Below are 576,716 nucleotides of genomic sequence, written 5' to 3' on the forward strand. Positions count from 1 at the left end.
TCCCCAATCAATGCATTGATTTTGAAATCCTTATCCTCATTTACAAATTTCTCAATGGCCTTGTTCCAAATTACTTCTGGCCTACTATGTAGTCATCCTCCCCCACCCCCTCCAAAATGATGTACATTTCGCTATATTGAAATAACTATCTGAATGCAAGTTGTGGTGGTTGTGTAATAAAAATGTGATTATACATTTTATTGCCAAAAGAATAAATTGTCCTAAGTAAATATCCTTGGTTGCCTGCGACGTATCCTGTTCAATGTGTATTTGTTGTTTTGGTTTTTGCATTTACCCTGAATACTGTTGGACAGAAGCTTCTCTCTGCTGCTCTGAGTTACGCCGTGAAAGATTCCAGTAAACGTTATGAACAGGAAGTGCTGCTTCCGGTCAAAAAGCCCTCTGTTTTGCTGGCCGACTGTTGTCCATCGAGATCGGAAGGCATCTCCTGTTCCTGTTGTCACTGGAACAGAACGTTATGGTGCAGCTCAAGAGAGCATTGTAGGTCAAATGTCACTTCCCAAATTGTTCTGAATAGTGCTTTATCATTTGGAAACTAGCAAGAGAGATCAGACAATCAGGTATTAGTAACTAGGACTTATGTGGAATTAAAGTTAGACTTTAATTGTGCGCAGTGAATAATGTCCAAGGAGGAACTTGCATTTTTATAGCACTTTATTAGAGATCTCAGTATTTTTACAAACAAATTCATTATTTTGAAGTTACTACTTTATAAGAAAGAAAGACTTACATTAATATAACACTTTTCACAACCTCAGGAAGCCCCAAAGCGCTTTGAAGCCAATGAAGTACTTTTTAAGTGTAGTCACTGTTGGAATGTAGGAAACGCGGCAGCCATTTTGCACTCAGCAAGGTCCCACAAACAGCAATGTGATAAATGACCAGATAATCTGTATTTAGTGATGTTGGTTGAGGGATAAATGTTGGCCGGGACACCAAAGAGAACTCCCCTGCTCCTCTTCAAAATAGTATCATGGGATCTTTTATGTCCACCAAAGAGGGCAGACAGGGGCCTCGCTTTAATATCTCACCCAAAAGACGGCACCTCTGACAGTGCAGCACTCCCTCAGCGTCACACCGGAATGTCAGCCCAGATTTTGTGCTCAAGTCCCTGAAGTGGGACATGAACTTGCAACCTTCTTGTTTCAGAGGAGAGAGTGCGACCAACTGAGCCACAGCTGTAGGTGAACACAGCAACCTTTTTGCAGCCAGCAAGGTCCCACAGATGGCAAGGAGCCAAGCTGATACTGTAGCTCCTCTATCGCTGCTGTGTCTGCACGATAACTGTGTTGTGCTAGCTATAATTACAGTCCCCACCGCTCATAGTGGCCGCGTTGGTGTTAACGCGATTTGCCCGTTACATGCAGTGGACGGTGAAACCATAAAGCGAAGTAACCAACATATTTTTTTGAAAACAGGAAATCTCACTTAGCAAATGCCTCTCCTTGTTGTTAACAGTTGCATCCAGAACCTCGTCACATTTTCTCTAGGAAAGAGAAGACTGAAGGGTGACCTGATAGAGGCCTTTAAGATTATGAAAGGGTTTGATGGATTAGACGTAGAGATGATGTTTCCACTTGTGGGGGAGTCCAAAACTAGAAGCCATAAATATAAGATAGTCACTAATAAATCCAATCGGGAATTCAGGAGACATTTCTTTACCCAGAAAGTGGTAAGAATGTGGAATTCGCTACCACAAGGAGTAGTTGAGGCGACTAGCATAGATGCATTTAAGGGGAAGCTGGATAAACATGAGGGAGAAAGGAATAGAAGGATATGGTGATAGGGTTAGATGAAGAGGGGTGGGAGGAGGCTCGTGTGGAGCATAAACACCGGCATGGACCAGTTGGGCCGAATGGCCTGTTTCTGTGCTGTACATTCTATATAAGGTAATCGCACTTTAACCAGGTGCAAACAGCTCATTGAACTGCTTGCAGACTCGACTTTGCCTGAAATCAGCAGAGCCTATTAATTCGGTCAGTACAATACAGGGGATTAACGAGGGGTGAAAAGCCGATTTTCGAAAATAGCCAAATTGTCACATCATCTGGTAATACCTATATTACATGAAAGCTACACTCCACAATTCAGATAATTTTGTGAAACACTCACTAAAATACAGATTGCATTATAAGGAGAGAAGATCCCATTTATTGAGGATATGATTAGGGCCAGTTTCACCCAAGATTCTGAATTATAATGGTACAAAGCAAGTAGCAGCAGTTAGATATGGTGTTCTCCCCAGTGTCCTGGTCAATATTTATCCCTCAATCAACATCACTAAAACAGATGAACTGGTGATTACCACAGTGCTGTTTGTGGGACCTTGATGTGCACAAACTGGCTGCTGCATTTCCTACATTACAAGTGACTATGCTTTAAAAAGTATCCCATTGGCTGTAAAGCACTTTGGGATGTCCTGAGGTTGTGAAAGGCAAGTTCCTTCTTTCTTTCTTCTGTCAACAACTGAACAAAGTTAATTTTCCCATGATATTATAGATATTTTCTTCCCTAATAACCAATGAACATTCAAGAGTTCTAGCGTTATTCAAAAAGCAGCAGGGAGTTTTAAGGGTTTTTTTAATTCATTCTCGGGATATGGGCGTCGCTGGCAAGGCCGGCATTTATTGCCCATCCCTGGTTGCCCCTTGAGAAGGTGGTGGTGAGCCGCCTCCTTGAACCGCTGCAGTCCGTGTGGTGAAGGTTCTCCCACAGTGCTGTTAGGTAGGGGGTTCCAGGATTTGGACCCAGTGACGATGAAGGAATGGCCAATATATGTCCAAGTCGGGATGGGGTGTGACTTGGAGGGGAACTTGGAGGTGATGGTGTTGTTCCCATGCACCTGCTGCCCTTGTCCTTCGAGGTGGTGGAGGTCGCGGGTTTAAGAGGTGCTGTCGAAGTGTCCTGTTTCAATCAATGCCAGCAGAAATAAAAGATTAAATGGTCTTATATCTGTATTCCTCTTGTGGGTGCTCACTATGTGCTAACTGGCTGTCTTTGCCTACTTTACTGCACCGCACGTCATAGTAATTAGTTGAGTGTGAGGACTTTGAGATGCAGCCAAGCGACATAAAAAGACACTATAAAAATCGAAGAGTCTTTTTTTGTGCCTTCTACAGCTTGGCGAGAACAAAAATAACAATGGGTCATGCACAAACTATTTTCAAAGGAAAGAATTGCTGCTGCGGTAGCCTTTCTATTTGACAGAATTTGATTAAAACTGAGGCCATTGTACAGGAAGTTTGCAATAATTGTCCAGTGGATGCACTTAAGAACAAAGAGAACGTTTTGATATTTACAACTGGGGCTTTCTGTTGACGGGGGGAAGTTACTGTAGCAAGTCAACTTCTGAACAGTGCTTCTTGCAGTTTATGTGCAACTGTGCCTTTAAGTAGGCTGAAAGGTTGTTCCCTTTAGTGATTACACAGGCAGAAAAAGCTGACGCCTAGGCCATTTTCCCAGCAACAACTGTGTCCCTTCACAATTGGTACATGAACAAAAGTGGATTGTATGTTTCAAAAATAGTGTTGGTTGTGTTCTCCGAGTGGTTTGAATATTCTGTACGAGAGGCGTCATCAGCATTTTGACTGAAGAGCCCTCTAGGGGAGGGGTTTCAAACAGAGAAAATTAAACTACCACCGCCAGAGTGAAAAAGAGGTCAGCCATATGTTGTGCTTCTCTGGACTAAAATGCGAAAACAATATTGACTCCAACACTTGCTGCTGACTATGTGAGTAATGGTGATTTCCGTATTGCTGAGAGTTGTGGGTGTGCACTGTGATTCAAATTGGGGATATGTTTTTTTTTGTGCCTGTGAAATTCAACTTGCAGGGTACTTCTCATATAAGAAGTTTATTTTGTTGGATCAACTCCTGTGATGAAGTGTGTACATCTACTCCAATTACTGGCAGTGAGCACTGAACAATTAAATGTTAAAACTTGCAGTCAGAAAGCACCAGATGTCTGTGTTTGAGATACGCAATGTGTGACCTTTATATCTTCTGCAGCAGCAGCATACTTTCCTCCCCACCCCTCAGAAATTTAGGCTTTACAGGATAAGTTTGTATCTTGCTTGCGTAGCGTTCACAGAAGGAGAAACAAAGAGTGCACTGAGACCATTACCAGGATGTACACTTATACTAATCGGAGCAGGCCATGCTAAAACTGTGCAGTGCTGTGGTCAGCACTGTGTCCTGTTTTAGACACCAGACCACAAGACTGGAGGCAGTCATGAGAAGAGCGACGAGACTGAATTGTAAGGAAAGACCAGAAGGTGACTGAGAGGAGATGAGATAAGAACATAAGAAACAGGAGCAGGAGTAGGCCATTCGGCCCCTCGAGCCTGCTCCGCCATTCAACAAGATCATGGCTGATCTTCTACCTCAACGTCATTTTCCTGCACCATCCCCATATCCCTTGATGCCTTTAATATCTAGAAATCGATCGCTCTCTGTTTTGAATGTACTCAATGACTGAGCCTCCACAGCCCCCTGGGGCAGAGAATTCCAAAGATTCACCACCCTCTGAGTGAAGAAATTTCTCCTCATCTCAATCCTAAAAGGCCTTTCCTTTATTCTGAGACTGTGACCCCTGGTTCTAGACTCCCCAGCCAGGGGAAACATCCTCCTTGCATCTGCCCTGTCGAGCCCTGTAAGAATTTTGTATGTTTCAATGAGATCACCTCTCATTCTTCTAAACTCTAGTGAATACAGGCCTAGTCGACCCAATCTCTCTTCATACAACAATCCCGCCATCCCAGGAATCAGTCTTGAACCTTCATTGCACTCCCTCGATGGCAAGTATATCCTTTCTTAGGTAAGAAGACCAAAATTGTACACAATACTCCAGGTGTGGTCTCACCAAGGCCCTAAATAATTGCAGTAAGAAATCTTTACTCCTGTACTCACATCCTCCTGTGATAAAGGCTAACATACCATTTGCCTTCCTAATTGCTTGCTGCACCTGCATGTTAGCTTTCAGTGACTCGTGTACAAGGACACCCAGGTCCCTTTCAACATCAACATTTCCCAATATCTTACCATTTAGAAAATATTCTGCATTTCTGTTTTTCCTACCAAAGTGGATAACTTCACATTTTTCCACATTATATTCCATCTACCATGTTCTTGCCCACTCACTAAGCCTCTCTTATAGCCCCTTGAAGCCTCTTTGCATCCTCCTCACAACTCACATTCCCATCCAGTTTTGTGTCATCAGCAAACCAGGAAATATTACATTTGGTCCCCTCATCCAAATCATTGGTACAGATTGTGAATAGATGGGGCCCAAGCACTGATCCCTGCGGTACCCCACTAGTCACTGCCTGCCACCCGGAAAAAGACCCATTTATTCCTACTCTCTGTTTTCTGTTTGTTAACCAATTCTCAACCCATGCCAGTACATTACCCCCAATTCCATATGCTCTAAATTTGTTTACCAGCCTCCTGTGTGGGACCTAATTGAAAGCCTTCTGAAAATCCAAATACACCACATCCACTGGTTTCCCCCTTATCTATTCTACTAGTTACATCCTCAAAGAACTCCAATAGGTTTGTCAAACATGATTTCCCTTTCATAAATCCATGTTGCCTCTGCCAAATCCTATTATTATTTTCGAAGTGTCCTGTTATCACATCCTTTATAATAGACTCCAGCATTCTCCCTACTACTGATGTCAGGCTAACAGGTCTGGAGTTCCCTGTTTTCTCTCTCCCTCCTTTCTTAAATAGTGGGGTTAGTGGCTAAGATGGTAAACATTATAGAAAACATAACCTGGAACATTACTTCAATCTAAACAATGATAGCAGGATAAGGAGGGGGCAGGGAAGAGAGAATAGGGTCAAACTGACAAAGGCTAATTTAGGATTGATGTTAGGAAATTCTGTTTCATACAAAGAATGATTGCATGGAATGCACCTCTGGTTATGGTAGTGTAGGTAAAAAGTCTGGAATAATTTAACAGGTGAATGTTGTAAAGGCAGGTGGGGAGTGGCAGTTGGAAGGGGTTGTAGGTTTTTTTTCCTTGATTAGCTAGGATGAGCTAAATAGTCTTCCTTGGCTGTGTCTATTATGTGGCAGAATAGTGATGTGCACTTCAGGATTAGAGTTTTTTTTATTCATTCATGGGCTGTCGGTGTCGCCTGCATTTATTGCCCATCCCTAATTGCCCTTGAGAAGGCGGTGGTGAGCCGCCTTCTTGAACCGCTGCAGTCCGTGTGGTGACGGTTCTCCCACAGTGCTGTTAGGAAGGGAGTTCCAGGATTTTGACCCAGCGACGATGAAGGAACGGCGATATATTTCCAAGTCGGGATGGTGTGTGACTTGGAGGGGAACGTGCAGGTGGTGTTGTTCCCATGTGCCTGCTGCCCTTGTCCTTCTAGATAGTAGAGGTCGCGGGTTTGGGAGGTGCTGTCTAAGAAGCCTTGGCGAGTTGCTGCAATGCATCCTGTGGATGGTACACACTGCAGCCACAGTGCGTCAGTGGTGAAGGGAGTGAATGTTTAGGGCGGTGGATGGGGTGCCAATCAAGCAGGCTGCTTTGTCCTGGATGGTGTCGAGCTTCTTGAGTGTTGTTGGAGCTGCACTCATCCAAGCAAGTGGAGAGTATTCCATCACACTCCTGACCTGTGCCTTATAGATGGTGGAAAGGCTTTGGGGAGTCAGGAGGTGAGTCACTCACCGCAGAATACCCAGCCTCTGACTTGCTCTTGTGGCCACAGTATTTATATGGCTGGTCCAGTTAAGTTTCTGGTCAATGGTGACCCCCAGGATGTTGATGGTGGGGGATTCGGCGATGGTAACGCCATTGAAAGTCATGGGGAGGTGGTTAGATTCTGTCTTGTTGGAGATGGTCTTTGCCTGGCATTTGTCTGGCGCAAATGTTACTTGCCACTTATCAGCCCAAGCCTGGATGTTGTCCAGGTCTTGCTGCATGCGGGCTGGGACTGCTTCATCATCTGAGGGGTTGTTAATGGAACTGAACACTGTGCAATCATCAGCGAACATCCCCATTTCTGACCTTATGATGGAGGGAAGGTCATTGATGAAGCAGCTGAAGATGGTTGGGCCTAGGACACTGCCCTGAAGAACTTCTGCAGCAATGTCCTGGGGCTGAGACGATTGGCCTCCAACAACCACAACTGGAGAGTTTTCCCCCTGTTTCCCATTGACTTCAATTTGACTAGGGCTCCTTGGTGCCACACTCGGTCAAATATCGCCTTGATGTCAAGGGCAGTTACTCTCACCTCACCTCTGGAATTCAGCTCTTTTGTCCATGTTTGGACCAGGGCTGTAATGAGGTCTGGAGCCGAGTGGTCCTGGCAGAACCCAAACTGAGCATCGGTGAGCAGGTTATTGGTGAGTAAGTGCCGCTTGATAGCACTGTCGATGACACCTTCCATCACATTGCTGATGATTGACAGTAGACTGATGGGGCGGTAATTGGCTGGATTGGATTTGTCCTGCTTTTTGTGGACAGGACATACCTGGGCAATTTTCCACATTGTCGGGTAGATGCCAGTGTTGTAGCTGTACTGGAACAGCTTGGCTGGAGGCGCAGCTAGTTCTGGAGCACATGTCTTCAGCACTACAGCTGGGATGTTGTCAGGGCCCATAGCCTTTGCTGTATCCAGTGCACTCAGCCGTTTCTTGATATCAGTGGAGTGAATCGAATTGTCTGAAGACTAGCTTCTGTGATGGTGGGGATATCGGGAGGAGGCTGAGATGGATCATCCACTCGGCCCTTCTGGCTGAAGATGGTTGCAAACGCTTCAGCCTTGTCTTTTGCACTCGCGTGCTGGATTCTGCCATCATTGAAGATGGGGATGTTTACAGAGCCTCCCCCTCCCGTTAGTTGTTTAACGGTCCATTCACGACTGGATGTGGCGGGACTGCAGAGCTTCGATCTGATCCGTTGGTTGTGGAATCGCTTAGCTCTGTCTATAGCATGTTGCTTCCGCTGTTTAGCATGCATGATAGTCCTGTGTTGTAGCTTCACTAGGTTGGCACCTCATTTTTAGGTACGCCTGGTACTGCTCCTGGCATGCTCTTCTGCACTCCTCATTGAGCCAGGGTTGATCCGCTGGCTTGTTGGTAATGGTAGAGTGATGGATATGCCGGGCCATGAGGTTACAGATTGTGCTGGAATACAAATCTGCTGCTGATGGCCCACAGCGCCTCATGGATGCCCAGTTTTGAGCTGCTGGATCTGTTCTGAATCTATCCCATTTAGCACGGTGGTAGTGCCACACAACACGTTGGATGGTGTCCTCAGTGCGAAGACAGGACTTTGTCTTCCCCGGGGACTGATGCCATGAGATTTCATGGGTTCTGGAGTCAATGTTGAGGACTCCCAGGGCCACTCCCTCCTGACTGTATATCACTGTACCGCCACCTCTGGTGGGTCTGTCCTTCCGGTGGGACAGGATATACCCAGGGATGGTGATGGAAGAGTCTGGGACGTTGGCTGAAAGATATGATTCTGTGAGTATGGCTGTGTCAGGCTGTTGCTTGACTAGTCTGTGGGACAGCTCTCCCAATTTTGGCACAAGTCCCCAGATGTTCGTGAGGAGGTCTTTGCAGGGTCGACTGGGCTTGGTTTGCCTTTGTCGTGTCCGGTGCCTAGTGTTCTGATGCCGGATGGTCCGTCTGATTTTATTCTTATTATGACTTTTCGTAGCGAGATTGTACAACTGAGTGGCTTGCTAGGCCATTTCAGAGGGCAATTAAGAATCAACCACATTGCTGTGGCGTCGTCGACGGTGCTATCAAGCGGCACTTACTCACCAATAACCTACTCACTGATGCTCAGTTGGGGTTCCGCCAGGACAACTCGGCTCCAGACCTCATTACAGCCTTGGTCCAAACATGGACAAAAGAGCTGAATTCCAGAGGTGAGGTGAGAGTGACCGCCCTTGACATCAAGGCAGCATTTGACCGAGTGTGGCACCAAGGAGCCCTAGTAAAATTGAAATCAATGGGAATCAGGGGGAAAACTCTCCAGTGGCTGGAGTCATACCTAGCACAAAGGAAGATGGTAGTGGTTGTTGGAGGCCAATCATCTCAGTCCCAAGACATTGCTGCAAGAGTTCCTCAGGGCAGTGTCCTAGGCCCAACCAACTTCAGCTGCTTCATCAATGACCTTCCCTCCATCATAAGGTCAGAAATGGGAATGTTCGCTGATGATTGCACAGTGTTCAGTTCCATTCGCAACCCCTCAGATAATGAAGCAGTCCGAGCCCGCATGCAGCAAGACCTGGACAACATCCAGGCTTGGGCTGATAAGTGGCAAGTAACATTCGCGCCAGATAAGTGCCAGGCAATGACCATCTCCAACAAGAGAGAGTCTAACCACCTCCCCTTGACATTCAACGGCATTACCATCGCCGAATCCCCCACCATCAACATCCTGGGGGTCACCATTGACCAGAAACTTAAATGGACCCGCCATATAAATACAGTGGCTATGAGAGCAGGTCAGGGGCTGGGTATTCTGTGGTGAGTGACTCACCTCCTGACTCCCCAAAGCCTTTCCACCATCTACAAGGCACAAGTCAGGAGTGTGATGGAATACTCTCCACTTGCCTGGATGAGTGCAGCTCCAACAACACTCAAGAAGCTCGACACCATCCAAGATAAAGCAGCCCGCTTGATTGGCACCCCATCCACCACCCTAAACATTCACTCCCTTCACCACCGGCGCACCGTGGCTGCAGTGTGTACCATCCATGGGATACACTGCAGCAACTCGCCAAGGCTTCTTCGACAGCACCTCCCAAACCCGCGACCTCTACCACCTAGAAGGACAAGGGCAGCAGGCACATGGGAACAACACCAACTGCACGTTCCCCTCCAAGTCCCACACCATCCCGACTTGGAAATATATCGCCGTTCCTTCATCGTCGCTGGGTCAAAATCCTGGAACTCCCTTCCTAACAGCACTGTGGGAGAACCATCACCACACGGACTGCAGCGATTCAAGAAGGCGGCTCACCACCACCTTCTCGAGGGCAATTAGGGATGGGCAATGAATGCTGGCCTCGCCAGCGACACCCACATCCCATGAACGAATAAAAAAAGTCACATATCGGTCGGACCGGGTAAGGACGGCAGATTTTCTTCTCTGAAGGGCATTAATTCGTGTACCAGATGGGTTTTTATGACAATCTGGTAGTTTCATGGCCACCATTACTGATACTAGTTTTTTTTTATTCCATATTTTTATTTATTTAATTGAATTTAAATTCCCCAGCTACCGTGGTGGGATTTGAACTCATGAATCTGGATTATTAGTTTCGGTCTCTGGATTATTAGTCCAGTAACATAACCATTATGCCACCGTACCTGGTAAGTGCATTAAAGATGGCCAATTTCATACTACTAAGAAATGTGGGTGTGCACTGTGTTGGAGATAAGTATTAAGACTGCATGAAGCTCAACTTGCAGGGTATTTATCTTACCAAAAAGTTTACTTTGTTGGATCAACTCCTTCGATGAAGTGTGCAAATCTACTCCAATTAGTGGCAGAGAGTACTGAGCAATGAAACGTTAATAATTGTGTCTGGAAAGCTCCAGACGTCTGTGTTGGTGATACAAATGCAGCAGTGGAAAGCAAGATTTTTTTGTGGGGGTGGGGGGCGGGTGTAATTAACTAACTATACTATGATGTAGCAGGTACTTTTTATACATTTGTAAAGAATAATACTGTTCACATTTCTTAATTCATGTGAATCAGATAAGAGTGTTTTATGCTGGAGAAATACCAGCAACAAATTCAAACCAGTTTCCAAAAACATCAGGGTGATTCATGTAAAATTCCAGTTTTGAAAGTGGTCACGATGCCTGTTGCTGCAGAAATAAAACTGCTTCAACAGGCAGGGATACTCTCGGCAACAAGAAGTCAGTCTTAATATATTGTTAGAAGTAACCACTGCTGAATTCCTCCAACGGCCCAATGGCCCAGTGTATAAATGCACCACTTGTGTTTGCTGTTAAGCTATATGGAATTAAGAAGGTTCCAGGTTTGATTCCTGCTCTGTGTTGAGTTTGCTGATCTATGCCAGGACACTACAATTGGCCACAGCATTCCCAGGCCCGGGTAGGCGACCCAGAGACTCCTGTAGCAGAATGTGCTTTTGTGAGTGTTGGATGAGGGCAGGATTGAGCATGCCTGTGAGGCCATTGAATGTTAAATAACCTGACATCTCACACCAAGCCCCGTTCACCCATCACCCCCTGTGCTCGCTGACCTACATTGGCTCCCGGTCCGGCAATGCCTTGATTTTAAAATTCTCACCCTCATGTTCAAATACCTCCATGGCCTCGATCCCTTCCTATCTCTGTAACCTCCTCCAGCCCTACAATCCTCCGAGAACTCCACTTTCCTCCAATTCTGGCCTCTAGTGCGTTCCCCCTCCTTCCTTAGCCCCACCATTGGTGGCCGTGCTTTCAGCCGTCTAGGCCCTAAGCTCTGGAGTTCCCTCCCTGTATCTCTCCACCTCTCTCTCGTCCTTTAAGATGATCCTTAAAAACGAATTCTTTGACCAAGCTTTTGGTCGCCCATCCTAATATCTCCTTCTTTGGGCTCGGTGTAAATTTTTGTCTGATTACCCTCCTGTGGAGTGCCTTGGGAGGTTTTACTACGTTAAAGATACCATATAAAGGCAAGTTGTTGTTGACACACTCTGCCTGGGTTCTCACATGTCCAGTGACTACTTGTGTGAGGTACTGGAAAGCTGCCACCGTTTGTGCAACAGTTTGCTGGCAAGTCGATACCTTCAGGAAAGGAGGGTCAGAGAGGGTAGAAAATTGCGGGCAGGGAGAAATGTAAATAACACCACTTCCACTGCTGTATAAAGTTATTAATAAAGCAGGTGGGAATGATTACAGTGAAAATATATTGAGCTTTAGGTGATGAATTGCTTTTGTAGCTTGATAAGGTTTTTTTTTTGTAATTGCTGTAAACCCTCTCATAATTAATGGTTTCTGTCCTGCACTATTTTACCTACTTGGTTGAAATTGTCATAACAAAAAGTCTCCCTAGGTGGAATTGTATAAAAGTTATAGGTCCCATATTTAGTGGACTTATACAGCAACTTATAAAATGCATGTTTAGATGGATTCCTCCTGGTTAGTTATTGCATTGGCTCACTCACTTCAACCCAGCGTAAAGGTCTTGAGGGCTTGCAATAAATATGCTTTATGACGCATATTTCTCCCTGCAAAGAACAAAAAAAGCTTTGATGCTGAATTATTCACAAGAAGCACCTTTACACCCAAGCATATTTGAACATACTTCCCGTCAATGTTTTAAAAGAATAATAATAATAAGTGGAAACTGTTAAGCTGAATGAAAGCCCATTGATCTCCCCAGTACTGCAGGAGCTCAGGGTCTTTTGCACATTTAGAATAAGTCAGTAGGGGACTGGGTGATGGCAGCAGGTTACAATTCTGTCCTTCTCATTCCGGGTTTGGCTGCAAGTCCCTTTCTGTCAGTCGAGAATCCCATAAGGGGAAAAAAAATATTGGAACAGCCTCAAAGTGGTTCTTAGTGAGGACACATCCACAGCACAAAATGTCCTACAGTTTGGCATAAAGCTGACAATCTTACTCAGAAAGCCCACATTGATGATCGTGTGGGAATAGGAACGTCACACTGGCGCAGTCGGGGCTGCTGTTCTGAAGTTGGGAGTTCTGTTCCATTGCAAGGTTGTAGAAGCAAGGCCTCGTTCTGCAGCCACTCACTCACCTGAGAGTGGTCATTGCTGAGACTGGATGCCAAAAAAAGTCAAAGCATGTTCCATTCCCCAGAGCTGACATCCCCACACTTCAATGAACACGAAAAAACAGACTACCTAAATCCCAACATCTGTGCCTAATGCATTCAGTTGTACGTTATGTGAATGAGATTGAAGAAAAGATAAATTGAAATATTTGGCAAGTATGTTGTTCATCAGATCTTGAGTGAGGGAACACGAGCTGGGGTGCGATTGTCCTTGCTGCAGTTTTCAGATGCAGTAACTAAGCTGAGGCGGCAATGGGGGTCTCGCCTTAAAAAAAGATCAAGTGCAGTCTCCCAACGGCTCAGGGGCTAAGAGAGCCGAGTCGTACAGATCTGGTATGGTCCCAGGTTCGATCCCCTTTCCGTGTTAGCTGGGCTCCACTGGGCTGGCATTGGATGCACCATAATTGGCCTCAGCACCCGTGGGCTCGAGAGAGAGAGGAAAGAAATTCATGGTTACCACTGATTCGCAGTCCATTGACCGCTTTAAAATGTGTGGTGTGTTCGACTGTTGGAGTTGGAACAGGATTAGGTTTAATTGTGACACTCACCATGGTCTCTCAACACTCATCCACCAGACAAACACATGTGGGCAAGGTACAGAAAGGTAGCTGTATTCTACCAACCCCTTCAGGACAGGAGAGAGAGGGAGGTGCTTTGTTACATTTCCCCATGTATACGAACCGATTCAAAATAGCATTAAGTAGTATTGCTGTTCAGGAACAGTTTTCTTTTTCACTTGATATCGAGCCTGTGGCTGGTCCTGATTGAAATATCAAATAATGATTTGACAGCAATATCAGCAACAACAACAACAATTTGCATTTATATAAGTGCCTTTACATAGGAAAATGTCGCAAAAAACTTCACAGGAGCACAATCAGACAGATCAGTAAAGAAAGGTCAAATAACCCGTATCACTGTCACCTTCAGCGATGTTTGTTTAAAAGTCATCTTCACTGTGGTTAAGAAATAAAATTGCAGATTAAATATTTGTGCCTTCTGCATGTAGTAATAATTGCTTAATTTACATCCGTAGCTTCTTCCTGCCTTTATACAGTGGTTGTAATTTATCCTGAATGATGTGTACTGGAGAAAAAACAATGCTTCATCCTGTATTACAGTTAACTATTGGTTTGCCTAACTGGATGTCGCAGAAGTTAGAATGGGAAAATGGCTTAAATATTATTTTATGTGCATTATGTGGAACTTTATCAAATGCCTTCTGGAAGTCCATATAAACTACATCCATAGACATTGCCCTGTCTACTACTTTAGTTACTCCCTCAAAAAGTCAATTAGATTTGTTAGACATGACCATCCCTTTACAAATCTGTATTGGCTCTCTCTAATCAGCTCAAATTTCTCCAAGTGTTCAGTCATTCTGTCCTTAATTATAGATTCCAATAACTTCCCCACAACAGATGTTAGACTAACAGGTCTATAATTTCCCGATTGCTCTCACCTTTCTTAAATAATGGAGTTACATTTGCAATTTTCCAATCTAAAGGGACAATTCCTGAATCGAGACAGCTTTGGAAGATTATGGCTGAAGCAGCTGCAATTTCCTCACCGACTTCCTTTAAAACCCTGGGGTGGAAACCATCAGGTCCTGGGGATTTGTCAGTCTTCAGTGCCATTATTTTTTCTAATACTGTTTTCTTGCTTACGTTAACTTTAGTGAGTTTCAGTCCTTGATTCATTATTAGTTTCCCTGGAATGTCAGGTATATTATCCCCTTCCTCTACTGTGAAGACTGACACAAAGTAATTATTCAGCAAGTCTGCCATTTCCTTATTTTCATTTGCAATATTACCTGCATCTGTTTTTAAAGGGCCCACATTAGCCTTGACTCCCCTTTTTCTTCTAATATAATTGTAAAAACTTTTTGTGTTAATCTTGATATCCCTCGCAAGTTTCTTTTCGTATTCCTTTTTTGAAGCTCTTACTATATTTTTTGTCTTCCTTTGCTGTTCTTTATATCTCTCCCCGTCCCTTTGATCTACACTATTCTTTGCACTTTTGTATGCCTTTTTCCTATAGTTTTGTATTATCTCCCACCTCTTTTGTCGACCATGGCTGTTTTATTCGGTAAGTAGAGCTCTTGCTCCTTAGGGGTAGATACTGGTTCCGTATTAAGTTAAATTCTTTTTTGAACACATCCCACTGTTTATCTGTTGTTTTATCCGACAACAATTTTGACCAATTTGCTGTCGTCAACCTCTGTCTTATCCCGTTAAAGTTATCTTTACCAAAATCTAGAATCTGAGGTTTGAAAAGGAGAAACTTATCATTGAATTCCCCCATATTATGAGCATTGTTCGATAAATGTTCCCTTACTGTTAGATTATTAACTAAGTCTGGCTCATTACTCATTACTAAATCTAGTATGGCCTGCCCTTTTGTTGGTTCTAAAACATATTGCCCCAGAAAACTATCTTGAATGCACTCAAGAAATTCACCACCTTTCTGACTTGAGCTACTCTGCTGTTCCCAATTTATATGAAAATTAAAGACTCCCATTAAAACAACACTGCTTTTGCGACAAGCACCTCTAATCTCTGAATTATTACATTCTGCCACTTCATTTCTGCTATCAAGAGGCCTGTACACAACTCCCATCACAGTTTTAAGTCCTCTCTTATTCCTCAATTCTAACCATAGAGTCTCCGCTGATTGCTTTCCCTTATCTATATCCTCTCTTACTATTCTTTATCTTTAATCAATAAGGTTACTTCTCCTACTCTTGCAGTTTCCCTATCCTTTCTAAAGACCATATAACCTGGAATATTTAATTCCCAATCATGACCATCTTGCAACCATGTCTCAGTAATGCCCACCATGTCAGCTGCATTTGAGCCTATAATTCACTTAATTTATATCTTATACTCCATACATTAATGTATAAAACTCTTATTTGGGCAGGAGACCCATTTCACAATTCAAGGAAGAGCAGGGGAGTTCTCCTGGCCAACATTTATCCCTCAAAACAACGTCACCAAGAACAGTCTATCTGGTCATTAATTTCGTTTCTGCTTGTGGAACATAAGAACATAAGAAATAGGAGCAGGAGTAGGCCATATGGCCCCTCAAACCTGCTCCACCATTCAATAAGATCATGGCTAATCTTTGACCTCAACTTCACTTTCCCATCCGATCCCCATGTCCCGTGATTTCCCTAGAGTCCAAAAATCTATCTATCTCAGCCTTGAATATACTCAACAACTCAGCATCCACAGCCCTCTGGGGTAGAGAATTCCAAAGATTCACAACCCTCTGCGTGAAGAAATTCCTCCTCATCTCAGGCTTGAATGGCCGACCCCTTATCCTGAGACTGTGTCTCCTATTTCTAGACACTCCAGCCAGGGGAAACATCCTCTCCACAACTACCCTGTCAATTCCTCTTAGAATCTTATACGTTTCAATGAGATCATCTCTCATTCTTCTAAACTCCAGAGAGTATAGGCCCATTCTACTCAATCTCTCCTCATAGGACAACCCTCTCATCCCAGGAATTAATCTAGTGAACCTTCGTTGCACCTCCTCCAAGGTAAGTATATCCTTCCTTAGATAAGGAGACCAAAACTGTACGCAGTACTCCAGGTGAGGTCTCACTAAAGTCCTGTACAACCGTAGTAAGACTTCCTTACTCTTGTACTCCAACTCCCATGCAATAAAAGCCAACATGCCATTTGTTTTTCTAATTGTCTGCATACTAACTTTTTGTGTTTCTTGTACGAGGACACCCAAGTCGCTCTGAACACCAACATTTAATAGTTTCTCACCATTTAAAAAATATTCTGTTTTTCTATTCTTCCTACCAAAGTGAATAACCTCACATTTCCCCACATTATACTCCAGCTGCCACCTTGTTGCCCACTCACTTAACCTGTCTCTATCCCTTTGCAGGCTCTGTGTCCTCCTCACAGCTTGCTTTCCCACCTAGCTTTGTATCGTCAGCAAACTTCGATACGTTACACCCTGTCCCTTCATCTAAATCATTAATATAGATTGTAAATAGCTGAGGCCCAAGCACCGATCCTTGTGGCACCCCACTAGTTACAGCCTGCCAACCTGAAAATGACCCATTTATCCCTACTCTCTGTTTTCTGTCCTTTAACTAATCCTCTGTCCATGCTAAGATACTACCCCAACTCCTTACCTTGTGTAACAATCTTTTATGTGGCACTTTATCAAATGTCTTTTGAAAATCCAAATATACTACATCTAATGATTCCCCTTTATCCACATTGCTAGTTATATCCTCAAAAAACACTAATAAATTTGCCAAACACGATTTCCCTTTCATAAAACCATGTTGATGCTGCCTAATAATATTATGATTTTTTAAGTGCCCTGTTACCACTTCCTCAATAATGCATTACAGCATTTTCCCGATGACTGATGTCAGGCTAACTGGCCTGTAGTTCCCTGTTTTCTCTCTCCCTCCTTTCTTGAATAGTGGGGTATCATTCGCTACCTTTCAATACACAGGGACTGTTCCAGAATCTAGAGAATTTTGGAAGATCATAACCAATGCATCCACTACCTCTGCAGCCACCTCTTTTAGAACCCTCAGATGTAGGGCGTCAGGGGCTTTATTGGCTTTTAGTCCCATTAGTTTCTCCAGTACTTTTTCTCTACTGATATTAATTGTTTTAAGTTCCTCACTCTCATTTGCCTCTTGGTTCCCCGCTATTTTTGGTATGCTATTTGTGTCTTCTACTGTGATAATCGATACAGAATATTTGTTTAACGCATCTGCCATTTCCTGATTATAATTTCTCCTGTGTCAGCCTGTAAGGGACCAACGTTTACTTTTGCTACTCTCTTCCTTTTTACATACTTGTAGAAGCTCTTACAATTTGTTTTTATATTTCTTACTAGTTTAATTTCATATTCTAATTTCTCCTTTTTTATCAATTTTTTGGTCGTCCTTTGTTGGTTTCTAAAACTCTCCCAATCCCCAGGCTTATTACTCTTCTTGGCAACATTATAGGCCTCTTTTTTCAATCTAAAACTCTCCTTAACTTCTTTAGTTAGCCAGGGGTGAATCACTTTTCCCGTGGAGTTTTTATTTCTCAATGGAATGTATACTTGTTGAGAATATTGAAATATTTCTTTAAGTGTTTGCCATTGCTTTTCAACTGTCAAACCTTGCTGTCCGCCAGTTGGCTGCCTCATTTCCTTACATTACAACAGTGACCACATTTCAAAATACTCATTGACTGTGGTGCTTTGGAATATGCTGAAGTCGTGATGGGCATTATATACATGCAAGTTCATTCTTCCTTTATTACAGTTAGAGGCTTTCAGGCATTTTTGCAAGCTGTGCCTGTGACACAAGTAAAGAACTGGCAAAACTTTGTACTTCTCTTGTTGTTCATACGTGTCCATAAATTGGACTTTAAATTGTGTCCATCCCACTGCTTTGATGGGCAGTACCCTTAAGAAGTAATCTCATTTGGTTCTGAAAGAAGCCGTCTATTTTCGCTCATTTAATATTCTGCTCCAAGTATGAAGTGTGCAGGACCTCATTCCTTCAGAGGAGAGAACGTGAAGAGTAAAATACCTCTACTGGTGCACTTTAAGGCTCACGACATCAAAAAGGAATTGAATTCTGGCTATTTGCATTGGCTCGTTTGGGAAGCACATTTCAAAGTGGGGATAAAATATTTCTGCGACGTGGAGCATTGAAAGAAGGTTTGATACTTTGGGTTTGATCCATTGCAGAATTTGTGTCTTGACCCTTGTACATGTAACTGATTTTAAATCATTTGAAACACCCTGGTCATGTGACCCTCATTTTTTTTTACAGTTTTTCTGATCAGTTCCTACCACCTGACGAAGGAGAAAGCCTCCGAAAGCTTGTGATTTTCAAATAAAACTGTTGGACTATAACCTGGTGTTGTAAGATTCCTTACATTTGTCCACCCCAGTCCATCACCGGCATCTCCACATCACAATAAATTCTCTGAACTGTTCTGTGATTTTATCTCTCTTTCCTCTGGCACTTGCGCCCTTGATTTCTGCAAATCCGTTGTAATTACTCTGCGCATTTGGCCACTTATATTTCATAGAATCACAAAAGCGATACAGCACAGAAGGAGGCCGTTCGGCCCATCGTGCCTGTGCTGGCTCTTTGAAAGGATTAAACTTCAGGAAATTACTTCAGAACCTTTTTAAAGGCTGCCCTCAATCATTTAGCCTTGACTGCATGTTCTGTACTTTCAAACTGATCACTATCAGGTCAAAACGACAAAGAGAATGTTCATTCTAGCTCGAACAGCTGCTCATGTTTTTTTAAATGCTCCATCAATCTCCTTTTCTACATGCACCACCTTTGATGCCAATTCGACTACATGACAAGAATTTTTTTCTATTTGATCTAGCTGGCTGGCTCTTTAAACTGGATATAATAAGATAGGACAGGCCTGAATTTTACTTTGAAACAATTTTTCTTTCCAAGTCATGAATCCAAAGTTTAATGGAATTTTTAAAGTGAGTTTTTTTTTAAAACAATTCAAGTTCCAGGGATCCTAGTCCCATTTTACAAATCAATAGCTTGTTAGTGCCTGCCTGACCATTTACCCTTTAAAGGGTCTGCACAGTCACAATGTGGTTGCATATCCTGACGTACTGTAGAGGCAGCATCAGATATGTACATCCTTGAACTGGCTCTAAGAGTAGGATTTCAATGCAACTAAACCAAACCCCCAACACACTCCCATTTTACAGAATGGCTGACCCAACTTTAACAAACCAACATCACTAAATAAAAAACAGACGATTTGGTCATTTATCTCATTGCTCTTTGTGGGATCTTGCTGTGTGAGAAATGGTTGCCGCAATTCCTTACAGTACAACAGTGACTACACTTAAAAAAGTATTTAATTGGCTGTAAAGTCCTTTGGGACTTCATGACGTCATGATGCAAGTTCTTTCTTTTTGTTTCTTCTGAGCTCGAAGTACGCCAGGCTAACTGGTCTTTCTCCTCCCCTTGTTTGCATATCCAAACTGCTTTGCTTAAACTGTTGGTTTTTATGCATGCTGCCATGGTGCATGTTGCACACTTCACAGCTGCATTTATGAAGTTAGGGGTACTGGACTGTATAAGTGGCTCTTCAACAATAACAACTTGTCTTTATATAGCGCTTTTAATGTAGTAAAATGTCCCAAGGCGCTTCACAGGAACGTTATTAGACAAAAATTGACACCAAGCCAAAAAAGAAGGCATTAGGACAGATGACCGAAAGCTTGGTCAAAGAGGGAGGTTTTAAGGAATGTTTTAAAGGAGGGAAGGAATTCTATAACTTAGGGCCTAGATGGCTGAAAGCATGGCCGCCAATGCAGGGGCGAAGGATTTGGGGGATGCGCCAGACACCAGAGTTCTCGGAGGGTTGTAGGGCTGGAGGAGGTTACAGAAAAAGGGATGATTGAGGCCTTGGAGGGATTTAAATACAAGGATGAGATTTTTAAAATTAAGGCGTGCTTGATTGGGAGTCAGTGTAGGTCAGCGAGCATAAGGATGATGGATGAATGGAATTTGGTGCAAGCTAGAATACGGGCAGTAGAGTTTTGGATGAGCTCAAGTTTATGGAGGGTGGAAGATGGGAGGCCGGCCAGGAAATCACTGGAATAGTTGAGTTTGGAAGTAACAAAATCATAGATGAGGCTTTCAGCAGCAGATGGCCTGAGGCAGGGGTGGAGACAGGAGATGGCTGAAGGCAAAGCAGCCAATGGTGGGGCAAAGGAACTGGGGAATGTACCAGATGCCAGAGTTGGAGGAATGCAGGTAGTAAGAGGAAGGGTGAGGCCGATTAGGAACCAAAAAGGAGATCTATGCATGGAGGCAGAGGGCATGGCTGAGGTACTAAATGAGTACTTTGCATCAGTCTTTATCAAGGAGGAAGATGCTGCCAAAGTCACAGTAAAAGAGGAGGTAGTTGAAATACTGGATGGGCTAAAAATTGATAAAGAGGAGGTACTAGAAAGGCTGGCTGTACTTAAAGTAGATAAGTCACCAGGTCCGGATGGGATGCATCCTAGGTTGCTGAGGGAAGTAAGAGTGGAAATTGCAGAGGTGCTGGCCATAATCTTCCAATCATCTTTAGATATGGAAGTGGTGCCAGAGGACTGGAGAATTGCAAATATTACACCCTTGTTCAAAAAACGGTATAAGGATAAACCCAGCAACTACAGGCCAGTCAGTTTAATCTCGGTGGTGGAGAAGCTTTTAGAAACGATAATCCGGGACAAAATTAACAGTCACTTGGACAAGTGTGGATTAATAAAGGGAAGCCAGCACGGATTTGTTAAAGGCAAATTGTGTTTAACTAACTTGATTGAGTTTTTTGATGAGGTAACAGAGAGGGTTGATGAGGGCAATGTGGTTGATGTGATGTATATGGACTTTTAAAAGGCATTTGATAAAGTGCCACATAATAGACTTGTCAGCAAAATTGAAGCCCATGGAATAAAAGGGGCAGTGGCAGCATGGATACAAAATTGGCTAAGTGACAGGAAACAGAGAGTAGTAGTGAACGGTTGTTTTTCAGACTGGAGGGAGGTATACAGTGGTATTCCCCAGGGGTCGGTACTAGGATCACTGCTTTTTTTGGTATATATTAATGACTTGGACTTGGGTGAATAGGGAACAATTTCAAAATTTGCAGATGACACAAAACTTGGAAGTGTAGTAAACACTAAGGTGGATAGTAATAGACTTCAAAAGGACATGGACAGGCTGGTGGAATGGGTGGACACATGGCAGATTAAATTTAATGCAGAGAAGTGCAAAGTGATATATTTTGGCAGGAAGAATGAGGAGAGGCAATACAAACTAAATGGTACAATTCTAAAGGGGATGCAGGAACAGAGAGACCTGGGGGTATATGTGCACAAATCTTTAAATGTGGCAGGACAGGTTGAGAAAGCGGTTAAAAAAACATACGTGATCCTGGGCTTTATAAATAGAGGCATGGAGTACAAAAGCAAGGAAGTTATGTTGAACCTTTACAAAACACTGGTTCGGCCACCACTGGAGTATTGTGTCCGTTTCTGGGCACGGCACTTTAGGAAGGATGTGAAGGCCTTAGGAAGGGTGCAGAAAATTTTTACTAGAATGGTTCCCGGGATGAGGAACTTCAGATCCGTGGATAGACTGGAGAAGCTGGGATTGTTCTCCTTAGAGCAGAGAAGGTTGAGAGGAGATTTGATAGAGGTATTCAAAATAATGAAGGGTTTAGATAAAGCAAATAAAGAGAAACTGTTCCCATTGGCGGAAGGGTCGAGATCCAGAGGACACAGATTTAAGGTGATTGGCAAAAGAACCAAAGGCGACATGAGGAAAAACTTTTTACGCAGCGAGTGGTCACGATCTGGAATGTGCTCCCTGAAAGGGCGGTGGAAGCAGATTCAATCGTGGCTTCCAAAAGAAATTGGATAAATACTTGAAGGTAAAAAATTGCAGGGCTACGGGGAACTGGATTGCTCTTACAAAGAGTCAGTACGGGCTCGGTGGGCCGAATGGCCTCTTTCTGTGCTGTAGCCATTCTATGATTCTATGATATTACAGAGGTGGAAATAGTTGGTCTTTGTGATGGAGAGGATATGGAGTCGGAAGCTCAGCTCAGGGTCAAAAAGGGCGGCAAGGTTGTGAACAGTCTGGACAGTGGCCAAGGAGGGGGATGGAATCAGTGGGGAGGGAACGGAGTTTGTGATGGGAACCGAAGACAATGACTTCAGTCTTCCCAATATTTAATTAGAGGAAATTTCAGCTCATTCAGGGTTGGATATTGGACAAACCGTTTGACAACACATAGACAGGTAGTGGTCAGGTAGAGTTGGGTGCCATCAGCATACATATGGAACCTGACGCCGTGTTTTCGGATGATGTCGTCGAAGGGTAGCATCTAGATGAGAAAAATAAGTGGGCCAAAGATAGATTGTTTTGGGCTCCAGAGGTAACAGCGCGGGGGTGGGAAGAGAAGTCATTGCAAGAGATTCTCTGGCTACAACTGGATAGGTAAAAGTGGTACCAGGCAAAGGCAATTAGGGATGGGCAATAAATGCCGGCCTTGCCAGCGACGCCCACATCCCATGAACGAATTAAAAAAACTCAGCTGAACAACGGAGCAGAGGCATTGGAGGAGAAAGGTGTGGTCAACCGTGTCAAAGGCAGCAAGTAGGTCGAGAAGGACGTGGAGGGATATTGCACCATAGTCACATAGGGTGTAATTTGTGACTTTGATTAGGGCCGTTTCAGTGCCATGTCAGAGGCGGAAACTTGATTAGAGAGGTTTAAACATGGAGCTGTGTGTAAATGATGGGCACGGATTTGGGAGGTGACAACATGTTCAAGGACTTTGGAGATGAAAGGGATGTTGGAGATGGGGCGGTAGTTTGCAGGGACAGAGGGGTCAAGGGTATTTGACAAGGTCCTACATGGCAGACTGGTCAGAAAGGTAAAAGCCCATGGGATACAGGGAAATGTGGCGAATTAGATCCAAAATTGGCTCAATAACAGGAAACAAAGGGTAAAAGTTAATGGATGTCTTTGCAAACGGAAATCCGTTTCCAGTGGTGTGCCACAAGGCTCAGTGTTGGGTCCCTTGCTGTTTGTAGTATGTATTAATGATTTGGACTTGAATGTAGGGGGCATGATTGGCAAATTTGCAGACAACACAAAAATTGGCCGTGTAGTTGATAGTGAAGAGGATAGCTGTAGACTCCAAGAAGATATCAATGGGTTGGTGGAGTGGGCGGAAAAGTGGCAAATGGAGTTCAACCCGGAGAAGTGTGAGGTAATGAACTTAGGGAGGGCAAACAGTAAAAGGGAATACGCAGTAAACGGGAATATATTGAGAGGGGTAGAGGAAGTGAGAGACTTTGGAGTGCATGTGCACAGGTCCCTGAAGGCGGCAATACAGGTAGATAAGGTTGTGAAGAAGGCATATGGAATGCTCTCCGTTATTAGCCGAGATATAGAATACAAAAGCAGGGATGTAATGATGGAACTGTATAAAACGCTGGTAAGGCCACAGCTGGAGTATTGTGCGCAGTTCTGGTCACCACATTACAGGAAGGACGTAATTGCTCTGGAGAGAGTGCAGAGAAGATTTACAAGAATGTTGCCAGGGCTTGAAAATTGCAGCTATGAGGAGAGATTGGATAGGCTGGGGTTGTTTTCCTTGGAGCAGAGGAGGCTGAGGGGTGACTTGATTGAGGTGTACAAAATTATGAGGGGCCCAAATAGAGTAGACAGGAAGTACCTGTTTCCCCTAGCAGAGAGTTCAAGAACTAGAGGACATAGATTTAAGCTGATTGGCGAAGGATTAGTGGGGACATGAGGAAAAACTTTTTTACCCAGAGGGTGGTGGGTGTATGGAATTCGCTGCCCGAATTGGTGGTAGAGGCAGGGACCCTCATCTCTTTAAAAAAGTACCTGGACCTGCACCTAAAGTGCTGTAAGCTGCAGGGCTACGGACCAGGTGCTGGAAGGTGGGATTGGAATGGGCACCTGGTTGTTCTTCGAGCCGGCGCGGACACAATGGGCCGAATGGCCCCCTTCTGTGCTGTATCTTTTCTATGGTTCTATGGGTGTTTTTTTTTGGAGAGGAGCGATAACGGCAGATCTGAAAGGGAGAGGGACAGTACCTGAGGGAAGGGAATCTTTTACAATATCAGCTAGCAAGGGAGCCAGGAAGTAAAGTTGGTTGATCGGCAGTTTAGTGGGGATAGGGTTGAGAGAGCAGGAGGTGGGTCTCATGGGCAAGATGGGCTCAGAGAGGGCATCTGGGAAGATAGGTGATAAACTAAGAGAACTACACGAGTTCTGGGCTAGGGCAGGGGACGTTTGGTTTGGTGGGCAAGGGGAAAGGGGGAGGGGATGCGGCAAGGACAGCTGAACGGATGGTCTCAATCTTAGTGACAATGAAGTCCATGAGCTCCTGGAACTTGTTGTTGGAGGTAAGGGTGGAGCGGGCAGTGGAGAGGGGTTTAAGGAGATGGCTGGTCGTGAAGAAGCTGGGGATTATCTTTGAATTCGAGGATGATCCTGCAGTAGTGAGCAGTTTTGGCAGAGAAGAGCTGGGCCCAATAGTGGTCCAGCCACATCTGCCGATGAACACCTTGCTTAGTGGCCATTCTTCATGCAGGAGCATGAAAATAGATGGTAAGCGTCAGAAGAAAGAAAGGACTAGCATTCATATATTGCCTTCTCAGGTCTTTTAGAAACATCCCACAGAGCTACATTTGCAACAGTTCCTTTTGAAGTACCCTTACTTTTGTTATGTAGGCAAACACAGCAGCCATGTTCCACACAGCAAGGTCCTACAAACAGTAACAGGATAAATGACCAGTTAATCTATGTTTGGTAGTGTTCGTTGAGGGAAGAATGTTGGCCAGGACACCAAAAGAACTCTCTGCTCTTCAAATAGTGCCATGGGATCTTTAATATCCACCTGAATCTTTGGAACACCGGGAGACAGGCTCTTGGTGTAACATCAAAAGCAAAATACTGCAGATGCTGGAAATCTGAAATTAAAACAGAAAATGCTGTAAATACTCAGCAGGTCAGGCAGCATCTGTGGAGAGAATCAGAGGTAACGTTTCAGGTCGATGACCTTTCGTCAGAACTGGAAGAAGTAAAGATTTAACAGTTTTCAAGCAAGTTCAGAGCCAGGGAAAGGCGGGGGGAAGAAAGAACAAAGGGTGATAGGGTGGAGGGCAGGAGTGATTAAATGGCAAAAGGGATGATGGTGCAAAGCAAAGAGGGTGGTAAAGAAACAAAAGATGGGACTAGAGGAGCTGTAAATGGCAACAGCAGAACTATTACCAGCATCTGCTGTCTGGAAAAATGAGAGCAGTGGTTATGATCTGAAGTTATTGAAATCAGTGTTGAGTCTGGAAGGTTGTAAAGTGCCCACTCGAAAGATGAGGTGCTGTTCCTCGAGCTTATGTTGAGCTTCATTGGAACAGTGAAGGAGGCCGAGGACAGAGAGGTCAGAGTGGGAGTGGGACGGGGAATTAAAATGGCAAGCGACCGGCAGGTCAGGGTCACGTTTGCGGACTGAGTGGAGGTGTTCAGCAAAGCGATCACCCAGTCTGTGTTTGGTCTCCCCAATGTAGAGGAGGCTGCATCACGAGTAGAAGAGGCCGCATCCTGAGCAGCGGATACAGTATACTAAATTGAAAGATGTCCAAGTAAATCACTTGGGGTCCTGGGCGGTGGGAAGGGAGGAGGTGAAAGTTGTATCTCTACTTCTCTGGCTCTGAACTTGCTTAAAAACTGTTAAAACTTCAACTTCTTCCAGTTGTGACGAAAGGTCATCGACCTGAAACATTAACTCCGTTTCTCCCTCCACAGCTGCTGCCTGACCCGTTGAGTATTTACAGCATTTTCTGTTTTCATTCTTAGTTTAAAATGTGCTCCGGCAGTGTAGCACTGCACTAAAGTGTCGGCTTAGATTTTGTGACCTAGTTAAAGGGGGTGGGGCACAACAATTCATGAACTGGACTTTACCAAGTTGACTCCAGTCCACCCCCACCTCAAGTGTCAGCAGGCTACTTGGGGAGAGGGCGGTGCATCTGGCCGTGTCCTTTCCAACAGGAGTCGCTGAATTGTGATTGAGGAGGTGAAAACCCCATCCCCCCCTTCCTACTCTTGGGAATGTTAATGCTGTTCAGCTAACAGAGCAGAGATCCAACCTGGGCCCTCGGAAGTCGCTATACTTTTTTGTTTATTTAACTTTTTTTTTTAAAAAAAGAAAGTATAATCCAAAAACATACCAACCCATATACCCATCCATTCTGGTGAGATCTAAGACGAAATACAAGTGGTGTTGCCTTTGCCTGTGCACACATTTCATGAGCTATATAAGAAAGCGTTCAAAGGTCCGCCCTCAGAAATAGCTCACATTACAACTAATCTGTAACTGAACGAGGATTGTGTGTGTTTTTTAAGCCAGTTCAGTAAATGCAGTCCAGCTGTCAATGCCTCTAACTTGAGGCTGATGACAAATCTGGGTGAGTTTCAGGTTTCCCTGCTGTTAGTCGAAGGTGGAATTAGTGATGTGTAAACTTAGTACGGGCCAGCGGTCTTTTTAAAGTTAAAATCATTTTTTTCCCCCTTGCAATTGAATGACCACAACTGTGGATTATTTCTTTCTGAAGTCGCCGGCTGGTCGGGTTTGAAATGAAGAAATTTACGTCTGTCCAGAAGCTCATGGGTCTCAGTGTCGGTTCCCTGATCGTCATTGTCGTCTACAGTATCCTTCTCGGTGGATTGGATTTCACCTTTAGCCGCACGGCGGTTACCAGGTATGGTTTCTGTTGGCTGTAGCCATTCTGCTTAGGGTTCGCGGAACTACGTCCTGTACGATTTGATCCCCCCACTATTGGTGTTACCATCATTAGATGGGAATTTCCTTTTTCCTCTCAGTCAATCGTTCAACTCTCCTTTTATTCTGAATTCCTTGTTTTCTGTATTCTCTTCAGTCGGTTGTTGGCGCATCGATGAACGTGCAGAAGAAGTTTTGTGCTGTACTTTAATTCTGTGGCCAGCTTTTACGGTGTGCGTACATAAAAATAAATATTCTCCCTTTCTCCCACCCCAAAATAGTTGCTTTTAAAAAAAACACCACTGGGTTTGAGCTGTTACATGTAATACTTTTTGTTAAACTTGTGATTTTTTTTTAAAAGACAATTTTCTGATGCATCCCATGCTATGCTTTTTTTTGTTATAAAGATACACTTTTTTTTTACACCGAATTCCCGTTGGTCTCTCCGGAGATCTCTGCAAGCTGGCAACAAATTAACTTCAAAGTATGCAAATAAGAGTTAATAAATCTGCTTTATGACCATTCTCCCCCCACCCGGGTTACTGAGGGAAATGAGCTGTGGGTTTGCTTGCTAATTCTGCTGACTCTGACATCCGTTTGAACTAAACATTGTGAGGTCCCCAGTTCTGCCAGGACTCTCCTTTTCCCCTGTTCCAATGTAAAGTTTACAATCTTACAACACCAAGTTATAGTCCAATGTAAAGTTAACATTTACAATTACAGCGTGCGGGTATCTACATTCTTCTCATTCTTGCCAACAACCCCCATCCCCCCCTTTCTCATCCCTGCTCCCTGTTTGTTTAACTTGAATGTTTTTAGATGAAACTACTGGCAGCTCCAGGGATACGGCCATGCCCCATAACTCGCAAATGTTGCTTTTTTTTTGCTGGTACATTTATGACGCTAAAAGAACCGCCAGCAACAAACTAACAACATGAAGCGCAGAGCTGGCTGGTTTAATTGCTGTAGTAATTCTTAAGTAGATCCATTAAAAACACAAATGTATGGACAAATAAACCAGTTTGAACACTTTTTAGGGTGAGATGAAGATGGGAGGTTTGCTCATGCGGAGCATAAACACCAGTATGGACCAGTTGGGCCGAATGGTCTGTTTCTGTGCTGTATGTAACTTTATCTGTGTTTACCTTTTTATTCTTTCTTTCTGCGTAAAAAACACATTTTGTTTTTCTTTCCAACTATAGAGTCTAATTTTATCTTTCCCTGACCCTTTTTCTTCTGCCTTCCTGCTCCTACTGTCTGGTGCGGAAGTAACTTCACAAAAAAAAAATCCGTTTTAGCAAGAAAATAACTACTACAGGCTAATTTATTGATTGTTTGTTCAAACATGGACGGCAAAGAGCGGGAGATTGGCTGGGAGTTGTCTCGTTGAGATCCTGTCAACCGTCAATTCACTTTAATGTCCAAAAAACCCCATGAAGAGACTGGTCTCTGTCCCTGCACCCATTCGTGCTCAAAGAGTAAACTCCTTCATTTCACTTGATAAGAACGCTGACTTTGGATTATTGTCAAATTTGGTTAGATGAAAGTAGCGCCTGCATCTCCCCAAATGCTTTTTAGTTGGTAGCAGTGTTTTCAGTTAGATTTGCTGGGCTCCCACTCAAAACACACCCAAAATAAGATCTCCTTTCTGCTGGTGTGCAATTATTATTAATTGTTTGAACCTCCCAAATGATCATTGGGTGTTATGAGTTGAGGTTTCAAAAGTAAATTAGCTGTAATTTTGTCTCTTACCTTTTAAACAATACATAGTTAAAATTTAATATTTTTTTAAAAATGTTTAGAATTAACATTTAGGTTTTGAAAATGTTTACTGTATTATTCTTTTTAGAACTTGGAGTCACCTACACATAATAGCTGTTTAGCATGGAGTTAATTAGTGGTAATCAGTGAGTGTGGCAGTAAAGGCTCCTACGACCTAGAGTCAAAGGATTAGATAGCCTTGAGCAAGTTATTGAAATCACCTTGAGTTTGTGAAGCAGACAGAAGAGGTAACAACTTTTGAAGTAATGATGAAAGGAAAGATCACGTAGGCACAGGGAGAAAGGCAGGCACAGGGACAAAGGTTGAAGCCTGCACCAGCTCAATAAGTCAAAGTACACCCAATAAGTATATTGTATCAATAGCAACTGATGAGATTAATTAATTTTCTCTTGCAACTCAATGTCGTTCATTAAATTTTGCCACAGAAATGAAAAATGTCAAAGCACCTGATTTTTTTTTTGAAATCATTATTTCACTGCAGTAGTTCGATTGTAACAGAGTGGAATTGTTCTTATGAATATTCATCAAACAACAACAACTTGCATTTATATAGTGCCTTTTAATGTAGTACAATGTCCCAAGGCGATTCACAGGAGCGATTATCAAACAAAATTTGACACCGAGCCACATGAGATATTGGCACAGGTGACCAAAAGCTTGGTCAAAGAAAGTGGTTTTAAGGAACATCTTTATAGGAGGAGAGAGAGGTAGAGAGGAGGAGAGGTTTAGGGAGAAAAATCTAGGGCCTAGGCAGCTGAAGGCACGGCTGCCAATGGCGGAGTGATTAAAATCAGGGATTCACGAGGCAAGAATTGGAGGAGTGCAGAGATCTCAGAGGGTTATAGGGCTGGGGAAGGTTACAGAGGTAGGGAGGGGCGAGGTTATGGAGGGATTTGAAAACGAGGATGAGAATTTTAAAATCGAGGCGTTCCTGGGCTGGGAGCCAATGTAGGTCAGCGAGCACAGGGATGATGGGTGAACGGGACTTGGTGCGAGTTAGGATACGGGCAGCAGAGTTTTGGATGAGCTCAAGTTTATGGAGGGTGGAAGATGGGAGGCGGCCAGAAGAGCATTGGAATAGTCAAGTCTAGAGGTAACAAAGACATGGATGAGGGTTTCAGCAGATAAGCTGAGGCAGGGACAGAGATGGGCGATGTTACGAAGATGGAAGTAGGCAGTCTTGGTGATGGAGCGGATATGTAGTTGGAAGCTCATCTCAGGGTCAAATAGGATACCAAGGGTGTGAAAGGTCTGGTTCAGCCTCATACAGTGGCCAGGGAGAGGGCTGGCATCGGTGGCTAGGGAACGGAGTTTGTGGTGGGGACTGAAGACAATGGTTTCGGTCTTCCCAATATTTAGTCTTTCGTCTTCCCAGCAAGAGGAGATGATTCAACTCTGTTGACCTTTGATCTGCTTCCAGCCACAGTTATGAATTCTGACCGTGAATACATCCAGCAATTTAAAGTTTTTTTTTCTCCAATCTTCTCTCCGCGCCTCTCCTCCCCTCCCAAAGATGCTGACTCCTTTCTGGGGCGTGGTTTCATGTATGAGCCTAGGCATTGCATTATTGGGAGACTAGTCACATGTGAAGACTATTATACCAAACCTGATCTTTGCGTTAGTCAATGTACGTACCTGTACGCTTCAGAAATTCTTCTTCATTCTCTTCTATTGACAAGTGACACATGAGGCAACCATTTCTTCCATTTATTATGCTTTGGGTTGTTTCGTAATGAAGATCCTTTTTTATGTGGACTTGCCATTAGCCGGACTCTCAGACCCCTATCAGGAGGACCGGCTGGATATGATGGGGGAAGGGTCACCACTCCGTTCCCGTCAGACGAGTATCCCACTTGATGTCAGCCGAGTATTCACTGACCAGAGTGCTCATCTCTACTCTCTGTGGCTGGCTGAAGTGGGGCTCGAACCCATAACCTTTCGACTGGGATGCAGGAACGCTACCACTAAGTTGAGGCTCACTCCACTCTTAAGAAATCGTCATTGGAAAATGATCAAGAATGGGGAACTTTTGTTCTGTTTTCACCTTTCTAACAAGCAGTTGTTGAAGTTTATTGTAGAAAGAAAGACTTGAATTTCTATAGCGCCTTTCACGACCTCTGAACGTCCCTTTACAGCCAATGAAATACTTTTGAAATGTAGCCACTGTGGTAATGTAGGAAACATGGCAGCAAATTACAGCAATGTGTTTTTTTTTAGATATTGGTTGAAGGATAAATATTGGCCAGGACCCAGCTGAGATCAGCTACTTGGCATAGACCAGGGATCAAACTTGAAACTGCCCTGGTCTGTGTGGCTTAGTCTCGCTGTAATTTTAAAAGTGTAGCAGACCATGCTTGCCACTAATCTTTCTATAGTCCGTGCCTGCATGCAGCAAGACCTGGACAACTTCCAGGCTTGGGCTGATAAGTGGCAAGTAACATTCACGCCAGACACGTGCCAGGCAATGACCATCTCCAACAAGAGAGAGTCTAACCACCTCCCCTTGACATTCAATGGCATTACCATCACCGAATCCCCCACCATCAACATCCTGGGGGTCACCATTGACCAGAAACTTAACTGGACCGGCCACATAAATACTGTGGCCACAAGAGCAGGTCAGGGGCTGGGTATTCTGTGGCGAGTGACTCACCTCCTGACTCTCCAAAGCCTTTCCACCATCTACAAGGCATAAGTCAGGAGTGTGATGGAATACTCTCCACTTGTCTGGATGAGTGCAGCTCCAACAACACTCAAGAAGCTCAACACCATCCAGGACATAGCAGCCTGCTTGATTGGTACCCCATCCACCACCCTAAACATTCACTCCCTTCACCACCGGCGCACAGTGGCTGCAGTGAGTACCATCCACAGGATGCACTGCAGCAACTCGCCAAGGCTTCTTCAACAGCACCTCCCAAACCCGCGACCTCTACCACCTAGAAGGACAAGGACAAGGGCAGCAGGCACATGGGAACAACACCACCTGCACGTTCCCCTCCAAGTCACACACCATCCCAACTTGGAAATATATCGCCGTTCCTTCGTCGTCGCTGGGTCAAAATCCTGGAACTCCCTTCCCAAGAGAACCTTCACCACACGGACTGCAGCAGTTGAAGGCGGCAGCTCACCACCACCTTCTCAAGGGCAATTAGGGATGGGCAATAAATGCTGGCCTCGCCAGCGATGCCCACATCCAATGAACAAATTTTAAAAAAAAGTTAGCCCACCTTGAGCCTACAATTTATCTTGTGATTGATAGCAGCTTGGAGTTATGAGAAGTAGATCAGTAACCAAATTAAGATAGGCAATAGGAGTTATTCAAACAGATAATGTATACTAACTACATGATCTCACGGTAAACAGCTGCTGATAATCGCTTAGTAAATTGCTGTACAATCATTAATCTTGCAGCTTGCCTCAGTTGGTAGCACTCTTGCATCTGAGTTGGAAGGTTGTGGGTTCAAGCCCCACTTATGGACCTGAGCGCATAATCTCGATCAATATTTCGGGGGTGCTGCATTGTCTTTTTGATGAGAAACTAATCAGTGCTGTGGCAGGGGCACAATCCTGATCGCAGAGGTTCAAAATGGAGTTGCGGGAAAGATGGGTATGGAATAAGGAGGTGAGAACACATTCAAGGACTTTGGAGAGGAACGGGTTGTTGGAGATGTGGCGGCAGTTTGCAAGAACAGACAGGGTCAAAGGTGGGTTTTTTGAGGCGGGGGATGACGGCAGATTTGGAAGGGAGGGTACAATACCCGAGGAGAGGGAGCCATTTAAAATATAAGTTGGGTGGTCAGCAGTTTAGTGGGAATAAGGTTGAAATGCAGGAAGTGGGTCTCATGGGAAAAGATGAGTTTGGAGAGGGCATGAGGGGAGATAGGAGAGAAACTAGGAAAAGATGTGTGTTCAGGGCAGGGGGAACCTTAAGGGAAGCTTGGCTTGGTGGGCAAGCGGAAGAGAGGGATGAGGCAGAGACAGCTGAACGCCTGGTCTCGCTCTTAGTGATAAAGAAGTCCATTAGCTCCTCGCACTTGTTGGAGGTGAGGGTGGAGGGGGCCAGGAGACGGTTGATGGTGGAGAAGAGAAGTCGGGGTTTATCTTTCCGTTCCAGGACGATCCTGGAGAAGTGAGCAGTTTTGGCAGCGGAGTGCAATGGTGCAATAGTGCTTGATGTGGTCCAGCCAGATCTGGCGACGAATGGTTAAACCAGTTGTGCGCCATAAATGTTCAGATCTGCGTCCCTTGGACTTAAGGGAGTGAACGTGGAGGGGGCTGTACCAAGGGGAATGACCAGGGTGGGGGAGAGAGTAAGGGTTTTACTGAGGTCAAGGGCATCAAAGGTGAGTGTGTGATTGAGCAGATCGGTAGCTGCAGAAGTACCATGTGGTGAATGGAGGGCCAAAGTTGGGAGTTTCTAAGGTGTAAGAGAGACTTGAGAACTCAAGGTATTTTTCATAAGAGCTGGGAAAGTTCAAGCTGACAAAAGGTTATGATTGTGTAAATAGTGATGGAATGTTGCTACTTGTGGGTGAGATAGTAACAAGAGAGCACAAATTTTAAGATAATGAATTAAAGGGAGGTTGGAAAAAAATTGTTTACACAGAGATGGTTAGAATGTAGAATTCTCTGTCACAAATTGTCGTTGAAGCAGGGTCCATAAAAATACTTAAAAGGGAAATTGAATAGTTACTAGGAAAAAAAAGAATATCAAGGCATTCTGATATTCTAGCCTGAGAATGAAGCAAGAGCAGAAATAGGAGAATAGACCAGATGAATGCGTGGCTTCAGAGATGCTGTAGGAGGGAGGGGTTTAAATTCCTGAGGCATTGTGACCGATTCTGGGAAAGGCGGGACCTGTACAAGCTGGACGGGTTGCACCCAAGCAGAACTGGGACCAATATCCTCGCTGGGGCATTTGCTAGTTCTGTTGGGGAGGGTTTAAACTAGTATGGCAGGGGGATGGGAACCAAAGGGCAGGTACAGATAGGACAAATTCAGACCAGGAAACGGGAAATAGAAAAGCAGTTAGTGACATAGTTAGCGACTCAAAGGCAAAAGAAGCAAAGGTTAAACAGTGTTCAGCACAGGAATTTGACGGGGTTAAACTGGATATACTTCAATGCAAGGAGTATTACAAACAAAGCAGATGAGCTAAGGGCACAGGTAGACACATGGCAGCATGGTATCATTGCTATAACGTAAACCTGGCTTAAAGAGGGGGATAATTGGCAGCTCGATATTCCTGGATATAGAGTTTTCAGGCAGGATAGAGTGAGTGATAAAAAAGGAGGGGGGGTAGCATTATTGGTTAAAGAATCAATTACAGTTGTAAGAAGGGATGATCTGCTAAATGGATCATCAATCGAGGCCATATGGGTTGAGCTAAGAAATAAAAAAGGGGCAGTCACACTACTAGGAGACTATAGACCCCTGAATAGCGAACGGGAGATAGAAGAACAAACATGTAGGCAAATTTCTGAGTGCAAAAATAAGAGGACAATAATAGTAGGGGATTTCAACTACCCTAACATCAACTGGGATTCAAACAGTGTGAGGGGCACAGAGGGCGCAAAATTCTTGATCGGTGTCCAGGAGAACTTTTTTAGCCAGTACGTGACAAGCCCAACAAGAGGGGATGCAATTCTAGATTTAGTCCTGGGAAATGAAGATGGGCAAGTGGGTGAAGTGACAGTGGGTGACCATATTGGGGATAGTGACCACAGTTCAGTTAGTTTTAGCATTATTATGGAAAAGGACAGAGTTAAATCAGGAGTAAATGTTTTAAATTGGGGGAAGGCAAATTTTACAGAACTAAGAGGTGATTTGGCAGAAGTGGACTGGACACAACTACTTGAGGAGAAATCAGTGGCAAGCCAGTGGGAGGCACTAAAAAGTGAAATTCTACAGGTACAATGCAAGACACATCCCCTCAAGGGTGGCACTGCCAAATTTAGAGCCCCCTGGTTGTTTAGAAGTATACGGGGCAAGATAAAGCAGAAAAAGAAAGCTTCTGACTGTCACAGAAAACTAAATACTGCAGAAAGCCTAGAGGAGTATAGAAAGTACAGGGATGACATAAAAAAGGAAATAAGGAAAGCAAAGAGAGGGCATGAAAAAATATTAGGTAGTAAAATTAAAGTAAACCCAAAGATGTTTTATCAGTACATTAAGAACAAGAGGATAGCTAACGAAAAGGTGGGACCTATCAGGGATGATAAGGGTAACTTGTGTGTAGAAGCAGAGGATGTGGGTAGGGTTTTAAATGAATATTTTGTCTCCGTATTCACAAAGGAAAGGGATGATCCGGACGTAGTAGTTAAAGAGGAGAGGTGTGAAATATTGGATAAGGTAAACATAACGAGAGAGGAAGTACTAGAGGGACTGGAATCCTTGGAAGTTGATAAGTCACCAGGGCCGGATGGATTGTTTCCTGGGCTATTGAAGGAAGCCAGGGAGGAAATAGCGGATGCTCTGAGGATCATTTTCCAATCCTCACTAGAAACGGGAGGTACCGGAGGACTGGAAGACTGCAAACATAGTACCATTGTTTAAAAAGGGTACGAGGGAAAGGCCAAACAGTTATAGGCCTGTCAGTCTTGCCTCGGTGTTGGGCAAACTATTAGAATCAATACTGAGAGATAGGATTAACTGTCACTTGGAAAGGCATGGTTTAATCAGGGATAGTCAGCATGGATTTGTTCAGGGAAGGTCATGCCTTACAAATCTGATTGAATTATTTGAGGAAGTGACAAGGATGATTGATGAGGGTAGTGCAGTGGATGTTGTCTACATGGATTTTAGTAAGGCATTTGACAAGGTCCCACATGGCAGACTGGTCAGAAAGGTAAAAGCCCATGGGATACAGGGAAATGTGGCGAATTGGATCCAAAATTGGCTCAGTAACAGGAAACAAAGGGTAAAAGTCGATGAATGTCTTTGCGAATGGAAATCCGTTTCCAGTGGTGTGCCACAGGGCTCAGTGTTGGGTCCCTTGCTGTTTGTGGTATATATTAATGATTTGTACTTGAATGCAGGGGGCACGATTGGCAAATTTGCAGACGACACAAAAATTGGCCGTGTAGTTGATAGTGAAGAGGATAGCTGTAGACTCCAAGATGATAACAATGGGTTGGTGGAGTGGGTGGAAAAGTGGCAAATGGAGTTCAACCCGGAGAAGTGTGAGGTAATGCACTTAGGGAGGGCAAACAGTAAAAGGGAATACACAGTAAATGGGAATATATTGAGAGGGGTAGAGGAAGTGCACAGGTCCCTGAAGGTGGCAGTACAGGTAGATAAGGTTGTGAAGAAGGCATATGGAATGCTCTCAGTTATTAGCCGAGATATAGAATACAAAAGCAGGGATGTAATGATGGAACTGTATAAAATGCTGGTAAGGCCACAGCTGGAGTATTGTGCGCAGTTCTGGTCACCACATTACAGGAAGGATGTAATTGCTCTGGAGAGAGAGCAAAGAAGATTTACAAGAATGTTGCCAGGGCTTGAAAATTGCAGCCACGAGGAGCGATTGGATCGGCTGGGGTTGTTTTCCTTGGAGGAGAGGAGGCTGAGGGGAGACTTGATTGAGGTGTACAAAATTGAGGGGCCCAGGTAGAGTTGACAGGAAGTACCTGTTTCCCCTAGCAGAGAGTTCAAGAACTAGAGGACATAGATTTAAGCTGATTGGCAGAAGGATTAGAGGGAACATGAGGAGAAATTTTTTACCCAGAGGGTGATGGGTGTGTGGAATTTGCTGCCCGAATTGGTGGTAGAGGCAGGGACCCTCAACTCTTTTGAAAAGTACCTGGACCTGCACCTAAAGTGCTGTAAGCTGCAGGGCTACGGACCGGGTGCTGGAAGGTGGGATTAGAATGGGCTTCTGGTTGTTCTTTGAGCCAGTGTGGACACGATGGGCTGAATGGCCCCCTCTGTGCCGTATCTTTTCTATGGTTCTATGGTATGAGGAGCAGGAGAGTGGGATTATACTAGATGGCTCCTGGGGAAAATCACCACCATAGATTTTATGGTGTCAATAGCCTGTTTCTGTGGTGTGACGTGCTATAATTTAAATGGACATTCTGCCGTAGCATGTTTGAAGTTTTGTTTTAAATCCTGGAACTAATATTGATGTAATGTAAGCTGAGAATACATGGACTATGACTCCATCAACATTTGCCATTTTAAAATGACATGTTTATTTTCGCGCTGTGTCAGGCAACACTTGATATATACATAGGATTTTGGAGGTATCGGTCAGGGTGGGGGGAAATCAAAATAAGAGATTTTCAAGCCTAATTTGCTTCCTTCAATCTATAACTGTATTTTTAAATGCACACTCTAGTAGCCTATTGATAAAATCCTTACATGTGCAAAGCAGATATGTCATGTTTCATTTTTGTATCCAAGGCAACAATTCTGTAGTTTTCGGAACCAGTGCAATTTAATATCATAAATATACTGTTCAGGTAAAGTGTTTTGTCCTTGTACGCTATAGGTTACTATGGGGTAGTTTAGTATTTCTATTCTATTCATGATTCAACAAGATATCAAGCCTAAAACGAAAGCCTAAGCCTCCAATATGGCGGGAGGCGTAGGCATGCTCATCCCATGATTTCTTCCACAGGGGAGAGGGCGTGTAGGCGGGCTCGGCCTCTTCCTGTCGCAAGTGACCTTTTCCTGCAAGAAAGAAAGGAGTGTGTTCGTAACATCCTTGAGGTGTTTTGAGATTTTGAGGATGTGCCTACCATTGTGGAATAGCTTGTGTGTAAGTTGCAACCCTTACTCTCCCCACAACTGGCAATAGTGGTGAGGGTGAGAGTATGAGAAGGAGGTGTAGCGCAGTGTGGTGCCATGATTGTAGGAGAGTGAAGGGAAGCGTTGGAGGGGAGTACTTCGAATAGTGAGGCTGGAGGTCTCGGCAGAGTAAGATTTCTTATCATGACAACTCTGGTGAGATCATTGAACTTCTTTCGGCATTGCAGCCATGTCCTGGGAGCTAAGCATTACCTACTCTGCAATCTCTTCCTATTAGTGGCGGAGGTGTTGCCTGGTGGGCTTTCAGCCCCTTGGGGCTAGGCAACAGGATCTCCCTCCTCCTGTCCCCCGCCCAGACCAGGGCCCCCAACAAGGCCCCCTCTTCCATCTTCAGGAGTAGGAGGGAAAACTGAAGGGAAATGAAAGGAAGAAAAATTGCTTGAAATACACAGGAGGTCAATCACTAACCCATCTTTCTCTTCCAGATAATCAGGTGTGGACGCCAAATGAGCTTCTGATTCTTTCCGTGGAAAAATGGTCAAAAATCCTATAGCCATTTAAATTTTTGGCATCTAGATTGAGGATCAAGCATTCCCAGGTCAAGTATAACAAGGCTTAATGCAGAATAAAGCTGCTGCATCCTGCTCCAATAGAATGGGGAAGATTTTCAATTTACCATGCCAGCGTAGAACTGGGGTTGCGGATTGTCCACCTGTTACAGAAACTGCCCAACTTTAATTTTCATTGGCTTCAGTAGAAATGAAAATCGGGCAGTTTTGATAATGGACAGTGCCATGGATAATGCCTGTTTTGCACTCGGGTGGCAAGTTGAAAATCTACCCCTGTGTTAACAGTCCTAAGCATAAAAGCCCCCTTACTGCACTAATGCGGCAGGGCAAGTTGGAGAACGTTCACGTGGCACGTTCCTGAACTAGGCTAAGAGTGGAAGAGGAAGGCATCAAATGGGAGAAGAGCGTTGCTCCTCAGGAATGGAGGGCGGAAAGAAAATCAGGAGGTCAATCACCACAGGTCACTCTAGCATATCTCCCCAGTGTTCCTAAGCAGCACAAGCCAACTAACGTGGGCAGGAAATGATATCTCAAAACTGGACCTAAGAGAGCATCAACCGATCGACCGTCCGTTATCAAAACCGCCCGATTTTCATTTCCACAGAAGCCAATGAAAATTAAAGATGGGCAGTTTCTGTAACAGGTGGACAATCCACAACCCCAGTTCTACGCTGGCATGGCAAGTTGAAAATCTGCCCCATTCTATTGGAGCAGGATGCAGCAGCTTTATTCTGCATTAAGCCTGGTTATACTTGACCTGGGAATGCTTGATCCTCACCCTAGGTGCCAAAAATGTAAATGGCTATAGGATTTTTGACCATTTTTCCATGGAAAGAATCAGCAGCTCTTTTGGTGTCCACACTTGATTAACCCCATCTTTCTCTTCCAGATAATGATTGACCTCCTGTGTATTTCAAGCATTTTTTCTTCTTTTCACTTCCCTTCAGTTTTCCCTCCTACTCCTGAAGATGGAAGAGGGGGCACCCACATTCTCGGATGCCTCATTGGGGGCCCTGGTCCAGGTGGAGGACAAGAAGAGGATGATCCTGTTGCCTAGCCCCAAGGGGCTGAAAGCCCACCAGGCAACACCTCCGCCACTAGTAGGAAGAGACTGCAGAGAAGGTAATGCTTAGCTCCCAGGACATGGCTGCATTGCCGGATGAAGTTCAATGATCTTACCAGAGTTGTCATGATAAGAAATCTTACCCTGCTGAGACCTCCAGCCTCACTATTCAAAGTACTGCCCTCCAATGCTTCCCTTCACTCTCCTACAATAATGCACCACACTTTGCTACACCTCCTTCTCATACTCATACCCTCACCACTATTGTCACCCATACTCCCCCACAACTGACCTCTTGCACACTATATACGAACTATTCGGGGCACAATGGTTCCCATAATTAATTAATAGAAGTGTCAACCGTTAAATTAAACTAGGCAGGGTTGAATAATGCAGATTGTAGTGTTGGGTTGCATTTACTGCTACACCAACATCGACTCGCATTTATAGAGAACTTTTAATGTAGAGAAAACAAATCCCAAGGCACTTCACGAGGTATAAGGAGAAAAATGGATGCTGAGTCAAAGGAGGAGATATTAGGGGTGACCAAAAGCTTGGTTGAAAAGATGGGCCTTCAAAGAAGGAGATGGAGACAGAAGAGTTTAGGGAAGGAGCTCCAGAGTGTGGGATTTAAGCAGCTAAAGGCACGACCGCCAATGGTGGAATGAGGAGGAGGAGGGGGATGGGGGATTCACGAGTCAGAGGAACTGAGTTCTGGGAGGAGTGGTAGGGCTGGAGGAGGCTACAGAGATGGGGAGGAATGAGGCCATGAAGGGATTTAAACACTAGATGAGAATTTAAATTGGACGCATTGGGGGACCATGAGTCGATTCCAGTCAGCGAAGACATGGGGTGATGGGTGAGTGGGACTTGTTGTGTGATAGGATAGGGGCAGAGTTTTGGATGAGCTGAAGTTTATGAAAATTGGTTAACAGACAGGAAACAGAGTGGGAATAAATGGGTCTTTTTCAGGGTGGCAGGCAGTGACTGGTGGGGTACTGCAGGGATCAGTGCTTGGGCCCCAGCTATTCACAATATATATCAATGATTTGGATGAGGGAACCAAATGTAATATTTCCAAGTTTGCTGACGACACAAAACTAGGTGGGATTGTGAGTTGTGAGGAGGATGCAAAGAGGCTTCAAGGCAATTTAGATAAGTTGAGTGAGTGGGCAAATACATGGCAGATGCAGTATAATGTGGATAAATGTGAAGTTATCCACTTCGGAAGGAAAAACAGAAAGGCAGAGTATTATTTAAATGGTGATAGATTGGGAAATGTTGATGTACAAAGGGACCTGGGTGTCCTTGTACAAGCGAACATGCAAGTGCAGTAAGCAGTTAGGAAGGCAAATGGTATGTTGGCTTTTATTGCAAGACGATTTGAGTACAGGAGCAAGGATGTCTCACTGCAGTTATACAGGGCCTTGGTGAGACCGCACCTGGAGTATTGTGTGCAGTTTTGGTCTCCTTACCTAAGAAAGGATATACTTGCCATAGAGGGAGTGCAGCGAAGGTTCACCAGACTGATCCCTGGGATGGCAGGACTGTCTTATGAGGAGAGATTGGGTTGACTCGGCCTGTATTCACTCGAGTTTAGAAGAATGAGGGGATCTTATTGAAACGTATAAAATTCTGACAGGGCTAGACAGACTGGATGCAGGGAGGATGTTTCCCCTGGCTGTGGTGGGGGGGGGGGTCCAGAACGAGGAGTCACTGTCTCAGGATATGGGGTAGGACATTTAGGACTGAGATGAGGAGAAATTTCTTCCCTCCGAGGGTGGTGAACCTGTGGAATTCTCTACCACAGAAGGCTGTGGAGGCCAATATATTTAAGAAGGAGCTAGATAGATTTCTAGACACAAAAGACATCAAGCGGTATGGGGAGAGAGCGGGAATATGGTATTGAGATAGAGGATCAGCCATGATCATATTGAATGGCGGAGTAGGCTCGAAGGGCCGAATGGCCTACTCTGGTTCCTATTTTCTATGTTTCTATGGGATGCTGGCTAGGAGAGCATTGGAATAGTCGAGTCTGGCATAACCAAGACCTGGATGAGGGTTTCGGCAGTAGAGGGACTGAGGTAGGGATGGAGGTGGAGGTAGGCAGCCTTTGTGATGGAGAGGAAATGGGGTCAGAAGCTCAGCTCCATTAGGACGCTGAGGTTGCGAACAGTCTGGTTCAACCTGAGACAGTGACTGGGGAGAGTGATGGAATTGGTGGAAACAGTACAGAGTTTGTGTTGGGGGCAGAAGACGATGGCTTTGGTCTTCCCAATTTTTAGCTGAAGGAAATTCCAGCTGATCCAAAACTGTCGCAGAGATGGTGGAGAGGCCGAGCTGGGTATCGTCAGTGTACAGGTGGAAGCTGGCCCCATATCCTCAGATGTTGCCAAGGGACAGCACGTAGCGGAGGGGGCTAGGGATAGATCCTTGTGGGGGGGGGGCGGTGGTCTTCAGAGGTAATGGGTGCGGAGGGTGAGAAGAGAAGTTATTGTTGGAGATTCTCTGGCTATAATTGGATAGGTAAGGTTGGAACCAAGTGAGGGCAGTATGAAAGAGGTGGACAACAGAGGAGTGGTGTTTGGCTGTGCCAAAGGGTGTAGAGAGGAACAGGAGACCGAGGGGGGATAATGCACTACGGTCACAGTCACAGAATGTTATTTGTGACTTTGGTTAGGGCCGTTCCAGTATTGTAACAGAGGTGGAAACTTGATTGGAGAGATTCAAAGATGGGCATGGATTTGGGAGGGGACTACGCCTTCAAGAACTACAGAATTCAGCCTAATTCTGCAAATGTGGCCGGAACTGACACTGGAGGAGGGAGTCTTGCTCTGCTTTGCTCCAACGTCATGTTGGGCCTTAAGTCCAGATTTACACTACGCAAATTTAGTTGGTAGTAACACACAGCTGAAGAAGATGGTGTAAAGAAGAACATGTGCATTGTATTGGAGCAAAAGACTATCCAGTGTCCTCGTGTCCACTGCTGAAATGTAACGGAATGCTAAACGTATAGTATAAATATACCGTTGGATTGATTTTTGAAGTTTTGTTAGAGTACCTTTTGGGGAGTCAAGAATTTTGCAAAGCCATTTTTGCTTGGAAGTTACGCCTGTATTACTCGCCTCCTTTTAAGAGATTAAATAATATGGGTGGTCCCTGGAAGGGATGGGTTGACTGACGAACTTGTTCCCTACACTATGTTCTTGCCTGTTTTATCGAATTTTCTTTTTAAATTAAGGGAGAGAACATTTTTAGAAGCTACCAGCGTGAAGAGTAATGAAACTTCTGAACAGTCCATTCAAATAAAACCCAGAGGGAACTTTTGGGATGCCACTGAAAGCAGTGAAAAAAATGCTTCAGGAAGCTTGCTTAAAGATGCTACTCATGCTGGAGATGGAAAAAATGCAGTAACGCAAAAGCAGTCGACAACAACTGAGCCACCATTCCCAGGAGACCGGTATGCCACAGATGACACCTACCTTCATTCAGTAAGTTACCTTTGGATTTACTGCTTTTATAGTTAGTCCTGTAGGTCTGTTTTTATCGTGGGTGCACACAGGTGATTGAGAAAGGATGTAAGGTAGTGACGCACAACTGAAGAAGATGGTGTAAAGAAGAACATGTGCAATGCACTGGAGCATATCCAGTGTCCTCGTGTTCACTGCTGAAATGTAACGGAATGCAGAGCCCTATGTGGGACTCGTGCATTTTAGGGTCTCACAATGCTTTCAGCGGAAGTGTCATGCTAAAACTTCAAAGGGTTCTATCATACAGGAGGCAATGAAAAGGGAGGTTTAAACTCTTGCAGGAATTCCTCTTGTGCTATAAATTCCTGGCAGTGGCATCCACTTTTCTTCCTCCTCTTCCCACCTCCCAACCGATCATCCCACAGGCACGCTCTCAGCAAAATCACACGGAGTGTCCACGATGTCTCATCTAGTATTGCATTTTACTCCGTCAATGTAAAATACAAAAGGGATCTAAATCATTCTGTGAAAACGGCATGCATGCAGCATTGATAGACAGATACCTCTACTAAAAGACAATACAAGTTCTGGCATGTTAATCACAGAAAGGACAGTGAAGGTGGGTAAACAAAAATGAAAGGAGCTTTTGTATACTGTCTCTCTGCTGTGCTATTGTTGAAATGCTTGGTATTGGAGGTCTCCCATCCCACAAGGTTATTCTGATCAATTTGGCACTCTATGTACGACCCTGGGCAATGTGTGTTGGAGAAATCACAAAAGATGCAGTAGCCATTAATAAAAAAAACTTCTTGGTTGCTCAGATCTGGTCTGATGGGCCTTGTAGTCCTTAATCCCACAGAGTTAACCACACTTCTAATCCTGATGTGTAATTCCAATATCAGCATGTTAACAGGAAGTCCACGGCTATAGAATGGAGAGCTAGAGACTATGGCTGACTGGGTTATTTGATGTGAAATGGTGCTGAAGAACAGAGCCCTCTTTAAGACGATTGAGTTCCATGTGGAAATTTGTCTGATTTATGCTTCTGTGAAGCACCTTGGGATGTTTTCCTACCTTGGCCACTGTCTGAAGCTGAACCAGACTGTTTGCAACCTTGGTGTCCTATTTGACCCTGAGATGAGCTTCCAACCGCATATCCGCACCATCACCAAGACCGCCTACTTCCACCTCCATAACATTGCCCATCTCCGTCCCTGCCTCAGCTCATCTGCTGCTGAAACCCTCATCCGTGCCTTTGTAAGCTCTGGACTTGATTATTCTAATGCTCTCCTGGCTGGCCTCCCGTCTTCCACCCTCCATAGCTCATCCAAAACTCTGCTGCCCGTATCCTAACTTGCACCAAGTCCCGTTTACCCATTACCCCTGTGCTTGCTGACCTACATTGGCTCCCGGTCCTGCAACGCCTTGATTTTAAAATTCTCATCCTTGTTTTCAAATCCCTCCATGGCCTCGCCCTCCCTGTCTCTGTGACCTCCTCCAGCCCTACAACCCTCCGAGATCTCTGCGCTCCTCCAATTCTGGCCTCTCGCACATCCCTGATTTCCCACGCTCCACCATTGGCGGCCGTGCCTTCAGCTGCCTAGGTCCTAAGCTTTGGAATTCCCTCCCTAAACCTCTCCACCTCTCTCTCTCTCTCTCTCTCCTCCTTTTAAGATCCTTAAAACCTACCTCTTTGGCCAAGCTTTTTGTCACCTGTCCTAATATCTCCTTATGTGGCTTGGTGTCAGATTTTGTCTGATAACACTGTTGTGAAGTGCCTTGGGATGTTTCACTACATTAAAGGTGCTACATAAATGTAAGTTGTTGTTGTTAAAGATGCTCTATAAATGCACGTAGTTTGTAGTTGTAGTGTGAAGGTACTGGAGTGGCTTAAACGCTGAAAGCTGAGGGTAAATTTCTTTGGATGATCACCCTTGACCCAGCAACACCAGGGCTATCAGGATTCCACAACTTTGAGGGCAGGAACCCAAATAACATTAATGCCTAGTTTCCTGTTTTTTTTTTCTCTCTCTGTTAACTCTGGTATTGCATTGGAACAGGAGTAGGCCATTCAGCCCCTTGAGCCTGATACTTTTTTTGTGCAGGATGGTGAAGAAGCTCTGGGTTTTCTTGTGTGGTGATTTGTTGCATTAAAGGATCAAATTAGTTGCTCACATTGCGATCATGACCTGTTACTGGCTGATCTGTTACAGTAATAGCTCGTTACAGGTCTATGCTTTGTTTGCTAGGATAGGTAATTGTATTTTGGGATACAAGCTTGTGGGAGCACTAGAATGGGTCTTTATTGGTGGCTTTTGGAGCTTTGTACGTAGCACAGCTACACGAGTGATCAATTACAGTGGCAGTAGTTGATATGGTGTTGCTCAAGTTGTCTATTAATTGGAAGCAGGTGATTTATTTTTCTTCATGGGCAGAAAACTGACATTCTGTCTCGAGATTGGACTTGGTGTGATGGAGCAGGATCGCACTCTCCAGGAGAGAGTGGGTTTAACTCTGTTGCAGTGTGCTTTTTCCTTTCCCACTTAAATCTAATGGCTTACCCATTTTTGTTGAAACACCTCTGAGGTTCCACTGCAGATCCGAAGCTTGCTGCTTTCAGGCCACGTTGCTATGTTTTTAATCCTTGAATCATTAACTCGCCAGCTGACCCATTAGGAATGGCGAGAACCTTCTGTTGCCTGGTTGGACGATCTTAGTTTGGTGGATGTGGGGAGGCACTGTAGCAAGTCTGAGATTGTACATTTTATTTAAATCCACGAGTCCTATTTGAAGATTTTTTTCTGTATGCCTCCCAGGTAATGCCTGGGATTGTACAGCAGAAGATTTGATCTGTACTGTTGGACTGGTGTGGTCCGTTTGGCCTTTCTCTATTTGCTGAGCAGGTTTAGCTCAAAAGATTCCTTTCTTCAATGGACCATTAATGACTTCCATTTGTTGGTTGTGCTTTTAGATTCCTGATGACCTGCATTCCCTACACAAAGTCAAATTTTGCTCTTCTCTTTCTCCACCCCTCCCAAATCAAGTTATGTGTAACTGGGAGCCTGTGGCTAGACGCTGCCATGAGTATAGCCCCTGTGGTGTCCACCATCTGCCACATCTACCAACGTCCCTTCATTGACAATTGGAGGGAAAACAGGGTCAGGCTTGGCGTAACCATATCTGAAACGCATGCCTTTTTGGGAGGGGTGGTGGGGGGTATATCAGCTATTGATGCTAAAATTATTGGGACACAGTAGATTGCTACAGTTAAACTCTGTGCCCTGGACTAGGTAGAGGAGAAATCGGGCAGGAATCCTGTGAAGGCTTGTACCATCCTCACCGTGTAATGTTTTCCACAAACCGGAGGAACTCGATGAATTTCTAAAGAAGTCATGTAAAATCTACATAAAACTTATGAAATTCATTTGGTTCCCTTTCATTTGGTGGCAGTTCAGGGAAAAATACCTTTGAAAAATGTGCGGCACTATTACTGAAAAATATGTACATACGGATGTCAGATGATCACAGGATCAGACACGGCAGTGATGCCCCCATGGTCAAATAGCTTGGTGACTGTTGACAAACATGAAAAATGGTCATTTTAGAGGAAGTACCACGTGGAACTATACCTCAGCAAACACTGCTCACCCTACAGACAGAAGGTGAAACATTGAATAAGCTGTTCGCTTAATTTAGTTTTGTAAATGAAAAGCTGCATCTAGGTTAGGTATTAAGGAGATTAACAAAGAGTCACCTATTGGGAATTAACTCTATCTTGTAAAGTCATCTGAGGTTACTGAAAGTTGTGTTGCCCTAAACCAGCTTATAATACTTGCATTTAAGTATGGTATTGCAATTTTATATACTGCCTGATCAGATCAAAATATCTCTCTCTTCAGACAATGAATTGCTTTTGAAGCAATTGTTGCTACCGAAGCTTGTTTGTCTCCCTTTTAAAACACTAAATGAATTTGAACATTTAATTGAGATTTATAAGCTGGATTTTTTTTTAATGTAAAAATGGTTAGATTTACATTTTGACTTTGAAACAATACAAGAACAATTGCTGGTTATGTTTTATTTCCGTTCCCTGATCGTTTTAGGTTTCAGCCAGTCTTATGAAATATTTCTGGCTGCAGTAATAGCCTCTCCCTACTCGAGAATTACTGCCTGTAATTTGATAACTATTTCCTTTTGATAAGTGTACATCAGTATTCTTTAATTTAGCCAATTAATCCAGATTAATTAAGACCGTTGCTGTTTTGAGATCAAAGTGCTGAAGTGGGACAGTATTTTTGCATGATTAGTCTAATTCTGGCTTCGTTCCAAAGATAAAGCTATAACACTTAATATATTTTACTTCTGTCATTTTGTTTTCGCTTGCAAATTTTTTCCTGCCTTCTCCAAGGAGGCTGATTTGATGGGGAGCACGTTCACTCTGCTGCCTCACTCATATGGCCTTGTTCGCCGTGCTGTTGCTGAGATGAAGTTGTCTCAAGGCCACAAAATGTAATTACTATTAAATAAATGCGGGGTGCGTTCCCAGTTTAGTCGCTTTTCAGATTTTTACTTTTTATTTGGAAAGATCTCACACAAGTTGGAGACATTGGGCTCAATTTTGAAATGGTGGCAGGTTGGCATGGTGTGGGGTGGGTGGGGAGGAAAGTACACGGGACAAACCGGAATTTTAAAATACATTACCGCTTCCAATGCGATCGCATCGTAATGGATGTTGATTAAAGATCTTTCCAGGTTTCGCGCCCGGCAGCCAGTCTGAGCTGCAACGCGAAGGGGGGGGGGTGGAGAAAGAGCAGGGGGTAGAGAGGGGGGTGAAGAAGGGGGAGATTGGAAAGGGAGACATCGGAGCAGGGTGGAAAAGTAGTTTGATTTTGTGTTTTAACCTTGTGCAATGGTTTGTTATTTAATTTATTTTGTTTCTTTTTGCCTGATCGCCAAGCATGAATCAGAAGCGGTGGGAAAGTCGCCGAGGAAAGTTTAAAAATCATTCTAACGACCTAATGTGTCACAAGTAAAGTGCCTTAAGTACCTCAATGAGGTACATTTGGTTCTTTAGTTATCATAAGCCAGCGGGATTTCTGGATTCGTGACGCCTGCGCGCGCACAGGTGCGTCTGTGGGAAACTCGGAAGTTGGCGGGTTGGAGCCGGCTTCTGAACCCACTCTGCATTTCTGCAATTTTCGCAGCTCACCTGCAATTTAAGTTTAAAATTGAGCCCATTTTGTCTTTGGTTTTTCATATTTTTTGAAGAGCAAGGGACAGGAAAAGAGAAGAATGACGGACAAAAATGTGCACTAGACGTCTATCTATAATACCTTTAAAAAGTCCTTCATCTGGTGCTCGCTTCCCGGTTTGTCTCGCTTCCCGGTTTGTCTCACTTGGTCTCAAAATAAATCAACAAAAATCCAAACTGGAGAGGCAGGGAACAGGTAAATCAGAAATTAGAAAAATATTTAAAAACAGCCAATGAGAAACTGCTAAGGACTTATGGAAACAACCAATCCTGAATGAACAGTCAGGAGAATGTATCAATTTAATTTTTTTTTTGCATTTGTGAACTAATTGAATCACTCAAAATGCATTTTTAAAAATTCTAATGTCCAAAATAAGACTTTAGACAAAATAAGGACATCAGAAATGATATTTCATGATTAAATGTAGCCTTTGAATTATAACCTGTATTTTTAATAATTTCATTATATTTTCTACTTGATATCAGCCTCTCCCTAAAGCCTTGACTTGGACGATTTTGCCCAGACCCTTGGCTGCATTAGCTGAAGGCAGAACTTGCAGACTGAGCATCTGCAGTTTGTACAATTTCTCAGGATCCGTCACTAACATTTAATTAGCTCAACTGCTTGAATGTTTCCCTTCAGCTTCTAAAGAGAGAATTTGCATTTATAGAGCGCTTTTCACATTCTCCGGATGTCCCAAAGGACTTCACCATTATTGAAGTGTAGTTATAATTGTAATGTAGGCAGATGTGGCGGCCAATTTACACACAGCAAGGTCCCACAAACCGTAAGGAGATAAATGACCAGATAATCTGTTTGTGATGTTGGTTGAGGGATAAATGTTGGCCAGGACACTGAGCGAACTCCCCTGCTTTTCTTTGAGGCCCATGGCACTATTTTGGTTTAACATCTCATCTGAAGGATGGCACTTCTGACCTCACAGCACTCCCTCTGCACTGTATGGAAATGTCAGCCTAGATTATGTGCTCAAGTCAATTGGTGTGGGGCTTTATCCCACAACCTTCTGACTCGGAGGCGAGATGCTACCAACGGCTGACAAGGCTTCAAATATTTTGAACAACCAGGACGATTACGACATTAAGTTAGGTGGCACAGTAAGTAGCGTGGATGGGAGTAGAAAGTTCCAAAGGGACATCGATAGATTAAGTGAGTGGGCAAAACTGGCAGATGGCGTTCAGTCTGAGGTCATCCACTTTGAACCTAAGAAAGATAAATCAAAGCTTCTCACCATTTGGAAAATACTAAGAACTGCGGAGGAGCAGCGATATTTAGGGGCCCATGTACAGAAATCACTAAAACCTAATGGACTGGTACAAAAAATAATCAAAAAGGCTAATGGAATGTTAGCTTTTATCTCATGGTAGTTGGAATATAAATTGGTGGAAGTAATGCTACAGTTGCGTAAAGGGAGGGAATTCCAGAGCTTGGAGCTTAGACAGCTGAAGGCGTGGATGCCAATGGTGGATCAGTTAAAATCGGGGACGCGCAAGAGGCCAGAATTGGAGGAGAGCAAGGATGAGCGTTTTAAAATTGGGATGGTGCCAGACTGGGAGCCAGTGTAGGTCAGCGAGGGGTGGTGGGCGAACAGGACTTGGTGCGAGTTAGGGTACGGGCAGCAGAGTTTTGGATGAGCTCACCCCTTTCAAAATGCTGATAAATACCAGGTACCTACCTCCAATAGTTGCATCTTGTTGTGTAACCTCATCTTTAAAAAATGGTAAGAGATAAAAAATTAAATATATAGGAAAACAATATATTAAATAATTTATGATTTTCACTGAATAATGGGCAAAGTTGTGGAATTCAATCCTCCAAAGCACCAATTAGATTTCCAGACTACGATGTCATAAAAATAAAATTTGATTTATTTGGTCTGGCCCTGAAATGTCTTGCATGACACAGCATCCTTATTATAAAACGGCATATCCTTGAACTGACTGTGAGTAACACCTCGGGAGGTCTCCATCCTTCACGCTTTGTTACAAACCAATATTTGGAAGGAAAGCCCATCCTTTCCTGATGCCTCTTCTGAATTTTGAAGCAGATCGGGGACATTTACAGCCATCTGCTCATCTTTAGAGAAACAACTGGCCTTAGAATGTAGCCTGAGGAATTAACCTGTTATTGATATTGATGCAACTATTGTAGCCATTAGACATGTTTTTTTTTAAAAAGGGAAACAGCAGAATAGTACATTGTACGTTATATAGTATGCTGCTGTGTTTATTAAACACCACATCCTCCAACTTACTGCAACACCATGGGAAATCTACTGGCTGGAAAGAAAGTGACTTCGAAGGTGTGGTCTCCAGATCTGCTTTCTCGCTGCCTGTGAGTAATGTTAGAGAAGATTTACTGATGAGACTACATTTTCTTTTGGAGAACCGAGTTCTCTTGTATTTGTGCTGATGCAAACTGAGAGAATGGCCTCCCCGACCCACTCACGAGTCTTTGACTGATGCTGATGGGCAAGTGTTAATATTGTGTAAAACGCTTCAAGTCTGACATCTCATCCACAGATACGATCATTTTTTTTGGCACCTTTCAACTTTTTAAAGGATGTTGTTATCTTGAACAGATTCTTGGAAACAAAGGTTTTGCCTGTGTCATTGGAATGGAAATGTTATCTTTGAGGTGTGTAAGAAAAAGAAACACAAACTCCAATCAACCTGTGTAAGAAAGTACATGAGAGTTTTTTAATCGTATGGTATGACCCACATGAGGCCCGTACCTCTGATGTAAAATGCAAAGCAAGCAAAAATAATACACTTGAAATTCTCCTGTTTGAAAAGGGTTTTATTTGCTCCTCTTGTACCAGTATTTTCTCTCTAAATTTAGTTGTTTTTTCCGCTCAATGCAGCGATTTCTAATCTGTTACACTAGTCAATGCAGCGACCGTGTCCATCTATTTCCCTTTTAACAAGAACGAGGTTCCCTCGGACGAGAGAGAAGCATAAGCAGCGACTTTAGGGGGAAACTGGAAAGCCCGAAATGGGTAAGTTTGAGATTGCAATGCAAAAGAAGCTGGGACTGAAACTGTCGAAGGAAGACTTTCGGCCGAAAGAAGATTCAGACCAAAAAGCAGAGTTAGGCTGCTGAAAATAACGGTGATGGTTTCCCGTACTCGCCAGCAGAAAAATTTGCTCTTGCACGCAGTTAATGCACAATTTTCATTGAAATGTAGTCGTTTCAGCTGCGTATTAAAACAAAATAAAGAAAGAAAGAAAAGACTTGCATTTATAAAGAGCTTTTGACAACCTCAGGACATCTCAAATCACTTTACAGCCAGTGAAGTACTTTTAAACTGCAGTCACTGTTGTAATGTAGGAAGTGCAGCAGCCAATTTGAGCACAGCAAGATCCCACAAACAGTAATGAGATAAATGATCAGATAATCAGTTTTAGTGATGTTGATTGATGGTTAAATATTGGCCAGGACATCGGGGAGAAAACCCCCTGCTCGTCTTAGAAATAGTGCAGTGGGATCTTTTATGTCCACCAGAGAGTAACACGGGGCCTCGGTTTACCGGTACCTCCGACACTGCAGCGCTCCCTCAGTACTGGCACTGGAGTTTCACTCTAGATTATGGGGTCAATTTTAGGATGGCTGAGTGGGTGCATTCGTGGCGGTGGGGTGGGGGGGTTCCTAAAATTAGGGAAACCTGGAGCGGGTCCAGAGCCCGGCTCCAACCCGTGCGCACTAATTCGCGCAGCCCCCGCATGCGGGACTCCCACCGGCAATTAAAGCCGGCAGTTTAGATAGTTAGGGAGGTACTTGAGGTCGTTGACAGACCTCATTGGGAAGAGATTTTAGCAGGGATGTGATTTTGGACTCTCCTCAGCGAGTTTCCCATGCTGTGGGAAACACCCCCTGATGTTGCAGACGTGTTTCAGTCAGCAGCCATTGGGAGATGCAGAGGATTCCTTGACAGTTGGGGGGAATACCTCATTCATTGCAGCTGGGCACTCTGTCACCTCAGACAAAGTTTTGCCTGCCACACCGTTGTCTCCACACTCAAAATTATTACATCATACCCTAAACTCTGCTGTCCAAAGATATTTGCTTACTTTCCGGACCCCCTCACACTCTCACCGTCAAGATGGGGAGGGAGTGTTCCATTGCTGCATTCATCACTCCATTGGAGGATGAGCAACATCACCAGCCTTGCCAGGCACGCCGTCCACCTCTGCCCCGTGGAGCTACACAACACAGTGCTGCGCAACAGGCACCTGCACAAAGTAGTCGTGCAACTACACATATACCCACTGTAGGGTGACCCAATGGGTGGCATCAAGGGTGCTCATGGAGAACCTCATGAAAGGGCCTTATTGCACAAGCCAGTCAAGAATGGCCAAGACGTGGCAGTGGTGGTGACGATATAATATGTAATGTGAGTTGATCAGAAATCAAATATAAGTAAAAACCATGACAAACCCTCAAACACCCTTGTGCATCCCCTTCATGCTCACGACACATTTGACTTACGCTTCCTACTGCACATATGTGATGCATGCCCTGTGGCTGCAGCACAGGTAGTGGCAGGTTGGGTGAGGCTGACCGTGAAAGAGATGTATGAGTCAGAGCCATGAGATTGGATGAGGATTGGGTTGAGTGGTAGTGGTGGGATGAGTCCTGGGGAGGTGAGGAAGTGCAGGTAAGATGAGGATGAGGTTTCAGTGGGTGTGAGGAGTGATGTGATAGAGTAGTGTTGGCAGTGCAGAAGGAGATGTGGGGTGGGGGTGGTGATGTGGCAGATGGAGCGTAGGGGAATGAGTAAGAGTACTCGCTTCGGCTGACCTGGTTAGGTTACTGAAGCACCTCCTGCACTGTATGCAGGTGTGTGATATGATGGTGGTGCTGGTGACCTCCTCTGCCACCTGAAGCCAGGCCTTCGTGGTGGCAGAGACAGGCCACTTGCTCCTGTCTGCCGGATGGAAGATCTCCCTCCTCCTCCTCCTCCTCACCTCATCCTGTAAGACCTGGAGTGAGGCATCATTAAACCTGGGAGCAGCCTTCCCCCGGGGCTGCTCCATGTTGTAATTTTGCCTATTTTCTGCAGCATCAGTCAGTGGAGGATTACCCCTTTAAATAGGGCTCCTCTAGCTGACAGCAATGATGCGGGTGCGCAGTCCGCCTGCTGCACAGCTTTCCAGCGTGAAACCCGGAAGCCAAGGTGAGTGGCTTCAATTTATTCATGATCGCGTGCCAAACCCACCGATTTCACTGGGCGCGTTACATTTTAATTTTGTTTTTTCCTTGGGTTTTAGGAATTCGAATCATTAACGTGGAGTGAAGCACAGGCTGGCTGCATGTCCAAAACGTTTGCTGTACTTTGTGTTCAGATAGCATCATAAACTGAAATCCCAACCGGGTGCTGCGACCTTGGACACTTTATTTATGGTTACAGACTTTACAAGTTTGTTTTATCTTTCCAGTTGTTGCTCAGTTTATGACTATGGCCATAATAAGTTCTGCAGTGTTTCTTCCAGGGTTGAACATGTACCCTACCTAGGGACGCGAGCATGTCGTTGTGCTTGGTGTCTGGCTTGTGGAGGTGGGCTGTGGCATTCTTAAAGCAGTTCTATGTGGGAATAGTAGCTTTGATCTATTGTACCCGAACATGACTAGGATTCCATTGGCTGTAATGTGCGGTGGTCAGACAATTTTTAATTTTACAGTACTTGTCAGCATATGGTGATGTTTTGTAACACTAGTGCTGAACTAAGGCTGTTATAGGGTCAGCTAGTGAGAGGACAGGGTTTTACTTGGAAAATGGTGCACTCTTTCAGCAGAATATACTCTTGTTCCTGCCCAAAGTTTTTTTTCTTTCAAAAAAAAAGTTAGAATAAGAAGGGGAATTATCTCTAGTGATGCTTTGGCTATTGACTCTCTCCTTTTAGGAATTGTAAACAATTTTACAACACCAAGTTATAGTCCAACAATTTTTATTTGAAATCTACAAGCTTTCGGAGGCTTCCTCCTTCGTCAGGTAAATGGACACCAGCGGCCCTCTTAATACCTCCGCCAAGTAACCGTTCTTCTTGTGAGTTTAGGCAGTGTGCGTTGTTAGACTGTTTAATGCTGGTAAGTCCCCGAGTCAAGCCTGATCATCTGATGACCAGACTTTCCAACAAGGGTCACTGGATAACGATCAGGACTGGGAACACTCAGATATCTGCTTGACCTTCCCTTCCTTGACCAGGGCTATTAAAGCCAATTGTAGCACTTCAAACTACAACCCTGGCTGAGATTAACTAAATCTGCACAGATTGGGGATTGAAACTGGGATGTTTTTGGTCTGTGTGACTTGGTACTTCATGGGATGGTGCATTTTCTGATAGAACTTTTGGAGCTCAATTTTTAATATTTTCTTTGACTTAAAATGCAGGAAATGTTTTTTTTTAAAAAAACCAAAGCAGGCTTGTCAGTATCTGAAAGGGAAACTTTGAGTGGGACCTTTAGGAACATAGGAACAGGAGTAGGCCATTCAGCCCCTCGTGCCTGCTCCGCCATTTGATAAGATCATGGCTGATCTGTGATCTAACTCCATATACCTGCCTTTGGCCCATATCCCTCAATACCTTTGGTTGCCAAAAAGCTATCTATCTCCGATTTAAATTTAGCAATTGAGCTAGTATCAATTGCCATTTGCAGAAGAGTTCCAAACTTCTACCACCCTTTGTGTGTAGAAATGTTTTCTAATCTCACTCCTGAAAGGTCTGGCTCTAATTTTTAGACTGTGCCCCCTACTCCTAAAATCCCCAACCAGCAGAAATAGTTTCTCTCTATCAGTCCTATCTGTTCCCCTTAATATATTATAAATTTCGATCAGATCACCCCTTAACCTTCGAAACTCTAGAGACTACAACCCCAATTTGTGTAATCTCTCCTCGTAACTTAATCCTTGAAGTCCAGGTATCATTCTAGTAAACCTACGCTGCACTCCCTCCAAGGCCAATATGTCCTTCCGAAGGTGCGGTGCCCAGAACTGCTCACAGTACTCCAGGTGCGGTCTAACCAGGGTTTTGTATAGCTGCAGCATAACTTCTGCCCCCTTGTACTCCGGTCCTCTAGATATAAAGGCCAGCATTCCATTAGCCTTATTGATCATTTTCTGCACCTGTTCATGACACTTCAATGATCAATGTACCTGAACCCCTAAGTCTCTTTGGACATCCACTGTTTTTAACTTTTTACCATTTAGAAAGTACCCTGTTCTATCCTTTTTTGATCCAAAGTGGATGACCTCACATTTGTCACAGTTTTGCCCATTCACCTAATCTATCAATATCGCTTTGTAATTTTATGTTTTCATCTTCACTGCTTACAATGCCACCCATCTTTGTGTCATCGGCAAACTTAGATATGAGACTTTCTATGCTTTCATCTAAGTCGTTAATAAATATTGTGTATAATTGAGGCCCCAAGACAGATCCCTGTGGGACTCCACTAGTCACATCCTGCCAATGTGAGTACCTTCCCATTATCCCTACTCTCTGTCGCCTTTCACTCAGCCAACTTCCTAACCAAGTCCGTACTTTTCCCTCGATTCCATGGGCTTCTATCTTAGCTAACAGTCTCTTATGTGGGACCTTATCAAATGCCTTCTGGAAGTCCATATAAATAACATCCATTGACATTCCCCTGACCACTGCTTTAGTCACCTCTTCAAAAAATTCAATCAGGTTTGTCAGGCACGACCTACCTTTCACAAATCCATGCTGGCTCTCTCTGATTAACTGAAAATTCTCGGTGTTCAGTCACCCTATCCTTAATTATGGACTCCAGCATTTTCCCCTCAACAGATGTTAGGCTAACTGGTTTATAATTCCTTGGATTCCCTCTCTCTCCTCTCTTAAAAGATTTCTTTCTCATTAGATTTTTTTTATCACTTACAAAATGAAGGGTTCTCATGGTTTTTAAAGTGGATTATTTTGTATAATGTGACTCAATTAGCAGGAGTGACACAAAAAAAATCAGTTAATTGTGGCACACCTGTCATAATCTTGTAATCTTTCTCCAGCAGCTAATGAGCCACTTAACCAGCAGGAATTCGCAGCCTTTTTGGGGGGGGAATTTTAGTGAAATGCAGACCCATTTATTTTAAACTAGTTTAATGGATCCATTAAAATGATGGAGAGAGGGTTGTAGCACCAGTCGAGTGCTATCATAAGAGTAACCTCTGGGCTCAAATTCTGAAATCCAACTGTTGTGTGCAGCCCATCTGCATGAGGTGAGCAGCAAGCTGCAGGAAAAAAACTTCTCTTATCTGAGGGCCTGCATACGCACACTGACTCTGGCATCTATAGGTGGCCCGTGGGGGTGGTTGCTTTGGCTGGCTGCCTCTTTTCTGCGGCCTTGTCCATGCCCAGGTGGCCCTGGAGAAGGAACATGTGATGTCCGTCGATACGCTTGAGGCCTTCAGTGACCAGGGGGCACTGCAGGGACTGGTGTGTGTACTGGATACTAGCAGCAACATTATTATTTAGGTTTATAAGTTTTTTTTAATGATTTAGTTCTTTACTAGTTGTGCAAATCTGTGGAGGCACTTTGGCTTGGTTTCTGTTTGATGACACTGGGACAACGTAGTATCTCCTTATTGGTTTACTCCAAAAAGGCATACAAACTTTGGCATCATTGCCGCCTCCCCCATGTTAGTGGGGAATCTTCCTTGCTAATTTGATCTACCGATTTCACTAATGTCCTTCTAGTCCACACTACGTACAAGCCATTGAGTTGTACAAACAATCGCTATGAAAGAAAAAAACCCCATCATTGTGGGAGCATCATCACCACAAGGTCTACAGCTGTTCAAGGAGAAGGCTCGCCACTTACCTTGAGGCAAAAAAAATGTGGCATTGCCAGCTTTGCCCACATCCTGAGACCAAATAAAACTAAACTTCCCACATTGCGTGCAGAGCGATTTTAGAAAGTTTGCCCACAAGTGTCACAGAAAAGATTGCTTGAAAGTTTTTGGTTGATCCAAGACAAGACCGTGGTAAGTTTTGTTTAACTGTAATTTATGCAAACTCTTTTAAACATGCCATATAAAGCTTTTTAAGTTTCTATTTTAACTCATAACCACTATATAAAGCCCCACGATATTTTCAGTAGCTTTTTTGGGAAGGCTTGAGGGTGGGGTGGGGGGGTGCGGTTGGCATGTAACATAGTTTGTGTTCTATAAGTGACTCATTCTGTAGCTCTTCAAATGTAACAATTTTTATTACTAATATTTTATTTTCAGTGATGGAAAATCTGAACAGAAAGCTGTAATCTGTTTCTGTTACTCTGTATAGTTTTGGTTTTCCGCGAACAGCAAGCAAGCAGTCGCTGTTGGGTTTTAACGCTGGCACAGTGGACTTGCAACATGACTTTGTTGATGTCAACTATATAATTTACAGCATCCTTGGGGTTTAATTTGAATGGAGACCAGCAAAGTGCTGCACTTTTGAGCTGGACGTTGGGAATTTTTTTTAAAAAGTAATGCAAATTATTAAAATGCAAAACATAGTTTAAATCTCCCCAAGACTTCGAACAGCAAATTATTAAAAGCAGTGAAGAAATTTAATATCTCTGGGAAATCTTGTTAATCACACTTTGTATTAAATGCAGAAAAAGTGGGTATTTTCACATAGAATATATATGTAATCTCTCAAGTATTTTTGAATTGTTGTCTGCCACTCCGTTGTCTCCACACTCAAAATTATTACATCATACCCTAAACTCTGCTGTCCAAAGACATTTACCTACTTTGCGGACCCCCTCACACTCTCACCGTCAGGATATTGGGGGGGGTTCCATAGTTGCATTCATCACTCCATTGGAGGACGAGCAACATCACCAGCCTTGCCAGGCACGCCGTCCATCTCTGCCACGTGGAGCTACACAACACAGTGCTGCGCAACAGGCACTTGCACAAAGTAGTCGTACAACTACAGTGTGACTTCAAGATGGCTGCCACGGATTTCTCTTGAGCAGCAGGTGAGAATGACTTAATTAGACCTGCCCTGGACAAACTTTGCGCACAATTGGTTAAGTTGCTTGTCTTCTCCCAAGGCCATTTCTTTGACGCTCTTCTAAAACACAACTTGTCTGCATATTCAATAGTCCATCTCGAAGTATTGCCTTTGCTTTTAGTTCGAACAGGGGCTGGGCATGAGTGACGAGGCACATTAAAATATGTGGAGCATGTATCCTGGATCCCTCGTGGCCAACACATTGGGGTCAATTTTAGGATGGCCGAGTGGGTGCGGTCGTGGCGGGGGGGGGTTTCCTAAAATTGGGGAATCCCGGAACGGGTCTGGAGCCCGGCTCCAACCCGCCCACTTCCGGGTTCCCCAATGATGTGAATCGGTGCGCGCGCAGCCCCCGCATGCGGGACTCCCACCGGCAATTAAAGCCGGCGGGATGACAGTTTAGATAGTTAGGGAGGTACTTGAGGTCGTTGACAGACCTCATTGAGAAGAGATTTTAGCAGGGATGTGATTTTGGACTCTACTCAACGAGTTTCCCATGCTGTGGGAAACACTCCCTGTTGTTGCAGACGTGTTTCAGTCAGCAGCCATTGGGAGATGCAGAGGATTCCTTGACAGTTGGGGGGAATACCTCATTCATTGCAGCTGGGCACTCTGTCACCTCAGACAAAGTTTTGTCTGCCACACCGTTGTCTCCACACTCAAAATTATTACATCATACCCTAAACTCTGCTGTCCAAAGACATTTACCTACTTTGCGGACCCCCTCACACTCACACCGTCAGGATGGGGGGGGGGTGGGGGTGGTTCCATTCATCACTCCATTGGAGGACGAGCAACATCACCAGCCTCGCCAGGCACGCCGTCCACCTCCGCCACAAAAGAGTGCTGCGCAACAGGCACTTGCATAAAGTAGTCGTGCAACTCCACATGCACCCACTGTAGGGTAACTCAATGGGTGGCATCAAGGGTGTTCATGGGGAACCTCATGAAAAGGCCTTATTGCACAAGCCAGTCAAGAATGGCCAAGACGTGGCAGTAGTGGTGACAATAATATGTAATGTGAGTTGATCAGAAATCAAATATAAGTAAAAACCATGACAAACCCTCAAACATCCTTGTGCATCCCCTTCATGCTCACGACACGTTTGCCTTACGCTTCCTACTGCACATATGTGATGCATGCCCTGTGGCTGCAGCACAGGTAGTGGCAGGTTGGGTGAGGGTGACCGTGTAAGAGATGCTCTAGATGGTGAGTATGCGACAGAGCCATGAGATTGTATGAGGATTGGGTTGAGTGGTGGTGGTGGGATGAGTATTGGTGAGGTGAGGAAGTGCAGGTAAGATGAGGATGAGGGTTCAGTGATGTGATAGAGTAGTGTTGGCAGTGCAGAAGGAGATGTGGGGTGGGGGTGGTGATGTGGCAGATGGAGTGTAGGGGAATGAGTAAAAGTACTCACTTCGGCTGACCTGGTTAGGTCATTGAAGCGCCTCCTGCACTATATGCAGGCGCGTGATACGTTGGTGGAGCTAGTGACCTCTTCTGCCACCTCGAGCCAGGCCTTTGTGGTGACGGAGGCAGGCCACGTCCTCCGTCTGTCGGGTGGAAGATCCTCCCCCTCCCCCTCCTCCTCCCATCCAGTACGACCTGGAGTGAGGCATCATTAAACCTGGGAGCAGCCTTCCCCCCCGGGGCTGCTCCAGGCTGTAATTTTGCCAATTTTCTGCAGCATCAGTGGAGGACTGCCCCTTTAAATAGGGCTCCTCCAGCTGACAGCCTACGATGTGGGTGCGCAAAACCCGGAAGCCAAGGTAAGTGGCTTCAATTTACTTACGATCGCGTGCCAAACCCACCAATTTCACTGGGCGCATTATCCACTCGCCCAGTCGACCCCCCCCGCTGCCAACCCGCCTCCCTCCTAATACCGGGCCCCTTGTGTTTAAATATCAACCGAGCTGATTTTTCTAGTGTTAAGAATGACTTTGGCTTTAATGAGTCCCCAGTGATTTATTGGATACTCTCCCTTGTCTTCCCATCATCTCTTGATGTGTCAACACTCAATCTTGCCATCAGTTAAACTCAGTAAAGCAGAGTTTGAAGTGGAGTACAATGTTCACTTTTGTTTTCTCATAACCCCCGTCCTCCCCTGTTCATTTGTATAATTTGGCACACGTTCCTCTTGATCAGCCTTTCCTGTAACCTTGGCAAGCAAAAGAAAACCTATATTATTTTATTTTCATGAACCTCCCTTTGTATGGGAGTGGGTGGGGCCGAGTATGGATGAGGCAAGGATCAAGTGCACAATTATTTAAGTGAATCGTTTCCCTTAATTTCGTACTTTTACACGGAGTGTATGTAAAGTATATCACAATATAAAAATGATCGCTTTAGAACAAATAATTTTCACTGTGAGCTCAGAGTAAATGGGCAGTCGGCTGCACATAAATGGATAAGGCAGGTAACGGATGGGTTGTTTGCCAGAGTGTTGATTTATGTCAACTTGCCCTGCGACAACAACAGCCAGGTTTCGCCTGTCCGTCTGGCTTCCCACAGGCCCAGGGTGCCTTCGATTGCACTCGTGTGACAATCCGAGGACCACCACATTTTTTTTTTTTTTAAATTTTTTTTATTCGTTCACGGGATGTGGGCGTCGCTGGCAAGGCCGGCATTTATTGCCCATCCCTAATTGCCCTCGAGAAGGTGGTGGTGAGCCGCCTTCTTGAACCGCTGCAGTCCGTGTGGTGACGGTTCTCCCACAGTGCTGTTAGGAAGGGAGTTCCAGGATTTTGACCCAGCGACAATGAAGGAACGGCGATATATTTCCAAGTCGGGATGGTGTGTGACTTGGAGGGGAACGTGCAGGTGGTGTTGTTCCCATGCGCCTGCTGCCCTTGTCCTTCTAGGTGGTAGAGGTCGCGGGTTTGGGAGGTGCTGTCGAAGAAGCATGGGATTTCACTCCATCAATGCACAGCTGGTGTGCAGCCACAAGAAGAGGTTGGTGCAGATGTGCGCCAGATTCCCTGAGAGCTGTCATGGTGCTTTTATACACCCATTGCACATCCCCCAATGGGTCCTGTCGCCTATTCACATTCATCATGAAGCAAATGAAAGGGTGAGTTAGCACACGAGCCGCAATAATCGGCAAGACATGGACATGGCGTAAATCATTAAATTTTATGTGCCGTTATTTTAATAAAAAGGAAGCTTCACAACCTAACATTTTGCAAACACCCTTGTGAATACTCTTGGTGAATTACAATTGCTTTCTCTTACACTTCCTACCGCTTCTACGTGGTGCATCCCCTGTGGCTTCAGCAGAGGTAGAGGCCGGCTGCTCAGATCCCTACTCTGACTGCTAAGATGCTTTTCATCTACGACCTCTGGGTTTTGGAGCCCCTGAGGTCTCAGCCAAAGACTGCAGGAGCAGACTCGGCCATTGGGAGACGAGGCAACATGTCGGGTACTCGCTGAGGGTGAGAAGTGTGAGCGCTTTGAGTGGAGTTCCCACTTCTATGTCCCCCTTTCGCCATCATCTCTCTCCTGGGCCAGCGCCACATCACTCCTACCACTCTGCCGGGGAGCAGCTTGGTGCAGATCAGAGACGAGTTGTAAGGCCACGGATAAGGTATCTGTCATCTTGTTTAAGGCGGCAGACATCTCCTGCACGGCCGTGGTCGTAGCCTGCATAGACTCACTTGAGATCCATGCTTGAAGCTCCACAGAGGCAGCCACTCTCTCCATGGCAGACATTCTTGCAATTACCCGCGACACCAATCCACCACTGTTGGACCTGGACTCCTCCATCCTCTCCGCTATTGTGGAGAGTGAGTGTGGCACATCTGCCAGTACCTCGTAAAATTGGGGCTGTACCTCTATCGTTCTCCTTCTCAATGATGGCCCCCAGGGTTCAGCATCTGTGTCCAGCTGAGAGCAGAGGTTGGAGAGGAGTGTGCCCCCCCGACACAGAGCTGTCCCTGCCACCAGTGTCTACTCGAGCTCATTTGTGAATTGTGAATCACCAGGTGAAAACCCAACTAACTCTCTAACTTGAACCACTGAAGTGCGAGTATTTGCACTGGTGCATGGCTGTACACCCTGTGACGGTGCAACCTCAGAAGGAATGAGGTCCTCTGAGGAATCGTCATCAGGCCTGTCCACAGACTGTTGCTCTACACGTGAAGGCCCTGGAAGACAAAGGAAATGGATATGAATTAGCCCTGGCAAAGTAACAATCTTGACAATCACTATACTCAGGCTTCTCATAGTTCTGTCATTGATGAAATAAAGTCAGCATATGTGTCAGAGATATTTTTAATTCTGTCACCAGTCATCTGAGAGTTCAGTCTCTCTGTCTCCAATTGACGGATACAGATGTGCCACTTATCTCCATGGCATCCTCCTCTGCATCTGTGAGCTGCACAATTTGTGACGGGCCATCTCCAGTCCTCTCCCTTGTGTTTTGTGCTCTCTTCTACAAGGGGCGAAAGAACAGAAGTGTGAGTGACTGAAGGTCACGTATTCACCCCTTGGATGTAGTGCATTGGGTGAGGGTGACTATGAGACAGATGTATCAGAGGGTGACTATGAGACAGATGTATCAGAGGGTGACTATGAGACAGATGTATCAGAGGGTGACTATGAGACAGATGTATCAGAGGGTGACTATGAGACAGATACATCGCATTCCATAAGGATTGGGGCAAGTGGCAGTGTGGATGGATACATGGGGAAGTGAGGAAATGCATAGAAAGTGAAGGATGGTTGCTGTTGAAACTTAAGTAGATGTGAGGAGTGATGTGATGGAGGATGCTTGACAAGACAGAGTGTGGTTGGGGTGGGGTGTTGTACACCACAGGATGTCGGTGAATCAGCAACTGTACTCACTTTTCCTGACCTGGTTAGGTCATTAAACCGCTTCCTGCACAGCATCCAAGACCGGGACACAATGTTCCTGCTGCTCACCTCCTCAGCCACCTCCAACCACACCCTCTTGGTGAGAGAAGCAGGTAATCCCTTTTAGCTGAAATTCTTTAAGTTCTTTCCACTGTTTTGGTGGGCTATATTTTCATCCTAATTTTACCGAAAAGGTACCAAGCAGGGAACACCACTTCATACTTGTGTTTTTTTAAATATATAAACTTGGCAAATGAAGGACAATACATGTCTTTCTTTGTAATGTCAGCAGGCGTGTCTGGTTTCATGAATGCTTCGTTCTTCCTTTGAGTATTATTTCCTTAGATTTGTGTCCAATGAAGCTACTTGTGAACCAAGGTGGGTAGATGGAGTTAAGGTAGAGGTCAGCCATGATCTAATTGAATGGCAGAACAGGCTTGAGGGGCTGAATGGCCTACTCCTGTTATATTTGCCTTTGAACTGTTGCCATTCATTGCAACAACACTCTGATCTTATTCCTGACTCACCTTGTTCAATGGAGTATTATTTATTTTCTATTGTATTTGCAATTTCTAATATGTTTTGACTTGCATTTTTCAGTATGAGGTGCACTTTGCCCGTTCAGTACTTCTCCGATCTCTTGATTCCTTTTAACTCTATCCTACTTACTGACTCAGATTGGTATCATCTGCAAATTTAGATCTTCTACTTATACTAACGATAATTTATAATTATTGTGAATAGAGGCCACTGGACTGATTCCCTGTTCTTGGGATGTGGGATTTGGAGTGGGCCATTCAGCCCCTCGAGCCTGTTCCGCCATTCAATTAGATCATGGCTGATCTGTGCCTTGATTCTGCAACCCTTCATAGATTTTTGTTAGGGAAAGTGTATCAATCTCAATTTTGAAATGTTCAATTGACCCCCCCCCCCCCCAGCCTCAACAGCTTTTTGGGGGAAGAGAATTCCAGGTCACCCTTTGTGTGAAGAAGTGCTTCCTGTCATTAGGGCAAAACTGTTGTTCTAATTACCCAATTTATTAACCAATTCATAGCTTCATCTTTCACATTAGCCAGAAGTCTCTTTCATAGAATCCGAAATGATATTACAAAAAGCCATTTCGTGCATCATACCTGCACTGCAGCCAGTGTCAGCTCCCCTGTCGGAGTTGTCTACTTTAATCCCATTCCCTGGCTCTGCCCATACCCTTTTAACGTGCAACACCACAGGAATTTCACTTGTTTAGGCTTGTATTCTATGAGTTTGCTTAGACATCCTATTTATTTGCTTTATTCGGACAGTGAAAGCAACTTAATATCCAGTACATTATCATCACCCATTATTTGCCATCTCCTCTATAAACTTGGGCGTGATCCACCTGATAAACTGATTCTGGTTGGCAATTATTATTTGTGACCGTTTTCTTCCTTTATTGACTTATTGAAGAAAAAAAATTAATTATTTACTTGTAAAGAGGCATGTTCCTCTTTCAAATTGGAAAACCCTGTTGCGATAAAGGTTGGGCTGATCTGAAAAGTCTACACAATAGCAGACGGTTTTTGTTTATATAAAGACTGAGATTTGAGTGGTGACCCAGAGGCCATTGAGTTTCATGTTATAATGTGCTATGTCAATTTTTCCAGCAAGATGATGCAATTTATAAAGGGATATTACTGGCAAGACTCTCCTTGACCTGTCAACTTTTAATTGACATCAGATGTTCTGTATTGAAGCATAGATTGTTTGCTTGAACTTAACATTGAATTGTCTTTTGCTTGTTAGAAATGTCCTGATAATATAAGACAGCGAATGGCAAAATTATCTGAGTACAAAGATGTCGTCTTGGAAACGATACCCATCCTGCAATGGAGTAAACACGCAACAGAACAGGAGTACAAACGACTGAGAAGATATAATGGAGCTCATGGATGGGGTGTGATCAGTTACGAAGGTAAATGTTATCTTTTTGTATTAAATAATTATATAATATCAAACAGTAAAATTACAAATGTCAGCAGTAGTACATCATGCAAATAAAATAGTGGAAATACAGCAGCATCTCAGCCTCACACTAACTGGTACAGTAGCATAGTGGTTATGTTACTGGACTAGTAATCCAGAGGCCTGGACTAATAATCCAGAGTCATGAGTTCAAATCCCGCCACGGCAGCTGGGGAATTCGAATTCAAATTCAATTAATTAAATAAAATCTGGAATTAAAATACTAGTATCAGTAATGGTGGATTGTTGTAAAAACCCATCTGGTTCACTAATGTCCTTTAGGAATGGAAACCTGCCGTCCTTACCCGGTCTGGCCTATGTGACTCCAGACCCACAGCAATGTGGTTGATTCTTAATTGCCCTCTGAAATGGCCTAGCAAGCCACTCACTTCAAGAGTGATTAGGGATGGGCAATTAAATCCGGCTTTGCCAGCGACGCCCACATCCCATGAACAAATAAAAAAAAACACACTGCTTGATGTAGACAACCCGCGATGTGATATGCATTTTGCAGTTCTCACATTCTCTCTGACAATGCAGAGAAAAGAGCCTCGATAAAATGATACAGGCAGTATTGTCTCACTAGCACTGATTGATTTACTGCAGCCTCAGATGTGATGAGCACTATGTTGTAATCTACATTCCAGTCGCAACAATGCATGCAATAAACTGGTTTCTCATTTGAATTCAAAAGATCCTGATGGCGAATCAGTGTATAAAGGATGGACAATATTGATCTTGGATTTAAACAGGCAACACAGAGTGACATGGTAATAGGAATCCCAAATCTGAGGTTGCAGGGTGTAGATAAATCCTAAAGTTATGTTTTTGGGGATGGATTATTTTAGGACAATTACTTACTAAGGACCATCAGCTTTTGGCTTTAGGCATTATGATTCTTGGTCACTTCAGGGCAAATGGTAGTGGTTATAGTCTGAAAATATCAGCCAGTATATATTTATATTGTCACTACACTTAAAGGTTTCATTGATGTTACAAAAGAATTGGAGCATGGAAATCCCCTCAGTTAGATGTACAATTGAGTTTAGTCCTTGAATCCAATCTTTGTAAACCAACGATACTGTTTTTAAAGAGAAAATTGTGTTTCTTTTTTGCTATATTTAGCAGCAAATTGTAGTAGTTTTTTTTATTATTCATTCATCGGATGAGGACGTCACTGGCAAGGCCAGCATTTATTGCCCTTGAGAAGGTGGTGGTGAGCCGCCGCCTTGAACTGCTGCAGTCCATGTGGTGAAGGTTCTCCCACAGTGCTGTTAGGAAGGGAATTCCAGGATTTTGACCCAGCGACGATGAAGGAACGGCGATATATTTCCAAGTCGGGATGGTGTGTGACTTGGAGGGGAATGTGCAGGTTCCCATGCACCTGCTGCTCTTGTCCTTCTAGGTGGTAGAGGTCGCGGGTTTGGGAGGTGCTGTCGAAGAAGCCTTGGCGAGTTGCTGCAGTGCATCCTGTGGATGGTCCACACTGCAGCCACAGTGCTCCAATGGTGAAGGGAGTGAATGTTTAGGGTGGTGGATGGGGTGCCAATCAAGCGGGCTGCTTTGTCCTGGATGGTGTCGAGCTTCTTGTGTTGTTGGAGCTGCACTCATCCAGGCAAGTGGAGAGTATTCCATCACACTCCACACTTGTGCCTTGTAGGTGGTGGAAAGGTTAACTTCAATCCTATGTTACAGACTTGAAGGATGCCCTGAGCTACCTTAACACCTCTGCGAACACTTACATGTTTGATGACTGGGAGAAAAGACCAAGTAAAACTTCGGTCTGCATTCGCTGTGCCGTGGTTGGAAATGGTGGAATACTGAATGATTCTCGGAAGGGAGAGGAAATTGATAAGCATGACTATGTATTCAGGTATGCTTCTATTTACATCTCAATTGGACTAATGCCAAATGAGGATTGAATGCCTGTGTGCCATGATAAAAGGAACTGGTTAGTGAAATGGGCCAAAACACTATCCATTCACCTCTGCCCTTGAGTGCAATTCCAACCCAGACCAACAGAATGAAAGTCCTCCTCTCTTTGCTGAATTTACCGGTTTTAAATGAAATGAATCTGGACGTGGAGTCCAGTTTCTACTTCCAAACTTTTAACAAATGTAAACTAAATTGTCTGTCTCCAAGGCTGGCTGGTGTAGGGAATGGAATTGTCACCATGGCATGGCTGGAATATGAATACTGATTTTCAATCTTCAGATTTGGTTGCGATCACTTGTATCCTGCCAACAAATCATGTTTTGCATGCTTTTTAAATGAAAACTTCTGGTGAATATTATACAATTTCTATTTGGGCAATACTTCAAAATCCTTTAATGCGAGACTACGGTGATGCAAACAAATGCACGGCTCTGTAAATGGGGATTTCCACTTTGCACAATACCATTGCTGACAACGTACATCTTTGTAACACTATCCTGACCCGAAGATGGTGGTGCTAGGAGATAGAATAAATAACACTCAAAATCAAGTATGTATGAAATGGTGTGTACATTTATATGTTGGGCTGTGATCCCTCATAAAATTATGTGGCAGGACACTACCAAGTTTGAAGAGTGAAAGAGTCGGCCAGAAAACTGCAATAGTAGTGATTAAGTGATGGCAAACTTTTAAAAAGCCTGTAGATCGGAAAGGAAAGGGTTAGGGAAGCAGGAGAAAACCCGTAAAATGGCGTATTTTCTGTGTGTCTAACCTTTTGTTTGTTTCTCCTGTTTTTCTATAGAGTGAATGGAGCCATTATTAAAGGATTTGAGAAAGATGTAGGAACTAGGACATCATTTTATACATTTTCCACAAATACGATGAAGAATTCCCTTCGTGCATATAGTCGTGTGGGATATACAGGTTTACCACAGTCTGAGGTAAAGTATTCTCCCGGATCAAATTGTGCACTTTTGATATTCTCCAAAAATGAGTAACTGGACTTTAAAATGCTAAGAGAGGTGGATTTGATTTTTCACTTAAGAGCACTGAACTGATGGAGACACTGGTTTAAAATTAAGCAGCCTCAAATGAGACTAGAGATTAGAAGCAGCAATTATTTCCCTTCTGGAAAATATTGGAACAGACTGCGAGTTAATTCTGGGTCAATTAACCCCTTCTCACTGGAGTTGGATCAATATTTGGTTAGAATAGAATTGCTGCTATAGGGATAAGTATAGACTGAGTTGGTCAAAGATTCCACCTGCGACACGATGGGAGGTGGTAGCAGCCAGTCAGGGTTGAATAGTGGAGATGGATGAATTATTCTGAAAGTTTGCTTGATTTATTTGTTGAGAGCAGAAGGGTATGTCTGCAGAACTTTCGATGGGTGAAAATGGAAAAGGTGTAAAGAGATAAAGAATGCTAAGAAATGGCAGGTGAAACTGGATGAATAATAAAAGTGGAGCAAGTAGCAGGCAAGGGAGACACCAACACAAGATAAGGAAGCAGGAGCATTATCAAACCAAATTTGACACCGAGCCCATATTAGGACAGTTGGTCAAAGAGGTGCGTTTTAAGCAGCGTCTTAAAGGAGGAAAGAGAGGCAGAGAGGTTTAGGGAGGGAATTCCAGAGCTTAGGACCTAAAAGAAAAAAAAACTTGCATTTTTATAGCGCCTTTCACAAACTCAGGACATCCCAGAGTGCTTTACAGCCAATTAAGCACTTTTAAAATGTAGTCACTGTTGTAATATAGGGAAACGCAGCAGCCAATTTGCGCACAGCAAGCTCCCACAAACAGCAATGACCAGATAATCTCTTTTAGTGATGTTGGTTGAGGGATGGTTGGCCAGGACACCGGGGTGAACTCCCCTGCTCTTTTTCGAAATAGTGCCATGGGATCTTTTACGTCCACGTGAGGGGGCAGATGGGGCCTCCGTTTAATGTCTCATCCAAAAGATGGCACATCCGACAGTGCGGCACTCCCTCAGTACTGCACTGGAGCGTTAACCTAGATTATGTGCTCAAACGTCTGGAGTGGGACTTGAACCCACAACCTTCTGACTCTGAGACAAGCGTGCTACCCGCTGAGCCACAGCTGATATCATAGTACATAATGCACATATAACATTCCATTCCTTAATGATGTTAGTTAAAGTTGAGGACAGAGCTATAAATTGGGCTGAAATAATACTGTTGGCAAGCAGGAATCTTTTGTCATCCCTGTTTGAACTAGCATTAGCTCTGTTAGTGTTGTTGAGTAAAACAAAGATGATGGGAACCATGGACTGGTGGAGATGACAGTTAACACTTGGAGATCTAGATTGTGGGGTTGATCTAACATTAGTGACAGAAACTGAGGAAGAAATGCAAAGATAAACAGACTAAGAACGTTGAGAAATTCATTGGATTATCTCTGGGAGGGAAAAAAAAACACAGATCATTACAGTTTGAATGGACGACACCAATGTTACCATCATGCTCAGAATGGAGACATTATAAAACATAGATCACTTCGCCTATGTTGGAAGTACAATATGCTGCAATGACAATATTGGGGGAAACGAGAATCAGCTAGGGTTGGCAAAGTAGTTGAATTACTACAACTAAATTTTAAAAAAAAATAAACTACAAAAAGAACATGTTTTATATAGTGCCTTTTAATGTAGCAAAACGTCCCAAGATGCTTTGCAGGAATGTAATCAGACAAAAATTGACACTGAGCCAAAGAAGGAGATATTAGAAGGGATGTTTAAAAGCTTGGCCAAAGATTTAGATTTTAAGGAGGGTCTTAAAGGTAAAGAGGTTTAGCGAAGAAATTCGAGATATTAGGGCATACCCAGCTGAAGACATGGCCACCAATGGTGGGGCAATAGGAGTGGGGGATGCATAAGAGGTCAGTTTTGGAGGAATGCAGAGTTCTCCTGAGGGCTTTAGGAGCTTGTAGAGATAGGGAGGGGCGAGACCATGGAGAGATATGAACACGAGGGTGGAAATCTTAAATTTGAGGTGTTGGTGAACCGGGGGCCAATGTATTTCAGCAAGCACAGGGGTGATGGGTGAGCAGGATTTGGTGCAGATTAGGATACAGGCAGCTAGTGCGACTAGCTTTTCCAGATCTACGGGGGCTTAACCAGCGGCCGTTAAAAGGACTGCTATAGAGGTTACCAAAGAAATATGGGGAAAGTTTTTTTTAAATTGAAATTTCCCTCCTGTGGAGCCAGGAGGAGCTGGAGCCTTCCTCCTGACTCCTACTGCGGGCTGCTGCTGGCCTGGACTTGGCCCCTCCGCATTCTCCTCTGTGCCCCCCCCCCCCACTGGTCACACTGCCAGTGAGGCAGCAGGCCCAAACTCGATCCCTGACTAACTGGAGGAGTGACAAAGACCAGCAGCTGGTCTCTAGTATTAAAATGAGGCTCGAGGCCCAATTTTGGGTGAGCGGCATTGCGTCGCTCACTGGGGGCCTGAAAAAACAGGCCAAGCCAATTTCTCCCTGACAGACCGGTGATTCTTCATCTTCCTGTGTGCAACTTGGCTGCTGTTTGCCCATGTAATAGTGACTGCATTTCAAAAGTAATTGCGTGAAGTACTTTAAGAATTCACTTAGATAGAGAAAGTCCTCTTTTATTGACTGGAAGGAGCAGAGATGACGTCCGTCGCAAGTTTTTCAAGTCATCTTTCGCATTATAAAGTTCTAACTCTTTATTATAAAATGATGAGGATGGAATTTTGTACTGTTGCTAGGTAAATACTTCACATCGCTCCCCCTGTTTCTTTGTGAAGTGCTGAGTATTTAAACTTGCTGTCCAGTTTGTTTGTTTCCTTCCTGTTTCTGGGTCAGGCATGGCTCAGTGGGTAGCCCTCTTGATTCAGAAGGTTGTGGATTCAAGTCCCACTCCAGAAACTTGAGCGTAAAATCTAGGCAGACACTCCAGTACAGTACTGAGGGAGCGCTGTACTATCGGAGGTGCCGTCTTTCGGACAAGACGTTAAACCGAGGACCTGCCATCTCGGGTGGATGTGATAGATCCCATGGTACTATTCCGAAGAAGAGCAGGGGAGTTCTCCCCAGCGTCCTGACCAATATTTATCCCTCAACTACCATCACTAAAAGAGATTATCTGGTCATTATCTCATTGCTGTTTCTGGGACCTTGCTGTGTGCAATTTGGCTGCTGCATTTCCTACATTGGAACAGTGACTACACTTCAAAAAAATATTTAATTGGCTGTAATAGTGCTTTGGGATGTCCTGAGGTCATGAGTGGCATTATATAAATGCAAGTCCTTCAAGTCTTTCTGTTTCCCCTTCTAGATCTATACAATATGCAGCCAGAATATTTCTATGCAAAATCCTAGAGGGTAATTCAATACCAGTTGGCCTGCTTGTCCATGTTTGTATTGTATTTGAATCATATTCAAATTTCCTGCACTCTAGAGTCTTTGAATCTCATGATTTTAACTGCAACATCATTGCAAAAGAGCAGGTTTCTGGTCCCTCAGTTTCAGCAACAAGCCTACCCTATTAAAGGGAGCCATCTCTTACACCCTTAAGTAGTGTCCATAAGAGAACATCACATTGCAGTCCAAATTATATGCGTGTGTCCTAATGTGGGAAAATTAAATAAATACTGTCAATTAGGCACATTGTTCTGTTTATGAATAGAATACAGGGCAGAGAGCCATTATTTTATAAAAATAAATCACTTGCGTCACAACCAGTTTCTGCATTAGTGGTTCGTTGCTATAGGTCAATATTGATTGTAACTGAAGCCTCTCAGTTTAATTCTCCAAGTAACACTTTTTTTACATTCTCTTTTGAAGGAGACAAGGTATGTTTTCCTCCCAGACCACGACCGAGATTACTATCTGGTAAAAGCTGCCATAATGAAAAGACCTATAGAGAAGGGGAGTGACAAATCCAAAATGTAAGTTTCTTTTGTGTGTCCTTTATTCTTCTGCGCTCGTAAATCACTCTCAGAACTGGTGATGATGAGGGCATTAGGATAAGATAATTTGTTTAACTGTGATGAAAGAGGAAGGAACGTTGCATTCTTAGCTGAGTGCGCACACAGACAACCTTCCGATAACTTGTTAAGTTTACATAATGGGTTGACCCTGAAAAGCTTGTTTCGCCTTTAATAATGTGGATGAATTCAATGCTTCTCTTAAACTGTCAGCTTCCTCAATTCTGTCGTCTTCCCCCCAGTGTCCACCTCAATGTGCCAACAATTGGGTGTGGAAATCTTGGTTAATATTTCTTTTTAGTTTCCCCTCCCAAGCCAAGAGGCGCTGAATCTAATTGTAGCGCCCGTATTGCAGGAGTTGTATGTTGTAATTACTCGGTAAGAAAAATGTTTTTTAAAATTTCATTTAGTTTGTTTTCATATCATATTGCCATTGCTTGAGGGAAGTAGAATTTATTCTGTTTTTATCACCTCCAGCCTCCATTTTCTCTTTTTGTTTTATCAATACTATATGGTCATTGTTTTATATTTTATTTCCTGTTGACTAAATCTATATTAAAATCCATATGTACTTGTGGTTTTTATCACTTTTGTGTCAATTTTTTTTCCATTATAGATTCCTATGTCCACATTTATAATAGGAACTGCCTATATAAATTTGTCACGCTGTAATTGCATCCTCCTGCCATTTGTGGCACTGTAGTACCTCAATTCTGCATCACTTAGCCTGCACTGCAGAGAAACTCCTATGCTTCATCTAACTGCACTCCTGCGCCTCCCAAATTGCTGTAAGTCTTGCTATTTAAATAATAGAAAGCCAAGAATTATACGAAACATACGAAAATGACAGATAGGAAACAACCCACTGGTCGAGCCGGCCTGTCCCACACAGTTGTGATGCCTTACACATCACAATACATGCACTCCCCACCCACCCACATGTAATCTCCTGGGAGAGGTGAAAAACCTAGGCCAATTAAGGGGAGAAAAACAGGAAAATTCCTCTCCGACCCCACCCCTCCCCTTAGGCGATCGAAACTAGAACAGGAGATCACATTGGCCCTGATTTCCGTTACAGGATACCTACCTCTTGTATGAGGTGATCTCCACCCCAAAAAAGAACCAGGACCAGCTCTCGTTTGAAGGAATACAACAAATCAGCATTCGCTGCACGACCCGGCAGCCTGTTCCGCAGGTCTATTATCCTCTCAGAAAAGAAGTAGTGCCTAACATCCAACCTAGTTCTGCCCTTGCATAACTTGTAAGGGTGACCCCCTGACCCCGACCCTTCCTAACCTATCCAGTTGAAATAATTGGTCTGCATAAACACAATCTAATCCCTTTTATTATTTTATGAACCTCGATCAAATTGCCCCCAAATGGAAATGGAATGTCCGACTTCATTAGACCAGGGGGCGGGGCTGAATGACATCTGCACGCCCAGGTCCAATTATCCTCCATCCGCGAACCCCACTTCACTTGGAGCTTGGTCTTGGTTTCCTGTGTGCAATGTCACAGGAAATCAACTAGTGAATGTGTAAATCTGTCTTGAGTACGAGATACATTTTACATAACAGCAATTCAGGAACATTATTAAATGGTAACTGAGAGGCCCTGTGGCTCCCTGTGTAAGTGCGTGGCATATCTTTATAGAATGGCACCAAGATTGAGATTGCAATAGGAGAAGTCCAATTAGCTTGGAAGGAGGGGGGAGGGGGAGTCAGCCTGGGACCTTGCTCCTGATTTTGCATGCGTGTGTTTATGTGTGGTGCATCCGTGTGTGTAGATATGAGTGTTTTCCTCCCATCCCAGTTGAATAACCTGCTACATTCGTTGAAGAATAGCCTCTTGGTGAGGTACTGGAGGAATATCGAGTCCCTGTAGAGCCATGAGTCAGTACCTTCAGGAGGGTGGGAAGGATGTGTGTGTTGGGGGGGGGGTCAGGGGGGAAATTGATACTGAATTTATTCATTGTAACGGTTGGGGGTCTAAAGGCAATGACTATAATATTTTGGGTTTTCTGTTTCTTGTCTTTTAGTCCACCTACGTTTTTCGGGGAAAATGTTGGACCTGAAAAATTCAAGATGTATCACCCAGACTTCATCCGATACATTAGAAATAGGTAAAATGAATTTTTAATCTTTGCATTGTTTACGAATGAGAACTAGTTCAAACATACAAGTCAAACCTTGAAAGTGTATTGATGATTAAATGTTGCGTATATACTTATGACAAACACCGAGATTACAAAGGATGCTTTGCCGCAGAAGATTACAATCGGGGTGAGTTCCCTCCTTCGTCATCCGACTCAATACAGTTGTCTTGCATTTTAAGCTGAACTAAAAGACCATTACATCACTTCCTCCATGCCCTTTCTCCCACTTTCAATCTCCATTCTGAGGTCTTACAGTCTCGAGTTGTACAGAAAAACATCAGTGTTTTAGAGTTATCAAAGAAACCAAAGGAACCTTGTCACCAAAACAGCGATAGAGTCTCCAGTTTAGAATGATGAAGCAAATCTAAAGGTAAACTGGCCTAGACAAAGGCTGCTCTCGGCCTCTGGTACAGATACACTGTCAGTCTTTCAATTTTAGGGTTTTTAAACTACAGAAATAAACCTGAGATTGGAATATAAGCAAAATGGTTTCCCTTACTATTTCTCAATCTTAATCTCTAACAGCGTGTTAGACTTGTCATACTGTTGACAAACTTTAACCCAAATAAAAGTGCATCGCTCAATAGAATGTTCTAACATAAACCACCAAAAACACGCCTCGTTCATTGCTTTGTTGGTGGGGGGCTTTCAGTGTGCAAAATGGCTTCTGCGTTTGCCTCCACTGGTGACTGCACTTTTTAAAAAAAAAAATAATTCATTCTTGTCCCACTCCAGGGACCAGAGCACAAAATCTTCAGTGCAGTACTGAAGGAGTGTTGATAAACAGGTGCATATGTATCACCTCACTGCCCCAGCACACGGATTGGAATATACCACAATCCATAAGGCACCCATGTAAGAGTTTAATTTGAAAAGTGCCGTTCATATGGTGCCTGAACACTTTGAACGAGGTCCAGGATTTCAGAAGCTGACTCTTTAAAGTCAAACATTGTGGAGTCAACTTCGTCAAACCCCTCCACAGACTGGCAGAAACGTATCCGCTGTTAGACTGCTCTCTAATACTCACTGTGCTGAGAGACCAGCGGGTCAGAAAGAACTACCTGCAAACTAGTAACGGTGTGTGATTTTTAATCTCTTGTCTGTGTGCAGCCTGGATGTCCTGTATTTGAATTATAATTGAAATAATCTTAGTATATTTAAAAAAAAAACTTTTTCTTGCTGTTATGCAGAGAAGTTCTGGGTGAAATTTGAAACCTCATCACATTCAGATATAAATTGCTTCAGTTTTCCACTTTCCAAATACTCTGTGATGAAGTGTTTGGCCATTTTGTAATGTAATATTGTCTCAACAGGTTGTTGCAGGCGAACATTTTGAAGTCTGCGCACCGTAACATTTATCGCCCCTCCACTGGTGCAACGATGCTCATCGCTGCCATCCATTCCTGTGACGAGGTAAGAGGAATTGATGTTTTTATTTACAATTGCTGCCCACCCTTGTGCTACTACTCCTAATTGCAGTGCTGCCTTGGTTCCTATCAGCGCTCCCTTGCGCGTGGGAGCATTGCGATGTGGCAATATTTTTGCATGACTTCCATTTTTCTGTTTTGGGACAACAAAAGTGATGCAGGGCTGCTAATGTTCCTAACTCTTTTGCGATACAAATAGCTTCCTTCAAAGAATGACACAGGATAATTGAAACTAATTCTGAGTTAGAAGGTTGTGGATTCAAGTCCCACTCCAGGAGCTTGAGCACAAAATCTAGGCTGACACTCCCAGTGCAATGCTGAGAGAGTGCTGCACCGTTGGAGGTGCCGTCTTTGGGATGAGACTTTAAAACCAACGTTAAAAGATGGACTATTTTGAGGAAGAGCAGGGGAGTTCTCCCTGGTGTCCTGCGAATATTTATCCCTCAACCAACACCTTTTTAAAAACAGATTCAGGTCATTTATCACATTGCTGTTGGTGGGATCTTGCTGTGCGCAAATTGGCTGCCGTGTTTCCTACATTACAACAGTGACTACACTTCAAAAGTACTTCATTGGCTGTAAAGTGCTTTGGGACATCCTGGAGTCGAGAAAATCACTGTACAAATGGAAGTCTTTCTTTCTCGAAACTAGCTGTGCATTTTGTCCAATCGTTCCACTCAATTGTCATTCATAAATCCTCCATTCTTGCTCTAGAATTTCACAATTGTTCTATTACTGATTTAGCCCAAAATCTTGCCCTTTTTTTCAATCTCTTTATAGGCTGCTACCACTTGGCCAGACATCAAGTAGCCTGATTTTTATTTGTCACTCGGTCATCTTCCTCCATTCTTTGATTTGAAATCCACTGTCTGTCAAAGTTTCATTACAGAAGTATACATGCAACATGGGCTTTGGGAGGCCCACTCAATGTTGCTCTCAGTTGTGTCGCCATCATGCTGTAAAGGTATTTAGCTGACTTCCAAAGCGTGCATCATATCCAGGATGTACAGGACTTTGTATCATAACAACATGCATTATAAACTTTGTCTGTTTTTCTCACACCTCTTTATGCTAAAAGCCCTATATAAATGCAAGTTATAGTAATTGTAGTGGAAGATCATAGTGAGATTTTCGATTAGATACTAGCGTAAGGATGTACACATTTCCAGGCTGGGAATCCAAGCTGATTTACAGACCCATTGAACTTGTCTTACCCAGGAAGATCGCATTCAATTGAGCTAACCGTGACCTGGACTGAATGAGATTTCCCGAAGCTTTATAATGAGGATTGTTTGAGTTAGTTCATCCTCTGGGACGTGTTAAATTACTTTCTAGATGCCTGCTGAGTTTGTATCTGAGATTCAACAACCATTTATTTCAGCCAAACTTGAATTTTCTGCTTCACGTACCCAGGCAGCACCAACATTTGATTAAATAATTCTCCATCACTTACTTGAGGCCACTATCCGAGTCCACACTACACGGAATCTAAGATTAGTTGGAGCAACAACAGGATGTGTGTTTTATGTAAATTTGCAACTAAGTTTCAACAGTGTTTTAATTTCACATCTATTATTAACCATTAAAAAAAATTAAGATCCTCCATGTATGTAGTTTATAGTAAGCTTTGATTCCTAAACCTTTTTCCAAGGTGACTCTGCATCTGGGCTTGTCTAATGGTGTATTATTAAAAGCTATCTACAACATCTATCCAACTTAACTGCAATCAGCTGAGTCCTCAATGCAAAATAAAATGTTCTAAAGGCAAAATCCATCTTTTTCCATCCCATGAGCAAGTTCCTACTCCATGCTGGATGTGACCATTTTGCAACAATTTGCCCTGAAGTGATTGATCTTCTAGAGATACCAAGCAACTCTGTCCCTCCCCTACATACACAATGCTTTTGGAAAATTATTACTGTGGCTCAGTGGTAGTATTCTTGCCTCTGGATCAGAAGGTTGTGGGTTCAAGTCCCATTCCACTGACTTGAGCACAAAATCTAGGCTGGTACTTCAGTGCAGTACCGAGGGAGCACTACACTGTCGGAGGTGCCGTCTTTTGGATGAGATGTTAAACCAAGGCCTCGTCCGCCCTCTGAGGTGGACGTAAAAGATCCTATGGCACTATTTCTAAGAAAAGCGAGGGAGTTCTCTCCGGTGTCCTGGCCAATATTAATCCCCCAACCAACATCACTGGAACAAATGATCTGTTCATTATCACATTGCTGTTTGTGGGATCTTGCTGTGCGCAATTTGGCTGCTGCTTTTCCTACATTACAACAGTGAGTACATTTCAAAAATATTTCCTTGGCTGTAAAACATTTAAGGATGTTGTGAAAGGTGCAAATCTTTTTATTCTTTCCCTGCCACGAGCCAAAAGAAGTAGCAGCCTTCTCTATCAAGTTGTCAACAATAACACCAACTTGCATTTATATAGTACCTTTATGACAGAGCCGAGTCAGGTCAGGGTTAAAACCTGCTACCGTGTAGATTGTACTACCAGTGACTGGTCAACGTCTGCATGTGAGGCAGTGGTTAAGTAACCTGGTCACCTCCAGAAAATGTTAAACGGCTTTGGGCGTGGTGGGAGTGGAATGTTTGGAGAGGGGGAGTGGGACCTTTGATGGAAGAAATGTCATCAAAAGGGCGGATGAGCTAATCCTTGAACTAGCCAACACCTTCCACAGCCTGCAAGCCGTGGTGCAATTGCAGTACAGAATAAGTCATTGAATGGGTTACCATGGACAGTCCGAAACACAACCCCAGAGTTCATGTCCCTCCCTGAAGAGGCGTGGAGGACAGTCGGTCACAGGAGCTCCAACTGATGATAATGATAGTTGCCATAGGGACATGTCCCCAGGCGCAGCTGGTAAATTGGGACCTCCATTTTGTTTCATACTTTCATCTATAAGAACATAAGAAATAGGAGCAGGAGTAGGCCATACGGCCCCTCGAGCCTGCTCCACCATTCAATAAGATCATTGCTGATCTTCGACCTCAACTCCACTTTCAGCCCCTATGCTTTGATTCCCCTAGAGTCCAAAAATCTATCTATTTCAGCCTCGAATATATTCAACGACTGAGCGTTCACAGCCATCTGGGGTAAAGAATTCCAAAGGTTCACAACCCTGTGTGTGAAGAAATTCCTCCTTATCTCAGTCTTAAATGTCCGACCCCTTATCCTGAGACTGTGCCCCCTGGTTCTGGGCACTCCAGCCAGGGGAAACATCCTCTCAGCATCAAAGTGCACGGAACTCCTTTGAAGTTTTAGGTTCGAGATGAGTCGCATTTCCATCTTGTACGGTTCATTGTTTGAAATGTCTCCTCTTCTATTCACTTCCAGGTTAGTGCTTATGGATTTATCACAAACGACTACGCAAAATATTCAGATCATTATTTTGACCAGCACTACCATAAACTGACCTTTTATGCAAATCATGACATGAGGCTGGAAATGAGGCTATGGAAGAAGCTGCATGATTATGGGATAATTAAACTCTACACCAGAGAAAAGAGTGAGAACAAGAATCGGAGATGAGATTGATTATTTTGCTCTAATTGGGGACTGGATGCTGTGATGGATTATTCGCTGTCCTTTCACCTCTGCCAACGAAGATTTGAATCTGAACTGTGATTGATGGGGTGAAAGGATCACTTATGATCAAGTCCTTTTCATGAAGTGAGATTTAGCTGAGCAGTCTCTTATTTTGTGCTAAGTATTTCCTTTGCTGCTAGGGTGGACAGAGATGGGGGTGGAGTTGTCAGTTGAGGCGAGTCCGCTCAATTCCAGGGAATTAAACCTTTTTGTGTGAAACAAGTCTCCAATGTGTTAACCTAATTCTTTCAGTTCTTTGTTTACATCTGAGCAATTACGCCATTTTGCATATTTGCCTGTCGGATGTTTTCTGTTTTATTATGTTTACCTTAGTCATTTTTCTTTTCAACCACAGAATTTTCACAACGGAACCTTCCTCGCCCTCTTTCCCCCAGCATGCACTGACTGGCCAAGATAAGTTAGTGAGCAATCTCTTGCCAGGCCTCTTTCAGTGCACTTGAGTTGAAAGTTAGGTGGTCCTGGACATCGGCTTGGGTTGAGTTGCCCTTTTCCACTTGGGGAGGGCCTCTCTGGTGCCCGCTATCTCCTAAAGCGAGCCTAGCCCAGTGACGATTGGCAGGTTAACTTTTGGGGAATCGCGGTGGAGAGGGTTAAGGCACCAGAAACAGTGAGCCACTCGGCTGGGATTGCTGACTCCAAGTGCCTGGAAACTTTGAAAGTGTAAACTGGCTCCAAAATTCACCCCCCCACCCACCCCTTCAAATGTTATCTTATGTGGCAGCATTAGTTATTTACAGTTATAAATGAGTTTTCATCAGCAGCAAGGCACATATCAGAACAGCAGCAATTATCTCCACCTCCACCCTGCCCCAGTACAGGGCAAGTGATGGCATCAGTACACTCTCCCCACCCCCTCAGTTGTGAAATTCTAGGCACTTGGGTTTCTACAGGGGGTTCTCCACACACTGCCTCTTGAATGTGCCAAATAAGAGTGTGCAAATATATAAAAGACTCATTGTGTATCTACTTTTGCCAATGGAGGATTGATTTTATAATGTGCTTCGAATATTATGTTGTAGCTTTGTGGCTATGAATACTGATTTTGTAATGATTGAGGCTGAAACGCAGGACACATTGCTTAATTGGTGGTTGAGCAAAAAAAAAAATGAAAGACCATTTAGCTCATCAAGCCCATTCTGCCACTGAGTCCAGCACGCCCCACGGGGCAGATTTTAACTCCAGGCATGGGAACAGGTGGGTAGTGGGTGGAACGCCAGCCCATTCCTGTTGTTGGGAGGCCCAGTGCATTTTGAGGGCTGGGCCTCAATACCACGCTGCCATGGAGTTGCGCGCCGCAGACGGGCAGCTCTGGGCCGGCGCAATGTTGGGTGGTCTAGAAGCTGAGGGAGGGGGGAGCCCAGGGCAACAACGGCCCACGCTACTCTTGTGGAGCCCGGGGAAACACTCCTGCTCACCCTGGCCTCACGAAATTAATTATTTACTTACATTCTTGGGAGCCTCTTCCTCTTCTCAGCCTGGTTCGACTGGGTAGCATGTGCACGGCGCGCGCTTCTGCCTAGTTGTCCCTCTGAATCGTCTCTGTGTTGGGACCTCTATTTGCATACAATAACGAGACTCCCACCTGATTCAGGCAGGTGCCTGGGACACCCGGCGAAAGGTCTATGAATCTGGCGGTGGGGCAGTCGGTGGCGCACAGCGATATTGAATCTGCCACTGCCTCGTTTCTGCCAGGCCGGCAGAGTCACAATCGTCCCCCACCTGTTCATCCCCGACCTCAGGGAATTATTTCAATTCCGTCTGCGACTTCCCCTGACTTCTATATGAATTTCCAAATACTGCAAATTGCACAATATTGCAACTTCTCACTCGGGTATGTAAATGTTTTTATAAATCTGTATTATGGGGTCTGTTTCTGGGTTGCTCTTTGAAAGTTGTGTGTTTATGTAGTTTGTGCACTTTTTTTTGTGGAAGGCGGTGAATTTTTCTGCGTTCTTCCAGATTAGATGTCAGAGTTGGAATTCAATATTTTCTTATTTTTGTACACTACCGACACCAGACACTTCCTGCCCGGGTACCGTGTGGGTAAAAATGCGGGCATACCTTCCACTGCTCTGCCTTAACAACGTGCCTTAATTCTAATTTCAGAAGAGCACTGGTATTGCACAACAAACACTAATTTGAACTACTTGCTCCTGCTCGAGCTATCCTTTATGTCCTCGCTGAGTGAGGCTGGTAGTTTTGTCCGTGATTAGTTTGCCAAATTGTACAATGGAAACTGACGGACTGGCCTAGCTGAACCAATATTTATTGTGTTTCCATTTCGTCTCATTTTTCGCTGCTGGGAGGACTGAGTCCATGACCGTGGTTAGACTTTTATTACCTGAAATGCTGAGGCCTCTCCAGGGCACATTGGCTATTGATACTTGGGGCTCAGAAGATAGCCTAACCAACTATGGTTAAAGCTCAAGGGTTCGCAGAACACTTTATTCTCGCTTGAGGGAAGAAACTTCTCATTCAATATGAGTTTGAGGAATATGTTGAGATGGAAATGTTAACAACTTTTCAATAAATAGACAAAATTCATTATCTGTCCTAAGGTCAGTTGTGATTGCCACTTGTTCTCAAGAATTGGGAATTGTCTTCTAATAGGAAATGGATAGGTATGGTAGGTAAGGACCTGCATGTCAAGGGCATCTGCAGGCACAAACTCTTGTACTCGACATCGAAGTATTGAACTGGGAGTAAAATGAAACTGGGCTTTACAATTTGAGAATAACGTGACATCAGAGTTTATTTGCGTTGACACATTTGTGTGTCTTAGCAAAAGACTGAAGCAAAACCCTCCCCTTACTTCTGCATCTCCCCTTCCAAGCTCCTGTATTTGACTGCCTTTGATAGCTGGTATGAACATGTGTCATGTGTTATGGGTTGCACAGTGCAGATATCCTTTTAACAAGATGTGGAAGACTGAATAGAATTGTTTAGTGACCCCTGTCCCATACTGGCACTTTGATTTTTTTTGTTATGGAATTACAGTTGTAAGAGAAAATTGTAATATATTTGGATTAGTCAACCTCAGAGCTGCAAAGATAATTTGTCAGCACTAGAAGTCATTATCCCTGAATACACATATGGACCAAAATGGTTCTGGAAATAGCTAGTTAAAATACAAGCATTGGAATTCACTAAAATGCAAAGCCCTTATTATTCGATTATTCTCCAGTTTTCTCCTGAAGGTACAAAGTACAAGAATTTGTTTAGCAGTGACTGAAAGTAGAGAGGTTATCCATATCCTTTAAAATGAACCCACAGAAAAGTGTCAAATGGAAATTATGTAAACCAGTTGTTTTAAAAAAAAATAAAGTATGTGGTGCCTTAATAATAAAAGAAATTTATAAGCATCTCTGTTTATATTTCAAAATGCGCACCGTGCAGTTTCTCATTACGTATTACAGACAGGTATTGAATAGAGGTTTTATTTTGTCTGTTGGTTTATATCTAATTCCTGATCAATAAATTCTCAGTCTTTGAAGTTATTCTGGAAGTCTTGGCTTCTATTCTGAGCTTTTCACCTGCCAGCTGGAAGACTTGCCAATTTGAGTGATGTTCGAGAATGTGCTTTTTGTGAGATGACCTCTCTCTGTTACACATGCGATTGTGTCTGGTACAGTCAGTTCTGTTTTCTATCCTCTCCTTACCAGTTCACCATCAAAAGAGAAGTTACACAACCGTTAAATGTTATGGGATCTACTGAAGACCCTCCACACAAAAAAAGTTATCTTTTTTGCATTTGTTTAGTACCTTGCTTTGACATAGACACTGTATGATCAAAAGTGAAAGTAGAAGGCCAGGAAGGAAATTGAGACCACTTGGGTATTGGTTAACTCATTACTCACCATGAGACAGTGATAACCAAAGCAAACAGACAGCTGATATATTGCTAAATCAGTTGAATTCTACTCTCAAGGTAATGTTGAGGTTGTACAGTTTTCTGTTGAGGCCAAATTTAGCATACTTCATACAATTCTGATTGTCACAATTAACAACAACTACTTGCATTTATATAGCACCTTTAACGTAGTAATGTTTGCTAAAATCCCATAGAAAGAAAGACGTGCATTTATATAAGTACCTTTCACAAACCTCAGGATGTCCAAAGTGCTTTACAGCCCACGAAGTGTAGCTACTGTTGTTACGTAGGAAACGTGGCAGCCAATTTGCACACAGCAAGGTCCCACAAACAGCAATGTGATACTGACCAGATAATCTGTTTTTGGAGGAGGTGTTTGAAGAATAAATATTGACCAGTACACCAGGGAGAACTCTGCTGCTCTTCTTCGGAATAGTGCCATTCCATTTTTTATATCCACCTGAGAGGGCAGATGGGGCCTCGGTTTAACGTCTCATCTGAAAGAAGACACTTCCAACAGTGCAGCATTCCCTCAGTACTGGAACTGGGAGTGTCAGCCTAGATTTTGTGCTCAAGTCTCTTGAGTGGGACCTGAACCCATAACTTTCTGACTCGAGGTGAGAGTGCTACCACTGAGCCACAGCTGACACTACTTAACAGAGTTTTAGTGTCTCAGTTCTATCCCATTGCTGCAGCTCCTTACTAACCATCGTTAAAATCAATTATAACCAATTTTTCACCATAAATTCTCAGATTTCTTTTTCAGGTTGCTGAATCAGTAAAACCCGATTTTCTTTATCCTCCCAATTTTTGGTTTCAAAAAAAAGCTCTTTTTCTCACTGAAAATTGGCTCCCACATCGCATTCATGATAGCAGCATGTGTGTATTGCATGCTGCAAGTGACGCGAAGTGCCAATTGATGCCTTGAGTGTGATTATGCAACTCGGGGTCCGCTTTCAGTGCCGAATTCAACTGAGAATTGTCCTAAAATGAGTTCAGAGTCTGCGCACAGAAAATACATTTTGATAATGCAGTTTGTTTCAACAAACTGACACATGATTATAGAAGTATAATGTGACTTGCTTTGCACCGTTATTAAATGCAGGAAATGGCTATATTTACAATTAAAAGTTTTTGGGTTTATCCAAATTTGATGCCAATCAGACTGAATTTCTGTCCTTGCCCACAACAGTGTCTATGTGAGATTTATTTTAAAACACAATTGAATTGGAAAAAAAAAATCTTTTGGAGCGTTCAGTGGACCATAGGACTTGCTAGACAAAAAAAGACCATTAGTTGCCTTCTACTATCCCGGCAGTCACATGATGCAATGATAATAGGGTTACTGACTAATCATAGCAATTAATCTCCATCAATTGGTCTACAACAGACCCAGACATGACACAAGGAAAACCCCCAGTGGTGGAAAGCTTTGGGAACCGCAGGTCCAAAGTCACCTGTACCTCCCAAGCTTGTCACACTTACCACATGGTCATATCTCAAATGACTCATGTACTGTATCCCAAAATGTTATTTTCTGAAAGAAAGCTTTCTAATTTGTATTTGAATGAATCAGCACTATCTGCTTCCATCGTCTCCTGAGGGACCCTGTTCTATAGATTGACCACTTGCTCCCTGATAAATTGGTTGCATAGATTAGTTTTCAATTTACCCCCCTTCAAGTGCAGGCCGTGTCCTCTGGTTCTACTGTTCTGGACAAGGTGGAATAGCTTGTCATGGTCTACATTATCCAATCCCTTTAGAATCCTAAAAACAGTAACTACTGAGGTCCATAAAAGTGACGTCTGTGAAATGCGTAAATAATTTTCGATTGTGCTTTGGTTTAACTTGCATCTCATTGCTTGCTTGCTTGAATTTTAATGACATTCAAAATAAAAATTAATTTTTACTGAATTTGCCTGGGAGTTTGTTCGTTCTGATTTTCTCCCGGTTTTGACACCAAAAGTAGAACTTGAAAAAAAAAACCCCTAAGCAATAGCATTTCAAATCAATAAAGAAAACCAATAATGATCCTCATCTATATACTTGTAACTGAGTTTTCTGACAGCTTGGATTAGATGAAAGGACTCCCCAAGGGAGTAGATAACATATCTCTCTTGGAATTCAACTGAAGGGTTCAGCTTGAATCATTAGTCCAATGTTGAAAATGGCACAAGGGAACTGACCTGTTTGCATTTTGCTCTATATACCCAGGATTTGATTTCTTTTAATTTTAGGAGTTTCTAATACACTGTGGCTCTGTGTGTGTGTGTGTGTGTGTGTGTGTGGCTGTGTGTGTGGAGGAGAGCAGTGAATCCAGTTAACTCTTTGGACTTTCTGTGCTGTGTGTTTGTGAATATTACCTTGCGCCCTGCAGAATGAGCCTCACTCTGATAGTTCATTGTGTTTTGAGTTGTTAAGAGAGTAAAAAAACAACAGTAGCTTGTGCAACCTTTGGTCTGTGTTTTGATCACTTAACACTTAATAGAAGCTGGGGTTGTTCTCCTTTAGAGCAGAGAAGGTTAAGGGGAGATTTGATAGAGGTGTTCAAATTTATGAGGGGTTTTGATAGAGTAAATAGGGAGAAACTGTTTCAACTGGCAGGAGGGTCAGTAACCAGAGGACACAGATTTAAGATAATTGCCAAAAGAACCAGAAGGGAGATGAGGAGAATTTTTTTTACACAGCAAGTAATGATCTGGAATGTACTGCCTGAAAGGGTGATGGAAGCAGATTCAATAGTAACTTACAAAAGGGAATTGGATATATACTTGAAGGGAAAAAATTGCAGGGCTATGGGGAAAGAACAGAGGAGAAGGACTAATTGTATAGCTCTTTCAAAGAACCAGCATAGGCACAATGGGCCAAATGGCTGTGAGTCTATGGACAAAGCAACTGAAGATGTAGGCCAAGCCTACATAAATACCAATACAGTTTACTGCAATGCAGATTATGGAAGCTTTGGGTCATGTAGCATCTGCAATGGTGGGTAACGAAAACATGCGTCTGGACCATGAGGACCAAGGCATGTTGATGAGTACTTCTGAAACTTTGGCAAGGGTCAACACAAATTGGATGACCCTATTCCCTTCACTGGACTTCACAAAGGTACTCATACAGTCTCTTGGGTATTTATATATATAGTTGATGCGAGTTAATGAAGACACAATTTGTAGGGAAATTCCTTCATAAGAATTTCTTGGGAACCAACTGTTGCCCAGTGATACTGAAGCCAATATTAATGCAGTAGTTCAATTCCACCAGGGAACTCCAGTTTATTGGCAATGACTGAAATAACTGAACCCAGTTGAATTCTAATGGCAGTTTGGGGGAAAAAACAGTTGATTAAAAGTTACGAGTATTGTGCTTTGAGTACTGAGACTGGAAGTGGGGTGGTAGTGGTTTTGGAAGGACTAACTGTGCTGCGCTGGCAACAGTTCTCCTTTCCCAAGTTGACTAAATATGGTCACTGTGTCCCTCCTCTTCCTGCTCTATGTTTGGTAAAAGTGCATGTAAAGCAGTTCAAAATGACAGAAGTTATTTTGGATTTTTATTGGGCACTGAAACTTATGATCCTGTGACTTGGCATGATTTTAAAATGTCACCTTATCACTGGCCCATCCTCGATGGGAGTATCAGTAAAGAAAGGTCACATATTTCAACTGCCTCGGTGAATCCTCTGATAATGGGACACGTTCACAGTGGGATTGTGGTAACTTTGCACGTTTTTTTCTTTAAAAGTTTACGATGAGGGACAACGGTGCTGGTGAAATAACCAGTTGGAACTTTTGAATGCTGTTGAAATGATTGGGCTGGACGCTACTTTAAAAGGCCACGAGGCTATCCCTCAGTGCCAAAGGGAAGATTAGAAAAACTTGGGGGTACAAATTGGTATGCGTTGCGCCAGTTTTTCAAGCCTAAAACGGGTGCAAAGTAGACCAGTTTAGCAGCGGGACGGCCTGTGTCAAATCTGCTCAGGCATTGGTCCCGTTGCCAAATTCGTGGGCCTGTTTTTTTAGGCATCCCAGGCGTTAGGACCCTTGAATATATAAGTGCCTGGTGAAGGACGCCATTGATAAATTAGTCACCGATAAGCGGGACAGGTGTTAGGCCTCGAAAGGAGGTGAATGAGAGGGCACTTTTGACTTTTTTTTTATTCATTCGTGGCAAGGCCAGCATTTATTGCCCATCCCTAATTGCCCTTGACAGGGTGGTGGCGAGCTGCCTTCTTGAACCGCTGCAGTCCTTCAAAGTACAGGATATCTAGCTCCAACTGGTAAATCTTGCATGCTAGCCTGTTGTGTACACTCAGCTTTAAAACTGGTAAGGGATCACAATTAAATACATAGGTAAAGAAATATATGCAATAAAAGCCACCCATTTACATTTTTCACAGAATAATGGACAGAGTTGCGGAATTCTATTCCCAAGGCAGCCGTCAAAATCCCAGTATCTCACTTGATATAATCGGTCACTGTAAATCAGTGACCCTGATGTTATCCCCCTACATGGCATAAATATCCCTATTGTTATAAAAGTGTGTCCTCCCGGAATTCTCTCAAATGGATCCTGCAGAATTTCTCTCCGGAGATTAAATAAGTATGGAAGGGATTATGCAATCTGTGGGAGGAATGGGTTTGAAGGGCCAAATGGCTTGTTAAAAGTTGCAGTTTAACAATGCAATCAGTGATGAGAATACTGACTTTTGACAAAACAAAGAGATGAGGGAAATAGTTTGCAAACAAATGATCCCAATACCATATTTCTCATTCCAATCCCGATGGATATTTCTTACTTTGCACCTTTTAGTTTGCTTCAAAACTCATCATTTGGGATTTTTAGTGTACTAAAGGTCAATCATACCAAACCAGTGATTTGTTTTTGGAGTTAATATAATTGAGGCAAGATGAGGAGAAATTTTTTTATGATCTAGAATGCACTGCCTGAAAGGGCGGTAGAAGCAGATTCAATAGTAACTTTCAAAAGGGAATTGGATAAATACTTGAAGGGAAAACATTTACAGGGCTATGGGGAAAGAGCAGGGGAACGGGATAATTGGATAGCTCTTTCAAAGAGCCGGCACAGGCACAATGGGCCAAATGGCCTCCTTCCGTGCTGTATCATTCTACGATTCTATGAATTAAATGTACCCAGTTGGTGGGTTAGCAGAACAGTGAAACAGCTGTGATGTTGCAGTTGTTGAAGTTGGAACGGGAAGTTGGCCGTGTGAGGTTCAATCTTTCTTTTTAAAAAAAATTTATGTTGCATTAATTAAGAGTCTAATTAGCATTCGGAGCAAACAACACTGTTTTATTCAATCAAAAAATTAAGACATTTTCAAAAAACATTGATACAAATTGTGGAGGCTGCAAAGATGCAATGCATGGTAGTTTCATTCAAAAGCAACAGGGGGGAGAATCGAGGAACCCATCAGCCCTCGTATGGGTTTGTTTGACGGACGAACCTACAGGTATCCCGTGGATGTAACAGCAAAGCAAAAAAGCAGCAGTGACCACCCAGTTCTTAGGACTGTATATTTTCAGAGCACATTCATTGCACTATCAGCAGATTCACTGACATTCACACCCTACAGAAAGGCAAAGAACAATTCCCCAAAACATTCCAAGTGGCCCATTTTGCTTTACTCTATTAGGCTGACCAGATTTTGTCCTTTCTATCCCCAGTTATCCTACTTTAGAACTAAAGAATTTTTTAAAAATGCATTTACTTTTAACTTGCACATGGGTTTTCCTTCCCGAGCATAAACAGAAGCCAGATGTTTTGGGTGGATGGGTGTCTTCAAAGTGGGGGGAGAGTGGGATTCACAATGGCGGACGGAATTGAATTGTAGCCCTAGTCCCCCCTCTCGAACTGATATGTCCTAGGGTTTTTTTTTCATTGCTAATGCAGAATCTGGTCAGCTTAATTATTGCTGCTATTACCTATTTCCTAAAAGACGTGTTTGGGTTAAAGGGGTTTGGAAAGAATGCGTAACCACACCCCAATAAATGCAAAGCTGCTCGGCTTGCACAGCTGCACTCCTTAGTTGTGGAAATGTTGATTTCTTGTTTCTTACTTTTTTCTTGGCATCTTTTCTTCTTTAACCATTGCTGAAAATTCTGGGGGGAAAAAAGCGAATAGAAATCTTATGTTTCCTCCATTTAAATTATTCATTCTCATTCATTTACAGGTGAGGGCTGAGTGGCCTTCAGATATAACGAGAGAGTCACCAGTTAGGCATCAGCCCTGGCTCAGTGATAGCACTCTCACCTCTGAGTCAGAAGTGAGATGGGCATTCTCCCCATTAGTTACAGGAGGAGATGGGCATTCTCCCCGTTAGTTACAGGGGGAGATAGGCATTCTCCTGTTAATTACAGGGGGAGATAGGCATTCTCCTGTTAATTACAGGGGGAGATGGGCATTCTCCTGTTAATTACAGAGGGAGATGGGCATTCTGCTGTTAATTACAGGGGGAGATGGGCAGTCTCCCTGTTAATTACAGAGGGAGATGGGCATTCTCCTGTTAATTACAGGGGGACATGGGCATTCTCCTGTTAATTACAGAGGGAGATTGGCATTCTCATGTTAATTACAGAGGGAGATGGGCATTCTACCTGTTAATTATAGGGGGAGATGGGCAGTCTCCCCGTTAATTACAGAGGGAGATGGGCAATCTCCCCGTTAATTACAGAGGGAGATGGGCATTCTCCCCGTTAATTACAGAGGGAGATGAGCATTCTACCTGTTAATTACAGGGGGAGATGGGCATTCTCCCCGTTAGTTACAGGGGGAGATGGGCATTCTCCCCGTTAATTACAGAGGGAGATGGGCATTCTACCTGTTAATTACAGAGGGAGATGGGCAGTCTACCTGTTAATTACAGAGGGAGATGGGCATTCTACCTGTTAATTACAGGGGGAGATGGGCATTCTCCCCGTTAGTTACAGGGGGAGATGGGCATTCTCCCCGTTAATTACAGAGGGAGATGGGCAATCTCCCCGTTAATTACAGAGGGAGATGAGCATTCTACCTGTTAATTACAGGGGGAGATGGGCATTCTCCTGTTAATTACAGGGGGAGATGGGCAGTCTCCCCATTAATTACAGAGGGAGATGGGCAGTCTCCCTGTTAATTACAGAGGGAGATGGGCATTCTCCCCGTTAATTACAGAGGGAGATGGGCATTCTCCCCGTTAATTACAGAGGGAGATGGGCATTCTCCCCGTTAATTACAGAGGGAGATGGGCAATCGCCCCGTTAATTACAGAGGGAGATGAGCATTCTACCTGTTAATTACAGGGGGAGATGGACATTCTCCTGTTAATTACAGAGGGAGATGGGCAATCTCCCCGTTAGTTACAGGGGGAGATGGGCAGTCTCCCCATTAATTACAGAGGGAGATGGGCAGTCTCCCTGTTAATTACAGAGGGAGATTGGCAGTCTGCCTGTTAATTACAGAGGGAGATGGGCAGTCTCCTGTTAATTACAGAGGGAGATGGGCATTCTCCCCATTAATTACAGAGGGAGATGGGCATTCTCCCGTTAATTACAGAGGGAGATGGGCATTCTCCCGTTAATTACAGAGGGAGAAGGGCATTCTCCCCGTTAATTACAGAGGGAGAGGGGCATTCTCATGTTAATTACAGAGGGAGTTGGGCAATCTCCCCGTTAATTACAGAGGGAGATGAGCATTCTACCTGTTAATTACAGGGGGAGATGGGCATTCTCCTGTTAATTACAGAGGGAGATGGGCAATCTCCCCGTTGGTTACAGGGGGAGATGGGCAGTCTCCCCATTAATTACAGAGGGAGATGGGCAGTCTCCCTGTTAATTACAGAGGGAGATGGGCAGTCTCCCCATTAATTACAGAGGGAGATGGGCAGTCTCCCTGTTAATTACAGAGGGAGATTGGCAGTCTCCCTGTTAATTACAGAGGGAGATGGGCAGTCTCCTGTTAATTACAGAGGGCGATGGGCATTCTCCCCATTAATTACAGAGGGAGATGGGCATTCTCCCGTTAATTACAGAGGGAGATGGGCATTCTCCCGTTAATTACAGAGGGAGAAGGGCATTCTCCCCGTTAATTACAGAGGGAGAAGGGCATTCTCATGTTAATTACAGAGGGAGAAGGGCAATCTCTCCTGTTAATTACAGAGGGAGATGGGCAGTCTCTCCTGTTAAATACAGAGGGAGAAGGGCAATCTCTCCTGTTAATTACAGACAACCTCTGCAAGACATGCCAGATCATCGACACAGATACCACCATCACACGAGAGGACACCACCCACCAGGTGCATGGTTCATACTCCTGTGATTCGGCCAACGTTGTCTACCTCATACGCTGCAGGAAAGGATGCCCCGGAGCATGGTACATTGGCGAGACCATGCAGACACTGCGACAACGGATGAACGGACACCGCGCAACAATCGCCAGACAGGAGGGTTCCCTCCCAGTCGGGGAACACTTCAGCAGTCAAGGACATTCAGCCACCGATCTTCGGGTAAGCGTTCTCCAAGGCGGCCTTCGAGACACACGACAACGCAAAATCGTCGAGCAGAAATTGATAGCCAAGTTCCGCACCCATGAGGACGGCCTCAACCGGGATCTTGGGTTCATGTCACGCTACACGTTACCCCACCAGCGAACAAAAGCTATCTGTTTTTAATATAATGGGTCATTTGCTGGCTTTCTCTGCCTTCCGGATGTTTCTGCCTCTCTCTCTGTTTTTTCTTTCTGTTTGTTTTTTTGTTGAATGTGTATTCGGGGGTTCTGTAGGTGACACCTCTCTGTCTGAACACGGTGATTGCCTTGGCAACGGGCAGTTGCAGGGGCAGTCTGTAAACACCATGTATTGTTCTGTGATGTATAAATGCGTAGGCTTCAAGGAGCTCCTGACATTTACCTGAGGAAGGAGGAAGCCTCTGAAAGCTTGTAGATTTCAAATAAAAATCGTTGGACTATAACTTGGTGTTGTAAAATTGTTTACAATTGTCAACCCCAGTCCATCACCGGCATCTCCACATCATCGTTAATTACAGAGGGAGATGGGCAGTCTCTCCTGTTAATTACAGAGGGAGATGGGCATTCTCATGTTAATTACAGAGGGAGATGGGCAGTCTCCTGTTAATTACAGAGGGAGATGGGCATTCTCCTGTTAATTACAGAGGGAGATGGGCATTCTCCTGCTAATTACAGAGGGAGATGGGCAGTCTCCTGTTAATTACAGAGGGAGATGGGCATTCTCCTGCTAATTACAGAGGGAGATGGGCATTCTCCTGTTAATTACAGTGGGAGATGGGCATTCTCCTACTTTTCATTAAAATCAGATTTTCATCCTCTGGATCATTCTGTTCATATCTATGAACATACAAATTAAGAGCAGGAGTAGGCCACTTGGCCCCTTGAGCCTGCTCTCCCATTTGATAAGATCATGGCTGATCTGATTGTGACCTCAACCCTACTTTCCCATCTACCTACTATAACCTTTGACTCACTTGTTAATGAGGAATCTATCTAACTCAGCCTTAAAAATATTCAATGACCCTGCCTCCACCGCTCTCTAGGGAAGGGAGTTCCACAGACTCATGACCCTCTGAGAGAAAAAATTTCTCCTCATCTCCATCTTAAATGGGAGACACCTAATTTTTAAATTGTGGCCCCTAGTTCTAGTCTTTCCCACAAGGGGAAACATCCTCTCAGCATCTACCCCTTCTAGTCCCCTCAGGATCTTATATATTTCAATAAGATCACCTCTCATTCTTCTAAACTCCAATATATACAGGCCCAACTTGTCCTCATAAGATAACCTCCTGATCCCAGGAATCAATCGAGTGAACCTTCTCAGAACCACCTCCAAAGCAACTATGTCACTTCTTAAATAAGGAGACCAAAACTACACTAAATATTCTAGATGTGGTCTCACCAATGCCCTGCACAACTATAGCAAAACATCTCTACTTTTATATTCCATTCCCCTTGCAATAAATGACAACATTCCATTTACCTTCCTAATCACTTGCTCTACCTGCATACTAACTTTGTGATTCATGTACTAGGACACCCAGATCCCTCTGTACCTCAGAGTTCTGCAATCTCTCTCCATTTAAATAATATACGGCTTTTCTATTCCTCCTGCCAAAGTGGACAAGTTCACATTTTCCCACATTATACTCCATCTGCCAATTTTTTGCCCACTCACTTAACCTATCTATATCCCTTTGCAGACTCCTTATGTCCTCTTCACAACTTATTTTCCTACCTACCTTTGTGTCATCAGCAAATTTAGCAACCATACATTCGGTCCCTTCACCCAAGTCATTGATATAGATTGTAAATAGTTGAGGCCCAAGCATTGATCCCTGTGGCACTCCACTCGTTACATCTTGCCAACCTGAAAATGACCCATTTATGCCTACTCTCTGTTTCCTGTTAGCTAACCAATCCTTTATCCATGCTAATGTGTTACCCCCTACACCATGAGCCCTTATTTTGTGTAGTAGCCTTTGATGTGGCACCTTGTCAAAAGCCTTCTGGAAATCCAAGTACACCACATCCACAGGATCCCCTTTATCCATGTTGCTTGTTACTTCCTCAAAGAACTCTAACAAATTAGTCAAACACGATTTCCCTTTCATAAAGCCATGTTGACTCTGCCTGATTGCATTGAGATTTTCCAAGTGCCCTGCTATAATCTCCTTAATAATAGATTCTAGCATTTTCCCTATGACAGATGTTAAGCTAACTGGCCTGTGGTTTCCTGCTTTCTGTCTCCCTCCTTTCTTGAATAGAGGAATTACATTCGCTATTTTCCAATCTGATGGGACCTGTCCAGAATCTAGGGAATTTTGGAAAATTAATACCAATGCATCTACAATCTCTGCAGCCACTTCTTTTAAGATCCTAGGATGAAGTCCGTATGGACCTGGGGACTTGTCAGCTTTTAGTTCTAATAATTTTTTTCAGAACCCTTTCCCTGGTGACTGTAAATATTTTAAGTTCCTCCCTCCCTTTCACCTCTTGATTCACAATTATTTCTGGCATGTTATTTGTATCCTCCACAGTGAAGACGGATGCAAAATATCTGCTCAATTCATCCACCATTTCCTTATTCCCCATTATTAATTCCCCAGACTCACTCTCTAGAGGACCAATGCTTACATTACTTACTCTTTTTTCCTTCAGACTCACACAACCGCTGGAATTTCCTTCAGGCGCACACAACCGCTGGAATTCTGCAACACTTTGAGGCCAAATTCTGCAAGGCCTCCACAAAATCCTGGTTGCTCACAACAGTGTTCAGGAGATAAATCTTCAATTCCTGGAGACTCCAGGACAACCCTGCCTGACACCAATCTTCTAATCCACACTGATTTGCAACTAATTGTTCCCCATGCTGTTTACACTTTGGGTTCTGATTTCTTGTGCCTTCCTTGTGGTATTCCTTTGAGGAATCTTTATTTTTCAAGTACTGTGCAATATTTGCGACGTAGTATGCTTGCAAGCCTTTAAATACCTTTAAAGTCAATTCTTCCATCTCCATCTATGTCAGCTGCCTGGATCATAGCATCAGCTTCTTCATCTGACAGAGGGACAATTGGGACAGTGGTGGGAATTGTCGAGAGGATGTACCTGCAACACAACATGCAGTAAGCAAAGGCACTAAATAATAAAAACAGTAAATGCTGGGAACACTCAGCCGGTCAGGCAGTATCTGTGGAGAGGGAAAGAGAGTTAACATTTCAGGTCGATGACTTCTCATCAGAACTGAAAGAAGTTAAGAGATTTAACAGTTTATAAACAAGTACAGAGTCTGGGAAAAGCGGGCCGGTGGGGGGGGGAGGAAGAAAGAACAAAAGGAAAAGGTCTGTGATAGGGTGGAGGGCAGGAGTGATTAAATGACAAAAAGGGATGATGGTGCAAGGCAAAAGGAGGGTGGGAATGGGACAAGTAAAGAAACAAAAGATGGGTCTGGAGGAGCTGTAAATGTTAACAGCAGAACCATTACCAGCATCTGCTGTCCGAAAAAATGGGAGCAGTGGTTATGATCTGAAGTTGTTGAATTCAGTGTTGAGGACGGAAGGCTGTAAAGTGCCTAATCGAAAGGTGAGATGCTGTTCCTCGAGCTTGCGTTGAGCTTCATTGGAATGGTGTAGGAGGCCGAGGACAGAGAGATCGGAATGGGATGGAGAATTAAAGTGGAGTTATGTACTCTCGTTAAGGTGCAAAACGGGTTAAAAGCATAAAGTCTTTCCAAAGCAATTTTCTTTATTTAAGTGTTTAATTTTGTTGATTCAAAGCATCTTTAGGTAAGAGTCCATATGAAGGTAAGTACTTATAAACTTTAAAGTTTATTTTTGCAGATAGACTTAAAATGTGATTCATGTTATAAATGAATAAGATGCTCATCACCGTGTGAATGTGGTAAAGAAAGTTAGAAATTGCATTTATATACCGCTGTTCGTGACCTCAGGACGTCTCAAAGTGCTTTACAGCCAATTAAGTACTTTTGAAGTGGGTTCAAGGGAATCATGGCAGCTAATTTGCACATAGCAAGATCCCACAAACAGCAATGAATTAAGTGACCAATTAAACCGTTTTGGTGGTGTTGGTTGAGGGATAAATATTGACGCGGACACTGGGGAGAAAACTCCCGCACTTCTTCGAATTGTGCCATAGGATCTTTTACATCTACCTGAGAGGGCAGACGGGACCTCGGTTTAACATCCCATCTGAAAGACGGCACCTCAGACAGTGCAGCGCTCCCCTCATTACAGCTCTGGAGTGTCAGCCGAGCTCTAGTCCTGGAGTGGGGCTTGAACCCACAACCTTATGACTTAAAAGCGAGAGTGCTCCCACTCTGCCACGGCTGACACACTCAGGGTATTAATGTCAGCACTGACTAACTTACTGTTTTATACTAAGACTATACCCAGACTAAAATCAATGCAGGGCCAGCGTCTAAAGGTCTGGGTTTTTGTACTGATTTTATTTCTGCTTCAAGTCCAACCATGGCACTGATTATTTGTTCTAGCCAACAGGGCTGTGGAGGTTCCCACTTCCCAGCTTATTCTGCCATTGATCTGGTCACTTGTAAACAAATGGGACATTGAAGCCTTGGAAGTGTTGCAGAGAAGAGCTACAAGATGTATCCCTAGTGCCAGAGGACTGTGGAAAGGCTGGAAAAACCTGGGGTGACCGAGAGAGGGCTTCATAGAGATATAGGGGGTGATTTTAAACCCCAAGAACGGGTGGGTTGGGGGCGGGTGGGAGTTGAAAATAGTTGATTTTTTGGGTCGCAACCTCAAAATTTTCGAACTTTGCTTTCCCAGTGGGAAGCCTGTGCTTTTCCACACTGATGTTAAACCCGGAAATAAAGCCGGGTTGCGGTCGCATCCCAAGAAACAACTTTTTTCAACTCCCACCCGCCCCCAACCCACTCGATCTTGGGGTTTAAAATCACCCTTGTAGTAACCAATACACAAATGGTAAATCATAGAATTACATAGAATGTACAGCACAGAAACAGGCCATTCGGCCCAACTGCTCCAAGCTCCGCTGGAGCCTCCTCCCACCCCTCTTCGTTTCCTCCGATCAGAATAACACTATATTCCTGTCTCCCTCGTGTTTATCTAGCTTCCCCTTTAAATGCATCCCCTTTAAATTGAGAACACTGCTCGAATTAAACTGTGTCAGTCGGGTAAACGGACGCAGGTTCAAAAACTAGCAAAAGGTAAATTTAGGACTGTGTCGGGAAATTCTTCTTCACACAAAGAGTGATTTCTCCCCAGGAGTTAATATTACAATTGTTTTGGTTGGATGCTGCACAGTATAATGGGTAGAGCGAGCAACGATGGGTTTCAGGGTGTTTCTCATCCTTTTTAAATGTTCTTTTATCAACATATAGAGTTGTCTGCACATCTTGGCAGATAGTGCAGACAAATACCCCTGGAATTAATTAAGAAACAGTTGCAATGAAGGGACGGTAGGTTTCCTCGGGATGGATGTGCTATTTTGTGATCTTCTGGCCTTGTGAAATTTTCACTTCCCTCCTTACCTTTAGAGAAGCAAGTCTGCACATCTCGCCTGACAAGATCTGCTAATCATCAAGTGGAAAAGCATAGATATGAATCTGTGTTGTCGCACTCTATGGCAAAGCACAATCTTGTACTATTGTATCAGAAGGATCTACAGTGAATTCATAGTACTATCATTACAATACATCTGGAGTAAATGGTGACATTGTCAGAAATGCTATGTGTATTTGTGCACATTTAAACGTGAGTGTATGTGTGTGTGTACGTGTATATGTGTACGTGTATGTGTATACGTGTGCACCCTCATACACACATGTTCTTACAGCATGAAGATATCATATCTCAGAAATTTCATCAAACACCTTCAAAGGCCCAACCCTATCTAAATACAGGAATTCACAAGAAACCTTTGGCCCAAACAGTTCTCTTTCCCCAACCCCCACCACCTTCCAAAAAACAGGAAAAATAATGATAAATTAACAAAACTCTAGCAAAATCGTTGCAACACAGGGGTTTGAAATGAGAAGCTTTCTGAGGGTGCAATCGATTTAGTAGCAATGTAAAATTAGCAGCCAGCAGCCAGTCAAGAGCACCTGCTGTAATGAAACTTTAATGCTTGGCAAACTGTTAACAAGCTACTTAACGGGTATAAATATCAAAACAATTTGTTAATCTAGCTGTGGAGTGCTTAATTTGTGCAGATAATAGCTCATTGATAATTGATAGAAGCCTGACTTACTGATTGGGCCCTGCATGTGTAGGTTACCCTACGCTGGTAATGATTGGCTGGTGGGGGAGGGCAGCTGTTACGTATGCTGAGGAGACACCAAACATAACAATGGGGCAGAAATCGCTGGCAAAATAACCGGAGAGCTCAACAGCGCTCACCGTTGTTAGCGGCGAAATGGAGGAGCAAGTTCCAGCGCTCGCACATGCTCAGTGAAACGCGGAAATCCAGAACTTGCTCCAACTGCTTCGCGGTGATTTGACAGCTTCGAATTAAAGGTATATCGCACACTGCAATCAGGGAAATCATTGACAAAGTGCAAACTTGCTTATCTGTCCAGCTGGAAAGTAACTAATTACGCCACAAAATAGGCACGCTTAAAAATACAGGTCTAAACTAAGTTTTAACACATTGGTAGGTCTTAATGACTGCCAAACAAATAAAAATTAACTTATACAAGTGCAGAGTCTCATTACACCTTATTTTAATAGTTTTTTGATCATTAACTTTTCCCTTCTGTCTCTTTTATTTAATTCAATTATTTCTTACCCTCTCTTTTTTTAACTATCTATAACTGTTTTTACATTGATTTTTAATGTTGTACTTTTCACTTCCTGGTTTAACAATTCAAGCCGACAGAGACAGTGTATGCGTGTGCGAGTGCGCGTGTATGTGTGTGCGTGTGCACCCTCATACATCCATGTGGATGTATTATAACACAGATGCCAACAATACCGCAAGTGAAGAATGAACCGTAAATAAATTAGAATGTGAGCACATAATCGAGGTGACGATCCGGATTCTTTCCCCTCAGTCTGGTTCAGTAATAACTGAAGTCGAATACATTTTAAAGTTCAGCACAACTTTAATAGCAGGGTTCTTAGTCTGCAGCATTGATTTGGACTCCTGATAGAGTCCCTCTATGCTGGCAGAGCAAGAACAAAAACATACAGAAATCCACACGTTTTTATACAGATGAATAGGGTTGGAACATACTTAACGAGGGTCAACACCAATCATAAGCCGGGCATAGGTTGCCATGTGAGGTTACATTATTGCCGGCCAATCATAGATCGTCCATGTGCTGATCATGCTGCTGTTAGACATCAAAGGGGATAACTTCCTCACTTTCCAACTTGGAATGTTCTTCCCTGTTCCTTCTGTTCCTTATCTCCCAACCTGGAATGTCTTTCAACTTTGGCTAAGCTCGTTCCCTATATTGATCTGCCATAAACATGGAGACATTCAGACCAGTCCTTGACTCACATCAAAGACCTATCATTGATAAGACAATGCAGGCCTGCTGACTAAGCAAACATATGGCCCAGCAGGAGGGCCAGGCCACTTGTATCAATCTCAGTTACTAACTAATTAACCCTTTCTAACCATTTTGCATTCTGCTTCTTTGCCACGTAGGCATTTTAATATTTTACCAAAAACTGACCACGTAGGGATTCTCAGAGGCCAACACTTCAGTGCAGTACTGAGGAGGTGCTGCGTATTGTTGAGTTGCTGTCTTTTGGGTGAGACATTGAACCTGTTCTGGTGGACATAAAGGGTCTCGTGGCACTTTTTGAAGAAGAGCAGGAGAGCTCTCCCTAGGTCCTGGTCAACAGTTATCCCTCAACCAACAGATTAATTGGTCAGTCTTCTAGTTGCTATTTGTGAGACCCTGCTGTGTGTGTAAATTGGCTGCTGTGTGTGTCTATAAAACAACAGTGACTAACTTTTAAAAGTAATTTATTGACTGTAAAGCACTTTGGGATGTCCTGAGGGCAGTGAAAGGTTCTACATAAACGGAAGTTTGTTCTTTCTGTCCAATGACCAAATTGCAAGTGATTCATGGTCATACTCATGTACCTTACACTTCCTGGTTTAACAATTCAAGCCGGCAGAGACAGTGAACGCAGCTTTTCAAAAATGCTGCGATCTGATTGATGAAGGGGAGAGATTGGTCCTCTCACTTCTCCCAGGGTCCTAGCTTCGCTAGAACTGAAGCTGGGCTCTTCTCCGCTTCCTATTCGAGGAAGTGGCCGATGAATAGACCGCGGTAATTTAGTGGGTTAGTATAAATCTATGGAGCGGCGAGCACTGTTCATTCGCTGCTCCAAGTGATTTCTGCCCTGATATGTCACTCAAACTGCTGGTTAGTAACCATGTTGTCTGTGATTTGCGTATCAACATGTCCATATACGTAATAATGCATGTAATGACAAAACAGTGCCCAAATAGATAAATGTGCTTATGTTCTCATAATGTATCATCTCTCAGAGCGAGCAGTTTCCCTCCCTCAACACCTCAGACTTGTCACCTCCCCCCCTGCTTTTAAAAACCTCTTGTACATCTTTCTCTTCAAACATGCTTTTACCTCTTCTAATTTTCTCTCAATCTCTGTCCACTGGCCTATAGAGTGCCCCAAGGCATCTCTCTGTACTGAGGAGTGCGATGGAAATAAAAACTGTGGTTGAACATTGCAGGTTTACGGTTTCGTAACACTAAAAGAAATGGAAAGTCTTACTTAATTTCATTCCATTCGATGTAACCACTGTTGTCCTTATCCAGCATTTTAAATGCTTTCTGAATTGTTTCATCGTAGTGCTCTGATTTCTTGAAGGTCTGCATATACTCAAAGAATTTGTGGTAGTTAAATGGACCTGTGAAAGCAAGAAGGATCTAAGATGATGACCAAGAACCAAACATCTTGCCCTGGTTGACATTTGAACTAATTGGATCTTATGGTAATGGTAATGTTCTAGTCACCTCTCCCCTCCCCTGCCCCCCGAGTCAATCATTATTACTCTGGATTTAGCAATCTGTAGCCCAGAGTCCAGGTTTTCCTGAGAGAGGCGGGAATGTAGCAGAAAGCCAAAGAGAATAAAAATGGGAGGAAAAGAATCTCTCAAATGATTAAATGTCTGGAATTCTTCTGGAATTGATGAAATTGGAAATTATTCTGGGACTTTTATTATGCTTTCCATTTCTTTGAATATATTTTATTAAGATACAGCAGTTTTAATAAAATGGGCATTGTAAAGATCGCTGCGGGGGATGGGACATATGGTGCGTTACTGATCTTAGCCAGGCTGCTGAGGAGATGCATCCAATTGGAGGAAAGTGCTTGTCAAAATGGAAGAAGACAAAATCAATAGGAAAAGCAATTGTTCATTCACCCCGAAGTAACCAGTTACAGGGTGGGAAGGGGACAAGTAAATTTTATTTTTTTTACAATGGTAAAAAAAGATGATTCGCTATCTTGAAATGTTAAGTATTATGAGACTGGTATTCGTATTTGGGTTAACTCTTCACACGTCATAAGATAGTCATAAATATAAATATAGTCACTAATAAATCCAATAAGGAATTCAGAAGGGATTTCTTTACCCAGAGAGTGTTTAGAATGTAGAGCTCGCTACCACAAGGAGTGGCTGAGGCGAATAACATAGATGCATTTAAGGGGAAACTAGATAAATGCATGAGGGAGAAAGGAATAGAAGAATATGCTGAAAGAGTTAGGTGAAGTAGAGTGGAAGGAGGCTCGTGAGGAGCATAAACGCCAGCATAGACCAGTTGGGCCGAATGGCCTGTTTCTGTGCTGTACATTCTATGTAATTCTACGTGTCAAACCTAGGTATGTGAGTTCCAGTAATTTTTAGAGAATGCTTCAGAGATAGCTCATGACAATCCCATGAATTTCAGGTAAATGGTAACCAGGAGAATAACACGTATTGAGATGTTACAAGATTTGCTGACATTTTTATTAAAGGGCCCACTGTCATGCTGCTAAGGTGACAGGGGTGTCTATTTTACTGAGTGTTCGCAAACAGAGACCTGCAATGTCTGCCTGTTCAGGTGGATGTAAAAGATTCCATGGCACTATTTGAAGGAAAGCAGGGGAGTTCTCCCTGTGACCTGGCTGACCCCTCAACTAACATTGCTAAAACAGATTAACCGTCTTTCATCTCATTGCTGTTTGTGGGACCCTGAGACTGTGGCGTTTGCCCACAAAACAACTGTGATTACATTTCAAAATCAATGAATTGGCTATGAAGTGGTTTGAGACATCCTGAGGATCTGAAAGGTGCTGTAAAAATCCATGTTGTTTTCTTTCTTTCTGATATTGTTACATCTAGACTGTTCTAAATGAAATGTCATTTTAATAGTTTTTTTAAACTAAATTTTTGTTGAAAACCATGTTAAAATAGTTTATACTGCAGCAGATATTTTAGACATGAGTTATTGTATGGTCCATATAGGGATGATTTTGAAAGCCATTTCTGAAACAAAATTAATCTATTATATGGGCTAACTTGAATCTATTTTGGTGTCAGTCTCATCTCTGAATCGGAAAGTTGTGGGTTCAAATCCTACTCACATAATCTAGACTGACACTCCTAGTGCAGTACTGAGGGAGTGCTGCACTGTCGGAGGTGCCGTCTTTCAGATGTGATGTTAAACCGAGGCCCCGTCTGTCCTCTCAGGTAGACCTAAAAGATCCCATGGCACTATTTCGAAGACAAGCAGGGGATTTCACCCCGGTATCCTGGGCCAATATTTATCCCTCAACATCACTAAAAACAGATTATCTGGTCATTGTCACGTTGCTGTTTGTGGGATCTTGCTGTACGCAAATTGGCTGCTGTGTTTCCTACATTACAACAGTGACTGCAATTCAAAAATACTTCATTGGCTGAAAAGTGCTTTGGGAGGTCCTGAGGTCATGAAAGACACTGTATAAATTGTAAGTTCTTTCTTTTTTCTTTCTATTGGGGTTGGTCTAAATTTTGCCAATTCATTTTAGCTCAGGCCTGGGATGACACTCACTGGCTGGTTCAGGTAAGTGCAGTCCCTGGGTTTTATACACACTTTATTTTGGATCAACCATTTGGAAGCTGGAGAAGGAATTGTAACCTGAAGTTTCAGATTTAAATTTGGATTTTCACTCAACTGAACATGTTCATCTTTAGTTCCGCATTCCACGTGATGACAACTACTAACGCAGCGTTTCAATTCACCATGATTAACATCTATTGCGAGGCAGAGTATGATTGAAGCTTTTACCTTTGATCCTCAGTTCACTGGGCATGAGGGAAATATCGTGGTCTGTCAGACTGGTGCCCATAGCATGGGCAACCTGCTTTACATGTACATTGAAATTTGAAGAAGCCATCCTCTCTGATTTGACGGGCTAAAGCAGAAACGAGAGAGAATAATTCAGTAAAATAATAAATAAAATGATAGATAACACAGGTGGGTTGTACAAGTGCAAGTATACAAGCTAATAACTTTAACATTGCATGCCTTGTCGGAAATAAATGAGGCCGACTGGGCCAACCAGCATGTTTAACTCACGTTGGGTACTTTTGATTTAAAATGGCAGTGAAATATAATGATAAAAATCATATAATATTTTAAAGCAAGTTCCAGATGGTTATATAGTCGTGATAAATTGGTATCTCACTTGCCAATATTATTATGTTTGAATCGGAATTTCTGTAGACTCAACTTTAAATAAAAAGTCGATGCTTTATTTCACCTCTCGTACAGTCATTCAATCGGTGACCAGATTAAAGAAAACGCTGATCCAAAAATGCATGTAAATTAATTGGAATTCTGAAGCATGCTGCTGGATGCAATTTGGCAGTGGACTGACTGTGCTCAATGAACTGAGAACCCAAAAACCAGATCATTAGGAGGACTTTATGCCTGGCTCAGAGACTTCTTGCAATAGGAGAGAATGGAAAGTGGTTTAATAAATTGGAATATTATGCTCAGTTAAGGTCCTTAGATCAGGTATACACTTTTGTTGAAAATTTCAACTAGACTTTCACTGAAAAAGTTCGCTGTATTATTTCATGTAAAGAAAAAACACGATGCTGAACTTCAGAAATAAAATTTTGCAAAATAACATTGCGCATGAACTGAGAGGGTGCAAACTTTTACAGAACAACATTCCTTTGAACTCGCTACCACATGGAGTAATTGAGACCAACAGCATCGATGCATTTAATGGGAGGCTAGATAGGTACATGAGGGAGAAAGGAATAGAAGGATATGTTGGTAGGGTTAGATGAAATAGGGGTGGGAGGAAGCTCGGGTGGAGCATAAACACCAGCACATGCCAGTTGGGCCGAATGGCCTGTTTCTGTGCTGTAAATTCTGTTTAATTCTATGTAATATGTAATCCTTTCTGCAACATCATGAAACCCTCAAATTTTGTTGTTTGTATTTGAAGATCCAATTTCCCCCCAAAGAAACACTGAAAAAAAAGCTAGCTATATTTATCTAAATTATAACAACTGTTCTTTGGTTATAACATCTTTAAATTTAAAATACTCTTGAGTTCACAAACTATTGGTAAAATCTCCACTGAGTGAGTCTGCAGCTGCCATCTTGTGTTTCACTAGGAGTACTGACCCAGAGGATGCTGGGACTTTAAAGACAATTTTAACATTGTGTATTTTCTGTCATAATGAAAATGATTGCTTCTATACTGAAGTTTGACATCATACAATTTGATTTAGTTAACAGATTAGTGACTGAACTCTTGAGACTTTACAGGTTGGAGTACATAAGAACATAAGAAATAGGAGCAGGAGTAGGCCATTCAGCCCCTCGAGCCTACTTCGCCATTCAATAAGATCATGGCTGATCTTCGACCTCAACTCCACTTTCCCGCCCGATCTTCATATTCCTTGATTCCCTTAGAGTCCAAAAATCTATCCATCTCAGTCTTGAATATAATCAACGACTGAGCATCCACAGCCCTCTGGGGTAGAGAATTCCAAATATTCATGACCCTCTGAGTGAAGAAATTCCTCCTCATCTCAGTCCTAAATGTCCGACCCCTTATCCTGGGACTGTGTCTCCTAGTTCTAGATTCTCCAGCCAATTGAAACATCCTCTCTGCACCTACCCTGTCCATTCCTCTTAGAATCTTATATGTTTCAATGAGATCACCTCTCATTCTTCTAAACTCCAGAGAGTATCGGCCCAAACTACTCAATCTCTCCTCATAGGACAACCCTCTCATCCCAGGAATTAATCTAATGAACCTTCATTGCACCGCCTCTAAAGCAAGTATATTCTTCCTTAGATAAGGAGACCAAAACTGTACACAGTACTCCAGGTGTGGATTCACCAAAGCCCTATACAATTGCAGCAAGACTTCCTTATTCTTGCACTCCAACCCCCTTGCAATAAAGGCCAACATACCATTTGCCTTCCTAATTGCTTGCTGTACCTGCATGTTAACTTCTTGTGTTTCACGTACAAGGACACCTAAATCCTTCTGAACACCAACATTTAATAGTTTCTCACCATTTAAAAATTATTCCTTTTTTCTATTTTTCCTACCAAAGTGAATAACCTCACATTTCCTCACATTATACTCTGTCTGCCACCTTCTTGCCCACTCACTTAACCTGTCGATATCCCTTTGCAGACTCTTTGCTTCCTCCTCACAGCTTACTTTCCCACCTAGCTTTGTATCATCAGCAAACTTGGATACATTACACTCGGTCCCTTCATCTGAGTCATTAATATAGATTGTAAATAGCTGAGGCCCAAGCACCGATCCCTGCAATACTCCACTAGTTACCACCTGCCAACCTGAAAATGACCCGTTTATTCCTACTCTCTGTTTTCTGTCCGTTAATCAATCCTCAATCCATGCTAATATATTACCCCCAATCCTATGAGCCCCAATCTTGTGTAACAAACTTTTGTGTGGCACCTTACCAAATGCCTTTTGAAAATCCAAATATACTACATCCACTGGTTCCCCTTTATCTACCCTGCTAATTACATCCTCAAAAAACTCTAATAAATTTGTCAAACATGATTTTCCTTTCATAAAACCATGTTGACTCTGCCTAACCATATTATGATTTTTTAAGTGCCCTTTTACTACATCCTTAATAATAGATTCTAGCATTTTCCCTACTACTGATGTCAGGCTAACTGGCCTGTAGTTCCCTGTTTTCTCTCTCCCTCCTTCTTTGAATAACGGGTTTACATTTGCTACCTTCCAATCCACATGGACCGTTCTAGAATATAGGGAATTCTGGAAGATCAGAACCAATGCATCCAATATCTCTGTTTTAAAATCCTAGGATGTAGGCCATCAGGTCAAGGGGATTTGTTGGCTTTTAGTCCCATTAATTTTTCTGAAACTTTTTCATTACTAATCTTAATTACTTTAAGTTCCTCCCTCTCATTAGACTCTCGGTTCCCCACTATTTCTGGTATTTTTTTGTGTCTTCTACTGTGAAGACAGATATAAAATATTTGTGTAAAGTCTCTGCCATTTCCTTATTCCCCATTATAATTTCTGCCGTCTCTGCCTCTAAGGGACCCACATTTACTTTTGCTACTCTCTTCCTTTTTGTATACTTGTAGAAGCTCTTACAATCTGTTTTTATATTTCTTGCTAGTTTAATCTAATATTCAATTTTCTCCCTCTTTATCAATTTCTTGGTCATCCTTTGCTGATTTCTAAAAACCTCCCAATCCTCAGGTTTACTACTCTTTTTGGCAACATTGTTGGCCTTTTCTTTTAATCTAATACTATCCTTAACTCTTCTAGATTCATACAAGACATACAAGATTCTGAGGGGACTTGATAGGGTAGATGCTGAGAGGATGTTACCCCTCATGGGGGAATCTAAAACTAGGGGGCATAGTCTCCGAATAAGGGGTCGCCCGTTTAAGACGGAAATGAGGAGGAATTTCTTCTCCCAGAGGGTCGTCAATCTTTGGAATTCTTTACCCCAAAAAGCTGTGGAGGCTGAGTCATTGAATACATTCAAGGCTGAGTTAGACAATTTTTTGATCAGCAAGGGAGTCAAAGGATATGGGGAAAGGGCGGGAAAGTGGAGTTGAGGTAAAAATCAGATCAGCCATGATCTCATTAAATAGCGGAGCAGGCTCGAGGGGCCGAATGGCCTACTCCTGCTCCTATTTCTTATGGTCTTATGGTCTTATAGTTAGCCACGGTTGGATCACTTTTCCTGTGGAGTTTTTATTCCTCAAGGATGTGTATATTCGTGGGGAATTATGAATTATTTCTTTAAATGTTCACCATTTTTGGTTGATTCGGGTTTTTTCTGTCTGTTCTGCAGCTCTCTGTTCTCTATTCTGCCTCCTTTCTGTGGTTATATGCTGACCAACCTCCCTAATCTGAGAAAGTCTTCTGGAACTCTTGCAACTCTTAAGAGGTAAAATCATCAGAATGATTATGGTTAATTCCTTATCTTTGATAAACTCCATAATCCCACCAACAATGGTATATTTCTTCCTACAGGTATTGTTTCATGTAGTCTATAACAGTGTACATAAAATCATGTGCAGTCTCATGAATTAATATTGACATTATAGATCTAATAATAACTCGGGGTTGTGGGGGGGGGGTGACAGCTTCCAGATCTGTTTTTCCTGATATGCTTCCCCGTTAAGTATATAATAATATTTACTCATATTCTCTTGAAGCAACAGTGGAGCTACACTGTCAAATATATGCAGGTATTATAAAGATCGAGTGAGACTGGTGTGTTTGAGCTCCAACATGATGCACCATGAAATTAGAGACTGTGAGAGGCTAATTGCTTCTCCCAGGTAAGGAGGGACAATTGAACCCTGAGGCAGGGTGAGGCACTCTTCGTCACATCATGGTATCAGAGGGCTGGGAGCGAGCTCATTCAGTGTTTAGCATGAGTGGTCCTTAAGAGAGGGACAAAAAAAATAATAAATTGTTGCTGCTCTCGGTTTCTGATTCCTATGAATTTCATTATTTTTTAAAAATTTTTGGTTTTCTATGTACCTCCAATTCCCCTGCTTCTTTAAGGGCTATGTCTGCCCAGGTGAGGGAGAGCTAACTTAGCGCTACAACTGCACAAGCTTTCGAATGTCCCTTACTGTAAATGAGGATGTGAAACTCTAATTGTGCAGAGATTTGAGATACTGAGACTACTTTCAATAGATTGAGAAGACTAAGAGGAGATTTAATAGACGACTTTTAAAATTGTGATGGATTTTGTTTGGCTGAATAGGGAAAGACTATTTTCTTTTGTTGGGGAGTCATCAATTTAAAATTGTCACTGAGCGAATGGGGAGAGAGGTTGGGAGAGACTTCTTTATGCAGAAATCGTTGGAGCAAGGAACGCTCCCTTTGGTTGAGGCTGAGACCTTTGCGTCTTGTGAATGGAAAAGTGGAGACATAGTTGAAGTAAAGAATGATACAGGGCTATGGGGAGAAAGCAAGGCAATGGGATTGAGGTTGTGGCTTGCACTAGCCAGCGTAGACACAATGGGGGTGATTTTAAACCCCAAGAACGGATGGGTTGGGGGCGGGTGGGAGTTGGGAATAGTTGTTTTTTGGGTCGCGACCACAACCGGGTTTTTCTTCCGGGTTTAACGTCGGCGTGTAAAAGTACAGGCTTCCCGCTGGGAATGCAACGTCCGAAAATTTTGCGGTTGCGACCCAAAAAAGCAACTATTTTCAACTCCCACCCGCCCCCAACCCGCCCGTTCTTGGGGTTTAAAATCACCCCCAATGAGCCAAATGTGCTTTTCCTGTGCTGTAAACTACAATGTGAGCAAGGCAGCACAAACCTTAATAGCACTGACCTAACTCTCCCTCAAGTGTAAAGGTAGTGGTGAACAAAGGCAAGTGAGGAAGACAAACGGGAGAGATCATTCTAAATGTAGTTTTGTATTTTTTTGCTGTGCTTTTGTTGAGACCGTCTTAGAGTGCAAATGTCAAATCTGTTATGGGAGCTCCAAAATTATGGGAAACAAGGAAATTCACTACAAAATCTATTTGCAAATTAGGATGGCCATTAAAATGAACCCCACAACATCAGGCAAAGCCTGAAAAGAAGGAAAAGATCTGCACCTTGTTTGCTCAGCTCTAGACTGGTAGCCAGACTTACTGGCAGTGATGCAGCTGGTTGGCTTCAACTGTATTAATCACATATGGATATGTTTGTTCTGCAGATCAACTTGATTGAAATTTGAGTCAGTAAGCTACACCACTGCCAATATGTCCGGTTGCCAGTAGCTGATGCATAGGCGAAACTAAGAAAGGTTATATCAATAGAAAATGCTGGAAATACTCAGCACGTCAGGCAGCACCTGTGGAGAGAGAAACAGAGTTAACGTTTCAGGTCAATGACCTATCGTCAGAATGTTCTGATGAAAGATCTTCGACCTGAAACATTAACTCTGTTTCTTTCTCCACAGACGCTGCCTGACTTGCTGAGATTTTCCAGCATTTTCTGTTTTAATTTCAGATTTCCAGCATCCGCAGTATTTTGCTTTTGAAGGTTATAGCAATTAACATAGTCACAATTTCTAAGTACCCACCAACATCGGCGTGTGAAACAACAACAACTGCACTAACATAGCAAAACGTCCCGAGGAGCTTCACAGGAGTCTTATCAGGCAAAATTTGACACCGAGCCACATAAGGAGATATTAGGACAGGGTTTGGTCAAAGAAGTAAGTTTTAAGGAGCGTCTTGAAGGAGGGGAGAGAGGGTGAGAGTCGGAGGGGTTAAGGGAAGGGATTCCATAGCTTAGGGCCCAGGCAGCTGAAGGCACGGCCGCCAATGATGGAAATCGGGGATGCACAGAGGTCCGAATAGGAAGAGCACAGAGATCTCGGAGGATTGTAGGGCTGGAGGAGGTTACAGAGATAGGGAGGAGCGAGGCCATAGATGGATTTGAACAAGAGGATGCGAATTGTAAACTTGAGGTGTTGCTGGACTGGGAACCAATGTCAGTGAGCACAGGGGTGATGGGTGAACGGGATTTGGTGCGTGTCAGGGTATGGGCAGCAGAGCTTTGGATGAGCTGAGGTTTATGGAGGGTGGAAGATGGGAGGCTGGCCAGGAGAGCATTGGAATAGTCTACTATAGACATGGCAAATACAGTCACCTGGGAAATAGAAAAACGTGAAAAAGAGTTGAGAAGGAACTCAGTAAACTAATTCTTGCTTTTCTTCATGCCCTTCAGTAAGGCAATAAAAGTTTGTTTCTTTCAATTCTTCAAAGCTACAGTTTCTTCATGTCTCTCTAACTAATGGCTCCCACCTCTTTGATAGCTCCACCTGTAGTACGAGCTCACTGTCTCCTCTATCACTAAAGTTGGCTCCAAGAAGCTCAATTTCATCTTTCATTTTTAAATCCGTCTTTCCCACTCTTTACTCTCTATCTATTCTGTCCAAGCCTCAGCTGGAGTATTGTGTTCAATTCTGGGCACCACACTTTAGGAAGGATGTTAAGGCCTTAGAAAGGATGCAGAAGAGATTTACTAGAATGGTACCAGGAATGAGGGACTTCAGTTATGTGGAGAGACTGGAGAAGCTGGGGTTGTTCTCCTTAGAACAGAGAAGGTTAAGAGGAGATTCGATAGAGGTGTTCAAAATCATGAATGGATTTGATAGAGTAAATAAGGAGAAACTGTTTTCAGTGACAGAAGGGTCAGTAACCAGAGGACACAGATTTAAGGTGATCGGCAAAAGAGCCAGAGGGGAGATGAGGAAACATTTTTTTACACAGCGGGTTGTAACGATCTGGAATGCACTGCTGAAAGGGCGGTGGAAGCAGATTCAATAGTAACTTTCAAAAGGGAATTGAATAAATACTTGAGGGGAGAAAATTTACAGTGCTATGGGGAAAGAGCAGGGGAATAGGACTAATTGGATAGCTCTTTCAAAGAGCCAGCACAGGCACAGTGGGCCGAATGGACTCGTCCTGTGCTATACCTACTATGATATTATGAAGACTTGAAAACTGCTCCCATTTCAAAAAGGGTCTTCTACCACCTCTTTAAGGCTCAGGGACAGAATACAAAAAGAACTTTGTCAACTGATAGGTATTTTCTCTCTTGCCTCTAGCGTCCAAACCTCTCCCTCCATCACACCTTTTCTTTTTCTATTTATCATTATACCACAGTAATCAGTATTCCTCTGAATCTTCTCTTTTTTCCTTCTAAGCTTCAGATATGCTAAACTATCCATGCTTTCTCTTTCTCGTGACCTCACTGAGTTAAGATCATAGTCTTCGACTGTATCTCATTCTTTCTCAGAAGCTCGAAACTGTGGTGCTCATTACCTCCTTCGCTTTTTTTTTTCTTTTCTACGATGTTCAGACTTGTAAAACCCCAAGCTTGGCCCCACCGACTCACTCCTTCCTGATTTACCTTATTTACTCTTTTCCTTTTTTCTACCTTGATGCTGTCCTGCACTATGGGACTGGGCACTTCAATAAACAAAAAGGCAAATTACACATTAGCAGATGAATAGCTCGTAATTCTTGACTGGGTTCAGTGCATGGAAATATTCCACAACATTGGAAGAAACAGTACTCCAGACACAACAAAAGCAAGAAGCAAAAGTAAAGGACAAGTGAATAAAAAGGTCAGCAAATAAGAATGAGTCAAAGTTTACCATCCCAACTTTCAGGATAACCAGAAACAAGAAGCACTGATCTGAGTGTGTCCATAACAGTTGACCCAATTGCAACCATGAACATCCGTGTCCTTGTGCGAAAACATGGGCTAGAAACATTTTGTTAAAAGGTTTATGTTGAAATTGCCCATACTGACACAGCAGCAATTAAGAAGACTCCGGCTGTTGTAAAAGGGGGAAAATTGAAAATTTACTGTCGATGGAACAAAGTTACTGACAGCATGGGATTGATTTTCAAATTGCCGCCTGGACAATCCACTCACGCTGTTAATTAGTCAATGGAAATGAAAATGGTCTGGTTTGTTTAACAGGTGGGTTCTCCCCACCCCCCCCCCCCCCCCGCTGGTTTACTGCCCAATCATCGAAGACACAAATGACCCCTTCTTTACACATGCTTCTCAATCCACATGAGACATTTTGGAGTGGGAGGTAATTACTGCCAATCCCCCCTCAATTTGCATCTGAATTCCACAGGAACAGTAAGTGCTGTCAACCTTCCAGTATTACACCCAAGAGGCCAGCCTCACGTGACCTTAGACGACGAGCGTTAGCAAGCTATTCAAATGTGCGTGCGGGTGTGTATGTGCAAGTACGTAGAGAGGGGGAAGAAAGGGGCCAGCACAGCCAAACCTGATTCTATTGTCACTCGAAATTTACCCATGCGCATTTTCCAGAAGAAGTCACTGGATAATGTGCCAGAGGAAACAGCCTTTCAGCATCTACACTGTCAAGCCCTCTAGGAATTTTATTAATTTCAATGAGGTCACCTCTCATTCTTCTAAACTCCAGAAAATATAGGCCCATTCTACTCAATCTCTCCTCATAGGACAACCCTCTCATCCCAGGAATCAATCTAGTGAACCTTCATTGCGCCCCTTCTAAGTCAAGTATATCCTTCCTTAGGTAAGGAGACCAAAACTGTACACAGTACTCCAGGTGAGGTCTCACCAGAGCCCTATATAATTGCAGCAAGGCCTCCTTATTCTTATATTCCAATCCCCTTGCAATAGTTGCTTGCTGTATCTGCATGTTACCTTTCTGTGATTCGTGTACTAGGATACCCAAATCCCTCTGACTACCAACATTTCTTAGTCTCTCACCTTTTAAAAAATATTCTGCTCTTCTATTCTTCCTACCAAAGTGGATAATTTCACATTTCCCCACATTATACTCCATCTGCCACCTTCTTGCCCACTCACTTAACCTGTCTATATCCCTTTGCAGACACTTTGCGTCCTCCTCAGAGCTTACTTTCCCACCTAGATTTGTATCATCAGCAAACTTGGATACATTACACTCGATCCCCTCCAGTTAACAGACTGTGTAGCCTTAAAAGCACACATAACTATTCTTTAGCAGAATGATAATACACTGTGGCTTACATGGTATAATGCTTCTGCCCTTATAAAACAACACATCTTCTGATTTACCATGAATAGTGCCATGGGAATTTTTTTAGTAATGTAAGAATAATACATCTCGTGTGCATTTCTTGTTTGGCACAATTCAAGTGTTGAATCAAGTTTCACAGTAAGTTGGGTGAAAATACCACAATAAGTTGGAGGATGTATTGCTTTGGGAGAGGCATGTTTCACCATATAATGCAGAACGCATTATTCTGCTGCTCGGGTGAACTGTGTCCCTGTGAGGTCACAAAGTCCAGCTGTTTATCAAACACTGACTGACTGCTGCTCAGTCTGGAAGTCACAAGCCTGGCTTTCTCTTTCTTCATTAAGTGTGTTTGGTAAAGTCACACTGAGATCACAGATTTTGTGGCTGAGATCCTGAGATCGTGAAAGGCATTATGAAAATGCAAGTCTTTCTTTTCTTTTTTTATTTCAAAATCTATGCATTTTACAATAACAATGCTCTTTTATATTTACATTTTGCATGAACATAACAATCTGAACAAGTTTTTAACGAAATTGAGTCCACTTGATAAATGACTAAAGCCACTTTTACACTAGTGTTTGTTTAGGTTGTATTTCAGCAGACTCGTGGCTGAGAGCCTAAACTACTACCATACCAAATCAAGCTCCCTTATCCAGGCAGCAAAATCTTTTTATAGGCCTTTAATCTGCCACTGGGGTAAGAGAGCTAGATTTTGCAGTGTAAACTCCAGGAGCTGGCTCACACTCATTGGTCTCCTGGAATCTGTCCTAAACTAGCAGCAGTATAAAACTAGCTTAAGTTGTTTTTGTGTTGTGCGCACCTTGCTCGCTGCACTTGCTTTCGGCGTGAGGGTCATCTGAACCTCAGAAGTAAACTTGCAATGATTTGCTAAAGCCATTGGTCAGGATGACCTGTTTAATTTTACCGAATCTTCCTGGTTCTTGGCCTTAGCGGATCCGGTCAGGTTTACTTGCAGGTTGCAATTAGTCACGCATGGAGCCAGACCCTCGAGCATGGGTCTTCCCCAGTATAAGAGCAGCTTTAAGAGCCTCCAGAAGATGTCAGGAATTCCCTTGATTTCTATTGAAAATCTAGCATCAGGAGATAGCATGTTGCTGATACAAACATCTATTTGAGGGCTCAACCTAAAATAGTGTTGCCAAGGTTGGACCATTTAAGAGAAAAATGGAATGTATTGACTACAAATCCACTAAAATAATAAAGTTCTGCTATTTCTTTTTTGAAGTGTGAGATACAGAAAGATTTACATTTATTTTTGCACAAAAAAATCACTGCCTGGCACTTTAATACACAAGCTTGATAGGTCTCCAATCTTGTTTCTTGTGTTTGTTCTTAAGATGTACAATGACAACAACAACAAAAATTATATATAATTTTCTGGAAATTGACTGTGGTGTATTGCACAGATACCAAACATGTTGGCCCAGATTTGCAACCGGAAACGGAAATTCGGTGCTGGGGGCTGGAAGTTTGGGTGGAAATCACCAACCCCGATTCCCCATCCATTTTGTGCTGCCCTAAAACTTCTGCCCGACGCTAGCGAAGGTCCCCAATGCCCTTGATTCCTACATGTCAGGAGCCACACAAACAATGGGCTCTAAGACTAAGTTGCAGACTTAGAAGCATGCTGGATCTCCACCCCAACATGGCCTCCCAAAATCAGCATTACACGCAACAGGAGCTCACTTCCTCAATGGTAATAATGCAGGCCATGGAAGTCTGATTGGGGCCCCCCCCCCCCCATAAACCAATTGGCGGATGTGAAGCTTGTTGCACCCACTTCTTCCCAGTCTGCAATTGACATTGTCAGTTTTCTGCATCCATGTGACAGCTAGGACCAATTCCAAAGGGGTGACTATCAAGGCAAAATGCGTGCAAGTTAATAATCAATTTCCATTCCTTTTGAAGATGATCAATGTTCAAAGGGACTAGTATTATTAAAGTGAAGGCTTTTGAGCAGGCTTAGGGCATGGAAAACCTTACCATCGTTGCCATGTTGGTCAATGTGGCAAATTCTAGGTATTTAAGAATGCGATTGTATCAGACAAACTGGGTTTGAGTGTGTGGCGGGGCCGTTGCTGAGTTTGAGATGCATTGAATGGAACTTGCGCAATTTACATCTGCAAGTCATCCCATGAAAACAAATTATATCGATCCATTGTTACACCAGTGATCCTGAGATACTACGCAGTGAAAAAAAACAGTGAGGCCTGTGTAAAAGATAAATGAGCACAAAACAATTTTCTATAGTATATAAATGTAGTACTGCTATAAGGATGTTGTTTTGTTTTATACTTCAATTTTACATAGCACTAGCGAGACAGTGACGCAGAGCTGACGGTATGACTGGGGTTTACTGGGTTCACGTAGCTCAAAGAAGATACTAATCTAAAACAGTTACCTCTGTTATAACAGCAATCTTTATTCCCCAACAAAGTCTCAGTGGAACAATAAACGTTTACAGTGTAGAAGGAGGCCATTCGATCTATCATGTCTGTGGCAGCTCCTTGTTGGAGCAGTCCAAAACTAATCCCACTGTTCCGCTCTCTTCTCGTAGCCTTGTATATTCCTCCGTTTCAAATATTTATCCCATTTCCCCTTAAAAAGATGCATTGGTCTCTGCCTCAGCTACTCCCTGTGAAAAAGCATTCCATGTTTCAACAACTCTCTACCTGAATACATCTCTCGTAACCCCTTTCCTTAGTCTCTTGGTGACCACTTTAAATCAGTGACCCATAATCACTGACTCCCCAACCAGAGGAAATAATTTTTCCCTATTCACGCTATCAAAATCTTTATCATTTTAAAACCTCTATTAAATCTCCTCTCAGGCTTCTCCACTGCAGTGGAAATAGTTCCAGTGTCTCAAATCTCTCCCATCTCTGGCATCATCTGGTCAATTTACACGGTATGCTGTGTCTGACTTTAATGTTCTTTCTATAATGAGGCACCTAAAGCTGCACACAATACTCATACTCTGGCCGAACCATTGCTTTGTGTAAATTTATCACTACCTATTTGCTCTTGTACTCTTTCCCGCTATTTATAAGACCCAAAATACTATTGGCCTTTTCATGGCATTATCTACTTACACTTGCACATTCAAAGAAATGTATTTTTAAACTTCTGGGGGTTGGGGGGAGGGGGGTGAAATTTGTTTTGGGCGGACGGTGGATAGTGAATCGGCCGCCCTGTTTTACACCCCGCCTGATTTTAATTTCCACTGAAGTCAGTGGAAAAGAAAATCGAACAGGGTGTAAAATGGGTGGCCGATTCGCTATCGCACATTTTGAGCTACTGCCCAAGACCAATTTCACCACCCCCCGTGCCCCCCCACCCCTCTCAGGTCTTTTCGTTTATCTACATCCTTCAGCATCTTTCCATTGAACATATATTTCCATTCCTTGTTTTTCTTCCCAAAATGTATTACCTCACACTTGTCCACTTTAAGTTGCATCTGGCCGTTCCGCTAAACCTGTCTGTCCTCTTTCATGATCTGTTTTTGCTGTTTGCCACTTTTGTGTCACCAGCAAGTTTCGATATCATTCTCCCTATGTCCAAGTCCATATCATCTATTTGTATTGGAAGCAGTACTGACCCGCGGGGTGACCCATTTCTAACCTTTCTCCAAACTCAGCCGTTAACCCCAACCCTTTCTTTTCTGTCTGTCAATAAACTTTCTAACCATGCTGCTACATTTCCTCCAATACCAGATATCTTTCCACGTCAAATGTAAATGATAGATTTTTAAACTACTAATCAGCATTCCTAAGTTGCCAACCAATTGCAAAATTAATGTGCAGAAATCAATAATATTGCAAACACCGTTGAGTCATACCAGACAATAAGGGTACTTTTGTACCATTTTGATATTTGACCTTTGTTCTGCGTGTGTTGTCAGGGGGGGCTTGAAATTCAGGACATCAAATACAACAATAACTTGCATTTCTAAAGTGCTCCTCACCTGCAGAAAATTGGTTGAGTCCTTTACAAAATTGGATAGTTACCAAGAGGGAGAGAGGTTGAGGTGGGAGAGTGGGGGGTGGGGGGCGGTGTAAAGCACAGTAATAGTGAAGCTTTTTTCGGAGGTTTTTGAAAGCAAAGTGGGAAATTGTAAAGCAAGGGAATCTAGGAAGGCAATTCCAGAGAGCAAGACTTGCCAGTGGGGAAGAAAAGGAAGCAAGAAGCAAAGAGTAAGCCCAGTGTCTGAAGAGCGGAGAACGTAAATCTGGAGGGTGAAACAAGACCATAGCGGAATCTGAAAGGGATGACAAGGATCTTAAAATTAGTTGTCTAGGTTAAAGGGAGTCAATGGAACTTGGCAGGGACAGGGGCAGTGGGAGCTGAGACTTACTGCGAGTGAGGAGGCAGGTTGTGGCATCCTCACTGAGTTGCAATCTGTGGAGACGAGCAGATTGGGGAGGAGAGCATTGAAGAAATTGAACTTTTGGGTGATAAAGGCATGGGTTAGGGTTTTAGCACCAGTGGAGTAGAGGTAGGGAAGGAAACAGGCAGTGCTACAGAGGTGGAAGAAAATTGGTCTTGGTAATGGATGAAATGTGAGAAAGGAAGTTGAGTTTGGGGTTAAGCACATTAAATGTTAGAAGCCAGCAAGCCATCATATGGAGATTATTAAGGTCCAGCAAATATATTATCGGATTTCCGTGCTGAAGCCAGGGGGGAAGGGATGGTGGGTGCCAAGATTTGATGAACTTTAGTAATGTTGTGATTTGGTCTGCACATCTGTTAACTGGGCTATTGGAGAGGTGGCCTGATGGATTGTCATGAAAAACTTACATTTCTATTGTGCAATAGGTAGCAGAAATATTGAAGGTACAGAAGTTCATTCTCAGCTTATTACATAATGGTTATTAATCTATTGCTTAATTAAAATTGCATCATCTACTGGGACCCACTAAATGGCAAGGGAGTGTTGAAAGCAAAATGCACATTCTTTCGTGAAGAATAAAACTGCAGGTGCCGAAATAAAATAAAATGCTGGAAACTAACAGACAGACTCTTGACAAAGGACCTTTACCCAAAGCGAGACTTTTCTTTGCTCTTTTCAGATACTGATGGACCTCATGTTTGTTCAAGTATTTTATCATTTCATTTCATTCTTTTGTAAAACTGAACTCTGTATCAGGGAGATACCAAACTCAATGAACATTGGACATTCTTAAAAAAAACACAGACACACAGGGGGCAACTTTAACCTAACCTGCCTGTTGGGAAACTGATGACATCGGGTGCAAAGCCAGTTTTACACCCCGCCTGGTTTCACTCTCCATTGAAGTCAACTAGGAGCAATTTCCCATGGGCGTCCCGCATGGCGAGTTAGGTTAAAACAACCCTCACAGATGTGAAATATGAATACCATATAGAAACTGTAATAAAAGACAGAGAACTCTAGAATAAAATGATACTGCTTGCATATCGAAGCTGGCAGATTTTGTAACTGAAACCACATTGCAGTCACCTATTTTAGGACTGATTCCTTCTTGCCGGATCACTACAAAGTGCAGCTGCTGGGGTTTCCTAATGTTGCTCCCCTGGGACAGTTAGATTTACCAAAATCTACTTGCTGATTAAAAACACATGATGGGGTGGCAAGCAGACAAAATACTTAAATGCTCCCAAAAGAATAACCACTTAAGCATTACGAAAGAATCTGACAATCAAGTTTCTGTTTATGAACGCATCTTTCATTGCATGGTTTTATGTTACAGTATTTTAAAATCAGATAGGAGGACCAGCATTTTAATTGCTTTTATTTATATAATTTGAGCAAATGGTTTACTTAATGTCTCATTTAGTCTTCAGTATCTTCCTCCCATCGTTTGAATTCTACCTTCGACTGACATAAACGCATTCAGTTTATTCAGTTGCTATTTTAACTGCATAATGAATTTGAAGAGGAAAAAATAGGTTTGGGGTGAAGTGAACGAAGTGAGACTGAATTCCGTAAACAATTGATGTAATGAAAATAAGATAATAAGCACTGAAGTTAAACTATGATATTTTTAGCACACCGGTTAATACATTAATGCAAATATTTGTTTTTATTATTTTAATGTTGTTGTTAACCCATTTAAAATATCTGGGATATTGACTGGGTTAAATAGCGCAAACAGGAATTTATGCGAATACCTTAACAGGTGCACTAACAATAACAGACAAAGAAAATTAAACCTATAAATTGGTCATCTTCTGCTTTTAGAGGAAGCTAATGGCTCAGATACAGTTTTTCAGAATGTTCAGTATGTTTAAAATCTTTCCTTGTGAGTTATCATGCAAACAATTTTTATAAACTAGATATCCTAGACTTTGCTAGTCAGACTGAACAAATATAAATTTTAAGAGTAAACTCACCACTGACAAGAGTTCCTAAATCCTTGTATCCAGACTCTCTCCACTGTCTGTTGTTCTTTGGGTTTATATATCATTTTGTCTGGCTATTTAAAGCAAACTGCATGTCAGACGCAGACCTGCTTTATTCTTCTGAGAATTGACAAGTATTTCTAACTTGTCAGGTCTCGCTTCATGCATTGCCAGTTTCAAAACATGTTAAACACATCTTTCCTTTCATTAACTTTCACTTTGATTTTAAATTTCAAGTAACTTTTTACATACAAAAATCTTAATGATGCTGCAACTGAACATATCATTAATAAAAGGGTGGCTGTGATAACGGGGTGGACTAAGAAAAATTGCCATTTTGGCTGCACTTATATTGCAGCCAATTATCCAAGAGGATATCTGCTGGTTGCAATGTACGGCCAGCAGTCCCTTGTTATAAAGCACATTGGCTTTGGTCTGACTGGCACCCAGGTGCAGTGACATTGAAGCTGGGTCCGCGGCAGAGCTCCACGCCCTTAATGCTGGAGAACATGGCTGGGAGCATCCGCTCTGTCCTAACATTAAAAACATTCCAGGAGGTCAAACGGACCACCTGGGATTTCAGCTTCACACCAGGCTGGAGTTATACCACAGCTGGTCCAAACCTGTAGCAGTGTGAGGTGGCCCCTTGGTAAGTTCTCACATTGTTTGGCTTTAGTGTGCTTAGCCGCTGGACTGGGACTTGACATCTATATTACATTGTTACTTTTCACATCAATGCATACCTGAAATTCATATTGATCCCAAAGTATGAGTAGGGTAGTACCATCGCCACTGAGTGTTCACATTTACTCTATTCAATCAAATATGGCAATTCATATTAATGTACCATTGTGTTTACCAACTGCTCATATTTTTAATGAGAACATGGGCAAAGGGCTAAGATCCCCAGTGCAGGACATTACAAAGATCGAAAAGTGTATCAGGGTCCATAAGTCCCCTAAGCCGGAATCTCCACTAATCAATTGCTTTCCTGATGGTGTCTTGTGCCCATCAGTTCACTCAGCATGTGAAAGAGAAAGAAAGGATAACATTTTTGGATGTGACACTTTATCGGGACTGATTAACCTTGACTTGCTGGAGTAGATCTTGACTTCAGTGGCAATAGAAATGGGGAGACATGTTTTACACTATCACACAAGTTCTACCCCGTTGTATGGACTTCCAATGCTTTCTCTTTTCAGTTCAGATTTCCAACATTTACAATTTCTTTTCCTTTATATCTGATCCAAATCTATGGCATTTTGAGTGTTTTCCAGCATTTTCTGTTTTTATTTCAGATTTCCAGCATCCTCAGTACTTTGCTTTTGTTCTATTGTTTCAGGTGTTGGAAAATGCTTCTTGATTGTAAATCCCTTTGAGCAATACACTGTACTGATAACCCCTGAACTAATAGTTGTTTTGGATGGTGTCAGCCGTGGCTCAATGTTAGCACTCTCGCCTCTGAGCCAGAAGGTTGTGGGTTCATGTCCCACTCCAAAGACATAAGTATATAAGCTAGGTTGACACTCCAGTGGCAGTACTGAGGGAATGCTGTGCTGTCGGAGGTGCCTTCTTTCAGAAGAGATGTTAAAACGAGGCCCTGACTGCCCTCTCAGGTGGGTGTAAAAGACCCCACGGCACTATTTCGAAGAAGAGCAAGAGAGTTCTCCCTGGTGTCCTGGCCAATATTGATCCCTCAACCAACATCACTAAAAACAGATTATCTGGTCATTATCTCATTGCTGTTTGTGGGACCTTGCTGTGTGCAAATTAGCTGCCACATTTCCTACATTACAACAGTGACTATGCTTCAAAATAGTGCTTCATTGGCTGTAAAGCACTTTGGGACATCCTCAGGTCATGAAAGGCGCTATACAAATGCAAGCTCTTTCTTTCATATTCATGAGATGAGTCTCTGGGAAGTTGGAATCATTCTGATTAGATCTTTGAATACATTTCATATTATTTTCTGTTGGGGTAGATTGTTGTCTCCAACCTGCAGCCTGGGTGGTAATCTGGCAGAGAAGATTGATTGCCCATTATAGAACCTGCCTGATTTTCATTCCATTGATTTCAGATTACCACCCAGGCGGTGACAATGAAAATCTACCCCATTGTGTCAGACCTTGTACAGTGAAAAATTTCAGGTTAAGAACAATTATGGCATATATGTTGTTCACATAAATCACCCCTAAATAATGGGACGGATTCACATTTTGATTATTTATTTATAAAATATAACATAATGAGAAAAATTGGGCCACCATGTAAACACATGGGAACTACTTCAGGATCCATTGATAACATCATATTCTACTTATACCAAGAGAGCCACATTTGTAAAAATGATCCCATTGATCGCCATGTAAAAATCAGCATCAGCTCCTTTATGTAGACATCAGCACTATGCAAATCGTCATTCCTGTAGAGTTTTGATGCCTGAAAATCAAGGCTAGGTGTTCGCTCATTCCGTTCTTAGTCAATATGGGAAAATTCCACCTGCATATCTTTATCCCAGGAATCGTCCTTTGACTGCCAACAGCTTCTTTTAGGGTTAGAAACTCTGCACTGCAGTAGTTATTATGTGAAGTCTAAAGGACATCTAGTGGCACAAAGGTTAAGCAGCAGAATAATGAGAAATCCGAAGCCTGTATTTTCCTGCGCCTGGTTTTGCAATATCTTTTCCCTACCATACAAGGCCATTCCCTTGATGTTACCACACAGGCAGTGATGGCCATTCTGTTTAAATGAACAGAATAATGTAACTGTGGACACGTCAGTAGTATCACTGCCTACACCTGATTTTGCTGGTTTCAGGAATCAACAGATAGCACGGGGCAGCCTACAAGACAACGCCGTGAATTTCTATATCCCAACAGTTTTTCTTTTTTGTTCGATTCTTCCACAGTGTGGGGAAGATTCCCTTTATGCACCACACGTAGCAAAATTATAAAGAATTTTATAAAGAATGTTTTGTGAATTCACTAGACATAACCACAAAAGGAAATCTTCCTGCTTAAATCGGTTGTACATTGGAGCCTGGTTTCATAGCATCCTAGAATCATAGAATGATACAGCACAGAAGGAGGCCATTCAGCCCATCGTGTCTGTGCTGGCTCTTTGAAAGAGCTATCCAATTAGTCCCATTCCCTTGCCCGTTCCCCATGGCCCTGCAAATTTTTCGCCTTCAAGTATTTATCCAATTCCATTTTGAAAGTCATTATTGAATCTGCTTCCACCACCCTTTCAGGCAGCGCATTCCAGATCATTACAACTCACTGCGTAAATAAATTTCTCCTCTTTTGCCAGTTACCTTAAATCACTGTTTAAAAGGCGCTGTCGAGTTGATTCTGCAAGGAGTGACGTTGGGGAGAGCACATCTCTGGGAAATGGTGTGTGGGCAACCTGTGATTCTTTTCACCTATTGAGAGGAATGAATGGAAAGTCATGGCCTGTGCACCTGCGATTTTCCAAAATATGCTCTCTGTTGCCGTCATTTCCTGCTGGGAGCAGTGGATGACAGAATCACGCCTTATATTCTATATTTGGACCACAGATGGTGTTAAAAAAAATGAGTTGGTTTCTTAAAGAGGCAAGAGATGGTGCAGGAATATGGGCTTAATGGAATTCAATCTGAATTAAGTCAATCTGCGCTCCTTTATATGTCATCTTGGCTCAGCTAGCATTACTGTGACCTCTGGGCATGAAGGTTGTGGGCTTGAGTCTCATACCAAGATTTGAGCTCATAATCTAAGTTGACTCTAGTGCCGTACTGAGGGATTCCATTGCAGTACTACAGTGTCAGAATGCTATTCTTTAGATCAGACGATAAACTGAAACCCTACCTTCCCTTACAGATGATTCAGGTGAAGATCCCAGAAGAGAAAATGTGCTCCAGAACTAGCCGCACCTCCAGCCAAGCTGTTCCAGTACAGCTACAACACTGGCATCTACCCGACAATGTGGAAAATTGCCCAGGTATGTCCTGTCCACAAAAAGCAGGATAAATCCAATCCAACCAATTACCGCCCCATCAGTCTACTCTCAATCATCAGCAAAATGATGGAAGGTGTCGTTGACAATGCTATCAAGCGGCACTTACTCACCAATAACCTGCTCACTGATGCACAGTTTGGGTTCCGCCAGGACCACTCGGCTCCAGACCTCATTACAGCCTTGGTCCAAACATGGACAAAAGAGCTTAATTCCAGAGGTGAGGTGAGAGTGACTGCCCTTGACATCAAGGCAGCATTTGACCGAGTGAGGCACCAAGGAGCCCTAGTGAAATTGAAGTCAATGGGAATCAGGAGGAAAACTCTCCAGTGGCTGGAGTCATACCGAGCACAAAGGAAGATGGTAGTGGTTGTTGGAGGCCAATCATCTCAGCCCCAGGACATTGCTGCAGGAGTTCCTCAGGGCAGTGTCCTAGGCCCAATCATCTTCAGTTGCTTCATCAATGACCTTCCCTCCATCATAAGGCCAGAAATGGGGATGTTCGCTGATGATTGCGCAATGTTCAGTTCCATTTGCAACCCCTCAGATAATGAAGCAGTCTGAGCCTGCATGCAGCAAGACCTGGACAACATCCAGGCTTGGGCTGATAAGTGGCAAGTAACATTCGCGCCAGACAAGTGCCAGGCAATGACCATCTCCAACAAGAAAGAGTCTAACCACCTCCCCTTGACATTCAACGGCATTACCATCGCCGAATCCTCCACCATCAACATCCTGGGGGTCACCATTGACCAGAAACTTAACTGGACCAGCCATATAAATAATGTGGCTACAAGAGCAAGTCAGAGGCTGGGTATTCTGCTGTGAGTGGTTCACCTCCTCACTCCCCAAAGCCTTTCCACCATCTACAAGGCACAAGTCAGGAGTATGATGGAATACTCTCCACTTGCCTGGATGAGTGCAGCTCCAACAACACTCAAGAAGCTCGACACCATCCAGGACAAAGCGGCCCACTTGATTGGCACCCCATCCACCACCCTAAACATTCACTCCCTTCACCACCGGCGCACTGTGGCTGCAGTGTGTACCATCCACAGGATGCACTGTAGCAACTCGCCAAGGCTTCTTCGACAGCACCTCCCAAACCCGCGACCTCTACCACCTAGAAGGACAAGAGCAGCAGGCACATGGGAACAACACCACCTGCACGTTCCCCTCCAAGTCACACACCATCCTAACTTGGAAATATATCGCCGTTCCTTCATCGTCGCTGGGTCAAAATCCTGGAACTCCCTTCCTAACAGCACTGTGGGAGAACCTTCACCACACGGACTGCAGTGGTTCAAGAAGGCGGCTCACCACCACCTTCTCAAGAGCAATTAGGGATGGGCAATAAATGCTGGCCTTGCCAGCGACGCCCACATCCCATGAATGAATTTAAAAAAAACTGAGATAGCTGCTTGGGTTTGGCAAGTTCACCTCCGGTGTTATTGGGCCCGATGTTAGCAGGGCTGCGGGTTCTTGGCGGGGGGGCTATCGGGCGCGTGGGTAACGCGCCCGGTGAAATTAGTCAGTTTCCTGCGCGATCGTAGCAGACAATTCACTAATTGGAGCCACTTACCTGCTCCTCCGGGTTCCCCACTGCTGATCTGCGCGTCGGGCGGGCTGCGCATGCGCAGTATGATCTGTCAGCTGGAGGAGCTCTATTTAAAGGGGCAGTCCTCCACTGATTGATGCTGCAACAAATAGAAAAAATTACAGCATGGAGCAGCCCAGGGGGAAGGCTGCTTCCAGTTTAATGATGCCTCACTCCAGGTATCAATACATGGGGTGAGGAGGAGGGGAGGACAGAGATCTTCCTCCCGGCGGGCGGGAGGAAGCGGCCTGCCTCTGCCACCAGGAAGGCCTGGCTCGAGGTGGCAGAGGAGGTCACCAGCGCCACCAACATATCGCCCAACTGCATACAGTGCAGGAGGTGCTCCAATGATCTCAGTAGGTCAGCCAAAGTGAGTACACGTAGTCTTTCCCCTACACTCCGTCTGCCACATCACTGCCCCCACCCCACTTCTCCTTCTGCACTGCCAACACTACTCTGTCACATCACCCCTCATACCCACTCAAACCTCATCTTACCTGCACCTACTCACCTCGCCAGTACTCATCCCGCCACTACCACTCAACCCAATCCTCATACAATCTCATGGCTCTATCTCATGCTCACCCTCTCGTGCATCTCTTTCACGGCCAGCCTCACTCAACCTGCCACTACCTGTGCTGCAGCCACAGGGCATGCATCACATATGTGTAGTAGGAAGCGTAAGGCAAAGGTGTCGTGAGCATGAAGGGGATGCACAAGGGTGTTTGAGGGTTTGTCATGGGTGTTACTTATATTGAATTTCTGACCAACTCACATTACATATTATATTGGCACCACTACTGCCATGTCTTCGCGAATCCTGTCTGGTTTGTGCAATAATGCCCGCTCCTGGGTATCACTATGAGGACCCACAACTGATGCCACCCATTGTGTCACTGCAGAGTGGGTGTAGGTGTATTTGCAGGGCTCTTCTGCGCAGACGACTGGGAGACATCGGCGATGTCCCCGGTTGCACCCTGGAAGGATGCGGAGGAGAAGTTGTTGAGGGCAGTGGTGACTTTGACAGCGACAGGTAAGAAGATGGTGCTGGGGCCAGCCAGGAGCAGCTCGGCATGAAAGAGGCTGCAGATGTCCACGACTACATGTCGAGTGACTCTGAGCCTCCGTGTGCACTGCTGCTCAGAGAGGTCCAGGAGGCTGAGCCTCGGTCTGTGGACCCTGTGGCGAGGGTAGTGCCCTCTGCGACGCATCTCTCTCTGTGGTAGCCCTCCCTCCTGCTGTGCAGGTGGATGTGTCACAGCACTCTGTTGTGGAGCTCCACGTGTCAGAGGTGGACGGCGTGGATGGCGAGGCTGGTGAGGCTGGTGATGCTGTTCGCCCTCCGAGGAGGTCATGACTGCAGCTATGGCGGCCCCCATCCGCAAGATGTACATCTGAGGGGGTCCGTAAGGTAGGTACATGTCTCTGGACCCCGGGGTAAGTGTGCAAGTTGGTGACTTTGACTGTCAGGAGGAGGGTGGTGGAGGCCAAACTTTGTCCCAAGTGACAGAGTGGCCTCCTGCAATGAGTGAAGGTCGCCCCCCCCCACCTGTCAAATGGACCTTTGCAGCTGCCACAGGTTGACAGCTGCAACACGTCCATTTGACCTGGGAGTGTTTCCCCCAGTGTGGAAAACAGTCCCACTTTGTTCTAAAATCCCACATAGTCCCTTAATCAGGTCAGTTAATGACCTGAAATACCTAAATAAATACTGTCAAGTGGCATCCCGCTGGCTTTAATTGCCTGTGGGATTCCCACCAGCGGGGGCTGCGCGCGCACGCCGGCGCGTCCGTGGGGAACCCGGAAGTGGGCGGGATCGAGACGGGATCCGGTCCCGCTCCGGGATTCCCCGATTTTCGGGGCCCCCCCCGCCGAGAACGCACCCGATAGCGGGTGGTAAAATTACCCCCATTGTGTTCATGTTGGCTATTTGCAGCTTTCTTATGAAAGTGCAATCAGCTATCCAGATGGTAGAATTAGGCAGAGCACCTAGACAACCACTTACATTCCTCCTCTTGTGAACCTATTACAATGAGGCAAGCAGGTCGATATTGTCAGCGGTGTTGGTTTGGATCACACTTTTGAACATTTATGTGTCACAGTTCAAAATATTTACGTGCCCCACGCAAAATGTGCTTTACAGCATTTCTGCAGTAAAACAATGTGTAGAAAAAGGGAAAGGTTGTCTCCATGATTTGCGAGCTACCTCCCCGTGGGTGCACAGGCTTACAGTTTCAGTTTTGTGCCATGCATGCTACACCCCAATAGTAATGATGTGTCCCAAGATGGGTGCACTTGCTTTGTTGCTCCTCCTGATACCTGAAAGCTTCGTCCTCATTCACTTCTAGGTCTGGCTTCATTGACTCCCTCAGCAACCTCCATCCAGGCAGCTTGTACTTGGCTTTTCACAGGAGGTTGGTCTTCTGGTCCTTTCCTCCTCCTTTGCTGCACTTCCTGCAGAAGGACCTTCAAGGTGTCCTCATTAAAGGGAGAGAGGTGGGGTGGGGGAAGGATTTGTCCACAACTCTTCGTGGAGATGTGTCTTTATTGTATACTTACTATTGGGCCCGGTAACCAGTAACAACTACTTGCATTTATATGGTGCTTTCATTTTACAAAACATCCCAAGGCACTTTGCAGAATAGTAGTAATAAGAGGAATGGGAACACTGAGCCAATGGAGATAGCTGAGGAGGAGTGGTTGAAGGTTTGTGTGAAGAGATGGGTCTTGAGAAGGTTGTTTAAAGTGGAGTGGGAGGCTCAGAAATTTAGGAAGGGAGTTCTATAAAACAGGGCCTAGATGGTGAAAACTCTGCCTGTGAGTTGGTCATAATGTTTTGGCTCACAATTAAAAAACCCTTTAATGGTGAGCAGCAACCCATAAGGAGCTCCTGCCTTACCAGAGAGCTCTCTGCACAGCATAAAGCTGCTTGTATTATTGGCTCCAATCATAAAAGTACTCAAAAAACCTTGGACCATATCTCTCTTTTTTTTGTCACAAAAACAGTAATGATTTATTTAAAATCATTATACCGCAAAATTTATGAACTGCTAACAAAATCGTTGGAGCACACAGTTTTAGAGGGCATGTGCTTCCTAATAATGTGATTTTGTTGGCAGTAAAAACTCGCAGCCAATCATGACTCACCTGTAACAACGGTCCTCTAATAATTCTCAAGCAGCTAATGAGCTACTTAATGTAAAAAAATACAGGAGCGACCTTAATCCTGTCACCCAAATCAAACCAACAAAATGACAAAGATTACTAAGCTGCAGAGGGTAAAACTTTACTCAGGACTGTGGCCATTGACTTGGCACAATTGATCTTATCACTGGTTAGGCCTCAGCTGGTGTACTGTGTCCAATTCTGGGCACAACACTTTAGGAAAGATGTCAAGGCCTTTGAGAGAGGGCAGTGGAGATTTACTAGAATGGTACCAGGGATGAGAGACTTCAGTTATGAACAGAGAAGGTTAAGGGGAGATTCAATAAATCAAAACTATGAGGGGTTTTGATAGAGTGAATAAGGAGAAACTGTTTCCATTGATGGGTGGGTCGGTAACCAGAGGACATAGATTTAAGATAATTGGCAAAAGAAACAGATGGGAGATGAAGAGATTTTTTTAATGCAGTGAGATGTTACGATCTGAAATGGTGGAAGCAGATTCAATAGTAACTTTCAAAAGGGGAATTGGATACATCCCTGAAAATGTCAAATTTTCAGAGCTACTTGGAAAGATTGAGGAAGTGGGATTAATTGGATAGCTCTTTCATAGATCCGGCATAGGCACGATGGGCCAAAGGGCCTCCTTCTGTGCTGTATGATTCTATGATAGTGTGATAGAGAATCATAATGCCGAGCACATTCCACAATAGGAGAGGGAGGGCTGGAGGCTAGAGCAATATGAGAGTACATTGTTTGCATTCAGGGACATTTTACCTTATTTTTCTGCCTGACAGGTCGTTAGCCTGTGCCATATCTCCCTACCAGGAGAAATGGCTAGATGTGATTGTGGGGGGGGGGGTCAGCCACTCCACTCCCATCGGATGCGAGTACCCCGCTGGATGTCGACCATTATTCAAAGATCAGAACTCTTGTCTGCGCTCACCAGGACTGTCTGGAGTGGAGCTCGAATCCATTAACTTTCTGACTCAGAGGCGGGAATGTTACCGCTAAGCTAAGGCTCACTCTGCTTATTGTACCGCTAGTAGTAAATTGAAACACAAATAAGCGACAAATCATGTATTCCCGGTTTGGTCGTACCCTGCCTATACTGCCGAAGTAGCCTTAGCAGGCATACAATTCCGCCCTTGAACTTTGTTTTGCACAGTAGTCATTGTTGGTTTTCCTGACAAGACTTCCTTATTGTGTGAGAGCTAAATATTTTTTGTGAGAGCTAAGTCAATACACTCAACAGGTTATTTTGAGTGCGTTGTGGTAGCTTTCTGTAACACTGATGGAGAAAGAGAAACTTGAAACTGCAAATACTATATGGGTGATTGGGTTAAGGTCGCTCCTGTATATAATTTAGTTGTCAAGTGTAACACATTTTAAAATTTTCATCTGAAAGCATTTTTCTAGCATTTACCTCACTTTACTGTGCTCAGAGGTAATGCAGAATAAAATGATTGAAAAGTGAATTATCATTTGAAAGGTGCAGCAATTCACCAAGCTTATTACACCAGCACTGCACAGCTCCGTGGCCTCTGCCACCAAGAAGGACAAGAGCAGTAACATCCTGGGAACAACAACACCTCCATGTTCTCCATGCAAGTCATGCACCATCTTGACATGGAAATATAACTCACCGATCCTTCATCGTCATTGGGGGTCAGAACCCTGGAATTCCCTGCAGAGCAACATTGGGGGAGCACCTTCAGCACAAGGACCACAGCTAAGCCTAAGAGAAGACCCACCACCACCTTCTCAGATGAGCAACTAGGGATGGGCAATAAATGCCGGCCTTGCCAATGTTGCCCACGTCCCAAGAACGAATTTTTAAAAATGGTTTGCTGTATTTCTCTGTAAAAGGCAGTGAATTGAATAGAGCAGGAGTTTTCTTTTTACATGGAAGATATCTAAAGAAAAATTGATTTTTCCTACAATAAGAACAGTGTGATTGGAAATAAGTGAAGTTTGCCAAATCCTTCTGAAAAATACTCAGTTGCAAGGACTGCAGAGTCACTGAAAAAAATGCCTTTGGTTCCTTTACTTTGAATTTTAGCACTTTGCCTGTACTTTGAATGTCAAATTACATTTAATATTCTCATGGGAAGCACTGATTAAATGAAAGTTAAATAGATTATATTTTCATAATGACATCCTGCTTCACTTTATTACCTACTATAAATGATCATCCTGGAGCAAAAATGACAGAATACTAGAGACTGGAACCAGAACCACTGTTGATGGAGTGAAATGCATTCTTAAAGGATTATGCCACCCGTCAGGGTGATCAGCAGAATGATCTAAAGAGTAACAAACATTTAGCAGAATGAATTGATAATCTGTCAGAAGCTTGCCATGGTTTAACATATATTATCATTTCTGGACTAAAAGTAGAGTTTTATTGCAAATTGGTGTCTTGAAATATGTGCGAGTTATGTTATGTTACTGCTCTATAAAATGCAGTGAAATAAATCCTGAGATCAATTCCGATCAAATCATATGATTCTGCCACTTTTGCTCTTCATATCTGAGTACTAACAATCCATACTCCATTACAAAGCGCTAAAAATGGTATGCAATTCTGAAATTTGCATACATTATAATGTAAACCACAAGCAAGGGTTTTATAAGGCAGCAACACATCAAAAGATTGACAGGACTAAATAATTCAGCCTCTCTGTTTCACTTCCTTTTAACATTCCAGGGATTGTTTATTTTAATGTAATACTTCACTTTTATCTCCGCGATGTCTTGGTGTTTGAGTTACAATCAATAAATGTGGCAAAAACTTTGAAAGATAGTTTATCATACCTAGGAAGTGATTGAGTGAACAGACTTAATTTGGTTTACTTCTCTGAAGCCAATCTAATATCAAATGGCATGCATAGCCATTGATATTCTCCAAATGAGATATTGTTGATAATGGATAGAAACTTCTCTCAATTGCTTGATGTGAATTTTTAAGATGAATTTAGATTTGCAGCTTGTTTGGCTGATAATTTTCATCATACTTGTTGCCAAGTATGGCAGGTTGGAGCATGTGGAGTCAAGTAGCAGAATGGATAGCAAGCTGGCTACAAAACAGAAATCAGAGAGTAGGGGTTAAATGTAGTTACTCCGACTGGCAAAAGGTGAAAAGTGATGTTCCTCAAGGATCAGTGCTGGGACTATTGTTGTTCACCATTTACATAAACAATTTGACTCAGGAATCGGAAGTACAATTTCAAAATTTGAGGACAACACCAAATTAGTTAATACTGAGGAGGATTGCGACAAAGATTAGGAAGACATTAATAAACTTGCAGAATAGGCGTGTAATTGGCAAATGAATTTCAAAATAGATAAGTGTGAGGTGGTACATTTTGGTAGGAAAAATAAGGAGGCCACATACTCCTTGGAAAATAAAAATCGAAATGGGGTAGAGGAGCAGAGGGGCCTGGGGTACAAATAAACAAATCACTAATAGTAGCAACGGCCATAAAAAAAAGCAAACCAAGCACTGGGGTTCATTTCTAGAGGGATAGGATTGAAAAGCAGAAAAGTTATGTTAAACTTGTATAGGACCTTGGTTAGACCACACTTGGAGTACTGTGAACAGTTCTGGCCTCCATATTATAAAAAGGATATAGATGCACAGGAGAAGGTGCAAAAAAGATTTACTAGGATGATACCAGAACTGAGATGTTAAACCTATCAGGAAGGATTAAACAGGCCGTAGCTCTATTCTCCAGAAAAGAGAAGACTGAGAGGTGACCTGATAGAGGCCTTTAAGATTATGAAAGGGTTTGATAGGGTAGATGTAGGGTAGATGTAGAGAAGATGTTTCCACTTGCAGGGGAGACCAGAATTAGGGGCCATAAATATAAGATAGTCACTAATAAATCCAATAGGGAATTCAGGAGAAATCTCTTTACCCAGAGAGTGGTTAGAATGTGGAACTCACTACCACAAGGAGTAGTTGAGACGACTAGCATAGATGCATTTAAGGGGAAGCTAGATAAACACATGAGGGAGAAAGGAATAGAAGGATATGTTGATAGGGTTAGATGAAGAGAGGGAGGAGGCTCGTGTGGAGAATAAACACCGGCATGGACCTGTTGGGCCGAATGGCCTGTTTCTGCGTTGTACATTCTATGTAATTCTATGTAAGCCTGTCAGTCAGAAGATTGAGCACCTCTGATCATCAATTGCTTTTTTTATAGGCTCCTTCAATGCTACAGGAATTTTGCAAGGAATGTGCAAAAATATTTCTGAGTGGGCACATTTAGTCGTATATCATGAAAGCTGTCAACATGTAGCAATTGTCGATTGAGATTTGTGAACTAATATACTGAGAAAGAATACCAATCAATTTAAATATGTGGAGCTATGTATATTGTTCAAAGTGTTGTATATCAAATTAGGAAGAACTTGCATTTATGTATCACCTTTTGTGATCTTTGGACGTCGTAAAGGGCTTCGCAGCCAATGAAGTAGTTTTGTAGTGTTGCCGCCAATGTAATGTGGAAAAACAGGGCAGCCAATTTTGCACACAGCAAAGTCCCACAAACAGCAATGAGATAATCACCAGATCGTCTGTTTGAGTGATGTTGGTTGAGTGATAAATGTTGGACAGAACAACTCCCCTGCTCTTCTTCAAATGTTTCCATGGGATCTTTTACCTCCCTTTAGAGGGCAGGCAGAGCCTTAGTTTAGCATCTCATCCAACAGTATAGCATTCCTTCACTACTGCACTGGAATATAAGTGTAGATTACATCTTTAAATCTCAGGAGTGGGGCTTGAACCTACAACCTTCTGACTCAGGCAAGAGTGCTACCACTGAGCCAAGGCTGACACCATTATATTTTTAAACTAAATGAAAGTTAATGAGTCTGACTCCAAATGAGTGAGGCTTGATGGGCTGTATTATTTATGTACAACAAAATGCTATACTTAAGATCATATTCTTGAGATCGATCTGCATTAATGTCTTGATTGTAACTAATGACATCTGCCTAATTCTCAGCTGCGTAGGAAAGTAGCTACGGGGACAAAAGACATCTATTCCATGTTCTTTTCACACAATGGGAAATAAATTTAAATTGTTCGTGGATGCTCAAATGGGTCTTCAAGGTTTCTTCTACGATGGACAGCTTAGCACCGATTTTGTGTATGTATTCTCTGTGGGGCATATGAATTCAAAAAGAACATAATTAATGTCTCTGTATAACACCCTCAATCTAAGAACTGACTTTGATTCACTAGGAAATTACTGGATTTATAAATAATAAATAAATATTTATTTATAAATATGTATTTCACTGTACATTAAAAGCCCAATTTAAATTTCTGCAGCATAGGGGTTATCCTATAACAGTGTGATTGAAGTAACATCCTTCCTTGAATGATCATTTTTGATTCTGCGTCGCAGTAACATACATACATACAATCTGGAGATAAGTGTGATTTTATTCTCTGTTCACATACTTCCCTCCCTCCCAAAAAAGAATTGGTTTCTTCCACTGTTGATGAAGTAAGGCATTTAGGGATAATTTTACAAGCCCTTACTGCAGAGGGGAAGCCTCATCCAATGGCAGGGCGAATCAGAAATTCAGTTCTAGCACCCGTGATCTTCCAACCTTTTGGAAATAAGTGAGGTTTGGTACGTCCGTACGTGAGGTTCCCCACCACTGGTCCAGTCTTGTAAAATTACCCTCTGAGTTTCCTCCCTGAATTTGCTTTTGTGAGGGGTGGAAATGAAAGTCTAATATACTTATTTTACACAAGCTGTAGAGCTGATGGCTGACCTAATTTATAAGGCTGGATGGTTAAGCTTACAATATGTACATGACTCAAATTAATGTAGAGGAATTGTTTTGTGATGTTATGCTAGTTCAGCGTTAGATTACAATTAACATTATTTATGCCTCGGCTGATAAAAAGAATAAATTGCAGAGATTGAATAGAAGAAGGAAGAATGAGGTAAAAATACTGCGAAGGCACAGGAGATAGGAGATGCAGAGTGAATATGGAGGAAGTGAGGATTGGACAGAATGAGTAATGCATATACTGCTTTTCTGACTACCTTAGGTGTTTGTTTGAGTCAGGTGACAGCCTCTGAATTAGAAGTATCATGCCCCACTCTAGGATTTGAGCAAATAATCTAGGCTAACAGTGCAGTGCAGTGCTGAATGAATGCTGCATTATTGGAGGTGCACCCTGCAGATGAGACATTAGACAGATGTCCCACCTACCCGTGCTAGTGGTTCAGATGGATCTTAAAGATCCCATACCCCTAAACAAGGGAGAGCAGAGCATACACCTGGTATCTTGGCCAACAGTTCTCTCAAAAGCAACACCACTAAAAACAGGTTATCTGATCACTTATCTCTGCTGTTTGTCAGATCTTGTTGTGTGCAAAATAATTGCTGCATTTGCACACATAACAGATCATTGCACTTCAAAGAGATTTGTTGTACGCAAAGCTCTGAAATGTTTCTGAGAGCTGTTGATGAGCTGCTATATAAATGCAAGACTTTATTTTGTGATAGATATTAGTCTGAGTTAGAGAGCTACATTTGTATTTTTTTCTGGGATGGGGAAAGAGGAATATCTGGACTCTGCCACCTGAAAGAGTTTAGAGATTATCTGCAAATTGAAGTGATGTGATGTAGTGTTTAGCTTTATCATTCCTGTGGTTACTTTTTTTAAACATGGAGAGGGAAGAGAGCTGTTTCATTAATAGTCAAGGACCGCAGCCTCACTAAATGCACTGCAGTCTGACTGAGCCCAGCAAAATTTACAAGGTACGGCAGGATGGTGACTTTTATTATTGAAAGAAACATTTTGGACCTTAGAACTGGATGGAGCAGCACTCTCTGCAACCTGGATTCAAATCTAGCCAGAGTAATGAATGGAAATCTCATTCATCTCCCAGTAGTATAATGAGTTTGGTCAGTCCCATTCCAAGTGGGCCATGTTGAGAGGACATTGATTACAAACCCATTGGAATGAACAGAGTGGAGATTATCTCCCCCTACCCTACCCAAGAGGCTACATTTTTCCCAAACTTGAGGTGGTCACCGAAAATATATGAGGCTTGAAGGGGGATATTTTTTACCTTCATCACTTGGTTATAAACCATTGAAAGGAATGGATATGAAAATCAGGGCGGGTTCTATAACAGGCTGGCGATTTGCTCCATCGGTCTACCAACCAAGCGGTGAAACGTCTATAAAAAGGCAGAGGTGCAAATATCTGGGGAATGTGGGAAGTAAGATTTTTCATGAAAAAATGTGATGCATGTCACAAATGCAAAGAATTGTGTTTATTTTTAGGAGTGAGATGTGTCATGGTATCATATTATGATACAGCACAGAAGGAGGCCATTCAGCCCATCGTTCCTGTGCCGGGTCTTTGGTTGTGCTATCCAATTAGTCCCACTCCCCAGTGTCCAAACAGCTTAGAATTTTAAACCAAAATAGATGAGCCTGGCAGTTAATTTATAAAAATCGTATCTCAGACCTGTGGAATGTCGCTCTGAAAGACTTGAGAATTGATCACAAGTCTTTCTTTTTGATCAAACTGAGCAATGGCCCTCTTTGCAAAAACCCAAAAGAGATTGGGTACAGTTCAAACACTGACTTGAACAAGTGTGCCTTGGGATCTCTGAAACACCCATTCAGCTAGCCTGTTCGGCGCAGTGCTTATTGACAATTAAGGACCATTATATCATTGTCGGAAATGGGTTTCATCTGCTGTGATGATTGGCTTGATTGGGTCATCCATAGTGAAGGAAAGGCAAAAAAAAAGATGGAGGGAGTGAGGCAATTGTTAGAAAAAAATATTATTTTACTTGTGGATTTCCTACAGCTTTGCACATGGACAGTGAGGACAAAGCAAATCTCCCTCAGAGGACGTTGTTGAGGCTAAAGGTATAGGTGTGGGGATCTGCAGCTTACGAAGTTTCATCCAATGGTAGGAATGCGTAGCTCCAGGCGTGACTGCGTGACAGGTCACTTTATAATGGGAAAATCCTATGGAGAACCCACAGTATGGTGATACCCAAATAAGGAGAGCCTAACTTATGACGAAAGACTTGCATTTATATAGCGCCTTTCACAACCTCAGGACACCCCAAAGTGCTTTACAGCCAATTAAGTACTTTGGAAGTTTAGTCACTGTTGCAATGTAGGAAACGTGGCCGCCAATTTGCGCACAGCAAGATCCCACAAACAGCAACGAGATAACTCGAGGGATTAAAAATTGACCAAGACACCGGTGAGAACTCCCCCTGCGATTCTTCGAAATAGGGGTGCCGTGGGATCTTTTACACCCACTTGAGAGGGCGGAAGGGGCCTCGATTCAACATCTCATCCGAAAGACGGCACCTCCGACAGCGCAGCACTCCCTCGGAACCGGCGCTGGGAGCCGGACGCAGGATTAATGTGCTGGGGCAGTCGGACTTTGAACCCAGGACCATCTGACTCAGAGGCAGGAGAGGGCTACCAACTAATCCGCAGCTGACACACACACACACACATACACATTATAGATATATCTACAGCAGATTTTCAAAAAAAAAATGTTTGAATGTTAATTTTTTTTTCTTGCAAAAATCATCGCACCATTCGGCCAAGTATATGCTGCTCTTTTTTTTTTGGGGGGGGGGGGTGTCTTGAGCAAGTGCATTTGAGAAGAGGTGTTTGAGGGGGTGGTGGGTTGGATTTTGGATGGGTGAGAGGGATGGATGCGCGCTCCCGTGCACACGTACCCAACCCCCCCCCCCCCACCACCACCACCCCCACCCCCCCCTCCCAACTCCAAAAACACAACCCAGATCGCCGCCATTGGGAAGATGGCGCTGTGTGTCCGCGGGCTCGCCGAGCTCAGCCACTTGCAACCAGAGCGGAGCCCGAGCATCGCGCCGCACCCGGCGCCGTGCACAGCGCGCACCGCACCCGCACCCGCACCGACCCCGGTCTCCCCCCCGCCCTCCTCCTCCTCCTCCTCTGCACCGCTAAAACCCCCGGCGCCGGTACCCGCAAGGCGCCCCAACCTCAGCAAATGAATAAGGGACGATGAAGTTGGAGGCTCGGTTGCTCCTGGATGAGGACATCAGCATTTGCCAACCGGAGGAGGAAAAAGGCTTAAGCCCCACTCAGTGGGCATCTCTCTCTCTCTCTCTCTGCAGAATTACAGGACTGGTGCATAGAGTTTATTTTATTTAAATCATATTAATAATTGCTGTCAGAATTTTTTTTTTTTTTATTATTATTGTTATTTCCGCCCCCTTCCTCTTGAGAAGACTTTTCCTTTTACTAATAACGATGAGGACGTGCGTGCATCCGAGGCTCCTCTGGCTGGTCCTGTCCTCAGGACTCTGCAATCCCAGCCTGGCTTTCAGTTCTCATTTCGACCCGGGTGAGTAATAAAAGAAAGAAAACAAGGACTGATGTGATTTTATTTTCTCTCTCAAGAATATTTTAAGAACATCTTTTATATTTGCGATATTGGAAAAAAATATGTAAGATCCGAGCTGCCTTAAAACGAGTGTCTCTGCTCCTCCTCCTGCTCTTCCCGTCCAGCTAAACAAGAGTACCTGTCGCCGCTTGCAGCTGCTTAACCCTGTCGGTGCTGAGTGTTATTCACCTCTCCCTTTCTCCCTCCCCCTCTCCTCCTCTTCGCCCCTCTCCCTTCTTCCTCTCTCCCCTTCCTTCCTCTCTCCCTTCCCTCTCTTCCTCCTGTCTCCCTTCTCTCCTCTCTTCCTTTTCCCCTCTCCCTCTTTCCTTTTCCTCTCTCCCTCTTTCCCTTCCCTCGCTCTTTCCTTCTCTCCCTTCCCTCGCTCTTTCCTTCTCTCCCTTCCCTCGCTCTTTCCTTCTCTCCCTTCCCTCGCTCTTTCCTTCTCTCCCTTCCCTCGCTCTTTCCCTCTCTCCCTTCCTGCATCCCTTTCCTCTCTCCCCTTCCCTCGCTTCTTCCCTCTTCCCTCGCTTCTTCCCTCTCTCCCTGCCTCCCTTATCTCCCTGCCTCCCTTCTCTGCTCTCCCCTTTCCTCTCTCCCCTTCTTTCCTTCCCCTCTCCCTTCTCTGCTCCCCCCTTCCCCTCTCCCTTCTCTGCTCCCCCCTTCCCCTCTCCCTTCTCTGCTCCCCCCTTCCCCTCTCCCTTCTCTGCTCCCCCCTTCCCCTCTCCCTTCTCTGCTCCCCCCTTCCCCTCTCCCTTCTCTGCTCCCCCCTTCCCCTCTCCCTTCTCTGCTCCCCCCTTCCCCTCTCCCTTCTCTGCTCCTCCCTTCCCCTCTCCCTTCTCTGCTCCCCCCTTCCCCTCTCCCTTCTCTGCTCTCCCCTTCTCTCCTTTCCTCTCTCCCCTTCTCTCCCCCTTCTCTGCTCCCCCCTTCTCTCTCTCTCCTCCCCTTTCCTCTCTCCCTGCCTCCCTTCTCTCTCCTCCCCTTCGCTCTCTCCCTTTCTCCCCTTCTCTATCTCTATTTATAGCAGCACTGTGTTTTGTGATGGGAATGAATTGTGCGGCATTGTGATGCAGATATAAACGCGTTGGATCCTCGCATTTTCCGCGCCTCTGCAAAAAAAAAACCGAATCGGTTGATTTTTTTTTTAAAAAGGCAAAATCCCGCTGTGATTTAGTGTGGATGGGAGAAAATGTGTCGGTAAACCCACTCCTGGACACACTGTCAAAGCACCTTAACGGACGGCTTTTCCCAAGTGATTGACTGTATCAAACCGCATGAAATAAGAGACCTTCTTATCCCCCCCCACCCCCCCCCGAGCTTTTTTTAAAACCACACGAAAAATAAGTGGGAGCCTCAGTGTCTGTGAGTGCGCATGTGTTAAGCAGCAGCTGGAAGCTGCATTTATCACTGGGGGGTTCGGGGGGGGGAAGAAATAAAATCATCTGTTGTTTTGAAGGCAATGCAAGTTTGTTGAGCATCGGCCGGGCTTTCATTGATTTGCAAGCCACCTCCGTTTCATCTTTTTTTTTTGCATTGAAAGCGAATATTTTCTAATTTAATTCCCACCCAGTATCGATGTATTTTTTTTTTAAAAAAAAGATCCCCCCCCCTCTCCCTCCCTCCACCACAATAAACTTTGCACCGTTTCTTAAATTCTGTTGCATTATTTTCTTGCAATAGCACGGATTCGGTAGTGTTAAGCTCGCTGTTATTCGGGAGAGAGATGTCGGTGTGAGGTGAAGTGGTCCCAGTAGCACTGCACCTCATCAGTTGGTGGAAAGCAGTCAGGTACCACGATACAGCGATGACATCATCCCCCAGCCCAACAGCAGCACATCAGATTACACTTTATCGTGGATAAGGATTTCAGCTGGATCCCTATAGTTATAATACATAAACTGGTATAGTTTACAGGGGGGGGAGGGAGCGATTTTATCTTTATGCTTTCCTGACCCGATGCTTGGTTTAAAAAAAAAACTACCTAATGCTGCAAATAACATTTTTTTTCTCTCCTGGAAGCAACAGCAAGGCATATATAAACAATGCAAGCCAAATCCAAATTAATTTATGGTAAATGTAGTTTAATTTCAGGATTCATTATTGAGAGCACCTATTTAAAAATTTAATTATGTTCTACCGGCTCTCCTGTGGTATTGCTCACATATAAATTAAAAATCAAATAAATAAATAGTGCTCATCCTCCGTCCACAGGTAGATAAATGAAGAAATTTGTACTGCCCATGTACTGTAGTTGCATAAACAAATCTGTGCTGGTAACATGCGATAGTTACACAAGTAAATGTGTGTCCCTTATGTGTCACAGTTGCATAAATGCGTTGATGGTTTTTTTACTTGTATGAAAGTCACACAAACTTGGTAATGTTGTCCCTCCCAGTGTTCTCTCAGAATTGTTCTGCAATATTTAACAATTCATTATTAAATATTTCACTCACTCTCACAGAGACTATACTGTGCTGTGTTGCTAGTTGTTGTGTTAGGATTTGATAAATTGTGAACCTTTATCCCCAAGGGGAATCTTCCCATAGACAATATTGTTTGTTAGTGTCAGGTCTGTCTTGACCTGCTTCAGGTCCCCCTTCCAAATGGACTTCACCGTGTTCGATCATCCTGGAATCTTGTAATTCTCTTCAGTCTCAGAATGAGCTGCTGCTGGAAAATGTCTAATAAAAAGCCCAAGACATGGAATTGCAGGTCCATGCTACCATTGCTCTCTGGCAGAAGGTGGGAAAGAGTGGGAACTTGAGCACTCTGGGAGTGCCTCAGTGGGATGCAGTGGAACACTAGTGTAGGGAGAGTGGAGGGAGCAGCGGGTGGGCTGACTGACTGAAATGCCTGGGGTGAAGTTTTAAATTGGGGGCGGGGGAGAGCTGGGAGTATTTTGGTGGCTGAAAACAGATTTGATATAATTTTTCCCCCAATGTTCTCTTTGGCTCACGGTGTCACATGGTTAGCGTGGGCTAACATTGGAATTTGCTTGGGCTAACATTGGAATTTGCTTGTTCCATGTAACACCACAGACAAATCAGAACATTGGACGCTAATAAATATTATAACTATATAACATTTCAGGCACAGACAAACATGTTAGTAATATGAAAGCAAAATACTGTGAATGTTGGAAATCTGAAATAAAAACAAAAAATGCTGGAAAACACTCAACAGGTCAGACAGCATCTGTGGGGAGAGAAACAGTGTTAATGTTTCAGGTCGATGACCTGTCATTAGAACGCGCATAGGGAGAGTGTTTTGATGATGGGTCATCGACCTGAAACGTTAACTCTTGTATCTCTTTCCACAGATGCTGCCTGACCTGCTGAGTGTTGTCCAGCATTTTCTGTTCTTATTTTATGTTAATAATATAAATAGATGCACATTTCCACTTTAAGATATTAGGCAGTGTAAAAAAATGGTATAGAGTCATAGAGTTATACAGCACGGATAGAGGCCCTTCGGCCCATCGTGTCCGCGCCGGCCATCAGCCCTGTCTACTCTAATCCCATATTCCAGCATTTGGTCCGTAGCCTTGTATGCTATGGCATTTCAAGTGCTCATCCAAATGCTTCTTGAATGTTGTGAGGGTTCCTGCCTCCACAACCCTTTCAGGCAGTGAGTTCCAGACTCCAACCACCCTCTGGGTGAAAAAGTTCTTTCTCAAATCCCCTCTAAACCTCCCGCCTTTTACCTTGAATCTATGTCCCCTTGTTATAGAACCCTCAACGAAGGGAAAAAGCTCCTTAGTATCCATCCTATCTGTGCCCCTCATATGTTTTGGTACATTCTGGATTTTTGTCCTTTTGTGGAGGTACTGTATCGCTATCAATTGGTGATGTCAGCCATTTTGGAAATTGCCCATAACATTGTACAGTTATGGATAATACCACCAAGAAATACAGATTTAGGAATTACCAGAGAAAAGTTCCCTTTTATCACAACTTGTTTCGTATTTTAGAAATCAATTTCTCGGCAAAGATGGGGTTAGAAATTACTTACGGCGCTAATAGCAAATGGGCACTTAAAGTGACATTCGTCTGTCTGCTGTTTTATTGGAGGTTAACGCATTTAAAATCCATAATTATCTGGTCTTTGAAAGAGTTCTGGATACCTTAGGGGTTTAATTGGCCTGTAATGTTGAGTTGGGAGAGAAAACAGGTCTTTTCAAAGGATGAGTGACAAATTTTACTACCTTCTCTGTATTCTTAGGCCAACTTCGAAATGATAGCAGTGAGAATGCAAGTCCAATTATATTATTTAATACCCTCTGGTATTTTGATATTGGTTATGGTGTGTGAAAGAAGAAAAAATAACTTGCAATTATATAGTGGCTTATCACATCTCAAAGTACTTCATAACCAATTCATTTTTTTAAGTGTAGCCTCTGTTTTATGTTGGCAAATGCAGCAGCCAGTTGTGCACAGTGAGGTTATATGCACAGCAAATGTGACAAATTACCAAATAATTTGTTTTTTGGGTAATGTTGGTAGAGGGAAAGTTTTCCAGGACACCTGAAGAATTCCCCTTTGAATAGTTCCATGGAACCTTTTATTTCCGCCTGAGCTGGCGGATGGGGCCTCGGTTTAATATTTCATCCAAACGAAGACACCTTCGTCAGTGCAGCATTCCATCAGTACAGCACTGAAGTGTCAGCCTAGATTATGTGGTCGAGTCTCCCATGAAAATAAAACAAAAAGTTCTCTCCCTCTCCCTGTAACTGCTTGTTTCCCACTCTAATCTTTTGTCTGTCTTCCACTTTGACTGACTGTCTCTCTCCCCTCTTTCCTTCCAACTTTCTTACACTTTCATTGTCATCTCTGTATTTCTGTTTGTCTCTGACTCTTATTTTCATTCTTTCACTCCCTTGTTCCATAAATCTTTCCATTGCTTTGTCTCACTACCCTCGCTGGTTCTCCCTCTCTGCATGCCTCTCACACACTTTTTCTCTCTCTCCCTTTATGTTACTCACTTGCACTACTTTTCCTCTCGGTGCACATCTGGAGCTAGAGTGAGTGCACTGGCTCTCTGAAAATAGCAGATATGATCATGTTTCTCCTCGGGAGCAGGAAAAGGTAGATTGATTTATTTTTGTGTGTATGTTCTGGACCCGCGCTATAGCCCCTTCAATCCAGCCTCCTACTCCATGCCAGCCAAGCTCCAGACTACTTTCTCAACTCACTGTCACACACGAGGAGCCGAGTGGGGAGACCGGGACCTGGAGGGATAGTATGGAAGGCCAGAGACCAGGAAGCATTGGTAAAGTGCGGAAGCGGGAAGCAAAGTTTAGATTCCCCAAAATGAAGATGAAGTGAAGCTTAACACTTGTATCATCTCAATAGAGTAGTAATAGTTTGTCTTTTATTATTGACATTATCTCCAGGCTCAGTAAATGTTATAAAAATAATCCTGACATTTTCTGGTGATACCAATATTGGGATTTCCCTCTATGTTCATATTGGGAAGGGTAGGGGTGCGGTTTATCACTGGCTGCCTTGAATGATGCCTCCTGGCTGGGAGGAGACAGTGATTGCGGTGAAGTCCAGGTTTAGAAGAGGTGATGGTGGAGTCTGGGGTCAGGGTCCGGCTGAGGTGAAGTCCGAGCTTGTGCTGGGATGAAGTTGGCTGTATTTCCTTTGCCCCACCATTGGCGGCTATGCCTTCAGCTGCCTTGGCACCAAGCTCTGGAATTCCCTTCCTAAACCTCTCTGCCTCTCAATCTCTCTCTCTCTCCTTTTAAGACGCTCCTTAAAACCTACCTCTTTGACCAAGCTTTTGGTCACCTGTCCTAGTATCTCTTTATGTGGCTTGGTGTCAAACTTTGTCTGATAGTCGCTCCTGTGAAGTGCCTGGGGACGTTTTACTACATTAAAGGCGCTATATAAATGAAAGTTGTTGTTGCGGTCAGAGGTGGGATGGAAGTGCATATGTTGATCGTTGGTAACCACATGACAGATTCCACATTAAGTCTCGTGATTACGACAAACCAGTGAGATACCAAGTGGGCAAATATGGTTTGTAAATTAGATCCATTTTCGGAGAGAACTGCACCCATGCACTCGTACTTTCATTGTAATACCAGACTGCCATAAACAGTCAAATCTGCACTTTGTATTAATTTCAGGAAAAAAGTGAATTGCTGTGAAAGTTTTACTTGCACATATTTTTTGTCGGTTGATTTTTGCTGTGTGGACTCCAGCATTATTAATTGTCGCATGCTGTTATGATGATATCACAGTGTGTAGCAACTATATTACAGGAGTCTTTCCATCTGCCATCAAGTGCTGGCAGCCCTGTCAAGATGTGCTTATTAATCCTTTGAGAGAGGATCTTTTTTCTTTTGAAATACATTTTATTGGCTGTAACAAAAGTAAATTATGTTTTTCCTTAAAATTTTGAATGTTGTATTCCACTGATCCACATTATAACACTGGAAAATTATAGTCTTGATTTGTTTTAATTGCTTTGTGCAAAAATGGCTAAAAGGATGATTAAATACCTTTTTTTTTAATGGATGCCTCCATTAATTGGGTACCAAAAAAATAAATTCCTACTGTTTTGTTGACGGGTGTGCACGCTGCCTTTCTTACAGAACCTAAACAGATCTTCTGATTCCTGTTGTGATGAGGAAGTCAGTGTCATCAGATTTTTGTTAGTAGATGGGGTCGTGCCTGTTGACTCTGTTAAAAGTTCTGCACAGCTCCTCAGATCAGTACATCACTGAATTCCTTGGTAATGGAGGTAGTTGATGGAACGCTTTGATTCTTCTTCCATTTCTTCCCCCCTGAGATTCTTCAATATGACATTTTATGAAAGTGCACAGATACTGCAGTACTTTGTATTAATCCAGAGTTGATGCTGTGCTGTCAAATAGTATGCTACATAGGTTTTGAAACTCGTTGAGGGGGAATAACATGAGATCTGCAAGATAATCAAATCTCTGCATATTTCTGTATTTGTCAACTTCCTTGGGTGTAATTTCTGTTGGTGTGTACTAATAAATGTCTTATACAATTAGCATACTACTTATTTTTGAGTAGGTAATACTGTATTTCAGAACATAGGATAGGGAGCCCCCAGGAGCAGAGTCGGTATTTGCAGGAGGTCACTCTTGGTGAAAATTTGCAAGGATCTCCCCACTGTGGAAAAGTTGGAGACGTTAATCTGAGGCCCCGTCAGCCTGTTCTGTTAGTTCAGATGGAGGTTGACGATCCCATGGCACTGTTCAAAGAGTAGAGGATTCTCCCAATGTCCAGGTCAACATTGAATGCCACCACAAACAGATTAATCAGTCGTTCGCCTCATTGCTGTTGTGGGACCGTGTTGTGTGCAAAATAGCAGCTCTGATTACCCAGATACTATAGTAACTGTACTTCAAACCTAATTCATTGTACATGAAGTACATGAAGCTTTGGGACATTTCTGAGAGATGTGACAAATTTCTATATAAATGTAAGCTCTTTCTTTACTAGCTTAAGGGCAGATTTTCAAAAAGAAAACAACCATTTTTGTTCACAGCAGTTGTGCTGTTTCTTGAGATGCAGTGTGGAAAATAGGCGCTTTCTCTTCGCATTTTCTATGTTTTTGGAGAAGATGCAATGAATTTACAAAATTTATAATGATACACAAAAAAATTTGGGATCCTGATCCCAAATTATCCTTAATGTGGATAAAAGATGCTAATGATGCTTGCTGCTGTTTTTGTCAATGTGCCAAAATAATGTGGAACCAGTAACCAAATTGGTACAAGGATGGGAAATAAAGGACATTGTATGCTTTGAGCAGGAGGAAAATTATCAGCATAAATAGTGACAATGATCAAGACAGCTGAGCAGTTAGATATATAATATAACAGCCGCCATGGGTGTGTTTAAATTTTACTATAGGTGTGATTTTAGAAAGCTGTTCGACCTCTTGCTGTGTAATGTATGTACTACTGTTTTACCCTCCCTGCCCCCCAAAAAAAAAACCCATATCAGTAGAAGCTAGCAGCAATTCTGGTCAGGTTCAGTATCATCACTGAAGAGACTCCATGTTACTTGCAGTGGCCATGGCCCATACAATCATTGGAGGGATAAGCAGCAATAACGGAGCAAGTTTAAGCCGCTTAACCTCCAGTGCAGTACTGAGGGAGTGCTGAACCGTCAGAGGTGCCGTCTTTCGGATGAGACGTTAAACCGAGACCCCATCTGCCCTCTCGGGTGGACATAAAAGGTCCCATGGTACTATTTCGAAGAAAAGCAGAGTAGTTCTCCCTGGTGTCCTGGCCAGCATTTATCCCTCAGTCATCACCTAAAACAGATGATCTGGTGATTTATTTAATTGCTGTTTGTGGGACCTTGCTGTGCGCTAATTGGATACTATGTTTCCTACATTACAACTGTAACTACAACTTCAAAAGTACTTCATTGGCTGCAAAGCGTTTGGGGACGTCCTGAGGTCGTCAAAGGCGCTATATGAAAGTCTTTTCTTTCTCTTGCTTTTATACTGTTTTTGGCCATGCTAATGCTGCTGGCACCTGACGTGTGCTTAACGTACAACCTGAGAGCTCCATTTGCAGAGGCTGGCCCCTGAGAAAATTCTGTTTTTATGGGGTTTTCTGCTGGCCAGCCTTAGTCTATTTTGGTGCTTCCACTGGCTGTGTGGGGTTCACAAGTCAGTAGTCGAGGCACTAGCATGGCACAGAATCAACATAAAAGCAGCTTTACCATCATTATTGACTCTGGTCCTAGGAACACTTAGGAGAAATTATCAACATTTTTCAACACTTGTAAGTATAAAACACATTTGACTGATTAATAAGGCTGAAATGTAATTGAAGAGAAGAGTTCAGATGATATCAACTACAAGAGCAATGCTTTAATGGTGTATAATAGTCATACAGACAAAGTGAGGATGTTGCAGCGTCAGTATCACTCCCTGATGCGTGTCTCATTTCAATTTTATGCAGCAAAGTTTGATTCTGTTCTTGAGCTGGCAGTGTGGATGCTGCCCGTCAATGTGTCGAGGTCCTTGATATGTGATGTTCACACAAGTGGATTAAGAATTAGTGATTTGAAACCAAGATTCTCTAATAACCATGCAGTTGGCTGCAAATTTCCTCTCTAGTAATAATTGACTATGTTAATTTAAATGTTACAAGGTTGTAACCAATCCAGTGGGATCGGCCAGATGGACTGTGATAGTCTTCTGATTCTGTACATTCCTATGAGGAGTTGAGTTTGTATCATAAACCACAAGAGTGAAACTCAAGCTGGTTGAATGCAGCTGTGTGATATATGTAGTAAATGTGTCTGTTGCTCGTCTCTCATACTGTGATTTCAACTCTTGGGCCAGAATTTGCTGTAGCAGGGCATCTAACGGCGTCTGCCTTTAGTTAATCTTACCCCTGCGCCTCTCAGCTCAAAAAATGTTTGCTCACAAAGTTGCTGAAAAGTGCCAGCTGATAATGGTACCGCGAGGGGTACACGGCATCTAGGACCTGAGTGAACAGGGTATCTATCTCCTTAACTAATGAGATTTAAGGATTGGGAAATAAACGCAGGAAGGACTGAGAAGGAGGATGAATTAAAGGGGGTGAATTTAATGTCAAATCAGATACATAAAGATATAGAGAGGGAAAGAAAGATTGGATTAAGAGAGAGGGAGAAAGGAAAAGTAAGAAAAAAAAATAAATTTAAAATTTGATATTTTTAAAATCTCCCCGAAAAATTCAAACCTGAAGGAATGAGACTCCACACTTCTAATAGTTAATTTTTGGTTCCGGGGGAGGGGGGGGGATGATTGGCAGTCATTAACACTTATCACGTCATTAAAAGGGTACTTAAGCTTGTAATGACAAGATTTAACTTTCAGTGGCGAGATTAATGGGCAAATATAATAAGTTCTTAAAAAAAAAACAACCACAGTAGGAGCGACGCAACTTTTGGATGTTCACATTTAACCCCGCATCTGCACCTTGCCTGAAGTTGCTGCATCTTTTACCCATAAATAACAGCGAGTGCCATTAGCCTTGCTGTTACTTTGACAGCAAATTCTGGCCCATTATCTTCATCTCAGCTCTTGAGATGTGTTATAGCCCTGAAATATATTCACGTCTCAAATTAAAAACCGAGGTGTTGCATCAGCATCTGAAATGGAAGGATAAGACGGGATCCACCATCAGAACTGACGTTCAGATTGGAGAAGCCCTTGTATAGGACTGAAAAGGACAGATCAGGGCATGGCCAAGAAAACGAGGCGAGAAGGGGATGGGCAAACGGTAAATTCATCGGTCACCACGGTCGAAGGTCGCATGGATCAGAGAATCGGTGCTACGATGTTGGAGTCATATCTCTGACCCATGCTAGCTTCAAGATCGAGGGATTGGTGAATTTACCCAAACAGGTTCAGGTCAAGAGTTCAGATCTGCTGATTATTTTCCCAAGAGCCAGATGCTATGTCTGGTAATGTATTCAGAGATTTTAGAGTGCTGGAGGGAGGTATAAAGGTGTACGCTATAAACATCATCTCAGATTGGTTTTCCAAGGTCTGCATATTGAATCTCAAAGACAAAAAAAAATAGAAAGCGGTGAGTCAATCATTTGGTGCGAAATGAAAAGGAAGCAGCAGAATTTAAATTAGACCAACTATGCAAATCCAGAGTGTGATGTCCTGTTTAATATATGGCAAGATGCAGCCAAAATTCCTACCTTTGCTAATTTTAGTGAAAAAGTAAATGTCAGTACAAAGCACAATAAAATTGTTAATCTCGAATATGTTAATCCACAATTACCTTTAGGTATCACTGGTAAGGAAGTGATGTTCGGGATCAGCAATCTCCTAGGAGAGTGAAGGTTACATTTTACTCAAATCTACTTTTTCTACTAAAATTAACGAAGGCAGCAATTCTGGCCTGCAGTAACTTGCTAAAGTTTTCCTTTCCTTTTGCTGGCGGGGTACCTTGGTAGACATTGATGGCAGCCAGCTTCTGCAATTAAGTTTGGTTTTAAGGCTTGAATAAGATTGTAATCATGTGATTAGACAAGTCATGATACTGGATCATTTACTGGCTGATGTTACCAGACCATATAGTAACATTGCAAAGGCACGTCTCAATTCAGGTGACTGCCATGAGCTGGGAATGTTGAAATTCCTTGGAGTTTAATTCTTCATTTCTAATGCAGTAAACATCAGAGCACTGATCATCTCATAACTTAGGATGCAATTATTTTGCACACAACATTTGAAAGTGGTCAGTTACCAGATTGATACAGAAAAAGTCTCCAGGAGTTTGAAGATAGGGTTGTACCTTTTATCACCTAGTTTGGAAAATTCTGTACCTCAGCCCTGAAAATATGTCCCAAGTACAAACATAGAAAGAAAGACTTGCATTTGTATAGTGCCTTTCATGACCTCAGGACATCCCAAAACGCTTTACAGCCAATGAAATACTTTTGCAGTGTAGTCCCTGTTATAATGTAGGAAACACAGCAGCCAATTTGCAGACAGCAAGGTCCCAGAAACAGTATTGTGATAATAACCAGATAATCTGTTTGTGATGTTGATTGAGGGATAAATATTGGCCCAGGACATCAGGGACAACTCTGCTATTCTTCTTCAAAATAGTACCATGGGATCTTTTATGTCCACCTGAGAGGACAGACAGGGGCTTGGTTTAAAATCTTATCTGAAAGACGGCACTGCCGACAGTGCAGCACTCCCTCAGTACTGCACTAGTGTCAGCCTACATTATATGCTTAAGTCTCTGGAGTGGGACTTGAACCCACACCCTTCTGACTCCGAGGCGATTAGTGCTATCACTGAGCCACGGCTAACATGAGTTGCTAGCCTTTTGCAGCTAAGCCTTTGCTTATAGAGTTTATTTTTCAGACGCAAAAACTGTCTACACTGGTGCAGAAAATTTAACAGCAGTTTTGTACACCTTCCCTACCGTATGTCTTCAGTACATGGGATCTATGGGATACTGAACAGAAATAGTGATTGATTTAGTGTTGCTCTCTGGTCAAGTCCTTTAAAGTTGAAGTATCCCTCTGTGCTGAAATCTGTAATAAAATTCAACACCCCACTTTGAACTCAAAAGTTTTGTCTACGTCGACAGTAAGTTCCAAGTTTTTGGTGAATTTTGTGGCCACCAAGCTGAGGGATATTAGTGTTGGGGACCGGTCCATTTTTTGAAGGAGCGCGTGCATATTTAATTACCAGTGTGTTTAAAGAGGCAGGTAATTCTAAGTTTAGATATTCAGAGTTACATTTTTAGAAACACTTCACAAGCTTTCCTGATGGATAAGAAATGCTCAGGAGTCTAGATTTAGACCCACATGTGCCAATGGTACACATGCTGGAGTAATAGCAAGTGCTTGTCGGGCATCTATTAAATAAGAGCTTTGCCCAATCAAAGCACCCACCATGAATGGTTTTGCATGTCAGAGTTCTGTGCGCATTAGTTGCTCAGTAAGCCGACTTGACAAATAACCTGTGAGTGACAGTTACAAATTTGCGACGACACTGATTAAGCTTTTTTGAGTTTTATTTGTACGTGTGGTTGGGATGTTTGCTTCAGGAACTCTGTGCACTTGAAGATGAAAGAGCTTTTGCAGTGATCTAGTAAGATGGCTATTTGTTCTGTACAGGAGGAGTGGCATGTGCCTTAAGAGGTGTTTATGTTTAGAAACACTTCAAGAAAATCTTGTGGTTGCATATCCATACATGGGAGTAAAAATAATATTGAATCAGACTTGAGATCCAGGCCATGATCTGACTCATTTATTTGCCCCAGTGGATTTTCAAATTCGGGTCTCCAAGCGAAGTGATGCTGATGATGATGATGGAAAAGAAAGTGTTCAACATCATTTTTTGATTGGATTCCCGGTGTAATCACCTCTCATCAGTTTTTATTGTGAACACAAATAATTCGTACTGCTCACCTTACAAAAAGTAATTGGATCATGTTAGATTGATGTTATAGAAGAGTGATCTTTGTTATTACTGTGAAACGGAAATGCATGCCATTATATTGCCCACAAACTGCTTAGATCTTATTTAATTGAGAATGTTATCAAGGGAGCACTTCAGGCTTAACTGTAAACCCTGCTGAGAGGTTCTTCCCCACTGCAAACAAAACACATAAAAAGGCCAAAATTAGTAAGTGGTGTGGGGTTTACTTTGAGTCCATCATTTAGTTATTTTGGAAGCTCTAAGTGATCCTCTTACATTTCACTTTTTCTACTTGCTAAATCTCTCATGGCCTTGACGTTGGGGACTAGGTGTTTTGAGGATTGATTTCTAAATTGCTGCACAGTTATGTTTCCTTTATTGAACAATTACTTTCCGAAGGCTATATTCCTGTTTCACAGCCAGCAGCTTGAGTTGTAATTAACAAAACTGTGAAAGCTGTGAATGGGAAATGGCCATTTGGTTAATCAAGCATTCCCTTACATAAACCATGCACAACCTGCTCTATTGAGGGATTTATCCAGCCTATTTAATCTCTTAAGGAAAGGTCTTCACTGTCCTCTTCCAAATAAAAATCAGGTAGATCAAACAAAACCCGAGAGTACTTCTCAAACCTTACAAGCCACGTTTTAAATGTTTGTTTGGTTCCTCTGTTTGGCGTGACATTTCTCATGGGCACAGTAGCTCAGGTGCTATCATTAGTGACACAGCATTTGATTATTGTCATCCATATGTAATCATATAAAAATCTCAATGCTGATCCAAATCAGTCATTTTTTTTTGTTGGGTCAGCTCAACTGTTGCTGGGGGTTTGTTCCTCATATCTGCTATTCTGAGGGGATAAAATCTGCTTAATTTTAAGTCTTTCATGAGGCTTGTTAATTTTGTATTCATGTCTTTGAGTCTATGCTCACAGTCCAAGTTAAATTGGAAACTATTGCAAGCAAATTTATACACAGCATTTGACATTAAAAGACATACCTGTCTTTTTGTAGAAGTGACACTGGTCGGACATCCCAAAAGATTCTGCTATGTTTGGGTGTTTTAAGTGGAACCTAATCATTGACCTGTTAACCTCAGAGACAGAGACAGAGAGAGAGAGAGAGAGTTGAGCAAAAGATTCAGCATAACAAAAGCCTCTTCTGTTCCTACTTTCGGTAAGGAGCAAGTCCTTAAAATAAGTCAGACAACTAAAAAATTTGCAGATGCATTTATACAAGTCATTGAAAATCTAGCCTTGGTGAAATTAACTGATTGGTCAGACTGCCTGAAATGATACTTTAATTCAAATAAGTGAAGATAGTTGAATTGGAGGTCTTTGCTTTAGATTTTAGAATTAACTTTACACTTGTAACGCTGCAACACAACAACTTTCATGTATGGTGTCTTTCACATAACAGAATGCCCCAAGCCTCTTTACAAGAGGAGCCATGGTCACCAAGGAAGTAGGAGGGATTAGGGGAGATTATCAAAGGCACAATCAAGGAAGCAAGTTTTGAGATGACTTTTGAAAGCCTGGAGATGGTGATGAAAAGCGATTGAGGAAGAGAATTCTGGAGTTCAGGAACGTGTTGATTGAAAGTTGTACGACTGATGTTGGGGCGAAGGGATGAACAATCGACTAGAATCTCCAGACCAGAGCTGGGGCTCGCAGGGATGTGAGAGAGGAGAAGATTACATTCGTCGTGTGAATGGAGGCCTTGGATGACTTTAAGCACAAAGATGAGGATCTTAAAATTTTGAAATATTTTGGAAAGGGAGCTAGTGTAGGCAGAATAAGATGCAGGCCAAAGAGACCTGGATGAACAGAAGTTTTTGTGGGGTGAAGCTAGGAGGCTGGCAAGGAAAGCAATTAGATAAATTGAGTCTTGAGGTGACCAGATAGGTGAGGGTTTCAGCAGTGGTGAGGGTGAAGTAGGGTAGAAGTTATGCTACAGCTATACAAAGCCCTGGTTACACCACACCTGGAGTACTGTGTTCAGTTCTGGACACCGCATCTTAGGAAGGATATATTGGTCTTGGAGGGAGTGCAGTGTAGATTTACTACAATGATACCTGGACACCAAGGGTTAAATTACAATGAGAGATTACACAAACTAGGGTTGTATTCCCCGGAATTTAGACGATTAAGGGGTGAATTGATATTGATGTTTTCAAGATATTAGGGGGAACTGATAGGGCAGGTAGAGAGAAACTATTTCCACTGGTTGGGGAGTCTAGGACTAGGGGACATAGCCTAAAAATTAGAGTCAGGATTTTCAGGAGTGAAGTTAGGAAACACTTCTACACACAAAGGATAGTAGAAGTTTGGCTCACTCCTCCGCAAACTGCAGTTGATGCTAGCTCAATTGTTAATTTTGCATCTGAGATCGATAGATTTTTGTTAACCAAAGGTATTAAGGGATATGGGGCTAAGGCAGGTATATGGAATTAGGTTACAGATCAGCCATGATCTCATTGAATGGTGGAACAGGCTCGAGGGGCTAAATGGCCTACTCCTGTTCCTATGTTCCTAGGGTGTAGGTAAGCGATGTTCCTGAGATCAAAGTAGGCAGTCTTTGAATGGATCAGAAGCCCAAAGTTTGAGGCAGGAGCCAAAAGGATGACTTCAGTCTTGCTGATATTGAGCTGAGGAAATTCCTGGCTCATCTTTGCACAATCTGTTCAGCAATATAGGATCGCATTTATACAGAGAGGTCCTGTAGTCTTTGTAATGCTTTTTCAAATCGGGCATAATGTAAGGTAGCTTCTGCACAACGTTAACCTGCTTTCTAAGTTGTCAGCATGAATCCTGCCTCTAATTTCAAACCTTAAAACCTCCGAGGGATGTATTGGATAACCACTTATAACGGACAGATTGCCCATGTGCAAACAAGCCTGTTATCGATGGCTTGCCCTGTACAAATGCAAAGCGTTAGCTAGAAGTCAGAAAAACAAGTTGTTGGTTACAAAGATAAGTGCAGATGAGAGTTCATTTAACTCATTCTCCTATACCCTATACAGAAGATCATTCCTCTTCAATGGCTCCAGAATTTTTGCCTCCACTACCCTATCCAGAAGACCATTCCAGTTACTCATCGCTGTAAAAAAGTGCTTCCTGACATTAGACCTCAACTTGCCTTTTACCAGCTTGTACCTATGTCCCCTTATCCTACAACCATGGTTTAACTTGAAATAGTGCTCAGCATTAACCTCTTCTATTCCAGTTAGTATTATATATACATCTACAAGGCCTCCATTCATTTTTCTCTTTTCAAGGCTAGGGTCCAAGTTATTCTAATGTTTCCTCAAAAGTTCAGTCTTCTGACACGAGGGATCAGCCCCATGACCCTTCTTTGCTGCGATTTCAGGACGTGGATATTGTTTTGTAACTCAGTGACAAGAACTGAATGCAGTACTCAAGATGTGGCCTGACCAGAGAACTATACAGCATCAGCATGATGCTTTCAAACTTATGCTGTAATGACTTGGCAATATAAGTCTGCATTCTCTTTGCCTTGTTAATTGCTGCTCTGCAGTGACTGGACACGGTAAATATTGAGTCCACTATCATTCCCAAATCTCTGTTAGCACTTTATGCAGTACATCTCATGGATGAACTATGAAAAGTTACAGATGACTCACTGAAGACGTACCGCAGAGGTGGGACCAGTGCACTGCAGAAGAAGACTGAACTGTTTTTAGATGCTAAACTCCTTCCCAATGTCTTTATGCTAATGTTATCCAGTGGACTTAAACAGGAAGCTATCTAAACTGCAAACGGTTAACTATGCCAAACACTTCCTGTAGTCCTCGAAACAGAATGTTACTCTTGCGCTATGTTAAGTTGAACCTAGCTAAGGCTGTGATACAGTAATCCTGAACTGCATTATGCTGATAATTTGAGCTCTGCTAATGCTCTGCTGTTACAATCTGACATCAAGTTACCCATGATCTTACTGAATGGCGGAGCAGGCTTAAAGGGCCGTGTGGCCTACTCCTGCTCTTATTTCTTATGTTTCTTACTGTACACTTTGTGTTGGTTACGTTGACCATTCCACTATTCTTGTCTATGTGGAAATAATGAAGTAATTTCTACTTCATTAGTAGAAATGAAGTAGAAATTACTTCATTAAGTGATGCACTCTATTCAACCCATGATATCCAACCTGTGTTGTGCTTCATACCTACTAATGACAGAACTGTGCCTGGATCTTTTAAATTAAGTTGGGTTTATGTAGGATGCCTCAATGGCTAAATTGAGTATCCCATTAAAATCCTAGACACTAATTTAAGTCTCAATCCATTTTCCCTCAGGGAAGCAGGAGGAGGGTTGTCAGGTTTTTTTGTGCTCCTCTTAAGTTGGAGGTAAATGCTACACTTTTGCCAAGTGCTGCATCAAGCAATACAGTCAAGTCTGGTGACACTTAGTCTGATGGAGGCTGACAGAGGCGGGTATTTGTGCATCCGTGGGATGAAGCCACATGAGCTACAAATTGTGAAGAGCGTGTTTCTACTGCTGTAGTGTGATGAGGCTTCTGTAATTTGTGTGGGCTTAAATTTTTAAACCACCTGGAGAATTTAAGGAGAAATACTGGCTTTTTTTAAACTGTCTAAATTAAAAAATCAGGCTACTTGAGTCTTATTCAGGCCATGTCTTCTCGAAACTTCTAACCGTTGACAAACCCAGGGAAATCTGGCAGAAGTTAATCTTCCATGAAAGAATCTTTTGAAGCCAACGTTGCATATATTATGTTGAAACTGAAAGGAACTGAAGCTGGCTGCATCGGCTGTGATGGCCATAATCTACAGCCATCATATCATTGGCGCTCTTAGTGTCAGGTTCCTTTATGTGTACTGTAAAGGCGCCTGTAAAGAAATGTGCAGAAAACCATATCAGTTAGGTTCAATTGATGAAGTTAATGCATAATGCAAATGTGCTGCTTCTTGGAGCTTAAACAGTTGGCATATGTTCCAATTCAAAGGTGCTTTCACTCGCACTTTTTAGCTAACCCAAGACGAGGTGGGCATCAGCAATATGAAGTGGGTTCTCTCTTGCAGGCAGGAAGTTTTGATTGAGATTTTAGAAGTGTTGTAGAATATTAGAAGCATGTAGATGGAGAGAGTGTAGAATAGAAATATGGTGCATTTTGGAAGATCTCATGGTTCATTGCCTTTCAGGACAGGCTAAAGAACTCTCTTGGACAAGTCTGCATTCCTCCAAGGAAATTGGACAAAATGAAAGAAAGTGTAAATCTATGGGCAGATCGCACTGTAGAACAGATGGATGACAGTGCTGCCACCTTGGCTTAAAATTGCTGCTTTTAATTGCTTGGGCGGGGGCAGCCAGAATAGCTATATCATTTTTATCTTGGTGCTGCCATGTCAGTTGATGCCATGATGTTTATAATGGCGGTTTGATAAGAGTTTTGTTACAGTGTCTGGCAATGGTTTGTCAGATACATAACAATAAAGTCGGTGCCTATTTAAGGAGGAATTGTGTCAGTAAGGAGAGTGAGGTAGAGGCGTCTTCTTTAAGAAAAGGATTTTTGCAGCCTAATTTTTTGTAATTTACTGGATACTAATGCTTCAAAATTAAATGTCTATTGCACCTTCATTTTCTGGTCACTGGATATTAAGCACATTTGGGCAAAGTCAATGGTCCTGATAGCTTGCGTCCCACGGCACGATATTTTAGGAACGGTGTTAACACATTTAACAACTTCACTAAATTAGTAGAGAGGGGAATTCCAGATGAACGTTAAGTGTTCGTACTATGTAGCGTTAATTTGGTGGGGTTGAATTGCCCTGTTGAAGCCTTGCTGGGAGTGAGTGCAGAGTGCAGAATCAGGGCTGTTGTGTTAGCCCTACGCCTCGCCCGAGTTTGTACATAGTAAGGGTTCACACTTGCAGCAGAGCCTCGCACAATTACCTCTTAAGTTCCAAGGTGTAATTTTAAAGTCTGCTCTTTAATGTATATTTTTTCTTGTTTAATTGACTGCATATTTACTTGGGTTCCCTTAGTTCCATAAATTGAGTATTTGCTTCTTGGAAAAAAAATATGGTACAGATATGAGTCATTTTTAATGAGTACAACTGGAACCAAACTTGTGATTATTATTGTTAAAAGAGGGCTGTATTCTTCAGATGTTAATATTATAAAGGGAGACGTCTGCACAAACTGGTGTCCCTCAGTCAACATCCATGCCCGTGTTTTGTTTTGACGCTATAAAACCACTGATTGAAGCCAATCCGGGACCCAGCCATTTTGTGTAGAATATCCCCTATGGTAACACCATGTTGTGCTCCAGTGATGACATGAATGGAGATGGCAGTCTGTGGCCATCGACTTGTATAGTCCAAGATAGTTGATGGTGTTACGTACAATTTTTTTTTTTGATTCGTTCATGGGATGTGGGCGTCGCTGGCGAGGCCGGCATTTATTGCCCATCCCTAATTGCCCTTGAGAAGGTGGTGGTGAGCCGCCTTCTTGAACCGCTGCAGTCCTTGTGGTGAAGGTTCTCCCAAAGTGCTGTTAGGAAGGGAGTTCCAGGATTTTGACGATGAAGGAATGCAGATATATTTCCAAGTCGGGATGGTGTGTGACTTGGAGGGGAACGTGCAGGTGTTGTTGTTCCCATGTACCTGCTGCTCTTGTCCTTCTAGGTGGTAGAGGTCGCGGGTTTGGGAGGTGCTGTCGAAGAAGGTGGCTGCAGTGCATCCTGTGGATGGTACACACTGCAGCCACAGTGCGCCGGTGGTGAAGGGAGTGAATGTTTAGGGTGGCGGATGGGGTGCCAATCAAGCGGGCTGCTTTGTCCTGGATGGTGTCGAGCTTCTTGAGTGTTGTTGGAGCTGCACTCATCCAGGCAAGTGGAGAGTATTCCATCACACTCCTGACTTGTGCCTTGTAGATGGTGGAAAGACTTTGGGGAGTCAGGAGGTGAGTCACTCGCCGCAGAAAACCCAGCCTCTGACCTGCTCTTGTAGCCACAGTATTTATGTGGCTGGTCCAGTTAAGTTTCTGGTCAATGGTGTCCCCCAGGATGTTGATGGTGGGGGATTCGGCGATGGTAATGCCATTGAATGTCAAGGGGAGTTGGTTAGACTCTCTCTTGTTGGAGATGGTCATTGCCTGGCACTTGTCTGGCGCGAATGTTACTTGCCACTTTTGAGCCCAAGCCTGGATGATGTCCAGGTCTTGCTGCATGCGGGCACGGACTGCTTCATTATTTGAGGGGTTGCGAATGGAACTGAACACTGTGCAATCATCAGCGAACATCCCCATTTCTGACCTTATGATGGAGGGAAGGTCATTGATGAAGCAGCTGAAGATGATTGGGCCAAGGACACTGCCCTGAGGAACTCCTGCAGCAATGTCCTGGGGCTGATATGATTGGCCTCCAATGACCACTACCATCTTCCTTTGTGCTAGGTATGATTCCAGCCACTGAAGACTTATCCCCCTGATTCCCATTGATTTCAATTTTACTAGGGCTCCTTGGTGCCACACTCGGTCAAATGCTGCCTTGATGTCAAGGGCAGTCACACTCACCTCACCTCTGGAATTCAGCTCTTTTGTCCATGTTTGGACCAAGGCTGTAATGAGGTCTGGAGCCGAGTGGTCCTGGCGAAACCCAAACTGAGCATCGGTGAGCAGGTTATTGGTGAGTAAGTGCCGCTTGATAGCACTGTCGACGACACCTTCCATCACTTTGCTGATGATTGAGAGTAGACTGATGGGGTAGTAATTGGCCGGATTGGATTTGTCCTACTTTTTGTGGACAGGACATACCTGGGCAATTTTCCACATTGTCGCCTGGATGCCAGTGTTGCAGCTGTACTGGTACAGCTTGGCTAGAGGCGTGGCTAGTTCTGGAGCACAAGTCTTCAGTACTACAGCCGGGATGTTGTCGGGGCCTTTAGCCTTTGCTGTATCCAGTGCACTCAGCCGTTTCTTGATATCACGTGGAGTGAATCGAATTGGCTGAAGACTGGCTTCTGTGATGGTGGGGATGGAGGAGGCCGAGATGGATCATCCACTCGGCACTTCTGGCTGAAGATGGTTGCAAACGCTTCAGCCTTGTCTTTTGCACTCCTGTGCTGGACTCCGCCATCATTGAGGATGGGGATGTTTACGGAGCCTCCTCCTCCCGTTAGTTGTTTAATTGTCCACCACCATTCACGACTGGATGTGGCAGGACTGCAGAGCTTTGATCTGATCCGTTGGTTGTGGAATCGCTTGGCTATAGCATGTTGCTTCCGCTGTTTAGCATGCATGTAGTCCTGAGTTGTAGTTTCACCAGGTTGGCACCTCATTTTTAGGTACGCCTGGTGCTGCTCCTGGCATGCTCTTCTACACTCCTCAATAAACCAGGGTTGATCCCCTGGCTTGTTGGTAATGGTAGAGTGAGGAATATGCCGGGCCATGAGGTTACAGATTGTGCTGTAATACAATTCTGCTGCTGCTGATGGCCCACAGTGCCTCATGGATGCCCAGTTTTGAGCTGCTAGATCTGTTCTGAATCTATCCCATTTAGCACGGGGTGGTAGTGCCACACAACACGTTGGATGGTGTCCTCAGTGCGAAGACGGGACTTCATCTCCACGAGGACTGTGCGGTGGTCACTCCTACCAATACTGTCATGGACAGAAGCATTTGCAACAGGTAGATTGGTGAGGACGAGGTCAAGTAGGTTTTTCCCTCATGTTGGTTCGCTCACCACCTGCTGCAGGCCCAGTCTGTCTGCTATGTCCTTCAGGACTCGGCCAGCTCGGTCAGTCGTGGTGCTACCGAGCCACTCTTGGTGATGGACATTGAAGTCCCCCACCCAGAGTACATTCTGTGCCCTTGCTACCCTCAGTGCTTCCTCCAAGTGGTGTTCAATATGGAGGAGGACTGAGTCATCAGTTGAGGGAGGACGGTCGGTGGTAATCAGCAGGAGGTTGCCTTGCCCATGTTTGACCTGATGCCATGAGATTTCATGGGGTCCAGAGTCAATGTTGAGGACTCCCAGGGCCATTCCCTCCTGACTGTATATCACTGTACCGCCACCTCTGGTCAGTCTGTCCTGCCGGTGGGACAGGACATACTCAGGGATGGTGATGGAAGAGTCTGGGAAGTTGGCTGAAAGGTATGATTGTGTGAGTATGGCTATGTCAGGCTGTTGCTTGACTGGTCTGTGGGACAGCTCTCCCAATTTTGACACAAGTCCCCAGATGTTGGTGAGGAGGACTTTGCAGGGTCGACTGGGCTTGGTTTGCCTTTGTCGCGTCCGGTGCCTAGTGGTCCGATGCCAGGTGGTCCGTCCGGTTTTATTCTTATTTTGACTTTGTTTAGCGAGATTGTACAACTGAGTGGCTTGTTAGGCCATTTCAGAGGGCAATTAAGAATCAACCACATTGCTGTGGGTCTGGAGTCACATATAGGCCAGACTGGGTAAGGATGGCAGGTTTCCTTCCTTAAAGGACATTAGTGAACCAGATGGGTTTGAGTGCAGTTATGTAATCAGCAAGATGGTGAGCTGAGTTAATTTGCAGGAGGGTTTTGGTTTCCGCTTATCTTGGAGCTTAGAAACCATTCAAGTTTGTTACCCTGTTATCTGCATGTATAAATGGTATCTCCCCGAAGCTTTCTGACGTGATGCCGAAGAATGCAGCCGTCAGCAATCAATATTTGGATGCAGCCTACCCTCACAATTATGATGCCGCTGCAGGGAAAGTTACGCAGAAATTGTCTGTCTGTGCTGCCTTTACCAAGCAATTTTAAAGCATGGGCTCAAGAAACGACCAAGAATGTTTAAGGATATCTCCCTCTAATGTTTATACAGTAGTAGAAATGAGCAAGCTTCCTCTTAAATCCTGTTTTGGATCTTCCACCCGTTTTATAATAACAGTGGACAATATATCTTTCTTTTGACAAACATGAGTCAGATGCTTCTTCAGTAAATTTTATCAATTGCTTCAAAGCTATGAACATAGTCATTAATATAATCCAGATTATTTGTAAATATAGCTCTGGTGAGGATTTATGCATTATTTTCTGACATTTTGCACTGTAAAGTGGAGCATGATTTTTTTTTATTCCTAGATGGCTCATTGTGTTTTGAGCTGTTCACAAGAGAAAGATCCCAAGTTCAAACACTGGCCAACGCTCCAGTTAGCTTGTATCAACTGGGACAGTAGTAGAACACAGTTGATGTTGGTATATGCGGGCTAGGGAGAGAAAAATCAACTAAGGTTCCTTTTCCTGGTTGGTGTCAGATGACCCATGTGGAAAGCATCTACACTTGGGACAGGACCTGGCTTGTGGGTGATGCTCACCCCCATCGGATGAATAGCTTGCTGACACTCTTTGGATGGGCTCACATACGAAGAACGGCCTTCATGTGAGGTTGGACGAGTTTGCTGTCATCCATGGTAATGAGCCCAGCATGAGTCAGCAGAAAATGGACCAAATGGCCTCCATCGTTTATATAGGATGGAAGAAAGTTGGAAAGGGAAACTTTTTATTTTGCATACACCAAGTAAAACATGCACACCTAGAATATTTGACAGTTATATTGGAACAATAAAGCTGAGATTCTACAATATTCCTCTCCTAAGTTGTGTTCTGTAGCTATCAGAACTACTGTTATTTTTAAAAGTAAAACTCCCACCTATAATTATTGTGGCAATTAGCCAAATCACAAAAGATCATTTGAACTCAAGGTTCGCAGTTAATAAAAACTTGCATTAAGATATGAATTGTTCACAATATCTTAAACAGTACATTTCAAATCCTAGAAGCCAAGTACACTGGAATTTACCACATGGAGATCTGTCACAGTTAGAACAAGTGCCTGATCCAATTTACTTGTTTTCAACAGAATTGTGCTGAGATGAGTCATATTGTCAACCATGTGGAGATTGTAATGACTGGCTTCAGAAGTAAGGGTTAGCCACGGAAAGCAAAAAGATTGAGTTTAAAAAAAAAAGCATCGCGATGCCAAAAATAACACTGGGGCTGGGGCGCATTTTGTGTGTTTTGCGGAAGTTAGCCCGGATTACTTTCACTGAAATCTAATTGTTATCTTCTCGGAGCTGAAATTTGCAAGTACCAATGAGCTTTTCTCTCTCTCTCTCTCTCTCGCCTCACGGAGGCAATAAATGAGGCCATCGCTATCCATTTCTGCGGTTTTCTCGTGAGATTTTACTTGAATTTGCTAATGGAGCTATCTTCACATGGTACATACCAGACATGCGGGCAGTTCTCAACCTGGAATCAGTTACAAGGCACTAACAACTTGTATTTATGTAGCGCCTTTAACGTCTCAAGGCGCTTCACAGGAATGTTATCGGACACATTTTGAGACCGAGCCACTAAGGCCTTGGGCATGTGAGGTGCAGATTGCCATTTGCTTTCTCTGTTTTGATTTCCGTGTGCCACAGATGCTCTGCTCCTCCCCTGGAGTATTTTGCAGCACAGTAATTGTGCAGTGGAAAATCAATAAAGATCGTAATACCTGAGCACTGCTTCAATCATCACTGCAGGGACAAGGGAACATTGTTACAAAATAATCTCAGACGAGTTCAGGACTGCTATCATATCACATAAAGAATGGTTGGTACCTCAAACGTGGTGGCAAAATCTCGGGTTATCTAGGAGGGCATTAGATACCGTGCTGGGAGGGGTGGAATTGTAGGTTTCTGCAGAAGGGTGGGCTTCTAGAGTCGTTTCCCTCATCTGTATTTGTCTTTGTGATCAGTTTGTTTAAAAAAATGCTTTTGAATAAAAATGCTCAGTATGTACTGTTCCTAATCAAAACAGAGTGATTTCAAAACCCATGGTAAAATGGTTGGTTTCAGACAACAGGGATTAACCACTTGAGGTTTTCTTCCCATAGTCTGTGATATGATATGAAGTCCGCCTTGGAATCATTCCCACGGATCCATTATTCTGTTTTTAATGTCTGAGTTTTGTGGGTGTACATAAAATATTATGTAACTTGTTCGTTCACCATTCAGTACTTGCTCATTATTTCTTCATCTGTTTGTGTGGTTTCATTGTTAACTTTGTACATTTCACTGTGGCCTGTCCGAGTTGTTCTGAAAAGTTCAGAATTTCATTTTGTTCATTGGGTTTTAAACCTAAAGTAAATACTTGCGGCCTGTACATTGTAAAGCAATTTTGTTTACATTTGGTACACTTTGCAGTCTGCATCATCACTTAAAAAAAAAATTCTGTAATGTTTCATCAGTGTTCAGAATTCATTGGGCCGGAGTTTGCTGAGTGACGAAGCAACGTTTGTTCGACTTGCTCTTCCCATGGACTTTGTGTGGGGTTTTACAGCAGCAAGTTGCAGTCAGAAAAAAAACATCCAAACCGAGTGGCTCCCTCGACAGGGCATCTGGAACCTGTGTGAACAGGGCAAGCAACGCTCTATCTCCATGACCAATCAGATTGAAGGATCGTTAATGAGCAGTGCAGCGTCTGAACCAGGAAGTGTAAATTAGAATAGTGTATTCAATGTCAAATCAGGTACAGAAAATGAAATAAAGAGAGGGAAAGAAAGATTGAATTGAGTGAGAGAGATGAAAGAGACAGAAAGAAAAAGTTAAAAAAAATGTATTTAATTTTTTTGAAAATCTCAAACAATAATTAAAAGCTGAAGGAATGAGACTCCACACTTGTAAAAGTTAATTTTCAGTGACAGAGAGGTTGTTCGCCAGTAATTAAGACTTACCACGCCATTAAAAGGGTACTCAGATTGGAATGGAGTAGCCCTAACATTCTGTGGCGAGTTTAGTCCGTATCTGCAACGTCAGTACAGGAACTTCCCGCCGTTCAATACATTTGAACGGGGAGTCAGACGGCGAGATGCCGTTTTTGTGCAGCTCACGGAGGGGCAGCGCACCTCAGACAGCAACTTCGGGATTTTCACGTTTAACTGCGCATCTCTGCTCGCCGGAAGTTGCTGTCGGATTTGCGCATAAATAACGGTGAACGCTGTTAGCCTCACGGTTATTTTCACAACACAATCCATTTTCACAGGCAAGACCAATAGTATTAACTCTGTGCCTTTATAATAAGTTCAAAAGCTCCTATTTGTCATAACCGTTTACCTCTTCCAGCCTGACTATTGTTTATGCCTGTGTCCTTGATCTAGGCACCTAGTATTTTTACTCCTTTTTTGGTGCTACATGTTTCAAAATAAGGTCTCTAATGGGAGTAGACTCTATCCAAAGTGAACTTCCAGAGCTGTACTAGGAATTGAGTTAACCTAGCAATTCATTAGCTAATATTGCCCGTCTTCGTGTCTACTTTTAGCCTATATGCTCCTGAACCCTCTTCCATGCCTTTCACCTCCAAACTTGACTATTCCAATGCTCTCCTTGGCCAGCCTCCCATCCTCCACCCTCAGTAAACTTCAACTTATCCAAAATAATGCTGCCTGTATCCTAGCCCGCACTTCCAATTCCCTTCAAGCTCTCCACTCCTAACACTGGAGCCTTCTGCGTCCCCTCTCCCTTTGCCCTACCATTGGCAGCTATGCCTTTAGCTGCCGAGGTCCCACACTCTGGAATTCTCTCCCTAAATCCCTCTACCTCTCCACCTCCCTCTTTAAAACCCACCGCTGATCATACTATTGGTCACTTCTCCTAAAATCTCTTTCTTTTGCTCAGTATCCATTTTTTTACCCTTTCGCCTCTAAAGCACATTGGGATATATTTCTATGTTAAAGATGTTATATAACTGTTAGCAGCAGATTTGTATTCTATCACAATCTGTAAACTCATCGCCCGGCATATTCCTCACTCTACCATTACCAACAAGACAGGGGATCAACCCTGGTTCAATGAAGAGTGTAGAAGAGCATGCCAGGAGCAGCACCAGGTGCACCTAAAAATGAGGTGCCAACCTGGTGAAACTACAACTCAGGACTACATGCATGCTAAACAGCGGAAGCAACATGCTATAGACAGAGCTAAGCAATTCCACAACCAACGGATCAGATCAAAGCTCTGCAGTCCTGCCACATCCAGTCGTGAATGATGGTGGACAATTAAACAACTAACGGGAGGAGGAGGCTCTGTAAACATCCCCATCCTCAATGATGGCGGAGTCCAGCACTTGAGTGCAAAAGACAAGGCTGAAGCGTTTGCAACCATCTTCAGCCAGAAGTGCTGAGTAGATGATCCATCTCGGCCTCCTCCCGATATCTCCACCATCACAGAAGCCAGTCTTCAGCAAATTCAATTCACTCCACGTGATATCAAGATACGGCTGAGTGCACTGGATACAACAAAGGCTATGGGCCCGGATATCATCCCGGCTGTAGCGCTAAAGACTTGTGCTCCACGCCTCTAGCCAAACTGTTCCAGTACAGCTACAGCACATGCGTCTACCCGACAATGTGGAAAATTGCCCAGGTATGTTCTGTCCACAAAAAGCAGGACAAATCCAATCCGGCCATTTACTGCCCCATCAGTCTACTCTCAATCATCAGCAAAGTGATGGAAGGTGTCGTCGACAGTGCTATCAAGCGGCACTTACTCACCAATAACCTGCTCACCGATGCTCAGTTTGGGTTTCGCCAGGACCACTCGGCTCCAGACCTCATTACAGCCTTGGTCCAAACACGGACAAAAGAGCTGAATTCCAGAGGTGAGGTGAGAGTGACTGCCCTTGACATCAAGACAGCATTTGACCGGGTGTGGCATCAAGGAGCCCTAGTAAAATTGAAGTCAATGGGAATCGGGGGGGGGAGAACTCTCCAGTGGCTGGAGTCATACCTAGCACAAAGGAAGATGGTAGTGGTTGTTGGAGGCCAATCATCTCAGCCCCAGGACATTGTTGCAGGAGTTCCTCTGGGCAGTGTCCTAGGCCCAACCATCTTCAGCTCTGGACAGGACATACTTGGGCAATTTTCCACATTGTCGGGTAGATGCCAGTGTTGTAGCTGTACTGGAACAGTTTGGCTAGAGGCGTGGCTAGTTCTGGAGCACAAGTCTTTTCCCTCCACCATAAGGTCAGAAATGGGGATGTTCGCTGATGACTGCACAGTGTTCAGTTCCATTCGCAACCCCTCAGATAATGAAGCAGTCTGAGCCCGAATGCAGCAAGACCTGGACAACATCCAGGCTTGGGCTGATAAGTGGCAAGTAACATTCGCGCCAGACAAGTGCCAGGCAATGACCATCCCCAACAAGAGAGAGCCTAACCACCTCCCCATGACATTCAACGGCATTACCATCGCCGAATTCCCCACCATCAACATCCTGGGGGTCACCATTGACCAGAAATTTAACTGGACCAGCCACATAAATACTGTGGCTACAAGAGCAGGTCAGAGGCTGGTTATTCTGCGGCGAGTGACTCACCTCCTGACTCCCCAAAGCCTTTCCACCATCGACAAGGCACATGTCAGAAGTGTGATGGAATACTCTCCACTTGTCTGGATGAGTGCAGCTCCAAGAACACTCAAGAAGCTCGACACCATCCAGGACAAAGCAGCCCACTTGATTGGCACCCCATCCACCACCCTAAACATTCACTCCCTTCACCACCGGCGCACTGTGGCTGCAGTTTCTACCGTCCACAGGATGCATTGCAGCAATTCGCCAAGGCTTCTTCGACAGAACCTCCCAAAGCCGCGACCTCTACCACCTAGAAGGACAAGGGCAGCAGGCGCATGGGAACAACACCACCTGCACGTTCCCCTCCAAGTCACACACCATCCCAACTTGGAAATATATCGCCGTTTCTTCTTCATCGCTGGGTCAAAATCCTGGAACTCCCTACCTAACAGCACTGTGGGAGAACCTTCACCACACGGACTGCAGCGGTTCAAGAAGGAGGCTCACCACCACCTTCTCGAGGGCAATTAGGGATGGGCAATAAATGCTGGCCTTACCAGCGACGCTCACATCCCATGAACGAATAAAAAAAAAAACTGTGCAAACTCCTTCAATCTTGCTCTTGTTTTAACAGTGCCTTTATTGTTATGGCACAATATTCAATAGCCAAGGCAAAGATCACAAATCATTTAAATATTTTGTTTGCTCCGCAGCATAGTTAGCCCTCAGCATCCCCACTGTTTTCAAAACACAGGATACATACTCCATAGACTTCTCCCCTGCTGCTGATAGCTCAACTTCTTTCTGCATTCACCAAGAGGTGTGTTTAAATATTATGGAAAGGTAATTTCCCTGTCTGGGGATCCCCTGCTCCTTATTCAACCCAACTGAAACTGACAAACTCATCTCTTATTGGGAGTTAGTGCATGAATGTTGAAACTGGTATTTCCCCTTCAATTTCCGAGTTCGGAGTCCAATGCTCCAGTAATGTCTGATGCAATAATTCTGCAACATTCTACATTTCCAAAGAACATACTGCAGATTGTTCTTTTCTGTAGACAGCTAGGCGTCTATGTAACTCGTAAATGTATCTTCAGTGACTACGTTAGTTGTACAGACAGCTGGGTGCAGGGAAGCATTGAATACAAGGAGCAACTTCACAAGTTCTTGCTGCCATCTGGCAACTTGTACTGGAAATTTAGCTGCACATTCCGCATACTTTTCTGCCTATTAATGAATCAGAAATCTTATAGATATTTTGATTGATCCACCCGCCCTTGGCTTAGCCCTCAATAACCCTGTTGCTCTTGATCCAGGAGATATATACTCCATAGACTTCCTCACAGGTGCTGTCAGTTCTGCGCCCATCAACGGTTGGAAAATTGTGGGGCGCGCCTGCCTGAATTCCCCATTGGCAGCATGGACGTGTCAAATTATCCCTGTGTTTACAAATGGAGAAATCTTTACGATTGCAGATTTATTCCGAAAGTCATGCTGCAGTGTGACTCGTAGAAGGTTGCTTGTTCATGGTCTTTTTATGCTAACGTGGTCTTGACCTCCCTGAGGCTAACCACTTCGAACCCCCTTCCCATTCTCACCGGGACCTCTCCATCTTAGTAATCCTGCACTATTCCAATCAGACTCAATGCAAGCTTCAAGAATAGTAGCTATCATTTTCCGACTTTTTGCTTGCGGCGGGGAGCTGTGCCACCTTGGGGGAGCACATAACTGACCATGTAAGTGGCTGCAAAATAGTGTGGAGCTGCCCCTGGATTTCTGATGGATTCCCAGTGGGCAGAGCTCCTTGCCAAAGTTGTACGGTTACTCCAAGTGTTTCCACTTTTCCATGTGCACTCTGCAAATGTCTGGTCTGAACAGTGATTTCAGTAACTTCAGACCGTAGACACATCCCTAACTTTCTTTACAGCAGAGGGTGGTCTTGATGTGGGTCGGGTCTTTCAGCATTTCGGGAGATGGGAGATAGGTTGAAATTTTTGAGTATGGATGCTTTGTCAGATTATAGTTCTGGTGTGCAGGGGGAGGAAAGGGGGAAGTCTTTGCCTGGGTATTGGCCTGTTTATTATCTCTTTTCGGGGCTGACCTAATGTGTGTTCCTTGCATGCTTTACATTTCAGATTTGCATCTGAAGGTTCTTTCTTTCTGTCTTTCTTTCTTTCTTTCTTTCATTTTTTCTTTCTTTCTTTCTTTTTGATTTTCAGCATTTGCAGTGTTTTTCTTTTTATTGAAGTGTTTCTAGCTCACTTTCTGTTACAGTATAACAAGATAGCTTTAAACCACAGTAATTGTGATAATAGTGGGTTTCATGCGTCCAGATTTTGATCCTGCTGTTGGAGATAATTATGTAATTTGTATAAATTGCTACAATAATCCAGTTTGCTGTTACATACTGAAGACCGATGAATTTATAAGAAAGTTTGCATTTGTAAAACACAGACCTGGCATGGGTAACACGTGGAAGCTTTAGCACAGTGCTGGTTGGCTCTGATTACAACTCTTTGCTTATCAATAGACCATGTGCTGGGTTGTTCTTTTTCTCAGTCTCTAAATTGTAACGAGGGAGGATTTCTTTGCACTCGGTATAATGGAATTGTAAACCTGTTCTTTATAAATGTCCAAGTCAATACTGGCCCACCTCTCTGCTCTTGTATCTGCCTTATGTTGCATTTACAGTATAGCTATGGTGTGGGTGCAAAGCAATTTTGCTTCATACTGACGCTGAGAAACTGGAACGAAGTAGGGCCTGATCAGACACTGGAACGAAGTAGAGCAAGACTTCCTATTAAATAGACCCCTTCCCCCCCCCTCCACCCATGTGATTAACCCCACTCTTCATATGTTACATTAAAGTCACAAGGTAGAACAAGATGCACACGATACTTGGGAGAGTTGATCTTCCCTTCTCACCAGACCCTGGAATGCCATTCTGATTCTTAAGCAAAAGTATCTCCATTGTCCAAAAAGCAGCAACATACTATCTGATCAGTGGCTAGAATTTCCATTCCTAGAATCATGGACTGATGCAGCATTCGGCCCATCGTGCCTGCGCTGGCTCTTTGAAAGAGCTATCCAATTAGTCCCACTGTCCTGCTCTTTCCCCATAGCCCTGCAAATTTATAGTCTTTATTCAGTGATCCCTGTTGGAATTTTGCAGGTGTGGATGTGGCACGGGGACATGATTGAGTCTGGCTTCTCCCACAGACCAGTAGCTTGCTGATACTTACTGCCAAGGTGCTCACATGACTGAGGTACCAGATGGTGACTAGTACCTGTGGAGCTAAGGAGTCTAAGCTTTGGGGGGAGGAGAAATCTAGCCAGATCAAAGATGTTTTTAAAATAAAGCATTTTACATGAGAGTTCTTAAGGGGTTAACTGAGGATTCTTTACTGGTTTTTGAAGGTTAGAAAAGCAAAAGCTGCTTAACACACAGATTTCTTCTTTTGTTGTTGTGTGGGCTAAAAAAAATGGGTTTAACTCCTGTACAGTGGGCCACCCAATGAATGAGAGATGAAATAATCCTCAGTTAGCTGCAAGTTGCAACCAGAAGCCATTCAAACAACCAAAATAGCTCTGGAGAGCTCAGGGCAACTGCTAACTGAGTAAAATGGTCTGAAGAATGGGGCGTTACAGAGTGAGGAAAGTCAGGTTTACTGTGCACATGTTGGAAGTCCCAGTGCAGGGTGTCAGGAAGGAAAGGAGCGAGGAGGGCGTGGCAGAAAATAGGCAGCCAGGGCAGCACTGGGTGTTAATGATTCCGATGCACAGCCCTCACACTGCCCCTCCCCTCCGAGGAGGTCTGGGACCACCAGAGACTCGGCAGGCTGTCAAATGAAGCACTGCAGCCAACCAGCACACTTACTGCTCGCACAAGGGAATCGCTTAGAAGGAGCGGTACTGAGATGTTGCACATCTGAAACAAAGCACAAAGGGGCGGCTGACACCATTCAAACAACCCACAACGGGTGAAATAATTGCACTGCACTTGAGTCGAAGATTGTGTTTAGTATTTAGTCGTCATCGTTTCCGATACAGCAGGAGCTCAACAGAAGGTGGCAATAAATGGTGTTTGAAGAACTGAGCGCGAAGGTGTTTTGTGCAGTTGCTTTTGAAGATGGGGTTTCCAGCTTTAAGAAATGGTGTAGCTATGCATTCCTTGGAATGTATCTTGAATTAGTGCCTGGTGCACCAGTTTTTCTTGCTGCGTTGCTAATTTCTCATTTTCATTTTCACCCTCTTGGTTTTCCATGGCTTCAGCGATGTGCATGCTGTGGTTAAGATTCAAGCAACAGACTACAAATATTCTTGAAGGCATGGTTAGGGTGGAGGGAGTTGTAGTGTAAGGCACCCCCTCCCCATCACCTGGATCAGTCTGAAGGGCTGCTTCAAAATGCCGCTGGTAAGATTAATAATTCTTTAACAGGAACGTTGTAGTATCTGCTCTTTTTCCTCTGTTATGGTTGTCGCAAAGGTTTCCTCAACCACAGCCGCAGAGGGTAGCCTTGGTCTCTCGGGAACCATTCTCCCACTTTTCCTTCTCCTTCAAGTATGGAAGGAACAGGTGAATGCCTTAAAATGAAGGCATTGTGAGAGCTTCCAGAGAAGCAGGCATTGATCTGCATGATTGTGCGTTGGCGGTCGCACACTGGTTTGACATTGAGAGAATAAAATCCCCTTTTGTTTCAGTTACAGCGCAGCATGGTCAACAGGGGCCTGAGATAGCAACATGAGTGCAAATGATGACCTCCTGAACCCTGGGCAATGTTCTGTATAATTGTCTTGACCTCTCATGTTGATGCTATTGTTCAATGCAGAAAATATTGAAGTCATTGACCTCGTTGAATAATGATTCTGTGATCTCCTTGATAGATCTGTGGGCCTGGAAGGATCTGACACACAAAAATTGAATGCCGAGGTGACCTTGGCCGCTGATTGTCCCATAAGGACGTTAGTTCTTCTCTGGAGTCTTCCTTAAGGAAATATCAAAACTCTGTAACTATAAAACTCCATGCCATATCTCAGCCTCCTTAGGCACATCTCTCCTGTAAGTTCCAGGTAGCTGTGCCTGGTATGGTGGGCTAACTTTGTTGCATAGAAGTGAGGCCTGATGCTACGCCTTGTGTGCCACCTGATATCAAGGGCAACCCATTCCTGCACTTACAGATCCTCCTCTGCCATGTCCAGTGCCAGTGGAATACGGAATGCAATCCCCACTCGTGTGGGGGGGAAAGAAATGAATTTTCTACTAAAGTGTACAGCTAGTCACTTTAATCAAAAGACTGCAGGTCACTGACTGCAGTCTGTAGCAACACCAGTTCAATATGAGGGTTCATAAGGCATCGTACGTGGAATTTGTTAGCGTTAGAATATGTTGTGCTGTGATCTTAATAAGCTGCCATGGCAGGAATGGCAAGGTTATTGTCTATAATAGAGATGTTCTTAGACCCAACTTTGTTCGATAGCAGTTTCGGAGTGTTCTGGAAACGCGTGTTAAGTGAAGGCTAGCCAGTGTTCACTGAATGACTATTCGCTAACGCTCAAATACTACAAGCATTAGTCTTGACGCGGCCAGCGATTTCGGGTAATGATTGTTCAAAATGCATAGAGCACTTTCCACTGAACTTGACAGATGTTCATTGCGAAGGCGTTTTCTTGAAGTTTTGCAAAATATTTGAGAGTTCTTCAAAAAAAAAAGCATTTGATATTAAATTTAACACTGCAGTGAAGCGGTGCTGTGCCAAGTGGAAAAGTGTGATCGGGAGAAATATTGTGAGTTGTTACACAGGAGTTGTGAAACATTTTGTGAAGGCATTTTTAGATCAATTTCACAGAGGTTGCAGCAAAATTAGGAGAACTGAGAGATTAATGTTTAGGACATTGTGGACCTGGGAAATCAACCGGGGGGAGAAAAAAGACGATTTGTGCAGCACACTGTACTGTCAGATGTCTTTGTTTTAGCCTGACAGCAACAATAGAATGCTGATTGGAACATAGAAATGGACAGAACCAGAAGAGACCCTTTCCAGTGTGGCTGACCAGACCTAAACTTTGTAAAATACCATTCGTTACTTTATTTCTCCTGCCCCTCAATCACGTTTCCTGCCAAGTATCTCTCCAGCTCCTTTTTGAATTTACCAGCACCACCCACTTACACTGCTTTCCCCCCGGGCAGTCAGTTCGATATATTCACAACTCGCTGTGCGAAATAGATTTGAGCAGTCGCTTCCAGAGAATTCTGTGAGAATAGTGGGGCTGATGACAGCGCTGAGTTGGAGAGGAGGAAAGGAGCCATCTAAGAATGTCTGCATACCACCATTCTGTAAAATCCCAGGAGGTTCCTTGCAGTAATTTACAGGATGGGTGTCTTTCAATGAGGAGTACTATAAAGAGATTTCACTATATGGTATAAAATAATAGGGGACGAATTGCAAATCGCTATAGTGGTCACTCAGTCTAATTTCTAAGACTGGGAAAACATAGGTGAGATTGAGGTCACTGTAACTTTTAAGGCCAACCTTCCAGTGTATGTAAATACTGTTCATCGAATATCTAAAAGGCTAATCACTCTTCAAACACAGTTTTCGGTAACAGGTTTATTTTACAAATTTTATTTGCTACATATTAAAACTTATTTCTCCACTTCACCTATTATTGGTATAATTTCCTCCTGTTTGAGTCCCACACATCATTTCCTGGCAAGTGAGTTGCCCATAAACACTTGCCAGTGAGCTGGGCACTTTTGTAACCCATTGCCATGAGGTGTGCAAGAATGACTTCCTCCTGTGGAGTTAGATCACAGATCAGCCATGAGCTTATCAAATGGCGGAGCAGGCACGAGGGGCCGAATGGCCAACTCCTGTTCCTATGTTCCTTACTATTTGATTGGGACGAGGGACTCATGCAGAGAATTGCAGGCACAAACCTACTTCCCATTGTGCTATAGTGCATCAATATCAGCAGGTGTACCCTCTGCACTGCCAGCAGTTCCTCTTCTGTATGCCATTTTAAAGGGAGATGTGCTTTTATTGCTTGGCAGTTAATGAAATGGAGGAGGGAGTGAATAAATTTAAAATATTTTAAAGAAAGCCTTGCTAAATTACAGTTTTGCAGAAAAATCTGCTGCTTTAAGCGCTCCTTAAATCCTTGCGTTCTTGTGGGATTATTCTTTTTAAATAAAGTCACGATGATTAAAATGAGCCAAATGCACATAATTTTCATTAACTCCACATAGGTCAAAACTCACCAAGAAGAAAAATACTAATTTTTTTTTTTGTTTTGTCTTTTGCATTTGTGACTGGAACAGGCCACTGGACCTCAGGACAGCGAGGAGGTGAGTACAAAATGTATTTCATAATAAAACAGGATTTGCTGCATGAATTGTGGCAACGACATACTGAAAGGAAAATGATGCAAGGCAAACTACGGCCTGAACAGTGTTGAAAACGTCCATAAATCTATGTACCCGGTGGAAAATTCTCTACTAATATCTTTGCAGAAAATGGTTTGAATTAGTTGTAACGTTGAACACAGACGTTTAATAAAAACCCAGGCTTATCTCTAATTTGCCAGAGGTGAATGAGTTTCATGCAATTCTCCACCTTCATTAAGTAGAAGGTCTATGGAGTAACTGGCAGGACATTGATTGTATACTGAACCTTTGATGAATTTCTAGTCTGCAAGTATCTGTGTCCTGAGGTTTGTGATAATGGTCCACCATGTTTTTGAAGTGAGCTGTTAAGATTTTTCAGAGTGCGGCCTGTGTGGCGAATTGGGTTAATTCCACTGTAACCCATTGGTTGGAAAAAGTTTATTTAAAGTGGTTGTCATTGAATTTTATCTGGTATTTGCTAGCACTAGGTCAGACTTAGCCAGCAAATGCCATCTCTGATTCTGTACACATAAACACATTTGTTGCTGATGGTGAAGTTGCGGAGCAGTCAGACGAGTTTGTTGACTAGTTTTTTTTTAATTCATTCCGGAAGGCTAACGTTTATTGCCCATCCCTAGTTGCTCTGATGTAACTGTGGGTTGCCCACTTCAGAGGGCAATTAAGAGTCAACTACGGTAGTGTGGGATGAATCACACACAGGCCAGATCAGGTAAGGATGGCAGGTTTCCTTCCCTAAAGGACAATTGGGTTTCTGCAGCAATCTGACAGCTTCATGGTCACTTTTACTGATACCAGTTTTTTATTTCCAGATTTTTTTTTTTGCCCCGGCTCCGTGCCTCCAGCACATTGCAGGCCAGAGGTCCTCCGTGTTCATCATCATATTATCGGCCCGTGGAGGCTGAATGATTCTGAAATGGAGAAAGAGTAAAACTTTGGGAAAACGGAGGGAATTTAAAAAGCTAATCATTACAGTATTTTTGTCCTTTCCATCCAATCTAGCAAACCTTCCACTCGTTAAGTTATCCCTAAGTATTACTGGTGCTAATTTTTCATTTTACTAAAATACTTATTGAGTTGTCGTCATTTAAACCACAAACCACTGCACGGTTACACAATAAGGTCTGGGTAAATTTTGCTTGTTCATACCTAAGTACGGGTTTGTACCCGGAAGACTGCCGTGAGGTACAAGTAAATTTTAGATTATGACTGACTGCTTTACCTTGTGGAGATTTGACAGGTTTCCCACCTCCGGAGCGGAGGTGGGAAACCTGTCAAATCTCCACAAGTTCAATAAGCAGTGAAATTGAAGGTGTGGACAACTGATGAAGAACATTGGGTTATATGCATATAATGAGACTGGAGTGTTTCTCTTCGTTTTCCATGACTTTGAGGGATAATGAAGTGGAATTAATCTCCGAATTGTCTCTCTCTGCGACAAAGTAATCCTAAATAAAAGAGGCAGATTTCCACTTCAATCCACAAATAGTGGATGAGGGATCTGATGCAGCGTGATTGGCTCGTGGAATCCATACTGTAAATTTGGTTGTGAAATAACAGATGGGATCCGTGCAAAAAACCAAGTACAGGTATTATCCTTTATTGTTAAGTGAACTTGATGTCACACCTTTCCATAACGTATAAGAGCAGCTGAGAGGAAATTTCAATCCCTTGCTTTATCTGGCATTGAGAGTCAACGTTTAGTTTATAAAAGGCCCACGAGTACTGCAGCAGTCAATGCTGTCCATTGAGATGAAGTGGAGATGCCGGTGATGGACTGTGGTGGACAAATGTAAGGAATCTTACAACACCAGGTTATAGTCCAACAATTTTATTTTAAAATCACAAGCTTTCGGAGATTATCTCCTTCGTCAGGTGAGTGAGTGAGTGAAAGGTTCTCAAATCGCATATCTTATATTAGGCTGGGACACGCTCACACCAATCAAAGGTGTCGTTGGTGTTCAGACAGGTTAGCCATGGAAAACAGTTCTGAATACACAATGGGTCAGATTATGAAGCCAGAGAGAGAAAGAGACCCGAAAGGCAGATACGTCGAGGGCATCCTGAAACCCATCGTACAGGGAACCCCCAGCTTCTGTCGCGACACTACAGACTTCCTACAAAAACTCAGCACCCACGGACCAGTTGAACCAGGAACACTTCTCACCACGATGGACGTTTCGGCACTCTACACCAGTATCCCCCACGATGACGGCATCGCTGCGACAGCATCAATACTCAACACCAACAACAGCCAATCTCCAGACGCCATCCTACAACTCATCCGCTTCATCCTGGATCACAATGTCTTCACCTTCGATAACCAGTTCTTTACCCAAACACACGGAACAGCCATGGGGACCAAATTCGCACCCCAATACGCCAACATTTTCATGCACAAGTTCGAGCATGACTTCTTCACTGCACAGGACCTCCAACCAACACTATACATCAGATACATCGACGACATTTTCTTCCTATGGTCCCACGGCGAAGAATCATTGAAGAGACTACACGATAACATCAACAAGTTCCATCCCACCATCAAACTCACCATGGACTACTCCTCAGAATCGGTTTCTTTCTTGGACACACAAATCTCCATCAAAGACGGGCACCTCAGCACCTCACTCTACCGCAAGCCCACGGACAACCTCACAATGCTCCACTTTTCCAGCTTCCACCCTAACCACGTCAAAGAGGCCATCCCCTATGGACAGGCCCTACGAATACATAGGATCTGCTCAGACGAGGAGGAACGCGATGGACACCGACAGACGCTGAAAGACGCCCTCGTAAGAACGGGATATGACGCTCGATCGACAGTTCCGACGGGCCACAGCGAAGAATCGCATAGACCTCCTCAGAAGACAAACATGGGACGCAACCAACAGAGTACCCTTCGTCGTCCAGTACTTCCCCGGAGCGGAGAAACTATGCTCCGCAGCCTTCAACATGTCATCGATGACGACGAACACCTCGCTATGGCCATCCCCACGCCTCCACTACTCGCCTTTAAACAGCCACCCAACCTCAAACAGACCATCGTTCGCAGCAAATTACCCAGCTTTCAGAAGAACAGCATCCACGACACCACACAACCCTGCCACGGCAACCTCTGCAAGACATGCTAGATCATCGACACAGATACCACCATCACACGAGAGGACACCACCCACCAGGTACATGGGTCATACTCCTGTGACTCGGCCAACGTTGTCTACCTCATACGTTGCAGGAAAGGATGCCCCGGAGCATGGTACATTGGCGAGACCATACAGACACTGCGACAACGGATGAACGGACACCGTGCAACAATCGCCAGACAGGAGGGTTCCCTCCCAGTCGGGGAACACTTCAGCAGTCAAGGACATTCAGCCACCGATCTTCGGGTAAGCGTTCTCCAAGGCGGCCTTCGAGACACACAACAACGCAAAATCGTCGAACAGAAATTGATAGCCAAGTTCCGCACCCATGAGGACGGCCTCAACTGGGATCTTGGGTTCATGTCACGCTACACGTAACCCCATCAGCAGGAAAAGAAAAGTTATCTGTTTTTAATACAACTGGACATTCTCTCTCTCTCTCTCTCTCTGCCTTTCGGGTCTCTTTCTCTCTCTGGCTTTGTAATCTGACCCATTGTGTATTCAGAACTGTTGTCCATGGCTAACCTGTCTGAACACCAACGACACCTTTGATTGGTGTGAGCGTGTCCCAGCCTAATATAAGATATGCGATTTGAGAACCTTTCACTCACTCACTCACCTGACGAAGGAGATAATCTCCGAAAGTTTGTGATTTTAAAATAAAATTGTTGGACTATAACCTGGTGTTGTAAGATTCCTTACATTGAGATGAAAACCTTTTTGTTTTGTTGTTCGTGCGGTCAGGCCAGGGTGGGGGGATGGACGATGACTGTTTGCTGAAACCTAACTTGACCCTACCTGAGTCATGTACTTGATGGCCATGATACAAACTGCCAATCAGGTTTACTGTGCTCCGAGCTAAAGAAAGTTGCTTGTTGGTAGTCTTAAAGGCACCCATCGATTGTGCACAACTTATGTTTTTTTTGCGACCTTTTAACTTTTTTTTTCGAGAAGTAAGCTTTTATCTTCATCTCCCTCCTGTGCAGTCTCTTTGTTACATCTACCATTGTCTACTCAACTGAAGCCAGGCAGCTTGCTCCTAGACTAATTTCTTCACCTGATCATTCGCCTGCTGGCACAGCAGAAATTAGAAACCCATTAACAGATCTGAACCTTTTGCCCTACAGTTCCATTCCTCAACATTCCTTTACCATCAGTGTTATTTCACTGAATCTCCATACTGTTATGCTTTAAGCGACCAATGTGTGAATCAGTGTTTTTTTTTTACTTGTAATAGAAACTAGAGACAGGAGTAGGCCATTCAGCCCCTCGGGCCTGTTCTGCCATTCAATTAGATCATGGCCGATCTCTATCTTAACTCCATCTACCTGCTTTGGTTCAGTAACCCTTAATATTCTTGCCCAACAAAAATCTATCAATCTCAATTTTAAAATTTTCAATTTAACTAGCCTTAGCAGTTTTCTTTCGGTCGGGGGTGGAGGGAGGAAAGAGTTCCACATTGCCACTACCTTTGGTGTGAAGAATTGCTTTCTGGCATCGCCCCTGAATGGCCTAGCACTAATTTTAAGGTTATGCCCCTTTGCCTTTATGAAACCTACTTGAACAGGCTAGATCCTGGGGCTCATCCTGTGCCCACTTTTTATATGGATGAGGTTGTGCTGTAGACGATGCCTCGCCAGACAATGTGAAGTTTAAAGTGGTATCTTTTTACAGGTGATTTAAATATTGAAATAAGCCAGTGCATGCTTCTCTCAGCTTTTGCCCCCAAATCGCCCTTCAGAATATCCGGTGTCTCATGAATCAATTGTGCACCGATTTTTTTTTTTTTTGTTTTGTTTTCCAATCTTCAGCAAGGTGGGGCCTTATAGAATTAGGGCCGATAAGATCTTAAATTTGTCACATAACACGAGATATTAATAGCGTAGTGTATTAGGGGTTAGGAGTTTTAACTTTAAGCACAATTAAATGTTGAGGCTTTTGCTGGAATTTTGGATTAAGATGGCAGCCAGAGGATATTGGAATTGCAATAGGAGGAAGCACAATTGTAGTTAGTTTTGGAAGAGGATGTGGGTGGAATAGATATAATTTCATTGTTGGACACTGGTGGAATACACAGTGTGAAATCTCAAAGCTTCCAGTCTTAATTACACCCAACTGTGATGGTACACTACTCCATTTATCTCATCATTATGCTGACAATTGTCATTTAGGGACTTTGTATTCTTAAAGCACTTAAGGAAACAATATTTCACAATGAATGGCAATGGTTCTTTTTTTGGAATACCATAAACCGAAGTCATAAATAATGTCAGTATTTGCCTTGAAGATTATGAATACTGAAAATTCATTTCTGCCAGTTTTACTTAAATGATCCATAATCTTCACAAATTCTTGTGATCAGTAGGTGAATGTTGTACATATTTATGCAAAAGTTGTTTTTTTTGCTGCAAAGTTTCATAATGGAAATCCATTAGTTCCTAATACTTTTCTGCTAGTCTTTTATGTTGTAACGTTTTTGTTTCTGGGGATATCGTTCCTGCTAATATCCTCAGCACTCGAGGCTCCCTGGGCTATGCAGAACCAAAGGATATGAGGATGGATGGGTGGTATCTTCCCAAGCCCCTGCCAATGTCATTTGGAGACCAGGGCTGGGAGTTGGGTGATGGCAGCCCAGGAATGGATCTCCTGTTTATTTGCAATGCAGCAGCGAGGGAATCAAATTTGTGTTCTCCTAAATTCTTCACACCCTGACGCTTCAGTGAGATACACTGCCATGCTTGCCCTTCTGCACAACGGCCCTAGTTCTCATGTTAACGTGTTGGGGGAAACAAAATTTATAGGGGGAAAAAGTCATCTTGTTGATGGGTAGACTGACATGTGGGTAGACAATGGTGAGTAGCTCATTAAAAGAAAATGGTTAACTGCCAGTGTCTATAAATAATTCAAGGAACATTTTTAAACTGGCATTTTAGAAACCTAGTTGGCCATTTGCTTTCACTCATTTTAATAGTGCACCTTTTTTTTTTCATTTCCATTAAATAAATCAATGGGTGTTTACTATCAGTTACCTTCAAACTATAGCGAAACAAGACTCAAAGGTATAGATTTCTATGGATACCTCTCTAGAGAGCCTTGTCTGTATGTTTTAATTACAATTATTATTTGTCTTCCTGATCCAGGAAATACAAAGAGGAAGCAAATGTTTTTTTTGGGATAAAGGATGTGAAGTGATTGTTGTCGTCGTTAAGTTGGTTTTACAAAGCAGGAATGACGAGATTGTTCACACTTTGTAGGATGAGCGTACTTGTCCTGGACCATACAGGTTTACATAAAAGTTTTGTTTGTATTGGAGAAAAGAAAACAAGAGTCCAGAGCTTTAAATGCTGAGAAGTCTAGGTCACGTAGATATAAGGAAACTATTTGACTTGGTCCATGAACACAGAACTAGCAGGTTCGAAAGGAGCAAGTCTTAGTGAGGCCTGAGATTAGTAGAAACCTTTTCCCCAAGGAATAGTGGGTGTATGGAACTGATTCACAGTGGAAGCAATTGATATTGTGTTGATTTCAATTCTTTTGAAAAGAAATTTGTTAACTGCTCTGGTTCGGAAAAAAGTTAAAAGATTCGGATTAGACTGAGAGGATGAAAAATTCCTTTGGGAATGATGGCTCCTGTGCTGCTGGGGTTGGGAATGGTTGTTATCCATAAATGACAGTATGCCAGGGCCAATAGTGGAAGTGTGAGGATAGATCAATATTCTGGAGTTTTGATATTATCTTTTGGGATTAGGGAATATTTATGCAAAACCTTCGCCCCGGAGATTAACTGGCTTGTGTCGAGCCCATGATAAGGTACATCATATGTGCTTTGAAATGGGAGTGGAGCAAGCAACACAAAATATATTTTGGTAATGAACATAAGAACATAAGAAATAGGAGCAGGAGTAGGCCATACGGCCCCTCGAGCCTGCTCCGCCATTCAATAATATCATGGCTGCTCTTCTACCTCAAATCCACTTTCCTGCCCGATCCCCATATCCCTTGATTCTCTTAATGTCCAAAAATCTATCGATCTCAGTCTTGAATATACTCAACGACTGAGTGTCCACAGCCCTCTGGGGAAGTGAATTCCAAAATCCCATTTGTTTAGAATCTCTGGAGTGGATACAGTATATTTGATACACCAATGTTATTTTTTATTCTTTGTGTATTACAAGCGCACAATTCAATGCATAATTTAGAAATATAAAAAAAATTGTGCTACTTATGTGGCTTCAAAAGAAAAATGGTTAGCTGTTGAATATTTCACCACGAGATCTGTTGTCAGCTCCTGCAGCTGCCCTTCAAATACCCATCGAAGGGATTTTGATGTTTGTGGTCAAGTATCTCCTGGAGGGAAGTTGAATCTGGCTCTTGTGAGTGTGAGGTACGTTAAAAGGTACTCACAGAATCATACCTTTCAGCCAACGTCCCAGACTCTTCCATCACCATCCCTGGGTATGTCCTGTCCCACCGGCAGGACAGACCAACCAGAGGTGGCAGTACAGTGATATACAGTCAGGAGGGGGTGGCCCTGGGAGTCCTCAACATTGACTCCGGACCCCGTGAAATCTCATGGCATCAGGTCAAACATGGGCAAGGAAACCTCCTGCTGATTACCACCTACCGTCCTCCTCCATGTTGAGCACCACTTGGAGGAAGCACTGAGGGTAGCAAGGGCACAAAATGTACTCTGGGTGGGGGACTTCAATGTCCATCACCAAGAGTGGCTTGGTAGCACCACGACTGACCGAGCTCGCCAAGTCCTGAAGGACATAGCTGCCAGACTGGGCCTGCGCCAGGTGGTGAGCGAACCAACACGAGGGAAAAACCTACTTGACCTCATCCTCACCAATCTACCTGTCGCAGATACATCTGTCCATGACAGTATTGGTAGGAGTGACCACCGCACAGTCCTCGTGGAGACGAAGTCCCGTCTTCGCACTGAGGACACCATCCAACGTGTTGTGTGGCACTATCACTGTGCTAAATGGGATAGATTCAGAACAGATCTAGCAGCTCAAAACTGGGCATCCATGAGGCGCTGTGGGCCATCAGCAGCAGCAGATTTGTATTCCAGCACAATCTGTAATCTCATGGCCTGGCATATTCCTCACTCTACCATTACCAACAATCCAGGGGATCAACCCTGGTTCAATGAGGAGTGTAGAAGAGCATGCCAGGAGCAGCACTAGGCATACCTAAAAATGAGGTGCCAACCTGGTGAAGCTACAACTCAGGGCAACATGCTATAGACAGAGCTAAGCAATTCCACAACCACCGGATCAGATCAAAGCTTTGCAGCCCTGCCACATCCAGTCGTGAATGGTGGTGGACAATTAAACAACTAATGGGAGTAGGAGGCTCTGTATACATCCCCATCCTCAATGATGGCGGAGTCCAGCACGTGAGTGCAAAAGACAAGGCTGAAGCGTTTGCAACCATCTTCAGCCAGAAGTGCTGAGTAGATGATCCATCTTGGCCTTCTCCCGATATCCCCACCATCACAGAAGCCAGTCTTCAGCGAATTTGATTCACTCCATGTGCGCTCAGCCGTTTCTTGATATCATTAGATACAGCAAAGGCTATGGGCCCCGACAACATCCTGGCTGTAGTGCTGAAGACTTGTGCTCCAGAATTAGCCGCGCCTCGAGCCAAACTGTTCCAGTACAGCAACAATATTGGCATCTATCCGACAATTGCCCAGATAGGTCTTGTCCACAAAAAGCAGGACAAATCCAATCCAGCCAATTACCACCCAATCAGTCTACTCTCAATCATCAGCAAAGTGATGGAAGGTGTCGTCGACAGTGCTATCAAGTGGCACTTACTCACCAATAACCTGCTCACTGATGCTCAGTTTAGGTTCGGCCAGGACCACTCGGCTCCAGACCTCATTACAGCCTTGGTCCAAACATTGACGTAAGAGCTGAATTCTAGAGGTGAGGTGAGAGTGACTGCCCTTGACATCAAGGCAGCATTTAACCGAGTGTGGCACCAAGGACCCCTCGTAAAATTGAAGTCAATGGGAATCGGGGGGAAAATTCTCCAATGGCTGGAGTCATACCTAGCACAAAGGAAGATGGTAGTGGCTGTTGGAGGCCCCAGGACATTGCTGCAGAAATTCCTCAGGGCAGTGTCCTAGGCCCAACCATCTTCAGCTGCTTCATCATTGACCTTCCCTCCATCATAAGTCAGAAATGGGGATGTTCACTGATGATTGCACAGTGTTCAGTTCCATTCGCAACCCCTCAGATAATGAAGCAGTCTGTGCCCGCAAGCAGCAAGACCTGGACAACATCCAGGCTTGGGCTGAAAAGTGGCAAGTAACATTGGTGCCAGACAAGTGCCAGGCAATGACCATCTCCAACAAGAGAGAGTCTAACCACCTCCCCATGACATTCAATGGCATAACCATCGCCGAGTCCCTCACCATCAACATCCTGGGGGTCACCATTGACCAGAAACGTAACTGGACCAGCCGTATAAATACTGTGGCCTCAATACAGGTCAGAGGCTGGGTATTCTGTGGCAAGTGACTCAACTCCTGGCTCCCCAAAGCCTTTCCACCATCTACAAGGCACAAGTCAGGAGTGTGATGGAATACACTCCACTTGCCTGGATGAGTGCAGCTCCAACAACACTCAAGAAGCTCGACACCATCCAGGACAAAGCAGCCTGCTTGATTGGCACCCCATCCACCACCTTAAACATTCACTTCCTTCACCACTGGTGCACCGTGGCTGCAGTGTGTACCATCCACAGGATGCACTGCAGCAACTTATAGGAACATAGGAACAGGAGTAGGCCATTCAGCCCCTCGTGCCTGCTCCACCATTTGATAAGATCATGGCTGATCTGTGATCTAACTCCATGTACCTGCCTTTGGCCCATATCCCTTAATACCTTTGGTTGCCAAAAAGCTATCTATCTCACATTTAAATTTAGCAATTGAACGAGTATCAATTGCCGTTTGCAGAAGAGAGTTCCAAACTTCTGCCACCCTTTGTGTGTAGAAATGTTTTCTAATCTTGCTCCTGAAAGGTCTGGCTCTAATTTTTAGACTGTGCCCCCTACTCCTAGAATCCCCAACCAGCGGAAATAGTTTCTCTCTATCCACCCTATCTGTTCCCCTTAATATCTTATAAACTTCGATCAGATCACCCCTTAACCTTCGAAACTCTAGAGAATACAACCCCAATTTGTGTAATCTCTCCTCGTAACTTAACCCTTGAAGTCCGGGTATCATTCTAGTAAACCTACGCTGCACTCCCTCCAAGGCCAATCTGTCCTTCCGAAGGTGCGATGCCCAGAACTGCTCACAGTACTCCAGTTGCGGTCTAACCATGGTTTTGTATAGCTGCAGCATAACATCTGCCCCCTTGTACTCTGGTCCTCTAGATATAAAGGCCAACATTCCATTTGCCTTATTGATTTATTTTCTGCACCTGTTCATGACACTTCAATGATCAATGTACCTGAACCCCTAAGTTCCTTTGGACATCCACTGTTTTTAACTTTTTACCATTTAGAAAGTACCCTGTTCTATCCTTTTTTGATCCAAAGTGGATGACCTCACATTTGTCTACATTGAATTCCATTTGCCACAGTTTTGCCCATTCACCTAATCCATCAATATCGCTTTGTAATTTTATGTTTTCATCTTCACTGCTTACAATGCCACCAATCTTTGTGTCATCGGCAAACTTAGATATGAGACTTTCTATGCCTTCATCTAAGTCGTTAATAAATATTGTGAATAATCGAGGCCCCAAGAAAGATCCCTGCGGGACTCCACTAGTCACATCCTGCCAATGTGAGTACCTTCCCATTATTCCTACTCTCTGTCGCCTTTCACTCAGCCAACTTCCTAACCAAGTCCATACTTTTTCCTCGATTCCATGGGCTTCTATCTTAGCTAACAGTCTCTTATGTGGGACCTTATCAGATGCCTTCTGGAAGTCCATATAAATAACATCCATTGACATTCCCCTGTCCACTACTTTAGTCACCTCTTCAAAAAATTCAATCAGGTTTGTCAGGCACAACCTACCTTTCACAAATCCATTCTGGCTCTCTCTGATTAACTGAAAATTCTCGAGGTGTTCAGTCACCCTATCCTTAATTGTAGACTCCAGCATTTTCCCCACAACAGATGTCAGGCTAACTGGTCTATAATTCCCTGGTTTCCCTCTCTCTCCTTTCTTAAAAAGCGGAGTGACATGTGCAATTTTCCAATCTAGAGGGACAGTTCCTGAATCTAGAGAACTTTGAAAGATTATAGTTAGGGCATCCGCAACGTGCTCACCTACTTCCTTTAAAACCCTGGGATGGAAACCATCTGGTCCTGGGGATTTGTCACTCTTTAGTGCTATTATTTTCTTCATTACTGTTGCTTTACTTACGTAATTTTATCGAGTCCCTGTCCCCGATTCAATATAAGTTTTCTTGGGATTTCCGGCATGCTATCCTCTTTTTCAACTGTAAATACTGACGCAAAGTAATTGTTCAACATGTCCGCCATTTCCCCATTGTCAATGACAATATCCCCACTTTTAGTTTTTAAGGGGCCAACACTGCTCCTGACCACCCTCTTTTTCCTAATATAACTATAAAAGTTCTTCGTATTGGTTTTGATATCCCTTGCGAGTTTCTTTTCATACTCTCTTTTTGTAGCCCTTACTATCTGTTTTGTGACCCTTTGTTGATCTTTGTATCTTTCCCATTCATCAGGATCTGTGCCATTTTTTGCCTTTTTGTATGCCCTTTCCTTATGTCTTATACTGTCCCTTACCTCTTTTTAGTTGTCCATGGCTGTTTCTTTTGGCAAGTAGAGTTCTTGCCCCTCGGGTATAAACCGATTCTGTATCACGTTAAATGTTTCTTTAAACATTTCCCACTGATCATCAGTCGATTTTACCCATTAACAGATTTGCCCAGTTTACTGTGGACAGTCTCTGTCTCATCCCATTCAAGTCGGCCTTGCCCAAGTCTAGAATCTTAACAGCTGATTCACTTTTTTCCCTTTCAAACACTACATTGAACTCGATCATGTTATGTTCACTATTGGATAGATGTTCGCGCACAGTTAAGCCGTTAACTAAATCTGGTTCATTACTCATTACTAAATCAAGTATGGCTTGCCCCCTTGTTGCCTCTAGGGCATACTGCTGCAGAAAACTATCCCGGACACACTCAAGAAATTCACTACCTTTCTGACAGTTGCTCGTCTGCTTTTCCCAATCTATGTGAAGGTTAAAGTCCCCCATTAAGACCACTATGCCTTTCTTACGCACTTGTCTAATCTCTGCATTTATACAATCTAGCACTTCAGAGCTGCTGCCAGGGCTCCTATATACAACTCCCACTATAGTCTTAGATCCTTTCCTATTTCTCAATTCAACCCATAAGGTCCCTGTTGGCTGCTTACCTCTCGTTATATCCCCCTTTATCATTGAAGTGATTTCATCTCTAATCATTAAGGCTACTCCTCCCCCTCTTCCATTTTCCCTATCTCTCCTGTAGACCTTATAACCCGTTATATTTAGTTCCCAATCCTGACCATCCTGACCATCCTGCAGCCAAGTCTCAGTAATAGCTATCATGTCATACCCTCCAATTTGAATTTGAACCTGTAGTTCATTTAATTTATTCCTTATACTCCGTGCATTTGTATATAGAACTCTTAGTTGGGCCACACACCCTAGCCTGACCTTCAGCTTTGATGTTGGGTTAATCGCCTTACGCCTTCTAGTTTTTATTTTATCTGTCGTGCCTAAAGTACACTTTCTTTCCGCTGCTCTACGCTTTTCCCTTTCACTTGTTCTTGAACAACAGCACCTTCCAAACCCGCGACCTCTACCACCGAGAAGGACAAGGGCAGCAGGCACATGGGAACAACACCACCTGCACGTTCCCCTCCAAGTCGTACACCATCTCGACTTGGAAATATATCGCCGTTCCTTCATTGTCGCTGGGTCAAAATCCTGGAACTCCCCTCCTCACCGCACCGTGGGAGAACCTTCACCACACGGACTGCAGCGGTTCAAGAAGGCGGCTCACCACCACCTTCTCAAGGGCAATTAGGGATGGGCAATAAATGCTGGCCTTGCCAGCGACGCCCACATCCCATGATCGAATTTTTAAAAAATGGCTTCTGTGCTAAAATGGAATTCTGATTACAGATGAAATACCTGGGAGGTAGCATTGGAATAGAGCATTTATCCTACTTTTAGGAAGATCATAAAAACTCACTCGTGGGAACAAGTCATATTCCAAATGATATTCTCTGCATACCAAAATCAGAGCTAAAAACGTTTGTGCCTGTGCATTACAAAAATATACCTCTTTCTAAATTTATTACTGTATCCACAGGTGTTTTTAATGGAGGAGTGTAGCAGTCCTTTTTGAAATTGGTAATCTATCCCAATATCATTTAATCAATTAACTTTAGGTCTGCCTGGATTTCCAGGTAGTCCAGTTCCTTGCTCGGGGGCACGAGGGACGATATCTCTGTCTGGTCTTTTCTCTCTTCTGGTACTGATGGACCTACTACAGTATGAGTTTTAGCATTTATTGTTTTCCTTTCAGACCTTTTGATCTTCAGTTTTTCTTTCTTCCATTTCTTTGATTTTTTTTTGTTGCTATTTTTCCTTGTGCGGGCCTTTCCCCGAGCCTTCTCACTACTCGGAACAAGGAGGCAGTGCAGAGAAAAGCCATAAGGTTAACCCCTAGCATCAGAGGATTGGGTCATGATGAGAAACTGGACTGTTTAGTCTTGGAAGCAGGTGACTGAGAGAAGACCTTGCAGAAGTGTTCTGGTTAATCTGCAGCATGACCTCAGGGTGAAGCAAGACACTAGAACAATAGGGTAGGCTCAAACTGGCGAGAGGCCAATTTAGAACTGATGTCTGGAAGAACTTCTTGACCCAGATGATCAACACTTGGTCTTCTGGGTCGGGTAGTGGAGGTAAAAAAACCTTCCCGTTAGATGATGTTGTGGGTAATGCAATTTTTTTTTTAACCTCTATTTGGATAAGTTAAGATGATAACCGTCTTCGTTTTATATTTATCTTTTGATCTTGTGAAACATGGTATATCAGCTCGGATCTGTAACAGAATCAAAGTTGAATTCCCCTTCAAAGAAAGTGACTGAGCTAAGTTGTTGCAAACAGGTGGCAAGGAGGAGAAGGGAACATCAGGAGGACTTTCACCATGGGCTGCTCTTGCGCACCACTGAGCAGCTGATTATAAAATGCCATAAGTAGGTTCCTGTGGACATTTACCTCTCCTCCCTCCTGGCCAAGAAATAGCACGTCAGCATGGGAGGAAGAAGTATAATTATTTCTTTTGTTGCAGCCGCTGGTATTTTTGACCAGTATTCTGAAGGCAACGCAATTCTTAGCTTTCTCAAAGGGGAGAAAAAACAATAAATTGTAACTTTTCTCACTGCATCTTTAATCTTTTCAATCATACTTCTTCTGTAAGTGGTTTGGCAGTAAGAGAAAGGAAGCATGTGAACTGTATCTTGTATGTTTCAAATTCAAGGCATGTACTTGCTGGCAGAGTTTAACGATCCTGATATATTTTACTTTTTTCTTTTTGCGCTTCTGCATGTGGTATGTGCCCCAATGGTTAGTCTAGCATTAAATAATATCAAGTCATTCTTGGCGGTGGCAAGGTTGAAAAGTGCACCAGCAAAGTGACAAATCTTAACGGGTTAGAAAGGCACTGTTAAATAAAGGGCTCTACCAGGGTTTGAATACTGTTGTGATGTCTGCTCCGAATGACCTTAGCATTGCTGCAGCAGTGTTGGTGGGTCGTTGCGTTGCAGACATGCTGCAGCTGATCTTCATTAGGAACAAAACATTCGCATTTTAAATGCATGCAGGCTAGTCACTATAATATTCTGTTCGATTCTTTCTGACTCTTACGGCTCACAAGATGTGAGATGACAGTATCTGGGGAATTAAACGTTTTTTCTTTTTGCATCTAAGTGATGTGATCAAGCATTCCCTTGTCAGATGTTAAATAGTATGTAGCTGAACTGCCTTTGTGCTGCCCAAAACATAATGCCTCTATGCCAACCTCAAAATCACCTTGTGCTGTCAGGTTTTGACTGCAGCTTCCCGCATCATTTATCTTTATGGGTTGTCTGAGTGACATTATCCCATCCATGTAAATTAACCCTTTCAGGACTACAGTACCATTTCTGCACCAAATCAGAAATGTAAAAAGGTATGTATGTAACTGTATCACCACAAGAGAGATTTATGGCACCGTGCACAATGGCAGGCATTTAATAATTTAATGGCAGGTGTTCAGGTCTTATCAATGTCAGCGAGGTATTACCAGTGCAGGTGACTATGACAAATCGTCCACTCTTAGATCCTTAACATTGCCGCAGGATAGTATCTCACTCACTGAGGAAATACCTTGGCTATCTCTATCACCCCCTCCCCCAGCCTTCCCCCTCCCCCCACCCCGTGTCAGTATTGTTGAGATTGAGAACTTGCTGTGTGGCAAATAGCATGAAACAATCTGCAGCCACCTTGCTGTCTGAAGCAAAATGATTAATGATTAAAACCTTGATAATTGAATATATTAAAGTGATCTAAATTGTACAAATCCAGCCTCATTACAATATACATTAGGCTGACTTACCAAGGTTAGATCTCAATGACATTTGTCACCACATTTACTGCGAAATTAACCTGTGATTGACTTGCAAATAAATTAACCTTTCTTAACCACCAGTAGTTTGTTTTTCAACTTAAAAATCTACATTTTCTACAGAATATAGATGTACTTGCACAAATATAAATCCTTCATTTATGGTTTTGTTCTTATAAAACAACTATTTGTAGCCATAAAATGACAAATAAAAGTACATGATGTGGCGATGCCGGTGATGGACTGGGGTTGACAATTGTAAACAATTTTACAACACCAAGTTATAGTCCAGCAATTTTATTTTAAATTCACAAGCTTTCGGAGGCTACCTCCTTCCTCAGGTGAACGATGTGGAACTGAAATCCTCGAAATGAAGTCGCATTTATAATTCACAGAACAATGCTTGGTGAGTACAGACAGTTTTTTCAACTGCCCGTTGCCAAGGCAATCAGTGTGCAGACAGACAGGTGTTACCTGCCAGGTAGCCTCCGAAAGCTTGTGAATTTAAAATAAAATTGCTGGACTATAACTTGGTGTTGTAAAATTGTTTACAAATAAAAGTACCAGGAAGGTCTCTAATGAAATCAGTGTTAAAAACGTCTTGCAGCATAATTGCAGCGACTCATTCAATCCCGCACCAGCTATTGGAATGTATCTTAGTGTCATTTTGATGAATTATAAATATTGGATACTTCATGAAGGTGATATTCTCATCACATTTTATTTAGTGGAGCTACTTTTCCATTAAACATTTGCTTGAAAAGAGTGTCCAAGTGTAAACATTTTAAAACCACATCGTACAAGAGGATGTGATGCATTTCAGCAATCATGCATTGCAGCAATAGAGTTATCGGTGCTATGTCCCATCAAGTCCACGAGTTATTGAACAAGTCATGTTATGTTGGACCCATGTGGTATTATCTTTATACAATGGCAAAGTATCATAGGTTGCTAAAAACATTTTTTTTTAAGTTATCAAGGAAGAAAATATTAACAGGGAACACCGAAGTTGTACATGATTTGATCCATATCTTAGCATGTCCTCTGCCTCCCTTCAGTTCCTTCATTGACTGTTGGCTGGTGTCCCCACTTGTGCTGCTTGGCCCCAACATCAAAAATCATCACAACCAACGAGGGAAGAAATCAACTTTAAAAAAAACTGCAAATACTGGAAATGTGAAATAAAACCAGAAAATGCTGGAAATTCCCAGCAGGTCTGTCATCATCTGCAAAAAGAGAAAAGACAGGTTAATGTTTCAGGCGTGGATTTGTTTTAACAAAGAATCTATACCCAAAGTTTCAACCCATCTTCGCTTTTTACAGATGCTGACAGACTTGTTGTGGATTTCCAATCTTTTCTGCTTTTATGTTGGGAAACGGATCACAGGATCATGTCTGTGTTTTATTATTTTAAACTTGCCTGCTTTTTAGTGTCCCTGTGCCTTGTAGACATTGCGATGGGTGCGGAACAGAATTATTTCTGAAACTTTTTTTAAAAAAACTTCCGCATGTTTACTGTTATTGAAGATTTCTGGGTTGATGTGTTTGTGTTTTTTTTGGGGTTAGTTGATTTTTTTTTTCCCTGTTACGTTTTTAACCAAAGTTTCAGTTAAGGTGAGTGATACCAGCAGTGGTCAGAGTTGCTTCTAATGGTTTAAAGTCTCTCTTTATATTACAGTGGCACCAGCTTCCAACACCTGGGTCTTAAGCAGTCATCGGCAACTCCAAAGTAAACTTGCCAGAATTGCCAAAGCTGATTGCCAGGAAGAAGGAGTAAAGAATGGGTTTTCCCAGCTGCCGGCCTCAGCAAATTCAGCAAGTTTACTTTGGTATAAAAACAGAAAATGCTGGTAACACACAGCAACTACACTTTGCATTTATATAGCGCCTTTAACATAGTAAAACACCCCACGGCGCTTCACAGGAGCGATTATCAGACAAAATTTGACACCGAGCCGAGGTAATATTAGGACGGGTGACCAAAAGCTTGGTCAAAGAGGTAGGTTTTAAGGAGCGTCTTCTAGGAGGCGAGAGAGGCGGAGAAATTTAGAGGCGGAGAATTCCAGAGCTTAGGGCCTAGACAACTGAAGGCACGGCTGCCAATGCAGGGGTGAAGGAAATCGGGGATGTACAAGAGACCAGAATTGGAGGAACGCAGTGTCCTCAGAGGGTTTTAGGTCCAGAGGAGGTTACAGAGATAGGGAGGGGCGAGGCTACGGAAGGATTTGAACACGAGGATGAGAATTTTAAAATCGAGGAGTTGCTGGACTGGGAGCCAATGTAGGTCAGTGAGCACAGGAGTGACAGGTGAACGGGACTTGGTGCAAGTCAGTAAATGGACAGCAGAGTTTTGGATGAGCTCAAGTTTATGGAGGGTGGAAAATGGGAGGCCGGCCAGGAGAGCATTGGAATAGTTGAGCCTAGAGGTAACAAAAGCAGGTCAGGCAGCATCTGCGGAGAGAGAAACAGAGTTAACGTTTCAGGTCGATGACCTTTCATCAGAACTAAAAGATGTTCGAGACGTTACCCACAGTATTTTTCTTAAGTTTACATTGGTGTTGCTGCTGGCGCATGAAACTTGGCAGTGAGCATCAACTGTATGTCACTCAAGCAATATAAAAATAACAGTAATGGCGTGCCACCAGAGCAATGTTAAAACAGCATGAAGTAGTCCTGTGGAAGGGTGGGATCATACTTTTCATTGCACTGCTCCAAAGGCCAGGGCTCCACTGACTCCAGCTTTATTTGAACCAAACCATATAAAAACACAGGGCACCACTGAACCCAATTTTTACTTCATTAACTTTACTTGGGGCTTTGCCAGGTTAATTAGTGTCAGCTTGGCAGAACTCTTGTTTTGCGTTAGAAGTTGTGGGCTGGAGCCCTATATGAGGACTTCAACACACCACCTAGGCTGATACTTCGGCACCGTCCACACCAAGAGTCGAGAGCATAACCTGGAGCCACCTTTTATATTACAGGAGCTGATGGGGCATCCAACTTACTTCTTCCTTCAGCTGCAGTCTATTGTGTAAAACGTTCCCCCGAGCAGCAACTGGATGGCATCATGGATCCACGAAATGTAGGTCTCTGCATGTGCAGTTGGATTAAAGAATATCAAAACTTATCACATATACAAACCTCCAGTGGTGCCTCGCCGGTCTTTTGCTGTGTACTGGAGTGTTTGTTTTTTTTAGTATGGCTGGAAATCTTGCAGTAGGTTTTTGCCTGGTGACGTCTGGTAACTGCTGCCATTACGGCTGAGATCCTGTCTCTGGTGCAAGGACTGCTGTCAACCTAAAAATGGGAAAAGTACTTTGTTACACATTTTTAAATTATTCAGCACGCGTTTGCAGCGTAAAGTGTTCATTACTACTGAGGCACAATGCTATATCGCTTGGGTAAGGAACGCAAAGGGAGGTAAAGGGGAATGAGAAGCCAGGGTACTGATGTGTAAAAACAGGGGCAAATGGATAGAAATGTAGGGAAACCAGAAACAAAACATGATGTGGAGATGCCGGTGATGGACTGGGGTGGACAAATGTAAGGAGTCGTACAACACCAGGTTATAGTCCAACAGCTTTATTTGAAAATCACAAGCTTTCGGAGCTTTGCTCCTTTGGAACCCTCCGTGGACTACTCCTCAGAATCGGTTTCATTCTCGGACACACGAATCTCCATCAAAGACGGGCACCTCAGTACCTCACTCTACCGCAAGCCCACGGACAACCTCACGATGCGCTGCTTTTCCAGCTTCCAGCTACCATCCGAACCACATCAAAGAGGCCATCCCCTATGGACAGGCCCTACGAATACGCAGGATCTGCTCTGACGAGGAGGAACGCGACGGACACCGACAGACGCTGAAAGACGCCCTAGTAAGAACGGGATATGACGCTCGACTCGTCGATCGACAGTTCCGACGGGCCACAGCAAAAAATCGCATAGACCTCCTCAGAAGACAAACACGGGACGCAACCAACAGAGTACCCTTTGTCGTCCAGTACTTCCCCGGAGCGGAGAAACTACGCCATGTTCTCCGCAGCCTTCAACATGCCATCGATGACGACGAACACCTCGCTAAGGCCATCCCCACGCCTCCACTACTCGCCTTTAAACAGCCACTCAACCTCAAACAGACCATCGTTCGCAGCAAATTACCCAGCTTTCAGGAGAACAGCGTCCACGACACCACGCAACCCTGCCACGGCAACCTCTGCAAGACATGCCAGATCATCGACACAGATACCACCATCACACGAGAGGACACCACCCACCAGGTACATGGTTCATACTCCTGTGACTCGGCCAATGTTGTCTACCTCATACGTTGCAGGAAAGGATGCCCCGGAGCATGGTACATTGGCGAGACCATGCAGACACTGCGACAACGGATGAACGGACACCGCACAACAATTGCCAGGCAGGAGGGTTCCCTCCCCAGTCGGGGAACACTTCAGCAGTCAAGGACATTCAGCCTCTGATCTTCGGGTAAGCGTTCTCCAAGGCGGCCTTCAAGACACACAACAACGCAAAATCGTCGAGCAGAAATTGATAGCCAAGTTCCGCACCCATGAGGACGGCCTCAACCGGGATCTTGGGTTCATGTCACGCTACACGTTACCCCACCAGCGAACAAATGTTATCTGTTTTTAATACAACGGGTCATTCTCTCTCTCTCTCTCTGCCTTTCGGGTGCCTCTCTCTCTGTCTCTGTATCTGTCTCTCTCTGTCTTTGTGATCTGACCGCTTGTGTATTCAGTATTCTTGGATGTAATGTTTCCCTGTCTGAACACCATTCACTCCTTTGATTGCTGTGAGTATCTCTCTGCCGAGGTGTGATAACGGGCAGTTAGAAAGATTATCTGTAATCACCAGGCATTGTTCTGACTATATATGCGGTGCCTTTATGGAACCCTTCACTCACCTGACGAAGGAGCAAAGCTCCGAAAGCTTGTGGTTTCAAATAAAGCTGTTGGACTATAACCTGGTGTTTTACGACTCCTTACATAGAAACGCTAGAGAAAAAAAGAAACTGATGCCAGTCAAATTGGACTCTGGCATCTTCCTCAGCCTCCCTTCATTTCCTTCTTTTATTGTTGGCTGGCGTCCCATCTTGTTTTGCCTGGCCCCAACATCAAAAATCATCACAGCCATTTTGGGAATTGGGTCACATAACATGTGTGTGTTTTACTTCAATCCTTTTTCTCTTTCTCTCTCTCTTTTTTTTTTCTCTTTCTCTCTCTCTCTCTCTCTTTCTTGCCAGCCATTGTCCAGCTTTAAGCCCATTCTGGTGGCAATTGTCATCAGTACTGGTGCTCCTTGGTCTGCAAGAAATCACCTGATAAATCACAGAGAGAAGTTTCCTCCATGTTAAGGAGGACAGGCCAAAATCTACGTGCATTTTGCTTGGACCTGAGTTCTTGCCTTCCTTCGTTGTGCGTGCAGAAATGTGAGCGAGCAATGAAGAGAATGGATGGAAGTGTGAAAAAATAGCGACAAAGGCCCACAATGGAAGGAGAAAGAGCTGCATATGGAAACTGACAGAAGTAAAAATAGAGAGAGAAAGAGAGAAAACAAAGAGGTAGACAAGCTAAATAGAATGAAGAAGTAATTTTGTTAACTGTCACAAAACTATGGCAGTATTATGTTGCACGTAGTCAGCTCAATTCCGATGTCCTCGTCCTATAATTTGTAAGTGTGGAGAAACAACACTGACTCCTTTCCATCACAGGCAGCTTTTAATGCACATACCACGAGGAGCCCAAGAAGATCTGCAAACAGGATTGTTATTGACAAAATGTTTTGTTCTGGCACAGTTCATATAAACAGTCTGGGGTATATTAAATATCAACAAGGCTGATGTAAATAGCACAAAGTGTGTGTTTTAGTTTACAAGATAAACAATGTTGCAGCCCATCACCCTCTTTCACACAGTATCTTTATTCAGTTAAGTGTTAGGCTACCTTTCCTTGAACTTACTTTTTGTTTGGAATTGTATCATTGCAATTGTTAACTTACTGCGCACTTCCTGGTCCACTGAATTATTCATATTCGCATGTCTGTTGGTTGAAGTGCCATCCAAACATCTTCCTTTGACATTTCTATTCCAACTGTAGGCAGAAATTTACTTTCTAAATGCATATCACATACTTTTGATATAATGTGGCTCAATGACAGAACAGTAATTCTTAGCATGTGCATTCTGCACAGCCTCTCTAATATATCATTTAATTGAGCTCTTGATAGGGTGCTCTGTACTAATATTTGCTATAGTTTAACTGCAGTGCATACTCAACTTAAATTGTCTTTTTAATTCCTGATTACAGCTCTTTCTGTGTAATGTGAGATCATGTAATGTATTTAATCAAACGGTAACAATGTCAAATGGTTTTTGTAATTATCGAGATTTCTGTCTGTTTCAGGGATCGTTCTATCCCAGTGCTGAGGAAACGTTGAGGCAATGCATACAGAGCAGAGTTCTTTACTCCCGTTCCTCTTCTCTGTCCTCACTTACCCCTAGCGATTCAGCTGGAGTGGTGGTCTCATGTGCCATGCATGACTTCATAGAATCATAGAAAGTCACGGCACGGAAGGAGGCCATTCGGCCCATCGTGTCTGTGCCGGCCGAAAAAGAGCTCTCCAGCTAAATCCCACTTTCCAGCACTTGGTCCGTAGCCCTGTAGGTTACGGCACTTCAAGTGCACACCCAAGTACTTTTTAAATGTGATGAGGGTTTCTGCCTCTACCGCCTTTTCAGAGTTCCGACCCCCACCACTCTCTGGGTGAAAAAAAATTCCCTTCAGCTACCCTCTAATCCTTCAAGAAGGCGGCTCACCACCACCTTCTCGAGGGCAATTAGGGATGGGCAATAAATGCTGGCCTTGCCAGCGACGTCCACATCCCATGAACGAATTTTTAAAAAATTACTTTAAATCTGTGGCCCCTAGTCACTGACCCCTCTGCTAAGGGAAATAGGTCCTCCCTATCCACTCTATCTGGGCCCTTCATTATTTTATACACCTCAATTCAATCTCCCCTCAGCCTCTGTTCCAAAGAAAACAACCCCAGCCTATCCAATCTTTCCTCATAGCTAAAATTCTCCAGCCCTGGCAGCATCCTCGTAAATCTCCTCTGTACCCTCTCTGGTGCAACCACATCTTCCCTGTAATGTGGTGACCAGAACTGTACGCAGTACTCAAGCTGTGGCCAAACTAGTGTTTTATACAGTTCTAGCATAACCTCCCTGCTCTTATATTTTATGCCTCAGCTAATAAAGGAATGTATCCCATATGCCGCCTTAACCACTTTATCTACCTGTCCTGCTACCTTCAGGGATCTGTGGATATGCACTCCAAGGTCCCTATGTACCTCTACACCTCTCCGTATCCTCCCATTTATTGTGTATTCCCTTACCTTGTTTGCCCTCCCCAAATGCATTACCTCACACTTCTCCGGATTGAATTCCATTTGCCACTTTTCTGCCCACCTGACCAGTCCTTTGATATCTTCCTGCAGTCTACAGCTTTGCTCCTCACTATCAACCACACAGCCAATTTTTGTATCATCTGCAAACTTCTTGATCAAGCCCCCCACATTCAAGTCCAATTCATTAATATATACCACAAAAAGCAAGGGACCTAATACTGACCCCTGCGGAACCCTAATGGAAACAGCCTTGCAGTAACAAAAGCACCTGTCGACCATTACCATTTGCTTCCTGCCACTGAGCCAATTTTGGATCCAACTTGCCACTTTCCCTTGGGCCCCATAGGCTTTTACTTTTTTGACCAGTCTTCCATTTGGGACCTTGTCAAAAGACTTGACCGAATCACCAGTGCTGTTTCATGTGTGCGGAGGAGGGGCAAGAAAGAAAAGAAAGACTTGCATTTATATAGTGCCTTTCACGACCTCAGGATGTCCCAAAGTGCTTTACAGCCAGTTAAGTACTTTTTGAAGTGTAGGCATTGTTGTAATGTAGGAAACGTTGCAGCGATTGTGCACACAGCAAGATCCCACAAACAGCAATGTGATAATGACCGGACAACCTTTTTTAGTGATGTTGGTTGAGGGATAAATATTGGCCAGGACACCGGGGAGAACTCCCCTGCTCTTCTTTGAAAGAGGGATCTTTTACATCCACCTGAGATGGCAGACCGGGCCTCGGTTTAACATCTCATCCGAAAGACAGCACCTCTGACAGTGCAGCACTCCCTCAGTACTGCACTGGAGTGTCAGCCTAGACTTTGTGCTCAAGGAGGAAATGGCAATGTAGTAGCAGGGGTTATTAAGGGGCTAGATACAAGCGGGTCATTTTCTAGCTTGACACTTGGCCATTAAGCTAGCAGAGTGGACTTTATGAAATGCGCCCGATTTTCATTCCATTGATTTCAGTGGAACGAAAATTGGGTGGGTTCTACAATGAGTGGATAGTCCGGTGCGACAGATCACTGCCCAAGCGGGGAAGTGAAAAATTACCCCCAATATTTTCTAATGTTCACATGAGAGCCACTTTGTTATCACAAAAGATGATGCTTGGCAGCTAGAAGCCAAGAACTGACCAACTCATTGAGCTGACATTGGCGGCCCAATGCAATGTGACTTGTATCCAATACTTCAAGGTAACCAAGTGGACATCTTCACCACACAAGCCCTCAAGTCGTGACACAGTAATTCAGACTAATATGGCTTGTTTTGCAATCAGTGGGGATCATTTTTTTTAAATCAGAAAGTAAGATGGTTCAAAAGTTGGTGGAAAGATGGAGTATGAAAAGAAGAGAATGAAGAAGCGAACAGATATGAACGTTGGAGAATAACTATCATATGAAACCAAAGCAGAAGATGGGAATGGAAAATGTTGGAAAGACACACCTGAAAAGAGAAAAGGGAGGTTAATGTTTTAGATGGAGCCCTTCATCAAATGCAAAGAAAATCCTGTTAAGACAGAACACAGTTGGGAACAACTGCAGAAGGATGAAGATTTAAAAAAAGGTGGATCAAAAGGCTTAATCCTTCAGCCTAGAATACCACTGGAGTGTGAAGCAATTAGGCAGTGCTGATCAGAGACAAACGATGCAGTGTACTGATGTGGGAAGAAGAGTGTGAAGAGAGATGCACTGAGCATTTCAATGAGATGTTGAAAGATCTGCAACCAACTCTGTGAAGTGAGCTTGAGAAGGACCTGTGGGAGAACAGGAAGGAGTGGTGGAAATAGACACCAATACCAAACAATTTTGTAGCGATTGGGATCAATAAAGGAATAAGAAGTTGGACTGTAAATCACTGAGTGCAGATGGCAGGACGGCAGAAATGCCAAAGGCTAAAAACGAAGCAACAGTTAACAGCAGCAAAAAGCTTATTTTAAAGGGAAATATTCCAACAGATTAGTAGAAAAGAATAATCACAGAGAAAAGTTGCTTAATCAAGTGGGGCAATTAAAGGGGCCCTACCTGGAAAGGTTATCCCTGGAAAGAATCAAACTGCAGTAGATTGCAATCTTGGGGGTGGGGGGGAGGGGGGAGTGGCCAATGGTATGTACAAGAAGTAGTAAATCGGATCAGAAAGATCATATTTGAAACGGATCTTCGTACCTGGGAGAGTTAAATTCAGATCTAGGCACTTTCGTGATTTGCATTTTGTTGAATAATTAGACTGAGGCCGTAATATGTTTCACAACTTGTTTTGGAGTTGTGATAGACAAGGAAGAGGATTTTCCTCTGTGTTTAATGGGTTTCTAGCATCATTAGGGCAGGGACGGGGACCCTTTATGTCAGATCCCTGCTCATTTTTGTGTCCATTCTAGTTGTCCAGCAAAGTTTCCTCTAGAATTAACTGAGGCAGTAATAATAGTAATGTCACAAGTGCCTCGGTAATGCTGGATGCTTTTCACACTTGTGCTCATCTCATCCAAAACTCTGCTGCCCGTATCCTAACTCGCACCAAGTCCCGTTCACCCATCACCCCTGTGCTCTCTGACCTACATTGGCTCCCGGTCTGGGAACGCCTCGAACTTCAAATTCTCTTCCTTGTGTTCAAATCCCTCCATGGGCCTCGCCCCTCCCTATCTCTGTAACCTCCTCCAGCCCTACAACCCTCCGAGATCTCTGCGCTCCTCCAATTCTGGCCTCTGGCACCGATTTCCATTGCCCCACCATCGGCAGCTGTGCCTTCAGCTGCCTAGGCCCTAAGTTCTGAAACTCCCTCCCTGAAACCCTCTCCACCTCGGAATGTTTTACTATGTTAAAGGTGCTATATAAATGCAAGTAGTTGTTGTTGTATACAATGGAGTCCAGCTTAGCAAGGCAATGAAAAATTCAGAAGAAAATGTTTTTTAACCTCAGCAGGTGTTTTAATTGATTGAGCCCACTACTTTTATTGGTGCAATTTCTGCATCATCAGTGGAGGCAGCCAGATTTTAAAAAAACTCTGACAACGTTGCCTGGCTCCTTTGGCAAGTGTCAGAATCCCGCAGTAGTAGCAACGCCCCCGTCCCTGGCGAGTTCCCAAGTGCAGACGGAAAAAACCCACTGGGACCTGCCTAAAAAAAATTTGAATGAGGCTGATCCTCGGGCATTCACTGGGATGGGGGGAAATCCTGCCCTGTCATTTAAACACCGCAGAACGCGCAGTGTGGAGTAAGATCCTGGCTCAGGTATTCAAAGGGCCATCAAGAGGACAACAGTTGGGAATCATTTGGGTAGCCAAGAGATTCTGAAATTGCAAAAGCTTCATCCAGTCTATCAATTGTGGTGCTGAGAGGGTTAGGTTAAAATGCAGAAGAAGGGACGTGTCTTTTGGTGCTGTAGGGGGTGGTATGTAGGCACTTTTACATTCTAAAAGCTGGTTTTGGTGGAGTTGTGCTCAAGCTTAGACCCCCAACCACCATATGTTACTCTTTCCCCCCCCCCCAACTCTGTACCTTTCTTCCCACCACTACCCCAAGTGAGGGCTGGAGACGCACAATTCCCATAGTTCAAAGAGAGGGACTGTGACTCTGTACTTTTACTTTATAACTGGAGACCTGCCTACAGCTTGAGAGACCCACGCAAATGTTGGTCCTCCAGAGACGGAGTTGTTTATATTGAGTGCTGGCGGCAGCAGAAGTGCCTGGTCTCTACCATCGACCGCTTGGCATCAGCATAAAACTCATAAAGTAATAGGATTTTAGTGGGGAAAAGACAAAGAACAAAGTCAGTATTTGGATCGGATTCTCGCTAAATTCATTTGGGACTGAAAATTGATTATTTGCAAATGTTGTGCTGTGGTGAGTGTTTTTAAACTGTACTCAATTGTTCAAAGAGAGCAAATGGTTGTCAGTCATGTATGTTAAACACAATGAATGTCATTTTGCAATGAAGTTTGTTGAGCAAGTTCTCTGTTTTTAGAGAGTGTGCTCTCAAGTCACTCTCGCAAAAATCAAGAGATGCTTCAAGTCATTACCACCCGCCCCTCCCATATATTTAATTTTTCCTCCTTGTTAATCCCTCGCCTTGATGCCAATGCTGTTGAGATGATTGGTTGCCCTGGTCCCAGACAACTGCCAGTGTCACATGAAGTCGGCCACCAGGAGGGTGCTGGGGTCTGCCCAAATGTGGCTTATTTTTCTAAGTTACCTTCCGACCTTATCTTGCGGTTCAGGTTGGGAATAGAGTGGAGCGGCACTCAAACCTACATATGTACTCGAACGCACGGTACCATCTGGTTACCCCTTCTTCAGGAAACCCTTTAACAAGTTTCAGCTTCAAAAAAAGAAATCTACATTGCACCTCCCCAGCTCACTTACTTTTTAAAAAATTAAACCATCCTGACAACACCCCTCCCCAAAATAAACAACCATTTTAAAGGGTTAAATCCTTGAATGGCAACCGTGGGTTACTAAGCAACACAATGCACAGGTGCCATATAATGTTATGGTAAGCTAATTTTGTTGGGGATGTGGGTTTTGTCATGGGCCTCTGATTTGATATGTGAAATTTTACTATATTTGGAGTGTTTCAGGTCAGTAGAACTTCTTATTTTGAGAACTGTGGAGACCAAGAACAAGAGAATGCTTCTATTATTTGCAAAATCTAAGTGGATTGCCACCAAGTATTTGTAGGATCTATCAGTAGAGTAATTTATAGTACACCAAGGTCCCAGGCTATGAATGAGGATGATGCAGCTGTGGAGGGGAAAGATAGGCAGCACGTTTTTGCTAACTCCCTACATCTGCCAGTCACTGTTCTATGAATAAATTGTTCAGAATCCAAGCAAGACTGATGGTCAGGGTGACAAACAGGAATCAAAGCAGCACATAATTTAAGCAGAAGGAGTCATTAAAATCAACCAGGAGTGAATTTCCTATCTTAGTCACAGTCATGATTACAATTCATAAACTGGTGGAGATGGGGAAGGGGTAGAATGGTAGGGGTGGGGTAGAATGGTAAGGGTGGGGTAGGGATGCAATAGAATGGTAGGGGTGGGGTAGGGATGGGATAGAATGGTGGGGTGGGTGCAGTGTAGAATGGTGGGGGCAAAATGGTGGGGACGGGGTAGAATGGTGGGGGTGGGGTAGGGATGGGATAGAATGGTAGGGGTGGGGTAGGGATGGGATAGAATGGTGGGGTGGGTGCAGTGTGGAATGGTGGGGGCAAAATGGTGGGGACGGGGTAGAATGGTGGGGGTGGGATTTGTAATGGGGAAGAATGGTGGAGGTGGTAAAAGACATTACAGAAACAAAAAAAAATTGTAAATTTTTATATGGTTCAGAACCTCATTATTTATTCATAATCTCATTAGGTATAGAAATGTTGTTAAGAGTTGATTAATAAAACTGAAAAATCCATGAAAATTTTCATAGTCAATTTGTATTAAGTTTGAAGTTATAATTATGTACAGTGAGAGATTTCTCATGCCTAAACTTGGATGGAAAACTATAACAAATTGTAATTAATTTTTGTGCGCACACTAAACATGGCCACCAGCTTAATGGATTGTAGGAGTTATTTTATGATGAGATTCTGTTTTTCTGTAAATTAAATTTTTGTTTTAAGGTCGTATGAAGCGTCTATTTACCACAGTCATTTGCAGTGATAAATAAGTGCTGAATCAATCTATTTTTCTTTGGCTCTCGGATGATTTAAAATGACTGTTGCTTTTAGCTATAGAGAGATTACGTGAGGTAGCATTTCGATGTTCTATGAGTTCTGTAAGTAGTGGCCTGTTGTTGATTACAGTAGAGCTGTGTGTGATAGTAAGTGGAAGAGACAGTTCATGTCTCTTGCTGCGGATTGTACCTATTGAAGTGTAAACTTGCGCTGCCTTGTTTGTTGAGCTGGTACATCAGTTTGCCAAGTTGCTTTATTGCCAGTGCAGTGTTTTCATATTTTACGAATGCACTGTGATTAAACAGCGCAATTAAAAACAGGGAAACTAAAACTGTGGGTAGAAACCGGTTAACGGAGAGCACTTTTTTAATAGACAGTTTAGGTCTCGGAATAATCTGCATGTCGGCATTTTTTAAAATGGTGCCTAATTTATAGTCGTATTTAGACCTTCTGGTTTTTGGGTTTTATTTTTCCTGAATTCAGGTGGAAAAATTGGGAAATCAGATGTAAGCAAATGCATGTTTTTCAGGGTCAAAGATAAAATGATCAGAAAACTTAAGGTTTTAACTGAGATTAAGCAGCAAAAGTGTTGGAGGGAACAAGTAAAGTAAATAATAAATGCTTATAATTTTCTTCACAGAATATAATGACAGAAGGAGTTGATGTGCATTCTCCTCTCTCTCTCCAGATGATCTTGATTTTTTTTTTTACTTCATTTTCACAGGACCTTGTAGCGTTTGTAATAAAAGCTGATGTCTTAGAAATATGAACCAATATTGGAATTATTTACAAAGAACCTTTGTAAGTGGTTAGAAAAAGGCGTTTGCAGTACTTTGGACTGTACCACTTAAGGGCTATACAATTCTGAATGCTTTTTAAAGAAAAATTAGTTGGTTCTTAAACTGCTATATAAAAACCTGCAACTAATGCTTAATTCTTTAAAAATTTTGCCTTAAAAATGGTTCAGAATTTTTCTTCTGTTGTCTGAATCTATTGACGTACCAGGAAAAGTTTTGAAGCTACTTTGAACCTAAAACAAAGAAACGCTTTTTAGACAAGCTTCACCCGTCTTTATTTTTCTTTTATAATCCAATTACATGTTCATCAAAATAGCAGCGTTGACCTGTGTTTGAATTTTTTAAGATTTAAAAAAAAAAGACTATTCTATGCTTGTTTTGTGCATGACTTACGTTGCGGTAAAGGACTGAAAAGATTTTCAATCCGTCTTTTCGAGGTCCACCTTGTAGCTTTCTTTTGTTCTTTTTTTTTAATCTTGTTTTTCCCGGCAGAGAGAGAGAGAGAGAGAAAATCTTCACATCTGGTGAGTAATTAGGCAGCTCCTGCTGAGTGACAAGTGCACTGTGGATGCTTCCCACTGACTTGCTCTGTGCTCATTCGGAAGGAGTGGAAAAATGATTTGTGAACATAGTCAGGCAGTAATTTCATCATGTAGCAGCAAATCACTCAAAGTTCTTTTTTTAAAAATCCAACACGTTTTAAAACATTTTTTAATATATATATATATATATATAACTGCTCCGTGTTTCCCTCCAGCACGGGGGAAACGCATGGGAGGGCAATTTTAACTTTGGCCCGAAATGGGTGTGCGTCCACGCTGCCTGCCCCAACGCCACCGTCTGAAAGGCCGGATCGTTTTCCGGTTCAGGCCCCATTTAGAATTTAACCGGTGAGCGGCGGGCACCGAACGGGGGGGGTGGGGGGGCTGGGCTCCGCTACAGCTCGCTGGTTTAGAAAGGCCAAGAAACCGGCCGTTTTCTGCGGGGAGACGACCAGCAGGTCAGGCCTGTTGTTGTTGGGGGGAGGGGCGGGCGGGATTGTGAACGGTTTGGTAAAAAAATTCCCGCAGGAAAACTTCCCAGGCGCTCCCCCCTAAGGACTGATTAGGCTGCTGGAGGCCTGGTACCGCTGGGCTTAGCTTGCACGGTGCACGCTCCACCCGTTTGTACGTAAAGATGCAATCGGGGTCCTACCAACATCGCAGGACCCTGGTTAGCATATTTAAAGAGTCTCCCGCCTGTTTGGGGAGGGAGTCCTGGGCACCCATTTAAAGGCCTGCCTGAAATTTGAATCAAGAGAAAGGAAAATCGGGGGGGGGGGTTGTCCAAAGGGGGGCCATTCTGCTACCACTTGTTTTCAATCATTGCCGAAAGTTAATATCAGCCCTTTAGAATGTTTCTTTTCCCCAACCACCACCCCCCCCCCCCAAAAAAAACTTGCAGCCAATTAAGTGCTTTTGAAGTGTAGTCACATTTGCAATGTAGGAAAGCACGGCAGCCAATTTATTCATGGCAACGTCCCATAAACAGTGATGAGCTAAATGACAAGATAATCTGTTTTAGTGAAGTTGGTTGAGGCATACATGTTGGCCGGGAGAATTCCCCCGCTCTTCTTCAAATGATACCACGGGATCTTTCGTATCCACCTGAGAGGGCAGGCAGCGCCTCGGTTTAACGTCTCATCCGAAAGACGGCGCCTCCGACAGTGCGGTACTCCCTCAGTCCTGCACCAAAAGTGTCAGCCTAGATTACGTGCTCAAGTCCAAGAGTGGGGCTTAAACCCACAACCACTCATAATTCATGAAAGAGTACCAGCACCTGAGCCTAGGCTGACACACCGTAAGGAGCAGGAGATCCATGTAGGCCTCTGCGAATGTTAGTTTGGACTGTCCATTAGGAGGTAAGTGACAGCAGAAATGTTCCGTTTGCAAAGGATACAGAATGATGACAGAATGAGGACATCAGATAACAAATCAATATGGATCTTGACAGAATTGAGAGAAGACAGCTACAATACTTTGAGCATGTTCAATTCATGACCATAGGTAGATTGTTTGTGTGGCAGTGAATGCTCATGTCAGTGGCACGAGAAGTTGCAGAAGACTGAAGCAGCCTCCTGCTTGTACTATCCGAGAAACAGTGGATAGAAGACACCTGAGACTGCAGATTGTACAAGCGCGAGATAAGTGGGGCTGGACTATTACAAGGCATAGATAACAACCGTCTATGTTTTAGGCAGGCATCCTTTGGTTCTCTGCATTCTTTTCATTTAAAAAAAAATATAGCTGGGATTTAAATGTTTCGTGCTGTCCTGAGGTGTAACCCCAGTTGCCTCTGGGGTTCAGTTCTTTAGTGTGAAAATCCCACCCTGCCCTCTCTATATGGTCCTGTTCCACCCTTTACCCCTCACCACTGCTCCTGTCTCCTATCCGATATTGCTGCTGCCTTACCTAACAGATCAAACTCGATTACTTTATACCAAAACAAAATGTGCTTTTGATAATCTTGGATAATCAAATTATTTAGATTCACAGGAATAACTCAAGAAAAGTAGCCATTATTTCAGTTAATGATTATTTATGGTTAATTCAATTACCATGATTTTTTTTAGAAAGAATGGACAAAACTATGTTTTTGATATTAAAGTTTCGCATTAACTTTAATCAGTGGTATGATGTTTTTAAGCTTTATGTTACTTGGATATGGTATCACTGACCAGTTCCATCAGCCGTGGCTCAGTGGGTAGCACTCCCACCTCCTGACTCATGAAGATCATGGGTTTAAGTCCTACTCCCAGAGACAGTATTGAGGTCGATACTCCAGTACAGTGCTAAGTGATTGCTGCACTGTCGGAGGTGCTGTCTTTTGGATGACTTTTTAAACCCAGGCCTCATCTGCCCTCTCGGGTAGATGTAAAAGATCTCATGGCAGTATTTCGAAGAAGAGCAAGGGAGTTCTCCACAGTGTCCTGGCCAATATTTATCCCTCAACCAATATCGCTGCAACAGATTATCTGGTCATTAACACATTGCTATTTGTGGGACCTTGCTCTGCGTAAATTGGCTGCTACGTTTCCTACATTACAACAGTGACTACACTTCAAAAAGTACTTCATTGGCTGTAAAGAGCTTTGGGATGACCTGAGGTCGTGAAAGGCGCCATATCAATGCAAATCTTATGTCCCCAACAAACCAGATTTTATCTTTACTCACCCAGTATCTGGGTAAATGATGGCGGGACTTAGAGTTGAACAAAGAACCTTTGCCGCTGTACTCCAGTTCACTTGACTGTATCACGTGCTGCTATCTAATTCTCCACATCTCCATGTACAGTTTATCAGACCAAGGTTCAGATGCTAACCATCAACCAATTTTATTGAACATAGAACAGGTAAAAAAAATTTTTTATTCGTTCATGGAATGTGGGCGTCACTGGCGAGGCCAGCATTTATTGCCCATCACTAATTGCCCTTGAGAAGGTGGTGGTGAGCCGCCGCCTTGAACTGCTGCAGTCCATGTGGTGAAGGTTCTCCCACAGTGCTGTTAGGTAGGGAGTTCCAGGATTTTGACCCAGCGACAATGAAGAAACAGCGATATATTTCCAAGTCAGGATGGTGTGTGAATTGGAGGGGAACGTGCAGGTGGTGTTGTTCCCATGTGCCTGCTGCCCTTGTCCTTGTAGGTGGTAAAGGTCGCGGGTTTGGGAGGTTCTGTCGAAGAAGCCTTGGCGAGTTGCTGCAGTGCATCCTGTGGATGGTACACACTGCAGCCACGGTGCGCCGGTGGTGAAGGGAGTGAATGTTTATGGTGCTGGATAGGGTGCCAATCAAGTGGGCTGCTTTGTCCTGGATGGTGTCGAGCTTCTTGAGTGTTGTTGGAGCTGCACTCATCCAAGCAAGTGGAGAGTATTCCATCACACTCCTGACTTGTGCCTTGTAGATGGTGGAAAGGCTTTGGGGAGTGAGGAGGTGAGTCACTCGCCGCAGAATACCCAGCCTCTGACCTGCTCTTGTGGCCACAGTATTTATATGGCTGGTCCATTTAAGTTTCTGGTCAATGGTGACCCCCAGGATGTTGATGGTGGGGAATTCGGTGATGGTAATGCCGGTGAATGTCAAGGGGAGGAGGTTAGACTCTCTCTTGTTGGTAATGGTCATTGCCTGGCACTTGTCTGGCGCGAATGTTACTTGCCACTTATCAGCCCAAGCCTGGATGGGTTGTCCAGGTCTTGCTGCATGCGGGCTCGGACTGCTTCATTATTTGAGGGGTTGCGAATGGAACTGAACCCTGTGCAATCATCAGCGAACATCCCCATTTCTGACCTTATGATGGGGGGAAGGTCATTGATGAAGCAGCTGAAAATGGTTGGACCTTGGACACTGCGGAACTCCTGCAGCAATGTCCTGGAGCTGAGATGATTGGCCTCCAACAATCACTACCATCTTCCTTTGTGCTAGGTATGACTCCAGCCACTGGAAAGTTTTCCCCCTGATTCCCATTGACTTCAATTTTACTAGGGCTCCTTAGTGCCACACTCTTTCAAATGCTGCCTTGATGTCAAGGGCACCTCACCTCTGGAATTCAGCTCTTTTGTCCATGTTTGAGCCAAGGCTGTAATGAGGTCTGGAGCTGAGTGGTCCTGGCGGAACCCAAACTGAGCATTGGTGAGCAGGTTATTGGTGAGTAAGTGCCGCTTGATAGCACTGTCGACGACACCTTCCATCACTTTGCTGATGATTGAGACTGATGGGGCGGTATTTGGCCAGATTGGATTTGTCCTGCTTTTTGTGGACAGGACATACCTGGGCAATTTTCCACATTGTCGGGTAGATGCCAGTGTTGTAGTTGTACTAGAACAGCTTGGCTAGAAGCGCGGCTAGTTCTGGAGCACAAGTCTTCAGCATTACAGCCGGGATGTTGTCAGGGCCCATAGTCTTTGCTGTATCCAGTGCACTCAGCCGTTTCTTGATATCACGTGGGGATATCGGGAGGAGGCTGAGATGGATCATCCACTCAGCACTTCTGGCTGAAGATGGTGGCAAACGCTTCAGCCTTGTCTTTTGCACTCATGTGCTGGACTCCGCTATCATTGAGGATGGGGATGTTTACAGACCCTCCTCCTCCCGTTAGATGTTTAATTGTCCACCACCATTCACAACTGGATATGGCAGAACTGCAGAGCTTTGATCTGAACTGTTGGTTATGGAATCGCTTAGCTCTGTCTATAGCATGTTGCTTCCGCTGTTTAGCTTCACCAGGTTGGCACCTCATTTTTAGGTACACCTGGTGCTGCTCCTGGCATGCTTTTCTACACTCTTCATTGAACCAGGGTTGATCCCCTGGCTTGTTGGTAATGGTAGAGTGAGGAATATGCCGGGCCATGAGATTACAGATAGTGCTGGAATACAATTCTGCTGCTGCTGCTGATGGCCCACAGCGCCTCGTGGATGCCCAGTTTTGAGCTGCTAGATCTGTTCTGAATCTATCCCATTTTGCATGGTGATAGTGCCACACAATACGTTGGATGGTGTCCTCAGTACGAAGACGAGACTTCGCCTCCACGAGGACTGTGCGGTGGTCACTCCTACCAATATTGTCATGGACAGATGCATCTGCGACAGGTAGATTGGTGAGGACAAGGTCAAGTAGGTTTTTCCCTCGTCTTGGTTCGCTCACCACCTGCCGCAGGCCGAATCTGGCAGCTATGTCCTTCAGGACTCGGCCAGTTCGGTCGGGTAGTGGTGCTACCGAGCCACTCTTGGTGACGGACATTGAAGTCCCCCATCCAGAGTACATTCTGTGCCCTTGCTACCCTCAGTGCTTCCTCCAAGTGGTGTTCAACATGGAGGAGGACTGATTCATCAGCTGAGGGAGGACAGTAGGTGGTAATCAGCAGGAGGTTTCCTTGCCCATGTTTGACCTGATGCCATGAGATTTCATGGGGTCCGGAGTCAATGTTGAGGACTCCCAGGGCCACTCCCTCCTGATTGTATATCACTGTACCGCCACCTCTGGTGGGTCTGTCCTGCCGGTGGGACAGGACATACCCAGGGATGGTGATGGAAGAGTCTGGGACGTTGGCTGAAAGGTATGATTCTGTGAATATGGCTATGTCAGGCTGTTGCTTGACTAGTCTATGGGACAGCTCTCCCAATTTTGGCACCAGTCCCCAGATGTAAGTGAGGAGGACTTTGCAGGGTCGACTGAGCTTGGTTTGCCTTTGTCGTTTTCCGTGCCTAGTGGTCCAATGCCGGGTGGTCCGTCCGGTTTTATTCTTATTTTGACTTTTTTTAGCGAGATTGTGCAACTGAGTGGCTTGCTCGGCCATTTCAGAGGGCAATTAAGAATCAACCACATTGCTGTGGGTCTGGAGTCACATATAGGCCAGACCGGGTAAGGACGGCAGGTTTCCGTCCCTAAGGGACATTAGTGAACCAGATGGGTTTTTTACGACAATCCGGTAGTTTCATGGCCATCATTACTGATATTAGTTTTTTTTTAAATTCCAGATTTTATTTAATTGAGTTTAAGTTCCCCAGCTGCCGTGGTGGGATTTGAACTCATGACTCCGGATTATTAGTCCAGGCCTCTGGATTACTAGTCCAATAACATAACCACTATGCTACCGTACCCAAAAATAAACCAGTATTCATTACAAACAGTATATAGTACAGTAATTACGTATTTTGGTATATCAAAAACAACAGATGCTTCTCCTGAGAGATCTCAATATAATATTGGTCGTTGAAACTGGTTGTTCATAGCAAAACATTTCCATCGAGTCAGAATAGCCTAGTCTTTCTGCTGGCTATGAACTTACTGATGAGTTAAGTGCAGGCAGCCCAATATAAACCCATAATTGGAATCCCCTGTTTGCAGAATTGCCCGTGAAAAGTACTGCAGCCAATCGTTGATCCTGCCCTTACAGCTCTGATCTGCATCTCCACCCCAGACACAGCTGTCAATCAAGGCCACTACCCCAAGACTGTTTGATGTGGAGATGCTGGTGATGGACTGGGGTTGACAATTGTAAACAATTTTACAACACCAAGTTATAGTCCAGCAATTTCATTTTAAATTCACAAGCTTTCGGAGGCTTCCTCCTTCCTCAGGTGAACAATGTGAAAATGAAAACCTCGAAAAAAAAAACCTCGAGGTTTTCATTTTCACATCGTTCACCTGAGGAAGGAGGAAGCCTCCGAAAGCTTGTGAATTTAAAATAAAATTGCTGGACTATAACTTGGTGTTGTAAAATTGTTTAAGACTGTTTGATGCATTGATCTGTGCCAGATAACTTAAACAGCCAGCTCAAAAAAACCTGTGAAAACCTGTCCACACAAAAGGCATTCACACATTGTAGCTCTCGTTATCATTCAAACAATACTTTATAAAGATACAAGGGTCACTATCCCTTGGACTGAACTTGTGCTTTAACAACCCAATTGTCATCAGCAGCGTTTTGGGACACAATGACCTTGGCCATCAACCACACAATTACTGATCACATAAGCATCTCTCATTGATTTCCATACAGGCAATCAATCTAGGTTCAGAGCTGTTGTGTATCGGCTGGACATCATAAGTGAACCTGGGTTTTAATTCCTCGTGCCAGGACCAGGCGTAGTAACCCAAATAAATAATTCAACATAAACAAAAATACTCCTATTTTTGTCACAATCACAATCTTGAGAAAGCATAAGGTCACGATTTGGGGCGGTGATAGTTTGTGGACAGCTGTGGCTTGGTCACCTGCAGTCGTGTACATAGTAAGAATAATTGCTGCATCCGAAAGCACTTCACTTTTTGAACTTCGGTAATTGGTATTATGTAGACAGCTAGATTACAAAGATGGTGAACTGAACGGAAGGAGGACGGGGCAGGCTGCTCACAAGATGCATAGACTGCCCGGTGCGGATGGTGCTGGATAACTTCCCACTGAGCCTGAAGACTCATCACCAAAAGGCTGACAGAAACTCAGGTATGAGAAAAGGTGCTTGTGGCTGTGGTGGGATAATATGGGAAGATTTTATTGACGATAGCATTCTCTCTGGGAATGTTGAAAGTGCTATTCCTGCCTTAATTGGAAAGACGCTGATAACGTTATACAGTATGAGAAATCCCCAATTTTAAAAAAAAAAGGCCAGAGGCAAGTAGAATGATCGAAATAAGCACTCGATCCATCAAGGGCAGACTTGTCGTACATTAGGATAAATACAGATTGATGCCTGTGCCCGTGAGCAGCATGTGAGGGCTGCATTGTACATGATTTTTAAAGGTTCAGCATAGCTTCCTTGCTTTTGTACTGTGTTTCCATTTATAAAGCCAAGGATCCTGTATGCTTTTTAAAGAAAGAAATAATTGCATTTATATAGCACTTTTCATGACCTCAAGGCATCCCAAAGCACTTTACAGCCAATGAAGTATTTTTGAAGTGTAGCCACTGCTGTAAAGTAGGAAACGTGGCAGCCAATTTGCACACAGCAAGGTCCCACAAACAGCAATGTGATAATGACCAGATAATCTGTTGTAGTGATATTGGTTGAGGGATAAATATTGGCCAGGACACCGGGGATAAAGGATCCCTTGGAAGCAGTGATCATAACATGATAGAATTTCACATCCAGTTTGAGAGCGAGGATCTTGGGTCTGAAACTACTGTATTAAACTTAAATAAGGGCAATTATAAAGGAATGAGGGCGGAGTTGGCTAAAGTGGACCGGGTAAACAGATTAGATGATATGATGGTGGATAAGCAGTGGCAAACATTTAAAAAGATATTTTATGACTCGCAACAAAAATATATCCCTGTGAAGAGGAAAGACTCCACAAAAAGGGTGAACCAACCATGGCCAACTAAGGAAGTCAAGGATGGTATTAGATTAAAAGAAAAAGCATGCAACATGGCAAAGATTACTGGTTAGCCCGAAGATTGGGAAAACTTTAAAAACCAGCAAAGGATGACTAAAAGAATAATAAAGAGGGAGAAAATAAATTATGAGAGTAAACTAGCAAGAAATATAAAAACTGACAGTAAAAGCTTCTACAAGTATATAAAAAGGAAGAGGGTAGCTAAAGTAAACATTGATCCCTTAGAGGATGAGACTGGGGAAATAATAATGGAAAACAAGGAAATGGCAGAGCAATTAAACAGATATTTTGTATCTGTCCTCACAGTGGAAGACACTAATAATATACCAATAATAGTAGAAAATCAAGGGGCAAAGGGGAGGGAGGAACTAAAAACAATCACTATCACTAGAGAAAAAGTACTAGGTGAACTAATGGGTCTAAAGGCTGACAAGTCCCCTGGACCTGATGGCTTGCATCCGAGGGTCTTAAAGGAAGTGGCTACAGAGATGGTTGTAATCTTCCAGAATTCACTAGATTCTGGAAAGGTCACAGCGGATTTGAAAACCGCAAATGAAACACCCCTATTCAAGAAGGGAGTGAGACAGAAAGCAGGAAACTATAGACCAGTTAGCCTAACATCTGTCATTGGGAAAATGCTAGAATCCATTATTAAGGAAGCAGTCGCAGGACATTTGGAGACTCATGATACAATCAAGGAGAGTCAACATGGTTTTATGAAGGGGAAATCATATCTGACAAATTTATTAGAGTTCTTTGAGGAAGTGACGGGCAGGGTGGATAAAGGGGAACCAATGGATGCAGTGTATTTGGATTTCCAAAAGGCATTCGATAAGGTGCCACATAAAAGATTACTGCACAAAATAAGAGCTCATGGTGTTGGGGGTAATGTACTGGCATGGATAGAGGATTGGCTAACTAACAGAAAACAAAGAGTCGGGATAAAAGGATCAATTTCAAAATGGCAATCTGTAACTAGTGGGGTGCCGCAGGGATCAGTGCTGGGCTTCAACTATTTACAATATATATCAACGACTTGGATGAAGGAACAGAGTGTCTTGTGGCCAAATTTGCTGATGATCCAAAGATAGGTGGAAAAGCGAGTTGCGATGAGGGCACAAAGGGCCCGATATTAGGAGGGAAGCGGGTTGGCAGCGGGGGGTCGACTGTGCGCGTGGGTAATGCGCCCAGTGAAATCGGTGGGTTTGGCACGCGATCATAAGTAAATTGAAGCCACTTAATGTGGCTTCCGGGTTTCGCGCTGGAAAGCTGCGCAGCGGGCGGGCTGCGCACCCCCATCATAGGCTGTGTCAGCTGGAGGAGCCCTGTTTAAATGGGCAGTCCTCCACTGATGCTGCAGAAAATTGGCAAAATTACAGCATGGAGCAGCCCAGGGGGAAGGCTGCTCCCAGGTTTAATGATGCCTCACTATAGATCTTACTGGATGGGATGAGGAGGAGGAGGAGGAGAAGGGAGATCTTCCACCCAGCGATGGGAGGAAGTGGCCTGGCTCGAGGTGGCAGAGGAGGTCACTAGCACCACCAACATATCACGCACCTGCATACAGTGCAGGAGGCGCTTCAATGACCTAAGTAGGTCAACCGAAGTGAATACTCTTACTCATTCCCCTACATTCCGTCTGCCACATCACCGCCCCCACCCCACATCTCCTTCTGCACTGCCAACACTATTCTATCACATCACTCCTCACACCCACTAAACCCTCATCCTCATCTTACCTGCACTTCCTCACCTCCCCAGGACTCATCCCACCACCACCACTCAACCCAATCCTCATCCAATATCATGGCTCTGTCTCATATTCACCATCTAGTGCATCTCTTTCACGGTCAGCCTCACCCCACCTGCCACTACCTGTGCTGCAGCCACAGGGCATGCATCACATATGTGTAGTAGGAAGCGTAAGGCAAAGGTGTCGTGAGCATGAAGGGGATGCACAAGGGTGTTTGAGGGTTTGTCATGGTTTTTACTTATATTTGATTTCTGATCAACTCGCGTTGCATATTATATCGTCACTACTACTGCCACGTCTTGGCCATTCTTGACTGGCTTGTGCAATAAGGCCCTTTCATGAGGTTCTCCATGAACACCTTTGATGCCATCCATTGGGTCACCCTACAGTGGGTGTATGTGTAGTTGTACGACTATCTTGTGCAGGTGCCTGTTGCGCAGCACTGTGTTGTGAAGCTCCACGGGGCGGAGGTGGACAGCGTGCCTGGCAAGGCTGGTGATGTTGCTCATCCTCCAATGGAGTGATGAATGCAGCAATGGAACCCCCCCCCGCCCCCCCCCCAACATCCTGACGGTGAGAGTGTGAGGGGGTCCGCAAAGTAGGTAAGTGTGTTTGGACAGCAGAGTTTAGGGTATGATGTAATAATTTTGAGTGTGGAGACAACGGTGTGGCAGCCAAAACTTTGTCTGAGGTGACAGAGTGCCCAGCTGCAATGAATGAGGGTTTACCCTGCACCTGTTAAATGGACCTTTGCAGCTGCCGCTGGCTGCAACACGTCTGTTTAAACGGAGTGTTCCCCCAGCATGGGAAACACGCTCTGGGTAGTCCAAAATCCGAATCCTCCTAAAATCTCCAAGTAATGACCTCAAGTACCCAGATAATGATCTTAAGTGGGATCCCGCCGGCTTTGATTGCCGGTGGGAGTGCCGCATGCGGGGGCTGCGCGCGCACCGATTCGCGTCATTGGGGAACCCGGAAGTGGGCGGGTTGGAGCCGGGCTCCCGACCCGCTCCTGGATTCCCCAATTTTAGGAACCCCCCCCCCCCCTGCCACGAACGCACCAGTTTGGCCATCCTAAAATTGACCCCAAAGTGTCTGCAAAGGGATATTGACAGGTTAAGCGAATGGGCAAAAATTTGGCAGATGGAATATAATGTGGGAAAATGTGAAGTCATCCACTATGGGAGGAAAAATAAAAAATAAAAATATTATTTGAATGGAGAAATACTACAAAATGCTGTGATACAGAGGGATCTGGGTGTCCTCGTACATGAAACACAAAAAGTCAACATACAGGTGCAGCAGGTAATCCGGAAGGCAAACGGAATATTGGCCTTTATTTCTAGGGGGATGGAGTATAAAAGCAGGGAAGTCATGCTACAACTGTACAGGGTGCTGGTGAGACCACACCTGGAGTACTGCATCCAGTTCTGGTTCCCTTATTTAAGGAAGGACATACTTGCATTGGAGGCAGTTCAGAGAAGATTCACTCGGTTGATTCCGGGTATGGAAGGGTTGTCTTATGAGGAAAGATTGAACAGGTTGGGTCTATACTCATTGGAGTTTAGAAGAATGAGAGGAGATCTTATTGAAACATACAAGATTCTGAGGGGACTCGATAGGGTAGATGCTGAGAGGATGTTACCCCTCACGGGGTAATCTAAAACTAGGGGGCATAGTCTCAGGATAAGGGGTCGCCCATTTAAGACAGAAGTGAGGAGGAATTTCTTCTCCTAGAGGGTTGTGAATCTTTGGAACTCTTTACCCCAAGCAGCTGTGGAGGCTGAGTCATTGAATACATTCAAGGCAGATTAGACAAATTTTTGATCAGCAAGGGAGTCAAAGGATATGGGGAAATTGGAGTTGAGGTAAAAATCAAATCAGCCATGATCTCATTAAATGGCGGAGCAGGCTCGAGGGGCCGAATGGCCTACTCCTGCTCCTATCTCTTATGGTCTAATCGTCTAACTCCACTGCTCTTCTTCGAAATAATGCCATGGGATCTTTTGTGTCCAAATTGAGGGGATAGATAGGGCCTTAGTTTAATATCTCATCTGAAAGACAGCACCTCCAACAATGCAGCACTCCCTCAGTACTGCACTGGAGTGTCAACCTAGATTTTGTCCTCCAGTCTTTGGAGTGGGACCTGAACCGATGACCTTCTGACTCAGATAAGCACGCCACCAACTGAGCCACAGCTAACACCTTTTTAACAGCTTGTCCTGCCACCTTCAAAGATTTGTGTAGGTAAACCTCCAGGTCTCTCTGCTCCTGGGCCTCCTTTAAAATTGTGCCGTTTAGTTTATATTGCCTTTCCACATTCTTCCTTCCAAAATGCATCACTTCAAACTTCTCTGCATTAAATTTTACCTGCCACACGTCTGCCCATTTCACCAGTCTCTGTCTGTCTGTCCTCCTGAAGTCTGCTACTATCCTCATCACTGTTTATACAGATATCACAAATAAACATGCTGAATGTTGTCAGGATTCGCTTGGCTATTTCTCAAAACGGCAACAGTTTGGTCTGTTGTGAAAATGTTCTGTTATGACTGTTTTCATCCGACGCAATTTAACTTGTGCCCCAACCAGTCAATTTAATTGGGACAAATGATTGCTTTCTATTACTGCACCTGTCCTGGGGGCACACATGGGGCATGATTTCGACTCTGAGCCGGGAAGGGGGCGGGGTCAGATTGCGGGTGGGAAACCCGGAAGTACGGGTTTTCCGGACGTCTTTTACTTTTTTTTGTGGGTTTGCGTCCGACTGACTGGCCTGATTGACAGGCTGGTCTCGGTCAGACGGGAGAGCAGCCAGGGAGAGGACGTCTTCAGGTAAGTCTTTGTTTGTATGGATGGGAGGGCATGGGCTGGCACGGGGTGTCATGGGGGAAAGGATCGGGGTCATCGCGGGGGTCCGCGATCCTTTAGGGGGAATCGGGGGTTGGGTGTCCACAATCGTTGGGGGGGGGGGGGGCGGAGATCGGGGGCGGTGGTCCGCGATCGTTGTGGGGGAGTTGGCTTCGGGGTCGGGGGTCTTCAATCATTGTGGGGGGGGGATCGGAGGCGGGGGTCCACGATCGTTGGGGTGGGGGGGCGGAGATCGGGGGCGGCGGTCCGCGATCGTTGGGGGGGGGGGGATCAGGGTCGGGGGACTGCAATCGTTGGGGGGGGAGCGGAGATTGGAGGCGGGGGGTCCACAATCGTTGTGGGGGGGAGCGGAGATCGGAGGCGGGGGTCCACGATCGTTGTGGGGGGGGGGTGGAGATCGGAGGCGGGGGTCCACGATCGTTGGGGGGGGGCGGAGATCGGAGGCGGGGGTCCACGATCGTTGTGGGGGGGGGTGGAGATCGGAGGCGGGGGTCCGCGATCGTTGGGGGGGTCGCTGCAGTTAGGCTTGTTGTGCCAGAAAGGCACCTACCTGTTAGTCTTGGACCTTCTCGCCTCCTTTCACGAGGTGTAAAAGAGAAGGCCTGGCCACCCAGGGTTGAAATCGGAAACTGTGGAAAAATGGAGGCCTCCTTGAAAGGTTTTATGGCCCGACCCCCCTCCTGGGAGCGTGTTGGACTCCCGCCCCGGTGAAAACTGGAAAGGGGCGGGTTGGGGGCAGGTCTGAAATGGTTGCGATTTTGAATGCCCCCCTCTCCCCAACCCACCCGTTTTTCACTTTTAAAATCGTGCCCCAGCTGTTTCCAAACTAGCTCTAACCCTGTATAATTTTTCAGACTTAATATTGAAATGAAGCACTAATTGGTAGGTTTGGGTAACTTCTAGATTCTTCCAATTTCTCCCCCCTGCACCCCACCCCACCCCACCCCACCCCATTCTTTGCAAGTTAGATCCCATGCTGGTACAGTTCACAGGACCATGTTCCTCTGACTTTTTTTTAACCTTGCCTTTTAGTCCACTCCAAACTGACGTACAGTAGTGTTTCTTGTACGTCACTCCCAAAACACAGGAAAAGGACGGGTGGATGTTTTTCTCCTCCGGCCTAACGTATGTTATGATTCGACCGGCACCTTGCCCATAACAAGTGGTGAGTAAGTAATGCGACAGCAATTGGCAAGAATCGTTGGGGATGCCTGTCTTAAAGGGGAAGCCTATAAGCGCTGAATTGCCCCGTCATCCCTCAAGTTATAAGGGGAGGTGATTGTCCACTTACTGGTGGCTTTCAGTAAGTGAACATTACCACTGTTGATTTAAGTCAGTCGGGGCAGATAGTTTGGGGTAGAGTTTCCACTTTGGGCGCTATCGGGAAATTGCGGCCAAAATGCGTTCGAAATTGTGCTGGTTGGAATACGGTCCAAGTTTCAGACAAAATACATTTGCATAATCACAAACATAAAATCTTCCATGAGGCAGCGTAATAGAACGTAATCATTTTTTTTTCCATTTAAAAAGCATTCCTCGATGTATTTAAGAGTGGTAACCCGGTGCAGTTTTATTAATATAGCTGAAAATGGGTTTATCACCAAAAATAAGCATTTTTACTAAGTGCCCAGTCCTCCATCTGTGAGTAACCTGATTTCAAATCTGTACTGAACCATTTACTAGTTGCATTGATGTACACTAGGCAGTTTCTTCGTAAATTCAATATTTCTTGATATGCAAAAACTTTTATAAACCTGCCGAATAGCGCTGTGCGCCCAAGAAAATGAGCGGAATTTGAAGAGCCTTCCCGAATCAGCACAATTGGTGGAAACTCGCAATGTCGGCCTGGGGGTGTGGCCAGTTTTGTGGGCGGGGGCCCGATTGGGCAAATTGAATCTTAAACTAACGTAAAAGATCACGGAACCACGAATGGAAGTGGTTTTGGGCGAAACTCACGTTTAAAGTTCCCCGATCTTTTGCGTTGTTTCAGCTCGGATTGTGCTGATATTACTGGTGTAAACGAGTGGAAGCTCTTGCCCTTTGTATATAATTCCCCTGAACATGATACCCTGAAGTTCTGCTCCGGTGACTTGGATGGGGAGCCTTGAGCTCAGTTCACGATTTCCTATTAGAGAGAATCATAGAAAGTTACGGCACAGAAGGAGGCCATTCGGCCCATCATGTCTGTGCCGGATGATAAACAGCTATCCACCTTAATCCCACTTTCCAGCACTTGATCCGTAGCCCTGTAGGTTACGGCACTTCAAGTGCACGTCCAAGTACTTTTTAAATGAGTTGAGGGTTTCTGCCTCTATCACCCTCTCAGGCAGTGAGTTCCAGACCCCCACCACCCTCTGGGAAAGGGCAGGGGAATGTAGTGGATAGCTCCAGTTGGAAACCTATCGCTACCTATTGGGGGTGCTAAAGAAACGCAATCACAAAGACAACAATGCATGTAACCGCAAGAAAAATCTCAATCTATGATTTTAAAAATCGGGATCAATGTGTTTTTTTTAAATGAATAATGATAGAATGTCAAGTATTATTTCTGAGGTTCCAGTCTCATACAGCACAAACTGATTCACTCTCTGAGCTTTTGTAGGTGTCATAGGTACGTTTAATTTGGAAGCTCTCAGCCCTGTTTTGAAGGTGGTTTGGTATCAAACCTAATTTCCATTCTATATTCAATCATTCCCTGAATCCCAGGCAGTTGGGTCCTCGCACTGACATATGAGCTACTATTGCTACATTACATGCGTTTCATGGATTATAACGAGAAAAGGTAGACAACTTAATGCCCAGAGTCTGGTACTCATCATTTTTCCAATAAAGGTGTATACACATAACATGCTGTTAATCCTCATTATCTAGAGACTATGTGGGCTATTGATTATAGATCTATTTAATTAAAAGTAACCCATATTTTGATTATTTTCTTCAACTGTTTTTCATAAATTATTCAATGTATAAGTTTTTAACAAAGTATTGTAAATCAATTGTTTGCTGAAATGTGCCGTACATTAAAGTTAATATCCTTGGCTCAGAGTTTCATGGCTGCAGTGCTCCATAAATTGGTGCACATGGGGCGTAGGCAATTGGATGAAGTGGTGGAGACCAATTATACTGAGGTTCTGCCACGTTTGCATTTCCGCTGGCATTTCTGAAGGGTGGGGACAGGGGGTGGGGTGCAAGGAATCACTCACCTGCAACGTTAAAATGAGGATTGAAACAATGTCATGTTATTTCCCAACCTTTGTGCCATGTACAAATCATACTCTTATATAACGGGCACCCAGGGTTGCTAGTGCATCAGCTGCAAGGTGAAGTTCATTTAAAGGGCACAGCAAGAAGGTTATGTCACCTGCCTTAAGGCCATTTTCAGGCCATTTTCTTATCTACACATTAAAAAAAATTGTGCTGCTCTTTAGGCTTTCATGATCCATTGTAGTAATTGCTTAGCTTTTTGCTCTTTGCTTAGCTCCATTATTTCTGCCGATGGGAGTCACCATACATGAGAGAGAAAGTGGAAGGCCACAAGAGAAATTTCTGAACTATTTTTTTTTTTCATCTGTCCCATTTAATTTCAGTGGGATTGAGTTGATTCTCTGGGAAGAAAAGCTTACATTTTAGCCAGGAATACAGTGGGAACTTTTTTTTGCTGTCCACTGGCAGACCATTGTTGGAACCACACCCACCCAGCTGGGCTTCCAAGAGATTTACTCCATGCCCATGCAACAGGAAGAAAATTGTCAGTGATTTGAAAACAAGAATATGTTTTTTTTTGTGGTTGTATTTGGTTCAGGGAAGACTATCATTTAGCGGTTAACCTTCATACAGTCACATGGTATGCATTGGCTGATTCATGAAACTGCCTAGTACAAATTGAAGCTGTAGAGCAGTCTAAATTTCCCCAAACCTCTCCTGGCTGGATGTTCATCGAGGATGAAAGGAACTTGATCGTAAAACAGGTCAGTATATTAAAATGTTACTATAAAAGGAATTTATAAAAGCACTGTGACAGTACTCATCATTGGATTTTCACTGACAGAAATCTTCGTCTATTTTTATTGTGACTTTTAGATTTCTGTTGTTCCTTAGAGTGCAGATGAATTGTCCCAATATTTGTTTGTTTTCAATGAATTTACAGTGTAATCCATGGAAAATTCCAGATCCACGCAGCTTTGTCCTCTAATACAATTTTTATTTTCATAATAAACTGTTCAATGTCATAAATTATAGCCCGCGTCAGAACTCATTCTAACCTTGCTCCATAAATGAGCCAGTTTAATCCAAGCTAGATACGGTCTGTGCAGCCTGTGTGGGGGAAGGAACTAATACCAAATACCAACCGATTCAGGAGATCAATGTAAGCATCAGCACTGAAAATAAAATTCCTAGTTTAAGAATACTGAGATAAGGGTATTGAAACTTATTTTTTTAAAAAGGCATAAACTAAGTACATAGACAATAAAGATGAGGATGACAAAAGGGAATACGAAGAGGTTAGGAAAGAAGTAAAAAAAAAATTAGGAAAGCAAAGAGGAACTACGAAATTAAATTATCGAGAAATATAAGAAGAACTAGTAACTTGTAAAGTATTCTACAGACACATCAATAACAAAAAGAAAAAACAGGATAGGAATAGGGCCACTAAGGGATGCACAAGATAAACTTACAGGTGATGACAACAAAATGGCAGAAATATTGAGTAATTACTTTGCTTCAGTATTTACCAGGGAAACTAATAAGATGGGTCTGACATTAGAAGAAGAGATCAAAAAAGATATAAAGACAGTTAAGATGGAAAGGGGGAGATAATTGATAAACTAATCAAACTTAGAGAGGATTAAACTCTTGGTCCAGTTGGATTGCATCTGGGCATATTAAAAGAAGTTAGGGAAGAGATATCAGAGACACTATTACATATATATAAACATTCACTAGAACAGGGAATAGTGCCAGAGGACTGGTGGACAGATAATGTTATTCCTATATTTAAAAAGGGAGATAGAACAAGCCCAGGGAACTATAGACCTGTTGGCTTAACGTCGGTGATAGGAAAGATAATGGAATCTTTACTCAAAGATGTATAAAATGAAAAAAATCTAGAAACTGAAAATGTAAGAGTAGTCAGCATGGATTTCAAAAGGGAAAGTCATGCTTGACCAACCTTACTGAATATAACGTACAGGGTGGATAAAGGGGAACCAGTGGACATAGTGGGCTCGAATTTAGCAGGCCTGCGGGTTCCCAGCGGGTGGTCCTCCGGGAGCGTCGAAAACGCGGACGGGTAATTGTTCGCGTCCCCCACGCGATCGCGGGATAATTGGACCCATTAAGGCCTGCTTCCGGGTTCTGCGCTCCCCAGCTGCGTGCCGGCCGGCTGCGCATGCGCAGTACCGTCGACGCGATGTAGGAGCTCCAGTTAAAGGGGCAGTCTCCCAAAGCCCCTCCTGCTGCAAGCAAGAGGTCTGGGAGAATGGCTCAACCAAGGGGAAAGGCTGCGCCCCGTTTTTCAGATCTGGCACTGCAGCTGATGCTGGAGGGCGTGAGGAGGAGGAGGGAAACACTCTTCCCTGAGGATGGGCGCAAGTTCCCTGCCGCCGCAACCAGGAAGGCATGGGCAGAGGTGGCGGCGGAGGTGAGCAGCAGGGGCAACACCCCAAGGACTTGGGAGCAGTGCCGCAAGCGCTTCAATGACCTGACTAGGTCTGGCAAGGTGAGTACACCAACGCACCCTCCCACATCCCGTCCCCACCATCACGCCAAGCAGATCACAACCCCCTCCTGCACAGCCACCACTGCGCTCCATCAGCAATCCTCACAGCCACTCATTCACCATCCTCGCCGTGCACGCAAGTACCCACCGTCCCTGACCCCACCCGAACACTACCACACACCCCAATCCCCATGCAATGGGATGGGCACGTGGCCCACACTTCCTCCCATCCGTTCCGCGCCACGCTCAACCCAACCACACCGATGCTCGATGCGTCTCACGATGCAAGACGCACCCACTCACACATCTGTGTTTTGCCTTCACAGGAGAAGAGGAGCAAGAACAACCGCGAAAGGGCACGCACCGGAGGTGGGCCGCCGCAAGTGGTGGAGCTCACCGACGCAGAGGTGGAGGCGCTCGACCTCGCCCGCACGCGACATTGCCTGTCGGTGGCCGATGGCGAGTGTGTCGCTGCCGAAATGGGCGGTAAGGGAAAGCTGACACTCAACACCCATGATCGCGAGTGACCGTATCATCACCTGCCATCAGGCGCACTGTCAAGTTGGTCCACATGCCTCAAAGTGCCCTCTGTTCTCTTGCAGGTGCGTCTTTGGATCAAGCGAGCATGGAGGGCGATTCCTCAGAGGACATGGCGGTCTCTGAGGGTGCATCGTCACATCAGAGCCAACCATCCACCAGCGCAGAGACACGCACCTCGGTGGGTCCCCCTCGCCAACTAGTTGGGGTAGCACTTGGTGAGTCACTGCGCACGAGTGAGCATGAGCAGACCCTGGTGGCAGGGGCAGCCGCGGAGGGTCCGCGACGGAGGGAGCACTCATCTCCAGGCTCTGCTCAGCCGGACCCAGATGCTGAACCCAGGGGGCCACCAGAGAAAAGGAGAGTCGTCGAGGGCCACCAGCTAATTGCTGAGGTGCTGGCAGAGGTGCCGCGCGCATTGTCCACAATAGCGCAGGCGATGGAGGAGTCCACCTCCTGCATGTGGGCATTGGTGGCGCAGGCACAGGAGGGTACCGACGACACAGTGTCGCAGGTAGGTGCGGGACTGTCTGCGGTGGAGGACAGGCTGGCCTCCCTCGAGCGTCACGCACAGCTCCACTTCGAGTCCTTGCAGGCCCTCACAACGTCTGTACGGATTCAGGGTGAGCAACATTCCGACGCCACCAACAGGCTGAGGGATACACTAGGGGTGGCCTTGCAAGGCCTCACACATGCCATCCAAACTGCCGTCCAGCAGGGTGGAAGGGGTGATGTGGGCCGAGGCCAAGAGAGGGATGATGGTGACCGGGGACATGGAAGCGGGGACGCCTCTCAAGGCGTCCCCACGTCCCACCCGTCGCCCACCTCTCAACCAGCACCCGCAATGGTGCCTCCTCTCCAGGTGGCCGAGTCTGCCCCTGCCCCGGTGCAGGAGGAGCAGTCTGTGGAGGTGCCCTCACGGGCACCGAAACCCAGGGGCCGTCCGCCAAAAGCATCTACCCGGTCAAGGCAAGAAGACGAGCAACCTGCCACTACCTCTGCTGGAGCCACAGGGGTAGCACCACGTAGGGGTTCCCGGAGAAGAATTCCAAAGGCCTTATAATCACAAAGGGAATACACCAGGGTGTTTATTATTTTGTACTTTGTTTCTTAAATGATGTCACATTCCACATATTAAATAGTCTATTCTCACCACTCCTGCCACCTCTCGTCCATTCTTCCGCGGCTTGTGCAGTAGTTGCGTTCCGTGGAGGCCATCATGACGGCGACCACCTGCTGCCACCCATTGGGCACACTGCTGTGGGTGCAGGATTACTGGCAGCACTCTTCAGTGGAGGGGGCTGGTATGGCCGCTCGCATGTGCAGGTGAGGAGATGCGAGCGCCTCGCAGTGTCTGACTCTAGGAGAACCGTTGACGTATGAGTGCGTCCCTGGCCCGGCGACCATCCCGGTGAGTCGCGGCTCGGCGCATGGGTCGTCCAACATCCTCGGGCGCGTCCTCCTCCTCCTCCTCCGCCTCCGCCTCCTCCTCCTCCTCCTCCTCCTCCTCCTCCTCCTCGCCCTCGCCTTCCTCAATGTGGGTGGCGGGTGTGGATGGGGCCTCCTCCAGCGGCACCCCTCTCTGTTGGGCCATGTTGTGCAGGGCACAGCAGACAACTATGATTCGTCCCACTCTGAATGGTGTGTATTGGAGCGCTCCCCCAGAACGATCAAGGCACCTGAAGCGCATCTTGAGAAGCCCTATGGTCTGCTCAATTGTAGACCTGGTAGCAGTGTGGCTGTCATTGTACCGACGCTCCGGCTCGGTGATGGGGTTCCTCAGAGGTGTCATGAGCCACGTGTGGAGGGGATACCCCTTGTCGCCGAGGAGCCAGCCGTTGCCGGCGTTGGGTGCCTGCAGGATGGGCGGGACGGCGGACTCCCTGAGGACGAAGGCATCGTGGCAGCTGCCGGGGTATCTGGCGCACACGTGTAGGAATCTCTGGCGGTGGTCACAGATGAGCTGGGCGTTCATGGAGTGATACCCCTTCCTGTTGATGAACAGCCCTGGCTCATGCGGAGGTGCCCGTATTGCGATGTGGGTGCAGTCGATTACACCCTGCACCCGTGGGAAGCCGGCCATGGCATGGAATCCAACCGCCCTCTCCATCTGGCTGCGCTCGTCCATGGCGAAGTTGATGTAGTGGGAGGCCCTGCGGAACAACCCATCGGTGACCTGCCTTATGCACTTGTGTGCAGAGGACTGACAGACCCCGGTGATGTCCCCGGTGGCACCCTGGAAGGAACCGGATGCGAAGAAGTTGAGGGCAGTGGTGACTTTGACGGCGACAGGTAAGAAGATGCTGCTTGGTCCATCAGGGAGCAGCTCGTCGTTAAGGAGGCTGCAGATGTCGGCGACTACCTGGCGATTGACTCTGAGCCTCCGTATGCACTGCTCCTCGGAGAGGTCCATGAAGCTGAGCCTCGCTCTGTACACCCTGTGCGGAGGGTAGTGCCTCCTGCGACGCATCTCTCTCTGCGGTTGCCCTCCCTCCTGCTGTGCAGGTGGGTGTGCCGCAGCACCGTGTTGGGGGGCCCCACCTCTCCGAGGCGGACGGCGTGGACTGTGAGGCTGCTGGGGCTGGTCATCCTGTTCGTCCTCCGACGATGTCAACGCACCACCCATCTGGCAGGTGTTGGTGTGAGGGGTTGTGCAGGGTAGGTGGGTGGGTCCTCGGACTGGGGCTGCGGTTTCGTGTCGGTCTGTCCTCTGGCTTGGCGGGGGTTGGTGGAGGGCAGGGGTTGCCCTATGTGACGCGGTGGCCTCCTGCGTGGGTGAGGGCGCTCCCCCGTGGAGCGCACCTTGGCACCTGGCACAGGCTGCTGGCTGCAACACGCCTGGTTTGAAGGGTCCTGTTTCCCCCAGTGTGGGAAACTGACTGCTTTGACCGTAAAATCCCACACTTCCTCTTTTGACAGCTGCTTCAGCTCATTAACTGACCACAACGAGCAAGTTAAGTGCTCTCAAGTGGAACCCCGCTGGCTTTAATTGCCTGCGGGATTCCCACCAGCGGGGCTTGCGCGCGCAGCCCCGCACGTCAGCGCGGTACCCGGAAGTGGCCGGGATTTCGTCTGAATCCGGTCACGTGATCGGAGATCGGGATTTTCGGGGCCCCCCCGCTGGAAACCCGCAGGTAACCCGACCCTAAAATCGAGCCCAGTGTATTTAGACTTCCAGAAGGCATTCGACAAGGTGCCACATAAAAGATTATTACTTAAGATAAAAAATCACGGGATTGGGGGTAACATTCTGGCATGGGTGGAGGATTGGTTATCGAACAGGAAGCAGAGAGTTGGGATAAATGGTTCATTTTCGGACTGGCAACAAGTAACCAGTGGTGTTCCACAGGGGTCGGTGCTGGGTCCCCAACTCTTTACAATCTATATTAACGATTTGGAGGAGGGGACCGAGTGCAACATATCAAAATTTGCAGATGATACAAAGATGGGAGGGAAAGTAGAGAGTGAGGAGGACATAAAAAACCTGCAGGGGGATATAGACAGGCTGGGTGAGTGGGCGGAGATTTGGCAGATGCAATATAATATTGGAAAATGTGAGGTTATGCACTTTGGCAGGAAAAATCAGAGAGCAAGTTATTTTCTTAATGGCGAGAGACTGGAAAGTACTGCAGTACAAAGGGATCTGGGGGTCCTAGTGCAAGAAAATCAAAAAGTTGGTATGCAGGTGCAGCAGGTGATCAAGAAAGCCAACGGAATGTTGGCTTTTATTGCTAGGGGGATAGAATATAAAAACAGGGAGGTATTGCTGCAGTTATATAGGGTATTGGTGAGACCGCACCTGGAATACTGCATACAGTTTTGGTCTCCATACTTAAGAAAAGACATACTTGCTCTCGAGGCAGTACAAAGAAGGTTCACTCGGTTAATCCCGGGGATGAGGGGGCGGACATATGAGGAGAGGTTGAGTAGATTGGGACTCTACTCATTGGAGTTCAGAAGAATGAGAGGCGATCTTATTGAAACATATAAGATTGTGAAGGGGCTTGATCGGGTGGATGCAGTAAGGATGTTCCCAAAGATGGGTGAAACTAGAACTAGGGGGCATAATCTTAGAATAAGGGGCTGCTCTTTCAAAACTGAGATGAGGAGAAACTTCTTCACTCAGAGGGTGGTAGTTCTGTGGAATTTGCTGCCCCAGGAAGCTGTGGAAGCTACATCATTAGATAAATTTAAAACAGAAATAGACAGTTTCCTAGAAGTAAAGGGAATTAGGGGTTATGGGGAGCGGGCAGGAAATTGGACATGAAGCTGAGTTCGGATCGGTCAATGCCCTGTGGGTGGCGGAGAGGGCCCAGGGGCTGTGTGGCCGGGTCCTGCTCCTACTTCTTGTGTTCTTTAGATTTGTGGTTGGGATCAGATCAGCCATGATCTTATTGAATGGCGGAGCAGGCTCGAGGGGCCGGTTGGCCTACTCCTGCTCCAATTTCTTATGTTCTTATGTTCTTAATTCTTTGAAGAAGTAACAGAAAGAATAGATTAGGGTAATGTAGTAGATGTAATATATTTGGATTTTCAAAAGGCCTTCAATAAGGTACCTCATGACTAAGGTCAGAGCATATGGAGTCAGGGAACAGGTAGCAGAATGGATAGCAAGCTGGCTACAAAACAGAAAACGGAGATAGGGGTTAAGGGCAGCTACTCAGACTGGCAAAAGATGGGAAGTGGTGTTTCACAAGGATCGGTGCTGGACCACTGTTCACAATTTTCATTAATGATTTGGACTCGGGAATTTCAAAATTTGCAGACGACACCAAATTGGGAGGTGTAGTTAATACAAAGGAAAAGTGCAACAAAATACAGGAAGACATTAATAAACTTGCAGAATGGGTGTGTAAATAGCAAATGAATTTCAATATAGTTAAGTTAAGTGTGAGGTGATGCATTTTGGTAGGAAGAATAAGGAGGCCACATATTGCTTAGATAATAAGAGTCTAAGTGGGGAAGAGGAGCAAAGAGATCTAGAGGTTATAGATACACAAATCACTAAAAGTAGCGATGCAGGCTAATAAGGCCATTTTAAAAATGCAAATTAAGCACTGGGGTTCATTTCTAGAGGGATAGAACTGAAAAGCAGGGAAGTTATATAAAACTTGTATAGAACCTTGGTTAGACCACACTTGGAGTACTGTGTGCAGTTCTGGTCTCCATATTATAAAAAGGGTATAGAGGCATTTGGGAAGGTGCAAAAAAGATTTACAGGGGCGATACCAGAACTGGGAGGGTTTACTTATCAGCAAAGGCTGAACAGTCTAGGGCTATTTTCTCTAGAGAAGTGAAGGCTGAGGGGTGACCTGATGGGGTTTGATAGGGTAGACGTAGAGAAATTAATACTGACAAATCATTGGGTTTCATAATGAAATTCTGTATTTGCTTTCAATGAACACAATAGCTGGACGCCTTTTTTTTTATCCATACCAATATAGCTTCATAATGAGCATGTGCTTCCTGCCCACCAAGTGGATGCTTAGAAGGCTGTTTAGCACTCAAACCTGGGCACTGCACGATCAAATTTCTAGGCCTATGTATTGCATTCTGCATGGAGGCTACCACTTTCCAAATTGGGAGACAACTGGTGGGTTTCTTTCTCTTTAGAGTGTGCGTAAATGTTTCCACTTGGGTAGTCCAAAACTACAGCTCACAAATATAAAATAATCGCTAATAAATCCAATAGGGAATTCAGGAGAAACGTCTTTACCCAGAGAGTGGTTAGAATGTGGAACTCGCTACCAGAAGGAGTAGTTGAGGCGACTAACATAGATGCATTTAAGAGGAAGCTAGATAAACACATGAGGGAGAAAGGAATAGAAGGATGTGCCGATAGGGTTAGATGAAGAGGGGTGGGAGGAGGCTTTTGTGGAGCATAAACTTCGGCATAGACCAGTTGGGCCAAATGGCGTGTTACTGTGCTGTAGACTCTATGTAAGAATACTTTACTGAATGGAATCAGGCTTTATTAAAGAAACTGGCCTGTTCAGATTTAAACTGGACACATCAGTTGGGGAAAAAAAAGGGACTCCGATGCACAGCCGCTACATTTGCAACTGTACATTGTCCATCTGGTCTGAGTGTCTGGTGACCAGTTCAGAAATAATTGCGTGTCTGGCTGTTGTGCCTGCCCGATACCAACTAGTACAGATCTTGCAGCGGTGCAACCAGATGATACCAAAATTGCAGATCCTTGTCAAAGAGATTGTTTTTCAGTGCTGGCCTGTTAAGAATCGTACTCCCTACCACGCACAAGTAATGCCTGTCACTGGGTCCGCTATGGCGTGGTTGCCAGAGTTGTTACGGATATTAAACTTATCATTTTGGGTATGAATCAGAACAAATGTTGAATTGTCGAGTGATTAACAGTGGGAATCCTGAATCTTTAATTGCTGAGCTCTGATGTAAATGTCACTTGCAGTATAATCATTGAAGTTTGTACAGGACATGTTGTTTGCTGTGTCAGATTGATAACTAGTTATTAACAGCCTGTGGCACAGATGCACACCCTAAAGAAAAAGAAACCCACAAGTTGTCTCCCAAATTGGAAAGTGGTAGGCTCCATGCAGAATGCATCACATTGGCTTAGAAATTCGATCGTGCAGTGCCCAGGTTTTCGAGCGCTAAACGGCCTTCTAAGCATCCACTTGGCAGACAGGAAGCACATGCTCATTGTGAAGCTGGAATTGCGTTGCCCGCTATATTGGTATGGACAAAAAATAGGCATCCAGCCGTAGTGTTCATTAAAGCAAATACAGAATTTCATCATTACATCCAATGATTTGTCAGTATTAATTCACACTCAGTAAATGTTGTCGGGCACAAAATGAATGTGAAGATCTGAATGGTCCAGTGAGCTGAACAATTTGAACATGAGCAGAATCTGGTTGACAACTGGATTTATAAACCTCAGGTTTTGCTGTTTTGTAAGTTTGATATTTTGTCTCATTGGCATGTCCTGAAAGAAGTGTGAAGTGATACATTTTGGTAGGAAGAACGAGGAGAGACAATATAAACTAAACAGTACAATTTTAAAGGGAGTGCAGGAAAAGAAAGACCTGGGGGTGTATGTACATGCAAGTTAAATACTTTTACTGTTCGAGTCCTTAATCAAAAGGTCGCAAGGTGGTTGGTTCCAAAGTACAATGGGTTTATTAAGAAGTTATAACAAGTAACAAAGAGGTTAAAATACAAGAGTACAATCAAAGATGCTGATCACATTGATACAACTTGACACAAAGTTGATCACTTTACAAGGCTTCAAAGTGCACTTTCGAAAGTCTTGATTACTTGGGCAGTACTCTGAGAAATGTGTGGAAAAGCAGTCAACTTTATACAGATTTGAGACAATTAGCTCTGAATGGGTCTCCCATCAATCATCCTCTCTGTCCCTTGAGACTGCTATCAGTCTTACTCCCTTACGAACACAACATTTTGGTACTAACAACTCCCTAATGATTAGTGGCCTTCAGGATGGCACTAACTCCATCTTCAAGGAAATCATAACAAAGCTAGGGATGACTCCCCTTCTAACGCCAAATGCCAAAGGAGGCCTTCTCTTTCACAAGGTCATGAAAATCTTGTTTGGACAGAGAGAAAGCCTTTGTTCACAGCAAAGCTGACATAATGCTTTTCCCTAACAATGTTTACAATATTATACAGAAAGCTTGTAATGTGCCTTTCTTACATTACACAAATCTTTGAAGGTGGCAGGACAAGTTGAGAAGACTGTTTAAAAAAGTATATGGGATCCTGGGCTTAAGAGGCATAGAGTACAAAAGCAAGGAAGTTGTGCTAAACCTTTTATAAATCACTGGTTAGGCCTCAGCTGGAATATTGTACTCAATTCTGGGCACCACACTTTAGGAAGGATGCCAAGGCCTGAGAGAAGGTGCAGAAGAGATTTACTAGAACGATACCAGGGATGAGGGACTTCAGTTATGTGGAGAGACTGGAGAAGCTGGGGTTGTTCTCCTTAGAGCAGAGAAGGTTAAGAGGAGATTTTTGATCGAGGTGTTGAAAATCCAAACGCGCCTGGGTTAAACCCGGAAGTGGGTGCGTTGGAGCCGGGATGCGGTCCTGCTCCAAAAACAAACTATTTTACTGCTGACCCGCCCCCAACCTACCCGTTGTTGGGGGTTAAAATCACCCCCTCTGTCTCTGTGAATAATGGAAACTCCACCTCTAAAGAAGAAGCTTCTTTCTCTTACTGATAAAGTGAAAGTAATTGCGATGTTAAAAAGTTTCCCAGATTCCCAGAGTGAAATCACTAAACAATTTAGTGTATCATAGCCTTTTTTAAAAAGATTTGTTATGTTGTACTGTAACGTGTATATTGTAATGAAGCAAATTACATAAATGCACTTTGTTATCCATAACAACTATGTGACTGTTTTTACAGTACTGTAACTGCAATCCAATTTGCATTCCATTGTTAGCTTCTTACCAAACCTGATACAATAGTTGAAAAGGATAAAAGAATAGAACAGTTAAGTGAATAAAATTACTTGACGAAATCATTATTCATTTAACAATATTCCTCTGCACTGCTTGTCACAACCGAACAGAATTCAGAGAAGGCAAATTACTCATTGACCAAAGAGAGAGAGTTTGTAGTTTTGAGTCCTAGCATTTGAGGCTGCCAGTTGTTGTGTGCTGAGGTTTTCATTTTCATCTAGACTGCGAGGTGGGGATGCTGTAACTCAGGAAATGGAGTAGTTGCCTTCTAAGCAAAGAAGAGGAGACATCAGCCATCTTGCTGGCATTAGACATGACTCCAGTGGTTGTGTTGTGGAGCACCATTAATGAGATAAAGGGCAGGATGAAAAGATGGATGTATTAAAAGTGACGTCAAGGTCAAAAAATGATTATATCCTAATGTGTGGTGAAGGTAGAGTATGCAATATCTTTCTGTGTTTGTTCTCCTGCATCTAAGTGGTGTTTTGCATCGAAGCAACGATGGGAATAAGTATCCATGTTCTTCGGTTGGTGCTAGTGACATTGAACGAGCTGGTTACTTTTTCCCAGATGTGCTTTGCGGCAGATGAGGAGGCTCATTCCTGGACTGAAGTTGGCCAATCTTTTGAACAGTAGCTCCTGGACGGCGAAGAACTCGCCTGTCTTGTTTTCGCAGTCACAGTTTGAAGGTTTCCATTCAGACAGATTATATCTCTTATAAAAGCTTGGCAACTCATTAAAGCTACAGTTAAGGTGCTTAACTGTGATTATCACAGCTGACCTCTGATTGGCCGGCTTTACTTCCAGCATGGTGGATATCACTTTGCTGTTTCCCAGAAGCTGCTGTGTATTAAGATGTCTGACTCCATTAACAACGCCTCTGAAAGGGACCCAGAAAACAACCCCTTGAAGCCCTCCCCTACTGTTGCAGCATTATGTGGGTAAAATCATAGGACCCCATTGATTATATCAGAGTTTTAAAATATCAACTATCAGCCCTGAGGACCAGTGATTTTTTTTTTTGTATATATACACCATTGAATGCTGAAATAATCTTTTGCTCAATATTTTTGGAGAAATGAGATTTTTAAAAATGTACATTATTAATCCCATAATAGTTTTGGAAAGTGCCGAGTGACTGATTTTCTCTTCCCTGCCTGTACTTTTTTTTTGCATTCGTTACACTTTCCCATTCAGTGCTGAGTTGCATTTGAAGAGAGCTTAGAAAGTTGCACAATAATTTGTTTGTCCTGTCAGGCAGCACTTTATGCTCCAGGTTTAAAAGATTTGTTAAATTGGAATATATCAGTTGGCCATCTGTGTGGAATTGTTGGCATCTTTTAATACTTATTATGCCAAAAAAACTCAATTTTTATAAGATCAGAATTGCTGAAGATCTCTTAAAGAAACTAAATATCCTTTTATTAATAAAAAAAATTCCTCATTCCACATGGAGGTAGTTCAAGGAATAGTAATTATTAAAATAATGGTGAAATTCTTTAATCTCGATTGTCACTTCTGTGTCAGCCCATGTGGCAGACAACCTGTTCCACTGATCCCTGTACCACACACTGCTCAGGAAATGAGGTCAACCTGCAGGTGGGAAAGAATGCACAGATGTAGTCTGCACACCCCATGCACATTCAGAATGGCGGCATGGTGCGGTACAAAAAAGACTGCTTTTTAAAAAAAAAAATCCATCTCCCTGAGTGAACGTCTGTGCCACTCAAGATGAGGGACATCAAGTGTTGTGGAATTGATTCATTTTTCTTCAACTCTTGGGGGTCGATTTTAGGATGGCCGAGCGGGTGCGTTCATGGCGGGGGGGCGGGGGGGGGGGGGGGGCTCTGAAAATTTGGGATTCCGATGCGGGTCCGGAGCCCGGCTCCAACCCGCCCATTTCCGGGTTCCCCAATGATGCGCTTCGATGCGCGCGCAGCCCCCGCATGCGGGACTCCCACCGGCAATTAAAGCCGGCGGGATCCCACTTAAGGCAATTAATTTGATAGTTCAGGTCATTTGCAGACCTGATTGGGAGGATATTTTAGGAGGGGTGGGATTTTCATCTAAACTGAGAGTGCTTCCCGTACTGGGGGAAATACTCCCGGTTGAAACAGACGTGTTGCGGCCACCAGCCTGTGGGAGCTGCAAAGGTCCATTTGACAGGTTGGGGGGGGGGAGACTCTCACTCATTGCAGGAGGCCACTCTGTCACTTTGGACAAAGTTTGGCCTCCACCACCCTCCTCCTAACACTAAAATTCACCAACTTGGAACCTCAACCCCGGTGTGCAGACACATTTACCTACCTTGCGGACCCTCAAACGTACATCTTCCGGATGGGGGCCGCCATAGCTGCAGTCATGACCTCCTTGGAGGACAAACAGCATCACCAGTCTCGCCAGCCACGCTGTCCACCTCTGACACATGGAGCTCCACAACACAGTGCTGTGACACATCCACCTGCATAGCAGGAGGGAGGGCAACCTGCATAGCAGAAGAGAGAGATGCGTTGCAGAAGGCACTACCCTCGCTACAGGGTCTACAGACCGAGGCTCAGCTTCTTGGACCTCTGTGAGGAGCAGTGCATACGGAGGTTCAGAGTCAGTCGCCAGGTAGTCGCAGACATCCGCAGCTTCCTTAATGATGAGCTGCTCCCGGATGGACCGAGCAGCATCTTCTTACCTGTCGCTGTCAAAGTCACCACTGTCCTCAACTTCTTCACCTCCGGATCTTTCCAGGGTGCCACTGGGGCATCACTGGGGTCTCTCAGTCGTTTGCACACAAGTGTATAAGGCAGGTCACCGACGGCTTGTTCTGCAGGACCTCGCACTATATCAACTTCCCCGTGGATGACCTCAGCCAGACGGAGAGAGCAGTGGGATTCCACGCTGTGGCTGGCTTCCCACGGGCGCAGTGTGTATTCAGTTGCACCCATATAGCAATACGAGCACCTCCACACGAGCCAGGACTGTTCATCAACAGGAAGGGCTATCGCTCCATGAACACTCAGCTCATCTGTGACCACCACAAGAGATTCCTTCATGTGTGCACCAGATACCCTGGCAGCTGCCACGATTCCTTCATCCTCAGGGAGTCCAATGTCCCGCCCCTCTTCCACGCACCCAACACCCTCAAGGGCTGGCTCCTCGGGGACGAGGGATACCCCCTGCACACGTGGCTTACGACCCCTCTGAGGAACCCCACCACCGTGCCACAGCGTCGATATAATGACAGCCACATCGCTACCAGGTCTACAATTGAGCAGGATATAGGGCTGCTCAAGATGCGCTTCAGGTGCCTTTATCGTTGTTGCCCTGCACAACATGGCACAACAGAGAGGGGTGCCGCTGGAGGAGGCCCCATCCACATCTGCCACCCATATTGAGGAGGAGGAGGCCGAGGAGGAGGAGCAACCCATGGGCAGAACAGCTGCTCACCTGGCTGCTTGTGAGGCAAGGGAGTCGCTGATATGTGAACCGTTCTCCTAACATCAGACAATGTGAAGAGTCCATCCTTATCACCTGGACAGAGGAGCAGCCATACCAGCCCCCTCCCCCGCCCCCCCCCACCCCCTCCCCCGCCCCCTGCACAAAACAGTGGTGCAACTACACCTACACCCACTGTAGAGTGACCCAATGGGTGGCATCAAGTGTGCGTGTTCATGGTGAACCTCATGAAAGGAACTTATTGCACAAGCCAGTCAAGAATGGGCAAGACGTGGCAGTAGTGGTGATAATAATAAGATTTATTGTGAATGTGAAAGAAAACAAATATAAATAAAAAACATGACAAATCGTCAAACACCCTTGTGCATCCCCTTTGTGCTCACAAAACCTTTGACTTACGCTTCCTACTACTCCTACATGGTGCTTCCCCTGTGGCTGGAGCAGAGGTAGTGGCAGGTTGCTCTTGTTCATGCCCTGACCGATTAGATGATTTGCGCGGACGCCCTCTGGGCTTTGGTGCCCATGAGGACCCCTCCAAAGACCGCTCCACCTACACCTGTGCAGGGGCAGACTCGGCCACCTGGAGAGGAGGCAGCATTGCGGGTACTGGTTGAAAGGGGGGCAACGGGTGAGACGTGGAAGCACTTTGAGTGGCGTCCCCACTTCCATGTCCCCTTTCGCCATCATCCCTCTCCTGGGCCTTCTGGCATCTCTTCTCCTATCAAGGCAAAACACAGAGAGGCGTGATTGAGTGATGGTTGCATCGTGATCCGCTGCATGCATTGGTGTGGGTGGAGGTGACCATGAGGGAGGTGCATGGGAGGGTGCGAGTGAGACATAGCTATGAGATTGTATGAGGATTGGATTGTGTGGTAGTGTTCGAATGGGAACTGGGGTGGTGAGTAAGTGCAGGCAAGGTGAGGATGATGGCTGAGTGGATGTGAGGAGTGATGCGAGAGCGTTGTGGTGGCAGTGCAGAAGGAGTTGTGTGGTGGTGGAGGTGATGTGGAAGACGGAGTGTGGGAGAATGCGTAAGTATGCTCATTTTGGCTGACCTGGTTAGGTCATTAAAGTGCTTCCTGCACTGAACCCAGGTTCGGGAGATATTACTGCTGCTGCTGACCTCCTCTGCCACCTCGAGCCAGACCTTCTTAGTGGCAGAGGCAGGCCACTTCCTCCCGTCCGCTGGGAAAAATGTTTCCCTCCTCCTCCTGACCCCATTGAGCAGCACCTGGAGTGAGGAGTCAGAGAACCTTGGAGCAGCCTTGCCTCTGGGCTGCTCCATGCTGCCAATTTGGTTGCTTGCTGCAGGAGGAGCTTTGGAGGACTGTCCCTTTAAATAGGGCTCCTCCTGCTGACAGCCTGTGATGCGGGTTCGCAGTGTGCCTGCTGCGCAGGTCTGCAACGGGAAACTCGGAAGCACGTGTAAGTGCCTTCAATTAGGCTGCGATCGCGTGCGGAGCACCCCGATTTCACTGGGCGCTTACCCACGCGCCCAGTCGACCCCCCCGCTGCCAACCCGCCTCCCTCGTAATATCGGGCCCTTGGTATCCAGTTTCAACATAAAGGTCCATTGACTCCATCTCAACAACATGGCTTAACCTAGCCAGTGCAACAGAGGGAGCATAGCAAAATAGAAACAGGAATAGACCATTCAGCCCCATAAGCCATTAAATTAGATCACTGCTAATCTGTACCTCAAATCCATTCACCCTCTCTTGTTCCACATCCTTTGATACCCTTGCATAATAGACATTTATCCATCTCAGTCTTGAACATTTTAATTGTCTGAGCATCCACAGCCTTTTGGGGACGAGTGTCCCAGATTTCCACTACCCTTTGTGTGAAAACATTGTTTCCTGATTTCACTCCTAAATGGACGAGCTCTAATTTTTAAATTATGCCCCATGTTCTGAATTCCCCCTCAACCATCTAAACTGAGGGGAATACAAACCAAGTTTATGCAGCCTATTTTCATAATTTAACCCTTAAAGCCCTGGTGTCATTCTGGTGAATCTGCACTGTACCCGTTCCAAAGCCAATATAGCTTTCCTGAGGTTCAGTGCCCAAACCTGAACACAGTACTACAGATAGGGTCTGACCAAGGCTCTGCTCAACCATAGCATCACTTCCTCACTTTTGAAGAGAACACCCTACTGCCAACAGCGTGTGAGCTCCATTTTGTGCATCAGCCACCTCTAACGTGACCTCTCTAAATTGTGGGTGGTTTTTGCACTTTGAGCTCATGCCCTCTGGAAATTGTTGGGACCACTCAAACCCGTTTTACACAGGGCTCTTGCAACTAGGAGAGAGAGAGAGAGGAGAATTTCATCTAATCACTCTGCACTAGATTGAAACCTAGGTTGCAGAGATGAGGGGGCAGTGTACACAGTCACTGAATCACCCAGTTTCCTATTCTAGAATCATAGAATATTATAGCACAGGAGGAAGAAAGTTGGCCCATCCTGCCTCTGCCAGCTCTCTGAACGAGCTTTCCACTTGGTCCCATTTCCCTGCCCTTTGCCCATACCCTTTTACGTTTTCCTTTTCAAATATTTATCCACTTCCCAATTAAAAGCTGTTATGGATTTTACTTCCACCACTAAATTCTGCTACGGCATCCCATGTCCTAACCACTTTCTGCACAAAAAAAAAAGTGTACCAACCCTAACTTTGTTCTCTTGGTGATGATCTTAAATTTATGTTGTCTAGTTACCGACTCACTGATGAGTGGAAATAGTTTGCCTTATCAAGACTCCTAATGATTTTGAACAACGTTCTCAAATCTCATCTTAACCTTCTGTGTTCTAGTGGAACCAGCTCCAGTTTTCTAGCTTCTAGCTGCCCGATCGACTAACATGTCTTATGTCCTCCTGATGTCACTTATAGCTCCCCTTCCCATGCTCTGATACTGTACCTGATTCCAGATCGTTTGTATACATTGAGACGATCAATGGTTCTAACACTGGCCTCCTTGGATGACACACACATTTCAGCATGAAATATATCCAATAATCGCTGTTTTCAGTCCTTTAATCAACTTCTTATCCATGTTGCCACAATCTCTTTAAAACCATGCATTCTAATTTTATTAACAGGCCTCCTATATGGCACCTTCTCAAACACCTTTTAAAAATCTAAATAAACATCCACTGCAGTTCCTTTATCAATAAACTCTGTTGTTTCCTCAGAAAACTGCATTAAATTTGTCAGACATGCATTGCCCTTTTAAAAATCCATGCCAGCTGTCCTTAATCAACCCGTGTCTTTCTAAACACATTTTATTCTGATTTATTCTGGAAGCTTACCCACTAGCTTAGGCAAGGGTATCAAGTGTTACGGAACCAAGGCAGGTAGATGGAGTTAAGATACAAATCAGCCATGATCTAATTGAATGGCGGAACAGGCTTGAGGGGCTGAATGGCCTACTCCTGTCCCTACGTTCCTAGCGTTTGTTAGGCTGACTGGTCTATAGTTACCTAATTTATCCTTTTCTCCCTTCTTGAACAGAGACATAACATCAACAGCCCCGCAGTCCTCTCTGGAACAACTTCCATATCCAACAATGTTTGACAGATTGTGATCCAAGGCTCCAGTATTTTCTTTCTGTTCTTCCCCAAGCATAGGGCACACACCATCAGCATTCTATTCCTTTAAAGAATGGTTTATTTAGCAGGTTAGCAGTAGAATCAATAAGCTTCCTATACAACATTTTATAATGTTATCAAACGCCTTTCCCAAAATCCATTACGCTAACAAAACAAAGAAAAAAAAAAATCATCCGGATCCTTTGCAAAAGTAGAATACAGTCCTTGTATGAATGACGTGAACCTGAGTTTATGGAGCTTAATCGATCCTGGTATGCTGCGGCAAAACTAATAGAACTGAGTCATAGTTGGCAGTTCTACGTCCAGGATTCACCTTGGACCTAAAAGCCATTTCCTTTTAGGTAATTCTCAGCAGTCTTCCTTGATGAGATTGTAGGATGAAAATACTATTTACAAAACAATCCAACAAGCTGCAGTCTAGCAAATTCAATCGATGGGTCCTTCCAGCCACGTTTAAATTGCATGGAAAATCAAATTGAAAATAATATTTGACACTTCTATTGAGAAAAGGAAATGCATCTTTGTTTTTGCGTTCTAAATGGCAACAAAGAAACCACTGGTGCTGTTAATCAATAGCGTTATTACTCACAGGTGTTGTTAATAGAGACACAGCAGTTGTTAATATTTTAAATGTGAAACTTGCCCGACGTAAAGCTTTGAAAATTTAATCTCCAGTTTATTTCAGAGGCGATAATTTTCATTCACAAATTGGGCGGTAGCGGGACCAAAATCACCGATGGAATAGAAGCGCAGATTTACCGCCTTTCGTCCACCCATTCTGATTCTTTGGGCGATTTAGGGCGGCTAGAGCTCCAACCAGATACGGGCAGGGGCCTCATGAATAAATGCAGATCGCAGTCAGATGGCGTTGTTACCACCCCCAATGCCATTTTGTGTCCCTGCCCGCGTTGTTGCTGATGGTTCATGATCCCGCCCACCAGACATTGGAGGTGGCCATTTTGAGTGTAATTTAAAGGGATGCTTAGTTGCAGTTGAGGGAAATCTGGAAGCAGGTTTGACACTCATTTTTACTGCAGTGGCTTGTGTGTTTTGAGCCTTTGAAGCTTCCATAGTTAATATCCTTGCTGCTGTAGGACCGGCAATGTTAGTAGGCATGGGTTTCCCAAGTCCAAGCTAATCTCAATTAGGTTGGTTTGGTGCAAAGCCAAGCTTTGCTCCTTTATTGATGGTTTGCTGTTAGATACCGGATTTATGCAAGAATTGCAAACAAAAATTGGGACTCAACCAGGTGTTTACTTGGGTTTGGAAATTGTACCAGAAACTTCAGGAGTTAAGACTCTGGATTTTGAGAGGGGAGTGGTGGCTGCTAAAAATGTGCACACCCCAAACACATAGTGTTCAGATTCGGTTTTGAGCCCCACTCTTTGGTTCGTTTACGATCTGAGCTACATTGAGTTGCGAGGCGTTGAGCGTGGTTGGGTGGGGGCTGGGGGTGAGAAAGGAAGGAAGTTTTCTGCTTGTACAGTTTATGGCACCTCTCCTACAAAGGGACATTGGCAGTTGAGTGGAAGCAGACTGTTTGCCCACACCCCCTGTTGCAAGGCAGAGATGAAGGGAAAAATTGCAACAAAAAAAATGGGTGTGTTTGGGGGGTGGGGAGAGGGGTGAGAGAACTCAACTATAGGTTAAAAAAAAGAGCCACCTCAAGGGTGCAATGAAATGTGTCCTTACTGGCTTGTACAATGGTACAGTGCACTGGACCTCTCATGATCACGTTGTCCCCAAGCTAAGGGGACAGACCGCCATTCAGCTTCCAAGACTCCGGCAGTATTGCTTTATAGTTGGCTGCAGGAAATCCACTGGGCGACTCGACCCCCAGCATCTGAATCCAGAGCCCACTGCTGCGCGGCACAGTACGTACCTGCAACAAGAGACTGCATCACTGAGCCAGCAGCTGCCAGTGTGCCAGCAGAATGCAGCAATTAGAAGTGTTATTGCACGACATCATCATAGTTCGAGTTGCACCAAAGCAGAAAAAGATGTGAGGAGAATAAATTGTAGTATGGGCAGTACAAACTGGAGCTCGCAGTTACTGTAATAACCTTGTACAAGTCTCAAAGATTGTCTATCGATTGTCTGTTGTAGAAGACTACTCCAGATTTTTACATTGATCTTGTATAATTAGGGTTTAAATATTCTTACTTGTGGGGTGAGTATTCACTAGCATTGCTACAGTGCAGGAGAAATCTACATTGCATAATTACTTGCTCCATATCCAACAAGCTGAATTGATCCCAGTCGTTTTGTTCATTATCTTGAGTGCTTATTAAAGAAAGTTTAAGACTTGGTTTTCAACTCTCTCGTGTGTTGATGTTAAATTGCAAAACAATTAACAGCGTATTTTAAAATACTTGTACTTGGTTTCTCTTTATTGATATTGATAGATTATGGATGGTCTGCAGTTGTATTTGACTTTATCCGAGATTGTATTCAGATGGTCAGTTTTTAAATGTAACCCCTCCCCCTATGATGTCTAGGCATGTAATATGTCTAATTAAGATGAAAAAATGCAAATGCTATGAAAAATGAAATAAAATGAGATGATGATGGAAATACATACCAGGTCTTGTCAGCATTTGTGAAGTGAAAAGACCAGTTAAATGTTTTGGGCGTAGACCTGGTGCTAACGTTGGATCTGCACCCAAAGCATTAGCCCAGCTTTTCTCTCTTCAGGTGCTGAAGCACCTTTGTGTTTCCAGCATATTCTGTTTTTTTAAAAATTATATGTAATACATCTTTTTCTTTGTTAATTCTGCCTTCTATGTACGTTTTTAAAAAAAATTTCAAGAAGAAAATTAGCCCAAATAGCTGAAGGCAATGCAATTTTCCAGGCTGATGAGATAAGAAAACTGTAAAAAAAAGAGCACTCGTTAAATGTTTATCGATACAGCTTGCCTGAAAGGATGTTAAAAAGGCATCCTTTGAACATCTCTCAAATGTAGTTAAGTAGTTAAGCTTTCAAGTCTTCCATTTAATCTCCATCATATTAGCAGAGATCCTTTTAATTTTTCTTTCTGTCCCTTCATTCTTTAAGGCTGCTCAAGTATGTTTTTAGTCAATGTTGTTTCGCTGCACTCTCCTGTCAGACTGTCGTGCAGTTGACTTAAGAGCTGCCCTCGGGTTTCGAGTTTTGAGCGCACATTTGCCAGATCGAGTGTTTGTCAGTGGATTTAGTGTGACACTGGGCCTGCCTACTTTGTGCGTGTGTGTTTTTTTTTTATTGTTTCACCTCCAGGGACCACCGTGTCAGCGGGTGACAACCGTCTACAGATGTCAGCTGTTGTGCAGCTCGAAAATGCTGATGCTCTTTTGATGATGTTAGTCATTTAAATAGGCAGATTGTGTGTAAATCAAGGTCATTTCTTGAAGGTATTTTGAAAAAATAATCTGGTTTAAAGTAGAATGGAAGTCCAGAGGATGGGTTTTATACACATCAATGGTTCTGCAGCATTTCGTGCAGTGGTGGGTGAATATTTTACATGTTTCTCAGCCTGCAATCACTGAGAAATTGACCTCTAAGATTCTGATGCTGGAGATCATCTTCCATTCCGAGCTGATATAAAATGTGATTCTCTGCATTGATTGATTGATTTGTAATTTTTTCTCTTTTTCATCCTTTTTCTCAACCTCAGATATGGCACACTTCAGCACATCTTTGAGTAGCTGGGATCGTAGAAATTTACAGCACAGAAGGAGGCCATTTGGCCCATCATTTCTGTGCCAGCTGAAAAAGAGCCATCTGGCCTAATCCCACTTTCCAGCTCTTGGTTCGTAGCCTTGTAAGTTGTGGCACTTCAAGTGCATATCCAAGTACTTTTTAAACGTGATGAGGGTTTCTGCCTCTACCACCCTTTCAGGCAGTGAGTTCCAGACTCCCACACCCTCTGGGCGAAAAAAAATCTCCTCAACTCCCCTCTAATCCTTCTACCAATTACTTTAAATCTATGCCCCTGGTTTTTGACCTCTCTGCTAAGGGAAATAGGTTCTCCCTATCCACTCTATCTAGGCCCCTCATAATTTTATACACCTCAATTAAATCTCTCCTCAGCCTCCTCTGCTCCAAAGAAAACAACCCCAGCCTATCCAATCTTTCCTCATAGCTAAAATTCTCCAGTCCTGGCAACATCCTTGTTCTAGCATAACGCCCCTTCTCTTATATTTTATGCCTCGGCTAATAAAGGAAAGTATCCCGTATGCCTTCTTAACCACCTTATCTACCCATCCTGCTACCTTCAGGGATCTGTGGACATGCACTCCAAGGTCCCTCTGTTCCTCTACACTTCTCAGTATCCTCCCATTTATTGTGTATTCCCTTGCCTTGTTTGCCCTCCCTAAATGCATTACCTCACACTTCTCTGGATTGAATTCCATTTGCTACTTTTCTGCCCACCTGACCAGTCCATTGATATCTTCCTGCAGTCTACAGCTTTCTTCCTCACCATCAGCCACACGGCCAACTTTTGTATCATCCACAAACTTTTTAATCATGCCCCCTACATTTAAGTCTAAATCATTGACATATATTACAAAAAGCAAGGGACTTAGTACTGAGCCCTGCGGAACCCTTCTGGAAACAGCCTTCCAGTCAGAAAAACACCCATCGAACATTACCCTTTGCTCCCTGCCACTGAGCCAATTCTAGATCCAACTTGCCACTCTCCATTGGATCCCATGGGCTTTTATTTTTCTGACCAGTCTGCCATGTGGGACCTTGTCAAAAGCCTTGCTAAAATCCATGTAGACTGCATCAAATGCACTACCCTCATTGACCCTCCTTGTTACCTCCTCAAAAAATTCAATCAGGTTGGTCAGACATGATCTTCCCGTAACAAATCCATGCTGATTGTCCTTGATCAATCCGTGCCTTTCTAAATGACGATTAATATTGTCCCTCAGAATTTTTTCCAATAATTTGCCCACCACTGAGTTTAGGCTGACTGGATGAAGGGGCATTTGTTTATTTTGTTTGTTTCTTTCCCCCAAGGTTGCTGCTGATTGCTGCTGAATGAAAAAGGAAAGTATGGCAATACAAGGCTTTAATTACTTCCTTAATTGGATCCTGACACACCTCCGTGGGTGGCTGGAGGGACATATAGCAAAAAAAGGGGAGGGTAGTGCTAACCTTCACTGGTTATTGAAGTGCAAATGGACGACTGTCTCTGCAGGTCATCCTCGACCATTTCAATCAAAGCCTTCCTGGTGAGACACTGCTCCTTTGTCATACCCAAGCAACGGACCCTAATGCGGGGACTCACTGCTCTGGATCCCACCCTCCTCCTCCTCCTCTTGCTCCTGCTTCACTGTCATCTTCTTGATGTGCCCATTAATGGCTGCTACATCCGTACTCTTAGTTGATAAAACTCCTGTACTATTCACTATTCTCCTGCCACATGCAACTTGTCATGGCGGGTAAATGGAGTTGTGGCACAGACCAGCCATGATCTAATTGAGTGGCAGGATGGCCTACTCCCGTTCCTATGTCATCTTAGTTTTCCTCAGTAACTCCAGGTCCTGGTAACTCCAGGTGCTGGAGTTAAATACTCATCTTTCAACTTGCCTCCATTGGTGTGGAATGCTGCACACGTTCCCCCTTTATAAACACGTTCCCCCTTTATAAACACGTTCCCCCTTTATAAACACGTTCCCCCTTTATAAACACGTTCCCCCTTTATAAACACGTTCCCCCTTTATAAACTTGAACAAAGCTTTAATAAGTTACACTGGCTGTTTTTGTAGCTTTTCACAAGTGCTTTTTACTCCAATTTTTAAGCGGTAGGAGTGCTCAGAGTAGCTCAGAACATAGATAATTAGTTTCTTGCCATTCCCCCCACCAACGTCCCACCACTCTTAACTCATATATCTGCTTCTTTGCTAAGATTTATCAGCACAGTAACATTGGCTTCAGTTCAGTAGTGTGTACCAACCTTTGTGGTTTCATATGTTTGTTAGCTTCATCAAATATACCAATCAAATACTAATTTAATAACCCTAAAGTATCTTTTTAAAAATTTCTCAAATATATCATGTTCCCGTCTTTATAGTAGTGTTGATTTTTTTTTTAATTGCTGTAATCCGACCATCCTCTGAAAAGTTGTTGTGGTTTATAGTTAATAAGTTAGAACCCATTTTATATGTGGCTAAAAATCATATTGCAATCTCAATCGGAAATGCTTCATAGTTTAGTGAAAAACTTTATTGATGAAATATTAGTTGGTTCAGTAATCTATCTGATAAAACTCTGGTGTGTAATAATGTCACTAAACACTTAGCACATGACCATTGATGGCAGTGCAGTGTTTATGATATAACGACCTCAAGTGTGTATTTTCCACATGCTGTTTAAACCTGTTGTCATGGATTAGCGTAACATCACTATCAGGGTGTTGACCGGAGTAAATTAAGCCAATTATTTTGTGCAATAAACCTTTGTACTTTTGAAGTAGAGTTAGCACTTTCCAGTCTGTCATTCTGGTATTTTGTTAGATTTATCTCATATGTTTTCAGTAAAGTATGAGTCACATATCTGATTTTAACTTTTGACGGTGACAAAAATCGGGGGCAGCAAATCGGCCGTCAGTTACACACCCCACTGAAGTCAACGGAAAGGGAAATCGGGCGGGGCGTGTGATGGGTGGGGCATGTGGTGGGCGGGGCGTGTGACGGACAGGGCGTGTGACGGACAAGGCGTGTGACGGACAGGGCGTGTGACGGACAAGGCGTGTGACGGACAAGGCGTGTGACGGGCAGGGCGTGTGACGGACAGGGCGTGTGACGGGCAGGGCGTGTGACGGACAGGGCGTGTGACGGGCAGGGCGTGTGACGGGCAGGGCGTGTGACGGACAGGGCGTGTGACGGACAGGGCGTGTGACGGGCAGGGCGTGTGACGGGCAGGGCGTGTGATGGGCAGGGCGTGTGATGGACAGCCGATCCACCACCGCCCGTTCCCGCTACATCGGAAGTTAAAATCAGCCCTAATTGTTTCTACAGTTCCAGAAAGTCCCTTGGCTGTCACTATGATGTAATCCTGATGCGTTTTAGATTGTGTAATCGATGTACAATTTCAAACCAACAACTATAGGGGAAAAATTGCTCAGTTACATGTAGGAATATTATAAATGCATTCAAAATGAACATGTTAGTAATGTTGTTACACATAGCTTGCAGAGCAATTCTTCCTCCGATGTGATCGCACTATGTTAATTTAAAAAGAAAATAATCAATTGATTTGATCAGTGCTCATGGGCAAAAATGTTAAAAACTTATGCTTCTCCCTTCCTGGGACTGTCTCTGCTTGTTTCTCACTCTTTAAATCTTTGCGTCCATTGCTCTGCTGTTCTCACACTTTTTCTGTCTATTGCAAAAAAATTTTAGCTCTAATATTTCTTATAATATTGTTACTGCCTTCAGGTCCCAGTGCACGTTATTAAAATGTAGACTTTATTTAAAAGCTGTCACTTCTATAAATTTTGCAGCGACACCAGCACTGAGGCTTCACTCTCTGTTCACGTTGTAACCGTCTCTGGGCATTGGCATCTCAACTTGCAGCCTATGGCTGGGAGATGACCGGAGCAACAAAATCTAGGGCTTGGGAGGCAGGAGTGGAGGCGGCAAAGTCTGTGGCTGGGAGGTGTGATGCTTACACCTGGAGTGAGGAGTCGATAGAGGCAAACTTTAAGTACGTGCTGTGAGGGAGCTGGCTGGCTGGCTACATAGTGAGGCCCGGGCTGGGAGGTGAGGGGTGTTGGAGATCGAGTCCTGGTAATCTCATGGATGATAATGCATTGACAGCCATGTGGTTTCAACAGACCAGTGAGCTACCGAGCAGGACCGATAAAGGACAATCAACTCCATATATCGGTTGAAATTACAGACTGTGTACTTTTCTAAACTAATTAATTGGCACCTACAAAAAAGCATTCCAGAAAGTGAAATTCCAGGACATAGCGTGCCATAATTTGGGTGCTGACTCTCTGTATGGCTTCAAAAGGGAGCTGGACCAGTTCCTGAGATCGCATCATATAGAAGGTAAGTGGCTTTATAGATGATACTTGATCCATGTGATCTCCTGGACTGGTTTTGATTGCCTGAGGGCCGGGGGGGGGGGGGGGTGGCGGGGGGGCGGGGGTCAGGGGTCAGAGAGGAATTTCCCGGTGTATTTTTTCCCATATTGCTCCTGGGTTTTTTCTCTTTTTTTTGCCTTTCCCAGGAGATCACATGGCTGTGAGGGGGCGGGGGGGAGGGGTGCGGAGTGTTTAGTCACAATACTCCAGCCATCATGGTGTGGGGCAGGCTTCATGGACCAGTTGCCCACCAATTTCATATGTTTGTAAATTTTTTAAGTTAAAGTAATGCACGTCAGAATTGTAACACTAATGTTTCTGAGATGTTAGTTTTCAGTCAGTGCTTAAAGTAATGTGCATGGTGCATCCATTTTCTTTGGCTCTGCAAGGAGCACTGTGAAGCAAAGGCTGGATTCTTTGTACCATACGCATCTCGTTTGCCTAACGGTAATGCTACTATTCGTTGCCTGGAGGCTGGGCTTGCTAATTTAATACCAAACTGAAACAATAACAACATTACAATACCCAGATTCAGAGTCCAAACATTTTGATTGGTAACAAAATTCTCAGCTGCAAGAATTACAGTTGGCATGCGTCTCAATGAAGATTTTCTAGCAACAGCACTTTTATTAACTTTTAATGGCTTAATTTTTAATGTGGAAGTGATCCTGGTGGTAAACAAACGAGAAAGGAACAGCTGATCCTAAGCGGACCAGATTTTCCTCTCCACTCCCCCATAACTGCTGGCTTTTGTTCCTTCCTGCGCTGCACTAGAGGTGACTCATGTCCCATTTGGTGCTGCCCTCCTTCACATACTGACTCCTTGCTTGGCTGCCTGATTACGATATCCAAGACTGAAAGTGAAAATATCAAAACCGACAAAAATCCTCATGACTCCATGATAACTGTCGATACCTCTGCACTTGCAATAATGAAAACTGCAAGTCAATATTTTAGTATTTAATCTTTCTCAATGATCTATCAAGTGCATGCAGTAGGTCAGATTCTAGTTTTAGTTTTGAGGTAGACCCCTTCGTATTACTAATTGCATTGGTTCTAGGATCAATGAAGTTCATTAAGTGTTCTGTGGACTGGAAGAAAGATTTACCAATACCATGTCAGAATATTTCTCAATTTGTGCATTAGTCTGTATGCATTAATATTGAATTGCTGCTGCTATCTGTAATAAGACAATTTAATCACTGATTATCTACCAAAGAAAATTTTGCATGTGGTTAACAATTTCTTTTTTAATGAGAGGTGGAGTAGCAGGTCCTCTTGTGCTGCTAATTTGGTTTTCGGTGCTGAGATCAGATTGCACCTGCACTTCCCTGGCTATCTCCAGTCTGATCCTGTATTCCAAGGAGCTCATGACCAGATGCAATAGGATCACTGCATTTGTCACTCCAGCTGATCTAGAAATGGAGTAGACGTAGGTGGGATCCACCTCAGTGAACATCTGAGGAATGAAGGCACAGTAAATTACATTTTAAAATACTAAAACATGCTTCCTGTGTATTGGAGCCTCAAATTGTGTTGTGCAATTTTAGTAACACATTTGTCCTGACCACCATTTTATTTAGGCTGTTGAACAATTTATAATGCGCCTTTCACGACCTCACAATGTACCAAAACGCTTTCCAGCAATTACTTTTGAAGTGTAGTCACTGTTGCAATGTAGGGAACCCGGCAGCCAATTCGCACACAGCAAGATCCCTCAAACAGCAATGGGATAATGACCAAATAGTCAGTTTTAACTGATGTTGGTTGAGGGATAAATATTGGCCAAGACAGTAGGGAGAGCTCCCCTGCTCTTCTTCGAATAGTGCCATGGGATCTTTTACTTTCACCTGAGAGGGCAGACGGGGCCTCGGTTTTAAAAACTCAACCGAAAGACGACAGCTCCGACAGTGCAGCACTCCCTCAGTACTGCACTGAAATGTCAGTTTAGATTACGTGCACAAGCCTCTGGATTGGGACTTGAACCCACAACCTTCGACTACAGAGGCGAGAGTGCCACCCACTGAGCCAGGGCTGACACCTAATGGATAACGGAGTTTCATTTGAATACATTAACTGCTTGTTTTCACTACCAAATTATTACAATTGGCCTGGACACCTCATCTTCTCAGGGATTTTTTGGGTAAGCTTAGTTCCTGAAGCCACCAACCGTATAAAACCAAGCCAGAGTGCTGTTGATTTGTGAGTCAGTCTTAATATTTAAATTTTAAAGAAAAAATGTGTGTATGATTGATGTTTGTGACATCAGAACATTGCACTCTCCTCTCTCGACTAATTTGGAAGCTTGTCCTGACATTTGAAAAGATGACATTGCCCCTTTAACAAGTTATGCATTTCACCTTCCAGATGGCTGTGCTATAAATAAGATGGATGTTTTAAATTTGCCATGTTGCCAGCCAAGATTAATGTTATCATGTTCAGCTTATTTTAATATTATTTACAGTGATAAGTTACTAACATTTAATTGCATGTGTATTTTTGGAGCCAACCCATTTTTGTCAACACAATGCCTTTTTTAAAGTTTAAGTATTTGTTGCATAAAGGGCTTATTACAGGTCACTGTTTATGGTCTCCAGCCTTGTATTTAGTACAATTCCTATTGTCTGGATTATGCGCCAGGGAAATTTTGTTGCACCCAGAGCAGTTATTAATACCTAGAATGCAGTCACTATAATCTCTTGTCAGGAACATTACAGGAGATTTCGGCTTGAATATTCCAATGTCCAGTGGGCTAGGGGACAACTGACGAATGTCCCTCCCCATGGAAGCTGCAGAAATCATCCTCTTTCACATGAGTCATTTCCTCATTATTCTGGATGGTAAACTCGGTGCTGAGATGCACTGTCCTTAAAGGACACATCATTCGGGATATGTGCCTCTACTCCAGGCTGGCAGGGTACCACAAGTTCCATGTTAGGGGAAAGTAGGGAGGCAGAACGTTTCAGTGTGCTGGTATCAGGGTAGATTTTCTGAATTTTTTATGCTCCTGATGTAAAGCTTTGTGATGGGGAGTGTGAATTTGTAAAATTTACCCTAATAGAATCTGTACAATAATCATGTCGAATATCTTTCTGACTGATGCTGAGTGGAATGCTACAATCCATCAGTTCATGTACCTCAAGTTAAAGATATTGGTGGAAATGACTTGAGAAATTCCAGATGATGTGGGATCAAAAAGTTGATTTGTGATTTGGGTATAAATTTTGCCTCTGCGCATAAGGTAGAAGAAAAATTCTTACATAATTGTCATTGATTTCAATAGTTTAGTGAAATAATTTCTCTCGCGCTTTACCGAAGATAATACAGCGTAAATTCAGCGAAGCTGCGTTCCCAGCAGGAAGCCACACTCAACGATTGGAGATGGGGCCGCAACACTGTGGGGCTGAGTCTCTGATCACTGCTTCCTTCAAGCTCAGCTCCCTGCTATAAGTGTGGGGGGATTGGTGAATTTATACACGTGTCCCTATTTTTGTTTGAAATAACATGTTATTATAAATAGTAAACTGGTAACAAAGCAGGTAAGAACCATAGTACGGTATTGTAAAGAAATTGTTTCAATTGAAAATTTCAGAACTGAGATCAATAGATTTTTGTTGGGCAAAGGGTATTAAGGATTACGGAACCAAGGTGGAGTTAAGATACAGGTCAGCCATGATCTAATTGAATGGGGGAACAGGCTCGAGAGGCTCAGAGGCTTACTCCTGTTCCTATATTTCATTAAAGAAATAATGGAACTTGTGAAAGTTCAGATTTTGATCAGCAACCAGTTACACTATTAACGTTGTGTTGAAATCCATAATATTGCTACATTAGAATCATAGAAGGTTACAGCACAGAAGGAGGCCATTCAGCCCATCGAGTCTGCGCCGGTTCTATGCATGAGCAATCCAGCTAGTCCCACTGCCCTGCTCTATCCCCGTAGCCCTGCACATTTTTTCGTTTCAAGTACTTATCCAGTTCCCTTTTGAAGGCCATGATTGAATCTGCCTCCACCACCCCCTCGGGCAGTGTATTCCAGATCCTAACCACTCGCTGTGGAAAAAAATTTTTCTTCATATCACCTTTGGTTCTTTTGCCAATCACCTTAAATCTATGTCCTCTGGTTCTTGACCCTTCTGCCAATGGGAACAGTTTCTCTCTATCTACTCTGTCTAGACCCTCCATGATTTTGAACACCTCTATCAAATCTCCTCTCAACCTTCTCTGTTCCAAGGAGAACAATCCCAGCTTCTCCAGTCTGTCCCCGCAATTTAAGTCCCTCATTCCTGGAATCATTCTAATAAATCTCCTCTGCACCCTCTCTAAGGCCTTCACAGCCTTCCTAAAGTGCGGTGCCCAGAACTGGACACAATATTCCAGCTGTGGCCAAACCAGTGTTTTATAAAGGTTCACCATAACTTCCATGTTTTTGTACTCCATGCCTCTATTTGTAAGGCCCAGGACCCCGTTTGCTTTTTTAACCACTTTCTCAACCAGCCCTGCCATCTTCAATGATTTATGCACATACACCCCCCGATCCCTCTGTACTTCCACCCCTTTTAGAATTGTGCCCTCTAGTTTATATTGCCTCTCCTCATTTTTCCTACCAAAATGCATCACCTTGCATTTCTCCACGTTAAATTTCATCTGCCACGTGTCTGCCCATGCCACCAGCCTGTCTACATCCTCTTGAAGTCTATCACTATCCTCCTTCACTGTTCACTACCCTTCCAAGTTTTGTGTCGTCTGCAAATTTTGAAGTTGTGCCCTGTACACCCAAGTCCAAGTCATTAATATATATCAAGAAAAGTAGTGGTCCTAGTACCGACCCCTGGGGAACACCACTGTACACCTCCCTCCCGTCCGAAAAACAACCGCTCACCATTACTCTCTGTTTCCTGTCACTTAGCCAATTCTGTATCCATGTTGCTGTTGCCCCCTTTATTCCATGGGCCGCAATCTTAATAGCAAGCCTATCATGTGGCACTTTATCAAATGCTTTTTGAAAATCCATATACACCACATTAACTGCATTGCCCTCATCTACCCTCTCTGTTACCTCATCAATAAACTCTATCAAGTTGGTTAAACACGATTTGCCTTTTGCGATTGAGATTGCTTTGTATACTTTTATCTGTTCACTGTCATTGCAGAGCAAATAAGCATTCTGTGATAAACATACTTAAATCCAGGCTGGATAATGTTAATAGAATTGTATGTAACGGAAAAGTCTTGCGGAAGTGAAGTTAAAATAGAATTGTCTATTTCAAAAGAGCAGTGAAGGGTACATAAAAACAGAAAATGCTGGAGAAGCTCAGCAAGTGAGGCAGCATCTGTGGAGAAAGAAACAGTTAACTGGAACATCTTCCAGTTCTGACGAAAGGACTTCAACCTGAAACATTAACTCTGTTTCTTTCTCCACAGATGCTGCCTGACTTGCTGAGCTTCTCCAGCATCTTCTGTTTTTATTTCAGATTTCCAGCATCCGCAGTATTTTGCTTTTGAGTAAAGTGTACATGCTGAGATGTTGATAAATGTATCTTTACTGGTGTATTATAATACTCTTCATGACTAACTGCACAGTAAAGCAAGTTGAGAGATGAACTGTGTCTCAAAATGCTTGTGTTGCTGATGTTGAATGAACAATAACTCAGAAGATTTATTTAACACCCAATAATAAGTCTCCATGTCTGAGAATGTAGATTTGATTTGTCTCCTGTGTTTTTGGTACCGAGTAGACCCAAGAATTCCTGAGTTTGTTTTTAGCCAAATATCATGCAGATTCAGTTAATCAAAATTATGATCTTGAAAATAACCAAGGATTCTAAGTGTGGTCATGAATCCTGTACGAACTCCATTCTATAAATAGGTCCCCCTTGTCCTCGCCTCGAATTTGTCAGATCATCTTCCATTACTTCCAATGCTATACCATCACCGTGCACATCTTCCCCCTCCCCTAACCCCAACAGTGTTCTGCAGTGACTGTTCCCCACCACTTGCTCTCCTTCCCATGCAAGCGCAGAAGATGCAACACCTGTCCATACACCTCCCCCGACATAGAATCTGAGAAGGATTACAGCACGGAAGGAGGCCATTCGTCCGTGCCGGCTCTCTGCAAGAACAACCCAGCTAGTCCCACTTCCCCGCCCTATCCCTGTAGGCCTGCAAATATTTTCCCTTCAAGTACTTATCCAATTCCCTTTTGAAAACCACGATTGAATCTGCCTCCACCACCCCCTGAGGCAGTGCATTCCAGATCCTAACCACTCATTGTGTAAAAAGTTTTTTCTCATGTTGCCTTTAGTTCTTTTGCCAATCACCTCAAATCTATGTCCTCTGGCTTTTGACCCTTCTGCCAATGGGAACAGTTTCTATCTATCTACTCTGTCCAGACACTTCATGATTTTTAATACCTCTATCAAATCTCCTCTCAACTTTCTCTGCTCTCACAACCCAAGCTTCTCCAGTCTATCCACATAACTAAAGTCCCTCATCCCTGAAATCATTCTAGTAAATCTATTCTGCACCCTCTCTAAGGCCTTCACATCCTTCCTAAAGTACGGTGCCCAGAACTGGACACAATACTCCAGTTGTGGCCAAACCAGTGTTTTATAAACGTTCATCATAATCTCCTTGCTTTTGTACTCTATGCCTCTATTCATAAAGCCCAGGATCCCATTTGCTTTCTTAACCGCTTTCTCAACCTGCCCAGTCACCTTCAACGATTTGTGCACATATTCCCCCAGATCTCTCTGTTCCTGCACCTCTTTTAGAATTGTACCCATTAGTTTATATTGCCTTTCCTCGTTCTTCCTACCGAAATATATTACTTCACACTTTTCTGTGTTGAATTTCATCTGCCACATGTCCGCCCATTCCACCAGCCTGTCTATGTCTTCTTGAAGTCTATCACTATCCTCTTCACTGTTCATTACTACTCCAAATGTTGTGTCATCTGCAAATTTTGAAATTGTGCGCTGTGCACCCAAGTCCAAATAATTAATATATATCAAAAAAAGCAATGGTCCTAGTACCGACCCCTGGGGAACATCACTGTATACCTCCCTCCAGTCTGAAAAACAACCGTTCACCACTATTCTCTGTTTCCTATTACTTAGCCAATTTCGTATCCATGCTGCCACTGCCCCCTTTATTCCATGGGCTTCAACTTTGATGACAAGCCTATTATGCGGCACTTTACCAAACGCTGGAAGTCCATATACACCACATCAACCGCATTGCCCTCATCGGCCCTCTCTGTTACCTCATCAAAAAACTCTATCAAGTTGGTTAAACACGATTTGCCTTTAACAAATCCATGCTGGCTTTCCTTTATTAATCCACACTTGTCCAAGTGACTGTTAATTTTGTCCCGGATTATCATTTCTAAAAGTTTCCTCACTATCGAGGTTAAACTGACTAGCCTGTAGTTGCTGACTTCATCCTTACACCGTTTTTTGAACAAGGGTGTAACATTTGCAATTCTCCAGTCCTCTGACACCATCCCCGCATCTAAGGATGATTAGAAGATTGTGGCCAGTACCTCTGCAATTTCCACCCTTACTTCCCTCAGCAACCTAGGATGCATCCCATCTGGACCAGGTGACTTATCTACTTTAAGTACAGCCAGCCTTCCTAGTACCTCCTCTTTATCAATTTTTAGCCCATCCAGTATCTCAACTACTGTGATTTTGGCAGCATCTTCTTCCTTGGTAAAGACAGATGCAAAGTATTCATTTAGTACCTCAGCCATGCCCTCTGCCTCCAAGCGTAGATCTCCTTTTTGGTCCCTAATCAGTCCCACCCCTCCTCTTACTACCCGTTTACTGTTTACATGCCTATAGAAGACTTTTGGATTCCCTTTTATGTTTGCCGCCAGTCTATTCTCATACTCTCTTTCCCCCTCTTATTTTCTTTCTCGCCTCCCCTCTGAACTTTCTATATTCAACCTGGTTCTCACTTGTATTATCAATCTGACATCTGTCGTATGCCCCTTTTTTTGTGCTTCATCTTATGTTCTACCTATTTTTTCATCCAGGGAGCTCCGGTTTTAGTTGCCCTAACTTGCTCCCTCATGGTACTGTATCTAGACTGTACCTGAACCATCTCCTCTTTAGGGCCGCCCATTGTTCAATTACAGTTTTACCTGCCAATCTTTGATTCCAATTTACCCGGGCCAGATCCATTCTCAACCCATTAAAATTGGCCCTCCTCCAATTGAGTACTTTTACTTTAGAATGGCCCTTGTCCTTTTCCATAACTAATCTAAACGTTATGATACTATGATCACTGTTCCCTAAATGTTCCCCCACTGACACTCCACTTCACCCACCTCATTTCCCAGGACCAGATCCAGCAATGCCTCCTTCCTCATTGGGTTGGAAATGTACTAGTCAAGAAAGTTCTCCTGAACACAGTTCAAAAATTCTTCCCCCTCTTTGCCCCATCACTCCTTCTGCGTGAGACAGCAATTTACTTCCTCCAACAATTGCTTTGCTGAACATCTCTGTTCTGTTCGTTATCTTTGCATCATGCGACTACCAGGATGGTAGAAGGCGAACTGGATGGATCTTGGTCTTTTTTCATCTAGCAATTCTTATGTTCCTATACTATTTGCTTCTGACTAAGTGGTGGTCATCTTTCAAAATATTCTTGTTTGTTAACAGGAATATTGTTCTCATATAATTCTCATTTATGCTTTGACTCAGCAGCTGAGGAAAGCTGCCATGGGTTCCTCATTAATGACTTCAGTGAGCAAAAATGGGCTTTTTCTTCAGTTTTTGCTAATACTCATTAATCCGTTCTTGGAGGGTTCAGAACCCTCTGAGCAGTACTGAATGTGTCTGAATAGTCCCTCCGTGCTTTCTGCCAACATTGGGCCACTTTTTACTCAGCCTACTTCTTCGCTAAAGTTAGCAAAGTCAGGATGTTGGCCTCTTCGTTTATTCATAGCGATTTAAAATCTGTGTTCCTTATATTTCTTTTAGTTTACTTGCTGATTTGCAAGTAGTTTTGCGCCCTGTTGAACTGGCCCAGCTTGTCTGTGGCCCTGCCAGTCTCTGCGACAAATTTCCAATGTTGGCTGCTCGGCTTCCTATTTCTTGCACCGCTTGCCTGCCAGAGCCGCCATGCATCTGTGACTGCCATACTGCCAGGTTGTGTGCACTACCGTCCTGCTATGCACAGAAAGAGAGAGAGAGAGATAGAGGATATGTACAAAGGAAACTGATTTCTTGTTATCTCTCCTGTCCATTGACATCTCTCCATGGCACACACCATCCACTATCAACATAAAGCCAAAGAGACCTGCTGCCAGGCATCTGCTGATGAAAACCTGCAAAGATGCACGAAAGCAGCACCGGAGTGACTCCTCCACAGATTTGTTAGATTTTCTTTACCCAGCGAGTGGTTAGAATGTGGAACTTAGAATCTTAGAAATTTACGGCACAGAAGGAAGCCATTGGGTCCATTGTGTCTGCGCCGGCCGACAGAGAGCTATCCAGCCTAATCCCACTTTCCAGCACTTGGTCTGTAGCCCTGTAGGTTACGGCAATTCAAGTGCATATCCAAATACTTTTAATTGAGTTGAGGGTTTCTGCCTCTACCACTCTTTCAGGCAGTGAGTTCCAGACCCCCACCACCCTCTGGGTGAAAAGATTTCTCCTCAGCTCCCCTCTAATCCTTCTACCAATTACTTTAAATCTATGCCCCCTGGTTATTGACCTCTCTGCTAAGGGAAATAGGTCCTTCCTATCCACTCTATCTAGGCCCCTCATAATTTTATACACCTCAATTAAATCTCCCCTCAGCCTCCTCTGCTCCAAAGAAAACAACCCCAGCCAATCTTTCTTCATAGCTAAAGTTCTCCAGTCCTGGCAACATCCTTGTAAATCTCCTCTGTACCCTCTCTAGTGCAATCACATCTTTCCTCTAATGTGATGACCAGAACTGTACGCAATTCTTGCTACCACATGGAGTGGTTGAGGCGAATAGCATAGATGCATTTAAGGGGAAGATAGATAAGTACATGAGGGATAAAGGAATAAAAGAATATGTTGATAGGGTGAGATGAAGTAAGGTGGGAGGAGGCTCATGTGGCGCATTAACACTGGCAAAGACCTGTTGGGCCGAATGGCCTGTTTCTGTGCTGTAAATTCTACTAATTTTCTTTCCCCAAGCTTTTTCTCCATTCAGCCTTTCCCTTAAGAACATGGCTGTGTACAAATGGCACCGTTTGTAACACTGAGTGTAGAGCTGGGCCCCAGCATGATGTGACACAGTGCTTTGGTATTTTAAACTGCTACAGCAGTGCACTGCCATTTAACTTTTTATTTTAACTGTGTGTGAAGTTCAAGATTAATTTACACAATCGGTGATGATGTCATTGCTTCACCAACTGTGGCAGTGCGTACTCCTCCGACTGATACATTCCAGCAGCAAAGGACCATTGTTGCAGAGGCAGCACTTCCTAAGTAGTTGTGTTCGAAGATGAGGCACTTTCCTAGACAATGGTGTTGCAAAAGTGTCTCAACCCCTTTTTTAATAGATGCGACATGCAGCTTGTCGTTTTAAGCAAACTTGTTCTAGGTTACAAGCCCTGTCCGTTTGTTTGCTGTAGGTTGTGTACCATTTTCTCCAAATTGATGTACTAGTGTGTACTTACCACGTAGGTGCAGTACATGGGTTTCCAAAGGCTTTATTCAGTTTACACGGATAGTACGCCATCTCCTTGAACTGAGCTGCAGCTCCAAGTAGCTTGACGGATCAAACAGCCTAGAGGCAGATTGTTAACCAGGAATTCATTGCAGTTTGCTGCTGAAGGGAATTTGTATCATCAGTACCAAGTTAGCAAGTCTTAAATGGGACTGGAGATTAGAAGACATCTTTTCCTCTGTATAGTCGTGGATATGAGGCAAAAGCAGTTAATAATGAACTGATTAACGCCTTTAAAAAAAAGAACTGGATAAATGTTTGGTTCAGATTAAGATTGAAGATTATCGGGATAAGGATGGACACAGATCAAAGAGTTTATGGAATAAAAGGGTTCCAGTGTTGCAGGGGTGATGGATGGAGTCATTTGTGGAATGAAACGGGTCAGAGTTGAATAGCGTGGCTTCTAAGATTGAATTAATATCCTGGAGTTTGGCATGATTGACTTTGAAGGTCAGGGAGAAATTTTACCTACTGTGTACTGCTGTAGTATATGAGCAATGGTCCCTATCAACCCATTTAAAAACCATACAATTTATTGTTGTATTTGTGGTATAAATAGAACATTTATAGCCAAGGAACAGCTTACATGATATAAACTATTTGAGGCAGAGACCTCTATGATCTGGGTCTGACATCACTCAATGGGGTTATTCAGTAGACATAGTTGTATGTCCATCTATGAAGAGCATTAACCTCAAGCTCTTACCAGATTTTAAAGCCTGCTTCATTCTCTGTGCAGTTTGATTTAATACACTGTGGTTCATCGGTGTGTGATGGTGTACAGAAGCAATATTCGAATCAAAGGTTTATTGTGCTCACAACTAACTCTTAATTCCTTTCTGACCTCTAAGGGCCAATTCCGTGTTCCCAATGGGAGCAGCATTCCGAGGGTCAGAATTATGGGAGATCACGGCTGTGCGGTCTATGATTTCCCATCCATTGATTTTAATGGGTTGAAGACTGCGGGCTGCACACCTGTGATATGCTCCCTGCAAGCACTGCCCCCTGATGGGAGTGTGGAATTGGCCCTCTGCTGTCTGATTTCTTTTCATCTCCTTAACAAATGAATAAACTCAAATCCAATTATCCAGAGACTGCTGTGTACATAAACTGCAACCATTAAGTACATTACTGTAAAAAAAAAATCTATATAACTGTGAAAATATGTTTGTGATGAAATAATAGTACTTGTACCTTGGATTATGAAAGGACATGGTAAAAGGAATACAACATCTGAAATTTTATTTCTGGGTTTCTGGTTATGATACAAGGAAAGATATCATTAAAAAAAATTATTTGAAATCAAGAAGACAAAAATGTTTTCCAAATTCAGCATGTAAGGGGGTCTAGTTTCCCCTGGTCATGCACTGATTATCACAGTTACATAATCTGCCATGCACCATTAAGCATTAAATGGACTATCAATTGTGTTAAAATAGTACACAAAAGAGTTTTATATCAATCAGCTGCTAGAGAAAGTTAAACCCCCGAGGAGTTCTAGATCCTGGCTAGGTAGTTGGGAGAAGCACTGAGCAGGGTTAGAGGCTTCCCTGCAGGAAAGAAGGGAAGACTGGCTGGCAGGTTCCCCTGTTTCCTCTTGCATAATTTCTAGTAAACACATCATGAATGGAAATCAGCAGAGGCTTGCAAGCAGATCCCATAGGCAGCTTCTCTTCAATGGCGAATAGTATATGGTAGGAAATTATATGGTCCAGGCAGCAAGGGTTAATTAAAAAGTTACAAGTGTGAAAATTTGTTCGATTATTCCCGGCCATGCCTAAATGCTAGTCCTTAACTGCACATGCGCCATCTGTGCAGCAGAAGATAATTAAGCTTCTATCTTGTCTAAATATGGCATAAAATTGCCAAACTTGCCTCTGAAATATAAGTCCATACACATGGTCCATTTGTTTCCTTATGTATGTTATGCTTTTCTCTGCTGTTCTTAGAATGAGCTTCATTTGTTGTAATTGCAGGAGAATCGTTGCAGATATACAATGGCTAGTGCGATGTTGATAACCTGCATTTACGCTTGACTTGATGTGGGAGATCAAATAAAACTGAAGCATTATGTAACAGGAACTTGATGGCGATTACAGCTGGGAGATTCCTCTCTGCTGCTTCTGGCAGCCTCAGGTTATGGGTCATTCGAGACATCCATTAAGGCACCGCAATCAGTCATAGAATCAAAGAATCTTACATCACAGAAGGAGGCCATTCGGCCCATCGTACCTGAGTCGGCTCTTTGAAAAGAGCTGTCCAATTTAGTCCCACACCCTAGTTTTTTCCCCATAACCCTGAAAATGAGTCCTCTTCAAGTATGTGTCCAATTGCCTTTCGAGAGTTCCTATGGAATCTGCTTCCACCCCCCTTTCAGATAGTGTGTTCCAGATCTTAACAACCATCTGTGTGAAAAAATTTCCCCTCTAGTTCTTTTGCCAATTATTTTAAATCTGTGACCTCTGGTTACCGACCCACTTGCCAGAGGAAACAGTTTATTCCTATTTGCTCTATCAAAACCCCTCATAATTTTGAATACCTCTATTAGGTCTCCCTTTAACCTTCTCTGCTTTAAGGAGAACAATCCCAGCTTCTCCAATCTTTCCACATAACTAAAGTCTCTCACCCCTGGTATCATCCTGGTAAACCTCCTCTGTACCCTCTCCAAGGCCTGGACATCCTTCCTAACGTGCGGTGCCCAGAATTATACACGATACTCCAGCCGAGGCATAACCAGTGATTTGTAAAGGTTTAGCATGACTTCCTTGTTTTGTTCATTGCCCCTATTTACAAAGCCAGGTATCCCATAAGCTTTCTGAACTACATTATCAACTTGCCCCGCCACCTTCAAAGATTTGTGAATATGCACCCCTGTGTCCCTCTGCTCTTGCACCCCATTCAAAGTCTTTGATGACTCACCTGTTCGATTCTAACCTGTATGTTTGGGGTGCTGTTGATGTTATTCCCAGGTAGAATCTCATTACTCTTTTTTTTTAGGAAATAAGTCCTGTGCTTCCTTAAAAATAGACGTTTATTACATTTGATATTTGCCTTCTGCATATGGATTAGAGGCAGGCACTGGTGGTTCAGTCACATGAATGGAACTCCTTGGCCTGTAGCCTCTTGTTCTGTCCACATCATTCATCAATTGAAGTAGTTCCTTTATGTACAATTAACATCATGGACTCCCCCACCAGCGGAAAAAGTTTCTTTCTATCAATTCCTTTCAAAATCCTAAAAGCCTCAATTAAAGGTTGCGTAATCCAATTGTGGATCTATAAATGATGAGAATTATCAGGCTTGCTGGGAATTTTGCAGCTCTGCTGAGATATTTGCAGGAAATGAGTATAAACGCTTGGAGCAATTTCAGGCAGCAGCTATCTTGCTCCATCCTCTAGGGCAGCGAGTTGTTATGGTCTGGAATGTGCTGCCTGAAAGGGCGGTGGAAGCGGACTCAATCGTGGCTTTCAGAAAGGAATTGGATAAATACTTGAAGGGAAAAAATTTTGCAGGGCTACGGGGAAAGAGCAGGGGAATGAGACTAACTGGATTGCTCTTACAAAGAGCTTGATGGGCCGAATGGCCTCGTTCTGTGCTGTAACCGTTTTATGATTCTATGATTGGAATATTCCTAGTTTACCAGAGCAATTTGGCAAATTACATTTGTCTTTACGCATTGACGTGCTTATTAAACGTTAAATGGAAAGCATTGTCACCACATCAGAACTTGTACAGAGTGTGTGGTAATTCGGCTGATATTTGACATTTCCCAATTTGTTTATTTTTTTGAGTTGCGGGTACAGATTGTAAGTGCAATTTGATGCTTTTCCGAGTGCTCTGCAGCTGGCTCAACTCCAAAGAACATGAATCCAGTCCTCCAAACATTACATTCGCACTCGACAAATTCATCTGTCCCTTGAAGTGTTTGCTTTTGCACCCCGACCAATTAACTTTAATTTTTATTTTTATTATTATGCGAGGTTTATGGCCATGATTTTCCTGTACTGGTGTAAGTCACTTCTAAAAGGTTGAGACCGATGCAAATCTCAGCAGATATCTTTTATTTGTTGTTGGGATGCGGCCGATATTGGCAGGCCGCATTTATTGCCCATCCCAGAATCGTAAATTACTAATAGCAATTTGTGGGCCAGCAGACTTGCATAATTATTTGCAGCTTCAGATGCAGATGGGGACACGTGTGGTGGGAGCGTACTAGTGGCGGGAGTGGAGAATTATGAGTCAGTGAAAATGAAAGGGATGCCGATAACTCAAGGGATGCGGACAATTAAAAGGAAGTAGCAGAATAGTGGGACAAAAATTCTTAGCTCTTGTAAAGGCTACAAAGGCATCTCAACCAATTGGCAGCGTTTGCCAAGGTTGAAGGGGGAGAGAGCTAAGAAATCAGTGGCAAAAATGTGAGCAAAGGTAACCCAAGATGGCATGCATGATTCTGCAGGCAAGTGAAGGAGCAGCCCAACACCTTGCTAGTGCTGTTGGGGAAGGTTTAAACTAGAGTGGCAGGGGGATGGGAACCTGAGCGGGGAGTCAGAAGGGAATAAAATTGAGAGCAGCAAGAGAGGGGAAGACCCAGGGGAAATCTACAATACAAATAGTACAAACAGTTGTTCAAGAACAAGTGAAAGGGAAAAGCGTAGAGCAGTGGAAAGAAAGTGTACTTTAGGCATGACAGAAAAAATAAAAACTAGAAGGCGTAAGGCGATTAACCCAGCATCAAAGCTGTGGCAGGGGGTTGGGAACCTGAGCAGGGAGACAGAGGAAAGCGTGTCAGGAAGGGACAGAAGGTATGGAGTAAAAGGTAAAGTGTTAAAAAAGGAAAAAGCAGGAACTAAGTGTCACAAAACATATTTGAAAGTTCTTTATCTGAATGCACGTAGCATTCGTAACAAAATGGACGAGTTAACGGCGCAAATAACTACGTATGGGTATGATCTTGTGGCCATTACAGAAACATGGCTGCAGGGTGACAACGACTGGGAATTAAATATGCCAGGTTATTTAACAATCAGGAAGGACAGGCAGGAAGGAAGGGGAGGTGGGGTGGCTATGTTAGTAAAGGAAGGAATCACTGTAATACAGAGAAATGATATTGGGACAAAGGATCAGGATAATGAAACAGTTTGGGTAGAGATAAGGAATAATAAGGGGAAAAAAACACTAGTGGGCATAGTATATAGGCCTCCTAATAGTTGCAACTCTGCTGGAAGAAGTATTAATCAGGAAATAGTCGGGGCATGTAATAAGGGAACAGCTATAATTATGGGGGATTTTAACTATCATATTAACTGGACAAATCAAATTGGGCAGGGCAGCCTTGAGGAAGAGTTTATTGAGTGTATTAGGGATGGATTTCTTGAGCAGTATGTAACTGATCCTACAAGGGGGAAAGCAACCTTGGACCTGGTCCTGTGTAATGAGCCAGGATTAATTAATAATGTCCCAGTTAAGGATCCCCTTGGAATGAGTGACCATAACATGGTTACATTCCATATCCAATTAGAGGGTGAGAAGGTTGGTTCTCAAACAAGCGTACTGAGCTTGAATAAAGGAGACTATGAAGGTATGAGAGTGGAATTGATTAAAGTGGACTGGGAAAATAGATTAAAGGGTAAGACGGTACATGAGCAATGGTGTTCATTCAAGGAGTTATTTTACAACTTTCAAAAAAAATATATTCCACTGAGGAAAAAGGGTGTAAAAGAAATGACAGCCATCCGTGGCTAAGTAAAGAAATTAAGGATAGTATCCGACTAAAAACAAGGACATATAAGGTAGCCAAACTTAGTGGGAGGATAGAAGATTGGGAAGTCTTCAAAAGACAGCAAAAAGTAACTAAAGGATTGATTAAGAAAGGGAAGATAGATTATGAAAATAAATTAGCAAAAAATATAAAAACAGATAGCAAGAGTTTCTATAGTTATATAAAAAGAAAAAGGGTGGCTAAGGCAAACGTAGGTCCCTTAGAGGATGAGACCGGGAAATTAATGGTGGGAAACATGGAAATGGCAAAAATGCTGAACAAATATTTTGTTTCAGTCTTTACGGTAGAGGACACTAAGAATATCCCAACACTGGACAAACAGGAAGTTTTAGGGGGGGAGGAGCTAAATACGATTAAAATCACTAAGGAATTGGTACTCAGTAAAATAATGGGACTCAAGGCGGATAAATCCCTTGGACCTGATGGCTTACATCCGAGGGTCTTGAGGGAAGTGGCAGTAGGGATTGTGAATGCTTTGGTAGTAATTTTCCAAAATTCTCTGGACTCAGCAAAGGTCCCGGCAGATTGGAAAACTGCTAATGTAACACCCTTATTTAAAAAGGGTAGTAGGCAGAAGGCTGGAAATTATAGAACAGTTAGCCGAACATCTGTGGTGGGTAAAATTTTGGAATCTATTATCAAGGATAAACATAATTTAATAGGACAAAGTCAGCATGGCTTTACGAAGGGGAAGTCATGTCTGACAAATTTGCTTGAGTTCTTTGAGGACATAACGTGCAGGGTGGATAAAGGGGAACCAGTGGATGTAGTGTATTTAGACTTCCAGAAGGCATTCGACAAGGTGCCACATAAAAGATTATTGCTCAAGATAAAGAATCACTGGATTGGGGGTAATATTCTGGCATGGGTGGAGGATTGGTTATCTAACAGGAAGCAGAGAGTTGGGATAAACGGTTCATTCTCGGACTGGCAACCAGTAGCCAGTGGTGTTCCGCAGGGGTCGGTGCTGGGTCCCCAACTCTTTACAATCTATATTAACGATTTGGAGGAGGGGACCAAGTGTATCATATCAAAGTTTGCAGATGATACAAAGATGGGAGGGAAAGTGGAAAGTGGAGAGTGAGGAGGACATAAAAAACCTACAGGGGGATATAGACAGGCTGGGTGAGTGGGTGGAGATTTGGCAGATGCAATACAATATTGGAAAATGTGAGGTTATGTACTTTGGCAGGAAAAATCAGAGAGCAAGTTATTATCTTAAAGGCGAGAAACTGGAAAGTACAGCAGTACAAAGGGATCTGGGGATCCTAGTGCAAGAAGATCAAAAAGTTAGTATGCAGGTGCAGCAGGTGATCAAGAAGGCCAACGAAATGTTGACTTTTATTGCTCGGGGGATAGAATATAAAAACAGGGAGGTATTGCTGCAGTTATATAAGGTATTGGTATGACCGCACCTGGAATACTGCATACAGTTTTGGTCTCCATACTTAAGAAAAGACATACTTGCTCTTGAGGCAGTACAAAGAAGGTTCACTCGGTTAATCCCGGGGATGAAGGGGCAGACATATGAGGAGAGGTTGAGTAGATTGGGACTCTACTCATTGGAGTTCAGAAGAATGAGAGGCGATCTTATTGAAACATATAAGATTGTGAAGGGGCTTGATCGGGTGGATGCGGTCAGGATGTTCCCAAGGATGGGTGAAACTAGAACTAGGGGGCATAATCTTAGAATAAGGGGCTGCTCTTTCAAAACTGCGATGAGGAGAAACTTCTTCACTCAAAGGGTAGTAGGTCTGTGGAATTTGCTGCCACAGGAAGCTGTGGAAGCTACATCATTAAATAAATTTAAAACGGAAATCGACAGTTTCCTAGAAGTAAAGGGAATTAGGGGTTACGGGGAGCGGGCAGGAAATTGGACATGAATTTAGATTTGAGGTTAGGATCAGATCAGCCATGATCTTATTGAATGGCGGAGCAGGCTCGAGGGGCCGATTGGCCTACTCCTGCTCCTATTTCTTATGTTCTTATGTTCTTAGCCCCTGTTTGACAGATGTTAACGTGGAGATGGTGCTGTGCGACGTGGTTGCAAGGAGGGTGGCCCTGATTGCCACTCCAGAGCACCATCCCCAAAGATGAGCATTGCAGCATGCCTGGAACACAGGTTAAAGGCAGTCACTAACCGGTACTGTCGCTGGCTGTGCCTGCCCCATGCAGCATGTTAGCTGTAGGTGTCCCTGCTCCAGATGGCACAGGTCTGTATCTGGCTCTCTACTGGCCTGGAGTCTGTGAAGACCGTTCCCCACGGTGATTGCCGGGTAGATGCGTTAATCCTTGCAGAGAATGCTGGTGACATCTTGGCAACTGTGGACAATCAGTAAAATTGTATTTTTTTTTCCTGATTTTCACCCAAAATTTCTGGATTTTGTCTTGGTAGATTGGATAGTAAAAAACTGATTTTTCTCCCCAGTTTGAACCCCACTCCTTCCCACAACCCCTAAAAAATTTACCGTTTTTCTCCTTAACAAAAATTGGGTCCAGACGTGCATACGCATTGCATCAGCAATGTCAGAACGCACATTGTGTCATGTATTTGCCCAGCTATTTGCCGTTCATGATCCTTATCCCAGAGAACTCAACCTCAACCGCTCTTTATTGCTGCTCCTCTGACAACTCAAAGTCATCTGGTGTCTCGCTGTAGTGTGGTAGCTCTGATGTTGGTGGTGAACCCTAGGTTCGTCTGGGATCCTGAAAAGTTATATTTGAGGCACAAGACTTGATCTGAGCCCGGTGTTTCCAAAACAAACTGTCAGCAGTCAAAATCATTGTTCCCTTGATGGTTTTTGTATTTCATGTACATGGTTTTTCACATTGTCTGCATCAGGCATTTTGATAGCCTCACTTCAGTACTTATTGAGGGAGCTCAGTCAGACTTCTACTCTGCACTCTCTCCGTACATCTGGGTTACAAATGTTTTAGGCGGAAAGTGTGAACCAAATTGCCAGCCTGGTGCTGTGGTGCAAGTGATCCCTCTGGCTCAGAAGGACTAATATATTCTGGAGGAATATCATAAATGAAACTTAAATATCCTAAATCGTTATACTTGTCAAGGTGAGAGATGTCAGGGATTGGACCCTGGTGCATTAAGATTAAAATGAACACTGCAGTCCTGTAATCTTCAAGTTGCTATTTTGTGAATCCTCTGATGTTGATGCAATCAACCAAAGATCAACCAAGTATCAACCAACAACAGTGACTGCACGTCAAAAAGTACTTCATTGGCAGTAAAGTGCTTGAGGACATCCTGGGGTCATGATGGGCGCTATATAAATGCAAGTCTTTCTCCCTTTCCTTATCTAGATGAAGATTTATTTTACTTGTTATTTAAAGAAACTAGCTGGCATAAATTTTATATAGTAGGCCTTTTCTTTCCACTCTGTATAACTTTTCCTTTTCATTAGTTGAAATGGGATTCGAACTTGCTTAAAGTTTCCTTGAGGTCACTAACGGTTATATGGAAAGTCACTGTGTTGAGTTTACTTTACTTCTATTTACATTAATGACGCTGGGACCATTTTTTAGTCTCTTGCTTGTTTTACTGAATTTTAGTGATGTTCCAAATAAAAACAGATTTTTCTTCAAATTTACCCAAATGTTTTAGGGTCCCTCCAATTTTCTCCAATTTTTGACACTAAATAAAGAACCTGAAAAAACCCAGGTTTTTAAACCAGCAATAAAAACCTACTTTACTGATAACTTAGTGTTCGGGCTAATCTGGCTGTTGGTCAGCATGGCATGCCTTCTTTAATGCGCTACAGAACCATTCAACATTATTGTTAGTCAGGTGTTCCTAGCTCCCTTTGGGAATAGGATCCTTTGTATACATTAATCCTGTGCCAAAACAAGGTATGTGCACCTGTGTACGTGGATATGGGTGTGAGGGTAATGGTGGGTGAGCACAGTGCACCTCAGGTCTAATCTGACTTGCCTGGCATCCCTCTGCTTTAAGTCCACCTTACGCTTACCATAACTTTAAAATAATACATATACAAGACATATACATCTCAAATTTATTTTTGTCACATCTTGAGCAAAACTCATGTTATCAAGTAACCCAGTACTTAGCTGGTATGGAGTCATTTAACAAATAATGGCTTGAGATGAGTCTCTCTGATTTAAAAAAAAATGACCATTCCCATTGAATCACTGGAATCATTCAATGACTTAGCCTGTGTCTACTGAATGCTGTTCAAGCCAGGCTTGAAATGTCAGGTCTCCATCGAGATGCAGGGCATGAGTTAAACCAAGAATTCTCCTGCCTCTGCATTACATTGGAGAGTCTACAAATGTGTTTTGAGAGACTTAACAAGAGGGTGTTAGCTTGCACCTCAAGTACTTTCATACAGCCAGAAAATAACGTTTTCCTTCAAGTTAGTCGTTCCTCTAGTTGGGATTGTTGCACAAAAAAATGGGGAAATTATCTTGGAAATGACATGGGAAGCAATTTGTAACACCAGCCTAATGTGATTCCATTTGGATACCTTTCAAATGATGGCATAACACTTCTCCGCTTCCCTCTTTACTCTCTCACCTCGTCCTCCCTCCCCAGAATTATGCCAACTTCATGGTTAGATGTAACCATGAGAAAATGTTAATTATATGTAAATACCTCACTTTATGTCATAAACCTTTCCCAACTTCTCTGTAAGCATTTTAGCAACTGGGGAGTCAGATTCAATATGTGGTCAGTATTCACATTGAACTATGTGGCACAATCACAGTTCAAAACTAATGAGTGGGAAATAAAATGCACCCATTAGTGAAACTGCACATCTGTCTACAATATATTAAAAATCTTACATCTGCATGCACTTTCTGTCAACTTTTCCTATTATAAATTCCTATGTTCATGTTTATAATGGAAACTGAAGTTGTAAACTTGTCAAGCCGCCCCCCATGGAGGTGCTGCAGTGCCACCACTTGTGGGAGGATGTAATTACAGTGTGACAAATTTACATAGGCAGTTTCTCTTATAAATGTGGACATAGGAATTTATAAAATGGAAATATAAAAATAAGGCCATAATGTATGACTTTAAAATGGGAATCACATTATTTCCGTGCACCCTCGTCCAACTATTCCCTGGCTCAAACCCCACTTTCACTTAAAGACTACACTTGGTCTCGACTAACTATGTGCAAGTTCATTGATCAGCTAGCATTATAAAAACAGTTTAGTGTTATCTGTATAACTCCAACATCATTGACTTTATTTTTGAATGGGGACACTCTGATTTTTGTGCTTGTGATCTGTCAACTATTCCACGCTCTCCTGGCCAGCCTTCCACCTTCCACCCTCTGTAAACTTGACCTGTACCACCCGTATCCTAACTCGCACCAAGTCCCGTTCATCCATTGCCCCTGTGCTCGCTGACTTACATTGGGCTCCTGGTCTGGCAATGCCTCGATTTTTAAATTCTCATCCTTGTGTTCAAATCCCTCCATAGCCTCGCCTCTCCTTATCTCTGTAACCTTCCACTCCCTCCGAGGTCTCTACTCTCCTCCAATTCTGGCCTCTTGTGCATCCCCGATTTTCATCATTCCACCATTGGTGGCCATGCCTTCGGCTGTTGAGGCCCTAAGCTCTGGAATTCCCTCCCCAAACCTTTCCACCTTTATATCTCTCTCTCCTCCTCTAAGTCACCCTTAAAACCTCCCTCTTTGACCACCTGTCCTAATATCTCGTTATGTGGCTCGGTGTCAAATTTTGTCTGATAACTCTCCTATGAAGCGCCTTGGGACATTTTTACTATGTTATAGGCGCTATACAAATACAAGTTGTTGTTGTTGTGACAATTACTATGGGACCTGCCATATATCTGGAAGGCCATAGAGTTGCCTAAAGACCTGATACTGACCAAGCACGTTACTGTTGCTCTGTCAAAAATAAGAGACCAAAGTATGCGACGGGGGGCACAGATGGCATCCTTAGCAGTTCAGTATAAAATCTACAAAGTTATTAGTGTGCGTTGAGATCTAACCATTTTAATTTTATATTACCTTTACAACTGCCTGCGTCCACATTTATAATGCAAACTGCCTATATAAACTTGTCACACTGTAATTACACTCTCCCCCCATTGGAGACACTGCAGTACCACCGCTGGTAGGAGGGGGTAATTGCAGTTGACAAGTTTACATCGGCAGTTTGCATTATATGTGTGGACATGACAATATAAAAATAAGGATAGAATGTATATCTTTAAAATGGGGACTGAATTAAGCCTACGACCCTGGTCCAATTATTCCCTACCCTCATCGCACTTCACATGAAGAGTGTGTATGGTCTCGATTTCCCCATGTGTAACACCACGGGAGAGCAACGAGTAACGACGAATTGTATCAAATCTTTTGAGGAAAAGTACAAATTTTATGATAGTTTTGAGCAATCAAACTTAAATGACCGAAAATAACTTTGTTTTTCAAGTTAGGATTCGAGCAAGTTCAGACAATTAGAGATTGTAAAGAAATGTTTATTGTGAAAAAAAAAGAACAAAAATACTGCAGTTGCTGCAATTCTGAAACAGAAACAGAAAAATGCTGGAAAGAAATAGCAGATCAGGCAATATCTTGGAAAAAGGAAAAAAGTTAATGTTTCAGGTGTAAGGCTTTGTCAAATCTGGAAGATATTACAGATTTGACAAAGCATTTATTGTAAAAGCCATCACACTAAATTTAACTTTAACAACGCATCTAGTGGAGGGGAGCAGAAATGAAGGGTGAACTGGGAGGGTTGATGTAACACTAGGAAAGTAATTAGACGCCTATTGGCAGCATAAAGATGCTGATGAGGGAGGGGACGTTTTTAAAAAAGCAGAAATGGTAGGGTGTTATGTGAATCAGTGGAATGCATTCCAGATTTTCACTGACTCAACTTAATTTGTATTTCATACACCACATTTCAAAAGATGTTTCATTAAGCTTGTCACAAGTGCCTTTTTTATAATCACTTACTATTGAATTGTTACTAAAAAAAAATGTCGACAGTTGTGATCCTGGGGATTTATACTGTCTCAGAACTATGCTGGAATTGCACCATTCATTGGCACTTCCAGTAAAGAATTTGTGACTAATGTAATGGTTTCCGTGTCTTTCAGATTGAATTGGATCTAGTGTTACTGGATTTCGTCTTTTTTCGTTGTTTTGTCTTTTCCTTTACAGTAAGTGATGTGTAAAACATTTGAACAGTGATGGTTGTCTGATTAAAGCTGTGTGATTCAGCAATTTGTCATTTGCAGTTAATACTTTCGTACTCACCAGAATAAGCAGCTCCAGCAGAAAAAACACCCTTTATTTTTAAATCCACCTTGTTTTTTTGGGATATCATTACAGAAAACCTATTGACTGCATTTTAACTTTGATAATGGGGGTGCCAAAGGATTTTTTAAACTTATTATTATTCCAAGAATGCAGTGAATTAAGAAATAATGACTTAGTTTTGTGGCTGTATCCCATTTTTCTTTATAATGAGTCTCCTGAAATTTTCAAAAAAAATGTTTAAGTAAAAAGGGAAGAGTGGAATTTGAAAGCTGCAGGTGTTCAGTACATGAACGGTTGACTGACCCTTTGACTTTTGCTCCTCGCTGGTAGGAGATTGCCCTTCCCTTCACTTGCCACTTTGCCTCAACAGCTCCTTTGAAATTGGAAATTTACTGTGTGGCGCTTTGCTGCTATAACGTGCTCTCATTAACTCTCTCAAGCCTCTGGTCGATATCTTGCAGCCTTCAACTGGAGACAAAACTACGAGAACTCTTTTTGCAAGGTTTCCAATGCTCCATTGTTCTTTCCAGTGCTCTGTAGTTCTTTCTAGGAGGTACAATATGTGGATCACTTGGCTGTGTTTGGGCTCCCACCACACATTGTACATGCAACAAAATTCCTTACAAAATGAATGCTGGCTCTCTTACTAGTTGCCATGTAAACCAAAAGGTCACTCAAGCCAAGTCACTAATTTTACTTGAGACGTAAGTCATTCTGAATGTAGAAAAACATGATACTGTTGGTCTCACTTCCAGATTGTGAAGGATCATACAAAGGCTTAATTGCTTTCCATTATACGTTTCTCAGTTGAAAAGTGCTGGAACTCGAGCTTCATTTCATTGATGAGTTCTGTTCAGTGTTGTACGCTGTAGTTAACTTTAAAGTAATAAACACTGTCCTGAACTGATTCACTTCAAGTAGATAATCTGAGTAGAGTAGGTTCCTTACAATATCTTGCATTTTGAATAACTGATGAGCATTTAGCAATGGCACGACTGGTTTCTGTTGCTCAAATTGGTCCAAATTGTGTCTGGCCAATTTGCCTTTTACACAGAATTACATAGAATATACAACACAGAAAAAGACCGTTTGGTCCTACAGGTCCGTACCAGTGTTTATGCTCCACACCAGCCTCCTCCCACCATGCTTCATCTAACCCTACTCGCATATCCTTCTATTTCTTTCTCCCTCATGTGTTTATCTAGCTTCCCTTAAATACATCTATGCTGTTCGCCTCAACCACGCCTTATGGTAGTGAGTTCCACATTCTAACCACTCTCTGGGTAAAAAAAGTTTCTCCTGAATTCCCTAATGGATTTATTAGTGACTATCTTATATTTATGGCCCCTGGTTCTGGTCTCCTCTGCAAGTGGAAACATCTTCTCCACATCTACCCTATCAAACCCTTGCATAATCGTAAAGACCTCTATCAGGTCATCCCTCAGTCTTTGCTTTTCTAGAGAAGAGAACTCCAGCCTGCTCAATCTTTCCTGATAGGTATAACAGCTCAGTTGTGGTATCATCCTAGTAGATATCTTTTGCACCTTCTCCAGTGCATCTATATCATTTTTATAATATGGAGACCAGACTGTGCACATACTCCAAGTGTGGTCTAACAAGGTTCTTTACAAGTTTAACTTAACTTCTCTGCTTTTCAATTCTACCCCTCTAGAAATGAACCACAGTGCTTGGTTTGCTTTTTTTATGGCCTTATTAACCTGCGTCGCTACTTCTAGTGATTTGTGTATCTCTACCCCCCAGATCCCTCTGCTCCTCTACCCCATTTAGACTCTTATTATCCAAGCAGTATGTGGCCCCCTTATTCTTTCTACCAAAATGTAATACCTCACACTTATCTATATTGAAATTCATTTGCCAATAACACGCCCATTCTGCAAATTTATTAATGTCTTCCTGTATTTTGTCGCAGTCCTCCTCGGTATTAACTATACCCCCCAATTTGACGATGTCCTCAAATTTTGTAAATGTACTTCCGATTCCCGAGTCCGAATCATTTATGTAAATAGTGAATGACATTGGTCCCAGCATCGATCCTTGTGGAACACCACTTCCCACCTCTTGCCAGTCTGAGTAACTACTTTTAACCCCTTTTGACAAACCTTGTCAGAGTTCTATCTTCCTTTTGTAATGGTTCATCTGGCACAAAGGACAAGAATTCCTGGGTATTATGTAAAGCTTTTGTTGAGTAAAACAACTCTTAATGTTGAAAAGTAATCAGGAAGAATATTCTTCCCGCGATTTCTCTGAATGGTGAGTTTGTGGTTTGAGCAGAGAAGTCTGGTGAGCTGGTGACTGGAGGTGAGATATTTTCTTGAAGGAGGCACATAATTGGACAGCTCTTTCAAAGAGCCGGCACAGGCACAATGGGCCGAATGGCCTCCTGTGCTGTATGATTCTAAAAGCAGAAGATGAATCTTGTTCGAGTATGATGGAAACCTTAGAATTGAACTCCAGTTGTTACTTCCTACAAGAGAATCACAAGGGTCTTGAATATTGGGGAGAACATACAGAATGAGGGGAAAGGAACAATATGTAAGGTTTAAAAGCAGAGCAGGGAGGCTAGCCACTGTGCCATGGACAGGTGGAAAGCATGTGCGCTGCCACAGTGCAGTGAGGGCAGACATTGAGGGAGAGAGGAGAGGGAGAGAGAGGAATTCAAGGTCCAGGCAACCCAAACTATTCTAACAGACTAGAAAATAACATCCAACCCAAGCCTGTCCCATTCCCGCCGGGTAAGTTAAGTTAAAATCAAGGCTTTAGATTCTGTCACCGTGAAGAGGGAATAAGTTAGCATGCTTGGCCAAGCAGTCAGCAGCAGTGTATTCAAAAAAAAGTGAATCAGTGTCATTCAACCATGCATATTTATTTTGTGCAAAAATCAAATGTAATGCTCAGTCCAAGAATAATTGCAGCAACATCCTTTAATCTCTGCGAGTCGAAGGATAATCTTATGGAATCTGATTAATATTGGGTTGTGCTATCACATGAGAATTGGAAAGCAAAACCGCAGTCCCAACAAAAAGTATTACTAATGCAGCGTGAAAATAGTTTATTGTACTTCAGCTTTGCTTTAGTTGAAGATGAAAACAATGTATGAAATGAACATTTTTGAAGTGTAACTTCTCAAACTGTTAAATGCAAGAAAAATGTTAATTGCCGGTGCCTAGTGTCAGGACTGGAGTTTATTTCAAGCAAAACAATGCTGAAAGCTTGCCTGTTATTGCCCTTTATTTGTCCTTGGGATGTGGGCGACATTGGCAAGGCAGTATTTATTGTCTGGTTGCCCTGAAGGCAGTACAAGTCAACCACATAGTGTGGGACTGGAGTAGAGGGGGTGGGGACAGTCTCTCTCCCCTGAAGGACATTACAACAATAAGAACATAAGAAATAGGAGCGGGAGTAGACCATACAATCCCTCGAGCCTGCTCCACCATTCAATAAGATCATGGCTGATCTTCGACCTCAACTCCACTTTCCTGCCCGATCCCCATATCCCTTGATTCCCTTAGAGTCCAAAAATCTATCGATCTCAGCCTTGAATATACTCAACCACTCAGTATCCACAGCCCTCTGGGGTAGAGAATTCCAAAGATTCACCACCTTCTGAGTGAAGAAATTCCTCCTCATCTCAGTCCTAAATGGCCGACCCCTTATCCTGAGACTATGTCCCCTAGTCCTAGACTCTCCAACCAGGGAAAATAGCCTCTCAGCATCTACCCTGTCAAGCCCTCTAAGCATTTTATACGTTTCAATAAGATCATTCTTGTAAACTTCAGAGAGTATTGGCCCATTCTATTCAATCTCTCCTCATAGGACAACCCTCTCATCCCAGGAATCAATCTAGTGAACCTTCATTGCACTGCCTCTAAGGCAAGTATATCCTTCCTTGGTAAGGAGACCAAAACAATCCTGCAGTTTACTTGTTCATTTTGTGATGCTAGCCCTCAAATGACCAGATTTGTTGAATTGGGTTTCTAAAATTGCCATGGTGAGATTTGAATTGATGACCTACTAGTTTGGTAGCCCAGTATCATAATCACTAGGCTTCTGTTATCAATTAAGTTTGCCTTGTTATCTTTGCATAGGGTGGTTATAAATTTAAAATAAAAACATAAATGTTGGTAATACATAGCAGGTTAGTCAGCAACTGTAAAGAAAAAAGGTAATAACATTCCAGGTGTGTATCGTCATCCAACTAATGAGGGGTATGGACCAATGACATAACCAGTCTGTTCTCTTTACAGATGCTGACCTGTGTGTTCCCAGCATTTTCTGGGGGTTTTTTCCCCCTCATTTCCAGCATTTGCAGTTCTTCCTTCCTATTGTAATGGTTGTAATTTTGTTCCTAGGAGAACATTTTGGCAAGCTGTTCACTAAATTGCTAAAAGGGTTAAATTATGAGGACAGGTTGCATAGACTAGGCTTACACTCACTTGGGTATAGAAGATTAAGGGGTGAACTAAACGAGGTGTTTAAGATATAAGAAAACATGTGGAGAATAAACACCGGCAAAGACCAGTTGGGCCGAATGGCCTGTTTCTGTGCTGTAGATTCTGTGTAATATGTAATAAGATGATTAAAGGAATTAATAGGGTAGATGGAGAGAAACTATTTCCTCTGGTGGGAGAGTCCAGGACAGGGGGGCATAACCTTAAAATTAGAGCCAGGCCGTTCAGGGGTGATGTCAGGAAGCACTTCTTCACACAAAGGGGAGTGGAAATCTGGAACTCTCTTCCCCCAAAAAGCTGTTGAGGCTGGGGGGTCAATTGAAAATTTCGAAACTAAGATTGTTAGATTTTTGTTAGGTAAGGGTATTAAGGGTTACGGAACCAAGGCGGGTAAATGGAGTTAAGATACAGATCAGCCACGATCTAATTGAATAGCGGAAGAGGCTTGAGGGGCTGAACGACCTACTCCTGTTCCCATGTTCCTGTATAATGTGGTGACTTATCCCACTGTTTGTTCTTTGGCATGGCTGCTCCACGCGACCACACCCCCCCCTATTAGTAGTAGTTGGAAAGCTACATGCTGCCTCTTTCCTGCGAGATTGGTGCAACGCTCGTTGGTCTGCACAGACTGACCTGTGTTATGATTTGCTGGCAGGGTCACACTTTTGTAGCTGTCAGATGGTTAATTCCCTCCATCCCCGCCCCCCCTGCCTCGGTAAGGTTGCAGGCTCCAGTGGCATGGTGGCCCAGTACGTTGAGCAGGTGTAGATATCCCACTGAGGTCCCAGTCTTCGCTACTTTCCTGTGGCGAGCTCTTCCATCTCTTCCCAGTGTCTCCCCCACAGGAGAGTGAAGAATCAGAGGGAGAGTCACTGTCAGACTGCGGTTACGTGCCTCTCAGTGGCTGGCTGTAGAGCGATGTTGGCAGCGAGTTGCCTGCGTTGTCTTAGCTGTGAAAAGCATGTGGCCTTGTAAGAGAAAAGGGTGGGTGGGTGAGGGGGAATGCAATGCTAGAAAAAAGTGTCAAAGTTCAGTTTTAGGCCAAGGTGCTGCACCTAGCGATTCAGTCAAAAACCGATCATAGTTTCAAGCAGTCATTGGATTCAAACCTATAATCTCTAGCTTGTGACTGGGATTTGAACTGTGGCCTGGAGCATGGGAATTGAGTCATCTGCCACAGATCATGGCAGAGCATGTCATGAGATTTTACTGCATTTCTTTACAACTCATGCAGCAAGAACACAAAAAACATTGTCTCAGTCAGTAAATGAATTATTTGTTCAACTTCACGAAATGCATAGTTTAACATTGTGCAGTATTGCAGTTTTCAACCTTTTAAAGCCACATGGTATTTTATGGCCTGACAACAAAATAATTCCAATGTTAACGTCATTGGGTCTCTTTGGCTCCATCGCTCGTGGAGCTGGTTCAGGGTGTGCACAGTGCACGCGCCGACCTGAAATGGTCCTTGGACCCCAATTTGCATGTTAAAAGGGGCCTGCTGTCTTAAACAGCCAGGCGCTTTGGGCGCCCATCAAAATCGGTGGCGTGAACCGCGGTAAGGCTGTTTGACCCCATTTTGAGGCCGTTACCATCCCTTTAATGCCAGGCTATCGATTCCATAGTGTGTGCAACTTCCTTAATGCTGGCTGCAAAGCACAGAAAGAAAGAGCTTGCCTTTATATATATTGTCTTTCCACTCAAAATTATTAATTTATACCCTAAATTCTGCTGTGCAAACACATTTACCTATTTTGCGGACCCCCTCAAACTCACACCGTCGAGATGGGGGGTGCCATGGCTGCATTCATCACTTCATCCGAGGACCAGCAACATCACCAGCTTCGCCAGGCACGCCGTCCACCTCCGCCACGTGGAGCTCCACAACACAGTGCTGCGTCACAGGCACCTGCACAAAATAGTCGTGCAACTATACATACACCCACTGTAGGGTGACCCAATGGGTGGCATCAAGTGTCGGTGTTCATGGAGAACCTCATGAAAGGGACTTATTGCACCAGCCAGTCAAGAATGGCCAAGACGTGGCAGTAGTGGTGACAATATAATATTTAATGTGAGTTGAACCAAAATCAAATATAAATAAATAACATGACAAACCATCAAACACCCTTGTGCATCCTTGTTCTGCTCACGAAACCTTTGCCTTACGCTTCCTACTACACATACGTGATGCATCCCCTGTGGCTGCAGCAGAGGTAGTGGCAGGTTGGGTGAGGGTGACCGTGAAAGAGATGCATCAGAGGGTGAGAATGAGACAGAGCCATGAGATTGTATGAGGATTGGGTTGAGTGGTAGTGGTGGGATGAGTACTGGGGAGGTGAATAGTGCAGGTAAGTTGAAGATGAGGTTTGAGTGGGTGTGAGGAGTGATGTGATAGAGTAGTGTTGGCAGTGCAGAAGGAGTTGTGGGGTGGGGGCGGTGATGTGGAAGATGGAGTGTAGGAGAATAAGTGTGCTCACTTTGGCTGACCTAGTTAGGTCATTGAAGCGCTTCCTGCACTGTATCCAGGTGCAGGATATGTCGCTGGTGCTGCTGACCTCCTCTGCTACCTCGAGCCAGGCCGCCTTGGTGGCAGAGGCAGGCCATTTCCTCCCATCCGCCAGGTAGAAGATCTCCCTCCTCCTCCTCACCCCATCCAGTAAGACCTGGAGTGAGGCATCATTAAACCTGGGTGCAGCCTTTCCCCTGGGCTGCTCCATGCTGTAATTTTGGCTGTTTGCTGCAGGAGCAGCATTGGCGGACTGCCCCTTTAAATAGGGCTCCTCCAGCTGACAGTCTGTGATGCGGGCGCGCAGTCCGCACACTGCGCAGGTTTCCAACGGGAAACCCGGAAGCCAAGGTAAGTGGCTTCAATTTACTCGCGATCACGTGGGGAACCCACCGATTTTACTAGGCGGGTTAACCCCCGCTGCCAACCCGCCACCCTGGTAATATTGGGGCCAGTATGTCTAACAATGCAGCACTCCCTCAGCCCAGATTATGTGCTCAAATCCTGGAGTGGGTCTTGAACCTAAGACCTTCTGACATAGAGGTGAGAGTTCCCACTGAGCCAATCTGACACGTCCTATATTGACCCTTCGTTGTTTGTTACTATCAATTCATAGCAGTAAGTTCATGCTTCAGTGGCCTGGCAGCTAAGTCCCAACTGACTTAGCGATTGAGGCAATATCTGCCTTCTCAAATTAGTGTTTTAGCTTTTGAATCTAGCCTTCCCATCTAAGCTCACAGCCTTTCTGTACGCTATATAAAAAGAAAGAATTGGTGTTATTTGTTTAACTGCAACATGCTAGACTTTATTTTGGAATGGGAATCCTCTGGATTTTTGTGCTTGTGATCTGGTGTGACAATTGCTGTGGGACCCGCCATATACCTGGAACTTAGGGTTGCCTAAAGACCTGAAACTGACCAAGCACCTTAACTGTTACTCTGCCCAAGCAGGTGGTCGGAGAATGCTAACGGGCACAGATAGAATCCTTACCGATTCTGTATAAAATGTCCCCAAAGATATTAGTGTGGGTCGAGGGTTCGAACCAGACGTTGCTTCAGTTATGCAAAATAACTTTTGTCTTAAAGTCTACTTTATGTAACAAGCTTGATGTCGCTGAGCTGCAAATGAGCTCCATTGCTGTGACTGACCTGCTCACCTCAGTTATTGTTTGGGTGTCGGAATGGAATAAGAAACCATGTTGGTAAATATGGGAGCCTTTGTGATATCTCCTACGTTGATGGGAAGTAGATTCGAAAGAGCGATATTGTTGACGTACTTACTTTCTCGTGATTACGTTTGTCGGCCAACCACTGTGGAACCATCATCCTCGGTCCTGTGCCCTGCAACCATCTGCCCCCTGCTGCATCGGCAGACCTTTCCAACTCATAATTGTCAGGCCATTCCTGCATCCGCATGCTATTGAATTGCTGAAGGGTTTGTCACCGTACCAGCAAGTTGACTATCATTCCTCGCTCCTGTCCGTAGCAGGAAATGGTGTGACTTATCCTCCTCTTTCAAAGCTTAAAGACAAAACCCTCTGAAAGATCACTTACCGAGGAGAGATGAATGCTAAGCCAATATTGCTGTTCACATGTTTGAGGCCACTTTTGTTGCCATTATATTTTGTAGTAGACTACAAGGATCAGTACCTTCGTCTGCTGCCAGTCAGACAGCATCCAGTTATGTACTAAAAGTAGTGAGTGGAGTGTTTGGTAATATAATTCTATGGGATATTATTACTATGTGTGGAACACAGTTCAGTAGAGCCAAAATAAAAGATTACTCTTTATGCACTACTAAAAGCACTTGATTGTCATTTCCACCCTCTGCAGTCAAAACATTGGCCATAAAAATGGCTGCCATCCGGTCTGAGATCTGCTGGGTGGGGCACCAACAGGTGGGAATGTGAACTAAAGATACATCTGGGAACTGAGCTTCCTGCTATTGGGAAACTGGTCACACTGAAGGCATTCAAAGGAAAGGTTTCACATTTAACAAATTAATACTGTCCAGAAACATTTTATTTTATATAATATGTTTAGGAGTGGATTTAAATTTTTAACACTACTGAATGCAGCTGTACTGATTACCCCAGGTAGCTAAGAACTGAGGAGTCTGTGACTAAATTGATATTTTTAGAAGCAACCTCAAATATAAGATATCTTGATGACAGATAAAGATTAATTCAAGGCCTGGAAGATCAAATTAAATTTATATACTGTATAAGAGAATAAATGCACTTCTCAATAATTTTATGATGCAAGTTAAATCAATGGTTTGCACTATAATGAGATGGCTGGCCTGTCATTAATAGTGAACATTTTATTTTAAGAACTAAATTCTCTTCGGCAGTTTTGTCCAATAGAAATCGCTGATGTGGCTATGGCAACGCCGTTTTAGCCACATACATTCACAAAGCAGGTAAATGTATATAATGTGTATATATTTACTTAACAAACATGTACCACCATTCAGTAAATAAAGCACTCACGATGATCAAAGAAACACCCACGCACCCACATTCGGCTTACCATTTTACCAACATACGCACAAAAAATTAATTACACATGAGCACGCCATGTGAATATGAGTATTGAGATGACATGCCCAGTGATGGTGTCTATTATCATTTTTTATTTACTAATCAGAAATGCAAGTAGCCACATCTGGATTCCCAATGAGCCACATGTGACCAGTGGCTAATGTATTGGACAACACTGCCGCTTAACTCAATTTGTAAAACATTTATGCAATCCTCAAATTATTTATAACATTTTAGTAAGAACATTCATTATTAGATTGTACAAATTCTCCATGGAACAATCTGTCCTGGAGTTAATGTTTCCCAGTATATTTATTTGAATTTGGCTCCAATTTGGGATTATTTTCTTTCTATTACAATAGAGTGTAAACTCCTGAGGGAAATATAACGATAAGAGATCTCAGTCCAGTTCCCTGGTGGGCATTAAGTTAGACAGAGCTTTGCCCTCAAACTTATCACTGATTTGAGAATCCTGCTCTGAGAGATCAAAATGATGGGAATTTTTATTTTAAATGCTAAATCTCATATTGTGTAGGACCAAAAGACTAGGCGAGCAAGGATAAATTAGAAAGTGGCAATTATATCACATAAAGCTTGGGTTTGAAAAGCCTGTGGATGATTGAAGGAAGTGAATGTTGAGGGAGGTGAAGAATTCCATAGTTTTGAGGTACAAAGTATTTTGATTTCAACATGGTGGGGATGAAGCGAGATGAAAAAGCATGAAAGATGATGTATTTGGAGCTAGTGAGGAACAAGAGAGGAAAGTTCAGACCAGCAAGGTCTTGGTGCAGTAGTATAGTCATAAAATATAGATAAAAATGTTCGTAATGCTTGAAGTTTGAAGGCTGGAGGAAGAGAAGGATTGCCTATTAGATGATGTTGTTTTTATCATGGTTGTAAAAGGTGCCTTGACTTAATCGGATGGTGCAGACATTTTCACGGAAAGTTAAGGGGAACTCTGTTACACGCTGTAGTGACTTGGTAAAGCTGAATATCGCTAATGAATGCAAAGTCAGAAAGAATCTGTTCCTTTCCCTAGCATGTCAACTCCCACCTTGAGTCCAAACACAACACGAGCTGAAAAAAAACAAGAGTGGGGGTGGGCCAAAGGAGGAAAGCACAAGACCAGTTTTATAGTTTTGTTTTTATGTAGTACAGACTTGTCTTAAAGGCCTTGTATTTTTGGATATAATGCAGAATTGCTTCTACCACAGTCCTTGAATTTTTAAGAAGAAGGAATGTGGTGATTTGCCTTTTAAGATAACCTTGAAACTCCTGTACAGTTTGTTGCAGATATTTATTAGTTGTACAAGAGCTCAGTGCTGTACTGTACACGGTGAAGCTGCATGAAACGGCCACCTCTGGGAGGAAAAAATAATATACTATTTTTAAAATTTAGCATTCTGTTGTCTTCCAGGTGCTATACCAGCATTATATTCTGTATATAGGAAATAAATGCTACTATTCTTAACTAAGTATACAGTCACTCACTGGGGATAAGCACACTAGTGTCTGACCTCCGGGGCCTGGGACATGAATCCAATCCTCGTTGACGAGATGAAAGTTTCTTCTATCTGCTGGCTGTAAGGGTCTGTGTAAAATGAATTTGAGCGTTCTCAATCCAGTTTCCAGTGGGTGCGAGCACACAACACAAAAGTGCCCCTAATTTGGCACGAAATGGTGATCTCAGTCAGAAAACCATGAGGATGACTGGTGTGGAGAAGTGAACGAATTCACACGAGTCCTATAGTGGATTCTCTTCAGAGGCACATTGTTGAGATAGACTAAAGGAAGCTTTACTTTGCAGCCAGTTGTGCCGTAACGGATTCGGGATTGCTTGATGCCGGGTGATAAAAGTGGAAAGAGTCTATCACTGTCTAGCACCCAATATCTTTCACCTCAAGTACAAAGTTCACCCTGAATATAAACTTACTAAATAACATCTTTCCCAATGTATGTCATGCTCCTGGTCACAGTTCTGACTGAAAAGAATGTCACATGTTTGATTGATTTGGTTTTCATACTGGAATATCTGCGGCCAGAGATCCCAGAGAGTCCTCCAGGTCACCAGATTCCTGCCATTCATGGCTGGGTGTATGATGCGTCGTGAGCATAGTATCTCGAGAATTCTGTATATTTCTGGTGTATTTTTTTTACTTAACTAGCATGTTATTCTGTTGCTGTGTACTCTACTAATAAAATTTTGTTCTGCAATGATAAAACTGTTCCCATTTGGGTAGCTGGCACTGTATTTCAGAAGTTGGGTTTCCCAGGAGTGTCCCAATATTCACAAGGGGTCCCACATGTAGAAAAGTTTGAAAATCACTGGTTCAGGTGATAGCAATTGTGTAGTGCTTCCTCAGCAACAAAGTCACAGGACATCTTGTATGCATCACCCGCGTCTCAGTATTGCGTAACAGTTTTCTTGTCTTCGTTTTTGTTGAATTGTGATATTTCAGTCCAACCTTCATGAGCTGAAGAAGACTTCAGACTGGTCAAAGATAAGTGGGCTTTGACGGAGATCGGGAACTTCCTCCATGGGACATCTTGGGTAAGAAGCAACACTGCGCCACTTTGTGGCAGAGCGTGTCAGATCCCTGACCTGCTGCAACATTGGAAATTTCCACCCCGATTCTTTTAAGACTGTCGTGTAAGGAGGCTGCTGTTGGCCAGCGATCTGTCAAAATGTTGCTTATATAACAAACCACAAATAACCAGCATTGCATCTGGAATTTATTTTCCTCAGGATGTGCCCTGTGGGCTATTCCTGGACTCTTCATCCTTCCTTTATACTCGGCTGCATCGTCAGAGAGTGTGTTTGTGTGACTTGTAACTCTAGTTCGTTTAAAGGCAAAAAAAACTACTTGCTGAATGATGATTCTTCCCATTCTAGGAATGTAGCAGTTCCAATGATGCTGTACGATATTAGTGATAAGCAAAGTAGTACATTAATATATTCCTTTGCTTGTTATTTTAGGGACAGCATTAACTCATTAATTTTAAATGGGTTAACGTCTTTGGTGAAAAAGAATTTCATACGAACGCATTTGTCTTTTCGTTACTAATATCAAGTAAAGAAAGAATTCACATTTATATAGTGTCTTTCACAGCCTCAGGATGTCCCAAATGCTTTTCAGCTAATTAAGTACTTTTGAAACGTAGTCACTCTTGTAATATAGGAAGTGTGGCAGCTAATTTATGCACAACAACGTTTCACATACAGCTTCGAAATAAGTGACCAGATCAACTTTTTTTTAAGTGTTCGTTGAGGGATAAATATTGGTCAGGGCAATGTGGAAAACGCCCTTGCTCTTTTTCAAAATACTGCTGCAGGATCTTTTACATCCACCTGAGAGGGCAGACGGATCCTCAGTTTAATGTCTCATCTGAATGACGGCACCTCTGACACTGCAGCGCTCCCTCGGTACTGCCCTGGAGTGTCAGCCTGGATTATGTGCTTCAAGTCTCTGAAGTGGGACTTGAACTCACTATGACTCAGAAGGCAAGAGTGTTTCCCACTGAGCCAAGGCTGACACCGAAGTAATGCAAATCCTAAGTAAGTAATCCTGAGCCCGACGGAAACCATGTGAGAAAGCCTTGCATACTAACATCAGGAGTAATGCCAACCTCTCTCAGCTCTGCATTCTTTATTGTTGTCGATATTGTGTAAACAATACACTGCTGGGAGAACTAGAGATATTGTACCACATCCATCTGAATTGATGGTTATTAGATGTGCTTATTGACATTTAATGTTCCAGCACTGAAAGGTCTAAAACAAATATTAAAATAACAGCTTTTTTTTTGCAAAAGCAACAATCATAAATGGATTGGTGTTACGAAGGGTAGCGTACAGTGATTTTGAATAGCACTAGAAAGTACTTGAAATGCAATTTATTGTGTTCAGAATTGCACTTGGTATAATTTCTCGGGCTATAGATTCTCTTTATCAAGAAATGCATATGGCTGTGAATTTAAAAGAAAAACTAAAATCCAGATGGCAGTTTATTCATGCACCACTTCTCAGTACAATTGTAAAATGCTATTTAAAAATAGTATGCTGTACGACATATATAAAATAGCAGCTGTTTGGGGAAGGGTGCTAAATTATATGGAGTCCCTTGTTGAGTTGGGGCTTGTGTATGCGTGAGTGACTGTGCTACTTGCCCATCTACAGTACCAATGAGGGACACGTTCACCATTTTCTAATTCGCCCAGAGTAAAACTGACTTGTTTTTGTGAACAAACATATTATTGATTTTGTTAAACTGATTCAATCGATGCAATATTGAGGTTCTTGAAATCACCATAAAATCACTGAGCTTTTCAAGTGAATTATGTAATTGGGGTTATTTTGCACAGATTTGATGACTTCACGTCAAAATTAAAATCATCTTGTTGAAATGATAAATGTTAATTTCCCAGCTTATAAGCTGAAGGCAGATATAAGTACCATTTCAGTGTTTTTTTTCTGGGTTTTATGGTGAATTTTTTTCTTCCCCATTTTTCACCCCTGTAGTGTCTGTACTTAGACCCTCTCCTGGTCAAGAGGACAATTTGGAGATCTGCCAGTACCGTCCCAGCTGGATTGTCAGAAATGCAAGAGAGCAGCCTGGGACTTCTGATTTTTGCACAATTGCTTGGCATCTGCTCAGCATATGGCTGAAGTCAAACTTGTGTGAGGAATCATAGACATTATCATGCATCCTTTTGTTTCACGGTACACTGCACACTGGAACATATGATGGCTGTGCCTTTGTGCTACTTGACTATTTTGGTTATCCTCATAGTGGCTGGCTTAGCATCAAGTCACTAGTTCAACTACAACCAATTGCATTTCTTTTTAAAACTATTTTGATGCTTAGCGCAGTTCTAAAGATGGTAACTCGTAATTGTATGTGCTGTATTTTGTATAATTCCAGGAATTCAAATTTCTGCAGTTCCGATCGGTACAAACACCATATGGTGTCAGCCTTGGGCCACAGAGATAACACTCTTGCACCTGAGTCACAAGATTCAAGCCCCACTCCAGGACTTGATGCGCGGCCTCTCGGCTGACCTCCAGTGCGGTACTGAGAGAGTGCTGCACTTTGGAGGTGTAGTCTTTCAGATCAGGTATTAAACTGAGGTCCCATCTGCCCTCTCGGATGGATGTAAAAGATTCCATGACACTATTTGTAGAAGAGCAGGGGAGTTCTCCTGGTGTCCTCACAATATTTATCCCTCAACCAACACCACTAAAGCAGTTTAATTGGTCATTAACTACATTGCTATTTGTGGGACCTTGCTGTACTCAAATTGGCTGCCGCGTTTCCTTATATTACAACAGTGACTACATTGCAAAAATGACTTGTTGGCTGTGAAGTGCTTTGCGACATCCTGAGTTTGTGAAAGATGCTATATAAATGCAGGTTTTTCTTTTATATCATGGGAAAAATGTAGCAGACATAAGAGGAAATTACTTTTCTCAAATGTATAATGAGTGTGGATGCACAATGTTGAAAGAGCCTTTGGGGGTGATTTCAGGAAGCAAATACGGGCGCGTTGGGGACGGGGAGGCTCCGAAAATCGCGCAAATCCCGTTCGTGTTCGGAAGCCGGCTCCAACCCGAGAAGTGACAAGTGACGTTCCCCAGGGATATCGACTGGGGCCTCAGCTTTTCACCATATATATATATATATATATATATATCAATGACTTGTATGAAGGAATAGAGATTTGTATATCCAAATTTGTAGATGACACTAAGTTAGGAAGCTTAGTAAGTTGTGTGGATGGGAGCAGGAAGTTACAAAGTGACATAGACAGACTAAGTGAGTGGGCAAAACTATGGTAGATGGAGTTCCATGTAGGGAAGTGTGGGGTCATCCATTATGAACCTGAGAAAGACAAATCGGAATATTTTCTTTATGGTAAGAGATTAGGAACTGTGGAGGAGCAAAGGGATTTAAGTGTCCGTACACACAAATCACTAAAGGCTAGTGCACGGGTATAAAAAGCATACAAAAAGGCAAATAGCATGTTGGCCTTTATCTCAAGGGGTTTGGAATACAAAAGTGAGGAAATTATGCTTCAGTTGTACAGAGCCTTGGTCAGACCCCATCTGGAGTACTGCATTCAGTTTTGGGCACTGAACCTCAGGAAAGATATATTGGCCATGGAAGGGGTACATTGCAGATTCACCCGAATGACACCAAGGCTTGAAGGATTAATTTATGAGGACAGGTTGCATAAACTTGGCTTGTATTCCCTTGAGCTTAGACGGTTGAGGGGTGATCTAATCGAGGTGTATAAAATGATAAAGGGATTCGATTGGGTAGATACAGAAAAACTATTTTTCCTGGTGGAAGAATCCAGAACAAGAGGGCATAATCTTAAAATTAGAGCTGGGAGCGAAATCTGGAAGTAATTTTTCACACAAACGGTAATGGAAAATTGGGAACTTGCTCTTCCAAAAGACTGAGATCGATAGATTGTTGTTGGGTAAGGCTATCGAGGGATATGGATCAAAAGTGGGTAAATGCAGTTGAGGTACAGATCAGCCGTGATTTAATTGAATCCGATACGGATGAAAATGTACATGTTTCAAAGAGATGATCACAAAGCTGAACAGCACAGAAGCAACTGCAAATGCCATCAAGACTACTGTGTTCAGCTGAAATAAAGGATTGAACTACATTGAGGCGAGTGGTTAATGATCAAGGTAGTTGGGTGCCAAATGTGAAGTGGCTTTGGCTTACGTTGTGAAATAGCTGCCTGTGGTACTAGAGCACATCAATCTCGATAATGAAGACCATTAAAACAACCTGTGGATTCTGGGCCTGACAAGTAGTCTGCAATGGGATATATATTACAAGTGGCCCCCGACACAGGGCCCCATTGGGGTTGGGTAGGGTTGGGTTGGGTAGGGGGGGAGGGGGGCCAGAGGCAAGGCAGTGGGAAGGCGCATCCCAGACCCTTGTGTGGATTTTCAGGACCATAGAGGTATTGCACAGGAAGGAAAGGGGATAATTGGTTGGGAAGGCTATAGATGGTCTGCCTGAATCAAGACCATAAGACCATAAGCCTCGAGCCCACTCCGCCATTTAATGAGATCATGGCTGATCTCATTTTTACCTCAACTCCACTTTCCCGCCCTTTCCCCCTATCCTTTGACTCCCTTGCTGTTACAATGTAATGTAAATCTCCAACAGTTTAACGTATCTACTCATTATTATTATTAATAATAAAACATAAAGATTATGGATGTTGTTGAAGAGAAAATGTATTTGAGGTTAAAATACTTTGCAAATTTTGCTCAAAGATCTCAGCAAATTTCCACTGGACGTGTTACTGATGATGCATATTATTTGTTGAAGAATCACAGAATATTCCAGTCATTTGTTTATACAGGTTGGAATGGAAATGATTGCTGAGGCTATTGATGTTGCGTATTGTATACATCATAATTTAATCTTAGACTATTTGAGTCAGTTTATTTATATTACCAGGAATTGAGCATGAATGGATAGATGGCAGACGTAGAATTCGACTCGCTCCTCAATTAAATTAATCAGAAGTGGCACAATGGGGACACTTTCCTGATTTGATACTTGTGCTTTGTTTTTTTTTTAAGTTATTGACTTAAAGAGAAAGGGATTGTATAGGATTGCATTGGACGGTGGACCCTATCATTTTCTTCGCTAAAAGAAACCCGATAGAAACATTGTGCAAGTCCATCACTGATACTCCTGGCGCTGACTTTTACCTCCTTTTATACTCCCTTGTGCGCTATCCAAAATAACAGTCGGTCAGGATCACATCATGCTTGGCAGATGCAGCTTATAATCCTATTGACAATCGTAGTGATAAAGGCTAGGCAGGCCATATGAGTGCTCAAAACTATGGAGTTAAGGCCTTATGCCCTTTGGTGATTTGAGATAGAAAGAAAACATTTTCTTGGTTTATGTATGTTGAATGCTCTTTAGATGCATTTTAGAATAGTGTCCACTATAAATAAGTAATAGTAGACAGGATGCACTGCAGCAACTCGCCAAGGCTTCTTCAACAGCACCTCCCAAACCCGCGACCTCTACCACCTAGAAGGACAAGAGCAGCAGGCACATGGGAACAACACCACCTGCACGTTCCCCTCCAAGTCACACACCATCCCGACTTGGAAATATATCGCCGTTCCTTCATCGTCGATGGGTCAAAATCCTGGAAATCCCTTCCTAACAGCAGTGTGGGAGAACCTTCACTACACGGACTGCAGCGGTTCAAGAAGGCGGCTCACCACCACCTTCTCGAGGGCAATTAGGGATGGGCAATAAATGCCGGCCTCGCCAGCGACGCCCACATCCCATGAACGAATTAAAAAAAGACAAACTTATGGGGTTGGTGTGCAGTATTGAGGTTTGGAATATGGCAAGGCTATAATAATAATTAGTGCACACAATAATATTAAGGGGCACAACTTCCTGTCCCTTTGCCTTGGGTGTATTGTATCTCCTCCGTGCAACAAATAGAGGGAAATTGGGTGAGTAGGATTGCATACAATAAGGGAGCCTGCCCAATTTACCATCCATTTAAATTAATGGTCAGAAAACTGGGCAGGATTCCTTAAGGATGCGTGATCTCCCTGCTCGAATTTCCTCTATTTGCTGTGCCCAGACAATCCAATATGCCCAGATACGGGAACAGGAAATTCTGCCCCATAGTTTCAGGAGCACAGGTGAATATTATCTCTTCACCCTCTTACTTTAGACTTTTATTGTCCTAATTAATCTCTGCACATAATTGTCATAGGGGATGCGACTGAACAGTGCCTCAGGTGTGTACTGTCAATTAGATAGAGTTGGCTACAGAAGATTTTCATTAATATATAGGAATTGTGGAACAGATGATCGGGGGGGTGGGGGGGAGTCACCGTTTAACACAAACCTTGTGCTGCGGCTTCAGTGGCAGTAACACCTCCCCTTCAGAACAATAGACGTTTTAGGAACAGAAAGAGGCTATTAGGCCCAACAAATTCCTCCTTTTTGATGGCTCTCAGTCTCACTTACCTGCCTTCTCACCATACCTCTCAATCTAAAAATGAGGTGACAACCTGGTGAAGCTACAACTCAGGACTACATGCATGCTAAACAGCGGAAGCAACATGCTATAGACAGAGCCAAGCGATTCCACAACCAACGGATCAGATCAAAGCTCTGCAGTCCTGCCACATCCAGTCGTGAATGACGGTGGACAATTAAACAACCAACGGGAGGAGGAGGCTCTGTAAACATCCCCATCCTCAATGATGGCGGAGTCCAGCACGTGAGTGCAAAAGACAAGGCTGAAGCGTTTGCAACCACCTTCAGCCAGAAGTGCCGAGTGGATGATCCATCTCGGCCTCCTCCCGATATCCCCACCATCACAGAAGCCAGTCTTCAGCCAAATTGATTCTAACCACGTGATATCAAGAAATGGCTGAGTGCACTGGATACAACAAAGGCTATGGGCCCCGACAACATCCCAGTTGTAGTGCTGAAGACTTGTGCTCCAGAACTAGCTGCGCCTCTTTCCAAGCTGTTCCAGTACAGCTACAACACTGGCATCTACCCGACAATGTGGAAAATTGCCCAGGTGTGTCCTGTCCACAAAAAGCAGGACAAATCCAATCCGGCCAATTACCGCCCCATCAGTCTGCTCTCAATCATCAGCAAAGTGATGGAAGGTGTCATTGACAGTGCTATCAAGTGGCACTTACTCACCAATAATCTGTTCACCGATGCTCAGTTTGGGTTCCGCCAGGACCACTCAGCTCCAGACCTCATTACAGCCTTGGTCCAAACATGGACAAAAGAGCTGAATTCCAGAGGTGAGGTGAGAGTGACTGCCCTTGACATCAAGGCAGCATTTGACTGAGTGTGGCACCAAGGAGCCCTAGTAAAATTGAAGTCAATGGGAATCAGGGGGAAAACTCTCCAGTGGCTGGAGTCATACCTAGCACAAAGGAAGATGGTAATGGTTGTTGGAGGCCAATCATCTCCGCCCCAGGACATTGCTGCAGGAGTTCCTCAGGGCAGTGTCCTAGACCCAACCATCTTCAGCTGCATCATCAATGACCTTCCCTCCATCATAAGGTCAGTAATGGGGATGTTCGCTGATGATTGCACAGTGTTCAGTTCCATTCACAACCCCTCAAATAATGAAGCAGTCCATACCCGCATGCAGCAAGACCTGGACAACATCCGGGATTGGGCTGATAAGTGGCAAGTAACATTCGTGCCAGACAAGTGCCAGGCAATGACCATCTCCAACAAGAGAGAGTCTAACCACCTCCCCTTGGCATTCAACGGCATTACCATCGCCGAATCCCCCACCATCAACATCCTGGGGGTCACCATTGACCAGAAACTTAACTGGACCAGCCATATAAATAGTGTGGCTACAAGAGCAGGTCAGATGCTGGGTATTCTGCGGTGAGTGACTCACCTCCTAACATTCCAAAGCCTTTCCACCATCTACAAGGCACAAATCAGGAGTGTGACGGAATACTCTCCACTTGCCTGGATGAGTGCAGCTCCAACAACACTCAAGAAGCTCGACACCATCCAGGACAAAGCAGCCCGCTTGATTGGCACCCCATCCACCACCCTAAACATTCACTCCCTTCACCACCGGCGCACAGTGGCTGCAGTGTGTACCATCCACAGGATGCATTGCAGCAACTCGCCAAGGCTTCTTCGACAGCACCTCCCAAACCCGCAACCTCTACCATCTGGAAGGACAAGAGCATCAGGCACATGGGAACAACACCACCTGCACGTTCCCCTCCAAGTCACACACCATCCCGACTTGGAAATATATCGCCGTTCCTTCATCATCACTGGGTCTAAATCCTGGAACTCCCTTCCTAACAGCAGTGTGGGAGAACCTTCACCACATGGACTGCAGCGGTTCAAGAAGGCGGCTCACCACCACGTTCTCGAGGGCAATTAGGGATGGGCAATAAATGCCGGCCTCACCAGCGACGCCCACATCCCATGAATGAATTTTTAAAAATCCCCTATTTCCCCAGAAACCCATTAATCTATGTAACATTCCCTGATAATATGTTGTACCTTACTTCCTAATTATTTAGCTGTGTCACCGTAGTCATTTTTACCTTTTAGGGTAGAAAGAAAATAGTTGCATTAATATTTGGGAATTCCGTGGAGATGGGCTTGAGGATATGATGTAAGACGGCTGTGGTAGGACCTTCCTCTCCAGGGGACTGCTGGTATTTTGAAACCCAACTTGGCTTTACCATGGATCAGAATAACAGGGGTTGTTGGTGACCACTCTCGTGCATGGTCCAAGCAGCTATCTTCCAGAAATTGGATTGAGTCTGACCTTGAATCTCCAGGTGAAGTTTGGTCTCTCTCTGCCTTGTTTTGTATTTTAGTGGAATGATCGAATTGATTTCTGTCGAATTGATTTCTGTGGAATGTACAGTTGACCTGTTGCTGAGCTGAAACTTGGACCATTTAGAACTAACTGAACAGCCCTTGTCTAGCTGATTTGTGAAGCTGTGCTGGAGGGAGATGGACTGCTAGGTCAAGACACATCCACAATAATTATGTGCATTTTTCTGTCCTATTTGCAAGATAGTGCTTTATGGCTGATTGAACGTGTGTTAAGATAATTATACTCCATATGAATATTTTTTGATCGCCTGTTTATAAGGAGGAATATTAATTGCTCTGGTGAGGTCTGCTGATGGAGCTACTTTAAATCTGCATTACTGCAGAGTAAGTTCACTGATTGTGCTCTCCCATTGGGGAGCTTGTGCACGAAAGAAGCACAGGTTGTAGAATCTGCGCTAGTGCGGTCATCCCTCCTCTGGCCCGTACACCCTATGACTGCAGACCCGCACTCCCTGTGAACGCAGACCTGCACCCCCTGTGAACGCAGACCTGCACCCCCTGTGAACGCAGACCCGCACTCCCTGTGAACGCAGACCCGCACTCCCTGTAAACGTAGCTCCCCACTGTGAATGCAGAGCCAGTGAATTTACCCTTCTGTTACGAGCAGCATTTTATCCAGCTCAGCCTGAAAGAAAAATCCAGAAATTCCTGGAGATCTTACTCTTCCTAAATGACTGGAAGCAAGAAGATCGCCCTTGTAATGATTATTTTTAAAAAACGATCTGAAGAATGCAGCCCTGTCCAGCTTCCTGCCCACATCAATTGTGGGCATCATTGCTTCAGGATCGATATGTTTCTATAATCATATCTGAATGTTTGGGTTGGAGGCTTGTTGCTGGATGTGGTTCTAGATTACAATATTTTCTTACATATATAAGAAGGGGAGAGTCCTGCCAGCACTGGGCGCCTGTTCCAGATATCTCTCCTCCACCGCTGTGCTTGATTCTCATTGTTTTTAAATTGGTTTATTGACGGTGTGATCGTTATGTGGATCTCAGGGCCCATTTACGTGAACTCATGTTCCAGTTATTTTCATTGAAGGCGGGATATTTATTGATTATAGCTTTGGCACGAATCCCAAGTCATTGATTTCTAGCCATTCGGTGCTTGAGCCTGGTTATTGCGCATGTTGGCAACTGCAAATATAAATACTAAATTCTTAATGGTCTTCCTGGCAGCAGTTTTGTAGTCTCCTTTTCTCAAGAGCTTGACAGAAGTGCAAGTACCCTATCAGGTTACAGCAGGCTAGGCTGCTATTAGGGCCAAAGAAATTCATGTTTCCGTATTAACTGAATGGTGCCATAAGTCTCTACAAAATTGAAGCCCATTACACTTTAAAATGGCACTCCATAGTTTAAATTGTGCGTTGTTATTGTTTTTGCCTTGTTCAAAATACTCCAGTGCACCTTCACAATAGTAAAAGCAATGAAAATAGCTCATTAAATGGCAGATTCCCTTTGGCATTATTAATGCTGACTCAAGACAGAGTATAAAGGCAAAAATGGCTTTGATGCACGAGATGGCCTTAATGAGTCATATCAGTGCTTTCCTAATGAGGTCAAAAACATGAAGCTGCCTCTTTTTTTTTTCCAAAGGCTGCTGTGAATGGTAACAGTAGACCTTTGTTAGGAGGCCTTCCACTTATCGAAGAGGTTTAGATTTATAAATTGGGCTTTCCTGGCAAGCAGAACCATGGCTAGTGCTGAAGGGTGCAATGCCAGCTTTGCTGCAGTGGCACCACTTTGCAGCCAACCCCACTTATTGCTTGGGACAAAGAATTGGCCAAGTGTAGTCATCCATCCACTGCACATAATTGGAGCTTAGAATTGAATTGGCGTCTGAACAGTAAGTTGTCAAGGAAATTCAAACACTATTAAAGACAAGCTTGAAGTCTTCGGGGCGAGTGAAAGGGGAATAAGCAGCTAGAACAAATTATAATTTACCAACTTATACCAATTTGTTTCATTACTGAGGTCACTGAAAATTTTCAGTTGGAGGCAAAATTGGTTGCAGTTTTCACACTTGGGAAGAGAAGGAAAAAGGCACCAGAATAGTTATTGAATAAGAAATCCAGTTAAGGAGGAAGAGTGTGAAATATTGGATGAGAAAAACATAGTGAGAGAGGAAGTATTAAAGGGTTTAGCATCTTTGAAAGTAGATAAATCGCCGGGCCCGGATGAAATGTATCCCAGGCTGCTAAGAGAAGCAAGGGAGGAAACAGTGGAGGATCTGACCATCATTTTTCGATCTTCCCTGGCTCCGTGGTGCCGGAGTATTGGAGGACTGCTAATGTTGTACCATTGTTTAAAAAGGGAGAAAGAGACAGACCGAGTAATTACAGGCCAGTCAGTCTAACCTCGGTAGTGGGCAAATTATTGGAATCGATTCTGAGGGACAGCATAAATCGTCATTTAGAAAGGCACACGTTAATCAAGGACAGTCAGCATGGATTTGTTAAGGGAAGGTCGTGTCTAATTAACTTGATTGAATTTTTTGAGCAGGTAACAAGGAGGGTCGATGAGGGTAACGCATTTGATGGATTTTAGCAAGGCTTTTGACAAGGTCCCACATGGCAGACTGATCAAAAAAAGTAAAAGCCCATGGGATTCAAGGGAAAATGGCTAGTTGGAGCCAAAATTGGCCCAGTGGCAGGAAACAAAGGGTAATGGTTGACGGATGTTTTTGCGACTGGAAGGCGTCCCGCAAGGCTCAGTACTCGGTCCCTTGCTTTTTGTGGTATATTTTCATGATTTGGACTTGAATGTGGGGGCATGATCAAGAAGTTTGCAGATGATACAAAAATTGGCTGTGTGGTTGATAGTGAGGAGGAAAGCTGTAGACTGCAGGAAGATATCAATGGACTGGACAGGTGGGCAGAAAAGTGGCAAATGGAATTCAATCCAGAGAAGTGTGAGGTAATGCAATTGGGGAGGGCAAACAAGGCAAGGGAATACACAATAAATGGTAGGATACTGAGAAGTATAGAGGAACAGAGGGACCTTGGAGTACATGTCCACAGATCCCTGAAGGTAGCAGGACAGGTAGATAAGGTGGTTAAGAAGGCATACGGGATACTTTCCTTTATTAGCCGAGGCACAGAATATAAGAGCAGGGAGATTATGCTAGAACTGTATAAAACATTGGTTAAGCCACAGCTTGAGTACTGCATACAGTTCTGGTCACCACATTACAGGAAAGATATGATTGTACTAGAGAGGGTACAGAGGAGATTTACTAGGATGTTGCCAGGACTGGAGAATTTTAGCTATGAGAAAAGGTTGGATAGGCTGGGTTTGCTTTCTTTGGAACAAAGGAGGCTGAGGGGAGATTTAATTGAGGTATATAAAATTATGACTGGACTAGATAGAATGGATAGGGAGGACCTACTTCCCTTAGCAGAGGGGTCAGTGACCAGGGGACGTAGATTTAAAGTAATTGGTAGAAGGATTAGAGGGGAGCTGAGGAGAATTTTTTTCACCCAGAGGGTGGTGGCGGTCTGGAACTCACTGCCTGAAAGAGTGGTAGAGACAGAAACCCTCAACATGTTTAAAAAGCACTTGGATGTGCACTTGAAGTGCCGTAACCTGCAGGGCTACGGACCAAGTGCTGGAAAGTGGGAATAAGCTGGATAGCTCTTTCTCGGTCGAATGGCCTCCTTCTGTGCCTTAACATTCCATGATTTATGCTGAGTAACCCAGTATCCAGCTTTGTAACATGCTAACGTGGTGTATTTGACAGGGTTTTCTTTGCCTTTAGCAATTGAACTGGGAAAGACTGTAAATACCGATCAAAATCAGCGTGATACATTGCATGATTGAAATGTTTAGTAGAATTTGCACTCCATAATCATATGAACTATTTGAATCTATGCAGATTGTGCCCTGTTAAAGTGGCATTTTCTATAAGGTTAAGAAGAATTTAATTATAGGTTTTTGATAGAATGAATGGGGAAAGAATATTTCCTCTGGTTGGGGAGTCAGTGACAAAGCGTCATCAATTCAAAATTGTTACTAAGAGAGTGAGGAGAGAATTTAGGAGAAATTTCTTTACGCAGAGGGTTGTTGGATTGATAGCATGCTTTGCCACAGGGAATGGTTTTCTGAAACAGTATTTTGCTTTTTGAGGTAAAAATTGAGTACATGGGCAATGGGAACATATAATGATAATCATTGTGGCCACCGATTTACATTTTTCATGGCAAATTGGACAGAATCGTGGAATACAGTCCCTAAGACACTGGTATAAATCCCAGAACACCTGTAGTAAACATGAAATTTGACTTAGTCAGTCACTATAAGTCAATGATTCTGATAAGTCACTATGGGAAATTTGCTAGTGGTATCACATCCAGCATGCATTTCCATCTGTCACACCTATTTGTCACACTTCAAGTATCACACTCAAATTTCGGTGCCAAAAAAAATATAAACAACCAAAATAATTCTCCAGGAACACAAAACGCTTGAGCCAGAATGTTTGGTGCTCCTTTATTAACCCCTGTATGAACTCACCCAGTGTTTACTTAACAGCAATTTGTAGCCTTAAGGGAATGCACACCTACACTTTAGCTGAAGAATAAAATGTTGTGATTTACAAGATATAATGGGCTGAAAATCAGTTTGCACACTATAGGTCGGGTGGGATGTGGTGGAAGACCCATGAATTAGGCTGGAGCCCAGATACATCACCCCTGTGTCAGAAGGGACGTAGCTGGGGGAGGGGACCCCTAGGTTAAAGGAGTCTGGGATCCACTGGGCGACTGGTATGCCAGGTGAATGGTGGAGTACCGATGCAATTGCAACCACTTGGGGTCCAAGCCTCGGTCTTGGTCCGGGCCCCTAAAGTCAGAAGCAGGAAGATTGAAGGAATCGCCCCACTTTATAAGGGGGCCTATAGGTCCCACTCAAAAGGCTGCTCGACCTCATGCTGCTGGGTCACTTTTGAGCAGTGGGTCCCCCACCGTGGTACCCACCCCTCCTCCTCCCCACCATGGTGGGCATTTGAGATATATCCATAGTGGCAGAGGTGCCCGCCAGGAATATTTCCCTTACCCCGTGTATTGCAGCAGGATCACCAGCAGAGGTTCCTGACAGGCAGATCCCAGCACTTAACGCCGGGATCAATGGCCCATGGATGTTTGAGTCCAGTGTTCCTATCCTTATAAAACAGCACATCCTCTGGCTTACCGTGAGAGATGTGTGTGTATCTTGCATCTTGTGCAGGTCCATTACACTTAAGATATGACACTATTAAAAATATATAAAACAAAGGCAATAATTTCACACACAGGTCATTTACAGGTTAATTGCTGTTATGAGGGAAGTTTGCAGATTGACCTGGAGTTAGAAATTTACAAGCACCTGGTAGTCTGCAAACTCACCAAAAATAACTAACCAGTAATTGAGTTAAGGACCTATTTAGAACACTTCCACACATGGAACATTAGGAACAGGAGTAGGCCATTCAGCCCCTCGAGCCTCCTCCGCCATTCCATTAGATCATGGCTGATCTGCACCTCAACTCCATTCTCCTGCCTTTGCTTCATATCCCCTGATACGCTGACCTAACAAAAATCGTTCGATCTCAGTCTCGAAATCTCCAGGGAGTATCTGAGCAGTGGCCTTAAAGGACGGGGCAGATTAACAGCTAAACATCACTGGTTAAATATTGCAAGGCTGCACTCCTGATGCAGAATCTGACTCCACAGGAACGTGGAGCAGAGAACCAGGGGCAGAGGTCAGCGTCCCTGATCCGAGCTGCTCTCAATTCTCCAGCACTTCATTTGGATTAAAAGACATGTAAAATGGAAGAATTTTTTTTAAAGTTTTGCCCAATGAAGATCAGTTTATTTTTCATTACTTTAAACGAAGATTCATACGGATTGAGAGCTTGGGCTCCCTGTGTCACAAAGCATAAGTTGCAAAGAGCATTAAAAGAGCATTTTTAAAATCTGTTCACAATCGGTCATTCATTCCCTCTGGGATTCATGTCAGACTCAGATTCAGAGAGTGCCAGTCATCTGTAAGAGCCAAGTTAATGCAGAGATTCAGATGAAGCTGTGGGGTCAGTAGATAACTGCGGGACATTTATCAGAGGATAGAACAGTATTCGCTCTAAGGGGGGGGAAAAAAGCACTTCTGTTTCTCTGAGAAAATGCTCACATTTCCGAATGTAATTTCCCATTAAACCCATTGTGCCTGAAGTCAATTTCTTGCCCCATTTATAGTGCATGTTTTTGTTTTGTTGCAACATGACGTTTTTGCACTGCGTGAACGCTAAGCGTGCATCTTAATGCTGTCAATTCTGCGGGAATGAGACATTTTGCATTGGTGGTGAGAGCAGCTGGCGGTGACAATAGTGATTTAAAACAAATCGTAGGACGTCTGGCCCAGCAAACTGCCTAGAACGAGAGCTTTGAACACAGGCGCCAATTTCTGCCTGAAATTTCCCTCGAAGAATCCAGTAAGCCAAGACAAAAACAGAAGACGCAGGTCCCGCTGCCAGGAAAACTGGCAGAAAGGAGTGAAATGCCTTTTTCGAACAATGGCCCTAAAGAGGCTGCTCCGCTCCGCTCCCCTCCCCCCTGCTCGCTCATCCAAGGCTCCGCCCGCCACCTGGACCAGGAGGATTCCACTGAGAGGGTAACATGCCCAGGCTCTGCTCAAGCTCTCCACCCAGGGAATAGGCGAGTGTGAAATCCCACATACACTTGCACAATCCTCCTAGCTGCTTCTCCAGCTGATTCGCCGCTTCTCAATCCCTTAAAAGTGCTGCCCACAACCCTGGAATCGAGCCTGGCTGGAATTGACCGCAGCACTAAATGAGTAAGCCCCACCCCACCACTCCCTCTCCAGCACAGACTGGGAACCCCAGAGTGGGAGAAGTGACTGCTCGCCGTGAAATGTGCCCCATCGGCTTCATATAAATGCAACTTGTTGTTGTAGTAGCAGTGGTGGTGGCAGTGCTAATATTAACATGATCTGAATCCTGAGATATCTCACATCCTTGAAAGACACTTAAGTTTGTTGTTTCCCTCATGATATACGTGAGTGGAGCAGTATGATGTAGCTAAAGACAAGAATCTCCAAGTAACGGAAAATATTTCAATAGCAGGATTATTAAATCAGTGGAATAATCTAATCATAGGCTCCCCAAATTGGTAAGTGCAACGCCAGTGTGAAGTTGACAGACTAGAAGGTTACCTGCTCACTCCCCAATTCGTGTTGAGTTAGCCGGACTTAGCCAGGGCTATTGTAGGGGTTCTACAATTGATAGAAGTCAATGCCGCTGGGCCAAGGAGTGAAAAATCAACCTCAGTTCCTGCTCCTACTGAAAAATACATGTGTGTGAAGGCCAGGTGAGACACCAGGGGCTCCATTTTCCCAGGAAATTGCAGGTTCATTGGGGGCGGGGAGGCTCCGAAAATCGGGGAAATCCCTTTCGGGCTCGGAAGCCGGCTCCAACCCTCCGACGTCTGAGTTCCCCACGGACGCACCTGCATGTGCGGACGTCCCGAATCCAGGCGTCCCGAATCCAGGCGTCCCGAATCCAGGCGTCCCGAATCCAGGCGTCCCGAATCCAGGCGTCCCGAATCCGGAAGTCCTGCCGGCAATTAAAGCCGGTGGGGTGATAGTTAAAGTGAAAGTACTTCATTGAGGTACTTAACGCACTTTACTTGTGACAGATTACGTGGTTAGAACGATTTTTAACTTACCTGGACGGCTTTCCCACAGCTTCTGATTCACGCGAAGGGCCGGATCAGGCAAAAAGAAACAAAATAAATTACATAAAAAACCATTACACGAAGTTAAAACACAAAATCAACCGACCTTTCCACCCTGCTCCGATGTCCGATGTCTCCCTTTCTGATCTCCCCCTCTTCACCCAACCAATCTTCCCCTCTCCCCCCCCCCCCCCCCGATCTTCCCCTCTTCACCCAACCAATCTTCCCCTCTCTCCCCCCGATCTTCCCCTCTCTCCCCCCGATCTTCCCCTCTCGCCCCCCGATCTTCCCCTCTCGCCCCCCGATCTTCCCCTCTCGCCCCCCGATCTTCCCCTCTCCCCCCCCGATCTTCCCCTCTCGCCCCCCGATCTTCCCCTCTCGCCCCCCGATCTTCCCCTCTCGCCCCCCGATCTTCCCCTCTCGCCCCCCGATCTTCCCCTCTCGCCCCCCGATCTTCCCCTCTCGCCCCCCGATCTTCCCCTCTCGCCCCCCGATCTTCCCCTCTCCCGCCCGATCTTCCCCTCTCCCGCCCGATCTTCCCCTCTCCCGCCCGATCTTCCCCTCTCCCGCCCGATCTTCCCCTCTCCCGCCCGATCTTCCCCTCTCGCCCCCGATCTTCACCTCTCCCGCCCGATCTTCCCCTCTCCCCCCCCCGATCTTCCCCTCTCCCCCGCGATCTTCCCCTCTCCCCCCCGATCTTCCCCTCTCCCCCCCCCGATCTTCCCCTCTCCCCCCCCCGATCTTCCCCTCTCCCCCCCCCGATCTTCCCCTCTCCCCCCCCCGATCTTCCCCTCTCCCCCCCCCCGATCTTCCCCTCTCCCCCCCCCCGATCTTCCCCTCTCCCCCCCGATCTTCCCCTCTCCCCCCCGATCTTCCCCTCTCCCCCCCGATCTTCCCCTCTCCCCCCCCCCCCCCGATCTTCCGCCCTCTGCCCGATCTTCCCCTCTCCCCCGCGATCTTCCCCTCTCCCCCGCGATCTTCCCCTCTCTCCCCCCCGATCTTCCCCTCTCCCGCCCGATCTTCCCCTCTCCCGCCCGATCTTCCCCTCTCCCCCCCCCGATCTTCCCCTCTCCCCCCCCCGATCTTCCCCTCTCCCCCCCCCGATCTTCCCCTCTCCCCCCCCCGATCTTCCCCTCTCCCCCCCCCGATCTTCCCCTCTCCCCCCCCCCGATCTTCCCCTCTCCCCCCCCCCGATCTTCCCCTCTCCCCCCCGATCTTCCCCTCTCCCCCCCGATCTTCCCCTCTCCCCCCCGATCTTCCCCTCTCCCCCCCGATCTTCCCCTCTCCCCCCCGATCTTCCCCTCTCCCCCCCGATCTTCCCCTCTCCCCCCCGATCTTCCCCTCTCCCCCCCGATCTTCCCCTCTCCCCCCCCCCCCCCGATCTTCCGCCCTCTGCCCGATCTTCCCCTCTCCCCCGCGATCTTCCCCTCTCCCCCGCGATCTTCCCCTCTCTCCCCCCCGATCTTCCCCTCTCCCGCCCGATCTTCCCCTCTCCCGCCCGATCTTCCCCTCTCCCGCCCGATCTTCCCCTCTCCCGCCCGATCTTCCCCTCTCCCCCGCGATCTTCCCCTCTCCCCCGCGATCTTCCCCTCTCCCCCGCGATCTTCCCCTCTCCCCCGCGATCTTCCCCTCTCCCCCCGCGATCTTCCCCTCTCCCCCCGCGATCTTCCCCTCTCCCCCCCCGATCTTCCCCTCTCCCCCCCCGATCTTCCCCTCTCCCCCCCCGATCTTCCCCTCTCCCCCCCCCGATCTTCCCCTCTCCCCCCCCGATCTTCCCCTCTCCCCCCCCGATCTTCCCCTCTCCCCGCCGATCTTCCCCTCTCCCCCCCCCGATCTTCTGCCCTCCGCCCGATCTTCTCCTCTCCCGCTCTCTCCCGCCCGATCTTCCCCTCTCCCGCCCGATCTTCCCCTCTCCCGCCCGATCTTCCCCTCTCCCGCCCGATCTTCCCCTCTCCCGCCCGATCTTCCCCTCTCCCCCCCGATCTTCCCCTCTCCCGCCCGATCTTCCCCTCTCCCGCCCGATCTTCCCCTCTCCCGCCCGATCTTCCCCTCTCCCGCCCGATCTTCCCCTCTCCCGCCCGATCTTCCCCTCTCCCGCCCGATCTTCCCCTCTCTCCCGCGATCTTCCCCTCTCCCCCCCGATCTTCCCCTCTCCCCCCCGATCTTCCCCTCTCCCCCCCCCGATCTTCCGCCCTCCGCCCGATCTTCTCCTCTCCCGCTCTCTCCCGCCCGATCTTCCCCTCTCCCGCCCGATCTTCCCCTCTCCCGCCCGATCTTCCCCTCTCCCGCCCGATCTTCCCCTCTCCCGCCCGATCTTCCCCTCTCCCGCCCGATCTTCCCCTCTCCCCCCCGATCTTCCCCTCTCCCCCCCGATCTTCCGCCCTCTGCCCGATCTTCCCCTCTCGCCCCCCCCCCCGGATCTTCCCCCTCTCCCCCCCTCCCCCCCCCCGATCTTCCTCTCTTCCCCCCCCCCCCCCCGAAATCTTCCGTTCCAGCGCCTTGCTCTCTCTCTTACTCTCCCCCCACCCCACAGCGTCGCAGCTCCTGACGGCAGCCAGCCTGTCAATCACCATCAATTACGACGTGATTGCATCGGAAACGGTAAGGTTTGCATATTCGGGTTTGCCACGCGCACCTTCACCCTCCCCCCCCGTCAACCCACCACCATTTCAAAATTGAGCCCTCAGTGTCTGGTCTGACACGTGCAGAGTAGTCAATTGGATGAGGTGCTGGGGAGCAGATGTGTCTGCAGATGCGTGCACCATGGGAGTAATTTAGCCCCCAAGAACGGGTGGGTTGGGGCGGGTGGGCAGTCAAAATAGTAGATATTTGGAGTGGGACCGCATCCCGGCTCTAACGCGCCCACTCCTGGGTTTAACCCAGGCAGGTTTTAATGCAAATACACAGCAGACACCAGGTAGTCCCGCTCCCACTTAAAGCCAAGGGGGCCGATACTTAAAGGGGCAATGTACCTCATTGAAATACTTGAGGTACTTAATATTTTGTGTATTGGAAAATGTAAATAGAATCATAGAAGGTTACAGCACGGAAGGAGGCCATTCGGCCCAATGAGTCCGCGCCGGCTCTATGCAAGAGCAATCCAGCTAGTCCCACTCCCCCGCCCTATCCCCATAGCCCTGCAAATTTTTTCCTTTCAAGTACTTATCCAGTTCCCTGATTGAATCTGCCTCCACCACCCTTTCGGGCAGTGCATAGAAATATGGAAACATAGAAAATAGGAGCAGGAGTGGGCCATTCGGCCCTTCGAGCCTGATCTGCCATTTAACATGATCATGGCTGATCCTCTATCTCAATACCATATTCCCGCTCTCTCCCCATACCCCTTCATGCCTTTTGTGTCTAGAAATCTATCTGGCTCCTTCTTAAATACATTCAGTGACCTTCCAGATCCTAACCACTCGCTGTGTAAAAATGTTTTTCCTCATGTCACCTTTTGCCAATCACCTTAAGTCTATGTGCTCTGGTTCTTGACCCTTCCGCCAATGGGAACAATTAATTTAACTTTACCTGTTTGGGTTTCCTATTGTTTCCAATTCATGTCAGGTGAAAGCAGGCGGCAAGGGCTGGGTCCATGAGGTGAGTGCCTTTATTGCACTGCTTGTGGGCCCGAAGGAGCAGAAGTGCTTTATCCAGGTCCAACAAGCTCATCTGGCCGACAGGACCCCCGCAATCGGCTGCCACCAACGCCCCTCCGCCCCCCCCCCGGATGGTGGACCCACCCAATGTCTAATGATGGCTGACCCCCACACCAATGTCCGATGCTGGGTGATCCCCCCGCTCCTCTCCCCGATGTCATTGACATCCCCCCTCCTCCTCCCCCCCCCGCTCTGATTTTTTCCAAGCCCAATGATCAATCTCTCCCTCCCGCCCCCCTCTCTGATTTGCGGCTCCTTTCACTGCCGACAGGCAGCCAGCCTGTCAAACCCGGAAGCTCAAATACTCACCTTCAATCGAGCTGCGATCGCAGGTTGTGACGCACTCAATTCGCTTCCAGGTTCCCCACGCGAATATCTGCGGACACGTGGGGTACCCGGCTCTGAGTAAAAATTATGCCCCATGTGTCAGCATCTTCAAGAGAGGTTGGGGGACTCAATATTAAACAATAAATTCTAATCCTAGACTTTGGATAGAACAATAAGAAAACTGCAGTGGTGGAACTATGTGCAGTTTGCCCTTATATGGCACAGAACTGCAGGAATAGCCCTAATCTTATGGGCTGTTTGAGCTCATGTTCTTCTACTGATGTTCAGGTTTTGCTACATTACATAGAATTACATTGGGGTCAATTTTTTCGATGGCCGAGCGGGTGCTTTTGTGGCAGGGGGGGGGTTCCTAAAATTGGGGAATCCCGGAGCGGGTCTGGAGCCCGGCTCCAACCCGCCCACTTCCGGGTTCCCCAATGATGTGAATCGGTGCGCGCGCAGCCCCCACATGCGGGACTTCCACCGGCAATTAAAGCCGGCGGGATGACAGTTTAGATAGTTAGGGAGGTACTTGAGGTCGTTGACAGACCTCATTGGGAAGAGATTTTAGCAGGGATGTGATTTTGGACTCTCCTCAGCGAGTTTCCCATGCTGTGGGAAGCACCCCCTGATGTTGCAGACGTGTTTCAGTCAGCAGCCATAGGGAGATGCAGAGGATTCCTTGACAGTTGGGGGGAATACCTCATTCATTGCAGCTGGGCACTCTGTCACCTCAGGCAAAGTTTTGTCTGCCACACCGTTATCTCCACACTCAAAATTATTACATCATACCCTAAACTCTGCTGTCCAAACACATTTACCTACTTTGTGGACCCCCTCACACTCACACCGTCAGGATGGGGGGGGGTGGGGGTGGTTCCATTCATCACTCCATTGGAGGACGAGCAACATCACCAGCCTCGCCAGGCACGCTGTCCATCTCTGCCACGTGGAGCTCCACAACACAATGGTGTGCAACAGGCACCTGCACAAAGCAGTCGTGCAACTATACATACACCCACTGTAGGGTGACCCATTGGGTGGCATCAAAGGTGTTCATGGAGAACCTTATGAAAGGGCCTTATTGCACAAGCCAGTCAAGAATGGCCAAGACATGGCAGTAGTGGTGACAATATAATATGTAATGTGAGTTGATCAGAAATCAAATGTAATTAAAAACCATGACAAACCCTCAAACACCCTTGTGCATCCCCTTCATGCTCACGACATGTTTGCCTTATGCTTCCTACTACACATATGTGATGCATGCCCTGTGGCTGCAGCACAGGTAGTGGCAGGTTGGGTGAGGGTGATCATGAAAGAGATGCACAAGAGGGTGAGTATGAGACAGAGCCATGAGATTGTATGAGGATTGGGTTGAGTGGTAGTGGTGGGATGAGTACTGGGGAGATGAGGAAGTGCAGGTAAGGTAAGGATGAGGTTTAGTGGGTGTGAGGAGTGATGTGATAGAGTAGTGTTGGCAATGCAGAAGGAGATGTGGGGTGGGGGTGGTGATGTGGCAGACGGATTGTAGGGGAATGAGTAAGTGTACTCACTTTGGCTGACCTGGTTAGGTCATTGAAGCACCTCCTGCGCTCTTTGCAAGTGCGTGATATGTTGGTGGTGCTGGTGACCTCCTCTGCCACCTCGAGCCAGGCCTTCTTGGTGGCAGAGGCAGGCCACTTCCTCCCGTCCGCCGGGGAGAAGATCTCCCTCCTCATCCTCCTCCTCCTCCTCACCCCATACAGTAAGACCTGGAGTGAGGCATCATTAAACCTGGGAGCAGCCTTCCTCGTGGGCTGCTCCATGCTGTAATTTTGCCTATTTTCTGCAGCATCAGTCAGTGGAGGACTGCCCCTTTAAATAGGACTCCTCCAGCTGACAGCCAATGATGCGGGTGCGCAGTCCGCCCGCTGCGCAGCTTTCCAGCGCGAAACCCAGAAGCCAAGGTAAGTGGCTTCAATTTACTTACGATCGCGTGCCAAACCCACCGATTTCACTGGGCACGTCGACCCCCCGCTGCCAACCCGCCTCCCTCCTAATATCGGGCCCATGGAGTCTACAACACAGAAACAGGCCATTCAGCCCAACAGGTCTATGCCGGCATTTTTGCTCCACGAGAGCCTCTTCCCATCCCTCTCCATCTAACCCTATCAGCACATCCTTCTATTCCTTTCTCCCTCATGTGATTTTCTAGCTTCCCCTTAAATGCATCTATGTTATTCGCCTCAACTACTCCTTGTGTTAGTGAGTTCCTCCTTCTAACCACTCTTTGGGTAAAGAAGTTTCTCCTGAATTCCCTATTGGATTTATTGGTGATTATCTTATGTTTATGGCCTCTAGTTTTGGTCTCCCCCACAAATGGAAACATCTTCTCTGCATCTACCTTATCAAACCTCTTCATAATTTTAAAGACCTCTATTAGGTCACCATATCATATCTGAACTTCATTGTGCCTGCCTTACATCAGTACTGCTGGTAGGATTTTATTTGACTATATTATGTATATTCTAAGCAGTTTATTTGTTGTTGTAAGACTCCTGTGAGGCCCTCCATGGGTTATTTGATAAACCTAACGAGATCTTAGGATGCCATGTGACATCGTTATTAATAATAACACCAATATGTTTGCCAGTCTAGTTGTCAAACAAGCCTGAGTGATGTGGCCTTAGATCAAAATCATATTTCAATCTTGTAAAATCACTCACTGCTATATTAAAGTTTGATGGAGTGGGATCTTCATAAAATCCATCAGAAGAGCAACTGATCTTAATAGGGTTTGACTGCAATTGATCTGACTGGTATTGTACAATATACAAAACAATAATATTGAAGAAAAAGTTAATGATGGAAATCAATCCTGTTCTTGCATTATTCAGTAACTTCCAAGAGCCTGATTTTTGAAGCTAGTTTTTCATGTAACAGCTTTTTGCACCATTTACGTGGGCGTGTAATTGGTAAATGAATTTCACTATGGATAAGTGTGTGAGGTGGTGCATTTTGGTAGGAAGAATAAGGAGGCCACATACTCCTTGGAAAATAAAAGTCTAAATGGGGCAGATACGCAAATCACTAAAAGTAGCGATGCAGGTTATTAGGGCCATAAAAGAGGCAAACCAAGCACTGGGATTCATTTCTGGAGGGATAGAATTGAAAAGCAGTGAAGTTATGTTAAACTTGTATAGAACCTTGGTTGGACCACACTTGGGGTACTGTGCATAGGTCTGGTCTCCATATCATAGAAAGGATGGAGAGGCATTGGAGAGGGTGCAAAAAAGATTCACAAGGATGATTCCAGAGGATACCTTTATCAGGAAAAGCTGAACGGGAAAGGCTGGGGCTCTTCTCTCTAGAAAATGGAAGGCTGAGGGGTGACCAGGTAGAGGTCTTTAAGATAATGAAAGGGTTTGATAGGGTAGACGTAGAGAAAATGCTTCCACTTGTGGGGGAGTCCAAAACTACAGATCACAAATATAAAATAGTCACAAATAAATCCAACAGGGAATTCAGGAGTAACTTCTTTACCCAATGTGGTAAGAGTGTGCATCCCACTACCACATGGAGTAGTTGAGGCAAATAGCTTAGATGCATTTAAGGGGAAACTAGATAAGCACATGAGGGAAAAAAGAGAAGGATATGCTGATAGGGTTAGATGAAGTAGGGAGGGAGGAACCTCGTATGGAGCCTAAACGGCAGCATAGACCAGTTGGGCCGAATGGCCTGTTTCTGTGCTGTAGTTTTGATGTAACTCGATGTAACAATTGGACTTCACAGTTTATAAGGACTTCCCCAAAATAAGATCAAACTCAGAGGCCAGGTGTGTCAGTTTTGTGCTTTTCAGTTCTGGAGGATGGGAACACATTGCCACAAAATAGAATAGGATAGAAATAATTTGGTGGGAACACATTGCCACAAAATAGAATAGGATAGAAATAATTTGGCTTCTTTCTCTTTTTCTTCATTTCTAAACGATTGGGGGGGTTGGTCAGAATATATCAATAAGGTGAGTAACACTATCATACACCTGGGGTTAAAAGGTCATTTCTAGTGCGTTGATCAATTTCCCAAAGTACGTGGATAGGATATGGTCTTTAGTGAAGTGTGAGTGCTGTTTATTGCTCAATGTATTAGTTCACAAAGGGGAAATGGATTTAAAAGAATTGTCACAGTCAATAGGGAAGCCCATGTTGAAAGACTTTAGGTTGTGTTTGAAGTCAGAAAACATAGAGGGTGTTAGAGAAAAAAGGGCAAAAGTAGCTAAAATCCTTTTTATCTTCCCCTGTATTTTCTTTCCTTTTTGCAGACATCTCCACAACCACCATCAATGGTGCTGTGCAATCGGCCGGCAATAATGTTCATTGCTTTCCTTGTCTGAGATGGACTGCTCCATCTAGCTGCCTGCATGAGAATTGATGAGATGCAAGGGGACTTCAACTCCTGACCATTATGGGTGGAAGTCGAGTGTTTCGAAAAGTTAAAATATTTTAATTAGTGTAGAGTGAGAGGGACGGTGGATGCTTCGTAAAATACATTGCTTTTAAATTTCATAAATTAAGATCGGCAGTGTAAGCCAACTGAACGAGATACCATAAGCCCACATCCTGGAGGGTCGTCTTGTCACAGTAGCTGTCTTTGATGAGGCTGGCTGTTTACTCGAGTTCAGATGAGTAAAGAAGTGCATACAACTGCAGCTGTTGTGTTTCGCTTTCTGTGCCAGTATCTGCACAGAACTGCCAGTGTGGTAATCACGGAGAACACTGTGCTCTCATTTCGGAAATGTTCAACTGAATTGCTTAAAATTGACGAGATTTGTTTTGACAGATGATTGAACGTCGCTGCCATAGCACGGCCCCATCGCTGTGCTGTGAGGAAACCGCCACTATTTGTTTCAGTCGGTTAATATGTATTGTCTTTTTTTTCAAAAGCTTCTTTACTACGGTGGGGCAACACATTGATGCACAGGACGTGGACTGATAGGATGTAGGGGTTGGGGGGGGGGTGGGGGGGAGTCCCCATGATTCCCGCGCACGCACTATGATCTCAGCCAGACCGACTCTTAGGGGAGACACCAAGCAGGTGCGAAATATCTCGCACGGGAAGGAAACCTTGGAAGAGGAATCAAGTTGTTCAACTTTTGCTTTCCTCCTGGCAGCTGCAGCAGAACTGATATTGACAATTCTAGAGATAAGTTACATTTAGTGAAGAGTGCAGGGCATAAAGGGACTTAAAGGGGGAGGAATGACCAACACAAGGGAGGAAGGTGTAAATCAAAAAGAAATCTAATTCAATCTGTAAAACACCCCAAAAATATTCCATGATTTCTTTTTAAAATCCCTTTTACAAGTATTAGTGACCTCAGCAAGCTCTCAGGTTTCCAATTTTTGCGTGCAATAGTTGGCAGATATTTGTGGCTTAGAAATATCCTCAGTCATGTTACACGTCATGAATATTTTTAGTCAATATGTATATTTAGTTTTAGGAGCTATGGCTAATTAAAGACTTGTATTTATGTAGCACCCGATCACACCTCTCAGAAAGGTCTCGAGCACCACACATACAATGAGTTCCCTTTGAAAGACAATGACTGTTGTTATGTAGACAAATGTGCTTCAATTGCTGTAATTATCATCCCAGCTGTTTCATACTCACTCAAAATCTCACAGAAAGGAAAATGATCTAATTGTCACTCTAATTATATGGTAGGAAAGGATTTATTCCTCCCATTATTTCCAAGTTAGCTTTTTATTGCTCTCCTTGGTACAGATTACTGTTATTTTTTTTAAACCATTTTAGAATATTAATGGAGAACCTTGTGGAAGATGCATATTTTTAATTAGTACTGAGATTTCCTGTGGCAACACTTCACCTGAACAGATATAAATCATTAAAGAAATGTGTTAAATTAAAGGTTAACTTTCCCACAGTCAATGCCTTGCTAAATCAAAATATGTTCTAGGGCTTTAGCATCACTCTTACCCAGGGTATAGATCACGCCTGGTCAATGTGATCTCCTGGACAGCTTTCGAACGGCCTGATAGGGTCGGAGAGGAATTTTCCAGAGTTTTTCCAGAGTAGGGGGTGTTTGTTTTAGTCAGCATCTGGCTGTGCGATACCTGAATTAGAAGTGCTTGATGCTGACACTGGGGGTGCCTGAAATGGGAAAATTTCCATCCCCAGCACATTTTTAAAAAAATTACCTTATGGAAAAAAAAGTTTGAAAGCTGCCCATTAGCCAGACCTATACCAGCTGCAATAGTCTGTCACAAGTACAAATCTGGCAAATTTCTCAAATTATGTTTTTTTTCCCCCATAAAAATGTTTTTGTGGATCAGTATATACATATTTTTCAAAAACAAGCTCTTCTTTCACAGAGGACAAGAATATAAAAAAAGGCCAGTGGTATTGATGAGGGAGAAGTTTAAAAATGTTGGTGGCTGAGGGAGGGATTATTTGGGTATGACTGAGCTTGAGCTTTTTGATAAGATTCCCAGTACCTGAAAAGGTGCAGTCGACTGGAATTCTTGCACCTTTTTAAAAAAAAAGTTATGTTGAAGTTTGGAAGTAACTGCACATGCTTGAAGAGGAAGCCAGTATTACATGCAATGTGTTTTAACAAATCAAACTGACTACACGCGGGGCCTTATGAATAGATTGAAATTGTCTCCATTTTCATTTGGCCGTCCTGCACAAATAATCTGGATTGGCAAACTTTTCACCCTACGTACCCGTTAAGTGAATTGTTAGCTGCTTGAGAAGCATTAAAAGATTTTATAATTATTATTATCACAGGCATATCGTGATTGAATTTATTTTATTGTCTCCTGAAAATTAGATTGCATTGTGGTTGTAAAAACTGTCATTTTGTTTGGTTGAGAGGAAAACATAGCTCATAGTGTATTAAAGAATTTGCACAGAAATGTTATACCTCAAAAATAGAAGCTATTATTATAAATACAGTGCCATATCTATAACAGAGCATTAAACAGCATCATGTTCTATACATTGCTTTGTAATTAGAACATCCCTATATAGACTGTTAGAGCCTTACACAGTCTATTGTATATACATAGAAAGAAAGACTTGCATTTATATAGCGCCTTTCATGACCGCAGGACGTCCCAAAGCGCTTTACAGCCAATGAAGTACTTTTGAAGTGTAGTTACTGTTGTAATCTAGGTAATACATGAGTATTATATCTATAATGCAGTTATTGCTGTGATATTATGCCTCGATAACATATATCATTGTATATTGGATTGCCTTTTGTTTAAAGAGAGGATATTAATACTCAGCAAATCTTTCTTTCTGTCCTCTGACTCCATTATATTCTGATCAAATAATCCTGTAGCACAGTCATTCTGCCTGTCATGTGATGTAAAGCTGCACCGAAATCACAGCCATAATGCAGTGGCCACTGGGAGCAAATGAAAGATCCAAACTCAAATGAGAAAGCTGTGAGAAGGTTGAAAACAATCCAATAATCTTGTATATAATGATATTTGGGAGGTGGTACTAAACCCCTAGGCTTGGGTCTAGATGACATCCATTTCTGGTATTGACAACACTCAGTTATCAGTGAGCTGTCTAGTTTTATCCTATTTTATTGTATTGTGACTTGGTTGTTTGAAAATGAATGATAAAAGAATCTGCAGGCATTAACGACCTCTTTCTACAGAAATTACTGTTTAATACATGCGTTTTAAAACTGGGGTCCCTGATCCCCAAAGATTCACAATGAGATCCCAGGTCACATAGTTTTCAGTATTTGTTGATATACACACATATATATATAATGGTCTATCTTTCAGATAGATTGAGAGTAGGTCAGTTTCTGAGGGGGCTGCTTTGCCTAGAATTTACATAACTGTGATGGCATTGTTTAATTATTCTGATGCAGTTTTAAATATGTGCAGGAAAAACATGTTAATGATATGTGTGTGTCTCAGGTGGTGATGTGCTCAGCAGAACCGACATTAAATTGCGACCGAAAACTGCAGCTGCAGTACATTTTCAAATGTGCCAGCTATTCTTGGTGATCAACTCTGTTGGACTTAATTTCATCCCATTAATTAGTGATTTTACGGCGTTTTAATATCAGCAGCATTGGACAGGGCTTCAATTTTTTTGTGGAATATGCAATATCGAACATCAAGCAATTAATCATTTATGGGCATTCTTCAGAGTAAATTTAATGTAACTCGCATAGAGTTTCTGTTTATTGACAACTTTCATATTTAAAAAACTGATCTACACAGAGCCCACAGTGTGCAGTTCAGTTAATTACAAAATTGATGTGGCAATTAAGTCCATCTATAAAATATGGATATTAGCTAGTCGAACAGGGAAGAAAATGTACTTTGTAAATCATTTGTTAAGAAGAGTCTTGTTCAATCTGTTAAGAGCAGATATTAAATTCTATTGATTATTGTGAATATTAAAACAATAAAATTGGAGAAGAAGGTGTCATAACTTACTGGAAGTAGAGCTGACCAAGAGGTAACTGTCGATTTCTCTCGTTATTAATATTGTAGCTTTTGTAACTGCGAGGTTAGCCGTACAGTATGCTTGGAATTTCCACAATTTGAATTTACATTTGTGAAGTCAAAAATAATCCGGTTGGTTTTCTGATACTTCGTGCAGGAAAGGGTTGCTAGATTTCCCTCCTGGGAGATCGTAGAATCTTACAGCACAGAAGGTGGTCATTTGGCTCATGGCACCTGCACTGGCTCTCTGAAAGAGCTGTCCACTTAGTCCCACTCCCCTGCCCTTTCCCCATTCCCCTTCTCACCTTTTCTTTTCAACTATTGATCCATTTCCAATTTAAAAGTTGATAGGGTTCTGCTCCCACCACTTTTACTGGTCGGGCATTCCAGGTCCTAACAAGCCTCTGCAAAAAAAATTAATAAAATGATGCTAACCTTTCTTTTGTTCTTTTGGCGATGATCTTAAACTCATACCCTCTAGTCACTGATGCACTGACCATTGGAAATAATTTCTCCCTAGGTGCCTTGTCAAAACCCTTCATAATTTTGAACACCAATGAAGCAGGATGATGAAAGACATCTTTTCAGGAGTTTTAAATCTTGATGATGAAAAGCATCACTGCTCAGCCACCTCTTCTGGCTGCTGCAACCTCCATTTGTGAACACATAATTCTACAGTGATCCACTCTACCAAACTCAGGAGGAAAAGGTTCTGCGTCTTTTACAATTTTGATCTGGACATTGGGCACTGGTACAGAAGACACTTTGGCCTTGAATTTCGGCAGCATAGTGCCCGTTTTCCATGTGCTAAATGGCCTCCTAAGTCTCCAATATGGCGGGCAGGAAGTGCACGCTCATTGCGGGCCGGAAGTGCGCCACCCGCCATATTGGTGAAGGCCAAAAAATCGGCGTGCAGTGCCCACGCCTGAAACAGGCGTCAGGCCCGTTATTTGCATATGCAAAAGACCTAACGCCTGTTTGAGGCCCCCACAGCCTGATTGTTTTGCACTGAGGCAGCCAGTTAGGCCGCAACCAAGATTTTAAAATATACTTACCTGAGTGTGGAGCTGGGAGGAGCAGGAGTGCTCCCCCCCCCCCCACCCACATTCAAAGAATGGGGGCCGCTGCTGGCCATCGCTAACCTCCCCACTCCCCCGATTGCCACCGCTACTCTCCCTGTGCCCCATCCCCCCACCACCTCCCACCGACCCTGCTCCCAACAATGAGGCTGGATCCAACTTTATAGGAGCACCCACTACTGTGCCAGTATGAAACTTATGTTTTCTGTACTAGACATCCTTGTTCCTGGCTCTCCGAGCGCCAAATTATAGAGAATGTTTTTAAAAAATATTTGGCGAGCAGCAGTTGGCAAGGCTCAGATGAACTCAGCTGCTACTGTAGAGAGTAAAATATGTACCTGCAAACAGCATCTCATGAACACGAATGAAATTCGGTCAAATGTTAACAGCAGTTTAAAGAGAATGTCAGCTTTGAATATCAGCAAATCCACTGTAGGAATCATCACGTTTCAGCTGTGTTTTTTTTTGTGTTGTGTACAGAGCAGAAATGCAAAGACTGGAGAGTAAATCTAGTCAAAGTGTGACTGGGAATGTCATCATTAAACATTTTAAAGCACAGCTGCACTACTGTAAATGGGATCTCTTTATAGGGTTGTTATTTTTTTCTTCCCATCCACATTGTTCAAAGTACTCTGTTGCATACTTATTTCCTCTTATTTTGCCGTTGTCAATTTTATTTTGAATGCCGAATTGATGATTTAAAAGTTCCTCTTTATTGGCTAAACAGGTTTTGTTCAAGTTGCTGGTTTGTAATATTGAAAAGTCAGCCAGAATTAAGACGGAGCTCAGTGACATTTTACATTGCGGTCGATGAAATGTAGATGGGATTTGGTAACGATCTTCTTAGAAATAGCACAATGACTGTTTGTTTATTTCCTATAGATATGTGGTTTTATGGCCAGTGTTGTATTTGGTGTAATATTGTCTGTCACTGTTTTGTTGTCTAGCCTGACACAGATTTGTACCATAGTCCTGTCTCTGCTTTAGCCCTATTCCCACAGCATTGCCCTCGACTAGATCACAGATTTTAAGCAGAACTCTGGTAAAACTATTGAATCATGAGTTGGGGTGGGCGGGAGGACTTACTGGCAAAGGTTACGAGAAAGTACTGTAATTTCACAGCGTAAAAAGACCACTTGAAACTCCCTGAGTGGCCATGCAAGCCAACCTAGAAAGCTTGCAAAAGCTTTCAAACAGCTTCAAATAAGTCGGACAACTTGTAACCAGTCCTGAATTTAGGGCCATGATCAAAGGCTACTTACTGTGTGACCGAACAGGTTAATGTTTTTATTTATTATGACAGATTTCAGGGCTTCCATTAGTGTTTTGGGGATCACGTTGCACGATTTGGTTTGTTTCTCGATGTGAGCGGAAACCCGATGGTCTTACCTATGATACGAAAAACAAATAGATCAACTGAGAGGGCAGTGAGATTGTCGTGGCTTATGCTGCAGACGCACTTAATTTTCCATCACTTGTATGGAATAAATTAAAGTACACCAAAATATGTTTTTTGCAAGAGGATGTCAGTACTGAAGATCAAAAAAATGATTTTACAATGGGGTGGAGGTTTGCAAGCATGGCCATTGTTCTGGAAATTTTGATTTTGACACTTAATGAGTTTTACAGCATTTTAGAATTTACATAATTCTTCATTGGAAGCTAAAAATGATGGGGAGTTGAGTGCATTGTATTCCCAACAACGCAATATCATCTGCACAAAGGACTACCGCAATTTTTTCAGAAATGCCCAGAACTCCCAAGGCCGGTCCTTATAATGACAGCGAACAGATCATCAATGAAGATATTGGTTAGATGCCTCACTCCTCTTTTGAGAGAGATAAATTCAGTGAGCTAGAGGACACATCCCATAAAAAGTCCAAGATTTGACCGTGTACTCCCATTGATTCCAGCTTCTTCATGAGAACTGTAAGAAGCACTAGATCAAAAGAAAACCGCTGTTTCCCTTGACCCTTAGAACCTTCTTGGTCTCATACAAAGCCACAACCTGCCTTTCATACTCCTGATGAGAGCAAAATCCAGCTTGTTCCTTTCTGCCTGGGCCCCAGGCTCCGGAATTCCCTTCCTAAACCTCTCTTTCTCTCTAACTCTCTCTCCTCCTTTGAGACGCTCCTTAAAACCTATCTCTTTGACTAACTTGTCCTAATGTCTGCTTATATGGCTTGATGTCAAATTTTGTTTGATAATGCTCCTGTGAAGCGCCTTGGGACATTTTAATATGTTAATAGTAAATTTGGATATTGTTGGGGGAAATGGCTTATCAGGGGAATGCAGCAAGAGCCAAGACCGTGGCACCACAAGTTACTCAGCTGCACGGGAGGGGAGGAAACAGAACGGGAGAGCAATAGTGATAGGGGATTCCATCGTAAGGGGAACAGATAGGCTTTTCTGTGGCTGCAGACATGATTCCAGGATGGTATGTTGCCTCCCTGGTGCTAGGGTCAAGGATGTCACGGAGTGGCTGCAGGACATTCTGAAGGGGGAGGGTGAACAGCCAGAGGTCGTGGTCCATATCGGTACCAACAACATCGGTAAAAAAAGGGATGAGGTTCTGCAAGCAGAATATAGGGAGTTAAGAAATAAATTAAAAAGCAGGACCTCTAAGGGAGTAATCTCAGGATTATTCCCAGTGCCATGTGCAAGCGAGAGCAGAAATAGGAGAATAGACCAGATGAATGCGTGGCTTGAGAGATGCTGTAGGAGGGAGGGGTTTAAATTCCTGAGGCATTGTGACCGATTCTGGGAAAGGCGGGACCTGTACAAGCTGGACGGGTTGCACCCAAGCAGAACTGGGATCAATATCCTCGCGGGGGCATTTGCTAGTTCTGTTGGGGAGGGTTTAAACTAGTATGGCAGGGGGATGGGAACCAAAGGGCAGGTACAGATAGGACAAATTCAGACCAGGAAACGGGAAATAGAAAAGCAGTTAGTGACGTAGTTAGCGACTCAGAAAGGTAATAGAAGCAAAGGTTAAATAGTGTTCTGCACAGGAATTTGATGGGGTTAAAGGGTATATACTTCAATGCAAGGAGTATTACAAACAAAGCAGATGAGCTAAAGGCACAGATAGACACATGGCAGCATGATATCATTGCTATAACAGAAACCTGGCTTAAAGAGGGGGATAATTGGCAGCTCAATATCCCTGGATATAGAGTTTTCAGGCAGGATAGAGTGGGTGATAAAAAAGGAGGGGAGGGTAGCATTATTGGTTAAAGAATCAATTACAGTTGTAAGAAGGGATGATCTGCTAAATGGATCATCAATCGAGGCCATATGGGTTGAGCTAAGAAATAAAAAAGGGGCAGTCACACTACTAGGAGACTATAGACCCCCGAATAGCGAAAGGGAGATAGAAGAACAAACATGTAGGCAAATTTCTGAGTGCAAAAATAAGAGGGCAATAATAGTAGGGGACTTCAACTACCCTAACATCAACTGGGATTCAAACAGTGTGAGGGGCACAGAGGGCGTAAAATTCTTGATCGGTGTCCAGGAGAACTTTTTTAGCCAGTACGTGACAAGCCCAACAAGAGGGGATGCAATTCTAGATTTAGTCCTGGGAAATGAAGATGGGCCAGTGGGTGAAGTGACAGTGGGTGACCATATTGGGGATAGTGACCACAATTCAGTTAGTTTTAGCATTATTATGGAAAAGGACAGAGTTAAATCAGGAGTAAATGTTTTAAATTGGGGGAAGGCAAATTTTACAGAACTAAGAGGTGATTTGGCAGAAGTGGACTGGGCACAACTACTTGAGGAGAAATCAGTGGCAAGCCAGTGGGAGGCACTAAAAAGTGAAATTCTGCGAGTACAATGCAGTCACGTCCCCTCAAAGAAAAAGGGTGGCACTGCCAAATTTAGAGCCCCCTGGTTGTTTAGAAGTATACGGGGCAAGATAAAGCAGAAAAAGAAAGCTTCTGACTGTCACAGAAAACTAAATACTGCAGAAAGCCTAGAGGAGTAGAGAAAGTACAGGGATGACGTAAAAAAGGAAATAAGGAAAGCAAAGAGAGGGCATGAAAAGATATTAGCTAGTAAGATTAAAGAAAACCCAAAGATGTTTTATCAGTACATTAAGAACAAGAGGATAGCTAAGGAAAAGGTGGGACCTATCAGGGATGATAAGGGTAACTTGTATATAGAAGCAGAGGATGTGGGTAGGGTTTTAAATGAATATTTTGTCTCCGTATTCACAAAGGAAAGGGATGATCCGGACGTAGTAGTTAAAGAGGAGAGGTGTGAAATATTGGATAAGGTAAACATAACGAGAGAGGATGTACTAGAGGGACTGGAATCCTTGAAAGTTGATAAGTCACCAGGGCCGGATGGATTGTTTCCTGGGCTATTGAAAGAAGTCAGGGAGGAAATAACGGATGCTCTGAGGATCATTTTCCAATCCTCACTAGAAACAGGGGAGGTACCGGAGGAATGGAAGACTGCAAACATAGTACCATTGTTTAAAAAGGGTACGAGGGAAAGGCCGAACAATTATAGGCCGGTCAGTCTTACCTCGGTGTTGGGCAAACTATTAGAATCAATACTGAGAGAAAGGATAAACTGTCACTTGGAAAGGCATGGTTTAATCAGGGATAGTCAGCATGGATTTGTTCAGGGAAGGTCATGCCTTACAAATCTGATTAAATTCTTTGAGGAAGTGACAAGGAGGATTGATGAGGGTAGTGCAGTGGATGTTGTCTACATGGATTTTAGTTAGGCCTTTGACAAGGTCCCACATGGCAGACTGGTCAGAAAGGTAAAAGCCCATGGGATACAGGGAAATGTGGCGAATTGGATCCAAAATTGGCTCAGTGACAGGAAACAAAGGGTATAAGTCGATGGATATCTTTGCGAATGGAAATCCATTTCCATTGGTGTGCCACAGGGCTCAGTATTGGGTCCCTTGCTGTTTGTGGTATATATTAATGATTTGTACTTGAATGTAGGGGGCATGATTGGCAAATTTGCAGATGACACAAAAATTGGCTGTGTAGTTGATAGTGAAGAGGATAGCTGTAGACTTCAAGAAGATAACAATGGGTTGGTGGAGTGGGTGGAAAAGTGGCAAATGGAGTTCAACCCGGAGAAGTGTGAGGTAATGCACTTAGGGAGGGCAAACAGTAAAAGGGAACACACAGTAAACGGGAATATATTGAGAGGGGTAGAGGAAGTGAGAGACCTTGGAGTGCATGTGCACAGGTCCCTGAAGGTGACAATACAGGTAGATAAGATTGTGAAGAAGGCATACGAAATGCTCTCCGTTATCAGCCGAGGAAAGAATACAAAAGCAGGGATGTAATGATGGAACTATATAAAACGCTGGTAAGGCCACAGCTGGAGTGTTGTGCGCAGTTCTGGTCACCACATTACAGGAAGGATGTAATTGCTCTGGAGAGAGTGCAGAGAAGATTTACAAGAATGTTGCCAGGGCTTGAAAATTGCAGCTACGAGGAGAGATTGGATAGGCTGGGGTTGTTTTCCTTGGAGCAGAGGAGGCTGAGGGGTGGCTTGATTGAGGTGTACAAAATTATGAGGGGCGCAGATAGAGTAGACAGGAACTACCTGTTCCCCCTAGCGGGGACATGAGGAAAAACTTCTTTACCCAGAGGGTGGTGGGTGTATGGAACTCGCTGTCCGAATTGGTGGTAGAGGCAGGGACCCTCAACTCTTTTAAAAAGAACCTGGACCTGCAGCTAAAGTGCTGTAAGCTGCAGGGCTACGGACCGGGTGCTGGAAGGTGGGATTAGAATGGGCACCTGGCTGTTCTTCGAGCCGGCGCAGACACGATGGGCCGAATGGCCCCCTTCTGTGCTGTATCTTTTCTATGGTTAAAGGCGCTATATAAATGCAATTTGTACTTGTTCTTATTACTCTGCAGGTCTTCAAAGCAATCTAATGTGTGCCAATTGAAGACAAAGAAACACTTTAAAAGCCACTGATATCACAAGATTCTGTGGTATTTTGTGGGGTTCACTAGAATCCGCCATCTTGTGGATGGAAACCCCAACTACTCTGAGGGTATGCTTCCCTCGGACAGAAAATCCTTTACACCAGCCTCAGAGGAGGCAGCTCCATAGCAAGCACTGTTCTGCAAGACCGTTGCATAGACCCAAAGATCAATGTGCTCTGAGTAGCAACAGGAGTCGAACACCGACGGTTGGCACGTACGTGTCACCTTCCAGTCGTACATTTCACATCACTCTCCTGAGTGTATTTTACATAAAATTTTGCTGCATATTCTACATCGCTTAGTCTCTCAAGTGCAATTTACGTGATCAATCTCTGCAGTATGTCTCAGCCTGAAGGCTCCAAATACTTGGAGTCTGCTGGGTGCTATTTCATCAGAAGCCAGCACGAAAGCCACCTGATTGTGCTGCTCTGGGTGTGCACACAGGTTCTGCAGCTACACACACACACACACACACACACACACACACTCACACACACACTCAAGTTCTGCACAAGCGCAGTTGATGTTCCTGCAACATTCCGGGATGATCTCAGAGTCACGCTTGGCATGATCAACCAGAAGCCTTGTTCTTTTGCCAGTTTTTATTGTCTTTAACTGATTTAATGTGTTATAATTGTACTAATCTATCTTGTAACATAACTCTTCAATAAACCTTTTCTACATTGAGCAAACCCACCTGCACGTCTTTTTGATTAAAGGCAGGACCATAGAGTGAGAACTTGCACAAAACAACCTCTCTGGCTCTGAAAACGAACTTTTCCAAGTGTGGAGTCTCATTCCTTCAGCTTTTAATTGTTGTTGGAGATTTTTTAAAAATGTAAATAACATTTTTTTTTTACTTTTTCTTTCTGTCTCTCTCTCTTAATCCAATCTTTGTTTCCTTCTCCTTATTACGCTTCCTGTAACTGATTTGACATTGAATTCACTCTTCTAACTTACACTTCCTGGTTCGGAGCCTGCGTCGTTACTAACGATTCTTCAATCTGATTGGTTCAGGAGATACACAGCTGCTTGCCCTGTTCACACTGGTCTCAGATGCCCTGTCGGGGGCACCGGGCTGTTTGGATCTCCCGCAGACAGCAACATGCCGTGCAAAACCCCATGGATAGTATATGGGCAAGTGGGGCGAGTGCAAGTCTAACGAATGGAGGGTGCCGATCACAGCGAAATCTGGCCCCATATATAAGATAACAAAGAGTATACTGAGTACATCATGCACTAATCTACTTTATTGACATCGCTTGTACAAAGCATCACTGTAAGTTCTATTGTACTTGTTTCATCTCTCTCATTTCCCCCACCTTCACCCCGAAAGTTCCTTTGCACCCTGTGATGCCTCGCTTCATGCTGCTGGATTAATATTCTTGACCTCAGTTAAATGGTCGCTGGGGCAGTTTCTAATGCCAAAACTACATCTGTGAACCAACGAAGAAATGGGCTCATTAAACACGAGGACGTTTTAAAGGAGCCCCTTGTTCCCTGATAAACGCAGGCAGGACAAAGAAAATGGAGGGAAGCTGTACGGAGACCATTGTGAACCTCCGACTGCTGTCGATCTGCAAACGTTTAAAGTTTTTACAACAGTTTTAACTAAAGCGCCATTGTTACACCACTACCTAGAAGCATGATGAGAGGTGGCAAATCCATGGCCAGTGTGCACCTTCTATACCAATAGCAATAACCGAGTAATATTACCCCAGCTACAGCAGAACCCCACTAACAGGTGAATGATCTAGTGCATTTTTTGCAGCTGAATGTGGAAGCAACGTTACTTAGTGCTGCTGTCAAGTCAACAAAATGTAGTTAGCTGTAATAGGGACTATTGCTGCAATGCTCCATTAGCAGATTTCTGCCACTAGAGGCCTTCAGTAAACTGAAAATGGTGCAGCTTCCCCTTTATGGCAGTGAATCAGTTGTTCTAATTTGCCCCTGATTTTACTATTGCAGCACTACAATATCATCCATAGGCCCATGTACTTTACACATATTTTTGCAGATCCTGACCTTAAGCAGGCAGATCGGAGACTATGAACTGGAAGAATTTCCCTCATTCCAAATCCTCTGCACACACATTGTCCAGCATGATAGGCTCTGTGGAACCTTGCGCTGAGTCTGTCCATAAAAATCTCGTCACGAGGGTGCAGATGGCCTGTAATCTCTCATTCCCACCTCACATATAAAGTCTCGGGATTTTAACCATTGCACCACTTTGTATTTCACCAGTTAATGGTTCTTTGCCCCCTCATGTCAGCCCACTCGTTTCCAAAAGATTCATTCAGTCTCCAGCTGAAAGTGAAAAGGAAATACAAAATGCCAGATTGAGTGGTTAAACAAATAGAATATTTGATAACCTAATGTTTGACGAATGTAATCTTAACTAATCAGCATCAAATTGTGTGTAAATCAAGGGCTGACCGCACTCTAGGAGGTAACTGTTGGCCAAGAAACACGAGAAGAATTAAGGTAAACCCTAAATGGTGGGTAATGTATCTGTCCCTGCTTCCCAAAAGGATAACGTGGATGCAAAAGACTAACGTAGATGGGGGAGGCAGTGGAGCAAACTAACCCGTCCCCCTTAAAATCCACAATTTCTGCACATCACACTGACAGATAAACTGGCATCTAAATTGCCTGCCTGCTTCCTAATCTATTTGTATGATTTTAAACTCTACTGCTTGTCATAAATTTCTAATAAGTACAATGACTTGTATTATTTCTTGGTAATCAAGTGCAGCTTATCACTCGAGAAACTTGCAGTGGTTATAATCATAAGCAAGTACTGGAAATAAAGAAAACCAATACCAAAAGAGTGCTTACACGGCTATGATTTCATCTCCGGTTTCTAAAGATGGTTAGAAACCACTCCAGCTTCATTCTCGTTGACGTTGCCCGAATCCCTTGACGACGTTACCGTGTAATCACTCTCAGTTGTCCATTTCAACGCGGAAGGGAACTTTTCTCACACATTGAATAATGCACTTGTCTTCCATAAGTCCATTTTTAAACGAGGGTTCAGAATTTTGTGTCACAAGTTGAAATGAAAAGAACCATTTTCCTCTGGGCTCTGTATAACAATCTGGTCCAGGAACCTGTCAGATAGTTAATCTCACTTATCTTTGACACAAAATGGATAATCCCATTTTACCCGCGTGCTGCAATTGGAAAGGCCATAATGTTGAAGTGCTCGATGTTTGCGGCAGAATTATGTTTTTTTTAATGGATGTGCAGGTGGTAGGGCACCGCCTGTTCAATATTCCAAGTTTTCACAAGAGGAGGCCAATGGCTATTTCAGGTAGTCCATGTTTGTGTCTCACCCCAATGATCTTCGTGCTTCACCTTTTGGGTTCTTTTGCCAATTGCAAAATCATAATATAGGACGAATACCGGAGGTAAGCACGATGAGCAGATGGGTGACTTGCCTCAAATTCACTTCTGTTAACAATGTGTTCGTGCCTCAAGTGATGGTATTTGGGAAGAATTTTTGCTTTAAAGTGTGTCTATAGTATCTACCTATAAATAATCCAAAGTAATTGTGTGACCTGCGAGGGGCACGACACCTATTTTCACCCCTCCTCTCCTGAAGGCACTGGGGTATGGTTCCATTCCGTAGCCCTTGGTACTTCATGCAAGTGGCCAACTATCCCAATTGCGGTAAATTCCATACTGGAGTTGATGTAGAGTTCCCATTATGCCTCCTGTATATCTGGGCAAGTGGAAACATTACACAAAATACAGATTTTGACAGACTTAAAACAACTAATCAAATGCATTTATCCAAAATCAGGTAGAGTTACAAAATAAGGTGAATTACATTAACATAAGAAATAGAAGCAGGAGTAGGTCATACGGCCCTTCGAGCCTGCTCCGCCATTCATTCAGATCCTGGCTGATCTTCGACCTCAACTCCACTTTCCTGCCCGACTCCCATATCCCTTGATTCCCCTAGAGTCCAAATATCTATCTATCTCAGCCTTGAATATATTCAGTGACTCAGCATCCACAGCCCTCTGGGGTAGAGAATTCCAAAGATTCACAGCCCTCTGCGTGAAGAAATTCCTCCTCATCTCAGTCTTGAATGGCCGACCCCTTATCCTGCGACTATGCCCTCTAGTTCCAGACTCTCCAGCCAGGGGAAACAATCTCTCAGCATCTACCCTGTCAACGCCCCCTCATAATCTTATACATTTCAATGAGATCACCTCTCATTCTTCTAAACTCCAGACAGTATAGGCCCATTCTACTCAACCTCTCTTCCTAGGACAACCCTCTCATCCCAGGAATTAATCTAGTGAACCTTTGTTGCACCGCCTCCAAGGCAAGTATATCCTTCCTTAGATAAGGAGACCAAAACTGTACGCAGTACTCCAGGTGAGGTCTCACTAAAGCCCAGTACAACTGTAGTAAGACTTCCTTACTCTTGTATTCCAACCACCTTGCAATAAAGGCCAACATGCCATTTGATTTCCTAATTGCCTGCTGTGCCTGCATACTAATTTTTTGCGTTGGAGTGCAACACTGGAGTACAAAACAGTTTATGATTTATAACGCAGTCTATCAGAATTCTCACCAGCCCGTCTCCAGTAATTAGAAGTCTCTTGGAATTAAACAAACAAAAGTACTCAGTCGAATCTTCTCGTCCCTCTGGTAAAACAAGGTGTTGTTTTGAGCCCTACCCTTCAGGTAGTGAGGTTTACATGGAATACCTAAGCCAACACTTGGAGCCCTTTAGCCTGAACAGCTTCAGAGTACTGCAAGGCTAAAGAATGTGCAACAAGAAAACCAACTTTTACCTCACACCTCATAGTATCATAGTAGGTACAGCACAGGAGGAAACTATTTGGCCCATCGTACCTGTGCCGGCTCTTTGAAAGAGCTATCTAATTAGTCCCACTCCCCTGCTCTTTCCCCATAGCCCTGTAAATTTTTTCCCTTCAAGTATTCAATTCCCTTTTGAAAGATACTATTGAATCTGCTTCCACCACCCTTTCAGGCAGTGCATTCCAGATCAGAACAAGTCGCTACATAAAAAAATGTTTCCTCATGTCACCTCCGACTCTTTTGCTGATCACCTTAATGTGTCCTCTGGTTACCGACCCTGGAAGCAGTTTCTCCTTATTTACTCTATCAAAACCGTTCATGATTTTGAACACCTCTTTCAAATCTCCTCAAACCTTCTCTGTTCTAAGGAGAACAACCCCAGCTTCTCCAATCTCTCCACATAACTGAAGTGCCTCATCCCTGGTACCATTCTATTAAACCTCTCCAGCGCCCTCTCTCAGGCCTTGACATCTTTCCTGAAGTGTGGTGCCCAGAATTGAACACACTATTCCAGCTCAGGCCTGCCCAGTGTTTTATAAAGGTTCAGCATAACTTCCTTGCTTTTGTACTCTATGCCTCTATTAATAAAGCCCAGGGTCCCATATGTTTTTTTAACAGCTTTCTCAACTTGTCCTACCACCTCCAAAGATTTGTGTATGTGTACCTATTTGATGTGATGCATTAAACCAATCCTAACAAACATATCCATACCAGCACAATGGTTCCATTCTAAACACATCATTGGATTGTTTCACCAGATGAAGCTCATGTGAAACAGTCACAATTTACTTTAAAAAAAAGCAATAATGCTGTGTATTAAAACAAAATACAAGAACACATCTTTAACACTGGTGATACACTTCAATCATTTGGAACATAACACCTGGCTGCTTTCATGCAGACTGGCCAGCTATTTTTGGCACAAAATAAAGGTACATTTATTATTGACATTACGTAATGTTGCAGTTCATGGAAACGTTGCCTGGTTCTATGAATAGCTAGGACCAACTGACAAAGTCATATCCTTTTATCACCAACAAAAAAAAGAAGGCTTGGCATTTACACTTCACACTTTAGATTAACCAAGGCAGTTTCTTCAAGAACAAAGGTCTTTGAAATAAACAAAAGACACAGATAGCTTTTAAACAGTTACTTTGCAGAGTACAACTGTTCTTTTAAAAAAAACCATCACACTTTTCACATTTTGTGATGGAGGAGGTGGTCGCAGACGAGTCCAAATCTGCTCTCACCCAACACATATATTTTACGGGGGTGTGGGGTGGGGTGGGGTGGGGGGGGGGTCTCTGGATAGCAATTAGCAGGACCTCACCCCCACCCCCAGGGACTGAAGCCAACTGTAGCGTCCGGACTTTTGCCACTTTTATTTGAGACGTTTGCCAGCCTTTTTGGCACAATTCTGACCAAGAATCAATGGGCTTTTTTTTCCATACTCTGAAATAATTGTAAGTTTTGGTTTTGAAGATTAAATCTGAATTGAAAAGCACAGATTGAAATAACCCCTGCTCTGAAAATGGATTAGATCCTGGGCAGCACCAATGTGCTGAATAAGTACAGAGTGATACATTACAGTATAAAAGATAAATTGTGATTGCCTGTAATGTTTTGTTCTGTACTAGAATAAAGCATTGTTTGTAAGTTTGATAGAACCTGCACTAATATTGTGTAAACAGTGTGTCACACAGAGAGCACAATTATCTAGAATAAAATAAATACTGAATGCTACATACTGCATCTGCTTGGAGAAGTTAATTTTATTCTGTTATGTAATCAAGTGATTAATGTGATGTGTGCCCTCATAAATAATGCAAGAAATTAACTCTTAGTATGCCCAATAACATGTTTATTTGTCCTGCAGTTTTATTAATGAGGGCTATTAATTTGGTGGTGGAGGAAGTACTTTCAACGTGAAGTAGTGCTCCCATGTAGATTTCTGCGCTCCTCCATTTCTGGCCTCTTGCGTGTCACCAACTTTCATCGCTCCACCGTTGGTGGCCGTGCCTTCAGCTGCCTGGGCCCCAAACTCTGAAATTGCCTCCACCTCTCTGCCCCTCTCTCCCTCTTTAAGATGCTCCTTAAAACCTACCTCTTTGACCAAATTTTTGGTCACCTGTCCTAATATCTCTTTACGTGGCTCGGTGTCAAATTTTGTTTGATAATCACTCCTGTGAAGCGCCTTGGGACGTTTTACTACATTAAAGGCGCTATATAAATGCAAGTTGTTGTTGCATATGGTTTATTGGAAATCACGTTCTACCTGTGAGGGGAAATTGCTGATTTCTTTCACTCACTGTCTGCGACTGATAACCCCCCCAGTCTGGTTTCAGAAGCGGGAAGAAAACTGCTCAGCAGATTTCCTTGTACATTGGATCATTACAAAAAATAAAACTGAAATACCGAAATCGAGATAAAGAGCTGGCACTCTGGCTGTTTCCCCCAACTACCTAGCCCATGTTGGCCGAGGCAAACTGTATTGTATCTGTCGTCATGCTAAGCGAACTTGGTACATACTGGGGATTGAACCTAGGACCTCCTTTGTCTGCATGCATAAGTGCAGCTGTGGATGAGGTGGCAGGGGGAGGGCAGTGAGGGGAACATGCACCCCTCCCCCAAATATTTTGGGCAATGGTTGTGTCCCTTTCTTCCTTCTCTCTCGTCCAAATCCAGGAATTGCCTCTGACGTGCTTCCCCTTCCTCTAATACTTTATTGGTCGTCGCACTTCTCTCCATCTGGATCAGTACCATACTGGTCATTATATTTATCTGATAGGGGATCTCCTAACAAGGTTGTACTTTATTCAGAAGGCAAGTTCCATGGACACATTATTACCTGACCCTGGCAAATGATTAGAGCAGTGATGTAAAGGAGATGGAGAGGGCAGGGGAGTGCTCTATCATCCATCTGTCTGGGTCAGCACATTCTACAAACTCCACTATTAAGATAGATTATGATAAGCAAAGAGCTGTCCTGGTGAGTAATGACCATTAGATTCATTTAATTAATATTGTGACTATGGATTTGGTTCCTAGAAAGCAGGCAAAGAGGATATATCAAATAAAGGGGGATATATGAGTAGAACGTTGAGGGAAGCCTAAACCGCAAAGTAACTGTGCTTTTTTTCCAAACCTTGCATAGACCAGAAAAATGGGTAAATTAATTGCTTGCAGAATTGAGATGATGTTTTTAAAAGCGAAGATTTGATTTTCTTGCTAGTTTTTACAGAGCAAAAGTTCAAAGTGACATATTCCTTTCTAAAGGTTTTCATTGGAAATTATGTGTCAGCCAGCAAATTGGTCCTCAAATTTTGGCGATCTCTTCAGACACTGGTCATTTTCTGCTTGACTTTTGCCAGACAAGGAAGCAAGGAAATTTGGTTAAAAAGTCCAGATCGAAGGCTGACAAAACATAGCCTGCGAGTGACTCACCTCCTGACTCCCCAAAGCCTTTCCACCATCTATAAGGCACAAGTCAGGAGTGTGATGGAATACTGTCCACTTGCCTGGATGAGTGCAGCTCCAACAACACTCAAGAAGCTCGACACCATCCAGGACAAAGCAGCCCGCTTGATTGGCACCCCATCCACTACCCTAAACATTCACTCCCTTCACCATCGGCGCACTGTGGCTGCAGTGTGTACCATCCACAGGATGCACTGCAGCAACTCGCCAAGGCTTCTTCGACAGCACCTCCCAAACCCGTGACCTCTACCAGCTAGAAGGACAAGAGCAGCAGGTACATGGGAACAACACCACCTGCACGTTCCCCTCCAAGTCACACACCATCCCGACTTGGAAATATATCGCCGTTCCTTCATCGTCGCTGGGTCAAAATCCTGGAACTCCCTTCCTAACAGCACCGTGGGAGAAACTTCACCACACGGACTGCAGCGGTTCAAGAAGGCGGCTCACCACCACCTTCTCGAGGGCAATTAGGGATGGGCAATAAATGCCGGCCTCGCCAGCGACGCCCACATCCCATGAACGAATTTTTAAAAAACACTCCAGCCACCCCATCCAGATCAGCCAAAGGCTCCTTGGCAAGCTCAGGAGATCAGTCCTGCTGATGCAACAATTTTTATTGGTGCAATCAGACAGTACTGACCTGAAATTACAAACACTTTGGCCATTGTCCACGTTGATACTTGAGAACTGAAGGGAACCTTGCACCAGGATGGAGGTTGTACTGATATTAGAGTGGGGTCTCCACAAACATGACAGAGCTCGAGCCAAAAGTTGAAATGTGGTAAGGGAGAATAAAAGCTAAAACCCTGACTACCTCAGTCCTGGAATAGTCTTAAGTGTTTACTCCTACAAAAGTGAGAAAATAACTTATTTCCATGACAAAACTTTGTCTTCTCTTTTTCCTTTCTTTTCGCTTTTGTTGTTTTTTGTGCTTCCACAGAATCGCCCCACTTTTCACTACGGTTTCTTTTTCTCACTTCTGCAGCGGCTGACTTTTTGATTTGCTGTCTTTCTGTTACTCAACTTAAAACCCCTTTGACATCCTGCTGTCACTGCACCATTTTGTGAGTTGAGTCTGTGTAAATCAGTGGCGGTGCTTTCCTTTCCGATCAGGGAGGCCTTGCTAATAACTAAACCCCAGTGATGCATGAATCTACAGCACTTGGGAATGTTGTCGCTGGCAACAACATGACATGGGATGAGCTCATTACTAACGGCAAAAGTGTTGTAGTTTATAAAAGAGAAGTATTAAATAATAGCGCAGTAACAAATTTACACACTGTGTGAAAAAAAATTTAGGCCGATGAATTGTAATCAGTCGGTGATGGGATTGAAGCACTATTTTCAGACAAAAATAATAAGTGATGTTGTATAGTGTCTAAAACAGCTAATTTAGCTCCTTATCAAATGTGAACACAATTGGGCTTACATTCCTCTTGACAGTTTACCAGCATAATAATGAGCTGCTAAGAAATTGCTTTAAAATGTATCATTTTCTTAGAATGTAGTTTCATTGCACCAAAATGTAGCCAATCACGATGCATTTCCAGTAACGATCCCTTAATGCTTCTCAAGCAGCTAACGAACCATTCTCCTCGCATAAATGTTGGAAATGTTAATCCAACTGTATGGCGTGTGGAGTTCTTGTTGAAAGTTGCTAAACGACAGTTGAGAAAATTCAGATTCAGCTACAGAGTGTGTTGGTACCTTCTATAATGGGGCAATGTCAGCACATTTTTGGTTGGGGGAGAACAGCCTCCAAATACGCAAAGGAGGCAGCAAACATGGCAATGCATCATTAAACACAATTTAGCAGGCAGCATGCTCTCATTGTTTGGAAAATAATACATCAGGTGTCCAAAAGCCAAACGTTTTCTACCAAAAGCTGACTCTTTGTTGGTGCCCACCAGCATATGAGGGTAGTGGTGACCTTCACTGCCACCGGTAGTGCACGGACAGACTAACCCCACAGGTCTTTGTGAGCCAGATAGTACACCTCCCATCGCAGAATATAGTGAGACTGAGCCTCCTCATGTACTGCAGCGCTGCCCCACCCAGGTAATTGACTCTGTTGTGATACACCTGTTTACTGGTATAGAACCTGCTGGAACCATGCAAGTCCTGGGTCGTCCTGCTACACCCATTATCTTGGACAGAAAACTCCTCCGTGCTAATCCCTTCGTTAATTGCTGTGGTAATGCTTTGAAATATCCTCTGTTAAACTTACCAACCTCACATTTAACCTCAAGTAAAATACTCATCTTTCAATTTACCTGCACAGCTGTGAAATGCTGCACGACCTTCAATGACCTATGCCGAGCGAAAATCGGATTATTTCACCATATGTTTTGCTGGGTTTTTTTTACTCCTTTCTTTGGATGGGTACAGTCGCTTAGTTGATCACTAAATAGAACCATAGAATGCAGATAAGTTGTTGATTTGTACTTTCTCCCATCGCAATTTTTACTCAGGTCTACTTTTTTGCTAAGGTTAACGGCGCGATCAGTGTCGTCCCGGTGTGATTTTCCGACACGTTGACAAACTTCCGACCAGGGCAGAATTAATTCAATTGTTTTGGAAAATGTTTTGGAAGAGCTGCAGCTGTTGTTCTCTCTGATGGGAAGTACAAAGAGCGCAAAGGCGGGGGCCGTTCAAGGAATTTCTCCAGATGATTTATAACCAAAAGGATTTAGACACCAAGATATCTTGGTTTATCCGAGGAGCAGTATGTGAGGAGATTTTCAATAAACACAGAGGTCATCACTGAGATACCTGATTTGATGGCACATTGTTTCTTGTGAATTACTCTTCCTGATTATTTTTTTTCTGTCAAGCTCCTGGGAGAGATTACATAGATTGCATAGAATATACAGCGCAGAAACAAGCCAATCGGCCCAACTGGTCCAGGCCAGTGTTTATGCTCTGCATGAGCCTCCTCCCACCCCTATTCATCTAACCCTGTCAGCATAACCTTCTATTCCTTTCTCCATCATGTATTTATCTAGATAACTCTTAAATGCATCTATGCTATTTGCCTCAACTACTCCTTGTGGTAGCAAGTTCCATATTCGAAATACTCTCTGGGGAAACAAGATTATAATAGTACTGCATAAAGCACGTTGCCAAATTGTACACAGCAGGCTATCAAAGCTATGATGGTGTGTTCTTAAAGCTTTGTGCATTATCCAAAAAAAATGAAAACCAATTGTTAAGGCATGAGAAATCCTTCACATTAGCTAGATTTCTAAAGTACTGAGTATGGGAGACATAACAGGATGAAGGCCTCTAAAAAATCAAATTCTGTCCATTAATCAAAATGAATTCGATTCTCCTAACATGCAGCTAATCTGCAATGCACAGAACATTATTACACTGATTTATGGCCACATTTTCTAGTTCCAGCAAGGGGTGAAGGCATTTTCATCATCCTACTACTAAACCTGGTGCTTGGCCTTTCTCTTACACAAGCAGGCATGACAATCAGCTTCATGTGATTAGAACAGCTGTTTCAATTGAGACCAAGCCAGCACTGCTGGCTAAAATAACAGATGGACATACTGCCCCGTTTAGAAAAGAGGCATCTTCTCAAGAAGCTAAAAGTCACCGATATATGGTACAAAAATATTTTGGTTTTTGAAAGTTTCCGTAGGGGACTGAATATAGCAATTGCTTGCCAAGAGTAGCAGATGGGCAGACTGTCCCATCTGTTTAGGACCTAACTAGAACCACCAAGAAATATAAAATTTAAGAGATTAGATGAATTTGTATCTTTCCTTTCATGAATATTTCTGTAACATTTAACATGGATGAAAGGTTCTGCTTTAATAAATTTATTTAAATTCAGGGCTTTTGATCAGGACCTCCCTCCAAACTTGAAGAATGGTACAATCCTAGAATTTCGTGCTCTTATATTAGTCGTTTATTTGCTGGACAAAAGGAGGCAGTTGAATAAAACATTACATAGGATTGATTACTTCTGAGTTCTGCTAGAGATATTTATATATGTGCATAGAGATATGCACATATATAAATGTTAAACAATGCAGAAGTTCAAAGTGCAAAGCTTCTCTTGTCACACCAATTCCTCTGTGCCAGTTGTCAGTATGATAAAACACACTTACACTTGATTAGATCCCATATCTAATCCACAAAACTGCGCTCTGGAAATCTGAATCAAAACATCATCAGAGCAGTAACTCTGAATCACCTCCATGAAGACCATGTGCACATGTATTTAAGTACCTGGATATACCCTGTTCTGTAATGCCTTCTACTTTCAGAGCGCTTTTCAAATTATTTTTGTTGACTCTATTTCAACCTGTTAATACTGCGATGACAAGTGACAGAAGATATGATTAATTAAGATATGTATAATACCACTAAACAAATGATAAACATTCTTCGAAACAGCTGAGCTGGATTATGCTAGACATAGTGACTCTAATGAGCATAGAGTGCTTACTGTGTGCCTCTTTGCAATTAAAGATTTGACATTCAAAAGTTCCAAGTAACAGCTCAGTGAAACCTATACCCACTGTGTAGGCAATTTTAGGGCTCCTTGATGGGAACATCAGATTTGTTTCTGCTTTTAGCTTTCTCATACTCAGATTGTTCAAAACGAGCCATGACTTTCCAAAATTGCACGTGGCTACCTTCACCTGTCACATATTTTACTTCTATTTTCTAATATTATAGAACTTTAATATTATAGGAGCTTTACGGTTATCAGAACTGGGCAGTTGGGGTGGACTAAATTTGGCTTTGTCCTAGGTGGCTGAACCTTATGTGTGCTGTAAGAAAAACTGACTAGAATGCCCATCAACATAATATTAATGATTAATGAACCTTCATGATGTTGCTTATGCTAAATTGGAGGATATGCTGCTTTATGAGGACAAAAGTGTTAAAGCATTTAATGCACAATATCAGGCTGACTGTTCTGGGGGTGCAGAGTGGGGAGATAAAAAAGAAGGGAAGAGATATACCTTGGTATGGGAGTCATATAAAATAAATACTGATGCCCAGGCATGGTTAAGACATTTATGGGATCCTGCAATGGTACTTGTGGTTATAACTGGCTCAGAAACTACTCAGGACTCTAAAGATCTCTTGCAATCTCATCCAGCCATCCTTGATCTAATAATGAATACCGCACAGAGTAAATGCAATTTGCTGTAAAGAGCACCACTACTGTGGACAATGTGCTCCTGTATTATCTGAAAATGATATAATAAGGAGTTTATTAATAAGACAGACATACTTAAAGACAAACTATCATTTCTTATCAGTGCTGCTGCTAAAGCACATTCTGTAAGCTTGCTTATGTTGCTCGAAAAAACAATTCTGAGTGCTTTAAGGGGCATAACCTTAACTCCAGGGTTCGGTTGTCAAGATTCAGTTTTATTTATGATTTCACCCGAACCATTGCAATTCTGCATCTCGTGCCTGGGAACCTGTTACTCTTTGGGTATGATTGTCCAAAATCCAAGTCAATTCCTACTTGATTAGGTAGCGCAATGTCGATGAATATTAAATATAATATAATATAACCTAAACGTGCACAATTGCAAAAAGTAACCAGCTTTGTTCCATGTAAAAACAAGGGGTTCGACGTGCATCCTGTTTGCTCTGATACATATAGTTCGTCATATTTCCATGGTAGGAAGAATCGATTTCTGTCTGCATCTCCTGGTACATTAATTGCTGTGCTGAAGATTACCCAAAACGAGTGGGAGATAGGCATCAATACCTTAGTCAGCAAAATTACTTGCATGTCAGTGGGCAATGATGTTTTGACAATAACAAAGTACTGAAAAATAACCAATAGCTTAAAAAAAGCAAAAGCCTTGACTCTCTCTTATGGGTGTAGTTTAGACCCAAATGGGTAGCGGCAGATTTTACATAGAATTACATAGAAACTATAGCAAAGAAACAGGCCATCGGCCCAACTGGACTGTACTGGTGTTCGTGGTCCACACAAGCTTCCTCCCACCCTACTTCATCTCACCCTATCAGCGTATCCTTCTAATTTTATCCATTTAGGTAGACTCAAATGGAAGTGTGCTGTTGGGACCCAATTTTCTACGGTTAGCTTATTTGCATAGCACCATGGATCACGTTAGTGGTGGAAGTGAATAATTGCATTTACATAAAATTTAAACGGGACAATTAAAGGTGAATTTCAGAATTTGCGACAAAAATTCTGAAAAGGGGAAGGGGATGGAGAAGAAACAGGCAGAAATGAAAGGAAAGGAAACCCAAGGCGCAGGCATGAGTCTGCAGACAAGTGTCAGAGCAAACCCAGCTACTAACTCTCCTGTTTGAATGTTGGTTGATTTGGGACAGGGCCAACATTAGGGCACAGTGGTGGCCTTAATTTCAACTTCATTACACTTCCGACGGCAGAGTGGGACACCTGGAATTTCAGCCCCTTTTGGTTAAGAACTCCCTTTTGGTAGAAATAAGTAGATCATGAAAGTCACATTAATAAAATGATGAGAGCAATACATTAGTTCATTCCCTACGTTCAGACAGGCTCGGTTATTGTACAGATGCAATTAAATCAATAAGCATGCAAGTACATCAAAATGAAAACTGTAGGACAACAGAGAATATTGTACAGTACTTCCATTATAAGGGAGTGATTAACTCCACAGTGTGTCTTGTAGAGTAATTTATGTCTCTCATTACATTTTCAAAATGATTAAATCCAATTGAGGCAGCAGTTGAGAGAAGTTTGGAAGCTAAATACGTTTACATTTTTGTACAAACAGAACCTTTTGTGGCAATAAATATATTGTTTCCCTCTCCATTAATGGCGGCATGTCATGTTTGTATTGCACTGCTACGTATTGTGCAGAACGTAAGTACACAAGTCACATTCACCGTGATATTGTTAAAGCTCCTGTATCATCCATCCCACGTGGAGTGATGTACAAGTGGGCACATTGTCACAGTTTGCCCAAACTCTTTCCTTTGACCAAGTCAGTCTCCCATGGTGGTGCAGACAGGGAGTTAAAATCAAGTGTAGCCTTTGGGTGAAGTGGGGGTTAGAGGGCGGGGGATAATTAGGACAGGGTGCTCAGATATATCTCAGTCCCCATGTTAAAGTCATATATTCGGTGCTTATTTACACATTCCCATTGTAAATTTCCACAGCCACTGGAAACTGTCTATGTGAACCTGTCATGTTGTAATTACACCCTCCTGCCATTGGTAGCATTGCAGCGCTTCCACTGAGAGTGTTACAGCATAACAAACTTACATAGGCAGTTTCCATTATAAATGTGGACAGAGGTAGTTATAATGGAAAAGGTTGACAGGAAGTGCAGGCGGGTGTAGGATTTTTTATATATTGCTGGTCGGCCTCCCGTGGCATTGCACACATGGTGAATCAAGACCGAGGGGGTGATTTTAGGAGGCAGATGCAGGTGCGTTGAGGGCGGGGGAGCTCCAAAAATCGCGCAAATCCCATTCGGGTTCGGAAGCCGGCTCCAACCCGCCGGCTTCCGAGTTTCCCAGGGACCCACCTGTGTGCGCGCGGACGACCCGAAACCAGAAGTCCCGCCGCCAATTAAAGCCGGCGGGATGACAGTTAAAGAGCCAAATGTATCTCATTGAGGTACTTAAGGCACTTTACCTGTGACAGATGAAGGGATTAGAAAGATTTTTAACTTACCTGGGCGGCTCGCCCACTGCTTCTGATTCACACCTGGTGAAACCAGGCATGAAGGATCAGGGAGAAAGAAACTAAATAAATAAATTAAATAAAAAACCATGCATCAAGTGAAAAACTAAATGCACCTACCTTTGAAACCTGCTCCGATGTCTCCTGCTCCAATGTCCCCCTCTTCACCCTCCCGATCTTCCCCCGATGTCCCCCCGATATTCCCCTCCCCCCCCCACACCCCCCCCCGGTCTTCTAGTCCAGCGCCGGATCTTCCCTTCTTCCCCCCGATCTTCCCCTCTTCCCCACCCCCCCCCCCCACCCCGATCTTCCCCTCTCCCCCTACCCCAATATTCCCCTCTTCCCCTCTCCTCCCCCCGGTCTTCCAGTCCAGCGCGGATGGCGTCTGGTTCTCTCTTTTTTTCCCGCCCCCCGCCTCGCGTTGCAGCTCCTGACGGCAGCCAGCCTGTCAATCAGGCTAGCTGCTGGGCGCAAAACCCGGAGAGAATGTTAACCACTATCAGTCAACGTGTGATCGCGTCGGAAACGGTAAGTTTGGTTCATGCGGGTTTGCCACGCGCCCAATCGTACCCCCCACCGTCCCCCCCACTGCCATCCCGCCTCCCCGTTAATGTTGGGGACCAAGTGTAGCCTTCAGGTGAAGAGGGGTGAGCGGGCAGGGGCTAATTGGACTGGGGCACGCTGATGTCAGTCAGTCCCCATTTTAAGATCATAGGGGTAGATTTTCCTCATCAATGCCTGGGCGTTAAGCATCACCTAGGGTGGTGACAAGAGAGAAAAATTGGGTGGGGAGGATGGTGTTCCTGTTACAGAACTCACCTCATCTTCCTTCCGTTAATTTAAAAGGAAGAAAATCAGGTGGGTTCTGAGAGGGACGGGCATGCCAGATCTTCCTCTCTGTGAGCGAATTTCTACTCCATACATTTTGTCCTTAGTTTTATATTTCCATTATTAGTTCCTGCCCCTGTACATAGAGTTACATAGAATGTACAGCACATAAACAGGCCATTTGGCCCAACTGGTCCATACTGGCGTTTATGCTCCACATGAACCTCCTCCCACCTTACTTCATCTAACCCTATCAGCATATCCTTCTATTTCTTTCTCCATCATGTGTTTATCCAGCTTCCCTTTAAATACATCTATGCTAGTTGCCTCAACTACTCCTTGTGGTAGCGAGTTCCACATTCTAACCACTCTCTGGGTGAAGAAGTTTCTCCTGAATTCTCGATTGGATTTATTAGTGACTATCTCATATTTATGTCCCCTGATGATCTTATATTTATGACCCTCTAAAGTCATCACACTGTGCATACACCCTCCTACAAGTGGGAAAGGTTGACAAGAAACGCACATAGATTGCTGATATATTATAGATTTGTGGAGTTCACACGCACCCAATCTTAATGTGTTAATAATCCCATCAATAAGCTTGCATTATGCTTTAATTATTCAATTAATTTGGGGCCACTTTGCAACTGTGGCGAAAGACATATTTTAATCTTCTTGCACTGTGTAAGGCAGTTTCCTCTCTTGTTACCTGGTCCAGAATTAACCAGGTTAATACAAATGGTTGGTGCGGAGAATGGAAAATTTCAGATTAGTGCAGTAGAGGGTGCTCTTCTGACGATAGAGTTAAAGAATGTTGTTGGAACAGAGTGGAGGGAATATTACTGTGTATCCAGCCCATGCTTCACCTGGCCTGTGGGTGCTTGATGCTGATCCTGGGTGTTAACAATTCAGCAAAACTATGCATCAATTTTAACATAAAATTGTCATTAAAAAATAACAATCCTTTTTCCTGATGGAGTCCCCACTAGCAGTAATGGATTGTCTGTGTTGTGTGCTGGATGTGGTAATCTAGGTGGGTTTAGTATGTACACTACACAGCAAAAATTACATATATATATATAATAAAAAGCCCTTTTCCAATCAGACATAGCTAGAGCCCTGTCCACAGGAGACTTGTTCAAGCAGCAGTCTGGAGTGTCCAGGGTGCCTCTCCCCCACCAGGCTACACTGATCCTCGAGATGAGATTTCCATCCCATACTGTTCTGGTAGTGATATCCAGATTTGTGCCCACAAGTATCAGGCAAATATTGCCAGGTTTAAAAGCACATTGGGCAGCACACTCGACTCTGAGTTAACAGGTTGCAGGTTCAAATCCCACTCCAGAGACTTGAGCACATATTCCAGGCTGGCACTCCAGTGCAGTACTGATGGAGTGCTGCACTGTCGGATGTGCCATCTTTCAGATGAGCCATCCTCTCAGGTGGATGTAAAGGATCCCATGGCACAATTCGAAGAAGAGCAGAGGGAATTCTCCCCGGTGTCCTGGCCAATATTTATCCCTCAACCAACAACTAAAAGAATTCCAGATTATCTGGTCATTATCACATTGCTGAGTGCAAATTGGCTGCTGGATTTCCTACATTACAACAGTGACTACACTTCAAAAATATTTTGTTGGCTGTGGGACTTGGCACTTTGGAACGTCCTGAGGTTGTGAATGGCGCTATATAAATGCAAGTTTTTCTTTCTTTGTAACATGAGCTTACCGCCAGCAGTGAAAATAGCTACTGTAGTAAAAACGTGGATTTACCACTGGCTGTATGTCCTTAATACCGGCCTTTTGGAAAATCCAGCTCACGGGAACACCATTGAGCCTCGAGCCTTGTTTTGGTGCAATTGTGTGATCACTCACACCATCAAGCATGAAAATGTTTTGCTGTATTTTGTTTCAAGTTAAATAGTACAACACTATCATTGACTTGCTTGGCTGATAAGTTAGCTACAACCAAGAGGTCTTCACCAGCCAGTAACAGGATACAATATGTTCACCAACCAGTAATATTGTAACAGGATACAATATGTTCACCAACCAGTAACAGGATACAATATGTTCACCAACCAGTAACAGGATACAATATGTTCACCAACCAGTAACAGGATACAATATGTTCACCAGCCAGTAACAGGATACAATATGTTCACCAGCCAGTAACAGGATACAATATGTTCACCAGCCAGTAACAGGATACAATATGTTCACCAACCAGTAACAGGATACAATATGTTCACCAGCCAGTAACAGGATACAATATGTTCACCAACCAGTAACAGGATACAATATGTTCACCAACCAGTAACAGGATACAATATGTTCACCAACCAGTAACAGGATACAATATGTTCACCAACCAGTAACAGGATACAATATGTTCACCAACCAGTTACAGGATACAATATGTTCACCAACCAGTAACAGGATACAATATGTTCACCAGCCAGTAACAGGATACAATATGTTCACCAGCCAGTAATATTGTAACAGGATACAATATGTTGATTGCAGAATTGGTTAATCAAATATTGCCATCATTCTCACAAGGCTACAAAGGGTTATTTCATTTGTCACCATCCCACCACAGCCAAACATACTCTAAATAAGTTATTTTTTTCCCTGTATATTCTATCACTGTGCTCCTTGTACAGTTATTGCAATTCAGTGGAAGACATCAGGAGGGGTTTCACGACCTGAGATTGTTGCAACCGTCGGGCACTATAAAGGCAGTCATCTTGAAAAGCCTACGCAAATTATTATCCTCAATTTTACACACTATGCACTTCAAAAATATCATGATGGGCTTTAGAAGCCGCACCACTTCCTGGTGAAAGAAATGTTCAGAATCTTTTGCAGAAAGTGTCACGCAGAACAAACTACAGCTAGCTTGGATTATATTTATTATGCAACTTATGTTTGTGTCTCAGCGGATCCATTTGACAGGATTGTGTGCTGTATTCCTCATTTAAAACCACTTGATCCCATTTTTTTCTTATCGGCAGGTTAGCATCATGTATCTCCTCTCTCTCTGTCTCTCTCTGTGTGTCTCCACACCAGCATCAACAACTTGCATTTATACAGTGCTTTTAACGTCGTAAAACACCCCCAGGTGCTTCACAGGAGCATTATCAGACAAAATTTGACACCGAGTCACATAAAGAGATATTAGGACAGCTGCTTGGTCAAAGAGGAAGGTTTTAAGGAGCGACTTAAAGAAGGAGAGGTTTAGGGAGGGGATTCCAGAGCTTAGGGCCTAGGCAGCTGAATGCACGCCTGCCAATGGTGGAGCGAAGGAAATTGCCAGCTGAGTGGAATGGCGTTAGCTGTGGCTTTCTCCTAATTTGTTGGTACTAATTTGTTGCTGCAATCGACTAGCAGGAAGCAAAGTTGAAACAGGGCCTGTTAGAGTATTTCAGTCCCCCCCTCTGATTTACGGTCTGCTTTTACCTAGTGATCCACTTCCAGCGGCAATCCCAGAAAGGACTGTACGTACCGTAGCATAGCTATAGCGTCTGGCTTGATAACGAAAATAATTTAACATTTTCAGCATTTTCTGCATATTGTACTAATTGATTTGTGTCTCGTCACTTGGAGCTCAGCTATAATGGCATGTGGTTTGCCACTGTTACTCTGGGCATGGCTTTCATTATTATAGACAATGGGCAGGCAGTGGTTTGTGCAGTATTACAGCATTGCTGTAGGACATTGCCAGTGAAATCGATTGAGGCAGTAAATTTGTAGATGAATCTGGTCTGTGCGCACCAGAGGCTTGTGTTAATCAGCAGTCCTCTGTTCTTTACTGGAGCATCTCATTCAGATTCAGTGGGATACACCAACAGAAAGACAGTTTGATGCTGATTGGAATCGAGCCCCAGCTCTTACGCAGCCATGGTCCTTTGGTGCAGTCAGGTAAGAAGATATTTACAGCATGCGAGTAAATTTAACGTAAAAGCTAAAACTAAATTTAAAAAGTCAGGTATTTTTTCTCACCGAAACCTATGAAATAAAATGGATATTAATGTCGTAGGAACACTAGGCTTCAGAATCAGCGAAAGGTTCTTTTTTAAAAAATTATTTTCCTGCAAGAAGTTAATTATACAGACCCAGATGGTGCCAGATTTAATCACTGGTCTATGCCGAGTTATCTGATCTAAGCGTGCTGCTACAATTGGCCTTATCATCGCTGGGCTAAGAAGAGGAAATATCAACCAGAGTTCCCGCTCCTGATCAGTGTCCGGTGCAAGAGTGGGTGTTGGATGTGATCTAGGATCTGGAGCCGCTATGATTCTCTTCATAGCCGACTATTGATGAGGCTCAGACAGGGACAGTGGCCATTTGGGCAAGGGGATAAACAATTGTAGATCGTCTACCAATCGGGGGGGACACACACAAGATGACGGCAGTGTTGTTAACAAAGGCTCTTGCTAAATTTCAGTAACTTTCTTGGGGGCGGGGACACATACGACGAGACGTTGTTGAAAATGTGACACATTGAGTTTCTGATTTGAGCTGCACTGCTGCATTAAACAGGAAGTGGAGCCCGAGCACTTCCCCGCGGGAAGGAAGGCTTCACTGGCGAAGGCCTTCGTTTTTCCTGTAATGCTCGTAGCTTATTTTTCATTGACCTCTGCTCAATAAAGCCACTTGACACCCACACAAATAAACTGTAAACAATTTTACAACACCAAGTTATAGTCCAGCAATTTTATTTTAAATTCACAAGCTTTTCGGAGGCTTCCCCCTTCGTCAGGTGAACGATGTGAAAATCGTTCACATCGTTCACCTGACGAAGGGGGAAGCCTCCGAAAGCTTGTGAATTTAAAATAAAATTGCTGGACTATAACTTGGTGTTGTAAAATTGTTTACAATTGTCAACCCCAGTCCATCACCGGCATCTCCACATCACAAATAAACTGGGGAGACAGCGGCAGAATTAATGATCTACTTTCCATTTTGACCACAGTAGTCCATCATGATAAAAAGGATATGAAAAAAATCTCTCATCAGTGCACCACTTGTTTCTCTTTGTGTATTTCTCCTCTTATTCTTGTCTGGAGTTGTATTCTCAGCAGAGCAGAGCTCCTACTGTTTGTGTTTTCATGGAAATCATTGGGAGAGGAGCTATTTAGAACAAAATGTTTTTTTTTCTCTTAATTTTGCCACTTGGCCAGATATTCTTCTGCTATTGGTATTAAACAAATCTGAATATAGCCGGCAAAACAGTTTTCTACTGTTGGGAAAACACAGGCAGTAAAATTCACACCGATTTTCTGCCCTCCCTCCACTCCTAAAGGCACTGACTCCTTCCTTGGGTCCAGTTTAATAGGTGCTGTTTGGCCTGCAGTACCTCCCCTCAAGTTGCTGCTATTTATCTGTGAATCTCAACAGAGAGGCAATACAGCCGATTGTGATTCTGTTAGAATCTTACAGCACAGATGGAGGCCATTCGGCCTGTTGTGCCCGTGCCGGCTCTTTGAAAGAGCTGTCCAGTTTAGTCCCGCTCCCCAGCTTTACCCCCTGCAAATTAATCCTCTTCAAGTACATGTCCAATTGCCTGTTCTCTCCACGTTTCCATTAATGATCACTGGATAGTGATCAGGAGCAGCAGCCCTGGCTGATTTTTCCCTGAGATCAGGTACTACAGCACAGACTGGGGTTTGAGTCTGGAACCTTCTTCGTCTTTACGCTTCAGCTACTTATTGTTTACATCCATTGAGTCAACTGGAGAGCTGCAACGTAACTGCCAATGCAAAAATTATCGATTTTTAATCATCTAAACTTGAGGAAAATACTGCGATCATTTTTTAAATTTCAGAATATACTTTGTTTCATAAAATTTTAAGAATAAACAGTTCAATGTAAATACACACTTTCAATTCGAAACAATACAATCCGGATTGTACACACTCCGATCCCGTCATTATAGTTCAAAACACAGTCCATATCTTCTAATACATTCTGTACAATACAGTACTGTGCTCATCACATGAAATATCCTCTGCCTTCATGTTAATGAAATATCTTCGTAACTCGATGTTGCAGGATGCCTGATGAACACCGTCACAAATATCTCTGAAGTACTCAGTAAAGAGATGCACGTTGGAGACACAAGAGAGAAGAAATTCCGCACTGCACTATCAGAAGTGCAACAAGGCAGGACTTCTACCCACCCACCTGCCCCAGAGATGACTCTCCCAAATCCCGGGGAAGGTTCATTTGCATAAAAGAGCTGGAGATTGATTGCCATCGGCAAAACCGTACAACATTGTGGAACCCATTTACGCCGTTGTGCGGCAAGTACGCCTGTTTCACGCGTTGCGTCCCTTCCTTAGGGCCGGACTCTGGCCAAAACAGAGGGATTTCTGGGGAGCACAACGTTCTGGCAGCCCCACCTCTAAATGTGAAGCTTCCCACTCCTCGATCAGAATTTCTCAGAAGGGCTAGAAAGGGCCGGAAACTTGGTGGGAATGGGTTCTGCTCAAATCCCCGCCCCTCCCCTGGGACAAATTTTCCACACGGAAAACGGGCTGGAAATTCTAGTCTGTGTACTTTGCGATGCAGTTAGATGTAGTTATTATAGAACAGCAACAACTTGCATTTATATAGCGCCTTTAGTATCGTTAAACATCCCCAAGGCACTTCACAGGAACGTTATTTGACAAAATTTGACACTGAGCCACATAAAGAGATATTAGAACAGGTGACCAAAACCTTGGTCTAAGAGGTAGGCTTTAAGGAGTGACTTGAAGAAGGAGAGAGGGGCGGAGAGGGTTAGGGAGGGAATTCCAGAGCTGAGGGCCTAGGCAGCTGAAGCCACGACCACCAATGGTGGGGTGCTGGAAATTGGTCAATTCTGTACCTCATTGTTAAATTTCCAGAACGATTTATTTCTGTGCTACAAACACCAGTAGCAGTGGTGAGAAGAATGGAGCTAGTTAAATGTCTAAATGACTACCGCAAAACCAGCTTAAATGCATCACTGGTTTAAAAAAAAACTCTCCTGTTACTCCAATATCATTCCGTACTAATAAAGAACTCAGTTTCACAGTTGCCTTATAACTTATATCTGTGTTTACAGCAATGGGTCAGTGCATACAGACCAGATTTTATAACCAGATGCTTGATTTCTCACTTATATTTTTTCATGGCCATATCCCTATGATCAGTCCAGTAGATGTTTTGTATTGATGAAGTAATAGAACAGTCAGCAGCTAAACTGGCAGGATTTCAAATCCTATATCCAAGGTACTTTTTTTATTCTTTTAAATGGGAATTGCTGGAGACAATATCCCCAAGAACTGCAGCTCCCTCCTGTAACTAAAGGCTGTGCTAGTTTCATCATCCAAAGGCTCACTTCTGACATTTAAAGTTTAACAGGTTGAATGAATATGAATTACATTTTGGCAAGTTTAAAACATTGAGAATGGATCAAATAATGAAGCTGGGAGAGGGGTGATGCTGCTGTCTCTGGAGAACCTGAATGCTGTCAGCCGTGGCTCAGTGGGTAGCACACTTGCCTCTTAGTCAGAAGGTCAGGTTGGCAGGCTGTAATTAGTGGGGTGTTGCAAGGATCGGTGCTTGGGCCTCAGCTATTTACAATCTATATTAATGACTCAGCTGAAGGGACAGAGTGTGTTGTATCCAAGTTTGATGACGATACAAAGCTAGGTGGGAAAGTAAGTTGTGAGGAGGATGCAAAGAGTCTGCAAAGGGATTTAGAAAGGTTAATTGAGTGGGCAAGAAGGTGGCAGATGGAGTATAATATAGAGAAATGTGAGGTTATTCACTTTGGTAGGAAGAATAGAAAAACAGAATATTTTTTAAATGGTGAGAAACTATTAAATTTTGGTGTTCAGAGAGATTTGGGTGTCCTCGTACAAGAAACACAAAAAGTTACTATACAGGTACAGCAAGCAAAAAGGAAGGCAAATGGCATGTTGGCCTTTATTGCAAGGGGGTTGGAGTACAAGAGTAAGGAAGTCTTACTACAGTTGTACAGGGCATTGGTGAGACCTCACCTGGAGGACTGCATACAGTTTTGGTCTCCTTATCTAAGGTAGGATATATTTGCCATAGAGGCGGTGCAACGAAGGTTCACTAGATTAATTCCTGGGATGAGATGATTGTCCTATGAAGAGACGTTGAGTAGAATAGGCCTCTACTCTCTGTAGTTTAGAAGAATGAGAGGTGATCTCATTGAAACATATAAGATTATGAGGGGGCTTGACAGGGTAGATGCTGAGAGATTGTTTCCCCTGGCTAGAGCGTCTAGAACTAGGGGGCATAATCGCAGGATACGGGATCGACCATTCAAGACTGCGATGAGGAGGAACTTCTTCACGCAGAGGGTTGTGAATCTTTGGAATTCTCTACCCCAGAGGGCAATGGATGCTGAGTCATTGAATATATTCAAGACTGAGATAGATAGATTTTTGGAATCTAGGGGAATCAAGGAATATGAGGATTGGACGGGAAAGTGGAGTTGAGGTCGAAGATCAGCCGTGATCTGATTGAATGGCAGAGCAGGCTCGAGGGGCCTTATGGCCTACTTCTGCTCCTATTTCTTATATTCTTATGTTCATGGGTTCAAGTCCCACTCCAAAGACTTGAGCACATAAACCAGGCTGACACTCCAGTGCCAGTACTGAGGGAGCGCTGCACTGTCTGAAGTGCTGTCTTTTGGACGAGATGTTAAACTGAGGTCCCACCTGCCCTCGTAGGTGGGCGTAAAAGATCCCATGGCACTATTTCAAAGAAGAGCAGGGGAATTCTGGCCAATATTTATCCATCACTAAAAACAGATTATTTGATGATTATCACATTGCTGTTTGTGGGATCTTGCTGTGTGCAAATTGGTTGCCGTGTTTCCTACATTACAACAGTGACTACACTTCAAAAGTACTTAATTGGCTGTAAAGTGCTTTGGGATGTCCTGAGGTGGTGAAAGACGCTATATAAATACAAGTCTTACTTTTTCTTTTCTTGAAAGAGTAGTGTTAACTTTGGACAAGCTGAAGTTTTAGCCAGAAGCCCTTTACTCTCGCGATTACTAACCTTTTCACGGAATTGGTGTAGGTCAGTAGGGCGCCATGAGAAGTTCATGCAAGCAAATAGGAAAAGCACAAATCATGGGCAAATTTAATTATCCTTAGTTAAAGTGGAATGACGATGGATTCCTTCAAGGCCAGGGAATGATAAATTGGTGAAGCGAGTTTACAACTGCTTCTTGGTGCAGCATGTTAAAGGGACCAATGAGTTGCGTAGAGCATGGTGACATAGCCTGTTGGAGCTCTAATGTGATGCACAGAGTGGTAGGGCATGGGTTTGTCCCCCTATTCCCTGAACTCTCAATCTTAACCCTGTCACTGGCTAAACAGATGCTTGCTGCTTTACCTCAAGGAAGGATGAAATATCAGAAGCAGAGTGATTTGGGCCCATTCTTGTACCTCTCCAAGCAGGCAGCTGCGGAGCATCATTTGCAGAGGTCTAGGAAGCAGGGCTGCGGCCTATGCTGTCGGCTGGAGAAGGTGTTTGATGTGGTACGACCGAAGAGAGTGAAGAAACCGAGCAAGAGAGGAAAAGAAAAAGAGTATTGGCCAAGTATTTGTGCTAAAGCTGAGATGGTGGAACATTTTGAGGCTGGGGAACATCCAAGTTCCAGTGATAAGATTACCCGTAGATTTTATGAAGCACAGGCTGGTGCAAGAGATACAAAAAGTGCTGAAATTATATTGGAATGCCCTGAGAGAAAAAGTTAGGGAGGATACATTGTGAGAAATAATACCGGAGGAGAACAAAAAAAAAGAGTTACTGAAGAGTTTGCAAACTAAAAAGATGTGATGGTCAATCTAGATACTCAAAAGAAGGTTCTGAGTGACAAGTTGAGGCAGGCTAAATAACTTTTTTTTGTCTCCTTGAGGGTTAGTAACTGCGTGATCATGTAATTGCAGTGTGCTCGTAACAAAGGTGGAATTTCATGTTTCAAGGCCATTGTCATCTTTTTGCTTCAAGGTGGCAGATAACTACTGGCATGGAATTGGTGTCGTAGGTAGGAGATGTGAGACCTACCTACGACTTGGGAGTACTTGTTACTGACACTGGGTGACAAAAGTTGGAAAAGTGTTCAACTCCCCAACACTGATGAGCATAAAATTCACCCAAAAAAGAAAAAAATATCTTGGTGAATTATTTTTTAGTAATTTAAGAAATTGGAGGCTTTTGTTGTACTCGTACTGCATGAATATGTAGTTCTGTTACCTCCTTTGTGTCATATTACGCAATATATAGTAGTCATAAATCTAGAGTGTGGTGATGAGATATGATCCCTATGCAAACAAATACTTGTATCTGCCTAAACATTTTCTTAGATCATATTCTTAGGGTCATTGGCCATGGTGCTGTGATTATCTCCACATGTGGCCACTATTTAAAAACAAGGGTTATTTTACAATATATTTCATTTTGTTTGGATGAATTTCATGCTCTTCAAGCTGAAGAATGCTGGGGAATGGAGGATTCTGCCCACGTTTGTCACCCAGCGTCACCGTAAACCATATCATGGGGGTTTTATCGTTCGATAGAAAGAGCTACTGTTTAAAATCTCACCAGACGACTGGCAAATAGGTTGGATTCACAATCTTCTAAAGTCTGGACCGGGTCAATTTCAATCCATTTCCTAGTGGATAAGGCTTTGTAACACAAAACTGTCCATAATTTAACACATTAGCAGTGTCATTCAGACATGATAATGGCTTGTGTGGGAATTGGAAAGATTAATATTGGCCCGACTGGGGTACTGTTCTGAAGTTGCAGTTAAGGCAGACTGTCAGGGCAAGAATAGAAGAAGCTTTATTCTCAATCTGCCCATCCTGCACCTGATCTTGGAATACCTGATGCTTACACAGGGTGCCAAAAGTGGAAATGTGTTTCATTGTCCAGTTCCGTCCTTCACTGTGATGAGCATAAAGTTCTCCAACAATATATGACCTCTTCTGTATAGCCAGTGTATAATTTTGACATCACATTGATAGTGATTATGCCATGGATCTAACTTACAGGGAAAAAAACTCTTGCAAGTCCATAGTGAAATTATAGACAGTACACTGAATGCGTTGTGCACTTCAACTGTATTTAAATTTGTGTCACATATCTACATATTGATATAGCTAGTTTGAAGTGAATGATCACATGATACTTAAGTGTGAAATCAAAGAACACAAGTTAAGTCTATATGACCCAATGTTTGAAGAGATGTGAGTAAACCTGAATGGTGAGGCATTCCTTTAATTACATTGTACTTTATGTCATTTTATGATTGTTTTTTTTATTCCTCTAGTCAGACCTTTCTTTTCTTGCTTATTCTGGCTGCCTGGGTTTATTGCTTTAATAATTAAGGGTGAATGGTGTCATTATGGACTCAGTTGCCGTGTAAAGTCAACAGCCTTGACAATCATTCCCATTTAAGTAATGCAACAGTTGTTGTTGATGGGTTGGCTTCGCAGGGGAAATATGTATCCTCGATTACATCATTTATTTCAAAATCATGGCAGACAAAAAACTGCCAAAGTAGCATAGATGGCCTAAATAAATGAGCACAATATGCTCTGATGGTAGGAATAAGAAACAGCTTGAGAATTCATCGCAGTTATTCAATGGAGAAGGGAATATTATAATGAAAATTGTTACTGGCATTGAGTTTAAAATAGTTCTACCATATATCAGGTATTAAACTTTATTTTTCAGCTCTGAGATTTTTAACTGAGTAAAGCTTTCTAAAAAGGGTAAAAAGTGGGTCAGTAGTGATTTCCATCGAGCATAACAATTAGCGTGTGAACTGTAGAATGCTCTTGAAAAAGTAATTTCTGAAGTGGGATCTTATTTGTTAAGAATTTCATAGCGCTTACTGTAAAACTTTTGCAACTATTGGTAAATCTGACAAGTTTGCTAAAAATAGTTGTTTCAAATTTTATTTTTCCAGATGGGACGCCCATCAGTGAACTCACGTGGTCCTCCTCACTTGCTGTGGTAGCAGTGTCCTTCTCCGGTCTCTTTACCTTCATCTTCCTCATGCTTGCCTGCCTCTGCTGCAAGAAAGGAGACATTGGGTTTAAGGTAAGAGCCGCAGAAGGAAATTGGATAAATTAATTGTTGTTTTCGTCTGTTCTCTGTTTAACTTCTATTGTGCACTCAAGTAGAGCTGATAAAGATCAGTACACTATGTGGTCCTGAAACCAATTTCAGAACACTCTGAAATGTTGTTCCTTTGGGCAAAGTGAAACTGTCTGCCAAAAGAATTTGATGATGGCTCTAATTGATCATTTTAATTTTAAAGCTTGCTACGACACAATGGACTGAGGAGTGTTTGCAGGTACAGATATATTGTGGAGTGTTTGCAGGTACAAATATACTGAGGAGTGTTTGCAGTTACCATTTTGCCCCATTTACACATTCTTATCAGTGTACTTGACACCCTGTCCCACAGACTGGACGGTTGCCTGTTCTGCACATTAATGAGCTCTCAGTCATACAAAGGGCCGTAAAGCGGAGGTGCCAGGGAAAGAGTTGAATTTTACCTGAGAAAGTGAGACAAGTGAAGATAAACTCAAGTCTGATGTGCTTCCTGATGACTGGCTTGGACTATCATTGGGAGAAGCATATAAGCAGCTTGACTGCACTACTTTTGGTTGGATATTTGTACATAGCATGGATGAGGAAGAGATCCCCACAGTATGGAGAGACTTAGACTTGGAAGTGGAGCAGAAAGAGGAATTAATTGTCCTGATACTGTTTTTAGTATGCTCGTGTCTTTATAAGGCGCAGCTGTTGGATAATGAGTGTTCCTGATCTAAATCTAAAACGCTGAGATCATGGGGAGTATTGTATTTTATATTCATATGGACAGATTTTCTCAGGCAATACATGTTTTACAAGGATTTGGTTAGACCAGCCAATAGCATAGGTAGCAGATGTACCTGTAGCAAAACTAATCATATCACAAGCTTGCAGATTTGTGTCCCAGGCTGGCTGCCAGTCAAGCCCACCTGCCCATGTTAATAACAAGTTCCATCAGTTGTCAGACTGGCTACAAAGTAGAGCACTATATCATGGGCCAAATTCTATTTTATAATAGTGCGTCAATCTAGTGCTAATTCAGCATCCCTGGCTGTGCCTCAGCACACTATTTTTAGAGTTATTTATTTTCAGACTATCAGTAAATATTTAGAGGTTAATTTAATTGGACCTTGTGTGTGCTGGAACCCCAGAGGAGCAGATATCAAAAGTATCTTTTTGATATTTTCGCCTCATGGAAAATATCATAAAGATTTGCATCCTTGACTTATCAGGTGACACTGAAGCAGCTGCTAGGGTGGTGCACAAGATGCTTTGTTTCCCTCCCTTGTGGGAAGTGTCCAAGCTGAAATCAGGGATTTGGAAGTGTAGGGGAACACAGACATGTGTCCCTCTGCCCCATGGCACCATTTCTTGGTGCTCTAGCAAACTTGGATAATTGTAAACTTGCACTTTTTTTTACTTCACCTGATTAAAGAAGAAAGAAGAAAGAAGGAACTTTCATGACTTCAAGGCATCCCAAAGCGCTTTACAGCCAATAACGTACTTTTGAAGTGTAGTCGTTGTTGTAATGTAGGAAATGCGACAGCTAATTTGCGCACAGCAAGGTCCCACTAACAGCAATGAGATAATGGCCAGATAATCAGTTTCTTTTTTTAGTAATGTTGGTTGAGGGATAAATATTGGCTAGGACACGGGGGAGAACTCCCCAGCTCTTCTTCGAATGGTGCCGTGGGATTTTTTACGTCCTCCTGAGAAGGCAGACGGAGCCTTGGTTTAACGTCTCATTGCCAAAAGACGGAATGTAATTCCTGGAGAGCACTGCGTGGTTTTCTTTCCCCAATTATTTATTTGAAAATAGCTAATATATGGAGCTCACCTTTCTGCAAATCAACCTGAGCCAACCACATTCCACACCGCCTGTAATGTGGGATCAAGGTGTAGGTAAATGGGGCTGAACAGCTACTGGCCACTAATCAGTCCACATCTAATTGGTTGCCCTGGCAACCAAGCAGGAGTGCTTCTCTTAAGTTTAAGAAAATTACAGGCATACTTTTTTATTTAAAGGTAATGTTGGCCGTTCCACTGGCAGCACTGGTTATTAATACATTGCTGCTCTCTTTAACAGATATACCACCAGCGCTCCACATATGCCTTATTATCAATCAAATGGGTTTGGTCCGTCTCCTTTGTGAAATAAAACCTAACACTTGTTTTGACTCCATCCAAATGTAGTGGAATCTTGTCCTCAGATGGCAGCTTGCTAATTTGGGAGGCAGAGAATGAATATGGGCAGCACATGTCACTGCAGGACACACCTACAGTGATCACTGAGAAGTCTACAGCTCAGCAGACAGTGAGAAACGTGTATCTCAAAACCATTTCATTTCGAAGTGTAGACAAAAAGGGAATAATCACTGGGTCTACATGGAATTGCAAGGTGTCTGGTAGCTTGTGTAGCAATTCTTTAATTAAATGTACTGTCCCAGGTTGCACATGGATCATGTCAAAGCTGTGTTACTTTACCTGTAGTTGGGTTAAATCCTGTGTGATTTGTATTAAATTTTCAGAAGAACAAAATGCATCAGAATCAATTTAATATATTCAGATAATTGGGAAAACAAAGAAACATCTGATGGTTTTCAGATGATTTTCCAATTGTATCTTGTAATAGTTAATAGCAACAGATAAAGAACACATTACAGAAAATCATGTTTTTTGCACTTAAGCTACATCAGAGGAATTACTTGATTTACAGAACTGGAAAGTTTCTTCAATTCACTGCTGCTGTTGTCTCCCTTATTTATTTATTTGTTTTATTGATGCTGCTGCTTTTTGGCTTTGTTGTTGAAGCCACATGTCCGGTACATGTGACACCCCCAAGAGCCCATCAGCATGGGCTGCTTTTTAACTGCTTTGCTTCTCTCTGCAAAAATCCCACGTACCCCACGTAGGTTCCAAGAGGGCCATCTATGGGGAGTTCAGTACTCCAGTCCCTCATTAGAAATACAGGTGATAGAGCACCCTAAAGTTAAAGCGCCCTGGTTGCCAAGTGTTCAAGCCTTTGTGTTGTTAGTCTAAATGAAGTATTAAACAGCCTGGAAATGGCAGGTGCCAAACTGAAGTTTACAAATTGTGTTTAGGTGGATGTTACAGGATAGTAGTTATGCGCTGAATGAAAGCTGCAAGGTACAGTCAATATTTCAGCAGTTGAACGCAACTGTGGTTGTTGAGCCCGGCAATTGCCAACATCTATAGTGCATAATGGGAACCTGAGCGGGGAGTCAGAAGGGAATAAAGTTGAAAGCAGCAAGAGAGGGGAAGACCCAGGGGAAATCTACAATACAAATAGTACAAACAGTCATTCAAGAACAAGTGAAAGGGAAAAGCGTAGAGCAGCGGAAAGAAAGTGTTCTTTAGGCACGACAGATAAAATAAAAACTAGAAGGTGTAAGGCGATTAACTCAGCATCAAAGCTGAAGGTCAGGCTAGGGTGTGTGGCCCAACTAAGAGTTCTTTATACAAATGCACGGAGTATAAGGAATAAATTAAATGAACTACAGGTTCAAATTCAAATTGGAGGGTATGACATGATAGCTATTACTGAGACATGGCTGCAGGATGGTCAGGATTGGGAACTAAACATACCAGGTTATAAGGTCCACAGGAGAGATAGGGAAAATGGAAGAGGGGGAGGAGTAGCCTTAATGATTAGAGATGAAATCACTTCAATGATAAAGGGGGATATAACGAGAGGTAAGCAGCCAACAGGGACCTTATGGGTTGAATTGAGAAATAGGAAAGGATCTAAGACTATAGTGGGAGTTGTATATAGGAGCCCTGGCAGCAGCTCTGAAGTGCTAGATTGTATAAATGCAGAGATTAGACAAGTGCGTAAGAAAGGCATAGTGGTCTTAATGGGGGACTTTAACCTTCACATAGATTGGGAAAAGCAGACGAGCAACTGTCAGAAAGGTAGTGAATTTCTTGAGTGTGTCCGGGATAGTTTTCTGCAGCAGTATGTCCTAGAGGCAACAAGGGGGCAAGCCATACTAGATTTAGTAATGAGTAATGAACCAGATTTAGTTAACGGCTTAACTGTGCGCGAACATCTATCCAATAGTGATCATAACATGATCGAGTTCAATGTAGTATTTGAAAGGGAAGAAAGTGAATCAGCTGTTAAGATTCTAGACTTGGGCAAGGCCGACTTCAATGGGATGAGACAGAGACTGTCCACAGTAAACTGGGCAAATCTGTTAATGGGTAAAAGGACTGATGATCAGTGGGAAATGTTTAAAGAAACATTTAACGTGATGCAGAATCGTTTTATACCCCTGAGGGGCAAAATCTCTACTTGCCAAAAAAAACAGCCATGGACAACTAAAGAGGTAAGGGACAGTATAAGACATAAGGAAAGGGCATACAAAAAGGCAAAAAATGGCACAGATCTTGGCGAATGGGAAAGATACAAAGATCAACAAAGGGTCACAAAACAGATAGTAAGGACTACAAAAAGAGAGTATGAAAAGAAACTCTCAAGGGATATCAAAACCAATACGAAGAACTTTTATAGTTATATTAGGAAAAAGAGGGTGGTCAGGAGCAGTGTTGGCCCCTTAAAAACTGAAAGTGGGGATATTGTCATTGACAATGGGGAAATGGCGGACATGTTGAATAATTACATTGCGTCAGTATTTACAGTAGAAAAAGAGGATAGCATGCCGGAAATCCCAAGACAACTTATATTGAATCGGGGAACGGGACTCGATAAAATTAACATAAGTAAAGCAACAGTAATGAAGAAAATAATAGCACTAAAGAGTGACAAATCCCCAGGACCAGATGGTTTCCATCCCAGGGTTTTAAAGGAAGTAGGTGAGCACGTTGCGGATGCCCTAACTATAATCTTTCAAAGTTCTCTAGATTCAGGAACTGTCCCTCTAGATTGGAAAATTGCACATGTCACTCCGCTTTTTAAGAAAGGAGAGAGAGGGAAACCGGGGAATTATAGACCAGTTAGCCTAACATCTGCTGTGGGGAAAATGCTGGAGTCTACAATTAAGGATAGGGTGACTGAACACCTCGAGAATTTTCAGTTAATCAGAGAGAGCCAGCATAGATTTGTGAAAGGTAGGTCGTGCCTGACAAACCTGATTGAATTTTTTGAAGAGGTGACTAAAGTCGTGGACAGGGGAATGTCAACGGATGTTATTTATATGGACTTCCAGAAGGCATCTGATAAGGTCCCACATAAGAGACTGTTAGCTGAGATAGAAGCCCATGGAATCGAGGGAAAAGTACAGACTTGGTTAGGAAGTTGGCTGAGCGAAAAGCGACAGAGTGTAGGGATAATGGGAAGGTACTCACATTGGCAGGATGTGACTAGTGAAGTCCCGCAGGGATCTGTCTTGGGGCCTCAATTATTCACAATATTTATTAATGACTTAGATGAAGGCATAGAAAGTCTCATATCTAAGTTTGCCAATGACACAAAGATTGGTGGCATTGGAAGCAGTGAAGATGAAAACATAAAATTACAAAGCGATATTGATAGATTAGGTGAATGGGCAAAACTGTGGCAAATGGAATTCAATGTAGACAAATGTGAGGTCATCCACTTTGGATCAAAAAAGGATAGAACAGGGTACTTTCTAAATGGTAAAAAGTTAAAAATAGTAGATGTCCAAAGGGACTTAGGGGTTCAGGTACATAGATCATTGAAGTGTCATGAACAGGTGCAGAAAATAATCAATAAGGCAAATGGAATGTTGGCCTTTATATCCAGAGGACTAGAGTACAAGGGGGCAGAAGTTATGCTGCAGCTATACAAAACCCTGGTTAGACTGCACCTGGAGTACTGTGAGCAGTTCTGGGCACCGCACCTTCGGAAGGACATATTGGCCTTGAAGGGAGGGCAGCGTAGGTTTACTAGAATGATACCCGGACTTCAAGGGTTAAGTTACGAGGAGAGATTACACAAATTGGGGTTGTATTCTCTAGAGTTTCGAAGGTTAAGGGGTGATCTGATCGAAGTTTATAAGATATTAAGGGGAAGAGATAGGGTGGATAGAGAGAAACTATTTCCGCTGGTTGGGGATTTTAGGAGTAGGGGGCACAGTCTAAAAATTAGAGCCAGACCTTTCAGGAGGGAGATTAGAAAACATTTCTACACACAAAGGGTTGTAGAAGTTTGGAACTCTCTTCCGCAAATGGCAATTGATACTAGCTCAATTGCTAAATTTAAATCTGAGATAGATAGCTTTTTGGCAACCAAAGGTATTAAGGGATATGGGCCAAAGGCAGGTATATGGAGTTAGATCACAGATCAGCCATGATCTTATCAAATGGCGGAGCAGGCACGAGGGGCTGAATGGCCTACTCCTGTTCCTATGTTCCTATAATAGTCAATGTTTTTTCTCCACTTTGTTAGGTAGGTTGTAAAGGTACATTGCTCCTCCAATAACTCAGCTGAGCCACACAGAATACATAGAAACATAGAAGATAGGAGCAAGAGTAGGCCATTCGGCCCTTCGGGCCTGCTCAGCCATTCAAAATGATTATGGCTGATCGTCTAACTCAGTACCCTGTTCCCGCTTTTTCCCAATATCCCTTGATCCCTTTAGCATTAAGAAATATATCTCTCTCCTTCTTGAATACATCTAATGACTTGGCCTCCACTGCCTTCTGTGGTAGAGAATTCCACAGGTTCACCACCCTCTGAGTGAAGAAATTTCTCCTCATCTCAGTTCAAAATGGCATACCCTGTATCCTGAGACTGTGACCCCTGGCTCTGGACTCCCCAGCCATCGGGAACATCCTCCCTGCATCTAGTCTGTCTAGTCCTGTTAGAATTTTATATGTTTCGATGAGATCACCTCTCATTCTTCTAAACTCTAGTGAATATAAGACTAGTCGACCCAATCTCTCCTCATACGTCAGTCCTGCCATCCCAGGAATCAGTCTGGTAAACCTTTGTTGCACGCCCTCCATGGCAAGGACATCCTTCCTCCGATAAGGAGACCAAAACTACACACAATACTCCAGATGTGGTCTCACCATGGCCCTGTACAACTGCAGTAAGACATCCCTGTTCCTGTACTCAAATCCTCTTGCAAAGAACACCAAAATACCATTCGCCTTCCTAACTGCTTGCTGCACCTGAATGCTCGCTTTCAGCGACTGGTGTACAAGGACACCCAGGTCTCGTTGCACCTCCCCTTTTCCCAATCTGTCACCATTCAGATAATAATCTGTCTTTCTGTTTTTACAACCAAAGTGGATAACCTCACATTTATCTACATTATACTGCATCTGCCATGTTCTTTCCCACTCACCCATCTTGTCTAAATCACATTGGAGCCTCTCTGCATCCTCCTCACAGCTCACATTCCATCCCAGCTTTGTGTCGTCTGCAAACTTGGAAATGTTACATTCTGTTCCCTCATCCAAATCATTTGATATATATTGTGAATAGCTGGTGCCCAAGCACTGATCCCTGCGGTACCCCACTAGTCACTGCCTGCCACCCGGAAAAAGACCTGTTTATTCCTACTCTCTGTTTCCTGTCTGTTAACCAATTCTCAATCCATGCCACTATATTAACCCCAATCCCATGTGCTTTAATTTTGCACACTAACCTCTTGTGTGGGACTTTATCAAAAGCCTTCTGAAAATCCAAATACACCACATCCACTGGTTCTCCCCTATCTATTCTACCAGTTACAGCCTCAAAAAACTCCAGTAGATTTGTTAAGCATGATTTCCCTTTCATAAACCCATGCTGACTTTGTCCAATCCCGTTAATGCCTTCCAAGTGTTCTGTTATCACATCCTTTATGATAGACTCTAGCATTTTCCCCACTATTGATGTTAGGCTAACCGGTCTGTAATTCCCTGTTTTTTCTCTCCCTCCTTTTTTAAATAGTGGGGTTACATTTGCCACCCTCCAATCTGTAGGAACTGTTCCAGAGTCTATAGAATTTTGGAAGATGACCACCAATGCATCCACTATTTCCAGGGCCACTTCCTTTGGTAATCTGTAAATAGGAAGAGGTAAATAGGAATAGGAAGTGTGTTCTGAGTTAACTGATCTCGGCTGGGCTGAAATCACCTAAGATGCTCCTTAAAACTTGCCTCTTTGACCAAGCTTTTGGCCACCTGACCTAATATGTGGCTTGTGTCAAATTTTGTTTGGTAATCGGTCCTGTGAAGCACTTGGGATGTTTTACTATGTTAAAGGCACTATATAAATGCAAGTTTTTGTTGTTGCTGAGGCCAATACCATTGATTCCACTGCCCATGTGGACAGGGTCGGGTTGGGCCGTGATACCACGTACCAGCTGAGATCGTCGAGGCTCAATGTACAAATAACGGCCACTTACGCTCGATAGCAGAGGCCGATTGGCGTCCGGGGGTTTGCCACCCAGCAGGGAAAGTCATCGCCTTCAGGAGAAGAGGGGCCGGGGGGGGTCGTGGGGGGGGGGAAGTGTAAGAATTGAGCCCATACCAGTGAATATAGAGTGGAGAAATGCACCAGATTGGGCAGGACCTGGTACAATATCACTGACATTGGGCATGAGGACAGGACCCTGCAACGCAATTCTATTGGAGGGAGTGCAGCGTAGGTTTACTAGAATGATACCCAGACTTCAAGGGTTAAGTTACGAGGAGAGATTACACAAATTGGGGTTGTATTCTCTAGAGTTTCGAAGGTTAAGGGGTGATCTGATCGAAGTTTATAAGATATTAAGGGGAAGAGATAGGGTGGATAGAGAGAAACTATTTCCGCTGGTTGGGGATTCTAGGAGTAGGGGGCACAGTCTAAAAATTAGAGCCAGACCTTTCAGGAGCGAGATTAGAAAACATTTCTACACACAAAGGGTGGTAGAAGTTTGGAACTCTCTTCCGCAAACGGCAATTGATACTAGCTCAATTGCTAAATTTAAATCCGAGATAGATAGCTTTTTGGCAACCAAAGGTATTAAGGGATATGGGCCAAAGGCAGGTATATGGAGTTAGATCACAGATCAGCCATGATCTTATCAAATGGCGGAGCAGGCACGAGGGGCTGAATGGCCTACTCCTGTTCCTATGTTCCTCTATTACACCGTGGCTGACTTGTACCTCGATTCCATTTACCTGCCAGGAACATGAATCCATGCAATCTTTCTCCCAATTTCCATTCCTATCTTAAAACATCTAGGCCTGAAATAAATGCTGCTTCACTGGGTAAAGGTGCTGGTTGAATTTGTACAAAGCAATGACTCATGCTCAGCTTTGCCACAGAGTTAGTCGGGCAGCTAGGAGTTGCCACACCCTTGTGTTGTATGGAGGCAACGACCACTGTTGTGCAATCCAGCCATTTCTCCAATGACATCACCGCGCTCTCACCAGTGCAGTGAAATAATTGTTTGTGAAATCTGCTCATACTTCGACTGTATAATTAGATGTTTTCAAGATTTAACTTCACAAATCTCTTCCCAGTAATTATTATATTGTGCCTGATCCACAAGTTTTCAGTGTGTCCATTTAAAAATGCCTTCAGGGAGGCCCATTAGCATCTGAGTTTACAGTTTTGCTGTTGACGCTCCAGACCCTTAAGTTAAAGCTAACACACCCGTAAGAAGTATTAGCATTAACTTGCATCTACACTCGGTCGAAAGTTTGGATAGTCTTGCGTTATTAAAAAGGGAAAGAAGACTGTTGGAATTCCAAGCTAAGCGTGTGCGCGGGGGTGAAAGGCCTACTTTGATTTTGTTTCTCTATTAATACAGTAGCTGCAAACATCCACCCTACCCCTCCAGGAGTAGGGAAAGCAGGCAAAGCACATGTGGACGCCTGTATAGCTGCCAGCTTCAGCGCTGCTCAGTGGATTGGCAGACACGAGGCCTCTTTCCACGAAGCTGAACAGGCTGTTCACTTGTTTTCAAGAGCACAAGTTCATGGATGTTTTATAAATAATTGTCAGACATCATAAAACCCCACCTGAGGACATCATTATAATAATTCCAGTCCTGGTAACATCTTAAAAGGGTGACCTATGATTCTTGATTCTTGTTTTAAATTTGCCTGGTGCTGTGATTTTGGTAAGAAAGAAAGAGCTTGCATTTATATAGCGCCTTTCTCTACCTCAGGACATCCCAAAGCGCTTTACAGGCAATGAAGTACTTTTGAAGTGTAGTCACTGTTGTAATGTAGGAAATGCAGCAGCCAATTTGCGCACAGCAAGCTCCCACAAACAGCAATGTGTTAATGACCAGAGAATTTTTATTATACTTTACAAATGCTCCTAAATAATTTGTTTGCAGAAAGAAAACACATAGACAAGTTGCATTTATTTTTGTTCAGGAGCTCAGTATTTTGATGGTTGCTGCTTAATGAGAAGTGATAAACTTTGGGGGGGTCGTGTAATTTGAATTTGCATACTATTTTTGTGGTACACTTAGTAAACTAATTTCGACACCACTCAAACATAATCACAATTACGTTCCACCATCAACTGCCTTTTGGTGAAGAATATAACCAACACTTCGACAAAATGTCCACACACGCCACTCATCCATGGGCCTGTGCAAAAATCCAGGGCAAGGTCCAATCTGAGAACTCGTCCACTGAATCATAGAATTAGACAGCATAGAAGGAGGCCATTTGGCCCATCACACCTGTGCCAGCTCTTTGAAAGGGCGATCCAATTAGTCCCACTTTCCCCATTGCCCTGCAAATTTTTCCCCTTCAGGCATTTATCCAATTCCCTTTTGATGATCGAGATAAATGTTCCTAAATGTTGCTCCGTTGGTAATGGGATTTATAAAGCTTTGACATATCTATATATTTGAATCCACTTTTCTGAAAACAGCTAATTTTCTTTCTGCAAGTTTTCATTTGAGGGAGTTTAATTGCACTTTTAGCAGTTGAGCCTAAGGGCTGTGAATGGGAACTGTAGTGACGAGACAGTTTGTAACAGCGTCTTTCACATGCTTTTCATTTCAAGAGTGGAAAGATATTTTAAGAATGATTTGTCAAATGAGCAGGCTAGTAAAAACGTTTCTCGCAAGGAGATGTTCCACACTTTCTACAACAATTTTGAAATGTTTCTGCAGGTCACAACATGGAACAACAGCTCTGACAGAGAGTGTTAAGTGTCTCTTGAGATTTCTTTAGCCTGTAGTTCAAGGACAGTTTTACAGAGAAACAGTGATAACGAGCATTGATATAATTTTTTTATAATTCATTCACGGGATGTGGGTGTCGCTGGCGAGGCCAGCATTTATTGCCCATCCCTAATTGCCCTTGAGAAGGTGGTGGTGAGCCGCCTTCTTGAACCGCTGCAGTCCGTGTGGTGAAGGTTCTCCCACAGTGCTGTTAGGTAGGGAGTTCCAGGATTTTGACCCAGCAGTGAAGAAGGAACGGCGATATATTTCCAAGTCGGGATGGTGTGTGACTTGGAGGCGAGCTTGGAGGTGGTGTTGTTCCCATACACCTGCTGCCCTCACCCTTCTAGGTGGTAGAGGTCGTGGGTTTGGAAGGTGCTGGCGAGGATGTATAAATGAATCCTAATTTACACCACTAATAGTGGCTTGGGCGCATCACTTTGCTCTTATTTTGCAAAGAATCTGGCCTGAGACACATGAACCAACTGTTACGGTGTTGAAAGGGAAAGCTGGAAATATGAAATAAAAATAGTGGAATTGTTCAGCAGATCTAACAGTTTCTGAGCGAAAGGTAGACTAACTCAATTGAGTATAACCCTTCATGTGATCTGACATTGAAACATTAACCTATCTTTCTCTCTTAGAGGCTGATCAACCTGTTATGTGTTTCTAACTTTTTCTGTCAAAGTTAAGCTTGCCAGCTCTCCAGTACAAAATAGTCGCCCATCTGCATCAATCTTCTTCATAGACTCTTTGTCATGGCCTCAGCTTCATCAGATTTCTGTTGTTGTAAAAGAGACAGGGTCCGTTCATGCGTCTCGTGTGTAGCTGACTAGAAATTGCAGTACACTGGGAGGAAATCAGATTCTTTCCACGTATCTGTCAGTTTTCTGTGCAGATTTATCATCTAGCAGATAATTTTTTTTTTTGTTTTAAACTAGCGTGGTAGATTTATTGTGTCAGCCTGGACAGGCAAGATGGTGTCTTTCACATTAACAAATCACATTTGAACAAAGCTCTACACTCGGTCCAGCAAATGGGAGGTCAATCCTTTGAGGCCATGCTCTAAATGGAAGGGAGCAGGAGCACTGTGTTATCAACTGAGAGACCAACAGACCAAGTAAACTAAGTCCAGAGAAGAAAGTGGAGCATTGACAGTTACAACAATTATGGCTGTTTCTTTTGAGAACAAACAATTTATGTTGAAAAGCTGGAGGAAAAAGTACTGTATTTCTTCTTTCTGTGAGCACAAGAAGGTAAAGTGTTCTTAGCAAAATGCTTTATAGACAGAAAAGTACTGAGTTGGAATAGGTGATAAGGGCCAAGAGCAGTAATGAAATGGGGACAAAGAAGGCAATAAAATTTAAACTAAGACATAAAGAAACAATACAGTAAAAAACAGGGTAATTATGAAAGAAAGAAAGACTTGCATTCATATAACGCCTCAAGACTTCCCAAAGTGCTTTCCAGCCAATTGAGTACTTTTCAAGTGTCACTTTTGTAATGTAGGAAATGTGTCAGCCAATTTGCGCTCAGCAAGGTTCCACAAGCAGCAATGTGATCATGACCAGATAATAGGTTTTAGTGATATTCATTGAGGGATAAATATTGGCCAGGTCATCGGGGAAGACTATCATGCTCTTCTTCAAAATAATGCCATGGGATCTTTTACATCCACCTGAGAGGGCAAACAGGGCCTCAGTTTAACGTCTCATCTAAAGGACGGCACCTCCGACAGTGCAGCACTCCCTCGGTACTACACTGAAGTGTTGGCTTCGATTTGTGTGCTCAAGTCTTTGGAGTGGGACTTGAACCTTCATGACTCAGAGGTAAGAATCCTACCACTAATCCAAAGCTGACACCTATACTGAAGTGGAAAGTGAGTTACAGAGCTAAAAATTGGGAGGAAACAGATAGAATTTCAACAAATTTCAAGGCAATTTAAATCTTACTAATGAAGTTACTATTAAAGGTGTCTGTCACCAAACCCCTTTCTAGACATTTTGCATATTTTCCATAACCCACCTTGGTGCCTGTTTTATAAGTTAGAGACTGTGATAGATGTCTAGTATTTGTGTTGGTCATTCATACTTTTCTGTCTCTAGAGATATTGCATGTTCCTGTATGGGAACATTGCCAAATATATTTTCCTACCTCTGTTAGGGGAATGAGGAATTGCAACAGCTTTAAATCTTCTCATGAGGACGAGCTCACCGTCTATCTGTGATCAGGGTTATCTGGCAACAGACCTTTGATAAATAATTTGGTGAGATATGTAGCAAATTGCTGACTCCATACTGTTGCCAAGTCCTTTTTAATGAGTAGCGATTTCGACTGTAGATGCTGAAAGTAAAAATAAATAGATGATATTATTCCAGATCAGTTACACACCGAGGAATAGATGACAATTAGGAAAGAAGAGATTGCTATCTGGTTGAGATGTTGTATATATTTCTGTAAACTACTGTGTAAACTAATACAAAACATCCACTATACGCACTGCTTGAGTAGATTGTTTGGTAAGATTTAATCATGTGCCCTTTACCTTCTAAAGGGGAAATTTGATATTGTGATATTATAGAATTGGCGAGAATTATTCACTGACTTGATTCTTTTTTAGTGCTCTAGTGTTTGTTGTTCTTTTCAAAATACCAGGTTTCGTTTTGAGGGGAGTGGAGTGGAATGAGATCTCCTCGGAATCTGAGTTGCATTCAAACCTAGCTCCTAAATATCAAAGGGCAATGTTCTAACCCTCTATCATCCAATCCTCCACATGCATTTTCAAACCTGTAACATTTGCAACTATTTTCCATACACCGCTGTTGATTTCAGGAAAAGGAGCAGATAGAATAGAACTTCAGAGGTGGTGCGAAGTATGTGGCAGTATGGTGTGTGGGGCACAGCAAAAAGAGGATGAGAGCCATTATAAGAATTGGCTAGAGAAATGATGGGAAGTACAAGGGACAAACTGGAAGGAGTACAAGGGACAAACTGGAAGGAGAGAGACTGAGAAATATCTGTAGCGTATTCAGAATTCTTTGATTGATCGTTGCGGTCCTGTTGTCACTCCACACTTTCTGTTTGGTTGCTTTCTCATTCTCAGTTTCTGTTGCTCCTTTTATCTACGTTCTTGCATTTTGATAACCACTTAGCATGGGCCACATTCATCAGCAACACTGGAAATGATTTCAGGCAGTCGGTGTTTGAATTTTGTCTGCCACTGCGAGTCATCCTACTGCCCCCGACTCTGCCCCCCACTCCCCCCCGCCCCCCCCCCCCCCCCACTCCAGTCTGCATGATCCTGCTTCACCAGTTTGCTTACCAAAAAGAAACTTGCTGCTGTCCCCGGCAATACCGTGGCTCAGCTGACTTGCTGTCTGAAAGTCGACCCTTTGGTCCTGATGCGTGTTTGCTACTGTCTCTTACGGACCGCAGTTGAGAGTCCGTCGTCTTCTCGCTCTAGGGTGAGCTCCTTCTGCCGACCACTTTTAAAAAAAAAAAGGAACCCAGAGGCTGGGTGGGGGTGGGTAAGAGTAACATGGCACCAGCTTGTTATCTTAACGGTGCATTAGGTTACTCTCGTCCATCCACTCACTATCCGTTCCCCAGAGCTCATTCCTCGCGTTTGCACACTGCAGCTGTTAAAAATAAAACAACATAGAAATAAGAAAGGACTGGAGGGTGAATTGTGCCACAATACTGTGCCACAGCTGTGCCTGTAATGGAGAGCATATTCCCCAATACCGTTAGCTGAAATCACTTGACCTTATGACAACAGCAACAATGCAAAGAACAGCACACTAGTATTAAACAATTCGTCCTGAACTACTGAAAAACTGATTCACATCCAATTTTCTCTGAGCATAACTAAATCGCTGTGATATTTTGCCCAGTTATATGTGTATTTTTCTTAATCACGCCTGTCACCATCATCTTAGCAACCTTTTTTTGTTTATCAAATCAAAGGATAGTGAGCCTGAAATAATGAAGCCTTGGGCTGCCGCCCTTCCAGTTTTGGGCAAGAACGTTTGGATTTTGAGCAAGCTGTCCAGAAAAGATTACACCAAAAGTCCCATAGAAAAAAAAATTGAAGTCCTTTCCTATGGGATCACTGCATCTGCTCTACCTGCACCATCTTATTGGCATATTGTCTGAGAGATAATGAAGGTCATTCTGATCTCCCAACATCCTATGGTGTTCCAGTCCATGATCCACAGGCCAGATTTGCAGGTTTTGCCAAGCTTTCCATCATCATGGCAGCTTCTTTATATCATAGAATCACGCAGCCCAGAAGGAGGCCATTCGGCCCATCGTGCCTGTGCCGGCTCTTTGAAGGAGCTGTCCAATTAGTGCCACTCCCCAGCTCTTTCCCCATAGCCCTGCATATTTTTTCTTTTTAAGTATATATCCACTTTGCTTTTGAAAGTTACTATTGAATCCGGCCCCACCACCCTTTTCAGGCAGTGCATCCCAGATCATAACTCGCTGAGTAAAACAATTTCTCCTCATCTCCCCACTGGGTTTTTTGTCAATTATCTTAAATCTGTGTCCTCTGGTTACCGACCTTCCTGCCAGTGGAAACAGTTTCTCCATATTCACTATCAAAACCCCATATAATTTTGAACACCTCTATTAAATCTCCTCTTAACCTTCTTTGCTCCAAGGAGAACAATCCCAGCTTCTCTAGTTTCCCCACATAACTGAACTCCCTCATCCCTGGTACCATTCTGGTTAATCTCCGCTGCACACTCTCCAAGGCCTTGCACATCCTTCCTAAAGTGCGGTGCCTGGAATTGGACGCAATGCTCCAGCTGAGGTCTAACCATATGCCTTTAAAAGAGAGGCTGGCATGAGGGAATCCGCCAAACGTGGTTTTAGACCCGGTAAAAGGTGCCAACCCTGGCGGGATTATGGATTAACACTAGATTCTAAAACTCTCCAATTCTACTCTTCTTTGGGCTGACCGTGGGCGCATATAATTTGAAAACTACAGTCTATTTTATTGGTAAATCATCCTGATCAGAATGTGCCAGTATGTAATGCCTCAGAATATGCTACACATTGCAGCTGCGGTGGGACAGCATCCGTTGCATCCTTCACCAGCCACCTCCAGTCTTTCTGCAAAGGACACCTCCCCAGGCTTCAGGCCGCACACAACCGTGCATTTGCAGACATTTGGAAAGCTTCATCTTGAACTCTAGACTCATTTACAGTTAAGACTCGCAGTATCTTCAAAAATCAATGCATTGTTTGCCTCAAAATTTCATCTCTTCATCTTCATTCCCACAGGAACCGATTGCTGCAGTCAAAAATTTCAGCCAAAAGGTAGGAAAGCTCGAAACGTGTGTAGTATAATGGCAAAGAACAAAGTCAATTGAACGCTGTGTGCCTCCTGGGCGGGTGGTGGTGGTGGCGGTGGTGGTGGCGAAGTGTGGTTAAGATTACACCTGTTTGACTAATTGTGTAATAGAGGCATTGAAATGTTCAATATGCTCTCTGTATTGAGGCATATGCAAAAAAAACAAGTTTAGATTATGCCTATCGAAATTTTGCGAGTTATTTCAATTCTCTACAATACTGTGCCTCAGCGTTTCTCTACTATTATTCAAAATATGTACTTTAACAACTCATTAAAAATTAAGGGTCTTTTCAGAATCCACGTGTTCAATTGATACATATGTTTCAAAGTATTTACACAAATTGATATCAATTCAGCAACCTTTCCAACAAACATTTCAGTCAGTTCAGTAACGGTGGCCTGTATAAAGTTTGCGTCTGGTGGGCGAGGGGAGAAGGTTCGAGTTTTCTGACTCTCTGAACAGCCCAACTATAGATGCTATAATGGAACGACCCAGCATCCTTCCAATGAAGAGGGAAGCAGCTTTTGCACTGGATTTCATTAACGAACTCCAGAGATTAAAAAAAAATTCAACATCTTCCAAATGAACCTTCAACCCAATAGGATTTGCTGCTGGTGCTTCCTCACCAATCAAAGGATCCAAGGTTATCACTTACTTCAGTTTTGATGAGCATGTGTACTTTGAATTGACTCCTCCTAGGTGCTGAGCCATCTAACTACAAGATATCTATCATTCTCATGTGATTTGGTAAACCTTAGTATCAGTTATTGATTGCAACCATTTTTCACTCTTGGGATTTGGGTATCACTGGCAAGCCGGCATTTATTGCCCATCCATACATCTGAGTGCCTTGTTAGGCCACTTCATAGGGCAGTTAAGAGACAACCAGTTTGGTGTGGGACTGGAGTGACGTATAGGCCAGACCGGGTAAGGACGTCAAGTATTCTTCCCTAAAGGACATTAGTGAACCGTTGGGTTTTTACGACAATCTGGCAGCTTCATGGTCACTTCTACTGATACCAGCTTTTAAAAAAATATTTTAGATTAAGTTCAAATTGACAAACTGCCATGGTGAGGTTTGAACTCATATTCTCTGGATTATTAGCATAGGCCTCTAGATTACTAGTCCTAACACAACCATTACAGTACCATTGCCTTGCCTGTTACAGTAAAGGAGTAAGAATGTAGAAATTTCTTGTAACTAGAAAATAAATCGTTCCAAACTGTAAGATCTTCCTCCATACTTCTCTCGTGTAGTTAATGAGTACGCTGCCTACTGTCTGGTTCCTTTGTTTCTTTTTCATTGAACTTCCACCCGCCCATTTCCTTTGAGCTTCTGATCTCTCCAGCCCATTTACCTATTTACTTGGTGGGTAAATCACTCCCTGATATCTTGGCTGCAACCCTTTTAGACTCACTACACATAAAAAAGCAGCACTGAATAATTTAAAGCAACAATTAAAACATTGAAAAATACCTCCCTATCAAATAATTGTACACTTGCAAACACCAATACCTTAGAACACAAAACAATGGGCAAACTCTGTTAAAGACCAGATCCATGTCAAATTATTTTTTCTAAAACTGCTCCAAAACTAAATATGATTTTTGTTCCTTTATGAGCTAAGTTAACATCTTACAAGTCCTGTTTTTGTTTGTCACAAATCCCACTTAATCATAACAATCAGGTTGCAGACTTTTTGAACCGGCTTTTCGCTGAACTCTTAACTTTCTGAGCTTGTGCATGCATGTGTCAGAAGGTAACTTAATCCAGAATAATAATGTAACGTTGTAAATAACATGCTATCTCACCCCAGGAAAGTAATGTTTAAATACACACAGAATGTTTAGCAACACTGTACTGAAAAACAACGCCTCAATCCGTATGTGCCAGACACGTCATCTTCTCTCACGCACTTACATACATCACAGATACTTGTATTGATTGCGGCAGAGGTGGAATTTCCTGATTTAAAAGACAGTTCAGCACGTAGTTCCCTCACTCACTGACGTCACAAGGCAAAGTGCACACAACTGTGAAGGTCAGATTGACCAAGATCAAGAAGCAGAAAGCCGTGGGAATTTTGGAAGCACGATAGTGCACTGTGGGTTTAAGTGCTTGCAGCCTTGTCCCTAGAATTCGTGAAGGTTTGCGATGCTCGTAAGAAAACATCGCTGGTATATTTCTCTCATGTTTCCCGTAAGCTTTAAAAACCTATGCCCGCAGTCTCCACTGGGTCAGGTACTTGTATTGATGCTTTCAAAGATAATGCTCAATACTCATAAGGAATTATCTTTATTATAACATACTTCAATATCATGTATTTGCTAAAGGGGATTAACAATCAGTGATACAGAAAAGGATATGGTGCAAGCAGAGATCTGACTACTGGCAGCAGCAAAGCACACATAGGACGAAATATTGTGCGGCACAGGTACTGCATAAATGGTGTTGAAATAGCTATGGGTGAAACTGAAAGATACCTAAGGGTCTTAGAAGACTCGACGCTCAAAATGTTCTAACCGCTGCGCAGTAGGAATCAACGAGTCAAAATAACACTGAACCATACAGGCAAAACAGTAAGTCTGAGGAAATCAAGCTCAAACTGTACTGTGTGCTCGTCAGATCCCACGTTGAGTACTGTTTGAAGTTTGGGTCTCTGAGACACAGAGAGACATTCAAGCACTGGAGGCAGTTCAGAGAAGAACCATGGGGCTGATCCCTAGTGTTTAAGGTCTGAGTTATAAGGAAAGACTGAAGAAACTTGGGACTTGAAGAGAGTAGACTCAGCAGTGATCTTACAGAGTTATATAAGATAGAACACAGCATAGAATAGGTAAATCCAGACTATAACTTTCAACTAAATTGCAATAGTAGGACAAGGAGAGACAGACTCAGACAAATTGCTGATTGATGTCATCCATTTCTTCACACAGAGCGATCAGCGCTGGAATGGAATGAACTTCTGGATAGAGTAGGAAAGGCAAAAACCCTGGAATCATTTGAGAAAAAAATGGATGCTGCAGTTGGGGAGTGGGGAAAGTGTAGGATCTTTCTGGATGGGTGAAGTATCATGGGTCAAATGGACCTCCTGACCTGCAATTACCTTGAGTCCTTCCATTACAAAAAATGTAACAGGGCAAAAGGTTAGAAAGGATAACAAAATGAATTGAGGACCCTGTTGGCTAAAATGTTTTAGGCCTGTATGCAAGTTTTCAGCACGGTATTTACAAAGGGTTTTGCTGAATGTTTGTGTAAGCAGGAGTTGGGGTGGGTGATATTCACAGTGATGGCATTGCAGGAGTTCGACACAAAAATCTTAATGGATACTGACAATTAATCATTTGAATTACACTGATCTCCAACGTTTCTCTTTGTAGAATGATATAGAATGTTCCGCGGTATTGATCCAAGGAAGATGAAGTATTCATTGAGCCTCACCAGAGTATTTCCATCAGTTATTTAGCAAGCACTCTTTGCTACCCCTTTTTGTACTGCCCAATGTGGGAAGTTAAGGTTAATGTTAACTTAATGAGTGGCACTGACATGTTTCAAACAGTGTGTGTGAAGATGATTTGAGGTATATTGCTGCCTTAAAGGAATCAGCGGCATTTGCTTGCTGATAGGATATCTGACTTAATCTGACTTGATAGATCTGACATCAAGCCATTGGCTAGTGACAAAACCTACTTCACTCATCTTCCTTTCTTGTAAGCACTAAAACATTCGATTTAAATGTGTTTACAATCTCCACTGTATTAGATATTTGTACTAATGCCCTCAAAGCAAAGATGCTGTTGAACGTTTAGAAGGAATAATCTTTATGGACATTCTACTTTAACACCATCAGTTTCTAAAGGAGATTAGTCTTGCATTAGTGAAGAGGTAAAGGTTGATTCAAGCAGAGGCCGAACAGTACAGAACAGCTCCAAATCAATTCTTCAGTTACATTTTATCAACCAAAAAAATCTACAAAAACGCAATACAGTGGATCAGAATGGATTACAACATGAATTTAAGATCTGATGAATTGAGATCAGTGATATGGGATTTTGATGATGCTCCAGTAGTTGCTGGTTCTGCTGAACCCTACATTATTCCTTTAAAGGATAAAGTCAAACGGGGGGGGAACAACCTGCTGTCTGTAAGAGGCCAAAACACAAAGGATAGTGGAAATCTGGCACGCCCCTAAAAAGTTGTGGATGCTGCATCAATCAAAGTTTTCAAGATTGAGTTCAATAGATTTTTGTTAGATAAGGGTATCAAAGAATATGGAGAGAAGACGGGCAAATGGAGTTGAGGTACAGATCAGTCATGATCTAATAAAATGGCGGGAGAAGCTTGAGGGGTTAAATAGCCTACTCCTGTTCCTATGTACTTGTGTATCACTGCTAAATGAAACTCTTTGCCAAGATCTAGGAACATAGGAACAGGAGTAGGCCATTCAGCCCCTCGAGCCTGCTCTGCCATTTGATAAGATCATGGCTGATCTGTGATCTAACTCCATATACCTGTCTTTGGCCCATATCCCTTAATACCTTTGGTTGGCAAAAAGCAATCTATCTCAGATTTAAAATTAGCAATTGAGCTAGTATCAGTTGCCATTTGCAGAAGAGAGTTCCAAACTTCTACCACCCTTTGTGTGTAGAAGAGTTTTCTAATCTCACTCCTGAAAGGTCTGGCTCTAATTTTTAGACTGTGCCCCCTAGTCCTAGAATCCCCGACCAGCGGAAATAGTTTCTCTCTATCCACCCTATCTGTTCCCCTTAATATCTTATAAACTTCGATCAGATCACCCCTTAACTTTCTAAACTCCAGAGAATACAACCCCAATTTGTGTAATCTCTCCTCGTAACTTAACCCTTGAAGTCCGGGTATCATTCTAGTAAACGTACGCTGCGCTCCCTCCAAGGCCAATATGTCCTTCCGAAGGTACGGTGCCCAGAACTGTTCTCAGAACTCCAGGTGCGGTCTAACCAGGGTTTTGTATAGCTGCAGCATAACCTCTGTCCCCTTGTACTCTGGTCCTCTAGATATAAAGGCCAACATTCCATTTGCCTTATTGATTATTTTCTGCACCTGTTCATGACACTTCAATGATCAATGTACCTGAACCCCTAAGTCCCTTTGGACATCCACTGTTTTTAACTTTTTACCATTTAGGAAGTACCCTGTTCTATCCTTTTTTGGTCTAAAGTGGATGACCTCACATTTGTCTACATTGAATTCCATTTGCCACAGTTTTGCCCATTCACCTAATCTATCAATGTCCCTTTGTAATTTTATGTTTTCATCTTCACTGCTTACAATGCCACCAATCTTTGTGTCATCAGCTAACTTAGATATGAGACTTTCTATGCCTTCATCTAAGTCGTTAATAAATATTGTGAATAATTGAGGCCCCAAGACAGATCCCTGCGGGACTCCACTAGTCACATCCTGCCAATGTGAGTACCTACCCATTATCCCTACTCTCTGTCGCCTTTCGCTCAGCCAACTTCCTAACCAAGTCCGTACTTTTCCCTCGATTCCATGGGCTTCTATCTTTTCTAACAGTCTCTTATGTGGGACTTTATCAAATGCCTTCTGGAAGTCCATATAAATAACATCCATTGACATTCCCCTGTACACTTCAGTCACCTCTTCAGAAAATTCAATCAGGTTTGTCAGGCATGACCTACCTTTCACAAACTCATGCTGGCTCTCTCTGATTAACTGAAAATTCTCGAGGTGTTCAGTCACCCTATCCTTAATTGTAGACTCCAGCCTTCGGCCTCCACCCTCTAGACTGAGGGTGTTAATCCCCAAGTCAAGACAAGTACTCCCATGTCAGAAGTGTTTTACAGTGGAACTGGTCAGAACCTGCACCACACACTGTTCTACCGCTTTCACTGGCAGTAGAGTCGAAGGGACCCTGGAAAGGTAAGTTGTAAATTATTTTTGTGGGGCTAGCAGTGCTCCTCTGGACCCCACAAAAATAATCTGGGCTGCTGCTGCCCTGGGCTCACCCCCGTGCCCTGCCCCCCCCCCCCACCCCACCCCACAACGTGACTCACCCCCCTCCCCTAGACATATTGGGCCAGCCTGAATCTGGCGAGCTGCACCGCATCTCCCGCTTGGCGTCCGCAGCTCACCGTTTCCATTTAAACGCGGCCCGGGGCCTCAAAATGGCGCCGGCCTCTTCGCTCCCGGAACGGGCGAGCTGACAGCCCCGTCCGTCAGGTCGGGCACCCAGAAGTTAAAATCGACCCCAATTATTCCAGTGTCCTCCTGGCCGAACCTTCCATCCTCCACCTTGCACATACTCCAACTTGTCGAGAAAAGCTGCTGCCTGTATCCTGACCCACTTTTACGTCTTGCTTGTATGTCACTTCTCTCTGCATTGATCTACACAGGTCCCCAAATGCATTAAATTTAAAATCCTCGTCTTCATCTTTGAATCCCTCCGTGGCCTTGCCGCATCGTATCTGCAACCTGCTCCAGCCTTGAATCTCCTCCTTCGTCCCTCGGTCCTCTGAAAACGGCTTCTTTTGCACCCATTCTCCCTTCTTGCTGCAAATGATAGCAGAACCTTCAACCAGCCCCACTCTTCCTGCCTTCCGTTTTTTCCACTTCTCTCTCCACCTTCTCTCTCTGCTTTTCCACTTCCCTCCGCCTTTCCACTTCTTTCTCCGCTTTTCCATGTCTCCCTCCGCCTTTCCACTTCTCTTTCCACTTTTCCATTTCTCTCTCCACCTTTTCCATGTCTCTCTCCGCCTTTTCCATGTCTCTCTCCGCCTTTTCCATGTCTGTCTCCGCTTTTCCACTTCTCTTTCCACCTTTTCCATTTCTCTCTCCACCTTTTCCATTTCTCTCTCCGCCTTTCCATTTCTCTCTCCGCCTTTCCATTTCTCTCTCCGCCTTTTCCACTTCTCTCTCCACCTTTTCCATTTCTCTCTCCACCTTTTCCATTTCTCTCTCCGCCTTTCCATTTCTCTCTCCACCTTTTCCATGTCTCTCTCCGCCTTTTCCATGTCTGTCTCTGCCTTTCCATGTCTCCCTCCGCCTTTCCACTTTTCTTTCCGCCTTTTCCACTTCTCTCTCCACCTTTTCCACTTCTCTCTCCACCTTTTCCATTTCTCTCTCCACCTTTTCCATTTCTCTCTCCACCTTTTCCATTTCTCTCCCCACTTTTCTTTCTGCCTTTTCCACTTCTCTCTCCACCTTTTCCAATTCTCTCTCCACTTTTCCATTTCTCTCTCCGCCTTTCCATGTCTCTCTCCGCCTTTCCACTTTTCTTTCTGCCTTTTCCACTTCTCTCTCCACCTTTTCCACTTCTCTCTCCACCTTTTCCATTTCTCTCTCCACTTTTCTTTCCGCCTTTTCCACTTCTCTCTCCGCCTTTTCCACTTCTCTCTCCACCTTTTCCACTTCTCTCTCCACCTTTATAAACCTTCTCAAAACCCACCTTTGTGACCAAGCCTTCAATCACCCCTCCTGGTCTCTCCCTCCATGGCTCAGTATTTACTCCCCAATCTATTTCCATTTGTGAACTGCTCTGGGACTGTTTTTTATACATTAAAGACATTATATAATTGCAAGTTGTTGTATTATTGAAACCTCTCTGGTATACCACATAACCAAAGCGCTTAACTCTGAGTAACCTGGATTGAAAACTTCATTAGAATCTGCCACTTTTGTGATATAATCATAATGCAGGTATAAAATTATTCCTCTGGGTTGCATCTTTTTAATTACTTGATATTTAATTTTAAGATATAATTAGGAAATGTATTCTATCGTGTAGAATCAAGTGTGCATTTGCCTGACAAGTTTATGGCTTCAGTGCATTACATTCAGCCTTTGAGTTAACTTTGTAATCTAATGATGTGGAATGTCAGAGTCGAGCTCGATGCTATTCAAATAACTAATAGAGAAAAAAGCTGTGACAAAATTATAAAGACCTTTCTGTCATTATTATTTAAATTAGACTGAGGTCACCTCACAGGCTGGAATAATGTCAAGAAATACTTTCCATTATTGGGATTTTTGTGGAGGCTTTTGGCATTTAAACAAAACGAAAAGCTGGTTGGCATGTGCTGATTGCAACCCCTGATGTGCACTGTGTTACGATTGTGGTGACAGTGGCCTGACTGGTTATTTAAAAGGCCATAAATTCTACCAGAAAGTTCTGCATGAAAGGAGTGGAACAAAGAGAACTTTTGACAATATATCCACTTTATTATTCAGAGAAGCTTTAGAGCATGAAGCCATGTTCAGTGTAATTGTGGGAAAAATAAAATTCATGTGCAAGTGTCCGCGAGTTTCATTACATCTCGGCGTGGGAGGAGGTTTTGAGAACAGTACTGTAAGAAGGGAAACAGCACAGAGTCCCATCCAGAAGATGCACAAATGAATTCAGAGACTGAAATAACTTGAAGATTCATCCCTCGAGTAACCAGCGATTATGTGAGAGCCAGGGATACTTTCTGGTAGCTGGTAGTTAACGGAAACCTTGCTGTCGGTGTTGACAGAACCAACGCTCAGTGACAACACAGTCAGAAATTAATATTTGCTTTGACTGCTATCTCTAAATACACTGGAAGGAATGGTCGAGTGTCTTGGTGTGTTTCTCAGCTGGTGCCACTATAGAAGTTACTCTAGAGGGTTATACTTAATGAAAGGTAAGGGGATCTAGTCATCCATTACTACTATTTATAATTTTGCTGAAGATTTTACTTCGGGACATTGAGATGTTTTGAATGCTGATGGTTGGATAGACATGGTGAAGATGAGAAAAGATCAGGAAATGCTGATTTACAATAACAAAGATTTTGCCTTGTTGCAACTCTTCTATGTACCTACAGGAAGAGGGTGAATCTCATTGAGGTTTATCTGGTTCAGTGAAAATCCTTCCCTCTAAATGTGTTCAGGGACACTGGGTGCAGTGCACTGACTCAGTTTTCATTATAATTTTTAGGAGTCCTGGCAATGGTTCCAAGATCCGATTGTAGGAGTTTGTGATGTTAGACCCTCTTCCCTGATCCTTTCTGATATACCAATAGTTCTTAAGATAGTTGCACCAGAAGCAATTAAGTTATCATGTTTCAACTCGACTGGCGTCACTTGCTTTTTCAGCTCCATGATTTCATGAGGCCATGCCTGGTTCATCGTCACTCTGTCATTGCCACTATCCACCTTGTCTATTCTTCTATTTGTGGCACATAAGTCTTTTCTTGGAGCCAAAACCTCCTCCCTTGTTTCAGTGACAATTTGTTTAAGCACTCATGTATAAAAGAACACCAGTCAGTCTTAGCTGCAATGCTGTGCTCCAAAGAGGCCGGTGATAATGGGTTGCGGGTGAGTCCAGCTTTCACTTTTGTTTTGGGGGCAAAGGCAGAGGTTTTGTACCTATTCTGTGAGTTACAATAGTAGATTTTTGATTTTCCTTCAGTTCTCACGAAGGCAGTGAATTGAACTGGGGTCTCGATTCAGGGCGTTGGCAGAGCACTGGCAGTGAGTTGAACTGGGGTCTCGATTCAGGGCGTTGGCAGAGCACTGGCAGTGAATTGAACTGGGGTCTCGATTCAGGGCGTTGGCAGAGCACAGGCAGTGAATTGAACTGGGGTCTCGATTCAGGGCGTTGGCAGAGCACTGGCAGTGAATCAAACTGGGGTCTCGATTCAGGGCGTTGGCAGAGCACTGGCAGTGAGTTGAACTGGGGTCTCGATTCAGGGTGTTGGCAGAGCACTGGCAGTGAATCAAACTGGGGTCTCGATTCAGGGCATTGGCAGACCACCAGGGTGAATTAAACTAGGGTCCCGATTCAGGGCATTGGCAGACCACCAGAGTGAATTAAACTGGGGGCTCGATTCAGAGCATTGGCAGGCCACCAGAGTGAATTAAACTGGGGGCTCGATTCAGAGCATTGGCAGGCCACCAGAGTGAATTAAACTGGGGTCCCGATACAGGGCATTGGCAGACCACCAGAGTGAATTAAACTGGGGTCTGGATCCAGGGCATTGGCAGACCACTGATGCTGAATTGAACTCGGGTCTGGATCCAGGGCGTTGGTAGACCACTGATGGTGAATTGATCTGGGGTCTCGATTCAGGATGTTGGCAGATATCCAATACTTTGTCCAAGTGGCCATTCTTCATGCTTGCACCTCAGTGAGTGTTGGCAAGCTAATTGACCATGGGGGTATCACAGTTGTGGTAGACTCTGCCTTCACCCAAAACCCCCGGGCATCTACATTTTAGCAGGGTCGCCGGTTAACAACACAGGAGCTTCTTTCTTCACAACCTGGGGACATGAGTCAATTGTAGTGCCATTGCACTGATCTGGGTTGAGACTGGCTAGCTTAGCACGGAGCAAGGATTAGCCCTGGGACCTTCCTGGTCTCCACCTGCGTACTGAGCCATCAGGGAGTTCTTAGCCCCCCAGCCTCGAAGAGCTGTAGACTTTCAAGTCGAACACAGATATGAACAATTAGCGATATGTATAATAGGGAGCGGATCTGAAACTTTCTTATTGGATGATGATAGAGAATAGCTTTTATTCCCCTCACAGTTCTCTTCACTATGGGGCCTAATTTCCCCTAGAGTAGGTCAGGAGATTGTACTGGCTTCCAGTGCCAGTGCCACGCCCAAGATTGGATATGCATCTGTTGCAGTTGATTCTAAGAAATATCTTTATTCACATGGTTTATCACCGTACCTATTGGGCTTGCTGAGAACTGATACTTTTGGGCTACGGTGTGTGACTGAATCCTTTTAGGTTATTTACAAAAGCGATGTGAATACGGCTAACTTATAGTGAAGATAATTAGTGAGATTTCTTTGGCAAAGTGTAATTGCCATTTTAATTCACATTGATTTTGTTTTCCGGAGTAACAGATTATCCATTTGAAAAGATGAGAAGCTTCTTAACAAAGTAACTCTTCTTCTGGCCTTATTTGGAATCTGGCAGCCATTTCTGCCCTGGGAACAGCCTTCCAGGGAAATCAGACTCTTGAGCCTGAGCTGAAGTATTTTTTTTAGCAATTATTTAGCAATTATCACCATTATGGTTGAGTAACTGGGGGTGAAATTCAACTTCGGCAAAGGCACAAAACAGGCAGGAGCAGATCGACCGCCCGTTATATACCCTGCCTGACCTTACTTCACTAACAAAGTTGACTTTCACCTCCACTGTCATCTTGCACTTTTTCTAACTTCTGGATGGCCTACTTGGACTGTAGCATTTTGTGTCTTTACTCCAACTGATCGAAATTTGAGTCAAAGATTTACATTTTTTTTCTTCATAAAATATGCTTTTAAGAAAGAAAAAAAAAAGTGACCCTCGCATTGAAGGCAATCTTCTGGCGTGACAAATGACCACCATGTGACATTGGTGGAGCAGAAATGGATGAGTAACGTAAGGAGAACAGATCACAGCGAATGGAGGAACTCGAGAAAGTACCAGACTTAAGTTGACAGGAGAGGGTGAGAGGAGTAAAGTAGATCGGAAGAACCCAAAGAGACAAAGAAAAATAGGTGACTGAGAAGGAGCAGAAGTGAGATGAGTAACTGATGGGATAAGGGGTGTGCAGGAAGGAGCATTGTAAAAGGCTGAAAGGATCTATCCATCCAATAATAACTTATTGAAGTTGAAATCTTCAATTTTTACTAAGGGACAAAGTGGATAATCCTGTCTATACATTGAGGTAAGAATTTTTTTTCATGGAGCTTTTCAAGTGTTGCATCTCAGTTAAGATTCACTGACTTTCTACTGATCTCCCTCCTCATTTTTATTCCTTCTTTTTTTAACTAACATCCTGAAATAAATTGAGTAAATGACTTCTACTCACGGGTACTGCAGTGAGTTTGAAGTATGGTCATGGTCGTCGGAAGGTGTCCAAAATTAACCAATTCACAGGTTATTGTCATGGCTTGAACAGGTCATGCAAAATAACAACCCCTTGCACAAAGAAAGCATTCCATTGACAACCAGGAGAGCAACATGAATGCATCGGTGAAACTGAAGATATGTATATAGAATTTAAATCTTTGCTGGACTGCAGCACTTTACTGTGCATTTTATAATAGCAGACTGTCACTCGAAGACAGCTAAGAAACCAAAATACGGAATGCACTGCCTGAAAAGGGGGTGGAAGCAGATTCAAACATTAACTTTCAAAAGGGAATTGGATATATAGAATCATAGACTGATGCAGCACAGAAGGAGGCCATTCGGCTCATCGTGCCCGTGAAACAGAAAAAATTGCAGAGCTATGGGGAAAGAGCAGGGGAGTGGAACTAATTGGATAGCTCTTTCAATGAGCCAGCAAAGGCATGATGGGCTGAATGGCCACCTTCTGTGAAGTATGATTCTATATGGAATTTTAAAACTAATTTCAAGCTCACCATTTGAAATTTTAAGATTTCCCTCGGTAAAGTTGCAGAATTTATACTGCAGTAGTTTACTTACCATGTTCCAGAAATTAATCTTGGTGAGATTATTGAGTAATTCAGACTAAACACCCGGATCCTCACACTTACCCCACGAAAAAAAAATCCAAGTGTTGGCTATGCCTAATTTCATTGGATAATTTCACAGATTTGTGCACTTTTAGAACACATAGAAGTCCAAAGTTAGAATTCAAGGCTATACATTCAAGTCAAAAGAGTTGAGAATTTAGGGATTTATTTTTCAACAATGGCTGTAGTGTTTGGGACATTTCCTATGATGTTGGGGGAGAATCTTCCCCCAATCCAGCATTCCTGAATTCCTGTGGAAATTGGCAAAAACTACCAGGGAAATAAAAAGAATACGGAATAAAAACAAAACATGCTGAAAATACTCATCAGGTCAGGCAGCATCTGCGGAGAAAGAAACAGAGTTAACGTTTCAGGTCGATGACCCTTCATCAGAACTGGAAGAAATGAAAGATTTAACAGTTTTTAAGCAAGTTCAGAGCCCGGGAAGTCGGGGGGTGGGGGGAAGGAAAGAACAAAAGGGAAGGACTGTGATAGGGTGGAGGGCAGGAATGATTAAATGACAAAAGGGATGATGGTGCAAGTCAAGGAGGGTGATAATGGGACAAGTAAAGAAACAAAGGATGGGAGTAGAGCAGCTGTAAATGGCAACAGCAGAACCATTAGCAGCACCAGCTGACCGAAAAAAATGGGAGCAGTGGTTATGATCTGAAGTTATTGAATGTAAGGAATCTTACAACACCAGGTTATAGTCCAACTGTTTTATTTGAAAATCACAAGCTTTCGGAGGCTTTCTCCTTCGTCAGGTGAACTCGCTCACCTGACGAAGGAGAAAGCCTCCGAAAGCTTGTGATTTTCAAATAAAACTGTTGGACTATAACCTGGTGTTGTAAGATTCCTTACATTTGTCCACCCCAGTCCATCACCGGCATCTCCACATCATGAAGTTATTGAAGTCATTGTAAAGTGCCTAAACTTGCCTAACTTGCTGAGTATTTCCAGCATTTTCTGTTTTTATTTCAGATTTCTAGCATCAGCAGTATTTTGCTTTTCAAACAGAAGAAGTATAGAGGAGGTTGAGAGGAGAAAGATGAAGTAAATTATTTGGTTCAGTATGAATCACAGGACCACACATTTTGCTCAGACTCTATAATAAGTAGTGTAGATGGGTGACGTTAAACTGAGTAATCAAGACACAAAATAACAGCAGTGGTTAATAGCAGAACTGCTGGGCTGTCATATCAGACAGTGTCTGACGCACAGTTTAAATGATGTCAAACTGTGAACCATTATACGGAGTGACAGAGCATTGGTGCTGAAGCTTATTTTATATGTACTGACCTAGAAACAATTCTGATTGTCTCTCATGTATTAATACATTTCTTTCAGGCTACAAAAGTTTTCTGTTACTCTCCTTTCCCCCACCAGGTAATCAAATCTGCAATGAATGTGGGGCAAATAAGAGAGGAACAAACTGATCAGCTTTTGACAAAACAAGGTTGGAACATTGTCAGATTGGTTAGGATACTCATTAGTGCAAAGACTGTTTTGGGAATTTTTAGGATGGCAAAGATTAAGTTGTAACATATTCTGTAGAAATAATTCTTAGTTTGAAGGAAAGGGACTATTCACCCTGGTGTTTGTTGGTTGTGTAGATAGTACCTTGCTAAACTGTAATCAAAGAAAAGTTTTTTGTTTGAGAAAATGGAGAGCAGGACCTAACCAGTTGCCTAAAACCGGGGTGTCCAATTAGCAGCTGATGGACACACTTGTTCCCCGCCCCCCCCCACCGGATCCTTGTCGTTCTGGCCCGTGAAGTGCAAGAAACTCGGTCCGATTTGCAATCATATTTCTTATCTGAGTGCAAATAGGTTTGTCCTGCTTGAATTCTGTGGGCCTGCAGGTTTGTAAAAGGTTGTTTTTGGCACTTTGTTGCTTCGTTGGTAGATAAATCCTCAAATTGAACACCAAGGTTCTTTCAACGTCAGTAATTTGTATACATGCAAATTAATGAGAACTTGGATTGAGACTTTATATGTGGCTCCTGAGGTTCCATGGTTTGCTCCTATGAACCTGCTAAGACTAAAATACTTGAAAACCTTTAACCTAATTTACAAAGAAGATGATCGACTGAACTAAAATATCTGATATCTTGTTATTTGCGTGGCATTTACCTCATTATCTTAGAGTTGATCTGTTTCACTTTATCGTTTTTTAAAAAATAAATTCTCGATATTCAATTGAAAGCTATTTTAGAATGAGCTTTTGCTCTGCTTGTTTACCCAGACTTCATCATATTAGAAGAGAAATGTAAAACTTTACTAGAAAAACCCTGGGAATACGAGGATTCCCAAGTCCGGCAAAAAGTAACGGAAAGTGTTCTGTTTTTTATTTCATTGCAGGAGTTTGAGAATAACGAGGGCGAGGATTACACCGGAGAATTCTCGCCCCGCGCCACTCCCTCGTCGCAGAATGGGCCTGAGGTTTACATCCTGCCGCTCACAGAGGTTTCACTTCCTGTGTCAAACCAGCCGTCTGCAAGATCAGGTAAACAGTGACACAGCCAGGATTTCCTTTTAAATAATTCTCCTGTAAGTGAGAGGACTGATGGCCAAGTGGTCAGGTGCTTTCGGCTGCCTCTGATTCATCAACTGGCAGTGAATGGCATGCTACCAGAAGATGAACAAATAAACTACTTGTATTCAACTTTTAATGCATTTTATTACTGTCTGTGCTGGGCTAGAAACCCTGGACAGCAGCTAATGACCAAAGACTCCTCAGCCGCCAGTGCCTCGCTGGAGATTCTGAAGTACAATCTGAGGTGGAATGGTCACCAATTCCCCCTCTTGGTGGGTTGTAGCTTCCACTTGATTCTATGTCTGATGATCTAACCCAAACAGGTCATGAGCTGAATATCAGGGAGTGATAATCTTTTTTTGAATTGGGTCTCATCGAGGTCCCTAGTATCCATTGCTAAGTACATTGCCCACAGGAAATCCCAGCCATGAGAGAATAGAAAGGTACAATCTACAATCCCTGGTCTGTGCTGAGTTAGTTGGTCTCAGTGGAGTGAGAGTAAGGGGCACGGAGATAGAGAAGGGGAAATCAGCCAGTGTTGCTGCTCCTGCTCGCTATTCAGTGCCATCTGCTGGAACGAGTGTGTGTGTGTGGGTGGGTGGACACTGGGTGGGTGAACATAGCATTTGGGGCTATCTGTGATGCCCCCCAGAGTTATAATCTGTTGGCACTCATTGTCTAGACTCACACATTAAGAATGGCCACTTGGGACAAGCACTGGAGGGAGGGTAACCCCTATGGAACCATACTCTAGCACAAAGCACTGCTTTTGGCAGAGCAGAGGAGAAAATTGGCGATTTAAAAAAAACAAAAGATGAAATTTAAAAATTGGATTCCGAGTACTTTTTTCTTCTCTCTGTGTGTTCCTTTTATGATTAAGAGAAATTCTCCTTTGGTTGGCCTCCTTTTTGTTGTTTGTTTTTACTGTGCTGATTGAACAATTCAACACAGCAAGTTTGTCAAACTTTTACTCCAGCAAAATAAAACAGCAGCACAATGTTTGTTGGACTGGAAAAAAAAGTTACAGGTTCTGTTGATGCCTGAGATAAATATAAATTCCAGCACTGCTGGTGAGGCCCCTCACACAATCCAACCCATGTTGGAAAGGATTCCTCAACCATTGAAATCAACAGACAGATAATCACGGGCAATACACTGTTGTTTTCACTGGCTGCGTGCAAGGTCCCACCACTGGTGCAGGCCTCACAAAATGGTCCCATAGTCTCATGCAGTGTCATGTTTCTGCCGCTTTGGATTGTGTGGTTCCGTATTGGCACTGGTGTCATGAGGTATCTTACTTTTTTAGAAAGCAACACTGTAAGAATTCTTTTGCATTTGCTTGAAAATTTAGGAAAATGAAAGGAAATGTAATAGAATAGATTTTGATGGAGGCTCACGTTGTATTAAAAAAAACTGAAGAGAGACACAATGCCACATTTGGAAGAGATAGCAGCCATTTTTGCCACTGTGTGGGGATGACTTAATTCACTCTTGACTTTCTTGATAATGGGAATATGAGATCATCCACATAAAGGTGGTAACTCTACCTCTTACAGGTTTCTCGGGACAGATGTAGTAGCTGTTAAAGTGGTGATTGGTGAATTGCTGTGGAAGATACCGACTTTAATTAATGATGACTATTTTATCAACAGCAAAATGTAGCAATAATCAGAGTGTCCTGATGTAACAAGGCCAATAATATGAAACACGGAGCTAATATAATTTGATTCTGTTCCTCGTCCAATGTAATCCATTATTCATTGGTTGTATACTGTAAACATGAGCCCTTCGCCCTTAATAGCACACAGTAGGTTGGTGTGTTACAGGATTCATCATGTGGCAATTTCTCAATCTCGGACAGGCCACTGGGATTGCAGGGGTGCCAGGCAGCCCCTCAGAGATAGCCAACATTGGCGGGGATGTCACCATGGGGCACTGTCGTGGACCTCCTGGCAACTGATTACAGAGCACCATTCACAGAGGCTTAGGCTCAGGATGACCTCTGACCTTGACCCTGCCAGAAAGAGATGCAGGGAATCTTAAAGGATCAAATATAATCAAGCAATGAAACAGGGAATTGAAAGCAATCCTATTTTTTTTTTAAATTGTTTTATTGTAGCTGACATGCACTAACCTTAGGTTGGAACTAATTTGTACTTTTGTGTTCTCATTCTGATCATTTGCATAAATAATACTTCAATTTGCTGAACCTTTGACTTTTCAACTGTGACCTCCGAACCCAGAATGTTTCTGCTTTCTCAACATATTCAACAGGTTTCATTAACAACTTCCAATCCTTTGATGGATGAATCATTCCATGTTTTATTGTAGGTATTTAACCAATATCAATATTCACTTTCAACTTGCCTGTCATTTTTCTAATCGTATATGTGATGGTAATTTGTGGGACTAAGAGGTGAAAGAAACAATACATTTTCTTATGGAAACTCCTTCCACGTCCAGTCTAGAGACGAATAATCACTTGAAGCTGTCAGGCAAGTGGGTTAGACACTGACCTTTCACCTCTGGGACCTGAGTTCAAACCCAGCCCAAACTTATGTCTCTGGCTGTTAGCGGTCTATCTGAGATGAGTTTGAGCAGTCTTGATCCAGTCTTGATTTGGCACTAATTGACAATCACACTCAAATGGCGTGGAAAATATCACTCTGGTGCTACATGGGATGCTTTTCCAAGGTTCGGACTGAGACATGTTTCTCATAGAGCAGAGAGAACATTTTTTTATGTCAGCCTGTGCTAAAGCTGACCTGGGATTGCTTGATGCTGACACTGGTACCTGAAATGGGAAGATTCCTCCTGGGGAGCACAAAAATATTTTAAAAAGAGAAGCTGTTACTGTGCTCGGCAGGCGTATTGGGTCACAACTTAAAGAAACCAGTACAGAACCCTCAGTCTAGTCAACAGAGGGCTCTTAATCTCCTCCCCTGAGCTGTTCTTGGACAATATACTAGCTCAATTGCTAAATTTAAATCTGAGATAGATAGCTTTTTGGCAACCAAAGGTATTGAGGGATATGGGCCAAAGGCAGGTATATGGAGCTGGATCACAGATCAGCCATGATCTTATCAAATGGCGGAGCAGGCACGAGGGGCTGAATGGCCTACCCCTGTTCCTATGTTCCTATAACATAGCGAAGGGCTATAATATGCTATATTTCAGGGACAGGGGCCAGCATTATATTGGTAGGATTTTGCTGCAGAGCTATACTGTTGACTTTTTATCAATATGCTAACAGTACATTTGAGTTAATTTATCTGCTCTATAATTGTATCCGAGTAAATTGCACATTCTTGTGTCAGAACCCATTGTCCTGTTTGTCCCTGTCAGATCGATTCATCTTTTTGATCAACTCCTGCTTTCACAGTCCACTTACCCTGAAGCAACGACGGTCATTTTTTACACATTGTAGAAGTGGCAAAGGAGGAACTTTGATATATTGTATACAAGACATTGGCATTTTAGAAGATGAATTACTAACCTGTGTGAAGTGGACCTTCATTTCTTTTTGTCTGGTCTTTCTCTGTTTTATCAATGCCACTATGATCATTGCTCCTCTGAATTTTCCTCTCCTGTTCCTACTCAGCTCCAAGTAGACAGTACTGCCCACTCTTCCTCCTCCCTGCCTCTTTGTTGCATTGAAACCAAGGCTCATCACACCACCACTTACTTGTAACTCATTCTTTCTCAGCTCCTTACCTCCCTCAGTCTTTCCCTTCCTCCTACAATCTTACAGACCTTTAAAACCCATGTCTGGCATCACTACTACTTAGAATCATAGTATCATTCAGCACAGAAGGAGGCCATTCGGCCCATCGTGCTTGTGCAGGCTCTTTGAAAGAGCTATCCAATTAGTCCCACTCCCCTGCTCTTTCCCCGTAGCCCTGTACATTTTTCCTTTTCAAGTATTTAATTTACTTGATTTATTCTCATTGCTGTTTGTGGGATCAAGTTCAGTACAAATTAGCTGCTACATTTGCCTACATAACAACAGTGACTACACTTCAAAAGCAATTCATTGACTGAAGTGCTTTGGGGCGTCTTAAGGACACGAAAGTTGCTATATAAATGCAAGTTCTTTCTCTCGTTGTTTTCTCTCCCAGTCTTTTCAACCCTGGCGGTGTCCTGCACTTCAAGCTAGGCCTGTCACCTAAATTTATTTGATTTAAAAAAAACCTGCAGAGAACTGTTCACCTTTTGGAATTCATCACTGAGCAACTAAACATTCCATATTTATAATCAAACACAAAACAGAAAACATCCAATCAATTCCATCTTTTCAGGGCATAATATTTTTTTAAAAATAAAAATATAATGTGATCAATTTTGCTGCAAGGAATCACCTTGCATTACAAATTTATTATTAATATATGCTTTGAAAAATCAAAACTTTTTTTATATACAGTGTAGTTGCCTGTTAATCCTCCTGTGGACTACAGAAAGAGTTACACTGCCTAACTCTTTGTTGAACACCGAACAGGTTGTTGTTTTCATATCTTTGCACTTTTCCCTTGGATAACAGTGTGAAGTAATGGAGGGATTCGCAGGCTGATTAACAGTCTGACAGGGTGGCGTTGTCGTTGTTTTTGTATCTTCGCACTCTTCCCTTGGAGAACAGTGTGAAGTAGTGGAAGGATTCGCAGGCTGATTAACAGTCTGACTGGCTGCGACGTGAACATTCCTTCCATAGCCGTTACCATCCTTATACCAGCTGATAGGGTGGTTAGTCAATGGCGGGAGTGTTTTATAGGCTCCCACAACCCATATGTTGAGTCAGGGGCCACCCACACCCACTGGACACAAGTATCCCGCTGGATGTCAGCCCAGAATTCCGAGCCAGAGCAGGGGTCGAGCTCTGCACTTTCTGACTCAGAGGCAGGAATGCCAACGGCTCGCTCCAACTGAGCAGGTCAGTCAGCATCTGAGGAGGGAAGAAAGAGTTGATGTTTCAGATGCAGACCCCACATCAGAACTGGCAAAAATTAGAGATGATTAGCATTTCAAAAGGAAGCAAATGAAGAGAATGGGGTTAACCGCACACGAGAGCACACGTGCACGCACAAGCACAGGCACAGGCACACTCGCACACATACACAGACTCGTGCACACAGGCAGGCGCACACAGGCACACACGGACACGTACACGCAGCATACACAGAGGCAGGTACACACACACACCCACAGACACAGAGGCAGGCATGCACATACGCACACACACACGCACACACACAAAGACGTGCACGCACACATACAAGCGCACCCTCAGGCAGGCGCGCGCGCGCACACGCACACGCACAGGCGTGCGCACACACACACACACACAAAGACGTGCACGCACACACGCAGGCGCACCCTCTGGCAGGCGCGCGCACACACACGCAAACACACACGAAGGCAGGTGCACACACGCACACACAAACAAACACACAAAGACACAGACCATTCTTAATATGAGACAACAGAAACACAAAGAACGTGTGAATAACTGAGGCAGTGGGGGGATGGGGGTAGCTCCAGTGGCCCAGGCGCCTCGGAGGAGAAAATAGCAGGTCGGCACCCAGGGTTCAGACTGTCCGTCCAGCATTGTGTCCTGATAAAGGGTCACCACCACCCCAGTGCGAAACCATCTCCCTCCCCCCAACCCCAAAACGGCGACATACCCATCCCAGATTGGCAGTTTCTCCTGCCATAGAGAATGTGGGGGCTAAAGTTAAAATTATTAATCTCAGCTAGTTAAGTTATTAAAGTAAATTCTAGGCCAGAGGGCTACAAACTGCCTGCTAGAACGATGGGGTGCTATTGTTCTGGAATAAATGTCTATCGCCATTAATTCCTGGAGATGGGTGGTGATCCGGTTCTCCCCGTCATCCACTTTAACCGAGGGTTTCCACGGGTCCAATATGGCGGTGCAGGCGCTCATTCCGGGCCGGGTATGCGTCACACTCCATATTGGTTAGGGCGCCCTGCAGTCATCCAGGGTGATCGCCTGAAACGGGCGTTCGGCCCATTGCCCAGTGCAAATCGGGGGCCCCCATTCCTACACTGACCGCAGCTCGGGCCGTGCAAACAACAGCTAAACCGACGGTCTTTAAAGGGACCACTGGAGGCTGCCACCAAAAAGGTAAATGTAAAGCTTACCTGAATGTGGAGCCAGAAGGAGCAGGAGTGCCCACTCCTGGCTCTACAGTAAACTGCAGTCGCTGCGGGTCACAGCTCGCCTCCCCACCATCCCCCTCCCACCCCTCCCAATCTCATCCCCCCCACCCACACCGAACTCACCCTCCCGATCCCATATACAACCTCAATCCCCCCCCTGATCTCACCCCCCGATCTCACCCCCCTGATCCCATCCCCCAACCTCACTCTCCCTCAATCCCATCCCCCAACCTCACTCCCCCCCCCGATCTCACTCCCCCCGATCTCACTCCCCCACCAAACTCACCCCCCCCGAACTCACTCCCCACCCCCCAAACTCACTCCCCCCAAACTCACTCCCTCCAAACTCACTCCCCCCGATCTCACTCCCCCCCCGATCTCACTCCCCCCCGATCTCACTCCCCCCCGATCTCACTCCCCCCCGATCCAAACCCCCGATCTCACTCCCCCCCGATCTCACTCCCCCCCGATCTCACTCCCCCCCGATCTCACTCCCCCCCGATCTCACTCCCCCCCGATCTCACTCCCCCCCGATCTCACTCCCCCCCGATCTCACTCCCCCCCGATCTCACTCCCCCCCGATCTCACTCCCCCCCGATCTCACTCCCCCCCGATCTCACCTCCCCAATCCCATCCCCTGATCTCACTCCCCCGATCTCACTCACCCCCCCCATCTTACTCACCCCCCCCCCGATCTCACCCTCCCAAACTCACTCCCCCCATGATCTCACTCCCCCCGATCTCACTCTCCCCCGATCTCACCTCCCCGATCCCATCCCCTGATCTCACTCCCCCGATCTCACTCACCCCCCCCGATCTCACTCACCCCCCCCGATCTCACTCACCCCCCCGATCTCACTCACCTCCCCGATCTCACCCTCCCAAACTCACTCCCCCCATGATCACACTCCCCCCGATCTCACTCCCCCATGATCTCACTCCCCCCGATCTCACTCTCCCCCGATCTCACTCCCCAATCCCATCCCCTGATCTCACTCCCCCGATCTCACTCCCCCGATCTCACTCACCCCCCCCGATCTCACTCACCCCCCCGATCTCACTCACCCCCCCCGATCTCACTCACCCCCCCCGATCTCACTCACCCCCCCCGATCTCACTCACGCCCCCCGATCTCACTCACCCCCCCCGATCTCACTCACCCCCCCGATCTCACTCACCCCCCCCGATCTCACTCACCCCCCCCCGATCTCACTCACCCCCCCGATCTCACTCACCCCCCCGATCTCACTCACCCCCCCGATCTCACTCACCCCCCCCCGATCTCACTCACCCCCCCGATCTCACTCACCCCCCCGATCTCACCCTCCCAAACTCACTCCCCCCATGATCACACTCCCCCCGATCTCACTCTCACCCGATCCCATCCCCCGATCTCACCTCCCCGATCCCATCCCTCAATCTCACCACCCCAATCTCTTTCCCCGATCTCACCCCCCCCTCGATTTCACCCCCCTCGATTTCACCCCCCTCGATCTCACCACCCCGATCTCTTTCCCCGATCTCTTCCCCCCCCCCTCGATCTCACCCCCCCTCGATCTCACCCCCCCTCGATCTCACCCCCCTCGATCTCACCTCCCCTCGATCTCACCTCCCCTCGATCTCACTCCCTCCCGATCTCAACCCCCCCCCCCCCGATCTCAACCCCCCCGATCTCACCCCCTCGATCTCCCTCCTCAATCTCACCCTCCCGATCTCACCCTCCCGATCTCACCTCCCCTCGATCTCACCTCCCCTCGATCTCACCCCCTCCCGATCTCAACCCCCCCGATCTCTCTCCCTCCTCAATCTCACCCTCCCGATCTCACCCTCCCGATCTCACCCTCCCGATCTCACCTCCCCTCGATCTCACCTCCCCTCGATCTCACCCCCTCCCGATCTCACTCCCTCCCGATCTCAACCCCCCCCCCGATCTCAACCCCCCCGATCTCACCCCCTCGATCTCCCTCCTCAATCTCACCCTCCCGATCTCACCCTCCCGATCTCTCTCCCTCCTCAATCTCACCCTCCCGATCTCACCCTCCCGATCTCACCTCCCCTCGATCTCACCTCCCCTCGATCTCACCCCCCCCCGATCTCTCTCCCTCCTCAATCTCACCCTCCCGATCTCAACCCCCCCGATCTCTCTCCCTCCTCAATCTCACCCTCCCGATCTCACCCTCCCGATCTCACCCTCCCGATCTCACCCTCCCGATCTCACCCTCCCGATCTCACCTCCCCTCGATCTCACCTCCCCTCGATCTCACCTCCCCTCGATCTCACCCCCTCCCGATCTCAACCCCCCCCCCCCCCGATCTCAACCCCCCCGATCTCTCTCCCTCCTCAATCTCACCCTCCCGATCTCACCCCCTGATCTCCCCCTGTTCTCCCCCCGATCTCACGCCCCCGATCTCACTCCCCCCCCATTCTCCTCCCCCGATCTCACCGCCCCCAATTTCCCTCCTCAACCCACCCCCTTGATTCCCACCCCCCCCCCCCCGGACAAAGGAAGACTTGATGCTCGTGTCCCCACCAGCTGATCCCTGCCTTCTTCTCGATCAGCGCCCTGCCCCTTGGCCCCAGGGCACCAGCCGCGCCATGATGACGCAAGCGGACCAATTTTGAGTGGCCCTCTAGCCGTGCCCTGCCTGGTTTCGGACTTCACAAAAGGCGATAACCCTACTGGTGTACCGTAGCAGGTTGTCTCAAACATTATCATCAGTACTATACCTGTGGTGTTGCTGATGGCTGCTGACCTTTTCAGTAATGATTCATCGTATCATAGTAGGTACAGCACAGGAGGAGGCCATTCGGCCCATCGTGCCTGTGCCAGCTCTGTGAAAGAGCTGTCCAATTAGTCCCATTCCCCTGCTCTGTTTGTATATGAGGGCAGCTGGGCCCTTGGAGAGATAGGTTAGGAGTGTTACCCTTGGAGAGGAGAACGACGGTGGCCTCAGGGAGGCAGTAACTGGGGTTGGACAGGACTGCACTTGAGAGAGTATGCGGCAGGACGGCCGAGCCAAGTGCTGTTAGCATCCAGTTTTTCTGCACAAGACTGTGTCTTACTGCACCAGTAATGACAAGTCTCATTTCCCACACCAGCCTTTCAGAATCAGGCTGCCAATTTGATACCACTTTTGTGCTGAAATGTCGGCAACTCCACGCAGTGGACACGCAGCCACTCGGAACTGGTTTAAGGCTGCCAAAACGCAATTCACGTAGGACTCTGACATTTGGCAGACAGAGGAGATTATCAGTACATCATTCTTAGTTGAATTTGAAATCCAGTTGCAAAGGTAAAGTGCTCACTTGCTGCCTTTCTGTGTAATCTTGTTACGTGTTTGATTTTTGTAACAACAATGCTGCGACTGTCCCCCCTCATCAAGAATAAATTTGTATCATAAGAAAGCATTACCTAAACAGTATTGGTTAAGCTAACTGCACATTTAATGAAGGCTGATCACTGCACTTTACATTACACTAATTGTGAGGTTTTATTTAAAGTGCACTGTGGGAATAGCCATTACAGAATTCAAATTGACACTGGTTAGTTCAAGATGCAATCTGTAATATTTGTTCTAATTCCTCTTCGGTAAATATGATCCTGTTTTGCTGTACACGGCACTTGCTCGTTTTAAAACTACTTGTCTGAACGCCAAATGGAGGCTAAAAAGGGCAACAGATATTTTACTGCTGTCGTGAGCAGTCGTTGCCTGTTGATATTTCATCGCCACATTGGGCTAAGGTCGAAAATTCAAAACTTCCTGTTTGAAAGTGGAGACGGTCGACAGATTCCACATGGGAACTGAGACGGATTCTTAAACCTTTAAAAGTTAGGGCACCGCCTGCACTAGTGGTGAGCTTTTATTTAATTATTCAGAATTGTAGAATGATACAGCGCAAAAGGAGGCCATTCGGCCCATTGTGCCTGTGCCGGCTCTTTGTAGAGCTATCCAATTAGTCTTTCCCCATAGCCCTGCAAATTTTTTCCTTTCAATTCCCTTTTGAAAGTTACTAAAGAATCTGCTACCACCACCCTTTCAGACAGTGTATTCCAGATCATTACAACTCGCTGTGTGAAAAGGTTTTTCCTCATGCTGCCTCCGTTTTTTTTATCAATCACCTTAAGTCTGCGTCCTCTGATTACCGACCCTTCTGCCACTGGAAACAGTTTCTCCTAATTTATTGTTCATGATTTTCAACACCTCTATCAAATCTCATCTTAACCTTCTCTGCTCTAAGGAGAAAAACTCCAGCTTCTCCAGTCTCTCCACATAACTGAAGTCCCTCATCCCTGGTACCATTCTAGTAAATCTCCTCTGCACCCTCTCTAAGGCCTTCCTAAAGTGTGGTGCCCAGAATTGAACACAATACTCCAGCTGTGACCTAACCAGTGTTTTATAAAGGTTTAGCATAACCTCCTTGCTTTTGTACTCTATGCCTCTACTAATAAAGGATCCCATATGCTTTTTTAACGGCCTTCTCAACTTGTCCTGCTACCTTCAAAGACTTGTGTACATGCACCCCGAGGTCTCTCTGTTTCTGCACCCCCTTTAAAATTGTACTCTTTAATTTATATTGCCTCTCCTCGTTCTTCCTACCAAAATGTATCACCTCACAGTATTGTGTGTTAAATTTCAGCTGCCACTTGAAACCACATGTCTCCATAAAATGATTCTGTGAGGTGAACACAGAGTATCCATACACTTCCCTTATTACCAAGACATTTGCCTGCAACTTGTGCCATCTGTTGGTTTTATCTGTTAGTTGGAGGACTTGTTACCCACTACCTTTTCAGGCCCACTGGGCTGCCCCTATCCGTGCACTTACTGCAGCCAAGCAGGTGGCCTGCTCTCAGGCCTTGATCAGTGTTCTCTTGCAATAGTCAATGGAAGGTGAGCAAGAATGCCTTGGAAAGAAAAAATTTTCCCCAGGGCGCCTAGCATAGACATGTCCAAATGTTGTCCACACATTCACTTACCCATTCATACTGCTTTACAGAAATTGATCCCAATTCCTCCATTTATGTGCCTCTTGTCCATCCCCGATTTCCATCGCTCCACCATTGGCGGCTGTGCCTTCAGCTGCCTAGGCCCTAAGCTCTGGAATTCCCTCCCTAAACCTCTCCTCTCTCTTTCTTTCTCTCTCTCTCTCTCTCCTCCATGAAGACGCTCCTTAAAACCTACCTCTTTGACGAAGCTTTTGGTCATGTGTCCTAATATCTCCTTATGTGGCTCAGTGTCAAATTTTTGTTTAGTAATCGCTCCTGTGAAGTGCCTTGGACCGTTTTACTACATTAAAGGTGCTATATGAATGAAAGTTGGTGTTATTTACAGCACAAGCTTTGGTTTATGCAGAAATGACTGATGGTTTAGTAAAAATATTCAATCAATGAATGGTTGATTTTACTTCTGAGCCACCGGGATGTCTAATAAATCTTTTTTAAAGGGTGCTCATTGTAATTCTATTTTAGTATATTGTAGAACTGTGTAGACAGTAACAAGGTCTACATAATCTCTCTCTCTCAATCTAATATATATATGTGTGTGTGTATATACACACAAGCATATAATATATGTGTGGATGTTTACATGTATATATTATGTACGTGTATATATAATGTATAAGTATGTGTGTGCATATATATGTAATATACGTGTATGTGTGGATGTATATATTATATATGTATGTATATATAATGTATAGGTGTGTGTGTATATGTTTGCATATAATATGTGTATGTATAATATGAATGTGTATGAATATCTGTGAATTTTTTCACTGCAAACCGTTAACCTTAAAAATAACTCTCTTCTCTAGAGTTTGGTTTTCTTTCCCCGCCTCACCCAGTAGAAGCTGCGAGCAGTGGGAGGAGAATGTTCAGCATGTTCTGATGATTTTAAAATTATGCAAACCTATCTTTATTCATTCAGAGCTGTCTGATGTCACTGGAATGCTGGAATTGTTTTATGTGTTCTCAAGCCAGGCAGCCGACCACAGTTACGCAAGTTACTGACAAAGAATTTGTTTCTTTCAGTAAGTCAGCATGTGCTTGGAATTCTCGCACTCAGTAATTTGCAGGGGTGGAGAATGCCAAAGCAAGGAGGGGAAAGCTACCACAGGGGTCACATCTTTCCCCAGTAAACAACTTGTTTACCTTGGCTGTGATGCTGGAGTGAGAAGCAGCTTTTTTTTCCTGAAGTGCGCAGTCTGTGCTTCCTGCTCCAGACTGTCCAAAAATTGGTTTCCGCTTCACCTGTCAAGAGCCTTTCAGTTCAGAAGACCTCTGCCAACAGTGCCTCTTTATTGTTGTGGCAGAAAACTATTCCGTAACCTTCTGCACTTCAGATTCACAGACTTGGTGCGTGGCCTGGGGAGGATTATTGATGAAGAACAGGAGGAGGTGGAAATGACGGTGATAACCTTGTTGTTTATATGTGTCTTTTTACAGGGCAATTCCTTCAGCAGGCCGACTTGGGCCGTCAAAGCCTCTTCTCCCTGAAAGAGGTGGGCAACGGCTGGTTTGGAAAGGTCAGTAGGTTTTTTTTTTAAAACTTGCAGCTATTTAACCCCTCCCACCTTGCACCTAAAAAAGGACTTTAAAATGCCAGTCTGAATTCTATATGTACATTGTATTTACCTGTCAGGGAAGGTTATATCTATCAGGAAACATTGAACAGGCTGGGGCTCTTTTCTCTAGAAAAGAGAAGACTGAGGGGTGACCTGATTAAGATTATGAAAGGGTTTGATAGGGTAGACATAGAGATGATGTTTCCACTTGTGGCGGGGGTGGGGTGGGGGGAACCAGAACTAGGGGCCAGAAATATAAGAGAGTCACTAATAAATCCAATAGGGAATTCAGGAGAAACTTCTTTACCCAGAGAGTGGTTAGAATGTGGAACTCGCTACCACAAGGAGTAATTGAGGCGAATAGCATAGGTGCATCTAAGAGGAAGCTAGATAAACACATGAGGGAGAAAGGAATAGAAGGATATGCTGATAGGATTAGATGATGTAGGGAGGGAGGAGGCTCGTGTGGAGCATAAACACCGGCATGGACCTTTTGGGCCGAATGGCCTTTTTCTGTGCTGTACATTCTATGTAATTCTATGTATTAAAACAGAAAGGATTATAAATGTAGTTCAGTTTGATTGGGGCTGGGTATAATCTATGCAAAGGACACTTCACATCAGTGTTAGATTTAGCTGTTTGTCCAAGTATCTAATGGATGGTTGATCTTTGAATGGGACACCACAGAAAGCATCAGGAGTTGTCCAAGTTGGATAGCTTGTCAATATATTACAACATTTTGCTGAACTTCTGCTCTAGATGTCCTTATTCCTTACAGTAAAAGTTATCTTTCATATTTACAAAGCCTGCTGACAACCACCTGAGGACAGAAAGCCATCGAGCATCAACATTTCCTCCACTTTATTCCTTTGAATCCAATATTAAAGTTGGACATTGGAATTTTAATGGATTTCTGGTGGATACATTTTCCTTGGTGGAAAAAGTTAACAAATAAGTTGATGTGAGTAAACAGCTGAGTAAGACTGAGAGATACGAGTATTCTTTTGCTTTTAGCACTACTTGGAGTCTTGCTCCCAGGCCCAAATATGGTTGCAAGAACTTAGCCCAAAACAAAATTTCCTTTAATGATTGCAAAGTCCTTGTTAAAGAACAGTCAAGAGTCATGTGCAGCTACAATAGGGTGGGATGACTGCGGAGTTCATTCATTACGGTCATGCCCATGAGTTCATTTTATGAAGGAAAGGCAAGATGTTATGCTTAAAACACACCACTGACGGAAGTTGTTAGTAGATTTAGGGAGATGCTGCTACATCCTATTTATTAAACCGACTTAAGCTGGCAGGCCTACCCTGACTCCTGCTGGTGTTCCTGACCCAAGTCAATCCCCACTGGTAACTCACACACTCAGATGAATGAACTTACTATTGGCATGTCAGCTACAAGTTCTGGCTTGAATGTGCGAATATTTTATTTGATGCATGTCTTCAAAAAAAAAAACAATTATCACTTTATTGCCATATGTGCCCATGCTGTCCATATTACTAATGTTTATCCTTTACATATTAAGAGGACTTAAGAGTTGTAAGCTTGATTATTTGAGTGAACTGCTAGTGGGATTTGTATTGGGGCTGCTACTAGGGCTTAGATTAGGCCAGGGCATCAATAGCAACCTGGTCAGGTCACAATTGCGTCTCCATCCCCCAAAATCCATCGCTTGTTCGCATTTCAGTCCCACTATCTTAACACAACATCTATGCGAAACAGGATTTTGTAGAACTTTGATTAGAGCATTTCAAGCAAGCGTCTCACAGTCCACAACTGCAATTCACGATTTGTGTCGATTACATGCCCAATTTCAATGCTCGAGAAGTGCAAAAGCAGCATTATTATAGATAGGTCTTGTTTTAGCCAGTTTCCTTTTGTTAATGATAATAGATTCAGATTGAATGGCAACTTCGGAAGTAAAATGGCCCTAACCTGCCATTCCCACGAGAGTCTGTTATATCTACAATGTACAAAGACAAGTAACCTTTTATTTATGAAAAGAAAAAGAAAATATACTCCATAGTTTCAGAACCTAAATCTAATGTGGCTTCACAAACTTAACCCCACTCTAGTTCATCTACCGTTCCAGAGGTTATCAGAAGTCGGGTTTTCTATAGGAAAAACACTTTAATTGCTAAGCCTGCAGACAAGACCCCAAATCAATTGATAAAAGTCCCTTTTTTTTAAATTAAAAACAACTTTGACGATTGTTCATCTCAGATCTTTGACACCACGGCCCATTTGTCAGCCAGTAGTGTGGGCGGACAATCCGCTGTTGGGCCTGTGTGGGGACGCACCTGGTGGGCCAACCGGCCTCGACAGCACCGCCAAGGTCAGGAAACACAAGTGCAATCCCGTGCTCTCTTCCCACGCTGGCCAGATCTGAGCAGGTCGTCTGAAGAACGACACTTTTGGCTGTGTTGAAGTTACTTTTGTACGGGCAAGATTTGCACCATATAAACCCCTTCTTTATAAACGTTGCACGTAGCAGACAGGGGGAATCTTCCCCCAAAAAGTTGCTTTGGTTTAACTGAGATTTTTCTCATTTGTTAAATCCTTCATTGAATCGCTTGCTTCAAACTCAGAAAATGTCGCATGGTTTGGACATTTCATGACTTAAATTTTTTAAGAAGTCGTGCAGCTGGACGGAACAATAGGTCACGGAATCATGAGTACACTTTGTTCAAACCCAATTATAGGGTTAATGCATGTTCAGTGGGATTGGCCAGTTCTTTCAGTTCTGTTTGTTTACTTGGGGTATTTCAATTCAGTAGGAACAATGGGTTGTGTTATCTGCAGCACTGATGATTGTACTCTGTTGAACTGCTAGAATCAGTTTGTCGTGTGAACCCACATTCCAAATCCACTGTAGGTCAAAACTTAGAATTTGCATCCATTATATTTCAAACAAAAAGTATCCTTTGAACACTGATACATTATCAGCTTTTGTAGCAGGCACTTCCTTTACTCTGTAACATCTGTAAGTATGATTTCAGTGACTTTATGATGTTTTATAAATACAACCAGGAATATATAGGATAATAAAATATTCTGAGTTGGATTTTTTGGACCAACCCTGTTCTCTCCCCCCAAGCCCTCTCCCCACACAGTCACTTAGATGCAGAGTTGCTACAGGGCACCTTGAAGGGCTAATGTGATGAATTGAGTTTGTCAAATTATGGTGAATGTTTTCATTTACATACCAGGTTCATGCTGTCAAAGGAGATCTCTCTGGGGATCTTTGAAGTCATTTTTTGATTTGTTTCAAAACACCAGACTCCTGCCCCCTTTTGAGTTTAGAGAAACAGAAGGGTAGGAAGGAGAGACATTTTTTCAGTGCCAAACAGCAGAGCTTTTTAAGCGGCCAAGTGTTGTGGGGTTTGGATATTTTCCTCAAGGGCAGCTAACAAATGGTGGTAGATTCTGGAATAGAGCGCCAGTTCCCCGGGAAATCAAAGTTTGCAAATTCAGATGAAGTTACACGGACAAAAGTATACTATATGCATAATGTATCCACACAGCAGATATTGCACACATGTGAATATCCACACAGCAGATATTGCACACATGAGGAAGAGCTTTTTTACACAGCGAGTGGTTAGGATCTGGAATGCACTGCCCGAGGGGGTGGTGGAGGCAGATTCAATCATGGCCTTCAAAAGGGAACTGGAAAGGGAAAAAAATTGTAGGACTACGGGGATAGGGCGGGGTAGTGGGACTAGCTGGATTGCTCTTGCGTAGAGCCAGCGCGGACTCAATGGGCCGAATGGTCTCCTTCCATGCTGTAACCTTTCTATGATTCTATGTGGTATATCCACACAGCAGATATTGCACACATGTAGTATATCCACACAGCAGATATTGCACACATGTATATCCACACGGCAGATATTGCACACATGTATATCCACATGGCAGATATTGCACACAAGTAGTATATCCACACAGCAGATATTGCACACATGTAGTATATCCACATGGCAGATATTGCACACATGTAGTATATCCACATGGCAGATATTGCACACATGTATATCCACATGGCAGATATTGCACACATGTATATCCACATGGCAGATATTGCACACAAGTAGTATATCCACACAGCAGATATTGCACACATGTATATCCACACGGCAGATATTGCACACATGTATATCCACACGGCAGATATTGCACACATGTATATCCACATGGCAGATATTGCACACAAGTAGTATATCCACACAGCAGATATTGCACACATGTAGTATATCCACATGGCAGATATTGCACACATGTAGTATATCCACATGGCAGATATTGCACACATGCAGTATAAAAACACAGCAGAAATTACACACGTAGTATATTCACACAGCAGATATTGCACACAAGTGGTACATTAACACAGCAGATATTGCACACATGTAGTATATCCACACAGCAAATATTGCATACATTGGTGGTACATATCTCTGAGTGCTTCCCACTTGTACCTAAAAAGCCAGTGCCTCACATTTCTCCAACATGCTAAAACAAAATAACCTGACTGTGTCTTCCACACATATAACTGTGTGTGTGTGTGTGTGTGTGTGTGTGTTTGTATGTGTGTGTGTTTGTATGTGTGCAGGAGCTTTGGTATAACAATTGCAGTGGTTCGAGAAGCTGGGAAATCGAATAATACAACAGTGCTGTTATAAATGTTAGCGAGCTTACACTGTGCACAAGGCTGTGACTCATCATCAGACTTCTGATGACTCTATTAATGATGACAATCGTCATCCCAATCCTTTGATTGTGTTTGATCCATTGTACCCACTCCAGGTCAGCTATTACTCTAGATGCTTTTAGAAATCAGACTTTCTGTGAACCGTGAAACGTTTGCCCTCTTACCAGCCCTGCAGATGAAAATACCCTAAAACAATTGATAAAGGTGCCCTTTTAGAAAAAAATCTACATTTAATGTTATATCATCCACACCATTCCCTATTCCCCTGCTGCGAGGGTGCGCGTCCTCCTAACGTAGGTTGCTGGCAGCTTGTGCTGATTCACCCCGTGTTTCCCTACTCTTTCTGTGGACCAGGCCTCTGGGCAAAACCTCCCGGAATCGGAAACCAGGAGTTCTTTGCTGTGTCCTGCCACTCAAGCAAAAGGTGGCCTTTTAATAGAAATGACTTTCAAGACTTGCCGGCGCAGTTACGATGGGCCGAATGGCCTCCTTCTGTGCCGTAAATTTTCTATGATTTCTATAACTCTGAATACCCATTTGGGAAACATTATTCGTTCATCTTTAAAACTAATTTGGAAAACAGTCATCACAACATCAAAACAACAGCTTTAATCTTTTTGATTTATTTGTCCTTTGCTTAATATTGCTTTTACCACCGTAAACCATTTGATGGATCAAAATATATTTCACCATTAAACAAAGGTAATCTCACAGCGCATCAATATCATAGAAATTATCTCTTGCTTTTTTGTGAATGCTCAGTAAAGAAATTCCTAAAAATGAACACCCAGAGAGTATTTTAAATACCATTTATATTATTATAGGCTAATGCCCTTGTGAAAAAATTAGAGGGCAGAGGAAATTCCTATCAACACATTTATCACTAATAGCGCAGAGAGCAATTTCAACCCCAAAGTCTTGTAAACAACATTAAGATAGTCAAAGCCTGGTTTGCGCAATTTGACACAGGGCAGGAGATACTAGGTAGTCCAAGCAGTAAGAAAGCAGGGGAGCCTCTTGCTGGGCACTGAGACACCATATGCCCCAGCCCGCCTGGAGCAGGGGGTTACAAGGAAAAGAACAGTTACAATCGGGACACATAATAGGGGGGACATCGAACTGTTTTTATTTTAGTTTAAGTATTTAACAAATCACTGATCGAAGTCAAGGCCGTGATAGAGCCTTGAAGCCCAGAGTATATTATTTTATCGTTTTGAACTTCAAATATTGCCACTGAATTGATCTTCACTGATTTCTATCCCTTTGCCCACTATCCAAAGCCCATTCCTGGGAAGAACAGTCATTTAATCAAATAAAGAAAAAATGACTGCAGTCTGTTCTGATATTTCACAGATCCTTTTAAAAAGGGCTGCTCTTTCAAAACTGAGATGAGGAGAAACTTCTTCACTCAGAGGGCAGTAGGTCTGTGGAATTTGCTGCCCCAGGAAGCTGTGGAAGCTACATCATTGAATAAATTTAAAACAGAAATAGACAGTTTCCCAGAAGTAAAGGGAATTAGGGGTTACGGGGAGCGGGCAGGAAATTGGACATGAAGCTGAGTTCGGATCGGTCAAGGCCCTGTGGGTGGTGGAGCGGGCCCAGGGGCTGAGTGGTCGGGTCCAGCTCCTACTTCTTGTGTTCTTTAGATTTGAGGTTAGGATCAGATCAGCCATGATCTTATTGAATGGCGGAGCAGGCTCGAGGGGCCGATTGGCCTACTCCTGCTCCTATTTCTTATATTCTTATACTCCATCTCGTTGAAAACAAGAAGGCCTTTTCAGGATGTGGCCATGATTCTGTAGGTTCCTGTCTGAAGTTGTCCAGCGTGGATTGTTTAATTTGTGAGTAAAGATGGAGAAAAATGATTTTGGCAGCTGCAATGCACTTTCAGAACTCAGGGTGACACAGGAACTTGTGATTTTACAGATTCTAAACCAAAAACCTTTTTTTAAAAAAATCGTACGTATGTATTTTTTTTTACATGCTTCAGGTATTTCTCGGTGAAGTGAACATCAGCCTGAATTCCTGCCAGGTGGTGGTGAAACAGTTAAAAGTCGGTACCAGTCTTCAGGAACAGATGCGATTCCTGGAGGAAGCCCAGCCGCACAGGTGAGTTTTACAAGGTAGCCGCCTCCTTATCCCACACGTTCAGTGCAGACCTCCCTGTCCTCTTCTGAAGGCGTTAACCCTTTTTCTGGGATACTGTTCCACAAACCCCAGGAACCTCCTGCTAACTCAACTGAAGTGGCCATTTACGCATGTTGTTAGCGAGCCTTGACCGGCTATTCGACTGCAGTGTGCGTCGCACCTGATCCAGTCCTCTCCTGACCCGTGCCCACACACTTACTTTTTCAGCAGGGATTGCTAGTTAGTGATGAGTAGGAGCCCGAGCCACTTTTGCCTTCCCTCACTCAGGGCACTAAGGCTCGACTGCAGTGTCCTTACCACAGCCCTGTGCTGAGTGCACAGACTGAGCTCACACCTGGGATCTTCCTGGTCCATATGACTCAGCTGCTTATTGCCATAAACTGGCTAAGCCATCAGGGCGTCAGCAACAGTTTTCAAAAGATGCACTGCTCCACAATTTATTTTCTTTTAATTTAGCTCTAAAACATGTGTTAACTTGAGGGGAAACTCAGCATTTAATTACTGATATGATTTTTCTGATTTTTTTTTATATATAAACGGTATCACTGCTGTTTACATTTCGGATTGTCAAACAACTGTGTGGGCATGTTGATAAGTGTCTACCGCAGACTGTCAACCGACCCAGTGAGTTACTGAGCAGGTAAAAAGATGTGTCAACATCTATAAATCTGGCTTACGGTGCTGTATCTGTCACTGGGAGACATGAAACAAATTAGTGACAACAAGCTCACCGTTTGCAGAATTGTGATAGTATCTCTACCCTGTTGTTCTGTTAGTACTGGTCTTCCCATGATCTCTTTACCTCACGTCCTGGTGATACAAACAATAACAACTTGTGTTTATAGGGCGCTTTTAATGTAGTAAAACATCCCAAAGCGCTTCACAGGAACATTACCAACCAAAAATTGACATCGAGCCACACGAGGAGATATTAGGGCAGGTGACCAAAAGCTTGGTCAAAGAGGTAGGTTTTGAGGAGCGTCTTAAAGGTGGAGAGAGGGGTAGAGAGCCGGGGAGGTTTAGGGAGGGGATTCCAGAGCTTAGGGCCTAGGCAGCTGAAGGCACGGCCGCCAATGGTGGAGCGATTAAAATCGGGGATGCGCAAGAGGCAAGAATTGGAGGAACGCAGAGATCTCGCAGGGTCGTAGGGCTGGAGGAGGTTCCAGAGATAGGGAGGAGCAAGGCCATGGGGGGATTTGAAAACGAGGAAGAGAATTTTACAATGGAGGCGTTCCCGGACCGGGAGCCAATGTAGGTCAGAGAGCACAGGGGTGATGGGGGAATGGGACTTGGTGCGAGTTAGGATACAGGCAGCGGAGTTTTGGATGAGCTCAAGTTTATGGAGGGTGGAAGATGGGAGGCCGGCCTGGACAGCATTGGAATAGTCCAGTCTGGAGGTAACAAAGGCGTGGATGAGTAAAGATTGCGTGACTTTCAGGATCCTTTTTACAACAGGCTCACAGCTGTCTGCTGTCTCTGCCCCGAGACATGATTCTGTGAATGATTTGCATTACCATAGTTAGCAGAAGTGTTTGTTTTTAATTAAATACATCAATCTTCATATTATTACAGTGCTCTAGTTGTTACAGTAATGTTCTCCCAAATAGGACCACTGCTTTAAATGACCATCTTGACTGATTTTGCAGTTTGACTCTCCCTTCAGAGGGAAGGAAATGCTGGTTGCCAGGTTGCAAGGACCAAGTGCAGGGAGGTCTGTGATTTTAGATCCTGGGATGCGTTATCAGTCAGCGACGCTCGCACAATAGTCCCTGCGTTGTCTGCCAATTTCCTCCTCTTTTCCCCCTTCCCGGCTCCTCGCTGGGATATGGGTCATTGGGTGACGAGCATCCTCTGGCGCCTCACCCGGTTGGCCGATCTTCACGTGTAAACCTGGACATTGAGCGTTGACAAGCTGTTCAATCCTGGGAGCTCTGGGGGAAGGTACAGGAGGGAGGCCGATCCCCTCCCCGCTCATTATCCACACGTGCACGTCCCCTGGCAGTCACTGAACAGCAATCAGGAATGGCAATCTTGGCTGATTCTTTTTTCCCCCCTCCCTAATCCAGGAGCACTGAGGTCAATGGTAGCACCTCCACCGGGCTTGTATCAGCTAACCCAGAACGTGCCAAGTATTGAACCTGGGAGCTTCCTTGATTCGTAAAGCCATACAGAACAGCCATGATCTGATTGAATGGAGGAACAGACTCAAGGGGCTGAATGGCCTCCTCCTGTTCCTAGGTCGACCTCAGGCAGACATTGCATAAACTCACTTGAGCCATCAATGTTGTGTTGTGTTAGTATGTTCTGTCTTTAGTGATTTTGCAAGCCAGAAGGTTGTTAATATGTTGGTTAATTCAGCTGCAGAAGCTGTTTCGTTCTGCATATGGAAACAACAGGGGCAGGACTGCAGGTGTGAGTGTACTGGACAATGAGGCAAGATGCATCTTCCCTGGTTAGACCCCATCTGGAGTACTGCATTCAGTTCTGGGCACCATATCTCAGGAAGGATATATTGGCCGTGGAGGGGGTGCAGTGCAGATTCACCAGAATAATATCGGGGCTAAAAGGATTAAATTATGAGGACAGGTTGCATAGACTAGGCTTGTAGTCCCTTGAGTATAGAAGATTAAGGGGTGAACTAAATGAGGTGTTTAAGAAGTTTAAAGGATTTGATAGGGTAGACAGAGAGAAACTATTTCCTCTGGTGAGAGAGTCCAGAACAAGGGGGCATAACCTTAAAATTGGAGCTAGGCCGTTCAGGGGTGATGTCAGGAAGCACTTCTTCACACAAAGGGTTGTGGAAATCCTGAACTCTCCCCCCGCCCCCAAAAGCTGTTGAGGCTGGGGGTCAATTGAAAATTTCAAAATTGAGATTGATAGATTTTTGTTAGGCAAGTGTATTAAGGGCTACGGAACCAAGACGGGTAGATGGAGTTAAGATACGGATCAGCCACGATCTGATTGAATGGAGGAACAGGCTCGAGGGGCTGAATGGCCTGCTCCTGTTCCTATGTTTTGTTAATACGTTCCCGCCCCATCGCGCTTGCTTTGTTAGCCAACAGAAGCAGGTGAGGAGATACATTACGAAGCAGCTCAGGTCACTGTTTAATTAAAGCAGATCCGAAGGCTGCACATTTTATGCCATGTGCACCTACCCCATTGCCCAGGACGTCATCACTGTTTGGCAAGTGAGATTGCAGCCAGTTGGAGCTGCTTTCAGCTAGGAGGCTGCAGGCTGCTACCTTCTAATTGAAGGAGCTAACAGAGGCTGATGATTTCACAAGATAACTCCTTGGGATCAATTAAGATGTGAGCAGCAAAGGAAATGAAGCAGTGATGCGAGACAAAGGAGCGGAAATGGAAAAAGCCGATGAGCTAATAAAATGGAATTAAAATATAACCAAAAAAAAAAATCAAAATGTTTAAATACAAACAAATGAAATAAAGAACAGGTAACCACAGAAAAATCAAAAACGATCAAGTATTTAGAGAGAAAAAATGGAACGCTGAAAGAAAAGCGGAAAATGCTGGAAATCTAGAACCATAGAAAAGATACAGCACAGAAGGGGCCATTCGGCCCATCGTGTCCACGCCGGCTCGAAGAACAACCAGGTGCCCATTCTAATCCCACCTTCCAGCACCCGGTCCGTATACGGCAGGTTCCTTCAGGATCAACGAAGAGAAAAGAGGTTAAGGTCTCGGCTGACTCGGTTTAGTCAGAACGGAACAAAGGAAGACGGGTGAATTCACTTTACAGGGCTGACCAAAATAGCGAGGGGAAGGGGAGAACAACAGGGAGAGGCCATGAGTCAGATATGAAATCAAGAATCTAATTACATTAAAAAAAAAATAGAACGTCCAAGGAATAAAAGAGATTAAAGCAGATCCGAACTGAAAGAAGCTTTGCTTTCTTTAAAAAAAAGAATATAAAATAATGTACTAAAAGGATCCCTCCATCATGCTGACATCTCCCACCCCTGATATTTCATTAGCATATGATCTTGCACTGTATTGGCATTTTTAGTGTTGGTCACTTGTAAAGGCAAGAGGCACATCATTACGTTTTCAAGTACAGAACTTTAAAAAAAAATCTCATTGTAATAAATTGTCATTAAATTCCTGATTAAAAATGAGGTATTATTGAACCCTGCATAAACTTGAGCTCATCCAAAACTCTGCTTGCCCGTATCCTAACTCGCACCAAGTCCCGTTCACCCATCACCCCTGTGCTCGCTGACCTACATTGGCTCCAGGTCCGGGAACACCTCGATTTCAAAATTCTCATCCTTGTTTCCAAATCCCCCCATGGCCTCGCTCCTCCCTATCTCTGTAACCTCCCTCGCCCCTCCCTATCTCTGTAACCTCCCTCGCTCCTCCCTATCTCTGTAACCTCCCTCGCTCCTCCCTATCTCTGTAACCTCCCTCGCTCCTCCCTATCTCTGTAACCTCCCTCGCTCCTCCCTATCTCTGTAACCTCCCTCGCTCCTCCCTATCTCTGTAACCTCCTCCAGCCCTACGACCCTACGAGATCTCGCCGCTCCTCCAATTCTGGCCTCTCGCACATCCCCGATTCTAATCGCTCCACCATTGGCGGCCGTGCCTTCAGCTGCCCAAGCTCCGAAATTCCCTCCCTAAACCTCTTCGCATCTCTCTCTTCCTTTAAGATGCTGCTTAATACCTACCTGTCAACTGTCTTAATATTTCCTTATAGAATCATAGAAAGTTACGGCTCAGAAGGAGGCCATTCGGCCCATCGTGTCCGTGCTGGCTGAAAAAGAGCTATCCAGCTTAATCCCACTTTCTAGCACTTGGTCCGTAGCCCTGTAGGTTACGGCACTTCAAGTGCACATCCAAGTACTTTTTAAATGTGTTGAGGGTTTCTGCCTCTACCACCCTTTCAGGCTGTGAGTTCCAGACACCCACCACCCCTGGGTGAAAAAGATTTTCCTCAGCTCCCCTCAAATCCTTCTACCAATTACTTTAAATCTATGCCCCCTGGTCACTGACCCCTCTGCTAAGGGTATTAGGTCCGCCCTACCCACTCCATCTGATTTTGCACACCTCAATTAAATCTCCCCTCCGCCTCCTTCGTTCCAAAGAAAACAACCCCAGCCTACCCAATCTTTTCTCATAGCTAAAATTCCCCAGCCCTGGCAACATCCTCGTAAATCTCCTCTGCACCCTCTCTAGTGCAATCACGTCTTTCCTGCAATGTGGTGACCAGAACTGTACGCAGAACTCGAGCAGTGGCCTAACTGGTGTTTTATACAGTTATGTGGCTCTGCGTCAAATTTTTTGTTTGATAACGCTCCTGTAAAACGCAAGTTGTTGTTGTTGTTGATCAGGTTTAGAGATCTCAGGCTCTGTTCCACTGCATTGAGCTTACACTGAATTTGGTGCAGACTATCCAACCTACCTGTTTGTGCCAGTAGTTACCTTATATTGGAGTTCCTGGTGCACTGCACAAAGGCGTGTTAATGCAGTCAGTGCTGCATTGCATCACTCAACATCCTTTTTTGGCTTGAGCCCTGGGAAGGAGTGCACACAGAAGACACTGGTGCACGCTGATAAAGAAAGAGGGAAGTTGCATTTATACAGTACCTCTCATCACCTCGGGACGTCCCAGAGTGCTTTACAACCAAACAAAGTACTTTTTAAGTCAGTGTTGTAATGTAGGGGAAAATATAAAAATAAATAATAGAAGTTAAAACTGTGATGAGGTTTCCTAAGCTGGAAACTGACACGCTCCTCTGCTGTACACAAAATTCCAGAAACAGGAAGTATGGATTCAAGATAAGGAGAGCGAAGACAATAGGCAATTCAGACAGAATACATTGAGCTAAAGGATAATCAATATGTGAAAGAAGGATAATCAATATGTGGTAGAAACTTTCAAACAAGAATATTGAAGGAAATAGACTAGTTCCTGACATCCTGGCTATTAAAGTTTATAAATGATACAGAGATAACTTACAGGAAAGAAAGGGCCAACATCAATTAATTACCAATAAATACTAAAAGGGCCATTCCTGCTCTTCCACCATTTTCTTTTTAAATTTTAACAAGTTGCTGAAGAATTGCTAGATTCACAAATCGTTTTTAAAAGATTATTTGTAAAGAATGTTCAGGCCCCGAAATTGTGATTTTCCACCCCTCCAGTGGAAGTGGAGTAGAGCAGGCCATTGGTTGAGGGTTTTTTTTTTAATTACTTTCTTAGCAGATCTTTCTCTGAACACCATCCACTCCTTTGATTGCTTTGATTATCTCTCTGCCAAGGTGTGACAACGGGTAGTTGGAAAGATTATCTGTAATCACCAGGCATTGTTCTCTGACTATATATGCTGTGCATTTACGGAATCCCACACTCACCTGACGAAGGAGGAAGCCTCTGAAAGCTTGTGATTCCAAATAAAGCTGTTGGACCATAACCTGGTGTTGTAAGACTCCTTACATTTGTCCACTCCAGTCCATCACCGGCATCTCCACATCATTTCTGACAAAGGGAAGACAAATGCTTCTCAGAAAGGGAGTAGCCCACGGGTCTTTCTTGAAATTATATAGATGTTTCAAGATATCGAGTCTCATTTTGTCTCTGCATCTGTTGCATGCAGGTCAAAAGCTGTTGACCAACTAATATAGCGAAAGTATTCCATCCTTACACCCATAAATGCAGTGTTGCCTTTGTGAAGTCAGTCTGTGAGAAAAGGAGCATCTCATTCAAGCATGACATGTCTAGCAAGTGCTGTCTATGCTCCGGCTATCCTGATTAGATTATATCATGTCCTAATGGTCCAATGATACAAGTTAATAGTTCATAGCACTTGCGTATGCTCAGTGATTGTTTCTCCAGACACGTACATATGTTAGTAATCAACACTGCCAATTTGTGAAACAAAGTAAGTAATGCTGGAGACACCCAGCAAATCAGTCAACATCTGTGGAGAGAGCAGATAAGTTCAGGTTTAAACCCTCCACCAGAACAGTGCTGACAGAGGGTCTTGTCAGTTCTCCCCACTGGCAGGAGGGTCTGTAACCAAAGGACACAGATATAAAGTAAAAGAACCAAAGGGGAGATGAGGAGAATTTTATTATGCAGTGAGTTGTTATGATCTGGAATGCGCTGCCTGAAAGGGTGGTGGAAGCAGATTCAATGGTAACTTTCGAGAGGGAATTGGATAAATACTTGAAGGGGAAAAAATTACAGGGGAAAGAGCAGGGAGTGGAACTAATTGGATAGCTCTTTCAAAGAGGCATGATGGGCCAAATGGCCTTCTGTGCTATATCATTCTACACTGATTGACCTGCAGAATGTTTCCAGCACTTTCTATTTTTGTTTCAGATTTTCAGCATTTGTAGTATTTTGCTTTATTACTAATATTAGCTTGTGGCTTGACTTTCTGGCATGCTTCGTGCAGATCTAAAGGAACCGAAGTCAGTTCCCCACCATGTAGTTGCAGATGCCATTTTCAGACTGGCATCTTTCTTAAAATAACCTGTTTTTAAGCTCAGCAATGCAGTAGCGAGAGGAAACCGATAGCCAAAATGACTCTGTTTTTGCAAAGGCTGTTGTATGATATTCCTTTTGTCCATCACTTTAAGGTGTTATCCCAAAGCCTTTATTAAAATTCAAGTGTGTTCTTAACCCTTCGGTCATTAGGGTAATTGAAGTGTCAGTCTTCATGGTGCCATGTGATGATTCTTCATAATGTTCAGAATATTAAGCGTGCAAGACTTATCAGTGGGAGTGCAATGTTTGAAAGCTACCAGAGAAATTTAGTGTTCAAAGAGTTCGCCTGTAAGTGTCTTAACACATTAATATTCCACTCACTAACATTTCGCAGTCATATTTTTTGTACAGAAGCCTCCAGCATCCCAATCTGCTTCAGTGCCTGGCTCAGTTTACAGAGGTGACGCCTTATCTCCTAGTCATGGAGTTCTGCCAGCTGGTGAGTACACAACGAGTTCTGGAAGTTTGTTATCGCAGAGGATACAGTATTTCGCCATTTTGCTACACCTCGTGACTTGAGAACTCGCAAGCGAGGCCCAGCTTAATGGCAACAATTTGTCTTTGATTGATTTTACTCCCACAGAATCATTATGGCAGTGGCAGTTTAGCAGGAACAATGCTGATGTGGATTGTTACCGTGGTCATTGCTGGCTGCAATCTTCTTTCTTTAATTGCTTTTGGAATTCACGAGCCGATCTCCCGTGGCACTGCTCACGGTTACAGTGTTGTGTTAAGAGTAGCAACGTGCGGGAGGCATTAAATGCCACCTAGTGGCCGCAGCCTGAAACCAAAACATCATAGAATCACAGAAAATTTACGGCACAGAAGGAGGCCATTCGGCCCATCGTGTCCGCGCCGGCTGAGAAACGAGCCACCCAGCCTAATCCCATTTTCCCGCATTTGGTCCGTAGCCCTGCAGGTCACGGCTCTTCAGGTGCACATCCAGGTATTTTTTAAATGAGTTGAGGGTTTCTGCCTCTACCACCCTCTCAGGCAGTGAGTTCCAGACCCCCACCACCCTCTGGGTGAAAACATTTTTACTCATTTCCGCTCTAATCCTTCAACCAATCACTTTAAATCTATGCTCCCTGGTTATTGACCCCTCCGCTAAGGGAAATAGGTCCTTCCTATCCATTCTATCTCGGCCCCTCAGAATTTTGTACACCTCAATCAAATCACCCCTCAGCCTCCTCTGTTCCAAGGAAAACAACCCCAGCCTATCCAATCGGTCATCATAGCTAAAATTCTCCAGTCCTGGCAACATCCTCGTAAATCTCCTCTGCACCCTCTCTAGTGCAATTACATCCTCCCTGTAATGTGGTGACCAGAACTGTGCGCAGTACTCAAGCTGTGGCCTAACTAGTGTTTTATACAGTTCCAGCATGACATCCCAGCTTTTATATTCTATGTCTCGGCTAATAAGGGAAAGCATTCCATAAGCCTTCTTAACCACCTTATTTACTTGTCCTGCTACTTTCAGAGATCTGTGGACATACACTCCAAGGTCCCTCACTTCCTCTACACCTCTCAGTATCCTCCCATTTATTGTGTATTCCCTTGCCTTGTTTGCTCTCCCCAAATGCATTACCTCACACTTCTTTGGATTGAACTCCATTTGCCACTTTTCTGCCCATCTGACCAGTCCATTGATATCTTCCTGCAGTCTACAGCTTTCCTCCTCACTATCAACCACACGGCCTATCTTTGTGTCATCTGCAAATTTCTTAATCATGCCCCCTACCTTTAATGTAAAGAATCTTACAACACCAGGTTATAGTCCAACAATTTTATTTGAAAATCACAAGCTTTTGGAGGCTTTCTCCTTCGTCAGGTGACCTACCTTTAAGTCCAAATCGTTAATGTATACCACAAAAAACAAAGGACCTAGTACCGAGCCCTGTGGAACCCCACTGGAAACAGCCTTCCAGTCGCAAAAACACCCGTCGACCATTATCCTTTGCTTCCTGCCGCTGAGCCAATTTTGGAACAATTTGCCACATTCCCTTGGATCCCATGGGCCTTTACTTTTTTGACCAATCTGCCATGTGGGACCTTGTCAAAAGCCTTGCTAAAATCCATGTAGACTACGTCAATTGCGCCACCCTCATCAATCCCACTTGTCATCTCCTCGAAAAATTCAATCAAGTTAGTCAGACACGACCTCCCCTGAACAAATCCATGCTGACTGTCCTTGATTAGTCTGTGCCTTTCTAAGTGACAGTTTATCCTGTCCCTCAGAATTGATTCCAATAATTTGCCCACCACCGAGGTTAGGCTGACGGGCCTGTAATTACTCGGTCTATCCTTCGCTCCCTTTTTAAACAACGGTACAACGTTAGCAGTCCTCCAATCCTCCAGCACTACGCCTGTATCCAGTGAAGTTTAGAAAATTATTGTTAAAGCCTCCGCTATTTCCTCCCTGGCTTCTTTTAACAGCCTGGGATACATTTCATCCGGCCCTGGTGATTTATCCACTTTCAAAGATGCTAATCCCCTTAATACTTCCTCTCTCATTATGTCTATCCCATCCAATATTTCACACTCCTCCTCCTACTCCTCAACTTCAATCCCTGAATCATCCCTCTCCTTTGTGAAGACAGATGCAACGTATTCATTAAGAACCATACCAACATCTCCGCCTCCACACATAGTTTTCCTTTTTGGTCTCTAATAGGCCCTACTCTTTCCTTAGTTATCCTCTTGATCTTAATGTATTTATAAAACATCTTTGGGTTGTCTTTGATTTTACCTGCTAATATTTTTTCATGCCCTCTCTTTGCTTTCCTAATTTCCTTTTTAACTTCACCCCTGCACTTTGCACACTCTCTAAGCTTCCTGTAGTATTGAGTTCCTGGTGTCTATCATAGGCTTTCTTTTTCTGCCTTATCATATCCTGAATGCTTCTTGACATCTAGGGGGCTCTAGATTTGGCAGCCCTTCTCTTTTTCTTTGTGGGAACATGTTTATCCTGAACCCCCTGAATCACCCCTTTGAATGTCTTCCATTGCTCTGACACTGATTTACCTTCAAGTAGCTGTTTCCAGTTTACTTCTGCTAAATCACTTCTCAGTTTAGTAAAATTGGCCTTTTCCCAATTGAAAACTTTAACTCCTGCTCTGTCTTTGTCCTTTTCCATAACTATGCCAAAACTAACTGTATTATGGTCATCTGGACCTGTTTACATAAGGATTTCCCATTATAACTGATTACATAGGCAACTTCAATGTTAAATGTTGATGTAAGATCATGACAATGGGAAGTGAAGTTTAAGAACAGGAAGTGGACCCTACACAAGATTTTTAACATAATATATAGATGATTTTTAAAAAGTCCTGTTTTTCCTCCTTTCATTTATTAAACGCACAAGCCCTTGTTATAAGAACTTTCCGATTGCAAGAGCACTTTTGGACAAATAGGATTTTTTTTGCTCCATTAGTTTTTCTCGCCCGCCATGCATAAGATCAAAGGTCAACAGCAGAAACCAATCTGTGGCAAGAGAAGGAAGATGCCCGATCGTACCTCACACCATTTCATGCAGATCCTGACCTACTAACAAAACCTTCTAGATGTTGAACTGAAACCTAGTTCCATAAGGGGGGCAATTAACAGCCATGTCGACATTAATCCCTCCTTAGAAGAATTTTCAGATCGTTTTTGAAAGTGGGCAAGATTACGCCTTGGGCCCACAGTCCCAGCATGGAATCAGAATTTGGTATTGCACAGATTAATGGATCCATCACATCTGGGGCTGTGGCAGTCCCGAGCACCAATCTGGAGGCTCAGCTGCCAGTTAGCAGGGTAATTGGTTTTCATGTTTTGGTTAGTTCAGAGTCATTGGTGTCCTAGTCCGTGGAGGCTGAAAAACAAACCAGCAAGTGGGCAGTGATCAAGTTCCAGAGAGGCTGTGCTACCTCAACTCAGCAAGCCCTGTCCACTCTGTGCCATCTGAAATGGACGTGTACTGGGCTCCATGGAAGAGCCTCAAGATAAAAACCAGGAAGAAACTTTGTGGATATATATATCGACTTCTCACCCTTAGTCTTACCCATGATGTGGAGATGCCGGTGATGGACTGGGGTTGACAATTGTAAACAATTTTACAACACCAAGTTATAGTCCAACGATTTTATTTGAAATCTACAAGCTTTCGGAGGCTTCCTCCTTCCTCAGGTAAGCCTCCGAAAGCTTGTAGATTTCAAATAAAATCGTTGGACTATAACTTGGCGTTGTAAAATTGTTTACAATTAGTCTTACCTTCACCTTTAACACAAAAAGAAAGAGGACAGTGGGTTTTTTGTGTGGACATCCTCACTTATCCTTCTGCCCTCTTGCCTCCTCTGGCTTCATTCGGGAGGCTGGGGATTACCATTTATATACAAGAAACCATTGCCCTGGCTGAATAAGTCTTAAAGGGGAGGTGACACTTGTGATTCCTTCTCATTAATGCTGACCTTACCATGGTGTGTGGAAGATTCCACTCTGCAAAAAAGAGGAGGGAGTGGATTATACTTGGAGTACGTGTTCTTCAAGTTTTATTGTACATCTTCCTGAGACCTGTATGGCACAAAACCTGCTTTAGATTCCTCAGAGTTTTTTTTTAGCCGGGATAGATAAAGATGGCTTGTGATAGTTATTATGTTCTTGAGAGAAATGTTTACAAATAATAGGGCATTGCTTGAAGACCAGGATTAGAGCAGAGGATGATGATTTTATAGCTAACAGCTGCCACTGTGATTTGTCAGTATTCCCAGAAAACTCCTTTGGGGTTGAAAGAGGGTAGGAGAGACATTCAACACTCGCTGTTTAAAGCTTCCTTTTTCTGCTTACCAAGACAGCATTTACTTGTCAAGTGATAACCTCATTACCACAGTATTTTGACACATACACTGCATACACATTGAAAGGTCAAAGTTGGAGCATTAGTGAACATCACTAAACTAAGCTGGACTGAGCAATATCACAAGCCTCAGTCCGTGTTAATATTATAAGGTGCTGTATTTTCTTTTTGTGGCTTTAGCATTCTCCAGTGGAGCAAACATATTATAGGTACCTGTAGAAACGAGCTTCCTGAAAATATTGCCATTGAATTTTACAACAGCAACTTGCATTTAAATAGCCTGGCTGCATCACTTTCTGTGTAATATGTACTAATAACCTAGCTGGATTCTGGCAATACCTTTTTTAAGGTAAAGTTTGTTTTTTAAAAAAAAACACATCTGAAATGTATTTACTGGGGATACTGAACATGGTCCCTTCGGGCCTGTGAAGGGGAAATAAAAGCTGAAATTGGTGGAAATGCACAACAGGTCAGTCAGCATCGAAAACAGAGGTTAATGTTTTGAGTGGGACCTTTCGTCAGGTCGGTTGTGATCAAAGGTCCCGCCTCGAATGCTGACGTGTCTTTTTTTTCTTTCAGATTCCGACAGACCTGCTGTGCGTTTCCAGCCTTTGTATTTTTTTTTTCTTTTTGATCTGGAGCAAGGGAAAGGGTTTGGTACAGGTGCATTCCCACCAGCTGCTTTAGTACTACTCGGTTTGTGTTTAAAGGTCTGTCGATGACTAACCCAGCGTGAATTGTTAAAACTGTTGGACGGCAAAAAAAAATACCAAAGTCTACGGTCTTCAAGTCAAACATACTGAACTTCTATTCTAATTAGCAGGCTGACTGCCTCCAGTAAATTCAACCAGATTTGTTTGGTAGTCTGAAGTTCAAATAGCTTGTTAAATATAAATAGTTGAACCAGTGATATTTTAAAACGCACATCTCATGATTATTGCTACAAGGGCATCAATCTGGATATACTATGCCTCCTGGTGGTTTTGTCTCATCGTTACAGCTCTCAAAAAAAAATGTCAAAAGTGAAAATACTGGAAGTAACATAGGAACATAGGAAGTCAAAACAAAGGGCCAGAAACCATCAGTTAATATGTAGAAAAGCTGAGCCCTATAAAAAGATGTTTATACATAATTTGATTTATAAAATGCCAGAACCAGCTTTTACCATAGTACATAATCAATTGAGTTTTATTGAATTCAGCTATTAGTTACATTAGAGAGATAAGCATTTATTTAAAGCTTGCCTCTGGTGCTGCATGTCATTGACTTGCCAGGCCAAAAGGATGATAGATTACCCATACTGCAGCCAGTTACTTCCATTGTAAAACTAATTAATTTTCCATAGGGTGTATTTCGCACGACAACAAAACTTTGCGCTACCACAAATCATTTAAAGTGCAGAATGTATTTTCCTTTAATTGTACCTTTTTATTTTATGTATTCAATGTTTGAAGTAACTCATACAGCATTCCATTTACAGCAGTTCATCTGTGCCCAAGAATAGTGATAGTGCTAAATAATACAGGAAAGAAAGAACAAACTTGCATTTATTTATCACCTTTCACAAACTCTGGGCTTCCCAAAGCACGTCACAGCCAATGAAGTACTTTTGAAGTGTAGTCACTGTTGTGATGTGTTGCAGCAAATTTGGGCATAGCAAGTTCCCACAAACAGCAATGAGATAAATGACCAGATAATTTTCTTTTTAGTAATGTTGGTTGAGGGATAAATGTTAGGCAGGACACTGGGAGAACTTCTCTGCTCTTCTTTGAATAGTGCCATCTTTGAACACACCCACCTGAGAGGGCAGATGGGGCCTCAGTTTAACATCTCATCCAACAGGTGGCACCTCTGACAGTGCAGCACTCCCTCAGTCCTGCACTGAGGGGTCAGCCTAGATTATGTGCTTAAGTTTCTGGAGTGGGACTTGAACCCACAACCTTCTGATTTGGAGGTAAGAGTGCCACCACTCAGCCAAGGCTGACACCTTGGTGGTAAATATACATTCAATCCCTGAAAATAGCCTGACCTGACGAAGGAGAAAGCCTCCGAAAGCTTGTGATTTTCAAGTAAAATTGTTGGACTATAACCTGGTGTTGTAAGATTCTTTACATTTGAAAATAGCAGAAGTTATTTTACCGCATAAGTAAAACATTTTAGAGTATATAACTAATTACTAGAGAGTGTGAGAGAGTCAAATGGGTTATTCTCACTCGACAACAACTTGCATTTAAATAGCGCCTTTAACATAGTAAAACGTCCCAAGGCGCTTTAGGAACACATTCTCCCCCACGTTCTTTTCACTCCTTCTTTCGTGGCTCAGTGGTAGCATTCTCACCCCTGAGTTACAACATGGTGGGTTCAAGCTCCACTCCAGGGACTTAAGCACAAAATCTAGGCTGACACTCCAGTGAAGTACTGAGGGAGTGCTGCACTGTCGGAGGTGCCGTCTTTCAGATAAGACATTAAACTGAGGCCCTGTCTGTCCTCTCAGGTGGGTGTAAAAGATCCCATGGCACTATTTCGAAGAAGAGCAGCGGAGTTCTCCCCAGTGTCCTGACCAATATTTATCCCTCAACCAACACCTAAAACACCTGGTCCGTATCACATTGCTGTTTGTGGGAGCTTGCTGTGTGCAAATTGGCTGCCGCATTTCCTATATTACAACAGTGAAAAGGCCGATATAAATGCAAGGTCTTTTCTTTCTATCTTTCTTTTCTTTCATCCATCCATCCAGGTTGATATTGGTATCACGATGCCAGCCTGACCACCTGTCCTGCTGCTCCCATATCTATATCTCACAGGACATTAAAACTTCCAACGGCGCTGAACTGCTAGCGGACAGAGTTTTGCATGTGCTTTGAAGTACGCATGCACAGAGCGTGCAAGTGGGACATTAAGGGGCAAATTTCCCTTCTCATTGTGCCTGGAGAACACAGGTGCAGTGAAGATGAATTGGGGGAGGAGGCCAGGGAATCAGGTCTCTGCCTCTACAACATTGCTTCAGGATATCCAGGGCTTCCTGTAACTGAGCCAACACCTGGAGTAACATTATACTGAGGTGGGAAGGTGGGAGTGGGGGGGTGTTCTCAGCCTCCTGCTTCACTTTCTTCCCGTGGGGTGTCCAAACAGAGGGGCATGTGGTGGTAGGATTTATGCCAGGACCTTCAGTGGACCAGATGGTCTGCCTGGGTCTCACGAGCAACCTGAAGAAAAATGGGAAAGGGAGTATTTAAAATTTTTGGCCTCAGAGGATAATCATAGCACCCCCCCCTCCAAACCATTGTTCCCCCACTGTTTCCATTGAAGCTTCATGATAACTCGTAGGCACTAACATAAACTGCAGAGGAAAATTGAAAAACATTTCAGCAAGAGGTGTTGATGTGTTCATCGTTCTGATAGCCAATGTTTATTTTCTATTGGGCTACAGACCAGCAAAGCAGAGGTTGGGGTATATTTATCTTAAACCGGTTTAATGTTCACCTTTTATTGCTGTTTTGAAGGGTGACTTAAAGGGTTATCTGAGGACTCATAGTGCAGCTGATGAATTGGCCCCTGACCCCTCAACTCTGCAGAGAATGGCATGTGAGATCACTTCAGGCCTACAGTATCTCCACAAACACAACTACATACACAGGTAGGATGCTATCTATACTCTGCAAGTGTGGGATCACCATCTTGATTCCTTAGCACAAATTCAAATTAAGATTTAATGGCAATTCGGGATTTGAATACCTGTTGCTTTATATATAACGTTCTTTTCTGAGCTGCCTTCTTGATTAAGGTCTGGGAAATTATGCTGAAACCAGCAAGGTTCAGAGCAATCTAGTTGTACTTTATCCGTCTGGGGGAGTTAGCTGTAATGTGTTAATAAAATAAATGTATGTGGGTAGAATATTGAAAAGCGTCTGTTGAGAATCAAACAGCTGGTATTTAACTGCAGCATTTTTACTTGGGTCGTAGCAACAGGGGCAAAATATCGGAGGAGAGTGCAATGATGTTGGTGCCAGTGGGGGTGAATATCCTTGCAATGTCTTCTGCTTTGCTGCCGTAACTTCTGCGGAGACCCTGGCGGAGTGGGAGAACCCCTTCTCCCCCCCCCCCCCCCCCGAGGAAATTCACCCCCCCCCCCCCACCCCCCGGTGTTTTTCACACCCCCATTAATACCAAGTGCCTTTTGGAAACTTAGAAAGCATAATATTATTGTGGCTGGCCAATCAAATTATGTTGGCTAGATTAATTTCACAGTCAAAATCTCAATTACAAAACAGGCATCCCTTTCTAATGCAAAATCTATAAGCCCTGACAAAGGGTTGTAAGTAAGCCAACCTTCAATACAGCCTTAGATAGTAGTACACTGTAATACAGCATTAAGGAAATATTCAGTATTAAATAAACCACAAGTATATTTACAGGGGATTCAAATAGAAATGATCCTGTTTAAGTGACCGGCACAATGGTATTACTACGCTGTGTTCTGTTACTACACTGTGTTCTGTTACTACACTGTGTTCTGTTACTACACTGTGTTCTGTTACTACACTGTGTTCTGTTAGCCAAGTTAGAAGAAATCGCCAGGTACTGCTTTTCACTAAACAAGTTTAAGTTAAAGCTTGATGATGATTCTCAAAGGATTATTTTCCCTCCTTCATTTTGAACCTAATGACTGCTTTTGTCTCCTTTTACATGGTCTCTGCTTTATTTTTCTGCCATTTGCTGATGGCAAATATTGCAGCTGCAAGTGACAATCTCTCGAACCTGAAGCCATTTTCTCCCCCCACTCCCCACCCCCCCCCCCACCACATCTTTCCCTTCAATCTTTCCTGCCACGGAGACCGTCGTTCCTGTTCGTTCCCTGCAACAATATCCTGATGCTGACAGAGTGAACCTCATGGCTCCAGCATCAGTGATTTTGTTGCTGGGGGTGATCATTCGCTGCTTGTCCATTCGAGCTCCGTGCTCGCTCCCTGACGCGTGGTTGCACGGGGTTAATCATCTGCAGCTTCTCCAGTCAGACAACTTGCTGCTCAAGCTTTGCATGTGATGTCTTTCCAAAGGTTACCCGTTCTGATCTTTTTCCTTTTGCCTGTTTAAAGTTATTTGGTGAATGTGCTCAGGACAGTGCAGTTGCACGTGTGAAATAAAAAATAACTTTGCAATGATAAATTGTCGTGGAATGTTTTGATTGTGTTGGAGACAGTTGCATCTTTTAAGGGAACATTGAAGCAGGAGGATACAAGACTATGGGGGGAGGGTAAAGTAGTGGGATTAGTTTAGCAAAGAGCCAGCACAGACAAGAAGGGTTCAGTGGCCTCCTTCTGTGCTGTAAACATCTATTTTAATGTTTCTTTTGCTCCCGCTCTTTTTGGTCTCCCCATAATATACAGCCCCAAGACCACCTCAGTGATACCACCCGTCTCCGCACCACCTGGGCTAGAACATGGCTAGTCAGCTACTCCCAAGTGACCGCTCTTCAACTTGGTCACAGTGAAGTAAACAGGATCAGCCCAGACTGGCCGGCCGGCCTGATCATCATTGACCGCATCGATTCTTGTGGGGAGGTACCTAGTTTCCAGCTGGAACCTATCCCCAAAGGGTCAAATCAGACCAGACCCCCTGTTATATAGGGAATTACAAACGCAACAACGCAGCGTGTTGGAGCAACACTGCACTGCGCCAGACAGGTGTAGAATTGCAGTCGACCTGCAGGCTTTCCTATTAAGCAGATTCCCCCCTCCATAAGTAAAATGTTAAAACAATTTTTCACACTGCTTCAAACATCTAAAACAAAATAGTTTCAGGTGCTCCTCAATGGTTCAGCAAGTTTATCTTATTCATCAGGAGGGTCTCAGGTTCAATCCCTTGGTTTAGCTGATCTCAGACTGTAGGGATTGGCATCAACGCTCCCCAAGTCGGGTGGGAACAGTTGGTCCTGCTCCTGATGGCTGCCCAGCCATTCCTGCTGGAATTTCACATATGTGGACATCCTGTGAAGACGGGGTCAGACTTGGTCGAATAACCTGCTTAACAGTCATTGTCCAGGCTCATACGTGATTAATGGCCACTTCATCATAGTGGGTACAGTACAGGAGGAGGCCATTCGGCCCATCGTGCCCATGTCAGCTCTTTGAAAGAGCTACCCGATTAGTCCCAGTCCCCTGCTCTTTCCCCATAGCCCTGTAAATTTTTTTCCCTGCAAGTATTTATTTAATTCCCTTTTGAAAGTTATTATTGAATCTGCTTCCACCGCCCTTTCAGGCAGCGCATTCCAGATCATTACAACTCACTGCGTTAAAAAAATTGTTTCCTCATGTCGCCTCTGGCTCCTTTGCTGAACGCCTTAAATCTGTGTCCTCTGGTTACTTGGGTGAAGTGGATGTCTGATGCCTATAAAACCACATGCCTTCAGGAGATGAGGAAAACTGACTATAATCGAGTAGCATTTAAATTGTACCTATTTGCTCCCAATTATTATAAAGTAATAGCTGTGGTTCTCCTTTGTCCAGTGACTTGGCCTTGAGAAACTGCTTGCTGTCTGCTGACCTGACTGTTAAAATTGGAGACTATGGACTGTCTTACAATAAGTACAAGGTAAACGAGTAAGGAATAAAGAATTAGATGTACATTTACGCTGTGTGTCGTTTAATTATAGGCATGTTTTAATTACTAAATAACACGTTGGTGTACTTACATTTCAGAAATATCACAAAGTTACAAGATAGTGTTTAGTCCTTGTTCACTTGTATGTGTCAATTCAAGGAGAAATCAACTCTAAGGTGGTACAGGGTAAATTTTGTGAGGCACCGGCGGGGGGGGGCCGCAAGAATAGCCAGGACGTGACGGATAATCGGGAGTGCTGCCCACAGTTTTCCATCCATTGATTGGTGCTGATGGCAGTGCAGCATTGGGAAAGGTTGTCTACACACCCTCTCAGCCAGGGAATGACACAAGTGACCTTTTTAAAAAAAAATTCAAGGGAGATGGTTTAAAGATAAGTTCAGAAAATAGCAGAAATACACAGCCAGTTGATCAGCGTCTGAAAGGGAAACAAAGGTTTCAGGCGTGGCCTGGTGAAAAGCCAGCTAATCTATCTTAAAGCGAGTATGTGGTTGTGGTACTGCGCTAACGATCCAGAGGTCATGAGTTTAAATCTCACCACGGTTGGCTATTGAATTTAATAAATATGATAATTTGTGGGCTGACATGAGAACAAAATTATCATAAAACCTGCCATTGTGTTGTAAAAACTTAACTGATTCACTGATGTCCTTCGGGGAAGAGAACTTGCCATCCCTACGCAGTGTCTTAACACCCTGTTAAGAGGCCTAGTGAGCTTACTCAGTTGTAAAAACAACTGCTACAAGCTAGCACCGCACAGACTGCAGCAGTTCAAGCAGAAGGCCCATCATCACCACCACCACCACCACCACCTTCTCAGGGCAACTAGGGATGGGCAATAAATGTTGGCCTTGCCACTGTCGCCCATATCCTGAGAACAATTGATAAAACAAATCTTCCTCTTTCAGGTACTGATTGACCTACCGTGGATTATTTAGGTTTCCAGCATTCGTTTTTTCTTTTCGTCTCTGCTTCAGGAGAATTTTTTTCAAATGGGGGTTGCTGAATTTGCAGCCTTGATGCACAGACTGTTTTGCTACAAGAGTGCGATGGGGCTGAAGTTGGCCCTTTTATTACTGGTATTTCAGTGCGATTTCCCACCGTCAAACTGAACCAGCTATCCTTATTGAAGCCCACTTAGCCCGTACTTAAAAGATTCCCATGTTCTGCCAAAGTGGCTGACTTCCATTCATAAAATATCCATTCTTGCTCCACAGAGCGATGGGGTACAGGCTGGTGGTTTGCGATCCCTCACACTGGAAGTTCCTACTCCGGAGACATTGGGGGTAGATTTGGACTTTGTGCGAGAGTGTAAAACGAGCGATAGTGAGTCGGCAGCCCCTTTTACATCGCAATCCCGAACTTTATTTCCGTTGACATCATGTAAAACTCGCTATCGCCCGCATTACACTCTCGCACAAAGACAAGATCGAACCCATCGTGAGGAGCGATCAAGCACAAGCCGAAAATGTCTCCATGTGGTGGGAACGGGGAGGATAAAGTGAGGGAAGAGTCCCCTGGGACCACCCTTGCCCACCTCCCGAGTGGGCGATGTGAGAGCAGGACCTCCGCTTATCCTTTTGATTCACAGATGTTGTGCAGACATGGAGAGATCCCAGAAGGCAAAAAGGAGAAAGTAATAAATACTTCATTATTCCTTAAAAGGTATTTTTAGACCCACCATTGCCAACAATTACTAAGGGTGACCAGGACTGTCCTTATTGTAGACATAACCAACATACAGAAAAAAAAGGCCAAGAATAATACAATAGTGGCCAAAGAAATGTTCTGGGAATGACTTTAATCTCTAACTTTCCTCATCATTGCTTTCTTTCAGCTCTTCGCTTTGGGGAATTTTGCTTTTCTTTCCCACAGTTATTTCCTTTCCTACTTTTCTGTTTTTCTATATTTTATCTCACTTTTATCATTTTCCGCCTCAGCTTTCTCCAGATTGTCCGTTTAATGTTTTGTTCTCATCCATCTCTCTCATAGATTACAGTCCGACACCAGCCCTGTGGCACCTATTTCAATGATTGGTAAACAACTGAAGTCTTGGCCTTGCGATCTGAGCATCACGCGGCAGGAAAAGGACAGAGGTTTCATTTAATTAGGGCGTACCAGCACTTGCAATGGCCCCGATGGGGCTTCCCCAAGGATCAATTCCCCACAACAATCTCACAATCCAGAGTTGTGATGCCATGGTCTGTGAGGTCAGATGTTCGATTGATTATTAAAGATTCTGTGATTGGAATTAATTTTCTGAGGGTGTGCTGTTGCACTTTGTGATGTAAGATGGTTCTTTTTTTAGTACTCAACTCTAGCTGGTTGGTTGCAATCCTTGAATTAAAACAAGGTGACCAGGACTCTGTTTCCTTGAAGAGAGAGGAAGAGCAGAAGGAAAAGAGTTTGTTTCTCCAAGTGTCAGTAGGTGAAGACAATTAGGGTCTCACAGAAATGCTATGCGAGATTGGTATCTTAGTACATTTTCATGGAGGACGGCGTGGTCAGTTTATGTTTTAACAATTATGGCAAAGTGCCAAATAATATGTTAGTACCATACTACAAGGTTACAGAAACACAGCTGCCTGGATGGTCTTTGCCTCAGTTAGCTGATCTCAGTTAGAGTGGCTGTAAGGGACATTCTATTTGGCCTCAGTGCTTCGGGCTGGGGTGGAGAAAATTCATCCAGGGTTCTTGCTCTTGGTCGCTATCCAGCGAACCCTGCTGGAAAGAATGGGGCAGATGGAAATAAAAAGGGGGGAGAGATGTAAAACGGGCTACCAACTCACTTTCACCCGTTTTACACTATCGCACAAAGTCAAGATCTACCCCAGTGTGTGTGGTGGACATTGGGTGAGAACAGGATTGAGCTGGCCTCTAATGCCCGCCACAGTCAAATAGCCAACTGATACACATTGCCTGCTTCACACATGTGTGAGTACCAGGCTCCTGCCAGTGTCCACGGAATTGTATCCCAGCATAAGCCTTTAGAATAGGAGGGGAGAAAAGAACACAATATTAATTAAAAAATAAAATAGCAACATACATCCAGCTTAAGAGCCTTGTTAGATTTAGACTGGCAACATACTTGTGACCAGCTAAATGACCAAACTGTCACTCTGGATTGTGAGATTGTTGTGGGGAATTGATCCTTGGGGAAGCCCCATCAGGGCCATTGCAAGTGCTGGTACGCCCTAATTAAATGAAACCTCTGTCCTTTTCCTGCCGCGTGATGCTCAGATCGCAAGGCCAAGACTTCAGTTGTTTACCAATCATTGAAATAGGTGCCACAGGGCTGGTGTCGGACTGTAATCTATGAGAGAGATGGATGAGAACAAAACATTACACAAGGCAATCTGGAGAAAGCTAAGGCGGAAAATGATAAAAATTAGATAAAATATAGAAGAACAGAAAAGTAGGAAAGGAAATAACTGTGGGAAAGAAAAGCAAAATTCCCTAAAGCGAAGAGCTGAAAGAAAGCAATGATGAGGAAAGTTAGAGATTAAAGTCATTCCTGGAACATTTCTTTGGCCACTATTGTATTATTCTTGGTGGTTTTTTCTGTATGTTGGTGATGTCTACAATAAGGACAATCTTGGTCATCCTTATTAACTCTTTCCCTGTTTCTGAATTACCAATTGAAGTATATAATTTTTTTAAAACTTAAAAAGCTAATAGTTTAGTTAATGAAGTGTAATTGAAAACATTCCCATTTAATGTCACTGTTCTGAAATATTGGTGTGGAAATCTCTGGGAGCTGAGTGATATGAACACTGTCTTTCTAATATTTTTGACAGAAAGATTACTTTGTAACTCCTGACCAGCTCTGGATTCCACTGCGTTGGATTGCACCTGAGCTCATCGATGATGTTCATGGGAACCTGCTGGTGGTGGATCAAACCAAGATTAGTAATATCTGGTGAGCAAGTGGTGAGAATGTCAGTATCAGTATCTTAGTCATCATAGAGCAGGACATGGAAATGGGAATCATTTTGGTCCTTTTTTAAAAAATATTTTGTATTTTTGAAGGACTTTGCTGTTCATCCAGATGAAGAAATGTTAATACTGGGGAACTTACCATTTTTCCACCATTGTAAGTCGGAACTCTAAGTTATCTGCGATACAATCAGGTGTTGAGCAAAGCTCCCTTTAAATGTAGTAATAATAATAGGACACTTCCTATTGCATCATTGTAATGTTTCATTTCCCACCACAATCATTCTTGTGTCCTCTCTAGGTATGATTGTCAATGTGGTGCCGCTTTGTGAAAAATTGTATGCAATTTTATGTATTGGGCGCACTCCCGTTAAGAACTGGGTCAAGATCGGTCATTCAATTCACGCCGACGATTGTAAAGAAAAGAAAGAACTTGCATTTATATAGCAGCTTTCACATTCTCAGGACGTCCCAAAGCGCTTCGCAGCCAATGAATTTACTTTTGAAGTGTTGTCACTGCTTTGCTCCTTATCCCCTGATCACCTTACCTAGCAAAAATCTTTTGACCTCAAGACTGAGATCGATAGATTTTTTTTGTTAGGAAAGGGCGTGAGGGGGTGCGTTGCAAAAGTGGGTAAATGGAGTTGAGGTACAGATCTGATAGAATAGCACGGAACAGGCTTGAGGGGCTGAATGGCCGACTCCCGTTCCTGTTACGTGGGCATTGAGGCAGCCAACTGCACTCTGCAAGATCCCACAAACAGCAAATGAACAAATTACTAGACAACCTGTTTTTAGTGGTGTTGGTTAGCGATGGAATCTTCCACGTAAACAGGCCTCGGTTTAACAGCTCATCTCTTGAATGCATTCAGTTAACTTTTAAAGCAGCAATAAAGCTGCGAGAATACACAGCAAGGAACTATGGAATAGAGGAAGACTAGTAAGTGACCAGTTTATGAATGAGGTATAATGGTTTGAGTAAAATAAACTCTGTCAGCTCCTTGCAGAGATTTGTATTTCAAAATGTACAAAATAAATTATGCAAATATTGGAGTGTGTGATAAATTTCAGTTGTCATGGTGATAAGAAGAACATATCACGCAGTCTGATCTGCACATCCATTAATGGGACATAAATCTTTATCACAGCCAGATATCCTTTCCTTTGTTTCATGTTCATGCCAGAGTTTCAGGGAACAGATAGTCATTGCAAACTGACTCATTTTAAGTGTCAACTTTGGCTTCAACAATTTATATTTTTTTAACTCTCCATAATCTATAATGAGAGTCATGGTTTCAGCATTCTCTGAGATAATGTGGCTGCTACCGGCCTTAACTGTAATGGATGGGTAAAGGGTAAGTTCACATGTCACCTATCAGTGATCAAATATTAAATGGTGCTTGTGATTTGATAGTAAACTCACAGCCTCCCTACAAAACTGAAGGCCAAAAAGTAATGGATGGTACAATTGTTAGAAGATAAATAAGGTACCCGCCCTGTCTCCGGATGCTTTTACCATTAGCGCTTCTGTAGTTTACGTCCTGGTAGATGATGTTCATTCCCCGACCTCCCATGTTTATATTGCTATAAACTAACTCCCTCATCCCGACAGGAGAATCATAAACCAGTGAAAATGTCAACATTACTATAATCACCAATTCAGTATTAATGGGGGCAATTTCATTCAAAGCTGTCATGAAGATGATTTGTTTGGAAATGAAAATGGCACACTGATGCTTTGGTAAGTGTCCCTCTTGCGTATTTGGGTGAAGGCACATTGATGGAGTAGAATAGGAGGAGCGAATCCAACCTGTACTTAATCTCATCTCAAAGTGATGCTGGCAATGGGCACAAAAGTGAAAATGTTCCATTCACCTCGAGAACCACCCTTAAAAAAAAAATTGAGGTTGGGTAGTTGGGGAATGAATTAAAACAAAAGTGAAACCCTTTTTCTCCTCAGCTGGCTTATTGACTCAAACAGTCACGTCAGACTCTCAAACTGGTGATCCAGATTTCGGTCCGAGCCCTAACGCATTTGAACTGTGCTGTCACTGGTGGATTGGGTTTTTCTGGTTGTTAGCTGGACCATTACATGATAATCCTAATGGAGCCCTTTATCTCCAAAGGAAAGAAATCATCACAGGAACCCACCTTGTCCATAGCTGCTCTCACCTGACACGGAGATGCATTGACAACATTATGGAAAAGTCTGCAGCCCTCTTAACGTTGGCAATCTTGCTCTCAATGATAAGGCAATGCTTGTAATAAGTGGCTAAAGAACATAGTAATTATGTGAGAAAAAAAATTGCAAACACGTAAGCAAAAGAGAAACGTAAAGCAGGAATATCTATGCAGCAAGTAGTGATGGATTGAGAATATTAAGTCCCTTGAGATGGTTTTTGGAGAAGAGTATAGCAAATAAAGAGCTTTCCTGTTATCAGCTTAATTATAGTTACAGTGAAATTCTATCCCTTGTCTACCACAAGCACACACAAAAACATCTCGACACTACTAGTATGCTGTTAAATAATCTGTACAGGCCATCGATTAAATATTAAAAACAAGTGACTGATTCTGTGTAAACACTCGATTGTGTTTCACACCCTCCCACCCAAAACGAAACGACAAGATACCAATCTGAACCCCTTAAAGTCCAGCATGTGGAAAGTATCAGCAGGGCCCTCATCTCTCGTGAAGGTGCATATAAATATTTTGCTCATGATTTGAGACCTTTAATTTCCTGGGCAGGCTGAATTATTGCACCAGTCACAGCTGTGATGATTAGGCCTATGTTGCTGTTTGGTTCAGACAAGAAGATGTTTCCGAGCAACAGTCCAGCCTTTCCTTCTTTTCTGGTCCACTGTTGTCTCCATGTATTAACTTAACTTGTGCTTCAGTCCTTCGTTTAATTTTTTAAAAAATAACGAACGTACTTTATGAGTATATTTAAGTGACTTATTGATAGTCTTGGGACTGGCTTAGTGAATTAATGCATCATGTGATGTTAGGGTTACCAGCTCTGGTTGCACGTATTCCTGGAGGTTTCATCACATGACCTCCCGTCTCCAACTGCCCCACCCATTAAAACAGCCTTTTCCCCCTTGTATCCAATATTTTTATAACTAGTAAATGAAAGTGGTCAAATGAATTGAAAAAAAGCTGAATAATTTTTTTTTAATGCCCCTATGATTTTTCTCCAGAGTTGCTCGCGGCAGTGCCCAGGGGGACCTTCAATTCCTGGAGACTCCAGGGCACCCCTGGAGGGTCGGCAACCCTACGTGTTGTGCCACTGAGCCACACAGACCAGGAAGGCCTCCGTTCCGACCTGTTCTGTCTTGCATAGGATCCTGGAGCTGTGAGAAACTCCCTGTTATCAGAGAGCTGCTATCAGCCACGTTGCCATACAGCAGCGTGAGATAAGCACTCTTTGGAGATGAAGTGAGAAAACTCAATACGATAAAATTATGTGAAAATGCAGCTTTAAGTGGTGGCCCGAGCCCCCCCCCCCAGACACGAATTGAACCATTTAATATTTTCAACAAAAAAAACAACGGCATGCTTTAAAAAACTTCTTATATTCTTTATAGTTCCATGTATCCATTTGGATTACTTCCCATTGCCGTTATCTATTTAAATCAGAGTGGAAATACTGAGATAACCAAAGCAATGATGAGGACAGCAAGTAACTGGTCACAAGCCCTGGTTTAAGGGGGAATGTTATCTGTGGGTATGGCAAGTAATCTGTTTTTGCTCAGATCCACCAAAAAATTTTCCACTGCCTCTGGGACTTTTATATAAAATGACTGGATCCTGGAAGCAAATTGCACTGCACATAGCAAGTGTAGAAAGAGTAGCTGCCCTCGACATCACGGCAACATCGGACCAAGTGTGGTACCAAGGAGTCCTAGCAAAACTGAGGTCAGTGGGGATCAAAGGGAAAACCCTCCAGTGGTTGGAGTCATTCCCAAGGCAAAGGAAGATGGTTGTGATTGTTCGAGCCCAGTTACTGCAGCCCCAGGACATCACTGCAGGAGTTCCCCAGGGAAAGGTCCTTGGCCCAACCATCTTCAGCTGCTTCATCAATGACATTCCCTTTGTCATTAGGTCAGCGGTTGAGCTGTTTGCCAACGATTCCACAGCATTCAGCTCCACTCATCACTTCTCCAATAATGAAGCAGTTCACGCCAACCTACAATAGGACCTGGATAACATGCAGACTTGGGCTGACAAGTGGCAGGTAACATTCGCACCACGTAATGCCCATCTCAAACAACAGAAAGCCCAGTCATCTCCCCTTGACTATCGATGGCATCGCCAGGTCCCCCACCATAAACATCTTGGGGGTCGCCACTAATCACAAGCTGAGCAGGATCAGCCATATCAACACCATAGCTACAAGAGCAGGGCAGAGACTGGATACTCGTACTCTAATGAGTTGCTCCCCTCCTGATCTCTCAAAGCCTGTCCATATCTACAAAGTTCAAGTCAAGAGTGTGATGGAATACGCACTCACCTGGATGAGTGCAGCCACCGCAACACTTGAGAAGCTCAACACAATCCAGGACAGAGCAGTTTACTTGATTGGTGCCCTTGTCGCCATGTTCAATATTCACCCCTTCAGCACCAGTGCACTGGGGCTACAGTATGTATTATCTACAAGATGCACTGCAGCAACTCACCAAGATTACTTGGACGGCACCTCCCTTCCTTGTGAGCTCTATCACGGAGAACGACAAGAGGAACATCATCAAGGGAACACCATCACCTCCAAGTCACACGCCATCCTGATTTGGACATTATCGCCCTTCCTTCGTAGTCGTTGAGTCAATATCCTGGAATTCCCGACCTAACACCATCACAGGAGCACCGTCATCACAGGTACTGCAGCGGTTCAAGAAGAAGGCCCAGCAGCACCTTCTCAAAATAAATCGGAATGAGCAATAAATGCAGCCTAGCCACCATTGCCTACATCCCGAGAGCAAATTTAATAAAAAAGTCACAGGACTTGTCATGGGAAGTTGTGCCTCTTAAAATCACTTGTTCTAATTACAGCTTACCCTGCTCCCTAATTCTTTCACATTGCCTCAACATTTCAGTACAAGTATTTATCATTAGAAATAAATGTCCAGCAAATAAGAATGACCTTTGAGTTCAGAGATCTGGAACAGTAAGAGGAAGTTCTCCAGTTTCCACTGGGCGGAGGCAATTCTTTGAAGTAGCTGAGTTTAGTACAAGGCTGTAATGTGTTATGGGATTGGTTTGGTGGGGTGGGGGTGGGGGTTGGGGGGGGAGAATGTTTTACGTCTGACAGTTATGCACTGAATAAACAGAAGGGATTAAATCCTGAGGTAATCTATATTTATGTGAGCTGACTTAGATTACAATATGATTGGGCAAAAACGTTTTGAGGATCAGGTTAAGGTTCGGTATCATTCAGTGAACATTCTCCTTTTTGTTTGTTTTTGTGGACAACCTTGGGATTTGTAAGAATTGTACTTTGTTGCAGTCGCCTTTATTTGATTCTGAATTGTTCCCATTGGCTATTTGTTTTTTCTTTTGAAGGTCCTTGGGTGTAACTTTATGGGAACTGTTTGAGTTTGGTAACCAGCCTTATCATCGGTGCTCAGATAAAGAGGTGCTTACGTATGCCATCAAAGAACAGCAGTTGAAACTGCCGAAACCCCTGCTGAACCTGCCACTGTCTGACCGATGGTACGTAAGTGTCCTCATTGTTTGCACACACAGCTCGTTTGGTGATTCAGGATCTAACGGGTAATGGCAGCCTGTCACCTGTTACACAATGATAATTACTTTGTAATATGAATACAACCTAATCTTAATTTACTACAAATTCCAGTGTGCAACCTTCACTTTTATAAATCACTTTTATATAAAAAAAAATCAGGTAATTATATGCCCACATCAGTATTAAAAAAAATCTAACAGCCATGTATTTGTGTGGTTAAATTACAATTATTTGCAGCTTATTGCTGTAAACTATAGTTACCCTCTAACTTAAATGCATTCTTAACATCAGTCTTCAAAAACTGTAGATATTTGGAAAAACATTAATTTATCTGTTATAACAAATAATTTGTGTCACTCTCTGCCTTTTCTATATTCAACATTAATTCCCATCTTTTAAAAAAAACCAAGGTTCTACCCAGAAATGCATGGATACTTGTTTTCCATCAACACACCACAGCCGTCACCTAAAGCTCTCGATGTGTTGGTTACAGGTATGAGGTGATGCAGTTCTGTTGGCTGCAACCAGAGCAAAGACCGACAGCAGACGAAGTCCACCTGCTCCTCAGTTATCTTTGTGCAAAAGCATCGAGCGAGGCAGAGGAAGAGTTTGAAAAGCGCTGGAATGCAATGAAACCAAGTGGTTCAAGCACCAGCCACACGGCTGAAGTCTCCTCCTTCCCACTCCTGGAGCAGTTTGGAACGGATGGGTTTCACACTGAAGTGGATGATGTGTTGACAGTAACTGAGACTAGCCAAGGCCTCAACTTCGAATATAAGTGGGACCACACACAAATGGATAATTTTCAGCCCTCTTCCGCGGGCCTGGGGCACGGCAGCGCCCAGTATCAGGAGATTTACTTTCCTAACAGTGCATCGGGAAGGCTCAGTTTGAGCGTTTCCCCCGTCTCCTCAAACTCTTTCTATGAATCTAAGCAGCAGTCTAACATTCCACAGAGTCTGCAACCTCCAGGCGTTGTGCCAGTTATTAGTGCACACAGCCCTTCAGTAACTGGTGAATACTACATACGTATAGAGGAACCGACTGAATGCAATATGGATCTGGACTACACGATGTGTTCCTATAGCCCTGAATATGACACAAGTTTGCAGGTGGAGTCATCATCTTGGCAAGGATTACACGGAAGGAACACTGTAGATGATTGTGAAAACAGCCCAACCATATCCTTGACCATGGAACCTCTTTTGGGTCAGGTATCGTCATCAAACCAAGATTCCTGGGAAGACAGCCAATATTTTAGCAAGAATAAGAACCAAACGTACTATGAACATTTCACAGTAGATGATGCTAATCAATATTTATTAGAGAACTACTCTGAAAATAGTAGTGACTGGAAAACACAGAGTCCCGGAGAATACAGTAATGAGGACCCTTTGGGAATATCTCCTTCGGTAGTTTGTTCCTTCAGAGACTCCAGTTCATTGTTTGTAACCTCTTATGATGAACTGGATGAAACTGGATCGAATAAAACGTGCCAACTACCTGCTGCTGAAGAGCTGAAATATTCTGTGCAGTCTGTAAATACAGCATTACATTCAGTCGATGATTTGGACAGTGCGAAAACTCTTGCCGTTGGTGACCCTTCAGAAGCAGACGTGCCGTCCAAAAAGGTTCCAGCTTCACCTGCAGGCACATTGTTAACTGAAGAAGAAGACCTATTGTCCTCTGAGATAAAATCCTGGGAATCCAATAGTTTCTTAAATAATAGCAGTATGGATTTAGCAAAACAGTCACCGGAGCAAGAGAATAATGGCACTGGATTCTTTTGTGGAAGGCTCCAAACAGAATTTTCAGATAAAGACCTGTCCAAGCTGGGGAACTTGGCACCTCTCTCTTTCTCCCACACACCTGAAACACACAGTTCTATAGTGCGTAATTCTGCAGAAGCAGAGAATGGGGACTGCAAATGGCAAGCGAAGGGCAAAGAAGTCGGTGAGGACAGTCAGAGTTTTGATCAGTCCCTGTCCATCACTGAAGCAAAAGACGGGTCTTTTGCTGATTTAAATGCAGTTTCACAGCATGAAGAAAGCAGGGGGATTCTTATTTCTGATAGGTTACAAGTTTCAAGAGGTGAAGAATTTGTGGATCCTTTACTTGGCTCTGTCGTGAAGAGCCGTGCCCTTAGTGACTATGGCAAAACCAGGGCACAGACTGACGATGGTGAAATTAGCTCGCCTGGACAAGACACAGACTTAGCCAGTAATAATGACCAATCGGAAGCAATTGTACAAGACACCATGGAGACCAATCAATTAAAGATTGATGGAGAAGAGGTTCATAGTCCAAGCCAATTGACGTTTGAAATAGAAGTAGGAGATAGTGATACCATTCATTCAGAAATGGAAATGGCCAATGATAAATATCAGGTGGAAGTTGAAGTGAGAGAGTTTAAGAGTTCCCCCCAGTTTGAAACAGCTGACAAAGGTGAAAATTTCCTTTCATCTGATATAGAATCTAAAGATCCTGACAGCTCTCCAGTAAAGACGCTTTCCAGTGTAAGCTTTGCTGAAACTGATGTTTGCAGTGATGAAGATGAAACAGATATCACTTCAGGAATATTTACAGATTTAACGCAGGACTATGAAAATAGTGATACTGTTCTTTCTCACAAATCTCTGCAGAAACTTGTGGGGACACCAGATTCACTTGAGTCTCTTGACATCCCTTCTACAACTAGTTCCTGTGATATGTTTAGTCCAACTTCACATTACCCATCACTCCAACCGAGGGCTGCAGACAGTGGCTACGATACTGAGAATTTTGAATCCCCTGAATTTGTATTGAAGGAGCCAGTTGAACAGAGGGACCCTGAGATGTTCAACAAAATAAGCAAACCTAATAATGTTACTGTGATGAAGGTGGGCAGTGATGATGCTGAAATGTCACAGGACTCTGAACCACAGTCCCTTGATGAAAAAAATCCCTACAGGGATTCAGCATATTTCTCAGATTATGATGTTGAGTCAGAAAGAAATCAAACCTTAGATTTGGAGAAAGATGATCTTGTACAAGGTGAGATTGATCTAATGGAATTAAGTGAAGACCACCTTGAAAACATTCCTGTACAACAGGATGATCACATGCATTTGAGTTCTGACCTGAAGCAGACTAAGAGCATAACTAGTGCAGGTAAAAATTCAGAGCATTGCAATTTGATCCAAAGTTTATGTGATGATCTTGCAGAGGACTTAGCAAGCGTTAAAAAGGGCTTCTCTGCAGAAGTTTCTATTTTCATTGAGAAACAAATAGATCCAACATTTGCTGATCCAGAGACAGTTGCATTGATAGAAGCAGAAACAGATCCAAATGGGCAAATATCAGAGTTATGCGTTCCAGTAACAAATAAAGAGTTTCATAACCGGGACTTAGAAATCAAGAATGAAAAAGAAGCAGTTCAAGCTGACTATTTGGTTTGTAGACAGATTTTAGAAGAAGCAGGTTGCTCCAATTCAAAGAACAAGGATGGATTTCTTCAAAACAGTTATAATCCAGAAAATCTTGACTTAAAGAAACAGGTATCTTTACGTAACAAAGGGTGCCTGCACAAAGCATCCGGTTGCATCTTTGATGGTACAGATCTAATACTGGAAGAGCAATTATCTGAACAAGGTAGCGACACAGTTGGATTTCAGTGCACTGATGTTGAGATGAGGAAATTCCAACCATACTCCTTGAATGTTGAAGAAAAGCTGGAGATCTGCATTGTCCCCAAAATACAGTCAGTTCAGTTGTCATTGGAGCTCCCTTTATTAAGTCTCACGAAAGAACCCCGGCAGGCTTTTGATGGAGAAGAAATAGATGAAGAAGACGATGACGATGATGAAAGTGATGACTCTGATGAGGAACTTTGCTGCTATAATATTCAGGAACATAGTGAAGAGAGCGAGGAAGAAACTCCCACTGTTCCCATTATTGTGACAGAGAAGGATGATGGAAAGAATCTGAGAAGCCTTCTAAAGTTACCTAATTTGGTGTGCGAGACATTCTGTGAGGATCTTGACCGGAAGAAAAAAGCAGTGTCTTTCTATGATGATGTTACTGTCTATCTTTTTGACCAGGTAGGGTGGGCTGTAAACACTGCCTATTTTGTTTTAATAGACTGGTGCATCCGCTTAGATGGTAAGTTATTTAACCAGCTGTCAAGGACTGTATTTAAATTCTATCAGTATGTAAGATATTAAGTGGAATAGAAAAGGCTATTCCACAGCACTACTTCAATTTTAGAACAAGGGGACAAGGGTACAAACTGGTAAAAGCCAAGTACAAGGCTGATATCAGGAAACACTTCTTCATGATTAATACCTGGTATAGTTTTCTGAGTAGGACATTGGAAGCAAAAACTCTCGAATCATTTAAACAGCAGTTGGGTGCTATAATGGAGGGGACATCGGGATGAGTTGGATGGTCTAAATAACTTCTGTTGGTTATCTCCCGGACATGAATCTTTGGGTTGGCACATCCCACCCACTGTTTCTCGTCACTCCAGGCATGTTCAAGAGGAGTGCTGGTTTATCAGCCTCTGTCCATGTGTGCAATGTCAGTGCCCCTCAAGAGTCAAAAGGTCATGGGTTTAAGCCCCAATCCAGAGGCCTGAGCACATAATTAGTGTAGTGCTGAGGATGTGCTGCATTGTTGGAGGTGCTATCCTTTGGATGACGTTAAACCAAGGCCCCGTCTGACTAATGTAAAGGATCACATGGCACTATTTGAAGATGACAGGGGAGTTCTCCTCATGTCCTGGCCAATATTGATCTCCTAAAATAAAATTTGTAATATATAAACATAAATTCAACAGTTTTGAAAAAAAAATCACAAAACTTGCCCATCCCATCTTCTATAACTTTCTCATCACAGGCCTGTCACTGGCACTGATAATAGAGCTTGTCCTTTCCTCCGTCCCCAGATATGAATCTTTCAGTTGTTTTTCACCACTCCACACATGCGCAACAGAAGAACTGTTTGTTCAGGTCTCTGCCCATGTGTGAAATGTCAGTGCCCACACGTTGTGAGCTCAGTGCCAACTGGCATTCACAGAACCTGAGAGAAAGTAAATCAGATCCAATGGGAAAAAGGAAGAGAAGTGATCAGAGATCAGGAAAGTGGGAATAAATGGACAAAGAGAAACCGTAAGAAGACAGAGACTGCGAAGGCAGTGGCGGTGGGTTTGAGAATTGCGAGGTTGGAATAGCCCGAGCACTTCGAGTCTCTCTCCTCGTAAGAATAGTTTCCCATCCCTGGTATCATCCTGGTGAACCTATGCTGTACGTTCTCTATGGCTTCAATGTCCTTTCTACTATGGGACTCCTAAAACTGCACAGTATTGTGTGGCCGTGGAACAGATTTATCATTCCTTCTTGGATTCTGTGCCCCTATTTGTAAAATGCAAATGCGATTAACAGTTTTGTATATGAACGCCTGGATCCCTCTATTAATCCACACCTAGCAGCACCTTTCCATTGGATATATATTCCCAGTTGTTTTTCCCTCCCAGATGCATTATCTCACACTTCTCCACGTTAAATTGTATCTGCCACCTGTCTGCCCATTCCACTGAACTATTTATATCCTCCTGGATTCTCTGAGTCCTCAGTGGTGACGGCTAATCCCACTACTTTTGCATCATCAGTAAATTTGGTGCATTATGGAGACAGAATAGTGAGGATGAAACTAAATGAGATGATTCTGAAATTCTACCTTTTTCTAGTTCATATGTATTGAAAGTTTTACTGAGAAATGTACTTCTTAATTCTTTGACATGGCTGTTAAATTCTTACAGTTTAATATGGTGGTATGATGAATTGATTCTTTAAAACAATGCAAATCTGAAACAATACTTCTTCTGACATGTATCATTAGACATGTATGCATCCTGTCTGAAGTTTGTGTTTAATGTGTTCATTGACTGCGTCAATACTTCAGCAAGTAAGTGAAACCATGGTTATGGTTTTGTGGTTTCTTTGAATCTCCAGAGACAACAGTGACATTTAGTAAAGTCATATAAATGGCACAATTGTTTAAGAGTATTAATAATTTATAATAAGCATTTGTTTGGAACATCTACAAATGTGTTGCTGTTGCATTTGATTCCATAATTTCATTGCAAAAAGGATTCACTTTGTCTTAAGTGTTCAACACATTACTCTGAGTAACCTTTTAATGTGCCATAGATTGATTATAGCAGTAACTTAACCTGTCCCATTACTGCCCTCCTTGCCTTGCACCATCATCCCTTTTGTCATTTAATCACTCTTGTCCTCTATCCTATCACAGACCTTCCCTTTTGCTCTTTCCTCCCCTCCCTCCCCCCCTTTCTCTGGCTCTGGACTTGCTTAAAACCTTTAACTCTTTAACATCTTCCAGTTCTGATGAAAGGTCTTTGACCTGAAACATTAACTCTGTTTCTTTCTCCACAGATGCTGCCTCACTTGCTGAGCTTCTCCAGCATTTTCTCTTTTTATTTCAGATTTATTTATGCAGTTAGTGTTGCAGCTTTGCTGAACATTGAGACATTGTAACATTTCATAGCAGATATTTTAAATTAAACCCGTCTGTCTGTTTATCTTAAGAATCTTGCATCTCTGTACATGTGTCCAGGTGGTAGTGCAGTGTATTGGCCTGTACTGCTATAGAGACATCTCTGTACATGTGTCCAGGTGGTAGTGCAGTGTATTGGCCTGCACTGCTATAGAGAGATCTCTGTACATGTGTCCAGGTGGTAGTGCAGTGTATTGGTCTGTACTGCTATAGAGACATCTCCTGTACATGTGTCCGGGTGGTAGTGCAGTGTATTGGCCTGTACTGCTATAGAGACATCTCTGTACATGTGTCCAGGTGGTAGTGCAGTGTATTGGCCTGTACTGCTATAGAGAGATCTCTGTACATGTGTCCAGGTGGTAGTGCAGTGTATTGGCCTGTACTGCTATAGAGAGATCTCTGTACATGTGTCCAGGTGGTAGTGCAGTGTATTGGCCTGTACTGCTATAGAGACATCTCTGTACATGTGTCCGGGTGGTAGTGCAGTGTATTGGCCTGTACTGCTATAGAGAGATCTCTGTACATGTGTCCAGGTGGTAGTGCAGTGTATTGGCCTGTACTGCTATAGAGAGATCTCTGTACATGTGTCCAGGTGGTAGTGCAGTGTATTGGCCTGTACTGCTATAGAGACATCTCTGTACATGTGTCCGGGTGGTAGTGCAGTGTATTGGTCTGTGCTGCTATAGAGAGATCTCTGTACATGTGTCCGGGTGGTAGTGCAGTGTATTGGCCTGTACTGCTATAGAGACATCTCCTGTACATGTGTCCAGGTGGTAGTGCAGTGTATTGGCCTGCACTGCTATAGAGAGATCTCTGTACATGTGTCCGGGTGGTAGTGCAGTGTATTGGCCTGTACTGCTATAGAGACATCTCTGTACATGTGTCCGGGTGGTAGTGCAGTGTATTGGCCTGTACTGCTATAGAGACATCTCTGTACATGTGTCCAGGTGGTAGTGCAGTGTATTGGCCTGTACTGCTATAGAGAGATCTCTGTACATGTGTCCAGGTGGTAGTGCAGTGTATTGGCCTGTACTGCTATAGAGAGATCTCTGTACATGTGTCCAGGTGGTAGTGCAGTGTATTGGCCTGTACTGCTATAGAGACATCTCTGTACATGTGTCCGGGTGGTAGTGCAGTGTATTGGCCTGTACTGCTATAGAGAGATCTCTGTACATGTGTCCAGGTGGTAGTGCAGTGTATTGGCCTGCACTGCTATAGAGAGATCTCTGTACATGTGTCTGGGTGGTAGTGCAGTGTATTGGCCTGTACTGCTATAGAGACATCTCTGTACATGTGTCCAGGTGGTAGTGCAGTGTATTGGCCTGTACTGCTATAGAGAGATCTCTGTACATGTGTCCGGGTGGTAGTGCAGTGTATTGGCCTGTACTGCTATAGAGAGATCTCTGTACATGTGTCCGGGTGGTAGTGCAGTGTATTGGCCTGTACTGCTATAGAGAGATCTCTGTACATGTGTCCGGGTGGTAGTGCAGTGTATTGGCCTGTACTGCTATAGAGACATCTCTGTACATGTGTCCAGGTGGTAGTGTAGTGTATTGGCCTGCACTGCTATAGAGAGATCTCTGTACATGTGTCCGGGTGGTAGTGCAGTGTATTGGCCTGCACTGCTATAGAGACATCTCCTGTACATGTGTCCAGGTGGTAGTGCAGTGTATTGGCCTGTACTGCTATAGAGACATCTCTGTACATGTGTCCAGGTGGTAGTGCAGTGTATTGGCCTGTACTGCTATAGAGAGATCTCTGTACATGTGTCCGGGTGGTAGTGCAGTGTATTGGCCTGTACTGCTATAGAGACATCTCTGTACATGTGTCCAGGTGGTAGTGCAGTGTATTGGCCTGTACTGCTATAGAGAGATCTCTGTACATGTGTCCGGGTGGTAGTGCAGTGTATTGGCCTGTACTGCTATAGAGAGATCTCTGTACATGTGTCCGGGTGGTAGTGCAGTGTATTGGCCTGTACTGCTATAGAGAGATCTCTGTACATGTGTCCGGGTGGTAGTGCAGTGTATTGGCCTGTACTGCTATAGAGACATCTCTGTACATGTGTCCAGGTGGTAGTGCAGTGTATTGGCCTGTACTGCTATAGAGAGATCTCTGTACATGTGTCCGGGTGGTAGTGCAGTGTATTGGCCTGTACTGCTATAGAGACATCTCTGTACATGTGTCCGGGTGGTAGTGCAGTGTATTGGCCTGTACTGCTATAGAGAGATCTCTGTACATGTGTCCGGGTGGTAGTGCAGTGTATTGGCCTGTACTGCTATAGAGAGATCTCTGTACATGTGTCCGGGTGGTAGTGCAGTGTATTGGCCTGTACTGCTATAGAGAGATCTCTGTACATGTGTCCGGGTGGTAGTGCAGTGTATTGGCCTGTACTGCTATAGAGAGATCTCTGTACATGTGTCCGGGTGGTAGTGCAGTGTATTGGCCTGTACTGCTATAGAGAGATCTCTGTACATGTGTCCGGGTGGTAGTGCAGTGTATTGGCCTGTACTGCTATAGAGAGATCTCTGTACATGTGTCCGGGTGGTAGTGCAGTGTATTGGCCTGCACTGCTATAGAGAGATCTCTGTACATGTGTCCGGGTGGTAGTGCAGTGTATTGGCCTGTACTGCTATAGAGAGATCTCTGTACATGTGTCCGGGTGGTAGTGCAGTGTATTGGCCTGCACTGCTATAGAGAGATCTCTGTACATGTGTCCGGGTGGTAGTGCAGTGTATTGGCCTGTACTGCTATAGAGAGATCTCTGAATGCAGAACCAGAAACCACTGTCCCTTCAACCAATCACATCATTGAACTTCACCTAATCAGATCTCAGAGCCACTTACCTCTTCAACCTATCAGCCTAGTGCCATGTCACCAACTGTTGATCAGATATCAGAACCATCTGGAATGTCATTTCTATTTGTCTCAGTCACAAAACCATCCAATTGCACTCTCACAAAAAGTGTCTGTGGCACTATATGTCCCTGAAAATAAACATTGCATAATTAACGCATAAAAAAATCAGTACTTCACAAAAAAAAATCATAAACCTCCCTATTCCACTTTCCAATCCCTCCCTCCGTTCCCCCCCCCCACCCAAACTAACACAAAATCAATAGCCTGGACTTTGGGTATGCCATCCCCCACTAGCAGACAGCAACACAACTGCCCACACTGTACCACCACCCGGACGCATGTACAAGACCGGGCCCGTCTTAAGGCTGGCGTCCAAAAGATTGATGTAGAACATGCTCATTCTTAGCGGGCCAAAGGCCAGCAAACGTACCTGCTGTTAACTCCACCCCTCCTCACCCACTGTTGCTGAGTCCAGCTACTCTCCACTCTCCCATTCATCCCCTCCCGCAGCTCTCCATTCAGTGCTGTGCTCCAGTCCTGCTGTCCTCCAGTCTTTCGCTCGTTCCCTCTCAATGCTGTCTCCTGAGGGAAAAAGAGGAAGTGGGAGAGCACCGGAGAGATCAGAACCTGGTAAACACTTTGGATTATAATTAATTGTGTGCATATTTTATTCTAGGAAAGTCCAACAAGTGAACTGAGTGAGCAGAACATTCCAGAAGTTGACCCAGCATCTCAACATCCGCCAGAACACTCGCAAAGCAAAAGCACCAATATCTCCATGCCAACCGAGAGGCAGAATACCACCAACAATTCTTCGGATGAAAACTTCCCCGAAGAAAGTAATGTGAATTTCATAAACAGCTTCCAGTTTGAGTGACGTGTTCACAATACACTGCAGATTGAGAAATGTTTAATTTTGCTTTATAATTGTTAGAAGATTTTTTACAGCAGTTACTTGTTAGACACTGTGTATAATTTGAGAGGTTGGAGCAAGTATGTACAACAGCATTGTAAATATTTGTGCAGATGCCCGCTCCGATTTCATTTTACATTGAAATCCTAAACACGTTTACAGTGCTGCTCCATAGATTAATCAGAAGAATCCCGTGGTTTATCTGGGTATCTGTGTGTACCCAATTATAATGTCCAATTCCCATTGACTCACAGAAACAGGTCATTTGGTTAATCAAGTCTGTGCCAGTGAGTTTTTCCAAAAACCCATCTAGTCTAATCCCACTTTCCTGCTCCCTCCGCACACTCTTTAATATTCCACTTGTTCAAACAACTGTCTAATTTAGAAGTACTTATGGACTTTGCTTCAACAATGAGTCATGTCGGAGACCATGGTACTTTTCTCCTTCAGTTTATGTGGGAATTTGTGCACACAGCCCATAATATTCTGTCCAGATGGAAAATCATGGACTGTGCGCGTGTTTTGGTGATATGCACAAGCAGAAAAGTCTTTCCTTATGAAGTCTCGATCTATTGCACAAAATTTCTAAGCAAAATAAGTATTTATCAAGATTCATCTTCTGCTGTAGTTCACCTTTTGAATAATTTGGTGCTACCGGATGATTGTAATTATGATTATAAGACTATTTTTGTTTTAAGGTAAATAATTGATTACCAACGTGTATTTTGCTTCTCTGTGCATCAGGTGGTGGTTTTGAGTGGGACGATGACTTTCCTTTGGTGTCAGTAAAGTCATCCTTAGTGACTGAAGGCCCCTCTTTGCCGTCTGAAGCTGCTCCCAGTGCTGCTCCTGCGGGGCCAGAGCAAAATCAGGTGCAGCAAACACGGTTCTCCCGTTTCACCGTCTCTCCTGCCACAGTCTCTAGGTTCTCAATTACACACGTATTGGATTCAGATATTGAGTCAGTTGGAGGTAAGCAAAACCTCTCAATCAACTTTGCAGCAAAACAGGATGACAGTTTTGCACAGTCAACCACATTGGGAGATTTCACATTCAAGAATAACTTATAATTCTTTCCAAAAAAAAAACCATAAAAGGTTTAATTCTGCACTGCCATTGCTTTACATTACAACAGTGGCTGCACTCAAAAAAGTAATTCATTGGCTGTGGAGTGCTTTGGGACGTCCTGAGGACACAAAGTGCTATATAAATGCAAGCTCTTTATTTTCTTCTAATTAAAAATAGGCCACGTTATCTCTATTAGTGAACTTGCTTAACTTTTCCCTCACCAGTCTTCTGATCCTTAATGGCTGTGGGCTTGAGATGAGCAAGCTTCCTCTTGATAGGCCAGACCTCATCCTCAGACCGAGCTAGCTGGCCTTGTCCTTTTCTCTTTATGTTCCCTGCAAGTGGGAGGGCCGTCCCTCTGATTTTTTTTCCCCGTTCAGTGTTTCGCCAGTAGGCCTGCCATCAAACTGACTACCCCCTCTCCAAATTCTTAGAAGACATTGCATTCTGGCCTCACATGTATAGAAGCATACTGATCTCAATTAGTGTGAACAAAACCGGATTCTCTAAAATACCTTTCATTGTCCTTTGTCTGAATCTTAATCTACGTTTCCCAGCTCTGCTCTTCTGTGAATTTAATTCGAGGAGAGCTACACTTAACTTAACAGTAGTATTTTTAACATGAGTAAGTCCAAACTCCTCCTCTCCAGGATTAATGCAGTATAGTCAGGAACCCTGAAACATGACACCCAAGCACAAGGCAATCAAATTCCTTGAATCTAGATCAGTGCGTCAGTGTTCTGTTTACTTAAATGTGTTGACCTGGCAGGCCCAGGCGAGGTCAGCTATCCTTGTTTATTGCACGCAGGGTAAGATACAACTCCAGTTTACGAAGTGCCTACAGAATATCCATGTAAACAAGCGGTGTGCATGCTGGCATAACTGCCCATCCTTTCCTGTGTAATTACGCCTACTTTCAATACCTGCACATGTGTGGGACATCAAACTGCTTCCAGATTGGAAAAATATAGAATATGGGCCAGTATGACCATTGTAACGTGTACCAGTCTCAGAGAAGTGCACGTAGCCTAAGTCAACCCAATGTTGCATCATATTTTGAAGAGCAGGGTAGTGTTCCCCGGTATCTTGGCCAATATTTATCCTCAATCAACCCCTAAAACCAGATTATCTGGTCATTATCACATTGCTGTTTGTGGGACCTTGTACGCAGATTGGCTGCCGCGTTTCCCTAAGTTACAGCAGTGACTACACTTCAAAAAGTACTTCATTGGCTTTTAAGTGCTTCGGGACAGCCTGAGGTCGTGAAAGGCGCTATATAAATGCAAGTCTTTCTTTTTTTCAATGTTACTGCAGAAAATGCTATTATTGCTAATGCCTTTTTCCCCCTAATTCCTTACAGGCAGTAGTGAGGATGCTGAAAGGGAATGACTCTCACATGGCCAGGGCTGGAATTTTATTTATTTTTTTAAAAAAAAGCAATGGACAAGATCTGACAGAAAAAGAATCGCAAATGAATGTTTCGCTCGATGACTTTAATTGCTTTGAATTGTTGGACAATTTGATTGCGAGATTTGGCTGCTAGCGCGTATGGACGCACTATTACAACACCTGTGGTGGTTAAAGTTGCTGTTCAATTCACAAGTCTCCTCCATGTAGTTTGGACACCCTGTCCTAGCCACCGATCTGTATTTAATCAGGATTCCCTCGATTCTGATGATTTCACTGCAGGTAGATGTGATCTCCAATTCAGCTGCAACACCCCAAAGTGATGGGACAGATTAAGACTGAAGGGAGGCATTTCTTATATGGAGGAAGACCATACAGGTCGCTAGGATCAAGCCGACCACAGTGAGGAATCTGATATTTCCAATGCAAAGCAACTGTGAAGGTTTACTGAAAATATACACTGCAGACTGTTCGGGCTACATTTGTAATGAAATACATTTTGCAAATAATACATCCGCTTATAGTCCTCATCTGCTCGGGCATCTGGCAGAAGTGCTTGGATGAAGCTACTTATTAACCTTTCTCTGCCCACACCACAGTACAAATGTCTTACCATTGAACATGCCTCACAGTATTCAGTCCACAGTGTTTAGTGTTTCTGCCTTTATGCGTTTGATATTGAATAGTGTAGAAAATCAGTTAAACTGCAATCTCTATACTATTTTTGTAAAACCATTCAGACTACTGATGAATATATTGTAAATGTTGCCAAAGAGATGTAAAAATTGTGCAGCTCCTAGCTACGTTAGTTGCTACATGTGTGGCTTTCAGCTATAGTGTCACAGTATAAATTTTAAAAAGAGGCGCTGAGTGTGTAGCAATTTTTGCCTCCCTCATCATGCTATACAGACGCAACATTTATTATATATAAAAAAATGACCAGTTGCATGAAGCCAGTAAGCGGGCTGTCTTTTAAGTGTTACCGCTGTTAGTACTTTGTATACTGATCAATACGGGTCATTACGGCTGTTCAATGTTTTATTTCCATCTAGCTACCAGCATGTGGCTTAAATCACCAGACTAATAAACTTTTTACGATATCTTACATTTTCTTTTTTTTTCCTTCCTTGCCTCTTCCTTTGCTGTACTGTTAACGAGAATGTCTGTATTTCTTCGACCCTTTTTTTGTCATATAAAGGTTTTCCTTGGTGTTCCCATCTCAGCTGCCTGAGAACGTGACCCAGGCGTGGTTTAAACCCTTTGGTGAAAATCCACTAGTCTTTGGTTTTCATGGAAAAGCGGAGGGAATCACAGAAGACAAACCCAAAGCATTGGTAAGAATCACGTGTAATAAAAACAGAACTTGACTTGCTCAGTCAACATAATCAATGGTCCCTAATTACTGGGAATAGCAGCCCCGTTGTATATTGCAGGCAACACCACTGCTTCTCAGCTTGCACAGAAAAATGGACAAAATCGCAGAATACGACCCCCAAAACACTGGTACAAATTTGGCAATCCTGATCCCAGAACTGAGAGGTTATACCTATCAGGAAAGATTGAACAGGCTGGGGCTCTTTTCTCTAGAAAAGAGAAGACTTAGGGATGACCTGTTAGAGGTCTTTAAGATTATGAAAGGGTTTGATAGGATAGATGTAGAGAAGATGTTTCCACTTGTGGGGGAGACCAGAACTAGGGACCATAACTATAACATAATCACTAATAAATCCAATCGGTAATTCAGGAGAAACTTCTTTACCCAGAGAGTGGTGAGAATGTGGAACTCGCTACCACAAGGAGTAGTTGAGGTGACTAGCATAGATGCATTTACAAGAAAGCTAGATAAGCACATGAGGGAGAAAGGAATAGAAGGATGTGCTGATAGAGTTAGATGAAGTATGAACGGAACAGGCTCCTGTGGAGCATAAACACCTGTTGTGCCGATTGACCTGTTTCTGTGCTGCATATTCTATGTAAAACAGAATTTGACTTATTCAGCCACTGTGAACCAGTGATAAATTGTGATAAATTAACCAGTCAGAAGCTAAACTGATGAACAGAGCAGCTTCAGCAGTGGGTGTCGGAGTCAATGGACCAGGTTTAAAATATTACGTTAGGTTTGAATTGTTTTCCTGTTTATTGTGTGTAATTGGTTGCACTACAATCTCTAATACTTCATAGCAAAATGCCTGAGTTTAATGTAAGAGCACTGGTAACTGGAGCAGTTTGACAAGCTCAATCTGAGACTAGCTCAACATCTGACAGGTTTGTACCATTGTAGAGTGCACACAACAAAATAAATCCAGGCAGCTGCGCAGCAATATCATCTCCCCTACTGATCGATTTAAATTTTTTAAGAATCAAGGTTTTTTTTTAATCATATAAATAGACCTATTATTGTCCTTTTAATTTTTCAATTTTTAAAAAATTATCTCCTGTCCTCTAACCCTGCTTCACCTGAAGACTACACTTGATGACATCATATACCAGTATATAAAAGTTTTGTGTCTAGTCTGCATCCATCACACTTCAAGTGTCAAAAGTATTTTTTGTTTTTAAAAAGACAGTCATTTCCTGCTGGTTTTCTTCACTTTGATATTCTAGCCTCTCCCTAAGGGCGGGAGCCAGGGATTCGAAACAGCTGCTAATGTACAGAAACTTACCTTAGTAATTAGCCATTACTTGACTTCAAGATGTGCATATTTAACCTCTTCCCCCCCCCCCCCTAGCAGGGAGTCTCTGAGCACTGGCCTGGAAGGGACACACCTGTTTAAATACTGCTCCATCATATCAGCTAAACATCAAAACTGTGCTCTGGACTCATAATTAAAATGAGCAACGCCACAGAAGATCAGGTAGTTATTAAAAATAGCGCCCTGAGCAACTCGCTATAAATCAACCCCAGAAAGACGTTCACAGCCTCCTTCGATCCACTGCAGCAAGTTTTTATAATGGTTTTATCAAGAAAGCTTTGAATTTATCCTTAAATACACAGACGGCAGGCGAATCTCATGTCAGGAAGAATAATGCGTAAATGCAAAATAATGATTAATGCCCTCATTGGTAACAAAAAACAAAACCCTTTCAAAGACATGTATGGCAATCTGGCCAGAGTGAGTTGAACTCTCTTTCCCAAAGACATGGATATTTCTTTTCTGTAACCAACGTCAGTAGTTAGTTGGGGAATGTTTTTGATCGGGTGGAGACTAAAAAAAAATTTGCGAATCACAGTGCTTTATGAATATAACTGCTGCAGAGATCACTGCATTCTGGGAATCAATCTCTGTGATTTGTGACTCCGTACTTTAAGAGATCAATCTGAGCGTGTTCTAGGAGATTTCTGCGCCAAATCGGAGATCTCTCGCTCACCTTTGTGACTGCTCTGAATGATCGTTCCCAAAGGTTCCCTCTCTCTGGAGAACCTTCGGAAATGCCCCTCAGGAACAGGTACAACTTGGTAGACGATGTCTATTATGATGCCTTTTGCATAATAGAGATGGTTTCCTGCATGTCATTCGTTTTCAGGGTACAAGAAGATCTACCTGTACAGATAATGGGACCTCTCGGTTTGTGATCCAGTGTCATTGCCTCTACATTTCTGCAGAACTTCAACCATTGCAAATTTCTCCACTTGGGACAATTGAGGGGACCTGGGGTTGAAATGAATGAGAGACGGAACAATGTCTGCTTTAATTCGTAATTAATGGTCTGCTATCAGAATCACATTCTGAGAAATTCAGCACAGGCACGATGGGCTGAATGGCCTCCTCCTGCTATGAAATTGCAGGATTCAAAGTTGCACATTCCCACCAATTCATTAATGGGTTGTTAATTATGACAAAAAACCAGCAGTCTCCTGTTTTTTTGTTAAGAGGAGTTCTCCCTGTGTACTTGAATGCTCTACTCCTGCTTATTTAGCTCAGGCTATCACACATCATATTTAACACCTACAGAAATTATATGGCATGTTATTCACCCACTGATCTTGCGTCGGATGTGTCAAGAGGAAAGCTGCTTCTCTTCCACTTGGAGAATGCCTGCTCAGTTATTATAGAGCATTGACAAACAGTAATTATTGACTTGTCTGATATGATGAATAAACAATTATTGCTATAGCTGTGCATTTCAAATGAGTCACAATTAAAATAATGAAAAGGTCAACAGAAACACATTGCAACTATTATTTGTGGTTAACAACATCCAGTTACTGAGTGGAAATCATAAAATAGACCCCATCATGTGGGATTGGAGAATGCTTACGCCTGCTACGAAGGGGCGGACTATGATTCTGCAGACGCAGTTATTTTGTTAGACCAGCTGGAAGCTTGTTTTAATTTTAAATTGGGCTGAGTTTTTTTTTTGCCTTCGAGGTGAGGGATTTAAGTACTGTAGAATTTTCATTTTAATGCACTCAGTGTTGACGTCAAGCACTCCCAGGTCAGGAGCAGCACGGCAAGACAGTAAATTGCCTCTGTTCCACCTTAACCACAACAATCTCTACAGGTCCAATATGTTTCAATTTTCCCACCAGCATAATTGTGCCCAACCACAAGCTGCAAAAGAGCAGCCTCGAGGGGAGGGGAGGGGAGGGGGGTGGAATTGGTCTGGATCCTTTAAGAAAGGAATTAAAAAGTATGTAACAGGGAGCTGGGGAAATATTAGTTAATCTCACTGTAAAGCACTGTTTCAGCTTTTATGCACCTCCTAATTGTCTCAGCAAGAGGCATTGGCACTTATTAGTGCTGGGGGGGGGGGAATGCATGGGACTATATGAATTCTCGGCTAATGGTTCCTGTATTACATTGGAAACGAGCCTATTATCTCCAGCCCAACCAAAACATTGCGTGGTAGAACTAATAGGAATCTATTTGGCCGGAAGAGGCAGATCTGAGCCAGATTGGTGTAAGGAACATAAGATAAGAACATAAGAAATAGGAACAGGAGTAGGCCATACGGCCCCTCGAGCCTTCTCCGCCATTCAATCAGATCATGACCTCATTGGACAACCCTCTCATCCCAGGAATTAATCTAGTGAACCTTCGTTGCACTGCCTCTAAGGCAAGTATATCCTTCCTTAGATAAAGAGACCAAAACTGTATGCAGTGCTTCAGGTAAGGTCTCAATAAAGCCCTGTACAATTGTAGTAAGACTTCCTTACTTTTGTACTGCAACCCCCTTGCAATAAAGGCCAATATGCCACTGGCCTTCCTAATTGCCTGCAGGGACATTCTTGCACAACTATCTGTAGAGGTGGTCCACGAGAGGCTGCTGATATATTGATACCTTACTGATTATCACTCCACATCCTCTACCTTTACTTCTGATGTAGATTTTTTTAGATATACTAATATGACTTAAACTGTTTGCCCAATTAAATATTTTTTAAACTATCATTGACAGAGGCCCCACCAAGCTATCCTTTCAAACACGTAATATAGAATGTAAAAGCGAGAGAAGAAAAATTAGCATTAAAAATTAAGTTAGCTGTAAGGGCTTGTAGTTGACGTTTAATTTCCTACCTTTTGCATTCTGTAGCTTAGCTCTGTTGGTTCAAGCTCCTTGTCAGAATATCCACTTGAATTCTGTCACAAAGACCTTGCACTGTGGATTTGCATCTTAAATCCCGAAATGGGGTCTCATTCCTTCTGAAGTTGACGCTGAATTAGTGACAGAAACAGTTGTCATCATTGATTTTGGAAGTTACTTCCAAGACAAGACGATCCACAATAGAAAGCCCTTGGAGCTTTCACCACCTAATGACTCACTTTCTGTAGCCTTCCTTGAATGATATCCCACAGCTGTCACAGCCATTTACTGGTTTCCATTGTGCAAGCGTCACCACAACCCACATAATCTCAAAGGATTGCTCTAAGTTATAGTTCATCATGAATCTCATCAGACATCTCACCTTTTGTGCCACCTCCTGTAATTTTATGATTATTGTTTAAATGCCAGGTTCATTCATAGGGGAATCAGTATTATCAGCATGATTCATAGGGCCATTTTACTCGAATTATTTCATAGAAAAATATACCTATATACTCTCTTATCATATCCTCTCCTTCCTCATCCATTATTTACAGAGCTTCATTTAAAATCGGCTTACAGAAGTTAGCTACCTCTATTCAGTTTCATTCACAAGCCGTTCAGAGACCAACGAACATAGCAGATTCCATTAAAATGTCTCAGTTGCATTCATCAGGCATAAAGCTAGGTTTAGGTTTGAACAAGCTATCCTCCTAATTAAGTTAACCTCTTTCATTTTACAGGTGTTTTTGGTGTGTAAGTAACAATGCTAGCTATGGAATTGGTCACAAATTGAACTCAGGGTAAACTCACTGCACACTCACATCTGCACTTCACTTTTATAACAGCAGCTGTTTCCAAGAGCAATTCGACACAACTTTCACCCCAGGGAGGTTCTTATTTTAGCTAATACTCTTTCTTTAGAAGTCTTGTTTATATTTTCCCCCAAAATTAGGAAGGAAGAAGAATTCTGCAATGTTTTTTTTAAATCCCTTGCTATTTTAAATGATTTTCTCTGGATTTACCTGGGTTTTTGGGGTCTAATTTTTCTTCTCTTGCTTTTAACACCTTCAAAAAAAAAGAAAAATCCTGAGTTTTTAAAACTGGCAATAAAATTTGACTGTAAAGATCCTTATCCATAGTCTTTACCAACTCAATGATTGGTGAAAGACTAATTCACAGAAAGCACCTCTCACTGGCGAGGTTTGTTCCATACCTGGTACCAGGTTCCAGAGATTGCTTTTTAACTAACATCCAAAGACAGAATTTTGTAGTTTTGCACCTATTTAATTAAACAAAGTTCAAAGTAAATAAAATAAAGACATTTCTGATACATTCCTTCTAAAGATACCTATTTTCTGTGTAAGGCTATGGACAAGTACTATAGAAGATATCCACTGATGCTACCTGACCTGCTGAGTTTTTTCAGCATTATATATGTTTTAATTATACTACAAATGGTAAATTGGCTCCATATAATTAACAGTATTACTTTAAAACAGTGTTTTTGAAGCTCTTCTATGGAATTCTGTATATCTTTTTTATGGTGCACACTGGAATGGAGACCCAGGTGATGTTAGCCAAGGGGATCCTATTAGACGATGCCCTGCCTTCCTCATTCTTATCTGAGAAAGATTACACTCCCCACTTTTTATTCACCCTCCTCTTGTATCCATGGCCCCTCGTTCTAGAGCCCTCAATTACTGGAAAAAGTCTGCTTCTATGTACTTTGTCTAATCCTTTCAGAATTTTAAACATAACTTAATCTGCATTGTTCTAGTGAAAAAGCACCTACTGAGAACTGGGGTGAGACTGCTCTTTATTACAAGATATTAAGAAACGGCTGAGTGCACTGGATACAGCAAAGGCTATGGGCCCCGACAACATCCCGGCTCCAGAACTAGCTGCGCCTCAAGCCAAACTGTTCCAGTACAGCTACAACACTGGCATCTACCCAACAATGTGGAAAATTGCCTAGGTATGTCCTGTCCACAAAAAGACAAATCCAATCCGGCCAATTACCGCCCCATCAGTCTACTCTCAATCATCAAAGTGATGGAAGGTATCGTCAACAGTGCTATCAAGCGGCACTTACGCACCAATAACCTGCTCACCGATGCTCAGTTTGGGTTCAGCCAGGACCACTCGGCTCCAGACCTCATTACAGCCTTGGTCCAAACATGGACAAAAGAGCTGAATTCCAGAGGTGAGGTGAGTGTGACTGCCCTTGACATCAAGGCAGCATTTGATTGAGTGTGGCACCAAGGAGCCCAAGTGAAATTGAAGTCAATGGGAATCAGGGGGCTGGAGTCATACCGAGCACAAAGGAAGATGGTAGTGGTTGTTGGAGGCCAATCATCTCAGCCCCAGGACATTGCTGCAGGAGTTCCTCAGGGCAGTGTCCTAGGCCCAATCATCTTCAGCTGCTGCATCAATAACCTTCCCTCCATCATAAGGTCAGAAATGGGGATGTTCACTGATGATTGCAGTGTTCAGTTCCATTCGCAACCCCTCAAATAATAAAGCAGTCTGAGCCCGCATGCAGCAAGACCTGGCAAGTAACATTCGCGCCAGATAAGTGCCAGGCAATGATCATCTCCAACAAGAGAGAGTCTAACCACCTCCCCATGACATTCAACAGCATTACCATCGCCAAATCCCCCATCATCAACATCCTGGGGGTCACCATTGACAAGAAACTTAACTGGACCAGCCACATAAATACTGTGGCTACAAGAGGAGGTCAGGGGCTGGGTATTCTGCGGCAAGTGACTCACCTCCTGACTCCCCAGAGCCTTTCCACCATCTACAAAGCACAAGTCAGGAGTGTGATGGCATACTCTCCACTTGCCTGGATGAGTGCAGCTCCAACAACACTCAAGAAGCTCGACACCATCCAGGACAAAGCAGCCCGCTTGACTGGCACCCCATCCACCACCCTAAACATTCACCACCGGCGCACAGTGGCTGCAGTGTGTACCATCCATAGGATACACTGCAGCAACTCGCCAGGGCTTCTTCGACAGCACCTCCCAAACCCGCGACCTCTTACGACCTAGAAGGACAAGAGCAGCAGGCACATGGGAACACCACCACCTGCACGTTCCCCTCCAAGTCACACACCATCCCAACTTGGAAATATATCGCCGTTCCTTCATCGTTGCTGGGTCAAAATCCTAGAACTCCCTTCCGAGTGTGGGAGAACCTTCAGCACACAGACTGCAGCGGTTCAAGAAGGCAGCTCACCAGCACCTTCTCAAGGGCAATTAGGGATGGGCAATAAATGCCGGCCTCGCCAGCGACGCCCACATCCCATGAACGAATAAAAAAATACGGCATAAGTTTGTAACAAAAACAAAAGTGGGTAAGTGACAACGCAGTGGTGATGTGAAATGCCACAAAATGTTCGGATGTAACTGTATCTACGATAGATTGAGGGCCTGCCATATGGGCTAAGTTGTGCTTACACGGGAAGGGAAGAATAAGCTTCCACTCGGAATTATAAAAAAAAAGAGGGTACCTCCACATAGCAGCCAAGCCACAGAAGGAAGTTCTAATCCACCCATTTGTCTGGATTAATATGCAGCCTCTGGAACTCTGAGAAGATACGAGAAGAGTTAATGATAAAAGGATCACAGTGTAGTAACAAAACACTGAACCTTTCAACTAGAAAACTTCAATAAGAAACACAGAGACGAGGAGAGTTTTTAAACAGTGAATCAATTTTATTTCGCATAAGTTACTATCAAAATCATTTTTGATTACAAGAAATGTACTCGAAACAGGTCAATTTCATTCACTATTCATGGTGATTTATGAAAAAATGGCAGCTCTAGAAATCTGCATTACAATACAGATTATATCAACATTTCTCTTCCTACATTATAAAGCTTATGTAAAAATGAAAAGGTACAAATTAAACCATATTCCTGCAATAATGTCAAAAGTAAAGGCACGAGATCTTACTCCAGAACTGAAAAAAACACGGCCACTGTTTTATACATGGGGTTTAATGCACTGAGGTGGCCAAGTGGATACAGTTTTTCTGCAACTGATTCTCTACAATAGCACAAAATAAGAGAGGCTGGTAAGTATTGAAGTGCCAAGTTTTCAAAATAAATACAAATATGAAACAGCACAGGTTGAATTTGGTATTCACTGCTTTGCAAAAAAAAACAACCATTCTCAACAAGAGTATAAGTTTCAGCTCCTTTTGCTTTATTATCTACAACCAGTTTAAGGCAAACCAAAGTGACTGATTCAGTAAGTTTCTTTTAAAATTTTAATTGACCTACTTTACTCAAAACATACCCAGAGAATCGTACATTTCATTTGGTTCTTGCAGTAAAGCATTTAAATGGATAAATGCATCACCTCCTTCAATATTCCAACCACTGTTCCTTTAGTGATGACAACAGATCTCATTAACTTGCTTTAGCATTACGCAACTAAAAAAAAACTTGTATATTTTGACAAAAATATGGGATGCTACAACCAATTTATTTTTTAATAACTGACTAACCCCATAGCATTTCTTAAAGATTACACAACACTTTTCATTCATAAAAAGAAACTGACCCAGAGTGTTTTTTTTTGCTCATTAATAATACTGATTATCTCAGCGTCGAATCAATCCCTGTGCAAGGGAGTCACCCCTCAAACTACTGCTACATTGAAATGACAATCACGTCACGTACATCTCACACCTGCAGCTGCAAATGCTTTCTTCCTCTTTGTCACTTATTATATAAAAAAATAAGACTGTCCAACTCCTCACCCATTTTGAAACAATGCTGTTAATATATAAAGGGATTCTTTCTTCCCCACTGCACTTTGAACTTTGTGCAAGTGAAAGAACACGAATGTTTCCCTATGCATTGTGCTTTCTGTTTCTCTGTCCCATCAGATCGAGGGTATGGTTTCATTCTATGTATCTGGGGCTTCAGTGACTCATTTACTCGTTCAACTGACTTACCACCTTTGATAGTTAATAAGAAATTTAAAAGGAAGCACTACATACAACAGATATGAATGTGAAAGAATCTTTGATAACTTTACATTGTGCGGTTGTTGGGAAAAAAATACAGATGAAACCTAAAATTCTACAAAAAGTATAAATCTTTGTTTCTGCAGATTATACAATACGCTTTGCCGTCACCAGAGTACTTATTTATTCTTTTCAGAAGGAATGGAAGCTTTATAGGTGAGAGCAAGGATTCAAATAGTGACCACTAAAATTTTAACAAATTTGAGGTAACTTTGGATGAAAGTTAACTCTGTTATATACACAAATTTTACATTTTGATTTTTACTTCTTTTCCTAAAACACTTATTTGGGAATTGAGCACTGTATACGCTTTACAACTAGTTTAACAATTACTCAATGTTGCAGTATTCTAGTTTCTACAAAGTGGCAACATTTAGCCAACTCCCACAAATAGCCAGGTAATAAAATATTGTTTTATATGCTGATTAGTACAAAGTATATTAATAAAAAAATACTAACTGCAATTCTTAAACACATGCATAAATTACAAACACCATACAAATCCATAACCAGACAACTGTAATTAAACAATTCCCTCCGCATCATCCCTCAAATATAAAGCAGGGAATAGGACGGGCTGGATTTAAAAGTGGCATTTCTGTAGTAACATGTGCAACTGATATATTTGTAACTTTAATGACCATATTCAGATGGGTCAATTCTAGTCTAAAGACACTGTTTTCATGCAGGTGAAGGTTCAGATTTAGACATCTTTGGCATATTTTGCCAGTAGCAAGTGTACAGTGTAGGAATCTTGCAGAGTCCGTGTTCAGTTCACTGTAGGGACTAATCTGTAATTTGTTTTGGTTGGCTTCAATTTGACATTTGCAACAGCTTCTCTGTGGAGAGGAGAAAGAGAGAAAGCACGTTAATGCAGTGGTTTATTCAGAGGAATACAGCAGTGACACCATGACAGTACGGCTTGCAAGAGCTTATGGCACCTACGAGTTACTTTGTTGTGAATATTGGGGACAAAAAGCAGGTATGGCCTGCTAGTTACATATAAATATAAGAATGCCTTTCTGCAGCCGGCTTTGCGGTAGCACTAAAATGCAATTCATTCAACTGCAAAATTTTGAAAACCTGGTTTCCACAAGGATTTTTATCCAATGTTGTATTAATGCGGATTTCACTTTTTAAAAAATGTTTGAGGTTTTACATTACTGACACAACTTTATTTTATTTCTTGACTGTTCTCTTACTAAAAAGGTGCATTTTTAAGAAAACACGTCTTATTTTCTTGCCCTTCCTAAGGTGCCTGTGCCCCATTTTGTTCCGCTACCCAGTGGATGGGCAGACTGCTGCTCCCTTAACCCTGTTCAACGCTGCTTTTGCAAGATGTGCAAGAACTGCTGATTGTGACTTGTCCTTCGGATTTCCGTTCCTCTCTGCTTCTAGCCTCTTGACGCTGCTGTCCGACATACAGCACTGTATCACCCTTTCAGGCTTTTCTGACCTAACATCACATCAGCGCATAGGTTATGAAGAAAACTTGAGAACTAGAATAATTGATTAGTAAATACTAGGTTTCCTTTGGTGGATGGATTTCTGGCTTTGCTTGGAGATATTTCAATTCAAACTTTAAAATTACTGCAGTGCTGCTCCCCAATTTATATTAACCTAATGCTCTGGGTTTGGGATAATAATCAATTAACATAATTAAACATCTGGAAACACATAATTTACACGCTTATGGTTTCAACAAATTTTAACAATTAATCTGAAATTTATTTAGTTTGTTAAAAGAGATTTTTAAATTAAAAACTACAAACTGCGAGAACAAAAACTAAATGAAATCTTTAAGTAATGCTGATTCTGTAAAATTCACCAGCTTCCTATCACGTGATGTCATACTGCAGGCTGTAATTATTTGCTGCAGCCACGCAATCTGTATTTGACTGTGGCACATCTGCTCTTGCCGTGCTGAAATGGTAACACAACTGTAAGTGACTTATTGGAGCAAATCACATCAGACAGTAAATTGGAAGCCACAGGAGGTCAGCAGAGGGATTAACAGCAATGAATCACAGAACCAAAGTGAGTCAATGCCGAGTCAAGAAGCTTATGTGTGGATTGGTGCAACAGCAAAGAGACCCAAAAGGTGGACAGAGATGAAATGACAACAGAAAAACATCAGCTGGTTTCCCAACACAGTAAGCCACCAAAGGAAACAGAAACAAGTTAAAATATAAATATATACAAAATTAAAAAGTTACTGGATAACAAATGTTTTATTGAGCGTATTTAGGACACTATTCCTTTAATGGCCACTTGGACATTGTGGACTAGCAGCATCATGTGACTGAAGTGTTCAGCTTTACTGGTTCTATTCCTAGTGCTGCTGTCACTCCCACTCACTCGCTCAACTCCATTAAGTGCTCTCTGTCAGTTCTTGGTAAGTTCCACTTGGAGTGCCCAAGCAAGAGGGTTCTCCCTCAGAGGTGGGGGGGGGGAAATCTGGTGGAGACCAGCCGAACTGCGTGAAATGCAGCTTCTGCCAATCAGTCGGAGAGTGGCACTAAACAGCAAACACCAAAAAGGCTGGAGGAAGATAAGTGCTGGCAAGCAGCACAGTCACAATGTCTTTAAAGTACACATTCAGGAGGAGATTGCCCTGCTAATAAAGATTTGACAATCTGAAATAAATAGAACGGAAGAAGCTGTTCCACTCCAGTTAGCACATTTGACTTACATTTTCAAAACAATGCAACAATGAGGTGTCTTTTTCTTTTGCCAGTTATGAAACACACAAACAGATGTAGCTCAGGACTGTGGAGAAAGTGAGACAGAACTTGCCCATTTGCGAAGCCACAGTGGGAAATGAGTGATTGTCACCAGTGACAGACAAGGTGATAAAAGTCAGACTGGCAGATTGAATTGCCAAACTTACTAATCTAGAGAGGCTTTATATGTGGCAGAAGTTTAAATTCAAAACCTTGCAACCTCGGCATCAGTACTGCAATGAAAAAAATTCAGTGGGTTTGTACCTATAAGTCCAAAAATCCTGGAGGGAAATCAAACTACACAATAATAAACTCAGGCATAACATAATTAACATAAAGCAAAATGTTTTCATCATCTTATTACAAAGAGGAAGGCCCACCCTCCCCCCCCCCCCCCGCCCCCCACTGATGGCTTAGTGATATTATCCAGTGAGCAGCTGATCCATACAGGCCAGGTGGTCAAGACACTACAACTGGCCTCAGCACCCTTTGGGTTGGGAAGAGGAAACCCAGTTAGTCTTGTTCACCATTCAGCAGCTCCAGGTGGAAGGCTGCAGGTGTAGACATGGAGGGGGGGGGGGGGGAAACAGGAATGGGTTCTTCTTCGATGGCTCCTGTTGTGGAATAGCTGCCGACACTCACCATTGAGGCTTCCACCTCAGTAATGGCCACAAGGCAACAGACACCTGTGGAATCATACCCCATCCAAAAGGTCAACACCTTCAGGAAAGGAGGGGAGGAAAGGGACCAGAAAAAAAATAATAAAATACAGGAAAAATATTTTAATATTAAAAATAAACTTAAAACTATGATAATGACATAGCAGAAACCCTGCTAATTTTACATAGCAATATTTAAAAGCTATGCATTTCCTGCAATAACACTTGCAGAATAAAATGAGATACTTAAGTTACATTCAGAAGAAAACAGAACACCTGATAACGATTCAGTGCCCACGAAGGTGGCTAGTTTGAGCCGTTCTTTCAGATGGAGACTGATCCTGCAATAGTGTGCGTTCATGTCTCAGACAGGCTGCACAATACTGAACCAAACAATTATACCTAACTTTGCATTGTTGGCTTTGCTCCTGCTTATGAAAATAATATCTAAAAAACTTGATTTAAGATTTATTGCAAGGTACAATTTTTTTTGCTTCAAAATTTAAAAAAAAATCTTACTTCAAAGACAATCTTGAATGACTGAAATCCATGCCCTGGAAAGAATGAGATAAATTAGTATTACCAGAGTGGCCACTAGATGTCAGTATCAATGCTTGCAATCAGTTATTGTTCTGCTGCAATTACACATTATTACCAATTTTTTATTAATGATGAATTTAAACACATATTAACCCCTTTGTGCTCAATATTGTTTTGGTTTTCATAATGTGCACTCCCCCCCCCCCCCCACAATATCAAATATTTAGTACATTTCCAGAGATAAATATTCCAAAGTAGTTGAAAGAACTTGCATTTATCCACCTTTCCTAACCTCAGGATGTCCCAAAGTGCTTCACAGGCAATAAATCACTTTGAAGTGTAGTGACTATTGCAATGTAGGCAAACACGACAGCCAATTTGCACATAGTGAGGCTCCACAAACAGCAATGAGATAAAGGACCGGGTTAATCTGTTTTGGTTGAAGGTTAAATGTTGTCCAGGACACTGGGAGAACTCCCCTGCTCTTCTTCAAACGGTGCCAAAGGGCCTTTTACATCAACCTGAGCAGGCGGGCAGGGCCTCAGTTTAACATGCCTTCTGAAAGATGGCACCTCTGATAATGCAGCATTCTCTCAGTACCCAGAAGTGTCAGGTTAGATTATGTATCCAAGCCCTAAGGTGGGGCTTGAAGCCACAACCTTGTGATTCCAAGAAAACTGCCACTCAGTCCATTTCTTAGTTCACATTATTATCTCAATATATGGAAGTGAAAAGAAAGCCATATCTGGTTTATCATTAACTACTGTGCAATCTCCCGAGAAACAAAAAATCTCACTAATAAAGGCTCTGCCAGAGTTCAAACCCCAACAGCTTGAGGCCAATTCTTGACCAAATTATCTGGGAGAAGGAAGGAAGAGGAAGGAGGTCCCTTCACACGTAAAAGAAACCAAGGAGGAGCACAACTGCCATCAATGAACTGGGTTATGTAGTCTGCTGCAGTAAGGATAACACAAACACAGGGGGAATGGAATAAAGAGGGAGAGCAATATTACAGAATTTTTTTTAAATGACCACGTTTATGTGAACCTACAGCCAAATTATTGATCGAAAAGGTTATCCACGGAACAGGTACCCCTACGGGAGATTATGGCGATGTGGGCAATGTGAATTGAAATTTGAAACAGAGCTAAGCATCTTATTCACCACAATAACACTTACAGTTACTGCATAAAGTAGCAGAAAAACAACAAATTCTCAAAATCTCTCAATTTTTGCTCATTAGAAATTCAATGGCATTCTTCTTTCAGGAAAGAAAACAATTTCTGCACTAATTCGTTCATAATTAACTCCTCTGGTCTTTACATGCTCACTGACCTAAGGGGCCAGGTTTGTAGCAGTCACGGAACAGAATATTAAGTTGTTTAAATACGTAACAAGCAGATGGCCTAGAAACTTGGATTAAGGAGTGTCATGTAGCTTGAAGAGGCTCCACTGTGTGCAATAGCCATGCTGTAATTAAAACCCTGAAGTTCAGCCTGAATCTCTTGTGTATTTGTTTGAAACTCAGTTATGAGCAACCTAATCCTCTGTTGGACTTTGAATTAGTGACTCAATAGCTCTGCTGATTTGATGACAATCATCAAGTTGCAGATATTTTACACATGCGTACTACTTAATCACTTGAAGACTGCACTAGTGTTAATGGTGCACAATTTAAAAAATGTAAAAATAAGCAAGATTTCAATGTTTTACGTTTCTTAAAAAAAAGCTGCAAGAGAATATTTGTTAAGAATATCCAAAGCATTCTGATCTTTTAGTTATGTCTATATTTTATACCAAGGATAATACTGATGTGGGATGCAAGATAGCTGAAGAAATTTAGTAATTTCTTTGGGTGGAGTGAGTTCCAGATTTCCACTACCCTTTGTATCTAGTAGAACAAAGGGGAGTGGAAATCTGGAACGCTCTTCCCCCAAAAAGTTGTTGAGGCTGGAGGTCAATTGAAAATTTCAAAACTGAGATGGGTAGATTTTTGTTAGGCAAGGGTATTAAGGGTTATGGAACCAAGGCGGGTAGATGGAGTTAAGATGCTGATGAGTCACGATCTAATTGAATGGCGGAACAGGCTCGAGGGGCTGAATGGCCTGCTCCTGTTCCTATATGTTGCCCACTTATCTCCACAAATTGCATTTGATGATCTTGTACAGTTGTAAGGGAAAATACAAAGCCTGAATTTAAGAGAAATAAGGGGTGAAATTTAACCTCAGTGGGTACACAACACAGGCGGTAGCAGATCGGCTGCCAGTTATATACCCCGCCTGAAGTCCCTGGAAAGGAATACCGGGCGTCGTGTATAACAGATTGCTGATCCACCACCACCTGTTTTGTGCCCCGCCAAAGTTTAATTTTACTTACAGTAAGTTTAAAGTGGTTTTAAATACCTGAGAGAAACCAGGCACTGCGACACTGTAGGGCCTGGGTTTGAAAGTGCTTGTGCTGGACAGAGGATGAGAAGTCATTCTTAAAGGTGTGTTATAGTCGGGTGGAGGAATGGAGAGATCCTGTTTCTCTAGAAGGTTCCCCGTGCTGCTGCTTTTCGCATGGTTCAAGCTACATGTGGCAAAACATGGCAAAATTAATACTCGAGAACAGGCATAGATAGTACCAGTTAAAACAAGTTTATTCATCAATCAAGTGTATTCAGGCATCTTTTTGTGGTCCAGTCAGTGAGGAAAACCAATGTGCAGAACATGCTTGAACCAGATGGGAGTCATCATCAATGCCAATTCTGACACTGGGCACTCAAAAGCACATGTTCCCCCTCATAAGACTTGCTGTAGTGCAAATTGGATCTTTACTTTTATAATTAGATCAGTTATTGACTCTTCTACAATATCAGCCCTATACTGTTTTGACTAAAGAGAAGTGTTGAAATCAACCCCATTTCAGATGTACACTACTTACAGGGAAAATTAATGAATATATGGAAACATTTTCCTGCAGATATCAGTATCAGTTCCATATTTTATGAAGTTAACTTTCCTAAAAACTTTTCCACTTTATAACTATTCGGATTCGTTAAGAAGGATAATTTCCCCAGGCAGCTTATTAAAGCATTCAGAAAATGCACCATAAAAATAGTAAACAATTTTACAACACCAAGTTATAGTCCAGCAATTTTATTTAAAATTGCTGGACTATAACTTGGTGTTGTAAAATTGTTTACAATTGTCAACCCCAGTCCATCACCAGCATCTCCACATCATGACTACCATAAAAATAGGGGAATGTTCAATTTGAAAATATAGGGTCTAAAATGGCAGCTAATTAATGGGGCTGGGAGCTGATGCCAAAAGCATAGATTCTAGTTACTCTGAGGTGTAAAGGACTGGAAGATGCACTGACAGAACAAGTTTCCAGGTGCCCTAGCATGAAAAGTGCTCACTTCAGATCAGGATCAACACCTCCAAGTTCACACACTGTGTGCACCAAATCTATTCAACCCAATGCCTCAGCTTACCTAGCTGATACTAAGGGCCAATACTGTCACACCAATTTATAGGAGTGTTTCTTTGGGAGTACTTCCAAGATGGAAAGAAATCCAAGCTTAACCATTAGTGCAATGCGATTTGAGTGCTGTTTGTTGACCAGATTGAGGAACTTGACATCAAGTTAAACTAGTTGATAAAGCCATGAGAAAAATTCAGTAGATTGGCAGTCAAGCGTGACAAACAAAGCAAAGTGAAATCACAAAAATCATGTGTCCAAAAATTTTGCCAGAAGATACAATTAGTCTAAAATTTGTGTCAATTTAATTTACTTCTCTCAGCTTTATTTAAAAATTTTGTATAAATAACTCTTGAATCCAGCCAAATTAGTCCAATTTCCTCACTGTCTCAATCTACTTGATTGAATTTGGAGTAAGTAGCCTGGGGCAGTTAAAGGTCAACAAGGGTTACAGTACTTTCAATACCATGTGACTCCAAGACTTTAGCTCAACACAACTTCAAGTAATTACATGACACATAAGAGATGTTCATTTATGCAACATACTGCCACCGAGTACAGCAAATATGGGCTCAGTTCAAGCAATCAAACAAAATAGACAGATTCATGAGTCAGCAGGAGTAGTGGAACAGGCTTGGTGCCAAGACAGGAGATGATATTGCTCCAAAAATTGACCTAAAATGACAGGGCAAGCTGGATGAGTGGAACAACTTTCTCCTGCTTCTAGATCCTTATCTTGATCCACGGATATCCAGTAACACAAGTTATTTTTTTTAAATGTTCCAAAATGTTTTCATGGAGGGAATGGAAAAAACAGAATTATAAGGTATTTGTTCTTACTGGAAAGAATTTCAGGAACAAATTTCCACAAAGGAAACGGTTTTGAACGGTGGATGTAGCACCTGAGATAAAATGGCTTTGCAAGGTACAGTAGGTGAAGCACCTGTATGAAATAGCTTCAAACAGGGGGTCTGGCACTTCACAGGCAACCATGTTAAAGATACATCATTTTTTGCAAATGATTTGTTGCACAAATAATACCGTAATGTAGGTTTTTACATGACCTGAAAATCGGGTGGATGCAAGTCATTGTCATGGCATGACTATGTATTTGCCAGCTGGCATAAAACTTGCAGATGTAACCAGGACACCAGATTTTATGACTGTTTCATGGGCTTATTATGTGGCTCTGGAATACTAATGTAAAATTTAGTGGAACAGATCAACAGAGTCATTGATTATTTAGGTTGAAAGAACATATCTTGGTTTATTTTCTCCACTGTCATTGACTCAAAATGCATTTCTACTTTATCTCCTACTTCGTGGGGCAGAAGGAAGCATAAATGGTCTAAGTTAGGACATAATAACTGCAACATTAAAATTTTAAAAAGCAGACACACAATCTAGGCCAGGCATACAGACAGACAAACGGCAGCAGTTATTAGATAAGCTTTTGCAAACGGTAGTTTTCCCCCTTTTGAGTCTGAAACTTGTCCTTCGCATGATCAGCAAACAACAGCAGTAAATGAGCCAGGCTAAGTAGGGTAGTGAGGGGGGGTGGTTCTCTAATTTTGAAAGTTTAGCCATAGGCAAGACTGAACTAGAATATTAAAGCTTCGAATGCGAATAAATAATTCATCCAATCATTACTGAAGTTTGATAAATAACAACGGGTAAAGTAAGGTACTGCAATTAACAAGTGTAATTGTAAAGCTTCATCATCAGTACCTGGCATAACTGTGAATCCTAATTATCAGTGATAATGTTGGCATGGTATACTGGCATACTAATGTGTTGTGTCATGGAGAGGTCGGAGGCAAGAGACATACGTGATGTCCCACCCGGCGGTTCAGTGGCACGCAACAAAGCAGAAGTGGCTTTCCCCAGGAAGGAAAGCCAACTTCCAATGCTTTTATGCACCTCAAAGTGGCTCATTACAAAGTGGCATTGGTAGAGAAGTAGAAGCAGGAAGCCTGCAGGGCCTCTCAGAGGGACAATTAATGCTGCAAAGTATAGGCGAGGAGCAGACACCATCAAATACCTATCAAGGCTGGTGGGGAGGGGGAAATCAGCACATCAAAAATATCATTTAGTTTTAAATAGCCGCTTACCTGTGCAATCGGTCATTTATTCCACCCTGCATTACACGAGTGTAAGAGAAGGGAAACCATCCTCTCCTAGGAACAGAGTAGTAGAATCATTAGGTCATATAATCTTAGATTGAATAAAAATTGTAATTGAAAAAACAATACTCGCTATGTCCATTTCCTTTTCATTCACTGTTCCAGTACAAACTGTCTGTGTGGACGGTTCGGGACCTTTACTGTCACTGACAAGCAGCTCCAGTTGACCAACAACCACCTACATTTATATAATGTCTTTAACGTAGTAAAACGTCCCAAGATGCTTCACAGGAGCGATTTACAAACAAAATTTGACAACTGATATCAGGTGTCTCTAATGTCAGCAAGAGACAGTCAGCTTGGTTATGCCATACACTACATACAGAGAATTATTTGCCTGTAAATAAGATGAAAGGGGCTGGAAGAACATATTAATGCACAGAATCAAGGTTACTTACAACCGCGTCTTTTCATTTTCTCCATAATGCCAGCCATCCTTGGCCTCAGGAACCAACAAAGTGATGACATCGCCTTCGCTGAAGCTCAGTAGTGTGTTGTTGCCTCCTGCCTGATGTGAAAACATAGCTTGTACTTTGGCTCGTCCATTCTTTTCCAGCCCAGCAGCCATTGAGCTGGCCCTGGGTAAAGTCCTAGTCTCAGCTGAATAGTAAGAAAAGGTACTGTCACATAGGATACAAAACAAGGAAAATATATCTCTTATTTGCTAAACCTCATTCGCACTGTTTTCAAGTTTTCTCCCTGGCATAAAGATGCAATTCTTTTTTAAACTCTCAATGTATTTATTGCCCATCCCTGGTTATCATGAGCCATCTTCTATCCAACTGAGTGGCTTTCTAGGGACATTAAGAGTCAACTATGTAGTGTGGGACTGGAGTCATGTGTAGGCCAGACTAGATAGGGTGACCGGTTCCCTTGAAGGGCATTAGTTAAATTTTTATGACAATCCCACTGCTTTCAATGGCTGGTGCCATCTGATCAATTACCAGATTTATTGGATTCAATTTCACATCTTGCTGTAGTGGGAATTGAATTCATGATCTCTGGGTTGCCAGGTCAGTGCCATAAACACTACACGACCACACCCAATAATACTCAGGCTGGTACAAGTAGCATACAGCCTGAAGCAATTCAAAAAAACCACACACACACACAACACAGGGGTGTTCTGGGATTATAACACTTACCCCTCCCCCATTCCCAAAATTCATTAAAAGGTCAAAAAGCAATGGCCAGGAACCAGGGGAGTGAATGTGTCAGTAAACATCAAGGGCAAGAAAGAATCTACCACCTTGGTGAACTGCCATCTTCTCGTACATTGAAAACCATGCCAGTAGCAGCACCAGTATGTAAAACTGGCCAGCAGCAAACTTATTACTTCGAGTGTAGTGAAAAAAACTGCTGCAGTTGCAGATGGGAAAGGAGTGCAGATACCCTTATCCATATTCAATACTACATTTACTACTGTACTACATCACCATTTCTAAGTCTTAATTTAAGTGAAACTTTAAAAAAAATAAAACCAGCACTACTAGTGCTACCAAACAGCAGCACTGATATTATGATAATGTACAAACATTCCAGCATGGCATCTGTTTTGACTACATTTCCACCCACATCAGCAATGCACAAAATAAACCTCACACGAGGAACTTTTGCTGAGCACAGAGCAAACTCCATTAGTAAAAAGAGTGTCTCTGCTTCAATCCCACACCACTAGGTACTGACCTCATTGCCACTTCTAGGATAAACATGTAATTTATCTATTTACCCAATACATGTTGAGCATTCTTTTGGTGAAAAATTGAGAGTTATATCAGACAATGCTCTAGAAACCTCGTCATATTGGACAGTCAGCTATTGGAAAACAGTGACTTCTACATGACCACATCACAGCACAAAGCAACGGAATTAAGTGCAGTTACTTACATAATTGTCAGGGCCAAAAAGTTAACAGTAGTGAGAGGGTTTGAAATATAGATATTGATATATAAACTGGAGTGGGGGGGATGGTCTTAAGTCATTAAGTAAGAACATAACTATCACAGACTGCCTCAACTATTAAGGTGATAGGCACAGCATTTAATTTTTTTTTTAAGTTATTTGCTGTCCCTGTCTATTAAGGAGGGTAAGGGTTAAGTACATTTCACAACCACTTTGCATCAAGTTCACACCCAGTTAAACACTTGACATGAATAAAGAAAAATACAAGTCAGTGCAGGGCTGTTGTCTATAGTATGCCATTTTTCTTGCGTTTGACTGCCATTTATATTTTCTCATGCTGATATTATTGATTAAATATTTCCTCATTACTACTAGTCAATACCTAGATTTATGACCACTCACCTAACAAAGCGCTGGCTTTCAATGGCATTGCTTTGCGTGTGGGCAGTGTGTTGGAATAGACATCATTCTGCGGTTTTGGAAGTTGAGGTGGTGAAGGAGGCTTTGGTTTGACATCAGGCCGGCCAGGGTGCTGATAGTCCACCTGATGTGAATTTGATATGTCACCATTAGGCACTGATAAAATATCCTGGGCCATCATGCGCTGAAATGGAAACAGAAAAAATAATTTCTCAGTATCTAACTAACTGCTTGTAAAAAATATCAGCTTTTCTGAAATATACAGTTCATATTCCATATCCCTGTACTTGCACAAGGCCAAAATTAGCAGTGTTCCATTATTTGAGTGCTGTGCAACATTTGTAATTATCAACCTCCAAGATTTTCCCCTCAATATACATTCTTATTTGTCAAATACAATAAATTCTAGACCAGGTGGGTGGAGTTTGACAAGTTAAAAACTTGCTATGACTGCTTGATCTTTGATCACCAGTGGCCGAATAATCAGAAGGTTTAGCTTGGATTTTGGTCTTACAAACCCACTACACAATAGGTAACTTGCTGTTAACAAAGTATGCAAGTCCTTAGTTAAGATTCTTTTACTGTGACAGCAACATCAAACCAGTCATTAAAAACCAGTTTGTCTCCTAGCTCTACTTATTTTACCAACTTTACAAAATTCATACTAGGGAGCTCCAATTACATTGAAATTACAACACGGAAACTGTGTTGTATTCAGCCCAATCAGTCCGAGTTGGTGTTTACCCTCCACACAAGTAGTGTAGTACCATGTGCCTGCCCTGTTCCCATGTGACTGTTCCAGTCTGACTGGGGAGAGATCAATGGAAGTTTACCATTTAGATGGAGTGAGTGACAACTTAAATTTCATGCTCGCATTAGAATTAAAAAAATAAGTATGCATTGTGCAGATTAAAAAATCTGATGCAAATCTATCCCCTTGCAGAGCGTATAGCACCATGCAATTACTTCCCCAGATAGGTTTTGGGTCACAAATTGCTTGACATCTGCTGTCATTGGCACTCAATGATTAGCTGTTGGGAGGCATCATTCAAGTAGGATTAAGTCAGTTATTTCCCTTGCTGCAGTGATAAAGGAGCACTTGATAATAACATTGCTGGGCTAGGCCAACTGAAAACTGACAAGACTTATCAACCAAGGCTAGTGAGTTCAAATAAAAAGCTGAACATAACCTTCTGTTCAGACATAAAGTCTTCTATTATTAGAGCTATTAGGGTGCCACACATCCATAAGGATACAGGCAGCAATGGAGAGAGGATGGTATTTGTTATTTAAGTCCAACTTCAAAATGAGCACAGACCATTTATCTCATGATTGGAGCTAGACTAAATTTCTATACATGGCTTAAACAGTAGAGCACTCTTGAATTGTACCCAAAGCCTTTTTCACAGGAACCCATACAATAAGTCTACATATTGACTATGGTGCAATTCCATGAATGATTTAAAGACATGCAACCCCAGTTAAATCCATTTGGAAATGATCCAATTCCTATTCTTTTGTAAAGGAATTACTTTAAAGGGCCACTTGCAATTACACAAAGTTCAGTGGGGATGCACACTAAAATATCCGCACTTTACATTGAGTTACACCTAAACTTCAGCACAGAAACAGGCCGTTCAGCCCTGCTGGTCTATGCTGAAATTTATGCTCCACACGAGTCCATTTCCTCCCTCTCTATTTCATCTAACCCCATCAGGATACCCTTCTATTCCTTTCGCCCTCATATGCTTATCTAGCTTCCCCTTAAATGCATCTATGCTAGTTGCCTCAACTAGTCCTTGTGGTAGCCCATTCCACATTCTTACCACTCTCTGGGTAAAGGAGTTTATCCTGAATTCCCTATTGGATTTATTTGCGACTATTTTATATTTATGACCTCTAGTTTGGACACCCCCACAAGTGGAAACATTTTCTCTACATCAAACCCTTTCATTATCTTAAAGACCCCTATCAGGTCACCCCTCAGCCTTCTCTTTTTCTAGAGAAAACAGCCCCAGCCTGTTCAGCCTTTCCTGATAAAGAAATCCTCCCAGTTCTGGTATCATCCTTGTGAATCGTTTTTGCATCCTCTCCAATGCCTCTATATCCTTTCTATAATATGGAGATCTGAATTGTGCACAATACTCCAAGTGTGGTCCAACCAAGGTTCTATATAAGGTTAACATAACTTCTTTGCTTTTCAATTCTATCCCTCTAGAAATGAACTCTAGTGCTTGATTTGCCTTTTTTATGGCCTTATTAACCTGTGTCGCTACTTTTAGTGACTTGTGTATCTGTACCCATAGATCCCTTTGCCCCTCTATCTCATTTGGACTCTTATTATCCAAGTAGTACGTGATCTCCTTATTCTTCCTACCAAAATGAACCACCTCACACTTACCTATTTTAAAATTAATTTGCCAATTACATGGCCATTCTACAGCTTTATTAATGACCTCTTGCATTTTGGCGCATTCTTCCTTTGTATTAACTACGCCCGCCAATTTGGTGTGGTCTGCAAATTTTGAAACTGTACTTCCGATTCCCGAATCCAAATCATTAATGTAAATTGTGAACAACAGTAGTCCCAGCACCGATCCCTGTGGAACACCGCTTCCTACCTTTTGCCAGTCTGAGTAGCAATTATTAGTGATGGCAAGTGACTGAAACAGATAATCAATGAACTGATGGATGTCTCCAATACATTACCTGTTCCCAGTTTACACTGGTTACAGTTACCTATACATGGTTACCAAATTTAATTATAGTTGTTTAACATTTACTTTTCTCAGAAAATATATCAATATAGCTTCTCACAGAAAACACAGACAGTAATGATCGCACTACTATTTTTACTAAATAATTACGCATACATGAATACACCTATTTGCATCTTATAAAATAATTAACTTAAGATTAATCTTAAACTGAATGCCATTCATTCTAAAATCATTTTAATTATACAATAAAAGCCCAATGGTTAGCAACAGCTCTAGCAGAATCCAATATTTAAACTGGCATCATTATGCTACTTGAATAACTCCTTTTCTTTGTTTCAAATTCATGTGTCTCTGAACTCAAGGGAGCACATTTATCAGCCGCACTCAATTAGAATATTTTTTGGCTCCACACACTGCAATATAATAAAAGGTACTGCCAGATGGGAACTTTTATCTCAGTGTGTGGTTTCAATACTAAAAACAAATCAAAAGGGGTTCTAAAAAATAGTAAAACACTGCAGATGCTGGAATTCTGAAAACAAAAACAGAAAAAGCTGGAAACAGCACATCAGGCAGCATCTGTTGAAGAAACAGAAGCCAGTCAGTCAGTCATCATTTCAGGTCCAAAGGCCCTACACAGGAATAGGAGTAGGCCATTCAGTCCCTCAAGCCTGTTCCACCATTCAATTAGATCATGGCTGATCTGTATCTTAATTCCATCTACCTGCCTTGGTTCCATAACCCTTAATAACCTTCCTGAACAAAGACTCTTAATACCCTTCCTGAACAAAAATCTTACACAGAAGGATCTTTGGACCTGAAACGTTGACTAACTAACTTCTGTTTCTCCACTGATGCTGCCTGACCTGCTGAGTAGTTCCAGCTTTTTCTGTTTTTGTTTCCAAAAGAGATGGAGACTGGTTAGTGCCCACAATTTCCTACTAGCTACACTTTGGAACTTAGGCACGCTTTTTGTGGGGAGATACCGAGTGGAGGCCAGGCATTTCCCCACAGGAAGGGAGGGAATTTTATTTATTTTTAATAGAATTGTAGAGACAGTAGCCTCAGGGAAGCAGATTGCCACAGAATTGCATTTGGAAGTGGCCTTTAAGCCACTACCTTGCCTGCCCTCGACTGATGATTTGCTGCATGGGAAGACAGTGTGAATTGACGGGGGAGGGGGGTGAAATGCAACAGGGAGTCGAAACTTTATTCAAAGAAAGAATACTGTTTGAAAGGGTATCCTTGATTTGCTCTATTGTTTTGATACATTGTTTAAATTAAAAGGCCACGGTTATAATTTTCTCATAGCACAGTAATTTACACGTTCACCTAAAACTCCCCTCGCCCAATGTATTTGTCCACAATGTTGTCTCACTAATCATATGATATAATTGAGAGGTTGGCTGATTAGCAGCAAAACAGGAAAGCAGCTTTGACTTACTGTAGCTATTTGAAATAAACACGATTACTAGTGACGAATTCAAGTTATTTTTTTCCCCCAAATAAAACAGATAATTTTGTTTAATTTGCTATTGGATAAATCCAAATATTAGAATCACTGCACGTCAATCACTGCCTGAAAGAGAAAGACAGGTTAATGTTTCGGGTGGGACCGTTTATTGGGTGAAGGGTCTACACTCAAAATGTTAACTAGTCTTTTCTCTTTCAGTTGCTGATTGATCTGATGTGTCCTTCCAGCACTGCTTTAATTTCAGATTTTCACAACTTGCAGTTTTTCTTTTCTTCATCATTCCTTATTAGAGACAGTCACACAGGGCAAATCTGACATATCACATTATCCTTACTAAATAACTCACCCATTTTGTATTGTAAGTATGATCTGAAAGTTGCATAGCCACCAAGGCGCTTTAAAATTCCTTTGCTTTCCTACATACCCAGAACCAACACTGTCTTTTTTTTTTCCCCCCATTTGAGCAATCTGAAAGTAGGGTGACTAAAAGACAACTCTATAGCTGGTAATATCAGGGATCTGAGCCCACCTACATTGCACCTTCCTGAACTCAGTTTTAACAAGCTCCTCCACAGTGCACCAGTGTCACCAATTTCATCCAAGACTAAATGAATGCCTCAGAATAATTCAGATCAGTTGCTGCAGCTGTCAACCAAGCCACCAACTGGGACATCATCTACTCGGGAGTGGGAAAGGACGTGTTGACTCAGGGATGAGAATTTCTACTAACCAATTCCCGACAGATATTCTGCCAAAAGCCAAGCTGGAGCAACAGTCTCCTAGCTGCAAGATAATGGGGTGTAGGCTAGTAGTGGCTTATTAAGAAGGGATCTGAAGAGAAAGCGCAATCAATACATGAACAATTCAATATACAGAATATTAGGTACTTAAGTGTAACACTGATCTGCATTTAATGAAGATATGTAGTGCAATAGAGTCGAAACTGAAGACTAAATTACACCTCTCTCGGGGTCAATGAATAAGCAGCAGCTTTTTACTTACCTTAACATTTAAAGACTGGTATTCATTCACTGTTTAAAACTGCATTGTGTTTACAACTGTCAGTTGCAATGCAGAAATGATCTATAACAGCATTTCACAATTCTCCTTTTATTATAGGTGCAATGCCACTTGTCAGGACTTCATAAGCCCTGATAATATGAGATTACTGAAGGAGGTTAGTCTGCATTTATCTTAATTATAAAAATGTTTGCATCAACAAAAGTAAATTGTCAGGCCCATAAGAGGTACTCTCATTTCTGTCTGATCAAGGACCCAGCAGAACCTTGGATATTCTGGGAGTAACTCCAACAGTCTGGAAAAAAGGTGTGGCCAAATTCAGGGGGGAAAAAAAACTCTTGGGGAATTCCTTCCTGATTCCATAAGGAAATCAAACAAGCTCTGGAAGACCCTCATCATTATGTGATAGACAAACTTATCTAACCCATACCCCCCTCTCCATCATATGGGGGCCCTGCCCCTGATATGCCACATTGTGAGTGGGGAAAAGGTGAAGCAAAATTGATCACCTAGTCAGCAAGATGTCCATGTCGAAGCAGATAAGATTTATAAAGTCAGTTTTTTCTTTCCCCAGTAACAATGCTGCACTAGCACAAGAAGCGGAGTAGTTGAGAATTGGTAAAACCAATCTGAACCGTGGCAGGCAGAACAGGGTAATGGGCAGACTTCTAGCTGAGAAGCCAACTGAGCATGATTGCATGATATTTTTTCTGTCACAGCTCTAAAAATAAAAGTATAATTAGATAAAGTGAGCTACAGAGTAAGAAAGAACTCAAAATGCACCTTTATACTGCTCAAGAATTTTGTTCATGCATACTAAGATAAAAATATTCAGCTTTTTCAAAAATTAAAAGAGTTGCAAATACACTAAATAGACTAAGGTCTAAATCACTGACAAAATCATCAATACTTACAGAACTGTGACCACTAACAAAAGGTGCAAGTTCTGGTGGTACGGGTAGAGGTTTAGCACCAGGAATGGGGTCTGATATAACCAGCCCTGATTTGGTGGTAGCAACAGGGTCAGAGATGAGGGTTCCTCCATTGCCTGAAGACATCTGCTGCACTAATAACATTGCATGATCAGGAATTTTGGATGGATCGCTACAGGACTGTTGCCAGCCAGGAAGCTTTTGTGTTACCATATCCTTGCCCTGTAAAAGAAAAACCATTTAGGGATTACTTCAGATGAATCCACAGGGTAGTTCACTTCAAGAGTCCTAATTTCATCAATTTTAAAAGTGATAAAATCTAAAATGAAGAAAATTCACATGATTTTCCATTAATATAAAAAAAAATTGAGGAAAAAGGCTGAGAAAAAGGCCAAATTTAAATCTGATGAAAGGAGCAATAGTATTAAAATACAATCAATGTTTCTGCAAAATCTGATTGCCTTAATTCCCAACAGCATCCTTTTGTGTATAGTCATAGCTACTGAGTGTACTGTACTTCACAGCCATATGGAGTAAACTGAATGATCTCCAATTGTCTGAGCATTTAGAGACTTATAGCTTTGAAGGTGCAAGCTCTTCTTATACAAGGTGCACAATGCAGATGTTTTGTAGACGTCTCACGGTAAGTATTATAAAATTAATTTTAAAAATTCTCTGGGTCTTAATTCAGAGTGTTTGTGGAATAAACTTTTAAGAAAATGTTAACTATGTTAAATTGTAGACGTTGGTGTTGAGCGGCTACTAGAGTCAAAGGGCAAATATTAACTAGCCTTCTTGAGGGCACTAATGATATTAGACATTTTGTAATATTTCACTTTTTAAAAATAATTTCTTACCATACATACAATCATTAAACTACTTATAAAGCTGCTTTATTCTGTTTTCTGCATTTTCTCAAAATTACTCGAAGACAACTAACTTTATTATTTTTGGAAAGCATCACAAAAGCATGCAAAAAAGTCAAGTGAATTCTCCACAGTGACACAAACAGTCAAGGTTTTGAGTGATATTAGTGTTCATATATTTGAATGAGTTTGCTCAGGTCATATGCCTAACACATAATAAAAGTTCTGGACCATCACATTCCCAATAACATGTACAAAAATGCTTTGCATTTGCTACCAAAATACCATCACTTAAAAAGAAGCTAGCGCCAGAATAGCTTTGCAGGGATGAGAGTCAGTTCTCCATTGCCTTATTTCCTATCTACGTTTCTTTTGACAGAAATGTTAACTGAAACGTGAGGTTGAATCTCTAATACATACGAACATACAAATTAAGAGCAGGAGTAGGCCATTCGGCCCTTCGAGCCTGCTCTGCCATTTGATAAGATCATAGCTGATCTGATTGTGACCTCAACCCTACTTTCCCGTCTACCTACTATAACCTTTGACTCCCTTGTTAATCAGGAATCTATCTAACTCAGCCTTAAAAATATTCAATGACCCTGCCTCCACCGCTCTCTGGGGAAGGGAGTTCCACAGACACGAGAGAAAAAATTTCTCCTCATCTCCGTCTTAAATGGGAGACCCCTTATTTTTTTAAAACTGTGGCCCCTAGTTCTAGCCTCTCCCACAAGGGGAAAAATCCTCTCAGCATCAATCCCTTCTAGTCCCCTCAGGATCTTATATCTTTCAATAAGATCACCTCTCTTTCTTCTAAACTCCAGTGTATATAGACCCAACTTGTCCAACCTTTCCTCATAAGATAACCCCCTCATCCCAGGAATCAGTCGAGTGAACCTTCTCTGAACCGCCTCCAAAGCAATTATGTCCTTTCTTAAATAAGGAGACCAAAACTGCACACAGTATTCTAGATGTGGTCTTCCAAAGCTCTGTTGGAAGTCATCTCCTCCATTTGTACCACCAGACTTTTGAGGTACAGAGGTGATCCTCAACAACACTGTATGGATCTTGTAAGTGTGATGCATGAAAATTATATTGTGGAAGAGATTTACAGGGTTTTCTGTAGAAAAATGAATGCATGCTGACATCGTTACTTCAAGTACTTTCAAACTCCCAAAGGATTTAAGTTTATTCTGGCCCCATCTCTGGTTCAATTGATTAGGTAATTTCAGTCAACATGCCAAATCTATTCACACAAATGAATGAAACACCATTCCACTAATAGCTTGTTAAACAAAATTGCTCTTTACCATATAATTGTGTTGCTGAAATCCTTTGCATTCTTTAATGCTATGGAACTTTTGCTGGGATAATTAACAGTAACAAAGTAAGTTCCCTGATGGCTCAGTAAATGAATAGCAGAGCCATAAAGGCCAGGAATGTTCCAAGGTTCCATCTTTGGGTCTGTGCTGAATTAAGTGGTTGCAACTGAATGGTGGCATGGATGCTACAATTGGCCTCTTCACCCCTGGTTTGTGAAAAACAGCCAGGGCCCTTCTCCTGATTATTGTCCAATAAACTCCTGCAGATAGCGCACGTGTATGCGATCAGGTGAAGATAGAATCGGAACTGACTGCAATACCCTTCAGGATCAAGTAGTCTGCTGACACTCACTGTCAAGACACCTACATAAATATTTGTCACTTGGTTGAACTAGTGGTGGAGAACTGGCTCCCACAGAACCATACTCCAGTAGGAAATAATGCCTTCAGGAGAGGTGAGGACAATGAGGAAATTGGCAAGAAAAAAGAAAAGTAACTAAAATTACAACTTACTACACTTTAAGAAACATAGGGAAGGAAGCAAATGAAAAGAAATGAGTCACGTATTTCTTCAGGATATCAAATACAAAAATCTACTGTGGTGTTATTCACCTGATATGGGTGTGCACTATTGCAACTACAACAGCTCACAATTATCTATGAGATACCAATACTGGATCAAAATCCTGGAACTCCCTTCCTAACTGTGGGAGGACCTTCACCACACGGACTGCAGCGGTTCAAGAAGGCGGCTCACCAAGGGCAATTAGGGATGGGCAATAAATGCTGGCCTCGCCAGCGACACCCACATCCCATGAAAGAATTTTTTAAAATGCTTTTAATATCAAGGCATTGTAACTATGGAACATTGTGTGGTAGTGAGCACCACAGATCAGGAAGAATCCAAATTTGAACCTTGGTCTGTGCTAAGTTAGCTGATCTCATCCAGGAAGACAGTAGGGCACTACAATTGTCCTCGGCATCCCCAAGCTAGAGAGGAAAAATAAATAACCTGGGGTTCCTGCTCCCATTTGTGGGAAGGATGTGAATGGATAGACATCGGTTGAGGACAGAATCGGGCTCAGCCCCCTTGCTGACACACATTATGGAGTTTATATGTGAAGAATGGTCAATTGAATGGGCTAATAAAGGCCTACTGGCATCCGTGGGATAAATTACCACCTTTAGGTGAGATGGGGAGAAACATGGAAAAAACTATTTTTTAAAAAAAAACACTTACCTATTTCTTTATTCCTCTCCGAACATTTTTGAAAAGCTGCAATATTGTGATTTAAATTGACTTAATTTGAAAGAATTAGCAAATTACTTACCCTGCTGTGGTACACCATGTTATTCTTGGCAACTGCACACTGCCTTTCCACCAGAAAGCAGTACCGCCTACGTTCCTCACTCAATGCCGTTTTGTATCCACTCCCAACGTAGTGCTCCATATCAGACTTCTTTTTGCTTAATGTCTCCACAAACTGCAGAAATTAGGGAAGAGGAGAGAGAATTTTTTTTATATTAAAAAAAACATTTAGGAGACGATAATGAAACAACAATGTGGGGGAAAAAATAAAGAGGAAAAAATAAAATTTCCAGTTATAACGGACAGGATATAGTTATGCCATGGGGAAAATGTGGGTGTAGAGAAAAAAAATCATAGATAATATTTAGTTTACATTTTTAATTGTTTGTATACTTTGTTCAACTTTTCAACTTTGATACCTAAAGACTTATCAGAATACAGAGTATCACTCAAAAGGAAAATCTCCACTCAAGACTGAAGTTGGCCTTTCTCACTCATGGAAAACATTTTGTACTCCATTGTTCCCCATAGAATACCCCCAGTGTGATCAAATTATTGAATATACATAAGCAAATTTTATTCATTAGAAAATTGACTTCTGGATGATGAATTGAAGAGGTTGGGACTTGCATCCACATAGATCTGAACTAGCTGAATTAACAAATATAATGATTTTCAATTGCTCATTTTCTGTATTACTAAAGTGTAATTTGTGCTAATCTGTAGATTCCCAATCTGAAGTATAAATGATAATATTGTAAGCAGAATTTACACCTCCATACAATTTTAATTTGGATTAAATCCAGTGATTACTTGTTAGCAAAATTGAAACACATGGGATTAAAGGGGCAGTGGCTGCGTGGATACGTAATTGGCTAAGGGACAGAAAGCAGAGAGTAGTGGTGATTGGCTCACCACCACCTTCTCAAAGGCAATTAGGGATGGGCAATAAATGCTGGCCTTGCCAGTGATGCCCACATCCCATAAACGAATAAAAAAAGGTTGTTTTTCAGATTGGAGGGAAGTATTCAGTGGTCCTCCAGGGGTCGGTATTGAGACCACTGCTCTTTCTGATATATATTAATGACCTGAACTTGGGTAAGCAGGGCACAATTTCAAAGTTTACAGATGACACAAAACTCGGAAATGTAGTAAACAACGTGGAGGAAAGTAATAGACTTCCGGAGGACATAGACAGATTGGTGAAATGGGCAGACACATGGCAGATAAAATTTAATGCAAGGAACTGTGAAGTGATTCATTTTGGAAGGAAGAATGAGGAGAGGCAATATAAACTAAATGGTACAATTTTAAAGGGGAAGGGGTTGCAGGAAGAGAGAGACCAAGGGGTGCACGTACACAAGTCTTTGAAGGTGGCAGGACAAGTTAAGGCGGCTGTTAAAAGGGCATATGGGATCCTTGGTTTTATAAATAGAGGCACAGGGTACAAAAACAATGACGTTATGCTAAACCCTTACTCCAGCTGGGGCCTAACCAGTGTTCTATATTGTGTTCAATTCTGGGCACCACATTTAGGAAGGGTATCAAGGCCTTAGAGGGTGCAGAGGAGATTTACTAGAATGGTACAAGGAATGAAATATTTCCATTACATGGAGGGACTTGAGAAACTGGGGTTGTTCTCCTTAGAGCAAAGGTGGTAATGGGGAGATTTGATAGAGGTGTTCAAAATCATAAAAGGTTTTTGATAGAGTAAATAAGGAGGCACTGTTTCTAGTGGCAGAAGGGTCAGTAACCAGAGGACACAGATTTAAGGTAATTGGCAAAAGAACCAGAGGTGACATGAGTAAAAAAATAATTTACGCAGCAAGTTATGATCTGGAATGCACTGCCTGAAAGGGTGGTGGAAGCAGATTCAATAGTAACTTTCAAAAAGGGAACTTGATAAATACTTGAAGGGGGAAAATTTGCAGGGCTATGGGGAAAGAGCAGGGGAGTGGGACTATTGGACAGCTCTTTCAGAGAGCCGGGACAGACACAATGGGCTGAATACCCTCCTTCTGTGCTGTATCATTCTGTGTTTCTATGATAAAATGGCAATAATAGTAGTAAATTAATGATAATGGATTAATAATTGAGCATGGCTATATTTACCAAGTGTGACCTTGCAATATACAAGGTACTTTGTGGTCAACAGGCTAAATGGCAGCTGTAGCCATCGTTAGGAATGATTTTCATACATGTAATTTCCTTTCACAACTTAAAAAACAGAATTAAACATTTCCTCAATGTCCCTACAAAATTTAAGTTTGATATTTTAGAAACTACAAAACTAATTTCCAAATGCACTTTTGAGTCAAAAAAGCATGAGATTGTCTTAGGTGTTAAAGGAGCCATTTACAACTTCTGCTTCACACAGATGCTAAAGTTGTAGTGCAAGACTGGTATCAGAACATGATATGACGCCAGTAAGAAGCAGAGCGAGACTCCTTAGAAGGGGTAGTCTCACACTCCTTGGGTTTTACACTACATCAAGTATAATTCCACTGCCATGTCAAACCAGCTTTAAAAAGTGCTCAGGAAGTCCACTGGACCCACTGGGTACATTTTAAACCCATGTGGAGGCAATTTAAATGTTTAAACCATGCCACCGCATGCTAAACACTTACATTTTAACCACTTGCAGAGCAGCTCTATACTTGCCTGTGTGCAGAGCTTGCAGAGCTCTCTCCTGGAATAAGAATCAGTTCCAGCTAAGCACTATAAACAGGGAACTGCCTGTCTGGAATACATACTGGAACAGTATAAATGCAGTAAAACAGTTGTTTGTAGTAACTAAAATGTTGTAATATCTTTATACCCTCTTTTTATTTGTTCTCAGAATGCAGGTAATCCAGGCAAGGTTGAATTTATTGCCCATCCTTGGTTGTGGAGGTGGTGGTGAGCTTTTTTCTTGAACCACTGCAGTCCTGCTTCGTAGCAGTTTATTGTAGACCTGAGAGGCTTGCTAGGCTACCTCAGAGGGCAGGAAGAGTCAACCATACAACGTGGACAAGAGTCACATGTAGGCAAGACCAGGTAGTGATGACAGGTTCCCTTTCCACATTAGTGAACTAGATGGCTTTTCATCTCAAACAGTTCTCAAGGCAATTTGTTTCCTGACGCTGGGCCACAAATTAGTAGAGTTATTGAATTCAATTCACAACATGCTACAGTGGGATTTAAATTCACAATTTCTGGATTGCTAGTGTAGTATGCATATTTCTATACAGAATTAAAATACTGTATAAAATGTTTGCTTGAACACTAAGGAACTCAGTGAAAATAATGAACCAGCCCTTTATGATGACCCCTCTCTTCCTGACAAATGTACTAAGTTACAGCACAAATTAACAGTCATCCACCTGCCATTGTTAATTGCACACCACTTGTCAAACTTTTGTCACAGACGGTATATTGTCAAAATAAGGCAGTGCACATATACCAAGATGTATTACAAAATATTTGCTAAACACAAAGATTTTAAAAAGTAATGAGAAAATGGAATTTGTGACCAGTCAGCACTACAGTAGCAAACAGTTACATTTTTAAAACATCAAAGTTATTAAAACAGATAACCACTGAATTGCTTCACATGAAGTACCACAGGATAGGGTTGCGGGAACTGGCTATTTGCTTTACTTGTTCATGGACATGTTCTCATTAATGTGGGAGTGAGAATACATAGCCCAATTGAGAAACAGGAGTGGCAACAGAACATTACGTTAAAAGTAATACAATATCTTTAATGAAAGGTGAAATGTTAAATAAACTTTAATAGAACATTCCTAACCCTCCCTCCATCACAAGCTAATTAAGCATTAGCACTTCAAATATGCTGTTCAACACATTAATGTTCCAATGATGTGAGGAGGTCCAAAGAGACTTATGGGTCTATGCACATAGATCATTAAAATGTCATGGACCGGTACAGAAAATAATAGAAAGGCTAATGGAATGCTGGCCTTTATATCTAGAGGACCAGAATACAATCTAAAACAAGTCCCTTACTGCAGGAAAAAATCTCTTTCTTTGCTGGCTTCAAAGACTAAAGTGAAATAAACTTGAAAGGTCTAAATCCAGTTTCTAAAAATCTTGTACTGCCTACAAAACTACCTAAATATAGTAGAAATTAACAGCAAACAGGAAATCTCATTTAGTGCCCACGAGGATAGATGATGTGAGAAATAAAAAATTCATACTAGTATAGCAGGTAATGACTGAGTAAAGAGAAATTTACTGTGTATCTAACCATGCTCTACACAACATGGGACTGTTCAATACCAATATTGATATATCAAAAGTATACCTGTACCATTCTCCAATACAGACCATTACCTTTGGCGACCACATGACTTCAAGGGGGGGGCGGGGGGAGGGAAAAAAGGCTAAAGATATAATTTTCTTTATTAAGGTATTAAAGTATGACCACAGAGTAAGAAGAAATGTGATGAAAGTCAGTAATATATTACAATAGTGAAGAAAAAGTCAACGCTACTCTATTCTTGGTTAAGATTAACATTTACCAAAGGAGCATTGGTAAGGCAAAATAATACCGTTGAAATTTCATTGATTGATGAAAGTAAACTCAATTTTTCAATCAAATTGATGAGTCTACAAATGGAGAAAGAAGTACATATGTTACTAAAATAGTACATCTCTTTGTCACGTACCGTGTGTACGTACATAAGTGCTCGGTCACGAACGATTATGATTTAGAAATATGTGGTTAAATCGTGGGCTCCAAGAGATTAAGTTTATTTGGAATTTGGCAGAGAACAAAAGCAAGCTATGGATTTAGAATTAAAAGCAAAATGTTTTCATGATGTTAATTAAAGTGCTTATGCTTTCAGTGATCAAAGGCTAACCTTGCTATTATCAAAGACGTACCCTCAAGATTTAAAGTTAATTCTCATGTTTCAGAAAAAAAAGTAGGTTGAGCAAGTCATCAGCTCTGAACATAATTAAGGTACACCTGGGAAATTTGGAGCTGAAATAGTTAAGCAGTGGGAGGGACGGATAAAGCCGCACCCCGCACACACAATGCCCCAGGATGCTGGGCATAACTACAGAGACAAGAAGTTAACAGACACAGATTATACAAACAAGTATTGAATTGAGATATCTGCAACCATCAGGATTGTGCAATACCCTGATTAAAATATGCCAAAGCATGCAGAACTCTCATCATATATGCTCATTTCCAATCACAACAACCCCATATCGTTGATCTGAAGGGCACTGCATTTTTATCTACATACAAAATTTAAGTGGTATTTTTAAACTTGAAATTCTTGTGTTGGTAAGGTTTCCATAAACATCCTTGATCTTCAGTTATTGCAAGGAAATGTCATTTTCCATGACTCACTACTGTATTCCAATACAAATGTGCTGATGATGGGCTGTTGCCATGACTACAGGAAATAGGTCATACCAGAAATTCTTTTCATAGTTGGGAACAGCACTACTTAAGGGGTGAAACCTATGGATACTATGAACAGTTAAATCAAACCCATAGCAACTCCAGGCCGACACAATGATTGTATTTTCAGTTGCTCAACATACCCACAAAGCAGAAAACAATATTATGAAGTGTTCCTAAGGACACTGGGACTACAGCAGACATGGTACACTCATACAGTGACTCGTCCATCAGGAAAAGTTACTGTATACTTGGTGCCAATACAGAAATATAACATTTCAGATTCAAACCCTACAGAATGCTCTCACTTTATATAAGCAATTAGCATCTGGGCTGGTATAATGCTGTCCCCTCTGCTCAGGAAGATATTCTTTGTACATGTACTTTAATTGCAATGTTTTAGGCCCTTATCTAAATGTTTGTGTGTCATTGGACGCCTGGTACAGTAAAGCATTTTTGTCACAACAGAGGTAGAGTGGCAGGCAAGTCAGTGGTCAATTCTCCATCCTCTTCCACAGTCTAATCCCATCGTCACAGTAACCCCAAGACGTGGGAGGAAAGAGAACAGCAATTTTTTAAAAACTTGTGTAGTCTGCAATGGCTGGTTTAATGAATTTTCTGCAAAACTTAATATGATCTTTCACTGTAACTCTTCAGGTTTTAATTACAGGTTTAGTTAGATGCTATTGGAAAAATCTTTAACGCAGTTACCTATTCTGTGAAACAATAAAAGGTAAACAGTATCACCCCCCCATTCAGCTTCTGGAAAATTCCCTTGAAAACTAAATAATGACAAATGGCTTTTAAAAACCCGCTGATTTTTTTTTAAACAGCACTACTAAGTTCAATCTAAAATGGCTGCAAAGCTTTATATCCTCAATCTAATTCCCAGGATATGGAGAATTAGCTTACAGTCCAGAGTTTATGCTTGAGGGTACCAACTGCTAAGGTCATATTTGATATTTTAATAAAAAAAGTGCAGGTTATATTGTCAGTGTGAATTCCTCACTGATCACACATCACAAAAGATGCAGCTAATAATTGTGCAGCTAGTTTTGCATTATCAGCAGTATTTTAATAGAGGGAGGTTTAGGCATTTTCTCTCAGAGTTAGAACTATGTTCTCTCCGGTTCACTTCAAAAAAAACCCCCAGAAAAACAGAATTTTAATCAGTAATTATCATATAAAATTAACTATATGCAAATAATCGGAACTAAATGCAATCCAATAAACTGCTTTTTTTTAAAAAAACATTCCCAACCAAAGCCATCAAAAGTGTTTATGAATTTCTCATTGAAATAGAAAAAACTGCTGGCTTAGTGAAATAGAAAAAAAATATCGGTCCATGCACCTCCTCCCCGGCATGATACTGAGCCACTCGAAATCCCAGTCTGTGCTGAACTGGTGAAGCAGTAGGGGCATTATAATTGGCCATAATGCTTCTAGACTAGAGAAAGGAAATTTTAAAAAATCATCAGCTAGGTTTACAACTCTTGATCATAACTTAACGACCTGTGCTAGAAACGTACGTGTGTGGATGTGGAGTGCGGACAGGATTGGGCTTTGGTTGCGACGCCCAACACAAACTGAAAAACCTACCGACACTCGCCATCAAGGTTCGCACAAAGAACGACTACATGGGTATGGCTGGGCTCCCAACCCTCATGGAACTGTATTTCAGCAAGACTTAGCATCTTCAGCAGAGAAAGAATGGAAATTGGGAGGGAGGAAATTTGTTCCAAAAAAATGAATATGAAAGGGAAGTGCAACATTAAGCAGTGACAAACAGAAGTACATATTAATGTTTGTAGATTGTGCATATACAATTACAGTAGAGATCCGTACAGTACAACACAGGGGGCATTGATTCAAGTCTACTGTGACGTAAATCCAAAGAAAATCCAATTCCCTTACCCCACACCCAAACATTGACATTCATTTGCAGCAGTTGGTATATTTGGCACTGTCTAGCTCTAATCATCCCTATTTCTCAGTATCGACAGTGGCACAAGATGTGTTCTGGAGAGTGCTGAAAGTAACATTAATCAGATTGGACAACTATGATGCATTTTTATGCTGGCCTATCACTGGCACAAAAATAATGCACCACATCTGCCCACTCTCTTCTGGTTGATGATTGTTCAAATGCCAGTTAAGAAGCAGCTGTCAAATTTGGAGTGGTATCACAACATTCTGCTAGACAGCATTAACTCCCAGGTGAAACTGTCATCTTTTAATACAAAGAAGTAATTCTGGAAAGCAGTCAAACCCATCCACAATGCAACTAAGCAACTCAGAAATAGCAAATTTGATTAATTATGTATAGAAACCTTATTATAATACCAAAAAAATCTGCAGTGCAAAGTAATATACTTTTAATGAAAAATCAAGATGAAAGAAGCAAAACCTTTTACAAAAAGGCGACAGATAAGCAAGAAATACCTACTGCGAGGTTTACAAGGTAACTGGAAAAATAATGACCTTGTTCTGTGCTTTGCACTGAACTCATGTATACCCTATCATTAGCAAGAATATAAATATCAACACAGAAAATCCATTTACAGTATCTTAGTAAATGCAACCATTGGTCACAAAAATATTCGCACTGTAGATGAACCCACTTAGATTAAATACTCAATAACCTGAAGCCTCATTAAATGGTAGGCTAGTGATGTTGGATTGGTGCTCCAGCGTGTTGTAGCATGCAGTGTTATGACATGGGTTCTCCCAATCATAGCTGTGCCATCAGGGAGGTAGGTAATCTGCTCCATTAGTGGGAAAATACTATGTAACTTATAAGAATTCTTTGAAGAAATAACAGAACTGATATGCAATGGATGCTGTTCAGATGGATCTTCAGAAAGTTTTTAAGAACATAAGAAACAGGAGCAGGAGTAGACCATACGACCCCTCGAGCCTGCTCCGCCATTCAATAAGATCATGGCTAATCTTCGACTTCAACTCCCCTTTCCTCCCCGATCCTCATATCCCTTGATTCCTCCAGAGTCCAAAAATCTATCTCAGCCTTGAATATATTAAATGACTCAGCATCCACAGCCCTCTGGGGTAGACAATTGTGAAGATTCACAACCTTCAGTGAAGAAATTCCTCCTCATCTCTGTCTTGAATGGCCGACCCCTTATCCGGGATTATGCCCCCTAGTTCTAGACTCTCTAGCCGGGGAAAACAATCTCTCAGCATCTACCCTGTCAAGCCCCCTCAGAATCTTATATGTTTCAATGAGATCACCTCTCATTCTTCCAAACTCCAGAGAGTATAGGCCCATTCTACTCAAACTCTCTTCATAGGACAACCCTCTCATGCCAGGAATTAATCTAGTGAACCTACGTTGCACTGATTCCAAGGCAAGTATATCCTTCCTTAGATAAAGAGACCAAAACTGTACGCAGTACTCCAGGTGAGGTCTCACCAAAGCCCAGTACAACTGTAGTAAGACTTCCTTACTCTTATACTCCAACCCACTTGCAATAAAGGCCAACAAGTCATTTTCTTTCTTAATTGCCTGCTGTACCTGCATACTAACTTTTTGTGTTTCTTGTACGAGGACACACAAGTCTCTTTGAACACCAACATTTAATAGTTTTTCACCATTTAAAAGATATTCTTTTTTTCTATTCTTCCTACCAAAGTGAATAACTTCACATTTCCCCACATTATACTCCATCTGCCACCTTCTTGCCCACTCACTTAATCTGTCTATATCTCTTTGCAGACTCTGTGTCCTCCTCACAGCTTTCCCACCTAGCTTTGTATCGTCAGCAAACTTGGATACATTACACTCGGTCTCTTCATCTAAGTCATTAATATAGATTGTAAATAGCGGAGGCCCAAGCACTGATCCTTGCGGCACCCCACTAGTTACAGACTGCCAACCTGAGAATGACCCGTTTATTCCTACTCTCTGTTTTCTGTCCTTTAGCCAATCCTCTATCCATGCTAATATATTACCCCCAACCCCATGGGCGCACCTTGTGTAACAACCTTTTATGTGGCACCTTATCAAATGCCTTTTGAAAAACCAAATATACTACATCCATTGGTTCCCCTTTACCTACATTGCTAGTTATATCCTCAAAAAACTCTGTCAAACACGATTTCCCTTTCATAAAACCACGTTGACTCTGCCTAATCATATTATAATTTTCTAAGTGCCCTGTTACCACTTCCTCAATAATGGATTCCAGCATTTTCCCAACAACCGATGTCAGGCTAACTGGCCTGTAGTTCCCTGTTTTCTCTCTCCCTCCCTTCTTGAATAGCAGGGTAACATTTGCTACCTTCCTGTCCAATGGGACCATTGCAGAATCTCGAGAATTAATAAAGCACTGCATAAGACATTACAACAGTATAATACAATAATGACATTCCTACAGCTACATTTCAAAAGTACTTCACTGGCTTTGGGACTTCTTGAGGTAGTGAAAGGCGCAACATAAATACCAGTTCTTTCTAAGAGGCTTATGGCGGAGATAATGGCACATGAAATCAAAGGGGAATGTGGTCACATAGATAGAGAGGTGGTTTAAGGGCAGGAAACAAAGGGTATGAGTAAAAGGGAAGTTTCCCAGACTGGAAAGCTGTAGTGAATCATGTTTCATAGTGGTCATAATACATAATAAATAAAAGGAATGTACAACAATAATTTGGACTTGGGAACTGAGGCAACAATGTTAAAATTTGCTGGTAACACCAAATTTGGGGGAGGGGGGCAGTTTTACACATTGTGACAAGGACTGTGAAAGACTCCAGGAGGGCATAAATAGGTTTGCAGGAAGGGCAGATAGGTGGAAGATGCAATGGGTTTAAAGGTACAGAAATATGAAATAATATATTTTGGAAGCAAGAACAGGGGAAGGAAACGCACCTTAAATAGTAAGATTTTAAATGGACCAGAGGAGTAAAGGGACTTTGGTGTGCAAATACACGGGTCATTAAATGTGGCAGTGCAAGTAGATAAAATTATACAAGGTGCGAATGGAATCCTTCATATTATATTTAGACACACAGATTTTACAATTTGAACCAGCAGTAAAATGCTTGAAGCAAATGAAAATTGAATATATACTGGAAAATAAACCTGAGCCACTGGCAATTTTAATTTCAAGAACAACTTTCAGTCATTTCATGGTCTCAGTCACATTCTACTTGATTTGTCACATTAGTTCTTTCTAAAACCATTTATACTGTATTTGTAAAGGAACAACAATAAAACATACAACAAAAGTGATTTTGTTCATACTGTCAAGATTTGACAGACTAAAACCCTCCATTACAAGGAATTCCTAGAGAAAGTCTTGCATTGTAAGCCCAATTCTTACTCTTGGAACAGTCACTTCTATTATCCTCAGAAACAGCACACCTACATAGAGCATTTTCAACAGATTTAAAATGTTATGACAGCTCTCTAAAAGCACTGATGATAAACTGCTACCAATTGAACAGTGTATGACTCACATTGTGGTTGGCAGTCTTACTAGACAAAGAGCATGTGGGGGGAAAAAGTACTTTTCATATTAGTCACTAAAAGTGACTTTAGAAAGTTTTAAAATGCTTTTTGGTTAATTTAGGGGTATAGTGTTGGAGAACTGAAAAATACTGTACCTACAGTATCAGCCATGTTGGTGTAAAACTGTGGACAGAATATCCCCAGCATCCAACACTCATATACAGTGGTATTCTATGTAGTAGAATTACCATCAGTGTCATCACAACAATTTTATTATGAATCAACATCACTCTGAATTTATCTAGCATCTCTTTTATATGTCAAGTCCTTGAAATCTATTCTTCAACAAAGCAAGTAAACTTGGTATGGTTTCCAGAATGCCTCTATTATTCCACATTAAATATTTTGAGTTTAATTCTCATTTTAGTTTTGACATAAATCAATTCAATTTTTTTTTCTGTTTTTTCGTTCACCTGAGGAAGGAGGAAGCCTCCGAAAGCTTGTGAATTTAAAATAAAATTGCTGGACTATAACTTGGTGTTGTAAAATTGTTTACAATTGTCAACCCCAGTCCATCACCGGCATCTCCACATCATAATAAAAGGTGAAAAAGAGAACAGAATTTTTAAATAATATTAAAAATAATTGTAAAGTAGCATGTAATATAACTTGTCAATTTGATTGAAATTCCCCTGACCCGTTCTCATTCCTGAATGAGCTATAATTGCCATGATTTTTTTTTGGGTGGGGGTGGGGGGTGGAAGAAAGGGGAGGAAGAGGTTACACACATAAAAATGAGGCATGTTGAGGCAAGTTATTGTTCTACAGAGGAAGAACCAGTGCCTTGTGATTCTAAGAACAGTGGTCCATCAGCACACACCGTTCCTGACTACAAAGCACACGAGCCCAATGCTTTAGGACTATAAATTTAATATGCTCATTTGTGCACAGCTGAAGTGGCTCTGCAAGTGGTGCGATAACACATCTCACAGCCACAAGGATTCTCAGCAACACGTCATAGCAACAGCTCATTCTGCTGACGTGACTAGTGTGCTTACGTCTCCATGGCACCAGGTACACAAAATAAATTTGATTTGGTGAGTAAGGAGTCACACATTACTGCATTTGCTCCTAGTTTCTCTAAACTTTGTTCTGATCTATATCACTGTATGGTGTTAGATATTGGTCTGCTTCATAAAAGTGAGTAACTATAGTAAACAAAAATGTGAATATTTATAAGGACTTTTACTGTACAGTAGTACACAAAGACTAATGAAATATTTTAACAACTTGTGGACCTTACTAGATATATTCCTTCTGGTTGCACGGACAGGAAACAGAAAGAACATGAAACAGCTTCAAAATGCATGAGCAGCATATTATCATCTTTTTAAAAAAAAGGTAGAAAAGCAAGTCTGAATTTCTAGACATATTTTATGTAGTGGGCACAAGAGAGTAAGTGACCAGGGATAAGCAGCTTTTCTTTCCGTCAAAGCTCAAGTGAATGCCTAATTCTAAGAGCGAGTCAAAAAAAAAATAGTAGCACATTTTACAGAAACAATGAAAGCCTTTATCTTTCGCCAAGGTAACCACAACACAAACCAGTAAAATACATCATCTTGTGAAGATTAAAAAGATTTAAATGTGTGAACTCTAAAATGTTAATAGGACCCACACACAGCTTGAGAAAGGTTAGTCTTAAAAATGCAATTACTCTAATTATAGTGCAAGTCTTCATGTAAGGCAAGTGGAGAAAGAAAAAAATCTTGCTACTCCTACTGTGTCACATTTTGTGCTGTTCAGTGAAATTGCACATATATCAGCACACTGCTACGTGCCAAGACTATGGAATTTTACAATGAGAAAATATGTATTCGAGACATTCATTAAAATGGAATATATTGTGTTCTCACTGATTCGAACAGTCCAAAGCAGCTAATATGAATCAAACAACTCCTGCAGCCATATATTTAATCACAATTTACATCTCTATTCTGAACTTTTTAAAACTCACTATTTTCATTAATATATCACAAAAATATTTATTCAGGAGCCTTGTCTTTAAAAAATATCACTTTATATGGGATATATAATTTCTCCTTTCATCCATGCTCTACAGCGAAGCCATGCGAGAAACAGGCTTTGTGCTCCTCCAGTGATTCAATAGGTAAATTAATCAGTGTTGTATTAGCACTTTGATGAAGTAACAGAGAAGGTTGATGAGGGTAGTGCAGTTGATGTTGTGTATATGGACTTTCAAAAGGCATTTGATAAATAACCACAAAATAGACTTGGTAGCAAAATTGAAACCCATGGGATTAAAGGGACAGTGTCAGCATGGATACAAAATTGGCTAAGGGACAGAAAGCAGAGAGTAGTGGTGAATGGTTCTTTTTCAGACTGGAGGGAAGTATACAGTGGTGTTCCCCAGGGGTCAGTATTAGGACCACTGCTCTTCTTGATATATGTTAATGACCTGAACTTGGGTGTAGAGAGGATAATTTCAAAGTTTGCAGATGACACAAAACTCAAATGTAGTAAACAATGTGGAGGATAGTAACAGACTTCAGGAGGACAGACAGACTGGTGAAATGGGCAGACACATGGCAGATGAAATTTAATGCAGAAGTGTGAAGTGATACATTTTAGTAGGAAGAATGAGGAGAGGCAATAATAAACTAAATTGTACAATTTTAAAGGGAGTGCAGGAACAGAGACACCCGAGGGTATACGTACACAAATCTTGGAAGGTGGCAGGACAAGAAAGCATATGGGATCCTTGGCTTTATTAATAGAGGCATTGAGTACAAAGGCAAGGAAGTTATGCTAAACCTTTATAAAACACTGGTTAGGCCACAGCTGGAGTATTGTGTTCAATTCTGGGCACCACACTTTAGGAAGGATGTCATGACCTTAGAGAGTGTGCAGAAGAGATTTACTAGAATGGTACCAGGGATGCGGGATTTCAGTTATGTGGAGAGACTGGAGAAGCTGGGGTTGTTCTCCTTAGAACAGAGAAGGTTAAGGGGAAGTTTAATGGAAGTGATCAAAATCATGAATGATTTTGATAAGAGTAAATAAGGAGAAGCTGATTCCAGTGGCGGAAGGGTCAGTAACCAGAGGACACAGATTTAAAGTGATCGGCAAAAGAGCCAGAGGCGACATGATGGAACATTTTTTTTAAAAACGCTGCGCATTGTAATGATCTGGAATGCCTGAAAGGGTGGCAGAAGCAGATTCAACAGTAACTTTCAAAAGGGAATTAGATAAATACTTGAATGGAAAAAAAAAAATCACAGGATTCCCTACGGGGAAAGAGCAGGGGAATGGTACTAATTGGATAGCTCTTTCAAAGAGCAGGCACAGGCACGATGGGCCAAATGGCCTCCTCCTGTGCTGTTCCTACGATAAGCTATACAGACCAAGGAGGTCCCAGCTTCAATCCCTCAAGTTAACTAGTCCCAGCTGGAGCATCTTTGGAGGTGCTAGGCCTCAGCATCCCTACTCTCGGAAGAAGAAAATAATCAGCCAGGGTGTCTGCTTGATTATTATCCAGGGGTCTTTGCTGGAACATGGTACTGATACTGAAAGATATGGATACAATATATGTAATACTATTTAGCTATCACTTTAGAAAAGATGTTCGGGAGGGGGAGGGGGAGGTGTGTAGTCATGATGCTCCAGCCATCATGAGGGTGGGGCTGGCTTGCTGGACCAGCTGGTCTTTTCCAGCCCATCAATTCCGTATATTTGTAAGTGCACATAAGGTTATAAACTTAAATTTATCAATTTAAGACTTCACTAATATTTTTCCAAGATAGTAGGTGGTCTGACTACAATGTATTTTTTCTGTTTAAAAAAAGTCTAAATTTTAACCTAAAACAAAGCAGCAGTAATTATTCAACGTCAAGTTCCCATTTTCAGGGAAAATTTTAATTTCACTCTTTTTGGTGAATTCTTGTTTGTCAAATGGCCAACATCAGCATGAAAAAAAATGAACAGTTCTCACTCTAAACACCCAACTCTGGCATCGAGCACACCCAGGTCAGGTGCAGCACAGTCAGGTATGCAACAAAACTCTGTCTACATCATTCCAAAAATGTACTTTAGCTTGAATCTCAGAAGGGCTTCCACTACTATATTAATGCACCATTTCCATTTACCAACAGCAGCCATTCTTACGGCCTTGCTGAGCAAGACTGGCAATTTAATGCCAAATTACAGCAGACTGGCACTGTGTACCCATGCTCACTAGGAACTGGGTTGAACCTAACTTCAAGAAGGCGTTGTTCAGTTGACAGAGAGAAATGTTTTTCCATCCCATGCATATTCCAAAAAGGAAAAGACTAGTGGTCTAACCTACAATGTTGCTCAGCCTCCCAAAAAGAAGGAAACTCCCCCCCCACAAATTAACTTTCCAAGAGAACTTTTCTTAAAATATTTCCAAAAGGAGTTCAAATAACTGATAGTGTGAAGAACCACCAGCGGCGAGTCCATACCTGCGTTTCTTTTTCTCCATATTTCTGCGGGTTCTTGCTCCCCTGGCTCTTTCTTCTAAGTTTCTTCAGCTCTGCCTGGCACTTTTCCAGCGACTCTAGCCTGGCTTTGTGTTCAGCTTGATACTTCTTCAATGTAGCCTAAAAGGGAAAAATAAAAGTAAGTTTACAAAACTGGCAATGGTGACAATATTACTTTAGCAACAGGAAGAAGACCTGCCATTGTTGTGGGATAATAAAGTAGAAGGAACATGGAGTAAAAGGCAAGATTTAGTTTAAAAAAAAAGAAAAATCCGTCAGGACACAATTATGGTATTGATTTCAAACTGCTTTTAGCTACAATTCATGTCCTAATGGTTCCTGACACTCTGATCTGTCAGCTATATATTATAAGGTTTATCAGTTCACACCCACCAGTAAAATATACGTGTGAGAACCGGTTCTGGCTTTCTAAAACCGACAAAATATGATAAGGTTTTGGTTTGTCAATAAAAGTAGCCATGTCTTGTTCTATTATCCATTATGCAGTAAGGTTTGAATCTAACAGCTAAAAATAAGAGACTAGAAGAAACAATGCTAAAAGGCTCCTGTGAAGCGCCTTGGGACATTTCATTACATTAAAGGCACTATATAAGTGCAAGTTGTTTTTGAGGCCACCCTGTCCAAGTAATGGGAATTGCAGTTTTGGCAGTGGATAGTAAAAACATGCCAGACCCTCCAAAAATAAAACTACTGGAAGTAAACTAATTCCTCAGGGTATATGAGCTGTGCAATGTACACTTATGAAATTTTTGACTGGCAGCATGAGGTAGTCTTGGAGCTAACAGCAAACAAAGACTGTCACAAACCTTCTACAAATTTGACTACATTTATTGAAATGGAATTGTCTCTAACTTGAGACCCAAACATAGTGTCCACCATGACATTTGATTGTTAGCATTCACTCAGATTAGTAAATTAGTATTGTTTAGATGTTATACCTAATTTCAAAAGCAGGTTCACTCAACTCGCAAGAAACTTTAATTTCTCTGAATCGAAGGTACTGTTCTGATGCCAGTGATTCAGACAAACAGAATACAAGTTTAAAAAGGTTAATAAGTCAAGAAAATGCAAAACATACACACACAACTTAATGGGTCTATGAACTCAATGTGCGCCTCTGTTGACATGTGAGTGCACAACTTGGTCCACATGCCACATTAACCCGAACATTTTAATTGATAAAGTGAATCACATGCTATCTTACCAGCTGAATAATACAGAAAAACCTGCAATGACTGGATTGGATGAAATAATGCCATCATGTCTGCAACTGTGTCCTGTACAAAATGTTTGCATTAATTAAAATGTATCAAGCCCATCATTCCAGAATCGCATTGCAATAATTCACACTGCAGCGGCTAACAGTATGTCTGTAGCATCTGCTGTGGCTGGAAACTTTGTCCCATCGTCAATATGAAGGATCTAAACCAGAATTTTCAGAATAGTAGGGGACTTTAACTTTCCCAACATTGACTGGGACAGCCATAGCATTAGGGGCTTGGATGGAGAGAAATTTGTTGAGTGTATTCAGGAGGAATTTCTCATTCAGTATGTGGATGGCCCGACTAGAGAGGGGGCAAAACTTGACCTCCTCTTGGGAAATAAGGAAGGGCAGGTGACAGAAGTGTTAGTGAGGGATCACTTTGGGACCAGTGATCATAATTCCATTAGTTTTAAGATAGCTATGGAGAAGGATAGGTCTGGCCCAAAAGTTAAAATTCTAAATTGGGGAAAGGCCAATTTTGATGGTATTAGACAGGAACTTTCAGAAGTTGATTGGGAGAGTCTGTTGGCAGGCAAAGGGACGTCTGGTAAGTGGGAGGCTTTCAAAAGTGTGTTAACCAGGGTTCAGGGTAAGCACATTCCTTATAAAGTGAAGGGCAAGGCTGGTAGAAGTAGGGAACCTTGGATAACTCGGGAGATTGAGGCACTAGTCAAAAAGAAGAAGGAGGCATATGACATGCATAGGCAGCTGGGATCAAGTGGATCCCTTGAAGAGTATAGAGATTGCCGGAGTAGAGTTAAGAGAGAAATCAGGAGGGCAAAAAGGGGATATGAGATTGCTTTGGCAGATCAGGCAAAGGTGAATCCAAAGAGCTTCTACAAATACATAAAGGGCAAAAGGGTAACTAGGGAGAGAGTAGGGCCTCTTAAGGATCAACAAGGTCATCTATGTGCGGAACCACAAGAGATGGGTGAGATCCTGAATGAATATTTCACATCGGTATTTACGGTTGAGAAAGGCATGGGTGTTAGGGAACTTGGGGAAATAAATAGTGATGTCTTGAGGAGTGTACATATTACAGAGAGGGGGGTGCTGGAAGTCTTAACGTGCATCAAGGTAGATAAATCTCCGGGACCTGATGAAATGTATCCCAGGACGTTATGGGAGGTTAGGGAGGAAATTGCGGGTCCCCTAGCAGAGATATTTGAATCATCCACCGCTACAGGTGAGGTGCCTGAAGATTGGAGGGTAGCAAATGTTGTGCCTTTGTTTAAGAAGGGCGGCAGGGAAAAGCCTGGGAACTACAGACCAGTGAGCCTGACATCTGTAGTGGGTAAGTTGTTAGAGGGTATTCTGAGGGACAGGATCTACAGGCATTTGGAGAGGCAGGGACTAATTAGGAACAGTCAGCATGGTTTTGTGAGAGGAAAATCATGTCTCACGAATTTGATTGAGTTTTTTGAAGGGGTAACCAAGAAGATAGATGAGGGCTGTGCAGTAGACGTGGTCTACATGGACTTCAGCAAAGCATTTGACAAGGTACCGCATGGTAGGTTGTTACATAAGGTTAAATCTCATGGGATCCAAGGTGAGGTAGCCAATTTGATACAAAATTGGCTTGACGACAGAAGACAGAGGGTGGTTGTAGAGGGTTGTTTTTCAAACTGGGTGCCTGTGTCCAGCGGTGTGCCTCAGGGATCGGTGCTGGGTCCGCTGTTATTTGTTATTTATATTAATGATTTGGATGAGAATTTAGGAGGCATGGTTAGTAAGTTTGCAGATGACACCAAGATTGGTGGCATTGTGGACAGTGAAGAAGGTTATCTAGGATTGCAACGGGATCTTGATAAATTGGGCCAGTGGGCCGATGAATGGCAGATGGAGTTTAATTTAGATAAATGTGAGGTGATGCATTTTGGTAGATCGAATCGGGCCAGGACCTACTCCGTTAATGGTAGGGCGTTGGGGAGAGTTATAGAACAAAGAGATCTGGGAGTACAGATTCATAGCTCCTTGAAAGTGGATTCACAGGTGGATAGGGTGGTGAAGAAGGCATTCAGCATGCTTGGTTTCATTGGTCAGAACATTGAATGCAGGAGTTGGGATGTCTTGTTGAAGTTGTACAGGGCATTGGTGAGGCCACACTTGGAGTACTGTGTACAGTTCTGGTCACCCTATTATAGAAAGGATATTATTAAACTAGAAAGAGTGCAGAAAAGATTTACTAGGATGCTACCGGGACTTGGTGGTTTGACTTACAGGGAGAGGTTAGACAGACTGGGACTTTTTTCCCTGGAGAGTAGGAGGTTAAGGGGTGATCTTATAGAAGTCTATAAAATAATGAGGGGCATAGATAAGGTCGATAGTCAAAATCTTTTCCCAAAGGTAGGGGAGTCTATAACGAGGGGGCATAGATTTAAGGTGAGAGGGGAGAGATACAAAAGAGTCCAGAGGGGCAATTTTTTCACTCAAAGGGTGGTGAGTGTCTGGAACGAGCTGCCAGAGGCAGTAGTAGAGGCGGGTACAATTTTGTCTTTTAAAAAGCATTTGGACAGTTACATGGGTAAGATGGGTATAGAGGGATATGGGCCAAGTGCAGGCAATTGGGACTAGCTTAGTGGTATAAACTGGGCGACATGGACATGTTGGGCCGAAGGGCCTGTTTCCATGTTGTAACTTCTATGATTCTATGATTCTATCGTCCAGGGATCAAGTCTGCCCAAAAAGCTTCCCAAGCCACAATTCTTTTAAACCACCACTCTTTCCTTATAAATAACAGATGGATAAGAACAATTTCAATGCTGCAATTCAACCATTGAGCTCATAACACTTAGACAGTCTGCACCCCTATTAGATTACAATCTTGTAATCAGTTCATGCCGTCAGTTTATTTTGTATTTGAAAACGTACCAGGTTTTTTTTTTAAATGTAATATTACAAGATAAAAAGTGAACTGAAAGATGAAAAAGAGCTTATTAATCATAATGGTAGGACAGCAAAGAATTCAGCCCGAAACTTACACTTAAGTACTTGGCATCTAACTCAACCTTCTGCTCCAGTTGCGTCAGCAGCTCACCGTGGAACACTTTCAACTGTAACAGCAAGAAAACGTCAGCTGTATGACTTACAAAATTCAATTTCAATAATGTGAAGAGCACAAGGAGCCCCCTGAACACCCACACACATAGTCACACACACCCACGTTGCAGAGACACCGATTGTACCTTGGATCCCTCAGATTAGTCATGTACAAGTGATGCTTCCCTCCTACACAAGTTCAGTTCCTTAAAAGCTATAATTCTACCACACACACACACACACTTGGATTTTTGCCCTGTCAATTGCATACTACAATTCTGTTTTGCCTCTCTTCCCCCAATCAAGAATTGCATCTTATATATTTATTATATATCTCACAAGCAAAGATGACAATTGTGATTCATACTTGAGTAAAATAAAACTGCTATATAGCAGTCATGATTTTAATTTGCTGCCTAAATGTCAATCAAATTTCTCTCAACAGGCAAATCGGATTTGAACGCAGATGTGAGTGTCTAATCTGGCAAAAGCATAGTCATTTTTAGCTATTTCAGCTCTGAAGTATCCCCTTCACAAGAATAAATACAACAGAATTTAATTTACATAAATCACTTGACAGAAATCTTTGCTCATCAGGTACAAGCTCTAGCGAATCCATCCGTGCACTCAACACTGCCTTAAAAAGGAATACTCACCATTTCTTCAAGCTGAATCTGGATTTGCCTGTGGACCTCTGCCATCTGGAACAAAACATCCCCTGCAAAATAACAAACTGGAGCTAAAATTACTATTGCAACCAGTTTAGAACTGACAGGTACAGCATCCGCATAACATATGAGCATAATGATTAAGGTAGTTGTGGTACAAAAAAGGTGCAACGCTGAACAAAAATCTACAATTTAAACTATGCCCTCAGAGCTTTCTCTTTTTTCAAATAGCTTTTCCACTTATATTTTCTAATTGTAAACAATTTTACAACACCAAGTTATAGTCCAGCAATTTTATTTTAAATTCACAAGCTTTCGGAGATTTTCTCCTTCCTCAGGCAAATGTTTATATTTTCTAGTCTCCCTCTCTCCCAAGTAACTGTGACTGTTATCCTTGGTCAAGAGGTTACTGCCACATAGCCTCCAGGCATTCCATTAGATATCATCAATAGCACTCTAATTGGCCACTAAGAGGTAAGAATTTTGCATTTGGAAAGCTGACGATGTTGCAAATCTAAACCTACAATTTAGACTGTTCAGACATGCTCAAACCTAATTCTGGGCCACTCCCTTTCCTGAAGCTGTGTTGTACCCTCACTCAGAATACACTTCCCTAAACTGAAATTTTAAGCCCATCATATTAAGATTTGATATATCACAAGTGAAGCATCTTGGAGAGGGAAGGGAAAATTACAGCCTTTATTACAGCACTTGTGACAACCATATGGAATGGAACTCATCACTGAAAACACAGACCAGAAGCTTTTTAAAAAGAAATAGAAATATGCATCATTATGCAAAATTTTGTCCTGACAATGGTACATTCAATAGGCGTGCGGACAGGATTATGCATGCACCCAGAGTCCAAAAGGCGATCAATGGTACGCCCAAATATGAAAACAAGAATACACTGGAAGAGCTTGTTTTGGCCTCCATCTTGCAGGACTTGGGCTACATTGAGCAGTATGGTAAAATGGGTTTAAAAACAGATTCATACAGGTTCAACTCTGCAGTCCCTTACACTACCAGATTGCACAGATGTGAGACTTGGGCAGATTGCAGTACTTGTATGGCTTGAGACCACGGGGGAAGAGGAGGGAAGTGGGGCTCATTTTGTTGCCAAAACAAACAGCACACACAACATAAAAAGATACTTATTATAGTGCTTACAAAGCACTGTAGCTGGTTTGGTTGCAAAATCCTAGCATTATTTCCATATCTGTTTGTGACTAACTCAATCCAAAAGAACAGCTAATTCCAGTTAGACTAGTCTGTGTTAGCTTCCGCCACATACACCACTATCCACCTCAACAATGCAGATTCTTGGCTAGATTTATACTCTGCATTGGTCCTGGGTGGTTGAAGTTTTCAGACCAGGTACAATAGTTTGGTAAAAATCTACAAAATGTATCACTAACTTTTGAAAAGTTTCTGATAAGTTTACCTAATGTAGGAAATCTAATTTCATTAACAAAGTCACCACATTTATCTCAGTATGTTGCACATTCTTGCTATGCAGTAACAAAGAATTTTTTTCAAAATGGCAGTTGTACAGTACTGGAAATGTTTCAGATCCACCTGTTGAATCTGCCCATTTTTTCTTGCGCTGAACATAAAACATCTGTTTTATCAAATGGACTCGAGATTGTACTAGGACTGAACAACTGCTTCCTGAAAAAAGCCTGCAGACCAGTAGAACACGAGTTCTTTACTGCAAGTCTGTTTTATTAATGAATTTTAATCTTATCCATTCGAAGCCAGACAAAACTACCAAAATAGACATCCCCTCCAAGATCATCTCTGGGAACCCATACAAAACAATGTTATAGAGGGCTGTGTTTTATATGCCTTCACTGTTAATAATGGAGTCACCTTAGATGACAGTAATGAACAGTGATGATTTTATTTTTCCTTCTCATTTTCACCCAATATTTCACCCCTCCTAAAGAGGCAGCCTCTACAGTCATCCGGTCATGTATCCGTGGAGAGCATCACAGCTAAGCCCAATTCTGCCCATGGCACAACTTTGTTGTTGGTAAATGAAACAGGTATAAATAGAAAATCTGTTTGTTGCAGTTGCCAAAATCCACTTCTGTTTCTAAGCAAATTCTGCCACTCCCAAACAATGTCAAAATATCCTCGCAAAAACAAAGTTGTTATTCATATGGTGTCCTTAAACAGTACACGTCTATATTTAACACTGCAAAGCTGCCCTCTGACGTCAAAATCAATGAAATTTCAAAGAGTATGTTGAAATAAACCACAAACAAGGACACATCTAAGCAGATGTAGATCAATAAAAAAAATTAAACTACAATGGTTGCTGTAGGCTGTACTGTGTAAACAGGTAGGTCTGGGTCTCAATACTAGTTTTGGCTGCCATTTGCACTTGGGCTTCTCACAGATTTTATCTAGGTCACTGTCATTACTAAGCAGAGGTGTCAATGCTTAAAAGGAAAAGCGAGGTGGGGGGGGGGGGTAATCTGTTTCCCCTGGGATCATGCTTCACCTACAATTAGGATTAGAATCTGACTGACTCCTTGGGATGGAAAGTAGAGTATCACTGATGGGCTTCAATGTTTTTTTAAATTAAAAATAGATGGATGTACATTTGACACATTTTTATCTTGGCTTACCTAGTGGTGCTAAACACTTATTTTCAACTTGACTCTTCCCTTATCATCCACTGGTCAGTCACAGAAAAGGCAGCTGGGTGATCTGCTGACATCTCTACAGGATTTTCTTTAGTTTGCTTTTTGTTGGCCACTGCGTAGTGCGTTATAACAATGATGGGCAGCTGGGTGACATTCATACTAACACCAGAAACTAAGGCTGTGATTCGAACCAAGGTTTCCCATGCTGCAGCAGAATACATTTATGCCTATTTTCCTTAAACCTGGGCTAAAATTAAGTTGTAAACAACAACTCTGGCATTTTATTTCATACAATATAAATTCCATCGCATTAAATTGGGAATAATGTTCTACATAGAAAAACAGGTACGCTTTGATTTTAAATTGCCTTGATTAAGAGTTGTAAACAATTTTACAACACCAAGTTATAGTCCAGCAATTTTATTTTAAATTCACAAGCTTTCGGAGATTTTCTCCTTCCTCAGGTAAATGTTTCGAGATCTTGAAACATTTACCTGAGGAAGGAGAAAATCTCCGAAAGCTTGTGAATTTAAAATAAAATTGCTGGACTATAACTTGGTGTTGTAAAATTGTTTACAATTGTCAACCCCAGTCCATCACCGGCATCTCCACATCTTGATTAAGAGTATTGCAGCTGCAAAACATGCAGGACCAGAAAGGTTGTGTGTGTTTCTCCCCATTAGCTCCCTTGTGAATGCAAATTAGAGCTTTTTGCAAATTTTAATATTCCTCTCCATTTTTAAAAATAAATTAAGTTGTCTTATTTTGCTATTGACACTTTCTGAAAAAAGTATAAAAGCCAGAACAATTTAACATTACTTCAGTAATTTTTTTTTTTTTAAAAAGAGTTCTATTAAAATCCCTGATTGTATGTTCTTATTTGCAACATTAAAAATAGCACCACATAATGTTATCACTGATATCACATGCCCAGTAGCGAGTTTCAAATGCAAAAGGAATCACGTCAGCAGTGTGAGAGGTGCCTTAGTCGTTCCAATAAGCAAACACAACCTAAAACACAGTGACACAAGAGATTGTAGGGGCTCGGACTTTCAACCTTTACTGTCGGAATCACTACTGTGCGAATGCAACTTGTATAAGGCTTCACAAAAACATGCTATGAATAAAATACTACGGCCAGAGTTTGTAGCACTGGAGAAGTTTTTAAAACCACAGCCTGTGGGCGCTGTGTCACAACGCTTTACAACAAACTGCTTTTTTTCCATCCATTCCATTGTCCAAACTGCTGACAAACATTTATATCCAGTAATGCCCAGCAAAATGTTATATCAGAAGGCGCTGGTACAAATTTTTAAAAAATTTGTTCATGGGATGTGGGCGTCGCTGGCAAGACCAGCACTTATTGCCCATCCCTAAGTGCCCTTGAGAAGGTGGTGGTGAGCCGCCTTCTTGAACCGCTGCAGTCCGTGTGGTGAAGGTTCTCCCACAGTGCTGTTAGGAAGGGAGTTCCAGGATTTTGACCCAGCGACAATGAAGGAACGGCGATATATTTCCAAGTCGGGATGGTGTGTGACTTGGAGGGGAACGTGCAGGTGGTGTTGTTCCCATGTGCCTGCTGCTCTTGTCCTTCTAGGTGGTAGAGGTCGCGGGTTTGGGAGGTGCTGTCGAAGAAGCCTTGGCGAGTTGCTGCAGTACATCCTGTGGATGGTACACACTGCAGCTACAGTGCGCCGGTGGTGAAGGGAATGAATGTTTAGGGTGGTGGATGGGGTGCCAATCAAGCGGGCTGCTTTATCTTGGATGGTGTCGAGCTACTTGAGTGTTGTTGGAGCTGCACTCATCCAAGCAAGTGGAGAGTATTCCATCACACTCCTGACTTGTGCCTTGTAGATGGTGGAAAGGCTTTGGGGAGTCAGGAGGTGATGGAATACTCTCCACTTGCTTAAACAGTTTAAGCGAATTTCAGTGTTATGCTGCAGGTGAAGATCAATTATTCCATATATACACATACATGTACATAAATATATATACACACCAGCTCATACTTTGCTGAATAAACTGGAGCTTTCTACAATTAAACCAACAAATTCTGAGACCATATAGAAATAGCAAGTTGGACTTCATTTAAAAAGTTAGCCACAAAATTGCATTTGCGTCGGTTAAAAGTAAGACTCCCTTTTGGGGCACCAAACATATTACACCATAAAACCATTTTTTTTTCCCTTTTGAAAATTTATATTTTCACAGAAGGGCCTTTGGTCTTTTGAAAGTAGGGAGAGACACTCCCAACCTTTTCTCCGCACACTGGTTAAGCAAGATATGTGAAATTGCAGGATGTGTTTTCAGCATTAATCTTGATTAATTCCTATGACTGACTAGGTTCTAATTTGCTTTCAATAGACAGTAGTAGTGGACGACCAGGGGAAACCATAGGTCACACATTTGGAGGTGTTCCTCCCAGCCCTGCTGCAGAGAACAGCAATTTTGCCAACTCTGTGCACTAGATGTAGCATTTTGGCCTCATAACATTGCTAGAGCACCACAAAAATGTTTTCCCTTCAGAGCTGAAGTGCAAATTTTGCAAGTACTTTGCATTAGCATTTAAAAAAAGGTTTAATAAAGAGTGCCCAACAAACTTGTCCCCCGTAATTAATACTTTGAGCTGCATTGTGTTCATCAATGGTTAAAACCAAATTCAAATCAATTTGGCAAATAAACAGTGATGTGCAAGCACAGTTCTAATTCAGGAATGCCGGCTCACTGCATGTTACACTCAGACTTAGAGTACAGTATCAATGCACATGATGTAAAGGAAGATATGTTTAATAATGTATTTCCCTGACATCTCAAGGCACAGCTTCAGAGAGAATTTTTTACAAGACAACGTTGCTCCCACTTCAACACCTTATTTGTCTTAAATCAAACCCGATTCTGCAAAGGATGAATCCAGCTTCAGTGATTACCCCATTTGGTTGGTTCACCTGGAAACCCTTCTTAAATATCAAAGGATGCAAAAAATAGCCAACAAGAATGAATTAAAATTATTCAATATTCTAGCAGCCGAGGGAACTACTTTCCCCTAAAAAAAATACTAGTCACTTTCTTTGCCATTTTGGTGAATGGCATCTTAAAACCCTATTTAGCATCAACACAAAATTTCCTCACTAAGCTTGTTTTGACAGTACTTTCAGTAGCTTCTGCTGGCTGGAATTCCCAATGAAAATCAGTACAGAATACTGCTGACATCACACCACCTATACCCTGCAAATTGCAAGGCTCCACGTCTCATTCATTTCAACAACGGAATCATTATTTATCAACAATAAGCTGCCATTATAAAGTAAACAGAAGAAACATAACTAAGAGTGGTAAAGAATATATATTATATACATCAGTAAATTCCCCACTCCCACCCACCCCCCTCCCCCCCCCCCATCCTTCCTTGGTTGAGATTATTTCAATTTATTCTGTTGCACAATGTTTTGCATTTTCATGCCTGCACGCAAAATCAGGGGATTCAACATTCAAATTTTTAAATATCAGCTCAATAGCACAAAAATGTGTACAGGCTGTAGTCATTCCCTCCACTCACAATGCACATTTCTTCTGGAAAATTTTACATGTGACATTACTGCATCAGCTACGGTATGTTCAGATCTCCGGTGTTTCAGGGTCAAGATTAGTATGTGTCCATAGACTGAGCATCCAGTCAGTGCTGGTAAGCAGCTGGAAGTACTTGAGACACTTCTTGTTGGGTTATTTTTCCCCTCAAACTTGAATTAGTAAACTAACATTACTCACAGTGAGAGAAATGATTCAAGGAGCATTGCTGAGAGGTTGATTATCCTAGCTTTCCTTATATTGTAAACAATTTTACAACACCAAGTTATAGTCCAACAAATTTATTTTTAATCCCACAAGCTTTCGGGGGCTTTCCCCTTCCTCAGGCGGTGTGGAAATGACATTTTCGAATCCTTCGCATTTTAAGATCACAAAACAATGCCTGGTGATTACTGCCCGTTGCCAAGGCAATCACAGTGAGCAGACAGAAAGGTGTCACCTAAAAAGGCCACCGAATATACAAACCCCCCAAAGAGAGAGAGAGATAAGGAAGACAGTCAATGACCCGTTATATTAAAAACAGATAACATTTGTTCGCTGGTGGGGTTACGTGTAGTGTGACATGAACCCAAGATCCCGGTTGAGGCCGTCCTCATGGGTGCGGAACTTGGCCATCAATTTCTGCTCGACGATTTTGCGTTGTCGTGTGTCTCGAAGGCCGCCTTGGAGTATGCTTACCCGAAGGTCGGTGGCTGAATGTCCTTGACTGCTGAAGTGTTCCCCGACAGGGAGAGAACCCTCCTGTTTGGCGATTGTTGCGCGGTGTCCGTTCATCCGTTGTCGCAGCGTCTGCATGGTCTCGCCAATGTACCATGCTCTGGGGCATCCTTTCCTGCAACGTATGAGGTAGACAACGTTGGCCGAGTCACAGGAGTATGAACCGTGCACCTGGTGGGTGGTGTCCTCTCGTGTGATGGTGGTATCTGTGTCGATGATCTGGCATGTCTTGCAGAGGTTACCGTGGCAGGGTTGTGTGGTGTTGTGGACGCTGTTCTCCTGAAGGCTGGGTAATTTGCTGCGAACGATGGTTTGTTTGAGGTTGGGTGGCTGTTTAAAGGCGAGTAGTGGAGGTGTGGGGATGGCCATAGCGAGGTGTTCGTCATCATTGATGACATGTTGAAGGCTGCGGAGAACATGGCGTAGTTTCTCCGCTCCGGGGAAGTACTGGACGACGAAGGGTACTCTGTTGGTTGCGTCCCGTGTTAGTCTTCTGAGGAGGTCTACGCGATTTTTCGCTGTGGCCCGTCGGAACTGTCTATCGATGAGTCGAGCATCATATCCCGTTCTTACTAGGGCGTCTTTCAGCGTCTGTAGGTGTCCATCGCGTTCCTCCTCGTCTGAGCAGACCCTGTGTATTCGCAGGGCCTGTCCATAGGGGATGGCCTCTTTGACGTGGTTAGGGTGGAAGCTGGAAAAGTGGAGCATTGTGAGATTGTCCGTGGGCTTGCGGTAGAGTGAGGTGCTGAGGTGCCCGTCTTTGATGGAGATTCGTGTGTCCAAGAAAGAAACTGATTCTGAGGAGTAGTCCATGGTGAGCTTGATGGTGGGATGGAACTTGTTGATGTTATCGTGTAGTCTCTTTAGTGATTCCTCACCATGGGTCCATAGAAAGAAAATGTCGTCGATGTATCTGGTGTATAGTGTTGGTTGGAGGTCCTGTGCAGTGAAGAAGTCCTGCTCGAACTTGTGCATGAAAATGTTGGCGTATTGGGGTGCGAATTTGGTCCCCATGGCTGTTCCGTGTGTTTGGGTAAAGAACTGGTTATTGAAGGTGAAGACATTGTGATCCAGGATGAAGCGGATGAGTTGTACGATGGCGTCTGGAGATTGGCTGTTGTTGGTGTTGAGTATTGATGCTGTCGCAGCGATGCAGTCATCGTGGGGGATACTGGTGTAGAGTGCCGAGACGTCCATCGTGGTGAGAAGTGTTCCTGGTTCAACAGGTCCGTGGGTACTGAGTTTTTGTAGGAAGTCTGTAGTGTCGCGACAGAAGCTGGGGGTTCCCTGCACGATGGGTTTCAGGATGCCCTCGATGTATCCAGAGAGGTTCTCACACAGGGTTCCATTGCCTGATACGATAGGACGTCCGGGTGTGTTGGCTTTGTGTATCTTTGGGAGGCAGTAGAAGTCTCCCACGCGGGGAGTACGTGGGATGAGAGTGCGTAGGATGTTTTGAAGGTCTGGATCGAAGGTCTTGATCAGTTTGTTGAGCTGATGGGTGTGTTCTTTGGTCAGGTCTGCGGGTAACCGTCTGTAGTTTTCCTTGTTGTCCAGTTGTCGGTATGCTTCTTTGCAATAGTCCGTTCTGTTTTGTATGACGATGGCTCCTCCTTTGTCCGCTGGTTTGATGACGATGTTGCGGTTGGTCTTGAGAGCTTTCAGCAGTCATGGACATTTCAGCAGTCTTCAGCAGTCATGGACATTCAGCCACCGACCTTCGGGTCAGCATACTCCAAGGCGGCCTTCGCGACACAAGACAACGCAAAATCGTCGAGCAGAAATTGATAGCCAAGTTCCGCACCCATGAGGACGGCCTCAACCGGGATCTTGGGTTCATGTCACACTACACGTAACCCCACCAGCGAACAAATGTTATCTGTTTTTAACATAACGGGTCATTGACTGTCTTCCTTATCTCTCTCTCTCTCTCTCTCTCTCTTTCTTTCTTTTTTTGGGGGGTTTGTATATTCGGTGGCCTTTTTAGGTGACACCTTTCTGTCTGCTCACTGTGATTGCCTTGGCAACGGGCAGTAATCACCAGGCATTGTTTTGTGATCTTAAAATGCGAAGGATTCGAAAATGTCATTTCCACACTGCCTGAGGAAGGGGAAAGCCCCCGAAAGCTTGTGGGATTAAAAATAAATTTGTTGGACTATAACTTGGTGTTGTAAAATTGTTTACAATTGTCAACCCCAGTCCATCACCGGCATCTCCACATCATGGCTTCCTTATATTGGATTGAGGGATCAGAGGCAAGGAACAGGCTGGAGCAGCAAAATGGGAAAATTCTGAGACCCTGCTCCCAGCATGGAGTCTCACTCAGCAGAAGCACAGATCAGAAAATCAAGCATGTATGTTGCCGGCCCAATTTGCTTTTAATGACCAGAAAATCAGGAGTCCTGCAAATCGGTGACTCTAGGGTCAACTTTTCAATTGGCACTCCCATCAAGCGAAACTCCGCAGAGGGCGCAAAGACTTCAAACGTATATCCAATTAACTGGTACCAAATGAAATCAGTTTTCAAAACACTACCCGCCTCTTATACCATCTCCAACGTACATTCACTGCAACCCCTAGATAACGTTTTACAGGAGTCATATTTGAATCCTGCATTTAATTAGGAAGGTAGGAATTGCATTTATATAGCGCCATTCACAACCTCAGGACGTCCCAAAGTGCTTTACAGCCAATTAAGTACTTTTGAAACGTCGTCAATTTGTGCACAACGAGGTCCCACAAACAGCAATGTGATAATGACCAGATAATCTGTTTTAGTGTTGTTGGTTGAGGGATAAATTTTGGCCATGTCAGTAATTGGGAAAATTTTTAAAACTGTGGCAGATAAAAGCTTATGCACTTCATTGAACTGGACTTCAACAAATTGGTATATTGTTGTGGTTAGTCAAACTTCTGAAAAGCCAGTAACATTTCTGTCACTGCAGTGTATTAGCTTTAGCTATGTTGTATTTCACCTTCCATTTTGATAAAGGCTGCTGCAAGTAAATTCAGGGTTATCACTTGCTTCATCAATCTGCAAACCCAACTGGGACATCCTTCAAGTCTTACTTGAGGCCAATCAGGATCATTTTTCTTCTGTCACTTTTCATAGGTAGTCATGATGTGGAGATGCCGGTGATGGACTGGGGTTGACAATTGTAAACAATTTTACAACACCAAGTTATAGTCCAGCAATTTTATTTTAAATTCACAAGCTTTCGGAGGCTACCTCCTTCCACATCGTTCACCTGAGGAAGGAGGTAGCCTCCGAAAGTTTGTGAATTTAAAATAAAATTGCTGGACTATAACTTGGTGTTGTAAAATTGTTTACACTTTTCATAGGCATAGATTTCTGACAAAAAAAAACCTCATCTGGACAGATAGCCCAATACTGTCAGAAGGAAGTAAACAACTGACTGCAGGGATGTGGTTTCATTTGATACCTCGCCAGGTCAGAGTGGGTAAAGGTTTAAATTGCTTTCCATATCTAAACTTTTCAAAATTATACATCTATGTGGACACATGCACACAATATTGCCAGAAGAAATTTTCAGAGAAATGTAACTTGGACTCAGATCAGTAAGTGCCCAGTTTATTTAAGGCTGCTGGAACATTTACCTTTTTAGGCAACCACAAATGAAGGTTGTTTGTTGCAGTTTGTAACATGGAGATTGGGGCTTCTTTGGTTTCTTAGCTATGGCTGGCATTTGAGGCAGAACTGTCACAGGACTGCAGACTACCTGGAATCCACCATCACTGATAAGACAAGACTACAGACAGGTAGCACAAGTTATATGGAAATTAATACATTAAGGAGATTTTAGATTTTGATTAACTCAGTCATTGCAATATTCTGTATTACATACAGTGTATTTGAAGCCAATTTTTTTTAAAGTATTATTTTTCAATAAAACACTTTGCTCATCGGGTGAGAAGAACATTACTTTAATCCCAGTAAATCCCTAAGTACAAGACTATAATCTTGTAAATCTCCCTCTTTATTTCCCTGTTATGGGACAAGAAGTCACACAACAAAATTCAGCAGCAGTTAAGAGAAAATATGAGTGTGGTAACAAAAAGGTACAAAGTGCTAAACTTAGAGGGAGAAATGTAATAAATGACGTGACCAACCATGTGGCCCTTCTCTGCACTGCTTCCAGGGATTGAATGTGTCAATGACTACAACTAAGTGCAGTATTCAAGGTGCGGCCTGATGAGAGCAATGTCCAGCTCTAGCATGACAACCTCAGACTTGAACTCTACTGATCTGGCAATATAACTCAGCATTCTGTTTGCTTTGCTAATGCTGCTCTGCAATGACTTAACATGGTCAAAGTCTATCGCCCCCCCGATCTCTTTCTACCCCTTCCCTTGTTAGTATGCCTCATGCGTTAAGTATTTTACATCCCCATTTTTTCTTCCAGTGTCTAAGGCCTTATTGCCATTGGATGTACTGAATTTCATCAGCTTTAGTTCTGCCCACTTACAAATAATGCCTAAGACCTTCTGTAATTCTTTGGCTGCTTCATTAGAGTCCATTATCATCTTAGTCCAGTATTATCTGCGAGTCTAACCAAACGGACCACCTGTGCCTTTGTGTGGACAGATGAGCAGAATCTGGCTCAGCTGTGATGCCATCCATGATCCCTATCCAACAGCATTGTGGGAGCACCTTCACCACACGGACTACAGCTGATAAGAAGAAGACCCACCACTACCTTCTCAAGGACAGCTCGGGATGAGCAATAAATGACGGCCTTGCCAGCAACGGCCATATCCCGAGAATTGATTTTTTTTTTAAAAAATGACCGGACTCCTCCATTAAGTTCAGTATTTTAGAAGTGCTTGGTCTATTAGTAACTAGAGCAGATCGCTAAGCAAAGTCTTTCAAGAGTTGTTTCCACCACCTCATAGTTAACAGATTTATTTTCTTATTTTAATTGAAGTTTTTTTTTGACACCAGCAATAATTTACTTTGGCTGCTTTTCCTCTAAGTTACAATTTGTATCCATCAACTGAGATCAGTGAAAGGTCAACAGCATTTGATAGACTAACCTGGCTAACCACGTTCATAAAAATGTGGTTTATCTTACCAGCAGTCATACTGGAGCGCTCATGCAAACAAAAGCAGGTGCTGCAAGAGCAGGCTCTTCGAGGCCAGTGCTAGCCCCACTTCAGATGTGCTTCACTGCATTATGTAGCATAATGATGCTCTCAGTCAAATGGCAGATGTGTGAAAATAAGTTATTCAAACAACATTGTGGTCCATTTGAATGCCAATAAGCTCAATACAAGTATGTGATGTGATAAGTTACACAAAAAGGAATTGTCTCTGCAGAAAAATACCTTTTGCTATTAACTGAAAAGGAAGTTTCATTCAAAACAAATCAGTTAGATTTTATGCAGAAAATGACAAGCTGTGAAACTTAAAAGTGAGGTTTTATATGTGTTAACTGAACGAGCAAAACGCAGCAGCTATAATGCTAGTAACAATGAAGAGTATTAACCGTACTGCTCCTCCCCACCACCCTCCCATTCAAGATAAAGCTCCTAATTTTACGTTGTACAAACATTTTTTTAGCTATGTGTGTTCAACAAGATTTCTCTGGATTTGGAGGAGTGTTTGAAAGCTTTCCTCTCAGTTTTAAGATATCACCCAAATCCTGAGTAACATACTTCCAGCCGTTGCTTATTCTCCATGAATTATAGGAATTTTTAATCATAGATAACTGTATTTTACTCAATGGGTGTTAGTGAGCCTGTAATTTCACCACCGGGGAATGTAAATTAACTGCGTGAAAATAGAAACTCCCAAGTTAAATTATCACCTCCTGGTTTGCACGGCCCTGCACACTATCCGGTGATTTTAATAAAACTATTTAATAGAAGATTATTCAATGCCGTGCCTGGCAAAATACAACTCTGAAGGAAAGGATTTATTTTTATTAAACTGATGTGCAAATTGGATGCTGTGCGTTAAGAAATTGCCTCAAATCACAAGGGATTATTGTGGCCTTTGCCATAAATTACATTCAAAAAGTCTCAATTGTCATCAGTTTGGATAGCTTCAGTACATTAAGAGTTTGAATTTAAAAATCACAAGTCCTATCAGTGCCCTTCTGCCCCCACTGTTTCCAATTGGAGTTTTAAAGTGGCTTGGAGTAAACTGTTTTTCCTTCACTGTACTTTGAATAAAGGTCAGAATCTGTTTAGCATTGTATTCACTTGCTGGGGGGGAAGCCAACTGACAAAAAATGTTTTAAAAATATGACAACAGTCTTTTAGAATAGCTACTTTTTTTTTTAAGAAAAGGCACATCAGTGGGATTTTAAACTGATCCAAAGCAGAAGCCATTTATCTGAGAAACAAACTGTTAATGGAAAATAGGCATAAATAAGAGAGAACACAATACAGGAGAAACAAAATAACGAGACAGGAGAAATAGGGAATAATGTCAAACAGAAGGAGTTACAAAAGTGAGAAGAGCAAATTACAGTACTTAAGGCATAGCAGGAGAAATTATGAGTTATAAAAGTCAACAAGCTAATCCAGAAGAATGAAACTGAAAAAAAAAATCACAGGTAAACTTTACTTTCAGAATCAAAGAAGCTATTCCTCATATGGGATCTGTAATGCTTGTTGAATGCACAGAAAATTGCACAAGATAGATGAAAGGGGAAAAAAGGCTACATAACACTTTGGAAATAAAAATATGTCTTCCAGGCAGTACAAAAGAACCTTTCAAAAAGTACTATATTAAATTAAAGTAATCCAGGAGAACTTTATGTTTGAAAACACCTCCTCTCAATTCTTCATCACACGACTCATCAGGTTTGGCCTAAAGGACTTACTGCAGTCCCATTCTTCTCCCAGATCTTCACCAATACCACTCTATATCCAGATGCCAGGAAGTCCACAAGAACAGCTCAAGGTGACTATGTATGACTTTGAACGCCCCCCCACCCCCACTTTCCTGGGGAATTGACAGGCCTTTGCCATAAATTACATTCAAAAAGTCTCAACTGTCATCAGATCGGTTGTTCACAGTATGTTGCAGCTCTGACACTACACTAGTACAGCACCCTCAAACTACCTTCTTACTTAAAGAGCAATAATTTTTGCAACAATTTTACATCTAAGGCTTTCCCTTACATTGCCTCCACCATTCAAAGTTTTATTTTACACCCACCACCTCTGCTTCACGGTCAGATCTTTACCAATTATTTTTCAAACAAGCAACTACTGAAACTTGTTCAGCTTTCATATTACAATGTGACATGAAACGTCTCTGTGTTGACTGTTTCCAAGCATCAGTTGATGAGTACTGGAAAGGGTGCTATACTGTATCAATCACAACATATAACTCTTCATCTTAATCACTTAGGTTATAAATTCATATGTAGTTCAACCATGGTTAAACTGCTCACTTGCTGAGATGCAACTCCACCAGTTATACAAGTTCAGCAGTTTTCACCTGGGATGCAAGAGGCAGTCACACTGTTGGCACATTCTTACCTCTCAGAGGGAGGTAACCTGATGGAGCAAGCTGACTGAACTAATGGCTAGTGCACTCTCTGCATGGTAGAGTAGTACAGTCTTTGAAATCACAGCGACATCTGTGGCTCACTTGCTCCTTCTCCCAGCTCAAGATAATATTCCTCTATTTGTCAATTTTAGCAAAAAACGTTAGGGTAACAATAAAGCAGGGAAACCCTACTGACTTTTTGCTCACTCCCAAACAAATATACTACAATGGCTGAAATCCATGAGAAGTTTGGGGATGGGAGGGGGGAGGGGGGAGGAGGGAGGGGGAGAAAGCAGATAAGAAAGAAAGCAGAGAGGAAAAATTAGAAATGTACATGAAACAGTCTGGGGAAATCATGCCAGCATTGTCTTTATCCTTCTCAAATTTACCACTACTATAACTGAGTGGATTATTCCAGTAATCTAATAATGTATCTTCAACTACTGAAATCCAAACATTCAGATATTTCTATTTACTCCAGTCAACTGACTCATTCCTTAATCAAATCACTTACAACGTGGACTGGATCTGTGAACATCTACATTGCAGTGCAACTATTGTATTCATTTCAGGATGTGGTCAAACTTTTTCAGCTTTTACAAACAAAACATTCACAAGTCAAAATGAATTACGGAATACAGCAAATAATGTTTTCCATTAAATAATCAAACTACCATCCTGATTCCTCCCCATCCTCCTACACTAAATACACTCCAGGCTTTAGTGGAGTTACTAGTTTACTATATAGTAGTTAATATTTTAAGGCTCCAGAACTACGGATGGGATGGGCAATAAATGCTGGCCTCGCCAGCGACGCCCACATTCCATGAAAGAATAAAAAAGAGTTTAGAACACAGCCAATACACAATGAGGGTATAGTTTATGTTTATTATAAGTGAAAAGACCTAATGGCCCTGATTTTCCTCCCCTCCCCCTGGCCAGACAGTAAGTCAGGCAATGCGCTTTTCAGGTGAAAAGCACTTTAATACTTCCCATTATACAACAAGATTTGCATTTTATCTCACCACAGCTGAGTGGCCAATATTTTGAAAAATTTATAAACAAGGACCAATCAAGTATTAAATTTACAAAACTACATCAACCCCCCAAATGCTATTACTTGTAATTAAGAAGATTTTGAGGAAATTTATATTATATACACACACACACAGAGAAATATAGACACAAAATTGGCATAAGCCATTAAACAAAAAATAAAATTCCTTGCATGCCACTAACTTTGTCTAGGACCTTAGATGGCTGGGGTCAAGATTCCTCCCCACTCCTATTTTGTGCTTCCTCTCTCCCTTGAAAGTCATGACTCTTGCTGCAATACAGTTCAGTGAATGCCAAAAACCCTCTCCCTATCTTGCCAAATTGGGTATCTCTGCACGTGCAAGACCAGGCAGTGTTGACAGATTGTTCAAACGTGTGCTGCACCACAGCCATACCCAAGCCAGCAGCTTCAATCAACATCCATATAGGCACACGTTCCAGCAACAGTCACTGGACAGTGATGAGGAGCTCGAACCCTGGCTGATTTTTCCCCTCCGTAGACCAAGTGCATCGAAGCCTGATGTAGTGCCCTCATTATACCATGGCTGACATCAACTAGAGGAGCACAGGCCAGGAATCTTCTTGGTTAATATGGCTTACACAATACATTTATTCATTCATCATCAGGGGAACCAGAACACAGGTTTTTGATAACTGTGGAGAAAAATATTTACAACTTGGTTAAGTGTGGGAAATTTTTCATGTTAGATTCATGGGTGATCCAAAATTAGCAGCACACCTTGTATAAATGGAAAACATTACACAAGTGACCATAAGCTCATAACCCATAACTCAATGTTTTGTTCTTCCATTTTCACTTTACATATATAAAAGATGGCTTCAAGGCAATTACATTAGAATGTCCAGCACAGGAACAGGCCATTCTGCCCAACTGGTCCATGCTGGTGTTTATGCTTCACATAAGCTTCCTCCCACCCTATTAAAAGCGTAAGCTTTAACAAAGCTCAGTGTTACAGTACGGCACAGCTGCGTGATAATGCTGTCAGATAATATGTGACACAAAGCTTAGTACTTCAGGTAATGGAACATCCATCTTCTTTTGCCACCAATGACAGTCTTGAACAGAAGCACAAAGCAGATGCCATCTGCTGCGTATTATCCCATGGCTTCATAGAACACACACTGAGTAAGAGGGATTAAGATAGCTTGATAAACCTCAAGAGCAAAGCTCCAATAGTTTGTCAAATTAATGTCCAGATTTTTTTTACTGCTGAGGAATACACTCCAGAGCGCTGCCTTTTTCATTGTTCAGTTTACTTTCTTTTTGCTGTCATCATGGCAGACAGTGAGCTCCTTTTTATTTATTATATTTCAGGCTAGAAGCAGTATTGTACTGGGATTTACTTCACTGGCTGATAAAGCAGTATACCATAGAATCCATACATTAAATCCAGGTCACAGTATAAAAGTGCTGTTGCAGATGACGTGGGTTATTGGACATTGTGCAAAGAATTTGGTGGCGCTCTGGCATTTCACGTTGGAACACAAACACATAACTCCACAGAGTGAGGGTAACGCAGGTTCCATCCCCTAATTTGCTCAGGGCTTAATCTGAGCTGTACTGAGCTGGGAGGCATCATATGGAGTCACGGGAATCTCTGTATAGAGGGAGAAGAAAAATAAGCTGTCCTTGCAAGACCTATGCTAATACAATAATCCAGCAACAGTATAACCACCTGCCTTTCCGATCATGAAACGGCAAGGTTCAGCAGAATCTCAGGTCAGGAGGTTTTTCTTTATGCAGGGTTTTATCTACACTTGGAATAAGTTAATGGCACGTGTGGCGAGTACAGAAGGAACAGTTCAAAAAGGAAATAGGCACGTCCCCTGCTGTGTCTAATATCATTGGATTTAAAAGGTAGATGGGATGTTAGGTACTTCATGGTGATCTCCTGAACTCGTTTTGATCACCTCAGGGGGTCAAAGAGGAATTTGCCAGATTGTTTTCTCCTAAATTGGCCTAGGGTTTTTTGCCTTTTCTCAGGAGATGATATGGCTGCTGGTGGGAGGGAACACTGGGATCATGATACTTGGTTGTGTTGAGATTGTTTAGGACAGGTCGAGGGACCAACCGGTCTTTTTCTGTCTGTCTTGTCATATATGTTTGTAAATATCCTCAATAAAAAAAAAAAAATCACAATATTTTGAGTGTTTCATGGGCATTAAATTTAGCAGCAGATACAGCCCTGTTTATTAAAACAAAATATCATAAATAATTAAAATGAATGAAAAAAACTTCCTAGTTTTCTGAAACTTGCAAGGTTTCAGATTAAATTGGAAGAACAGCCAGATTTACTAAACAAGTATTTGGCTTCTTGCAGTGTATCTATCCATCAAAGAAAAAAAAACTATCCAATTTTCTTTAAGTTATTAAAATACTCAAAATGACTTGCAGCTATGAATCTGTTACTTCAAAACGCTCACTGCTGTAATATGTATTCAGTTATACAGTCAACCATTAGCCACAGTACTGGAAACACAAGCCCAACTCCACAAATAGATCAACTATTTGTTCAGTCAGTTTTCAGGGCAGAAAAATACAAAAACAGTGCACACAACTGTATTTGGTTCAAGCAAATAAGGACAAATGATTTCCCAAATATAATTTGAAGCTCTCTGCTTCACTTAGTGACATTGCCATTCTTATCAATGTTACTGTATTTAATTATACATACAGTACTATTCCATTTTTTCTGACCACAAATTCAGCGAATCAGAAAGCAACTGTTAGCAGGGTATCTGCCTGTCTCTCCTCCTTTAAGATGCTCCTTAAAACCTACCTCCTTGGCCACCTGTCCTAATCTCCTTATGTGGCTCGGTGTCAAATTTGTTTGATAACGCTCTTGTGAAGCGCCTAGGGACGTTTACTACGTTAAAGGCACTATATAAATGCAAGCTGTTGTTGTATGTTGTTGTACATGGTCCGCTAACAATCTGAGCTAAAAATACAGTAGGGCCTGTAACCTTCATTTGTTAAGCAGAGGTGGATCATTCTATGTACATTAAGTCAAAGGCCAAATATTACACCCCACCCCCACCGCAGTTCTATTTGGATACATTCCCAATGTTACGAAACAAGGTTAACAGTATGCATAAGTCTCAAAGGGACGTAAATAACTGCACTGCAATTCCCACTACTGAATAATACACTCGTGACAAGCAAATAACTTATTAGCGCAGCAACCTAATTTGTTTACTGGGGACGGTCACAACAGTACTGCAGGTCACCTATATACTGCATTGAGTGGATAGCTTTAAAACATGGCGTGTCCTGCAAAACCCATTTCCACCATCACATTTTCTTTACTGAACTCAGTTACTTAAGTGACAAAAGGAACATGTGGCAATTAAAAACTTTAATATGAATAATAATCAAATACAGCAATCAAAAACATGTTATGGACTTGCAGCCAGTGGATAGAACACGTCATGTGCCTAACTAAGCTCACGAGTTACTTTATACAAATATAGAATCAAAAACACCTGGAACTAATTAACGCTCATCTATGAGGTTTCCTCCATGGGCCTTATGGCTCCTGGTAGAATTATAAAAGATTCTTATGCTGCATTTATAACACAGTCCTGGCACTTGCAGCAGCCGTGACTTCAGTAACAGCTCTGTAATGTGAATGAGGCAGTACTACTGCCTCTGGAAGGGCAGTGTACCATCTCAAGAGGTGCTTTACTACTCTCCCCTGCCCCCAACATTGCCAGGGGCACAGTGCCACCAACATGCAAACATATAGGACAGTTGCAAAAAGACACTTTTCTTGCATTGCTAGCATGTATGGGCCAATCTCCACCCTCAGGAAGTTCCACAGCCAGAAAATTAAATCAACTTTTAACAACAATTAAAACTTGTGTTTATATAGTGCCTCTAAGGTGGAAAGTGCCCCAAGGCGATTCACAAAGGTGTAACAGAAACTAGATGCCTAGTCAAAGAAGAAAAGATTAGGAGGGGTGACCAAAAGCTTAGTCGAAGAGTTGGGATTTAAGGAGTATCTTACAAGGAGGACGTACTCTTTTCCGTGGCTAACCTGTCTGAACACCAACGACACCTTTGATTGGTGTGATGGTATCCCAGCCTAATATAAGATATGCGATTTGAGAACCTTTCACTCACTCACCTGATGAAGGAGATAATCTCCGAAAGCTTGTGATTTTCAAATAAAACTGTTGGACTATAATCTGGTGTTGTAAGATTCCTTACATTTACAAGGAGGAGAGGAAGGTGACTAGGTAGAGGAGTTTGTGGGGGGAGGGGGGGGGGGAAGGAATGAGAAATTCCAAAGCATGGGGCCTAGATAGCTGAAAGCACAGATACCAATGATGGGTAAAGGGAATGCAGGATGCACAAGAAGCCAGAGTCAGAGGAACAGGGAGTTTGGGACTGGTTGCAGGGCTGAAGGAGGTTCCAGAGATAGGGAGGGGCAAGGCCATTAAACAACTGCACATGCTCCATCTTGCTCACGACATATGTTTATATTTTGGCACTGTTACTCTGGATTCTACCCCACAACGTAAATAAATTGCACACTGCTAGAAAGCATATACAGAACCGCTTCCACTTAAAAAGCAGTTCCATGTATCGTAAACTCAGCATTAAATGCCAGAATATTGCTTACTATTGGTGACAGTTAAGTGTTATTTGCCACATCCAATAACCTGGCGGGCAGCAGAATAAAGTTGCATCCATATAATATTACTGTTTAAGAACAAGTAATGAAGAATTTAAATAACAGTTACACAGCTGAATTGAACCATGACCTGTTACACTCAGTTTAGGACACCATCTGGGGATGCATTTAAGAGGAAGCTAAAGGGAGAAAGGAATAGAGGATATGCTGATAGGGTTAGATGAAGTAGAGAAGGAGGAGGCTCATGTGGAACATAAACACCGTCATAGACCTGCTGGGCCGAATGGCCTGTTTGTGTTCTGTACATTCTATGTAATCTGAATATTTCAATTGTGCATACCAATTTCTACCCTATTGACTCCAAACACGAATCTTGTTCATTTTCAATGGTTACTATAAACTCAGTTCCATGATAAATCTACCGATTATTTGATGATAGACGCTGCACTACAACACAGGGATGCTGGAACATGGAGTATGCTGTAACTGAAGTAAAAACGTTCATATATACTAATGTACTATATTAAGGATGTTTTCTGCAATATTAACATACCAGGAAGCTTTAAAAATAAGTGCCTTGAAATTGGGCTCTTCAAATAGGAGTGTGCAAATGCTTAACACGGTCATACTCTAATATTGAAAGAGCCCAATTTCAAGGTATAGGTTTCTTTACAACATAATGAGGTAGTTATCAGCTTTCTGTTTAATTACAGAAGATGACAATTGCTTTACTATCAGTCTATTATCTACAACATAGATTTAAACTTGAAAGTGTGCATACACTGTAAAACTTTACCTAAAGGAAACTATCTTTACACTATCCATAAATCATCCAGTAATGTGACAAAGGTCTAAATGAAAATATAACATTTACACTGTACATTCAGTGTAGTTTGATCAGTGTCTCCAAAGCCATTTAAATTTAGTATCCAACAGCATATGTCCTTAAACTGAAAAAAGCTAAAAAAGCAACAGAAAAGTTTTTGAACTGGATGGAAATCTAATTAGTGAATCTCATCACTAATTAGTGAATCTTGTCATTTTAGCCCGATTACTTCCAAGTTTCTTTTATGTTAAATGCTGTGTGACCAGCTCCATGGCCACTGATTTCACTCATTTGTCATTAACAGGCCTAGAAAAACACAGCAGGAATACAAGGAAATTGTCGGTTTCTGATTGGCTGTTCTGTCCAAATGACAGGGTTTTGGGCTGCAAAGTACTTTCTTATCTGTACATCTTATCAATACTTGATGCAGTCATCATTTTTCACTCAAAACTCTTCAGTACATTTGCAGCACATTAAATTTTTCACATAGCTAGGATATTAGTGATTCAGTCAGTTGTTAACTTTCCTACAAGCAAGACCCAGTATATAAACAGAAAAGCAGGCTTCTTGCCAGCAAATGAACCAACCTGAAACATGCTAGAAAAGCCATAGGGATTGAATGTCATTTATGGTTTTGACTGGCAAATACTAAGGTTCTCTGACTGCTCTTACAAAGGTTGAACTAGATAGTCATTATCCTATCTTTCAGAACATCTATTTTTGGAATTTTAAGGGCCAGTAAAATATCAGCAGTTTCACAAACTGATCAGTCTACACAGGACAGCTGCTGCAGGCATCTCAACTTCCAAAACTCTGTTTCAAATACAAACTGCTAGAACAGTCATTCCTCTCGCCCAGCGCTATCAAAAAAAACAATTTTCCCCACTGAGGGCAAGCTAAATCATGAGCAAAATGTTATTTTCAGACAGTAGCAGTACATTTTGTACCACTGATTGATTCACCCAATTTAAAAACTGGACGGTGAACTTCACAGGTGTTTAGAATCTTAGTGTAGTTAGAACCTTTAATCTGTCCCAATATGTACCTCACACACACACACTTCCCACTTTCCTCCCCCCTCCAATATTTCAGAAACAGCAATGTTTTCAAACACTCTAGCAGCTGTTAAGTTAAAAGCCCCAAGCAAATTCATTTCCAACTCAACACAAAAATCATATACAGTAATTACATCTTCCCACTAATCTTTTAAAAGCATGGTTAATGGACACTTGGATGCATTCTTTAACGAAAGGAGACTCAAGGGTGCATCCAGGTATCCATTAACTTGCTGAAAGCTTCAGATTCAATCTGGAATCAAACCACAAAATTCTGGTAAGTTTAAAATCCTACTGCTACGGTACTTGAAGATTTCAACTTCAAAATGGATGCAACTCTGTCTACTCTGGGTAATGTTTATTACTGGTTTAATGCAATGTGACTGCTGTAGACTAAGGCTTTAGTCTGAGCACAAACTTATCAAGTGTAAGCTTTGCATTAAAAAGTCCTACCATCACTTTGTACTAATGTGTCAACTTAGAGACTGAAATGGCAATTCTACACAAACAGATAATTATATTATTTTAGATATACAAGCGAATATATAGGGATAAATTTAAAATGTCAGTCATTTTGGGGGAAATATTTCAACTTCCTGTTTGTCATCCTACTGCTCAGATGTAAATTAATCAGGTCTTTATCATCAGTGCAAACATGAAGTGATATTATTATGTACTCTAATCAGGACAATCTATAAAATAAATTAGCTACCAAAAAGAGACTTTGGTTATGAAAAGTAGTTCAAATAAAGCATCAGATACAAAGGAATAAGGGGGTACAAATGTTAAGGTTGGCTCAGTTTTATTTGGGAATATGCCAAGTAAAATGAAAAAGAGAGCGTGTCCAAATTTTACTTTTGATTACAAAATGCTTACAAAGTCAATAATTCAAAGTTTTAGTTTTCTTCAGTTGACATATCAACAGAAAATGTAATAATGTATGTGATCATAGTTTAAGTGATTCTGAAACTGACTTTTCCCACTTGCATGGCTACATAATCAATGGCCATTTATCATTTACGCAGACTCTACAAACCCCTTCCATTGCCAAATTGTGTGAAGTTCTGCATGGTCTAGGTCTGGAGCATGAGAAATGCAAAACATGCATGCCCAGCATAAGCTGTTAAAGACAGAACAAAGAAAAGGGCTAGGTACACATCAGTAGCTAGACATGTGGAGAACTAACCTGATTGACAAAAAATAACCCTCTTGGCCACAGAACAGAAAAATAAAAATTACATAGGTGAAATCCCTTGTACAAAACTTTTCAGGAGCACATAAACCTATCTAACCAAAAGATCCCTACTGTTGTGGCCAGTTTCTGTTTCATATCCAACTTAGTAAAGATGTCTGTATCATTCAATTCAATTAGCTTTATTAAACCATATCACCATTATGTTTTTTAGCTGAGAGGTGATCTCACTGAGATCGGGAGATTCCTGTTACGCAAAGGAAGTGGGCCTAAAAATGCTGTTTGCAACAATCTTGCTAAACTTTGGGAAAGCAGAAAGAGTTAATGCTGAGAACCATAGTAGTAATGCGAGAACAAAGGATCTTTCACAGTTAGCATCGAGTCCCAATTAATGTCCAAAGCTAGGTACACCCAGGCTTGCCAACGTCAAATGGAAAGTTATGTTGTTGACAAGATAAAAGACCTTCAAGGGAGATGTAACTTATCGATCCTGTCTTCATGTTGTCATTCAAAATGAAGAAAAGGGTTTTTTGCAACTAATGAGTAGATCTATCTTTCCTCAAGTAATTACAATGTGCTCATTATAAGTGCATGACATGTGCCTGCCTAAATTATCAATATCATAAAAGGGAATCCTTGAAATAAAGTGCACTCAGATTGGTCAAGATAGCATGTCAGATGGGAGAAGGAAGTTTACTTTGAGAATCAAATGTATAAAAGATGATATTTTGATACAAGAGATTAGACTGTTTCAGATGGACTGAAGGCTTTTGGAGGGGTTGCAGGAGTTCAGAGAGACTTTGATAAATCTGTAGAAGAGTCCAAAAGGTTGAAGGGAAGAATAGCTTCTGAAGCAGAACTTACAATCTGATAAAGTGTTGAGTGAGACTTTTAAGTTTAAAAACTCCAGCTAGAGATAGGCAAATAGTTCAGTGTATCACTTGTATGCAAGCGTGAAATTTCCAAGAACAGAAGCAAAGTTATTTCTACTAAGAGAGAAAAACAAAAACAAAACAAAAAAAAAAAAATCGCAAGGAAAAAAAATGCTATAACAGATGGAGATTCACTGTGCTGACATCTCAGGGATGAGCACAACATCCCAGAGAGAGGGGAGAACATCAACTCCACAATGTCGATTTGGAAGGATGAGGTGGTATAGGATCTGAGAATCAAGGCTAAAAGCTGCAAACTTATCAGCAATAAGTTGAATTAACATTACCTTTAATATATTCAAAGTTAACTTGTCAGATAGACATGGAGTCTAACTTAAACTAACCTCCTTAACTTTATGCCAATCTTGGACAAAGAGCAGAATATCAAATTGTCCAGCTATCGTAGAATTACTGTGATGTACCTGAATTGCCTTTGTAACCTCATTAATTCAGTTAATAACATAGGAACAGGAGTAGGCCATTCAGCCCCTCGTGCTTGCTCCGCCATTTGATAAGATCATGGCTGATCTGTGATCCAGCTCCATATACCTGCTTTTGGCCCATATCCCTTAATACCTTTGGTTGCCAAAAAGCTATCTATCTCACAATTACATTTAGCAATTGAGCTAGTAGCAATTGCCGTTTGCGGAAGAGAGTTCCAAACTTCTGCAACCCTTTGTGTGTAGAAATGTCGCTCCTGAAAGGTCTGGCTCCAATTTTTAAGACTGTGTCCCCTACTCCTAGAATCCCCAAACAGCGGAAATAGTTTCTCTCTATCCACCCTATCCGTTTCCCTTAATATCTTATAAACTTCGATCAGATCACCCCTTAACCTTCAAAACTCCAGGGAATACAACCCCAATTTGTGTAATCTCTCCTCGTAACTTAATCCTTGAAGTCCGGGTATCATTCTAGTAAACCTACGCTACACTCCCTCCAAGGCCAATATGTCCTTCCGAAGGTGCGGTGCCCAGAACTGCTCACAGTACTCCAGGTGCGGTCTAACCAGGGTTTTGTATAGCTGCAGCATAACTTCTGTCCCCTTGTACTCTAGTCCTCTAGATATAAAGGCCAGCATTCCATTAGCCTACTTGATTATTTTCTGCACCTGTTCATGACACTTCAATGATCTATGTACCTGAACCCCTAAGTCCCTTTGGACATCCACTGTTTTTAACTTTTTACCATTTAGAAAGTACCCTGTTCTATCCTTTTTTGATCCAAAATGGATGACCTCACATTTGTGCACAATGAACTCCATTTGCCACAGTTTTGCCCATTCACCTAATCTATCAATATCGCTTTGCAATTTTATGTTTCCATCTACAACATCTACTCAAGTACCTTGTGTACTTATAATGCTCATTAAAATGCTAAGTGTACGATCATAAGTGTGTTAATAAAGAAAAGTTAGTTCATGATTTTGCTGTCTGACTTCCTCTTTGATGATTTTGGCAATCAGAGGTTAACTCCGTGCACTGGTCCTCTGAAGGGTGGTTGGTTGTGTTAGTTATCGTTTGTACCAGTTAATGTAACATAGTTCAAGTTAGCCAAATTTAGGTATCTAGCAATCCCTAGACATGACAAGAAATTGACAGATGGTTCTTTGACGGGTATGGATAAGGTGAAAGAGTTAAAGATTTTTCTGGACCATTTTTAGGTAATGTACCTAGTCAAATTTATGAGTTTACTCACCATCATGTATACTAAATGTCAAATTGTGTATTGCCTTCTTACACTACATGTCAAGTTTTATATTGTCTTCATTTAACCTCCTATGAACACACATGTCAACTAACTGATAACTACAGTCATCATTTTTGGAACAAAATTAAATGTAGAATAATGCAATGCTTTTGTAAAGCCAATATTGTAAATAAACATGGCCTAAAATTATATCATGTCCTTTTGGAAAAAATGCAAACTAACTTATTAGCAGCAATGTCCAAGACGTCAAGCCTCTTCAAAGGCTCAGCAGATAAATGGTTAAGTGTTGAGCCATCCATCTGTGCTGAGTTAGTCGGTCTCAGCCAGTGTAGCAATGAGGAAACCACAATTAACCCCAAATGTTCCTTGGGTACAGAGATGAGAAGATATTAAACCGACTAAGTGCTGTAATCCTGATCCCTATCCTGCGGTCAGTGAGGAAAGAATTGGGCTTGGATGTGATAGTGACTACAGGTAAATGGTTTCCTGAAACTCAGGTTCCAGGTTTCTACATGAAGAAAGACCAATTGGAAGATATACCTGAAGACCATTGGTGCCCAGTGAGCCACATTCCTGTACAAGTTATCACCTTCAGGGAGGAAGAGTAAAAGCAGAAAGATCAGAAGTAAAATTGGAGGCCAGAAAATACATTTGTAATATTTTGGTAGTTACATTTACTAATTATAATCTCTAACATTTGGAAAAGTGATCAAATAATTTACTTAAAGTGGTTAGTATGGCAAGATCCATGAAGACATTGATTGTTTTATGTATAAATAAAACTTCAAGGTCTTATTTAAATATAACTGCTGGTTTTCGTCAATACAACACAAACTAAGTCAAGTCACACAAGATTTACTGCATACTCTGCAGTATCACAAAATGTTAAATCTGAGTCACTGCCAGCACAATATGTTTGTATAAATATCAATCTGGAATCAAAATGCCCATATAATTCATACAGTTTAACTACCAGGTTCAAACGCCTCTTCAACAGTAATTTTGAAAACCAATTGTCATACTAGTGGTAGCATACACTAATAAACAACACTTGTTCAGATGGAACAAATTAACATCTAGGATTGGCCTTTTAAAGTTACCACAAAGAGCTTTCTACAGGGCATTGTTGACATATCAAAATAAGATTTTATTGAAGTATGCCGCTCCCAGTACCCTATTACTCTGCTGGGTAAAACTAATAAGGAGCTAATGACGAACCAAGGTTTAGCAGAAGAGTTGGTATGCCAAGCTGCAAGTTTGGTTACCAGAAAAATGCACCAATCAATGCCTTTTCAACCATAGTAATTTCAGTATACAGTGCTGCTCACTTGATGTAAAATAATCTTTACTGCAGGTGACAAGACATGCACATTATAAAATGGATTAGAGATTTTAAGAAATCTGCACACAATTTTTTCCCCATCATATGTGAAAGTAAAATAAGGGAAAACTTATTTCAGCAGAAAATATTAAGACAAGTGACCAACAGATCAGTGTAATGAAACTTCAATTTTCAAAATACACACCTTCTTTTCCCTCCAAGAGGCAGCAACCGGATATGCTGCGAGCTTGAAGAACCTAATACTGAATAAGAAATGTACAAACCACATATTCCTTCAATAAATTAAAGGGCTGTTTGTTTAAAGATCTTGTTGTCAAATTGCTAGTGGAATCCTCCAACGTTTAACACAGATATCTGAATAAAGGATCAATACTGCAATTAAATAAATTCCAGATCTAGTTATTGCCTACAAGTTGATGTAATGCACTATGACCCTGCTAGATAAACACCGTGATTTGATGTTAGAAAAGATTCCAAGCTATACATATAGTGCAAGTCCTACGTGATTAACAAGTGCAGAAATTTTTTATAGTTTTTTTTTTAAAAAACACAGCAAGTACTGAAATGATTTTCTCCATTGACTTCATGCTTAATACACAGTATGAACGTCTACGAACTTACTGTGGGGTTTCCGCTACATTGCGTTATCTGCGCAATCCGGCCAAACCAGCACAAAAGGGCGAGGAATTTCTATTTACGCTGGGCGTAATTCATGCAGTGTAATACGAGTTTCCGCGATCTTTTGCGCTGGTTTAGAAATCATTGCACTGAAGCCAGCCCCGCCCTCCCGCTCGAAATAATGAGGATGGCAAGTTTCCACCGATTGCACCCGTTTGAGGAGGGTCTTCAAATTAAGTTCGTTTTCTTAGGCGCACAGGCACGTTTTAAAATATCAAAAATTATTTAATTTACTAAGAAATTGACTGGCGTACACCAATGAAAGTAGTAAATGGTTCACTATTGTTTTTTTAAAGTCATTTTCAGTGATTTAAAAATCAGGTTACTCATAGGTGGAGGAACTGGACACATTAAAAATGCTTATTTTTTGTGATAAGCCCATTTTCAACTGTATTAATAAACTGTACCAGTTAACCACTCTTAAATAAATCAATAAATCTTTTTTTATTGCAAAGAAAAAAAACGATAACACTCTTGTGAAGCTGCGGGATTGTGCTGGTTCATGGAAGATTTTATGTTTGAGATTATGCAAATGCATTTTAGCGGAAACTTGAACTGTAACCCATCACGCGCAATTTTCAGGCGTAATTTGCGGAAATTCTACCCCTGTATCTTTAATATGCAAGTATCCCAAAGCACTGATATTTTACTTACTAAATTATTATTGACCAACTTGCTGTCTGATCCATCCTCCAGTTCTAACACTGCAAATCTGGCAAAACTGGAACCAGGTTATCTTGAGAAATTGCTTACACTAGAAATGGGTACACAATATAAATTGGTGTGGAGATGCCGGTGATGGACTGGGGTGGACAAATGTAAGGAGTCTTACAACACCAGGTTATAGTCCAACAGTTTTATTTGAAATCACAAGCTTTCGGAGGCTTCCTCCTTCGTCTGACGAAGGAGGAAGCCTCCGAAAGCTTGTGATTTCAAATAAAACTGTTGGACTATAACCTGGTGTTGTAAGACTCCTTACAAATATAAATTGGATAATATCCTACACTGGCCTCACTTACAGACTGGACTGAGTAGACAGGTTAATGAGGGGCACTGGTAAAGCTCTACTGAAGTATATAAACTGACATCTTTATTCTGCCCATTCAGAAAGTTTGAAATAATTGTGCTTCTTTTATTGTAATTATAGAATTTAAATTTAGACTGTCTTCTTCACATGGAATTAATATTGACTATCCTCAATTTCTAAAACCATCATCTCGAGGAAAACTAGCTGCATTGTATTTCAAGTGTGAATATTCTGCAGCGTTCGTTTTTCCAATTTCTTTACAGACGAAAACACAGCCACATTTCCTCAGAGCACGTACTTACTTCCTAATTAGAGTGTACTTCGCATGTTAAATGCTCGTCCTTGATGCATCTCAGGTTATTTTTTTCCCCAATGCAGTGTTTAAAAAAAGCCTTTGAAGTGCTCATGTGTAGAGAGCCCTGTTGATACTCCATGCAGTGTATGAAAGGAAAGCAGATGTGTTCCAGTGATATCAGCTGAGGGGTTCCCCATGGAGTGGCTCTGCTTTCTAGCATTGATTGCAAAAGGGAGCACATAGACAAGAGGTTGATCGCAACTGTTTTTATTTGCTGTGTTTCAGCACAATTTTGGTGAACAGAAAGATGACCTGTACTTAACAGCGATTCTAGGGCAGAGTGTACAAGAGAGGTCAGAGGGTTTACAGGAGCCCCAGGGAAAGATGATTTATAAAAGAGAAAAATATCTGAGACAGACTTGGGGGTAGATACAAACAGTTTACATTTCTAATAGGATCACATTAATGTTGACCTTTCAAATTTGAGTGGATAGGCCTTGAGTTGATGGGAGGGGCGGGGGGAAAGAGGGGGAGGAAAGAGATGGGGTTTCAAGCTTTCCAGATATTTTTCCCACTGGTGTGAATATTTGCTGCCTTTAACAATATTGTCTGGTTTGCAACAAAAATCTATTTAGCAGTCAATTATCTTGATGACTATTTATGCATGGTGGCACCAACAAATGGTATTACTAGTCTATCATGACCAGAACTACAATTCATTTTGTCATAACCTTAAATATAGATATTATCAATTTAAAATAACCTATTAAACACTAATGTCAACTGTAACCTCTGGTCACAACAGTCACCTTTTGTTCTGGTAATGGAGACACAAAGTGCTCAACCTACTGGTACAGAGCAGCAATTGGTTTTGGGGGGGGGGGGGGGGGGGGGAAGAAGCGGGGGAAATGTCCAATAACCAGAAATGAAAATCATGATGCATAATATCTAACTAACAGCTTGCAAACAGGCTTTGTATGCACAACTGATTATTGTACCTGATGCTGTGAAATTTATCAAAGTAAATGAGCTAATTCCACAGCGCCAACAGCCAAAACGATTACAGAACAGCTTCATGTTGAAATGGTTCTGTAATGTAACTTCAATATAAAATGTAGCTGGCAAATGTCAAGCCTCGGGTAGCACTGTGACTTGATCTAGCAACTACAGGGCTGTAAAGTACATATCCTTAGCCACCTCAAGTTTAAACTTAATGTCAGAGAAGTCAAGTTAATTTGAAACAACTATAAAAAGTTTTTTTTAAATATAACTGACGTTCCAGTTGAAAAAACTCTAGAAATTTGAGAAATAAACAATGTACCTGGTAGAAAGGTCATAAATTAGTCAGTCTCAGGCTTATTTGAACTCCTCACGCTACTGCAAAAAAAAACATGAAAGCCTTTTGTTTCTTACTGAGGATAGCGAATTACGCTAAAACATCACATGAATTAGTTTCTCACTATTGTGTTTCAAGTTTATTCCAAGGTTTCCTCCCAGGAACCAGCTGCTCTTGGCATATTTGTATTCTACAGACAACATAAAAAGCAGAACTATACTGACCATAAATCTAATCAAAGTATTTACTTTACTATTCGCCATCCAATCACAGTCGACAAAGCTGTTGGCAGCAGCTATTAGTTTCACTATAAAACATGTCCTACTCTAACACAGCTAGAAAAGGCATAATAAAAGGCTTTCAACAAAAGTCACCCAAACTAAAGCTTTATCAACACCTTTTAATGAGGCCTAAAGAAACATTTTAGTACCAAATCTTTTTGGCTCCTTTCCTGAATATTTGAACAAGAGACTAATTTTGTATTAAAAAATCTCTAATAAATTGCCTTTGGTGGGGAATAATCAATTCACAGGGTTTTCAGTCAAAAATACTTCTTTATTACAGCCCCCCAATGACTTCAAGTTCTGTCCCTATGATAATGCTTCCTTCCAAGGGTACTACCTCTACTGCTATTACTACCACTACCACCACCACCATCATTACTACCACCACCACTACTGCTATTTGCAAATAGAGGGGGAAGCTAATAAATTTAAACTTAATAGGTGTTTTTGTTTTCCTGGACCCAATTTTTTTTAAAATCTGAATTGCCCATGGGTTTCCTTTCCAATTTAAACAACTGTGTAGTATTAACTGCTATTTTAAAAATAAGCCTTGACTTCCCCGTGAACTCAAAATGGAAGTGTTGGTGCAGTGGGTCTAGAAACAGAAACGTCTGGGGACATGCTGACTGCATGGACTGTTAGCAACTCTTCTCCTGCTTCATCTAGGGTTGTGAAGATACTATTAATTTGCAGCCAGCAGTACCAGATTTATACAACAACTTGCATTTATCCAGCGCCTTCAAAGTAGAAAAACAACCCAGAGTGTTTCACAGAAGTGTAATCAGACAAAAATGGACACCGAGCCAAAGGAGATATTAGGAGGGGTGACTGAAAGCTTGGTCAAAGAGGTGGGTTTGAAGAAAGGTCTTAAAGGATAAGAGAGAGGCGGAGAGGCAGAGAGGTTTAGGGGGGAAATTCCATTGCGAAGGGGTTAGACAGCTGTCGGCACGGCCACCAATGGTGGGGCAAAGAGAGTGGAGGATGCACAAGAAGCCAGAGTTGGAGGATGGCAGAGTTCATGGAGAGTTGTAAGGCTGAAGGACGTTAAGAGATAGGAAGGGGCAAAGCCATGAAGGGATTTTATCACAAGGACGAGAATTTTAAATTTGAGGACCAGGAGCCAATGTAGCTCAACAAGCAGAGGGGTGAGCAGTGAGTGGAACTTGGTGCAGGACAGTATAAGGGCAGCAGAGTTTTGGATGAGCTTAAGTTTAGAGGGTGGAAAATGGGAGGTTGGCCAGGAGAGCATTGGAATAGTCAACACTGGACATGCCAAAGGAATGGATGAGTGTTTCAGCAGCAGAAAGGCTGAGGCAGGGATAGAGATGGGCAATGTTACAAAGGTAGAAGTAGGCGGTCTTCGTGATGGAGCAGATATGGGGTCGGAAGCTCAGCTCGGGGACACATAGGATGTCGAGGTTGCAAACAGTCTGGTTAACCTGAGACAGTGCCCAAGGAGAGGATGGAGTCGTTGGCAAGGGTACAGAGTTTGTGGCGTGGAAACAGCCTGGATGAGAGTCCAATGCTCCCAGCCACCATACATAGAGCTCAACTCCCAGGCAATAAATTTTAAGTGTTTTGAAAGAGAGCAGTTGGCAGTCTCTCTCAAAATATTTAAATAAGCTTCAATTAAGCTTCTAAACTGTCCAGGTAGTCCAATGTCCACTTGAGCCCTAAACTTAGCTTGACATTCCACCGAAATTATATTCAATATGGTGTTACGTCTAGGTAACTTGAGATGGCCTCCTAGGGGTTTCACGCTGCTGCACTCAAAAGTCAGATCGGGAACAAACTCTGGAGTTATACGGTCACTTTTGCATCGCTCTGAAGTCAAAATCGCTTTGCAGTAACACAAAACTGTCAGTATCACTGCACCCTTAATATATGTTCATGGTAGTTCTTTTATTGCACCTTTAACCACAGAGTAGCAGTATGCCCATCTTTATGAAAAGCTCAACAAAATCTCGGAGGAAAGATTAGAGATAGAAAATGTTTAGTGAAAGTTGCAAAGAAAGTTAATACATTTTTCATGTACAAAATCAGTATTTTTGGAAATCCAGTATGCACAAGTTATAATCCAAAACAAAACTAGTTCTTTCATTCAGTTCGGTTTTTTGTTTTGGTATCTTATGATGACCATGCCTTTTTGAAACTGTAGCTTTTTCTTTGCACTGAATATTGCAAAATTAAATTGTGACATTTCAGTGGCTGAATGGAGGGTTGAATCAAAAGATGGATTATAATCAAATAGACTTTGACAAAAAGATTTTTTCCTATATCATAGGACTAACAGAATCATAGAAAGGTTACAGCACAGAAGGAGGCCATTTGGTCCATCAAGTCCATGCCGGCATTGTTCTCCCACTATAGAGAACAGAATTTTATTAGTGAAGACAGTAAAACCAGAAATCACTACTCTGCTTTGTTTGAGTGGGGTTTTTTTTTCATTTTTATTCATTAACAGCTCAACACGGTATTTTGAAATGTACTATCTCAAGTATTAACGGCCAATGGAATCTCAGACTTCCCTAGGATCTTAATTAAAAAGTCCCTTCTCGAGATTTTATTTGGTTTCTTTCCTCCCCCCACCCACCCCATTTTTCAATGGCAAATTTGGGCAGTTAATGATTCCACGTTTTGAAATAAAAGTTTCAAATGCACAAAAATGAAAATATATATTGATAATTGAAGTATCAACCGCACAAACACAAGTGAATAATAGGCAGCTGTCAAAGACATCTCCCAGTCAAGATGACCATACAAGTTCCTAAGAGAATGAAAATTTTATACAGGACAGGGTGGCAAAATTGGTTAAAGCATGGCGGTCCTTTCAATTTAACAAAACGAGTTCAAATTCTGGCCAAAGAAGAAAGCCTTTTCTATCTACTGATTAAGATATTAAAAAAGGAATAAGTCCAAGTAGTATCAGCATACCTGTGTCAACAGTACATAACCACCCGTCATTTGGCATTCTCTCTCAAACACCTAGACTCCATTTATGTTACAAACAGGTTTCCAAAGGCAATGCTGTTTGGAGAACCTGAATGCAAGAACAGAAAAGCCAAACTGTGCTCTTTTTAAAAGGGGTGTTGTCATCCTATTGGGGGAGGGGGTGCAAGGCAGCAAGTGATTAATGTAACAATGAGGAACAGCTCAGGACATTATCAAAACCAACAAATGGATGAATTAATTGCATTTTTCCCCCAGTAAGGTCAAATTTGAAGAGTTCAGGCAATGCGCTCTTCGCATACAATAGAAACTTTTAAAAATGAGAGCCATTCCTGTAAGCAAAACAAAACTACTGAGGAAAAGTGCAGCATACTCGCTGCCTGTTGTCACCCTGCATACTGCCAAGTAGGCAGCTTGTTTATCACAGAACAATACCCCTTTAAAGCAAAACACAATGAGCACGTGTTAACACTGCCAACATCTTAACGATACTAGCAACCTCTAGCACAAAAGCAAAAATACAAAGTACTGTCAAACCTCAACAGTCATCTGTGCTAACTGTGTAGTCAAATTAGGGCACCTCAGCCAAAATATTTGCAATGCAACAAAAGCAAAGTGAAGTCTATTCTATTATTATCATACTGTCATTTCTCAAATGCGTTTGCATTGAAATGAAAGGAACACTGAGTTGTTAAAATTCATGGAGAATAATTCTGGTCACAATTTAAAAGATAGTCTTGCATATACTTGTGTTCAAAAAGACAATTCTATCAGCTGTTGCACTGTTCAGAACTATTGTAATTGACTACAAAGCACTAGCAGTATTATTTTTAAACAGCATGTCACACTAATGGGTCTGTTGCTATAAATATGCTTAGAAATAGTATTCAGTAGTCTAGCTGCCTGTTAGGCCTGTTAGGCTATAACTAGCTTTTCTTTATTTCTCCAGTGTACTGAAACCTCCATTATTCAGCATAACAGAGGGGATCTCAATAATGGATAAAGGAAATTGGCAAACAATAGAAATGTTGGTCTTACACAAATGGTACAGCAATATCCTATACATGGGAATGAAGATAAGCATAATACAAATAACAAAAATGCAACAAGAAACGGAAGTGAAATACAATAGCAAAATAATCTGCAAAACAAAGTGATCTCTTGAGCAAGGTTTTGTCTTGGGAGTGCAAATAATGCAGGTTCTACTGTAATGTTAATCACGTACAGTTTGAAAAAAAACAGCTGAATACTGATCGGAAAAAGTAGGTAACGGTGAAGAATGAAGAGAATCATTGCTAGTGAAAGAAACCAATTTAATTTTCTGACTTTTAATGCAGTGTTTAGGTAAGAAAGCTAGACTTTTGTTTGGTCTGCTGGGGTACTTCTTGCTCAATAATTCATATCCATTGTTTTCATCAGGGCAGCTATGTGAAGGAAAGGCTTTTCAGGGAGTTCAAAGAGTTGCGATTGGTAGAGTGATCAAATGGAGTTTGAAATGAACAAGGTTTCTGTAAAGGTTTTAATACACTGTGAATAATTGTTCAATTAGTTTTAATCTGCACTGGCTTGATACAGTGCAACAGCTAAAGTCCCACACATGTCATTTTAAAATTTTAAAAGGGATACAAAATGCAAATTTTTCTATGTTGGACAAGTCACCATGCACTCAAATCAAAGAATTTTTCCACAGTCTTGGAACTGTCTTAATTCAAATAGCAGCCAAATTAACATTTTAAACAATTTGAAAAACTTTAACATGCAAAAATTAGTGCCACTTCTCCCATCATATATGTAATGTTATACAAAATATTAAATTGAGACAATTAAACAAAACAAGTAATCAGAATTTTCTTTTCTTGATAATAGCACAAGGTGTCAAATGTAAAGAGCCTAATTTTGCAAAACTATTTGCCTAAAATGTGTGAGAGTGAGTGAAAGTGAGAGTGAGAGTGAATGAGGTGGGATTGGGGGGGGGGGGGGGGGGTCGGAAAAGAGACACAATAAAATTCACAGATTTACAGAACATCTACAATCCATCCACTGATGTGGGATTTTACATTACTGTTGATCTATATATCAGCTTTTACAGCATATCCTTAAAAAGGAATAATGCAGCCTAAACTAATTGATTTACACTAAGTCGCAAATATAATTCAGTGCTCAACGGAGTGGTGCAATATGCATGCAATGACAAAACAAACAGCTGCTGTGAAAAAAGCTTGCTTTGGGTATCTCAAAGTGTGCTCCCACAGCATCATCTCTTGCTTCCTTATTAAATTAAGTGCTATATTAACATAGAACACAGGGATCAAAAACAAGCTCATTCATCAGCAATAATCAGACAACATGCTGCTGGGCAGGCAAATCAGCTGCCCATACGATGTAATGCTGACATGCACCCAAGGGAACATCAGATCATATCTGTGTACAGAAGAACCCTGGAAATATCTCTCATGGGAGCACGAGAACTAATTAAAGTTTACTGAAAATAAAAATCGAGATAGAAATCAGAGTACTTGTATTGTAAAGCTCTGACAAGTATTTGAAGAGAGAAAATTCTAAGGAATTTTAATAAAACAAAAATGATTAAAAAGGCTCGTATGCACAGCATGGGGAGGAACTGAGCTATAAAGACCAAGGTCTCAGATTCACAATCTGGTCCAAGCTAACTTAGCGTACCTCTGCCAGGATACTGTAAAGGGTACTGTAATTTTCCTAGGCTAGGGAGGAGGAAGAGGGCAGTACTCCTGGGCTGGGGAGGAGCAAGGGATAAGGTTGAATTTAAACTTTATACTTTAAAGACTGAGGAAAAACTGATTTGATTACCAATAAAACATATTGATCTAATAGCAAAATTAATGTCATGTCAGTGGATCAACACTCAGTTTGAAACCGTACAACCCAGGTAAAATTCCAGTAAACACCTGCATCCAAAAACATACTTTATATTTCATAGGTGATACATACTGTGTATAATTAATTACAGTTGGACTGTCAGTGGAAAACACTCAAGGTTAGGTACTTCCCCAGGGTCAGGGAGAATAGATTAAAATCAGCACAAGGAACTCTCAGCACATCCCAGAGATTGTCAAAAAATAGCAACGACAGTCACTTGTGGTCAGGATGGCTGTCCACCTTCCCAGCCAAGGAACTCTTATTCACTATCCTTCGTTTCACACGATTCCACGGTTTGATAAAATTCAAATCTATTCACCATTTCAGATTGCTAAATCTTTTTCAAAAAAAGCAGTCATCAGCTGAGACTTGCCACTTTACCCTACAGAGAATAATTAGATTAAAAAGTCCAATATATGGGTATGATAGTGTACTGGGTTATGTTACTGAAGAAGTAATCCAGAGGCCTGGACTAATAATCTAGGGAATGAGAGTTCAAATCCCACCATGGCAGTTTGAGAATTTGAATTCAGTTAAAGAAAATAACAACTGGAAATAAAAAGCTGGTATCAGTAAAAAAAAATTGACCATGAAGCTATCGGATTGTTGTAAAAACCCAACTGGTTCACTATTGTCCTTTAGGGAAGGAAACCTGCCGTCCTTATCCGGTCTGGTCTATATACCACTCCATTCCCACAGCAATGTGGTTGACTCTTTAACGGCCTTCTGAAGTGGACTTGCAATCCACTCATTTGTATCAAGCCACTTAAGGCGCTCCACCACCACCTTCTCAGGCCTACTAGGGATGCAACAAATGTCAGCCTTGCCAGCAACGCCCACAGCCCGAGAATGAATAAATTAAATGTCAAGTTCCATTTACATTTTTATTATTTACTGCTTTATTTTAAGAACTGGTCATAGTTCAGTTTAAATTTTTTTTAAATTAAGGGAACTTGCAGATGGATCACTGCAAACCACAGTTTTATAGGACAAAAATGTATTTGCTGCAAGGTGAAAATGTGACTTAAAAGGAGGGCACAGGAAACAAAATAGAACTGGTCACTGTTCATATGCAAAGTACAATCCCACACTCCAACCCCTTGGTGTATTGCTGATTTATTACGCATAACACTATTTAAAGATTCACATCACAGCTGCTATTGTTGGGCGTAAACTGCTCTGCTGTGCAAGTTACAACAGTTCAAATATTTGATGAATAAGCAGTTTGGCTGCAGAAATTATTTATAGTATTATTACTTCAAGGCATATTTTGCTTTCGGGCAAAACACAGAGTACCTATTATCATGAACTTAGAGCAGAATAATGAATACTTGCTCAGAACCAGTTAACCTAATCACAACTAGCATCAATGCAGCTTGTGTCAAAATTAATATATTTGAAAAAATAAAGATTTAAAGATTAAGAGATGCTGGGAGAGAACTTTAAAGCTGTAATTTAATCAATGAGCTCTGATGTCAAACTGCAAAAATGAAGCTCAACTGATTTAAGATCTGAACTATCTAAACTACAAGAGATAATTAGAGACTTATAGCTCATTTCCATTGATTAACACCTCAAATATCTTGAGGTTTCACACTTGAAATTCTTCCTGTTTCAGATCAACTTGCTACGATTTTCAAGCAGTTTCTGATTTTACTTAAATTTAATTATGTCCTCATCTCCCTTCCAGCTCTTTGATACTTATATACAGCATTAAAAAGGCTTAATGTAAAATATCATAGTCTGTGAAAAAAAAATTAGATCTATTAAATCAACACTCTCTGTATTGATCATGCGACTTATAATTCATTCAAATAGAGGGTTAAAAAAAAGTAACAGAAGTACCAGAAGACTACCATCACATGACAGGCGGTACAACATTCGTACCATTTCCTTCCCCCAGCAATTTAAATAGATAATAATGGAAAACAGGGGACAAAAAAAAAGTAGCAGGCTAATGGAAGAGTTCAGACTACGCCATGAATCACAAGAGTGAAGCTAAAACAGCTTACAACAGTTATCAGTACCGAGATGAGACACAATCTTAAAATGCTTCCAAAGTGCATTTGGTGGTTTTATGCATTTTGTCGACATCAACAGCTCTCGGTGCTGTTGCCAAAAGCCAATCGGGATGATCCATACTGATACACAATAACGTTCCATCACTAAAACTTACATCTGCACTGTCATTACTATAAATTTGGAGAAGTAGAATTACCTGAAATTTGTGAATTATAAACATAAAATAAGTTCATAATTTCTTGATTATAAACTAATGGATTTTTGGAAGGTATAAGGCTGTAACTGAATCAAGAAATTCATATGACAGCAAACCACAACTATCTGTGGGGTTTTGGCTAATGGGTCTCTAGACTTTAAAAAAATCCTACAGTTCCAAACACTACAGCAATATAAGCGGCTCCCTTGCCAAAACAAGTGTTTAAAAAAAATAACTTAAAAGATATTAAGAATGTAATCACCTTTATCAAATTTTCTCTAAGAGAGTGGGATGCATAAATACTGCTGTGCTGAAGCTCATTAGTTACAATACGGAAATCATTTGGGATCACGTTAAAAATATGACAACTCCAGGATAACATCAACAAAATAGCACCCCATATAGGAATAATCAAGTACATAAAATGCAGATGCTCATTTTTTCTCCCCTCCCGTCCTGAGGGTGTTAATTTACGCCGGGCTATGGTTCCATTGGTGCTGACAGCTCTCCAATACACCTCACCTAAATCATTATTTATATAAAAGCATACACAGTGAGTTTGGCAAGCCATTCAACTTTGACGAGCATCACAGCCAAGTCCAATCCTATCCTCACATGACGCACACTTTCCCACACAGGTCACTGGATAGCAATCAGGAGTGAGCAGTCCTGGATGATTTATTTTCTTACCTTTTTCCAGGTGTGCTCAGAGATTATCACTTTTAAATAATATAGAGATCTTAAATCTTCCAACACTGAAGTGCTTACAGATACATTCCAGCCTTCATTCCATTACATATCACCAACATTATTAAGCTAATAAAGCAGCACTTCAATTTTTCACAAAATTACAAAAGCCAGGCTGTATTTTTTCCTGCATGCCCAAGAAGCAAATTAATTTGTGAACACAAGTAGAGCTGTTAATTTACTTGTAGCTCATTGTTATTCCAGTCACTTTGTAATTCATTACTTACCCATCTCCTTGGAAGCTTGACTATCGCTGGCTAGTTCACCCATTTTCACCAGCGCCTCAAAATAGCCTTTCGCTGCAAAGCTCACACCTAGAATATTGAGATTTCAGAAACTGTGTAGATCAGAGACTTAAAATGCTGGTATACTTTAGAACTATTTTGTTTCTATGGTAAAATCATTTAACACCAATGTAAACATTACGACTTAACATATATTTTTCTCTTGTGAAGATTGTCAATTTGATTTCAAATGTTTACATTTCTACATTTTAAAGTAGCAATTTGGGATTACAAAATTAATGGAAGAGGAAAATGTATGCAACCGTTCAATGAGACTTTTTTTTTAGGTACTAACATAGTTAAACTGGTAAATAGAGATTTGAGCATTGGAAAGTTGGGGGAAGGGAGAAGCAAAAGAAATGAGAGGAAAGCAGCGAGTGATAGAAAACTATTTTTAAACAATTTTCATAAAGGTTTTTATGAATTATGGATGGGATATATATTGATTAGAGGATAGTAGCTCAAATAAAATCAAAGCATAGCAAGTTATACATCGACCTACTCACCACCATCTAGCAAACAATCACATGTACAATTTGCAAAATAAAACACTACTTATATTTAGATTTCTGTAACAAAAATAAAAGCATGGTTGATTAAATTTACTTTCATAATACATTATGAATGTGCAGCAAGTGTATGACTGCAGAGGAGATAGAGCAGAATAGAATGCTATGCAGTCTGGAGTACCTGAAGGGCTTCAATAGTTCAATTAAATCATTTACATTTATTGTTTTTGAAGTTTGATTTTTTTTTATTATTCCTGCATAATATTGACTGGACTCTTTAGAAAATGCAAAACTATCAGAGTGAAATTAACTTAAAGTTGTAATTAACAAGAGTTTAGGCACCCAACCTTAGAGTGTTTGCCATTTTTCGCTGTCAATTTCAAGTTCTCATTCATCTTGCTAAGGCTGAACTGCAGCCAATTTCAGGAAATGACAATTTCTTTGAAACAATATTTTTTTTAAATCCAATTATCTAACCTAAATAAAAATGTCAAACTTGAATTAGATTCTGAAGTGCACATTACCAAGATCACGTTTCAATCAGAATAGATCATTCATCGCAGGCATTAGCTCTCAATCATTTTCGTTTAGCTGAAGCCTTATTATGGAAAAAGCCCTTTTCCAATTTGGTGAATTTTCCTTTTCTATTTGATTGGCTTGTTCAATAAAAATATGAGAAGCTAAGCTCTCAAATATACCTCTGAATTTGTGTTTTCAAATAAAAACAAGTAGTTTAATGATTATCAAAACAACATGTTACCTAATTGCAGGTTGTTTTTTTAAAAAAATTTCCAGTATTGATAATTTTTTCTTATGCTTAACTGGAATGTTTACAGCTCCATATGTGCATATCTATTTACATTTAGTTGCATTTAAAATACTATATTATTTTACTTGTTAAATACATATTAACTAGATGTATGCATCTTTACTGGACCAATTTAAATATTTTGAAGTACCCAACCATAATCGTAAACTAATGTAACGTAAAGTGGAATTTTCTCCCTTATTGATCACATAAAAAGTGGGGGGGGGGGGGGGGTGAATTCTAAGCTATATGGAACAAACAGCACCTAACCAACTTTAAAAATAATTAAAAGCTTTCAAATATTGTGAATGTAGCCTTAAAATTAAAAAGTCTTCAAAAGGAGTGGTCAAACCTGGGGTGGGGGGCAGCAGGGAGAATCAATGGCAGTCTTGTTGGTTCAGCAAATTTCCCAGTTTGGCAACAACATAAAACACCATTTATAAATAAAATATAAAACATTTTAAAGAAGGTAGAAGGACTGGATTAAAACACAGGTTATATAGGCCACCAGAAGAAAGGACACACTGATTTTTAAATTTAAAATTGTGACCAGCACTAAAGTTTCCAGGCTCATGTGGTCAAATGTATTTCATTCAGTGTTTAATGACACAAGGCCAGGTACAGTACAATCACTGTGAAATAGAAAAAGCACAGCAATTATAAATTTGGATCTGGCTATAAAAGACCTGTACCAAGGATTGGCACTTACCTAAAGGGATACCAATACCAACCGGAGAGATAAAGTACTCAATCAAAAAGCAAAACACTGCAGATGCTGGAAAACTCAAATAAAGACAGATAATGCTGGAAACACTTTGCAGGTCAGGCACCATCTGCGGAGAGGAAGGTAGAGTTAACATTTCAGGTCTATGACCCTTCGGCAGAACCACAGTTCTGATGAACGGTCATAGGCCTGAAGCGTTAACCCTACCTTACTCAATCAATTTACTGTATTCTCTTCTACAGAGTTTCAGCAAATTGCCACCAGGTGCATTATGTCCAAGGTCAATGGTTATTTATAGTGGTTTGTGTACAAATGTAAAAAAAAAATCAATCTAAAAGAGGATGACTTGTTTGAATGTTCAAGAATACTCCCAACCAATACAAAAACATTGGGGGGGGAAAATACTAAGGTAATGGTATCACTTTTGTTGACCTTTATAGTCTGTATTTTAAAATAAAACAAAGCCAAAGTTCTCTTTCACAATACATATCCCAGTCTTATAGCATTGATGCATTCTGTCACTTTTTTTTTTAAGATGGCTTATTTTTTTTTTAAATGGCTTATTTTTTTAAAATAAAGAAAATGATTTCAAGCAAATTACAACCAGTTATAAAAGACCACTAAAAGAGGAATATCAGATTTAAAACAGATTTCCAAATATTTTTATCATGCATAGATTTTACATGCTCCATTAAAGTTGTATGATAGAATGACAGGAAGTTATTCACTTTTCATTTCCACTGAGCTCACAACATTGTCTAATGTGACCAACAACTTTTAAATGGTTTTGCATGTCAGTCTCAAGGCAACTAATGTTAATAAATTACAGCAAACATATCTTTTCAGTGGAAACTATTTCTCCAAACAGATTTGTGTAAAGTTAAGAGATCAGCAGAAATGAATTAGCTGCATAGCTCCACATTTTTGAAAATTCAGTACAGTACAATTATAAAATTATTCTAGATCACTCATACTCTATGCAATATGAATATTTTACACACATTATGCTACTTAACCAAAAAGGGAAGACCACACTCAATTTAATTTCAATGTGTGGACTTCCTCTTCATTGTTGCTCATTTCCACGAAATCTCCTTCGGCCTGGAGAGTAATTTAGTCAAGACCATGGACTTCACCACTCTGATTGGCTGACAAGGATCTTCCAGAGAGGAGAGAGAATGTTTGTCGTCTACTTTCCCGTCTCGACAAGATGAAATGCTTTATTAGTGCAAGATGTTTCTTAACTTCAAAGAAAACTTGTTGAAAACACAGTATAAATAAGGCTAAAGACCCTAAAATATGGCAGCCCTAGGATTTGAACCAGACTCAGCGACTAGTCTTACCACTGCACCACCAGGACATCATATTCAGATTTTGCTTTTCAAATAGCCCTGAACTACTTACCTTTCGTTGCAGCACAAAAGCAATTTACATTATCTCTACAGCACCTAGTCACAAAGTATTGGTAGTGCAAATACAATGAAAAGGGTTCTATGAACAAAAATTCAGGGCTCGAATTTCATGCTAGCTGACTAACCTAATGTTAATGAGCCTTTACATTTCATCAAATCAGCCTCAATTACCAGCAGAATTTTGCCAGTAAGGGTAACAAAAATCACAGCTCAGCATGCCAGCATTCACTCTCCATTACTGTGGTGGCTTTTTCAAAAAAAATTCAATCAATCTCAGTAATGGAATGAGGTGATGGAGCAATAATAAAATGCAGCTTCTGTACATGCACGAATACACTTCGATTCACTGCACATACGGTATGTATTTCTCACCTGTTCTAGCTTTCTTGATCCAGATTTTCTCTGCACCCATGTGGCCTGAGGTAATGATCCAACAAGGTTTGAGAAAAAACAGTAACAGTAAAAAAAAAATTCAAGATGGTGTTCCCAGCAGAACTAGTGAAAGCTACAACCACTAGTAAAAATTTACCACAAAAAGCCACTTTTTTGTTGATGTCGTTTCAGTTTGGATTCCAGATCAACATCCATGAACTGGTTCCTGGCTCCTACGTGGGTAAATCTGGCTCCCTTAACCTGATGGCAGACCTGTAGACTCTCAAAATATTGGATCTATGAGTCTGCCATTAGGAGCAGGATTTCAAAGCGTCAATGCTGGAAGCCCGCTCATTGAATCCAAATTAAAACAATGCCAATATAAAAGCAGCTTAAGATAGATTCGAGCCCCGAAATTACATTACAATTTTTTTATGTATTAAATTCTGATAATTAGTGTTTGTGCAACCTCCCACAGTGGCAGTGGAAATTTTGATTTGACTAGCATTTTGGAATTTTTACTAGGAATGTGCTACCACAAATATCAGATCCAACACTGAATCAAGTCAAAAAGGATATATTGCTTTCACTCTTGTAATATGTACCATTAAAGTAGAAAAAGACAGGTTGAGCATTAGTGTCTCACTAGAGTTACGACAAATGCTTTATAGCTGACTGTGTATACTTTAAAAATGCTTCTACCCAAGCCAATCTTTAGCTTGCTAGCCCCTTTTTTTAGTGACTTCAAAATTTGCTGAACTCATTAATGACTTGTCAGTATAACACTGTCAGTAATTGTGCTCTACACCATTAGTTTAGTTGCTAACAGTGGGACTCTGGAAGTTACAGACAGCCACCAGTTTGCTTGTCTATTTAAAATTTGCGGTTTAGTTTGTGCAGACGGATGTTTCAGGTCAATCCAAATCAAGATACCAATGGACGCTATTTTCTTTACCTTAGAATTTATTTTTTTGGCACTGACTAAGAAATGCATCCATAAATCCTGGGGCTGCATCAAGGGCTCCAGATCGCAATGTGTCAGGATCTACTGTGCTATACTCTGGCCATGGCAAAAAAAAACACATGGTACAATGTTAAATCTAGATCTTTCTGACAACATGTGGGATCCTTTGGTGAAAATGTCTCAAGTAGTGTTCAGAGAGTTGATGAAAGACTGGAGAATACATTTCCTTGCACATGGCAAGACTTATCTTTAAGATGTATTACATTTTACACCATAGAATCTTACAGCACAGAAGGAGGCATTCGGACCATCGTGCCTGCGCCGGCCCACTCCCTATCTCTTCCCGTAGCCCTGCAAATTTTTCCTTTTCAAGTATAGATCCAATTCCCTTTTAAAAGTTACTATTGAATCAGCTTCCACCCTACTTTCAGGCAGTGCATTCCAAATCATCATGACTCACAGCGTAAAACAATTTTGCTTAATCTCCTCTCGGGTTCTTTTGCCATGTCTCCCTTTGAACTAAGATTGCTTACAGATGTTGACCCTTGATTACGCTGTTTGGTTGCACTCTTCGTAGTCAATTATTATTGCTTCATTAGTATTATACTCAATGACTACTTTATACAGGGAATTTGTTTGGCATTATGCAAAGTTCAGAATAAATTGTTAAAAAACTAATGTAAACCTCAAAAAGGTTATTTTGGTAACACAGGCTGCCTGGAATGTTTTAGAATATATAAGCACTACTTTCACAAAACATCCCAGTTCTCATTTATTTCAATAACTGCACTCTTTCCAATGCAGCTGCTGCCATTGTGTTGATCCTGCAGGAAGATGACAATATCACACTAACATAAAGTGCTTACAGTTCAGAAATGGGGCAGGTGACATGCAATTTATAGCTGCTTCTACATTGCTAACACCCACCCCAATACTAGCCTCTGAAGAGAATCTCTACTGAGAAAGAACAACTATTCTGCTTACTAGACTCTGATTGCAGCCTCTCCAAATGAGAAAGAAACGAATGTCGATGAGAAGTTTTAATTTAATGCATTTGAATTCACTATGAACTAAATTGTGACCATGAAAACTCATTTGGCAAATGACCTGTTTACACCGGTCATTGAGGAGATTTTAATTACTCTCAACTCAAATATCAATCTGATCCCCATTTTCACACACCAAATTTGCAATAATCTGCTTAGCCTCTCCACCCCATTTTTCACCTTCCTTTTTAAGAGTGTCATGCTTTTTTTTTAAAAAGAGAGGCAATTTTGGTGAAACATTAATAGAAGCAAACAGACTCACAGACACTTAGCCAGTAACTGTCAGAATGAGCACACAGTGGAAACTTGCAGACACACAAGGGAGAAATCCCTACCCCGAAAAAAGATTTTAAAAAAAATCCACCCTACTTAATGCCACACGCAAATATTTTAGTAGGCCAGAATAGTTGTTTAATATGACTCGGCACCACTCATCCAAATCCAAAGGTGAAAAGATCAAGCTTTATGGGTCCCCTTCTATATAGACTTTTCCCCATCCTGCACTGCTAAAGCCATGCACCCTAAACTTCTAGAAGTATGCTTTCAGAAACTCTACTGCTCACTGAAACGAACAGAAAATGGAGTTTCCTCGGCTTTGGCATGCTGCTGAAGCAATTTCACTAGCACATCAAAGTTACATTCCCGTGTTACTAAGATAACCTTTCTTCAGGTATTACATCTTAACACGTATCCAGTACAATGCTTGGCTATCCTTTTCATGTAACTTTCTTCCTTTATTTTGCAATGTTACTTGGCAGGCAACTCCCAACTAATGAACATGATTTCAGTTTGAGCACCCCAGTAGCATAGTACAGTAATTAAGACAGTCGCTTAAATCCACTGTGGTTCCAAGGTTAAAATCCCAACAGCGGCTACTACCATTCAAATCCTGCATCACGATGCACTCAGTTTCATCAGTTCTTAGTGAGACTGCTGGACGCAACACATTGCATGAGCAAAGTGTCGCAGTTTGGGGAGAAAACGGACACTTCATCTATCTCACCCCACAGCTAGCATGTCTTCTATTGGCTAAGTAGAAAGCAACATTAGGATCAGAAGTTGTGGAGGAGTCAGAGACCGGGTCACCCACCCAGCTGGAGGAGAATGCATGGAGATGAGCAAACATACTTACACAAGCCAAAAAAACATCAAAAAGGACAAAACATATGTAGACATTAATAATATAAATGGATATTAAAAATAAAATCACGTTATAAAGCATGATTAATATCTAAGTGGACAAATAACTTACTGGAAAGTGTCTTTTCATAAGACTTTCCCATAGCGATGAAGTTTCTCAGGCTGGGGTTGAACTGGTCCATAATGGTCTGTAAAAATAAATGGCAGAAATTTTTGCATAAACAGTGCACTGTATACAATATATTTTTTTCTACCTCTAAAAATGTATTCATATAATACATCTTTAAGGTCTGAACACACTTGAAACATAAAACAGTCCACGTTGTGTACAAAAATTACTTTTGAAGTTAATTTCTGCAAATATTTTTAACATGAAACATACACTTGGGTTTCAGGTCTATTTAGCAATGGGAAATGTGTGAAGAACTACATAAGCTATTATATGTCATGTGATTTATCTCATTAAGGGCATAATTACACAAAAAGTAGTATTTAATGTCATAAAACAATCAATATAACTTTATAGCACATAAAGAACAATTACTGGAGCATGTGCACTGCTTCTGCAACATTCCTTTATTTTTCAGCCATTCTCCAGCACTATTTAGTGCACAAGCAACTGGATTGTGGTTTGAACAGGGAGCGAATTTTCTAGAATTCATATCAATAACAGGTGCTGTTTATAAAACTTAACCTGCAACAGTTCCATGGAAGATGTCAAATTTTCTTTCATAGTAGCTCCTGTGAATCACCTTGGGACTTTTTACCAAGTTAAAGGCATTATATCAATGCAAGTAGTTGTTGTTGCTGTTGATCGTTGGGATCTTTAAAGAGCGGTGGTATTCACACAACAGGGTAGCTGTAGCCTCAATAGAATAATGGTGATGTGGGACGACCAATTTCACTGAGCTTGTCGGAAGTCACTGCAGTCCGGTTCAATTAAGATCAGTTGGGGTCTTTTCCTTATTAACTTCGAGGCATTTTCGTAGCTGTTAGTTATACCCATTACTGTCAGTCAGAGCTCATATGCCAAGTCAGATTTGGTTGTTTGGCAATTTGCCAGATTGATACGGAGTACTAATTATTCCCAACTATTATTTGATGAATTCATCAAATAAGTGCTAACAAACATTTATAATAATGACTGTGGCAGCTATGGGAGAACAGCATTGAAACATAAAATTCTGACAGGGCTGGGCAGACTGGATGCAGGGAGCATGTTTCCCCTGGCTGGGGGGGTCCAGAACAAGAGGTCACAGTCTCAGGATACGGGGTAGGTCATTTAGGACTGAGATGAGGAGAAATTTCTTCACTCAGAGGGTGGTGAACCTGTGGAATTCTCTACCACAGAAGGCTGTGGAGGCCAAGTCACTGAATATATTTAAGGAGATAAATAGGTTTCTGGACACAAAAGGCATCAAGGGGAATGGGGAGAGAGCGGGAATATGGTATTGAGATAGAGGATCAGCCATGATCATATTGAATGGCGGAGCAGGCTCGAAGGGCCGAATGGCCTACTACTGCTCCTATTTTCTATGTTTTCTATGTCTGTTTTCTATATGGCATGGGCTAGTTTCAGACATTAGAACCGCAGATTTGATCTAAATAAGAGGCCTCTTGTTTAAAGGAAGCTGATCTTGTGTTGGCCTACAAAGTGCTGATGATCAGAAGTTGATAATGTCACAATACCTGTCTGAGTTTTCTGTGGCTTTTATATTGAGCTCTACCCACAGTTGTAGTGGACTGCATAACTTTATAACTAAGAACTTTGAAGTATTATTTGAACAACTATCAGAGTTATCAAATTTAAACCAGGATTATCAGTGTTCTGAATTTAATTTTTTACCTGCATTACAATCAAGTATCTGAATATTCAATTATGAGTTACCCAGTTTCATAATGGTCAAGATACTGCCTTTACAATTCATGTCTATGAAAAGGAAAGCACACAAACAAGAAGTGAGTTCAGTGTCAAACATTGGTTTGAAATCCACCCATCTTAGTTTCAGGGTTATGAAAGAGTTAGTACTGCATATCCAAGGCATCTTCCTTCTTATAAAAAGGCACATTTCCTGTTCAATTTTCTTCTCTTGCCAGAGCTCCTTCCTGCTTCTAGGGGCTACCACGGAGAAGCAGTAGGCCTCCCTCAGCACTTGCCCACCATATCAAGGTACCTCATGTTAGTGTTCCAATATACTGCATCACAGCTCCAGGCAGATTCTGGGGAGTAATTATAATTTACATTTGCTAGGTAATAACTTCATGTGTATTAATGCTAATTAACCAGGCTGACTATTACAGCATTATTCACACTACAAGGTCAATTATTTAAGATGGTGCTGTAGGACAGAAGGAAGGGAAATTGTGGCTGTAATTCCTCATACAATGAAGACTACTGGATCTCAGTCAAACTGTAGAAGGAAATAGTGAGCATATGTGAAATGCTTCCCTGGAGGGAAGGAAAGGAAAGCCAAGGCTATACCAATGTGCTTTACCTCAGATAGCTGGTTATACTGCATTTAGAAGGAGGTCACCTGCCTGTCCTCTGGGGCAGGATGTGATTTGGTGGTGCTGCTTCTTGCTATTTGGTTGTGATCAAGGTTGTGTGATGGGTTAGCAGTGAGCAGCTGTTCTTGTATCTATTTCATTTTGAAACATTGCATTCCAAACTTAATATAATCAGCTAATGGGAGGGTAAAGTAAACCAACAGTCTGCACACAGTAACTACAACAAACAATGCAATGTTTCTGAAGTCACCCAGTATGAATCACCCACAAGTTCACTGCATTCCACTGTGAATCTTTGCCAATTATTTTACAGTGAGCTTTAGCCTCCTTGTTCACACTTGAAGGAAAGTGCTGATTTAATGACTCACTACACTGTGAAGAAAAAATATTCAGTGTTCAATATGTGTGCACATCAATTTATCAGCACCTAAAGGTCACAGTCAATCTGGCATCACTCGCCTCCCTGCTGCTGACTAGTAAATTGTATTAAACTCAAGAAACAATCGCATCAGATCAGACATGAAAATTAACTTGCTTTTTAAGTAGCACAAAGATGATGCCTACAGTAGTGGAGAGGCAATGGAAAGACTTAAAACCAAAACTATGTACTAAACTCTCTTATGTGCTGTTCAGGATAACCATGAATGTATATCCATCAATTAAGTGTGAAATTTGACCCATACCTCTAAAGAATACTTATATCGCCCTAATTTTTTTCATCCATCTTGAAGAGATTGCAAACTGAAGTGTGAAGCCCTTTAAAGCCTCATGGATATAAATTTTCACTCAAAGACCTTCCACAGTTTCTTCTTCTTGTTTTTAATGGGTGACAAAACTTATTTGGGATCTATGGCATGTCTCAGTTCACCCAACTCTAAAGCCAAATTCAATTCACATGGATCTCTATCAAACTACCATTTCTTTCCCCCCTATTTCCACCTTGCCCTCTTCCTTTCCTTCCACTCCCTTCCCTCCACCAAGAGGCTTTTCTGTTCCTCATCCAAGGACTTTTGGTTCTCATTCCTGATGTTTTGATACTCCACAGGAGCAGTTACACTATATTGGCTCCTGGTGACGAGTGCCGTTTACTGTTGTACTGTACATTTAGAAAACATTAGCACAAAACAAGCAATACAAGTACTCTTATTGTACTGTACATAACAGTTACATGCAGGAATAACACTCTCTCTCAGTCAGGAGTATGAAGGGAATGGTATTTCCTAAAATCACAATGTTGCTCATTAGCCCTCCATTAAAATGCATTTGTTTAAAATTCTCCCCATACAAAAAATTGTATCTTTTACAATTTACTTACAAATATTACTGACTGAACATAAGTTATGAGATTAGCTACTAAAACTGGTTGGTTATTGGTTTCCTGGTGTCCAATTTACTTGCCCTAAACCTCTCTGCCTCTCACTCCTCCTTTAAGACACTCCTTAAAAGCTACCTCTGTGACCAAGTTTTTGGTCACCTGTCCTAATATCTCTGCTTCAATGTCAAATTTTGTCTCATAGCACTTCGGTGAAGCGCCTTGGGGTATTTTACTATGTTAAAGGCGCTATATATATGCAAATTGTTGTTTCACTTTAGGATTTGATTTTCTTCTAAAAAAAAGTGTTAGTTTTCAAATGTATTTCTGAGAAAAAAAAGTAGCAAAAGAAACACCTTAAAAGGGGGAGCACTGATCTGTGACAAAAGAAATGACAAAGACAAATGGAAAAGCAAGCAAAAAACAGAATTGCCAGAAGGGGAAGCAAATGCAGGTCTACCTTTTAAACCAAAATACTTAATTTTTAAAATCGTAACAGCACTTAAGAAAACTTTCTAAAATTCACCCCGTTAACGCACAAAGGATGATGTACACTCTCTTGCTTCCATCGTACTTATATTCAAAACATTCTTCAGCTTTACAACACTACCAAAAACAAACTAACCTAACTGAATCTAGGTTTGAAAAGAATATTATTCTGCATCTTCTTAAAAAATATCTCGCTGATACACAACGTCTGATCTTAAGATGGAAACTATTTTATCCACACTGACCCCAGTATTGCTCCTTTTACTTACTAGGATGCATCTTAACCACAACAAAGTGGATAATTAATGCATAAATATCCCCTGCTGTATTTGGTCAGAGCAACACTGCCCTTCCCTGTACCAGCACCAGCAGGGCTATGGAAGATGAAACAAGTATAAGGTAGTCATCTTATATAAATTCATATTAAATATGGCAAGCTTGTACTGCATGTGTTTTCATGGAGGAGAGACATTGCAGCACACATCATCCAACCAGATGCCACAAAGCTGCTATCCCTATGCCAACTCCTGATTTGCACAGTGTCATCTGTGATATGTCAGGTTGCCCATCTAAAGTGGTATGGCTAAAAACCAATGAAACCACACACCCAATATGCTGGGAAGGAGAATAAATAATTTGCCTTCAGTAAATCTCAAACCGATGCATTTCAATAGTAGTACGAGGCTCTCTGATGCTCCAGTTTTCTCCTTTTAAGAGGTAAGCTGCATTTGAAATGTTATGCCCTTGAGATTACAACATACTCCATGAAATAAGACCTGAATACCATCACCAATTTTCTATTGCTGGCATTCATGATTACTCATCTATCTTTTCAGTGCTGCTGTGTCACTTTCTGTGGCCCACCCACTGCACAACAGCAATAAGGGTATCAACTGGCTTCCTCCTGAGAACCCGGACCTACAGTGGTATTCAAGCCTGAATCTACTACAGCATCCAATTTTATTGTACAACCCCCTGATTTTCTTTCATGCATTTTGTTATGAAAATGTTGACAACTTTGAATTCCTTGTAACAAGTTAACCCAGCAGCAATCTGATAACTTGACAATCCAAGTTTCTGTTATACAGCTGACATCTGTGATGCCAGCATTGCTGGATCCTTTTACAATGACAGGTTAATCAGAAAGCTCAAAGCAGGTTCTGCAGTCAGGGAAATATATTATGCAAAATGTGAAATAAGCTCCATGGTTGGAGGGTGCAGAAACCACCCACTCCAGATCTGACAGGATAAAGTCTCAAAGCCAGATCACTGCCAATTTTGATTGCAGTGAACATCTCTTTTATCCAGTGTTGATACTGCAGAGTTCTCACACCACACACTTTGAACAGAAACCAAGTATGTAATAAGGAGGAGGAAGGCAAGTATGGGCAGCATCAATTTTTTTTTACCAGTCTTGAAAGATTCCCTTAAGGCAACCCTAGGAGATCATGCACTATATTCAGTAATTACCACAGGACAAAAAGATTGCCTGCTGGTAATTAAACTAACTCAAAGATCAAGATTGTAGATATACAGTATTAGGTATATTTATTTTACTCTCAATAATGAATCTTATACAAAGGACACCCATTACAAATTACATGTCAGGGTCATTTTAAGTCTATAGGGTAATGATTCCAAACTAGCTGGAAAATTTTAGTTATTTGCTATTTAGATGGACCGATTGCTATCATTTTTCCCTGAGGTAATCTACTACCATATTTTTAATAAACATTTCACACTGTAAAACTGATGTTTCTTTTTAAAAAAAGATAAACATAAAATATTATATACACACACACATCGACCTGACATGTCATTATGGATCATAGAACAGCTTGTGCAAAATTACTGAAACCTACTGAATAAGCAGAAGGTAGCAATACTCTTACACTAACTGCATACTGATTCAAGAGCAGGGACTTCAAAAGGACTTAGAATTCCCCTGGCTCTTGCATTGGTACTGAGCACATAGTATAGATGAATAAAAATACAAACTCTACTACTATCATTAGAAAGGAGAGAGCTACTCTTCAAAAAAAATACATGCACGAAAACATTATATAATGGAGAAAAGCAAATTCCTTTGTAATTCACCATCCGATAGAACACAAAGGTCTTTGATATCCCATGGTATCACCTGGTGGTACCAACAAAGGTTAAAAGACATATATAAATGGGTGCAGGGAATTATAGGCAGTATTTCAGTTTAGGGCTCTGATCATTAGCAAACTGCCCAAGCTTTGCTTTCGTATTTCATGACATCAGCTGGACTCCACGCCTAGATTACCACCTTGGAATCTACCCCCACCCATCTAGGATCTTCCATTCTTACATAGTGAACATTTGTACCCCATGAATTTTTGAAAGAGCAAAATATGTTATTTTAGAAGTTCATAAAAAGTTTAAATACACTTGATCCTGCTTAGCAGTACATGTCAACCAAAAAAAAAGTGCTCACAATAAGGCAAGTTCCTTTACATTTATCATTCACTGTAGGATAGAGTCCAGATATTAGCACTACCACGAGTCCTGCTTTGGAAAAGCCAGCTGGTGTCTAACCAGTCTGTCTGGAAACTTCTAAATTGTAAAGTAGATACTAAAATGCCTAGTTTTTTTAAAAAAAAACAGAAAACTGCATTAGGATGCATTGTTGTTAATAATCTCCACCAGAATCAAAGGAAACGACAGAAACTCAAGCCGTGATCCTATTACAACAATCTCAACAACAACAACAAAAAAGTCTCCAGTAGGTGGACATTGACTGGGATTTCAAAAAGAAAAAAAAAAGTTAGAAGTTATCGTTGGCTGACATTAGAATTGAATAGATTTTTAAATATATATATATATATATATATATACACACACACACAAAATTTTTTTTTTAAAGATATTCATATAATGAGACCCCTGAAGCTGGTCTCTCGGTGCTGGGCAACTCACTCACTCACCTTGTAGACGTTCTCGGTCATTCGGTGCATTTCATCCGTGCGAGACATGGCTCCTTCAGTCAGCACCGAGCAAATTACAACTGTTGGTAAAAGTTACTCCACGGCGCGAATAAAAAGCCTCTCTCGCCCCCTGAAACTTTTTTTTTTCTCTCACTTTTTTTTTTCTCTCTCGCTCGCTCGCTCGCTCTTAGACAGTAATTTCCACCCACCCACGCACGGACGAACGCACCACACAGAGAGAGAGAGAGAGCGAAAAAAAAAAGCCTGGTGCTTCTCCCGACCACGCAACCGCCAACTCTTCTGCACCACCAGCAGCGCCGGTCGCCTAGGAACCCAAGTGAGGAGGACACCCGATTTACAACCTAACCTGACAGCTGGGAGGGGCGGGACCCGGAGGGGCCCACCCCCGTCCGCCTTTTCAATTGGCTGCGCTTACGGAATCCCGCGCGTCCATTGGTCAGTTGGAATGCCAATCGCGCGACCCGCGGCCGCCCCGCCCACTAACGAAAAGATTAGGTTGCGGCTGCACAGGCTGACGTCACGGCCAACTCTCCAGGGATCTGGCAAACAGATTTTTTTTTCTTCTTCAAGACTTTGCAGCGTACGGAAGATAAAAGAGGGATTTTTTTTTTTAAAAACTTAAATCATTTCCATAGCAACCCAGTTAATACTATGTTAGAAATTCCCTTCGTATGTCCTAGATTGTGCAGCAAATACGTAATATTGGCAGCTCACCCAGGATATTTTTTTTTCTTCTAGTCGTCATTTTGCTATACTTTTTGGAAGCATTCACTGAACAGTCATGTAAAAGGGTAATTATTGCAAATTAATCCAATGTGAGCTCATCTGGTGGGCATGATGAATCATTCTCAACCAGCGTTTACTCTGACGCTTAGGGATGACTACCCGACTCTACTTTATTTTAATGCCATTCCAAACTAATCACCATAATGAGCTACTGCGAATGCTTGATCCAAAAAGCCATGCCGCAGTTTACAATTGTGGCAGTGCTCTCCAAACCGTGATATACAGTTTGCTGCTGCTGCAAATTTATGCAAGGGGTTTTCCTGCTGTGAGTGATCCTTCCAGTGTTCTTGATTCCCTGAATATTAGGTACAAAAGAGTCAATACGTTCTCCTGTTCCATGGCTCCCTCTTGAAGGAGACTCCCCTATTTTTTGGGTGTTAAAATATACACAACCGCCTTCCGACGGACTTTCTCTGGTAAAAACTGCTCACTGTACTTTTCAATGGTTTTGCAGTTGCAACCTCTTTTATAGAAATAAATGTTGAGGTTGGAAAATGTAAGTAATAACCATGTGTACAAGTCTCCCACGGTCCAATCAAACTCAGCTCTTTCTTTCTAATGCATTTCTGAGAAAGATGAGTATCAGCCTGCCTCCTTCCCTCAGGGGTTGTGAATTGCTGGTCATGCAGCATATGCAGTGGTTTCATGAGGAATATTTTCTCCTGAAACTAAGGAATGTTGTGATGATTTTGTTTTAAACCAGATGTTTCAGCCTAATGACCAATTCTGAAAATATTTGAAAAAGGCAACTGAATTACAATAGCAACTCAAGGAAGTTTTCAACAATAATTGAGTCACACAATTAAAAACAAAAATATGGTCATTTTTATAAAATGTGAGCAGCAAATATTGCCTATCATATCTGGCAGGTTGTACCTGCAACTTTACTTAAGGACAAGGAGACTGTCAGATATATAGTGCTTACCCATAGCATTTACTTCAAGGAATCCTATCTTCACAGGACAATTCTCATAAAAGGAGGCCGAGCACAGAGGCTGCTAGCATTATGTGATTTCATGCATGTGGATGCAGTGATTGGACAGCCCATCCAGAATGTCTGTTAAGAACTACACAATTTCAAGTAGCGGGTACAGTTATGGTCACAAACCAATTAGAAGCCTTTTATTTTCCCTTTTATGTATGAATCTATTTTCTCCATGGTTGGCTTTGGCTTATCATGCCATGGCAGGACAGGTTGGCAACCTGCTCCCAGGCTAGAACTAATGCAGCTCCCAGCCATCCCCTAGGAGGTGACCAAAATTGTCTGGCCTGCATTAAGCAGCTGCCCATAGCAACCCAGTGCGGTTGGAAAACCACTCCGTAGCTCCACATACTGGCATTTCAGTGTACTGCAACATTACATGGCCATGCTTTTATTTTTAGTCATTTTATTCAATTCAGATTTATACATCTAAGTTTCCTTTACTACAACAACAACTCGCATTTATAAAGTGCCTTTAATGTAGAAAAACACCCCAAGGTGCTTCACAGAAGTGTGACCAGACAAAAATGGACGCTGAGCCAGAGAGGGAGCTATTTGAAGCGGGTGACTGAAAGCTTGGTCAAAGTGGGGGATTTTAAGGAGGGGCTTAAAGGTTAGCAGCATCTCCAGGACCGAGTGGCACGTTGGGGAATAGATAAAGTCCAAGATGACAAAAAAGGGGCAAAATGCTGCACTTTTTTACCATTCCTGCAACTGCTCACTTTCCATGGTGCCCCACAGAACAGTAATACCCAGCTCATCATTTCCAATACTGGGAGTTCAAGGCCTTGGTCATACATTTACTGTACCAGCCAGGTGTAGGTGCTTCCCCACAGGGAAGAAGGGAAAATCGGATGACAGTCCCTATTTATTCACTCTCAAGAACATCCTACTCTTGTGATCAAGAGCAGTATCAGCAGAGTTGGATGCAGGTTGTTTGCCCATGTGCCCCAGCCTGGGGAACGGTTTCTCAATACAAAATAATGTGTTGCATTTACATGTATAGTGTAAGATTAAAACTTTTCAATGTTTAATTTTCTTCCTGGTAGTAATGGGAAAAAAAGCAAAGAATTGAAATTACGATGGTTTTGAATTAACATATTTTTAGGATACAATCTTAAACAAGAAGTTGCTTTGACATTGATTGTCGATCAGTTTCAGGGTTCGGTAGTTAGTCTCAACTGGATTATCAGTTCAGACTATGTTTATAAGGATGATATGCACATTTGCTTTTTAAAATTTTGAAATTTAATAGTTTTAAAAAGAGCATACCTAATTGAATATGCCTACTGTACCTTTAAAACAAAATCTTTATCCTGCTGCAGTTTCATACGGTATCCTAACCTGAAAATAACCCAATACAGAATAACAAAAGCTATCTGGACAGTGCTGTATTTTATTTTTGTACCACCGTGTGGTCAAAGGATGTATTAGAAATAACATCCCCACCAAGCCTACATTACACTGTTCTGCTAGCAGTAAAATTGTCTGTATTATAACCAGAAAATACAGGTAGAATTACAACAACTGTAAACAATTAGTTTAATTCTTTAATATAAGGAATTTAATATAAATATTTAAATAAATCTGGAATACAAGTAGTGAAATACAGTAAGTGATCGGCTTATACAAACTATGCTATTTAAATCAACGATCAACAGTCCAAGGTGGCACCAAGGGAACAGAAAATAAGTAATACATAAAATCATAGAGCACAGAAGGAGGCCATTCGGCTCATTGTACCTGTGCCAGCTCTTTGAAAGAGTTATCCAATTAGTACCACTCCCTGCTTTTTCTTCATAGCCGTGCAAATCTTTCCTCTTCAAGTATTTATCCAATTTCTTTTTGAATGTTACTATTGGATCTGCTTCCACCGCCCTTTCAGGCAGTGTATTCCAGATCATAACAACTCGCTGCGTACATAAAATTCTCCTCATCTCCCCTCTGGTTCTTTTGCCAATTATCTTAAATCTGTGTCTTCTGGTTACCGACTGTCCTGCCCGTGGAACGTTTCTCCCTATTTACTCTATCAAAACCCTTCATAATTTTGCACACCTCTGTTAAATCTCCCCTTAATCTTCTCTGCTCTAAGGAGAACAAGCCCAGCTTCTCTATCTCTCCATAACTGAAGTCCCTCATCCCTTGTACCATTCTAGTAAATCTCCTCTGCACCCTCTCCAAGGTCTTGATATCCCTCCGAAAGTGTGGTGCCCAGAATTGGACACAATACTCCAGCTGAGGCCTAACCAGTGTTTTATGAAGGTTTAGCATAACTTCCTTGCTTTTGTACTCTCGGCCTCTATTTATAAAGCCAAGAATCCCATCTGCTTTTTTAACAGCCTCTCAATTTGTCCTGCCACCCTCAAAGATTGTTTTGCTCCACCTTGACTTATTGCATATCATAGAATCATAGAATCATAGAAGTTACAACATGGAAACAGGCCCTTCGGCCCAACATGTCCATGTCGCCCAGTTTATACCACTAAGCTAGTCCCAATTGCCTGCACTTGGCCCATATCCCTCGATACCCATCTTCCCCATGTAACTGTCCAAATGCTTTTTAAAAGACAAAATTGTACCCGCCTCTACTACTGCCTCTGGCAGCTCGTTCCAGACACTCACCACCCTTTGAGTGAAAAAATTGCCCCTCTGGATCCTTTTGTATCTCTCCCCTCTCACCTTAAATCTGTGCCCCCTCGTTATAGACTCCCCTACCTTTGGGAAAAGATTTTGACTATCGACCTTATCTATGCCCCTCATTATTTTATAGACTTCTATAAGATCACCCCTTAACCTCCTACTCTCCAGGGAATAAAGTCCCAGTCTGTCTAACCTCTCCCTGTAAGTCCTTTTCAGACACTGTAAAAATGAGAGTCAGTGATGAATTTATGAGTAGGTAAACAAATTTTCTTTCAAGAGCCTGTTAAATCTCCACTTTGCTGAACTAGGATGTTAAAAAAAAAGATGTATCAATGAATTTACCACTCCCTATGAATACAACCATTTCATGCTCGGAAACCTCAGCACATCGCTACGCCCAGAACAGAGGAAAGTATCTAATCAGAAACAGAAGTAATATTCTTCAGATTCTTATGAGCAAAGTTTAATGAAACGATAACATTGTTGCACCAATACAATGGTGAGGTAGTGGATAAACTGTGTGTGAAGTCAGACAATCTCCTTGCTCTGACTGGACTAGCCTCAACTTGGTGACCTTTCCACAGTTTGTGCTCGTCAACATGGTTGTTTTTATTTCCTTTATGCAGTGACTGAACAGGGGATTAGTTCTTCCTCCCAAAAAGAGATGATGTCAAATGTAATTACAGTTTGTCATAACTAATGCTTAGGTTTCTAGGTGGGGACAATTTGGCTTTGCCCTTCTAGGCAATCAAGCAACCCAAAGCTTGACTGTACACAGGCCAATAAACTAAAGAACAATTTAAAACTAGTCTTGATGTGACAACTGAAATAACAAGCATAGTCTTGAAGAGCATTTTGGACTTGGCCAACATTACCAACAGGATGGAAACAGATACAGATGGTCATTATAAGCCAAAGAAAGAGCTTATGGGTATATATTGTACCCGTTGCACTGCTTTACGCATGGTGGACTGTGACGAGCAGCATATATTGTGTCCCAAAACTTGAAGCCTCCTATTCCACTTCCATTTTCATAAATGTAAAAATGTTCCTGCGATTATAATGGATTATTTTGCTCTCCTGTCTTTTTTTTCTGTGATTTTCTTCACTTCAGCAAGTTGCTGTGTGTCTTTTCAGTGGAGTGTTTGTGTCATGTGGAGCGTGTTGTTGATTTGTCTGTTTGTTGCTGGAAGTAGGGCAGCAATGGAATCCAGATTTTGATGAATTTCTCCTGATTCTGACATAGTGAATACTAACTTTTTCAGTCTGGGCTACTTTCCATAATGATTCAATCCATGCTGACAAGTTGAGGGAACCTACTGTCACTTTAGTAGGATGCATTTTTTGGGTCACAGTTAGAAGAAAACCAAGAGTTATTAATATTTCAGATCGAGGGGCGTCATTGTGTGCAAAGGCAGAGGATAAGGTGGCAGATCTAGCTCAGCGGTGTGGTGGTTAATTCTTTTTAATTTTAAATTTTGCACAGCACCTGTTGGCAGTAAGCCTGCCTTTTGGGGCATGTCCAAAGGATGTACAGAATAGTGTTGCCCCTGTCTCCAGTGGTCATTTGAGACCTCAGGATTCCATTTATGCAAGGGCAAGGATGTGTTGTAAGAGTGATGATTTATCTTAATTTGTTCCTGTTTCAACTTGTTGTAGGTGGAGACTGTGTACAGATGGATTCCCATTCACCTTCAATTAATGTTCTTTGTAGGCCTCTTTTTTGAGTTCTTTTTGGCTGTTTCTATTACATTGGCTAAATATTGTGTAGCCTCATGAAACTAGTTTGGTTGTATCTTTATTGTCATTTTTGGGTATATTGGTGCTTGTGGTTAAGGATGTCATAAAGGTGATGTTTAATGTCATTGTGCCATAACTGGAAGCCCTCACCTAAAACTCCTGGCAGGATGTCAGGGTGGCACCATGTAGGCTGCTGTGAAAGTGATGGCACATGTCGGTGAATAGAAAGAAACAGAAATGTTGAACAATTGGAATAAGTTGTCAGCATTCTTGCTCCATTACTACCCAGAGTGGGGACCCAGACCATTAGCCTAGGACACTATTGCCTGGGCTTGTACCACCTGTGGCTAGCATCACTTCAGTCTCTTGAGCAGCTGCAGCCTTTTGATGTTGATCCTAAGTTTTTTACCTTTCCAGAGGAATCTGCTGGTTGGTTTGTCTAGGTCAGTGAAGATGAATTGGGTGAACCCTGACTGCATCTGGCATAACTTAAACAGTTACTAGAATTTTCATTTTAATAACACTGATGTTTCTTAGTAGGAAGATTGCAAAGACTGTCTACCTACAGTTGGCTTTGCAGAGGATTTACTGTTTTAGAGTTATTTTAACTTAGCCATTTAAACCCAATGGGAGATCATCTGAAGGGGAATGTGTTTTTAATGACTGGAATGGAAAAAATCCCTCAAAACTTGGCTCTGATCACTGTACACCCATGGGACGATTACCAAATCAAATCTCTGTGGCAGACTTGGTAATCCGATACCTGACTAAGTTTGGGTCTGCAGTACTTCGGAGCATTGTTGATGATCCTGGATGGGGAAACTATCACTGTGAGCAGGAATCCTTCCCACCTGACTCCAGCAAACCAATGCCCTAACAGTGGGTCCTGGCCAGACAAGCAGCAGTGCTCTGCTCTGGTAAGCTGTTCAATTTAAACTGGTTAAACTCCAGCAGTACCCGAGCCCACATGAGGGCCCCCTAATCTTTAACTCTTGCCCACCTGAGCCTAAGACCTCAGTCTTCAGTAAGTGGGATATCTGCCTATGGAGAGAAAATGTGCACTCCATCATTGGACAAACGTTATTATGTAGATTTTTGAGTAGCTTGGTTTGGAACCCCTAGAGCACAGTGATGGGTTCCAGACATCTGGTTGACCAAGATAAAAAAGTAAACACCATAGGAATAGCTTTTGTTTGAGTATGGTTACTTTGTACCCTAAATATTTCAGTGCAAGTTTCCATGTTGTGGAGAGAGACAAAGTGCGAGAGGGAGTGTTTGCGATATAGAGGAGATTGTTTGACTCCTGAATGCTTTTTCAGCATACAAGGACAGTAGTAATGGTACAGGTACGGGCACATAAACTCATGCATTGCTGAAATTTATTTCCTCTGTGAAAATACGAATATTTCATAACTAATGCTGGGAAACAAATGCATTTTCCAGGTAGAATTCCCTAGCTCCTACCTATACACTGGAGTAATGTCAGGCCTGAGGAGAGTCTTTCACCATGCCCATTCCACAGATCGAGGTTTTCTGTTTGCTTATCTTGTGAATGCTGATCAGAGCCAACTTTTGTGGGACTTTTTTCCATTCCAGTTTATTGTCCTTTATAAACTCCCTGTGGGAAAGCACCTGGTTTTGCTCAATGCCATTCAATGGTATTTGTAAAGAATAATGGACATAATCCCACCTCCATCCTTTTTTCTAGAACTTCAGTGGATTGTAAATGCTGTATTTCAAATTTATTACAACATAAGCTGGAAGACTGTTTTGTAAGATACCACAGTGTCTTAGCATTATTTTCATCTGGCGTAGTTTTAATTCATTGTTGAAGCACACAAGAACATAAGATCCATGGAATGAGAAAAGGCCAGTCAGCCCATCAAGCCCTCCTACAGACTATGTCCTTTCAACCCCATTGATCCAATCTCATACCCTGCAAAATCTCTCCCTGACCCCAAAGGCAAACAAGTTAGACTTCAGCACCTCTCGCTAGATAGCTATTCCACCATGGTTGACTGCTTAACTGTAACTTTTGTGAGCGGTGATTGATTTGCAAACTTAAAATTATATAAAGGCTATTTCACTGCTGAATTCAATATTGTAATTTTTTGCAAAAGTATTTTAACAGATTAGGTCAAATGTTTTTATAAAGGCTTGGTTGTCAAATATAACCTAAAATGTTCCTGACAAAGCAGCTTTCTGATCTGATGTTGGTTTAAATTGACTGTGGGACTTCCCATTATGTACAAATTACTGTCAAATTTAACTGCAATTTTCATTCCATGGAAACACAGATCATATCACTTGGAACAGTCAACACTTACGAGTTGATCTCCCATGGCAGTGCACATGGCGAGTTGAGACCAAGTGTAATCTTCAGAGGAAGCTGGGTAAGTGAACAGGGAATAATTGAACCAGGGCATGCAGACATAATTCAGTCCCCATTTGAAAGTCATACATTCTATTCGTGTATTTCTGTTATAAATTCCTGTGTCCAGTTATAATGGAAACTAAACTTGTCATGCTGTAATTACACCCTCCCTCCAGTGGTGGTGCTGCAGTGCCTCCAGTGGGGCGGGGGGGGGAGGGGGGGGAGGTATAATTACAGATTGATAATCTTTAGAAAGAAACGTAGAAACATAGAAAATAGGAGCAGGAGTAGGCCATTCAGCCCTTCGAGTCTGCTCCGCCATTCAATATGATCATGGCTGATCCTCTATCTCAATACCATATTCCTGCTCTCTCCCCATACCCCTTGATGCCTTTTGTGTCTGGAAATCTATCTGGCTCCTTCTTAAATATATTCAGTGACTTGGCCTCCACAGCCTTCTGCAGTAGAGAATTCCACGGGTTCACTGCCCTCTGAGTGAAGAAATTTCTCCTCATCTCAGTCCTAAATGTCCTTCCCCGTATCCTGAGACTGTGCTGAGTTCAAACACAGATTCACATGCTAAAAAGGAAGTGCTTTCGATATAAAGTGCGACTGTGATACAAAGTAGTTTACTTTTTTGAATAGGAAAGAGACTTTAAAAAAAGATATAAAGTTAAAAGTTACAGAGAGGTACAATTATTGAAATGAAACATATAAAGAAAACATCTACACGCTGATGGTGTAAAACTTAAGATGTTTTGCTAACTAGTTTCTGCTTTCCCAATTTAAGTTTGAATATAATCTGTGGCAACATTTATATGCAAGTCAATTCACTTTCTCTATTCCACTAGGAATGACTGTTTCAGTATAGGGATTTTTCCCATATGTCACATTAATTAAATATACCTTGGCATTGCACTGTAGCTTACAGAGTTTGACTGGAGGAAGCCAGCCCTGCTGCTATTTGCAGCCTCCGCATTTTGCACTGTCACTAGGACTTGAAGAGTACAGACGCTCAAATTTTATAAATCAGCATTCAGTTGTAAAATAGGGATATTAAAATATTCTAGCCAGAGCTTTATATAAAATTTTATATTCAGCCGTCACCTTTAACATAGATGTTTTAAAAAATATAAATGTTCATTTCCTTTGGGGATGTGGCTGGTTTCTACTTGGTGCCTGCTTCCGATGGCATGTCTGAGTTTGGAAACTCAGTGTGTGGAGGACAAAGGAAACAATGTGGTACTACTCAATGGCATGGTGTGTTCGGCTCACGTTTTTTCCATTAAGAGCAAATACTGTACTTGTTTAAAAGAAGTGTATTCTTTTTGATGCAAATTGAACATTCTTCATTTCACGTTAGTGTACATTATGTAAATGTGTATTTTGTTACATGCATATTTAGTGGGGGACTCAATCCCCTAATCCGCCTAGTTCTGCCTCCCTCTAGCTGTGGGTGACAGATGCAGTCGTGAGCCTATCGCCGTATCACTCTCTGCCTGGAAAACAGTCAGGCTGTAGGTGGGTGGGAATGTGTGGCTGCAGTCTACTCAGCCCGCCTACATACAAAGTCACAACACTGGCAGCATAGCAGCAGTGTTACTCCACTTGTAATTAATATATTATATATTAACTCTATATTTTCTTTAGCAGATTGCTGGTGTTAGATTCCACGAAGAACAGAGCTGGATAAAGACACACATACATTAGTATTGGGAGCCTTCCTCTTGTACACTGCTGGTAATGTCAGTTTATTTTGATTTTCACATCAACCTGGGATTACAGCTGACTCCCTGAACACAGCTTCCACTTGATCTTGTAGATTCACCAAGTAATACAAAAATCAGAATACAATAGCAAGGAGATAATTAGACTATAAATGCATAACTTAGTAATTAGATAATTAGACTATAAATACATTAACAGTCCCAATTACTAGCATAATCAGTTAACTGACAAAGTGTTAGCTTTGATCAATTAGCAGCATGCTTCCTTCTAATCCAGAAGATTGAGAGTTCAGGCCCCACCCTAGGCCTCCAGTGCATAGTCTCAGTTGAGTGTAGAAGTTGGAAAGTTGGCACCTTTGAAATTAGTTTGTCTGGCCTGGATGTTAACGATCCCAGCACTATCTGAAGAAGCAGTGAGTTCCTACCCAACATTCCTCCCATAACCAAAAACAGCTTAATTGACCATTCATTTCATTTGTTAGCTGTGGGATCTTGCTGTGTACAAATTGGCTGCTCCATTTGCCTACTTAACCAGAGTAGCTACACTTCAAAAAGGTAATTCACTATATATGAAAAGCTTTGAGATGTGACAGGTCACTATATGAAAAGCTTTGAGATGTGACAGGTCACTATATAAATGCAAGTTTCATATGTCTGCATAAACGTAAAAGGAACTCATGTTAACGTTTTATATTTTCTTTGCAGGGACCTAACCTTCAGAAGGCAGCAGATGGCAACAAGATGTCATAATCTGACAACATGAGGCTGCACACGAGATTCTCTCAGGGTTTGTGCCACCTGCCACTTTAATGGAAAACCTCAACTTTCAAGTGCGTTTATGTGCAGGTGAGAATACCACGAATCACTGCAGCGCTGAGGCGGAACAGAAGTGTTTCCTCTATCAGGCACGTGTGATTTAAGACTTCAACTTTTCTTTTATATATTCAATCACATCATGGAAAACTTTTTTTTTTAAATATGTAAAATAAATGGCTGCTGAACGACTCAAAATATCAGATATAAACTCACCTACCTGCAAAGAAGGAGCTTCTAAAACACAAATACAAACTACATTCTTTAGATACATTTGAATTAAATGGTTTTTAAAAAAAATCTGTAAAAGATTTAAAAATATCAGAATGAGCTCAATTTAAGAAATAAACACTTCATTCTCACACTGCAAAAAAAAATGCAGTCATTTATTCGTTAGAAGAATATGGACACAGAATGTTATCCCTTAGAGTCCTTTGCCATTTCCGAAATACGTGCACAGTACCAAGGTTTTTTATCATGTAACCTAATAATTGTTGCTAGAAAATGAACAAAGAAATATTATAATGAAATTACTGTTTGAAGTACTGAATGTCCTTTTTCAATGCGTCCATAATGTGCAAATGGGTTTTCTGTAAATTTCTCAGGTAGAACTTATCACGTTATTGGTAGTGATGTGTTACTGGATTTACTCCACACAAGCAGGAGAAAGACATAAGGGAAAATACACTGTGAAGTCTTTCTCAGCAGTAAAGTAAGCCCAGAAATAAATTACTATCAGAAAAATATTATTTTGCATTAATTGTAACAATAATGCGGGGGGGGGGGATTTTTGGAGGTGGGGGGGGGGAGGGAATTCCAAAACACGTGTTTTGAGTTTAAGAGATATGTTAAGGTTGATGGTTCCCATGGTGACCAGGCTTCAGGTTCTGTTCTGCTCTTGGTGTTCCTTTGTCCTTGTGATGCCATGTAAACGGGAACACTCGGCTTTGTGAGGTGTGCCGCGTCCGGCAGTGACCGTGACTGATATTTACACTGACATTTAGATTTTCACTGCTGTGAAAATCGTGAGAACTGGGACAAAAACAGGAGTGTAGCGTAAGGTAAAATTACAGAAAGATACAGAGCCACAGCATGGTGCTGGTGAACTCATCCCAAAATTGCATCTTGTTTTGCGAAAGGAGGACTGCTGCAATGCTGAAAGGCTAAGAAGCTCGCACGTTGAAGCCAAACGAGATAGAACAAATGGAAGCATTAGCCATCATGTAACCATGCCCTGTGGTAATGACTGTACAGGGAACATTCAGTGCCAAGCAACACAGATATAAAAATGATTTGACCATTTGAAAACCACAAGAACAATGGCATATTGTAACTTCAATCTAAAGATCACACCACAGAGCAAAACATTAAATATCCTGAAATTGTAGATTTAACTACTATAATAGATTTAATAGAGGTGCTCAAAATTATGAGGGGTTTTGATAGAGTACAGAGGGAGAAGCTGTTTCCACTGGCAGGAAGGTCGGCAACCAGAGGACACAGATTTAAAGTAATTGGCAAAAGAACCAGAGGGGAGATGAGGAATCATAGAATCATGGAGTGGTGACAGCACAGAACGAGGCCATTCGGCCCATCAAGGCCGTGCTGGATCTTTGGAAGTGCAATCCAGTTAGTCCCATTCCCCTGCTCTTTCCCTGTTGCCCTGCAAATTTTTTCCCTTCAAGTATTTATCCAATTCCTTTTTGAAAACCACGATTGAATCTGCTTTCACTACCCTTTCAGGCAGCGCATTCCAGATCATAATGACTCGCTGCGTAAAAAAGCTTTTCCTCATGTTGCCTTTGGTTCATTTGCCAATCACCTGAAATGTGTCCTCTGCTTTTCAACCCTTCCGCCAATGGGAACAGTTTCTCTTTATTTACTTTATCTAAACCCTTCATCATCTTGAATACCTCGATCAAATCTCCTCTCAATCTTCTCTGTTCTAAGGAGAACAATCCCAGCTTCTCCGATCTATCCATGTAACTGAAGTCCTTCATCCCTGGAACCATTCTAGTAAATCTTTTCTGCACCCTCTCTCAGGCCTTCACATCCTTCCTAAAGTGCGGTGCCCAGAATTGGACACAATGCTCCAGTGAACCAGTGTCTTATAAAGCTTCAAAATAACTTCCTTGTTTTTGTACTCTATACCTCTATTTATAAAGCCCAGGATCCCGTATGCTTTTTTAACCGCTTTCTCAACCTGTCCTACCACCTTCAAAGATTTGTAAACATATATCCCCAGATCTCTCTGTTCCTGCACCCCTTTTAGAATTGCACCCTTTAGTTTATATTGCCTCTCCTCATTCTTCCTGCCAAAATATATCACTTCGCACTTCTCTGTTAAATTTCTTCTGCCATGTATCCGCCCATTCCACCAGCCTGTCTATGTCCTCTTGAAGTCTATTACTATCCTCCTCACATGTAAGGAATCTTACAACACCAGGTTATAGTCCAACAATTTTATTTTAAAATCACAAGCTTTCGGAGATTATCCCCTTCATCAGGTGAATGAGTGAAAGCTCTCAAATCGCATATCTTATATTAGGCTGGGACACCATCACGCCAATCAAAAGGTGTCGTTGGTGTTCAAACAGGCCAGTCACGGAGAACAGTACGTCCCAGTACACTGAATATACATTGTGTCAATTACACAGACCGAGAGAAAGAGACCCAAATGGCAGAGAGAGAGAGAGAGAGTATTAAAAACAGATAACTTTTTTTCCCCCTTTTGCTGGTGGGGTTACGTGTAGCGTGACGTGAACCCAAGATCCCGGTTGAGGCCGTCCTCATGGGTGCGGAACTTGGCTATCAACTTCTGCTCGACGATTTTGTGTTGTCGTGTGTCTCTCTCTCTGCCATTTGGGCTTCAATCTTGATGACAAGCCTATTATGTGGCACTTTATCAAACGCCTTTTAAAAGTCCATATACACATCAACTGCATTGCCCTCATCAACCCTCATCAAAAAACTCAATCAAGTTAGTTAAACCCAATTTGCCTTTAACAAATCTGTGCTGGCTTCCCTTTATTAATCCACATTTGTCCAGGTGACTATTAATTTTGTCACGGATTATCGTTTCAGAAGCTTCCTCACCATTGAGGTTAAACTGACTGGCTTGTAGTTGCCGAGTTTATCCTTGCATCTTTTTTTGAACAAGGGTGTAACATTTGCAATTCTCCAGTCCTCTGGCACCACCCCCATATCTAAGGAGGATTGGAAGATTATGGCCAGCACCTCTGCAATTTCCACCCTCACTTCCTTCAGCAACCTAGGATGCATCCCATCTGGACCGGAAAATCTATCTACAGCCAGCCTTTCTAGTATCTCTATCAATTTTTAGCTCATCCAGTATCTCAACTACCTCTTTTACTGTGACGTTGGCAGCATCTTCTTCCTTGGTAAAGACAAATACAAAGTACTCATTTAGTACCTCAGTCATGCCCTCTGCCTCCATGCATAGTTCTCCTTTTTGGTCCCTAATCTGCCCTACCCCTCCTCTTACTACCCGTTTACTATTTATATGCTTATAGAAGACTTTTGGATTCCCTTTTACGTTAGCCACCAGTCTATTCTCATATTCTCTCTTTGCCCCTCTTATTTCCTTTTTCACTTCTCCTCTGTACTTTCTATATTCAGCCTGATTCTCACTTGTATTGTCAATCTGACATCTGTCATACGGCCCCTTTTTCTGCTTCATCTTACTCTCTATCTCCTTCATCATCTAGGGAGCTCTGGCTTTGATTGCCCTACCTTTTTCCCTCGTGGGAATGTACCTAGACTGTACCTGAACAATCTCCTCTTTAAAGGCTGTCCATTGTTTGATTACAGTTTTGCCTGTCAATCTTTGATTCCAATTTACCCAGGCCAGATTCGTTCTCAACCCACTGAAATTGGCCCTCCCCCAATTAAGTATTTTTACTCCAGATTGCTCCTTGTCCTTTTCCATAACTAATCTAAATCTTATGATACTATGATCACTGTTCCCTAAATGCTCCCCCACTGAAACTTGACCCACTTCATTCCCCAGCACTAAATCCAGCAATGCTTCCTCCTTGGGCCAGAAACATACTGATCAAGAAAGTTCTCCTGAACACACTTCAGAAATTCCTCCACCTCTTTGCCCTTTACACTATTGCTATCCCAGTCTCTATTACGATAGTTGAAGTCCCCCATTATCACTACCCTATAGTTCTTGCACTTCTCTGTAATTTCCCTGCAAATTTGCTCTTCTATATTCTTCCCACCAGTTGGTGGCCTATAGAATACACCCAGTAGTGTAGTGGAGAATTTTTTTTTTAACACAGTGAGTTGTTGTGATCTGGAATGCACTGTCTGAAAGGGTGGTGGAATGAGAGTCAATGGTAACTTTCAAAAGGGAATTGGATAAATACTTGAAAAGGAAAAATTTGTAGGGCTATGAGGAAAGGGCAGAGAAATTGTCTCTTTCAAAGACCCGACACAGGCACGATGGGCCAAATGGCCTCTTTCGATGCTGTACAATTCTAGTAAAATAATACTGGTTGGGGCACAATACTAGTACAAAAAGCCCAGAGGGATTTCTCCAGCAACTTTTTCAGGACTGCTTGTCTATATTTTTGCTTCGGATGTTTGACACTGTCCGTTTAAGAGGGAGACAATTAATCAGAGACTGAATTGGTTCAGCTCTCTGTATGTACCTCCTAACAGATAATTATACTGCTGTCTCAGTCAAGTCTGGCAACTGTTGCTTGCTCATCTCAAGTGGAAATGGCGTGTGTATGATGTGGGGAACCATACTGCCCCTGCGAAAGAAAAAGCAACTTAAAAAAGTAGGAGGGGAACTGGAACTGATAACAGTTCACTCAGGCTTAAAAAGAACCTAAAGGCAGCAGGCCAGGCTTTGGATTAATAAGTGCACCTCTTAATGCCAAGTTCAGAGCCTCCTACACGCTACACACCTCTGAAAGAGAAAGGTACCGAAGTTAAATTTAAATTTTCATAGAATCATAGAAGTTACAACATGGAAACAGGCCCTTCGGCCCAACATGTCCATGTCGCCCAGTTTATACCACTAAGCTAGTCCCAATTTCCTGCACTTGGCCCATATCCCTCTATACCCATCTTACCCATGTAACTGTCCAAATGCTTTTTAAAAGACAACATTGTACTCGCCTCTACTACTGCCTCTGGCAGCTCGTTCCAGATACTCACCACCCTTTGAGTGAAAAAATTGCCCCTCTGGACCCTTTTGTATCTCTCCCCTCTCACCTTAAATCTATGCCCCCTCGTTATAGACTCCCCTACCTTTGGGAAAAGATTTTGACTATCTACCTTATCTATGCCCCTCATTATTTTATAGACTTCTATAAGATCACCCCTTAACCTCCTACTCTCCAGGGAAAAAAGTCCCAGTCTGTCTAACCTCTCCCTGTAAGTCAAACCATCAAGTCCCGGTAGCATCCTAGTAAATCTTTTCTGCACTCTTTTTCTAGTTTAATAATATCCTTTCTATAATAGGGTGACCAGAACTGTACACAGTACTCCAAGTGTGGCCTCACCAATGCCCTGTACAACTTCAACAAGACATCCCAACTCCTGCATTCAATGTTCTGACCAATGAAACCAAGCATGGCGAGATAATAAATCGAAGCCGTTTATATTAAGTGGCTGTAGTTAGGAATATTTAAAGGCTGTAACACAGAATTCTCTGTTTCAATGAAATGTTGAAACTAAAATAAAAATGACATTACAGTATCTTACTTTGGAATTTAAAGAATAAGGTCACCCATGGTCAGCAAAAATTGCTGACCGCATAATTTATAAAGTGTAATCCTGGAATAGTGCGACTGGAGACAGGGTCCAATTTCCACAGACCACAGGAAGTGGGATGAAATCATGAGAGAGATGTCACAGAATCATAAAAAGTTACGGCACACAAGGAAGCCATTCGGCCCATTGTGTCCGTGCTGGCCAAAAAGAGTGATCCAGCTTAATCCCACTTTCCAGCACTTGGTCCATAGCCCTGTAGGTTACGGCACTTCAAGTACTCATCCAAGTACTTTTTAAATGAGTTGAGGGTTTCTGCTTCTACCACCCTTTCAAGCAGTGAGTTCCAGACCCCCACCACCCTCTGGTTGAAAATAAAATCTCCTTAGCTCCCCTCTAATCCTTCTACCCCAATCACTTTAAATCTATGCCTCACTGATCACGTCAATAGTCAGGAGTGATATTCAGCAGCAAAAAATTGAGTCAGACTGCAAACCGTTTAAATACATATGCATATTTTTCAATAAGGTGCATCGAAGTAGGTTACAGTTGTTTCAATTTTTTAAAAAAAGGTCAGATTTGACAGGTAGTATTCCGAGCCTGACTTCTGTACTTGAAAATGCTTAGCAACAGGAAATGCCAGCGAGAAAGTCGTCAGCATCACCGTGGCTCTGTGAGGGTGCCCACGGGGGCAGTTCTTCTGACATGTTTAAAGTGCTCTGAGGTGTTTAAAGTGCTATGGCTGACTCAGGCAGCCCAATGAAAAATATTTCAACGTGGGAAGCGTATGAAGCATTGCTACCCCTGCAGCCACCCACTAACTCATTTACATTCTTTTACAAGAGGGTTAGTCACCAGTGACAATATGTTGAGCGCACATGTTTACGGAGGAGACATATGCTACTGCCCGAATGCCATCCGAATTTTTTTTTTCATATCGATGATTGCATTACTATGTGTGAATTAAAGTGTGGTGATTCCCCCTTTTGACTACAGGACCGACAGGTGATTAAACCGTCCATTGTAAAATGATAATGTACCAGGTCAGGTGCATCAAAGCCAGTAGTAGAATATAATGTAGTCCTCGACCAAATTCTCACTACTTAAGTGTGTTAAGTTAAAGAGCTTCTGCATAAGCTGAACAAGCCGTGCATTTTATTTATATGAAAAGTGTACTGTTTATTAAGTATTACTTCTGATCACCTCCCCGATAGCTCACATAGGCAAGGCTGCGAGTAGTTGACCGATACATGAAAAGAAAGATCCCAGGTTCGCTCTCTGGTCTGTGGTGAGTTAGTTGATCTCAGCCAGAGCAGTGTGGTAGCACTGAAATTGACAGGTGCTCCTGAGCGAGGGGGAATTCGGCATATGCTCCCTATATATCTGCTCCTTACCACCATACAGCAACCCTTACAAGACGTGCATGTCAGGTAAGACAGCATCAGGCTAGGCTCCTGTGGTCGAATCAGGTAATGACAGTCTAGATTCACACATGGAATGGATATTCAGGTGAAGTACTAGGAACTATATCTCAGCAATTTATAAGGATAGAAAATTCGAGGAGGGAAAAAAAGTCTGATGGATGGAAGGAAAGAAATTAGTTTGTAGTCACTGAGGGTACTTCAATTTAACACGTGTGTCTGTGAGATTAGAATGGAGGTTACATGAATTGGACAATAAAACTTCATTTTAAAAAAAGTGTTATACAAATGCTCCAGATATTGCCCAATAGCCACACACGTGCTCTTGCTCATCAGGAGCAGGAACCCTGATGGATTTTTCCCTCCTTAGCCCAATGGCACTGAGGACAATCATTGAACTCCAACTACCAACGTGGCTGAGATCAACTCACACCAGAAAGATTGGGAATTGAAGCTGGGGTACTCCCGGTCTGTGTAACTCAGCTATTCATCATGTTAAGTGGTTAAACCTGAAGGGAATCCCAAGGCAGTACCATTTCAATGCTGTTCCACACATGCAACTATCAATGCCGTTGTGTTGCCTTTGGAGGACAGCAGAAAATCACCTAAGCAGTTCCGATAGTAATGCGAATTGTGAACATAATGCCTGAAAATTGAAGGAGAGGAGTTGTAAAGCTGCATTCCCCGGGTTATGAAAGTCTAGCTATCAATATAGAGAACTGAGATTCATTGAAACTAGATAGGGAGGTGCTAAGACTTTAAAGAGCTTGCAAAGTGGTCAAAAGGAAGTGAGAACAAGATAACAGGAGAAATTAAATCCAGGTAAAGGAAACATAAGATTAAATAATCTTCGGGGAAAAAAGTGAAAGGACCATTATTAAGCATCCATACATAAATGAAGCATTCAGAATAAGAAACTCAAGTTAGAGGCATATGTAGCAGCAAGAAATTAGGTTAGATGGCCAACCCTGAAAGATGATAATTCATTAAAAATGCAGAGGGGGGAGAGGGGTAGGAAGAAGGGGGTGTTCTGGAAGGATAGGGAAATACAGAAGAAATCATAAACTGGGTGGCAGGAAGTGGACAGGAGCTCTATTCTGTTTATTGTAGCACTTGCCCCATTTTCCACCATCATTTCTGGCAGACAGACAGGCATATGCAAATGAAACAGTAGAACAGTACTGTAGGATAGGATAGTAGGTTCTAGTTTGTGCCATTTCCATCTCGTTAGCACCAGTTGATGTTCTTGCCAGTATAAAAAGGAGCATCCAGGGTTATTGGGTACTGGAGAAAAAGATAATTTAAAAAGATCAATAATCAGAGTGGTAGCACATGCAGAAACCTTAGTTGTGATTCCATTTTGATGTTGTTTTATGCCATTGCCAACTACTTTTACATCTGCTTTTGTGCCATTTTTTCTGCCCTTCCCAGCAGACTTTAGAGAGAACACAATAGGTTGCTTATTGGGAGTATCTGTGTATCCCCGTATCTACCTTTTGGAAGAAGTCATGATTGTAAAGGTTACAGCTTTTCTGAACTTTACGTGACAGGGTCATTCCATGCTGCACTGGTTACAGCACCAACATTAGCCAATCAGATGTGCACAGATTAAACAAGTGCCAAATGCAATTTTATCCGCTTCCTCATGGACAACTAGCAGAAAAATGGTCGGGCACTTCAATTTCATAGCGGAGGGTTCCTTAAGGTTCAAAGTTACTGAGAGATGGTGGTATTGGTATTGAGCAAAGGAGCTAAGTCAATAAAAAAAAACATTAATTCTTGATGAGCAGCTTATTTATGTCTTGCAAGTAAATGCATGCTTCCCTGATAGATGACACAATGCAATAATCTGAAGTCCCTTTTCTGTATGCAACAATTCACAAAGTTCCCATTAATGCAACCTCATGAGATCATCTTCGAGACCGTCCCATAAACAATGCCTACATGCATGATCAAACATGATTTGATCATCATTGGCACACGAGTGTCTACTTCCTACTACCCTACTTGCCCTTGGTGCCAGTGTTTAATGTATTAACTCTTCAACCTAATCTGGTGCTACTTGAGTGGCAGGAGTGTGAAGGGCTTGGCTGCTGCAGTCTAACAGGGTGGCTCCCATCTCACAGCAGGTAGGTCCCACATTGGACCTGCTGCAGGCTGCATAAGCGGTCTAGCCCTGCCTCCTTCCTATCACATATGTAGGCAGCAGAGGCTAGCAGGAAGACACTAATTGCTGGATCCTGATAAAACAGCACTGTCAGCTGTGCATATGCCTCCCATAACATTGGTACTTGGCCCTGCCTCTGTATGGTCACTGATCTGCAGGAAAGTAAATCTAATGGTTCCAGTGAGATCAGTGAAGCCCCAGGCGATGCTTTTCTGCAATTGTTCACCAAGCCTGTCGCAGCCAAAAGAGACAGCCCTCTTCAATCTGGTAGAATACGCCCTTAATGGCAGCAGTCTAAGCATCCATGAAGGATGTGCAGACTACTCTTAGGCCTCTGCCATGGGGCCTGTACAGCCATGTTGCAGAAGCTGCTGCATGCTCCCTGGTTGATGTTAAACCATCCAATGTACTGTGCATGCTACTAATGGACTCTTGCACCCGAGCCACAATCTGCAGCATACTGTCTGATAATTGCTTCTCATAGGCTGAACCAAAGCTTGATGTTCTGCCAGCATCATTCTTTTAAACTCAGGACCCAGGAGCTCCAACGCCCCAGGCTCTTCACACAAGTGATGCTTCCTAACCTTCCACAACTGATGGTGTGTACTATGGTAAAAAGTTAAAAACAGTGGATGTCCAAAGGGACTTAGGGGTTCAGGTACATAGATCATTGAAGTGTCATGAACAGGTGCAGAAAATAATCAATAAGGCTAATGGAATGCTGGCCTTTATATCTAGAGGACTAGAGTACAAGGGGGCAGAAGTTATGCTGCAGCTATACAAAACCCTGGTTAGACCGCACCTGGAGTACTGTGAGCAGTTCTGGGCACTGTACCTTCAGAAGGACATATTGGCCTTGGAGGGAGTGCAGCGTAGGTTTACTAGAATGATACCCGGACTTCAAGGGTTAAGTTACGAGGAGAGATTACACAAATTGGGGTTGTATTCTCTGGAGTTTCGAAGGTTACGGGGTGATCTGATCGAAGTTTAAGATATTAATGGGAACAGACAGGGTGGATAGAGAGAAACTAGTTCCGCTGGTTGGGGATTCTAGGAGTAGGGGGCACAGTCTAAAAATTGGAGCCAGACCTTTCAGGAGCGAGATTAGAAAACATTTCTACACACAAAGGGTGGTAGAAGTTTGGAACTCTCCTCCGCAAACGGCAATTGATACTAGCTCAATTGCTAAATTTAAATCTGAGATAGATAGCTTTTTGGCAACAAAAGGTAGTAAGGGATATGGGCCAAAGGCAGGTCTATGGAGTTAGATCACAGATCAGCCATGATCTTATCAAATGACGGAGCAGGCACGAGGGGCTGAATGGCCTACTCCCGTTCCTATGCAGTGCTGGTGAGGCCAAGGGGCTGGTATCTGCTGTAGCACATTTAGGAGGAAGAAATAAAGGATAGTATGATTACGGCAGCTGCAGAGCTCACGTGACTTGCAGTAGGCGTGACTCAAGGATTTCATGATATAGTTCAGTAACAATTAATGTAGCATACAATAGGGACAGAACATGCTCTTCTACTGCCCCCTCTCCACCACCCACTTTGGACTCAGTTCTAGGCTTTTTACTGCTTCAGCATTAAGGGATTCTGGGCCCGGGAGGCAGGCGTTGGAACCTCATGTCACATCTCTCAACTATGAGATTGTCTTCTCCTTGAAAAAGAATGCAAAAAAAAACTACAGCTTAGTTCATATTCCTGTGGCTTAGGTAAAACCCAGCTTTCAGCAAACTACCTATAATGGATGTGATTACAAGTGAATGCAGCCAGCAATTATATTCCTTGCAAGGCAGTTGTAGAGTAAATACATGAGAGTGAGGAAGCACTTCCAGGTGGGGGTGTAAAGGCATCACCCTACCTCACAGACACTTCAAGCACATTAACACAGCGGAGTGGGGGGGAAAAAGTCATTGTAAGTAGCAGACATGATTAGTATAGTGTATTTTTGCACAAGGTGTTGGAGCTGGCACAGACAACCCTTGTTCCAATGGACCAGAGCTATACTCTTTAAAGCCTTGTGTCTCTTTTAAAAAGAGGTTACATCGGTTTCCAGCATATACCAAAAATTTCCTGCCAATCTTAACGAGTATAAGTACCAGTCGTCAAGATCAGCGTAGAACCAGTGTAAATTTTGCCATATTTTTCGATTTACACCAATCCAGGAAATTCTAGGCCATGAGAATGTAGACTCCCTATAGCTTGTCAAATAGAGATGTTATTACTCTAAACCAGTGAGAACTGAATTGCAGTAACTGTAAAAAAAAAAGCAAATATATGTATCAAAAACTATGTGCAAATTAATGAAATAATTTGAAAGAGAGAAAGGAAGCAAAAATCTGAGCAACAAGGTGAAATGAAGCACCATTGGAAAATGTTATAAATAAGGTGAATCCAAATTATTACTTCAAGACCAGAGCACAAAATGGAAATTCGGTAAAAAGACATCAGGAAATACTTTAATCACTGAAGAAGTATAAGTAATATTAGAGGCGAAAAGAGCACAGTTCAAATGTAAAGTTAGGATACCAGAGGCACCAATGTTGATAAGCCAAATGACCTTTTTTAGCCCTGACTTTTGTCATGAATCATCAATTCTCATTTAAATGAAGTCTCAGGGATTGATTACGTTATCAACCCCTGTAATCCTTACAACATTCTCTAAACATTCATCCCACATATACACACACCACATTGTTAGTCATGGTTAGTCACAATGCATTTTACAATTTAAACAAAAAGGGACAAAGAATTGACATCATAACTAAAGTACATTTAATAATTTGAAGAGGAACATGGTCCTCATTTTTTTCGTCCTTTCTGTATTTCAGTTTTGACAGTGACTTCCACATCATCCTTCTCCAGTATAGTTAGTTAGTTAGGATATCACCAACACTGTTCCTTCAACAGGCCCTAGCTGCACCAGCATTATTCCACCTCGGAACTGAATGCCTCACATGTATTGGAAGACTAAAGCAGCATTTCAAAAAGAAAAAAACCTGTGTTTCCAGCTTTCATTTATTAACACATCTTACTGCAAAAATTCAAATGATGGTTAAATTCTTTTATTCTACTTTGTAATATCAAAGACAATTTGTAGAAATTTATTACAGAGGTCAAAAAAGGTGTATATTTGTATGTTTTAAAGCATGGTACCAAAAAGGCCGTAATACCAAGATTGTAAGGCAATTGCTGCAGCCATTAAAATCACCCTTGATAAATTTTAATTTTGTTCTGCAAAATTCAGCTGGGACATAACTCAAAAGATCTTTACATGCATATATTCAAATAAAAGTATATTATTTGATACATGCCCAAAAGTTTATAGGTTATATGCAATAGATAAGAATTTCAGTCAGGCTATGATCTTCAAGATTTGCTTAAAGAAAAAGATTTATTTTAGGTATGAAAGCAAAATTTACCTCTTTTAAAGAGAGTATCTACTATGGTTGATTAAAAATAAATATACAAGTAATTTTGCCACTTCCACGACTTTTGACTCATTGAATGTGAAAAAGAAAAAAAAAAGTTCCCTTTCCCCACATGCACCATGAGGGGCACACACCTGACCTACACCTAGGCCCTTTGCCAATGCTCGTTTTGAGCTGGCTTCGACAGCAGTTGGGATGACTCCCCTCACGTTCTCTTCCCTGTGGAGAAATGCTTGGCCTCTATTCAGCACATCCCCTCATGACACAGGCATGATCATGAATCCCTAGCCCATCACTGGTTTTCCACTTATACAAGATTGTTAGTGCAAATACCCATCATTTTCCTTTCATCAACTGGCAGTATGTAAAACTTATTTTATAACTAGGACAAAAATGTTTCACAAACTATGTGCACAATGGGATTTTGAACATTTAGGACAAAACTGAGTATACACCGAGAATGACTTGTTTTCACACTACTTCTGAGGTGGTTTCAACAGGATAGTTCCATTTTCAACTGATTCATCACATACAAATAGAACCCAGAATAAGGTGTCCAAATGCCAACCAATACAGGAAGTACAAGTCAAGAAATATGTAATTTAACCCTGTGGTGCAAAACAATTCTGTTTGGTGGATGAGGAAATCAAGCTGCACTTAAATGACACGTTTGTAACATGATTATAAAACAGAACAATGAAAGTTAGTATTAGCAGCTCAAAGAATCACTTTCAGTCTTTAAATACAAAACTCAAGCCTTCCATTTCAAATCCAGTATCTCAGCAAGATTTTTTAAAAAGTACATAGTGGAATTACACTGTAGTTCCAAAGGTTGTGTTTTTTTTAAATATAAAGTGGATATAACTATAGTGGAAACCATATGAAAACTTGATAAACTTATCAAGTCCCATTTTGTTACTGGTATTTCAATTTTGCTCATTTAGAAATCTAGCAATAATGCTCAGCCTGATGCACTGTACACAAGATTTCATCGCACAGTGTTACAAAGAGTCCAGTTGAGGTTCATATTCATGTGGAGATACCAGAGGCGATAAACATTTTACAATACTGCTCTTAGCCCTATAAATTAAAAATCTTCGGTATAAGCCTTTTTAAATACAATTCAAATTTCTAAATGTTTGATGTCAGTGAATTTGTTAAAGAACAGAATATATTTACAATAATTATCCCACCACATCTCTGGGGATTTTCTACACGCTAGAAGGTCCTTTCTTAGGAGCTGCATTTCCTTCTGTCCTGCACTATTCAGAATCTTACTGAAACATTCCAAAAAAAAGTTAATGGTTTACAGACATAAATGTATCTTACCTTATTTATCCACTGCTATATTACTAGGTCAATTCAGATTTATCTGGAAACCATTTCAAATTTTAGGACTAAGTAGGTACTGAGAATTTACAGGTCAGTTTGATTGTATTTCTAAAATAGGATGTATTCACAAAGGAAACACTGGCTCTTGAAAATTCTACAGCACTGCTCATTTTTGGATTTTTTTTAAAAAGTAAAAAATACATTTAAAAAGTCAACAAGGCAGAGCTTTCATTTTTAAAAAGTAAATAACTCCACAAAAGAATGAAGATTCTCCTGATATGCACGTAGAGTCTGAACTTTGCAACCCTCAAAAGGGGTTGTGAATCATGATCAACTCTAGAAAACAATAAAGAGAAATCATATACGTCAATGTCACTGAAGAGTACAAATTTCAGTTAAGATGCTGCCACCATCTCTTGTTTTGGCGTGTTTTTAACTGGTTCTTTTCCTGTAAGAAAAAGAGAAAAATTTTAAAAAGTTAATTTCCTAATTGAATTTTCTTAAATACAGTTTTATAAATCTGCACCCATACAAACTAAACTGTACATGAACTATGAAATCCAATGTCAGCATCAACCACTCCCAGTTCAGATCCCTCCACTCTGTCCCAATGTGCCATGCTCCAAACCCAAGAATACCCTTTACTGCATCAATGTACCATTTCCAATTCCCGAACCAGTTATCGAATGAATTAAATCCCAGCGTTCAAAATATTGCATGGTAGAGCACCACATATGCAATGGTGTACCAAGCCACATTTGTACTGTGGAAATTAACTGGAGAAAAATTGTAAACATTCAATGATGTCCACTTATTATTTTGGACTGGTAAGAGATATCAGAGCACGTGTGCAAAAGGAATGTGCTCAAAAGTTAACATTCAACCTCATAAGCATAGAATAAAGTCAAGTGCTCCACTTCAACAAGTCAACTTATAGTGCCAGCAACAACTGCATCAAAAAAATGCTGCTCCTCTCACACTGTACATCCGGAAGTCAGAATAGAACAGTATAGCTGCCTGAATCTGATGAAGCTGTGGGAGCTCTTATGGACATGATACAGAAGAGGAGGAAAGCCATTTACTTCTTCAGAGGATGATGAATAAATTATTTGGCCCCCACCATAGCACTATTATGTAATTTCAAAAATATTGCAAGATCACCTCTGTATAACTTGTATTTAAAAACTTATTTTGCTTTTGTTGAGTTTTACTCATCTCTACAGTGAAACCTGTACAAAGGGACACTCATTGACAGTCCCAAATAATTCACTGTACATACAATGACCATTTTGAAAATAGGGACACCTGCAAATAAAGGACACCTGATGCAAGTCCCTCAGGTGTCCCTAATTTACAGGTTTCAAGGTAAATACCCCACAGGAACATGGCTTCTACGAGCCCACCTGTCAGACAAACAGATATTGCAGGATCCATTATTTTGCTCCTTTTCCTGAAGGTCCAGATTATAAAAAAGTTGGAAAAACTCCACATCGACCAACACATTGCATGCGAGTTGGTTTAAAAAAGATCCTTTGCTCCTTTTAGGCCATATCAAAAAAGTAGACTCCAATTGGTCTCATTAAAAAAAAATGGATAGGATAGGAGACAGGCAGGCTTTGACTCCCAAAATTTACTTGGAAAAGGTATCATTCTTTGCCTTTGAAGCTCAGATCCATTTCATTTACTAAATTGGCTCGTATTTAAAAGCTGGGATGATTTGTACTGGCATCCAGAAGCAGTTCTTGCTAAAGAACATTGAGCTCATCCAAGAGACTCCAGAGATATCTGGTCCTGAACACAGTGAGTGATCTCAGCTAAATGTTAGAATTTTGATACAAGAAAACAGATCAAAAAGGGAGGAAAATTACTTCCTCTTTAACTATATTCACTACCACAGCAAATTTAAAAGGATTGTTAGATGCAAAGCGAAGCTACATCAGCTTTCACAGAATGATACAGCACAGAAGTCAGCCATTCGGCCCATCACGCCCGCTCTTCGAAAGAGCTGTCCAATTTGTCCCATTCCGCCACGGCCCTTCAAATTTTGCCCTTTCAAGTATTTATCTGCATACAAAGCATTAACCACACCAAGAAGCAAAAACACACAATGTCATGGGGGTAATTTTCTTGAGTTTGTGCTACAGGTAGGGCGTTTCACCCACTGACCACACGCATCAGAAATTCGCAGATACGCTACCCACCATGTGCTATTCATTAATTTTTCAAATGGATAGTGAAAATTACACATCACGAAAGGAAATTCTGCAGCTTAAGATACCCAAAAAAAAGTACACAAGCTCTTTTTAAAAAAAAGACTTCCCACAAAATTATTCTTCACCACACAAAACTGAATTCAGCTTGTAAATATTAGAAATCTCAAATCAATACCTTTTTCTCTTGCAGGGATATTCGGTAGTGGTTCTGCAGGAACTTCTGGGAATTCAATTTCTTCCTGAAAAGGTTTAAAAAGACTTTTCTGTTAGTAACTGATGTCAAAGGAGGGATAGGGATACTTGTACTTCCTGGAAAAGGTTTAGTAAGATTATGTATTTAGACTACAGAGCTTCACTGAGGAAAACAAATTTAGATACTTCAGTTTGAGTATTAAAAAAAACCTAAGCAAGATTAAAAGAGTGAAAATTCACAATGAAAGCATGAGAGCAGGTTCTGTGTTAAGGGATTGGTAAATTTCCGGTGTTAATAGTTGAGTAATTAGATGACTGCATTATCCTCACCTGAGTTATAGCATCTAGTTCTGCCAGAATTGCATCCTCATCTTCTTGAGATAAACCTCCGGCTAAAATTTCATCGATTTGCTGAAACACAAAGCCATATTGTTTATAACACGTAATAACCTTTCATTACTTTTGTTTTAAAAATGCAAAGTTGAGTGATTGATGTTATATTCAAGGTTCAGAATACACTTCAGCTTCGCTCTGATGGATAAAGTTACCTGAACCCTTCAATGTGATATTTTAATTACTCAAAACCAGCAGTTATTTTCCATTTAACGCGATTACAGGATATAATTTTTACTAAATTCCTAACAACCTATGCTAACTAGATAACTTTCTACACTATATCACTAGCACAACTTAAGAAAATTACCTGCAGTATGCATTATAGTTAGCAATTATACAGACCTTAGTTTAATGTGTACATATCCTAGTTCCCTTGATGACTCAGCTGCTAAATTCAATAGAATGTGAAACTGATCCACACAGATGAGGAAAGTCTGTTCAGTCCCCAGTTTGTATTAGTTAACCTCAGCTGGGGCAGCAGTAGAGAATTTACAAATGACCTCAGTACTTCTGGACTAGTGAGTGAAGAAACTCATCCATGATTCTCATTCCTGATTCTAGCGAGGCTTGCTGGATATAAAGTATGCATGTGTGGATTCTGAGTGGGGACAGAATGAGGTTCAGTGGAGGATGCCCGTTGTGGCCATAATGTCCATCAATACTCACTGTCCAGGCTTACATGTCAAGAACGGCCATTTGGGCAAGCTACCTGAAGGTGAGTGATGCCCACAAAACCGTACACCAGGATGAGTCACTGCCTTCAGGAATGCAGGGGTGAAACTGAAGAAAGGAAGCATTCATATCCTAGATACGTAGAAAGATTTGGCTGTACGATAGCTGTGTATCACATTACTCACCCGCTGGTATTCAACAGCTTCCTGGGTCTCATCCATTATTCGTTCTACTTCTTCAATGGACATGACCTAAAAAGAAAGTTTCTTCAGTTTGTTACTGTACTGATTTCAAAACTTGTACATTATAGTATTATTCCTACCAAAGGGCAAATACCTTTAGTTGCTCTGAGATAGTTAACATTCAGGAAGTTTCATCAATTGTGGCAATAGCCACTACTTTTCAGATACATACCTCATGCATTTTCTTAAGACAATCGTTTCCAATTTTTAGCCCTTCAATAACTTTCATTTCTATTTGAGTAAATTCAATGTCTTGAACCTTTGAAACAAACAAAAAGTAAAAATGCATTATTTTCACACGACAAAAAAGGGACCTTTTTCCATTACAGTAAGGCCTGTACTAGGAGAGGGGAAGAACAGGCAGCAGAGAAACAGAAATTAAGTGAGATGGAAATATCAGCTTCCTATAAGAAAAGGGGCAATTGGGAAACGTTTAGTTACTTAGCAGCTATAGAGCCATTATGAGACACATGAACAATTAATGAACATTGGATAACAAACAAAAAAAAGGAAGCCTTTTCAGTTTGTGTATGTGCTCATCAAGACAAGACTGCTATACGACTATTGTCCATTTCTAACACAGTCCTCAGTGTAAGCATTAATTCTCCCAGTTTGGGTATACCACACTTTGATGCACAGTAAATCTCTCACCACTCTGCCCCAACAAAGTGCTTCAGAACCACCCCAAAAACATCATCTACTGCATCAGCATGACATTTTTCTATTTCTCACAACAGTCATTCTGGGTGAGTGCCAAATTAGAATCAATCGTAGAATCGTTACAACACAGGAGGCGGCCATTCGGCCCATCGAACCCATGCTGGCTCTGTAAGAGCAATCCAGTTAGTCCCATTCCTATGCTCTCTCCCCATAGCCCTGCAAATCTTTTCCCTTCAAACATTTATCCAATTCCTTTTTGAAAGTCATGATTGAATCTGCCTCCTCCACCACCACCACCTCAGGCACTGCATTCCAGATCATAACTATTGCTGTGTAAAAAAGTTTTTCCTCATGTTGCCTTTAGTTCTTTTGCCAATCAACTTAAATTTGTGTCCTCTTGTTCTCAACCCTTCCACCAACGGGAACATTTGCTCTTTATCTAAACCAGTCATAATTTTGAACACTTCTATCAAATCTCCTCTCAACCTTCCCTGCTCTAAGGAGGATCACCCCAGCTTCTCCATTCTATCCACGTAACTAAAGTCCCTCATCACTGGAGCCATTCTAGTAAATCTTTTCTGCACCCTCTCGAAGGCTATCACATCCTTCCTAAAATGCAGTGTCCAAAATTGGACACAATACTCCAGTTGTGGCCAAACCAGTGTTTAATAAAAAAAAAAGGTTCAACATAACTTCCTTGCTTTTGTACTCCATGCCTCTATTTATAAAGCCCAGGATCCCGTATGCTTTTTTGACCGCTTTCTCAACCTGTCCTGCCACCTTCAAAGATTTGTGCACATATACCCCCAGGTCTCTGTTACTGCACCCCCCCTTTAAATTGTACCATTTAGTTTATATTGCCTTTCCTCATTCCTCCTGCCAAAATGTATCACTTCTTGGCATTAAATGTGTTCGCCCATTCCACCAGCTTGTCTATGTCCTCTTGAAGTCTATTACTATCCTCCTCACTGTTTACTACATTTCCAAGTTTTGTGTCATCTGCAAATTTTGAAAATGTGCCCTGTACACTCAAGTCATTAACATATCTCAAAAAAAGCAGTACCAACCCCTGGGGAACACCACTGTATACCTTCCTCCAGTCTGAAAAACAACCATTCACCACTACTTTCTGTTTCCTGTCAC

At 42.6% G+C, this 576,716-nt stretch overlaps 5 protein-coding genes and 1 long non-coding RNA gene across 16 annotated transcripts in view; 2 read left to right on the forward strand and 4 right to left on the reverse strand.

Annotated features, from left to right (window-relative positions):
* Positions 1-3,537: 3,537 nt before the first annotated feature.
* st6galnac (ST6 (alpha-N-acetyl-neuraminyl-2,3-beta-galactosyl-1,3)-N-acetylgalactosaminide alpha-2,6-sialyltransferase) lies at positions 3,538-82,508 on the forward strand. 3 transcript variants are annotated; one of them, XM_068003974.1, is made up of 10 exons: positions 3,538-3,751; positions 26,975-27,121; positions 42,554-42,803; positions 64,706-64,874; positions 66,620-66,797; positions 67,662-67,800; positions 71,683-71,786; positions 73,864-73,947; positions 75,294-75,393; positions 78,751-82,508. In XM_068003974.1, the coding sequence occupies exons 2-10, from the start codon at positions 26,997-26,999 to the stop codon at positions 78,943-78,945; spliced, it is 1,344 nt and encodes a 447-aa protein (XP_067860075.1). In that variant the 5' UTR covers positions 3,538-3,751; positions 26,975-26,996; the 3' UTR covers positions 78,946-82,508. The 3 variants fall into 3 exon arrangements, with proteins under 3 accessions (XP_067860075.1, XP_067860076.1, XP_067860074.1); XM_068003973.1 differs by lacking the exon at positions 3,538-3,751 and adding an exon at positions 26,486-26,827; XM_068003975.1 differs by lacking the exon at positions 26,975-27,121 and having other exon boundaries at positions 3,540-3,751.
* Positions 82,509-88,183: 5,675 nt separating this feature from the next.
* LOC137341363 (parvalbumin-like EF-hand-containing protein) lies at positions 88,184-118,955 on the reverse strand. Its single transcript, XM_068004486.1, has 5 exons — positions 118,907-118,955; positions 102,713-102,839; positions 100,173-100,308; positions 94,407-94,522; positions 88,184-89,013 (listed from the first exon to the last, which is right to left on the reverse strand). Exons 2-5 carry the CDS (start codon positions 102,819-102,821, stop codon positions 88,967-88,969), a joined length of 408 nt encoding a protein of 135 aa, XP_067860587.1. The 5' UTR covers positions 102,822-102,839; positions 118,907-118,955; the 3' UTR covers positions 88,184-88,966.
* Positions 118,956-136,545: 17,590 nt separating this feature from the next.
* Positions 136,546-440,424, forward strand: aatkb (apoptosis-associated tyrosine kinase b). Of its 5 annotated transcripts, none has more exons than XM_068003976.1 (17): positions 136,546-137,076; positions 172,712-172,738; positions 346,627-346,760; positions 363,161-363,196; positions 378,093-378,237; positions 390,887-390,966; positions 397,713-397,831; positions 405,729-405,816; positions 410,794-410,877; positions 413,718-413,851; positions 416,721-416,805; positions 420,630-420,751; positions 426,331-426,480; positions 427,008-430,593; positions 436,602-436,764; positions 437,583-437,810; positions 439,267-440,424. In XM_068003976.1, the coding sequence occupies exons 1-17, from the start codon at positions 136,983-136,985 to the stop codon at positions 439,293-439,295; spliced, it is 5,304 nt and encodes a 1,767-aa protein (XP_067860077.1). In that variant the 5' UTR covers positions 136,546-136,982; the 3' UTR covers positions 439,296-440,424. The 5 variants fall into 5 exon arrangements, with proteins under 5 accessions (XP_067860077.1, XP_067860078.1, XP_067860079.1 ...); XM_068003977.1 differs by having other exon boundaries at positions 405,732-405,816; XM_068003978.1 differs by lacking the exon at positions 363,161-363,196 and having other exon boundaries at positions 136,547-137,076.
* LOC137341075 (uncharacterized) lies at positions 411,622-445,055 on the reverse strand. 2 transcript variants are annotated; one of them, XR_010966948.1, is made up of 5 exons: positions 444,833-445,055; positions 436,356-436,507; positions 435,913-436,053; positions 425,448-425,614; positions 411,622-413,420 (listed from the first exon to the last, which is right to left on the reverse strand). It is a non-coding gene; the product is annotated as an uncharacterized lncRNA (long non-coding RNA). The 2 variants fall into 2 exon arrangements; XR_010966947.1 differs by having other exon boundaries at positions 425,448-425,682.
* Positions 445,056-448,543: 3,488 nt separating this feature from the next.
* LOC137341076 (BAR/IMD domain-containing adapter protein 2-like) lies at positions 448,544-546,335 on the reverse strand. 4 transcript variants are annotated; one of them, XM_068003983.1, is made up of 15 exons: positions 546,014-546,335; positions 538,866-538,941; positions 531,722-531,808; positions 491,808-491,869; positions 491,094-491,165; positions 486,810-486,947; positions 471,447-471,599; positions 467,910-468,149; positions 461,764-461,965; positions 459,858-460,059; positions 459,388-459,453; positions 456,211-456,379; positions 453,788-453,822; positions 452,777-452,842; positions 448,544-450,725 (listed from the first exon to the last, which is right to left on the reverse strand). In XM_068003983.1, exons 1-14 carry the CDS (start codon positions 546,059-546,061, stop codon positions 452,815-452,817), a joined length of 1,578 nt encoding a protein of 525 aa, XP_067860084.1. In that variant the 5' UTR covers positions 546,062-546,335; the 3' UTR covers positions 448,544-450,725; positions 452,777-452,814. The 4 variants fall into 4 exon arrangements, with proteins under 4 accessions (XP_067860084.1, XP_067860083.1, XP_067860086.1 ...); XM_068003982.1 differs by lacking the exon at positions 452,777-452,842; XM_068003985.1 differs by lacking the exons at positions 538,866-538,941; positions 546,014-546,335 and adding an exon at positions 535,604-535,628.
* A 23,149-nt stretch (positions 546,336-569,484) lies between these two features.
* The window catches only part of chmp6b (charged multivesicular body protein 6b), a 23,976-nt gene continuing 16,744 nt past the window's right edge, over positions 569,485-576,716 (reverse strand). Inside the window, exons 4-8 of the mRNA XM_068003986.1 lie at positions 575,086-575,172; positions 574,857-574,922; positions 573,934-574,014; positions 573,587-573,650; positions 569,485-571,646 (exon numbers count right to left, since the gene is read on the reverse strand). Of these exons, the coding sequence (XP_067860087.1) occupies positions 571,594-571,646; positions 573,587-573,650; positions 573,934-574,014; positions 574,857-574,922; positions 575,086-575,172 (351 nt within the window). The 3' untranslated portion in view covers positions 569,485-571,593. The remainder of the gene's footprint in view (positions 571,647-573,586; positions 573,651-573,933; positions 574,015-574,856; positions 574,923-575,085; positions 575,173-576,716) is intronic.

This window comes from Heptranchias perlo, chromosome 23 (assembly GCF_035084215.1).
Source record: "Heptranchias perlo isolate sHepPer1 chromosome 23, sHepPer1.hap1, whole genome shotgun sequence".
Classification (NCBI taxonomy): Eukaryota; Metazoa; Chordata; class Chondrichthyes; order Hexanchiformes; family Hexanchidae; genus Heptranchias; species Heptranchias perlo.

Bases quoted from the DNA above. Each gene is read 5' to 3' on its own strand.
- LOC137341076 (XM_068003982.1), bottom strand. From the start codon at position 546,061: ATGTCTCGCACGGATGAAATGCACCGAATGACCGAGAACGTCTACAAG. The intron at 461,966-467,909 runs GTAAGTATTGAT...TTTCCATTTCAG, and splicing joins TTGTTAGTGGTCACAGTTCT to CGCATGATGGCCCAGGATAT. The intron at 456,380-459,387 runs GTAAGCGGCTAT...TGCCACATGTAG, and splicing joins ATAAATGACCGATTGCACAG to CTTGAACCATGCGAAAAGCA.
- st6galnac (XM_068003974.1), top strand. From the start codon at position 26,997: ATGAAGAAATTTACGTCTGTCCAGAAGCTCATGGGTCTCAGTGTCGGT. The intron at 64,875-66,619 runs GTAAATGTTATC...CCTATGTTACAG, and splicing joins GGGTGTGATCAGTTACGAAG to ACTTGAAGGATGCCCTGAGC. The intron at 73,948-75,293 runs GTAAAATGAATT...TTGTCTCAACAG, and splicing joins ATCCGATACATTAGAAATAG to GTTGTTGCAGGCGAACATTT.
- aatkb (XM_068003976.1), top strand. From the start codon at position 136,983: ATGAGGACGTGCGTGCATCCGAGGCTCCTCTGGCTGGTCCTGTCCTCA. The intron at 346,761-363,160 runs GTAAGAGCCGCA...TCATTCCCACAG, and splicing joins AAGGAGACATTGGGTTTAAG to GAACCGATTGCTGCAGTCAA. The intron at 420,752-426,330 runs GTGAGCAAGTGG...TTTCTTTTGAAG, and splicing joins ACCAAGATTAGTAATATCTG to GTCCTTGGGTGTAACTTTAT.
- LOC137341363 (XM_068004486.1), bottom strand. From the start codon at position 102,821: ATGGCTTCTTCAAATTTCAATGTACATGTAAAGCAGGTTGCCCATGCT. The intron at 100,309-102,712 runs GTAAAAGCTTCA...TTGCTTTCACAG, and splicing joins CAGTGAACTGAGGATCAAAG to GTCCATTTAACTACCACAAA. The intron at 94,523-100,172 runs GTAAGACTTTCC...GTTGTGTTGCAG, and splicing joins ATCGAATGGAATGAAATTAA to GTACATCCTCTCGACAATTC.